Genomic DNA, 576,716 nt, shown 5'->3' on the forward strand with positions numbered 1-576,716 from the left:
ATGCCTAGTATATGAAGGCTACCCCACTGGATTTGCAAGAAAGTTTTGCTTTATTTTCAAAAATCATGAAAGTGTGCCCATGTGTAGAAAACATTTTTTAAATAATACTATCTGGAAAGCTGCTGGCACAGCCTCCCTTGGGGGAGAAACCATCTTTGTTTTAAGTAGCCTGCTGTGGAAGAGGAGGAGAGTGTCCACAGCCGGCCTCTTCTGCTGTGGTCAGCCGGCGGCGCGGAGGGCCGTGGGCACTGCTTCATAGAGGCCACGGCCACGGTGAGTCAAGCAGCATGAGAGACGGTCAGCCCAGGAGCCCGAGAACCATCCTCCTGGGCGAGCCACTTGTATGACCTAGAAGTTGGTATGAAAGCAAAAACCAAACCCCCAGAAGTGTCGATCCCTGGCAGTGGACGTTCCAGCGCGGACACGCCGCCCCACCCAAGGCTGGTGAGCAGCGGCCTCAGTGTCCCCAGCGCCCGCCGAGCCCATTGCACTGACTCACCAAAGCCCTTCTGTGCCCTGCCAACATAGCCCATGCCAGTTGCTAAAGTCTTTATAAATGCACCCCCCCCCAAAAAAAAAAGTGTTTTGGTAAGAGTAAATTCAGCAATTCGGTCATTTATCAATCGTCAAAGTGTTCGGGGGGCACAGAGGCGTGAGCAGGCCTGCGCTGGCTATTCGTTCCCCACCTCTAGGTTCCCCTGCTGCGGGGGCCGGGCTCCCTGGACCTGCATGCCCGCTGCAAGAGCCGGTCTGCGGACGGGGTGCCCAGGCTTCCTTGCTTTGGTTCCCCGACCTCTGTGCTGGAGGGTACACGCGTGCGGGGGGGAGCAGGCGTTTTGCCCCAGGCTTCCTGGCTCCCCCAGGCCAGGTTGCCCTGCCCCAGGGTGCATGAGCCAGTGAGCAGGCCTGAGCTCCCGCTTCCACACCCCCCACGCCCTGGCGCCCCGTTACACTTGCAACCCCACGACCTGCGCGTCTGCGGCCTCAGCCCCACTCCGCTCCAACCCCATGTGTTGCAGTCAAGTTCGCATGGCAGGCAGAAATCACCCAACCAAAAGCAGCTTGTGAGGGGAAAAAAAAAAAAAAAAAGAGGTTTATTTTGGCTTACAGGCTCGAGGGGGAAGCTCCATGATGGCAGGGAAAACGATGGCATGATCAGAGGCTGGACATCACCCGCTGGCCGGCATCAGGTGGACAACAGGAACAGAAAAGTGTGCCAAACGCTGGCATGGGGAAACTGGCTATAATACTCACAAGCCGGCCACCAACAACACACCGCCTCCAGGAGGCCCTAATTTCCTATTGCCATCAGCTGCGGAGACAAGCATTCAGAACACTTAAGTTTATCGGGGACACCTGAATCAAACCACCACGCCATTGAATCCTAAAACAGAGCACTCACTGAAAAATCCTATAAGGACAAATACTTGCTTCTTCCTTAAGAAAATAAGACCTTTACCCCAAGATGGGTAGATAGGCCCCAACATACACAGAAAGAAGAAAGAAAGGAAGGAAAGAAGGAAAGAAGGAAAGAAGGAAGGAAGGAAGGAAGGAAGGAAGGAAGGAAGGAAGGAAGGAAGGAAGGAAGGAAGGAAGGAAGGAAGGAAGGAAGGAAGGAAGGAAAGGAAGAGAGAGAGAGAGAGAAAGCAGGCAAGCAGAGATCTCCACCAAGGATTCCTAGTCCCACAAAGGAAGCCTCCAATGAAAACATGGAGGAACAACAGAAATGGAATCCCAAAATGCAAGCCTAGTGGAAAGGAATATACATGCATTACTGTTCTTATGGCTCTTTAATCTCTTTGGAAGCACATGCCTTTTCTTTTTAGAAATCTCTTAAGAAGCAATGCCTTTTTTTTTTTTTTAGAAAAATCTCTTTGCACATTTTTTGATGAATTTATTTATTTATTACTAACAACATATTTTGTGTAGATACATCATGTGTTGGTAGCCTTTCATTTCTGCCCCCATTCCACAGGGGATGCTCCTTAGTGGGGTTACAGGTATTTCCCATGAGGCTGCAGTTTATGCGTTGAGGGCGCAGTAGTCAGTTGTTTTTGGAGGGAGGGAATGCCTCTGAGCATGATGTCTCACCCTATGGCTGTTACATTCTTTCCTCCCCCTCTTCCACAAAATTCCCTGAGCCATGGTGGGTGAGTTTTAATTCTACTTCAGTGATGAGCTCTTAGGAGCCTCTGGATCTCGCTTTGGTAGGTGTTGAGTGTCCTCAGGGTCTGTCTCCTTCACCCTGGCCCTGATTATCAGGTTCACCATGGAAGGAGCGCTCTTGCTCATCTCCCCAATTCATCTGTGGTTTCAGCTGTGAGTCGGCTGAAGTGTGAGGCGTGGTTTATCTCCTCGGGTCTCGCTAAAATAACAATTATCCCACTTAAACTATGCTGACTTCACTCTCCATTGGAGAATCTGCACAGTATTGTTTTATGGGCCCACATTCATTCCTCCACATGGGCTCCTGAAACATGGGACGTATTCTCCCTCCCCATGACTGCTTCCCCTTCCTGTCCCCCTCAGCTCTTGAACCCGTGGCCTTTCCTCCCTGTCTGAATAATATGTGGTGGTTAAGGAAACATTCTTCTCAATCTGGTTTATCCAATTCTTTAGTTAAATTACATACATGGAGTTAGGGCTTGGGGTTCCAGGATTATTCCTAAACACCCCACAATTCCCCATTTCAGATACATACTCTATACACACAAAAACTAAGATAAAATAAAATAAGAAGAAACTCCATAATTGAGAAATATTACTATCAACAAAAAATCATATCAGAATCAGGGCCTGATCCAGGGTTAGAATTCATGAGCCTGGGAGTGCGGCCCAGCTCCGGGCATTTCTTAGTTTCCGCATACTGTGCCCCATAGGAAGATGGCCTCCACCCTGTTCTCCATCTGATTCTTTGAGACAGAGTCTCTTGCTGCACCTAAAGCTCTGTGACTCAGCTAGACTAGCTACCTGCTCAACTCCGGGGATTCCTGTCTCCGCCTTCACAGTACTGGGGTTACCAGAACGAGCCACCATGCCCAGCTTTTTACATGGGAATCCAAACCCAGCACTTTACTGACTGAGCTGGCCCCTGCCCCCTCTTTCTTTTTTATCTTTTAGAAACCCCTTAGAACTTTCTTCCTCCTTCAGCAGGAAAGGTAGAAGAAAAGTAAACATCAGAAATAGATTTTATTGCACTGAATAGAAAAGTCTAGCTGGGAGCATGAAAATCTCTCTCTCTCTCTCTCTCTCTCTCTCTCTCTCTCTCTCTCTCTCACACACACACACACACACACACACACACACACACACACATAGAAAGCACATGATGTCCCCTTTGGCATTGTCCAGCCCTGGACCAGCCAACATTTTGAATCTTGAGAGCCAAAAACACATCAGTGAAGTATGTCAGACAGCATGCAGGTCCACGCTAGAGAGCAGGCGTAGGTAGGTGTGTATCTCCCCTTCACACGTCCTGCCTAGGACTAAGCTGTCAGGAGCTCACAGTCAGTGTCCTTGCATGTGAGAAGCAGTGAGAAAAGCCAATATACCCAACATCAGACCTTTTTTTCAGGCTGTCTGAGCAGTGAGAACCGTGACATTAAGGCTGGCCTCCTATGAGCCAGGTGTTTGTGAATGAGTTCCAATAGCTACATTCTCAAGTCTAAAGAGGAATGTTATCTTGAGAACACAAATATCCTCTTCACCTCCTTAATCAAATACAAGGAGGAAGTAAATTTGCAGAAGTGAACAAATACAGAGCTTAAAGTAAAGGACAACAGACTGGTTCATGGCTAGCTCTCTCCAGCAATCCTTGGAGAGACACAACCTATTATTATTAATAATGCTTTAATTTTCTCAGGAGTGAGGCCAGCATATGAGCTGTGGACTGAAGGCTCAGCACAGCACTGTGACAGACCCCAGCAGCAGCATCTGCAGCTGAGTGTGCGCTTTTCAAAACCACCAAACTCAATACCCCAATCAGCCAAGGTTGAGTCTTCCGGGAGAGGTCCATTCAGCCTGCGGCTATTCACGTTTGGCGTGTTGCTCTGAATTTGAGGAGATGTCTGACACTGAACTGGTTGGGGTCACCCTGACAGAGGTCAGCAGAAAAAGACCCTTGTCCTGTGGGGAGCCAGCACAGACCTTCCAGAAATAGCTTTCTCTGCTGTCTCCCCAGACCTTAGCTCATTCCACTTCCTGGACTTGGTTGAGACCAAGGCAAGAAAACAGAAATAGTTCATATTTCATCCTCCAGTCTGTGAGCCACAAAAGCCCTCAGTCCACAGCTTCCTCTCGGAGTTCGCACAGTGCAGCACCCCCAGATGGGCGTGAATTGGCACTCTGTGGCCCGTGCGAGGCCCTGGTGTGGTGGGCAGTGAGAGCTCACACTATCGCTCTTGTTGCAGAGATGGCCTCAGAACAGAGTGCTTCTGTCCTGGTGGAACACTTGGTCTCCAATCAAGGCCTCAAAAGCTGGAGGTGATCTCTTCCTTGGGAAGTGACATTCTAAGTTTGAGGGGGAGTTCAGCTCCTCACTGGGGCTTTGCGTCTCCTCCCTGAAGGAGGCTTTTGAATACCGTCAGCCAGCCGTGACAGGACATTCCCTCTTCTGCTACTGGATTAGCTACTCTTCTCCTTTCTAGGACCAAGTACCTGACCAAAAGCTACTTAAGGGGAGAACAAAGGATTTATTTTGGGCGTACAGTTGAAAAGGCAGAAGCCTGTCATGGAAGGGCAGGCAGGGCAGCAGGAGCAGGAGCTGGCTGCACTGCCTCGGGTCAGGAAGCAGAGAGCCATGAGGTCCAGAACCCCAGCCCATGGAATGGTACCACCCAATCAAGGTGGCACCCCAATTAACCCTCAGCAAGAAGCTCCCTCACAGACAATTGTCAAGTTGATCAACATTAACCATCAAAGCCACCAAGCCCAACATACTACTGCAATTTATCTCAGAATTCCCAAGTTCCGAGTCCCCAGTCACACCCCCAAATCATGCTGCAGTTTGTCAGGGAAAGGAGGGTGATTGCCACACTGGGACATCACCCCAGGGATCCTTCTACTGTGGACACCTGGACAGTTGGAGCAGTACGTCATGGCTGGCCTCATACATTCACTTCAGGAGTCCCTCTCTGCTCAGAGAGAGAGAGAAGTTCTCCACAGGGCCTGAAACACACCACCAGGGTGCCTGGGCAGCTTCCATGCACTCCGGCTGAACCACTCCCCATGGGCAGGAAGAGCACCATGGTGAGAGGTAAGTGAAGAGACTAAGCTTTAACCATCCTTCTTCTCTTGAACAAAAGGTGTGAGGTGAGGGTCAGGGGTGAGCAGCGAGGTGCCCTCAACAGGTCAGTTCCTGTGAGGCCAGCATATCAACCAGCATGACAACTCATCCTTGATCAAAGATCACCTCTGATGCCCCTGAGGGATGAAGACAGAGCACGGGCACAAAGTCTGCTGAGAGGAATGTGCCAGCAGTATGCACAGCGAGGCAGGCGGGCTGGTGCCAGGGTAAGGACAGACATGGCAGAGTTCGGCTGCCCCAGGCTCAAAACCAGACTCCAGCACTCACTGTCTGGTATCTGGAGCAGGCTGCTTGCGTCATCGTTTCCTCAACTGCAAAGTAAAGACAACAGGGCCAACCTTATAAGAACTGTGAAAATGGGCTGGAGAGATGGCGCAGCGGTTAAGCGCTTGCCTGTGAAGCCTAAGGACCCCGGTTCGAGGCTCGGTTCCCCAGGTCCCACGTTAGCCAGATGCACAAGGGGGCGCACGTGTCTGGAGTTCGTTTGCAGAGGCTGGAAGCCCTGGCGCGCCCATTCTCTCTCTCTCCCTCTATCTGTCTTTCTCTCTGTGTCTGTCGCTCTCAAATAAAAAAAAAAAAAAAGAACTGTGAAAATTAAATGAGTCAAGATGCATAAAGTGCTAAGTTGCAGAAATGTCACCTACAATTGTGTGGGATAGGGGTGCAGAGCATGAAATATAAAGCCCAAAAACTTACTATGGTAAACATAAATCCCAGTTATCAAGTCTAGGTAGGTAATAACAATCAATTTTTCCACTTTGTTTTTTTTATGTTTTATTTATTTATTTGAGAGAGAGAGAGAGAAATGGACATGCCAGGGCCTCCAGCCCCTGCAAATGAACTCCAGATGCACGCACCCCCTTGTGCATCTGGCTTACATGGGACCTGGAGAGTCGAACCAGGATCCTTTGGCTTTCCAGGCAAACGCCGTAACTGCTAAGCCATCTCTGCAGCCCCCACTTTTCCCACTTTAATTGAATGAGGTTGAGTGAAACTCTAGCAGCCAAGGAATGCAGTCATGGTCCCCAGCTCCAGGGCTGAGGCTCACACATCCATCGCGCACCATTGCTATGATGTTTTTTGAGGTGATAAGCTATCTTACCTCTCTTCACAGTCTGCATCCTTGCTGCCTTTTCACCTCTAGTGTGGGTTAAGAACCTTTAGATAACTTGGAGACCCTGTAACAGGCCCCCTCCTCCTTCCACATATTATGTGTCCATATCTGAGGTCCTCTGCCAACCAAGAGCTCACACTTTCCGAACTTTGTGCCTCTGGGTTTTTTTTTTGGTTTTTTTTTTTTGAGTCCTTACACTTCCTGACTGTCCACAAAGGTACTCTGTCCTAGTAAAGGTACTCTACACTACCCTACTGGTTCCTCCCTATCCCTTCCAGAGCACCTCAAATGAGGAGTTTCCACTTTGCTACCAGAGGCATTTAAATATTCAAAAGGGCCTACCAGCCACCTACTTAAAAAGGGAAATGAGGGCTGGAGAGATGACTCTTGCCTGCAAAGCCTAATGACCTGACTTTGGTTTCCCAGTGCCCACATAAAGCCAGATGCACTGAGTGTCACATGCCTCTGGAGTTAGTTTGCAGTGGCTGGAGGTCCTGGAGCGCCTATGCTCACTCGCTCTATCTATCTATCTATCTATCTATCTATCTATCTATCTATCTCTATCTCTATCTCTATCTCTATCTCTATCTCTCTCTTTTCCTCCCTTCCTCCCTCCCTCCTTGCAAATAACTTTTTTAAAAGGGTAAACTGGACCAAGAAACATGTAACTCAATAAGTTTTAAAATCAGAATACACAAGTAAATAAATTCATTACTCAAAGCTGCCCAGTAAAATGCACACACACACCTACCTGCCACAGAATTTTGAGACTATTTCTTGTTCTCTAGTACATAAAATTATCTGTTTCCTAGTTTATTGTTTTCTAATCTTATTTTCCATTCTAGAAAGCTCTGGTCCCAAATGGCTAAACTAATTTTATAGTGTAATTATGGCAAAAATTGATGTCATGGTTGATGTAGAGCCATAAGGGGACACTAACAAGGAGGCGCCCTAAGTAGAGTAGTAATTCCACTCAGTCAGTCTCTGGGCTGAGTCTGCTGTTGAGGGGTGATCAAAGCAGGGGCACCACACAGGCCTTCCTGTGCTTCTCACGTGGTTCCGAGTGAGGCCCCGCTACAGTAGAAGTGACTGGAGTAAGGAGGAGGGGTGGAAGCCACGAGGATTTCAGAGCTAGATTAAATAGGACTTGACATTGAGTCACGTGAGGGTCTGAAAGAGAGGCGGTGGTCTAGAATGGGCCCCACATTTTTACCTTATTCCTGGGCACGCCGTTAGCTGAAAGGAGACTGAGCCACCGGGTCCACATCGGTCCTTCTGCATCGCTGTATTCATTACTTTATGTTCTTATGACCAGCATACCTAATGGAAACATTCTCATGGAGCTGGGAGTGGTGGTGCATGCCTTTAATCCCAGCACTCGGGAGACAGAGGTAGAAGGATGGCTGTGAGTTCAAGGCCAGCCTGAGACTACATAGTAAATTCCAGATCAGCCTGGACCCTACCTCAAAAAAAAAAAAAAAAAAAATCAGGAGAAAAGAAACAAGTGAATGGAGGAAAGGTTGGCTGTTTGGGGTACTGTCAGTCCACCTTGGTCAGGAAGGCACGGAAGGAGGAGGCTGTGGTGAGGTTTGTTCACATGGAGTGAGACCGGGAAGAGAGACTGGGCTGAAGCAAGTATAACCTTCAAAGGCCTATCCTCTAGTGGCCGATTTCCACCTAGCAAGCCAGACCCCATCACCTAAAGGCTCTGCAGCCTGGGAAACAGTTCCACAAGCTGGGAACAAGGGTTTAAAACATAAGTGTGCAGAGGGCATTTCAGACTCAAGTCATTGTTTGAATTTGCGGTTGCTGAGGGATGCCCACATAGAGACACTTTGGGAATACGTGTATATGTGAAGCTTCAGTGCAGGTTTGGAACTATGTTGATATTATGGGATCGTCAATATTTGAGTAGCAATTAAAAGTATGAGAATGGGCACAATACACCAGGAAGACTGCTTTAGTGCTCAGCACATAGGAGAATGTGTATGCAGGCCCATGCATATAATATTTTATATACTGACTAAAGTTGGTTGACATAAGGGCTAGAGACATGGTTCAGCAGTTAAGACACTTGCCTGCAAAGCCTAATGATCCAGGTTCAATCCCCCAGTACCCATGAAAAGCCAGATGCACACAGTGGCACATATCTCTAAGGTTTGTTTATAGTGGCTGGAGGCCCTGGCACACCCATTCTCTCTGCCTCTCTCTCTTCTATCTCTCTTTGCTTGCAAATAAATAATTAAAAACTAGAATAAGCTTTGAAAAGTCAGTTGGTATAATATTTTATTTATCACACATGTATGAATGCCTTAAAAACAAAATTAACAAGATAACTCCAGATGTAGATTTCAGAGTAGGATTCCAAAACTGACATTTGGCCAATTTAACCAATGCACATCTCCCTATTTCTATGAGGCCATAGCTCTGAAACATAGGCCGGCTCATTTCTACACCCACACAACCAGCTGTGTTCAGCATGGCACCTGGCACATAGTAGGCACTCGAAGAGAGAGATAGGATGAAGTCAGTGGTGGCCTCACCTTTACCCTGTATCATCAACCCATACGCAGTGTGCTTTGACGGCAGGACCTGTGTGTGCCTGGTGATGGAGAAACCCTTGATGCAGCACAAAAACTGCACAATGCCTGAATAATTTGGATTGCTTGGAAATGTGACCAGTATTTTTGGCAGTATATGACAAAAAATTAGCTTTGTGTCTAAACTTGTGATATATAATGACATAATAAAACAATCTCCTACTACGGGGATGCAATTACTATATTCCTAATAAATGTAAGAGTCATGCTTGAATGAGCTAGATGAGTAATCCCCTGCTGTGACTAAAATGGCTTTCCTTACGCAAACACATGATTTCACAAAGGTGTCACATGATATAATCTTTTAGAACTACCAAAATTACCTATTCAAAAATCTCTCATTTAAAAAATTTCTTAGATGCCAGTGTTCACTGGGTAATGAAAAATAAACTCATTATGTCAATAAATTGTTTCATTTCTAAAAATAACACTTCCATTTTTCATTGCAAATAGACACATTCTTGGCTGGGGCGATGGTTTAGTGGATAAAGTGCTTGCCAGGCCATGGGGAGGACCTGCGTTTGTATCCCCAGTGACCATGTAAATGCCAGGTGAGTGTGGTGACGCGCCTGAAATCTGGGAGCTCAGGAGGCGGAACCTGGCCTGCTAGACGAGCTCAATCAGTGAGCTCTTGGTTCAGTGACAGAAGAGAAAGCATCACTATAAGTAAGATGAAGAATGATAGAGGAAGACACCTAATATCAAGTCTGTCCTTCACACACACACACACACACACACACGCATGTGACCACACACACAGGCAACACACCTACCCACAAACATGCCCCCACAAACATATGAACACATGTACCCACATGAGTGCATACCACACACACATATGCATACAAAACCCCCTAACTAATACACATGCAAAATATTTGTTTAAGCAAGGCGTGGTGGTGCACGCCTTTAATCCCAGCAATCGGGAGGCAGAGGTAGGAGGATCACTGTGAGTTCGAGGCCACCCTGAGACCACATAGTGAATTCCAGGTCTGCCTGGGCCAGAGTGAGATCCTACCTCAAAAAAAAAAAAAAGATATTTGTTTAAATACCCCAAAAACCTCATCATATTTTTCAAGATTCGGTTGAGAAATTGCTTGCTTATAAATCAAGATTGCATTATAGAATTCTACCTTAGACTTGCTTTCACTAGTACCTAAACTTGGTGACTAAGAGTGTGTCCAGTTCCCACTGGACACTGGAAGCATCCAGTAACTGCTTACACACAGTAATCACATTGGTTTATTTGCGTTTTCAAAACTGTGGTAGAGGCCAGCAGGGTCTCATGTCACTTCCCTGAATAACTGCCAGTTGTGTCCTTTCTGAAGTCTTAATGGCCTTAGAAAAGCGACATACGCAAGAGGTGCAGAGCACACAAACTAGTCTGCTTTAGGTGCCTTCTTGTCACTATGAAAGGACAACTGACAAAATAAACTTAAGGGAGGGAGGGGTTTCTTTCTCACCCATGACTTGAGGGTAGACGTCCCCTTAACAGGGAAGTCAGGGCCATTGCGGTGAGGACACACGGCCGGAGCGCCTCACAGTTCAATGGAAGAGGACAAAGACGGGACCGGAAACAAGGCCACGCTATGCAACCCAAGGCCCAGCCCCAAGGACATGCTTTTCCCAGCTAAGTTCCACCTCCCCAAGTTCCCATTGCCTACCAGATTAGTGCCAGCAACTGGGGACCAAGCACTTAAATATAGGAGCCTACAGAGAACAGTTGTGTTCAAACCATACCATAGTCTGACCTTCACATGAAGGAGGTAAGAATATCAAACCACAAAGACCAGAGTCTCAAGGAAGGGATGGCTCCACACACTCCTCGATGCAGCCCACTCCAATCAGCAGAGAAAAGCCGTCCCTCCTTCCTGTGGTGATGAAGAGGGCGGTGGAAAGACTGTCCTCAAAGGGTTAAGCCATAGACTGTCACTGCATAGTGTAAGTTCTAACATGGAGCTGGTGTTATACGTGGGGAAATACTAGAGAAAAAAGGTGTGGTGGCACACACCTTTAATCCCAGAAGAGGTAGGAGGATCGCCGTGAGATCAAGTCCATCCTGAGACTACATAGTGAGTTCCAGGTCAGCCTGAGCTACAGTGAAATCCTACCTTGAAAAACCAAAAAAAAAAAAAAAAAAAAAAAAAGGCAAACAACCCACTCACAAAATGGGGCAAAGAGCTGGGTAGGCAGCTCACTGAGGAAGAAATACAAATGGCAAACACACACTTAAGAAAATGTTCATCATCCCTAATCATCAGGAAAATGCAAATTAAAACAACTATGAGATTCCACCTTACCCCAGTAAGGATAGCAAACATCAAAAAATCAAATGAAAATAATGCTGGTGAGGATGTGGACAAATAGGAATACTCATCCACTGCTGGTGGGAATGTAACATGGTACAACCACTTTGGAAAGCAATATGGAGACTCCTAAAAAAGCTGACTTCTCTTTGTGAGCACTGACCTGTAACTCCCAGTACCAGCATGGGGCTATCATCCACAATGAGCTTTTGATCAGAGAGACCTACAGGATTTCCTAAAAGAAAGACAGATTTCTGTCAGACTACTTGATGACCCACCAAAGGTTAGTGGTAAGACCCTACTGCTGAAGACACCATATGTGGATGACATGTAACATGGAATGACATGACTGGAAGCTGGAAGAGAGTCAGTCCCCAGACAGTCAGCATGTCTAGTACCAGAAGGTGCTACATAGGCGACTGGGGGAAAATGACCAATATCTGTCGAAGCAATTCATGGTCTAACCTACTGAGCAGCAAATAACCTGTCGTGATGCTCACACAAGTGAAATGGTGGCACACAGCCATGCTGAGAAACCAACTGCTCTTGATTTGGTTAACTGATCGACTCAGTGGAACAGAACCCATAGCTGGAGCTGGGAGACAAGTCAGAACCATATCCAAAACTGAGCCCGCTCTCCATTATCAAGCTACCACCAATCATGGGCTACAAGAGGGCCTACACCTATTAAATTCTCTCTAAAAAAATAAGAGTTACCCCATTTATCTGGTGCTAACTTTACTCTCTGTCAGAGAATCTGCTTCTCTTTTTCAAATAGACGCAGATCCTAAGGAGAGAACCACCCCGTTATACCTCAAAAGGCCCCAGCTGAAACTAAGAATAATTGGCGAAACAAGCTAAGCTGCTTTCTTGGTGAACCTAGTACCAGCACAAGGGTGAAGGAGATCAACACAGAGAAGAACCAACTCCTACCAAATCAGATATCCAGAGACACGGAGGCTCCAAACACCTCATCACTGAAGCAGACCTAAAATGAACCCAACATGGCTCAGGGAAATTTGCAGAAGAGGGTATGGAAAGAATGTCAGAGCCACACTTTGGGTCATGATACACAGAGACATTTCCTCCTACCCATAACTGATGGCTAACCCCACAATGCATGACCCATATACCTCAACAAGGAGGGGAGAGGACAGGGAGGAGGTCAACAATGGTACCAACTTGACTGTATTCACTGAGTACAAAACTGACTAATAAAAAAAGAAGAAAAAACGATTTCCTTTGGAAGGCAGACTTCACTGCAAAGCCACAGCACCTCAGAGCCAGTCCTACCCCTAACACAGGAACTAAAGATATTATTGAAGTGAGGGACCAGAGACTATTGGTAGTAGTGAAGCAGAATTCTGCTACGTGCACTCAGATTTATTAGCGAAGAGCCAAGCCGCCGTCTCCTGCTAGCAGGCCATTGGACTGTTGCAAACTGTCCGAACTGAAGCCCAATGGTGAGATCAGTGCAGAGCAGCATCTAACCAGGGAAGAACTGAGCCACGCTCCTTCTCTGGGCATGAGTGTTCTGCAATACGCTTATCCCAAATCCTTTCCACAAAGCCAGGCTTCTTTCTTTCCATTGCCATAGACCAGATGAACGCAGAATATTCTGGTGTTGGCCCCACACAATGTCTTCAAGAAGCAGAGGTAGATGAAAGAAAAATACATGCTGTCCCTTCCCACCAAGTTATAAAACAAGCCCAGATCAGGGACAGATGTGGAAATCATAGCAGACCATATTTTGCCCATCCAGAGGGGAGCTGGGCTGCTCAGAGGCATTTAGGAATGCGAGCAGGTAAAGGTGACCTATTTTAAAGCAATTTTCCCAGAGGTGGAAGCGAAGGATTTAATACTCAAGAGGAAAAAACCCTAAATTTTCTACTACTGAGGATTAGGATTGCCCTTGGCCCATAACTTAGGACTCGTTGGAAAAACTCTAAAGACTTGTCAGACATCAAAAAACTCAGAACAATGCCCTAATGATTTAAGTGTAAATGGATCTTTGACGCATATGGATTGAATTTTCTGTACAGGGAACATGCTAAAACATCGAAGAAAAGCAATTCTGACAAGTCGCATGCTCAGTTTACCAAATGACTGCAAACTATGCTATAGTTCGCTGTGAGGCGCGCTGGTCCGTCCCCTCGGCCGTGTGCGGCAGCTCCAGCTCTCGCCCGCGCACTGTGGGCAGAGGACCTCAGGGTGGGCACTGGCGAAATGAAAACATCGTCCTCCCACCCCTCTTCCTCCGACTCCGGAACCTGGGCTCTGGCTACAATACCAAATGTAGTGGACTGAATCAACGCAGGCCTCAATGTATTTCATACTTGGGGTAAAAAGGCTCCAGTAAAAAAAAAAATGTCGAATCATCTTTAAGACTTCATAATTTATAAGTAACTGACAGGTGTTGCCCTCTAATTTGAGAGACCAAGTTCTGCGTTTATAGGCTTTTCTATACATGTTGGTGGTCAGCTGGACAAGTAGTGGATGCGGCTGCTGGGTTTCCTCCGTGGCAGGTAGAGTTAGTTGGTTGTTCCTGGCATGGGTGCTGCCCTCCCCATGCTACACATGAAACAGCCGTGACACCAGACAGTCAGCCACGCCAGGCAGAGCAGGACAGACTTCGCTGGAAGAACACACATCCTTGTCTTTGTCACACCATCCCAATGGCACCTTGGGAATATGCAAGACATTGCCCATGTCTTTATGTGCTGGGAAAGGATTGTCCTAAAAATATGAGAATATTAAAAATAGTAATTTAGGGTATTAGCAAGATTACTAAAATGCATTGATTTGAAGAAAAAAAATCAAGTAGTAACAGTTTAAAAGGGTAAAGAGCTGGGCATAAAGGTGCATGTCTTTAATCCTAACACTCAGGAGAATGAGGTAGGAGGGTTGCTGTGAGTTCGAGACTAGGTCATAATTGGTATGATCAATAAGACTTGCTCATCCTCCTTTTGAGTCACTTTCTCCTTGTAGAAAGAAAATCCATCATATTAGAAATGGATAAGTCTAGGTTTACCCTGGGAATAGCATGACTGTCTAGTTGAAAAAGAATACTGACATTATGTTAGAGTCGCAAAAATTAAAATCCACATGTGGCACATTTATACAATGGAGCTCCACTCGGTGGTAAAGAAAAATGAAATTTGCAGGAAAATTTGATGGATCTGGAAAGGATTATACTTAGTGAGGTAACCCAGGCCCAGAAAGCCAAATGTCACATGTTCTCTCTAACATGTGGATCCTAGCTACAAATGATTGGACTTCTATGTGAGTAGGAAGAAAACTCAGTAGCAGAGGCCAGTAAGCTAGAAAGGGGATAGAAAGGGAGGAGGGGGGACTTAATAGGATGGTATTGTATAAATTTGTAAGTAGAAGAACAGATGAATGGGGGTGAAAAGGCCTAGGTGAAGTCAGGGGAAGAGACTGAGTAAAGGAAAGATGGAGGGAAGGCTAATCAAAATCTAAGAGGATATAAATAACTCATATGGAAACCTACATTTTTGGACAATGGAACACCCAGAAGCCATACGTTATTACTGGAAAATTTTCAGTGCCAGGGATTAGATACCTTATAGTGAGTTGTTGGCCAGGGAGGGCACTGATGCACCCAAAACATTGCAGGCCATTGCCAAAGCTCTTGGTTTCCCACCTGGAATAGATGGTAAGATACTATTGCTGAACACTCCACAAACCTGGGCTGCAAGGTCACTGAGAAATCCGGATGGAGCTGAGCTGAAAACCTCCTTCATGTAGACCAGCTGACAGAAAGCTGGAAAAAGCCACACAGTATGCAGCTCAATGGTAGAGAGATTACATACCAGTCTTTTAAAATGTAGGTTGGAGTAAAAGTCAGTAGTAGAGACTATCTAGAGGAGGCCAGAGAGGATCCATGAGGGAGAGAGGAGAGGGGGTGGGGGCTATGGTAGCTATGTGGGTAGTGGGACAGAATACTGATGGCAAAATGGTCCAAGTGGAGTCAAGGGAAGGGGGGAAGAGAGGAAGGGTGGAAAGAGCATTAATCAAAATTTAAGATTTATGAAATCTGTTTCTTCACATATATATATATACATATATATATATAACATGTATATATATATATGTATATATCTCTCTCCATATATATGTATGTGTGTGTATGGAGATAAATATATATGGAGAGAGAAGTATCCTATGGGAGTAGATAATGCTGTGCCCAGAAGCCATAGACTATCATAAGAAAAGCCCAGTGCCTGGGGTGGGATGCCTTCCAGTGAGTGTTGGCCAGGGAAGTTCCCAGTGTCCCCTACATAATACAGGTTATTGTGCAGGCTCTTGGTTGCCCATCAGAACCAGATGGTAAGATTGCTGAAGCCACTGCGTGTTCTGACTGCTGGACACCACGCAAGCGAGCTAGAGCTGAGTTAGAAGCCTTCTCCCGTCACGGTGCTGGAAGCCTGACGGGACAAAGGCCATTGAAGGTCTCAGCCTGCAGCGGTCCTTGTGAACTACATGTCTGGCCAACCGGACAAAATGTGGCAACTGGTACAAAGGTGGCATGTCTGTCTGGGGAAAACCAACTGCCCTTTGATTGGACTTGAGGCCCGCTCCACAGGAGGGAATTCCTGCCTGGTACTGGAAATGTAACCGGAAGCTGCTGTTTGGCCCCGCTAACATAGTATGCTCTCTCCATGTCTGTGTTCATGCCCATATGCTAATGCTACTCTCCCTCTTTGCTAGAGAAGCTTCTCTTTTTCACACAGTGGTAACTACCGGGGAGACTCAGAGCTCATCAAAATGCTGAGAAGAAAAGACAGTAAGTGAGAGACGCTAAGTGAGACATCCCTTTCACTCTTCAAGGCTCAAGTATCATTGCAGAACAAGGTGGTAGAAAAAATGTAAGAGCCCAAGAAGTGGAGGAGCGCTTTGGAATACTGTCTTCCAGACACTAAAGGACCATGGCATTCATGACCCCACAGTGGCTGACAGTACATGTGAGGGGAAAAAATAAAACAATAATGATGTCAGCACGGAAGGACTAGCTGGAAAGAAGATGCGTTCTGCAGATGAGACATGGGGGACAACAGAGGACTGTGGGAGGGAATTACAATCAGAGTGTATTGAGAATATGGATGGAGCCTGTCAATATAAAGTAAAAAAAATGAAAGAAAGGCAATGACCTGAACCCAAAAAGCGTCTAAACAAAATGATTCTGAGGAAGAAATAATTAAATTGTGTGCTTGTATGAATCCACACTGATCTCCAGTAGACAATACAGTCCTAACATGAAAAGGTAGCAGACTAAAATTTTTAGAGGATAGCAATAAGGCTGGCACATTGCAAACCTGGACGAGTGACTGACTTCATCAGCCTAGATCTAATCTGGGCGAAGGCGTGAAATGCCAATGGTAGACTATTCAGGAGCAGCGCGGCTGGACAATCGTCCTGACTGCTACTCTCTGAACTAAATGTCTGTAGCACTTCACCAGCCACATGTGAAGCTTTAAAAGTGCAATAATAATTTAAAATAACATAATTGCATATTAAATGGTTTACTGTCTCATCTTTGGATCCAGCCTGAATTGTATTTTTTCCATGTTCCAGAAAAAGTAACTGCAATTACCCCTAATCCCTAACAGCCTGCTCTAAGAATCTCTACTATTGTCTGTGTGCACAAAGGAAGTTGGGCAGGGAGGGGAGGTAGAAGGATGAATAAAGTAAAGGATAAAGAAAGGGAAAACCAGTTGTTAGCATATTGGGATTGGAGCATTTGAGAAATTACAAGTGACTGGGCTAGATAATTTTATAAGAAAGCTATGTACTTGAAAATCAGATTAAAAAATATAAGGAAAAGCTGGGTAAAGATTAATAAAAGACAAAAAAGAATGATTTATTGTAGCATGCAATAATTCTTGTGAAATAAGCTGGAAGGGAATTTTTGATGGAAGAAAGGTTAGGGAGACCACAACTAATTAATTTTGACTTTTTTTTTAAATTTTAGTTTCCATACTAAATTTCAAACAAATTTTAAACTGCCCACACTCTTCCCAAACTATTTCACTTCGTGTTTCATCATCTGGTGAGTTTAATCAATTCCATAAGGAAGAACAAATAATGTCCAAAGGAACATAGAAACTTCAAAAGCTGGGAGCAGTGAGGGAGGAGCGCCACTTGCCCGGGAAGCTGCTAGCTGCAAGCCCTGCGCAGAACCCCAGCACCCTGGGACTGGGACCGCCATGGTCTTCAGGCAGGAGTGAAAAGCAGCTAATCCAGAGAGTCGGGGAAACAGGTACAAGTGCCCACTAACTATCCAGAGACGCAGCACAGTTTTCCTACGTTGCCCTTTCTCCAACAATGGGTCTCACCAAGTTTTCTTTAAGACACATTGGAAAGATTTCTTTCTGGGCATTAACTTAAATCTCTTTTCAATTCTTATTTTTAAGCAGCAAATCCTGTGGTTAGCATCACAGAAGTGTTTCTGGAGGGTGGCCAGGTTGCCCATGATTTTTAATGGATGCCAAAGAAGAGAAAAAGATTCTGACTTGTAAGGAAAAATTTAGGCTGGAGCAGAAAGCACCACATAGTCTAAATGAAACCATTTATGTTCAACAAACGTAGCCATGTCAAAACAACAGAGCTAGTGCCCTCAGAAAAAGAATCTCATGATACTTTCATGGTTATGTCGAAGCTACACAGAACTGTTACTGAAATGGACCCTCTTAGATCTAGAGAAAACTATTTGTCCTTGATATTGTACTATAGGCTCAACCTAAGGACGTCTTTGGTAAGTTAAACAGATACGTTAGAGAGCAGATGAGGAGACAGGCCTTGGACATTTTAGGAACATGGACAGAGATCGTGTGAAGCAATGGGAATAGCTCCAGTTCCAGATATGTCATTCAGTAACTTTTAAACTGAATAGGCATTCATCGACCTCTGTTTCTCAGTCATGTAAGTAGAATTATAATTCTTGCTCTCTCAAGGTCCTTAGCAGAGGGAAATCAAGTGTCATTGGCAAAGTAATAGCAAATTTAGGAAATAGTCAATCGAACCTATTGAGAATAAAAATATGTCCTTTGGGCTTAAGGAAAAAGACCTTTAGCTTTCTAAAAAAACAATTTAGGAAGACAAGGGAAAGAGATACAGAACATTAATTAGCATTTAAGAAGTGCAAGATAGCGGAGAGAGTTTTTACTTTGACCACTGGACATAGCCGGTGCTGGTCTTCTGGGACCCAAAGACGTGGACTAGCAGTCAGTTGATCAGGCGTGCCATAGGCGCCTCCAGTCCGACCCAGCGTCCCACAGCGCCGCCTTCCTAGGACAGTCACCTGAGACTTGTACAACCCAGGTCTTTCTCTGGCGCCATCCTTTGCAATCTCAAAGCTCTCAAAAGTTCTGCTTATCTGACTCCAGTGGGGTGTTGGATCTCTTTTTGAGGCTCTAGAAATAAAGCACTATTCTCAGCAGGGTTTGTTTGTGAAACTCTTAGCGGTGGCTTCCAGGTATTCTAGGAATGACGGCAGGGAGAGGTGGGATCAAGTTGGCACCTCCATTAGAAGAACATCTATTCTTGGAAGGGAAGAGAACTGGGAACGGGAGCCTCAGTATAGAGGTGGTAAGCCACCTTGTCAGTAAAGAGAAGTCTCTCTAAGCCAATTTCTCATCATAATTCATCCCTGGCTCTGAATTTACTAATGAAAACTGAGGCACATGTCCAGTCAGCATGACGATAACCATCACATTGCTGGAATGAATTTATTATATCTGCTACTGATGAATGATAAAACCCTTGATGCAAGGAAAGTCACTGGACAACCCCCAAAATACATCCCAAACATCTTCATAAGCAGTTTACCACAATTCTTGGCACCTAGTACTGGCATTAGTATATGACCTGCTCCAGTGTCTTGGAAGTTTTGTGTAGATAAAACCAATTAGAAGACCCGAGTGAGAAACCTTTAAAAGTGAATCACTGGCACTCAATTGGCACCTGAAGGCCTAATAACATACAGGCAAGCTGACTACTTGCCAAGTCTATCTATGGTGGGATCTGGGCATTAAGAAGTGGTATATCACAGCTGTCTCTAGGCTTTCATATGTCCACAACTCAGGTCCAATCTCTTATACTGCCTCTGTCTATAAAATTCCTCCATAAATAAGTTTTCTTCTATTGAGTCACTTAATCTAGACAAGTACAGGAGTTAATATCCATAGAGTGCTTAGAAAAATCTCTGCCACATAGTTATCTCTAATGATTTAAGTGGAATTTTAACAATTTGGTACATGTATTTTTAAACAAATTATTATAAATATACACCCCTTAGAGTAATTAACATTTCCTCCAGTTTTATCAGTGATTTGGGAAGATAGTCATGTAATTAAACTCTACTTCCTAGCTGGTTCATTGCAACTATTTATTGAATACCTGTAGAGTTGCTCAAAAAGAAGCAACTATTTTTAAATTTATTGTTCCATACCTAAGCTCTATATGAATATGTAGGTAAGCCAGCTTTAAGGGAGCGATATGCATGAATATTGTGTACCCTCGTGTTACCTGGCAGAGCTCAGTGCTGTGTATAAGAGCCTAGCCCGTTACCATCATGCCATCAATGGCAGAAATGACATTCTTTTTTTTTTTTTTTTTTTTTTGGTTTTTCAAGGTAGGGTCTCACTCTGGCCCTAGAATGCATTATGGAGTCTCAGGGTGGCCTTGAACTCATGGCGATCCTCCTACCTCTGCCTCCCAAGTGCTGGGATTAAAGGCGTGTGCCACCACGCCCAGCAAAAATGACATTCTTGATGTGGTCTCTCTGTCCTCAGATCTGACAGGTTGAAGTGTTGAATACAGTGTTCTTGATATCATCCCCAAAAGAAAGTCAAACAATGTGCACTGTGAAAGTCAGAGGGCCTCTGCCTAAGTAGGGCCAAGAGTCTACGCTCATGGCCATATGCTGGGTTCGCTGAGCCTGAGGTGTTACCTATTACATGGCCTAAAACGCCCCTCTTCTTTAAGAGACTTGTCTCTGTACCTTGAACATTGCTTCTCCTTGCTCCTCCTCCTCTTGTTCCTGCCCTTCTTTTCCTCAGCACACTGACCTTTCTTAAAGAATAATGCTCATACTCATACTGCACACCCTCATTCACACACATGAGACAATTTATGGATAACTTCTGGACAACACAAATTAGAAATGAGGAATGTGTTTGAACCTGTAGGGAAAGAATCTAGATTGTTCCACTTTGCTACTGGTCAGAAATGTCAGCAGGGCCTGGACAATCCTCATGTCTGTCCCCTGGAGGAATCCCTCCACCTTATGAGATAATCACTTCCTTCTGAGAAGACCCTTCCTTGAAGATTAAGATTTCTGGGAAGATTCTCTTTTCCAGAAAACCTGACCCCAAAACCTGGAATCAAGAATGAACTGACCAGTCCAGCTGTCCATCCAGGGAAAAATAAAACCCACTCTAGGTCTCTAGGTGGGCTTCTCATTTTCCTATAACCCCCTCTTGTTCATTCCATAATCACAGACAATAAGCCCCTCACTTTCCCTTCATAACTCCACTCTCCACCATATCCCCTCCCCCTCTCAATCAGCCTTTTTATTTTAATGTCAATATTTTTTCCTCCTATTGTACTGGTCTTGTGTAGGTAGTGCCAAGCACTGTGAGATCATGGATATGCAGGCCATTTTGTGTCTGCAAGCTTACATTTTAAGGAGTCCTACCCTTCCTTTGGCTCTTGCATTCTTCCCACCACCTCTTCTGCACTGAATCCTGGGTGAATTAGCTCTTTCTCTTAAGCACTCTTTCCCTTAAAGCTCTCCATCCCCAAACAATAAGCTATAAATAATTTTTTTCTGAACCTTATCCTCTGGTCTATGGATTTCATTGGCAGAAATCATGAGAGAGGAGACTGAAGGCCTCTGACTCAGTGGAGGTGTTGTCCGGGACGCTAACCCCCGAGTTATGGCCCATCCTAGAGCTAAGAATGGCTCTATCACTCTCAAAGACAACCAAATTTATGTATCAAATGCATACACATAATATACATTACAGATTCAGGTAGATAGCTAGTAGCCCACGAGTTCTTTTTGCTCACACTTAATGTTTCTATTTAGTTGTTTCTTTCAAACTTCCTTTTTCATTTTCTCCTTTTGAATTTGTCAGTTATGAACATTCCCATTATCAGGTCTTTGGTTTCTTTTTTTAGAGTCCCTTGACCCAAGATTCGGATAAGAGAGTCATGGATTCAGTGTGTGTCGTTCGCTCCTCACCCATTTCTACACAAGCATTTGCTTCGGTCCTGTTCATCACATTTTAGTCTGTACGTCCTCTTCCTGGATCAATATCACCTTCCAAACCCTCTCCCAAGTTCAGATTTCATTATTCTGCACTCGCTGGCATTTGAAGACTCTCCAAATACTTTATGCATCTCACTCTCGTTTCAGGTATACATCTTTTTTTACTTCTTTCAAAAAAAAATTCTGGGGCTGGCGAGATGGCTTAGCGGTTAAGCGCTTGCCTGTGAAGCCTAAGGACCCCGGTTCGAAGCTCGGTTCCCCAGGTCCCACGTTAGCCAGATGCACAAGGGGGTGCTCGCCTCTGATGTTCGTTTGCAGTGGCTGGAGGCCCTGATACACCCGTTCTCTTCCTCTCTTTCTCTCTCTCTCTCTCTCTCTCTCTCTCTCTCTTTATTTGCCTCTTTCTCTCTTTGTCACTCTCAAATAGATAAAAATACCAAAAATAAATAAATAAATAAATTCTGTGCCTTAAAGTCTGGGGTATGTCTCCCCAGAATATAGATCTATGTAATTATAACCCTTATTCTCATAGCTATTTTCCACCCATGGGTCAGAAAATCATATAGTACATCCTTAAATAGCTGTGTGAATTTTAATCAAATCCTGAAAAGAATGCTATACTAAAATCTACTCAAATAGTTTACCTTCATTCTTTCTTATTAGGTACCCTAATAAATCTGCAGGTGCTCAGCACATCCAGGTGAGCTGTTCCTTTACAGACAGCATTGGTCATGATTTTCGCCCACTCAGCTGGGCCACACCCAAGAAATACCAGGTTGCACAGGGCTGAATACAAGCATTCTCTTAGAAAGAGCCCTCCTCTGTTTTATTTTATTTATCTCAGTGCTTTGCTTTTATTCCTCATTCCAGACAGTGAAAATCTCTGTAGAGACACATTTTTTAGGCAATAGAAAAAAATGGAAAAGCCAAACAATCAACCAGAAGTATTTTCCTGAAGTTGTGTATTTCTTTCCCAGCGGGTACTGACTTTGTGCCAATAGCTGGAAGCCAAGGCAATCCATTGCTTCGTAGCACTGCTCGTGCATCCTCCCACAGAGATGAGCCCTCGTCCTCTGGTGTGGCAGCTGGGCCTTCCTCCGGGAACAGGCCTAAGCACCCCCTTCTCTCTCTCTGCTGTGCACTTTCAAGAGCATACAGGGAAAACTTCAGGAGGACATAGGGACATTCATAACCCCAAAGTCCACCACAAACTCAGAGTCAGTGACATAACTGAGTGGTTCCTAGATTTGTGGAATGTCAGAATTTCCACAGTTAACCGGAGGCAGGATGTTCAATAGGTGATAGCTATTACCCCTTATTATTATCAGAGAATCAGCACAGCCTGCATCTGAACTTCTCTCAGTGTGTCTTGCCACCAACCAGAGTATCTGGAACATAGCAGGTACAAATATTCCTTTCTTGAAAATTGAACAAACAAATGAATGAGCAAATAACTGAATAAATTATATGCCATTTATTCCAAATACTGATTTTAAGGATGCCAGATACTATACTATATACAGCATTAATAATAAGCACTTCATAATTTTTTCTTATTTATAGCCATAAGCAATATAAAACTAAACTTTAATTTAATTGACAATTATACATATTTATGGGATGCAATATATTTCAATAATATATATGATGTATAATATAATTATAATATAACTATAATATAATTAAATATAATTAAAATAAATTATATTTACCACCTCAAACATTTATCATTGCTTTGTTTCAGGAACATGCAAAATCTTCTCTGTTAGCTGTGTTGAAACATACAAGTCATTCTTCCTATAAAACTGCACTCCTTTACCAATTAACTATATTCCCTTCATTCCTGCTCCCCCACATAGGAATTAGTAGCACCTGTTCTATTCTGTCCTGTAAAATCAACTTCCTAGCTTTCACAGGTAGGGAAAACCATGATGGCTTTCCCAACTTTCCATCCTTCTGAGAGTTATTAACTCTTTAGTGTTCCTGAGCTCTGAAAAATATATGCTGAGGTTAAATAATCTCTACCAAATGTTATTAAGTATGGTAATAGTATTCCCAAAGTAATAGGGAGCTATATGAGCAGACAGACACAAAGTCTGGAATGAAAGATATACTTGAACATTTGTGAAATGTATAAATACGTAAAAATGCATGCTATAATGTGATGCAATATGTACACTATAACTTAGGTGCCATTATTACTCAGGAATTTGACAATCCCGGTTTGAATATTCAATATTAACTTGAAATTAATAAGAGAATGTCAAGCTTATAACAAATTGCTGATTCATCAAGTTGAACATTTTGCAGATTTGTTTAATTTGTCTATAAAAGTAAGTTGTCTTTAGGAAAAATACAAATTACATGGGGAAAATATGATGTTTTAATATCTACTCATAAGATACATATCTCTTTTTCAAATTTTCGGGTTTGGGTTTTGGATTACTAAATAAAAACATAGAGAAAGGCTGGAAAGCTGGCTCAGTGGTTAAGGTGCTTGCCTGCAAAGTATAAGGACTGGGTTCTATTCCCCGGGACCTATGTAAAGCCAGATGCACAAGGTAGCACATGCGTCTGGAGTTCATTTGCAATGGCTGGAGGTCCTGGTGGGCCCATTCTCTCTCTTTCTCTATGTGTCTCTTTCACTCTTTCTCTCAAATAAACAAATAAGTAAAAATTTTAAGGTAGAACATTTCTGTAGTTGCTTAGATATTTCAAAAGAAAGAAAGATATTTCCCTAGTCTGCTATTGTGCTGGTTTATATCAATTGTCAATTTGACAGGGCCTCGAATGCCCAGCACGGGATTCTCTGGAGGACATTGGTCGTCTGTACATAGCAGAGAGGGGTCCTGAGCTATATGAAAAAAGAGAGGGCTGGCCGGGAACCTGTGCTCATCTTTGCTTCTGCACTGGGGACTGAACATGACCATTCCCTCATGCTACTGCTGCCATGCCTCCCCACCATGATGGACTGGAACTTGGCACTGTCCACTGAGATAAACCTTCCCTCCCTAAATACCTGATTTTCTTCAGGTATTCTTTCCCAGGATGAGAAGATGTGCCGGCCTGCAGCACAAAGGTCGAAACAAACCCCGAAGGAGGGAGTGGGAATGAATCTGAGACAAGAACACAAGGAATGGAGCCAAGACAAGTTCTGATCAAGGCTCAGGTTTATTCAGGCAGACACAAACTTATATGCAGAAGATAAAAATTTCTCGACAATGCCTACATGCCTAGGGTCAGCTTCGCCAGGGCCATGTGGTAACGCCCCTGTGTCCAGTGCCTATGTCTTATGTTAAATAATGCCTTTGTGACCGGCGCCACCTCACCTGGGCTGCCTCCTCACCTAGGCTGCAGGATAAGGCCTTTGTGTTAAGAGATTAAAGACCACCTGTAGCTTGCAGTTCCTTTGCAGCTAATATGACAGGATAACTCATGTAACGCCAGGTATGCCACTGCAATCCCAGAACTGGGGAGGTAGACAGGAGAACCTTCACAAGTTCACAGCCACCCTGGCCTGCGTGGTGAATCCAGGCTAGCCAGGGCCTCATAGTGAGACCCGTGGGGTCAGGGACAACCAAAACACTGGTCTTATATGACCCGAAATATCCTATTTCCTACTAAAAATCTGGTTGTTACATATAATAATGCATCTTTATTCGTGACTAAACTCAGTGTTAGTTTAATTCACTAGGCAACCATTATATTTATTTTAAAATGTGTTACATTTTAGCATATTGCTAATTTAAAATTAAAAATCAAATATAATGGACATATTAATCCGGGAAAGAGGGAGAAATAGCAGTATTTGTTCACCTAAATGTGAAACTATAAACCAATATTTTTATCTTAATATTTTACTTATTTATTTGAGAGAGAGAAAGAAAGGGCATATCAGGGCCTCCAGACACTGCAAATAAACTCCAGGTGCATGAGCTACCTTGTGCATCTGGCTTTCCATGGGTACTAGGGAATTGAACTTGGGTCCTTTGGCTTTGTTGGCAAGTGCCTTAACACCTAACTATCTCTCCAGCCCCTAAAATGATATTTTTGATCCTCAGTTTAAATGAACCTGACAAGAATTTTTTTAAACTGCCTTCCTGTACTCATTGCTGAGAGTCACGTGGGTCTTGAGGAATACAGCGTGTCTTCAAGGGGCGAGAGCTCCATGCTCTGAACCAAGACCCGTCAGCTGGAAAAGCAAGAGGTCCTTAACTTAGCTTTCTCTGAAGGAAGGAGAAACATGCTTTGTGTGTTAATCTATCTACTAAAATGGAAACATTTTTGAAGACTTTAAAAAAGGAATCTTGGATGCCAAAAACAAATAAATACAGATTTGGGAGAATAGTTTATAGGGAAAGATAGGGTGTGTCTACATTTCCCTCAGTGATGACTGTAACCAATTAAGTGTTTTAATGGGGAAAACTTGTTGGAAGAAGAGAGCAAGAAATAAATTTACTTTTCCTGACAAGTTTTCTATAAGAGATATCAAGAAACAAATGATGTCTCTTATGAAAAACTAAAGATAAACTATTCATACCAGTCAGTTACATGTTTCCTTGCTTTAATTTCCCCTGGTTTTTCATGGCAAAGAATTGCTTGAAGACACCTGTCCCCGGTCTACTGGGTTATTCTCTACGTGAACCAATGCACTCCATGTGGTCATAGGTCTGTTTTCTCACAAAAAAGTGGAGATGTCAATTTGACATCTTTGAGACAGTTCCCCCAGGACCATGAGTCCCCTGAACAGATGGGCCACAGAGACAGGAAAGGTTCTTTAAGTGTCGAAAACCAGGAGACAAATTCACCCTGGGTTCCAGCGTCACAGAGGTTGGGGTCTGAGGACATCTGCTGCGTGATGAAGAGTGCATGATTGCAAAGACGCTTTTTTTTTGTCTCACTGGGCATCTCACAAGACCCCAAGGAAGCTCTGGTCTGAGGAATAAGAAAATAGCACAGGAGCATAAATTGTTTTCTAATCTGACATTCAAACAAAGAAATGTGGCTGTTTGGGAAAGCTCTCCCTAGTACAAAGGAATCATCTGGGGTGTATTAGAATGCCCAGCTTCATTTATTTTGTATTTCCAGTTTCTCTAGTTTGAGTTAATTAAGATTATTCCATCCCTGCCATAATCTAATATATCTTGTGGGATTCATACATGCGTAAGTTTTTGCGGAATTTTGTCAAAATTGATGCTATGAGTGGTAGTCACAGTTCTCAACTATTATTTTAAGCTGGAAGTTCTCTTACAAGTCTCATCCAGTAGATAACAGTAATACTTCCAGAACAAATTAGTAGCTTGCATCCCTGAAGCACCCCATTTGGACAAGCAAGTCTCTGTTCTCTGGTGTACAAGCTGTTGACATTCAGAAAACATCCCAGGTTCAAACTAAGCTAAGCTCCATTTCTTTGTTCTGTTGCAAGAGAGTATGCCCTCCTCCTTCTGAAGGGTTAGAAGCTGAGCTATGTGAAATGCACCTTCCTCTCACAGGCGAGTGGCTAGAGATAAACGACTCTGTTTTTGGACCTTCTTTTTTCAGCTAGTTGCCAAATAATTTCCACTTCTGTTTAGTGTGGGTGTGTGCAATATGTGTGATGTGGTATATGCGTGTGGTGTGGGGAGGGACTATACACACGTGTGTGGATACACACTCCCAGGGTCCACATCTTATAGAGGCCAAAGGAGAATGCAGGGTATCCTTCCTCCATAGATCCTTCCTGTGTTTCCTTTGAGATAGAGTCTTACTCATTCCAAATCTTGCCCATTTTACAAGCCCCCATAATTCCTCAGTCTTTGCTCCTCACAGGACTTGGATTACAAGCATGCGTGGGCATACCTAGCTATTTACATGGGTGCCAGGGAATCAAACCCAGGCGGTCTCAGGCCGCCTTGGGCCTCTCACCTGCTGAGCTATCTCTCCAGACCTTCAAATAATCTCTTTTTTTTAATTGACTGCTTCCATAACTATAGACAATAAGCCATCATAGTTCACTCTCAAATAATCACTTTTTGGGATAGTAAACTCAAAGATTCTTGGAAATTCTTCTACTACTTTTCTCTATTACTAGATAAACTGAGTTTAGAAAAGAAGTAACATGAATTTTGGTGGATGTTACCTCTCCAATCATCAGGAAAGACAAGAAGCCATACTGAAAAGTCTCAAGGCCGCTGCTGTCTTTTCCTACAGAGTGGTTTAGTCAGAATGTTGGGAAAATCTAATAAACACCTGATTTATGAATGTCTTCTGATTCTGCCCTTTTTTCCTGCTGGCCATCTCCATACACCCAAGGGACTGAGTCGAGCAAAGGAGAAAGAACAGTTTAACTGCTTGTGGAGTCACTGGCAAAAAGTTTAGTAAAGGACAAGGTTCAACTTAAATTATAAAATAAATTTCAAAAATACTATTGGGTACAAAGTCTGTTCTTCATTACCACAGATACCAAGAATTAACTGCCATTTTGCTTCTATTTGAGTCCCTGTAGGGACAAACCACACTTTTAATGCCAACACATGCACATTCTAGCATTACAGCGAACATTTTTCTGACACAGTTAGAGATGAGCAAGAAAGAGAGAGAGAGAGAGAGAGAGAGAGAGAAAAGAGAACTGAGACGTTTGGTTAGGGCTCAGTTATTTCACTTAGAATCCATAATACTTATGAAAGTGGTATGAATTGCAAATCCATTCTTTAAAAATCCTCAGGTTAGAGTTTGAATTACTAGAAAAAGAAAGAAATGCAAATTGTTTATTGTTTTCACATGTGAAGTAAATTTTTAAAATTGTACTTCTTTCGAAAACCATATGGGACAGACTTTCTTTTTCATCAGGAATGGTTTTGCTTGCTGTGCCAAAAGCTAAAAAGATGTTTTTAATAACCAAAGTCAGTTCGTTATACAATCTATCTGGATCTAGCTTGCAAGAGAGAGGAGTATCTCTTGGGTAGAAAATAGAGGGTAATGGAGGAGCTGTCAGAGATGACAGAAAAGTTGCATGGAAAAGACACAAGGATGATGATCAAAACTTACGTCAAAGGAAATCACCTCCAACTAACTCACAGTCGGTAGCACGTGCTCACTGAGTGTCTGCCGAGGCCACTGGGGATGCCTTTACAAATGTGACCACGCGCTTCATGAGGGGTATGTAAAACGAATGGGTGCTCTCAACATACCTCCTAAGTTTGGAACGAATGAGAAATTCACCTAGCAACTGCATAAGGACCTCAGAGAACGTGGATGCCCCTCGAACATGAGGCAGGGCGATCAGAAGTATAGCACGTTCAAGGCCTACCTGTGCTGCAGAACAAGTCTAGTGTTAGCCTGGGCAACTGAGCAAGCCTTCTCTCCAAATTCAACAAATAAATAGACTATGTCCCAAAAGCTAGTGTTGTACTATGAGGGTGCTTTCATGGCCCATGATGAAATGAGAAAATAAATGAAGGTTTAATAGACTTTTTCATGAAATTAAACAGATTTATTTTGAGGGCCAGTACTTTATTCTAAGATTACATCTTTCCTGTTTCTTGGGTTGAAATATTCCTTAACATATAGGCTGAACCATGTGAAATTTCTAATATTTAGCTATTTTTGTCCTACTGAAAATAGCAATGTCTACCAAGTACATTCTGTGATCCCAGTGCTTGGAGGAACTGTAAACTGAAGCGTAGAGTAGGAAGGGACAAAAAGTTCCTCTGTCCTGTAAGTATGCAACTGATTAGAATTCCAATGCAGAGAAACTGGAATATTGGGAGCCCAGAGGCAAATTATCTTAGGGTATCTTTAACCCCATTAAGAGGCATGCATTATTCACCTCTGTGACTGACCTGACATCCTGATGACTATCAACTGAACAAGTGGAAACTTTGATGGAGATATACTAGCAGCCCATCAGCTTCTACCAGCCCAGAGGTTATAAGTGTCACCAGATAATATCTGAAGCTTGTAGCAGATATGTCCCCACTTTACCGACACCCACCTACCTGATGTTTCTACCACTGGGTTTTGAGGTAACATGAATCTGTGCTACCAGGCTCTGGTCCCTCATATGTGGCTCCAGAATAAAACATCTTATTCTAAAACAGAATAAAATAAAACAAACTGAGCTGTAGAGATATTCAGTTGGTAAAATGCTTGCTGCCTTGTAAGTATAAAGATCTAAATTCAATCTCCAGTATCCTCATAAAGAAGCTGGGCGTGGAAATCTCAGAACTGGGAACATTGAGACAGGTGAACTCCTGAGATTTGCTGGCCAGCCAGCTTAATCTAATAGGTTGGTTCCAAGCCAATGGGCAGCCCTGTTCTAAAACAAACAAAAAAATTTTAAAAAGGTGGGTGACATGCCTGAGGAACAACATTCAAAGTATCCTTTGACCTATACATGCACACACATTTAGACACACACACATGAATAAAACATAAAAGAAAATAAATTTGAAAAATAAAAATGTGGCCTATACACAAGGAAATGAAGTTTTATTTAACTATAAGGGAAAATGAAATCATGACATTTGCAGGAAAAGAATGGATAGAACTGGAAATCATTATATTAAGTGAAATAAGCCAGAGTCAGACAGGAATGCCACATGTTTTCTCTCATATGTATGACCTATATTTAAGTGTGTGTGTGTGTGTGTGTGTGTGTGTGAGAGAGAGAGAGAGAGAGAGAGAGAGAGAGAAAACTAGAAAGGGAATCCTGCCAGGAGAGGAAGAGACCTTCAGAGAGGGCAGAAGAGAAAGGGTAATGGAATATTTATTACATGAAATCAGAAAGGAGGACTGTTGGGGAGAGGAAGGGTAATAAGCCAGACAAGGAGAAGGAGATGTGGGAGAGAACAGTGGGAAAGGAGTGAATTGGGAAAAAAGCACAGTGACAAATCTGTATGAAAATGATGAACAAAATGCATTCCTTTGTATGGTAACTTGCAACTAATAAAAATAATGTAAAATAAAAATAAAGTGCTGCAAACATATTTTCTGAGACTAGGAACTAAGAGCAAATGACAATAACATGTTAGGAGATTCTCTAGTCCCATTGGAATGATTTGCCAAGGCAAGCACAAGAATGTGCCTCGTTTAAGGAGAAGAACTTGAGACAATTTGAATATGTTTTTAAATCCAATGCTTCACACGAATGTTTCAATAATCTTTTAACTCTAGAAGTAGATCTTCCTCAGGATGATGCTGTTGTAGCCAGCTCCACGTTGCTGGGATGAACAGCCACACCAGATGCAGTTTATGGGAGGAAGGGTGCATTTCAGTTTACCCATCCAGAGTCACTTGCATCAGTGATGGAGGAAGCTGGCTCCCACTCATGTACCCAAGCAGAGAGAGAAACCGCCAGCCAACAAGTGCCAGCAAGCGGGGCAGCAAGCGCCACCAAGCGGAGCAGCAAGAGCAACCGGCAGCCAGCAGGACTCCTGGAGAGCAGACTTCTCTGCAAACCTTTGTGCTGGGATTCAGATTTGCCCCTAAAACACAGCTTTGGGCTGGAGGCCAGGATCCTTCCCTGGCAACTCCTCCTCAGGCCAATTGCCTAGAGACCCAAGTTACGTGTTTAATAGAGCACCTGAGTCTATGGGGAACATACATTCAAACTACAACAGATGCCGATGCTGGACAAAGTTGACCACTTTGTGTAACTACCCTTCCATTCCAGTATCACTATCACATTTTAGGGAACACTTCACTATTATTAGAAATAAATTTTAGGGCTGGAGAGATGGCTTAGCGGTTAAGGGCTTGCCTGTGAAGCCTAAGGACCCCGGTTTGAGGCTCGGTTCCCCAGGTCCCACGTTAGCCAGATGCACAAGAGGGCACACGCGTCTGGAGTTCGTTTGCAGTGGCTGGAAGCCCTGGCGCGCCCATTCTCTCTCTCTCCCTCTATCTATCTTTCTCTCTGTGTCTGTCGCTCTCAAATAAATAAATTTTAAAAAAATATATTTAAAATAAAATTTAACTCCTTAGCTCAAAACTGTAATGATGTGCATTGTACAATGAACTATTTTACAAAGAACAAAACATTTTTTCTTCTTCTTTCCATAATCTTCTGTGATGACTTCTATATTAAAGGGCTAATATGTATATGCACTTTTCATGACCTAAATTTATAGGCCTTCAAGATATCTTTCATTCTTTTAACATTGTAAAATCATACTCATCTTATTTACATACCAGCATGGGTGGCTAGATGGTTGAGGGGAAGGAAGGAGGAAGAAAGGAAAGGAGAGACAGAGGTATGTTCAGCCTGCCTGCAGTTTGAGCTGGATGACTTTTAAAAAAATAATTCTTGCCGGACGTGGTGGCACGCGCCTTTAATTCCAGCACTCAGGAGACAGAAGTAGGAGGACTGCCATAAGATTAAGGCCAGCCTGAGAGGACATGGTGAATCCCAGGTAAGCCTGGGCTAGAGCAACACCCTACCTCAAAAAAATAACTAAAATCAAAAATAGTAATTCTTATGAAGAATAAGTGCCTTCCACTGTAAGAACAATACCACATTGAGCATTTCGGTTATGAAAGCTGAGACTCTTAAAGTCCAATCTCTATACGAGTATTCTAGTTGAGGATGAAATGGCTCTGCATAATAAAGAATTTGGAACTTCTCACTGTGGGCTTGGAAGTGAGGCATTTGTAAGCCTCTGAGACTGGAGGGTCATAAGGGCTGTATGAAGAATTTAGAGGAAGAAAATGGGTGGTCCCCAAGATGGCTAAAGTTCAAGGCTGAAAGTGCAGGCGAGCAAGCATTCAGCTTCCATGAGCAGAGAAGTTGGAGTCACTTTATGTCCTGCATGTTAATTATCGCATTATGCCTCAACTTCTAGGCCATCTGTGGTGTTCATGAGACGATCTGGCAGCAGCTCTGGAGACGGGATGAAAACCAAAAGAGGCTAAAGACCAAATCAGAGAGAAGCACCGCTGCTGGTGACGCCCGTCCCCCAAACTGCTGGGCTCAGTCACATCAAGAGTACTCATGTCTCACACTAAAGGGACTAAAGCACTTTGTTTGCAGACGACATCACAGTTTGACCCCAGAAGGCCAGAGGCTGTGGGGACATCCAAGTGGCCAGTATCAATTTCATGTGTTCCAAAATAGTACTACTATAACAATTTAATTGGCCCAGTTTCATCTGCCCTGTTTTTCCTTAAATAAAAATATCAGAAGACCCACATATAAATCCTGTTTCTTTTTCTTGGAGCTAATTTTTTTTTTTGCGCTAGCACCATTTGAGCCTTTTAAAATGTTGATTTCAGGAGTAAAATGTAGCGAACATTGCAAGTTCTCTTTTGAATTTTTTTTAAATGGTTGTCTCAAAAAAAAAAAAAATCATGTGGGAAAACTGGATCAACTGACCTCATTATCTTTCCATCCTTTTAGATGTGAGAACTTGGAAGCCTAAACAGAGACAGACAGAAGAGATGATGGCTCAATATTCTGTCCTGAAAATACCGGCCTTTTTATGTGTCCCCTGAGAAAAGGGAAGGGTGCCTCTTCCTTCTGGCTGCCAGCCCAGGAATGGAACCCTTTAGCCCTAAGGTTCCGCCAAGGGCTCAGCTCCAGCAGTTTGCTCCCCTAACTTGTATCTACTGCTCAGAATATCCTAGCTCCTTGCTCCTTGCTCACCGACTCCCAACTGCACAGGGCAACTTGGTGCCCATATACCACTTATTAGCGATGAGGTTTTCATGAATCATCAGTGGCCTGCGTCCCACCTTGGGTACCCACAGAACTTCATGTGACAGGAAAGGAAGAGTGGTCTGCGGAGTCCTGGAGGCTGGGAACCAAGGTAACAACATGTAGACATTTCTATGGGCGTGCATTGTACATTGTGAATGACGTTGTACAATGCATCACAGAATGGAAAAAAAAAAAAACACAACTACTGTCTTATCCTACATCATACTCAACATTCTTAGATCTTATCAAAAAATTTCTGTAAGGTTAGAGGTATGAAATAAAACAACGAATAAACTTTAGTTGTCGGAACGTTTGTATAAGCCTGATTGCCACAAGTCAACAGCCCTCGAAAAGAACCATTTATCGCTGTTCTGACAGCATGAGACAGCCTCAAGGATCGGCACAGTGAAGCAGAACTTCAGCAGGTCCAAGGGCTTCCCTCTGGCAGAACAGTGGAGGAGGAAGCACCGAGAACTATGCCCCTGGCCGGCGGAGTACGAATTTATCAATGACTTCCTCAATTCGGTTCTAACTTGATCCCTCCTAACACTTGGCATGGCCACTGACTTCATCTTATGAATTATTTTTCTTCCTATGATGGACAAGATGCTGTTCTTCCTCGACTTTCCTTTTTCCTCCTCATGGGCTCTAACTCGTCTCCAGACTTGTCCATAACGATGGTGTTCCCCGTGGTCAACGATCAGCCCATCCTTTCTTCTTAGATCTCACGGATGTCTCCATCACCACTAGCCACCTAGTTTTCAATTTTGTTCATTCTGGCATTGCTACCCATCTCAGGTAGGTTTCTAAGAAGTCGACCTTGAGGGAGATATTTAAATGCTAGTTGTTTTGGGAGACACTGTCAAGAGACCCTATTAGGAGGCGACAAAAGACAAGAACCAATGAAGTAGATGTCATCAAACACGAATCCACAAGGCCAGGGGAGCCCCGTCTGCTGAGGAGCCCTAGGAGTCTACAGCTATCCTAATCAAAGGTCGGATGAACTGGGACATTCACACACAGTTCCTGACAGTTATTAGCTGGGTCACTCCTGGGGCTCTGACTGAACAGCACTTCCAGCTTGCCATGAGAACAGTTATTGCCAAAAGACATACGTGCCAGGACTCACTGAAGTAGAATGAGCAAAGCAATCGGAGTGGGACACTGATCTCAATGTTAGCTTACATCTGTTTATCTGGCTCAGGGTTCAGACCTGTTATTAGGACTGTTCAGGTGCTTCCTCCCTCCATAATCAGTCTGGTTGTAGAAACTGGCATCCTTTCAGTGCCACAAATCGGACACCTACCAGTCACCGTGACTTGCCGATCGAGGGTCTCTGCTAGCTCCTCCATCACAGGATTTTAGCTCCAGCCCTGGTAACATCATCACCCTAGTCACCATTTACCTGACAGCTCAATGATTTTTGAATTGGCATTTCTGCCTCTGTTCTATTCATACTTACATGCCACACAGGCACTTTCCTCTCGACCCTCCAAAACCTTCTAGCAGTTCTCCCCAGTACCTACAGTCAAGATGCGAAGTCTTCACCTCCACGTTCTCCCCTGCGGCTCTGAGCACAGTCTGCGTGTTCCTAGACGCGCCCTCCCCACATGACGGCTCGCAGTGTTTGAACATGTGTTTACTTTGTCCCGTTTTCCCTCCCCACCTTATCTCCCTGACCAGCGCCTCCTCCGGTCAGCCGTCAGTGTCTTTGCCACAGTGTTCCCTATCCCCGAGGGGGACAGATCTTGCTTGGGCTATGCTTCTGAAGCACCAATAATTAAATAGCAGTGACACAGTCTCTGGCGGGTTAGTAGTAAAAGTGTACACAGGAGCAGCATAGCTTTTTACCAAAAAGATAAAACCTACCATAATGCCAAAAAGCATACAAGTGTTCAACCTTTTCTTTTTTTTTAATATTTTTTTTAATTTTTTTAAAATTTTTTTATTATTTGTTATTTGAGAGTGACACAGAGAGAGAGAGAGAGAGAGAGAGAAAGAGGCAGAGAGAGAACGAGAGAGAGAATGGGCACACCAGGGCTTCCAGTCACTGCAAACGAACTCCAGATGCGTGCGCCCCTTGTGCATCTGGCTAACATGGGTCCTGTGGAATTGGGCCTCGAACCAGGGTCCTTAGGCTTCACAGGCAAGCGCTTACCCGCTAAGCCATCTCTCTAGCCCTCAATCTTTTCTTAAGCAGTATTCTCACTTAAGGACTATGAATTATAAACAACTTTTAGCTCTTGTAATCTACCATGATGGTTCAAGTGAGGCTTTTTACACACGAGCTAGATTTTATCACTATTATACAGACTAAGGAGACATCAGTGGACTGTCCTGCTTCATATGCAATAGATCATTTTACTATCAACAAATTCAGTCTAATCTGATGATACCCTTGCCCTTGAGCTCTTCAAGGTTACTGTGGAGCTGCATGACCTTGGCACTCCAGGCTCTGAGAGTCCCTCTTGAAATAAATGTTGTGTTTCAAAGGTAGCGTCTTCTATCTTCACCCGTAGTGTAGAAATGAAAAGCCCTCTTCAAAACGGCCACCTCTGTGTTCGCAGCGTATTTCTCAGGGCTGGAACAAAGGGAATGCTCTCTGGGCCTTTGCTGTGGAAAACCAGTACGAAGAAGGAAAGCATTGCATGCATGGTACAGCCGTCGCTACCTCACAGTTCTCAAGTCACTGAATGTTTTTTTCTTTCTCCACATAATGGCAAGGCAGTCTGAGTTCTTTATTTAGAGTACTCCATTGTTGGGCCTAGGTTTTAATTAACAAACTACAAGCTGTTAGAAGCACTCTTGGCTGATAAAATGTGCACGTTCAACTCCAAGTCTCTAAGAGAAGAGCCCATATCAAACAAGTCAGTGCAAGCTAAAATTATAAACTTCTCTCCTTGGGCTTGCATCCCTTAAATCCCCACATTTATATTCCCAGATATTTTGCTGCATAAGTTAGCAAAACTTATTTATTTGCAATTCCAGTCTCCCAAATTTGACTTTGTAATTGGTTTCTGGGGATAGGCTACAATGTACTTCTAACTGCCTAAAGGCAATAAAATGAATTGGCACACCCTATGTCTGGCAAGGTTATCACAGGGCCTTCAAGCATGGCAGAACAGCTTCTTCTCATGGGGTTACTTCTCGATGCAAGAAACCCTGTGTGGAGTTCCAGTGTTCTTAAAGTCAGCAGGGCATGCATGGGCTCGGGACCTGAAATCCCCGCTACCTGGGAAGCTGAGGACAGGGATCACAAATTGAAGGCCAGGCTCACTACAGAGAGAGGCCTTACCAAAATAAAACGTAACGAGAGGGACTGGGGAGACAGCTTAGCGGTTAAGCGCTTGCCTGTGAAGCCTAAGGACCCTGGTTCGAGGCTCGATTTCCCAGGATCCACATAAGTCAGATGCACAAGGGGGTGCACGCATCTGTCTTTTGCAGTGACTGGAGGCCCTGACGTGCCCATTCTCTCTCTCTATCTCTCTCTCTCTCTCCCTCTTTCTCTCTCTGTCACTCTCAAATTAAAAAAAAAAAATTTAAGTAACAAGAGAATTGAGGATACGTACCACTCTTGCCAAGCATACACAGGACCCTGAATTCAATCCCAGTACTGTAAAAAGAAAAGTCTTTAAATTATCTAAATCGTCCCCAAAGCTACCATTCCCATTCTTAAAGTTTCACTCTTATCATCAATATTTTCATCTTCATATGAGAAAACTGGCCAGAGTATGAATTCCATCTGCAATGCAAGTTACCATTCTGCAGACTCAAATTTGATTATTTATTTATTTATTTATTTAAGAAAGAGAGAATGGGGCTGAAGAGATGGCTTAGCAGCTAAGCGCTTGCCTGTGAAGCCTAAGGACCACTGTTCAAGACTGGATTCCCAAGGACCCATGTAAGCCAGAGGCACAAGGTGGCGCACGCATCTGGAGCTCACTTGCAGCGGCTGGAGGCCCTGGCGCGCCCACTCTCTACCTGCCTGTTTCTCTCTGTGTCACTCTCAAATGAATAAATAAAAATTTAAAAAAAAAAAAAAAGAGAGAGAGAGAGAGAACGGGTACACTAGGGTCTCTAGCCACTGCAAACAAATTCCAGACACATGTGCCGCCTGGTGCCTCTGCCTTACATGAATACTGGGGAATTGAACCTGGGTCCTTAGGCTTCACAGGCAAGCACCTTAACTGCTAAGCCATCTCTCCAGTCCTGATTCTGCTTTTAACTTATGTCAATTCCTTGACAAGAAGTGAGGGATTCCTTTGGATCCGTCATAGATATTCTCCATATTTTTTCTCAATTTTTATTAACATTTTCCATGATTATAAAAAATATCCCATGGTAACACCCTCCCTCTCCCCCCCACAACTTTCCCCTTTGAAATTCCATTCTCCATCATATCCCCGCCCCATCTCAATCAGTCTCTCTTTTATTTTGATGTCATGATCTTTTCCTCCTCTTATGATGGTCTTGTGTAGGTAGTGTCAGGCACTGTGAGGTCATGGATATCCAGGCCGTTTTATGTCTAGAGGGAGCACGTTGTAAGCAGTCCTACCCTTCCTTTGGCTCTTACATTCTTTCCACCATCTCTTCTGCATTAGACCCTGAGCCTTGGAAGGTGTGATCGAGATGTCACTCAGTACTCCAGTCACTTCTTTCCAGCACTATGATACCTTCTGAGTCACCCCAAGGTCACTGCCATCTGAAAAGAAGATTCTCTACCCAAAGTGAGAGTAGCATTAATATAAGGGTATAAATATTAAGAGAAGTGCTTACTGGGCAGTTTGATAAGCATAGTATATACATTTTTCCAGACATCAGCAGATGTTACACCCCTAGGGCTCATGACTACTCCTATTTTAAGTTTTCAGTATCAGGGATGTGTTCCCCCACCCATGGAGAAGGCCTCTAATCCAATTGGAGGGTAGTTGGTTTCCACCATGACAGATGTGCCACTATTGCACTTGTTGGCTCATTTGGCCTGGCTGGCCAATTATAAGGCTTGCAGTGTATTCTCCATATTTTTGATGATACATTAAGATATTCATTTAAAATCTTGAGCTATTATTTTTTTCTGTAAACCATCTAGCAGAAATAGAAAGACTAGCCTGGCCTAAAGTAGATCACCAATAACAATGTCCCAGTTGGCCTGACACTGCCCACGTCTGTCGTCTTGGAGTTTTTAATGACTTTCCCTTCACTTTCAACAGCACCCTAGTTTGAACAATAAATTATACTTACCTTTTATGTACATATAGCCTACCAGTCATTTATACCACCACAAAACATTTAAGGCAACAGTGAAAATTTTTTCCATTACTGAATACTGTAGGCTATCAGTTAACTGTTTTCTAATGTGAACAGAGTTTTCATTAATTTTAAGCAAAACAGAGGCAGCTTCAACTTTTCTTGAGCATATATTTCTTGCAATCTTCTTGGTATAATAACTATATAAACTAGGATTCTTGCCAGGTGTGGTGGCGCACGCCTTTAATCCCAGCACTTGGGAGGCAGAGGTAGGAGGATTGCCATGAGTTTGAGGCCACCCTGAGATTACATAGTGAATTTCAGGTAAGCCTGGGCTAGAGTGAGACTCTATCTCGAAAAACCAAATAATAATAAATTAGGATTCTTTCTAAATATATTTTATTTATTTGAGAGAGAGAAAAAGGGAGAGAGAGAGAGAGAATGGATGCACCAGGGCGTCCAGCCACTGCAAACGAATTCCACATGCATGCTCCCCTTTGTGCCTCTGACTTATGTAAGTCCTGGAGAGTAGAACTGAACCAGGATCCTTTGGCTTTGCAGGCAAATGCCTTAACCGCTAAGCCATCTCTCCAGCCCTAAATTAGGATTCTTAGTAGCAGACTACAGAATTTACTCCAAATATCAAAACAAAAGGAATTTAGTATCAAGTATTACAACCTTACAGAATCACATGAGGGCCACAGTGGGAACTGCATTCAGATAAGAATGAAACAGAAACAACCAAGAGCAATGCCCAACCTGACAGTCTAATGATCACTCTGCTCACCATCTAAGATGAGGCTCAACAGTATGTGTCACCCCTTTACACCCATCCCTCATGCCGTGCAAATTTGGTGCAGAGATGTCTTCTTAGTGGAACCTAGGCTAGGAAAATGCAATGGAACAGGCTGGGGAATATAGTCAGCAGAATGCTTGCCTAGCGCGCATAAAGCCCTGAGCACCTTCCCCAGCACCACCTGGACTGGAACCACAGTGTGTATGCCTGCTCGCAACACTTGGGAGGTGGGGGCGGGAGAATCAGAAGTTCCAGGTTGTCTTTGGCTATATAGTGAGCTCAAGGCCAGCCTGAGCTATGTGAGACTATGAAGAGATGAAGGAAAGAAGGAAGGAAGGGAGGGAGGGAGGGAGGGAGGGAGGGAGGGAGGGAGGGAGGGAGGGAGGGAGGGAGGGAGGGAGGGAGGGAAAGGAGGGAAGAAGTTATAGGAGGGAGGGAGAAGAAAGAAGAGGAAATGAAAGGAAGAGAGGGGAAGGAGCAAAGAGAAGAGAGAGATGGGAGGACAGGATAGGAGAGGGAAGGAGAAAGGAGGGGAAAAAAGAAGAGAAATTGGACCATGTCATGTACTTTTTTCGTGCATAAGCTCCTTCCCACAGAAGGCATATTCCGCGGGTTTTGGAGAGGCATGGAATGAATCAGTCCTCCCTCTCTGCTGACGCTGGAATGGCCAGGGAGACGCCTGTGAGGAAGAGAGCCAATGTCTCCAGAATCCCTCCTGGGGAAGTAGTGTTAGGGGGTGCCTCCCCAGCGGCCAGAGGACCTGCAAATAGCTATGGAGCTCCACGCCGCACAAAGAAAGCCAGGTGGGAAAGCGAGACATGACTCTGGCTTCCAGCCCACCATGCAAACCGAGCTGGGCTACGTCTGAGTGACAACTGACGGACCACCCGTTTAGAAAAGTGCTCTGCCACACGGACAGCAGTCTTCCCCAGAGGGCTTTGAAAGAGATTTTTTTTAAAGACTATCTTTTTAAAAAAATGTTTAATATTTTATGTTTATTTGAGAGAGAGGATGGACACATCAGGACCTCCAGCCACAAACAAATTCCAGACGCGTGTGTCACCACGTGCATTCAGCTTACATGGGTACTGGGGAATCCAACCTGGGTCCTTAGGCTTTGCAGGCAAATGTTTTAACCCTTAAGCCATCTCCCCAGCCCAAGATTTTTTTTAATGAATCTGGGACGTAATTTCTGAAAAAACTGTAAATTATGCTACAAAACAGGTTAAATTCTAAACCTTCATATAGCCTTGGCTTTAGTGTTTCTATACCTATCCAAACTGACACAAAGAGAACCAAGTATGTCTTACTTATCCATATTGTGTAGTGTTCTCATTCTCTCTCTCTCTCTCTCTCTCTCTCTCTCTGTCTCTCTCTGTCTGTCTCTCTCTCCCCCTTCCTTCCCTTCCCTCCCTCTCATCTTCAGATTCAAGGCAGCTTTCACAGGAAGGTCCTATTGGTATGGGGTTCATTAGATACCTTTTCACAGTCCCAAATCTACCGACCTGGATAATGAATATTACCAAACCACTTCACTACATATTCCCTGCCTCTTTTTTATATGTTCATGTACTTTGCATGTGGATGCACTTATGGTGCATGTGTCAGTTTGTATGCATGTGGGTGCACATGTGTGCATGTTTGTGGAGACCAAAGAGCAAATTCCCACAACACCCTAAGGTACACTATCCATCCTTTTTTTTTTAATTGTTTTTATTTGTTTGAGAGAACAAGAGAAGAAAGAGGCAGAGAGAGAGAGAGAAGGAGGGAAAGAATGGGCGCGCCAGGGCCTCCAGCTACTGCAACAAACTCCAGACATCCCCTTGTGCATATGGCTTACATGGGTCCTGGGGAATCAAACCGGGATCCTTTGGCTTTGCTGGAAACGCCTTAACCACTAAGCCATCTCTCCAGCACCTATCCACCCTTTTCGGGGACAGAGTCTGTCACTGGCACAAGGCTGACGAATTAGGCTTGACTGGCTAGCTAAGGTGTTCCAGAGATCTGCGGGTACCTGCCCTCCCCGGTGCCCACATGACAGGCAGTGGCATGCCAGGCTTTTTACGTGGGCTCTAGGGATACAAGTGAGGTCACCTGCTTCCAAACAGAGCGCTTGACTCACTGAGCCATCACCCAGGCCGGCCATCCTTTTTCTTTCTATTTTTTAAAAATATTTTATTTATTTATTTGAGAGAGAGAGAGAGGATAAACCAGGGTCTCTAGCCACTGAAAACAAACTCCAGACGCATGCCGCACCCCCCCCCCTTGCGCATCCAGGTTAGGTGGGTACTGGGGGAATGGAACCTGGGTCCTTGGGCTGGGCAGCGCCTGGACCACGCTAAGCCCACGTTTTCTTTGTCAATCGAGTTAACTGGCAAGTCCAAGAGCCCGGAAGAGCAAGCGCCTTTCAGAGCCCGCCTGGGCGCTGCGGGAAGCGGGGGTCCCCGGCGCTACACGTAGATCCTGCAGACGGGCTGGCTCCTCAGCTCGAAGCGCTCCTTGTCGGCGGGGCCGCGGGCCGGCGGGGGGATGAGCTCGTAGCGGCGCTCCAGGTAGCGCAGGTAGACGAGCCCGTGCAGCGCGGAGGCCAGCGCGAGCAGCAGCAGAAGGCAGCCCGCCAGGCCCATCAGCACCGCCCGGGACGCGGGCGCCGCGCAGTCTCGGGCCGGGGCAAACCGCGCCTCGGGGACCGCGAAGCCTTGGATCTAGCCAGGGGGAAACAAGAGCGAGCATCCAATTCATCCACTCCCCCTTCGGGCTGCTGGTTCCGAGCCCCCCCTGACCAGCCAAAGTCAACGCGCAGTCACCTGGGACTCAGGCTGGCCTGGAACTGGCCTACGAGCCTCCCAACGCGGCGCTGAACTGAAAGGAGTGAGCCACCGTGTCCAGCTTGCAACTTGATGGTCCATCGGAGCTGGCCCGAACGGACCTGACCTGGACAGCTGTTGTAGCTAACGTGCTCCTGAATTCAAGACTCTGAAGTAAAACTTCCTTTAATCTGATTCCTGGGGACATGCTAGCTCATGCGAAACCACAATTTGCAAACTCAACGCAGACTCTTATGTTTTCTGAGGGGCTTACAGACCTCAGCCCACCTCCTGCGAGCCCACTGACAGGTAGTCATTGCGAAGACTCTTAAGGGAGATATGATGCCCAGTGTGGTAAACATACAGCTGGAAATAAAAGTAGCAGCTTTCTATATCACAGACATGCCTCCCCTCCTCTGGTCCTCACAAGAGCCTAAGAACCCGTCACTCTTTCACGCTCCCTCTGTAAGGAAGACAGTTGAGGCCCCCGCCAAGAGCCACAGAAGAGTAGGTTCTGTGAAGACATAACTCGGGCCTATACAGTTAGGCTCGGGAGCAAACGCATGTTCTGCCGCGGTTTCTGACGGGTTTTGCCGCCTCTGACGCTACCTCTGTCCTCCAGCAGTTGCCCAGGAGCCTCCCTGCCTGCAAGGCATTTACTCCCAAGGCTGCGTGAAAACCTGCAGGGAAGGATCCTACATATTCATGGATTCGGCATTTACAGATCTTAGAAATAACTTTATGTACTTGCTTCACAGAGAGGGAGACATAAACAGGAAGAGAGTATGGGTGACCAGAGCCTCCTGCCACTGCGAATGAGATCAAGATGCATGTGCCACTTTGAGCGTTTGGCTTTACATGGACACAGGGGAATCAAATCTGGGCCATCAGGTGTCACAAGCAAGTGCCTTTGTTAACTGCTGAGCTATCTCTCCAGCCTTTAGATGTTAAAGTATTCAAAAAAAAGTGTGTTTAAAAAAACTTATGGGGAGGTAATACGATGGAGAATGGAAGTTCAAAGGGGAAAGTGTGGTGGGGGAGGGAGGGTATTACCATGGGATATTTTTTATAACCATGGAAAATGTTAATAAAAATTGTGAAGAAGAAAAAAACTTATAGGGCCAAGCCTAGTGGCTCATGTCTTTAATCCCACCACTTGGGAGGCAGAGGTAGAAGGATCACTGTGAGTTCCAGGCCACCCTGAGACTACAGACTGAATTCCAGGTAAGCCTGGGCTAGAATGAGACCCTACCTCGGAAAAAAAATAAAATAAAATTATAGTGTTGGAGAGATGACAGCGGTTAAGGCACTGCCTGAAAAGCCTAAGGAGCCATGTTCGACTCTCCAGGTCCCACGTAAGCCAGACACACATGGTGATGTGAGTGTGTACGGTTGCGCATGCGCACAAGATGGCACACTGGAGCTCGACTGCTGTGGTTGGCGACCCTCGTGCACTAATTCTCCCTCTCTCTCACATACACATTTTTTTTAAATATACAAAAAAAAAACTTAGAAGAAAAAGTTTGAGCACTTTCTAAAGAATACACTATATGTGTGTGTGTGTGTGTGTGTGCGTGTGCGTGTGCATGTGTGTGTGTGTGTGTGTGTGTGTGTATGGTTATATAGTCTTAGCCACGAACATAGGGGACTCATGCATAGAATTGTTGATCCACACCCGATATGGTCCTGGGTGTAGGGAACTCATGAGTAGCATTGTTGATCCATGCCCGATATGGTCCTGGGTGTAGGGAACTCATGAGTAGCATTGTTGATCCATGCCCGATATGGTCCTGGGTGTTTCGCATGTCTGAAGCTGGACATTCCTTGCATTCATAAAGATAGGTCAGGAATTGGCAGGTAGCTGAGAGGTAATTTAAAGTGAAGTCTGTCTGACTTCAAATGCAAGCTCTTCCCTATGTTTACAGTTGGCCCTCAGAATCCATAGGTCCCACGTGGGGATGCTGCTTATGAACACCACACCTCTACTGGCCTGATAGGGGGAAAGCTTTTTACAACACCCATGCATGTATGGAAAAAGTTGGGGCATGCCTTTAAAGGGGACATACAAGGCCGTGGCTGTTATTTCAATGAGCTGGAGGACTGTGCTAAGCCTTTGCCACAGGTAAATAAGATAGACGAGCTTGGCAGACATCTGTGGGCCTGAGAGCATTCTGCGGTGAAGGGGCCTGCTACGCTCCTCAGCCTTCTTCTGAATGCTTCCGAAACCTCGGGGGTATTTGTGACTCCCTGGCCGGGGGCTCCATTCTTGGGCTAAGTGCCATCGCTGTCCCTCACTCTCCCTCTGCGCTTACCTGCCCTGATGGGAGCCTGCCTCTCCTAAAGGAAGTAAAGTCATGTCAGCCCTGATGGGAGCCTGCCTCTCCTAAAGGAAGTAAAGTCATGTCAGCCCTGATGGGAGCCTGCCTCTCCTAAAGGAAGTAAAGTCATGTCAGCCCTGATGGGAGCCTGCCTCTCCCAAAGGAAGTAAAGTCATGTCAGCCCTGATGGGAGCCTGCCTCTCCTAAAGGAAGTAAAGTCATGTCAGCCCTGATGGGAGCCTGCCTTTCCTAAAGGAAGTAAAGTCATGTCAGCCCTGATGGGAGCCTGCCTCTCCTAAAGGAAGTAAAGTCATGTCAGCCCTGATGGGAGCCTGCCTCTCCTAAAGGAAGTAAAGTCATGTCAGCCCTGATGGGGGCCTGCCTCTCCTAAAGGAAGTAAAGTCATGTCAGCCCTGATGGGAGCCTGCCTCTCCTAAAGGAAGTAAAGTCATGTCAGCCCTGATGGGAGCCTGCCTCTCCCAAAGGAAGTAAAGTCATGTCAGCGGGGCCTCTCAGCGCAGGAAACGTCAGCCACCCCCCTTCAGCCACAGCTGCTCCTGCTGGGGGGCTTAGAGAATTCCCAGGAACTGGGTAAGCAGGCAAGACAAAGGGGAAGAGGCCACAGGAAGGGACAATGTCACCTGCTGCCTTAGAAAAGTGAAAATAAATCAGCATTACTTTTAAGGACGGCGGCTTCTCCCGCTCCCTTCGCCACCAGCTGGTTCGGGCGGTCCCAGACGCGGGCTTTCTGCGGCCCGACCCCGCGGCGCGGCGCGGCGCGCTCGGCCCGGGCTGCTCACCTGGAAGTCGGTGAACGAGAGCTCCCACGCGCGCGGGGCGCCCTCCGCGCCGGCCAGCAGGGGGCGCGCGCTCCTGCGCAGGCTGCTCACGCGGCGGCAGCGGTAGGAGTAACTCGACGGAGCGCCTACCCCGGTCGCGTGGAAAGTCGCTCGGACGGAATTGTTGAGAATGACCTCGACTTGCTGCAAACTGAACCAGCTCTGGCTGGGCAGCTTGTTGTGATTCGTAAGGAGGAACCTGCAAATGATTACAGACCTGCGTTAGCCCCGGGCGCCGACGCGGGCGGTCATCGGGAACGGTGCAAGAGCGCCCTCTTCTGTCAGCTAGTGGAGCTGACTCGAGAAGAAGACCTTTATGTGCACAGAATGTATTTGAGGGGAAGGGGAGAGAGAGAGAGAGAGAGAGAGAGAGAGAGAGAGAGAGAGAGAGAGAATGGGCGCACCAGGGCCTCCAGCCACTGCAAACGAACTCCAGATGCACGCGCCCCCTTGTGCATCTGGCTTACGTGGGACCTGGGGAATCGAACCAGAATCCTTCAGCTTGCTTTGTAGGCAAATCCCTTAACCGCTAAGCCATCTCTCTAGCCCAAGAAGGCTGTTTTGTGAGTAATATAAACTCGTGTAAAAGAAAGCCTGATTTGTGGAGTTTTTTTTAGAATCAAGATTTCTGTGTTTATTTTTGCAAGAAATTTGAGAAGAACTTAAATGTATGCCACCATAGAATTAAATTGTGGCTTAAAAAATACTAGTAGCTTTCAGGCGTGGCAGTGACACTTCTGCATTACTTACGTGCATTTTATGTAACCTTGACCACAACACTGAGAGAGACGACGCTGACTTTATGTCCGTGACGTGTGTGCGCACAGGACACTGTACACGTGCGGAGGTCAGAGGACAACTTTCGGATGGCAGTCCTTGCCTCTCACCTCCTTCCCCCTGTTTTACTGACTACTGTACTCAACCTGTTGTCTGAGCAACCAGGAGACCCTGCTGCCTGCCTCTGGAAGCGCAGAGGCCGCCAGGGCTGCCGGACTTCTGCGAGAGGCATCAGGAGCAAACTCAGGCACTGGAGCGAGGCAAGCGCTTTATGCCACCTACCCAGACCCAGCAAGATTGCCGTCCTCACCTCACAGAAGAGGAATCTGAAATACTTTGTGCAAGTTCATTCACAGAGTATGTATTTACGCCGGCCTTCAGATCCAACCTGAGACCCGAGCTCTTATGCTGAATAATTTTGAAGTGGAAATGAAAAGTTACAATAGGGACCGGGCAGATGGTGCAGCTATTAAAGACACTTGCTTACAGAGCTTAACAGGCCAAATTTGATTCCCCAGTACCCAGAAAGTGCTGATGTATGTGGAGACCATAGTCTATCTCAAATAAATAAATAAAAATATTTAACACATTTTAAAGTTAATATATATGTATATATCTTGATCGTTTTATTAAACACATGACTATATAGAACAAAAGCATGGAATGAGAGGACCAAAAGCATTATTAGTTTTAGAAATAGTGCTTGGGCGAGGCATGGTGGTACATGCTTTTTTAAAAAATTACTTTTATTTTGGGCTGGAGAGATGGCTTAGCGGTTAAGCGCTTGCCTGTGAAGCCTAAGGACCCCGGTTCGAGGCTCGGTTCCCCAGGTCCCACGTTAGCCAGATGCACAAGGGGGCGCACGCATCTGGAGTTCGTTTGCAGAGGCTGGAAGCCCTGGCGCGCCCATTCTCTCTCTTTCCCTCCCTCTGTCTTTCTCTCTGTGTCTGTCACTCTCAAATAAATAAATAAATAATTTTAAAAAAATTACTTTTATTTTAGTTATTTGAAAGTGACAGAGAGTGCTGTTCCAAGTCAAAAGTATTTTCTGTTTCTATGTCAGGTAGGTATATATGTTTGGTCACCTAGTGTCAATCTGTTTTCTTATGAAGCTTCTCTGAAGGGCTGAGGCAGAGCTCTCGTCTAGCCTGCACAAGGCCCTGTGGTTGCTCTCCAACAACAACAACGAAATTCCTGTGAAAGACAGTGACATGCATTTACTTGGTGAAATACCAACGTCCCACAGTCCAGTGGCAAACATCCTAAGGAAGGAAGCTTTCAATGGCCAAGTATAAGAAACTGAATAACACAAAGTTACAAGACAACAGTTGCCTTAAGAACCTGTCTTTACAGACATCTCTCTATGTACATTTACAATGAGAATTTCCAAGAGGAACGGAAGGCATGGGACCTTTGTAGACCTTTGACTGTAGAGCCTTCCTCTGGAGAATCTTAAGAGCATTTCACAAGGCCCAGTGTGGAGCCCCGTGTGAGAAAGGGGACCTCCCCTAGCACTGGTTTTCCAAGTAACGCAGAAGGCAGAGTGGCTCACCTCCATGACAGGAACAGAAGCACTGCAGAAGGAGACAAAGCATTCCTTCACATTTCTAGATTCCTAGCTGCTGAGATAAGCCATCTTTCGTAGCTGTGTTCTTCTACCCATGAATACAGAAAACTAGAGGCCTATGAGGCTTATGCCCGGGAACTAAGTAACAAAGATTTACTATAGTCAGGTAACTGAATCATTAGGGGAGATGTTTCTTCAAATCAGAGGCTAGGAAGATGGCCAGGGTGCGAAGCACTGGCCAGACAAGTGTGTTTGGATCCTCAGAACCTATGCAAAATGCCAGGCATCGTGGGCTGTGCTTATATTCTCAGCCCAGGGAGAAGCCAAGATGGAAACTCCAGGCTCACTGGCTCAGTCGTCTAGCGAGGTCAGTGAGCTCTAGATTCAGAGAGAGACTCTGTCGCAAAGAATAAGGTAGTCATGAGCTGAAGATGTCAATCGCTGACCTCCACACACACGTACCACACACACACGTACCACACACACACACGTACCACACACACACATGTACCCACACACACACGTATCACACACACACACGTACCCCACACACATGTACCCCCCACACACATGTACCCACACACACACGTATCACACACACACATGTACCCACACACACACGTACCACACACACACATGTACCCCACACACATGTACCCCCCACACACATGTACCCACACACACACGTATCACACACACACATGTACCCACACACACACGTACCACACACACACACGTATCACACACACACATGTACCCACACACACATATCACACACACATGTACCCACACACACGTATCACACACACACGTATCACACACACACATGTACCCACACACACGTATCACACACACACACATACCCCACACACATGTACCCCACACACACGTACCCCACACATACCCCTCACACACACATGTACCCCAACCCACAGACAAGCATGCATACACACCACTAACAAAAATAACAGTAATTACTTCAAATGACTCCTTGGGCCCTTGGAGCTTTGTATCTATTTTGTTCTTTGCTCTGAGGGAAAAGATTCTGCGTTCTCAGTGACATGTGCTCCTTACTCGCTCACTGGCAAGGGTGAGGAGTCGAAGTCTTCTGGTAGGAGAGATTTAAGGGATGTATTCCTATAGAACCCATCTCACACGGCCACTGCCTTTCTCCATGCATTGAGACATACGCAGTGTTCGATCTGTCACAGGGTCTGCCACATACTCACATGTGGAAACGAAGAGACTGAGTAGAGCTACTGAAGCAGCCACACGCCAAGGTGGTACCCCACTTACCTTATGGCGAGATCTTTGGTACTTTTAGCATCACCAAACTTCACAGACAACCTAAGAAAATAGAAACAACAAAGTAGAAATAACTCTTATTTTACAGTGAACTTAAAAGGGCTGGAGAGATGGCTCAACAGTTAAGGCATTTGCCTGAAAAGCTAACAACTCAGGTTTGATTCCCCAGTACCCACACAAAGGCAGACACACAAAGTGACACACGCATCTAGAGTTTGTTTGCAGTAAAACACTTCCTCAAGAGGCCCCTACTCTAAAGGAATTTTTATTGCCTGATACAACTTACTTTTAAAAATACAAGTAAAATTCATTTCTTGAGTTGGATTTTATAAATTTGCACTAGTCATTTAACTCTGCAGCTAATGGACTAAACTTCTGAGCAGAAACATCTCAAGATGCCTGGTTCCTGCCTGTCTTGGGATGGGGGGGCAGTGCCCACCTCCCAGCTGCTAATCCACACAGAGCTTTTCCTCAGAAGTCCTGGTGTCAGTGGAAGCTCATCAGCACACTCTCCTTCGGAGCAAAGAAACAAGGCCTGATTCAACGGAGCAGATTCAGTGCTCACTCGGGGGCCTTTCTACACCCAGGCCTCACATCACCAGCCGGGACACGAAGGACAGAAACCCAGAGCAAGAGTTGGGAAAGGACACTTTTTTTTTTAAGTACCCTATTCTTACATGTTTAAAACAGACTCTGAATTCTTCAGGCTATAATTGTGCAACTTCAAAATATGCACAGATGCTGGGATAATGTTCTATTTGCAAGGCTTTCACTGTTTGAAAAGGCTTCCACAGCAAATCTGTCTGCCAAACTCGCCTCTCCTTGAACATGTGCTTCGCAGGAGCTGAAACGTGGTCGTCTTTTTTCAGTATGCGCTTTTGACCTTACATGGTTATGTCTCTGCTTGGGCTCACCCTGTAGGCAACCCTCCTTCCAGTTCTTTCAAACACAGGATTCCCTCACCAGCGTACAATGTCACTTTGTTAATCTATGCAACTCCTGGACTCAGCTCCATGAAGTGTCAGCCACTGGTTCTTGAGCCCCTCACTGCCTGGGAAGCCCCCGCTGGGCTGCTCGTGGCCCTTGGACGGGGCCATCCCTCTGTCTGCGTCCTCACCTGAGCAGGCTGCAGGGGGCAGGGCCGCCACACCCCCAGAGCTTATAGTTGAGTAGAATTCGAGGTGGGTGACCAAGAAGACAAAATTTCAATTCCTGACCAATTTTTAATACATGTGCTATAAAAACCATTCCTTGGGCTGGAGGGATGGCTTAGCAATTAAGGCGTTTGCCTGCAAAGCCAAAGGACCCAGGTTCAATTCCCCAGGACCTCCGTTAGCCAGATACACAAGGAGGAGCATGCATCTGGAGTTTATTTGCAATGGCTAGAGGCCCTGGTGTGCCTATTTTCTCTCTCTCTCTCTCTCCCTCTTTGTCAAATAAATAAGTAAAAATAAATAAATAAAACCATTTCTTGAGAGACCAGGTAACTAGATACTAACTTCTCTGTGGTTGTCATTTGATATGAAGAAGGAAGCAGATATTACTTGAAGTAGCACTTGGCAAGTTCTCCAAGTGTCTATGCCATTATTGCCTCACTTGATTTTCACAGCCCTGAGACACAGAGCCAAGAGGAAGGAGGTACAGTGTCATCTTTAAAGACATCGTAGACCCTTCTCTTCTACCATCCAGCTGAGAGCCTGTGGTCCACTCCCGGCCACTCGGCCTCAATTCCTCGCATGGAACCGGGATGATGCCCTGTGACTGGGGGAGTTACTGTGAAGATGCCCGGACATGGAGCCTGGGACAACCGCACAGGTACTAGCCTCTGGTACACGTGCAAAGCTTCAGGGAACAGATGCCATCACCTCTTCCTGACTGACCATGATTGACAGGTCCTGAGAACAAAGCCACAAAGCTCACTGGCAGAACTGGACCTAGAAGCCAAGTTTTTGTTTTTTCCATCCATAGTTTCCCAGTGATAACAAAGGCCTCTGAAGCCCAGTAAAAAGCTTGTGGGGTCTGATTTTCCCCACAAATGCCTTAAGGTCAGGATAAATGGAATCAAGAAGGTCCAGTCAGCCTTGGGCAAGCCAGATCATCCCCCACGCGATCAGCTTCTCTCCAAGCAACTGACCACAAATTAAGAGCCCTATAGGGAATCATTCAGAGCTCTCAGCAGTGAGGGGGATTCTTTGATAGCTCTTGATGGTCCTGATATAGCTGGATAATCAAGTCAGGAAGGATTCTGGATCCTTATAATTCCCTCTTAAGAGACAGTCATTCTGAATAGCAAAATACTTACAAAGGTTTCTAATGGAACATTTAATTATATATTAATATATCCATTTTTACTCATCTTTTTTATTTTGTTATTTTATTATTTAAGACAAGCCCAACAAACTGGTCTTCTTTTTTAATATTTTTTTAATATTTTGGTTAATTTTTATTTGTTTATTTGAGAGCAACAGACAGTGAAAGAGGCAGAGAGAGAGAGAATGGGCATGCCAGGGCTTCCAGCCACTGCAGACAAATTCCAGATGCGTGTGCCCCCTTGTGCATCTGGCTAATGTGGGTCCTGGGGAATCAAGCTTTGACCCGGGGTCCTTAGGCTTCACAGGCAAGCGCTTAACCGCTAAGCCATCTCAACAGCCCCTTTTTATTTTAACATTTTAGTTTTATTTATTTATTTATTTGACAGAGAGAGAGAGAGAGAGAGAGAGAGAGAGAGAGAGGGAGGGAGAAAATGGGCATGCCAGGGCCCTCAGCCTCTGCAAATGAACTCCAGACACTTGTGTCCCCTTATGCATCTGGCTAACATGGGTCCTGGGGAATCGAACCTGGATCTTTGGCTTTGTAGGCAAACACCTTAACAGCTAAGCCATCCCTCTAGCCCTTCTTTTTTTTTTTAATACCACATTTTATTCAGATTTTACAAAGGAATGTGGAAAGGGGAAGGCTGAGAGGTAAGGGAAAACAAGATGGGGAGAAGTACACCACGTGGAGCCCAAAAGCCTGTATGGGCCACATGCAGCTCAGGAGTCCATGTGACCAGATACAGATCTGGGGAGAAAGCATGGAAAGCAAGGAGAAAAGAAAAAGTTCAAGGAGCTCCTGCCATGTGGGGAGCTGGAGGAGATAAAGAGCCCATGCGGAGAGTAAGGGCTGGGGGGCCCTCCTATCTGAGCCTGGGCCAGGGCCTAGGCAAAGCCCCTACAGGCTGAGTCTGGGCCTGGGCTGAGCCTGCCCATGCCCAGCCAAGGGAAAAACTCACACACAGCTGTAAGTTCCTAAGTCATCAGCGAGCCAGAGAGCCTGCCCTCCCCTTGCAAAGGTATATATATACACACACACATACATATGACCTTAGGGTGGTGTCTTTTGGCCCACGTGCACCAGAGGGCCGGCTGGTTGGTTAGGACTAGGGGCTGCCTCAGGAAGAGATGAGCTTACTTGATCAACCACAGTGTTTTCTGTCTGTTAGGATGAGGCAGGGCCATGTTGGCCAAGTAGTTTTTCCTGCTTTGGGAAGCCAGGAGGACTGATTGCTCCTCAGTTGTGACTTTCTTGTTCCCGACTGTACACCAATTTTTTGTTTGGGTCTCCGTATCCTTCCTGATCAGGAAGACAAGTGACTTACGGGGTGGGAAGGGAGGGGGAGTGATTAGACTGGCCTTCTTTTTTTAATGCAAGGGAGGGAGGAGGGAGGAAGGGAGGGAAAGAGAGCGAGAGAAAGAGAGAGAGAATATCGGCACGCCAGGCCCTCCAGCTATTGCAAGCAAACTTCAGACTCGTGTGCCCTTGTGCACATGTGTGACATTGTGCACTTGCGTCACTGTGCACCTGACTTCTCCGAGACCTGGGGAGTCAAACATGAGTCCTTAGGCTTTGCAGACAAGTGCCTTAACTTAAGCCATCTCTCCAGCCCTGCTTTTACCCATCTTCAAGAATTTTTAAAATTTAGGAATTAAATTATGTTTCTAGTCAAAGTATATCTGATATAAAAAGAATATACATTGTGGCCTGCAGAGATGGTTCAGAGGCCAAGGAGCTTGCCTGAAAAGCCTGATGACCTGAGTTCAATATTTAATTTCCCAGTATCCACATAAAATCATATACACAAGGTGCCATATGTGTCTGGAGTTTGTTTGTAGGTACTGGGGACCCCGGTGTACCCATTCATTCATATTCTCTCTCTCCCTCTCTCTCTTTCTCTCTCTCTCTCTCTCTCTCTCTCTCTCTCTCTCTCTCTCCCTCTTTGCCTCCTTCCCTCCAAAGCATGGTGGTACAGGCCTTCAATCTCAGCACTGGGGGTAGGGGCAGAGGTAGGAGGATCCCTGTGAGTTCAGGGCCAACCTGAGACTACATAGTAAATTCCAGGTCAGCCTGGGCTAGATTGAGACCCTACCTCAAAAAGCCAAAACACGGAAAGGGAGAATGGGTGTGCCAGGACCTCTTGCTGCTGCAAACAAACCCGAGATGCATGTGCGATTTTACGCATCAGGCCTTATGTGGGTGCTAGGGAACTAAACCTGGGCCCTGCAAGCTTTACAAGCATGCCTTTAACCCCTGAGCTATCTCCCCTGCTCCCATTCTAGGCATCTATCCATGGACATGTGAAGGAAACAAGAAGAGGGAAGGAGGCAGGATGGCCAGACATAAATTTAAAGTACTAAAAAGACTTCTAAAATTAAAAAAACCACCATGCAGACATATGCAACATATTATGGTTCACACAGTGTACTCTAACCATCCCAGGCTGGAGCAAAAGCAGAAATGCTTCCAAATCAACCTCTGCGCCATACACACTGAAGGGGAGGTTATCGGACACCACTGCTACCCATCAGGTCCCTCTTCAGGGACCACAACGAGCGATGGCAATGTTACCGTCCTTGGATGACTGAAAAGCAGACGGCCTTCGGCAATGACTTGTTCAAAAGTGATACCTGTTTAATATGCCTATATCAAACATACACACACACATATTTGATATGTGATGTGTGATTCCATATATGTGTATATGTGTGTATACACACACACATACACATACATACATATGTACATATGTGGAACCATGCTGAAATGTCCTACAGAATTCTCTGAAATTTGACCAGCGGTTCCCTGACATGACAAACTGTGAAACAAACACTTTACACTCCCCCAAACACACCATCTAGAGTCAGATACTAGCCCTGGCTAAATGAGTTATGGCCCGCTGTGGCATGTAATCTCTTTCATGGTGCGACAAAGGTAGTTTGGAAAAGTCTGAAATCCTTTTATCATTATTTTCCTTTCTGTTTCTCTCTCTCTCTCTCTCTTTCTCTCTCTCTCTTTTGAGAATTAGTTTGGAAACTTTCATTTTTAAAACCCTCATTTTCCATAAGCTCTTGGGACAATTTGCTAAAGAACTCAGAAGAAGCTGGGCATGGTGGTACACATCTTTAATCCCAGCACTTGGGAGACAGAGGTAGGAAGATAGCTGTGAGTTCAAGGCCACCCTGAGACTACATAGTGAATTCCAGGTCAGCCTAGTCTAAAGTGAGACCCTACCTTGAAAAACAAAACAAAACAAAAAAGGAACTCAGAAGAAAATTGCTAATGTCTAATTTATTCTTTCATTTATATATGAAGCAGTTACTCAGAAATGAGTGTCAGGACTATGCATATACCAAGGAGCCTTCTATTCCACAGTTACAAAAAATACACACTCATTCAAACTGGTCCCCCATAGTTAACTGACTGCTACACCCCTATGGGCTTTCTCAGCCAGAAAAATCCAACTTACATGGCACTTTCTTCACTGCAATTTGAGCCACCAACGTCCACTGTTGCCTTTTCACCAAATGCTTCATCTGTAAGGTCCAGCCAGGTCTGATTCTTAAATTTAATTGTGATTCTTTTGGTCCAGAAGAGAATGCATGGTACTCCATCCCTGGAGAACTTGACTGGGTTATGATGGCTGAATGCATTCCAACGTTCTGTGCTCAGATTGTAATTGGGAACCTAATCAACCAAATGAAAAATTAAGAGATGAATTTGTGTCCTCGGTACAAAGGTGAAAGTGTTAACACCCTATGACAGTGGATGTGTGTCATTATATGCCCATACAATGTATGACACACATAAAGAACAAATGACCCCAGTGCAAATACAAATAAATGAAAAATTAGTTAAGAAGGAACAACAGCCAGCCTAACTGTAATCACAGCTGCATGGCTACTGCAGAGATTCTGTCTGGAGAGCGTTAAGACTAAAGATCATCATGAAACTATAAGGGCAAACACAATTAAGTATTTTGGGGTTGGAGAAATGGCTCTTAAGTCAAGGCGCTTGCCTGCCCACATAAGCCAGACGCACAAGGGTGGTGCAGGTGTCTGGAGTTCATTTGCAGTGGCTGGAGGCCCTGGTGTCTTCTCATTCTCTCTCTCTCTCTCTCTCTCTCTCTCTCTCTCTCTCTCTCTCTCTCTGTCAAATAAATACAAATAAATAAAGAAAATATTTTTAATTAAGTATTTCATGTTTTTCTCAACTGTAAGACTGCCCCACCCAAAGTTCAAGTAAGAATATGTTAATTACCAATAGAATTATTATTTACATTCTTCAAATAGCTCTGACAGAATTCAAAAGTGATTAAATTATTAAAAGATAAGTTACAATCTAATGCCCTGATGTCCATACCTGTGTGATTGGTATTGTTGTGAAATTCTGGATTGGTTTCATATCTCCATTATTCTGTTGATCTGTTGAAAACATAATGATGTGAGTTCCAAGGCTAAATGTCACCAAATGGTTAACGTAACTGAGTGACAACATATGCCAAACGCTGATATATATCAGCTTTGGGTTTATTTTGGTCCATAATTTAAAGCGCTTTAGTTTAAAAGATTTTCACATGAAGGACCGGCAGCACTGAACAGGGAAGACTACCCCAGAAAAGCTCTTCTCTCATCCCTGCCCCCCGCCCCAGGAAAACAAATGAGCAAATATAGGTCTTACCACTCTTCATGGCCCCTTCCTTTGATGATGTTTGAGAACTGAAATTGGAAAAAGAGCTTTAAATTCTGAGCAAGTATCTACAAGTCAGATTTCACATGAAGTTTAGGAAGTATATCTGGGCATATGTTTTTGCTCAGAGTAGTGCACTATGATGTCCTTAACCTGCCAAAACTGATTTTTTTTTTTTATTTTTTTTGAGGTAGGGTCTCACTCTAGCTTAGGCTTTGCATGGGTCCTGGGGAATCAAACTCGGGTCCTCAGGTTTTGCAGACAAGTGCCTTAAGCACTTGCTTGCCTGGATCTGATTTCCCAGTATCCACATAAAGCCAGATGCACAAAGTGGTACATTCATCCGGAATTCATTTGCAGTGACAGGAGGCCTTGGCATGTCCATATTTATTTATTTGACACACATCTGGAGTTTGTTTGCAACAGCAGGAGGCCCTGGCAAACCTATTCATATTCCCCACCCCCTCTCTCCCCTTCCCTCTCTTTGCAAATCAATACAAATATTTTAAGCTTTTTAAAAGACTACAATTTACATGCATTGTTACACGTATCAATAGTTCCTTCCATTTCACTGCCATTAAATATTTCGTTGAAAGATATACCACGTGTGCTGGTTTGAATTAGATGTTTCCCATAAACCCGTGTGTTTGGCATACTCGGTGCTCATGTTGGGGAATTTGGAAAGTGGATCCTTACTGGAGGAGATGTGGTGTTGGGGGCAGGCATCGGAGCACTACAGCCAGCTCCCCCTTGCCAGATTTGGCTCACTGTCCTGCCACTGATGTCCACCCGCTGCGGCGGAAGTGATGTCTCTTCTCACGCCGTCCTTTCCCCTGCCATCATGAAGCTTCCCCTCAAAACTCTAAGCCATAATAAAAACTTTCTTTTCATCAGCTGCTTTTGGTCAGGTATTTTATTCCAGCAATGAGAAAGTAACTACAATACCACATTTTATTTGTTTATGTTATGCACAAACTGATGGACATTTATGGTGTGTTTCTAGAGACTCTATAAATAAAGTTTAAAACTTTTTTTTTTTGGTCTTTCAAGGTAGGGTCTCACTCTAGCCCAGCCTGACCTGGAATTTACTATGAAGTCTCATGGTGGCCTTGAACTCATGGCAATCCTACGTCTGCCTCCCTAGTGCTGGGATTAAAGGCATTTGCCAACACACCGAGCTTAAAAGCTTCTTTAAGTAAAACAATTTATTAACTATGTTTTATTTATTTTTTTTTGCAATGCTGAGTATCGAACCCAGGACCTCATTCATATATGTTAGGCAAGTGCGTTACCACTGAGCTACACTTGTGTTTATAGTGAGTCTCTTGTGAGTGCTGTTGGCACGAGACAGTCTCTTAAGCCCCAAAACACCCAGAAGCACCGAGAAGTTTAGTGTCCTGAGAGGTGACAGTATGGCTTCCAACAAAGTAACCAGGAAATTACAGTTAAAATGTACCTTTCCCAATATATCACCACCTACCTGTAGAGATATAGTTCTTTCTTCCCCCCCCCCCTTGGAGGTGAACCCCTCTGTCTCTGCCTCACCATGCCCTCCCAACCACGATGAGCTGAAACCTCTGAAAACGACGTGAATCTTTGCCCTGTAAGCTGTCCCATCAGGTGGTAGTCACAGCAATGAACAACCTTGACTCTACAATATTCAGACCCTTTGCCAGCACAATGGGCCTCTGAAAAGTGTCAAGACCCGGGCGCTTGTAGTGGCTGGCTCAAGGCTTCAGGAAGGCGAGGGTGGTGGTGAAGCAAGCCCTCCGTGGTCCTCCTCTGCACGAGAGCTCCATCTCTTCCAAGCTTCGGAAGTCGTCAGGCTGCCACTAGACTTGCCTCTCTTCTCTCCGTCCTCTGCTCCAGCCGCACTAGCACCTTCGGTTGCCAAATCCTTCATTTTCCATTCTCCCAGCATAAAAAAGTCTTATCGCATGCTGTGCCCTCTGCCTGAAATGTTCTCCATCCTCCTTTTGTCCAGGTCGAAGTTCAGGTATCACTTCCTCAGGAGTACAGTCCCTAATGTCTCAGCCCCGTTTAGATTCCAGTGCATTTGTTCACAGTCTCTTGCACTTTTTCTCCACAATACACTTCCAAGTTCAAGTGGAGTCATATCCACAGTGTGATTAAAGAGTACCTTCCCTCTGGACATAGACTGTGCAGGCAGAGACTGGACCTATCCTGCTTACCAACTCATGACTATACCTAGCTGAGTGTTTAGCTGTTGGAAAGTTGGACCAAGCCCATGAAAATTATGTCACAGGTACAAACAAACCAGGCTGGACAACAGGGCATCATAAAGGATTTCCTTTGGATTCAAAAATAAACCAAACTTGGGGCTAGAAAAATGGTTCGATAGGTAAAGGGATTGCCATAAAAGCGTGAGGACCTGAGTTTGGCTCCACACCCAGGAGGCATTACTTTTTTTCTCCACAGTTACGCATTGTGTATATGAGCCACGTTTTCTTATTCATTCATCTGTTGGTGAACATCTGCGCTGGCTCCATTTCTTAGCTTCTGCGAATAGTGCAGCCATTTATGTGATTTCTAAGATCAAATCTCCTGATGCTAAGATTACTTAAAAACATTTCCCTTGCCTTAAAAAGCAGAATTGGGGATTTTATAATTTTTGACTTTTTTTTTTACCAATATACTACAAAAGCTGCTCATTTCTATGTAAACTTTGTATGGAAATATTATTCAATGTTAATTGTTGAGTGGGGGATATAGTTACATGGCAGAGTGCTTGCCTGGCATTCGTGAGACTGTAGGTTCAATCCGCAGCACTACAAAAAGGAAAAAAGTAAGATGCCCTCTCCCATCAGCAGCGCGGGCTGCCCGCCGGTCGTGACAGAACTCAGAGAGTGCACGCAGGAGGATCAAAGTCAAAGCCAGCCATGGCTACACCGTGAATTCCAGGCCAGTCTGGGCAACATGAGACCCTGTCTTAAAACCAAACCAAATGAAGTAAAACTTAATGGTTCAAGGATTATAAATCACCCACTATGTAAAAGCAAACCAGAGAACACAGGAGGCTAAGGTGGGAGAATGGTCATGAGTTTGAGGCCAGCCTGAGCTCAGAATGAGCTCCAGGTCAGCTTGAGCTAGAGTGAGACTCTATGTCGGGGAAAACACAAGTAACACTGAAAGAAAGCACCGTTGATTTTGATTTGCAGGAAGGGGGAGGAGGTGCTTTTTAACTGTCTGTACGTAAGGCGGACTTGGTTCTGTGAGATGTGAGATCATCCTGCTGGCTGCCGAGCTTTGCTCCCACTAAAGTCCCTGGGGCACTTCTTGAGCTGGTGCATAGTGAGTGGTTGGGAAATGGCATACTTAAACTGTAGTTGAGATTCTGAAATTTTATACAGGTAAATCTCAATATGCTTCCTTATATGGTAGGCAAAGAAAACAAAGGAATAAGGGAACTAGAAATGGTGTTTGCTAATCACAAATGCTATGTCGCACACAATTACTATCTCCTACTAGTTAAAACGGTTTGACACCTTTTCTTTGGGGGAGTAGGTTGAATATTTCTAAGGTTTGAAATTTTTCATTACTCTCTTCTCACATAATGATGATAGGAAAAAACTGTAAACTTAACACTTATTTATAAATATCAAAGAAACCTGAACTAGTGCTGATCTGAAGAGGCATATTCTCTGGTACATTATGCAGTGTTTCCCTATTTTGAATAAATAGACCTTGCCTCAATTACAAAAGAAATACATTCAATCTCCCCATTATAAACAGTAGCTTTATGATTTTCATAGCTAACTTTATGATCTAACCCAGTTTATCTAACATGAACCATAAATAAATATAGATAACATGTATGACAACATAAACAAATTACAAGAGCCACCAAATTTCACTCTCACTGAACTTCCTAAATGCGTGGCATTAAAAAGTATGCAATCACTCACCTTACATTCTTCCTGAAGAACAGCTGGCCCAAAGTTAGTGAAAACCCTATACATAAAAAGAGGAGTGAAAAGCTGTACAAGGTTTTTCTTCCCATCAAGAAATGACTGCTCCTGCAGACCAGGCGCACCGGTTAATTAACAATGCCAACAGAGCCAAGGCAGAGCGGTTCATGCTCCATGAGTGACAGCACATCCCACCAATAACAGATAGCTCTCCCAGCATATGCTGGTGGGGGAGAAAGGAGGGTGGGACCTAGAATGCACAGTGAAACCACGATTTAGGGCTGGGTTTTTCTTGTTGCTGTAGTTGTTTGCTTGTTTGTTTTTTGAGGTGGTGTCTCACTAGCTCAGGCTGACCTGGAATTCACTGTGTAGTCTCAGGGTGACCTCAAACTCACAGCCACCCTCCTACCTCTTGTGCTGGCCACGCCCAGCTTGTTAGGATATAGGGGTTTTTGTTGTTGTTGTTTATTTTTATTTATTTATTTATTTGACAAACAGACAGAGAAAGAGGCAGATAGAGAATGGGCGTGCCAGGGCGTCCAGCCACTGCACATGAACTCCAGACGCGTACATCCCCTTGTGCATCTGGCTAACCTGGGTCCTGGGGAATGGAAGGTTCAGGTTTTTAATTACTTGATGCATTTAGAATTTATTAAGGGAGGCTGGAGAGATGGCTTAGCGGTTAATTACTTGCCTGTGAAGCCTAGGAACTCTGGTTCGAGGCTTGATTTCCCAGGACCCACGTTAGCCAGATGCACAAGGGGGCACACATATCTAGAGTTCATTTGCAGTGGCTGGAGGCCCTGGCATGCCCATTCTCTATCTGCCTCTTTCTCTGTCTGTTGCTGTCAAATAAATAAATAAAAATAAACAAATTTTTTTAATTTATTAAGGGGAAGATATATAGATAAGGAAATATATGTATGTATGTATATGTATATATTTTTTTATTTATTTACTAGAGAGACAGAGAGAAAAAAATACATGGGCACACCAGGGCCTCCATCCACTGCAAAGAATTCATGAGCATCTGGCTTTATATGGGTATTAGGGAATCAAACCTGGGTCCTTTGGCTTTGCAGGCCAACTCGAGAAGGGAGGAGAAGACAGGAATAAGGGGAAAAGTTGCTAATAAAAATTTCTAAATAATGTAGTGGGACATTGTGGAACACACCTGTAACCCCAACTCTTGGAAGGTGGAGGCAAGAGCAAGTTCAAAGCTGCCCTGTACTACCCAAAGCCCTATCTCAAAAAGACAAAAAAATTATGATGATAATAATAATTTTAAAACTAAAATCTTAAGTATGACTTTTTTTTAATTTTTTTAAATTTTTTATTTATTTATTTGAGAGTGACAGACAGAGAGAGAAAGACAGATAGAGGGAGAGAGAGAGAATGGGCGCGCCAGGGCTTCCAGCCTCTGCAAACGAACTCCAGACGCGTGCGCCCCCTTGTGCATCTGGCTAACGTGGGACCTGGGGAACCGAGCCTCGAACTGGGGTCCTTAGGCTTCACAGGCAAGCGCTTAACTGCTAAGCCATCTCTCCAGCCCAAGTATGACTTTTTTATACCCTAATTTACTCCTTTCCCATCCTGTATATCCTTTCCTGCCTTCTATGATTTCATTTCTCTCTCTGTCTCTGTGTGTGTGTGTGTGTGTGTGTGTGTGTGTGTGTGTGTTTGGGTTTTTTGTTTGTTTCTTTCTTTCTCTTTTTTTTTTTGAGGTAGGGTCTCACTTTAGCCAAGGCTCACCTGGAACTCACTGTGTAGTCCCAGGTTGGCCTCAAACTCAGTGATTCTCCTGCCTCTGCCTCCTGAGTGCTGGGATTTATGCTTTCATTTCTTAACTTCTACCTCTTGTCTTATTTATCTGATCTTGTCCTGATTCTGTCAAATTTCAAGCAACAAGACAGGGGTGGACAGGAAGAATTTGCTCTTATGTTGAAAAATAAGCCATATGATAGCCAGTTAAATCTGAATTCCAAAAAAGTAAATCATTTTAATTTGGTCCCATGCAATATTTAAGATGCATATTTAAGAAATATCCAGGGTTTATCAGGAAACCAAATTTAATGGAATATCCTAATTTTTCTATTGGATAAGTCTGGCAATCTAAACTCTCTGCTGCTCAGCCTGTGATGTACAGACACATCCTGTGTGTGTTGCTGGAATGTGTATTCTCAGCGCACAGGCCTGAGTGGGGTGGTGAAGTCTGGGTTCCTGCCCACGGCGCTGCTACTGGCCTAGTCTGCCCTCTGAATAGCAGGAATCTAAAATGGCATTCTTCAAAAATTTTCCAAAAAATACACTGAAAGAAGTAAAATTAAGCATGTGAAATTAATTTTAATATTTTAACCTAAATTTTACCATTTCAAATATAATGAATTTTAGAATACTTTTGGTTTGGGGATTTTGCTGTTGTTTATTTACTTATGAGGTAGGGTCTTACCCTAACCCAGGTTGACCTGGAACTCACTCTGTAGCCCCAGGCTGGCCTTGAACTTATGGAAATATTCCTTCCTCTGCCTCCTAAGTGCTGGCATTAAGGATGTGCACCACCATGCCTTGCCTTGAAAGTTCTTAATGTGATATTTATGTCTTTTCTATCCTAATTTTTAAATCTGGTAGGTAATTTACACTAACAACAATTCTCATCTCAAAGTGGTCAAGTTGCAAGTGTTAAACTGCTTCTCATGACTTGTAGCCACTGTTCTTAACAGTGGAGATACAGAGTATCTTAATCTGGGGACTGGGAAGATGGCTCAACAGTTAAAGACGCTTGCTTGCAACGCCTGCCTGCAAGGTTCAGCTTCTCAGTATTCATGTAAAGCCAGATGAACAAGTGTTTCTAGAGTCCATTTGCATGGGCGGGAGGTCGCAGCATGACCATTTTTTCTCTCTCTTTCTCTCAAAATAAATAAATAAATATTCTAAAAAATAATGACTCCTGCTGCTGCCAGAGCAGTCCCTTGTTATCTCATAAAGGTGTGGCAGGGCTGCCCTCAGTTCCCTAGTGGCGAGGAGTTGCAAGCCCAAGACCAGCCTCCATTGTTCTGAGAGACTGTAGTTCCAGGCCCTTAGCAATTATAATGTAATCGTTCAGACAACTTATGCTCATGCAAACTCATATGCACAAATACCTTACTTTTCAATCGAGTATCATATTTTATGTCTTAGCCATCATAAAATTTTAGCGTAGCATTCTTTCTGATGTGGAAAAATCCTCCCACATGATTAAGAACATTCAAGGCAGAATAATTAATAGCTAGCAGGTTTCACACATATATTTTGGGAGAGCAGTCACACTTGCGAGGTGATTGAGAATAACTCATCTTGTGACTTTGAAGGAGAAAGGCAATGGTGAAAGATGCTAATTGGCCATCTTTCAGACTGAATAGCACTGGGGCACTGCCTTGCCTGACGTCATTGTGCCTTCCTGCTCACATCGCTTGGGAGTCTCTGTCAAGAACTGTGCAAAGGCGGAGGTTTCATCCACTTGCCTCTCCTGGGTGAGAGACAAAGCAACGCAGGACTTTACCACTCGCCGCTCTTCAGCCGCATGAGCGTCACCGTGTCGGTGTCGCTGGCCTATGGAGCAATGCAGGTGGGTTCCAGTGGATGTCTCTACATACAAAGGGTTTCCTTCCAAGAGATAGTCACAGAGCTGGGTGTGCCATAGTCCCTTGCCACTGCGAATGAATGCCAGATGCATGCATTACTTTTTGCATCAGACTTTCCATGGGGGCTGGGAATTGAGCCTGGGCTGACAGGCTTCACGGGCGAATTCCCTAATTTTGATTACAATGCTATGCCACAACTTGAACTTAAACATTTGTTTTCATATTTACTTATTTATTTGGTGTTTCCCCATCAGAATCCCTACCCGATGAAAGCAGAAACTATGTCTAACTAATTCATTGAGAGAGTGAGAGAAAGCACGCCCAGGTATGGGGGTTCAGTAAAATGCATAGAATGGATGAACTTAGAAAAATAGCCACAAGATCCCCACTTTATGCCAGAAGGCATTACTCCTAGGGCTGAATGTTTAGGTAACTCTAACTGGAAAATGAATTACTTTAAGCATCTTGCAGAATTTAGTTGCTTGAAATAGAAATTGATAAAACATAGTGACCTATGTGTATGAAAATGCCATAATGAATCCCACTACTTTCAATATAAAACTAAAAAAATAATAACATACTTTTTAAATAAATTGACAAAACCCAGATCATGACAGTTTACTATCTAAATATGGAGGTATGCACGCTTGGCTCCTTGATGGTGTATTTGGTGTGGGGGGGGGGGGAATGTCTCTACATTATGTTCAGAGACTAACTGCTGCCAAGGATCCCATCAATTTCCATCGAATGAAGTAAGTTGATTAGAATCAGAATAGTAAAGCAGTTATAAATGTTTATAATTTAAATGTCAGTGATTCTCTCCTTAGGTTTTCCTATGACTTCCTCCAAACGGCTCCTGTCCCGGAGCAGAGGCGCTCATCCTTGCCAAAACCATGCTGGTACTGAGGTGTGCGCCTGCTCATCCTTGTCCATCCAACCTGTGTGGATTGGCATTGTGCTAGACATCTTGACTGGGATTTCAAGGCACAGAAGAAACAAACCAGGAAGGAAGTGATGGCACATGTGTTTAATTCCAGCACTTGGGAGGCCAAGGTAGGGGGATCGCTGTGAATTCAAGACCTCCCTGAGACTACATAGTGAATTCCAGGTCGACGTGGGCTACAGCCAGTCTCTTCTACCTCAAAATAAATAAATAAATAGAAAAGAAAACCAGCCAGTCTTTGCCCAAAACAAAACCCTGTACTATGCAACCTGTAAACACAGAATTGCTGAAGTAAACACCTTTCTTCTATTCACCCAGGAAACCAGTGGAGTGACCTCTCTAGACCCCATCCACCCAAGTGAATGGTTGATAAAATTAGGGGAACAAAGAGGCAGGGATTAACATATAGACAAGAGACTTTGATGTGGGTTTCTACTATTTATTGCACAAAAGACCCTTTATTGAAAAGATGTGCTATATAGCACACTTCATGTGGTGACGGCTAGAGTAGGAAGAGACACCAGAGTCACAAGCAGCTTCAGACTTGGGTCCTAAGAGAAGAAAAGGGCTTCACCCCATAAAAATGTCTTCTCCACAGCCAGGCGTGGTGGCGGATGCCTCTGATCCCAGCACTCGGGAGGCAGAGGTAGGAGGATCGCCATGAGTTTGAGGACACCCTGAGACTGCATAGTGAATTCAAGGTCAGCCTGAGCTAGAGTGAAACCCTTCCTCTAAAAACAAAAAAGAAAAAGAAAAAAAGTTTTCTCCAGGTATCTGCAGGATCCCTTGCCTACACAGAGACAGAAATCAGTTTCATTCACTGAAATAAACTCACTTTGGGTAGCATTCTACAAGAAATAACCACTAATAAAGGGGGAGGGGTGATAATCAGACAGAAGGTGACAAAAAGCTTAACCTTAAAACCATGACCCTGGCCAGTAATTCCCTGGCCCAGAGTTGAGTTGTTCACCACAATGAGCTGTTGGCCAGGGAGACCCATAAGATCTCCAAAACAATGCAGGCCATTGCCAAAACCCTCAATAACCTTCCTTCCAGAGCTAAAAGTAAGGCTATTGCTGCAGACACCGCTGGCTGCAGTGACAGGACTCTGGAGTGCCGTGCTGGGAGAAAGGGGAATGCGCTCTCCGCTGGCTAGTTCTCATAGTGCTCTAAAGCCCCATGGGAGCCACTGGAAGAATTGGTTACCTATAAGCCGGAGACACGGTAGACTACAAAAGCTACCAGCGGATCAAGAAGTACACGCTCGTGCCATAGGAAATGGCTCCGCAAGGCCCGCTCAGTGGGAGCGAACTCATATCTCGTACTGGAAACCAAGTCAGAATCCCATTGTTTGGAAATTCATCCACTCTAGAGAGAAATCCCCACTGTTCTCTGGGAGAAGAGAGTGCACTTGCACATGCACACACACACACACAAATTTGCACACCCCCTTTAACTTAAGCTACTCTCACTCATGTTTGGAGAATCTGCTTTATTTTACGGAAGGCAGAGAACGTAAAGGAGAGCCAAGACCCATCAGTAAGACAGGAAATTAGCTAACTGCCCACCATGAGACTTGCCACCTCCACCACATCTGCCACAGCCCAGGAGGAACTGCAGAAGTGAAGACTTAGTCTGATAGTCTGACAACCAGCCCCAGGCTGATGGTGAAAAACGTGTTCAACAATCAAAGCAGAAATCCAGAGGCTTCACTAGAGAGCTCAACACGAAATCAGACTGCCAACAGGCTTATCCTGGCTCAGTGAACATTGTGAAAGAGGGGGCAAAATGATTGTAAGAGCCACAGAGTGGGTGGGAATACCAGGGTCCCTGCTACCCCACAGGGACTGACTTCATGACACTTCAGTGAGTACCATAACCCAATCAGGCATGGTAGCGCCAGCCTATAAATCCCAGCACTCAGGAGGCAGAGGCAGGAGGATCACCATGAGTTCAAGGCTACCCTGAGGCTACATAGTGAATTCTAGGTCAGCCTGGGCTAGAGTGAGACCCTACCTCAAAAATCAAAACAACAACAACAAAAAAAACTAAAGGTCACAAGCACATTATTCCATAGTATGTGTCTGTCCTTCTCATCAGTTATGGCTACCGGAACCCATGAGATCACAAGTTGTTTTTTTTTTTAATTAATAGAAAAAAATTACTACTATTATTTTGTGTGACTATATAAATCTAGAAACCCCTCACTTCTCGTTTTCTTCCTTTCTTTCTCTATTTCTTTTCTTTTTCCTCTAATCCCGTTTATTTTCCTTTTAAGAAAATTTTTTAAAAATGTTTTACATAAACTTTTTTAGCAATAGTCTTAGTGATATAAAATGCCCAAACTTTGGTGTATTTATTTTGATAGCTTTATACTTGTATAGTATAATCACACATTATTTTAAAATAATCTTGAAATTTGGGAATGGAGAGAGGTCTCAGTGGTTAAAGGCACTTGCTCACAAAGCCTGCCAGCTTGGGTTCAAATCCTCTGGACCCACGTAAAGCCAGATACACAAACTGGCACATGCATCTGGAGTTCATTTGCAGAGGTAACAGGCTCTGGTGTGTCCACCTCTTCTTCTCTCTCTCTCTGTCATTCACATTCTCTCTCTCTCCCATTTCTTGAAATATTCCTTTTTTTTTTCCCTTTGAGGCAAAGATGGAAGCTTTTGTTTGGGAACAACACGAGCTGCCAGTACGGACTCTCAAAGGCAGAGCACAGCCAACCTGAGGTTCCAGATAGTGCGTTACATAGGCTTCTTCAGCTGGGGGAAGGTGAGGAAGGGAAAAGTTAAAAAAGAAAAAAAAGAAGAAGAAGAAGAAGAAAGGTTTCTTTAGGGGAGATCTAAGATAGCCAGGGTGTGATACCAGAACAGTGACCACCAGATAAGGGGGCAGGAAACCATGACGTGAGGCATTGTTAGGCAAGGAAAGGATAATGGCTGGGAAGTTTCTGAGGAATGTGGATGGCCCACTTCCTTGTGTCTGTCTATTGTCTTTGGTAACTCCGTTTTGTCCTGACCTAACAAAACAAAGGTTAATTTTTCATGGTGACCATAAGGGTGATGAGTTCTTATGGGAGAGGCTGGATTATGCAGTGGATGGGTCTCTCTTCAGGGCAGGTGATGAGGAGGCAGTTTCATGGTGGCCAGAGATGGCAGAGTGGTGAGCTCAACAGCGCCAGTGTAGCATGTTGCTATGACTTGGTCCTGAATGAAACAGAAACTTCTCTCATACCATCCCTGTACTGAGCTGGCTTTGGGGCAGGGGCAGGTGCTGGCAGACACCTGTTATAGAGAAGGTGGGGAGACGGGCTCTGTGCACCCCATGAGGAGACAGAAGGGAGAATAAAGGAGCTTGTTATTCTGGTCAACACCTATGACATCAAAAGGCCAGGCAAAAAGGGAGGATGAGCATTCAGAGGCAAGACAGAGAGGGCTTGGGGCAAGAGAAAGTAGTCAGAGGGGCATTTGCAGATCAAGGGTATAGAAGGAACACAAGAGAGTTTACGTTTGAGAATGTCCATTGGGGTGGCAGTGTACTTATCCCTGGATGAGATAGGTTAAGGATTGAGGAAGGAGGGGCCTGAGAAATAGCTCTGAAGGCAAGTGGGAGGATGTAGGGTCAGGGTAGGTGAAGTTAATCAGGGACAGGCAGAGGAAGAAGACTTGAGTTAATATTAGAGTTAGTCATTGTCAGATAGGGAAGCCTATTAGTCTGAATCATTGTTTATATTGCAAATATAGTTTTCTCATTGGGTGATTAAGACCATGTAGGCTGCCAGAATTAACTATATATTTTGCAAAGTCAATAATGGTTCTATAGGAGAGACTTTTAGGGACATGTGAGGAGTTCTATGACTCTCAGAATTGTCATCTGCTAGGATAAGTCAAGACCATGCCAACCAAGTGGCCCTCCCTCTTTTGGGAAGCCTGGAGGACTGATTTTCCTCCAATGTGATTCTCCTGTTGCTGATACACTGACAACCAGGAATTCATTTCTGGGTCTCCACATCCTCTCTGATCAAGAACACAGGTAACTTACCAGAGACTTGAAGTTCAACTGACCCATAATCTCCTGTGGCCTTCTGACCCGGGAACAGGAACCAAAATATTGGTTATCCTTTTAACTCCAATATTTCCTATTCATTTTGGCTTTTAAATATGGTTATTAATCACTCAGAGAGACTGTACCTATCTGATTAGCAAAACAGATTAGGTAAAAAGGGTGCAGAACATACCTATTAGCAAAGCAGATCTGGTTACAGAATGACACCACAGCTTTAAAATCATTTTGATTAATAAATATTTAGTTTATCTGTCAAGTGGTGGTGTAAGTATATACATTCTATCATTTAAGTATCTGTCAGTTTTAAGTACAGGCAGAACATTTTAGTAGCCCTGAAAACAATATTTTATCAATAATTTTAAGGCAATTGATTTTAATTGAGAAATTGGAAATACTCCTTTTCAGTCTTCATTTTACTGTGGAATGTGAGGACCAAGAGAAATACTCTCTGACATTCCCTATCACCAAGGACCAGTTATCTGGTTCCCACTGCATTTATAGATAGCACAGCCTTGGTCCTACCTCTCTCCAGGGAAGGAGATCCTAAAAGTTACTCTTACATACTGGTGAGGGAAATCCCTCTCTTACAAGTCAAAGGCCACTGCTGAAATACAAGCAGATTTTCCTTTGTTTGCTTCTCAGCCCAGCTGGAGAACACAGAGTTTTAACATGCACATGAAAATTAGAGCTCCCTTCCAGGAATTTTACAAAGGGCATCAGAGAACAGCTTTGTCAATTGCCCGTTGGTCCCACACAAAGGTTTAATTATAATATGGAGATTTTTGAAGATTAGGCCTGAATATTAGTAAGATTACATGGCAACACATGCTTACTTCCTTAGTTCCACCTGGGAATGGATGTGAGAAGAAATAACCACCACACCAAACAGCAGCTCAACTGAAAGGATAAGAAATTCCATTCATTTTGGATAAAGAAAAAATTATGTTTAATAATTTAATCATGTAAAATGAAGCACTCAGCCTGGAGTGACGCAGAGCGTGTAATCACAGGTCTTGCTTTCACTGCTTCTTTCTTCTCACTTAAAGCTGTTAGTTTAACTCATCACATTTCCATAGCAACCGCTGCCTCAATTTTTATATGTTAAAGCACTAGGAATCAGTTCTGACTGTATTAAACACTCCAATATTAATTGCCAACATTGTTAAATCCTTTATTTCTTTGCCCAAAAAGCTAAAAGTTTCTCCCAAGGGTGGTATAAGGTACCCACATCACCCTTGACCTAAATTCAGCAACTGATGTCATTTGTGCAGAGCAGCCTCACCGTGCTCTCACCGAGTGCAGACAAAGGGAGGGAAGCCAGGCTGAACCGCTCCTCAGTTACTAAGACCGGCCAGGAGAGGAAAAATGGATCGTGGCTGGACACTCCAGAGAAGCCAGCCGTGGCAGCTGGGCTTGGAAACGCTATGCTTTCCCCGGGGAAGAGAGGCCTGCTGGGGAACAACCAAGGACATGGATGGGTAGCCCTGGGCTCCTAATGGAAAGTCAAGCAGACCCAGACTGTTCTTTTCTTTTTAATTTTATTTATTTATGTGCAAGCAGAGCGAGATAGAGAAGAGAGACAGACAGACAGAATGGGCACCCCAGGGCCTCCAGCCACTGCAAATGAACTGCAGACGCGTGTGCCTCCTTGTGCATCTGGCTAACGTAGGTCCTGGGGAATCGAGCCTAGAACTGGGGTCATTAGGCTTCATAGGCAAGCGCTTAACCACTAAGCCATCTCTCCAGCCCATAGGAAATAATTTTTTTGTATTAAGTTTACTGAAAAGCAAAGGAAAGTCAAAAGCTATCTGAAATAGAGAGGGTTCCTGGAAAGTGGGTTGCTAAGGGGTTGCTAAGGCTTTCTGTGTGAGAAATAAGTTGATCTTTAGAATGAGATTTGGAGAAATAAAGTTATGAATCCGCACGAGGCGTCCATGTTGTCACGTTTCTAACCAGGGAACTGGTCAGGTTCCTCTTCGTCTCAGTGACGGGCAGGGGAGGGTTAGTGCCCACCCGCAAGCTTTGTGAGAGAAGCAACACAGAATCAATGACCAAAAAAAAAAAAAAAGAAAGAGAAAGAAAAACAAGGCTGGAGGGGTTCACGTGGCCAGCCAGAGCCTTTTGAGACGGGTTTGTTGTTTTTCCCAGGGCCCTGTCCTCCTCTTTCCTGGCCAGCTTTCTTTCTCAGGCATAGCTGCAGCCTTTGTTCTTTCCTTTTGACTTTGGCATCTATACCCTAACATTCACTTTCGCCAGTACATTTCCTAGGCAAGGACAAAAGACACAAGGGCTAATTTTCAAGATCCCTTTCCTAACTAATGTTTTTTCTGCCTACTCTGTATCAGACTGCATTTATAAAAATAAAAAAAAAATTAAAAACCCTATTCTTGGCATGTGGGTGCAGGCATGTGTGGTGTGGTACATGCGTGTGTGCGCGCAGATGCCCCGTGCACACACCGCAGAGGCCAGAATGGAACGTCACGTGTCCTCCCAGTGCTCACCTGCGTGTCTCCTTGAGAATCCTTTACTCAATCCGAGCCACCATGTTTGGTAGTGAGGGGTACAAACATACGAGCCGATGCCTGCTCTGTACCGGGAGCTGGGGAGTTGGACTGGGGTAAACCAGGCCTTCTCAGGCCCTGCGGCTCATGTGGCAAGTGCCCCTGCCCACCGAGCCGTCTCCCCAACGCCCAGAAAAACCACTTTTAACAAGTAGAACCCCGAATTGTCGTGGTATTTTAATGCTACAGGTTGGCCATGAGTTGCCCTGCCCAGCTCCTTGGCTTCCCTTCCTCTACTCTTTTATTTATTTCTTTATTTATTTTGGTTTCTCGAGGTGGGATCTCACTCTAGCTCAGGCTGACCTGGAATTCAGTATGTGGTCTCAGAGTGGCCTCGAACTCACGGCGATCCTCCTCCTTCCGCCTCCCGAGTGCTGGGATTAAAGGCGTGCGCCACCACGCCCGGCTTCCTTCCTCTACTCTTGCTCACTATACTTCAGCCATGCAGGTCTTTGCCTTAACTTTGTAAAATAGATTTTGTTATCAAACAATAAAATTCTTGCTGGGCGTGGTGAGACCCTACCTCGAAAAACCAGAAGAATAAGATAAAATAAAATCAAAATAAAAGATTCTTTTCTTTCAAGTCCCAATTTAAGTAGTAAGCATTTCATTGGGAGGTGATTCAAAATTCAAAACACCAAGAGGCAAAAATGATTTTTTTTTTTGAGACAAGGTTTCATGTAGCCCAGACAGGTCTTTATCTTTGCAACTTGATATGGTACTGTGATTACACCTTGAATCCTTTTATTTCCTTTCTGAGCTATAGTAAAAATAATCTTGGGATGGAGAGACAGCTTAGTGGTTAATGTGCTTGCTTGTAAAGCCTAAATGCCCAAGTTCAATTCCTCAGAACCCATGTAAGCCACATGCACATGGTGGTGTGTGCATCTGGAGTTCATTTGCAGCAGCTAGAGGCCCTGGCGTGCCTGTTCTCAATTTCTCTGTCTCTATCTGCCTCCTTACTCTTTCTCTCTCTCTCAAATAAATAATATTAGGAAATAGTAATCTTTGAATCATAACACATACTATTTGGTCATGCCTTATTTGTAAAGATGTTTCATATAATGGAGTAAGCCCAGCACTGAAAGAGAAACATAACCCAACAACCAAATAGCATGAGTAGTGCTGTATTTACAAAGGAAAAGGAGTCATAGTTAAGATCTCCAACAATATACACATATACGTACAAATATTTAAGCATGCATGTACACACACATATATATCCTATACACATACATATGTATGCATAGAATGTGGTAGAATGTTCAGAGTAAATCCACATGAATCCTACAGCTTTATAATTTTGAGAACTCAGGTAAATTGAGGGGAAATAGTAGAAAAATGACTCAAGAAGAAATACAGGGTTGGGGAAATGGCTCATTGAGTAAGAAATCTTGCTGAGCAAGCATGAGAGCCTGATTCACTCTTAGTTCAATTATCCAACAACAGCCACATAAAAAGCTGGGCATGCACTGACCACTGGAGTGACTCAAAAGTTACCAAAATGCTAAAAAGTGACAGTGCAGTGTTCAGCACTAAATGAGACATATCAGTAACACCCTCCAAGGCTCGGGGGCCATGTGGAAGGGACTGAAGAGAATGCAAGAGCCAGAGTGGGGGAGGGGGGGCGCACTCACAATACTGTCTTCCAGACCCAAGGTGGCCTTGACATTCATGGTCTCATGGTGGCCAACGCTACTGACACAAACCCTGCATAACAGAAAATAAATAAATAAATAAGATGACATCAGAATAGAAGAAAGACTTGCTAGAAAGAAGGGATTCAGTGGAGGAGGATTTGGGAAGGGGAAAAAGGTAGGTACTGGGAAGGGATTATGATCATGGTATATTGTTTATATTTATAGACTTAGTCAATAAAAAATTTAAAAAAAGAAAAAATTGGGCATGGGCACACATGCCTATAACCCCAGTCTTGTGTGGGGTAGAGACCAGAGAATTGCTAGGACTTACTGGCAACCAGTGAAACTGAAAATAGCAGCTCGGAGTTCAGTGAGAGATGTTGCCTCAAGGAAATATGTGGCTGAGCAAAAGAAGGCACTTGATGCTCTCCCTTGGTATGGTGGTTTGAATGTGAATGTATGTATGCCCCCCATAGACTCAGGTGTTTTACTGTGATTGTGACTTGGGTCTCTAGCAGCTTGGCTGGAGGAGGTGTCACTGGGGCCACGCTGGGATCCAGCCGAAAGGTGTGGAGAGCAGTGTGAGCTCCGGCAGGGTCCTGCTTGCTGTCAGTTCCGGTCTGCTGCTTTTGGTGTTTGCTGGCTGCTGGTGGTTTTTCTCTCTCTGCTTGGATTTACAACATGAGCCAGGAGTGGACCGTCCCTACATCTGTAAACGTGGGATAAACCCCGTCCTCCCTGAGCTGAGCCTACTTCGTGTCTGGTTTGGATGTTCAACCCAGCATTGTGGAGCTGTCTACTACCTAGGCTCAGAATGCATACACATGGGACATGGGATGCGCACGTCTGCACACACATGTCCATATAATATACATACACACACCACACCATATACACGCAAAAAAAATCCAACAAGGAAATTAGCCTGTGAATATTTCTATTAATAACCTTCCCACACATGGTGGCATTCCTTTAGCCCCAGCACTTGGGAGGCTGACCCTACCTTGAAAAAACTTTCTTTTTTTGATAATTGATTTCTTAAAAAAGTTAGTGAAGCACCCTAAAAAGCCACAAGTACTTGATGTTTTCTTTGTGGGAAGTTTACTTTATTTATTTATTGGTGTTTTGAAGCAGGCTTTCACTCTAGCCCAGGCTGATCTGGAGCCCAAAATGTTCTCTAACTTACAGCAATCTTCCTACCTCTCCAGCCCCAGGAAACCATTTTTTTAAATTTTTATTTATTTGAGAACAACAGAGAGAGAAATAGGCAAATATATATAGAGAGAGAATGGACACACCAGGGCCTCTAGCCACTCCAAATGAACTCCAGACGCATGTGCCCCTTATTATGCATCTGGCTAATGTGGGTCCTGTGGAATCAAGCCTTGAACCGGGGTCCTACGGCTTGGCTTCACAGGCAAACAACCGCTAAGCCATCTCTCCAGCCTGGAAACCATGTTTCAACGTAGCCTTATCTATTTAAAAATTAATAGTATTACAATTATATCTGGTTCGTGTACATGTTTTGTAAATATATTAAATTAAGCTACTTAACATGCATCAGCTCACATTCTTTTTTTTCTGTGATGAGTACACCTAAAATATACTCAGCATTTCTCTTTGCTTTTTCTTTCTTTCTTTTTTTTTTTTGTCTCCAGGTAGGGTCTCATTCTGGCCCAAGCTAATCTGGAACCCACTGTGTAGTCTCAGCATGGCTTCCCACTCAAGGTGCTCCTCCTACCTCTGCCTCCCAAGTGCTGCTTTTAAAGGTGTGTGCCGCCACGCCCATCTAGCATTTCTCAACTGTACAACTTCATTAAGTGGATTCTCTATGTAGTATGGTAGTGCTCTTGAATTTATTCCTTCTGAAAGCTGTATGCTTTGATCGGCATCTCTTGAACTGTTTGTGGTCCCCAGCACCTGGGAGTCCTATCATATCCTCTGCCTCTATTCTCCCTTTTGGCTTCCACATATGAGACTGTCATTAGGTAGAGGGATGACATGGGTGACATAGGGTCTCCTTTAGCAGATTCTTTGACTCATTGATAAATTAACTTATAAACTTACAAGGAAACTCAAGAATAATTTCTTTTTTCTTTTTTTTAATTTGACAGAGAGAAAGGAGAGAGAGAGAGAGAGAGAATGGGAACACCAGGGCCTCCAGCCACTGCAAACGAACTCCAGACACATACACTACCTTGTGCATCTGGCTAAAGTGGGTTCTGAGGAATCAAACCTGAGTCCTTTGGCTTTGCAGGCAAACATCTTAACCACTAAGCCATCCTTCCAGCCTCAAGGATAATTTTGTTAGGAGTTTGAAAGAGAAAAATAACAAGGCAGGCAAGCTGGAGATCTTAGCAGCCGTCAGAAGGAAAGAGATTGGAAAACAGAGCTCTCAGGCTGGAGAGATGGCTTAGCGGTTAAGGGCTTGCCTGTGAAGCCTAAGGACCCTGGTTCAAGGCTCAATTCCCCAGGACCCACGTTAGCCAGATGCACAAGGGGGCGCACACATCTGGAGTTTGTTTGCCGTGGCTGCAGGCCCTGGTGCACCCATTCTCTCTCTCTCTGCCTCTTTCCCTCTGTCAAATAAATAAATAAAAACAAAATATTTTTAAAAATTAAAAACAAACAACAAACAGGCACTTTAATCCCCTCCTGACTTCTCATAGAGAAGCACTCTCTGTATTCCCTCCTCTGTCCTTATTTTAAGCACTGAGTTCTATCTATAATCTAATAAATTCTTCTCTAAATATTAAAAAAGAAAGAAAGAAAAGAGAAAGGCCAAGAAAGCAAGTAGGATCAGTAGTGGAAGTCAATGATCATCTGCATTTATATGGGGGCAGAGTGGGGAGGGGGGCCTTAAGAGAATACCCAGAGTGTGAGGGAAGCAGGCTTATGACTTTGGTCTGTGTCCAGAAAAAAAAAAGAGATAGAAAAAGATGATTATGCTTTTGAGTTAAAACTCAGGAAGAGGACAAGCTTAGTTGTGCGTCTGCAAGTAACTGTACAGAAGTGACTCCCGGGGTGTTTAAGCACATTTCGCATTAATGATAACAGATTTCTCCCACTGCCTTACCATGTGTCAGGGATTTTCTACTTCTTTCCACCTTTTAGTTTCAGGCTGGACTTCCTTGGGTTGTAAAACAGGGTAGTACCAAAGCCAGGTGTGGTGGAGCACAGTGCTTAGAAAGCAGAGGTATGGAGGATTGCCATGAGTTCAAGACCAGCCTGGAGCTACAGAGGAAGTTTCAAGTCAGCCTGAGTTATAGCGTGACCCTACTTCCAAAATCTCCCCCCTCCAAAAACGGTGGGGGAGCATTACCAACAACTGCCCAAGCCATTTGTAAGGGTGGTTACTGATCATCAATCATACCATTTATGTTAGAGGATGTCACCATGTTGGTAATCATGTCTCAAAGAAGGTCTCCAACATGAGAAGCGCCTGCTGTCTACATCGTCTTTCCATTTGTATCAAAGGAAGCTGATGTAGCTATACCCATTCCAAGTGGTGTCTGGGAAGGAGATAGCAGTAAATGCTTCTTTTGATTAATTTCTCCCTGCCCAGCATTTAAGGGCATGCAGTATTTATCTTTCTGTAATTTCATTCAGAGCCACAGGTTTCAAAATCTATTCCCTGATGACTTTACTATTCACATACCCACTTCACACCCTGGATGTCAAACTTACTGCACCCTAAACAGAACTCTTAAAATTTCCTCTTCAAAATCTTCTCATTCAAACTAGGTGTGGGTGTGGTGGATCGTAGCAGTAATCCCATCTGAAACATTAGGACTACTTCAAGGCCAGCCTGGAAGATGAGATGTGTTGTGTCTCAAACTCCAACAAAAAATATCTGTTCTTTCAGTGTTTCCTAGTTGCTCAGGTCAAAAATCATGAGGTGGCAATTAATTCACAACCTACAATCCTCAGCAAATGGTGTTAGCACTACCATAAAACAGTATAATTAATCCAGTCACTTTTTTTACTGTTTCCATTGACGGTCCAAATCATTATCATATACCACCTTTACAAACGGTCTCAAAAAGATTCATATTTTATTCTCCTCACAAAAGCCAGAGTTAATTCCAGAAGAAAAAAAAATCCTCTAAAGGTATGCCAGTGTTTAAAACTCTACAATCATCAGAAGAGATGATGTTAAGGTCAGTGTCTCAGCTCTCCAGCGTCCCACACTGCTCCTCAGTCGCTAACCTCAATCCACTTACTTAGAACCACCCTTTCTGGAATCCTCTCCTGATTCTCTGGTGCCTTCTCGCTGGACTTTTAGCATAAATGTAAACCCCAGGGAGATACCTTCTTCAACCACTCCATTCTGAGAAGCCGCCTCTAGGCCAAAGTCACTATCACCTTGCCTGACCACATTTTTGCTACTCAGGGACCTAAACTACCAGGCAAAGCTACCTCACTCCCTCTCACTACTGTTCATCAGTATGTAAAATTATCTTTGTATTTATAGTCTGCTCACCTCACACCTAGAACATAAACTTTACACGAGCAGAAAGTCTCTTACTGTCATTTAAAGTGTTTTCTGCTGTTGTTGAGGGAACAAACATCCCAGAAAAACTCATACTCCCCTTTGTAGAAGAAACCCAGGTTACAAAAAATCAAATGGATTGCGCAGGACCGCATCTACTGCAGCTTTCTAACACATTTTTTTGGTTTTTCCTTTTTTTTCTAACACTTTTTAAAAGCATTTTTATTTGAGACAGAGAGAAGGAGAGAGAGAGATTGGGCGCACCAGGGCCTCCAGCAAACGAACTCCACAGACTTGAGCCACCATGTGCTTGTGGCCGACGTGGCACCTGGAAATTCGAATCTGGGTCCTTAGGCTTCGCAGGCATACGCGTTAACGGCTCAGCCATCTCTCCAGCGCACACTGCAGCTTTCTGCTTTAGGCCCAGGTCAAACTGGAAAGCCTGGATTTCAATCAGCACGTTACGGGCTCACTGAGCTTCACAACCTCCTAAGCGGCCCGCCTGCGCCACGCTCCGCAGCCTGCTTCTCCTGCGCACGCGCAAGAGCACGGCACGCCGCCATGTTGCTCCGGGCCGGCTCCGCCACGCCCACCCTGCGCAAGCCCCGGGAAGACCCCGCGCCTGCGCCCTGCGCAGGTCCGCGCATGGGGTTCTGGGATGCGTAGTCCATTTTCCTCTGTCCCGGGCATTTGCCTTTAAGAAAAACAAAGAGAGAAAAAAGTAGCAATAACAACGTAAATTCGGTAGGTTGGAATTTGTTACAAATTAAAAGGAGACTAAGGAACGGTGTCGCGGTGCGTCGTTTCCAGACGGATCACAGGCGTCCCGTGGACGGCCGCGCGGGGTCCTGGCGCGGCGGGGCGGGGCGTGCGTGCGCGCGGGGGCTTGTGGGACCTTCTGGGGCCCACGCTTCTCTCTTTCGCTGCAGCCTGTGGCGCCGGCAGGATGGGTGAGCGCGCCGCGGGGCAGCGGGCCGGCGGGCGGGCGGGAGCGGGCTTGGGAGGGAGCCCCGGCGAGGGGAGCGGGGCAGCGCCGCCCCGTGCGCACGCGGCCGGGGGCTGGACGGCCGAGGGGCCGCCCGGGCCTCGTCCTCGCCTCCTTCCCTCCCCGGGCCGGCTGGAGTGTGGCCGGGAGTCACCCTTGTGCTCCGCTCGCAGGCAAGTGTCGCGGCCTTCGTACCGCCAGGAAGCTCCGCAGCCACCGCCGCGACCAGAAGTGGCACGACAAGCAGTACAAGAAGGCCCACCTGGGCACCGCCCTGAAGGCCAACCCTTTCGGAGGGGCTTCCCACGCCAAGGGCATCGTGCTCGAGAAAGTGTGAGTGGGACCCGGGGCTGCCTGAAGGGGCTGTTCTGGGAACAGCACGGAAACTCCGAGCCTTGAAAAAAAAAGCCAGGAAGCAGTTGGAGGTCGTGTTTGCTTATAGAGATAACCAAGGGCCTTTTTCCCCAGCTTTTTTTTCTTTTTTCTTTCGAGGTAGAGTCTGTCTCTAGTCCAGGCTGACCTGGAATTCACTGTATAGTTTCAGGGTGGCCTCGATCCTCCTACCTCTGCCTCCCGAGTGCTGAGTGCTGGGATTAAAGGCGTGTGCCACCACGCCCGGCCTTGTTTTATTTTCCAAGTTAGGGTCATGAGGTATCACTGTAGCCTACGCTGGCCTGGAGTTGAACTACGAAGCCCCAAGGGAACCTGGAACCGCGGCAATCCTTGCTCCTGTTTCCTCAGATGCTGTTAAGGTTGTTAATTTCAGTATTGGCCTGCAGATAATTGATGGCTTTTTATTTTGTTTCGTGGTAGGATTTCACTATAGTCCAATCTGCCCTGGAATTCACCATGTAGTCTCAGCGTGGCCTTGAACTTAGAGCAATCCTCCTACCTCTTGCCTCCCTCTGAGTGCTGGGATTAAAGGTGTGCACCACCATACCCTGTGGTACGGTTGGCCTGGAACTCAGTGATCCTCTTACCTCAGCTATCCAAGTGTTTGGATTAAAGGCATGTGACATCACATGCAGCTAAAATTTTAATTTTGAGTCCAACTTTCTAGCTCTTAATTCTTTTTTTGTTGTTGTATTTTTGAGGTAGCATCTCATTGTAGCCCAGGGTGGACTTGAACACTCAACAGCCCTCACCTCTGCCCCCAAGTGCAGGGATTCGAAGTTCTAATTCTTTATCATATTGTTGAGTCTAGAAAGCAAAACACTTTTCTCATTAACTTGATGCTAATGCATCCCACTTTTACAAGCCTGCTCACTCCATTGTGCTGTTGATGTTTCAGAGGTGTTGAGGCTAAGCAGCCCAATTCTGCTATCCGGAAGTGTGTCCGTGTCCAGCTCATCAAGAATGGCAAGAAGATCACGGCTTTCGTGCCCAATGATGGCTGCTTGAACTTCATTGAGGTGAGTCTCAAGCGGAAGCTGGAGTTACCTTTGGAGGCCATGTTTCCTTTTTGATTTCATTCTAGCTAATAGGAGTTTACTTAATGAGCACACCTGACATTGATTGCCCCTGAGCCTTTTATTCATTTTATTTCAGGAAAACGATGAGGTTCTGGTTGCTGGATTTGGTCGCAAAGGTCATGCTGTTGGTGATATTCCTGGAGTCCGCTTCAAGGTTGTTAAAGTAGCCAATGTGTCTCTTTTGGCCCTGTACAAAGGCAAGAAGGAAAGGCCAAGATCATAAATTTTCATGAGGAAAACACAATAATAAATTTCATAATCAAATAAGAGCATGCATATTGTTTCCTCACTACTACAAGGTGGCATTGTGAGCTGTACTGGTGACAGGTGAGAAGGTTATAGTTCCTCATTTTCTGGAATAAGTAAAGCTGTGTTTAGTATACAGTACTTGACATGCATTAAATTTCTAGAGCTGTGCACTTACATTGAGCAGGTGTCATGGACACAGAAGGAAACAAATTCTTCCATCAACAACTTCTGTGATCACAGGATCTACATTTTCACAAATGTTGTCAGATATTTCTGTATTTACACAAGGGTAGAAAGTTTTGCCTCTGTTTCCTTTCAGTGTTCCTAGCAGATGCAGTTTTAGATGCAATACTGGCCAAACTGTACCAAACAGCCGACTGGGCCCTTTGACTTGTGCCTTGCAGGAGCCAGAGGTAATGCCAGGGAGGACATCTCTGCAGGCTGGCAGGCACCTGACCGGGGCAATACAGGGGCCTGCACATGCAATCTGTCGTGGGTATCTGACTTGCCCATGCTAAGATGGGGTGGGTTTTACCCGGAGGGTGAGGTCCAGTGCTGAGGTTGCTCTCTGCTGTCCCCATGTGTCATGGACCTGTACAAAGCGCTCCTTTGACTTGCACAACTGTTCTGCAGTCAGTGACTGGGGAGGGCTCAGGTGCGTTGTCTGCAACAACTTCAGTGATCTTGTGAGCCACTTGGGAGTTGCTTAGTGGTGATGGAGCAGATCAGTGTGTTGTCTGTGCTGGGCTTCTCATAAATCAATACTAAGATGATGGGGTGGCATGGTTTTATTTTAAAAGGGTGAATTGTAGGACGGGTCTGTAGTTGAGTGTCCTATCTTAGGTTTCTGTTTTGAAAGTACAATCTAGTGATGAAGAATGTTTGGGAAAGCTGGATGAAGAACAAAGATTTTGCAAAATCTAGTCCTAAATCATTTGCATATACTATATATGCTATACAAAATTTGTGAATTTAACCCATCCTTTCATCAGTTAGCTCTGCTTGCCCAGCTAAATGCAAACAATCAGAAGTTGTTAGAGCACAAAGAACTAAGGGCTGGTGAGGGGGTTTAGTGGTTAAAGGCACTTGTTTGCAAAGCCTGCCTGCCCAGGTTTGATTCCCCAGTATCCACATAATGCCAGATGTGCATAAGGTGGCATATGCTTCTGGAGTTTGCAGGGGCAGGAGGGCTGGCATGTCCATTCTCTTATCCCTCTAAATAAAAACCTGAACCTACCTTAGTGCTCAGGATCTCAAACCAAAGGAATGTTGGATTCTTAAGCCACTTGTTGGCAGTATTTTTATACTTTTTGACAGTTTTTCCACAAATACATACGTATTTTATTTTGACCATAATCTTCCATTACTTTGTTTTGCCCCCTCCTCCTGGGAAAGTGTTACTGTGTTCCGGAGTAATTCAGTGGCTATCGAGCCATCTCCTGACTCCTCCATTGCGGGAAATGGTCATTTTGATACAGGCAGGAAGCTGAGGTGTCACTCTTGTCTTACTCAGGAACCATTGCTCTTAATCTGGCCAGCTCATGATATACCTGGAAGCCAACTGAACATAGGTCTTAACATTTTATAAATAGCCTGTTCTAGATGGTGCATGCTGCGCAAGCCTGACCACCAGAGTTCAGAACATGGATCTAGGGCAAGGAACGACAAGGCTGGAGAATCCAGAAGCAGTTAGCTACCCTGGTGTTTGCAGCAGCAAAAAGTACCTGCTGTCTGAGGTGGAGGGTGAGGATCTGACATGCATCCTGGCATGTAGCACATGGGTTTTTTTGTGTGTTTATGAAATTCTCAAAATTATTTGTTCTAAAATTGAATTAACAGTGCTTCTGATATGTGTAGATTTTTTTTACACATTTTTTACCCATGTTAATAGCTGAGAAACAACTTTGATTTCACACGTGTGTATGAAAATCTATTAAATCTCCATGTTTCATTCTAGGAAGATGTTAGTTGCAGATTTGGTCATTGTGTCTCATCTTCCTGGAGGCAGTTAGAACGTTGTCGTACCTAACATTTATTATCCTTGCTAAAGTCAAGAAAAGAGACTTAAGGTGATTAAGTATATTATCATAAAGATTCACCAACAACTGCTTACATACTCTTAAATTAAACGAATAACCTACACACATACAGATCATCCGAGAATTGCTTAAGGACCTAGGTTCCATTCTTCAGATCCCATGAGATGCACAAGGTGGCACATGCGTCTCGAGTTCATTTGCAGTAGCTGGTGAGCCCATTCTCTTCCTTTCTCTCCAATAAAGTTTTAAAAAGAATTTGTGGATGAACAGTTTAGCAACATTCTATTCCTAGAATCCACTTATTCCCTCAGTAACAGTGCAGCCTAAAGAAACAACATGAGCACCCATTTCTGCATTCATTGCTTAGTGTTACAGTCTTGACAGCTTGAGGAAAGGGTCTCCTGACTCCAGAAAGGACGTGCGGAGGGAATGCCAGCACTTACGGATACCACAAGTCAAACAGAATCACTGGGTTCATTTTATATAGAAGAAATCCTAGTCAGTTTAAATTGCTATTTAAGCAATAATATTAGAATGACATGGGGAAATGTCTTGATAAGCTAAATGGAAAAAAATTAGTATGCTAAACCATATAAAGAATGAGTGTGATAAAATAAACTAGTAAAAGGAGATACATGAGAAATTTAAGTGCAGTTATGTCTGGGTGATGGATTTTGTGTGTGTCTATTGAAGTTACATGATATTAACATTTTTACATAAATTATAAAAATGTACACGTGTCTGTTGCAGTCAGGTTTGCATTGCTGGTAGAAATCATTCAGCCAGGAGAGGCTTGGGGAGAAGCGATGGCATGAGCAGAGGGTGGACATCTCCCCCTGACCAACATAAGGTGGACATTAGCAACAGGAGAGTGTGCCAAACACTGGCAAGGGAACTCTGGCTATAATACCCATAAGCCTACCCCTAACAATACACTGCCTCCAGGAGGCTTTAATTCTCAAATTTCCACCAGCTGGGAATCCTTCAGAACACCAGAGTTTATGAGGACACCTGAATCAAATCACCACTTTCCACCCCTGGGCCCCACAAACTGATAACCATACATGATGTAAAATGCAATGCATTCAGCCAACTTTAAACATCCCCAAAGTTTTTTTCACTCCCAATGATCATCCCCATAGTCCAAGATTGAGCCATAATCCCAAAAAGTAACCTCAAAAAGCCCAGATTGGCACAGAATAAACATTCACACTGCAAAAGATGACATTGGGCATAGTAAAGAAATAACCAATACAAGATTTAAAAACAACCAGGGCAAACATCAAACTGTAGCTTCAAGTCCAAACTCCAGTCAAGTCTCCAAGTCCAATTTTAACCCCAACAAATCTTCGAGTTCTAATTCTTCCCCTCCAGCTAGCCTACTCACAGTCTGGAAAACTAGTTCCGGAGCCAGCAGCTCTTCTCAGCAGCCGTCTCTTGGTCCCGGCATCTCCAGAGTTTCTACTGCAACCCACGGTCCACCCTCATGGCCCATGGGGTCTCCATACAGGCATCCTGCTTCACACTGCCCATGGCCATTTCCAAAACACAAGACTCAGTGACCCTCTCCTGCATTTCTTATACTCTACCAAGTGGGAATAAAGCAGACTTTGAAGAACAGGACACTCATTGAGCACTTAGGCCCCTTCAAAAGAGTACATTCTTCCTCTTGTCCCAGTGCAATTAGCTGGCCCAATGGTTGTAATCTCTCAAGCAGTTTGCAGGTGAATGGGCAGCAGTTTAGGCCCAAAGATTTCATTTTTTCTGTGCCATAGCCCTCTACTCATAACAGTCCTTTTCTTCATGGTACGACCCTGCACAACTCAGAAAAAAAGGGGGTAGGTATTTTGGCTTACAGGCTCGAGGCGAGGGGGAAGCTCCGCAATGGTAGGAAAAAACGGCGACATGAGCAGAGGGTGGACATCACCTCCTGGCCACCATAACGTGGACCATAGCAACAGGAGAGTATACCAAACACTGGCAAGGGAGCGCTGGCTATAATACCCATAAGCCTGCCCCAACAATACACTCCCTCCAGGCGGCTTTAATTCCCAAATCTTCATCAACTGGGAATCTAGCATTTAAAACACCCAAGTTTATGGGAGACAACTGAATCAAACCAACACAACGTCTTAGTCTAGTTTGGGCCATTATTATAGTATAAATACATAGGATACTTTATACTAAACTGATACTGGACTAAGGTTCTGGAAGCTAGGCAGTCCAGTATAACCATCAGATGGTGAAAGCCTTTTGACCCCATCACAGCATGGTGGAGCTGGGCACAGTGGCCCATGCCTGTAATGCCATCACTTGAGGGACTGAGGCAGGAGGGTCACAAGTTTAAGGCAAATCTGAACAACAAAGACACTGCTTGAAGAAAAGAAAAAAGTTAATTTGGTATAAAGCACCCACATGAGAGAAGAAAAAAATGAGGGGGGGGAGACTTTTTTTAATTACCCACTCCCAAGATAACGGCATCCATCCATTCATGAGGGTAGGGCTCTCAGGGCCTACTGGCATCTTAACTCACACTGTTGCCAACGTAACAATGTTGGCCAAGTTTCAAGTTTCCAATACATACTTTTAGGGAACCCAGTCAAAATAAGGCACGTAAGTGACATCTTTTTTTGTTTGTTTTAACTCAATGATCAGTTTATGCTATTTGCCCATTTTGATACCTGGAGATTAGAATTAATTCCTCCTTAAATGCTACGTACTACATTTTATTTATTATTATTGCTTCTATGTAGCCCTGGCTGGCCCAGTACTCTAGCCCAATCCAGTCCTGAGCTCATAGTAAGCCTTGTCTCCACTTCCCATGTTACAAGCATGTAACTAGGACATTTTATTTAGTCAGCTCCCTGCCGATAAGCAGGAAAGCACCTGGAGATCTTTCCGTGACTCTATTGAAGGAGGGGTGATTGCTCTGCTGCTGGGGGTAGGAGACAGAGCTTCCCAAAGGATAGATGGGAAGAGCGGCACTTTCCAATAGAAGCCAGTTCATCCACGATATCTATAGAAAGGAGACCTGTATAGCCAACCCAAATCTAAGTATGGACTATGGACTACCAGTTTAGGACTTGAGATGTAACAACTTCCCTCTCTCTCCATATATGTATATACACACATACATACATACATATATAATTTTTTTGAGGTAGAGTCACATTCTAGCTCATGCTGGCCTGGAATTCACTGTGCAGTCTCAGGGTGGCCTCGAACTCATGGCAGTCCTCCTACCTCTGCCTCCAGAGTACTGAGATTAAAGGCGTGCACACCCAGCTATATTTATATTTTTTTAGAGATCGGGTCTTGCTCTAGCCCAGACTGGCCTGGAATTCACTGTGCAGTCTCAGGCCTGTCTCAAATTCACAGTGATTCCTCTGAGTGCTGGGATTAAAGGCATGCACCACCACGCCTTGGCCTCAACATATTGTTTTTAAAGTTTTATTTTTAATTAATATACAAAACAGTTATAGGTTTCATTGTAGGGTTTTTTCTCAAATGCATTTTAAGTTTTTTTAAATTTTTATTTCAGACAGAAGGGGAGAGAAAGAGAGAATGGGCATGTCGGGCCCTCTACTCATTGCAAGTGAACTCCAGACGCATGCGCCACCTTATGCATCTGGTTTACATGGGTCTTGAGGAATTGAACCTAGGTCCTTTGGCTTCGCAGGCAAGCACCTTAACCGCTGAGCCATCTCTCCAGCCCCTCAGCATATTTTTGACATTGGGTTCATCAGCATTCTAACCTAAGATCTCACCACCTCTTCGTGACCTTAGCCTCTTGACCTTTATCTGGCTTCTCTTACTTTGAATCCCCCCATATATACTAAACAAATAGTACACGTCCAAGAGCATTCTCTGACAGCAACCCCATCTAGTCACCCTGTGGGTGAAACCATAGGGGGCCCTGTTGTATTCTGCTCCCGTGGCTTCCTTTCCAGTTTGCCACGCTCCTAAAAAATGTTCTTGGTCTTAGAGTTTATTATCAAATTCCCCTCAGTACTTCAAATCCACACCCCTCTGGGCTCAGTGAGCCCTACTCATTCAGACACTCAAAGACGTGTTGAGTGCTTTCAAGAACCAGACCCTACGCGCAGGCTTTGCACACCTGTAAGCAAGAGTGTGCCAAGACTGCAATGACGCTCCATGGCGGGTTTGGGTTTACCCAGTCTGGCAGGCTTTGCTCGTGCTCTGCTTCAGCTGGGCATTTGTAACAGTTCTAGAAAATCAAGGGAAGTGCCACAGAACTGTGGGTCAATCAACTGTGGAGTATGTCAGAACGTGGCTCATGAGTTTCGGTTCGTTTTTTAGATAATTTTTTAACTTTAAAAAACATTTTTATTTATTTGAGAAAGAGAGAGAATGGGCGTGCCAGGGAACTTCAGCAAAAGAACTCCAGACACATGTGCCACCTTGTATATCTGGCTGATGTGGGTCCTGGGCAATAGAACCTGGGTTCTTAGACTTCACAGTCAAGCGCCTTAACCACTAAGCTGTCTATCCAGCCCAATTTTAAAAACCTTTTATTGTCAACTTCCATAAGTATAGACAATAAACTATGATAATCGCATCCCACCAACCCCATCTTTCCCTCCCAACTTCCCCCCCCACACTGAATCACTTTTATTTCCAACTAGTCTCCCTTCCATTTCCATATCACCACTTTCCCTCCTCCTGTGCAGGTCACGTGTAAATAGGTAGCGTCGGCCATGGTGAGGTCATGAATGTCAAGGCCACTCTGTGTCGGGAAGACAGCCTTTCAGAGCACGCCTCCCCTCCTTTGGCTGTTACCTCCTTTTTGCCATGTCTTCTGCCATGGTCCCTGAGCCTTGCAGTGTGATAGAGATGTCTCAGTGCTGAACTTCACTGCCACTTCTCTGCACCATGGTGAGTTCTGAGTCACTCCAGCGGTCACGGCCATCTGAAAAGAGTTACACTCATTTTTATTGAGAATTTTAATATATTAACATAGTGCAATTTATCATAATCCCCTCCCAATTTTCTCCCCTCTCTCCTCTCCACCTCCACCTTACAAAATAAAATGGCACTTGGTGAGCTTTAAAATCCTTTCCAGCCCTACTGGTCTAGACTACAAGGATCCTGGCGGCAGGACCACTAGGTGTCGCCACTGACAACATAAAAGGAAACGCGGGGCTTGCCGTCACTACTGCTGTAATGAACACTGTCATTGAACAATAAAAATGTGAAAACATTTTTTTAAAATTTTTATTAACATTTTTCATGATTATAAAATATATCCCATGGTAATTCCCTCCCTCCCCACCCCCACACTTTCCCGTTTGAAATTCCATTCTCCATCACATTACCTCCCCATTACAATCATTGTAATTACATATATACAATATCAACCTATTAAGTATCCTCCTCCCTTCCTTTCTCTACCCTTTATGTCTCCTTGAAAACATTTTTATATGTAAGCCTTAAAATATCAAGGAGGGCGCGCTACGCACCGACGGGCCTCCAGCGCCCGGGCGGGAGGTGTGTCTGTGCATGTGGAGAAGACAGGTGTTGCAGGGGGAAGTGACAGAACCTTCTCAGGATGTCTGAAGATGAAGAAAAGGTGAAATTGTACCATCTTGACCAGCGATCCAGAAATTCACCAAAACAGTAATTCCCACAGACCTGGCGAGGTTAAGGAAACACCAGGTAAGCACTGAGGAGCAACTCGGCTCCAGCACCTGAGACATGGAGAAGCTTTGTTTGAAGGTCCTCGGGGTGACCGGGTGCTTCTGCAGAGCGTGACCCGTCCTGCGGAAGAAGCAGCGGCAGCAGTCTCCGGCTGCACTTCGAGTCTGCTGGCGAGCTGGAGGGCAGTTCAGCGGTGAAGAGCCTGTGTCACAGCCTTGGACCAGATCCATGACTGGTGCTGGCACATTCCATACTACGGAAGCAGAAGCTAGTTGTCAGAATTGGACTCAGACATATGCGTTGCCTAGAATTCCACGAGATCAGAATGCCGCCGGGCCATGGGAAAACTTAGAAGCGGACTTAATTGAGCTCAGCCAAGTGGTCACTGGTTCCTCTCTCCCCGTGCATTCTCAGCAGAAGACTGACAGCATTGCAGGCCGTGCCAACCGCGCGGCTGTGAGTGTGGAAGAGGGAACCAGAAACTTGGGGAAGGCTGCAAAATCCAAGCTGGCAGCCCTGCCTGTGGTGGGCGCGCTCGTCGGAGGAGGGCAGGGGTCCCATCGGCCTCCTTGCAGGCTTCACAGAGGCAGGGATTGCAGCTGCACGTGGTGGTGGGGTGTTGGGCTTCACTGGTGGAAAACTGATGCAAAGAAGGAGACAGAAAATGATGGAGAAGCTCACTTCCAGCTGTCCAGGTCTTCCCAGCCAAACTGACAGAAAATGCAGTTAAAGACCCAACTTCAGGACCGCTGGTGCCAGCGTGTCTGCCCGAGCAAGCACCATGCTGCTGTTGGAAACGGCACATCATGGCCCTGGCTCGGGATGCCCTTGTGACACTGAATTGTGATAAGTAGATGTATTTTGTTTGCTGAGTGTCAATGGAGATGTTAGAGATGGAGGCGCCTGGGCTGAGGGTGTATGTCTGTCAGATCAAGCTTAATGACTGCCAAAGAGCAGCTTTTCTGCCTGGAAATGTGAAAACTGAACCTGCAACTCCACATACCTAAGATGTGAGGAAATAGGTTGGAGGCAAGGCTAAGTGTTTCTGTAGATGATTTAGATCTCCAGAGAGGGAAAGAATGGGAGTCCATGAGCTTCTCTCAGGTGAATGGCTGGCTGACGAGGGGCCCAGGTAAACTACATAATGGAATACACTTGGAGAACCCAATTGTACTTTGATCCATCTATGTTTTTGATGAAGGAAATTAGTAGTATAAGAAAATTGAAAGAGAAGCCCAACTTCTCTTGCAGGTATCTTCGTTTCTTTTCTGCAGTCAAATGTTCTACCTCTGAGCTGTACTTCCTTCTATGGGCTTTTTCTGAACTCTTCCCTGCCTCACCAAATAGAGTCCAGAATCTCCTGTGGTAAACCTATTACCTGACAAGCTCACAGTCAGGCTGTCTCCCAACACTTAAGGATTTGAGGCCTTTTACCTCCTCTCTTTTCTTATTCTCTTTAATTGGTGGGGTGAATTCTACCACATTAATAGGATTCTTATCTGTCATCTTCTAATGTTTCCCACTGCTAGTCACCTCTTTCTGTAACCTATAAGTTGAAAAAGAAAAGTCCAAATAGCTCCAACATTATTAGAATTCACTATGGAGTCCCAAGGTGGCCTCAAACTCATAATGATCTGCCTCTGCCTCCCGTGTGCTGGGATTAAAGGTGTGTGCCACCATGCCCAGCCTAAGGACCTTTTTTTGTTTTCTTTCTTTTTTTTTTTAAATACATACATATATATATCTTTTATTGACAACTTCTATACTTATAGACAACAAACCATGGTATTTCCCTCCCCTCCCCTGCTTTCCCCTTCATAACTCTGCTCTCCATCATATCCCCTCCCTCTCTCCATTAGTCTCTCTTTCAATTTGATTTATAATATTTTTCTCCTATTATGAGGGTCTTGTGTAAGTATTGATAGGAACTGTGAGGTCTTGGATATCGAGGCCAATTTATGTCCCGACAGTTGTATGTAAGGAGTGGAACCCTTCCTTTAGCCCTTATATTCTTTCCACCACCTCTTCTGCAATGCACCCTGAGCCTTGGAGGGTGTGAGATGTTTCAGTGCTGGACACTCCTCTTGTCCCTTCTTCTCATCACTATGTTGCCTTTTGGGTCATCCCAGTGGTCATTGCCATATGAAAAGAGAAGCTTCTCTAACCAGAAGTGAGATTAGCATTAATATATGAACATTAAGTGTAGTGCTTTCAGGGCAATTTGGTGAGAGTAATGTATGCATTTATCCAGACAAGAGCAGACTTTATACCCCTAAGGCTCATGACCTCCCCTGCCATACATAGGCTTTTGATTAGGTTTTCAGTACCAGGCATGTATTCCCTCCCATAGAGTGGGCCTTCAGTCCAATTAGAGAGCTGTTGGTTTCCCCCAGAGCAGACATGCCACTGTTGCACTTGTTTAGTCATTTGGCCTGTCTGGCCAAACCTGAGGATTCCAGTGTCCACTGTTTTCACCACTGATGACTTCTGTCTCCCATAAGGACAGTGCAGCTTTTTCCAGCTTTCAGTTGGCTGGGCTACAGGGAAAAGGTTTTCTGATCAGCACCAGCTTGATTTCTCAGTGACTTTGCCACTCGGTCATGTGAAGTCTTCAGCAGTAGGGTCTTACCATCTCTTTCTCATGGGAAACCAAGGGCCTTGGCAATAGCCTAGAATGTTCTGTATGCAACAAGGACCTCCGTGGCCAGCAACTTACTGGAAAGTATCATATGTGGATCCTAGCTACAAATGTATAGACTTGTGTGTGAGCTGGAGCCAAAACTCAGTAGCAGAGGCCCATAAGCTAGAAAAAGGCTATAAGGGAGGGAGGAGAGGGAAGAATGGTATTGTATATATGCAAGTAGAAGCACAGATTACAGGGAGGGGAAAGGCCTAAGTGAGGTGAGGGGAAGAAATTGTATAAAAGAAGGGTAGGGGGGAACAGTCAATCAAAAATCAAGATATTCCGAACAAGACATATGAAAATCTACTTTCATCCAGAAGCCATAGATTGTTACTAGAAAATTTTCAGTGCCAAGAATAAGGACTTTTTTGATGTTAAAATTTGAGAATTTTATGTAGAGCAGAGATGAAATTTGTGGTGGAGTCCATAGTAAAATAAATGTATATAAATCAAAACCTAGCATAAGCACATGAAAAAAAAATTACCATTACATGCAGTGCATCCTGATGTTTTTTAAATATGCCAGCTTCAACCCACTACATTGATCTCTTTTATTGTTTGTTTTCTGAGGTAGGGCCTCAACCTAGCTCAGGCTGAGCTGGAATTGACTATGGAGTCTCAGGGTGCCCTTGAACTCACAGTGATCCTCCTACCACTACCTGGGATTAAAGGTGGGTGCCACCACGCCCAGCTTGATCTCTTAATATACAAGTAGATTACCACCCTTCATTTGAAAAAAAAAAAAAGGACAAAAACTTTACAGAGTAACTGTTGTTTCTCAAAAGCAGTTTCTTAGAGCCTTCACTAGGCATTTGATAGCAGGGCAGCTGGGCCCCAGAGGGACTGAGTAATTTGCAGAGAGTAATTCAGCTCCGAGGGAGTGAAGCCAGGATGTAGCTGGGTCTGCGGGACCATTCTGCTCTGCTCTGCTCTGCTGCCCCTGTGCACAGCTGAGGTGGATCCTGCTTAGCCTCACCCCGAAGCCCAGAGGTTCTGTAAGTTTAGAGTCCAAGGCCAGCTGTGACTGGCACATGCTGTTGATTTCTTGTTTCAGCTTCCTTGTTCAGGTCTTCAGTGTCCAGCCATCTGGATTATTTATTTATTTGACAGAGAAAGGAGGAGAGGGAGAGAGAGAGAAAAGTGGTGCGCCAGGGCCTCCAGCCACTGCAAATGAACTCCAGACACATGTACCCTTTGTGCATCTGACTAACATGGGTCCTGGGGAATCGAACCTGGGTTCTTTGGCTTTTCAGGCAAATGCCTTAACTGCTAAACCATCCCTCCAGCCCCCAGATATCGGTTTATAATGGTGGCTGCTGCCAAAAGACCTAGTGCTGAATTTGGTCCTTAGAGTATAAAAAATTAAAGAGTCTTTCTATCCTACCCACACACCATATATATTATTTTATATTCATAGGCATAATTACTGTTTAACCAGTGCTTTTACACAGTTTAAAAATAAACCTTAGTGGTTTTAAAAAGTGGCTTATGATAACTCAGAATCAGTTGATCATTGCCTTTCAAGGGATTCCCGTAGGAAGCCATCTCCTCACTGTAATGCTGCCAGTACTAGGCAGTCCAGTCTCGAGTTTGTTTTTGGAACTGCCTCTAAAGAATTGCAGATCAAGAAGGAAAAGCTGTGTCCACTGGTGCAAGTCACATTCACCCTTGTTCTTGTGGCCCTGCTCTCTTCCTTGGCTGGCTTAGCGCTCTCACCCCATGCACAGGAGGCAGAAACACGCGATGTCCAGAGATGAGTGTGCTGGGGCTGGCCAGACTTACAGAAACTCTCAGAAGGCCGCCACCCTCGTGAGGCTGTCCAGTTGCCTTACATGTGCTGTGGTGTTGGCACAGGAGCGGGGAGCACATGCTCCATCCTGAGGCTGCCTGCGGGTCTCGTGCCCTGTGCGCTTTGCACAGAGTAAGGAGCAGATGCTCCAACACAGTTCCTGAGAATATCTAGCATACAATATTCCCTTCCGGTGAAAACACAGAACCGAAACCATTTCTCAGAGCCAACTTTGAAAGAGAAGGTGTTTCTCAGGGTTGGGAGGTGACCACAGTGTCTTCGTAAAAGACCTACAAGGGAGCTAATCTGCCCGTTAGTTTTCAGCTCTCTGTTCCCTGGAGGGAGAAATCCGGTTTATATCAAAACCCCTACACAGACACAGCACACACACACAGAGTCATGTTGCTAATTAGTTCAGTGACAGACCACATGTGTGGCCTCGAACTCATGGCAATCTCCCTACCTTTTCCTCCCAAGTACAGGGATTAAAAGCATGCACATTCACATGTGGCCAATTTATTAAATTATTTATTTGTAAGTAGACAGAGGAAAAAGGAGGAGAGGGAGAGAAAGAGAATGGTTCCAGGGCCTCTAGCTGTGGCAAATGAACTCCATATGCATGTGCCACTTTGTACATCTGGCTTTACATAGATACTGGGGAATTGAACCAGGTTGTTAGGCTTTGCAGGCAAGTGCTTTAAGTGCTGAGCCATTTATCCAGTCCCTGGGCTGTGGTATTCTCATGAACCAAGGTCATTTCTCCCATTTTCTATCCCAGGCATCTAGCTCAGGGTTCAGTATGTAAAAGGAGCTTGATAAATATCTGTAAGAATTTCCAGTTGAGGGCTGGAGATGTAGCTCAGTGGTAGAGCAATTACCTATTACATATGTGGCCCTGGGTTCAGTAAAATCATTTCCAAGCTGGGTGTGGTGGTGCACACCTTTAATCCTAGCACTTGGGACACAGAGGTAGGAGGGTCGCCATGAGTTCTAGGCCACCCCGAGACTACATAGTGAATCCCAGATCAGCCTGGGCTAAAGAGAAACCCTACCTCAAAAAAATCAAAACAAATAAAAGTAAGAAAAAGTATTTCTACATGATTCAGGTGTGATGGCTATAATGGCAACTTGCCAAGATCTAGCCTAACTTAGGAGACAAATCTGATGAAGGAATTTCTGTTAGGTTAGTTGAGGGGGGAAGACCCACCTTACCTGTGGGTGGCACTGCTCCGTGGGCATGGGGGCCTGACTGCATAGGAAGGAGGGATCACACTGAGCACCAGCATTCACACTCCCTGCCTCCTCACTGGGCACAGCACAGCCAGCTCTCTGCTGCCATGCTCTTCTCACCGCGAGGGGCTCTGAATCCACCTGTCAGCCAGAGTCACCGTTCTTACTCAGCTTGCTTGCATCTGGCATCTTGGTGCTGCGGCGAGAGGCGCAGTACAGGAAGCTGGTGCCTGGACATGGCCATAGCTATGGAAAATCTGGTCATGTGCTTTTTAAGTCCTTGGGAATTTATGGAAATAGCATGAAAAGTTTTGAACTTACCACTAGAAAAGCCCTAGAGTGCTGTAAGCAGAGCTCAATGGGCCGTTCAAGTAGGAATTCGGAAGATAAGAATGTCAAGAGAAATGCTGACATCGGAAGCCCCACACCCACGGAGCATGGCTTATGAGGTTTCACAGGGAGGAACAAGGATTCTGTTGGAAGCAGGGCCAGAGGCAATTCAAGTATTGAACTTGCTCTGTAACCAAGGATATCCCTAAACCCCTAATTGTCCTATGTTTTGCCTCCTAAATGCTGAAATTATAGGCTTGTGACACCACACTCAGCATATATTTTTTTAATTAAAAAAAAATAGGTCTGAGGGTACAGCTCAGTTGGTCAAGGGCCAGCCTGGCAGAAACAAGCACTGGGCTCAGTCCCTAGTATCTCAATAAATAAATAAATAAACAAATAAATAAATAAAATGACAGCCCTAAACTGACTATCATCTCAGAACCCATTAACAAAAGCTAATGCATATTCCCAGACAGGTGTCTTATTCAGCTGGTGTGTGTGAAATGACATAGCTTGATGGCCTGAGAAATGACTTGCTGAGAAATCTCTGTTTACATTCAGGAGAGTGTGTGGGGGTGTGGACTCCCTTGGAAAGATGTTAAGTGGTAAACACCCAAATCCCCAGGAAACATATAAGCAGGCTCTCACCCCAGAATACTACGTGCAGGCCAGCATTTCAACATGTCCTCTCAGCTTTTCTAGCGGTTTGAATTAACCCTTTCTCTGCTGCCAGCCCTTAAGCACGGCACTATCAGGGTCAAGATGCTTCCCCTCAAAGCCATGTCTGACCAAAGCAGCATGTTTATCCTGTTATAAGACTTCTGCAATTAACTTAGCAGGAAAGAAATTTATTTCGGCTCATGATTCTGGAGGCTGGAAAGTTGAGGTCGGCCAGGCACATCTGGCCAGGGCCTCGATGTTGCTTTAATTCATGGCAGGAAGCAGGAAGCAGAGAGGGAGGGGAGCATGTGTGGAGGACAAAGGAGCTGAGCTGCTCTATGATTGACAACTGGTTGTCTGTAGGAACTGAACCCAGGGCCTGTGAATGCTCGGCAAGTTCTTTCCCAGGGAGCTACATCCCCGCTCCAAATGCCACCAGAACAGATTCGGGCCTGGCATTAGGCCCTCTTCACAACCTGTGTTCCTCTGAACCCTCTCACCTCTCAACACTATTGCCCTGGGAATCAAGTTTCAACAGAGATGGGGGAGGGGAGAGGGAGATGCTCAGTGGGTAAAGTGCTTGCTACAAACTCTAAGTACCTGAGTCCAGATCCCTGGACCCTATGTAAAAGCCAGACACTGTGGGCTCTGTGAGGCCAGTGCAAAGACAGCAAGAAAGGAGGCAGAGACAGAAGAGTTTCCTGACCACTTAGCCTGATGGACTGAAGTTGTCCTCCATACACATGCTTTAGCACATGTTTGTCCATACTCACACACATGAAGATGCATATGTATGTATGTATGTATGTATATGTATATACACATGCACCCTATTTGTGGGGCACAGCCCTGAACTGAGAAGACTAATTCCTGCAATCTTCCTATCTAGAAATGGGCAAATTGCTTTTAGGAGCAGAGCCTGAGAAATCAGAACTGACTCCTATCCAGGAGTGGGCTATCTGCCTCTGGCAGCAGCCTGCGGAGAAAAGAAACTGAAGTTTAGGTTCAGCCATTAGTAAACCTGCTGTGTCTGCTGTCACCGTGGCTCTGTGGTGGGCTTCCTCGGCATCCAGGTGCCCACTGGCACTTCCACCCAGTAATCCATGACTAAGTAGTGCACTGTGTGAGCAAAGGGCGAGACCCTTCCAACCTTGGGTAACCCTTAAACATTTGCTCAAGGAAGGGATTGTGGAGAATGACCTGCTGGACTCTGCTGATCCAGACCCACGTGCACCCTGTTCTCAGACGCAATCAGAGTAAGCTGACCTCTTGTCTCCAACAGATCTTGGCCCCTAGTTACTGACCTCGTTGTTTTCAACACTTCTGTGGTCAGCCCTTCTCACACAAGTATGCTTGTTCTGAGCCGAGAGTCCAGTGAGCTCACTGTGGATCTTGGGCAAAGAACATAGCTGAAGATCAGTGAGCATCTCCAAACACTGCTGGTCAGTATTGGTCAGCTGATCACTGGATGCACAGATAATGAAGTTGGGGTACAGTCACTCATCACTGAGGCAGACTTAAAAACACACCTAACATGGCTCAGGGAACCTTGTGGAAGAGGGGGCGGAAAGACTCTAAGAGTCATAGGGTGGGACATCATGTCCAGAGGCCTTGCCTTTCCTCAACAAATGACTGCTGCTCCCATAATGCACACCCACAACCCCATGGGGTACCTGCAGTCTCACTGGGAGGGCCTGCAGCAGGCTGGGGCAGGGACGAGGGTAAGGATGGCACCAATTCATGATGTAGCCATACTAAGTATGTCTACAATTAATAAGTAAGAACAAATGGAAGCAAAAGAAATATGGCCATCTGTGCATTGCTTTCAGAGCACATTGCTTTAAGAGGATGGATTACATAGTTGTAACATTAACCTTAGGGCAAGATACAGGTTAGGAATTTAGCATCTCATAGCAATAATCTTGGAAAAGTTATTTGTAAGATCCATAAGAAATTTTATCACCGTTCTTTTCCATAGTTCATTTTCATATTTCCTTGATGTAGTTCATTCCCACAAAGTCATTTGCACATATTCAGATCATACACACACTCCAAACAAACAAAAATAAATACAAATTTAAAAATCACCAGAAGTTATGAGAGGATGAACCACAGAAGCAACCCTGCTTGCACTGCTTACTCGATGGTGGCGTGAATCGAGGACGCGTGCGGGAGGCAAGCACGGCCCGACGCTGGCCCTTCGCGTGCTGGCTCCCCGCCGCGCAGTCTATCCGCACCGCGGGACCGCGAGGATGAGAACCAGCGCCCCACGGCACTTCTGCGGACACAACTCCTAGTTGGGTGTGTGTGAGAGACACGAACACTTTATGATAAGACAGCCTTTGGGGAAGGTCGTTTTGCCGGCCTCCTGGCCGCTAAGTGCTCTGCGCACACGCGAGTCAGGTCTGGCTGAGCTGGGGACTGCAGTCGGCTGTGTGCGGAGCGCATCGCCGTCTCACCGTGTTTTCGAGTTATCGTGGGATCATCGGGTCACAGCGTAAGCTTGTGTTAAGCCGAGGAGCATGTGTGGTGCCCAGACCAAGAAGCAAGGCCCCCTTACGCGGAACTGGAAAGGGCTTGGGGGCAGGCCAGACAGTGCCGGTGCCAGGGCGGAAGCTCACCTGTGCCCATGCTCTTCAGGGAGCGCGCTGCCCAGGAGCGCCCGAAACACCGGCCCCAAAGGTGGACACTGCTGGTGCCAGGGCGGAAGCCCACCTGTGGCCATGCTCTTCAGGGAGCGCGCTGCCCAGGAGCACCCGAAACACCAGCTCCAAAGGTGGACACTGCTGGTGCCAGGGCGGAAGCCCACCTGTGGCCATGTTCCTCAGGGAGCGCGCTGCCCAGGAGCGCCCGAAACACCGGCTCCAAAGGTGGACACTGCTGGTGCCAGGGCGGAAGCCCACCTGTGCCCATGCTCTTCAGGGAGCGCGCTGCCCAGGAGCGCCCGAAACACCGGCTCCAAAGGTGGACACTGCTGGTGCCAGGGCGGAAGCCCACCTGTGCCCATGCTCTTCAGGGAGCGCGCTGCCCAGGAGCGCCCGAAACACCGGCTCCAAAGGTGGCCCTGGATCTGCTGGTCACACATGCGCAGCTGATTCTGCATTGAAAGAGGAGATATCAATTGCAAGTTCCTCTTTGTTTTGGCTTCTAGAAATTAAAATGAAAACAAAACAGCAACAAATAGGTTGTTTTCCAGATAAGGGTCATATTACTATATTGATGGCTGTTTTAAATGTATTTATAAACTGAGTGAAAAGCAAAGGATTATAAGAAAGGTGAACATGGCAAGAACACTTGTCCACAACTTCACAATATTCCCTCTTGCACTAATGTTCTCGTTGGTTCTCCCAGGCCCCGTGAGGTGCTTGTTTCCTCACAGGAAAATGTGGAGGCAGGTTTAAGGGGTGAAGACTTGTGCGAACCGTCCTGGCGGCGCGGCAGAGCGGCTGTGGGTCTGAGGACACACGGCCACCGTTTCAGCACTGTAGGCAAAAAGCACCTTAATTTTTAAGTATTTCCTGTAACTCTTTAAAATCTAGTCACGATGCTATACTTTGCTTGAAAACACATTATTTTACTTGTGAAATATTGGGTTTTACTTATTCTGCATTTATTTATCTACACACACACAAACACACACATACTTCTTTTGGAGTAAGATAGAAATAATTTAAATTTATTACTGCTGAGTTTGACTGTGGCAGAATAATTTAGGGTAATGTTTATAACATTAATTTTCTAGAAACAGGAAAGTTCAATTGTCTATTTTCAAATTCCAATTTTCATATATATTATATGAAAATGGACACATAAGCACACTTGTCCACCATGTTCCAGGAGGAATGTGAAGGGCTTGGCCTAGAAAAGAGTGACCCACAAGTTTTCTAATAATGTCATCAGTTATAGCACTGAATTAGTTCCAACTTTTTATTTTTATAGAAATTTGAATCACTGACATGTTTATTCTAATCAGTCATTATTCTAAATATGTACTGAAGACATCTTCTTCCTGAGGAAAAATGAATCCATGTCAAATCTTGGCAAAATGCAGTACTGCAGTCTTATTTCCATTAAAAACAGGGCTGCTCAGGTAAGCTCTTGGTGTTCTTCATGCTGCAGTCTCTAAGATCAATAGAAGATCTGAGAAAACAACAACAACAAAAAACAATAGCAAAGGGAATAAAACTGACAGAGTGCAGCAGTTTATTTCAAGACTATCAGTGCTGAAATCAAACCCACTGCCTATAGTTGAGTGAGTGCTCCATACAGCAAAGTGAAATGTGATGTTGGAAACTAAAGAACAGAGGCACAAGAGGCAAATGGATGGATATTTGTGCAACAGAGAAACAGGTTTCTCCTTCTTCCCTCCTTCCGTCTCTCCCTCCCTCCTTCCCTCCCTTCTTTCCTTTTTTTAAAATTTTTTTTTAATATATTTTTTTAAATTATTTATTTATTTATTTATTTGAGAGCGACAGACACAGAGAGAAAGACAGATAGAGGGAGAGAGAGAGAATGGGCGCGCCAGGACCTCCAGCCACTGCAGATGAACTCCAGACACGTGCGCCCCCTTGTGCATCTGGCTAACGTGGGACCTGGGGAGCCGAGCCTCGAACCAGGGTCCTTAGGCTTCACAGGCAAGCGCTTAACCGCTAAGCCATCTCTCCAGCCCCCTTCTTTCCTTTTTATTCTTCTTTTTTTTTTTTTTTTTTTTGAGGTAGGGTCTCACTCTGGCCCAGACTGACCTGGAATTCACTATGTAGTCTCAGGGTGGCTTCGAACTCATGGCGATCCTCCTATCCCTGCCTCCCGAGTGCTGGGATTAAAGGAGTGTGCCACCACGCCCGGTACATCCAGCTTGCTAACAGCAAAACACGAAGCTCAAGCTTTTTTTTTTTTTTTTTTTTTTTTTTACCTGTCACTCATCCAGAGAAGCTGCTTGGGCGTAGCTCAGAGGTAGATTCAGCCCAACTACAGGCCCCACGATGCTCAGCCAGGATGTAACGTAGTTGACATTCCTAGGAAACAAGTGAGGTGCACATAGCACAGGTGTTCCTGGCATAGCGTTTGGAAGGATGGTAGAACTTCGGTTAGTCACCAACAAGGACAGAGAAATAAGGTTTTCTTTTTTCTTTTGAGTGAGAGAGACAGAAAGAGGGAGAGAGAGTGAATGGCCCCTGCAGGGCCTCGAGCCACTGCAAACCAACTCCACACACATGCACCATCTTGTGCATCTGGCTTACGTGGGTACCGAGGAATTGAACCTGGGTCCCTAGGCTTCACAGGCAAGTGCCTCAACCACTCAGCCATTTCTCCAGCCCCAAATAAAGCTTTCTTCAAAGACGTGGGCCGGAATTTCAACATTCCTGAATAATTGCCCTATTGCTTGCCTCAGATTTTGAGGATCCCTCACTGTGGTAGTTGAAAGACAAGGTGACATTGGCGCTCCCCTTGATGACTCATGTTGAGGTGGCTGACTGGACTACTTAAAAACATGGTGCTAAGGCAAAAATGTTCAGATTCCAGTCCCATTTCCACCACTAACTGGCTGCAAGACCTTGGCAGAGTCACTTAACTCTTCTGTGCTTCATCTTTCTTCTCCGGGACCTGAGTAGGACAGACACTATAAAAGTCCCACGTGTTCATACACCTAAAACGTTTAGAGTGGTACTTAGAACACAGTAAAAGCCACCTCGTTAGCCATTCCTGTAATTATTACAAAGAGTATTTCTTTAGCCGAGATTTTACAGTAAGGAGATTTACACTTTTAAAATCAGAGTAGAGGCCAATGCGTCTTGACAATACTCTTTACCTACTGATTTTCTGAGAATTCTTCAACATGGGAGTCATGAATTCATTTGTCTTGCATGGATGTAACACAAAAAAGGGTTGTCCAAGTATTGGATGCTCCTGTAAGAACCAGAACAGTATTTGTGATTTCCTTTGAAAAAGTTAAAATACACAATCTGAATTACTTTATTAAAAGAAGATTCTTTCTTAAATTTCAAGTAAATGAATCCATACAGGTTGGTTTTCTACTTTGAAATACCATTTATAATCTAAACACAAGGTTGCGAGGAGCATTGGTCAACAGTATTGTCAAGTAAAGTACATGATATGTTTGCATAGTATAAACCATAAGTACATTTTATTAGTTCTGTCTTTGTGGACCAATGTGTCTCACTGGTCTATAATTTTTATTTTTACTTTTGTTTTTCAAGGTAGGGTCTTGTTGTAGCCCATGCTGACCTGGAACTCACTTTGTAGTCCCAGGCTAGCCTCGAACTCATGGTGATCCTCCTGCCTCTGCATAGCAAGTGCTGGGATTAAACTCACAGTAGTCCTCCTACCTCTGCCTCCCTAGTGCTAAGATTAAAGGCGTACTGTCACAGCTTTCCACCAATGTTAATCAGTAAGTGAAACCTATCCTGAGGGGTGGTAAGGGAGAAAAATCTGCAGACTCAGGAAGTCAGCAAGTCTTGGAAAAGGTTACAAGAGCTCTCTCTAAGACTGTATAAAGGGAAACGACTAGGTGGGGTGAGGCTGTCCAGTCCTGCAGCCTACACATGATGCTTGGGTACCAGGCCGAGCTGCCTGCAGGGGGCGCCTGAGCTCTGGAGGTGGAGCGCCTGGGAGTTGTCACCCGTGCGGCTGCCTGCAGGGGGCGCCTGAGCTCTGGAGGGGGAGCACCTGGGACTTGTCGCCCGTGCGGCTGCCTGCAGGGGGCGCCTGAGCTCTGGAGGGGGAGCGCCTGGGACTTGTCACCCGTGGGGCTGCCTGCAGGGGGCGCCTGAGCTCTGGAGGGGGAGCGCCTGGGACTTGTCGCCCGTGTGGCTGCCTGCAGGGGGCGCCTGAGCGCCGGCGGGGGAGCGCCTGGGAGTTGCCGCCTGCGCTGGGGAGGGCCTGCAGGGCGCGAGCCGTCACGCGTGCGGCCGCCTCTGGGTCTCCATGCTGTGCACGCACAAGCCATCACGCAGGGCTGGGGGAAGAGCGTGCGTGCGGAAAGCCCAGCGTGGGAGGTTGTGGTCCACCACGTGATGACGCCTCTGGGGTCTCCTCAGGCCTGGACGGGGACAAGGAGCTCGCGATGCCGCCACGGGGAAGCTGTCTTCCAGGACAGGAAGAGACTTCTTTGGGTCTTTATTGCTCCCGTAAGTAAACCCAATAAACTCACTGATTCCCCAAACCGTCCTTTGTTCCGCCGTCTGTGCCCTCGCTGGGGAGAACGAGTGCTCACTTCACCCCAGGGACAGTGCTCTCCCGGAGCGCACACACAGTACGCGTTACCCATGTGCACACGTGCAATCATCAGCAAACAAAGAAATACAGTAAGAACTGGCGGGGACAAGGTGCTGGACTTATGACGACTTCAAATCAGCTATTACAAATATGTTCAAAGAATTGAATTGTGTTTACAGAATTAAAAGGGTAAAATTCTGATTGTGAGTGTGCAAATCGAGTATATCAATAGGAGAAAGAGAAGCGCAGAGAGAATGAGACGGTTCTATGGAGAGCGCGCTGCCAGAGCCTCAGTTACAGCATGCCCATAACATGACCCTGGGAGGGAGAGGAGACAGCGTTAGCATAGACAAAGCACCCAACACATTTTGGCTGAAAACTTCAAAAATGAGAAACACCATACATACCATGATCAAGGTAGCTGAAAGCCAAAAACAAGGAGAAAGTCCTAAGCACAGCGAGGACCCCGCCTCCACTTGGAGAACGCTCCAGCAGAAGCGCAGTGGCCCTCGAACTGCCCCGAGATTCAAGCTCCAGCAACACCACATTCACAATGAGGGCCGTATACACGTGATTCCTGGGAAACAAAACTGCTGGCTAGCATATCTGCCCTGTAACCTTTAGTCAAGGAAGTCCTTTAAGAAATAACACCAAGTTGGGCGTGGTGGATTACACCTTTAATCCCAGCACGTGGGAGGCAGAGGCAGGAGGACCACCATGGGTTCTAGGACACCCTGAGACGACAACGTGAATTCCAGATCAGCCTTGTTAGAGAGAAACCCTACCTTGAAAAACCAACCAACCAACTAACCAACCAACCAAAAAGAAATAATATCAAAGGATAACTCAAATCCACAGAAAAATAAATGAAAGGTCCCATACATGGGGATTAAGATACCACAGCCAGGCATGGTGTAATCTGTGCACTCAGGAGGCTGAGACACAGGACAGAGAATTCAAGGCAACCTAGATGACATAGTGAGATCCGATTGCAAGACGCGAAGACATGATTTTTTCCTTCCCAGTAGTTGTTTTTTTTTTAATTAATTATTTATTTATTTGAGAGCGACAGACACAGAGAGAAAGACAGATAGAGGGAGAGAGAGAGAGAGAATGGGTGCGCCAGGGCTTCTAGCATCTGCAAACGAACCCCAGACGCGTGTGCCCCTTTGTGCATCTAGCTAACGTGGGACCTGGGGGACCGAGCCTCGGACCGGGGTCCTTAGGCTTCACAGGCAAGCGCTTAACCGCTAAGCCATCTCTCCAGCCCACCGGTTTTTTAAATGACATAAGACCATACAAGCACAAGCCGTGGCTCGGGAGTGATGGGTCACAACACAAGTGGACCGCATGGCAGCAGCCCAAAGGAAAGAGAACACACTGAAGGAGGTGGCCATGTTAGGAGAGTCAAGTCCGTGTCAAGTGTCCCTTATCCTCAGACCCCAAGGGTTTTGGTTTTGAGAGAACTTAGAATCCAAATGCTCAATTGGACTGTGAAATCAGCACTTTAAGTATATTGTTAATAATAAGCATTTTTTTCTAGCAATGTGTCAAAAAACATTCATAATTAATTACATGGTTAAACTGTACATGTTTCAACATTCAATGCTTTCTAAAATGTATTAGTTTCTCTTAGCTCTGGAAAATTAAGCAAATCATTAATTTCTTTGCAAATACAGATGGAGCATTAATTTTTAAAATACTCTAAATATATCCTTTTCCTAATCCTAAATGCTTAGAATGAAAAGTGTCTCAGAGTTTGAGGTTTGGGGTTTGGGAATATTTTCACAGATTTACAAGTGGAGTATCTCTTACCTGAAAATCTAAAATCCAAAATGCTCCAAATTTTGAACTTTGGTTGCTTTTCAAAGCCTTGGGGGCTGGAGAGGTGGCTTAATGGTTAAGGTGCTTGACTGTGAAGCCTGAGAACCCAGGTTCGATTCTCCAGGACCCACATAAGCCAGATGCACACGTGGCACATGCATCTGGAGTTTGTTTGCAGTGGCCAGAGCCCTTGGCGTGCTTACTCTTTCTCTCACTCTGTCTGTCTCTCTCTCTCAAATAAATAAATAAAAACAAATGTTAAAAATGTTTTGTTTTTTTTTTCATTTCTTGGATTTTAGAGCACATTTGAGAGTTTTAGAGACAGGTCACTCAAGCTGTAACATACAAAACTACTGAAGTGTGAAGAAAGTACTCATGTCACACTATATAGAAAAGTTGTTTGATATGATTTAAATTCATATACTCTCATTCGTTTGACAAGCAATAAGTCTTCTTGTCTGTTAATTTTATATGACATTTTTTGTTTTGTTTTTGTTTTTTTTTTCCTGAGGTAGGCTCTCCTATACCCCTGGCTGGCCTCAAGCTCACTCAGTAGCTAAGGATGACTGTGCTAGTTAATCTCGGACTGTCAACTCAACAGGATTTAAAATCCCCATAAGACAAGTCTCTGACCACATCTGTGAGGCATTTGTAACATTGAGGTAGTTGAGTACAAAGTGTTTGTCATTCAGTCTTGCAGCCTGCGGAGGAGGCAGAGCTTTGCTGGAGGAGGTATGATGCTGGGGGCTGGGGGGATCCTTGACGTTCCTTTCTGAACCCAGCCCTATTGGGTGCTCACTAGCTATGGTCACTCTTGCTGCCTGCTGCTGAAATAGGAGGGTGTGAGCCGGTTTCCTGCTCTGGCTGCTTTCTCCACCGTGATGAAACTTCTGGAACCTGTAAGTCTGAGATAAACTCTCTCCTCCCATCAGCTGCTTCTGGGCGCCTTGTCTGAGCAGTGAGAAGTTACCCTTACACACCACGACTGCAGGCCGTGCCACCCATGGGCCGCGGTCCTGGGCTGTGTAGAGGGGAGAGCTTGGGTGGTCACTTTCTACTTCCTGCTAGTGTGGCCACGTGACCCAGCGCCCGGCCTAGTCCATGCTTTCCCCCGAGGCGGACTCGACCTTTGGAACTGAAAGCTGAAAGAAATAGTTTTCACTCATGGTTGCTTCTGATGGAGGATTTGTCCCAGCAACCAGAAAGGATTGAATACAGTGATTCTGAACTCATAAACCTCTACCTCTATCTTCCAAGTACTGGAATTCCAGAATCCCAGGCACCAGTCACCAGACCTTGATCATGGAAATCTTGTTTTTATTTTTTTAATTTTTTTTATTTTTCCTTCTCTCTTTATTTTTCAAGGTAGGGTCTCATTCTAGCCCAGGCTGAATTTATTTATTTACTTATAAATGTGTGTGTGTAGGTGTATATGTGAAAGAGGGAGAGAGAGAGAATGGGTTCACCTTAATTTTTTTTTAATTTTTATTTATTTATATAAGAGCAACAGACAGAGGGAGAAAGAGGCAGAGAGAGACCGTGCGCACCAGGGCGTCCAGCTACTTCAAACAAACTCCAGATGCACGCACCTCCTTGTGCATCTGGGTTATGTGGGTCCTGGGGAATTGAGCCTCGAACTGGACTCCTTCACAGGCAAGTGCTTAACCGCTAAGCCATCTCTCCAGCCCTGGGTACACTTTTTTAAAAAATTAATTACTCTAGCCCAGGTTGACCTGGAAGTCACTTTGCTGTTCCAGACTGAACTTGAACTCACAGCAACCCTTCTATCTCTGCCTACTAAGTGCTGGGCTTAAAGGCGTACACCATCATGCCCAGCTGTTCATGTGACCTCAGCCAACATTTATTTTCAGTCACATTCAAGTCCAGGAACTTGTATTTATACCAAACAAGGAAGAGGAGTTACACACATTCTGATGTATGTGATCAGTATTAACTGGACAGTATTCTCTAATAGCCACTTTCATGCAATGGAGTTCTTTTTATTTAAGACTGATGCAATCTGGAAAAAAATTATCTGCATTTTCTACTGTTTTCTTTAGTTAGTGGTAATTAGAGATGAAGGTAATCTTTAGTTGGTTAAGGAATTATGTGCCAGAGTTAAAGAAAAATCTAAACTCCTGTACCTAATCTGCTTAACATACCTTTTTAAGAAATGAAAGACCATCAAAACTGTAAGGATCTTTTTAGTGAAATTTCTTCGATAATTCAGGAGGTAAATTCATGTGATAGTGCTACCATCTGCTGTCAGTACTAATGAACTGAGCAAATGTGCACTGAGAAAAATGTACGTGTGGAAATGCACACAGCCAATGAAGTGTGTTAGCCTCACAACTTAATAAACAGTTCTCCTGGAACAAAGTTCTGCTAAATGGTTTTCCGTGAAAATAGAAATGATGGGTCAGATTTCTATCTCTGTAACTCCAGAGGAGTTATATAGATAGGCACATTCCCTTATGAAATTTAATTTAGCAATGGTTAAATGTCTCATAAAATAAGCCTGACATGAATACTGTGAATTGGTTTTAGAACTATTAGATGTGACTATCAGAAGGAAATGATAATACTGCTCCTTCATCTTACATGTAATAAATGTGATGAGTTACTTGGTTCATTTCTTAATTTTCTTGGCTCTCCAGGAAGGCACAAATATGATTTCACATACCACATTTTCACCCAGTTTCATATTCCAGACTGATCAAATTTGCCTTCTACTCTGGGCGCATTTCTTAGAAATGGAGGGAGGTGCCCCCTTCATCCCACACCCTGTGTGGGGAAGGAAAATGAGCAGCTACAGGAGCCGGCAGCGTTCTCAGTGCTTTACAAAGGCCTCCGACTGCAGCGGCCCTCCGAGGAGGGCTTCACCTGGCTTAGCACCATGCATGCAGTCGGGGGCCAGGCCTGTCCACAGCACCCACGACATGCACGCTCACGCTGCAGCTCTGCATGCTCCTGGCCGAAGTGCTATCCAAGACAGCTCTCCTTCCCTCCTTGGTACCCTCCCCTCACAAGCATTCGCTTATCATAAGAGCAAGATGCATCCAGAATCAGAAAACGGAGAATGAAGAAAAGGAATTTCCTTCCAGTCCTTTGGTTACGCGTGTTTCCATTTCTGTTGCTTCTTATGCAGCAAACACACTTGTTAAGCATTGGCTAAGCACCCGTCCTGCCAGTGACTGTGCTGACCCTCTCCAGGCATTGTTGTCTTTTGTTTTACTTAATTCTCTCACAGCCCGTTTCGACAGTCTCTTCTTTCAATGTTATATTTTTACTCAAATATGCTCAATTTTTTAAACTGTGAGATTATACTATATCTATCAATATGATAATTCTTTAGGTATAGGATTGAACACATTTCCCTCTAAAGAAGTTCTGACATGCTTCTGCATGGTGCTAGGAGAGATTACAGTTTCATACCAACAGACACTTGTGTTTAGGAATTTTCTAGAGAAGTTTCCTTTTCTATTTTCATTGGTTTCTGCATATTAAGGCAGAGAAAGTAAAATGGAAGAGAAAGACATTTTTTAATTATAGAGAAAATGATGAATGGGAGTCTCATTTATACAAATTGGTAAAGGAAGGCCCCTTTGCAGCAGTAACATTTGAGCAGAGACCTGACCAAACAAAGAACAGGCCAAATTCACTGTGGAAAGATTTCATTTATGATGATTCAGAAATGTGGAATATAATCTTGGAGAAATGAAACTATCATTTGCATGTAGTTTATTATCAAATACCTTGCTATTCCCCAAACACACTATTATTTATTTGTAAATTTTTTATTTACTAGCATGTGTATGTGTGTGTCTGAGAGAGAGAGAGAGAGAGAGGAGAGAGAGAGAGAGGGAAAGCATGCCACACTCAAGTGTCCATCCAGCTTTATATGGATGGCTGTGGAACTGAACCTGGACCAGCAGACATTGATAGCACGCACATTTAAACACTGAGCAATCTTCTTAGCCCCTTATTTCTTATCTGTAGACCCTTTAATGACTGGAATTCTCTATCTTCTTTCTTCACACCACTGCCTGTTTCTCTTCTATAGACCCCGCTCAGCTTTCTTGAGTCTCAGCCCTGGGTCAGGCACCCTCCACCCATGTTCTCTGTGTACCCCTGGCTCGAGCCACCTGCATAATCCACACTGTTCCATGAAGGCAGCTGACTGTTACAAGCATGGACCTCCACTCTTCTCTATTTCTTTAAGGGCGCAGGAACTATTCTATTATTTTAATTCCAGCACCCAAGGCAGTGCCTTTCATATACTCAATGAATATTGGTTTAAATATTCATTTATGAGAGAAAGAGAAGGAGGAGGAAGAAGAGAAAGAGGAGGAAAAAGGATGGGGAGGGAGGAGAAGAGCAGAGAGAATGAGTAGCCAGGGCCTTCAGCTGAAGCACACTAACTCCACATGCATGCACCTCTTTGTGCATCTGGCCTTATGAAGGCACAGTGGAATCGAACCAAAGCCATCGGGCTTTGCAAGCAGGTACCTTTAACCACTGAGCCATCTCTCCAGCCCCTCAAGTATATCTAAGAATGAAGGTTTAAGAACATAGCAAGAAATACCTTTCAACATGTAATTTACTTTAAAAACTTGTATCAAATATGTAATATATTCTAAAATCTATCTTTTTATCTTTTTTCTTTTTTCTTGGTTTTGAAACAGTCTCACTATGTAGTCCAGACTGGTCCTTCTGCCTTGGCCTTCCAAGTTCTGAAATTACAGATGTGCACCACCATTCCTGTCTTATTACTAGTTTCTATGTAAACAATAATTTTTATCTTATTTATATTTATTTATTTGAGAGAGAAAAAGAGGCAGTCACAGAGAGAAAGAATGGGCATGCCAGGGCCTCTGGCTTCTGCAAATGAACTCCAGATGCATGTACCACCCTGTGCATGTCTTACATGGGTCCTGGGGAATCTAATGTGGGTCCTTTGACTTTACAGGCAAGCACCTTAATGGCTAAGCCATCTCTACAGCCCATAAACACCTCAAAAAAACGAAACACGGCTGGACAGATGGCTTAGCCATTAAGGTGCTAGCTTGCAAAGCTAAAGGACCTCGGTTCAATTCTGCAGAACCCATGTAAGCCAGAAGTACAAGAGGGCTCATGTGTCTGGAGTTTGTTTGCAGTGGCTGGAAGTCCTGACATGCCCATTCTCTCTCTCTCTCTGCTTCTTCCCCTCTCTTAAATAAATAAATAAAAATAAAATATTTTTTAAAAAGTCTGTCTTGTTTGGTTACAAATACTGTCACCTAGCCTTCCTCTGGGTCCTGGTGCCCCTTTACTCCTGGCACTCTGGCTGCTGAGGTAGGAGGCCAGCCTGGGGCTAGAGTGAGCTCCAGGTCAGCCTGGGCTGGAGTGAGACCCTGCCTCAAAACAAGACAAAAAGGATATTATTAGCTGATTGAGGCAATCCCTTTATGTTCCAAGAACTCCCTGGAAATAATCAACGCCTACATAATAGGAAATAGCAAGGTATGAAATGGAGATAATTATATTTTACAGTTACTGAAACCAAGGAAGGAAAGAATTAGGTTAGCATACATTACTATCCCTTGCTGGTGACGAGAATGCATACAGCGAGATCATACTTAAGAAAAGCACCATGAGAAAGAAATGACAATGTTTTCTACTTCCAGGATGGGCAGGTGAGTCAAATTAGCCATGCTTCCCTCCATGTTCGCCTGTAGACATTTTGTAGCCCAAAAAATTGAATGGTGTTTGGGAACCATGGTTTTAAAAACACCATAAAATAGTTCTCCAACTTTATACACTACACAGATACCACCAAGATTTCTAGAAATTTTATTAAAAAGTACAGACATCATAGCAATAATTCTTGGAGACCACCTTGTGTACTAACAAACCTTCCTTTCATGGCTCCAGAGAGAGCCCAGAAAGAACTACTCTTTTCCTGCATAAATCTAAAAAGGGCCCCTCCTTGGGCTTCCCAGAGTCCCAACTCCAAGCAGCACAGTTTGAATATATTTACATAGTCTATGGATTGTTGCTTTAAGCAACATGATTAATATGCGAGAGCGCCGAGTTCCCAAATGTATTCAGTTATCAATTGGTTGTATATAATTTAATCTCTCTGTATTTGGATATGCAAAATGGAAAGAGCACTGCTGATCTTCCCAGAGTGAAAGGGAGATAACCACCAAGGCCAGTACAAAGCTTGCTGGAGGGAGGAGCTTATGCAAATGTCTGCTAATTAAACAGTCACGCTGCACAACTAGGTCAGGCATGATCATAAGACCGAACAACTACCCCAGCTCTCAGCATCAAGAAGGAAAAACGAGCCTGGATCGTAGCAGCACTTGTTGCATTTATACTGGGCTGAGCTGCTATAGTCCACCGTGGAACACAGCATCTTCCAGATCTCCAAAGAATTCCTTGACAGAACATAAACTTATCAGAGACAATAGCTAAAGACAGAAACAAGAAAGGAAGCCAGCTACTAATGAAGAACTGGTAAAAAGCTAATCAAAGCTCTCATCCAGAGAAAATGAGAAAATCTGAGGCTCAGAATGATTTTGTATATTGATGAGATTTTTACATAGTGTCACAGAAAGAAAAATAAAACAGATTTAAATGAAGACAGAAAAGGACTCTGAATGTCTGTTTGAAAGTCTTATTATGTTCCATATCAATGTTTTTATTAAAATGTCTTGTTCTGGTGGAAACACTCATTAAAAAAAATACCTCTGTTAGCAGAGGACCCTCTGGGTTTTTGTGCTTGTCAACACCCAAAGTGTGGGGAGGGCCCTTACCCAAGTGATAGTGCAGGCAATGGGGAATGAAGGATCCCACCTATTTTTCTCCAAAGGTTAAACAACAATAACAACGATAAACGAAAGACAACCCAATTTGGGTGTTAAGGGGGGGGGCAGTTGTAGGGATTAATAAGGAACATAGCCTAAGCATGTTAGAGAAAATTCCAGGGAAAACGTAAGGTCAGAGTGATGAAACTGCAGGGCACATCTTTAATCCCAGCAGCGGAGGCAGAGGTCAGAGTCCACCCTGAGATTACATAGTGAATTCCAGTCAGCCTGGGCTACGGTGAGACTGTACCTTGAAAAACAAACAAACAAACAATAAGGAAGTAAATGAGATGAACAAAAACAACAACAACAAAAAAGATAAAACAGGAAGGGAGTGGGAGTAAGTCTCAGAAGTGAGGAATGAAAAGGCAGAGCGGCTCTCGCAGCAGGATCGCAGGACCATGAGGAGGATCTGTTGTTTGCTACTTGCTTGTTCGTGGAGCCTGGCCTGAACTCCTAGCTCGGCTGCCCACCCGCTGAGACTTACAGGCAGGCCTGACCACCTCAAGCTCAGCTGCAACTCCTTAACCTTGCAGGTTCCTGGTCCCCTCTCCCAGCCCGAGATCAAGTCGGAGTGACCCACATGAGCACTTACTGGGCGCGTGTGGCTCCCTGGGGGAAAAGGCAGTCTTTCCCCAACCACAAAGGAGGAGAAAAGGAAAGAGGCTGAGTTCAGACAGGAAACACAGGCACCGTCATGCAGACCCATTACTGCAGGTGTGTGAGGGTGGTCCCTGGGGACGCGAGGCCAGCAGACAGAGCTGCAGAATGAGAGGAAGCGGACCAGCACGAAAACACAAACAAGCATCCTTGTCAGAAAGGCCAAGAACAGAGGAACGGAGCAGTCTGCCCAAAGGGAGAAAACTCCAACTCTACATCTGACCAAAGATTAGTATCTATGATATACAAAGAACTCAAAAAACTAAGCGATAAGAAATTGAACCACCCAATAAAAAATGGACTATTGGGGCTAGAAATACGGCTTAGCAGTTAAAGTCCTTCCCTGCAAAGCCAAAGGACCCAGGTTCAATTCGCCATGACCCACGCAAAGCCAAATGCACAAGGTGGTGTGTGCGTTTGGAGTTTGTTTGTAGTGGCTGGAGTCCCTGGTACACCCATTCTCTTTCTCTCTTCTTCTTTCTCTCTCTCTCAAATAAATAAATAAAATATTTAAAAAATGGGCTATAGAACTAAATAGAGAGTTCTTAAAAGAAGTAATATCAATGGTAAATAAACATCTAAAAACATGTTCTTGGGCTGGGGAGGTGGCTTAGTGGTTAAGGCGCTGCCTGCAAAGCCAAAGGACCTCTGTTCAATTCCCAGGGCTCACACAAGCCAGATGCACAAGGGGCGCGTGCATCCGGAGTTCGTTTGCAGTCGCTGGAAGCCCTGGTGTGCCCATTCCTCCCCCCTTCTCGCCTCTTTCCCTCTCTTAAATAAATAAATACATACATATAAATAAAAACATGTTGTACATCCTTAGCCATCAGGGGATGGTCAGGCTTTAAAAAATATATTTATTTATTCATTTGCAGGGAGAGAGAGATACAAAGAGAGATATGGTGACAGAATAGGCACACCAAATCCTCCTGCCACTGCAAATGCACTCCAGATGCATATGTCACTTTGTGCATCTGGCTTTACATGAGCAATATGTATTATCCAATTTATTTTTCACAATCCTGTTCTCTTCCCATTTTGTAGAAACTTGCTCAGCGGAGCGGCTTACACAAAGTAAACTCCTATGTGATAGAGTCAAGACTTACATTCACATCTGGAAATAGAACTTGGGGGTGGGGACGTCGCCCCGAGGGAGAACACTCGTTCAGCAGGATGAAGCGCTGGGTTCAACTCCCAGCATGGCAACACTGAAGACAAAGAAAACAACTTAAAACAGAAAGAAAAGCTTAAGCTTTCCAGTGCCAGGCTCACTAAAACTAAATATAACTTACTCATAAATAACCAACAGGGGTACATTTATTCAGTTTTTATCTTAAAGCAACTGGGAATCTGTGGTTTCCAACCATCAATTCTTTACCATTTTCCTTCCACTGTATTACAGGACAGTGGTGAGTTTTGGTTCATTAAGTCTCAGATACATACTAAAACAGGGATACCACTTTTGAGCTGGATATGTTGAAGAATGCAACAATGAGGAATTCAGCATAAAATTCAATGATATTCGAGAAAAAAATCCCATAAAAATTCTAATTTATTGATAACCAGGTATTAATATCTGGAAGCTATCACATAGAAAGATATTTTACGAGCAATATAAAATAGAAGCCTATTAGTATCACTGCTTTTTAGAATGGTGGCAAGTACAATTTTAAAACAATAGAAAAACAGTCGGATAGATCTCCAAGATCAGTCGTTAAAGTACCGCAATAATCCCCTTTAGATGCATGCGGCCAGGTGCGTTTCTAATGAAAGCACTCCCGGGCACAGCCAGAGCTCCTGGCTGCCATGCCTTTTCCTCCTGCCTCTTACCTCACTTTGATAATAAGAAGATTCCTTTTATTCCCTGAAGCAGATTTCCCAGTGACTGCGTTGAGCTAAAATTAGTTTTTCTTTTAGATGCTCTCTCAAAAGAGGCTCCATGAAGAAAATTCCCAAGGATGTGATAAACTCATTGCAGAATCTGTGATTACCCCTTCTAATAACGAAAAATGTTAGGTAAAGAGCTGACCTATAAAACTTAGCTACTGAGAGATATTTTTCCTGCCTCCCAGAATACTAATAATTTGAAACTAGGAAACAACAACAAAAAACAATGCTATTTACAGCTTAAAGTGAGAAGATATCTGTCCAGCATATAGAAATATAATCCTGGAGGTTTTTGTCAGATAATTATTGCATTCTGCAAGCAAGTATTGAAGAAATTAATGAATAAAGTAATAGAGATGGAAAAGAACATTGAGTTATTTCTTTCCTTTTAAGATGAAATTAATTAATTATTATTAATAATAATTTGTACATGCATGTATGTGCCACATGGATGGGTCTGCAAATATCCATCTGGCTTTACATAGAGGTCTGGGGAATTAAACCCAGGCAGGCAGGAAAGCAAGCACCATTCACTTCTGAACCATCTCCCCAGCCCCATATTTCCTTTTCTGTTTTTGTTTATTTATGAGGTGGCTCTCAATGTCTCTTCTGACTTGGAATTCACATTTTGGCCTCCTGAATGCTGAGATTAATAGCATAAGCCACCATACCCAATTGTTTCCTTTTTATTTATTTATTGTTTTTGAGTCACGGTTTTGCTACCTATTCCAGCAGTTCTCCAGCCATCTCCCATCACAGGTGTGCACCATGAGGCAAGCAGGTCCCAGGTCTGAGGCTAGTCTTGATTATATAATGAGTTTATGGGTAGCATAAGATACAAAGTAACCTTGTGGCTCAATATTTCCTGTATCTCTTAAATTATTTCATATACATATTTCTCTATATTTTGTATAAGCATTGTAACTTCTATAGCTATTTAATATTTAACCTGGTTAATATATCATAATACATTTTAACAGTATTTCATTGTTCAACATTTAGATCGTTTTCAGTTTTATATTAGTATAAATTGTGCAAGTATAATCTTTTGTGGATCATTTCCTTACAAGGAAATTGTCATGAATGCATTAAAACAGTGGGAATATTTAGATCATATTAACTCTAAAAAGATTCAGTTAATTTATTTTGCCACCAGTACAAGCTGCTTTTTTAGTCCCTTCCTGTTTTAAGATCAGTGTCAGTATGGCAACCAAATTTCCTCTGAAACATTTCATGTAAATATCATATAGACTATAAAAACTACAGGCGACTAGCTTGGGCTTTATACCCCTTTTGACTTGACCACAGGAATGAATGACGATTTGATAACCGATGGAGGATACCCGATGGAGAAGGGTTAGTGCTTGGGGAGGCCGGGATGACTCTTGAGTGACTGTAAATATATAAAGTACCCCTTGATAATATTTGTCCTGATTGTCTAGGACAAGAGTCAGTGACTTAAAAAAAATAGTATGTTCAGGGTTGGAGAGATGGCTTAATGGTTAAGGTACTTACTTGAAAAGCCTAAACACCCAGGTTTGATTCTCCAGGTCCCATGTAAGCCAGAGGCACATGTGTCTGGAGTTTGGTTGCAGTGGCTAGAGGACCTGGCATGCCCATTCTCATTCTCTATCTTTCTCTCTCTCTCCCTCTCTATGTCTCAAATAAATAAATAAAGTAGATAAAAATGTCTATATATATATATATATGTTCAAAGGTTCTACTCTCTAAAGGCAGGTCTGCATGGTCTGACACAAGTCTCCAATAAGCTGTTGGTTGGGTCTGATATGGTCATGAAAATAGACCATAGCAACTCACGTTAAAGCTCCAACTCTCCTCAGCCCTTGCATGAGCTCGCATATGACAATTGTATTAACACAGTACTCCTTGGAAAAGCTTCATTTTTCTTGAGGAGGGTCTAAAAAATAAAAATAATAAAGTCTAAAAGCTACCACACAAAACTGTATAGTCATTAGTTTCAAATATGACTATGCTGGCATGAAATTTGTCTACCAACAAGGTGACATCTAAGTTTTCACATGAAATGACACTAAAAATGAAGACAAAATTGCACATGCTAAATTGATGTAAATATAATTAATAGCAAATACACTTTAAGGCATGCATATGTTTAATTTTTAAGGTATAAAACAGCTGACTTCTAGCATGATCCTCATAAAAGGCCAAATAGCTATTCTTTCTTGTTCTAGTTGGCACATCTCCAGTAGCCATGCGGTCAAACCAAATGGGAGTACCATCCAAACAGGCAACTTCTCCATCCCAGCCACAGGCAGGGATTCACTCATCCAGCCTCTCCTGCACCAGAGCCTGGGCCACCCAGAGCCTCCTTCCCAGGCAGGGAGGGCCTCCTTCCTGAGCAGAGCTGAGCAACCTGGAGTGAACACACTTTCTCGGGGGAGCACTGGAGATGTCTCAGTCAGGTACATACATCTTCTGCAGCCTCAGTTGATTTTCTGCCACATAACCTCAGACTTCTATAATTCACTTAGTTTTCAAACTTGTACAGAAAGTATTATTCTTAAGACTATCAGATACTTAGAACATAAAGATAATTTTATGCCTTTCCTTTCACTTACATTTTTTACTTCTATAAATCAACGTTGCACCTAAATGTTATTAACTTTTTAATTTGTATGTACCTAAATCTAATATAATCTAATATGTATCAATCTCTAAGTGTTTAAATTGATCTTTAAGGTTTTCATTAGTTCAAAATGATGTTATTCCAGTGTATTGTAATAGTGACAACTGTGAATATACCTATTGTATCACTCTCTTAATTGAGTTTAATTGAAAATAAGCACCCACCATCATTCATTTAAAAAAATATGTAAATTGGATAATTTATATTTTTCTTTGTATTATATCTTCATTCTGCTTCTCTCAAAGAACTTTATCCTAATGTATATTTTATGCTTAAAAGCTTATTGATTATCATGTAAAACTAAAATAAAAATACAAAGAAAGGGTTTATGCTTTAACTTTTCTGTGATCAGGCTGTGGTCACAGGACATCGGAATACCATGCTGGAACCAAAAGGGAAACTCGCTCCCTCCTGGCTAGCCCTGACCGTGCTGGCCAGCCCTCTGCGAGCTGCTGGAGGACCAAGGCCAAGAACAGCACAAGCAAACAGTGGACCCTGCAGAGTACAAATCAACCAGCCGGACAAGAAGTGCCCACTTGTGCCCAGGGAAAGAGGAGCAGGGGCGAGGGGCAAAAGAGTACAACCTCTTATATAGAAAAGAATATGTCTGAGATATCTCTATCACACCCTCCAAGGCTCAAGGTCCATTGTGGAAGAGGCGGCAGAATGAATGTAAAAGCCAAAGGAAGGGTAGGACTGCTTACACTGCAATCTTCCACACGCAAGATGGCCTGGATATCCATGACCTCCTGGCATTACCTACACAAGACCATCATAATAGGAGGAAAAGATGATGACAGCAAAATAAGAGAGACTGATTGGAAGGGAAAAGGGATTCAAAGGAAGGTGGAATTGAGAGGGGAGAATGAGAGTGGGGGTAATTATCACAGTTTATCATCTAAACTTACGGAAGCTGTCAATAAAAAGTTTAAAAATATGATCACTAGTGCTCAGTTGGCCAAAACAATATATCTTTAAATTTCAATAAACAATTATACAAGATAAAAGTAAAATAATTTTGGAAATCATGAGTTAATAGCATAATATAGTATATATAATTTATAGAACACAGTACAGTGCATAGGTACTTTTTTTTTTTTTTCAAAGGTAGGGTCTTGCTCTACCTTAGGCTGAGCTGAGCTGGAATTAGTCTCAGGCTGGCCTTGAACTCACTGCAATCCTCCTACCTGAGCCTCCCAAGTGCCGGGAGGTGTATGCTCCCACGCCCAGCATACTTTCTCATATAACACACACCTTCTTCATGTATGTATTAATCAACTTAAGCCTCTCAATATCCTACTAACATTTGCATTCTATAGATGAAGAAACTATGTTGAAGAAAGCTTAAATGTCTCTTCCAGGTCACATAGTGATTAGGCTGCAGAGTCTGGATCCATACATAGACCATCTATCTCTATATCCCAGGGCTTTAACTACTGCCCTTTACGCTCTACTTTTTTTGAAAGTATTTATTTGCAAGCGTGTGTGTGTGTGTGTGTGTGCGCGCGCGCATCTCCCTGGGCCTTCTACTCTTGAAAATATTGGTTGTAGGGCTGGAGGGATGGCTTACCTGTTAAGGCGTTTGCCTGCAAAGCCAAAGGACCCTGGCTTGATTCCCCAGGATCCACGTAAGCCAGATGCACAAGGTGGCACATGTGTCTGGAGTTCATTTGCAGTGGCTGGAGGCCCTGGACACGCCCATTCTCTCTCTCTCTCTCTCTCTCTCTCTCTCTCTCTCTCTCTCTGTCACTCTCTCTCTTTCTGACTCAAATAAATAAAAAATAAATTTGTTTTTTAAAAGTATCGATTGTGGCTTTAAGGGAAGAGGTTGTGAACTTTCACCTTTGTCATTGCCCTGGCTGAGCCACGCATCATGGCAAGGGGCAGATGCGAAGTGTGCCCTCCTCCGTACACTGGGGAGGCTGCAAGGGGACAGGGAGGCCCGCGCCCTCTCAAGGAATTCATTCCTTTAGAACTTGCATGTCCACATATCCTTTGAGAAGTCTTCATGAATGAACGCCTAAGCGAATGAACATAGGAGTCCAGCTTAAAGGCCAATGATCTACTCAATCTATGATTCAATGAAAATTAGAGAAAGTTGTCAAACATTTTTAATGCTTTAGAAACGAAATTTAATTAAAAGTTAAATTATTTTAACCCTTTAATTTTATTTTAAAATGGCAGCTAATTTCAATAATTTGGAAAGACACAAATACTAAAATATGCCAGGATGGTAATAAGCATGACTATAATCTACATGGTAGGTTATGATTAGATGTAATGCATGAGGAGACAGTAGGTCAATAATAGAGTCATGCATAAAATGCTCCTCTCAAAGTCTCTATTTGCATTTCTATTACTGGAATCATTTCCTCATAATGAAGTTGCCATGAGAGAAGCCCTATTACTAAGGAATCACTGTTACAGAAACAGCATTACTAAAGCATTGCTATGTACAGGACTTTTATTAAGATGATACAAGTTATACATCATCGTAATAAAGTTTCTATTATACTCCTAATTGCATAAAGCTGTGTTTGAGTATGGCTATGCCAGAGCTGCAGGACTTTTAATAAAGTATCAAAATAATGCTTTGGTGGTGATAGGATTGTGTGGAATACTAATACTTCAGGGAAGACTGAACTGACTAATGGATGATGTTTCTTTCACTGATTGTACATGGTCTACTAAGAATTAAAATGAAAAAAGAGGAGGCGTGAGAGAAGAAGTCTCAGGCGATGTGCTAATGTATGTACTGAAACATACAGCAGTCCTCTTTAATAAGACAAATCAGTATCTCCAAGTCATTTACTCATCTAAGAGTTCAAGCTGCTTAATATAAGCATTTATAATTATGATCCCTAAAAGGCTTAATGCTCACATTGATGGAGGGCTGGCAATCAGAAAGTTAACTACACAATCACAAAACCCACAAGTACGCAGACACATCTTGGGAATTGCCTGTTGGGAAAATTAGTAAAGACATGTGAGTTTTAAGAGATTACACTTACACCACACACACACACATACACACACAACCAGAGAGAGAGAGAGAGAGAGACAGGAAGGGAACTGACTTTAGAGATTAACTCTTCCTCAAGGAACAGAGGTTTAAATACTATTTCTAATATGCTACTGTGCGTAGACAATGTTATGATACTTCTAAGTTGTAGTTAGAACATAGAATTGGACTTAGGTTCACACTACAGAATTACAATATACTTGTTCAAATGTTCTTTTCCATCATTTTCTCTAATGGAGAGTAAATCATCAGCTGTTCCTTCTGTAAACATATAGTGTTCACCACCAGAGACCGCCAGAGAGCCACCCATTGCCCGCAGTCACTCCTTATATACCTGCTGTTGTGGAAGCAGGCAAGAAGACCCCTGGCTGTCTGTAGGGTGCTTGGCATGAGCTAAAGGCAGCAGAGGCCACAGCCAGTGGCTCTGCCATGGCCATCTTTTCTATTCAATAATGGGGCCAAGTCCATTCCAATTGTGAGACAATTTGTAGCGTGTCTAACAAACAGCAGCTGGCTAATTTGGAATCTGCTTGGAAAGCGAAGTGCTCTTCGTCTTTAAGAAAACTCCTCCTTTCCACAATGCCTTCTTCACTCTGCCTTCCAGATGTGATGATCTGCAAAATTCCTGGCGGGGTCAACTTAAAACCCAAGTCATACTATTTCCTTGCTAGGTCATGGGATCAACGGAAAATGTGAACAGAAGTTCAATCTCAGGCTATGATCCCCAAATCTTTGCATTACCTGAGGGGACATTATAAATGTTTTTGATTACATAATTACTGCAGTATTATTTTTCAAGATGGCAATAATTTTGTTCATTACATATGTACAACTCAAACTAATTTTCACTGGCATCATGAGGGCCTCTGATCATTTCTGAAATAGCCACAAAACCTGGAATCCTTTGCTGGGTATAGTGACACACACCTTTAATCCCAGCACTGGGGAAGCAGAGGTAGGAGGACAGTTGTGAGTTTGAGGCCAGCCTGAGGCTACATAGTAAATTCTAGGACAGCCTGGGCTAGCGTGAGACCCTACCTTGAAAAACAAAAACAAACAAAAAAGGTTCAACTTGGAACCTTTGCACACTGAAGAAGTAAAAGGGCTTAATTATCCTATCGTTGACTAAATACCTGTCATACAGGGACGCCCAAAGTGTCTGAAGAAAATTAATCTTCTAAGAATAAAACTAGAAAATTCAAATCATGTAATTTTGAAAAGAAAAGTAATATACTTTTAGCATTCAATTAAGCTTATAGTTTACATATTGCTGTCCGAGTTTTAAGACACTGAGGGTGGTCACCCCATTCCATTTAACCAGGTCTTCCAGAGATGGTTTCATTTCCCCTGTGACAGGAATAGAAGCTTTGGAAATCTTAGAAACCTGGGTAGAAAAGTGTTCATTGATGGATTTCTTTGGAAAGTACTTATATCCTAGTGTCCTTACTCCTTCATCTCTCCAAAATATTTTGTCAGCATCTCCCTAAAGCAAAGCTTTCCTTCAAGCTTTCCCATTTATCACTCCCTCCTTGGTGACAAGCAAGCTGTCCCACACATGGGAATCTCTCAAGGATTTTCCCTCAAACTTCCTCTGTTCCAGAATCTCCATCTTTTTGCTCCTCACTGAGCACTGAACTACTACCAAATTAGTAACCTGATGTCACTTCCTTGCTCAAAATCATACTTAATATGCATCTCGGAATAATAATTAATGTGGGTGACCTGTCCATGTTCCAAGGCGTTTACACATGCCCTAAAGTCTGGGATTGGCAGTCCTCAGTAAAAACCTACATCTACATCATGACGTTTAAATTGTATAACCCTCCCTTGTTTTGCCTACATTTTTTCCCCAGTCTAAACATCCATCAGAGTCCTTCTAATCACAGAAAAGGATGAAGGCTTCACTGAGCACCTACCAAATGCCGAAGCATCATCGGGCCTCACATCGCACAGCAGCAAAACAACAATGGGGCTCTTGTGTTGCTTACCCTCTCTCAGCTACGGCTGGTTTAGGGCCTGCCACACCCTCGCCTGTTGCTGCCTAGCCGAAAAGCCATGCAATTCCACTTACAGAAGTCTGGCTTGACATGCATTTAACATTCCTACTGTGGATCTTTTTCTCAGCTCCCAGTGTACCTATTATTTTCTCACTTCTGTGCTGTTCTTCCTATCTGGAAAGTTCCTCTAAGACACTATCAAATCTCTCTATGTCTCTCTGTCTCTGTCTTGTGTCTCTCTCATCGTTTCAGCTCACAAAAATGAGCCTGGTACATTATCACAGCCTGCCTGCAGCACCTGTATAAGACATAGGGGTTGCTTCATTACGCTGCTGTGCAACATTATTATTGTTGAAGTCTTCTGTGTCACTTATGTGTGATCACCCATGTTTGGAGAAAGGAGATCATGCTACAGATTTCTGTTTCCTAAATGGTGCTGTCTCTCACGATGCCTTTTATACACACCACCACATCTCTATTTCCTAGTTATTGCTGATTGATAGCAAGCTACGATTCTCCTGAGATGATGTAACTTATCTTGAACATTCAGGGGAGATCCGAAGAAATTTCAAAGAGGCTTTCTCTGCTTAGGGATTGATAATACAACCGAGGTGATGCACAACTTAGCAAACCAGCCTACCCACTGTTATTCATCATTCTGACGGCAAGCCACAAGTGTGCAGACATTGGCATGCAGACAATATGTAATAAGAATGTTGCTATTCCACACAATAATTTGCTTTTGCTATCTGCATACAGTAGAGATTGTATAGATACATTCTTATCTGACCAACCTTCATGTTGGTACCTGAATGGCAATCTTTGGAGGCAACAAAGAGTATCTTAACATACAGAAACAAACAAAAGCAGATAGTAAATGATAATGATATATGAATGTAACCTTGTTTGGTGCCATTAGTCACTGTAAATGCATTTTCTCTCTCGCATCTACATCTATAACTCTCACCATCATTTCTTCACAGAGTAAACAAATGCTGCTTATACAGCCTGTCTTCGGAGGATTTTCTAACCTACCAACTTGCTTAACAGAATTAAATGTCTTGTTAAAACCAAGTACATGGCATACAAATTATAATGCTATTCTTAGGACCATATCCCGGATGGTGTGACTAAATTTCTTAAACACGATTCTTGTTTTCTTTGAAACCTCAAAGAACGATAGGGCCCGATTGTTTTCCTGGCACTCACAGCTCCACTCGTGCCCCTGCAACTGCACAGGTGATAGGCCTTCCAAAGCCTAAAGAACGTCTTTCACCTTCCCGAGCCTGGGGCAATCTCCATGTGGGTAGCTGTTTACCGCTGTGGCAGGCTTCCATAAAGCTGTGCCAGATGGCTCAGCAAACGATGATTGTTTGATGGCATAAACTGTGAATCTCTCTATATATATATAGATATAATTTTACTTGTTATTTAAACTTATATCCTACACAAGCCACACAGTAGTGTTAATTTTAGGTTTAATGAATGATTTAATAAAGACGAGGCTTATTATCAGCTTGAAATCGGGTCATTAATAACAGTAACAACTTATATGTACTATGAGACCACAGATTATGTGCCGGGACCTATCTAAATGGCTGCTAGCTACAGAGTTTAGTCCGAGGAACGATTTGGAGAGGTCTGCACGCAGTATAGCCATTCTGCAGTCAAAGAAACTGAGGTTCGCAAAGACTCAGTGTCTTGCTCTAGGGTCTTACAATGCATTTCGAAAGCAAAGCATAGGAATCAGCATTTTTGCTTTACATCCAATGAGTCTTTATCTCTGAGTCTTTCACCACTACTGCGAACTACTTCTTGCTTGATGCACTCTGTGAGCCTGGGAATCTGTGGCACCACTTGTTATGCTGTGCCTTGCTGTACCAGAGGACAACGGTGCCAGACTTTGGTCCTGAGTTCAGACTGTCCGCAGCAGCTACCTGAACTAAGAATTCCAAGTTCTCTCCATCTATGAACACAGCTTTTGCCGTCACAGGATAGCATCCACTGTTTTATTTATTGTTTATTCATCTTTGTGACAGGGCTCACTCTATAGCTCAGCTGTCCTGGAACTCACTATGTAGCCCACGTTGGTCTCAAACTCATGGAAATCCTCCTGCTTCAGCCTCTTGAATACTCACAGGCATGATTCGCCATACCTGGCTGCATACCATGGTTTTATACCATGGACTCTGATGGCCACATTTGTTTTCCTCACCACGGTAGCTAAGCCCAACACAGATCACAAGCATGCTGCCACCTTTGTAGCAGAGCGGCAGGTACCAGCCACCCTGACCACTTCCATTTTGTAACACGGAAGGACTTGGGGTCCCAGTTTGGCCTACTTCAGCCATGATCTTTAACACACTGCTAAAACAAACGTCACCAAAAGCATTAGCAGAATGTGTTTGGATGCTATTCTGATGGGAGTGCAAATTCAAGAATTTGGATGTGGAATGAATGCTGTTTGCTAGCGACGTGTACTCGAGGGCTGTGGACCTTCGTGTCTCATGGACTCCTCTTCAGATGTGGAATGAATGCTGTTTGCTAGCGACGTGTCCTCGAGGGCTGTGGACCTTCATGTCTCATGGACTCCTCTTCAGATGTGGAATGAATGCTGTTTGCTAGTGACGTGTACTCGAGGGCTGTGGACCTTCGTGTCTCATGGACTCCTCTTCAGATGTGGAATGAATGCTGTTTGCTAGTGATGCGTACTCGAGGGCTGTGGACCTTCATGTCTCATGGACTCCTCTTCAGACGTGGAATGAATGCTGTTTGCTAGTGACGTGTACTGGAGGGCTGTGGACCTTCATGTCTCATGGACTCCTCTTCAGACGTGGAATGAATGCTGTTTTCTAGTGACGTGTCCTCGAGGGCTGTGGACCTTCATGTCTCATGGACTCCTCTTCAGATGTGGAATGAATGCTGTTTGCTAGCGACGTGTACTCGAGGGCTGTGGACCTTCATGTCTAATGGACTCCTCTTCAGACGTGGAATGAATGCTGTTTGCTAGTGATGTGTACTCAAGGGCTGTGGACCTTCATATCTCATGGACTCCTCTTCAGACGTGGAATGAATGCTGTTTGCTAGTGATGCGTACTTGAGGGCTGTGGACCTTGTGTCTCATGGACTCCTCTTCAGACGTGGAATGAATGCTGTTTGCTAGTGACATGTACTCGAGGGCTGTGGACCTTCATGTCTCATGGACTCCTCTTCAGACGTGGAATGAATGCTGTTTGCTAGCGACGTGTACTCGAGGGCTGTGGACCTTCGTGTCTCATGGACTCCTCTTCAGACGTGGAATGAATGCTGTTTGCTAGTGACGTGTACTCAAGGGCTGTGGACCTTCGTGTCTCGTGGACTCCCCTTCAGACGTGGAATGAATGCTGTTTGCTAGTCATGTGTACTCGAGGGCTGTGGACCTTCATGTCTCATGGACTCCCCTTCAGATGTGGAATGAATGCTGTTTGCTAGCGACGTGTACTCGATGGCTGTGGACCTTCATGTCTCATGGACTCCTCTTCAGACGTGGAATGAATGCTGTTTGCTAGTGATGTGTATTCGAGGGCTGTGGACCTTCGTGTCTTATGGACTCCTCTTCAGACGTGGAATGAATGCTGTTTGCTAGTGATGTGTACTCGAGGGCTGTGGACCTTCATGTCTCATGGACTCCTCTTCAGACGTGGAATGAATGCTGTTTGCTAGTGATGTGTATTCGAGGGCTGTGGACCTTCGTGTCTTATGGACTCCTCTTCAGACGTGGAATGAATGCTGTTTGCTAGTGATGTGTACTCGAGGGCTGTGGACCTTCATGTCTCATGGACTCCTCTTCAGACGTGGAATGAATGCTGTTTGCTAGTGATGTGTACTCGAGGGCTGTGGACCTTCATGTCTCATGGACTCCTCTTCAGACGTGGAATGAATGCTGTTTGCTAGTGACGTGTACTCGAGGGCTGTGGACCTTCGTGTCTCATGGACTCCTCTTCAGACGTGGAATGAATGCTGTTTGCTAGCGACGTGTTCTTGAGGGCTGTGGACCTTCGTGTCTCATGGACTCCCCTTCAGATGTGGAATGAATGCTGTTTGCTAGTGATGTGTCCTCGAGGGCTGTGGACCTTCATGTCTCATGGTCTCCTCTTCAGACGTGGAATGAATGCTGTTTGCTAGTGATGCGTGCTCGAGGGCTGTGGACCTTCATGTCTCATGGACTCCTCTTCAGACGTGGAATGAATGCTGTTTGCTAGTGATGTGTACTCGAGGGCTGTGGACCTTCATGTCTCATGGACTCCTCTTCAGACGTGGAATGAATGCTGTTTGCTAGTGATGTGTACTCGAGGGCTGTGGACCTTCATGTCTCATGGACTCCTCTTCAGACGTGGAATGAATGCTGTTTGCTAGCGACTTGTACTCGAGAGCTGTGGACCTTCATGTCTCATGGACTCGTCTAACACAGGACCACTGAGTCCTTCATTTGGCACTCAGTATTTACTTGTGATCATCGCTTCTATTTATTTTGAATGCATTTTTCATGCCCACGTCCACTGTTGAATCAGGGTCCTGAGCCCTCTCCATGTGGGTTTTGAATTCTACCAAATGTCTTGATGCCACTTTGTTGGCATCTCTGGCTGCTAGAAAGGCCTCAGCGAGCAGATATTGACACCACCACAGTGATGGTCTAGGTTGCCCCATCTCTGTGATTATCTGACATCTGGGTTTCTTCTAACTTACTATTGCATGTGGCAAATTACCTACAAACTAAAGGAAACAAACAAACAAAAACCCCATGTACCTATGTGGCTTCATTGAAGAACTCATCAGATTAGCTTCTGTCCATGAAGAGGCTTTATCCCTCCTCATTTATATAGATGCTTACACATAGTAAATAAAGCAAAACACAATACAGCATCCACTGCCTTTGTAGAGGAAGTTGCACTTCAGCAGGACACAGAGATCCTGGAGCTGCTCCTAGTCAGGTGTGACAAAGTGAGAAATGCAGAGGCCTCACCAGGGCCCAGAGACCCACGCTGGCTTGGGAAGGAAGACTAGGGTAGTGAGGACAGGGGTCCGACCACACCCACAGAAGCCCAGGCATGGAGGCAGGAAACATTATGGAGGCCACGAGAGAGGAAGAATGTGAGCGAAGCAGCTGTGCATATTGTGTCACCCCCTAGTGAGTCATATATTCCTCTCCTTAGTATTGTTTCTAACATTATTTTACATCCGTTTTCCTTGGCAGTAGTCTGTTAACAACAACAAAAAGATGAGAGGAGCTATCTACAAAGAGAAGTTGGGGAGTCACAGTACATGCGTAATAGGTGAATAAGCCTTCACAATGTGGCTCCTCTTCCCACCCTGCTTTATGTCTGGTGCTCTCCTCTTCTCCCAGGCTCCAGCACCAGGACTGGCTGAGTCTGCTGCTGGGTCATGGCTTCTGGACCCTGCACACGCCAATCTCCCATGCTTAGGAGCAGCAGCTTCCTGAGACATGTGCTGTTCTCTTGGACAGAAAACTGCACGTGTTCCTTCCCTAGCCCCTCACGCACCTTTGGAGTGGTGCTTAGCCAATAATTTTGCCATGGCTTGTCTACAGAGCTGTTTCCATATCCGACTAGTACTTGTAAACTAGGAATGTCTCTCATCAATGTTCAGTGCTCAGTGTCGCTTGCTCACACTAGGTGCTCACTCAGTGTTTATGAGTGAGAAAGAGAAAGAAAAAATAATCATCATTTCTACTCTTTGCTTCTAGTAAGTCTGGAAGTAATGAGCCTGCAGAGTCAAGAGCAAGCTAGCACTGCTTTGTCTAGGGCTGGTGAGAAGGACTGCCTGCAGGCAGCACAGAGAGGACCTGCCTTTGGAACCTCAGTGCCAGGTAAGAGGGACATGTGCCAGGAATCCCAGCACTAGGGGGTGGAGACAAGAGGATCTTCAGGACTTACTGGCTAGCTAGTCTACCCAAATTGTTGAACTCTGCCCCCCCGCCACAGAGAGAGACAGACAGACATACACACACGTGCATCCATACACATGTGAACACACATATATAGATGTGTGCGCATGCAAAAAAAAAAAAAGGTGTTTGGTCTAAATGCAATGTTCCCATGTGAAAGGAACCTTCTGTCCATGGTCAGATGTGGCCAGCTAATGGGTGTGCAGATGTTTCCAGTCACCGGCTCCACAGCTCTCCTAGCAGTACTTCACAAGAATGGACTCAGATGCCAGCTGGACTGCCCAGCAACCCAGACTGCTCAGCTTTGGAAGTCTTTTCACTGTCTACAAGCCACATGGAGTAAGAGAGGGCCAGGCTGTAACACCATTACATTCTGAAACCATGTCCCCGTGGGGTCTGGTAAACAATCAGTGCCCATTAAATGCTCAGTATTAATATAGCTTTTCACAAGAAAGAAGGAAATCAGAGAAGCCACTATTCTGCATGCTAATTAATTCTCCATGTGAAAAGAAGTGCTAATCTCCATTTTAAAGCATCAATCATGGAAAATAAACTGAAATGTGACCAGATTTTAAAATGCTACTTGTTCTAAAATCAGATGTAAAAGAAAGCTTCCAGGGTTTTGTAAGAGATTAATGGCACTAGGAAGCTCCAGTTAAACCCAGTCTTCTAGGAAACTTTAAGACACTTTCTACAGTTTGAAACTGTTCCCTAATATCACCCTTCATAGGCTTTCCTTGTCCAGGAAGATTTGCTCTATAAAAATTTTCTCCCAATTTCTAAGTGAAATATTACAGAACTTCCCAGAAGCATTAGCGACGGTTCCTTAGCAACTGTTGATATGTCTCAAAACAACCTGAAACAGTCTTCCCTGAGACATGTAGTCCCTCCCTCTCTCTGCTGACAGAATTCTACAATATGGCACAAAAGATCCATGGAACTAAAAATAGCTTCCAACATACATTTTAAAAAATGACGGAGTCTTAATGATTTAAATCTTCCATATTGCAGCTTTGGTTAGGTGTGCCATGACAACAGTATATCAAAGGGCTCTGGGAGGAGAGATTTTAGAATCTTTTTCCTTTTTAATCACACCATTAACACTCTTGACATTTTAGAAATAATGTTTATCGATTTTGGTGTTAACACTGTCATAAATTAAGTGATGCAATGGACGGAATTACTGTGGTACTATAAAGAATGTGTCATTTAGATTGTTAAATGCATATGAAAGAAAAAGCTGCAGAGTCTGAGTTCTTGTGACAATAGCCGTATCAGGACAGTAAACAGCAGACGAAGGAAACTTCCCTATTCCAGTGACGACGAGTTTCTCTCCATCACTCCTTCCTGGCCACTGGACCAGGAACAACTGGGCTTGATTAACAGAAGCAAATACAAATACTCTTTCTGTGTAAAATACCCAATGATGAAATAAGATCTATGAATTCAAGTGTTTTTTTTTTTTTCCCTAAGTAATTTACTATAGATGAAAAAACTATTAGGAAATAAAGGGGAAAAATATTTAGGACCCGTAGCAGATGGTTTGTCAGCAAAAATGGCCTCCAGTAATCTGGGAGGCCATAAACGTCTGCAAGGATCTCGCCTCCATCACTGGTAGAATTTAGGGTTCAGCTAAAATCTGTGACTGTAGTTCTTGAATAAGCTTAGGTAAAGGTGAAAATGGTGATGTTACCAGGTGATAGCTAAAAAATTTCTCATGTGTTTGAATATCAAGAAAGAGAGTTTTCTGTTGCAACCTTCCTCATGGGGCTATTTTGAGGATTGAGAAAAATGTGTGTGGAGCATACTGCCTGCCAGTAAACATCACGCCTTCATGTGCGTGTGTGTATACGAATACGGAACCCTAATGTGTCACAAAAGGTTCATATGGCTAAGGCTATTTTTCAAACACACATATATGAAATATATGCAATAATAAAAATAATAATTGTGCTCATCCTTTAAAGGTTTACTAAGTAATTATGATGTAATAAAATATGATGTAATAAAGGCAAAAATGAACTAATACACATAAATAGCACAGTGCCTAGCAGTTAAGAAGTGCTTCACAGAGGTCAGCTATGATGGTCACCATCCCCACACCATTATCGTTTCTCTCATCTGACATTGGAGGACGCTTGAGATTCCAAGAAATTTAGATAACATAGCCAAAGCCATGTTTTTCTGCAGAAAAGCAACTTGGTTTCTATTCCTGGCTCTTTGTGAAGCCTACGATCTTCTCAACTTCACTACAGGTCTTAGCGTTCTTATAGTGGTGGCCTGGCATTCTGCCTCTATGAAATGGATTCTGAGTAAAAAGGAAAGTTCAAGCTGTTGCTACCACCACAATCTTTTTTCAAAAAAAAAAATTAATTTAATTTATTTATTGACAGAGAAAGAGAGAGAGGGAGAGAGAATGAGAATGGGCATGCTAGGGCCTCCAGCCACTGCAAATGAACTCCAGATGCATGTGCCCCTTGTGCATCTGGCTAATGTGGGTCCTGGGGAATTGAAGCTGGGTCTTTTGGCTTTGTAGGCAAATGCCTTAACTGCTAAGCCTTCCCTCCAGCCCACTTTTTTTTAAAGCTTTCTTTTTATTTATTTATTTGAGAGAGAGAGAGAGAGAATGGGTGTGCCAGAGCATGCCAGGGCTTCTAAATACTGCAAATGAACTCCAGGCACCTGTGCCACCTGTGCATCTGGTTCACCTGGGTCCTGAGGAATTGAACCTGGGCTCTTGAGTTTTGCAGGCAAGTGCCTTAACCGCTAAGTCATCTCAGGGCAGGATATTTCTGTTCACAGGCCAGTATGTAGAGGGAGTTCTTGCTGAAACACTACCAGTCTTCATTGATCTCTAGTTCTATAATACTCAGTCAGCATTCCTGAATTATGAATTGCTGAGGTAATTAACTTGATTGTGTTATTTTGAAACAACAATATTCCTGTAGATACATTGGATAATTTCATCATATCAGAACATCAAAATCCATTCATTAACGAATTCTGTAAGCCTGGGCGATGGCACAGCGGCTGAAGGAACTTGCTCCCCAAGCCTGCCAGCTAGAGTTCAGATCCGTAGGACCCATGTGCAGCTGGGAACACAGTGGCACACACGTGTAACTGTAACCCTGGTGCTCCTACAACGAGGAGGCAGAATCAGGACGGCGTCGAGCTCACAGGCCAGCTAAACAAAGTGGAAGGAGAGGACCAACACGTGGAGGTTGTTCTCACTTCCACACTCACACCATGGCATATGCATTTCTGCACACACACACACACACACACACTATATGTAAATTAGTAATTATATATTTATATGTTTAGGGCTGGAGAGATGGCATAGTGGCTAAGGCATTGTTTGCAAAGCCAAAGGACCTAGGTTTGATTCCCCAGGACCCATGTAAGCCAGATGCACAAGGTGGCACATGCAAGTGGAATTTATTTGCAGCAGCTAGAGACCTTGATGTGACCATTCCCCCCTTCAAATGAATAAACAAAAATAAAATATGAAAATATTATATGTTTGTAGGCTGATTTGGACATAAAGAAGAAAACTTTCTTGAAAATCAAAGGGCAGAAGATTTGTTTTGATTCCATGATGTACGTAGTTACCAGTCTTAAATCAGTGTGACTCAAGGCTGGAGCATGATTCACTAATTTGAGCCTCTTTTTGTTGTCCTTCCATTTTACTCTCAAGCAGACAAGGTAATGAGTGCTGGGGACATATCTAGAATCTAGAGAACATTTTTACAGTTTCAATTTTCTAAATCATCAAGCTGCTCTTTAGTTTTATAGAACAGTTTTTCAATTGTTGAGGATCTTTCTGCAGAAAAGCAATTTGATTTCTATCCTTGGCTCTTTGATTTTGCATTCTACCAACAGTGAACATTGATTAAGCCTTCTGCAGTCCCTCCCTTGCGTTTGGGTCTTGAGTTCTTAGAAGGTTATTATTTATTACAATGCAGTTATCTGGAAACACATTTTTTCATATGGTCCATGCTGGTGCTCTATACCAGTGTTAGTCTTTTGTTGCTGTTTTGGGACAAAATGAACTGTTGTTTCTAAACCAATGTAACATTTAATGCAAATGAGTTTGCTTTGCTTGGAAACTGGCTTTGAACTTATGATCTTCCTGCCTCAGCCTCTTAAGTACTAGGATTCTTGGTATACACCACCATGAATGGCTTCAAATGACTTTAAAAGAATTGTGTAAAAATTAACATTCTGGGGCTGGAGAGATGGCTTAGTGGTTAAGCGCCTGCCTGTGAAGCCTAAGGACCCCGGTTCGAGGCTCGGTTCCCCAGGTCCCACGTTAGCCAGAAGCACAAGGGGGCTCACACGTCTGGAGTTCGGTTGCAGTGGCTGGAAGCCCTGGCGTGCTCATTCTCTCTCTCTCCCTCTATCTGTCTTTCTCTCTGTGTCTGTCGCTCTCAAATAAATAAATAAATAATTAAAAAAATTAACATTCTTTTTCTGAGAATAGCATCATTAAAAAGAATCTAGGCCTGGTAACTTTCTAAGATGATTGACTAATCATCACCTTCTTGTATTCACTCCCTTGTGCAATCCCATCTTCTTATGTGCAGGCCAGACCTAGTTATTTGCTACTACCAAACTCAATATTGCCAATGTGATGTGATACCACTTTCAAGTTCCTAAATGCACAGCATTATTCATGGTACTTAGTAAATACGTGACAAGAGCTTTTTCTGTGTCAGGAACGTGGCCAGGTACTGGGCAACGTGGAGCTGAAACACACATCGTCCCCATCCTCTTCTGTCCTGTGTACTCCTCCCTGGCTGCCAGTTTGCCCTTGTTTCCTAAAAAGAGCCTTGGGGAGTTAGTTGCCATCTGACAAGAAAGTGTTCCATTTGGGGATATGTGTCCTAGAGAAGGCCTTTGGCAAACTCTCAGGCTGGTCTGAAAATTGTGTGACATAACAGGCTGATTGTCTTTTTCTGCACAAGAAAATCCGTGTAAAATGTGATATTTCAATACTCAAGTTTGTTTTACACTGAAGGCAGGAACGAGTCTTGAATAAATTTTTTTTTGAATTAAAAAGAAACTCATCCCATTAGCCTAATCATAATGATAATTATAATTGAAAACCAATTATAATTGTTGCAACAACAATGCAACTACATTGTAACTTAGTAGTCTTCATCTGCTTCTATTAATTACCCCATTAAGCTCACAAAATGCCATACATTTAGATCATTATTATCATGCCAATTGTTCTGGCTCTAGCTTTACCTATAATCAAGGTTCTATATTCACACTGCTCTCAGTATTGGAAATCTGTACTTTTGAAGATCAGTCATATCTTTGGAAACATCTTTTCATCCATATTTAAATATGTGTGGATGTTAATGTATTCTAAGTATATGCACGTTATGAAGCATGCATGGACTATACTATGAAATCCATGGGTATGAGTGGAAGTCGCATTCTTCTAGCTTCTGGATGGACCAGCCGGCCAATGAGTAGTTTGGCAATTTTATGAAACAACAGTGAAGGAGAACCCATTAATTATAAACTGGTAAACTCAATCTTAAATATAGGAGATCAGGTTTGTGCCAAGGTTACCTTACATGATGGTATCTAAGGCTCAAAATTCAGAGAAAGAAACACTAGTTTTGGTAAATCTGAAAGAATGCTTCAATAGCAGAGAGGTAATTAGCAGAGGCTAGGGAAAATAAGAACCACAAACAAACTTTACCAATATTCATGAGCTATCATCACGGAGAGCAGAGAATTCCTGGAGTTTTCATCCCAGTATTGAGCACTGGGTTTAATGGAGACAAAAGCCACATGGACTTGTTTGCAGGAACCCTAAGTCCCAGCAGACCAGGTGACAAAGCGACTGTTCCGACCAACAGAAATAGCTTGCAGCTCACCACTCCAGGCTAGACATCATTGTTCTCATTTTTTTAATCTTTATTTTCTTTTGGAGTTTTTTGTTTGTTTGTTTGTTTTTTGAGGTAAGATCACACTCTAGCCAAAGCTAACCTGGAATTCAGTATATAGCCTCAGGCTTTGAACTCACAGCCATCCTCCTACCTATGCCTCCCGAGTGCTGGGATTAAAGGTGTGTGCCACCACGCCCAGCTCAGATGTTATTTTCAAGATCAACTATTTCTTGCTGTGCTTAGGGCTAAATAGACTATATTTTTTTCATAAAGTACCTCCAATACTCTTCCTCAATGCTAGCTTTTATTTGGTCCTTAAAAGCTGTTTAAAGTTTTTCTTTTTAATTTTTATTCATTTATTTGCAGAGAGAGAGAGAGAAGAGAGACAGACACAGAGGGAGAACAGGCATATCAGACTGCATGGGCCACTTTGTGTATTTGGCTTTACATGGGTACTGGGGATCAAAATAGGGTAGTTAGGCTGTGTGGTCAAGCACCTTAACCACTGAGTCATTTCTCCAGCCTTGATAAAAGCTTTCCACTCACTTACTAGCTTTGATTCATAGCTCAAAATTCATACATTGGCATTGTCTTCCATACAGCCACTTGAGAAGTTAGCAAGTATTTTCTGAATTTTGTCCAAAGAGCTGGAGGAGGATGGTGGCCAGAAGATGGAAGGTCTCCTGGTAGGAATGGCAGAGGTAGTTGGAAGCACCAAAGGCAGAAAGTGATGCCAAGCCAGCATCACAGTCAGAAGCAACCATATTCCTGGTCTAGAAGGAGGCACGGCTTCCAGTCAGAGAAGGAAGCTGCAACTAGAGAGCGAGAAGAGCACAGTCAGCACCTTCACGCTGGGGAATGCTAAAACTAAATCAGCCAAGAGCACATGCACGCAATTTTAGCCATAAGGCCAAAAAGTGACTCAAGAAATATACAGACTTAAAAAAAGGGCAGTGGTGGTGGGGGCATGCTCAGAGCTAAGTAAACTCAAAGATGTGGTTAGTTTTTTGACCTGAGAAGCTGGGAGAATAATGGCATCCTCTGTTGAAGTGAGAGAGGCTTGGTGGTCGTGGGAGGAGATGTGGGAGGAGGGAAACCAATCCGGTTAAACTTGAAGTTCCATCAAATGATCAGGAGGCCTCTGCCGATAAACTCGTCTGTGGTACAGAGGAGGTTCTGGGCTGAAGGCTTAACTGTAGATTCAGTGGCATATAAACAGGCAATTAAAAACATGGAATTGGATAGTTTGGGCTGGAGGGATGGCTTAGTAGTTGAGGCAGTTGTCTGCAAAGCTAAAGGACCAAAGTTTGATTCCCTAGGACCCACGTAAGCCAGATGCATACGGTGACACATGCTTCTGGAGTTCGTTTGCAGTGGCTGAAGGCCCTGGAGCGCCCATTCTCTCTCTATCTGCCTCTCTCTGTCTGACTCTTTCTCTATTAAGTTTAACTAAAAATAAAGGAATTGGGTAGTTCACTTAGTGAGAGACTGCAGACAAAAAAAGGCACAGAGCTCAAGACAAGGTCCCGAAGGTACTCTAGATGCATACTTCTGATAGAGGATTCACACGAGACAGGGACTGAGGTCAAAAGATAAATACACTTGGTATTATTCTAGATAGCATCAAACTGACCTACAGTAAGTTTGTACCTTTTCTTCCTCCTCCTCCTCTTCTTCTTCTTCTTCCTCTTCTTCTTCCCCTTCTTCTTCCCCTTCCCCTTCCTCTTCTTCTTCTTCTTCTTCTTCTTTTTTTTTTTCCTGAGGTAGGTTCTCACTCTAGCCCAGGCTGATCTGGAATTCACTATATAGTCTCAGGGTGGCCTCTATCTCATGGTGCTCCTCCTACCTCTGCCTCCACTGCTGGGATTAAAGGTGTGCACCACCATGCCTGGATAGTTTGTACCTTTTTATTTAATATAAAGCTGTCCCTTTCAGGACTGGGGTGTAGTTTGGTGGTAGCATGCACCACAAAAATAAATAAATCATAAAAACGAAAGGGGAGGAGAGAGAAAAGGGGCTTGTTTTTTTTTTTTCCCCCATATACTTTTCAACCTTTATGTCTTTGTCAATGTTATAGGGAAAAATGGTATTTCAGTGTAGTTTTGTTGTTTTTTAAATTTATTTATTTTGGTGTTTTGAGGTAGGGTTTCACGTTAGCTCAGGCTGACCTGGAATTCACTATGTAGTCTCAGGGTAGCCTCGACCTCGTGGAGTTCCTCCTACCTCTGCTTCCCAAGTGCTGGGAGTAAAGGTGTGTGTCAACATGCCTGGCTTTAAATTTATTATTTGTTTGTTTATTTACTAGAGAGAGAGAGAGAGAGAGAGAGAGAGAGAGAGAGAGAGGAGAATGGGTGTGCCAGGGCCTCCAGCCACTACAAATCAACTCCAGGTATATGCGCCCCCTTGTGCATCTGGCTTACGTGGGTCCTGGGGAATCAAACTGGGTCCTTTGGCTTTTCAGGCAAATGCCTTAACCACTACGCCATCTCTCCAGCCCGTTATTGTTTTTGAGGAAGGGTCTCAGTCTAGCTCAGGCTGACCTGGAAGTAACTCTGCAGGCTCAGGTTCGCCTCAGACTCATGGTGATCCTCTTACCTGTGCCTCCTGAGTGCTGACATTAAGGTTGTGCGTCACCAGGCCAGGCTTAGCGTAGTTTTAATTTGCATTACTTGCTTTATGAATGTGCTTGAGTATCTTTTCAAGTATTTAAACACTTGCTTATATTGGAAGACAAGCTCCTCAAGACAGGTGATTATCCAAGGAAGATCCTGTGGCTGGAGCGCTGATATAAGAAAGCTTCCGTTTACAACTAAATAGTAATAACGAGAAAAGAAAGCCACAGCTTGAAGGGGGGTGTGCTCAGCATCTGGAGGAAGCAGAAGGGTCGGAGGTGCGGGAAAGAGGCAGATCCTTTATTTTCCCTTGGCAACAGGAGCAGTGGGGGAGGGTTTAGGTTCAGAGGTCAGCAGGCTTCGGAGCTAGAGCTGGAAAGAAGAGGCGCATCTCTTGTGCTTTTTCACCCCTGCTCTTGCAGGAAGACACGAGTTGGAGAGCAGCGTAGAGCACGGACAGACAGAGGCTAAGTTTTCCCGGAGGGAATGGGAGTAGATTCACTAGCAGAACGGAAGAGGATGACTTGGCAGTTTTGAATGTTCTTTGAGATTTGGGGTCATTAAGTTGAAAGAAGACTCAGTGTAGTTCTGTGACTTTTATCCCAAGACTTCCAATTGCTTGGATATGAGTAACATGGTAGAAATACAAAGATATTAATAAATTGACTAAGACTGATAATTGAATTTGGGTATGGACTTGACCCTGGGTCTGGAGAGGTGTGAGGAAGTCGAGGGGTGCAAACTGTAATGGCAAGAAGGACAGGCTAATACACGGAAGGGTTCAGTGGAGCTGGGCGTGCTGCCATGAGAATGGGCAATATGTGAATCAAGGGGCTTCTAGGGGCAACCAGGAGGGCCGACGGCATGTCAGCCTGGGCCTTGGAGAAGCTGGGGATTTTCATACAAGGATGAAGGAGTCATGATCCTGAAATGGCATTCTGATATGCATAGGAAAGAGAAGGCTGCAGGGGAAGCAAAACCCTCTAGAGAGAGCTAGAGTTCAATTGAGGACAATAGCTAAAGTACTCAACAAAAAGGGACAGAATGTGGGGAACTTGTCCTTCAAGGAGAAGGAATTCTGCAGAGTGAAGTGAAAATTATGGCTGGGCGGGGAGAAGTGGAAACAGGGCTGGGAGAGCAAACCAGCAAAGAGCAGCTGCTGAGGTGCAGGAGCCTAAGGCTGCAGCAAGTGGAGCATGTCACACATGATAATCTGGAGCCTGCGGATTACAGGTGTGAACTGACAGACTCACAACATCCTATGAAACAGGGCAAATGAGTCATTTTCATCAATACATTCTGTACAAGGATCTACACAATGGTAGCTTCTTAGCAGATAATACTGCAATGAGTATGTACCACAGGAAGAATTTGGTCCAATGTCTTACAACTGGGAGCTGCTGTGCTGAGATTAAAACCCATGTCTTCTTTATGATGATAAGCCTCCTTATCTCTATAGGAGAAATTTTAAGTTCTAATTAAACTTCTAAATTAACCTAAATTGAAGCTCTGCTTCATTTAATCGACTCCTAGAATTTCAAATTACATAGGAACTCAGATGTCACCTAGTTTGACTAACTCCATCTGAAAAGAAGAAAGAAAGGAATTTGCCCTCCCTGGTTCCCAACTTTCCAACTTCCTCACTTTCTCAGCATATATTCTTTACTCTTATCCTGCCCCAAAAGACTTCTATGCAGTCCCTGGGGATAGGGCAGATGGTATCACTGACCCCTGCCCCAGCCTTCTTCAAATGCCCCAGCTCAAATGAATTTTGGCTCCAGCATGGTTTTCTCTAAAAAGCTAAAAATAAATCAATATTTGATAGCATCAGAGAGTTATAAAAGCACTGGGGAATTGTAGGTCAGAGTCAAAAGAAGAGGGAAGTTTGGAGAAGTGAGTGAGGCATTTTGAGACTGTCGATTCCAAACGTTCGGGATCTACCACGAGAGAAGAGCTCCGTAAGCACACAGGCTTCTGGATGGGTTTTGGAAGGACTGCACTCTGGAAGCAAGGGCACCAGAAACAGATCAGTCCTCATGAGGATTGAAATGCAGCTTCAAAATAGCACAATCTTAGGTGAAATCACGTGATTGGAAATTACTAGTGCCCTCAAACCAGCTGTATACCTGGAATAAAAAAAAAAAATATTCTCCAGCTAGAAATAACATTTTATAAAGTCTTAAATTACCTCTGTAAAAAATTGACATGCATAACATCTGGTGCCAATTAAAAGAAGCCAGTTCATGCACACATACACATATGTAAGAAAAGATTTGACCAAACTCAAAAGCAAAACAGACAATATAAACAAACCACATTATCCAGACAATAAAGGGCTCTTCAGGACATGAACGCCTTGGAAGCTTTTTCTAATTTTTAAGACAGGTCTTACTCTGTATCCCGAGCAGGCCTAGGGTGGCCTGGCACTCATGGCAGCTTCTGGTTGGGCCCCGAGGTGCTAGAAGTACAGGTGTGAGCCACATACCTGCTGGACTATTTTTAATTAGCTAAACAAAGCATGGTGGCATGTTGGGCTCTGAAAGGCCCAGGCATGAGGCCTAGTGGAACTTCCTGAGCCTAGCAAAAGTTTGGCGGCCTGTCTCTGGCCAGCTAGGACTCAGCAAGACGCCTAATGGCTTCTGGCCTGCCATGGCCGCATGGCAATTGTAATTACCATTTCAATAGTTAAAGTTTACTATTGGCCCTTACCTCTGCCCCCATCCTAAAATCCCCGCCTTCGTCCCCAACATGATATAGGCAACTGCTCAGAGTAATAAAGCGAGTTGTTTCTGCGAGTTCCTGCACTGAAAAGACTCCCGACTCAGTGTGGTTTTTCTCCGGTGGCCAGGAGAGGTCTGGGTCGTCGTACGCTCATCATCCTCCTCAACCCCTAGGGAGGAGCCAGCAGGCCTGGTCCTTCCCCAGCACTGCCTACCTGCCCGGGGAGGAGCCCGGCAGTGGCATATACCCATAATCTTAGCACTCAGGAGGTAAGAGAGAAGGAGCGAGGAGGGGCAAGAGGAGAGAACAGAAAAAAAGAAAGGACAAATGTGAATAAAAAGTTGAGGGCTGGGAGATTGCTCGGTGTAGTAAGCAGTGCTGTGTACACACGAGTCCCCCGCTTGGACCAATCTCTGGAACTTGTATGCAAACACCGTGCTGTGGAGGGCATCTGCAACCCCAGTAAGCTGTGGCAGGTAAGACGAGAGAGCCCCCAGGCTCTGGGACTAGCGGCTCGGGCAGCCCAGCAGTGCGCAATGAGCCCCCGCCCAGACAGGGGGAAAGTCAGGACCAGCACGCAGCGCTTTCCTCTGACTCCACATGTGTGCCATGAACCTGCACATTTGCACGTACACATCAACACATGCACACACACAACAGAGAGTCCTAACCATGAAAATACTAACTCTCAAATTAAGAGCTCCATGCAAAGCTTTCAGAGGAGTTAAAAGCTGCAACGGCAAGGCCATTCAGCATAGGCACATCGGCAGGTAAAAGTGCTGGCTGTGTACGCATGGTAGGCTGGGTGCCAATCCCCAGAACCCACACAAGGCAGGAACCGCAGCATATAGCTGCACTCCCAGTCCTACCATAGCAAGACGGGGGGGGGGGGGGAGCAGAAGAATGCCCCAAAGCCCCCAGGCCGGCCAGCCTGGCACACATGGTGGCAGAGAACAACAAAGACCCTGCCTCAAACCAGGTGGAGGGCAAGGAACAGCACCCAAGGCTGCCCTCTAATCTCCACGCGCAGACCACGGCGTGCGGCGTGCCTGGACTTACACTTGTGAACACATTCGCGTCACATGAACTCAAAGACCGAACAGAAACGCGTCCACAACGAAGCACAGAGAAACAGAAATGAAGGCGTGAGGAAGGAAGCGTGTAACAGACATATGACATATGGTGAAGGGGCGTAAATACCTGTAACTAGAGTCACAAAAAGAGAAGCAATGTGGCAGCAGCAATATTCCTGAAGAGAAAATGGCCAAGAATTTTCAAAAACCAATGAAAATTATCATGTCATAAACTAAAAGAAAACCATGCATCTCGAAGAGGTTATGTGGAGAGACTATGACACATAGATACGTGGCACAGCCCATTCAGGCGACTGTAACAAAGACACCATAGAGAGGTCGGCTTATAAACGACAGAAGTTCTTACTTCTCACAGTTCAGCAGATCAGGAAGTCTAGGATCAGACACCAGAAGATTGCATGTCTGCTGAAGGACCACGTCCTGGTTTATAGATGACACCTTCTCACTACATCCTCGGAGGGAAGAGGAGGATTAAAAAAGTATTTATTTGAGAGAGAGAGAGAGAGAGAGAGCCAGAGTGAGAGAGAAAGGGATAATGAGAATGGGTGTGTCAGGGCTTCCAGCCACTGCAAATAAACTCCAAATGCACTTGCCACCTTGTGCATCTGGATTACATAGGTCCTGGGGAATCAAACCTGGGTCTTTAGGCTTCACAGGCAAGCACCTTAATCCCTAAACCATCTCTCCAGCCCATAGGGTCCTTTTCATTTTTATTTTATTTTTATTTATTTATTATTATTTTTTAAATTTTGGTTTTTCAAGGTAGGGTCTCCCTCTAGCCCAGACTGACCTAGAACTCATGATGTTGTCTCAGGGTGGCCTTAAACACATGACGATCCTCCTACATCTGCCTCTTGAGTGCTGGAATTAAAGGTATGTGCCACCAGGCCCAGCTATTTTTATTTTTTAAATATTTTATTATTTATTTATTTATGAGAGAGGGAGAGAATGGGCATGCATGGAGCCTGCAGCTATTACAAACTCCAGATGCATGTGTTACATTTTGCATCTGGCATATGCGGGTACTAGGGAATGGAACCTGGGTCCTCAACCTTCGCAGGCAGTGCCTTAACCACTAAGCCATCTCTCCAGCCCCATAGGGTCTTTTTTATAAAGGCAGTAATGCCTGCATGAAGGTTTATCCTTCATAACTTACTCACCTAAAATACTCTCCTTCACAATACATCACATTGGGAAATTTGGGTTTCAATCTAGTAATTTTGGCAAGACACACACAAGTCTACAAGTATGTACCAAAGTGGCAAAACACCAAGAAAGTAACCATAAAGGAGTCACTTCTCCTCAAAAGGAGAGACCATCATCTCTAAAGAAGCCATAGTTAAACTGAGGGATGGATAGGTCTATTTCTACATATATATATTTATTTAGTTTTTTGAGGTAGGGTTTCACTCTGGTCCAAGTTGACCTAGAAATCACTATGTGGTGATTTCTATGTAGCAGAAATCATTTTTTTTAATTAAATGCTTTCCCATGAGGAAAACTCCAAACCCAGATGGTTTCACTGAGTAATTCTCCCTGACAGTGAGAGAAAGAAGGACACCAGCAAAACACAAGACTCTAAGAAAAGAGTGAGAACCTAACTTCCCAACCCATGTTATGATGGCAACATACGCCTGATATCTAAAAGTGACAAACTATTATAAGAAAGGAAAGCTACTGGCCAATTTCTCTTGTGAATATGGGTAGACATGTCCTAAGCAAAATATTATCAAATAAAATCCAACAATATATTAAAACAGCCTTGCATTCCTAAGGAAAATGTGCATTTATTAGCTGTACTATGTGATAACCAAGTTGGATTTCCCCCCCAGGAATGAAGGCTAAATACACTTCAAACATTAATGTAATTTACCACATCAAAGGAGTGAAAAAAGAAAGAAAAATCATTTTGTTATCTTAAAATATAGCTATAAGTGGCTGTAGAGATGGCTCAGCAGTTAAGGTGCTTGCCTGCAATGCCTAACAACATGGGTTTGATTCCCTAGGACCCACATAAAGCCAGATCTACAAAGTGGTGTGGGCATGAGCTGGCATTCATTTGCCGTGGCTAGAGGTCCTGCTGCACCCATTCTCTTTCTCCCCCCACCTCTCTTTCTGCTTGCAAATAAATAAAATATTTTAAAAGTATACCTACGAGACATTTGACTTAAAGAATAGACATCTCAAAAACACAAAGTAAACTAGGGATGGTGAAAAGTTTCTCAATGAGAAAACCATAAGAAACTTTAATACCAATTTCATACTCAAAATATGGGATGCTTTCTCTCTAAAATTCAGGATGAGATAAGAAAACCTAGATCATCACTTCCATCCGAGAATGCCCTTGTCACCCCACATAAAATAAGAGGCTAAGGAAATGCAGCAAAAGATTTATGTTATAATAGTATCATAATAGAAAACTACAAAATATAATGCTAGGGGGATTTTTGAAACTACATTAGTATATAGAAACCACATTCATAGTCATATTTACAAGAATCAATAATACAAACTTTTTCACTTTGCTCAAACTAATCTCTAGGTCTAATTTCATATCAACATCATTTTGTGGAAACTTATAAGCTCCTTACAAAATTTAAATGAAAATTAAGAGTCAAGAATACATTTTAAAAAGAATGAAGGCAGCAAAAACTTTCTACTAGAATCCGAGACTTACTTGTAGCTCTTGGTGGTAACAGGAATGTGGTCTGGACATGAGCACAGCCAACAGAGATGAGCACAGAAAACACAGATCCTGGGTACGTATTGCTTACGCAGTGGGGGAGGGGAGAAGAGTGGAGAGGGCCCTCTTTTTAATTAATAGTGTTGTGTGGATGGGGTACTCATATGAAGAAAAGAGATGTGAATAGCAACTCATACCATAAACCAAAAAACATTTCCCAATGACTCATAGAAAAAACCCGAGTAGTAAGATAATAAAGCAATAAAATTATCTAATACCACAATAGTCACTTGCAACTGTCTAAACTTATTGCAATTAAAGACAAATCCTGTTCCTTGGCCCCACTCGCCACTTGAAGGGCGAAGCTTGACAAGGACAGTCCCCAAAAGCGGTAGGGACATGGAGCCCGTGAGATGCCTGCACTGCTGATGCAAGCGGCACTGACAGGGCGGTCACGCGGAGACATAGCGCATGCTCGTGCATTCCATCCTTGGTGCAAGCTCCTCAGAAACGCACAGTGTACGCGTCAAAACGTGTGCTCACAGAATGGTCACTGCTAGTACCTGGGTTAGGGAAGCCCATATGTCCATTAATAGTAGAAGTACCATACTACTCCGCAGTAATAATTGCTGCGTTCTAACTAGATGAAACATGGACAAGTCTCACAAACAGTGCTGTGCTTAAGTAGACAGTACAAGCAAGTAAAACATGCAGCGTACGACCCCGGCCACGCACCATTTATACATGTACCGTAATACAGCATACTGCTTCCGAAGTCAGAACAAAAGTTGAGGGATATCTATGAGTTGAAAGAGTGAGTGTGGGAGGGTGCTTCATTTAAGAAGCAGGAGTTGGGGGATGGCTCAGCGGGCAAGACCTTGTGACTTAAACCTTCTGACTGGGGCTGAGACCATGGAGGTTCCACTTCCCAGCACCCACATTAACAGCTGTAACCCTAGTCCAGTGTGTGGTGGTGGTGGTGGTGGTGGTGGAAAGAATCCCTGGGAATTGTTGACTGTGACCAGCAGCTCCAGGCTGAAGGAGACACTCAGGGTCAAGACAACACACGGGTGAGCAAAAGAAGAGGATGCCGTCCACCTCCCCTGGCCTCTGCGCGCATGGAGTGTGCCATCCACACATCTTCACGTCACAGTCCTTCTCCTTCCTTTCCTCACAGTCCGACTCAAGAGTAGTCCAGTCACTGACTGGCACTGACATGGCACCTAAAGCCTTAGAAAAGCTGACCTAATAAAAATAAAAAGACAAAGCAAACTGTTTCTGGCCAGAAGAAGACCAGTGTGGTCTGAAGACAGCAGGGAATATCTGCTTTCTCTCCTCTCCTGTGTCTTGTTGATCTGCCTCAGGGGAAGTCCAGGTCACATGAAACAACATTCAGAACAGGAAGCTAAAACTTCCTTTTTCTAGAAGGCCAGGGAAAACAGGCCTCTGGGGTCTAGATGGCAGAAGAAATCCTGGAAAGCAGATAGCTGGAGTAAGGGATTCCCCTAATGCTGTACGTAAACAGGTGCAGCCCCGCTGTGCATGAGCTGACAGCTGAAACCACAATAGCCGAGGCTTTGAGACCCACTGCTGCAGCCTCGGGACAGGCCTGGAGAAGAGCAAGAGCCACGCACAGCCGCTTAGCTGAGCCAATGCTTCCACAGTAGCACCTGCTGGAAGATGCCGCAGCACTTTCCAGTCCCATGCTGAGTTGGTTGGCTACTAAACTAAGCAGGCAAAAATCAACATTTTCTGGATTTCCATAGAACCCTGAGACTCACAAGCTGATACCAAAGTACACCAACATGTGGCCCAAAATTACTGAAAAACAAGGAATTAAGAAAATCTGACCCATTCTCAAAGGAAAAAAATAATAACCAGATGCCAATCTCAGAATGGCCCCAAATTGGACTCATTAGACATCCCAATAGCTACCATAACCTGCCACAGGGAGTGAAGCTGAGCAATTGTGTAATGAATGAAAACATGAGTTCCTCATGGAAAAACAGAAGAAAGAAACACAAAAAATTTGAAAAATTCCAAAATTTATAGGAAGGGGCTATAATGGTTTGATTCAGGTGTCCCCCATAAACTTAGGATTTCTGGATGCTAGGTTCCTCAGCTGACAGAGATTTGAAAATTAAAGCCTCCTGGAGGCAGTGTATTGTTGGGGGCGGGTTTATGGGTGTTACAGCCAGTTTCCCCTTGCCAGTGTTTGGCACACTCTCCTGTTCTTGTTGTCTATCTTATGTTGGCCAGGGGGTGATGTACACCCTCTGATCATGCCATTGTTTTCCCTGCCATCATGGAGCTTCCCCCTAGAGCCTGTAAGCCAAAAGAAACCTCTTTTTCCACATAAGCTGCTCTTGGTTGGGTGATTTCTACCAGCAATGCAAACCTGACTGCAACAGGGCTTAGTGGCAGAATGAAAACTTAATTTTGAACACAAGAATCAACAGAAATTATAAAATCTGAAGAAAAGTAAAATTGAAAAGAAAAAGAATGTATGAATAGCTCCATAAGAAGATATAAAAAGGCCCAAGCCTATTAATATCTCTAGAAAACAATAATAAATAACAATGTGAACTATAGATCAGTATCTCTTTTGAAAATAGATGCAAACATCCTCACCAAACAATAGCAAGTCAGTGGCAACATTATTTTAAAATAATATATCATGAGCAGTTGGAATTCACACCTCAAATGCAAGCCTGGCCCTATACATAAAAATTAGCCAAAATATTCATCATGTTAATTAGCATGAAGATGGACCATATGACCATTTCAATAGTTGCATTTAAATTTTGTCAAATTTAAACATCTATTCATGAACTTTCTTTAAAATTAGGGTATTGTCTTATTATTAGGGTCTAAGGGTTTTTATTTTTATTATTTTATTTGTCTATGAGAGAGAAGGAAAGGGGCAGATATATAGAGAGAACGTGTATGCTAGGCCTCTAGCCACTGCAAACAAACTGCAGACACATGTACCATCTTGTGCATCTGGCTTATGTGGACCCTGAGGAGTCAAGCCTGGGTCCTTTGGCTTTACAGAGAAGTGCCTTAGTTGCTAAGCCATCTCTCCAGCTCCATTCATAACTTTTTAAAATTATGAGAATGGCTCAGGAGTAAAAGGCACCTGTTTGCAAAACCTGATGGCCAGGGCTGCATTCCTCAGCAACTCATGTAAAGCAGTTGCATAAAAAGTAGATGCAGGCACCCGGTGTTCATTTGCAGGGACAAGAGGCCCTGAAGCATGTGCCTCTACCCCACACTCACATGTGCAAGCAAATAAAAAAATAGAATTATGAGCAAGCTAGGGATGAGGAAATTTCCTTAAAGGGGATTTAAAAAAGGGAAAAAACAACAAAGGAGATACAAAAATGGAGATATATATTTTATTTACTCATCAAAAAATCTTATTAAAATGTCAACTTGCCTTTTAGAACCAAAATCATCTCAGCAGATTGCCAGCTCAGTTCCTGTTAGTGCGAATGACAAGATTCCATTCTTTTAATGGCTGACCTGCAAACCAGTGTGCGTTTGCTCCACACTGTGTGTTCGCTCCACACTGTGCGTTTGCTCCACACTGTGCGTTCGCGCCACACTGTGCATTCACACCACTGCGTATGTATCACACTGTGCATTCACACCACTGCGTATGTATCACACTGTGCATTCACACCACTGCGTATGTATCACACTGTGCATTCGCGCCACATTGTGCGTTCATGCCACACTGTGCGTTCGCTCCACACTGTGCGTTCGCTCCACACTGTGCATTTGCTCCACACTGTGCATTCGCACCACTGTGCATACGCACCACATTGTGCATTCACACCACACTGTGCATTCACACCACACTGTGCATACACACCACAATGTGCATTCACACCACTGCATATGTATCACACTGTGCATTCACTCCACACTGTGCATTCGCACCACATTCTCCTTGTCCATCTACTTGCTGATGGACACTTAGATTACGTCCATTTCTTACCTGTTGTGAGTGGTGTTGCAATGGACATGGGAGTTCAAGTGTCTCTTCAACACAGTAATAATTCCCTTCTCTCTGATATATATTCAGGATTATTGGATTATATTATAGTTCTGCTTTTTAATTTTTTGAGGATATTCATACAGTTTTCTATAATGACTACACTTATTTACATTACCACTGACAGTGTGTAAGGGTTTACTTTCCTCCACATCTTCACCAGCAGCTATGATCTTTTTTTTTCTTCTGGTTTTGTGAGGTAGGGTCTCACTCTAGCCCAGGCTAACCGGGAATTCATATGTAGTCTCAGAGTGGCCTTGAACTCACAGTGATCCTCCTACCTCTGCCTCCCTGAGTGCTGGGATTAAAGGTGAGTGCCACCACACCCGGCTAGCAATTACAATCTTTGATCTTAATAATAGCCATTCTTATGAGAAAGTATTATGTTAAGGGTAGTAAGTGTGAAGCAGAGAGATAACATAGCCTTACTTATAAAGGAACCTAAAAAGTTGATATCACAGAAGTTGACAGTAGAATGGTGATCACCAGAGGGAAGAAATAAATGCAGAGAGGCAGATCAACTAATAGTAAGATATAGTTAGGTAGGCCCCAGGAGTTCCAGTGTCCCACTGCACTGTAGGGTGACTATGGATAACAGTAATGTACTGTACATTTCATCAAGCTAGAAGATGTCCTGAAAGGATGTAACAAATGTTTGAGAAAATGAATATGTCTAACCTGATTTAAACATTTTATACCACATATACATGTATCAAAACATTAAATAGCATCCCATTAACAAGCATATTTATATTTTTATGTACTCATTATTAATAATTTAAAATTTACAATAATTCTTAAATTTTATTTAAAATAAATTTTTGATGTTTTCAAAACTTATAGAACGCTACACCAAAAAGTGAAATTTATTGTATCTATATTTAAAAAATAATGCCTACTTACCAGGAAAAAATATACCAAGGAAAGATTAATATAGGATAGAGAACAGTTAATTAGACAAATACTACTGAAGGCAAGTTGGTCTAGCATGACTATCAGGTCAAATCATTTTAGTTGACTTGCCCCAAGACATATTGTTCACAAGAGGAGACATAGCCTTTAATCCTTCATCTTTGCTACTATAAAGTCGATCTACCTTTTAAAACATCTTTATTGATTATAATCTAGTTAATAAGTCTTATGAAACCAATTAAAAGAACATTCTGAGACAATCCCTCGAAAACACAAATTCTACCATGAAATAATTGTAGTTTCCACTTGAGAAAAATCATCCATGAGTCAGTAAATACTCATCCAAGAAAATGTTTAGTATTACTTAATCCTGGTGAAAATGTTTTGTGTAATTTGAAGACTCCTGAACTTGTTTCCTTTTAATAGTAATAAAAGTCATCTATTATTCCCACCAAACTTATTTTTACCGTATTTATTTCTGAAGCAAAATGACTATTTGTATTTAGCATTGACGAGCTCCATGCCTGACATAAGTGAGCACGGAATCCTGCCTGCTCATGTGCGGGGAAAGCTCAGAGGACCGCTCTCCACAGGGTATTGGTGAGAGCTGAGCACTCATGCGCTCCTGGAAGTGTTTACTGTGTACCCTGCTTCACAGGAAGCTAACAGAAAATGAGTATATGAAACACTAAGTAACACTTCCACCAACAAAATTAGGATATTTGGTCTTCCAAAAAGTCCATGTGGAAAGTCCAACAAAATAGCAATTAAGTAAAGTTTCAAGCAAGTTCTCAGATTCCAAGAAACTATTGTAATATAGTTCTTCTCTGGGAATTTCTTCAATTAAAACACAACAGTTACTTGTCCTTAGAATGTAGCAAAACCAATGCAATAGCCTCTTAGACTGTAGATAGATCCAGGCTGCAGAACCATGTTGGGGAGTGTGAGTTTTAAAATTAAGACCAAAACTACAGCGAACATGCAGAAAATGCACATCCTCACTGGGATCCCCAGTACTTTATTGATTGTAAATCTTGTTTATTCCTTCAGCTTCACCTCCACTGGAAAGTGGGGGTGAAGCACTCTTCCACTCCACTAGCACGTGCTCTAATAGTGCTTAGCAAGAATGTCTATGAAGTGAATTTCCACAGCAGACTGGAATTGGGTGAGCTAAAGGTAAACTTCAAGAAATGATAATTGCATTATTACCTCATTCTCTTCAGAAAGTGGTCCCCAAGGTGAGCCTACTGACACCTCACAATTGCCCACATGTTTTCACCCTAAACATATGTGAGCACGTTTACTTTCTATGGATAGAGTGCGGAACACTCTGAATTGCAGATCAAGGAAAGGGTTATATTTCTCAGTCCTAGCTTTGTGCAAAGACTCTCAAGACACTGAGGCTCAGTTAGGATAAGTCACTTGAACCTTTGAATGTGATAGAGTAAAAAAATATGTTGGCAGAGTATTCAAATCATTTTATTACAGATATTGGTATATGGATAATTTGTGAGACATATGACAGATACATGATAGAATAGAGATATATGCTACAATCAGAGTCAGAAGCAATTAATTATGGAAGGTGAATGGGCAGAAAATGACATACAGATGAAGAGAAGTCAGCTAGTTATAAATAAGGACACATCCAACAAATGTCAAGAGATGGACACAAGTCATCTGCCCATGGAAAACACCAAGGTTAGTTCAGAGAAGAGATTTTATGTTTCAGATAACCTTTTTGCTACCTGTATTTGGGTATCAAAAATAAGACATGTCAGCTGGGTGTGGTGGCACACACCTTTAATCCCAGCACTCGGGAGGCAGAGGTAGGAGGATTGCTATGAGTTCGAGGCCACCCTGAGACTCCATAGTGAATCCCAGGTCAGCATGGACTAGAGTGAGACCCTACCTTGAAAAACCAAAAAAAAAAAAAAAAAAAGACATGTCGTCTGACATGATTTTGTACATTGAAAGCCTATGAAATATATAAAAATACATTATTATAACTAATAAATGACTTCAGCAAGATTATGGGATGCAATAACAACTTAAAAAAAATCAGTTGTGTTTCTATGCATTCAATGTGCAATTTGAAAACTAACTGAGGAAAAAATCCATTCATTCAAAGACTAAAATATCTAATAATAAATTTAGTGAAAGAAATGTGATACCAGAAATTAGATATCTATAAAACATATTTGAAAGAAATTAAAAGAATAAAAAGGTTTTCCATGTCCATGAATTGGAAGACAATATTGGTAAGATGGCAATACTTCTCAAATTGAATGTGCAATTCTTATCTAAGATGAACATGGAATTATAAGGAACCCCAATGCGTCAAAAATAATTTTTTTTACAACTTATTTGAGAAAGAGAAAGAGGTCGAGAGGGAGAGAGCAGGAATGGGTGTGGCAGGGAATCCAGCCACTGCAAACAATCTCCAGACGCATGCACTACCTTGTTCATCTGGCTTACATGGGTCCTGGGGAATCGAACCTGGGTCCTTTGGCTTTGCAGGCAAGTGTCTTAACTGCTAAACCATCTTTCCAGCCCCAAAATAAATTTTTTAAAAGAACAAAGGCAGTGGATTCATACTTCTCAATTTCAAAACATGACTACCAAGCCACAGTAATCAAGACAGGCACACCTGTAATATCAGCACTTGGGAGGCAGAAGCAAGATGACTGCCTCAAGTCTGAGGCTGGCCTTGTCAACACAGTGTGTTCCTAGGCCAGCCAGGGCTATATAGTGATATCATGTCTCAATTTAAGAAACAGCAAAATAAAAGAAATAGCTGGTTATGGTGACACAGGGCTATAATCCCAGCACTTCAAAGGCAGAGGAAGGAGATTTAGGAGTCAAAGGCTATGCTCAGCTACATAGCAAGGTATAGGCTGGCCTGGACCATATGAGGCAGTGCCTAACAAAAAGAAAAGGAGGAAGTGAGAGTAGGAAAAGTGGGGGAAGAGGAGGGAACGAGTAGAAGGAAGAGGAGACAACAGCATGTAAAATGTGATGCTGCCTCAAGAATGCCACATCATCAGTGAGATAGAATTGAGAGTCTAGTCGTGGTTAAGTACATCCAGACAATCGATGTAGCAACACAGTTAAAGTAGAAAGCGAATGACAGTAGTTGTGGGACTCCTTGAAATCTATATGCAGAAGAATGAATTTAGATCACTTCATGAAAACACATAAAATAGGTATAAATAGATTAAAGGCCTCAATTTGAAAGTTATAATCATAAAACTCTTAGAAGGCCACATAGAATTCAACCTTTGCGTTTTTAGGTTAGATAAGTTTTATAGATATGATTCTAAAGTAAGAGAAACCAAAACAAAAAGATAAATTAGACTTTATCAATGTTAAAAACTTTTATGACAAAGGGATACTATTAACAAGGTGGAAAGACAATCTATTGACTGGGAGAAATTTGACAATTGTATAACTGATAAGGGTCCATATGTTCTGATAAGGGACACACACACACCTGTTATTATTTAACAAAAGTATTGGTAAGTATGGGGAGGAACTGGAGTGACTATAACATTTCTGGAAGGAATATGAAATGGTAAATCTTCTGTAAAAAATAGTTTGGTGAGCCTGGTGTGGCAGTGCACGTCTTTAATACCAGCACTCAGGAGGCAGAGGTAGGAGGATCACCATGAATTTGAGGCCACCCTGAGACTATATAGTGAATTCTAGATCAGCCTTGGCTAGAGTGAGACACTACCTCGAAACCTTTCCCCTCCAAAAAAAATCATTTGGTGCTGGGATGGGGACTAGGGGAGGAGATGGCTGCATGGCAAATGCACTTGCTATGCAAACATGTATAACTGAGTTTGGCTCTCCAGAACCCACGTAAACACTTGTGGGGTGTGCACATGTCCTAATCCAGGGCTGCACTGGAAGGTGAAGACAGGTACCTTCCTAGGGCTTAATGATTTATTAATCTACCCAAAGTGGTGAGCTCTAGGTTCTTCAATCTTGATTAGTCAAAAGCATTTGAATAAGGCTGTGGAGGAGATGGGAAAAAGTCCTGGGTGAAAAGGAGCACATTGATCAGAGGAAGCTACTTACACATTCAATTTAATTCCTTTCAGCAGCAAGAAGTCTAAAAAAACAGACATAACATATATCTATATTGGTTTTTCTGAGGTAGGGGCTCATTCTAGTCCAGGCTTACCTGGGACCCACTATGTAGTCTCAGGGTGGCCTTGAGCTCATGGCAATCCACATACCTCTGCCTCCCAAGTGCTGGGATTAAAGGCATGCGCCACCACGCCTGGCCCAGACACAAGATTTATATTTCTCATTCTAGATGTAGGACAGGTAAAGTATATTGTATGGAAATGGCACACTTGGCAAGGTATAAGGTTAGCCAGGGGTCCAATAACAAGTGCGAATACCATAGCTGAAGGAGAACCTCTGTGGAGACAGGCTCTTGCTGAATGGCTAATTATGTCTGCAGCAGCACTGGGAAGTTCTGTGATTTGGGATTCTTAACCCCATCCAACAATAAAGCTAAAGGCCTCTCTTAGGGAAGGAATTTTGATGTCAAGAAAATTCATTATCAAAAGTCCACACTTGAATGAGAACCATAGAGCTCTTCATAGTTGACTCAGTGAATGTACTAGGTGCTCAAATGTCAGCCTTCTTCTCATACATTGCCAATCTGGTCCTGGAAATGTACTGATGCAGGGCAGCCCTTATTGCTTAATGATTCTACTAATCAGCCACAGTGAAATGATCATGCCCAGTGAATGCTCTTCCTTTCATAGTGTCTGTGGATTAACAATGATGGTAGCTCATATTTACAGCATCAGCCACACTCAACACATACTGCTAAGCATATAACATGCATTATGTCACACAATTCTTATGAGACCCCAGTGGGTACTTTTTACATTTTTCAAATGGAAGTAATTTTCTGTTTTGCAGATGAGAAAGGTAAAGGGCAAATCGCATGTTATTACTCTGCCTGCTAATAAGTAAATGAACTCAATTAAGAACCCAAGTCTTGGGTTGGAGTGAGAGCTTGGTGGTTAAGGTGCTTGCTTGTGAAGTCTAAGGGCCCAGGTTCAGCTCCCCAGAACCCATGAAAGCCAGAGGCACAAGGTAACACATGCATCTGGAATTTGTTTGCAGTGGCTAGAGGCCCTGGCAGCCTATTCTCTCTGTGCCTCTCTGTATCTGTATCTCTCTAAAATAAATAAACAAGGTATAAAAATACTAACAAAAAAGAACTCAGGTCTTTCTGACTTCAAAGTCAAACTCTAAGCTGTTGAAGAAACTCCTTGGGTCAAGCTACACGTTATGCTATCAGTCACAGAACTATATGCCATGGTACCCACTTCTCAGCCTCTTCTCAGCCTGGAATTTTTATAGAATCACACTGGCCAGGAACCTGACTTCTGTGGTCATCTCCACAGTTACACCAGGGTCCCTGTGATTCAGTAGCAAAGGATACACCATCCTCTTGTCATGCTGGTCACCAGACCCTGGAACCTCTACAGATGCCACACAGAGACCCTTTATTGGCAGAGTTTCTGAAAAAATGCAGCCTCCAAACACTTCTGCACAAATGCATCGAATGTGATGGATCTAAATCAAACTTGGAGTCCCCTCCAAGGGAGGGCATAAGAATTGGTTCTTACCTTTTCACTTGTCTCCAGTAAAATGGACATTGAGTCCTGGTCACTGCACTTGGATGCTCTTTGACATTTAAAGAATTCATGATTAGGACTGCATAATATTGTGTATCTCAGAAAATATTCCCACGGTTTCATCAGATTTTCAAGGAAGTTTGTGACCATAAAAGGGATCATATCTACTTTAATGTGCTCCCACCCTAAGAACAAGGTGAGCATTGTGGAAACAGCAAAATGACAGGTAAGGACATGAGCTTCCAAATACAGCTTACTGACTTTCAGCTCTGGTTCACTTTCTTAGATGCTGCCCTTAGTAGATTACTTAATGTCTTTGTGCCTCAGTTCCCTTTTTTCTATGTGAGAATGGTATCAGCCACATGTTCAAAGATTCCATCAAATGGTATGTACACAGAACTTAGAAGAATCTCTGGAATTTGGGAATGGTCCCTAGGTGTTAGCTATTATAACAAGAATAATCTTTTTTTTTTTAACTTTTTAAAAAGTTTATTTATTTATTTATTTATTTATTTGAGAGCGACAGACACAGAGAGAAAGACAGATAGAGGGAGAGAGAGAGAATGGGCGCACCAGTGCTTCCAGCCTCTGCAAACGAACTCCAGATGCGTGCGCCCCCCTTGTGCATCTGGCTAACGTGGGACCTGGGGAACCGAGCCTCGAACTGGGGTCCTTAGGCTTCACAGGCAAGCGCTTAACCGCTAAGCCATCATCTCTCCAGCCCGAGAATAATCTTTAGACAAGGTAAATTCTACTTGTAACAAGTTATAAAATGGCTACATACTGTGACATTTATTTCCAACCCCATACAGCTGTTAGAAGAAGCAAGCACTTGGTTTCCTATGACAACAAGGTACTTGTCTTCATGGTGGTGACCTGGTTCTGCTCATAACAGAAGTTCATTTAGTGCCAGGACGACTGGCTTAAATACAGCTATTCGACTCCAGGCCCCACCTACTGGATGCTGCTCTTCAGGATCCAGATGGATATTTTAAGGTCGTCAAATGCTCTGCCTGGAAGGGAGTCTACCCTCTATTAGCACAGCCTGGCTGATGTAGTTTCACTCAATCATATATTCCACACCAGTCTTATTATTCAAGGGAGATAATGAATAATCCCACAAAAATATTATGACCCAAGCCCCTCCGCTCAATGCTTAAAAAAGACCTAAGGGTGTTCATGCAATTCTTCTCAGATGTTTTCACTAATATGATGGACTTTATGCAACTCACTGCTAACTATGCAGGAATTACTCCTGAAAGCTGCCTCTGGACAGCAGAGAATGGCAAGAATAAAAATCAGACCCTTTAATGCTGACAACATATCAATGTCCCCATGGTTTAAAATGTATATGCTCAGTAATGACAAAACAAAACCCCTACCTTTCAACTATCCATGAACACATCACTGTTAACTTGTCTACTTTTAACTCTAATCCAGATTCCAACTGACATCAGATTATGACATCTTCAGAGCAACTAAGACCAGTGTTAGTGAGTAATAAGGGACACAGGTGCTTTAATGTGCTGCTGGGAACAGAATTTCTAAGACTGACATGGGAATATCTCACAAAATTCTTTTATCCAAGGTAGGATCTCACTCTGGCCCAGGCTGACCTGGAATTCACTATGTAGTCTCAGGGTGGCCTCGAACTCTCAGTGATCCTCCTACTCTGCCTCCTTAGTGCTGGGATTAAAGGCTTGTGCCACCATGCCTGACATCACAAAACTTTTCAAAAGCAAATTCATTCATTCATCATTCTATTCAGAGAATTTACCCCAAAGAATGTGACAATTGTATACATTACAAGGATATTCACTTAGCTTTATAATGCAAGAAATTGAAAAAAAAAGTATTCACAATATGAAATTGGTTTACACAATTATAAGGTCATTTTAGAAATTTATGCAGTCATCAAAAGGTATTTAAAATATTTTGATGTTCGATATGTATTTTTATTTATTTATTTTTTAAAATTTTTTTAAATTTATTTATTTGAGAGCGACAGACACAGAAAGAAAGACAGATAGAGGGAGAGAGAGAGAATGGGCGCGCCAGGGCTTCCAGCCTCTGCAAATGAACTCCAGACACATGCGCCCCCTTGTGCATCTGGCTAACGTGGGACCTGGGGAACCGAGCCTTGAACTGGGGTCCTTAGGCTTCACAGGCAAGCGCTTAACCGCTAAGCCATCTCTCCAGCCCCGAGATGTATTTTTAAAACAGATACACAGTATGATTCACTCGCATTTCTAGTTATGTATAACACACAAACAGACCCATACATAAATTCTGGGAAGCTATGTGATAAAAACTTAACGGTGATAACTTTGAATGCTCGGGCTTTTGAGTAATTTTATTTTTTCCTTGATAGTATTATATATTTTATTAAAATGTTTTTATTTATTTGTTTTCTAGTAAAAATATTGTTGCTCTTTCTTTCTATTTTGCGTTATTAAAAACAGGAGAAGTCAAATACCTTTTGAAGGCACTTAAAGTAAATAAAATAGAAAGAATGAATCAATTAGAAGAGGTAACATAATTAATTATATAACATGCACCTAGTATAAAGCATTCAAATTCAATATCAAAATATTTAAACATCTCTTTAGGCTAAACTTGAACATGAAGCTGCTATGAAGAGCCCTTACAGTAAAAATCTCCACACACACCGCAGCTTTGTTATAGGATAGCTGAGCATCACCTCTTCCCATCTCAAAGAATGGTATTTATGACATTCGTAAAGGAACGGAGTGAAAATCTCCACACATCCCACAGCTTTGCTATAGGATAGGTGAGCATCACCTCTTCCCATCTCAAAGAATGGTATTTATGACATTCGTAAAGGAACGGAGTGAAAATCTCCACACACCCCACAGCTTTGTTATAGGATAAGTGAGCATCACCTCTTCCCATCTCAAAGAATGGTATTTATGACATTCGTAAAGGAACAGAGTGAAAATCTCCACACATTCCAAAGCTTTGTATAAGATAGCTGAGCATCACCTCTTCCCATTTCATATAATGGTACTTATGACATTTATAAAGGAAAGGGTTTGTTGCTGAAAAATGATCTACATAGACTTTGACTTATGAAAAAAATTGTCTCTTCCAACACATATTTCTGCAATGTACTTAATTGTTTTCCTATCTTATTTGTTGTTGTAGAAAGTTCAGCCACTTCCCCTAGTCTTGCTTTTCCGTCATGTCACCCCTTCCTTCACTTAGGTCTCATTTATTAGAGGGGATGGCTATGGCATGTGTTTCCATTGTCTTATTAGAGTGGTTACACATGCATTTGTATTGAAAGATTTTTAAAATTTAGATTGGACAAAAGAAATTAGGCTTGAATTAATACATGGAAAGAACACTTGGATACAATAAGATAGTGCTAATGACCTGTCCAAATACTTAATTCACTTTGGTGTTATCTTTGTTTATTGGCCAATGTTTTAACTATAATATGTAGAATGTTCATATTAATAGAATAAATTCAGCAGCTGACACAGAAAAGAATATCACACACAGAATATGACTATAATGAAGAGAGGCTGAAGGGGGTAGGAAATGAAATGAAAAAATGTTCAATAAATCTTTTGAAGAATATATGTGGACAACAACCATTCTATCGAAAATAAGGTCAAGCCGGGTGTGGTAGTGCATGCCTTTAATCCCAGCACTCTGGAGGAAGAGGTGGAAGGATTGCCATGAGTTTGAGGCCACCCTGAAACTGCATAGTGAATTCCAGGTCAGTCTGGGCTAGAGTGTGACCCTACCTTGAAAAACTAAAAAATACAAATAAAAGCCAAATGAGCTAGGTGTAGTGGTACACTCTTGTAACTTCAGCCCTGGGGAGGTAGGGACAGGAGGATCCGGAGTTTAAGACCAGTACTGGATCCACATAGAGTTTGAGGCTCTGGGCTACACATACTCAAAAAAAAAAAAAAAAAATCAGAGCTGGGTGTGGTGGCGCACGCCTTTAATCCCAGCACTTGAGAGGCAGAAGTACATGGATTGCCATGAGTTTGAGGCCACTGTGAGACTACATAGTGAATTCCAGGTCAGCCTGGACTAGAGTGAGACCCTACCTCAAAAAAAAAAAAAAAAAAATCAGACATAGCATCGTTCTTAGAAATCATACAGCCCATCAGATGTAGCATCTCCCCTAGACATACAGCCCATCAGACGGGGCATCTTCCCTAGAAAGTGTACAGCCCTTATGGAAGAATATACCCAGGCACATGCACCAGCAAAGCCTGTGTTCCTTACTCGTGCCCTGTGCCTCCCCACACTCTTACCCTCTCTGCCTGCCTCTTGTCACTGCTTTACCATCCACCCACCATTAACACCATTAACTTCTTTGTCAAAAACTGAAAATGAGAATATAAATATTCCTCAGACTTGAAGGTTAGAAACTAAGGTGTTTATTAAAAATTAAAAATTGATGGTAGGTAATTATTAAAATGAAAAATTCTAGGGTGAATAATATTAAAATTAATTATTAAATATTTAAAAGGTATTTTATTTTTATATGTATAAGCTGCTTCTTTTTTAGGAATTAGAATTGCAAGGATCAATGAAATACTATTAAATTCCTTAGATGAAGCCTTTGTGCAAATTCAAGGCATGTGCTGAGTCAAAATGGGACTTTGGGGAGATGGCTCAGTGGCTAGAGCATTCATCAGTCAGGACTCAGTAGAGAAGTTCAATCCCAGGACCCCCATAAAAAGCTGGAAATCCTCCATGTCCTTTGTAATCCCAGAACACAGATCCAGCTTCACAGCACAGCACAGAACAACAGCAGAGCAAGATTCAGAGAGAGATTCAAATGAGGAGTAGTGGTGAGGAGCAACTGGAAAGATGTCCTCTGAATGCCTTACACACGGCGTGACACACATGCACCCACACTGACACACACAAACACACTCATGCACTCACACACATATCTTTTTAAAAAGTGTAACTTTGGGGCTAGAGAAATGGCTTTGCGGTTAAGCGCTTACCTGTGAAGCCTAAGGACCCTGGTTCGAGGCTCGATTCTCCAGAACCCATGTTAGCCAGATGCACAAGGTGACACATGCATCTGGAGTTCGAACATTTGCAGTGGCTGGAGGCCCTGGTGTGCCAATTCTCTCTGTCTCTCTCAAATAAATAAATAAAAATAAGATATTTTTTAAAAAAGAATGGATGAAGAGATAGAAGTATATAGAATTATCTAGAAAGGTAATTGAAAGTCCAATCTTAATGGGTACATTAAAAAGCCTAACACTCGGGTCAGATAATGGCTCAGCAGTTAAGACATTTGCCTGCAAAGCCAAAAGATCCAGGTTCGATTCCCCAGGACCCACATAAGCCAGATGCACAAGGTGGCCCATGTATCTGGAGTTCGTTTGCAGTGGCTAGAGGCCCTGGCACGCCCATTCTCTCTCTCCTCTCCTCTCCTCTCCCCTCCTCTCCTCTCCTCTCCTCTCCTCTCCTCTCCTCTCCTCTCCTCTCCTCTCCTCTCCTCTCCTCTCCTCTCCTCTCCTCTCCTCTCCACTTCTCTCCTCTCCTGTCTTTCTCTCTAATAAATAATAAAATATTTTTTTAAAAAGCCCAACACTTGGGGCTGGAGACATGGCTTAGCATTTAAGCATTTGCCTGTGAAACCTAAGGATCGGGGTTCAAGGCTCCATTCCCCAGGACCTACATTAGTCAGATGCACAAGGGGGCACACGCGTCTGGAGTTCATTCGCAGTGGCTGGAAGCCCTGGCATGGTCATTCTCTCTCTTTCTCTCTGCCTCTTTCTCTCACTCTCTGTTGCTCTCATATAAATAAATAAAAATAAACAAAAAATTTAAAAAGTGTAACTTTGTAAGAATTATTGTGTTCAGCCAGATTCACATGCAACAAAGAATACTGCCTTGGTATCTTGTTTGTATTGTCTAATGAAATAAACTTCAACTTAAAGAAGTAAAACTCAAATACAGCAGCAAATCTTGGTTATTTTAGTAATTATAATCTTAAACTATAGATTTTAAATCCTCATTAAAATGAACTACAACAAAATACCTTAGAAATTAATAAGACAAAAGTCAAATAATGAATCTATTTAGATTAATTTGAGAATTTAATTAGTGGTTAGTGGCTAAAAGCTTCAGAAAATAAGAACTGGATGAACAGGGCTAAGCAGATGGCTCAATGGTTAAGGCACTTGCCTGCAAAGCCTAAGGACCTGAGTTCAATGCCCCACTACCCATGTAAAGCCAGATGCACAAAGTGATGCATACATCTGTGGTTCATTTTCAGTGGCTGGAGGCCCTGGCACTCTCTCTCTCTCTCTCTCTCTCTTTCTCTTTGCCTCATTCTTTCTCTCACTCTCTCAAATAAATAAACAAATATTCAAAAAATAATTGAATGAGTAAATGACAAGACTGCACAGCTGCTGCAGTAAGGAGAGCTAAAAAATTAAGAAAAGTAAGTAAAAGACAATGAGAGTTTCCTCCGCATCTTAACATTAATTAATATTGCACAGGCAATATTAATAATCTATGAAGGCTTCATTACAACACAGGTCTTTCCTTAAATAAGAAAAATCCAGTGCATGATGAATGACATGGGTATTTCTGAACTGACGAAGCAGTAAGTATGGAAAGTGAAGCGCCTCAGTGATGTACAATACCCACAGCCATTAGCACTCAAAAATAGTAACAGCCACAGCACACACACAGAACACACTCTAAAAACAATTACTAGTTGAGTTAGACAGAAAAATAGCATTTTGATTATTACTCCAAATTATCAAAGTGAGGATACCACTGCAACATATTTTACTCCCCTAAGACAACAAAGTGGCAGATCACTGAGACCTATTAAAATATAGGTCTGTACAACTCTGCAAGATAGATACATCACTGAGCTGCCACAAATATGCTTATTAAAATGATTTATTAATGCCAAGAACTAACATCTACAAACTCAGCTTCAACAAATTAGCAGCCAATTGCAGAGAAAACAATTATGTTACATGTGTCCTATTTACATGAAACTTCACCATGAGAGAAGCTGGCCCGGAGCTGTCAGGGACTGAAGTATCAGCAGCAATCCATAAAGCTACTTGTTTTTCTTGTCATTTACGAATTAAGCCACTTCCAGTTCACGCAGATCCTACCAGGTGCACTAAATTGATGTCATTATGCGCCATCAGGAAATACCCACCGAGACCTAAACCAGCACTGAGAAGTTCTGTTAAACAGCTGTGTGTTCTAATTGATTTGTATTATTTAAAATAGGAACAGTTAAAAGTCAGTTATCGGATGATGTGTGAAAGAGATGCCCAAAGTGCCCAGGGAGACTGAGTTCAGAAAAAAGCTGATCACTGGCACGTCACTTGAGCACTTATGGTTATTACTGCAGGAAGAGCACGTAAGTCACCAGTTATCAACCATCATTATAAATCACCAGGCCTCACAGGCAGCTTCAGGTTTAGAATCCCTAGCCAGCGCTTCCTATATCACTCACTGAGCGTCAAAAGGAACCCATTCACCAAAAGGCCCTGACAGTTTTGTGTGTCCTTGTTGCTGCGTTTTGAGTGCATGCATGCTTTTATTATTCTTACCTTGAGAAAAATTATGGAAAATGAAACTCACTGGAAATTATCATATGTCTGTAAGCTTCAAGCATGCCAAAATTTGAAAATGAAACCAGTGGTATTTAACATATGGAAAATGTAGGGCTGGAGAGAAGTCTTAGAGTTAAGGTGCTTGCCTGCAAAGCCTAAGGACACAGGTTCAATTCCCCAAGACCCATATAAGCCAGATGTACAAGGTGGTGCATGTATCTCAAGTTGATTTGCAGTGGCTAGAGGTGTTGTCATGTCCTCTCTCTCTCTCCTTCCTTCTTTCTCTCTCAAATAAATAAATAATAAACTTAAGCTATGGAAAATGTATAGTACACAAATTCATCCTATTCCACTCTACAAATACTTAATGGAGATCATACACAGTATATGTTTGGTGTGCTTAAATGAGGAAAATGAATGAATTTCATCTTACTCTTACCCATCTAACATTTAACATTATTCACTGAATTGCTGTCACCTTCCTCAAACATGGAAACCAAATCCTACTTCTGAAGACCCCATATGCTGTTGGCATGGACCATGGAGAGACCTGGTTGGAATCTGGAAGACAGCCAGTCCCCAGACAATTAGCTCATCTAGTGCTGTAAGGTGCTACATGAGCTACTGGGGGAAAGTGGCCAACATCTGTCCAAGCAACTCAAAGTCCAAATGACTCAGAAGCAAACAACTTGATGTGACGCTCACAACGGTGCAATAGTGGCACATAGCCATTGTGGGTAACCAACTGCTCCTGGATTGGCTAACAGATCTGCTCAGTGGAAAGGAAACCATAACTGGAACTGGGAAACAAGTCAGAATTATATTCAGATAATGATTCTGCTTTCCATTGTCAAGCTCCCACTAACCTTACACTATAAGAGGGTCTACATACTTTTAATTCTCTCTAAATTAATAATGGTTATCCCATTTAACCAGTGCTGACTTCACTCTCCAGTGGAGAATCGCCTTCTCTTTTCAGACAGGAGCTGGACCTGAGGAGATAAATGACCCAGTATACTCCACCTGGGCTCTAGCTGAAACCACAAAGGAATTGGGGAAATGAACAAGAGTGCTGCTTTCTTAGTTAATCTGCTATCAGCACAAGGGTGATGGAGATGATAAGGACACTCAACACCTACCAAACCAGAGATCCAGAGGCTCTGAAGTGCTCATCACTGAAGTAGACTTAAAATTCTTCCAGAATGGCTCATGGAGTTTTGTAGAAGAGGGGGAGGAAAGACTGTTAGAGCCACAAGTTGGGACATTTTGCACAGAGACCCTGTCTCCTCTCCATAATGCATGACCCACAATCCCCTTGGAGTTGACAGCATCCCCAAGGAGGAAGGCTTCTTCATAAAAGGGGCAGAGAGGTAAAGGATGGTGCCAACATGTGTCATTTACATTCTAAATATGTCCATATCTAATAAAAAGTTCCTCAAGATTCTTGGTCTCCAAATTTATATTTTATTGTACTTTGTGCATATACATGACATATGTGTACATGTGTGTTAGGTGCATGTACGGGGAGTATGTGTGCATGTGAGTTTACATGCATGTGGAGTATATGTGTGCATGTGTGTATACGTGCACGTGGAGGCAAGAGGTCATTGTGTTTCCTGATTAGTCTCTGCCTTGATTTTTAAGAGTTTTATTTATTTACTTGTAGAAAAGAGAGAGTGAAAGCATACCAGAGCCAATTACGGCAAAGTGCAAATGCACGTGCCACGTTGTGTACCTGGCTTTTCCTGGGTACTGCGGAGCTGAACTCAGGCTACCAGGCTTTGCAAGCAAGAACATTTAACTGCTGAGCCATTTCCTCATCCCTGGACTTTGTTTTCCAGAGACAAGTTTCTCACTGGAGTCAGCACCTCATCTAGTGAATAAGTTGACCCTACTGTGTCCCACTCTTCTCTGCCACGTGCCAGGACTGCAGAGACCTCACGTGGCTATCTCTGGTCCTCACCTGTCCACACAAGTCTTGCTGCCACTTTGCTTACACATGCCCATGTGATGGAGGGACTTTTCTTTAAGGCTCATGCCTGTCTAGTCTCAGATTCCAACCCACGGGGAATCGATTGTGTTGTATCATACAGTAAACACGTGTGTGCGCATTCAAGGGTACATGAACACACACGCCTCTTGGGTAATGTCTCAGATTCCAAACCACAGGGAATCAATTTTGTTGTGTCATATAGTATACATGTGTGTGCACATTCATAGGTGCATGAACACACACCCCTCTTGGGTAATGACTGTTTGAAAATTAGCTTCTCTTCCAGCCCTTGTTTTGTTTCTAAGAGCAAATGGGAAAGTTATACATGAAATTCAAACTGCATCTTACCTCCTTTTACGTATAGTATTTCTAGTGCCTGAACTGTATGATTGAGATTAGAAACTGGGGGGGGGGAGGGGCACGGCAGGTACAACGCTTGCCGTGCAAGTGTGGGGCCTGCGTCCGGGCTCCAGCACCCACATGAAAGGCGGGTCGGCCGGCTTGCACCTGTAACCTAGTGCTGAGGTCGAGAAGGGAGAATCTGGGATTTGTGGGGAGAGGACTCTGGGTAAAAGTGCTTGCTAAACAAGCATGAGGATCTGAGTTTGATCCCCAGCTCCCATGGAGAAAGCCAGGCATGGCCCCACATGCCTGTGACGGGAAAGCTGATGTGGGGAGATAAGTGGGTGGCCAGGCTCCCGGTCAGGTACTCTCACCAAAATGCAGTGAGCTCCTGGCTCAGTGAGGCTGTCTCAGGAAAATAAGGGAGAAGACTGATAGAAAAGATCACCTCCTGCCCTTCCTGGGCCTCCAACCATGTATGCATGTGACACATGTATCTGCACACACACACATGCATACAGCACACATGGCCCCACACAGAGAAAACAGACATAAGTTAAACCACAATTTGATCAAACTCAAGTTATAACTACCAGATTGTCAAACATACAGGTAAGGACATAGCATCACAGATAGTGATTCTAATCCAGTAAAAGTAAAGGTAGTGTGTGCCCACATGGTTTGCACGTGACCTGTTACAGCTACACCCATAGCACCTCCCTCATACCTGACAACCACCAAACTATTGGACAGTCTAGGAATTTGTCATTTCCAAGTGTTACAGAAATGCAATCCTGCACTACGCACTCTTTGGAATTGTCTTTTTGATTCAGTAGAGCTGTCTAGTGACTCATGGAGGTATTGAGTATATCAACAGTTGGTTCCTTTTGATTGCTGAATAACATTCCATGCTAAGGGTATACCACAGTCTGCTTAAACATCCACCTGCTGGAAAACCCCTGTGTTGTTTTCATTTGCTATAAATAACTTTTAAAGATACATATTTAAATATTTATGGATGAGAAAGATGATGTCTAGGATTTGCTTCAAAAAATGTCTAGACTAGATAAGCTTGGAACTGAGTATATAGCAGTTGCAGAACATGTAATTAGCACCTGGAAGCCCTCGGTTCAAGCTACAGTACTAAATAAATAACTATATATATATATATATATATATATATATATATATATATATACAAATCATATATATATACATATAAATGAATTCTACCATCATCTCTACTTTTGTATGTTTAAAATTTTCTAAAACAAGTCTTTAAAAAGATAGACAAATTTACTTATCTGATCACTACACAACCCCACACATAAAACACCTTTAAACAAAATTGAAGGCATATGTGTTTGTGTTTATTTTTATTTGTTAATCTAAGAGCAAGAAGGAAATAGGGGAGAAAGAGAGAGTAGGACAGAGAGAATGAGAATGAGCACACCAGGGTTTGCATCTGGCTGTTTGGCTTTTCAGTGGAACTGAACCATGGCCAGCAGGCTTTGCAAGCAAGTGCTTTTAAAAGTAGAGCTGGACTAGAGAGGTGGCTTAGCGGTTAAGGCACTTGCCTGCAAAGCCTAAGGACCCATGTTCTACTCTCTAGATCCCACACACAAAGCCAGACACACAAAGGCTGATAAGGCAAGTGCAAGGCTGTACATGCCCACTAGGTGGTGCAAGCATCTGAAGTTGGATTGCAGTGGCTGAGGCCCTGGCACACCAATTCTCTCTCTCTAAAATAAAATATTTTTTTTAAAGGCAGAGCCAAATCTCCAGCCTGAAAATTGCATACATTAATCTTGTGACTTTATACCATACTAAGATCACAGAAATTTTATTAAGTATATACACACACACATATATAATTATCTACATAATATATATCAGTCTTATGACTTTGTAAGCATATATATATATGTGTGTGTGTGTGTGTGTGTGTATATGATTTTATGACTTTATACATGCCAAGATCACAGGAATTCTTGCTTAAAACACAGAGGCCATATATTCATCGATCATTTCTGATACACTCACTGTACTAATTGCTACAAGCTGGGCCCCTGTTAACTTCTTTATTAGGTTGCAGCATTGATATAACAGTAGTCCATAAGGTTGGACAAAGGCAGGTGAGTAATCAGCATAATCAAATGTATGAGATTCATGAGTGGCTTGTCTTCAAAAGAGAGGGTTCATGTCTGACAGGAACAGGCCCTTATCATCAAGACAAATGCTGAGGGAACGGAAGTGTGATTACTAAAGATGAAGAGCAACCAGCTATATGAGCACAATCAGGCCTGGAAATGAAGTGAGATGCATTTCATATTATGCAAAGTCTGCTTTTGTTTTTAAGCCACTCTGGAGCACAGGGTATTATTATCATGTTCAGTCTGCAAGCTAATGATTCTTTAGTATAATTCTGTAAAATGATGTCTACTATTTGGGCCATCAATATTCTATCAGCTTATCCTCCCCTAAGGCTGTACCCTACCCTCCAGCCCAGTGTGGACACATTTTTCCCCCATATAAGGTCTTGAAAAATAATTCAACAATTTTTCCAAAGATCTCAAGCAAAGAAAGAAAGCAAAAACACTAACTTACTAGTCAACCTGGCTTAAAAATCAAGATCTTTAGAAGACACAATGACTCTGTGACTCTCAAATGCCAAATGGTGAAACGACTACAGTGAGTTTCCATTGCTCGGTCTTGGATGCTTGAACAGGCACTGTGTTAAGCAACTCTAAAGCTTAAATAAGGTTTTGCTTTGTTTTTAAGTAGAAGTTTAAATAGGAGAAGTGATCTGACCTGTCCACAGACCAAATACTACTAAAAAAAATTTCAAAAGACCACCTAAATTTTATAGTTGGATTGTACTTGGATTATATCAAAATCTCTATTACCTGAAACTCAGGCATAATGTTAGAAATAGTGTTTATTTTGTGGAATTTGATCTGAACTATGTTAGTACTATGATAAATAGGAAAAAGAAGATCCATACAGTTGTCTACAAATTTAATATTAGTCAGTTTTTCAAAAACAGTATACAAACTTGATCATTTGGTTAAACAACTCAGAAAGTTCCATCAATGGATATAAATTTATTGGTAACATCAGATTAGGAGATTAAGAAAATATAGCTGAATTCCAAACCTTGTTCCTCAGTCATATGTCAGAACAGACATGTGGAATCAAAACATAAAATTACTTAAAGCATCAGGAGTTGTACTATAGGTTTGCATTAGCATAACAATGGGGCTGTTCGTCAGAGAAGAGGGGTAAAAGGAGAGGGCGCAGGTGTGTAATGGAAAAACTGAGGAGGAGCTGATCAGAGCACCAAGCTACATGCGTGTAGATTTTGGATTCGCTCTTCTACTATCTTTTGTCCTCTTTCTTGGCTCTTACAACCAAAAGTTTTCTGTGTCCTGTGGCTTCAACTCCACAGTATGCATTTTTGGATAGTTTGTGGTCACAGACACAATACTGGAAGTTGAAAGTCTTAGCCTTCACCTTCAAATATTGAAAAGTTAATGCAAAACAGTTTGCACAAAATAAGATGTCCTTGCTGAAAATCTTTAGGGCTATATTGCGTTTATATTCTACTACCTTTCTTCATAGTAACCACAAATACAACTTGGACTTCCGAGGGACCTGAGGTGGTTTGAGAGAAAGGAGCAAATGAAAGAAACAGGAAACATGGGGATGGAACAAAGAGATGTATTAAATCCAGAAAGATTTCCAAGAACTGCATTAGATGGAAACAAATAAATTCAGCAGCCATGTTTGGCAGGAGGCGTATAGCATGGAGGAGTAGAAGATGAACTTAACTTCAGCTAGAGTGAGACCCTACCTCAAAAAACCAAAATTAAAAAAGATGGACTTAAAAGAGCAAGTGGGGGCTGGAGGGATAGCTAAGTGGTTAAGACGTTTGCCTGCAAAGCCAAAGGACTCAGGTTTGATTCCCCAGGACCCACGTAAACCAGATAGATGCACAAGGTAGCATATGTGTTTGGAGTTTGTTTGCAGTGGCTGGAGGCCCCAGTGCACCCATTCTCTCTCTGTCTGTCTGTCTAATGAATAAATAAAAATAAATAAAAAAGAGCAAGTGTGGGGAGTGGCAGCCTCATAAGCCCTTGCAGGAGGGCTACAGGCTAAGCCAGGGCGAGGAAAGCACCAGTGGTTAAGAGTGACCGGTGGGGAGCGGCACAGCCATGAGCAGCTGGTGACTGCTCCAGGGTCGGTCCCCAGGCTGGGTCCGGAGAGCAGCAGTGAGAAGGAAAAGATCAATTTATTGGGCAGTGTGAATAATACTGAAAGTTAGTTTTATCTTCAATCAAAAATCTAGAAAATTGTCCCTGGCAGTCAGTGTCAAAGAATTACTATGAGATGCTAAGGATATTGATGTGACTGGGAGGTGGACTACTGTCATTATGATCAGTGTAAGTGAGCATAAACATTCCAATGGCTGACAAAGTCATTTTTAAAGGAAGCTTTCAGTAAGCTAAGAAAAAGCTTGGAGAAATTGAGCTTCTTTATTTTCATTTATTTATTTACTTGCAAGCAGAGAAAGACAGCAAGGAGAGAGAGAGAGAGAGAGAGAGGGAGGGAGGGAGGGAGAGAATGGGTACACCAGGACATCTAGCCACTGCAAATGAACTCCAGATGCATGTGCCACTTTGTACATCTAGCTTTTATATGGGTAGTGGAGACTCAAACCTAGGTCATTAGACTTTGCAGACAAATGCCTTAACTGCTAAGTCATCTCTCCAGCCCAAGTTGGTTTTTTTTTTTTTTTGGTATTTCGAGGTAGGGTCTCACTCTGGTCCAAGATGACCTGGAATTAACTCTGTCATCTCAGGGTGGCCTTGAACTCATAGCAATCCTCCTACCTCTGCTCCCGAGTGCTAGGATTAAAGGTGTGTGCCACCATGCCTGGCTCCAAGTTTTTTGATATAAGTAAAAATGATGTTAAGGTCATGTGATTTATAGGGTAAGGAATATTTTTAAATCTATAAAATAACTACTGATTTTAGCAAAGCAATAATCATGCCATATAATTGACAGATTTCTGTTTTCTTTACGTTTTTTAATTTATGTTTTAATATTTATTTTATATTTATATATATATATTTATTTTATATTTATATATATATATTTTTTATTTATGTTTTCTTTACATTTGCAAATCTTTTTAGCTCTCCTTTGGCAGATCTATTTTTCATGTTTTTCATACCTCTACTGCAAAATTATTACTAATCACAAGTTCTTTTTTTTATATAATCTTTGTTCTATTTATTTATTTGAGAGTGACACAGAGAGAGAGAGAGAGGCAGAGAAAAAGAATGGGCGCACCAGGGCCTCCAGCCACTGCAAACGAACTCCAGACGTGTGCACCCCCTTGTGCATCTAGCTAACATGGGTCCTGGGGACCTTGAACCAGGGTCCTTAGGCTTCACCGGCAAGCATTTAACTGCTAAGCCATCTCTCCAGCCCCCTCCCCTTTTTTTTTGGTTTTCCAAGGTAGGGTCTTACTCTGGCCCAGGCTGATCTGGGATTCACTATCTATCTCAGGGTGGCCTTGAACTTATGGTGATCCTCCTACCTCTGCTTCCCGAGTGATGGGATTAAAGGTGGGTGCAATTATGCCAGGGTCAAGTTCATAGTTTTTAAACAGATGCCCTGATGAGTACAACGAATCACGGGCACCACAGCTAAAGCACCTATTTCTTCATATATGTGCCAACCTTGTTTCTATGGTTCCTTAGGGACCACTTATGATAAGTGTTGCGCTGGAACCTGGTATATAGTGAATAGTGAAACAGAAAACAAACATGGTCTTCCCATAAGGGATCTAATAAGATAAAGAAAAACACAGACATTAATTTTTTAAAGAAATCATCCAAATATATAGTTCAAAACTATAATAAGCCCTATGAAGGAAAATTATAGGATGTTATGAAAGCTTATAATTAGGAAAGTAAACCAAGCCTTGGTCTGAGAAGATGTTTTTAAAGAAACTGTTTTTAAAATGAAATGTCTAAGAATGTAGAGGGGTGAGAGAGGGAAAGGAACAGATGGTAACTAACTGAAAAGGCAGGCAGAGATAAGAACTGCACATGACCAAATGACGATATTCTCACCTGCTGGGTGATAGTGTCCCATGGCCCCTGTAACAGCCGTGCCCTGTAGCACTCGTGAACTCCTTCCCATACGTCCTTCAGGGCTAACGGTCTCCCGTCTGTTAAAGTAGATGGTGAGAGTGCGTTAGTGAGCCACGTGACACGGTGGTGGTTTCTGTTGGTCTGAAAGGGCTGGAGGAGCACCACAACCTCTTCAAGAATCACCACTGTGCATACTACTCAACTGTCCAAAGTGCCGCACAGATTAGCAGTTTCTTCCTGAGGGAAGTTTCAAAATCCATGCTTTTTCCCTTTGTATCCATATTGCCACTGAAATATCTGTCCAGTAATTGCCTCCAAGACTTTTACAAGATACGAAACGTCAAATGTGTTTTTGAGAGAACTGAAAGAAGCAGGTATAGGCAAATGACCAGGCAGTGGGCTCTCACAGGTTACTAGGATACTTACATGAAGACCCAATACTCCCTCTGGTCACTACCGACAAGACCACGCTCTCGTTCTTTCGCTCTGTGCATTACCAGTGGAGCCCAAGTCTTCCTACTGGTTTCAGAAGAAAGTAAGAAAACAATTTCTTCTAGTAAGTGGTCTAGCATCTATTAGGGAAACTATGTCAAGTATGGGAATAACTGAAAATACTAGGTAGGAAGAGGTTGTTGTCAGAGGAAACCTGGAGTTCTCAGACAGAATTGGGAGACATTAGCCAGGTCTGGTGGCACACGCCTTTAATCCCAGCACTCAGGAGGTAGAGGTAGGAGGATCACCATGAGTTCGAGGCTACCCTGAGACTACAAAGTGAATTCCAGGTCATCTTGGGCTACAGTGAGACCCTAACTCAAAAACAAACAAACAAACAAACAAAAAAACCCGAAGGAGACACTGACATGCAGTGTCTTGTCTACAGTGGGTAGGAAAAGAGGGTTGTTGGGGGCATAAAAAGGGGCCAGAATGAAGAGATTAGTAAATCCATTAGTGAACATTAATACTTTTATTTGTTTAGCCAATTTCAATGATCTTTCTATATTTATTAATCACTCAATGTATTTCATTGAGTATGAGTTTGATGACAGCCTGAGACTACAGAGTGAAATCTAGGTCAAGGTCAACCTGGGGCTGCAGTGAGACCTACCTCAACAAACCAAAAAATGAAATAAAAAAAATCAGTGCAGTGTTCAGACTCACAGAACGTAGAATATAAGAAGAGATGTAGGTAAGGGGGAGACCGTAGGTTTGGACTCTGGGCTGTTTAAATCTGGGGTTGGCAATTATTCTATGGATGACTGAAAGTGATTTTGCCTTTAAATTCTACTCCTTCATCAGGGTAATTTTCTTTGTCTCAACTGTGTTCTTGTGAGGCGTACAGGAGTGAACCCATCCGGGTCTCTCAGGCACACAATGACAGCACTGTTAATGGGCATGTCTCTCGACCCCCAATCCACTATGCAGTCATCTCCAAGGCTAAAAGGTCTAAACTGGGGCTGGAGAGATGGCTCAGTGGTTAAGGTGTTTGCCTGCAAAGCCAAAGAATCCCAGTTCAATTCTCCAGGTCCCATGTAAGCCAGATGCATATGGTGGCTCATGCATCTAGAGTACATTTGCAGTGGCTAGAGGCCCTGGTACACCCACTCTCTCTCTCTCCCTCTGTGTCTCTAATAAATAAATAAAATCTTTTATAAAAAGATCTAAACTGTTCTTAGAACATTCCTGTGTTTCTATACCATGTACACTCTCTTTGATACAGTAATATACTAATAGCACAAACAAGGTATTTCTCATGTTTGACCTGAAAAGTTGAACTTTTCCTCAACCTTTATTTTTAATAAATAGCAATGGAATATTTTGATACATTTTCAATAAGTATCTTCATCTTGGCATTTATCTGGCGGCAGGAGACCATTATCTTGTGATAAATAGTTTTATTCCATTGACATTTCCATATCTGTAAAATGAACAAGATTTATTCATCCAATTAACATTTGAATGTCATGTTTAGCTACAAGTTAAAAACAAGCTGCCTTCAATATCTGTGTTATATTGTTTTCTGAACACATTTACAGAGCAGGGCCAAACTCTGCTCTTCAGATTAGTTCTACACCTCTTCAAAACGTGTGTGCGTGTGGAGAGAGAGAGAGAGAGAGAGAGAGAGAGAGAGAGAGAGAGAGAGAGAGAGAGAGGGAGAGGGAGAGAGACTGAGATTCTGAAGACACAAATAAGATCTGAAGTACTTCAGTGTCAGATACTCAAATTATGAAAGATAGAATGCTTTTGGAGTAATTTTTGCCTAGTGAAATTAGAAGTGAAGCAGTAGGACAACAAAATGCCGGAGGTGGTGTGACAACTAAGTTGTAAGTAAGCAGACGACACCTTGGGTCACACAACTCTCTAAACAGTGCAGCCAGTCACAGCTGGGCTGACACCCGAATCCAGGCTTCAGGACTCAGCCCAGTGCTCTTCCTGTGGTTCCATGCTACCTCTGAGGCAGAGACAATACAAATATTTCATAAACGTGCACTTAAAATGATCATTGAACAAAAATTCCTTTCTTACCATTACTTCCTCTACAATGGAGAAACCTTTGCAGATCTAAGGAAGAATGCTGGGCTTAATATCTGATAATTATAATAAGTTTAATTTTAGTCCTAAAAATATTTCATGCAACAATCTAAGCATGGAATGCATAGCTTGAATGCTACCACTGTCAAAAGCATGCATGTTCTGTTGAGAATATCAATGTGAAATGTAGTAGTAAACAGCTTAGCAACAATGTGGACAGACTTATAACTAATGGTATAGGATTTTCATCAAATTTGATATTAGAATTGAGAGCAGATGCCTTAAATGTTCAATGTCAAATCTAGGGGAAAAAATGAACTTAGAATGCAGAAATTAAAAACTATTCTGTTCAGCCAAGAACAATAATTACAGGGTTTAAAAATAAGCTTAGGGTCTGGGGAGATTTCTCATGGTAAAGCTCTAGCCACGAAAGCATATGGACCTGCGTTCAGGGCCAGATTCTTGGCTCCCTCGTGAGAGCTGGGTGTCACAGTGAACGCCAGCGATCCCACGCTGGGGAGGCAGAGCCTCACTTACAGTTTCAAGGGGAGCTTCATGGCGCTGGAGGAAGCTGCTCACTGCATCGTGCTGCACAGCAGAGAGCACACAGCCAGGGAGCTCTCAAGCAGGGTTGGATTCAAGGTCCCCCTGCACCTGTCATACCTCCTCCAGCAGGGCTTTGCCTGCTGGGGACTGAGCGAGAAGACTAAACACCTGAGGCTAGGGGCACTTACATCCAGACCACCACCCTGTCTCAAAAAAAGAAAATAGCTGAAGACATCTGATGTTGACCTCAGGCCTCTGTGTGTATGAGGTACAAGCACATGTGCCCTCACATGCGTGCCCAAACATATGACCACACACATGGATGCATGCATACTACACATATGCAGGTTAAAAACTTCAGAACAAAAACGAAGTGCCCTTTATTTATACTAAAAAAATAAAAAAATCGAGAGGTGGGGAGGTGGCCAAGCCTGCTGACCCTGACTTGAAGACCCGGCACCTAAGGAAAGCCTGATGCACAGTGGTGTCGGGTCTGTCATCCCGACACAACACGGCAATGGAGGCCACACGAGGACAGTTGGGAAGCGTGCAGGTCAAGTGTACCGGCCTGTGCAGTGGCAAAACAAGGGAGACCTTGTCTCAGAAAGGAGAGGAATAACAAACAGCCTGCACACACGCTATCCACGCCTGTACTCCATCCCACACGCGTACACAAAAAATAAGGTTTCAAAATGCATTGTCAAAATGATTAAGAATTTCTATGGTTTCAGCCTTTAAAAGTTTTTTGTTTATTTTTATTTATTTATTTAGAGTGACAGACAGACAGAGAGAAAGAGGCACATAGAGAATGGGCAGGCCAGGGCCTCCAGACACTGCAAGCAAACTCCAGATGCATGCGCCACCTTGTGCATCTGGCGTACATGGGTCCTGGGGAATTGAGCCTCGAACTGAGGTCCTTAGGCTTCACAGGCAAGTGCTTAACTGCTAAGCCATCTCTTCAGCCCTGGTTTCATCCTTTTAAAAGACAATACCACATTAGTATTTAAACTTTGTATTATTTAATAAAAAGAGTACAAATAAGAGCTCTCTAGGCTCCTTGATTTTAACTTGATTCCAAAAAAATTACAATATGGGTGCAGCTCAATGGTGGAGCAGACTTAGCATGGACAAGGCCCTGGGTTCAATTCCCAGCACATAAACAGCCCACACCTGTTTATCACCAATTGTTTTCTTTATTCCCTTCACAGTACTGCAAAACCAGAAATCTAGTAGTCATCCTTCATCCTTCTCTTTCTCAGTCTTGTATTTCATAGGGAAAACTGTGGTCTGTGGTTCTGTTCTAAGTTTTTCTACAGTCTGTGGACTCTTTTCCATTCATGCCACCTGGGATTGAAACTCATGTCTCCAACAATAGCCATTGTTGGTCTCATCTAATATGAATTCTTTGTTGAACCTCCCCCACTGTAAAATCCAAACATTTAGGTATTTTGGCCTTTGCTGAAGGGTCTGCACCATGGTCATTCTTCCCTGGGAATTAGCCCTTGATGGAGGGGGGACTCCACCTCACTACACACCCATGGGAACCAATGCATCTTCGGTCCTACTGGATTTCTGTCAGACATGATCTCTGGAGTTACCTTGCTGGCACACGGCTCATTTCCTGCCTCCCCAAATACGAAACTCTGTGAGTGCAGATCTGTTGCTTTTGTTCCTATTGGTGCCCCAACCTGGGCAGGGTCTGCACCCTGGAAGTGCTCAATCAAACTGGCCAAACTGACAATGTAAATCAAAGTTTCTATAGTTTTCGTATTAACTGTAAACATCTCTCACACTGGTTACAAGTTATCCTTACAATCGTGCTTGGCTGGGTAATGCTGAACTCAGATGACACATTGTGATTTCCTTATTTAACTCAGTATACTGGCCGTTGGCCATTTAAAATATTACTGGCTTTGAAACAGTACCTAACACAATATTGTAACAAAAGAAGCTATCACAATTTTTCTTCTTTTCAATTATTTTCTTTTGATAAATTTTCTAGAATGGAATTACTAAGTCAAAGTGAAAAATAACTTTAATTCAAGACAGAAGAACTAGTATCTCACCCTTCAAGATTCTTCTTGGGTTAATGAGATAAGAAGTTAATTTTAGAAATAGATATTTATATTATTTGGCACTTACTATATGCCAAGCTTTGTTCTAAGACTTGGTGATACACTGGCCAGAAAAAGTCTTTTTGTGGAGGTTCCATTCTAGCTGGGGAGGTAAGAGAAAGTGACAGTAAATAATGAACATAGTGACTCAGATGTATATATACATACAGCAAGTTACGAGGTGACACACAGCAAGAAGGAAAGGCCGAGCGAGCTGAGAAAGTGGCTTTGTGAGCAGGCAAACACTAGATGGTATCAGCTATGGTGACACCTGCCAAAGAAAGGGAAGAAAGTGCCAGGGAGACGGAGGAGTCAACCAGTGGAAAGACGAGAGTGAGTGGCACAGGTGAGCATTTGCCAGACACTAGAAGACATTTTTATTAAGACACACCTCTTGGACATACAATCCATTCATTTTAAGTTTGTGATTCAGCAATACTCTCAGAGTTTTAGAACATCCCAACCAATTGAAAATCTTTTTAGCACTTGATAAAGAAAATTCAAAACTTATTAACAATATTTCTTTTGTTATGATCCCATTAACTCTAGAAAACTACTAATTTCCTTTTTGCTGTGAATTTCTTTTCAGCTACATATACTTCATGGCTCTTCTGTAACTTTTCTCTTAGTCTATTATTTTCAAAGTGTTTGGTGGTATATGTAAAGTGTGCTCCATCCAACAATATGAAAATTTCCTCCCATATTTTCAAGTTTTTTTTTTCTTTGAGGCAGCATCTCACTGTAGCCCAGGCTGACCTGGAACTCACTGGATTTAAAACAATGGTGACCCCCACCTCAGCCTTCTGAGTTCTAGGACTGAAGGTGTGTGCCACGACACCCAGGTACTCCAACATTTTCTTCCTGAGCACGATGTTAACTTTTGAAATGTAAAGTTTCAGCAAAGGAGTAACTCTAATTTAATAAGTATCTGCTACAAAGAAGGAGAACTAACTGAAACACAAATGCCACTGTCTGCTATTGTTTTATTTCTTTTATGTTTTGGGGGAGAATCTTGTAAGTATAATGAAGATTTCAGGTGGACAAGAATCTTGTTGGGTGCCTATATTTTGAGCATCTCAAACACTGTGGGTGACGCTGGGCGTGGAAGAGGGTCACAGCTGGAGCCACTGCAAGCCAGTCGCACACAGACAAGCCAAGTTACAAGGATATAGTGAGTGGAGCTGAGTAGCAGAGCTCACATGCAGAAATAGAAGAGTGTGGCTATGCAGAAAAAGATACTGATGAAGAGGCCAGGAAATTTTCTACCTCAGTGGGGTCCCTGGCTGAAGTCCCCCCCAAAAAAACCCTGAGAGGGAGTCAGGTTGCTCTGCTAGGCAGTGAGGGTGGCTGGGCCCCTGGAAGTCTCCTTGCAATTCCACTTTGCCAGAGATCAGAGGATGACCTGACTGCTTCTCCCTTCCCTACATCTGTTTTTCCACAAACAACCTGGGCCCCTCCCAGGAGGGAGGTCTTCTCTCCTAGGATTTAATCCTAACATTGTAATTGGTCAAGTTCAGTCACCAGAACTTGGCATCTTGGCTAGCCTAGTATCTTCCTGGGACAGCCTCTAGCCCAAAGCAATCAGCTGTCTCAATGACTCACCTGAGCCAGAAGGTGGGGTCCTCCACCATGAGGTTACGGACACATTTGGGGTGGGGGTACCGGCTCTCCAGGCTGCCTGACCACTCATGAACTCCAGCTTAGACAAGGGAGACCCCCGGCTCCTTCCTCCCACCTGAGCTCTTTACCCCTCCTGCCCTCCACAGGGCAGGAGCTCTGGCTCTTTGCTGTGCTGTCCTCTCTAACTGTCTTTTTATAGTTTTCCAGGCTCACCACATAGACTCTCAGGTCACATGGGTGTAATCATTTTCCTTCCCTTGGTTCTGTATGTTCACCAATAAATATAATAATTGAATAATTATCCTTGTCAGTTTGGTTTGCCCAATTCTTTGGTTAAATGCAAACATGAACCCAGGGTTTGGGGCTCTAGGACCTTCCTGACCCCCTAGCTCCCCTCACCCTTGCTAAGCCTCATTTCTGTGAGGGGCTTTTTCCTTCATAGTTAGCCCTATTCTTTTCTCTCTAGTTTTCTGAACTAACTTGAGTTCCTTCCTGCTGTCACAACTAAAGAGAGGTCGCCAGATAAGTGGCTCACGCTTGTCATCCCAGCTCTTTGGAGGGCGAAGCAGGACCGCCACAAGCGCCAGGCCAGCCTGGGTGAGGTCGTGTCTCAGAAAGCAACTGCAGAGAAAAGTTACAAGCAAGGCTGCATCAGTACATCAGGAAGAGAGAGCTGACTGTCTACTGTGATATGGGTCCCCTCCCCCTCATCTGCCCCTGCCCAGGAGTCACAGCACAGGAAGTGCTGACACCAATACCGCTCTCACAGCAAGCCTGAAAACCAGTTCCAGAGAAATGGCGACAGACACAGTGGTCACTCAAATGTCATCAAAGCAGAAATCTGGATGCTACAGAGAAAGTAACAGCAAATCAGACCCCTCTCTATCTCCCTAAGGCTCCGGGAGCATTGTGGAAGGGGGCGGAAGGACTGTAAGAGCCTCAGGATGGGCAGAACAGCTTAAGACACCATGTTTCCCCCTCTCTGCAGAGACTGACTGAAGCCTCCAGGTCCCCACAATGAACATCAATAACCCCACTGAAGACCCTCAGCAGAACTGGGGTGGAAAGGAGGTCTCAAAATAGGCCCCATTATAAAAAAAAAATCAATAAAAATAAAATGCAACATGACAGTGTAAAAGCCCCCATGAAGAAGGATCTTAAGGTCCTTATGCCTGGCCGACTCCAGTAGCTGGAACTTCCTTGACCAGCCGAGCTATCACCTGCAGCTTCTAGAAATCCACATGCCCCACCCCACATCCTGGAGAACCGAGGAGGCACACAAGCATTTACCCTACCCTGTCCAAACACTGGCTTCACTGTGGTTGTGAGTGTGCCTGTGTGTCCAAACACCTGCTCCACTGTGGTTGTGTGTGTGTGCCTGTGTCCAAACACCTGCTCCACTGTGGTTATGTGTGTGCCTGTGTGTCCAAACACCCGCTCCACTGTGGTTGTGTGTGTGCCTGTGTGTCCAAACACCCGCTCCACTGTGGTTGTGTGTGTGCCTGTGTGTCCAAACACCTGCTCCACTGTGGTTGTGTGTGTGCCTGTGTGTCCAAATTCCAGCTCCACTGTGGTTGTGTGTGTGTGTGCCCGTGTGTCCAAACACCTGCTCCACTGTGGTTGTGTGTGTGCCTGTGTGTCCAAACACCCACTCCACTGTGGTTGTGTGTGTGCCTGTGTGTCCAAACACCCGCTCCACTGTGGTTGTGAGTGTGCCTGTGTGTCCAAACACCCGCTCCACTGTGGTTGTGAGTGTGTTCCCATGTGTCCAAACAGCCACTCCACTGTGGTTGTGTGTGTGCCTGAGTGTCCAAACACCTGCTCCACTGTGGTTGTGTGTGTGCCTGTGTGTCCAAACACCTGCTCCACTGTGGTTATGTGTGTGCCTGTGTCCAAACACCTGCTCCACTGTGGTTATGTGTGTGCCTGTGTCCAAACACACCTGCTCCACTGTGGTTGTGTGTGTGCCTGTGTCCAAACACCCGCTCCACTGTGGTTACGTGTGTGCCTGTGTCCAAACACCCGCTCCACTGTGGTTGTGTGTGTGCCTGTGTGTCCAAACACCTGCTCCACTGTGGTTGTGTGTGTGCCTGTGTGTACAAACACCGACTCCACTGTAGTTGTGTGTGTGCCTGTGTGTACAAACCACTCCTCAAAGACCCCTGTGAAGTCTCCTTGGCAGCTCTGGAGGTCCCAGGTTTGGCACCTTCTGCTCCAGCATGGCAGGCCTGATGGGACTACAAAGATTACAATTTAAGTGTTCCAAGCAAACATATCAGGTGTTAAATATTTAAAATACCACTGCTCTTCCAAATAGCACCTGGGAGCTTAGCTGACTCCAGCAGTGCTGGCTTCTCTCTGCAGAGCTGCTGTTTGGAACCCTCACCAGGCTAGACAAGGCACTTTGTACACTTTGTAGTCACAACTGGATTTTAGCAATTATTTTAAAACTAGACATGTCTTATTCCCTACTTTGGGCTCTGAATGATTTTGTTGTCACAAACCAAATTCTCTTTTAATGGGTAACCATTGGCAAATTTCTAACCACAAAAGATAAAAATTTTAAAACCAGTACTTCCCAAGATGTGTTCAATCAAGGCAGTATGATTGGCAAAAGTCTATAACTTGATTTTCTCTTGAATTTTTTGTGAATCTCTCCAGTTTCTGCTGATACAGCTTTGACAAGTATGAGATATTTTTTGACCCTTAAGTCTTCATCGTTGGGTTGTCTAGTTGCAGTTCACATTTTCATGGTTAAAGATACTCGATTAAATTTTACTATTTTTATGCAATTAAAAACATTTTAATTAATTTATTTTTGAGAGAAAGATGAGAGAGAGAGAGAGAGAATGAGAAAGAGTATGAGCATGAGCATGTCAGGGCTACTTCCTGCTGCAAACAAACTGCAAACACATGTTACACTTTGTGTGTCTGGCTTTATGTGGGTACTGGAGAATCAAACCCAGGGCACCAGACTTTGCAAGGAAGTGCCTTTAACCAGTGACTCATGTTTCCAGCCCTGCAAAATATTCTGTAAATTAAATTAATTCATTAATGAGAGAGAGACAAAGAGAGAGAATAGATGTGCTAGGGTCTCTTGCTACTGCAAAAGAACTCCAGATACATATGCCACCTTGTGCATCTGGCTTTACATGGGTACTAGGAAATTGAACCCAGGTCCTTAGGCTTTGCAGGCCAGTACCTTACCTGCTGAGCCATCTCTCCAGACCCCTACAAAATGTTTTTGTTTTAAATATTTTGTTTATTTGCTTATTTAGGAGGGGGGAGTTGAGGGAAAGAATGAGCACCTCAGGATCTTGAGCCACTGCAAACAAACTCCAGACACATGTGTTACCTTGTGCATCTGGCCTATGTGGATACTGGGGAATTAAATCTGGGTCATTAGGCTTTACAGGCAAGTGCCTTAACCAATAAGCTATCACTCCAGCCCTACAAAATGTTTTAAATGACCTAATAATCAGTACCTTCCAAACCCTAGCATACACCATTGACACTCAAATGTACTCAACTGTAATTGGGTTGCTAATTATTTAAAAGTCAAAAGGAACCCTTAGAGATTCCATTAATCACTAAACTTAAGGTAGACAAATATGTACAGAACCTCATCCTACAACCAGATAAAACAGGACAGAAACTTAAAAGTATTTTGTGCACAGCTATTTTTTTTTTGTTGTTGTTGTTGCTGTTGTTTTTGAGGTAGGTCTCACTCTAACCCAGGCTGACCTGGAATTCACTATAGAGTCTCCGGGTAGCCTCAAACTCATGGCAATCCTCCTATCTCTGCCTCCTGCGTGCTGGGATTAAAGGCGTGCACCACCACGCCCAGCTCACAGCTATGTATTTTAAAAACTGAAGAACCAACATTTTAACTTAACATTAAAATGTGTATAAGTAAGTACTTGATTAAGGGCATGAAACAAATTACTATATACCTACATGTTCAGGTGAAAGGATTTCCATCAGGAACTTTAAGCCAAGATAAGAAGACATATATATTTTTTTTTCCCTTTGGCATCAGACAGAAGAAACATAACTAAATTCAATTTACCACTCCCTAGTTTTGGATATTAGATACTCAATAGCAACAACTTTTAAAGGCTGATAAATCTCATTAATCATGTCAAAGTAGAGAAGTTCATTAATATACCTTAAATACTGAAGTAGAAACCAAACCAACTTCAACAAAACCCACAAAGTAAGCATAGTGAATTGTGGTCATTTTTTAACACAGGTATTTATTGAGAGCCTACTTTGTGCCTATGTTACCTGTTTGTGCCTGTTACCACACATTTACAATAAGGCGGTCTTTGTCAGCAATTTCAAATGCCAGTTACAAGAGGAAGAGACATTGGGCCAAAAAAAGAGAAATAATTAAAAAGTACAATCTTTCCAATGCCAATAGTAGCATTTAATTTAACATTTCCATATAAAATCTCTCAATTTAATAATAACCTGCATGTTGAATAATCTATATATTACTCAAAATGTGCAGCTTTCTAAATTACATTTCTCAGGGCTATTAGTTTTCATGAATCCAATAATAGCCTGAGCTACTTCACTGGTACCACCTAACTCCAGCGCAAGCACAGTCAAGTCACCCTAACTCTTACTGAGTATGAGCTCACCAAAATCCCCTAATTCCTAAGATGAAGATCAGAAAGAACATATATTATGCATAGTAAGTTTAAGCCAATGGCCTAGATGTGGTCACTAGAAATAAAACAGAAACGAGTGACGCGTTCACAATGACGTATGCCATTGTTCAACAGATTGTCCTGCACAGAGCGGGAAGACATAAGAATTCGCGTTGTGCTCCAGGGGAGGCGGAGCAGATGCTCCAGCAAAGGGGAAATTACACTGGGACGGGATGGGTGCAACTGTCCACGGACATCCACATCGGCCGGCAGGCCAGCTACTTCTGTCATTCACTCTCATACCTACAAACATTGAATACTGTGTATCTTTTTAATCTCAAGAAATCTGAGGGGGAATTCTAAAAACACTGGTCACAGCTACTTCTTTTCACTCAAACAAACACCAATTAATTAACTTTGTATATTTAGACGTTTAATCATTTGACTGACAATATGCAATGAGAAACAGGCTGTGAAGTGTACGTCTCAGTTCCAGTTTATGCACCTTTTTAAGTTGTTTAACCCTGGAGAACACTCACTCCTCTATCTGGGCACGAAGAGCGAACAGAACCCCTCTTCCCATGTCAGTGTGAAGATCAAGACACTCAGTGAGCTGGCATGGCCTAACAGTCACCAGAGCCCAGCCTAGCTTCATACTTGCTGAGGATCTTTAAACCTCTATGACAAAGGTATTACTGATGACTGCAATGTGCTTTTACATAGCAAAAGGAGACAGAAAAGTCCAATGCCTGGATCAAATCCTGATACTTAGTAAGTGGTGGAGAGAGGACTTGGACTGCAGGCTTTGGCTGCAGAGCTGGCAGGCTTCAGCACGACAGTGCACGTGTGTTCACAGGAACTCCGTACGCTGGGAGCAACGCACGTGTGTTAGCGGTGCTCTTCCCTACTACCAGGGGTCTCCGTCCATACTGCGGAGCCCAGGAATATGGAGAACTTTGCCCTTCTTGGTTTTGCTCCCCACCGCAGTGGACTGACTTGCCCTTTTCCCAGTGCTATATCAGCAAACTCCAAGTCCTTTCAAGGCCTTGCTTCTTTTATTTTTATTATCGATTTGCAAGCAGAGAGAGAAAGAAAAGGGAGAGGGAGAGAGAGACAGAGAAGAGGCACACCACGGCCTCTTGTTGCTGCAGAGAACTCCGAATGCATGCATTGCTTTGGGCATTTGGCTTGATGAGGGTGCTGGGGAATCGAACCCAGGTCATCAGTCTTTGCAAGCAAGTACACTAATTGCTGATCCATCTCTCCAGTCCCCAGGGCTGTTTGTGATCACCCAGCTCAAGGCCATTCATCCTCCTGCATCTTAATGTCACTTTTTACCTTCCTTACACTCCTCTGCTTCCTTCTTCTGTTCTTCCTACTCCAGACTGTAAGCTCCATGCAGTCACTATTTCTCTCAGATTTCCTATATTCATTTCTGTATTCTAGAAACATCTTCCTGCCATATACATAATATTTCCAAAGGTATGAATAAATGAAAGTTCAACATTACTTATACAGCATTAGGAACAATTTTTACTAAGAGTAATTTCAGAATTCATTGAGTGTTTCACACTTATCTATAAAAACCTCATATGTATCTATCTCCAGATAAACATATAGTGGTTATGTCATTTTTCAGCATCCAAAATTACTTTTAATTTTACGTAATTTTAGTTGCAAAGTAAGAAGTAAACGGGAGGCAAAGCACGTGTCTTGCCGCTGAGGCCGCGGGGAGGTGGGCACTCCCTCCTTGTGCTGCTCAGCTCTCTTCACTCGCTCTGCCATCTCCGTCTCCAAGTTCTTTTCTGCTGTTCGTGGTCAGGTTAAATTATTTTCAACCTCGTTAAAATAACAGGTTTTAAAGTCTTGCTTACAAACTTTTGTTTCATAACTATCAACTCCAGTTTTAAAAATTTTATATAGGTCTGAAAACTTGAATAAAAAACATGGGCAACATGGCTTTGAACTGCATGAGGAATGATCAGGATGCTGTAGTCTATCACATGAGCGGTGTCTTCAATAGTGCAGGAAGGGCAATTCCAAGTCATCTTTAACTATCCATACACTGCATCAAGAAAACAGTAACAATGCAAGTGATGCTACAACCTCTCACTGCAGTGACGTCAAACATTTAACTGCGTAAAAGTACATATATGAGCTTCTTGAAGAAGCGCCAAATAGAAAACTGTCCCCATTGAAGCAACACTGGCTCCGTCGTGTGCCTGAAACATGAGCCCTGAGGTGTCACTACTGAAAGAGCTGGCGGGCTTCTACAAGCTCAGTCTGCTGGCTCTGAAACAGAAGACACTTACCACTCTCTAAAGCGCCCTGAGGTTTGATCTCAACCTGTAAGTGTGGTAGCCCACTTCTCAGCAGTTTAAGTGCTCTGAGGTTTGATCTCAACCTGTAAGTCTGGTAGCCCACTTCTCAGCAGTATGGACTGTTGTCTTGGCTTTGGCCCCGATGCTCCAAACACGACCCTGTTACTCCTACACTAGAGCCTAAGGTTCCTTACTGTGCATTCAGCCAGACTCTTCCCCCAGAGAACACCGCTTCCACATTCTCTCAGCAACACCTAACGCAGAGACTTGAAGAACTCTGTTTTGATGAAATTACAAAAGAATAAATGCACTTATCTACTTACAAATTGGGCAGTAAGTTTTATAAACTTATTTATGAGAGAGAGAGAACTGATGTGCCAAGGCTTCTAGCTTCTGCAAATGAACTCCAGATGCATGTGCCACCTTATGCATCTGGCTTACACGGGTGCTAGGGAATTGAATCTGGGTCCCTGGGCTTTGCAGGCAAGTGCCTTAACCATTAAGCCATTATCTATAGCCCTTATAAACTTATTTTAAAAGTAAGCTAATGCTGTACACACAGTAATATAAATAAGCAAATATTTATAAAAAATATAAGTAAGCACTCATGTTATTTTCAATAGGTGAATATTTAACTAGTATAAGTTAATTGTACAATAGTGGGTTTCATTATGATATATATAGTGTGTGTGTGCTGCATTTAAAATTCTATATCCTTACTCCCTGGGACAACATGGTAGACCTTCAGTTGCAGAATGAAGAAAATAATATTTCCTTCCCTATTCAAAAGCAGTCCTTCTAACTCAAGAAACATGTCAAAACATCTCCCAGGAAGAACCTATATGTCAGCCAAAGAATTAAATATTTTGAAAATGAGAAGAGCCACTCAATCCTTTTCTTTTTTTTCTGTTTTGTATTGTTTTGTTTTTTTGAGGTAGGGTCTCACTGTGGTCCAGGCTGACCTGGAATTCACTATGAAGTCTCAGGGTGGCCTCAAACTCACAGTGATCCTCCTACCTCTGCCTCCCGAGTGCTGGGATGAAAGGCGTGCACCACCATGCCAAGCTTCAGTCCATTTCTTAATATCAATTAAGAACAAAGAAAAAGAAAAGTAAAATATCAAAATTCAGGATAGAATAAATATAGAAATCTCAAAATGCTAACCTAGGGCTCTGGTGAAAATAAAAAAAATTTATATATATTCCTATGTTAAAAAAAAAAAACAGTTCTAACATTTTTCACCTGATTTTTAGTCAAAACCAAGCCTACCAAAGAATGATGAGACAAAAAATAAGTCCACAGAACTATAGGAATGATAGAGACATGTGGCTGTATCATGACAGAAATAATTCTCTACTACAATGTACTTCAAAAACAGTGGGTAGAACTCAAAATATAGTTTAGTAGTAGCATATTTGCTTGCCACTTAGTTTAATCCTCAGTGACACAAAAGGAAAAAAAAGTGGAGGAAAAAAGTAATATCAACAATATAGATGTGGCACATTTACACAATGGAGTTCTGCTCAGTGGTAAAGAAAAATGAAGTTATGAAATTTTCAGTAAACTGGATAGATCTGGAAAGGATTATACTTAGTGAGGTAACCCAGGCCCAGAAAGCCAAACATCACATGTTCTTTCTCACATGTGGATCCTAGCTACAAATGATTGGGCTTCTATGTGAGTAGGAAGAAAACTCAGTAGCAGAGGCCAGTAAGCTAGAAAGGAGATATAAAGGGAACAGAAAGGAAGGGAGGGGAGACTTGATAGGATGGTATTGTATATAAGTAAGTAGAAGAACAGATTAATAGGGGTTAAAAGGCCTAAGTGAGGTCAGGGAAAGAGATTGAGTAAAGGAAAGGTGGAGGGAGTGCTAATCAAAATCTAAGAGGAGCTGGGCATGGTGGCACACACCTTTAATCCCAGCACTCGGGAGGCAGAGGATCACCATGAGTTTGAGACCACCCTGAGACAACATAGTGAATTCCAGGTCAGCCTGGACTACAGTGAGACCCTACCTTGGAAAACAAAACAACAACAACAACAAAAAAAAACCCCAAAACCAAAAATCTAAGAGGATATAAATAAGTCATATGGAAACCTACTTTTTTGGAAAATGGAACACTCAGGAGCCATAAATACTAGAAAATTTTCAGTGCTAGGGATGGGATACCTTCCAGTTAGTTGTTGGCCAGGGAGGTCCCTGATGCCCACAAAACATTACCGGCCATTGCCAAGACCCTTGGTTTCCCACCAGGAATAGATGGTAAGACCCTATTGCTGAAGACTCACATACTTGGGCTGCAAGGTCACTGAGAAATCCTGCTGGAGCTGAGCTGAAAACCTACACCATGTAGACCAGCTGACAGAAAGCTGGAAAAAGCCATGCTGCATGCAGTTCAATGGGAGGGAGATAAATCACCTGTGAAGATACTCAACAGTGGACACTGCAAGCCTTATATTTGGCCAGCCATGCCAAACGAGCCAATGGGTGTAATTGTGGCACATCTGTTATGGGGAAAACCAACCACCCTCTAATTTGACTGGAGGCCCGCTCCATGGCAGGGAATACATCCCTGATACTGAAAACTTAAAACAGGGGTAAGTCATGAGCCCTAGGGGTGTAACGTCTGCTGCTATCTGGCTAAAAGTATATGCTATGCTCACCAAACTGACTGGTAAGCACTTCTGTTAATGTTCATACCCATATATTAATGCTACTCTCACTTTTGGTTAGAGAATCTTCTCTTTTCAGATGGCAGTAACATTGCGGTGACTCAGAAGGCATCATGGTGCTGAGAAGAAGTAAGAGAGGAGTGCTCAGCACTGAAATATCTCTATCACACCTTCCAAGGCTCAGGGTCCATTGTGGAACAGGTGGCAGAAAGAATGTAAGAGCCAGAGGAAGGGCAGGACTGTTACAACGTACTCCTCCAGACACAAAATGGCCTGGATATCCATGACCTCGCAGTGCCTGACACTACCTACATAAGACCATCACAATATGAGGAAAAGATGATGACATCAAAATAAAAGAGACTGATTGAGAGGGGGAAGAGATATGATGGAGTGTGGAGTTTCAAAGGGTAAAGTTGGGGGAGGAGGGAGGGAATTACCATGGGATATTATTTATGATCACGGAAGCTGTCAATAAAAAATAAAAATCAAACAATAAAAAACAAGGTATACTTCCCAATACTAGGGCTTTGTGGAAACAGACTTCATAACCTAGTAAGCACTATCTGAATATAGGCTATTTATGTCTTTCTATTTATAGCTTAACAAAAGGACAGTGACCTCCCAATCACTTCCAGATGGCAAACCATGTCCTTGCACTTCTCCCAAAGCTGCGACAGAAGGAGTCAGAGAGAAACAGAGCACTGGAAAGGGACTCGTTTCTTCTCTTGTAGCCATGCTGTTCTCTGGGGAACTACCTCCTGGAGGGGTGTAGTGGTGCTAACTGTAATCTCAGCCCTTGGGAAGCTGAGACAGAAGGATTGAGAGTTGGGACAGAGAAGAAGGAAGAAGAGGACAAGGGTGGGAAGAAGAGAGGACAAGGGTGAGACTGAGGAGGAACCAAGCTCCTATGGCCCAAATGACAGAAATGAGTTGCATCCAGAAGCAGCATGCTATCTGAACTTGGCTGTGTGCCTTCGAGGATCAAATAAAACTACGCGTTTATAGAGGTGGAACAGCGGCTCAGCTGCGTTGGAGGCCGGCTTCGAGTCCCCAGGATGTTCATTTTCCTTAGTCCACTGTTCTTGTAGTGTCTGAGAAGCATCAGGCTAAATAGTGAAGATATATAGATGGCTTTGTATCCTGGGTCTCCTGGGGCCACCAGCATTACTTCTTCTTATAACCTGTCGTAGCGGTGAAAGCAGGCTCCTCGTAATGTTTCAGTCTCTGGGCTATCCTCAGAAATGGTTAGAAATCCTTCACTACTGGTTCATTCAACAAGTATTTGTTGATGCTGTGCCACAGTTTAGACTGTGGGCAACACGATGAGTAAGACAAGCCATGTATGTATATATGTGTGTATACATTTCATGTGGCGAGGAATATATTTATAATACATAATTGTACCACACAGTCATTAACAAACCTTTCCGCATTTTAGGAAATCAGTATTCATTTTCTTCACTGTGGTTTATGTCTTTTAGGAATCTAACTGGGGACAAATAAGCAAATTTCATCATGGTGTAAATTACAATGACACATGATGATGTATAAGTCAAGACATGGGGAGACGAAGGTAGTTGGCATGTTAGTTGCACTAGTACACATTTGATCACAAAGAAGGATGAAAGGAACCCACAGTCCAATGGATCAGTATTTCAAGAAATACAACAGATTTCTTTTGAATCTAATCCACTTGATAAAGGAAAGGGTGATGTGAACTTAAATGGGAACTATCTATTCATTGCTTTCCTTTTCTTATTTTTTTTAAAAGGTACAGGAACAAAATTCAAAGTGAAGCAGTGAAATTAATTTGTACTCACAAGTGCAATAAGAATTTCTAAATATCTGTCAAAAAACATGGCTAACTGAACTATTTTTGAGACAACAACAACAAAAAGAGACCCTTGGGCAAGAAATTTTACAATCAACCTCTTTCTAGGTCGGAGCTCTCTTAGAGTGAGACAAAGAAAAATCTGGACCTGGAATAGAAGGAGGATGTTAGGGATCCAGTCACTGTCAGAGGTTTGTTTAATAAACTAGATGGAGATGCAGAATTAAGATATCAAAGGGAACACAGGAATGGACTGGGGGAATACATAAAAAAAATAAAATTATAACTACTGAGTAAAAGATAACAGATTTTTAGAATGTCATGAATTTAAGTTAGAAAAAATTAGTAAGATACAATAAAGGAAAGAGCCATTTTTTATGTTTTTCAACAAGAAAACATTTCAATATGCTTTGTAAAAGAACAAATTGTATATTTTAATGTTCCTAAACAAAACCTAGATGAATTCTAGGCTGAAATGACTTTAAAAATTCCTCAAATTCATTCTATCTAACACAAGATTAGGGGTGGGGAAATGTTTTCACATAAAATAAATGACTTGTATGGTTTTCTTCTGTTGAGCATAAATGCCGCACATTTTAAGAGCTTATAAACAGAATCCAAGAACGCTAGCTGTGTATGTGTGCTTCAAGGAATATAATAAAATCAGGCAGAAAGGAGTGCAGCAGTGAGCTCCTGCCACTGAACCGCAACCGGGCTTGCAGGAACGGTGAGGGCGCGCTGCTGCGGGGGGCGCTGTTGGCCCGTGGAGCAGAGCACCGGCGGGAGCTGCGGCCGCCTTCCGCAAGACCCACTGCCAGCTAGAGGCAGTCATGTTTCAACACCTCCGAGTCCCCAACGCTGACAAGCTAAACAACTTGTTTTGTCTCTGGAAGCTTCTTCTCTGGTGATTAACTGCTTATGGTGAATACTAATTATATGAAAGTACAGGGCTGAGGTAATAGTGTCCTGTTTCCTCTACCTGCAGCCTCGAATCTGGAAGGTACTAGAGTCACTGCAATCTAGACCCCAGAGAAATGTTCCCTCCACCCGTCCTGAGTACAAAGATACCTCCTGCTTTTTAGCCATAGCACAGCTCACTGACAAGAAGTCCCCCTTTAGCCTCTGCATCCCTATCAAGTATGTTGATAATAAAGTGAATGTTCTGTGATAATCACACAGAAGAGTCTGCAGCCAGAGTCTGGGGTTGGCAAACTATCAGCGTCCTCAATGCCTCATGTCCCAGGCCAACAATTTCCCCCAAGTCGTCAGTTCTTAGGAGCTGCACCTCAGATGAAAATCTTCTCACCAGGGAGTCTATGAGAATTTGTTTCTGTTTTAAATCCTAAGTGCTTGTTAAACTTCCAGCATTGCAGAATTAGAGACCATTAAGCAATATAAGGCAGCAAGTGATTAAATCTACCAAATACACATTCAAAGCAGCTTAAGCTACTTTTTAATTAAAAATAAAATATCAATGGCTAAATTCAGATGCCTGAGCTATTGAGGAGTTAGGAGACTCTTCGACATGCACACTACTGCTGATGAGGCTGCATACAGAAATAAGTAAGGCAGGGCTGTGCTGGGCCCGGGCGCCTGGACTCTGAGCTCGAGCTGCGAGGCCACAGGGTTTTGCTGGTGGCGAGTCAAGGTCCAGCCCTGCTGCGCGGCGGCCGCGAGGTGAGGGGGCCACGTGGCCTCCGATGGGTAAGGAGACAGGGCCTCCACCTTCCCCGCAGGGCAGTGAGCTCAGAGCATTAGGGGCACTGTGGCATCACAGTCGTACAAACGGCCAAAGTAAATGTCTAGTGCGATTCTTACATACATCTTAAGTGAAGTGATAAACATTTCTTGAAATAATCATTAGCTTTTGGTGAATGAGGCATGGGAACTTTTGAGTTAATAGGATGACTTGAGATCAAAATAAACTTTTACTGTAAAGTGAGAAGTAAATAAACGTTACAGCTTTAAGCTGTTCCTACTTGTTTAAAGAAGAAAAGAAAAAGGGCCAGGGGCTTAGTCAACTTCAGGCAGGAGGCCAAAAATCTAAAGATCAGACTTAAGGCTACGATGATATCATTCACTATGAAGTCTTCAACTCTTTCTGGAGCATGAGAAAATTTCCTGGTAAAGCCTTACTTCACCTACAGTTTTCTTATTTTTAAACCTATTTTTTTCCTCTTAAGAATGATTTTCCAAATGTGCTTTCTTCCCTCTATATAGACTGCATGACTTTACCTTTAGCTTTAGACGCGGTCTTACCTGAAAAGCTCGCCCGGAAGTAGAGCACAGGCGCTTGGTGGCTGCAGGAGTACAGGACGTGGTATTCGTACTTAACCACCTCCGCCTCAGCCGCCGCCGCGCCCGCCTCCCAGTCATCCCAGGGCAGGTCGCAAGCCTCCTGGAAAAAGTAGAAGCAAGAGAGTGCCTGTCAGTAAAACACTGACCAGGAGAGGGAAAGATGAGGTTTTCTTCTTTCAAAATAACATACGACTGTGAAGTAAGGAAAAGGGAGTTACCCACATTAATGCTTAACATTTGAGTCCTGTGTAAATAGTAAAACCAGAAAACATTAGCATTAAGTAATTCCAGATTTTTTTTTTATCCTTGGGTGTGTGTGGGGGGAGACAAAACAGCTCTGTATGAAGAAAGAGGATGGAAATGAAAAAGGCAAAAAGATCTATTGCAACAGCAACTCTAAAAATCTTTACTGTACATTTTTAGCCACAAGATGTTGGCTGCACAAGCTACCTTGCCTACCTGTGAAAGCTAAAAACATCCCAACAATTGAACAAGAGGACGCAAAATGTCCCTAAAGATTCTATTGTACTTGCCAAAAGATGATTCACTGTGGGCAGAACAATTCCTAGTTCCATTTTGAATAAGAAAGTTATTTTGCAAGAGGTTGAGTTTGTTAGGTACATTTCCAATGCTGAGTTGATTCTGTTTTCTTCATTACTGTGCTGCTTTGGGTAGAATCCTATAACAAATCCTGATTTATAATAGAGTAGTTGGCAAATATTTTTGTCAAGTTCAACAAGATTGTTTAAGCACAGATGGTGATAGTCATTTCATTCCTCACCTGATCATTCTCCACCGGTTGATTTTTAAAATTATGCGTTAAGGTTTTTTAAGAATGCACATGAAGGTTTAGGAGCAATTATTGAACACGTTGAATCAGGGTATTTGGATCCATCTACATGCACTTATTTATTTGGACTGAAGAATTTCCTTTGAAATTAAATTAACAGAAAGAAAGAAGACAGTGGGCTTGACTCATTTCAACCTCTCATTAAAATAGTAACAGCAACAATGAACCATGAGAAAGCACTATAGAGAAGATTTCAAACTTGATCAAGATGGAATAAGGTTGCCCCTGGAGATAAGTAAGCCGAGACTTCTTTCCAGATCTGTATCTCCTCTACTTATTTCCTACTCACAGTCAGTTCATTGGGGAGTCACTACAACAGACAAATCACAATGGGAGACATTTACAAAATAGTTTTCAGTAGACCTCTGCAAACACTATCATTTAAATACAAAGGACTAAGTAACTAGGGAGAAAACACGGAACTAAATATCCCAGATAGAGACAATGAAAACAGCATCAAGAATGAGGGTTTCTGTCTGCTTGATGTCATTTTAGCCATGAGCGCCTAGATTTGTCGTAACAACTCTAAACCAAACTCAACAAATGGATTATTCTGAAATGATAATTTCCTTTCTTTCTTGACATTATGAAAGAAATATAACTTGGTGTTATGGTTTGGATCTCAAATGTTCCCCAAAGGACATGTTCTAAAGATTTGGTCACCAGCTTGGGGGGCTACTGGGAGGCGATAGAACCTTCTAGAGGTGGGGCCTAGTGGAAGCAGGTGAGGTCACTGAGTGAGCTGTGTCCTGGAAGGGACACTAGGCCACTGCCGCTTCTCTCCCTCTGCTCACTTCCTGGCTTCCATGAGTCAACCACGGCCCTGCCGGGCGCTCCCAGCACACTGATCTTCCTTGCTACAGCTCCCACAGACAACAGAGACCTTTGATTATGGACTGAAACCAGGGGCCAGAACAGACCTTTCCTCTTTACATGTTGATTCCTTCAGGTGTGCTGCCATGTTGGAGAGCTGATTAACACACCTGGTGATTAGTGACTACAGACCCCCACTGAAAAGCCCTCCAGGGGATGGTGGCAGGGCAAGGGGTCATAAGAAGATAACCCGAAGGAGAGATGAACAGTATTAAAGTTCTCCATAAAATTTAAATTAAAACCATAAGAAACAAAAGAGGACTGGGGACATGGCTCAGTGGATAAAGCACCTGCTGAGCAAGTGTAGTAGCTGAGGCTAGATCCCAGAGCCCAGGTAAAGCCAGATGCTGCTGCGCGTCTGTGAGGCCATCCTACCCTCGGGAAGAAGAGACATGGGGGCAGGAGACTCTCCCAGAGGTTCATGAACCAGCCAGCCTGGTGAACACAGCAGAGAACAATGCATGACACAGCCTGCTCTCAAACAGGGTGGCAGGTAGGACTGTTAGCCAAAGTTGTCCCCTAACCTCCACACAAGTGCTATGGCACATGCATGTCTGTAGTTACCCACATGAACACATACACACACACAGAGAGAAAGAGAGAGAGAGGGAGAGAGAGAGAGAAAGGAATTTCAAACACTGCATAAAGACATAAACATTAAGTGTCCTCATCTGAGCACTTGTCTACTTCAGATTTGTGATCAGCATTAACAGACCAATGCTCATTCTTCCAGACATTTTTATTCTTTGACAAGCATATATACACACACATACCTCTTTGTCATATTCCCTCCCATTCCCCCCACTAACCCATGCTAATATACACATGGTGGCATGTATGTCACTTACATGACATCCTGCTACTTTCTACTGGGTCAGTGTAGACTTAAACGCTTTCACTACTGTCCATCGCAGAACTATGACATAGTAGTTTGTGTGTGTATGTTTTAACATTTTCTGACTGCTAGACAGTTTAGGATGTATAGTTTTCACTTACTATAAATCATGTTCAGTGAATATCCAAGCTTATATGTACCTTTGATTTTCTATGGTATAGATTTCTAAGGATGGAATCATTGTATCAAAGCAAATGTACATTTTAAAATGTAAGAGATATGTTAAGCTGCTCTTGACAAAGAAGAAAAAGGCTGTGCCAATTTATAATAGCAAATACCTCTTTTCCATATTGACTATGGAATATTGTTTATGATTTTTGCCCACTGATGAAATTTAAATGTATTCTAAATATTTTTGCTGTCTCAAGCTTTAATGAAGTTAAACATCTACTTATGTTTATTGGTAATGTATGTTCTTCCATCATTTGTCTATCTTTATTTGGCTGATTTTCTGATTTTTAATTTGTCTGCATTTTTGTTGAGTTATATAAACTCTGTGTATTACCAATAATAACATAATGGAAATGAACATATATCTTAACCATAGAAAAATAAAGATGCCTAAGAATGCAAGTGACATATATGCACCTATAAAAATGCTTCCGCTATTTTCTTCCAACTCTATTTATTGTATTTTCATTAGCTTTTTAGTTATATACCCAAAATGCGAATTTTCTACTTGCAGCCATGGAGTTGCATGCCTGCAATAGAAGGCCTGAGGCTGCATCCCACCTCACCGTACTCCCCTCAGTACGACATGGTGTGAAACAGAATCACCTTTCTTCTCTCATTGTCTTTTTATTTTTATTACATAGAAAAGCAAGGAAGGGGCTGGAGAAATTGCTTAGTGGTTAAAGCACTTGCCTGTGAAGCCTAAGGACCCAGGTTCAATTCTCCAGGTCCCACATAGGCCAGATGCACAAGGTGGCACATGCGTCTGGAGTTCATTTGCAGAGGCCCTGCTGTGCCCAGTCTCTTTTTCCTCTCTCTCTCTTATTTCTCTTCCTGATTCTCATAAATAAATATTTTTTTTTAAAAAAGGGAGGAGGGAAATGATGGTTCCACCACACTCTTAATAAGTATAAACATGTTAAACTTCTGTATTAGAAACATATGTGTTATTAAAACTTACACTTAGACTACTAGTCCATTGAAATTTTAGTTTTGCATGTAGTATGCAGTAGATTTTTTCAAAGTGTTTCTGGGGCAAGACACATCCCCAAGCTAGCCTTGAACTCAGAATCCTCCTGCCTTAACCTCCCCAGTGCTGGAGTTACAGGCATGTGTCACCCATGCTCAGCTTCCTAGATGCTTGCAAACAGTCCATTTTTCTCATTGGTTTGAAACGTTTCTATACCTGCAGTTTAGAGTCGCATGTATGTTTCTCATTTGGGGGGTATTTCTCTTCTTAGATCATCATTTTGTAATTTTTTTATACTAAATCTAAGGTTTGAGGTCTTTAACTTGCTGCAGAACAGTGTATCAACAGGTTCCTTGAAACCCACGCTTGCTAGGAAAGACAATGCTTTTGTAAAGAATGACCTTCACCAATGCTCAAATCAAGAACTCAGGAATGTGCTGAGTGCCATGAGGAATTTGCAGCTGATGACTGATCAGCACTGTTCCAGGAGCAGTCAGCATGCTCAAGACATAAGGGGAGGTGGCAAATAGACTGCCAAAAAGCCCGTCACTTTGCTCATTGCTCTCCCTAGTAGCTCGAGTCTCCCTGTAGTATTTGAAGCCTAGAAGTATTGGTCATATAATTGAGATTGCTATAGTACTACCCATTCTTGCTTGGGGTGACCATATATAAACAAGGCATTTCACATCACTTAACTCATATAATTAATTTCAAACCTCCATTTGTAGCTGTTAAGACCTTTCTATCATTCACAGTTACCTTTGCCCAGACAAATACCACACGTGAAGTCACGTAATTTGTAAATCTCATACTTCATACTTTCTGCTTCCCTTTCCAGTTAAAAGTGCCACATAGTTTGAGAACTTCAAGATTGAAGTTCTTATGTTATCCATCTTTGTATTTCAGAGATGCTAGTATACAGAAATAACATTTCCTGTTCTAGCCTATTACCTACTACCTAAATATATGACAAACAAAATCTTCCCAGACATGGAAAAACATACCTTTAATCCCAGCATTCAAGAGGCAGAGGTAGGAGGATCACTGTGAGTTCCTGGCCAGCCTGGGACTACAGTGTGAGTTCTAGGTCAACCTGGGCTAGACTGAGACCCTACCTCAAAAAGGCCAAAACAAAGCAAAACAAAATAAAATCTTTACAGGTATTCACTAGCAAGAAAATCCTCTCCTCAATGTCTGAAAAGAAAATGGGATAGCAAAACCACAAATTATCATCAACAAGAATGTGCAGGTGGAAATAAATGCATGGATGTAAAGACCCTCATTATCACTCACTGCTGCAGAAACGAAAAGTGATACTACAAGGTAAAATTAAAATATGTCTATGAGAATGGCAAATAAAAAAAAAAAACAGTGATGCCAGTATATGTCAGCAAAGAAGTGGAGAAACTAGGTCACTCACATACTTCTGATAGAACATGAAGCATGTACTCTCTGAAATGCCATATACAGTTTCTTGTAAAATTAAACATGTAATTGCAATGTAATCCATAGACTGAATTTTGGGGCATTTTACTAACAAATAAAAAACATGTACAAGAATGCTCATAGCAGTTTTCTTCAGACTAGGCAAAAACTTGTTACAATTCAAATATCCATCAACAAGCCAAAGATTAAATAAACTATGGTGACATAATGCTTAGCAGTCAATAAGAGGAGTAAAATTTGACACACACAACATACATGAATCTCAGGGGAATTATGCTGTGACAAAAACCAATCCTAAAAGGTTAAATCCTGTATGATTCCACTTATATAAGACTTGTGAAATGACAAAAATTTTGAAGTAAAGAACAGAGAGTAGAGTTGAACACTGCCCAGGGTGAAGCAGGTCCGATTATGAAAGTGCGACATGAGAAATATTTGTAGATAGAACTGTTCTGTATTTTGCCTGTGGCAGCGAATATGCATATCTACATGTAACACTGTCTAGATCGAAGTCCATATACACACACACATCATGAGTACAAGTAAAATTGGATATCTGAGTATGATCAGTTTATTACAGCAATACCAATATTGTGGTAGTTACCATTTTCTATAATTTATAAATTTTAAAAGTCACCATTGGGGGTAATTGAGTACATGGGATTGTTCCAAATATTCCTTATCAGTACATGTGAGTATACAGTTATTTCAAAATTTTCACTTAAAAAGTGAAAAGTAAAGAAACAGTGAGGAAACTATTAGCATGTTAAAAATTAAATTATCGCTGGATGTGTTAGTGCATGCCTTTAATCCCAGCACTTAGGAGGCAGAGGTAGGAGGTTTACTGTGAGTTCATGGCCAGCTTGAGACTACATAGTGAATTCCAGGTCAGCCTAGGCTAGAGTGAGACCCTACCTCAAAAAAAAAAAAAAAAAAAAAGGCAGAGAGTTTGGGCAGCAGTATCCTGTGGGGATGGATAATGCTGTGCTCAGATGCCAAAGATTGTTATAGGAAAATCCCAGTACCAGGAGTGGGATACCTCCCAGTGACGTGCTCATCAGAGAGGACCCCGAGGCCCCTAAAACATTACAGGCTACTGCCAGGTTTTTGGTTGCCCATCAGAACTAGATGGCAAGATCCTGTTGCTGAAGACCCCACAGGCTTAGGCTGAGAAGTCAAGCTGGAGCTGAGCTGGAAGCCCTCCCTGCTGGCCAGCTGACATCGTGCAGGACGGTGCTGTGCAGACTGCTGGGGGAGAAAGGTCATCAACAGTCTTAACCACCAGTTGATTTTCTCAGGTACACAACTGGCCAGCCAGGCAGGGTGTCCTTACTGGTGCAATAGTGGCATTTCGGTTATGGGGCAAACAATTGCTCAATGACCGGATTTGAGCTTGCTTTGCTGGAGGGAATTCATGCCCAATGCTAAAAACTAGACAGAAGCTAATGGCTTGAAAGGTCCATAGGCTCTGGGATGTGGGGCAATGCTAAATGGATATCTTAGTCAAATCTGCCTCTAAATATTTATGTTTATGCCCAAATATTAGCAGTGACTACTGGGGAGACTCAAAACTCATCAGATTGCACAAGATCTTTCAGGGCTTGGTGAACACTGAGGAAGACGCAATGGGAAGCACGTGAGAGGAAGGCTGTTCAAGTGCTTGGGACGCTGTCTTCCAGGCATTACGTGGCTATTCCAGCCATGACTTCGCAGTGCTACTGTTTCCTGCACAATATCGGGCCCATTAATATCCAGTAATGTAATAAAGGAGGGCAAAAAACATAACATCCATTTCTTTCTCTTTTTTTCTTTCTTTTTTCTTTTTTTGAGGTAGGGTCTCACTCTAGCTCAGGCTGACCTGGAATTCACTATGTAGTCTCAGGGTGGCCAGGAACTCACAGTGATCCTCTACCTTTGCCTCCCGAGTGCTGGGATTAAAGGTGTGCACCACCATACCTGGCTTAAAACATGAGATCCAAATAGAAAAAAGACTAGTTGAAAGGGAGGAGCGTTTTAGAGAAAAGGGGTGGGAGGAACAAAAGAAAGTAATAGGAGAAAATTATCAAATTTCATTATGTCCATGTATGAAAATTATCACTAAAATGTTAAAAAATAAATTTCCAAAACCTCAAGGTGCTAACTATGTGGATGACAGAAATATCATGTTGACAATGAGAACCTGGAGTCTAGGAAGGTGGCTCAAAAATTAAAGGTACTTACTGGATTACAAAGTCTGCCAGACCAGACTTTAATTCCTTAAGCCACCCACATAAACTGGATGCAAAAAGTGGAATAAGCCGGGCATGATGGTGCACGCCTTTAATCCCAGCACTTGGGAGAGGGTCACTGTCAGTTCGAGGGGCACCCTGAGACTATCCAGTGAATTCCAGGATTAGCCTGGGCTGCAGTGAGACCCTACCTCAAAAACCAAAAGACAAACAAACAAAAAACTGGAACAAATTTGGTATTAGTTTGCAGCAGTCAGAGGTCCTGGTGCACCCCTTCCCCCCACCATGTGCAAATACATAACTAAAAACATATGTTTTAAAGAATTAATGTCTGGGGTTTGTTTAAAACAATACAGGGGAGGAGTAAGTAGATAGAAATGAAGAGAAGCACAAGAGGCCACAAGGTGTGGAACTGGGGACTGCTTGTTGGGTCCCTATGCATTTGTTTTATTTAGTTACTCTATGTTTGTGAATATGTAAATTCTCCAAAACAAAAAAGGGGGTTGAAGAAATGGCTCAGTGGTTAAGATGCTTTCTTGCAAAGCCCACAAACTGGTCTGATCCCTAGTACCTACATAAAGTCAGATGCACAGCTGTGTCTGGAATTCATCTGTAGTGGCTGAGGCCCTGGTGCACCCATTCTCTCCCTCTCCCCCCCCTTTCCCTCTCTCTCTCTGCTTGAAAATAATTAATTTTTAAAAGGATAAAGGATTTCTGACACATTACAATATACAAAATCAAAGAATAATAATAGTAAATGCAACTTAAATCCTTCTATCTAGCCCAATACTTTCACCTTATATCTACAAACAAGGCCTAGAAATGTTGCTGGCTTCTCCAATGCCACTGATGAGTCACAGGTGCAGGCTTACATTGACGTTATCTACAATTGTATAGCCATGCTCTCCAAATTGAAATGGCCCCTTCTGGAAGGAGGGAGAGTCATAAGACCCAGGAAGCTAATGAAACTTACATGGCTCAGGAAGGTGACAAAAGTTACCTGATTCACAAGTACCCTCCCCCCCTCCACACAAGCTTATATAAAACAGTAAATAATTTTTGGGAAAGCGTGAAGCCTGGTTGAGTTGCCTATAGGTTATGCAGAGAGACCCAGGGATGAGTTCTCATTAGCTGCTAACGGGTGGGCAGGGATTGTCAGTGATGCAGCTGCCTTTGAGACATTCATCTCCTGCACATAATCCTCATTCATGCACAATGGTAGCAGCCACTTCCTAGTTATTGCTATCCTTGATTTGGGCTGATGCTCCAAAATCGTAACATTAGCATTTTAGTTGTACATTTTATTATTTTTCCTTTATTATGCATGTGACTTTTCAAAAAAGATTTGGATTTAATTTGACATTAAGTTATTAGAGAAAAGAAGTCACAAGACTATACGTTCAGGGCACATGTATATATTTAGAAACAAGAAGTCACAATACATTTATTTTCCTAAAAATATTACTCTTTCATTAAGTAAAAGGATACTTGTATTTAGAAAATTACATTATTTCAAGGAGCTAAAAGATTAAGTGGCTCATATTAATTATAAAACCTTGATTTTATTGAATTCAATTAACAATAAGTTGACAGTGATCTCTCATTTAGAAAATCTGATATGAATTAAGCTTTACAACTAAATCCCATTAAATAGGGATCATGCTGAAGACACTTCATAGATATTTTATTGAAAGCACACCCAAATAGAATGTTGAGCTTTGGAAATGAGATCCATATCTCTATTTATCCTACAGGGAAAAGCTATTAAAGGAAGAAAAACTTTATTTCTATTACTAATAATCTCTATTATTCTTACTGAGCAAACATAGGAGTTACCTTTATTCTTAATATCCCTCAAGGAAGACAGTAAATGTATGTTCCACCGGTCAGGACTTTAGTTCAAATCTAACATTAACAGTTTAAAATTGTTGCCAAAGACCCAACAACTAGCAGAGGGCAGCGCTGATCCTAGACTGCCTCCCGCTGTGCCCATGAGGGCTCCAACAGACCATCTTGTCACATAGATCACTGAAAGAGGTGCTATGCAACCAACTATTTAAATGATTTTCCTAAACCAAAGCCCATTTAATATGTTTAGAGGTGATAATGACTGATGTCTTTTGACAGACCCAATAAAATCCAGTCATTTATATCTGATGTAAATTATAAAAAAAATCTGTGGGATTTTGAGTAATCTATTTTAATTAATTGGAGTGACTTTCTTCATGTTCTTTGCAGCTTTTGAGTAAGTGACTATCACAAGAACAAAACACAGTATTCTCTGAGCAGTTCTCTGTATTGCACTTAAGAGAGGGTTCCTCACAAGGCAGGCATGCATTTGACTGCTTTCAGAATAACACTGAAATAAGATGATCACAGGCTAGCGTCCTATTGAAGGTCTCCCTTCTCCAGCAAAACTATCACCATCACCATCACTTTGGAGAAGGAAATGAGAGGTTCCTTTATTTGCGGACCTTGCTAAAGCAGCATCCCTGTGGCCAGTGAGGGCTCCAAGGAGACGGAGGTTCTACTGCGCGTGGGATCAAGTCCTCCCTGGTGACTGGCTTTACTGCCCAGCGGGAGAGGGGGGTGCAGCAGGGCAGAGCACACCGGGCAGTTTTCTGAATGCTTGTAGCTGCTTCTACGGTGCGACTTTCACTCCCTGTTTTCTTGAAGAGCACACAGGGGACAGCAGCCCTGCCAGGGCTCCAGGCGGCAAGCAAACACGCTGGTGCACAGCACATGTGTGGGGGGCGCCGCCTGGCCGGCACTGCTGGAGGGCGGGCGCAGGTCCTCCGACCGAGGAGACTGCCTCCCGGCACCCTGTGATTGCTAAAGGCAATTTGGACCTTACATTGAAAAAAAAATACAGAAAGCATTGCTTTCCTTTAAAGCCAGAGGGCTAAGAAGGCCTTTGTAAAAAGCAGGTTCTTTTGTCTCCTTTTAAGTGTTCTGCCTATGGGACTGTATAAGAATTAGCAGGATAAGGTAGTCAAAAACCTGAAATTCACATGTAAACCATGGCAAAGATTGATAGTAGATTTTCAGTTATCCCACGTTTCAGAAATCACTCCATTACCCTTTACATGTCACGTCAGAAAGTAGCAGTCACAAGCAGTTTCAGGGGTGTGTGTGTTTAAACAACCTATTCATTTACTGTATGTCATCTGTGCTTCTGCTCCAAAAAAAGGGGTCCAAGGTCATCCAGCAACTGAGAAACTGAGGAGACACAGGTTCCGCTCTGCAAGTGTCGACCATTCCTGAGGATGCCGAATATAAGAGGCATGCTCTTCCGCAGCACCTTTCAGATTCTGACTCAGCAGCTCTGGGTTGAGACTAAGAATTCACCCTGTTAACCACGCTCCTGCTGCTGCAGGTGGATAATGGCCAATCCAGGAAACTCTGACAAGGGCGCACGCGCTGGGTCTACTCCAAAGAGGTCCCCCCACCCCCGCCGGAAAAGAAGCCAGGAAAGCCTCGTGAGCAAGGCCGGCTCGTGCCTTCACCAGCTGACTAGAGACACTGCCACCTCCTGCTCTCCCCAAAGAGGCCGGTGCCTCTCCCGCTGACATATACCCGGGCTTATCACTCACCCGGTTCACTGCCCCTTTTCTTTAGCCAATCGTACTGAAAAACCTCTTTTTTTTTTTTTTGTCACTTTTCTCTTCTGATTCATTGATTCTTGCATGATGGCACTAATGGCTTAATATGTTATTCCTCTATCAATTACTACATTCAGTATCAGATCAGTGACTGCTAACTATAATCAAGAGGAATCTTTAATAGTGGAAATTGGAGTAACAAAAGGGGCATAAATTTTACACCATCATGTGCTCACCAGTAGTGTGTGAGACTAATGGTTGAAGGAATTCTAAGTTTTAATTACAGACCCAGAAAATTCTTCTTTGCTACCTTGCTATGGGACAAATAGGTTTCTAATAGACTTATCCTTGAGGAAAACTGAGAAACAAGACTCACCATTGCTTTAATATAATATTCTTTCAAAACATGAAGAAAGTTACTATCTTTGGATTTCCCTCCCTCATACTAAGCAATTCCACTCCTACTTTTTCTTATACCCAGTTTTACAGATCTGAGAATATCTTCTTTTTAAAAAATGAATTAATGTATTTATTTGCAAGCAGAGAGGTAGAGAAAAGAGAGACAGACAGAGAGAGAATGGGCACGCCAGGGCCTGTAGCCACTGCAAACGAACTCCAGATGCATGTACCCCTTGTGCATCTGGCTTACGTGGGTCCTGAGGAGTCACATCTGGGTCCATTGGCTTCGCAGGCAAATATCTTAATGACTAAGCGGCCTCTCCAGCCCCAAGAATGACTTTTTAGAAGGTCATATAGGAAGTAGTTCAGGCCACAAAGTCTCTGCAGTGGCCAGAGACAGCACAGGAACGGGCACAGCTGTGTGCCAGTGAGAGTCTATGTGCCCTGAGCCCTGCTCCACACATGCTCATTTGCCTACCCCTGAAAATCCATCCCAAAGCTTTACTTAACATAATTTTCTTGTATTCTTATAAGGAAAATTTTGCCAAAGGACTCATGTCTCCATTGGTGAACTCTTTTTCCTAAAGGGATGGGAATTTCTGAGCCTTAATAGGAAAATGATGATGAAACCTACCGGGTTTCTAAACTAAGATAGCATTATCCAAATTTAAACAAGTGGAATTTTAACACATTTCTGACATTTTTCACACATGTAAATAATGTATTTTGATCACAATTCCCTTTCATTACCTTCTTTTTTGTTTTGTTTTGTTTTCTTTTTAAATTAATTAATAATTAATTTATTCATTAGAGAGAGAGGGAGAGGGACAAAGAGAATGCCAGGGCCTCTAGACAGTGCAAACCAACTCCAGAAACATGTGCCACCATGTGCAACTAACTTACATAGGTCTGGGGACTCAAACCTTGATCCTTAGGCTTCACACTTAAGCACCTTAACTGCTAAGCCATCTCTCCAGCTCATTTTGGTTTTTTCGAGGTAGGATTTTTAGCTCAGGCTGACCTGGAATTCACTATGTAGTCTCAGGGTTGCCTCAAACTCACAGTAATCCTCCTACTTCTGCCTCCCAAGTGCTGGGATTAAAGGTGTGAGACCCTTTCACAAAAAAAATAAATAAATAAAATAAATAAATAAAAAAATCTAAAAGGCAGGGCCAGACAATAACCTGATTCCTATATAATATAAATATATATAAACAAATAAAAATAAATAAATATAAAATAGGAGAAGAAAACTATATATCAATACTTCTCATGAACACAATCACACAAGACCTTACTAAAATTCCAACAAATTAAATCCAGCCATAGTTAAGAATGTTGAAATATGACCAGGTGAGAATTATCACAAGAATGCAAAGTTAGCTCAACAATCCAAATTCAGTCCATTTAAATTCACCACAGTAACTGAATCAAGGAGTTAAAAAAAAGCACAGGGCTTTTCAACACAATAAAAAAAGAATTTGAAAATTGAACAGCCATCCATGACTTAAAAACTTTCACAAATTAGGAATAGAGAGGATCTTTGTCACTTTAGTAATATGCACATTAAAAAATTCCATCAAAAGACATAATTATTAAAACACTGAGGCAGAAGACAAAGAGGGAGAAGTGTGAACAGGTAGAATTTTTTCCAAGTGTATCCATAAAATTTATTTATATTTCATAAAAAGAAATCATTTTGCATCCCAATCTTAATCAGCTACGGTAGCGGTACTCTTCCAGTACAGTATGTTACAAACCAACCTAGTCTTGACAAAAAGCTAGAAAGAGCCAGACATGGCTTTAATCCCAGCACTCGGAAGGCTGAAATAGGAGGATCATCATGAGTCAGAGGCCAGCCTAGGATACAGAGTAAGTTCCAGGCTAGCTTTCTTTAAAGTGAGACCCTTTCACAAAAAAATAAATAAATAAAATAAATAAATAAAAAATCTAAAAGGCAGGGCCAGACAATAACCTGATTCCTATATTTTAGCTCGCCTCTAATCTTTTCCTCTCAGTTCATGAGACTGCTATGGGCGGTGGGCTTATTCCCCTGCACTGCTCAGACAATGGTCTGCTAAGTTTAGTTCATCTGCGTAGACCTAGTGTTTATGAAGATCCTCTCATCTCAATCCCAAGCTCAGTGACTGCCTCCGTATGGATGTTCTCACCTGTTCTCGTAGCAGGCATTACACTGAGGTAGATGGGCTAACTCGCTCTGCCCCACAACGCTGGCTCTACTACTGAAGTTTTCACTTCTCACTACTTTTCCTGTCCCATCTCAAAGCTCTTGGTCTTGCTTGTTTCCTTTCCTGACAAATAATACCTCTGCCAGAGAAATTAACCTTTCTAATTTCAGTCAGGATTCTCTCTGAATAACAGGCTGAAACAAAACTGTCTGTACCCCTGGATTTCCTCTTTTGGTAATGGCGAGTGCATAATGGACAGACGTCTAAGAGTCATCTCAGACCCATCTCATTGCCTTATATATCTCACATTTGCCTGACTAATCGCCGCATGAAATGATGCTACCTTCTAAGAACTATTAATCCCTTCTCCCATAGTGACGATGTTCTCCTAGTTCTGCCATTTTTTTTTTACCTCTTTGCCTAGATATCAAAATTGTCCCCTTGTTGGTATGCTAACTTATATCTCAATTACTTCCAAGGAATAACACCATAATTCTCCTAGCACGGAGTGATGCAATTACGCAGGTCAAGATTCTGTCCCATGTTCAAGTATTTGGGATTCTTCAGTAGCTGGAGCCAACTGCCCAGCTACACACACTCTATTACTCAGTGTCCCAGTTGCACATGCCTGCTGCCTGGCTCACACATGACTTCTGTGCGCTCACATGCAGACCATTCCAACCACGAAGACCCCTCAGCTCCCCCAAGAAAATGCCCACAGGCTAGCCTCTGACAACTGAGAGTTCTCATGTTCTTTCATAACCAGGACTATGTATGTAACTGCATCCACTAGAATTCTGTTCATAAAAACATATAAGCCAGGGCTAGAGAAATGGCTTAGCTATCAAAGTGCTTGTCTGTGAAGCCTAAAGATCTAGGTTTGATTCCCCAGAACCCATGTAAGCCAGATGCACATGGAAGCCCAGGTGTCTGTAGTTTGTCTGCACTGGCTAGAGGCCCTGGTGCACCCATCCTCTCTCTCTCCCTCTCACTAATAAATAAATAAAAATAAGAAATAAAAATAAAATATATGTCAAACAGGAGTCTGTCTTGAGCAAGGGAAGAAACCCCTCAATCTTATGCATAAAGTTTATATTCTTATTAATTTTTGTCTAAAATAAGCCATATTTGCTGGCATCTCTGGGCATTTTGCCCAGTTTAATTTAATTTTTTCATCTGTTCAGTCTTTTCTGGGTATTGTAACTGATAGTTTTCAATGATAGTTTGGCATTTCCTCTATTTTTATGCATCCTCCAAAGTAGGAGTATGACTGAGATAAAAGCATTAGAAGGGAAACACATTTTCTGCACGTCCACAGATATTTTAAGTAAAGGAAACATCAAAGTTGAACCCTAAAAGCAATCTTCCTAATTAGCTTTAAGTCATTATTAGGGATGACCAAACCAAGCATTATACTTAAAGAACCCCTTTAAGACACAATAAGCTTCAGTCACAAAAGATTTAAATAGTTTATTAATTCCTCTGTCTCACTACTCTCAACCCTCATTTGATCGTTTCCCATTTTGTTCTCACCAAAATAAATCCTCTAAATTAAATAGTAACATTGTTGCATTGACAAGTTTTTTCTTCAAATATGCCAAAATATTTTTAAATTCTGTGCATACTAGAAAAACCATTGATTGGATGCAGGGGAATACAATAAATAGAGTTTTGCAGCTCCAGTCTCTCCTTTTGTTTCAATGGTGGTTTAAGGATGGACTGGGCTCCACAGGCTCTGCCTCCCACTTCTCTTCTCGTTGCAAAGAGCAGGCTCAGCAGCACAGTAGCTTCCTAGCTTCTGGAAGAACCCCACCTACTTCATTATAAAGGGGCACCCACGATGTTTGAGCTGTGACAGACAAACTGGAAAATGTACAGAGGACACATACGTCCTATGTCCCCTTCTCCTGGCTTTTGTGGGTCGAGCACGAGACTGCGGCTACCTGTGAGCACCTGAGTCCCTGTGCGCCCTGCAGGGCTACACACTTGTGACACAGGCTGTGGAATTAGCTAAAAGGACAGATGTCATGTCTCTTGAAGGAAAACACTCTCAGACGGTGGAGTCCCTGCTGGGAGGTAGATTCTATGAGGACGGAATCCCAGTATTCTGAATAAATCTCACCTTTTAACTAATTTAACAAATATTTTGAATATCTCATACATAGGCATAGCTCAGAAGATTTTCAAACAAGTAAATGAAGGTGATAAAGATGGTCTTTGCTGTCAGAAATACTCAAACCTTTTTAAACCTAAATTTTAGACGCAGCTACTCTTATACTGATTCACTCCACTTGTTCTCTAACTACCTTACTGTCCTACCCCTGTCCTCACTCTTGGCTGACTTACAATCACTCTTTTAAAGCCAAGTCCTTAGTCTTCTACTCATCCAAGGGAGATAGGAATTTTGCCTGGAGAAAAATAAGGAGTATAATAACAAAGACAGTGAAATTTGTTAAGCAGTTGGGACTGGGCTGGAGAGATGGCTCAGCAGTTAAGGGGCTTGCCTGCAAAGCCTAACAACCTGGGTTTGATTCCTTAGTGGAGCCCAGGTCAGCCTGAGGTAGAGTGAGACCCTACCTTAAAACAAATAAGCACACACACACACATACATACACTCAAAAACAAAAAACCTTGGCCAAACCTGGTGGCACAGCCTGTAATTCTAGCTACTTAGGAGGCTGAAGTGGGAAGATCCAAGCCCAAAGTTTGCCTAGACTACAGGGTGAGTTCAAGGCCAAACTAAGCAACTTAATGAGATCATATCAGAAAATAAAAAGTGAAAAGAGGACTTGGGATATATCCTAATAACAGAACTTGCCTGGCCTTGGTAAACCCTAGGTTTGGTTTATATTATAACAAAAACCAACCACCACCATCAACAACAACAACAATGAAACACTGACCATGATAAGGCATTTCCCTGCCTGATTTGTCCTACTTCATAATCAGTCATACTTGGTACTTTCCTTTGTGACCTTTACTTTTCATGTATATATCTCACAGGCTCTGAAACCTCATTTCAGTACTGATGCCTGGGGAGATGAAGGCATTGTTAGAGGCTTTCCTGATACTTGGCCAAAAAAAAAAAAAAAAAAAATCAGTGGCCATCCATCATTTAGAGAAGTTTCTACTGCATAAAACATCTGATGAATGATTAAAGGCTGGGAATTTTGTATATAATTTCAATGAATCAGACATTTTAAAAACATTAGACAATTTCCAAATCTTGTCAACATTCTATTTTTGATATAAATTTATTGATAACTTAGGAACAAAGAATAGTATTGTTGGAAAATATTTTAAGTAATCTATCATACTCATAACTGAATAGTAGCCTGTCCAACTTTTAAATTCCAAACACACTCTTACACATAATGAGCAGTGACCTTCTAGTGTCAAATAATTTAAGTGTTTCTATTTCCAGAAACTTTTTTTTTTTTGCCTTTTAATTCACTCTAACTAGCTGAATATTTAAGGGACTGTATCTATTGCTAAAATAACTTGTTTTCTAAAAGAAATTGGAAGAATAAATGTAAGACTATGATCTTTATTCTTATTTTCAAAAATTAATGGTTATCTAAAATGCCTTACAAATCAAAGAATTGTGGCTTTTCCAGCCTACCATACATACCAGTCTATATAGAAATGTCACAATAATACCCTCATGAACAAGTAACGCTTTATAATGGCTAGAAATTTATTTGGTTTTAAATTTACTTTAAGAATGAACAGTTGAGAAGCAATATTTAAGTAAAAAGGTAACAATGGACCATGAAGATTTAAAAGGAAAATAGTGTAGGACATACAGTCTTCTAAAGTAAAAACTTCTTTCCAAATTTTGGTTTCCTCTTGTAGTTCATAGCAGGGACAGTCATATTAAGGCTTGTGAACTAGACCATACTTGTACAGAAGAAATTCTGTGTAGATTTCATAGGTCTCAGGTACAGATTAAAGTAACTTGACCATCACTGAAAGTGTCAACCAAGAACTGAAGCAAAACACATGCCAATGGACGTCCCACAATTCCTTCCTATAACGTCCCTGGGGATCCAAATTTCTCACATAATTTGTGGGAAGACATTTTCCTCCTTGAGTTCTTTCCTCCTCTCCTTTCCCTTTATTTTATTATTTTTTTAGAGAAAGAGGAAGGGGGAGAGAGAGAGAGAGAATGGGCCTGCCAGAGCCTTTCAGCTGCTGTGAACAAACCCCAGAGGCATGCGCTCCTTTGTGGACATGGGCGACGTTGTGCGCTCACATCACCTGAGCACCTGGTTACATGGGACCTGGAGATTCAAACAGGAGTTCTTAGAATTCACAGGCAAGCACCTTAACCACTAAGTCATCTCTTAAGGACCCCTCCTTTCCTATTGATTCCATCAAAATACAATCCCCTGATTGTTCTCTTAAGTTCATGAATATCCTGTTGTTTTAATTTTCTTTCTTTTCTCTATTTACTTCTGAAATGTTTTTATTTCCCAGAGTTTTGTCTTTAGCCATTATGATACCTCACTTCATCCCATGTATTAATCTCAAACATTTCTGTACTTTCAGCATCCCACTCATTGCAAATCCGAGTCTCCAAATACGAGCACTCTTCTGAACTTCAGACAAGGTCCGCCGCTGGTCACTGAGGTGTGACACAGGCCCTCACACTCACCACCAGCCTCCAGGAGCCTTTCTCACCCCCAGAAATGCTGTTAGGCTTCCCTCCGTGAAACTGAGCCAGACAAAGTGCTTCCTCCCTTCAGTTGTTTCTTTCAGATCTTTGGTAACAGCATTAAGAAAAGTAACTAACACCGGGAAGAGAGATTTATTTCGGTTCACTGTTTTAAAGGCTTCAGTTCATTGTGGCCGGGAGGTCATGGCAGAACAGAGCAGCTCACATTACGTGGCCGGACATCGGAGCCTGAGGACTGCCCTCCAGCTCTTCCCCCGTCTTTCTTCCTCTCCAGGCCACCAGCCCACAGAGCGCTGCCATGTCTACTAGTGACAAGTCTGCAGTCATTCCCCTCCTCCTCTTGAAAAGCCCTCACAGACCCAGAGGTATGCTTTATCAATTTCCAAGATCAGATGTTTAAAATTACATATAAGTTATTTGTCCTTAACTTAGATGTGATTCCTGGTTCCATATCCCATAAAACGAGGCATTGCTAATCTCTGAGGTTCTTAATCCAGTCAAGGGAACAACCACTATCAGCCACCCAAACACCCAAGCCTAGTCATCTCAAGGCGAGTCCTTCTTTTAGGGCGTTCCCGCAGTCCCCTGCAGAGCCTCCCAGCCCCACCACTGGCACACTCAACCCAACGTCCTTTAGATATCTGTGCAGTCAACTGAAACATGGGGTAGCATCCTCATGCTAGGGACTATGTCTTATGCATCCTTTTATCCTCAATGCACAGTAAATTTTTAAATGAATGAATAAGGTGAATGAATGAACGATTGAGTACCAGCCTAATGGTTAACAATATGAATTTTTGTTACTTAGAAATTGGCTTTGGGTGTTTATTGCTTTTGATTATAGAGTAATTTGAGTGTAAGACAAGAAAGAATATTTTTCTTCGTTTTGACTAAAAACTTCAAAAGTGGGATTAAAAAAGAAATATTCAAATAGCCCCAAAATATACAAATAAACGTGATTAGAAAAACATCACAATTACAAAGGTAATAGATGCTACTCAAGTGTTGTGTTTTCCTTTGCTTTTAAATACGTAGATCCCAGTGAAGGGATGGGATAATGGGTTTTGCCCTAAACACTGTATTTTTAGCCACTAATAGTGTATGTGCTGAAACTCCCCCTCTACCCTGTTTCTGACATGAAACATAAAACACAGATACTTACAAAAGTATAAACACTTACTGCATGTCTGTTTATTTACTGATGAGAAAAGATGATCACTTGCTTAACAACAGCTCTCAGACTAGAACTCTAACTCATAACTTGTGCTTCATATAAAGTATTTTCATTTATTTTGTATTTAGTTTGCAATTCTAGGGATTAAGCCCAGTGTCATATGCATGCTACAGAAGAGCTCTACTACTGAGCTATACTGCCAGCTCTTAGTTTTTTTGAACTTCTTTTTTGTTTATTTTTATTTATTTGAGAGCGACAGACAGACAGACAGAGGGAGAGAACGGGCATGCCAGGGCCTCCAGCCACTGCAAACGAACTCCAGACTCATGGGACACCTTGTGAATCTGGCTAACTTGGGTCCTCAAACTAGTGTCCTTAGGCTTAACAGACAAGTGCTTTAACTGCTAAGCCATCTCTCCATCTCAGCTCTTATTTTTTAAAATTTTTTAAAATTTTTATTTATTTATTTGAGAGCAACAGACAGAGAGGTAGAGAGGCAGATATTTAAAATTAAATTAAAATTTAAAATTTATTTATGAGGAAAAAAATTGGCAAAAGAATGGAAGAACAGTGCCTTGAACTCACAGTGATCCTCCTACCTCTGCCCACCGAGTGCTGGGATTAAAGGTGTGTGCCACCACACCCGGCTAAATTTTAAAAAATTAAGAAATAAAATCAACAAAATTTAGTGCCAACTTGAATTCTGACTGCCATTTAATGGCCAAAGTAATGAACTTGAACAGAAGGCTAGACTATACAGCCTACAAGGAACTCTCTCAACTTAATACTACTATTATGAAAATATTCTATTACAAAAGTAGAAAACAGTACAACCAATTCCTTATAACCATCTGGAACTTCAACAGTGAAGGTTTTCTAACACTGCTCTTCCATTCTCTTGCCAATTTTTTTCCTTAATCAAATCCTATGTATCCTATTATTTAATGTGAAAACATCTCTGGTACCTTTCAATAATAAACCTACTGATATTATCACACCTAAAAATATTAACAGTAATTCTATATAATCACCTGGTACCTTATCCACATTTATACATTTCCAAAATTGTCTCAAAAATTTCTTTAAGTGGGCTGGAGAGATGGCTTAGCACGTAAGGTACTTGCCTGCCAAATGAACCCAGGTTTGATGACCAGTACCCACGTAAAGCCAGGTGTACAAAGTGGTACATGAATCTGGAGTTTGTTTGCAGTGACTGGAGTCCCAGTTTACCCATTCTCTCTCTCTCTCTTTTTCCTCTCTCTCATAAATAAATTTTAAAGATGTCTTTAAAAAGTCTTCAGAGCTTTTCTTTCTAAACAGGATCCAAAGAAGACCTATGATATTTTGTAATAATTTTTATTTTTTTTTAATTTGAGACAGAGATAGGGAGAGAGCAAGAGAGAGAAAAACTGGACATGCCAGGGCCTCTAGCCACTGCAAACAAACTCCAGACTCATGTGCCACCTTGTGCTTCTGGCTTATGTGGGACCTGAAGAATTGAACCTGAGTCCTTAGGATTCACAGGCAAGTGCCTTAACCATTAAATAACCATCTCTCCAGCCCTACTTTGTGATAATTTTTGTTATACATAAAGGGAAAAATAACTGTATCTCTAAAATTATACTTTTTCAACTAAACTGCCATTAGCTACATGTAACTATTCACATTGAAATTAAATGACATTAATATTTCAGTTCTTGTAATTCTAGCCATATTTCGGGTGTGCACTACCACATGTGTCTAGATTCTGCCATGTTAGAGTGCTGAAAGAGGCACGGCTCCTATCAGTAGGTTGTATATGCTTCATGTGATAATAGCAAAGTCCATTAGCCACTGTCCTTCTAAGCCCTAGAGCTTGCCCACCAGTCAGACTTGATCCAACTTCTTGGAACTGAGAAACAAATTTTACTGTGAGAACTCATAATCACTGGGAGTCTCTCCAGAGTCAACTCAAAGCAACTAAACCATTTCTGGTATGTATTCCTCTCAATACAATTGACTGACAGGCCAATATCTACAATGGGTTATGCTTCCAAAGCACGTTTGTAAGCTATTTTGCTATGGATTAATTGTATTTCAATTCCTAGGAAATCCAAGTTAATTCAACAGATACCCAAAACTTTATACAATGAACATAAAAGAAAAAAAAACAATTATTTCTATTTTGGAAAAAAACTTAGAAACTAGCTGGGCGTGGTGGTGCACGCCTTTAATCCCAGCATTTAGGAGGCAGAGGCAGGAGGACTGTTGAGAGTTTGAGGCCACCCTGAGAATACAAAGTGATTTCCAGGCAGCCTAGGCTAGTGCAAGACCCTACCTCAACCCCCCCAAAAAATCTTAGAAGCCAAATAATTATGCACAGTATAAATCCAGTGTATATAAAAGTCTTCCACAGTATAGAGAAGAGAGAAAAGCCATTGAAAATATTTCTCATTTCTCTTGCCCTATTCCTCATGTCTACCATGATAGAGAATAAATAAAAACAAACAGAGGGGAAAGTTAAAGTATGTTTTTCATGCTCTAGAAGTGCCCCACAGCCTGGGATAAAACCAGTGATGATATGTACACAAAATCTATAAGTCATTACAAGGGAAAAAAATCACATAGTCCCAGGGGCTGGGGAGATAGTTTAGCACTTAAGGTGCTTGCCTGTGAAGGCTAAGGACTCATGTTTGACTCTCCAGGTCCACTGTAAGCCAGATGCACAAGGTGATGCAAGTGCACAAGGTTGCACGTGTCTGGAGTTCGAATGCATTGGCTGGAGGCCCTGGTGTGCCAATTCTCTCTCTCTTTCTTGCTTTCTCTGTCACAAAAGTCCACAAAAAAAAAAATCATGTAGTTCACAAGGGTGCTGTTTTCCTGATGAACTAGATACCAGCACAAGGGGGAAGGAGACCAACACAGAGAAAAATCAACTCCTACCAAATCAGAGAGCCAGAGCCTCAGAGGCCCCCAACACATCATCACTGAAGCAGACCAAAAACGAACCCAACATGGCTCAGGGAAATTTTGTGGTAAAGGGGGCGGAAAGAATGTCAGAGCCACATATTGGGTCATGATATGCAGAGACATTTATTGTACCAATAACTGTGGGCTAACTCCACAATGCACGACCCATATACCTCAACAAGGAGGGGCCAATGGGGTGGGGTAGGTCATGGATGAGCCTAATAATGGTACCAAACTGACTGTATTTGCTGAATACAAAACTAATAATAAAAAAATCATGTAGTTCAATAAAGGAATTCTCTTATAATTTATTTAAGCAAAACAATGCAAAGATTTTTCCTGGTTATTTTCCATTCCACCTCATAGTCTCAAAAGAACAAAAAACAACAAAAACTGGGGGAAGAAACTAATGGATGGAATTATGATCAAAATACATTATGTATATGTAAAAAACCCTGTCAACAACTTAAAAATAAATATAAAAAGAAAATATAAATTATTAAAACAGATTTTAACAAAGAAAAATGTCACAGACTAAGATTACTAGATTTGACTACTAATTATTGTTGAAAGCAACTTATGCCAAAATGCTACAAATAAAATTTTAAAAACTGGACAAAATATTTGTAATATATGAAGTGCTAGAAACTTTATAACTAATTTCATCAATTAATTAGAAGTGCTCTAAAACAAAAATAGAAAAGAACAAGCATAAGCAATTTATAAAAGAAATACAAATGGCTAGATAAATAGGCAAAGTATCTAATTTTATTGATGTTCCCAGAAATGCAAGTCAAAACAAAGATAATTCATGTAAAATGAACAAAAGCAACACTCAGTGTTCACGGGCAATCTTCAGACTTATATTCAGAGAGATGCTTGCCCAAGGGAGCTGGTCTACTGGCACCTCTGAGGTGGAGCTGGTGTTTGTGAGAAAGAGCCGAAGACCCTGAACATGGCTTCATACATGCACCTGTGAGCTCTTCCACGTGAGTAGGAACTATCCATAATCATAGAAGGGAACTTTCTTTTCATCACATGCACTTGTGAGCTCTTCCACGTGAGTAGGAAATATTACTTCATAATCGTAGTAGGGAACTTTCTTTTCATCACATGCACTTGTGAGCTCTTCCATGTGAATAGGAAATATTGCTCCATAATCATAGTAGGGTACTTTCTTTTCATCACATACTTGTGAGCTCTTCCATGTGAATAGGAAATATTACTCCATAATCATAGTAGGGAACTTTCTTTTCATCACATACTTGTGAACTCTTCCACGTGAGTAGGAACTATTACTCCATAATCATAGTAGGGAACTTTCTTTTCATCACACGCACTTGTGAGCTCTTCCACGTGAGTAGGAACTATTACTCCATAATCGTAGTAGGGAACTTTCTTTTCATCACATACTTGTGAGCTCTTCCACGTGAGTAGGAAATATTACTCCACAATCATAGTAGGGAACTTTCTTTTCATCACACACACTTGTGAGCTCTTCCACGTGAGTAGGAAATATTACTCCATGATCGTAGTAGGGAACTTTCTTTTCATCACATACTTGTGAGCTCTTCCACGTGAGTAGGAAACATTACTCCACAATCATAGTACGGAACTTTCTTTTCATCACACACACTTGTGAGCTCTTCCACGTGAGTAGGAAATATTACTCCATGATCGTAGTAGGGAACTTTCTTTTCATCACATACTTGTGAGCTCTTCCACGTGAGTAGGAAATATTACTCCATAATCGTAGTAGGGAACTTTCTTTTCATCACACGCACTTGTGAGCTCTTCCACGTGAATAGGAAATATTACTCTATAATCGTAGTAGGAAACTTTCTTTTCATCACATGCACTTGTGAGCTGTTCCATGTGAATAGGAAATATTACTCCATAATCATAGTAGGGAATTTTCTTTTCATCACATGCTTGTGAGCTCTTCCACATGAGTAGGAAATATTACTCCATAATCGTAGTAGGGAACTTTCTTAAGGGGATAGGCATGAAGAACTAAACAATTAGACTTTTTATGTAATATCACTTTCTCTCTATTATATTTCAGATTAAGCCATATTACAAAATTTTTCTCAGACTGTGGATATGCACCTTCTCTGCACTGCATCCTTGTACTGACTAATTACGTATTTTTCTGATTCAAGGCAAAATATGCTTCTGATCAAATATGCACTCAAATGCTCATTGGCAAGCTACAAACCAAATTAGAAAAATCCTAAGCCTGGTACTCAATGTTCGGGAGGAATGGTATGTACTATACCTTCCTTACCAGAAAAGCACACATATGGATTGCAATATGTCAACAAACTACGTCTGTGACTTTTCTCACTCCTAATTTTAAAAATCATAGAAAGGTCAATAAACTATGTTACTATATTTGGATTAATAACTTAACTCCTTACTTCTCAAATGGAAATCATTCAAAACTATTTTGAAAGACACTCAAAATATAATTGAAATATACACTGAATGACTTTATCTGCATAAAAATTAAAAATAAATGCATCTGATATCCCAAGGCTGATAACAATTTTATTACCACCAACCACTTAAATAATGTGCTTCTCCAAATAGTTTGCCATTAAATACCTACAAAATCATTTTGTCACTGTGAATCTTGATTTAAGAAAATACTCAGTTTTTCTATTTAAATCAACATAACATGCCCAGCTAAGATATGCATTTTTAAGTAATAACCCTAAACTTATTATTTATATCACAATCTCATCTCAACTGTAAACAAAAAGAAAGATCTTCCAGAAAGATCTTTTGTAGTAAAGTAACACATATTTGAAAGTTATACATTTCTTTTAAGCACTTTTAGATTCTTTTATATAAATTAAAATTATTTTCATTTCAAATAATAGACATGATATGGCTAGCCAGTTAACAGGATGGAAAGACAGAAAGGAGGGAGAGTGCTGTGGTAGAATACCCACTCCATGTGTAGAACAGTTGGTCCCCAAGGGGGTTGGTCCTGAGATGAAGTCTCGCTGGAATCCGTGGCATACCGAGAGCAGGCCTTAAGTGCTGTGGCCTGGCCCGTTTCTGGTCCGCCCTCTGCTCTCTGAGCATGCCTGCTCCCTCATTGCCCTCCTACGGCCTTGCCTTCCCTGCCATATGGACTGCATCCTCTCAAACTGTAATGCAAAAATAAGTTCTTCCTCCCTTAAATGGTTATTTTCAAATATTTGATCATAGCAATAAGAAATGGAAGTCATACATAGGAAAATTAAAAGGGAAGATAATTATGTTTTTAGTATCTAATGTTCTAAGGTGTTTATTTAAGGAATGACATTTTAATTTCTTCTTTGTTATTTGAAATTGTCAATGACTTTTATATGTCGATAGAAACATCATCATATAAGACAACAGTATTTTTTTTCTCACAAGAAATGAAAACCAGTAATAAAATAGATAAATAAGAAAAGTTTCAAGTTTCAAGTTATTGTATATCTTTTAACATCCAAACAACTTACCTGGCTATAATAGTTACAGTTTATGCATATGAGGCCAAGAGCTTAATTCAGTGAGACTTTCCCCAAATACTCTGAGACGCTCTGCCACACTGGAGTGCACTGAGATGCTCTGCCACACTGGAGTGCACTGAGACGCTCTGCCACACTGGAGCAGGCTGAGACGTCTGCCACACTGGAGCAGGCTGAGACGTCTGCCACACTGGAGTGGGCTGAGACGCTCTGCCACACTGGAGCGCACTGAGACGCTCTCCACACTGGAGTGCACTGAGACGCTCTGTCACACTGGAGTGGGCTGAGACGTCTGCCACACTGGAGCACACTGAGACGCTCTGTCACACTGGAGTGCACTGAGACGCTCTGTCACACTGGAGTGGGCTGAGACGTCTGCCACACTGGAGCGCACTGAGATGCTTTGCCACACTGGAGTGCACTGAGACGCTCTGTCACACTGGAGTGGGCTGAGACATCTGCCACACTGGAGTGCACTGAGACGCTCTGCCACACTGGAGCAGGCTGAGACGTCTGCCACACTGGAGCAGGCTGAGACGTCTGCCACACTGGAGTGGGCTGAGACGCTCTGCCACACCGGAGCGCACTGAGACGCTCTCCACACTGGAGTGCACTGAGACGCTCTGTCACACTGGAGTGGGCTGAGACGTCTGCCACACTGGAGCGCACTGAGACGCTCTGTCACACTGGAGTGCACTGAGACGCTCTGTCACACTGGAGCAGGCTGAGACGTCTGCCACACTGGAATGCACTGAGACGCTCTGTCACACTGGAGTGCACTGAGATGCTCTGCCACACTGGAGTGCACTGAGACGCTCTGTCACACTGGAGTGGGCTGAGACGTCTGCCACACTGGAGTGGGCTGAGACGTCTGCCACACTGGAGTGCACTGAGATGCTCTGGGTCACCATGAGTGCAACTATTTTCATTACTCATTTCTCCTCTGGATTTCTTCATCTCTGCTTTGACACTTTCCCTCTTATTCTTCCTTGATCCTCACCATTTGCCCTTTTAACTACCCTCCATAGGAAAGCACACAGCAGATGCCATGTGTGCTCCTTCTAAATCTTCTTATACAGGCTCCTAGATCCTATTTTCCATATGTTTGCAGCTTTCAGTATCTCCTTAAAAGCCTCAGTTTCTTTTAGTGCACTTTCCACATGCTAGCAGCTTTACTCTAAACTCTCTTTAAAAGCTTCCATTTCTCCACCTTGGGAGGTATCACCATACCTGATCTAAAGCTATACTACAAAGCCATGGTCATAAAAACAACATGGAGCCGGGTGTGGTGGTGCATACCTTTAATCCCAGCACTTGGGAGAGAGCGGTAGGAGGACCACCATGAGTTCAAGGCCACCCTGAGTCTACATAGTGAATTCCAGGTCAGCATGAGCTAGTGAGACCCTACCTCAAAAAAACAAAAAACAAAACAAAACAAAAGGTACTGGCATAAAAATATAAAAACAGACATATAGACCAATAGAATTGAATAGAAGTCCCAGCCCTTAATTCAAGAAACCATAGCTACTTGATCTTTGACAAAGTAGCCAACAATGTTCACTGGAGAAAGGAGGGCATCTTCAACATATTGGTCAAGTTGGATAATAACATGTAGAAAAGTGAAACTAGACTCACTCCTCTCACCATGCACAAAAATCAACTCCAAATAGATTAAAGACCTCAGCAGAAGACCTGAAACTCTTAACTGCCTAGAAGAAAACAATTGTGGGAACTCTCCTTGATATCGAGTGGGGAAAGAGTCCCTGAATAATAATGCCCCAGTAGCCCAGGACATTAAATAGTCACTCAACCAGTAGGACCTCATGAAGCTTAAAAGCTTTTGTACAGACAAGCACACCATGAACAGAGTCAACAGACTACCCATAGAATGGGAGAAAATCTTCACCAACCATACCACAGACAGAGGCTTAATATCTAAAATACAAAGAACTCAAAAAACAAAATAATAAATAATCCAACAATTCACTCAAAAAATGGGACAGAGAACTATTCTGAATAGGGCATTCTCAACTGAAGAAATACAAATGGCTAATACTCACTTAAGAAAATGTTCAACATCCTCAACCCTCAGGGAAATGCAAATTAAAACAACTATGAGATTCCACCTTACTCCAGTCAGAATGGCAATCATTAAAAAACCAACCAACAATAAATGTTGCCAAGGTTGTGGGGAAAGAGGAACCCTCATTCACTACTGGTGGGAGTGCATACTTGAACAGCCACGATGGAAATCAATATGGAGACTCCTGAAAAAGATGAAAATAGAGCTACCAACTGACCTAGCCATTCTTCTATTGGGCATTTACCCTAAAGGCTCCACTCTTCACTGAAGAAATATTTGCTCAACCATGCTTACAGCTGCTCAAATCACAGTAGCTAAAAACTAGAATCAACACAGATGTCCACTGTTTGAAGAATGGATAATAAATATGTTGTCCATATACACAATGTAATTCTACTCAGCAGTAAGGACAAATGATATAATGAAATTTGTAGGAAAATGGGCAGAGTTGGAACACAGCATACTAGGTGAACTCACACAGCACAGAAAGACAAACACTACATGTTCTCCTTCAGTGGTGGTTCCTAACCTGGAATACCTTGAGTTGCAAGTATACCTGTCAGGAAACTTGAGAGTCAGATAATAGGGACAGAAGTTTGGGGCGGGGGGAGAGGAATGGGAGAGAGGAGGAAATACACACAAAACTAAATCCAAAATGAATTTGTTCCATAGAAAAGTTTATCAGCAACTAAATGATACAACTTTCAACAGGAGTATTCACCGATTGTCTGGTAAGAAGGGTCCTGGAGAGGGTGGGGTGAAACCCAAGCCTAAAACATATGTCGATGGCTGATAACTCCAAGTACCAGAAATCTGTTACACCATATTGACCTGCTGATCACTGACCTATTGAGAGACCTATGAGATCCCCAAAACAAGACAGGCTTCTGTCAAAGCACTTGATTTACCTGCCTGAGGTAAAAGATAAGACCCTACTGCTGAGGACACAGAATGCTAACAACACAGAATATCAAGAGAACTGGCTGGAATCTGGAAGGAAGCTGGTTTCCAGATGGTCTGCCTATATAGATAGTCTGCCTGTATAGTACTGAAAAGTGCTACATGAGCTGCTGGGGAAAAATGGCCAACAACTTTGTGTGCTAACAAAGTGACATTGTTACACAAAAGCAACCAGCCTGACAATATGGGCATGCCTGTGCAATAGTGGCACCCAGCCCTAGGTGGCTAACCAATGGCTCTCTGATTGGTTGAGAAATCTACTCCATGGAAAGGACTCCTTCGCTGGAACTGGGAACCAGATCAGAATCCTATGGAGACCAAATCATGGACTTCCACAAGCTCCCACTGTTTGGCCAAAAGAGAGGCTATACCCATCAACATTTCCCTTAATTAATAATGCTTATTGCATTGAACCTATGCTGACCTCAGTCTCCTTTGGACAGTCTGTTTTACTTTTTTTCAGAACATCAACCAGGGCCCAGGAAAAACCACAGAGGAACTGGGGAGATGAGCGAGAGGGCTGCTTCCACAGCCAGCCTGTCAACGAGCACTGGGGTGACAGAGACTGATGCTGAGGACACTCAAAACACACCACGGCAGAAATCCAGAGCCTTCTGACAGCACGACACCTAAGCAGACTTAAAACACACCCACCACGGTTCTAGGAATTTCATGGAAGGGAGAAAGAAAAACGTAAGAGCCACAATGTGGGAGGGAATGTCCAGAAGCACTGGACCCCACCCCCCGACTGACTGATGTCCTCACATCTCATGACCCACAACCCTAGAGGGAATGCCAGCAACCCTACTGAGGAGGGCCCTTGGCAGAATGGGGCCAGAGAGGAGGGAAAACATGATACTAACATAGGATGTGTCCACACAAGCTTGTACTTAATAAAAAAGCCTCAATTTCGCTTACCTGTCACACATTTGTAGCTTTACTCTAATCTCTCTTTAAAAGCAGCAGTTTCTCTTTAATCTAAATCTCCCTCAAATAAACCCCACAATTTGTTATTTCCCCCTAAAGAAACATAAGTCACAATTTATTCTTCTTGAGTCCATCTTTATTAATTCCTTAGTAAAGGTAGGTCAGAATCAAAAACTTGGGTTTCATAAGTTTGGGAGCCCCTCCTGAACCCCCAAATACTGCATCACCAGCACCTGCTCCACCTCTTGACCTGCCTATTTTTCTCTTATATTTCCACTGGGGTTAATGACCTTATTCTGCTTCCTGACCACACAGACTACAAGTGGGGGCTCTTCCAATGCTTCCCTCTGCCTTGTATTCATATATTTTCTGTAGTTCCACAATGCCTCTCCTGGACATTCCTTTCCACACCCATGATGGTATCAGATATAGAAGCAGCAAATATGAAGAAAAATTATCAGATTTATACTCAAAGCTCCAGGATTTGAAGAGCAGCTCTGCTTTGAATTTGCTGTGACATCTAGTATACATTACCTAACATTTTGAGCACAATCTTTAAATCATAGGATAATTCTGAAGGCCATATACATATACATATATATATATATATATATATATATATGGAGAGAGAGAGAGAGAGAGAGAGAGAGAGAGACATGCATGTGTGCATATATGATATATGCATATATAAGGATGTGATCATTTATACCTTGATATACACACACACACACACACACACACACACACACACACACACACACATATAGGTGTCTAGGTGTCTCTATATACATATAAATAAATATATGTATTTGCATATGATATGTACATATCAACACAAATGAAAGGAATTATTATCCAAGATAATACAATGTCCTATTTTACCTAGTGATATGAATGCCCAACTTTTAATATCTCAGTTATTTAACAGCCTTTCATCCCAAAATATTATAATTTAACTGGACAACATTTGTGATCTCCTAGTTCTGTGTAATTGGCTCTCCTCTGCCAGCAGAAGAAAATGAAAAAGCCCTTAACATGAGGCTCAATGTGTTTCTCTAGCTCCACCTTAGCTTGCTGACGTGGTCTCTCAGGACACTCCCTCTGCCACCTAGACTTTGTGTAGCCTCTATGTCGTAATCAGTTTTTCCCAACATACATCCATCCTTTATGCTGTTCGTTCAGCCTGGAATTTCCATTTTTGGAAACCTTTCTTTCAAGACCCAATTCAAATGTCACTTGCCTTCTCTCTAATTCCTCCAATGATTCTTGTGTAAGAGTTGAACCATATTCTACCTTTATAATCATTCTTCTTGTAAATAACTTTATATTTTTTTTTGCTCCACGTAAATGATAAGTCTTTTGAGGACCGAGGATGTGCATGATTTACCTCTGACTACATCATGTTATCAAGCCATGTATATTAAACATACCATGAAGGTTTACAGAATTGAAATGCATAAATAAGGGTCCTTTGAACCTCTTAACTTTAAGGAATTAGCATTTTAAAGTTAAAGCTACACAATAAAAGTGTATGATCAATGAGTGATTAGTTATGGACATCTTTTTAAATGCAAGTGAAGGAAAAATGTGTTATTAAGCTTTGCATGAAACAAAAATACTGTTTGGTGCTCCCTCTGCTGGCTTTGCAGCAGCGGTTGAAGAAGGGTGAACAGTAACAGCCAAGAAGTACACTCAGAATCAGCCTCTGTGCGCCTCACTTTCTGCTGCAAGTGACCACAGCAGAAACATTCCCGTGACCTCATCTGTAAAAAACGGTCTGCCTTTGAAAACTGTTTATGAAGAGACAAAACTGGCCTTATAAGTTTAATATTTGTGCCAGAATTTCTAAATATCATCTAACTGAACTACATAATTTATGTACATACAGTTTTATATTTTAAGCTTAGATTTTTGAGGAAGAGAATTAGACCTGTTTTCTTTCTAATATATATGTATATATTTGAAAAAGGGAGTAGGAACATAAGAGGTTAAATTCTTCATGTGTTTCTAAACAGAGTTATTCTGAGTACCCTGAAGGCATTTAATTCCAAAACAGGAAGCCACAGAGAGGAACACTTGGTTACACTAATGTTATGCAGATCTTCTGGAACATATTTTCCTAAACACTTGCTGAAAGAGCCTTTTCTATACTGCATGCCACCACATGAAGTTGGAGAAGAGTCCCCTGAATAGCAGTGCGTACTAACTCCCAAATTGTTCCTTGTTAATTGTTTGTTATCCTGCACTTTTCTTGCTTTAAAATGGTGCTCTGCTTGCCTACAGAGAAAGGAGTAAGGATATCAGGGATTGGGGAAGATTATTCAAACTATAGTTGTTCTGCTTACATGTGTGTAAGAGCATAACCAAGCTGACAACAATTTTTAAAAGGATAAGATTTGCCTGAGATTGGTAGAGGTATCAGTGTCATAGATCAATGTTCTATTTTAAAACAAATATCCATTTTATGGTTTTTTAGTCTATTATAAAACATTTTTTTTTATCTCTACTGTGTTAAGTGAGACCTCACCCTGTAGCTGAAACAAAGGAAAGAAACCCACACACAAGTAGGAAAGGCGGAGGATTTACACAGTGAGTGAGGAGTGGGGCGCTGCTGCTGTGCCTGAGCCGACCACGAAGCCCTGCTGGTCTCCCGCCTTTCCGCTGTTTGGACTGCTAGTGCGTGGTGAACTGCTGCGCGTGTCTCCGTGGCTAGCGAGGTGAGCTCGGTAAGGACACCGAGTTACTGAGGTAGAAGGTGGCACAGGAAGAAAAGCACCGAGGTGGGGAGATTTTTCATGTCATCTGGTTTCATATACCATCTCAATGCCATTTCTAAAATAGCTGATTTTCTCAGTTTATATTCAGTTATGTCTTAAAGAAACTAAATGATCACTGAGCAATTATCCTTCGGTGCTGGAAATTAAGGTTTCATGCACATTCTTGACTATCATAAAGATGAAGTGCAGTGATATTAAAAGCACTTTCTAGTTAGAAGAAGCCAAATAGGAAGAATGCTCAATGTACTTGTATCTGCTTATAGCTACTTCCAAAGGGGTTACAAAATATTTATTCCATTCTTCATTTTTAGGCACTAAGAATGTGTTGAAACCAGACAAGAGAAAGTAAAAGCAGTATTTTCACTCCATTCTGCATATCTTGAACATGATCTTTTCAAGAAATTTTCATGTGATTTAGCCAATATGATGATCTATGACTCCCATTCTTATATCAAGATTCTTAGTGTTTTGCCTCTGCAACTGCTGAGGCCAAAGCCCGGTTGGTGAGTGGGTGCCCCTCCCTGAGGTGAGGGTCACGGGACAAAAGCAGCCAGACACAGAGGCGTGGGTGAAGGCAAGTCAGAGTTCAGAAGGATATTCCCAGACTCACTCAGACTGTGTCATCTAGTTCATACAGCCTTGAAAATGCTGAGCTTCTGTCTTTCGAGCTGTCATATCCTCAAATTTGTATTGGGAATTTCACTCAAAACTGTGTCCTCTAACGTTCAGAGAGTACCCTCACTGAGCTGCACAATTACACACATGACTACAGCAAAGAAATCCTCACATCTCAAAAGATTTGACAGCAATTCTTCATTACACATTGACTCATTTCACTTTAAATTATCCAATGCTCTATTCAAAATGATACAACACGATTTCTGAACTGTAAATTAGCTGGCAGTTAGGCAATATCTAAAAAGACATTTTGAAGAGTGGAAGAAAAATATTCAGAAAATGTGATGCATTTTCATTTAACATAATGTAAATCCAGTGATGAATGAATACAAGAAACCTATGATGTGGTGTTGTTATAAAACAAAGTAGAAGTGTCCAATAAAAGCCACACGGTTTGCATTCCTTGTGCTAATTCATTTACACTATTAGCTAATACCAGCATGGCAAAATACTGCCCCAGCTTTGTAGAGAAGATGTTAAGAAAATCTATTTGCCCAACTTCACCTACGCTGCTATTACATCCAAGTGTGTGGTGCCATCAGACACTGACATTATTAGTACTCATCATAATACCTAGTCCTCTGTAAACTGACACAACATCAACTCAACAATGTCAGGTCATTTAAAACACCTACAAAGCCAATACATTTTTTTAAACCAATAAATTCTTGATATTCTGAAATGAAGTATATTTAAGTAAATAGAATTTTAGAGCATAAAAATTACTTCCTACAAGCAAAAATAATGATATTTTTTTCTATGCTTCTTCAACGTAACCCTCCACACAAAGATTCAATAATAATAATTCAATAATAATAAGTTCAGTCTTCCGTTTAGATCAGCAGGTATCTAATTGGATCATATCTTAGACCCTTGATACAAAGTTAATTTAGTCTACTCTACTAATGGTATTTAAGAAAAAAATACTGGTATTTCTCTGTTCAGATAATCCCAATATAATACAGCCTATCAGTGCATAATCTGATTGGTTAACATTACTACTTACTGTTAGTACTAATATTCATAGTAATGTGAAATCAGACTCAAATCAGTTGTTTGACTAGTATGCAAGAAAACAGATTACATGTATTAATTTTGAAGCTGCTATTTTGTTTGTTTTTGAGATAAGATCTCGCTCTAGCACAGGCTGACATGGAGCTCACTATGCAATTTCAGGCTGGCGTTGAACTCGTAACGACCCTCGTGCCTCCACCCCTGAGAGCTGGAATTAAAGGCGCATACTGCCACTACCTTTACATTTTTTTTTTATTGGGGGGGGGTGCACCAGGGCCTCAGCCACTGCAAGCGAACTCCAGATGCTTGTGCCACCCAGTGGGCATGTGCAACCTTGAGCTTGCCTCACCTTTTGTGAATCTGGCCTCATGGGATCTGGAGAGTCAAACATGGGTCCTTAGGCTTCACAGGCAAGTGCCTTAACTTCTCCATCTCTCCAGCCCCACCAATACTTTTTAAAATATTTTTTGTTTATTTTTATTTATTTACTTGAGAGTGACAGACAGACAGACAGAGAAAGAGGCAGATAGAGAGAGAGAATGGACACACCAGGGCCTCCAGTCACTGCAAATGAACTCCAGATGCGTGTGCCCACTTATGCATCTGGCTAACGTGGGTCCTGGGAAATGGAGCCCTGAACCAGGGTTCTTAGGTTTCACAGGCAAGCACTCAACCACCAATCCATCTCTACAGCCCCCTCCACTACTTTTTAATTGAACAAATTTTGATGCAAAACTGGCAAAAATATTTTAAAACTGATAGTTAATTTTGAAGAAAACAGATGGGGAAACTTCAATGTAGAATGGACCTTTCTCACCTGTAGACAAATAAGAAGCTCTTTCCAAACTACTGGGGAAGCAGTAGTGTAGACCACTGCAATTACCTGAGCATCATCAGGCAAAATCTACAAAAGATGACTTCAAGTCACTTTCATAAATAACTAAACAGAAATATGTACAGATATTCCTCAAAACAGAGTTATAAAATTGTTTGTAGCAGCACTATTTGTAATAGCTAAAATGAGTATCATTTTGTAAAGTGAACAAACAAACTATGGTATAGCCACACAATGCAATGGTATACAGCAAACAGAATGAACAAACACCTACATGCAACATGAATGTGCTTTGCAAACAACACACACACACAAAGAATATGTAGTATATAGCATTATCATATAAAATAAAGAAACAAAATGAATTTGTGTTATAAGTTATTCACTGATGATGGTTGGGAGCAAGGCTGTGACTGAACATATCAAGAGAGGGTTCTGGGGCTCCAGGAATGTTCAGTTTCTTAATCTGGGTATTGGATACATGACTATGCACATTATGAAGATTCATGGAGTTAAAAAAATCTATTGTAGGCAGAACATTGGGAGAGTGACAAAAGTCCATGCTAGACATATGTATATACGCTGTACTTGTGTGTGGATTTCCCAAAGATAAACAGAGGAAAGCAAGTAGAGAGAAAGAATCCAAGAAATGGACCTATTAACAATCCAAAGACAAGTATTAGGGAAAACAAAGAGCTCAAGGGGAAGGTACAACAATCAAAGTCTGAATGTCACAGGCTGGAACAATGACCAGAGAGGTCCGTGGCCTAAGGGCTAAGCTCACTGGATTTCTGGTCAACAACAGCTGATCTCTATGCACTAGACATGGCACTAAAAAGCTTTACATGTTATTTAACATTTTACTAGACCAAGAGTATGCAGAGTTCAAAGCAAATTTACTGAATTTAACTTGTCAGAATTCTTACAAGATAGCTATTATTATTGTTATCAACAAATAAGCAACCTGTGGCTGAGAAAAGGTATTTTACAAAGCTTTAGAACTAAGAAGTGGCAAAAGGATGGCCTTTCCTCTTCCCTGAGAAAGAGTTTAAAAGAAAGAAAAAAGATATTAATAATAACTGATCATCCAGGCACGGTGAACCTACTGATGTCATCGTGGTACAACTATGAGTAACTGACTGCTTTCTGATTGTATTTGAGGCCTGCCACATAGGAAAAAGCCATGCCTGCTACTGGACAACTAGTCAAAATCCTGTGGTCAGGGAGGCTCTAGAACCTAGGTGTAAGTTAGTACCGTAGTGTGGCTAAATGGAAAGGTTGTGCTCATCAAATTGTAGCTTGCAGGATGCTCACAGGTTTGGTTCGAGCGGTTTATGTTTACAATTGACAGTGTCTATTGAAGAGATGCAAGCCTCATCAGAGTGCTGAGAATAAGGGATACTGGAGCCTTCAGTGCTCAATGAGACATCTATGTCACCCCCTTCAAGACATAGGGAGCATTGTTGAAGAAGATGCAGAAAAAACCTAAGAGCTAGAGTATTAGGAGAAGTGCTTTGGAACTCTGTCTTCTGGACAGCACACGGCTGCTGCTTTTATAGCCTCACAGTAACTATTCTCCCTTGCATAAAACCTGCACAGTACTGGGCCCATCAACATCCCATCATTGATTATTAAGGGCAGCAAACAAAACAAAACAAAAGAAAGCAAACACTAACATAGAATATGGACAAGTTGGAAGGAAGAGGATAGGTGTAAAAGGGACAAGGAAGGTGGAAAAAGAGATATTAATAGAAAGGGACTATGGTCAAAATACCTTGTATACGTGTATGAAAACTGTCAATAAAATTGAAACATAGTATGGCTAGATAAAGTTCACAACAGTGCATATTATGTTAGCTGAAGATGTCGCCTTAGGCCCATCAAGTAATGAATGGATAATGAAGATGCAGCATATGTATACAATGGACTTCTACTCAATAGCAAGAAAAAATGAAATAATGATATTTGCAGGAAAATGGATGGATATGGGGGAAGAACAGAGTAAGCGAGATCACACAGGCTCAGAAATACAAACACAGCATATCCTCTTTCACATGGGCGTCCTAACATGGGGCCGCTATATTTGTCTGAAAGTTGTAGTAAGATGAGCAGAACTGGCAGGGAGGGACGGGAGGAGGACAATCAGGGAACCAGAGTGAGGCTGGGAGAGTGGACACAGGGAGGGACGGAGGAGGACAATCAGGGAACCAGAGTGAGGCTGGGAGAGTGGACACAGGGAGGGACGGGAGGAGGACAATCAGGGAACCAGAGTGAGGCTGGGAGAGTGGACACAGGGAGGGACGGAGGAGGACAATCAGGGAACCAGAGTGAGGCTGGGAGAGTGGACACAGGGAGGGATGGAGGAGGACAATCAGGGAACCAGAGTGAGGCTGGGAGAGTGGACACAGGGAGGGACGGGAGGAGGACAATCAGGGAACCAGAGTGAGGCTGGGAGAGTGGACACAGGGAGGGACGGAGGAGGACAATCAGGGAACCAGAGTGAGGCTGGGAGAGTGGACACAGGGAGGGACGGGAGGAGGACAATCAGGGAACCAGAGTGAGGCTGGGAGAGTGGACACAGGGAGGGACGGAGGAGGACAATCAGGGAACCAGAGTGAGGCTGGGAGAGTGGACACAGGGAGGGACGGAGGAGGACAATCAGGGAACCAGAGTGAGGCTGGGAGAGTGGACACAGGGAGGGACGGGAGGAGGACAATCAGGGAACCAGAGTGAGGCTGGGAGAGTGGACACAGGGAGGGATGGAGGAGGACAATCAGGGAACCAGAGTGAGGCTGGGAGAGTGGACACAGGGAGGGACGGGAGGAGGACAATCAGGGAACCAGAGTGAGGCTGGGAGAGTGGACACAGGGAGGGACGGGAGGAGGACAATCAGGGAACCAGAGTGAGGCTGGGAGAGTGGACACAGGGAGGGACGGGAGGAGGACAATCAGGGAACCAGAGTGAGGCTGGGAGAGTGGACACAGGGAGGGATGGAGGAGGACAATCAGGGAACCAGAGTGAGGCTGGGAGAGTGGACACAGGGAGGGACGGGAGGAGGACAATCAGGGAACCAGAGTGAGGCTGGGAGAGTGGACACAGGGAGGGATGGAGGAGGACAATCAGGGAACCAGAGTGAGGCTGGGAGAGTGGACACAGGGAGGGATGGAGGAGGACAATCAGGGAACCAGAGTGAGGCTGGGAGAGTGGACACAGGGAGGGACGGGAGGAGGACAATCAGGGAACCAGAGTGAGGCTGGGAGAGTGGACACAGGGAGGGATGGGAAGAGGAGACACTTGATAAACAAGTGAAGAGACCTAATACACATGGCAGTTGTCCACATAAATCCTGTCTAACTGGCACTGTCCACTAAAGGAATATGCTGAGTATAATGTACAATCAAGAGTTGTATACTAAGTATTTGCTTTATGGAACATTTGTTATTATCAATGATTACAAATAAAAATTGCAGTTTACTGGAATCCATGGTTTAAACTCAGCATGGCTTCTGCACATGTATATTGAGGTAGACTTGGCACAGAGAAGTATAAGCAATGATGAAAATCAGCTCTCCTCTACAACTTCCCGTGAAACAATTTTCTAGTTGCTTTTGAATGTTCAACAACAGTGACATAAAAATGCTCATTAAGAAGCTGATTCAATTTGCAGCTGATAATACTATTAGGAACATCTTTCCTGTACATATTTGGTAAAAAACTTCCCCTTTTGAACTTCTACCAACTGGCTCCAATCTGTCTTCTGAGTTCAGACATGTTGCTACTTGCCTCTCAGCATCTATTATTCTTTTTCTTCCCTAACAATATAATTCTGGGCAATTCTGGAGTATCCAAGTTTGACCACAGATGAAGTCATGGCTAAAAAGATGCTATATGTGGAAGTGGACCTTTTTTATTTTTATGGAGGAAGAGATATTTATTGAACCTTACAGATCCAATCCAGGGGAAGTCCCATAATGGCAGAAGAAGTTGGCCTGTTTTCACAGGACCAAACACAGACAGAAAAGTCACAAGCAAACGCCACACAGCACAGAACACTTCAGGATCTCCAGCTAGACACACTTTGCATAGTTAGACTAGAATCTCAACCCCACCACCACCTCTTAGTGATGGACCTTAAGATATACCCAGTGATACCACTTCCAGCCAGGCGGCTACAGATCCAAACTACAAGCTAATAAAACACTGAACTTATTGGGCGCCATCTATTCAAACTACCACATTCTTCCCCTGGCCCCCAGTAGCTTCAAAACCATCACACACTATAACTTGCATTCAGTTCAATTTCAATGGTTCCCACTGTCTTGACCAACTTAAGACAGTGAGTCCTGTAAAAACAAACAAGTTAAATACTTTCACCATATAAAGGCACAGAGTAAACATTTTCAACTGGTATAAGACATAGCAAGGAGAGACTAAAACAATGCAAACTCAACTACCATCAAACGAACATCAAACTTCTGCAGTTCAAGTTCAATATAACCAGAGACTAACAGTCTCTAGGTTTTCCAAATCTGCCCCTCCAGCTGGGCAGAGTCACCAGGGAACACTTCCATGCCAGACTAACAATACATTCCATGGTAGCCCTTGTACAGTCCTGGTATTTCCAAAACATCTTTAGGTCTCCATGCAAACCACAGTCCATCTTCCAAAGGCTCTTCCAGCCTATCAGAGTCATCATGCCCTGCCTAATGGTGCATCTCAGCAGCAGCTCCTGGAACCATGTGCAATTCATGATTGCAACACGCATTTTTCATGCTTCCAAAACTAATACTGGGTGTGCAGAACACAGCCATATTCTTAATTCAGAGACAAAATAAATTGTAAGCTTGAAAAGCAGGCTCCTTCTCCAGTCAACTCTTTCCAAAAGAGTTTACATTTCTTTTATTTATTTTTATTAGATATGGACATATTTAGTATGTAAACAACACGTATTGGTACCATCCTTTTCCTTCTCCTTGCCACTTTTCTGAAGAGTCCTTCCTCGTTGGGGATGCAGGTCAACCCTATGGGGATTGTGGGTCATGCATTATGGGGGCAGCAGTCAGTTATGGGGGAGAGGCAACATTTCTGTGCAAAATGTCCCAACTTGTGGCTCTAACCATCTTTCCATTCCCTCTTCCACAAAATTCCTTGAGCCATGCTGGGAGCATTTTAAGTCTACATCAGGGATGTAGGAGTCTCTGAGTCTCTGCTTTGGTAGGTGTTGAGTGCCCTCAGTTTCTATCTCCTTCACCCTGTGCTGATACCAGACTCACTAAGAAAGTAGCACTCTTGCTCATTTCCCCAATTCCTCTGTGGTTTCAGCTGGGACCCAGGGTTGAGTGCAGTGGGTCATTTATCTCCTCAGGTCCAGGTCCCATCTGAAAAAGAGAGGCATATTCTCCAATGGACAGTGAAGTCAGCACTGGTTATATTAGATAACCATTATTAAGTTAGAGAGAATTAAAATAGTGTAGACCCTCTTATAGGCCAAGATTAGTGGGAGTTTGGCAATGGAAAGCAGAATCATTATCTAGATATGATTCTGACTTATTTCACAGTTCCAGATATGGTTTTCTTTCCACTGAGCAGATCTGCTAGCCAGTCCAAGAGCAGTTGGTTACCTACCATGGATGTGTGCCACTATTGCCCTTGTGTGAGTATCACCTTGGGTTGTTTGCTTCTGAGTCACTTAGACTTTGGGTTGTTGGAGATGTTGGCCACTTTCCCCTGGTAGCTCATGTAGCACATTCCAGCACTAGATGGGCTAATTGTCTGGGGACTGGCTCTCATCCAGATTCCAACTAGGTCTCTCCATGGTCCATGCCAACAGCATGTGGTGTCTTCAGCAGTAGGGTCTTACCACTAACCTCTGGTGGGTAATCAAGTGCTCTGACAGAAGTGTGTCTTGTTTGTTTGGGAGATCTAGTAGGTCTCTTTGATCAATAGCTCATTGTGTATGTACAACACATCGTGGTACAGGGAATTACAGGTCAGTGCCAAAGGAAAAGAAAAAAGAAAAGGACAGAGAAGATAAAGTAGAACAAATTTAAGGTTAGGTTTTGTCTCACCCTCTCCAGAACCCTTCAATTCAGGTATTCCACTAAAGTCCTCTTGAGGGTTCCACCTTTTAGTCTAACTTCCAGAACATAGGATTCTATGATACCAGTTCAATTTGGGTTCAGTTTTGTGTTCCCACTCCTTCCCCCTTCCCAAAGTTCTATTATCCAAGCCTCAACATGCTATTCAGCTATGTCAGCAACTTGGGCTGATCCAGGTTGGGAAGTGCAGATGAATAAGACCATGCGACGGTTGTCTTTCTGTGATTGTGAGTTCACCTCAAATGATCTGTTCCAAGTTTGACCATTTTACTATAAATTTCATTGTGTCATTTTTTTCTTACTGCTGAGTAGAATTCCATCATGTAGATATACCACATCTTGGTTATTCATTCATCCAATAATGGGCACCTGGTTTAATTCTAGTTTTTAGCTATTATGAAGTGAGCAGCTATAAATATGGTTGAGCAAATATCTCTGAACTGAGATATGGAGCTTTTAGGGTAAATGTAAGGGAGTAACAATGTCTGTTGGTAACTCTATATTCATCCTTTTTCAGGAGTCTCCATATTGATTGACACAGTGGTTGTAACAGCTTACATTCACACCAATGAATATTCCATATCCTTGCCAACATTTTTTTTATTTGTTTTTGTTTTTGTTTTTGTTTTTGTTTTTTTTTTTTTGATTTTTCAATGTAGGTCAGCTCAGGCTGACCTGGAATTCACTCTGTAGTCTCAGGGTGGCCTCGAACTCATGGTAATCCTCCTACATCTGTCTCCTTAGTGCTGGGATTAAAGGCATGTGCCACCACATCCGGCTCATTTGAATTTTTAATGTTTGCTATCCTTACTGGGGTAAGGTGGAATCTCATAGCTGTTTTAATTTGCATTTCCCTAATGGTTAGGGAGGTTGAACATTTTCTTAAATGTGTGTTAGCCATTTTTAATTCTTCTTCTGAGAAGTCCCTATTTAGTTCTCTGCCCCACTTTTAGAGTCAGTTTTTAAATTTTTTGTTGTTTAGTTTTTTGAGTTTTTTTTATAGATTCTAGATATTGGGCTTCTATCAGTGGTATAGCTGGCAAAGATTTTATCCCATTCAGTGTGTAATATACTGGCTTTCCTTCTGGTATGTTTGTCTGTGCAAAAGCTTTTTAGCTTCATGAGATCCCATTGGCTGAGTGCTTGTTTAATTTCCTGGGCTACTGGGGTTTTGTTCAGGAAGTCTTTTCCCACCCAGTCCTATATCATAGGGAGTGTCTCCTATTTTTCTTCCACTGGTTGAAGAGATCAAGATCTTACATTGAGGTCTTTAATCCACTTGGACTTGATTTTTGTGTAAGGCAAAATGAGTGGGGTTAATTTCACTTTCTACGTATGCTCATCCAATTTGTCCAACACCATTTGTTGAAGATTCTGTCTTTTCTCCAAGCCTACATTATTGAAACCTTTGTCAAAGATCAAGCAGGTGTAGTTATTTGACCTAAGGTCTGGGTCTTCATTTCTGTTCCATTGGTCTACATTTCTGTGTATTGTGCTGTTTGTGTCACGATGGCTTTGTAATATAGCTTTATATTGGGTAAGGTGATACTGCCAGAGTTGTGGGTTTTTTTTTTTTTTTTCCTGAGGATATGTTTGGATATCTAAGGCCTTCTGCCATTTCATATGAATTTTGAGATCATGTTTTCAATCTCTGTGAAAAATGATGGTGGTATATTTATTGGTATTGCATTGAATCTGTATATTGCTTTTGGTAGAATTGTCATCTTCACAGTGTCAATTCTACCTATGAAGGAGCATGGGAGGTCTTTCCATCTTCTCAATTCCTCCTCTATTTCTTTCTTGAGTGGTTTTATGTTTTCATTATATACATCTTTCACATCCTTGGTTAGTGTTATTTCAAGGTATTTAATTATTTTTTTGCTATTGAAAATGGGATGGCCTCACTGATTTCTTTCTCTGGATATTTGTACTTTGCACATAGAAAAGCTACTTATTTTTGTGCAGTGGTTTTGTATCCTGCTACTTTGCTAAAAAAATTATCACCTTTAGAAGTTTTGAGATGGAGACTTTCAGGTCACTTTTATATAGGATCTTGTCATCTGCAAATAGGGCTAACTTGACTTCTTCCTTTCCAATTTGAATCCCTTTTATCTGTTTTTCCTGTCTTATTGCTTGGGCTAGTACTTCTAGTGCTATGTTGAAGAGCAGTGTTGAGAGTGGGCACCCCTGTTTTTTTCCCAATCTCAGTGGGAACTCCTTGAGTTTTTCCCCATTAAGTATTATTTGGGCTTTAGGAGCATTATATAGCCTTTATTGTGTTGAGACATAAACACTCCATGCCTATTCTTTCCATGTTTTGATTATGAAGTGGTGTTGTATTTTGTCAAAGGCCTTCTCTGCATCAATATAAATGATCATATGGTTCTTATGGTTCAGTTTATTTATGTGGTGTATTATGTTGACCCACTTCAATATGTTAAACCATCCCTGCCTCCCTGGGATGAAGCCTGTTTGATCAAGGTGGATAACGCTTTTGATGCATTGTTGAATTCATTTTGCAAGGATTTTGTTCAGGATCTTTGCATCTAAGTTCATTAGAGATATAAACCTATAGTTTTCTTTCCTTGTTGCAACTCTGTCTGATTTTGGTATTATTGTGATGCTAGCTTCATGAAAGGAGTTGGGGAGGATTCCCTGGTTTCATATTATGCAGAACAGTTTCAGAAAAATTGGTTTCAGTTCTTCAATGAAAGTTTGATTGAATTCAGTTGAGAAGCCATCCAGTCCTGGACTCTTCTTTTGGTGAGGTTTTTGACTACCATTTCAATCTCCATTGATGTGACAGGTTTTTTAGGAGATTAATCTGCTCTGAATTTAGTTTTGCAGGTGGTATGTGTCCAGAAATTAATCCGTTTCTTCCAGATTATTTAATTTGTGGAGTAGAGGTTTGCAAAGTATGCCCTGATTATTCTTCCAATTTCATTGATGTCTGTTGTGATCTTCATTTTTCATTTCTGATTTTGTTAATTTGAGATTTATTTTTGCTTGATCAATTTGGTCAGAGGCTTGTCAATTTTTTTTTTCTCTCCAAAGAACCAGCTCTTCTTTTCATTGATTTTTTAAAAAAATTGTTTCCTTAGTTTCCAGTTCATTGATTTCTGCTCTAATCTTGATTATTTTTTTCCATCTGTAGCTTTTGGGTTGGATTCTTCTTGTTTTTTCCAGTGCCTTTAAGTGGACAGTCAGGTTATTAATTTGGAATTTCTCTGTCTTTGTAATGAAGGCATTTAGGGCTATAAAATTTCCCCTTATGACTGCCTTCATTGTTGTGTTTTCATTATCATTCAATTCTAGAAATTTTACAATTTCTTTTTTGATTTCTTCCATGTCCCAGTCATTGTTTAAAAGTGTGTTGTTTAGTCTCCAGGTGCTGGTAGACTTCTTGATGTGTCTCTTGTTAATTTCTAGCTTTAAAGCATTGTGATCTGACATGATGCAGAAAGTTACTTCAATTTTCCTGACTTTATAAAGGCATACTTTATATGGTCAATTTTGGAGAAGGTTCCATGGGTGCTGAGAAGTGTATTCTGTAGAGTTGGGGTACAAAGTTCTGTAGATATTCATCAGGTTTAGTTGATCTATGATCTTCTTGAGCTCTATTATTTCCCTGTTGATTTTCTGCTGGGATTATCAGCTTATTGCTGATAGTATATTATTGAAGTCTTCAACTATGATGGTGTTGGTGTTAATTTCTGTTTCATTGTCGAGTAGATTGTTTTATAACCTGTGGTGCACCTGTGTGGGGTGTATATATATTTATGATGTGCTCATGTTGGATCATTCCCCTGATAAGTAGTAAGTGGCCTTCTTTGTCCTTTTTGATTACTTTTTGGTTTTAAGTCTATTTGATCAGATATTAATATAGCAACAGCCACTTGTTTTTTATTTCCATTTGCTTGGAATATAATTTTCCAATTTTTCACACTGAGGAGGTGTCTATCTTCAGTGGTGAGGTGGGTTTCTTATAGACAGCAGATAGAATGGTCCAGTTTTTGATCTGTCATGAAAACCTGTGTCTTTTGATGGGTGAGTTAAAACCATTAATATTTAAGGTTATTACTATGATGTTTGAATTAATCCTTGCCATGAAAAGGTGTTTTCTGTGGTTTGGTGCTTTCTTGTGTTTTGTACTATCTTGACTCTGGTCTGTTTTGGTTATTGTAATCGTCTTCTTATTTTGACTCTGGTCTGTTTTGGTTATTGTGATCTTCTTGTTGGATCTTGAGGTTTGTTGTCAGACTGTTCTATGTGAAGTATTCCCTTAAGTATTCTCTATAGGTTTGGCTTTGTGTTCATGTAATCATAGAGTTGACTTTTTTTCATGGAAATTTTTTCTTTCACCATCTGTTATGGGGGATACTTTTGCTGGGTAGAGTAGCTTGGATTGGAAGCCATAGTTTTTCAGACTTTGAAGTGTTCCATTCCAGGTCTTTCTGGCCTTTAGGGTTTCCATTGAGAAATCTGATGTAATTCTGATAGGACTGCCTTTGTATTTTGTGAATTATTTCTCTCTTGGTGCTCTTAACACACTCTCTCTCTTTTTTAATTGTTAAGAGTTTTAACTATGAGGTGTCTAGGAGAGTTTTTCTTTGGTCCTGTCTGTTTGGTGTTCTGTGGGCTTCTTATATCTGGATGGGCCTCTCTTTTGAGAGAGTCAGAAAATTTTCTTCAATAATTTTGTTGAATATGGTTTCTATGCCTCTGGCCTAGATTTCTTCTCCGTCTGGTATACCCATGATTCAGATGTTTGGTCATTTTAGGGTATCTCACAGTTCACTCATAGTCTGTTCCCTTGATGTTTTTGAAGTTAGCAAAGTTTTTGGCCTCCCAATCAATTTCTTCTGTCTTGTCTTCCAGGTCAGAGGTTCTGTCTTCCACATGAGTAACTCTGTTGGTGAGGGTTTCTAAAGAGGATTTTTATACTTTCTATTTGATATTTGTTTTCTGTTGTATTATTTTGCATTATGACCATCTCTGTCTCCTTCCTTCCTTCCTTCCTTCCTTCCTTCCTTCCTTCCTTCCTTCCTTCCTTCCTTCCTTCCTTCTTTCTTTCTTTCTTTCTTTCTTTCTTTCTTTCTTTCTTTCTTTCTTTCTTTCTTTCTTCTCCTTCTACTATGCCCTGAATTCTAATATTTGATCTTTTCATAGTGTCCCGAATATCTTGAAATTCCCGCTCATACTTTTCTATAAGTTTGTCTTTCTCTTTGTTGGCCTGTATTAGATCTGCCACCTGGTCTTCTAGCTTAGATATTCTGTCCTCTCCTTCATCCATTCTACTGGTGAGATTTTCTACAGAGTTTTTTATTTCATTAACTGTATTCTTCATTGCTAGTAATTCTGACTGGTTTTTCTTTATTATTTCTATTTCCTTATTTATGTCTTGTATTGCCTTCTTTATTTCATGAAATTGGTGTCCTGCATCTTCTTTGATTCCTTTGATTTCCTCTTTAAGTTCCTCTTTGACTCCTTTGATTTGTTCTCTGACTTCTTTGAACATATTTACAATCATTCTTTTGAAATCTTTTTCAGGCATTTCCTCTAACTTGTTCTCACTGGAGGTCATTTCTGATGCATTAATATTTTTAGGTGGATTTATATCGTCTTGCTTTTTAGTGTTTCTTGTGTTATAATGTATATATTTTTGCATCTTGGATTAAGTTAATGCTTGGATTTTCTAGCTAGCTGGGTATTCTTAGCTGTATCAATTGATTTGATGTTATATATTTTCAGGGTAGGAGCTTAAGGTGTTATCTGTGGCTCTTAAGACTCTGAGAGTATCTACAAAGGTGCTCCTAGGGGTTGAGTTTCCCTGATATGGGAGTATTCAAGTAGGCTGAGTGGAATAAAACACTGGTAGATTCTAAAAGTTAACTAAACACTGTACCCATTCAGTCAAATATAGCCCCAAGTATGTATGCCAGAGTAGTTATTATAACAACCAGATCCTCTATCAACACAGAGGTTAAGATTTCTGGTCTGTTGAGGGATCCCAGTCAGCTTGTGACCAAGTGAGACCCTTCCCTGGTGCAATCCCAGTTGCCTTGGATGATTTTGGTCTCAGTCAAGTTGCTGCCTGGGTCGTTGGGCTGCTGTTCTGATTTCTGGAGCTGGGCACTGGCTTTTCCTGCGGGGCAAACCAAGCCTGGCAACTGTGGCCCTGCAGATCAGCACCCCCACTGCTGGAACTGCTGCTGCTTTTGGGTCTGCTGTTGTTGCCACTCCTGGGTCCGTCACTGCTGACGCTCCTGGGTCTGCAGCTGCTGGGGCTGCTGGTACTGGTTCCGGAGCTGCCGATGTTGCTGCCGAACTCTGCTCCTGCTTGGGTCCCACTGTCTGTTCAAGTTGGCGTGGTTGGGTCCCGGGACCGCTGCTCTGTTCGCTGGAGCTGGGCTCAGGCGGTGGGGGAGGGGAGGGAGCCGCAGCTGCTCTGGTTCTCTTGCTGTTCCACATGTGCTTCTACCTCGCTGTCTGCTCCTCCGCTGCTCACTCCGCTCTCCCTTCACATTTCCTGAGTTGCGGAGAGCGCGGTGTGAGGGAAGCTCCCTCACCTGGCTTTTCCTGCAGCTGGAGCTGAGTCTGGTGGCTTTCTGGTGCGCCCCGCCGCCGCAGCGGTTGGCAGAGCTGCCGGAGCTGCTTTTGCAGGCCTGTGCAGGCTATGGATGCTCTGGATCTCTCCTACTTCTCCGCTGCCACTTCAGTTTCCTATACACCTCACTTTTTAGTAAAAGTGTGTATTTTGCTGAGGTTTTTTGGTCTTTTTTTTCCCCCCAGGCTGCTTTGGCGTGGTACCTACGCCGCCATCTTAACCGGAAGTCCTCTTTCTTTCTTTCTTTCTTTCTTTTTTTTTTTTGAGGTACAATTTCAATTCAAATTCTGGTTTTCTTGTTGTTTCCTGGAATTCACTTTTGCATTTGATCAAGTCTTCATTAAGCTTATCAATCGTTGGGATCTTCCATTTCTTGATGCATCTTCAAGTTATTCATATGTCTTTGGAGGGTTCTAACTGTAAGGGTCCGACAATTGCTGAAGAAAGACCCCAGACTCAATTTGTATGTAAAAATAAAGAGCATTTATTCTGCAGAATCAGCATGGGGGAGTCAACCATACATACAAAATGGCAACCCAGAGAGAAACACGCTGGCCCCTTTTAAGCTCAGCTAGGGGAATCTTAGGAGGGTTAGGTCATCTTCTAATGTGATTGGCTAAGCAAGCAGCAGTTACATTTGTACACCTTTGATTGGCTCTGGCTCATATTTTACCATCCTTGGGCATGTTTCAGAGGCTTGGCAGGAACTGACTCAGCGATGGAGCCTGCTATCTTGGCATGTCCTTTTTAGGTCATAGTTCAGAGGTATTGCAGGAACTGACTCAGACCCCTGGGCAGTTATCTTCCCCAGCCACATGTCAGGGTTGCTGTTGATTAACAGCCCTTTGTTCATAGTTTTCCCAGAAATCTTGCCTGCCTCTCCTGGAAACTGAAACTTAGGCCTAGCTGTAAACTGGAGCAAATTTAATCCTCTTGTTAACATTTTCTTCAATCAAGTTGAGCCTATTTTCAAAAGATGAATGCTCTAGGAGATGACTTTGTTCAATTTCATTGATACAATTGTTGGTTCTTTGATAGTTACTTACAATTCAATGATTTTTGTTTTGATCGGTGTCCCATTGTGTTATGAGCATGTAAGGACCAGCATATGGTCCAGGGCCAGGTTAGGATAAACAAGTTTGTTGTGAGAGTAAAAAATGCAAAGTCAAAGCTTGTAAGCAAAACTAAGTCTAACTGTGTGCAGTGACGTAGTAGAGATTAGCAGATGTGTGTGTGAAACCATTAGATAAGTATTGGAAGGTATAAAAACCCCAGCTGCTCAGCAACCATTGTCTCAGTCTCCCCGACACTATGACTGACTGAAAGGTTACTCAGCAGTCCTGACCGAGACCCCCGCGAGTATATCACCGATCCGAATTCATCAGCCCGACACGCTGTCCGAACGATCATCCATAAGCCAGTAGCACTAGCTTACGCCAGCAGACCAAGACTCGGCTTAGAGCACCGCGAACCGAAAGTAAACAATGTCACAGCTTGAACCCCGCGTTGGTCAGGTCGTAAAACGTCGCAATTCAAATCTCGCGTTGTCAGGTCGTATACATGTTAGACTCGTTAGAAATATTCTTGTGTTAGTAATGTAGCGATGAATATAATTTGGTTATATATTATATTAGCTATAATATTATTTGTGATAGTTTGGACTTGCTTGTGCGTGACTTTCATCCCAGTAAACTCCTTTGCAAGTATACCAGTGTCTGAGTATTATTGACCTTTGCCGGCGGAATCCTCTCAACCAATCATCTTTGAGAGTGCTCGCGACACATTTGTTTTCATATTTTCATTTTGGGAATGAATTTCTGTTGATTTCTCTATGATTTCAGTGGAGGCTTCCATTGTAGGACTAGGCATCCATGATGGAAATCTCTCAGATTTCTGACTTTAGTTGGCTTTTTTGCAATACTGTCTACCCATTTTAGGAACACTCTTTATTTTATTGAGGAGGAAGCAAGTTTTTATCCTTTGGCCTGTGCAACCTCTAACTCAGGTGAACAGGGATGTTGCTACCTAGTGGCCAGTCTGGATACAAGAGCAAAAGGCCTGATTCCACAGCTCATACAGGGACCAGGCCTTCCCCAGCAAGGCACAAGGGGACCTACCAGGTCCAAGGGACTAGGAGTAGCCAGGGAACAGGGATCTGGCCTACTTACTCTGTGCTGTGCCCTCTAGCACATAGACTGGCCCAGGGAACTTGGACCAGGGAACTGGCAGGAGCCAGGGAGGAGGAGTTTGGCCTACTCACTCCACACCACCACGCCCACCTGCACACTGTCTGTACAGGGAACCCAACCAGGGAGGCGGGTTGAACCAGGAAACAGGGGTCTGACCTCACTCCAGATGGTTGTGCCTACCTGAACACTTAAAAGTTTGCATTTCTAACAGTCTTTCCTAAGAAATATTCTTCATTGTTTTAATATCATGTAGTTGGGCCATCTTCCTAATGTGTTTGACAATAGCAGCTTCAGTAACTTAAAGCCAGTCTCAGTGCCTGTAATTTTAACTTGTTTGAGGTTTTTCAACTTAAAATCTTAAATCTCTTAGTGCAGTATCTTTAGCCAAGTACATCAGTCCATTGAAAATTTAATCTTGATCAAATACTCTGGGCCTTGGCAGCAGAATGTAGCCAGCCCTACGTCAGTAGCCCAGTTCCAATAAAGTCCTCTGAAGTCTTTCTTTCCCTCTAGAAAGCTCATAAGCTAAGCCTAGAAGTTCAATACTATATGTTAGCATTCTCAAACTGTCATCAGTCCATAATACTTGGCTAACCATTCCAAAAGGCATCTTCAGTTGCAAGCACCAAGTCCATGCCCATTCTGCTAAAACAAAGGTTCCAACAGATCAACATCCACATGGTCACATTCATCTTACTTGACATTCTGATAACCAATTTCTATTGCAGACAGCTTAAGATTTGCTGAAATGAACTTCCAAGCCAGGCACAGTTGTGAAGAAGGGATATTTATTGAAGCTTACAGACCCAGAGGAAGTTCCATAATGACAGAAAGGGTTGACCTGCTTTCATAGGACCAAACACCGAGAGAAAAACCAAAAGCCAGAAGTGGAACTTTTGTGAAGGCTTTTTAAATGAAAGAAAGTGTGCCTTTCTCTCACAGTATTCACCTTGCTGCTGTCTTGTATGTGGGTGTGAATGCAGGAGCCTCAGCAACTTTGAGGTGATATAGAAAATAGAAATAATCACACAGTGGGGATTTCAGGTTCAGTGTCCTTCTTGATTTCAGATGCCACTTCACCAGCCCAGGATCACTCACTTCCAGACTTTGTTCATATGGGAATAACGGTGTGTGCATGCGTGCATGCGTGTGTTTTACTTTAGTGCATTCCCCCTCCACCCTCTCTACTTTAAACACAGCATTTTCAGCTTCTTCAACATGAGATACTTCCTCTGCACACGCTCAAGCATTTCCGACTAGGACTCAGTGAAATTCACTAGTTGCAATCTGGCCGGCACAGAGAATGGGACAATCAGTTAGCTCCCCCCATCCCTATGCCAGGATAGTCTTAGACATGAGCTTCTCTAACATTCCTCAAAACTACAAGTTACCATTGTGATAATAGGCAACCAAAAACATGCCCACCAGCTCATGGTCTGAGTTACCAAAGGTCTGTTCTTTCTTCCAAGAGTTCAGGGTCAAGTACAGGACCACAAGAGGAGCCAGGTATAAGCTCAGGGCACCCTCCTTCCCAAGTACTATGGCAGGAAGAGACCGGCAGCATGAGCTGGGGAGGATAAGCATGTAGGGAAAGGGGTGTAGGGAGATAATCAAAGCAATAGCATCCATTGATATCAAAGATATTTATGGGATAAAAAAAGAAATAACTATCCCTTTAAAGAGAAAAAAAATCTATTAGTACTCTGGATGCAGGGTGGGGACCCCAGTAATGATTGATTAACAAAGCAGTGTAAATTCCATGACTCCCCCATTTGCATAGATATTGATTGCAGTGGGCTTCAAAAGACTGATTATGCTGCTTATGAGGTTTAAAATGAGTGTCTTACCTGAGCTTGTCAAAATAAAAAAAAAAGAAGACTGAAAATGTGAAAGGCTTTAAATATGCACATGTAAAAATGTATTTATGATTAATGATAATTTATTAAGTGTAATACTCTGCTAAATTAATATATGCAGACTAAAGCTGACTTATGCTGATAGGATTATCTTGTTTATGATTATTGTTATTGACTGTAAGAGAGCTACATCACTGTTTTCTGAACAAAGGCATACTCTACTACACACAACACAAAACATTTGAATACTGACTACGCTGCCATTGTTAATGTCATATAGTTCAGCTACTGTAAATTAAGCATTTTGTGTATTTATAAATGTTATCCAATTTACAAGAAGGAATACACAGGAACATATAAATATATACTCATTAATGTACATCTCTGAATCAAAGAAAAATATACAAAGAAAATCACAAAGATTTATCAATTAATAATTACATCAATTAAATTACATTCTTCTTGAAATTATATAAGTATAAAGCATTCTTTCAAAATTGTTACATATAATTTTTAAAACTTTTATTTACATATTTATGTCAACCTTTAAATAATTTATTTTTAAGGTTTATCAAGGTATAATGGCATAGGGGACACATTGTATCAATTCTTTTTTCTTTTTTATCCAATGAAATAATTATTCAAGTTGGGTTCACAAACATTTAGGTTTTCAAAATTTTTCCCAGTGAGTAATCTGAGAGAATAAAAATGTTGGTGAAGTTGTAGTTTGAACCACTCTGATAACCTTCAGCCCCTTCTTTAGTGAGGGAAATAAAACTTTCCAAAGTAGTGTAATTTTGCTAGGTTTTTGGTGATGGTTAATGTCAAATCACTAGTTAAATACAAATATAAGATGCAATGCTGTTTTATTACTCTTATAATATTCAACTTTATTTCTATTTTTTGGGGGGGATGGTGGTGGTTTGAGGTAGGGTCTCACTCTAGCCCAAGATGATCAGGAGCTCACTATAGTCCCCAGCTGGCTTTGAACTCCTGCTGATCTTTTTACCTCTGCTTTCCAAGTGCTGGGATTAAAGGTGTGTGCCACCAAGGCCAGTGTAAGGTTCATTGTTCTCTTTTACATCAGTGCTACCAGCTAGTCTGTATGTTGAAGACTCGTGGACCTTAGTCAGGATGACTGATGAGGGTCACTTACAGGAATGCCATCCACTTAGTACATTTGTACTTGGAACCTGACTTCAAAGTGTTGCTATAAACATGCCAAATCATATGGAAAAAATATTATTGGTCTTATGAGCTAACAGTTTTGTTTTTAAGTCATACTAAATATGAAAGTGTAGAAATGATTCCTTCATTGGCAGTGGTAATTCAAACTAACAACAAACATGGAAATAAAATGCTAAGGCTTATTTAAAAAAAAATTAAAACCAGATGTGGTACACACCTATGATACCAGTAATTAGACAGCTGGAAAGGAGAAGAAGGAAGATGGTGAGTTCAATATATAGTAAAATCCTGTCTCAACACAAATTAACAAAACTAGGTTCAATATGATTACATAGCATAGAACTTTAGATAGTTAAACAGAAAACTTAAGGAGAGACAAATATTTCATTCTTATATCTCAAAATTGATCAAAATAAATTAAAATAATTTATTACTTTTGACTTACTTTAGCTGCTTTTCTTTGTTTTATTTTATTGTTGAGGTAGGTCTCACTTTAGTCCAGGTTGACCTGGAATTCACTATGTAGTCTCAGGCTTGAAATTGTGATCCTCCTACATTTGTCTCCAGAGTCCTGAGATTAAAGGCATGCACTACCACAACCAATTATTATGTTGTGATTTGAAGTACTTCTAGACCTTTTGTTAAATTTTGCTTTTTCAAGATAGAGTCTCGCTCTGGCCCATGATGACCTAGAATTCACTATGTAGTCTCAGGGTGGCCTTGATCTCACAGAAGTCCTCCTAACTCTGCCTCCAGAGTTCTGCCATTAAAGGTGTGCGCCACCACACACGGCTCCAATAAGTATGACAGGACTTTTATTTAAGGTGTTTTTTTTTTTTTTCCTTTTAGTTGTTTTTAGTTTTTCAAAGTAGGGTATTTCTCTAGCCCAGGCTGATGTGGAATTCACTACATAGTCTCAGGGTGTCCTTGAACTCATGGTAATCCACCTACCTCTGCCTCTTGAGTGCTGGGATTAAAGGCATGCACCATCACAGCCATCTTAGTCCTAGACCATTTGATAAACGTTTTCACATAATTCAAGCAATAGTGAAAAAATCTTCTATGGTGTATGTGGGGGTCCAGATCTAGAAAGCATACACATCTATGGATGCAAAAATCCAAGGATGCTAAAGTTCCCTACATAAAATGTGAAAAATTGCATATAAACTGAATATATCCTCCTGTATTCAACACGTCGCTTTTATTATTCAACCATTACAACACTGTGACTGTAGATCTTTATTGAAATATGTTTGAGTTTATCAAAAATGAAGGTGCTTTTACATTTGAATACTACTATTTATGGGGATAGAGTTTGTTAGCATCAATAATAATAATAATAATTTTTTACACAACATTCTTATTTTTTTGTTTTTATTTTTATTTATTTGAGAGCAATAGACAGAGAGAGAAAGAGGCACAGGAAGAAAGAGGATGGGTGCACCAGGGCCTCCAGCCACTGCAAACGAACTCCAGATGCATGCATCACCTTGTGCATCTGGCTTACGTGGGTCCTGGGGAATTGAGCCTTGAACCAAGGTCCTTAGGCTTCACAGGCAAGCTCTTAACTGCTAAACCATCTCTCCAGCCCCACAACATTCTTCTTTAAGAAAAAAAATCCTAGCCAGGCGTGGTGGCGCATGCCTTTAATCCCAGCACTCGGGAGGCAGAGGTAGGAGGATTGCAGTGAGTTCAAGGCCACCCTGAGACTACAGAGTTAATTCCAGGTCAGCCTGGGCTAGAGTGAGACCCTACCTCGAAAATAAAAAAAGAAAGAAAAAGAAAAAAAAATCCTTATTCAAGTAAAAAAATTAGGGTTGTCTAAAAATTTTGTCCTGGGAATGGAGGAGAGAAAGGGGTAGGAGGAGGGTTAATCAAAACTAAAGCTGTTATTGGGTTGGAGAGATGACTTAGTGGTTAAGGCATTTGCCTGCAAAGCCAAAGGATCCCAGTTCAATTCCCCAGGACCCACATAAGCCAGATGCACAAAGGGGCACCTGAGTCTGGTGTTCATTTGTGGTAGCTGGAGGGCCTGGCACGCCCACCCTCCCTCCCTGCCTCTTTCTTTCTCTGAAGTAAATAAATAAATAAAATATTTTAAATATATATAAAGATGTTATGAGTAAACCATATGGAAGACTGGTTCTTTGTTAACTAATTAAAATATATAATTAACTGGGCATAGTGGTGCCTGCCTTTAATCCCATCACTTGGTAGGCAGAAGTATGAAGATTGTGGTGAGTTTTAGGCCAGCCTGGGACTACAGTCAGTGCCAGGTCAGCCTGGGTTAGAGTGAGACCCTACCTAGGAAAAAACAAATAAGTAAATATAGTTTTTTTAAAAATTAATTTACAATTTTTTAAAAGAGAGCTTGTGCATCCCTGTGATGGTGGAGAATGCTACACCCAGAAGTTACAGGTTGTTACAGAAAAATCCCAGTCCAGGAATAGGCGACCTTCCTCTGAGTTGGTGGTAGGGAGACTCCTAATGCTCCCGAAACAATGCGGTTGCTGCAAGGTGCTCGCCGCTCACCAGTGCTAGACTGCCCGACCCTGCAGCTGAGGAGCACATGCGGCTGCAGGACACGACTCGGAGAGACCAAGGCTGAAGCGGACGGGAGCCCCCCTCTGCACTGACAACTGACAGTGCGGGAAAGTGCCACGGCGGCTGCTGCAGAGGAAAACCGCCAGCAGTCCTAACCACCAGGGGACCTTGCACGCGACGTGACCAGCCAGCCAGGCAAGCTGTTCTCACCAGGACAGTAGTGGGACATCGCTTACGAGGGCACCTGATTACTCTCTGATTGGATTTGACGCCTGCGCCCACGGGAGGGACTTCATGCCTGGTACTGAAAACCTACACAAAACTCTATGGCTGGAAGGCCAAGGGCTTAGGGTTGAAGCTACTATTGATGTTTTGCTAATGTTGTACCTATTAAATTGCCCTCTAAATATTTATGTTATGCCCATAGATTTGTGCTCTTCTTACTTTTGGTTACAGACGCTTCTCTTATCAGATGTTGATGGCTACAGGGAAGACTCAGAACTCCTTAGTATGGTGGGAAGAAATGACAGTCGGGTGTTCAGCACTAAATACACATCTCAGTCACACTCTCCAAGGCTCCAAGACCATTGTGTGGAAGAGGTGGAGGAAAGACGTAAGGGCCAAAGGATGGACAGTGTTTCGGAATGCTGCTTTTCAGACACAGTGGCCACTGCAGTCCGCTCCCCACCACAGCTGTGCATAACTGCACCAGGCCTGCATACTATTGAGCCCATCAATGCGTCACAGATGATGGAGGAGAGCAAAACCAAAACAAAAATAGAAGAGGACTAGTTGGAAAGAAGGGTTCAGTCAAAGAGGGTCAAGAGAAAGTAATGGAGGGGTTATGATGAACACACATTGTATTTATGATCGAAGAGTGTCCACAAAAGTTTAAAGAATCTGTGTTACAGAACATGTAGCAAAAGAGATTTTAGGGCTTGGTTAAAGCACTTGTCTTGTGTGCCTGAGGGTTCAGGATCAGACCCAAGCACAGGAAAAAAAAAAAAAAAAAAAAAAAAAGGAAAGTAAGAGCCCATATTTTAGACACAGCTGGTTATGATTTTTTAGGAGATTTAGTTCTGATGGATTAAAAAGCAAACTATATTAAACTACTTCAGAAAGTATGTACAAACCACTAAGTAGAGCCAACTTTCCTTAAGGTAAACCAGAAGAGTGTTTTTGTAGGCAATTCACAGACATAGCTTTATATTTCTTTTTAGACAGTTTAAGAAAAGTAAACATAATATTATTGTACATAATGGACACAAAATATCCTAATTAAAAGACAGAGGAAACTATTTGATCAGATGATTTTTCAATCCAAAGATCAGGCAGTAAAGAGATGGCAGCATACAGTATGAAAGTATTTAAAGTTATTAACTAAGGGCATTAGTCTACATAATCTACTTCTAGAAACTGCTACCTTACTCTAAAATACTAAATTACTAGGCGAGCTCACATTCCTCACCAGGATGCCCACGACAGCCAATAAACTTTAACCATTCAGGATAGATGGAGCCATCATAAACTCCAGACTTCTCACAAAGCGGGCCCTTAGTGAGGCCTCTCCCTCCAAGGACATACAAAGGAATGTGAACCAAAGGCCAGAGGGCAGCAGAAGAAACTGCAAAGCAGTATTAATACCAGATCGGAAAAGACTGAAACTGTGATATCCCAACAGAGAGGAGGCTCCGTTTTTAGCTAACTTTGAATTTAAGTCAATCCACAGGAAACATTTATCTGTGAGACTTATAGGAGCTAACTTTTAAACTGTTCTACTAATAGAAGAAAATAGTATAAATTGACATCTGCAGAAATTTTAAACCTAAATCATCTGACAAAATACACAAATCTTAGAAATAGATGTGTGAGTGCACCTGCTTTTCTCACAGCAATGCATAAAAATATTCCCAACCCAGACAGACTGTAGCTTGATGGAGACAGACTAATGCTTGGAATCTTTATTTGACTATAAAATGATACCCATGTGATGATCACCAATGTACTAGTATTTTCACTGGAAAGATGAGTAATGTCTTCGATAATAAATATTAGTGTCTATTCTAAAATGTTAGTGACAAGAAACTATATGTGATGCCATGGCAGGAAGCTGACAGACTTCTCACTTATGTGAGACCTCCAAGTGCTGAGCCATCAGAAAGGCATAAAAATGTAGGTAATGCTTTTGTGTGAAGAGTTCAAGACCATTAAGGTCTACTAATATTTCCAATAATCACACCTTGTAAGAAAATCAGTTCCTCTTGGTTTCAGATATAGCTTATCTCTAGGAGTGTAGAGTAGTGAACAGGTAAGAATAGCTTGAGAAATCCCAGTAAGGCAGGGTAGAAGTTACTGGACTTATGTAACAATAACAAAAGCTGGTATAGCTCCTAGCTAACTCTGGGGCTCCCCAGCAAGAGAGGCCATTGGTAGAAACCATAGTGTTCTCAAAACACTTAGAGGAAACAGGAGCTAAGAGAAGGACCACCTATAAGTATAGATACCACTAACAGCAAAAATTAAATGAAACAAAGTGCTCTGTGATATTTTTAATTGAAAATAAAATATTAAGTCGAAATTGAGTTGTAACTGAAATTAAAGATGGCAGCTTTCATACAGAGATAAGTGGCACTTACTAATTATGTTAAGAAACTCATCCCATAACCCAAGTGTATATCATATTTGGTAAAACTATTCTCGTTCCTTTACTTAAAAATTATAAAATAGGGCTGGAAAGACAGCTTAGCGGTTAAGGCGTTTGCCTGCACAGCCAAAGGACTCTGTTTCCATTCCCCAGGACCCACATAAGCCAGATGCCCTAGTTCATTTACAGCAGCTGAAGGCCCTGACTTGCCTATTCTCTCTCTCTCCCCCTCTACCTGCCTATTTCTTGCAAATAAATAAATTAAATTAAATAAATAAAAAAATTATAAAATGACCTATCATTTTCTGTTTATATTACCTATAACAGTAACGTAAGATTATACTATGTAATTTAAAAACAATCACTTCAAAACTATAAGGTGAAGATATTGAGTATCTAGCCATGACCAACCTTCCAGAAGTGGCCACGGCAGGGCTTGGCTCAGGGCCTGCTCTGTCACTCAGACACACAGCTGACAAATCACAGGTTCTGTCTCCATGTTGCAGCCTCAGCTCCATGAAAGTCTCCTTCTCGGCATTTTCTCTTGTAAAATATAGTAAGAGCTGGCCCACTGTGATGGCACATGCTTATAATCCCAGTACTCAGGAGGCTGAGACAGGCAGGAAGGCCACAAGTTCAAGTCCTACATAGAAACGTTCTGTCTCAGAAAAAAAGCTTTCTTCCTCTTGTTCCTTTTTCATTTCTTTCTTTCAAATATTTGCTCACTATAAAAGCATATATAATCATTAGTTTGAAAAATTAAAATTTTTAAGAAAATAATTACAAAATTTAAATAACTTGTAGTTCTACTTTCCAAAATATCATAAATTTATATGTATGTACATACATGTCTCATACAAATATAATAATTTCTATTTATTTATTTATTTGCAAATTTAGAGAGAATGGGCTTGCCAGGGCCTCCTGGCACTCACTGTAAATGAACTCCAGATGTATGCGCCACTTTGTGCATCTGGCTCTATAAGGGAACTGGGGAATCAAACACAGGCCATCAGGTCTTGGAAGCAAGTGCCTTTAGCCACTGAACAACCTCCACAGCCCTATGCATAATAATTTATAGCTTGCCATTTTTACTTTTGAATTAGTTTTAGAATAGATTTTTATGGTAATAATATACTTACTTCATTATTCATCAAAGGAGAATAGTGACATTGTGACTGCATATACATACACAGATTTAACATCTGAGAAAGTAATTGCAATAAAACTTTACAAAGATAATTAAATTTTTTTAAATAACAAATATTTGCAGGTGCAAATAGTGACTAATTAATTGTCATTAAAATTATTTCCAGGTTTTTTTACTAGTAATTCTAAACTATTTACAGAAGTCGATAAACTCCCAAATAAGAAATGCTAATAAAAACTACACCAAGGCATATATTAATCAAATTTTTTAATGTCAGCGATAAGGCTATTACCTCCTCGAGTTGGGACAATACTGACATGGTAGGCAAGGTTTCTTAATGAGATGACCACAAAGTCCAAAAATACTTAGATCTCATGTTTCAAATACCAAATAGCCAAAGTTCAAAAAAGTAAGGGAAATATCTAAGCAGATATCCCAATCTGCAACCCTTTTGCAGTGCGACGCTGCCATACTCCAGTGGCAAGAGTCTCTTCACTCACTACTTGATATGGGGCTGACTTTGCAGCTTGATGGACAAATGAGAGGTAAGGCGTGGGTTTCAAAGCACAGACCCCGAGACCTAGGCTCTGCTTCCAGGCTCTCATGGAACGAAGCTTGGGAGACGTCACCCAGACAAGCAGTAACGGGGGGCTATGGGGATGGGGGATGTCCCTTCAGCTGGGCTCACTCACCATAAAAACAGCCTCCTGGGCAAGTTCAGATGAGACCCACAAAAGAACTGTTGAATCAGAATCTAGATCCTAGAGAAGGAGTAAACTACTGTTTTAAAACATTGTGACATTAAATTTAAGGAGTTTGTTACCTACATCAATAGATGACATAAACATACATGTTGGTTATCCTGTTGTGTTAAGGAAGTCATTTTTCTGCATATTATAAAACTGTCAACAAAATATTCTTCTAGTGTTTTTATACTTTAATCCTGTATTGTTAGCAGTTTGATTTGTTATAGTATATGAAATGAATATGGTATTCAACTTTATTTTTAATAGGTATTCTGATAATATTTAATGAGACTTAGTATTTAATATATAATTAACTAAGAATAAATAATAAGCCATTCTCCTATATATTTGAATGCTACTTTTACCACACACTAAATTTTGAGGAACTTCAATAAAGTCCAAAACAATAATGTTCCAATACCCCTTTCAAATATAGACATTATTAAACTAAATTAGTAATGTACTTGTTTGAAGAATCCATATTTTCAATTAAGTCTCATGTGCATATTTTATTATAATATTATTTTTCTATATTTCAAGAAGAAAGTTAGAAACATTTTTTTCTAACATTTTGAAATAGAAATAATCTTATTACTTTGGATTTTAGTAGTGTATTTACTGTAATGTGATTTTACTGGTACTAATTAACCATGTCTTGAAGTGTGGTTTCCACAGCACCCTACTATTAATTCCTAATTGAATTACCTGAAGTCAGCATTTATCCAACTGAAAATGCTTCTTGAGAAGCCTTTACTACAATACATAAACATGATATGAAACGCAAGTCATTTCTTCCCCTTTGAAAAAGTATGGGCGAAAAAAATCTCATTGTTGGACTTTGCCAATATGTATGTCTCCCAGGAGTTTCTTAATCATTTAGTATAAAATTTATAACAAAATATTTCATAGGAATTACCATAATAACAAGATTGAATCCTATGTCCTTACCAACAAAGCATGCTAACAGAGTTTATGATCTCTGTTAAAGGAAAACATCTAATCTTTAACTTTTGTACAAAGTATGCATTCATGATTACTGTTTATTTGCCTTCTTATAGCTTCAACTTTGCCACAAAATTCCACATGAACATTATGGACGTCATGGAATTGGAGGCAGAGGTAGCAAAGAGGAGCTGACTCCTAAATGGAGTAAGGAGCTAGGACAGCCCACTGACGCATTAGCTCCTCCCACCAAACTCTCCCTCATTGCTGGTGGTACTCTTTTGATCATGTTGCCTACCATTACATTGGATACCATTTCAGTCAATAAGCTTTCTTTCTAAAATACACAAGTATTACTAAGGTGTTGAACAGTTATAGAACATCACACTAGAGTAAATTTGCTTTTTCAATGGATTTTTCCAAAAAAATATTGGCAACATCTGTATTAAAGGAGTGGTATTTTTCAAATTACATTTAAAAATACCTTTCCTCTTCAAGTTACTGGTTTTGAATTGATATTATTGATTATATAAAATTATAATCATATTATTACATAAAAGTATATAATGTTATTTTAAACTTTTAATCTTAAAATAATTATGAGTATGTCACATATTTTATTAGAAACAATATGTAAAGGTCTGATATATTCTTTACTCAGCTTCCTCCAGTGATAGCACCTTGAATAACTATGGTTCAGAAATCACAATAAAGATATTAACGTTGATAAACACAGGTTCAAAGCATTGATTCTGTTGCTTTTTTTAGAGTCACATCTACCTCCCTCTTATCCTTACCACCCCATTGCCTGGGAAGCCAGCAATTTATTACCTTTTTACTTTAAGAACATTGTGCAAGTGGAATCATTCTCTGTGCAACTGTTTGCAAGTGGCTTTACTCACTCGGCACGTGTCTGTGAGACTCAGCTGGGTCACAGTGTGTGCCAGGGCTTCTCTCCCTTGTATAAATGAATGTCTATTAGTCTATCACATATAAAATCGCATACAGGTAATTTTGGAGTAATATGTTTTTATGCCCCTCGGATAAAATCCCAAGAGTATTACTAATGGATCACATGACACTTCGTCTTTTTACATAAACTTTAGAATAATACCACCTCTATCTAAAATAAATATAACTGGGGCTTGGATTTTGATGGAAGTTATGTTAAATGTATATATCAATTTAGGAAGAATTTATTTCATTGTTATGTGAATCATTCAATTCATTAACATAGTCCATCTTTCCATTTGTTTGACTCTGATTTTTTTATTTTTAAAAACATTTTACTTATTTATTTACTTGAGAGAGAGAAGCAGATAGAGAGAGAATGGGTGCACCAGGGCCTGTAGCCACTGCAAATGAACTTCAGACACATAAGCCACCTTGTACATCTGGCTTAACATGGGTACTGGGGAATCAAACAAGGGTTCTTAGGTTATGCAAGCAAACACCTTAACTGCTAAGCCATCTCTCCAGCCCACACTTCATTAGACTTGTATGTATTTATTTTCAGTTTCTTTGCAGCAAGTGTACTTTAATTTCATTTTAAATATGTTTGCTGCTAGGATATAGAAATATAACTGACTTTGGCACCTCCCCAAATCTAGGAGTGAAGAAGAGTTAAAGTGAAAATCTTACCAGGCTAGAACCGAGCTCAGTGAGCATCTGCTTAGCACGCACGAGCCCTGGATCCAGTGCCCAGCATCAAAACGATCATGACGCTAGCTGGTGGCCAAGTTAAGGAACTTCTCTGTTATTGTTGTTCTGGGGCTGCGTCATGAATGGGAGGGGTGTTAACTGTTTTTCAAACATTCTTTCTGCATTGACCAGTATGTTCATGTGACTTTCCTTACTCAAGACTGTTAATATGGAAGACTACTCTGACTGCTTCAAACAATGAATTACACTTCCATCCCTGAAATTAACCATACTTGTTCACAGTATTTAAGTCTTTTTTATATTGCTAATCCTACTTGCTGATATTTGCGCAGGATTTTTGCAACTATGTTTATAAAAGATACATAGTACTGGAGCTTTCTTTTATATACTGACTTTGTTGGGTTTTTTTTTTTCACAAAATAAATAAATAAATAAATGGAAAATGTCCCCTTTTCCTCTAGTAGTTTTTTAGATTTATTTTTATTTATTTATTTGAGACAGAGAGGGAGAGGGAGAATGGGCATGCCAGGGCCTTTAGTCACCAGAAATGAACTCCAGAAACATGCACCACCAGGTGCATCTGGCTTAACTGGGACCTGGGGAATTGAACCTGGGTCTTTAGACTTCACAGGCATGCACCTTAACCATGAGCAATCTCTCCTGCCCTTCCTCTAGTTTTTGACAAAGACCAGATAGGATTGGCCCTTAGTTTTTTTCTTTATATATGTGGTAGCATTTTCACTTTTTAGATTTTTTTTTTTTTTTTTTTTTTTTTTTGCAACCCAACTTGTTCCTTCACTATTTAGGTAACCTAGGCTTTTTAGTGAACTTTCTTCACATTACTCACCAGGAACAAAAGACCATGGCAGAGGTGAAGGGGAAGACAGTAGACTGGGGGCAGGTTTAGGTGGGGTAGGGTGGGGAGCTGAGGGCCGAGGAGGTGTGGGAAAGGTTAACCAACACTGAACATGTCATGTAAAAGCCATATGGAAACCACCTCTTTATGAGCTAATTAAAAGCTACACTTTTTCAAAAAAGAGTTTAGGCAGAATTGCCCTGCATGGGTGGATAATGCTGAACCCAGTAATCATAGGTTGTTCTAGGAAAATCCCAGTGCCAGGAATGGAACACCTCCCAGTGGGTGGTTGGTCAAGGAGGCTTCTGAGGCTCCCAAAGCAATTCTGGTTATTAATGATGCTTTTGAGCGTCCACCAGAACTAGACAGTAAGACCCTATTGTTGGGCTAGAGAGATGAATCAGCAGTTAAGGCACTTGCCTGCAAAGCCTAATGACCCAGACTGATTCCCAGATTCGATTCCCCAGTACCCATGTCAAGCCAGATGCAGTGGTGCACATATCTGGAGTTCATTTACAGTGGCTGGAGGCCCTGGCATGCCCATTCTCTCTGTGTGTCTCTCTTCTACCTCTCTCTCTCTCTGCTTGCAAATAAATAAATAAAAATAAAAAGACCCTATTGCTGAAGTTTTCACGTGCTTAGATTGCAGGACACTGAGAAATCAGGAGGGAATGAGCGGGAAGCCTCCTCCCTGCTGTCTAGCTGACAGAGTGCTAAAAGCGTTGTGAAGGCTTCTGGGGGTGAAAGTCATCATTACACTTAACCAGAAGTGGACCCTGTGAACTATACAACCCATCAGCAGACAAGATGCACCCACAGGTACAACAGCTTGTTATGGAGTGACCACCCGTGGCTCTCTGATTAGACTGGCTGGGAGGGAGACAGGCGGTGCTGAAAGCCTAGTACGAGCTGTGACGCAAAGGCCAAGGCTCTAGGAGGAAAGCTACTCCAGTTGTTCAGCTAAGCGGATATGTTGTACCTATCGTATGACCCTCTAAACACTTACATTTATGCCACAGATCAGTGCCACTGTCAACTCTGCTTAGAAAAACTTCTTTTGGCAGCTGGAAGTGACTACTGAGGAGATTCAGAAGTTGTCAAAGTCATAAAATTAAGTCCCTGTTATTGAGTGTTCTGCATAAAATAGGCATCTCTGTCAAACCCTGCAAGGTGCAGGGAACAGTGCTGAAGAGGGGCAAAAAGACAGAGATCCAGCAGATGGGAAAGAGGACTGGGAGAAGCTGTCCACAGGAATGACGAGACAATCGCATGCATGACCTCATGGTCACTGTCATTACCTGCACAGACTTGCACAATATTGGGCCCATCAACATCCCATCAAGGATAGTAGAAGAGGCCCATGAAACAAACAAATAAAAAAGACATCAATGCAGAAGAGGGAACAGTCGAAACGAGAAAAGGGGTTAGGTAGAAGGGGAAGTGAGACAACACCAGGTAATGGGAGGGGATTATGATCAAGATACATTATAATAAAAACACTTATTTTTATTTTCAAAAATATACTTTATTTATTTATGAGAGAGAGAGAGAAAAAGAGAGAGAGAGAATGGGCATGCCAGGGCCTCCAGCCACTGCAAATGAACTCCAGATGCATGTGCCCCCTTGTGCATCTGGCTTATGTGGGACCTGGAGAGTAGAATCAGGATCCTTTGGCTCTGTAGGCAAATGCCTTAACCGCTAAGCCATCTCTCCAGCCCAATAGAAACATTTTAAAAACCTTTACTCCATACAGATATTTAAAGAGCTAAAGGCATTGTGTTCATGTTTTTCATGGCACTCACAATGGCAAAGTTAAATGAATTAGCCTAGAGGCCATCAACAGGTGAAAGAATCAAGAAAATGAGATATGCATACACACACACACAATACACATACAAGCATCAACAAGGGAAATACTATTCAGCACTAAGGAAACATCATGCCATTTTCAAGATAATATCTTAAATTGGAGATTATCATGTTAATCAAAATAAGCCAGACCTAGAAAGACATGCTGCATGTGTTCGCTCATATTTGGATTCCGATTTAGAAACATAAACAAGAGCTAGGAGCTGGCTCAGTAGTTAAAGGTACTTACTTGCAAAGCCATTGGCAGAGGTTCAATTCCCCAATACTCATGTAAAGTCAGACACACAAAGTGCCACATGCATTTTGAGCTTGCAGTGGCAAGAGGTCCTAGCATGCTCATTCTCTCTCTTTCTCCCTCCTTACTTTCAAATAAATAAAATATTTTGAAAATAAAAACATATAAACAGAAAAGAAGGTAGACTATTTAGGAATAAGAAGACTAGCAGGAGACAGTAATATGATCAAAGTACATTACATACATGTAAAAGTGTCATGGAGCCTATTATCTTGTGTAGTTAATATAGACTAATATGAAATTTGAAAGTTTAAAAAAGCAATTTTTTTTTAATTTTAGCAATGATCACAGTAGGTGAGAAGACATAACCTGACTCTTGGCCCTAAAGGCATCTAAATGACTCAGCAAGAAGGAATGAACATTGGAATTAGTCTCAACTCACACGCTTTCCCTAGAGAGTTTACATGAGCTACATGACCTCTCAAAGCAGCTCATCCTCTTCAGGATACAGATTTTATTAGCTTATACAAGCCTGGTCTCTAGATTGCTGTTTTGTTCTTAATACTTTTGTATTTCCAAGTAAAATAATATGTCTTATTTTATTTATTTATTTATTTAAAAAAATGACTTAGATCTCTTCTTTTTTTTCTTTATTTTTATTTATTTATTTGAGAGTGACAGAGAGAAGAGGCGGGGGGGGGGAGGGAGAGAATGGGTGCGCCAGGGCCTCCAGCCACTGCAAACGAACTCCAGATGCATGCGCCCCCTTGTGCATCTGGCTAACGTGGGTCCTGGGGAATCGAGCCTCGAACCAGGGTCCTTAGGCTTCACAGGCAAGCGCTTAACCGCTAAGCCATCTCTCCAGCCCAATATGACTTATTTTAAAAGTTATTTTTAATTGAAGAAGAGTTAAAGATCAAGTACTTGGGATAATATGTGCACATTGTGGCAGACATTATGATGACTTGTACATCCGGTCGGTCACCAAGTACTGTTACTTATCTTTAGTCATCACTCCAAGAAAGGCATCTGGAGCATAAACTGCAGGAAGACACTCTGGCCTCACGCCAACCCTCGTCCTGCGTTTGTGCGGCATGTCCTTCTTCTGTGCAGTCACGCGCAACTCGGACCTCCATCCTAATACACGGACCACTGATTCTCTTAAAATATAACCCAGCCTTCAAACTTTTATTTAAAAATAGTTATTTATTTATTATTTATTTATGAGAGAGAGTTTGCGTGGGGGGAACGGGAATAGGCACACCAGAGCCTCCCACCCCCACAAACATGAACTGAAATGTGTGTGCTATTGTATGTGCCTGCCTTTTGGTGGGTACTAGGGAATAAAACCCAGGCTGTCAGGCTTTGTAAGCACCTTTAACCACTGAGCCATCTCTCTGGACCTACATCCTTCACATTTAATCTTAGTCTCAATTCCACTGTAAAGCCTTCCTAAATCATTCCAGACCATGTTTGATATTCCTCCCTTCTCTGGAGACTTGGGTCACTGCTGTGAATTGCCATTTGAAGACTGAGTTACAAATCATTTGTTGGAAGCAACGTTTTCTTAAGCACTGGGTCAAAAGACAGTCAAAACATTCCCTGACTCCTTCCCCTAACGTGTGAAATGTTTGGTGCCTAGTAGACACTCAGTATAAATTTAAATTCAAATGAAAACACTAAGGCAATTACTTTAAAGGGATGATAAGTTTCTCATTGCAACAAAACACTAATATATAGATAAAAGCATAGTTTGGCTAACTAAAATAAAATTATCTTGGTCATAAAACTAATGGGAATTTTAATTTTGATAGTATATTGATACAAATTTTACCAAATCTTACCTAATACCCAAATGCGTTTTATGTACTTAGAAATGAATATTACATGTTTTGGCAGACTTCTGAAGTTCCTTTTCTCTCACTTCTTCCCCCACAAACCATACCTTTGGCATGCATACACTTTTATGGTGACGTGCCCTCGGACATGGCTACTTTGAGACTGACTTTTGACGAAATATGGTAGAAGTGATCCTGTCTTATTTTAAGGCCAAGTTATAAGAAGCCCTTCCACTGCCATCTGGGTCTCTTGAACCATGTGTTCAAGAGCATGAGGCTACCAGCCACGCTTGAAGAGGCCTCAGATGACCATGTGAAGAGGAGGAAAAAGGAGGAGGAAGGACCGGGGAGGGAGGACAGAGCGTGCCGCCTGTGCTGTTCCGGTGGCCGCCACGGAGCTGCCCGACGCGACTGAAAAGGGCATCTGGGGCATTCAGCCCAGCTAAGCCTATGGTGACCCTAGCCCCAGACTGTTGCTTAAAGCCACTCAGTTTTGCGGGGTTTTTTTTTTGTTTGTTTGTTTGTTTTAGTAGCAACATGTTGCTTAAACACATACCTAAAACATAACCATTCAGGCACATACAAAATATGACAAAAGTAAACATATGTTTCTTATTTCAGTCGTATCCCTAAAGCTATTATTATTTGTCTATTGTTGCTGTGTTTCATGCTATTTATTTTGATGATTCTATTGCCACTTAACTTTTATTCTATTACTTCATATTACAAATTACAATTGGATTATTAGTAACAATAACAAGAAAGCATTTTTTCTTTGTAGAATCCACTAAATTTTTTAAAATTTTTTTATTAGCATTTTCCATGATTATAAAAAAAATCCCATGTTAATTCCCTCCCCCCCCCCCCACTAAATTCTTTATGAGAACATGTAGTTTTAAAACAGCTTTTGAAAATAAGGATAATGTTTTGGTTTTTCTCTATCCTAAGTAGTAAATACTACTATTTGCTACTTCAATAAAGGTTGAGAATTTAATTGGAAGTGATGGGAAATGATCATTTGGTGAAAAATGCAATCAAACATTTTTTTATGGAATCCACCACTGACCCATTTAAGAATTTTTTAAATAAAGAAGACTTTTTATTTGACATCTATTGTTATGTCTGTTTAAAAATTTTAATGTTCTATTAAAATTCAATATTATATATCCTAATTTATTATTTCTCCAAAGCATTTATAATTAACCAACAATTACAAATAAATAATTTCATATTTTAAATGCATTTTGAAAGCCCAATACTAAATAAAAATATATTCAATAGTTTTTTAATTCAGCTTTTGAATAAAGATAAAAAATCCTTCCCTACAAACTTTGTTAAAACTGTTCTGTTTTAGTAAATGTTCATTATTTAACATTTATGTATTTATTGACAATTTATACATATGTAAAAGGTATTTTGATCACACTCACCCCCACTCATGATCTTGTTTTGTCCTTCCCCCATTCTCAATGTCCATATATTGGACTAGCTTGAGGTAATATTTTTGAAAACGTTAGTACTTATTAAAGTTCCATATGTACCATTAACAATTTTTAATTTTGTACCATAATGGTTTATCTAGTTTATAAACCCAGCTTCTGAGAAAACCTTTACATAATAACTGGAAAAAATTATAAATATATCCTTATTACTAAAATCCCAAATACCATTATTTTCTGATTTTTGCTTTATAGCTTATAAAAGCAAATGTATTTCTAATCATTTTAGTTTATTTCCTGATTTGTTTTATATTTCATAAAATTAAATGGAATTTCTAAGCATTTTAGTTTGTTTACCAGGGCATGATGGTGCAGGCCTATAACCCCAACACTTATGAGAGGAGGCAGGAGAAATTCAAGGCCATCCTTGGTCATCAAGCAAGTTTAAAGCCAGCCTAGACTAAAGCAAGACCCTGTCTCAAAAACCCAAACCAAACAAAAATCACTACCATTTGAATAAAAATTTACTTTATCTTGGGCTGGAGAGATGGCTTAGCGGTTAAGCACTTGCCTGTGAAGCCTAAGGACCCCGGTTCGAGGCTCGGTTCCCCAGGTCCCACGTTAGCCAGATGCACAAGGGGGCGCACACGTCTGGAGTTCGTTTGCAGAGGCTGGAAGCCCTGGCGCGCCCATTCTCTCTCTCCCTCTATCTGTCTTTCTCTCTGTGTCTGTCGCACTCATTTAAAAAAAATTAAAATTAAAAAAAATTTACTTTATCTTATATACAACTAAAACATATTTTTAGATAAGAAAAACCAGTCAGAAAAAATATGATAAAAAGATCTGAAATATATTAAGTGGGTAGAGGAGGGAATCAAGAGACCACATCTCCCTGAAGAGGTATCAGCAGGTAGTGGTTGCTGGGGAGGGAGGGACATTTTCTTCAGTGGTCTAGCCATTGGTAAGTTCCTTGTGCTCCAGTAAACCACCCACACCTGTGCTAGTGAAAGCACCCCAGTTAAACTCAGGGGGCCTCAAAAGAGACAGAGCGAGAAGCACCAAAGTTGAAGCGCTCAGTGCAAGGGAGAGGGAGACAAAAGAAGGCAATTAGAGGCAAATAGAACCATTTTTATTCCATAACATTATTGTCTATTTGCAATCAGAGAGAGAGAGAGAGAGAGAGAAAAAAAAAGAGAAAGAGACTGGGCACACCAGAGCCTCTTGCCTCTGCAAGTGAACTCCAGATGCAAGCACTGCATCTGCATTTACATGGGTCCTGGGGGATCCAACCCCAGTTATTAGGCTTTGCAGGCAAATGACTTAACCCTTAACTGCTGAGCCATCTCGCCAGCCCTTAGTCTCTACTCTTGTATAGATATTCCATGCTGGTTTTGTTTGTGTTTATTGGTTAGTTGGATTTAAGGTTTGTTCCAGACTTTTCGCCACCCAGGCTGCTACTGGCATCTCTCCACAACCCTTTCTATTCACAACTCCCATACTTGCCCTTCCTTTCCAACCTTTCTCCTCTCCTCTTCACTCTCCATGGCTACATCCCTTCATATCCTCAGCCTCTCAAGTCTGTGGAATCTAACTGTGGGAGACAACTGTGATGCCTAAAGGTGCTGACCGCATGACTGATGGGAAAAACACCTTGAGTCACGAATGTTTATGATGGCAAAGCCAAATAAACATGTATGCCAACGCCAGCTGAAGAATGCAGCTGTTCCTAACTCAGATTAGGTACCCTAAGTTAAATCCTAACCACAGGCCCCTAAACTCTGTTTATCATAGCCAGATACCATTCTAGAAACAAACCCATCATCTGAAAACCACATGCAACACAATCAAGGAAGTTATCTTCAGACAGTCTGCATGATGTCAAGGTCATCATTTGTGATACATACATGAACATTTGTGATTCACACATAAGCTCAGAATGCAAACCTGGTGGGTCAGTATTCAGTGCCTCTGTTCCATTAGGAAAGACAGCCCTTTGGTTTCCCCACTTTCAAAATTAGCCAAAATGTCTTCTTTTTTACAGGCCTTGTGCTAGCCTGCTTGGGGTTTTCTGGACCCTGCTGGGTGTGAACACAGCATCCTAACTTTCCCTCTCCAAATACGGGTGCTACTGCCATCATTTGCAAAGTCAATACTAACCCTGGCCCTAACTCATCCTACACCCTTTCTACTTCAAAGTAACAAAATTCCTAGCATCCTTCATACCAGCCTTGCTCCTTTACCGATCAGCAGTCAAGCAGTCACTGGAGTCACAAGGAGCAGAATTGTCCAATTGCAGCTAGGACATTCACGTAGCAGCTTATCTGTCAGCCTGGGTGGTTCTTACTGTTACTCTGGGAGAATTATGGAGGACACATCACTGGAGTCACAAGTAGCAGTATTGTCCAATTGCAGCTAGGACATTCACGTAGCAGCTTATCTGCCAGCCTGGGTCGTTCTTACTGTGACTCTGGGAGTATTATGGAGGACACATCACTGGAGTCACAAGGAGCAGTATTGTCCAATCGCAGCTAGGACATTCATGTAGCAGCTTATCTACCAGCCTGGGTGGTTCTTACTGTTATTCTGGGAGTATTATGGAGGACACATCACTGGAGTCACAAGGAGCAATATTATCCAATCGCAGCTAGGACATTCACATAGCAGCTTATCTGCCAGCCTGGGTCGTTCTTACTGTGACTCTGGGAGTATTATGGAGGACACATCACTGGAGTCACAAGGAGCAGTATTGTCCAATCGCAGCTAGGACATTCACGTAGCAGCTTATCTGCCAGCCTGGGTCATTCTTACTGTTGCTCTGGGAGTATTATGGAGGACACATCACTGGAGTCACAAGGAGCAGTATTGTCCAATCGCAGCTAGGACATTCACGTAGCAGCTTATCTGCCAGCCTGGGTGGTTCTTACTGTGACTCTGGGAGTATTATGGAGGACACATCACTGGAGTCACAAGGAGCAGTATTGTCCAATCGCAGCTAGGACATTCACGTAGCAGCTTATCTGCCAGCCTGGGTCGTTCTTACTGTTACTCTGGGAGTATTATGGAGGACACATCACTGGAGTCATAAGGAGCAGTATTGTCCAATCGCAGCTAGGACATTCACGTAGCAGCTTATCTATCAGCCTGGGTGGTTCTTACTGTGACTCTGGGAGTATTATGGAGGACACATCACTGGAGTCACAAGGAGCAGTATTGTCCAATCGCAGCTAGGACATTCACGTAGCAGCTTATCTGCCAGCCTGGGTCGTTCTTACTGTTACTCTGGGAGAATTATGGAGGACACATCACTGGAGTCACAAGGAGCAGTATTGTCCAATAGCAGCTAGGACATTCACGTAGCAGCTTATCTGCCAGCCTGGGTCATTCTTACTGTTACTCTGGGAGTATTATGGAGGACACATCTGGCACCTTGAACTCCTACCTTGAAGATATAACTTCTGATCCGCACAACTAAAAATATAGCTGATAAACAGAATGTCCAAGCAATTAAATCATCTGAGATATAAAATCTCCATGTAGTAATATAAGAAACACAAAAAATCAAAACAACATAACTCCTCCAAAAATTATAAATCCAATAGTAATGATCTCCAGTGAGACTGAATTAGATGAAATATCAGATAAAGAATTCAAAAGAATTTTGATAAGCATGTACAAAGAAATCAAAGAAGAAAACAAATGCCTGAAGGAATCTAAAAGGAAAACAGGAAACCAACAATGAAAGAAGGAGGCCAACAGAAGTGTGAGTAAGGAAAGAGAATAGTGAATATCACCTGGGATACTGGAAATGGAAAACAGAGTACATCAAATAAAAAAACTGTAGGAAGTCCCACCAACAGAATGCACCCAGGAAAGGACAGAATAGCTGAGCTTGACAACAAGGTGGATTTGAAACATTTCAAAAATGAGGGCAATAACTAAAAAGAAGGTATGAGTGGGAAAGCCAAGACATTTGGAACACTACGTAGAGATCAAACTTAAGAATTCCAGGTAAAGAAGAATTTCAACCTAAAGCAATAGTATTTTCAACAAAATTACCCAAATTAGGGAAAGAGATGCCAATACATATATAGGAGGCATTTAAAACACCACGCACGCAAGACCAGAAAAGACCAAAGAAAATATGCTGAAAACAGCGAGAGATGCACCTACTCACCAAACAAGGCAAGTCCATCAGGATAACAGCAGATTACTAAACACAGACGTTCAAAGCGAAGAGAGTTTGGAGCAATCTATTTGAAGTTCTGAAGGCCACAACTGCCAACCCAGACTCCTATTTCCAGCAAAGCTGTCGGCCACAGCTGAGGGGGAAGGAACTTCAGCAAGAGCGGGCTAAGTGGATGCACACTCACTAAGCCAGCTCTGCAGAAAGTACAAGGATCCTTTGCACTGAGGTGGAGGAAAGCACACACATGAAGCCACAAGAAAGAAGACTTCGGGCTGGAGAGATGGCTGAGCGGTTAAACGCTTGCCAGTGAAGCCTAAGGACCCCGGTTCGAGGCTCGGTTCCCCAGGTCCCACGTTAGCCAGATGCACAAGGGGGCGCACGCGTCTGGAGTTCGTTTGCAGAGGCTGGAAGCCCTGGCGCGCCCATTCTCTCTCTCTCCCTCTCTCAAATAAATAAATTTTTAAAAAAATTTAAAAAAAAAGAAAGAAGACATCATGCTTGAAAATGGTAAATGCAAATTCTATGAGATCAGGAAGAATCACAGGTATTAAAGCACACTTCTCAATAAGACTATGGTATGAATGCCACAACAAAAGACACATGCTAGTGGAGTGGATAAAAATACAGAATGACTTTCTTTGTTGCTTCTAAGAAACCCATCTCTCCACAAAAGGCAACCAGTACCTTAGGCTAAAAGGATGGAAAACTTATTTCAAGCAAATGGGCCTAAAAAACAAGCAGGTTTAGGGCTGGAGAGATGGCTTAGTAGTAAAGGCACTTGCCTGTAAAGCCAAAATACCTCAGTTTGATTTCCCCGTATCCACATAAGCCAGATGCACAAGGTGGGACATGCATCTGGAGTTTGTTTGCAGTGGGATGGAAGCCCTGGCGTGCTCATTCTCTCTCTCTTTCCCTCTTTCCCTCTCTCAAGTAAATAAATAAAAATAAAATATTTAAATCAAACAATCAGGTTTTAATGTTCTAATATCTAACATGATAGACTTCAAACCAACATTAGTCAGAATACATACAAAAGATCACGTTGTAGTGATTAAGGCAATCCAACAAGTAGACACTACAATTCTAAACATATATGCACCAAACTCAGGTGTACCAAATTCCATTAAATAGAGCCAAATTAATAAAATTAGAACTGACAAGAAGATAGCTAACTGCCAAGAGAGTCCAAATAAAAGAGTATGATCTGTTAAAAATAAATGACACTTGAAAATGAAACAACACAGTTACAACAGATACCAATGAAATTCAAAAATCGTAAAGACACACCTTAAGAAAGTACACTCTACTAAACCTGAAGACCTAGAAGGAATGGATGACTCTGTAGATACATATGACCTACCAAAATAAAATAAGATGAGACAAACCATTTAAACAGGCCTATTACAAGCAATAAGATGAAAGCAGTTATAAAAAAAATCTCCCAACTAATAACAATCCAGGTCCAGATGAATTCATTGGTTAACTTTATCAGACACTCATAGGAGAATGAACACCAGTGCTTCTCAAACTATTCCATAAAATGGAAAAGGAAAGAACACTACCAAACTCCTTTTATGAAGCCAGCATTACCCCAATACTGAAACCAAATTGCAGACATAGCAAAAAAAAAAAAAAGAAGAAGAAGAAAGAAAGAAAATTATGGACCAATGTCCCTCAGATGCAAAAATTTTCAACAAAATACTGACAAACACAATACAGGAACACATCAAAAATACCATTCACTGTCATCCAGTGGTTCATATTCCAGAGATGCAGGGGTGGGTCAACATACACAAATGAAATGTCATACTACATATAAACTGAGTCAAGGACAAAAGTCACATTATCATCTCAGTGGATACAGGAAAGGAATTTGACAAAATCCAACTTTCTTCATGATAAAAGTCCTGAAGAAACGGGAAATAGAAGGAATATGCTTCAACATAAAAGAGGCTATATACATACAACAAGTCTACCACTCATACCCTCTACTAGAAAAGTGTTGGAACTGATAAACACTTCCACCAAAGTAGCAGGATACAAAATTAATAAATAAAAATCAGTAGCTTTCCTATAAACCAATACAAAATATGCTGAGAATGTGAAAAGGAAAATGGCTATTTTACCAAAAGCAACCTACAGATTTAATGCAATCCTTGTCAATGTCATTCTTCATGGAAATTTAAAAAAAAATCCTAAAATTCATTTGGAAGCACAAAAATCTTTGAATAGCCAAATCAATCCTGAGCACCAAAAATTAAGAGGTACCTTGTTTTAAGATACATACCTGATTTTAGGCTATATTACAGAGCGATAGTAAGAAAAGCAACATACTGGCACACAAACAGACACGCGAATAAATGGAACAGAACAGAACACCCAGATGTAAACCCTGGCAGCTATAGAAATCCTGTTTTTGACAAAAATGCCACAAACATGCACTGGAGAAAAGACAGCCTCTTTAGCACATGGTGAAGTGAAGACTGGGTGTCTACAGGTAGAAGTATGAAAGTAGACTCTGACCTCGCCCTGTGCACAAGGGTCAACTGCAACAGGATCAAAGACCTTACACCACACGTAGGCTTATACCTTAAGGAATCTGCACTTTACTATAGAGGTACCTACTCATCCATGTTTATTGCTCCTCTATTCACAATAGCTAGGAAATGGAACAAGCCTAGATGCCAATCAACTTATACATGGATAATAAAGATGCATTAGATATATACAATGGAGTTTCATTCAGCTGTCAACAAAACTGAAATTAACTATTATGATGCTGGAAAGTGCTATGCAGTCTTTTGGGGGAGAAAAGACATCAGTGATGTCTTAATCAGCAGTGGACTCTACAAGCTATAAAGTTGTCCAACCAAGCCAAACATGCCAAATGGTATAATAGAGGAATGTCTGAAACAGGGTAAACCAACAGCCCTCTGATTAGATTTGGGACCCACTTATAGATCCACAAGAGGAAATTCATGCCCAGTACTGAAAACCTAACCACAAGCCCATGGGAGGTCAGGAGCCCTAGGGGGAAAGGTACTACTGTTGTTTGGTTAAATGGATATGTTATGTTCACTAAAGTGCTCTCTAAATATGCATGTTTATGCTCACATATTAATGCTATTCTCACATTTGGTTACAGAAATTTCTCTTTTCAGATGGTAGTAACTATTGGGGAGACTCAAAACTGTTCAAAGTGCTGAGAATAAATGAAAGTTGAATGTTATCATACCCCACCCCCAAGGCTCAGGGACCATGCAGAAGGTATGGTGGAAAAAATGTGAGAGCCAAAGATAGGGCAGGAGTGGTTTGGAATAAGGTATTAATGACTTCACAGCAGCTGAAGTTACCTATATAAGACCTGCATAATAGGAAGAGGGAAATGATGATATCAAAACAGAAGGAGTCTTTGGAAAGAACCAGAGGTCCAGTGGAAGAAGTATAAGAAATAGGAGGCAAGAGAGGGAGGTGGGAGAGTTTACTATCAGAGTGCTTTATACACATTTCTGGATGTTTTCAATAAAAAGTCAAAAAATGAAACTATGAGACATGATGTCTATCAAGTAATTGAACAAAGAAATTAAAGAAAAACACACCCTGGTTAAGTACCTATTTGTTGAGATATTTCTGGGTTCAGCATGAGAATATATAAGGGGGTTGGTGCTTGGTGTACCTGAATTATATTTTAATTACCTTACCACTGAATTCCAGAATATATGAATTGCTTGAAATTACTGTGGTCAGGGCTGGAGGGATGGCTTAGTGGTTAAGGTGTTTGCCTGCAAAGCCAAAGGACCCAAGTTCAATTCCCCAGGACCCACATTGGCTAGATGCACAAGGTGGTGTGTGCATCTAGAGTTTATTTGCAGGGGCTGGAGGTCCTGGCATGCCCATTCTCTCTCTCTCTCTCTCCCTCTTTCTCTGTCAAATAAATAAATAAAAATAAATTTTTTAAAAAGAAATAACTGTGGTCAAGTGGCCTACAGGATAAAATAACAGTTTTCCTTTAACCCTTATCTTTGTAAGACTGAAATTTGGAGGTCAGGACTTGAAGTCTATGAAGAAAATCAAATGAGTACCTTAGTACAATTGTAACCACAAACCATCAAACCAAATTGTGAAGCAATGGGAGAAGGAGCAGGAATTTGAGTCAAATTACAATGAAGTTAGGAACTCATGGAGATTCCCAAAGGACCATGTTCAAGACAAAAGCAAGAAGCAACTTTAGCTACGTTCAGGTTTCTGAGGAAAAAGATGAAGCACTAGAGTTTGGACTTGTGGACCAGCATGGCTCCTCAGTCAAATGGAGACTTTAAACTCAATGATTCACCAGTTGGCAACTAATAGACCCACTACTGTAACACCTGTGTTAATCCTGAACACCTAAACTCAGGAGTCACGAAGCTGCTCTTGCACACTTTGAAGAGCCATGCTTTTGAAAAGTCCCCCTGGTTCTACACAGCAGTGTCAGAGCACAGAAGTTATTGTGCCTTTGTATGATAACATCATATGCAGGAAATCACCAAGTAACACCAAAGAGATAAGACAATTATTTCATCTTCTAAGATTTCTATGAATATTACTAAAAAACCTTCACTGAGTTAAAAAAAAATTAAAAAGAAAACTATTTGGGTCACAGGGTGGGATTTACAAACTAAAAGGAGGGTAACCATCAGACAAGTCAGACCGAAAGTACAGTAACCCAGTGGCGGGACAGGAATGCCTATCCTCTGTATAGTACAGATCACAGCATTTCAGTATTAAAGAAGCTCTGAACAACCAAGATGCCCCAAGACGATGATGGAAGAAAAATGATTGCATTCCACATAAGTCAGTATGCCTCCACTGTTAGGACCCATGATCCCAATGCACTAACACCTTTCTCCCTAATAATTCACCAAAGGAGAGTGATTACATCACTCCCTAGTACTGCAATGAGTGAAAGACCAGAGACCTGTAAGAATCTGCCAACAAATGCTGCACACAAGTGCAAAGTCTCTGAGGTACAAGGGATATGCCCCACACTAAAGAAAAGAAAGTCTGGCAGTTCATTCTAAAGCATCAATCAAATCAGAACCGAGTGCCACGGAGAGGATTTTGCTTTATGAAGTGCTGGCTTCCTTCAAGGTCACACATGATGGTGAGGCAATGATAGCCGACTACTGTGTTTGTAGACTCGGAGCTGGAGCACTGCCCAGGGTCCTTACTTAATGGGTTTACTAGCTGAGTTTCATCTTGATAGAAACAGTGCAGACCTAATTTAAAAAAAAAAAAATCTCAGCTCAGTGTACCCTTTTATAACTACAAAAATGCACCTATTATAAAATAGTGGGTACTGAGTTAAAATAAATGTAACTTTCAAAAGCCACACTAAATATTATTACAATGCCAGTTTCTCTCATTTATTTACCTGCTCAAATTCTATATGAAGTATTTACCTTTTGAGGCAGTCTTATTTTTTTTCTTTCTACTTTCTTCCTGAGGACACATTTCATTTACCAAACCTCAAACTTTTGGAACATGATACAAGTTACAAAGACTCTCAAAACATAAAACAATGGATTATGTAGTTAAGATTAGAATTAGGCAATCAGAAAATGGAGTCTTAGCTTTGGAGATGGCTTAGCAATAAAGAAACTTACTTTAAAGGAATTTTAACTGTTAAAAGACATTTATATCTCAGTATTTAAAAAGAAAGTACCATTGAGTACTCCTCATGTATTTAACAAATTATTTTATTATTCTGCTATTCAGAAAATCTCATTTAATCTATTATTCTATGAATGCTCTTTAGTTGATAATCTTGTCTGACTTTCCAGTATAAGACTCATCAGCAATGACTATATATATGGCAGTCATGCAAAACTAGCTTCTCTGAGAATACCCTTATAATTAGAGACCCTCAAAAAATCACCAAAAGGCTGGAGAGATGGCTCAGAACATAAAGCGCCTGCTGTGCAAACACGAAGACAAGTCTGGCTCCCCAGAACCCACGTGAAACACCAGCCATGAAGTCTGCAGCCACGCCAGTACGGTGGTGGGGGCGCCAGTAGGGTCCCTGGGGCATGCTGACGAGCTTGTTTGGCACAGTTGCTAGAAAACCTGTCTGAAAAACTAAGGTCGAGAGATATCAAGTAAGACACCTAATATCAACTCCAGGATTCTACATACATGCACACACATGCAAATGTTTACCTGAATACACATGTGTACTCACACACATGCATATCACACTGTTGCACAGAATTTTACCATTTTAAAAGGTCATAAAACTCTAAGTAATAATACTTAAAACAAATGGTAGTATTCAATGTTAATATTGAAGAAACCTAATGCCAGCAAAAAGTTTCTTTCCAGCTGGGCTGGGGAGATGGCTTAGTGGTTAAGGCATTGGCCTGCAAAGTCAAAGGATCTTGGTTCAATTCCCCAGGACCCACATAAGCCAGATGCACAAGGTGGTGCATGTGTCTGGAGTTCATTTGCAGTGTGTCTGGAAGCTCTGGCACTAAAAAATTCATTTCCAAATTGTCCTGAGAAGTTACTTCTTTCTAGGAGAGTTTGCTCCTGTGACGTCCTTTGGCTCAGTGCTTGGTATGCAACAGGAACTCAAATGTGCCTGTTTCTTAGAGCGGTGAGAGAAAAATGATCTTGGATAAGTCTATCAATAAATAGAGACACTAATTTCCAAGAGTTAATAGAGAATCATTAAATGTGCAAAAGTAAAGCTTTATAATTTACGTAAGTATAACCAAAAGCCTAGCAGTCAACATACAGAGATAGTTTTGCTTTGGAAAAATATTTTAATGAAAGATTGCTATTTGTTTACTTTTTATACTAAATAATAAGCTGCCATAACATAAAAAGATACACATAATTATGGAGTCTTTATAAAAACAATTATAGATTAAAAATTCTAAATTCAATAGGCAACATAGTACAAAACCTTTAAAATACAAATAACTAAATACAAGCTAAAGAATTTTTGTTAGTAAGTTCAAAAATATCAAAAGCATGATTTTACGTGGATATTTGATGCTGATTCAAAATATGCTCTTATTTCTCTTGTCCATATCTATCCAGACACTAAAAAAACTTGGTCTAACCTCTCCACGATCTCCCAGAAAGCTCTTTATATCTTGCCCTCATGGTATTTTCCAACTGTCTGCCTTAAACAAAGAGTCCTTGCTGGCACTGGCTTGTTGCTAGTCAGTATTTAGCTCTTTCTTTCTGTAGCTATGGCAGAGCAACCATCTGCTTCACACAGCTTTTCATTCCTATGATAGCTTTCTGCTCTTCCCTCTTCCAACTCAAAAACAGAATGCAAGAGGTAAAACAAAGCGTCTTGGTTCTACAGAACACCCAGGAGAGTTTCCTCCCAACCAGGAAAATGCTTCCTTAGCAACCAAGTAACTAAGACCAATTAACCTCCCTTCTCCATCAATACTCAATTTACACTGAGGCCCTTTCGTTAAGCCCTTCAGTTTTTACACTGAACTTGTTGCAGGAAAAATAAGGTGCTTCTGTCTTAAAGGAAATAGGCTCCTTCTTTCGAATGCCTCAAAGTATGATCTGAACTTAACATAAAGTGTAGGTTCATTGCTTTCCTGGAAACTTAGAAATGGCATAGAAATTAAGTGTAATCAACTAACATATGCCTAAAGTGTGACAAACATTTCAAAGCAATCAGCACTTGGATAGCAGGGAGACTCCGCGATGTGGGAAGATGTTCTGCGGCTGTCACTGCACAAGCCTTGCTTTAGCTCATTTATGTCCCTTCCACACAACCAACCAAGCTCATGTCAACACCAAATAATCACAGCCCAGCAGAATGCCAGAGAAATGATGAATGGGAGCGGAGCAAGGAGCACAGAGAGTAACAAAACCCAGGAATTTCCCTTCAGGACAGAAAATCTAAGGCTAAAGCTGGTGGATGATTAGCATCTCGCAGGCAGGGCCACTTCACAAGCAAGGAAACTATACCGCACATAAAGAAAGGACTAGGCACTGTCAAAATGCAGTAGGTACAGTGAAAAGCATCCTCAAAGTTTTGAAGCTGCGAACCAGTGGTTACATTTTTCTATTTCATAAGTAAATCATTATGTTATATTCCAATTAAGGTAAAAAAAAATGGCAGAAACATAAAAAAGTCACCAAGAGCGGTAACACAAGGCCTTTAATCCCAGCATTGATGAGATGAAGGCAGAAAGATTACAAATTCTAGGCCAGCTTAAGCTACATAGGGAGATGAAGGAAAGAAAGGAGAGAGGGACGAGAGGGAGGAAGTGAGGCAGGGAGAACGAGTTGCTTCTTGACATTCATTTTTTCAGGTCTTGAACAAGATCCTTTGTGCAGTCTTTTTAAAATTTCTCTAAATTTTTCAAAGAATATCATATGGAGTTTCAAATGTATATTGTATTATACTTCACCCTCCAGCAGTTTTGTTAGCAGCAGCTGATATTAACATCAACACCTTAGTTGTGACACAGGATTTCAAAATCAGTTAGTTTGGTAGTTTGTCACCTAGAAGTTGCAGGGCACACCATCCTACAGAGATCTCCTCTGTGATAGCAAAGCTACCTTAAGCGCACGTTAACAAAATCAAACGCATGTTGACCTTTGGCCCCATAACCTTGGTTGACCTGCTTTGACTCTTACTCTCCTCTGGTTGAAGTGCCTGAGGTGGTGAGAGATGAGCAAAAATCCCCAAATTTGATGCATCACCCACACCTATGTGCTTTATTTCCACAGCACTACCCAGGACTTTTCACTCACAATATCATCTAAGGTGTGAATGCCCACCCCCATTTCTCTCTCTCTCTCTCTCCCTCTCACAAACACACACCTTACACACAGCCCCACATTCCAACCTGATTCATCTAAGTATCTGAAGCTGTTTTACAGATAAGGGATTTGACGTTCAGAGAGGTTCAAATGTCACAGCATTAAAATGAGGAAAAGAGGCTGAAAATCCCAAATTGGTTCAATTCTAAAGCCTTTGCTCTTTCAACCATGCCACACCACCTACTACACAAAGCTTTTGGCAGCTCTGTTATGCTGTTTCCTGAATTTCTTCCACTGATACTAGCAATCACTAAGGGTTGAAAGGCTATATTCTTCATATGTGGATCATGAGCCATTAGTAGGTCTTAAAATCAATTAGTTGGCCTTAGCTAACACTAAAAATATACAATAGAGGGCTGGGGAGATGGTTCAGTGGTTAAAAGCACTTACTTGCAAAGCGTGGTGGTCTGGGTTTGATTCTCCAGTGTTCACATAAAGCCAAATGCACGATGTGGCACATGCCTATTGCAGTTCCTTTGCAGTGGGAAGTGGCCCTGGCACAACCCTTCTCTCTTTCTTTCTCCCTTCCTCCCTCTCTCTTTCTCAAATAAATAAAGATCTTTTAAAAAAATAATAAAATATAGCAGAACAGAACAGAATAGTTCTAAAAGAATTGTCTCATAACCCTTGGTTACAGGTAAGTATGTGCAGAGTGTACTAGCTCCTGATATAAATGCACTTTTTTTTAAAAAACTGAGGGTTTATATCAAAAAGTAGTTTGGAAGCCAGAGTCCAAAAGGATGCTCTTACACAGATCCAGACCATGGGGATATTTATCAAGAGCCTGGGAACTACTCAAAGCTCAGTCCCTTCACTGGGAGAACATCAGGAAAGAGAAGACAGGAAGGAAGCTCCCTCCCAGACAAGGCAGAGAGAGATCACCTAGAATCAGCCTAGGAGGAGGCTGCTGATTGCGTAATTGCATACTCCTTCACAGCAGCTCCAGTCCATCAAGCAGATAGTATGGTTTATTTTTTACAGCACTAATTATGTAATTATCCATAACATTAAATCAGTTCCACCTGATTTGATCTATCACAGGTTTCCTGAAACATTCATTTGTTTATTATTTTTAAAAAGAACATGAAACTACTAGTCATCTTGTAGGTAAAAGTATAGAAAAAGGATAAACTCCTGAAAAAGAATTTTTGGCCTTTGGGATAAATGGTGATTGAGAATTCATTTTAATAGACCATGAAGCTTCTGTAAATCAAAGATTCACACAAGTATATTCTCATTTTTAATTTATTATTTCATAAAATGCTTAGTGTAAGGTAATAATGTTATACGGGATGTTTTCATGAAATTAAAAGCTTTCCCACAAAGGAAACTATGGTACTCTTTCTAGTGTGTCTAGAGTCTAGTGTGCCTGCCTTTTAAGCAAAGGGACCTGAGTTCAGTCCCTGGTCCTCATAGAAAAGCGTGGAGGGGGGCATGGGTCTGTAATCCAGCCTTGGGGCAGTAGAGACGGGAAGACCTCTGGGCCTTGCCAGCCAGCCAGTTTAGCATAATTGGACCTAATGCAGGGCAAGGAGAGATCATGTCTCCAAGGAGGCAAACAGTGTTCCTGTGGGTAATACCTAAGGTTGTACTGTGGCCTATGCACGGACGCATGCACGCACCTCTGCACATGGGAACACACGTGCATGCACACTTATCTCCTGAGAAGGTGCTGTGAATATAAATAAGCCAAGCACAAAGAACTGAATGGGGAGCTATTCCTCATGATAATGCGGTCCCACTCAGCAGCCTGTCAACGCCTGTGAGCAGCTACAACCTCAACTGCAGACCAATGCTGGCAGTAGCAGTAGACCAACTACAGATTGATCAGATGCCCTCTGAAAAGCAGATGACTGATAAAAATCATATATAGGCAAGGACAGAGCCAGGGGAAAGCATGGAAGTTACACATCCTGGCTGGTCTTCCTCCAGGATTTCTGACTACTTCTCTTCACCTAAGCCCTGCAGCCTGGCAGACAGAGTCCAACACCATCCGCCCAAGCAGAGCCCTCATCTAACCTCACCACAGTCGTCTATAAGTTCCGAACCTTCACACCATCAAGCCCTCCAATTCTTTGGGTCCTTTCTAGCATCTAAATATCAGCTCTGCTTAATGGATCTGACTTAGTTTATCCCTCTGAATCTCAAGACGCCCTACTTATTTGCCTAGGATCCTCAGATTCAGGAAGCTAACAACGCATCAGCCACATGGAATACCCTAGCACAGCAACTTACTAAGCCTCAAGAGAAGAGACTTGACAAATTCTCCTAAAACTTGGACTGCGTCTCAGACCAATCCAAACTCATGACAACGTCTTTAGTGCCCACCCACAATGATATTCTCTAGCTCAGAGTCCTTGCTTCTCAGCACTGCCTTCTATAGTCACATTTCCTGTAGTAATTTCCAATTCAAGATGGAATATGTGCTGGAAAAGGCACCAGACTCCTTCTGACACCAAGGTTAACTGAAAGATCTGTGTCACAAAAAAGAACGATTTGGAGAAACCTTTTTGGAAGTTGGTATTCCCCTTCAAGAATGTCCAGGACGTGATACGGCTCAACTCTAAGTACTAGGAGGCACTGGCGAAACCAGCTGGTTGAGGGCTACATAAGGCAGACAGAAGGACAAATGGAATCCATCACAGTTGCCAAGTTTCTTGCTGCCAGATTCTAACTACGTGTTTCTAAGTCAGACTCATTTGTCAGGAAGCCAGCTGTCAAACCAGATAGCTAGGAGCATATCAGCTTTATTTATACGATTGCCCAAGGTCTTCCATTGCTTGCTCTGCATTCATGACTCTCAACTTGGCTTCTCATTTTTAGTCCTGTGCCTGCTCTTCTAGACTCACTTTGATTAGCATGAATTGACCATCAACATTTCCCAAGGATACTGACTTAAGGGATAAGTTAAAACTGTAAGTATGGAATAATTCAATGACCTGTTAAAAAAGTGAATAAAAAGCATTTATTGCAAAGCCAGACATGGCCACACAAACTTAGAACCCCAGGCCAGGAAGAGCAGGATAGAAATAGGAGGCTCTCTGGGTCTCCCTGGTCAGCCAGTCTAACTGACAGATGGGAGGCTCCAGGCACAGTGAAGACTGTCACAGGGAAATAAGCAGAAAGTCAGCACAGGAAGATAGCTAATGTCTCCCTCCTCTGCCTGCACATGTGGGGCATGCATCTGCACACATGCTCACAAACCACACACCTGCTACACGCAGCACACATACACAAGAATTCATTGCTCACAGTATATAACAGACAAAATGATAATTTTAAGAAGAAAGTGTTTGGTCAATATGGTCAAAGGTTGCAATGCAGCCAAGAAAAATAAATACTGGATTTATAACTTAAAGGAAAGTAACTTCCAACATTTGATTTTAATAGAAGACAAAAAAGTAAAAGTTGGAATGGGTGATATGCAGTATGAATTACTTATCCACAAAATATGATAGTGAAGGGATTCGGCAGTAGCCACATAGACCAGTACATAAAGACACAAGGGCAAGACTCATAAGAGTTTGGGTGCTGTGAGAACTGTTGAATGGGCCAAGATTAAGACTAAGTCAGAAGAAAAGTACATTAGCTTCCTTGTCACTGAGACACAATGCCTGGCAGGAGCAATTTGTTGGAGGAAGATTCTATTTTGGGCTCAGTTTCAGAGGGCGGCAGTCCAGCACAGTGGAGAACACGGAGCCACAGGAGCATGTGACCAAGGCTCCTCTCATCCTGGAGGACTAGGAAGCAGAGACCACGCTGGAGCCAGGCTCCAGTAATGCCGCCAGAGGCCTCCAAGCCCCTTCAACATAGCAGCTGGGGAACAGACACTCAAGACAAGAGAGTATGGGGAACACTTCAGACTTGACCACGGCACTAGAGAAATAGGCAAGGACGCTGTCAGCGAGGCGCTGAGACGGAGCACACACACAAAGCACGCTCTAGGGGAAAGGCATCAACTTAGCTGAAATTAAGTGGAGCAAGGAGAAGGATTTTGGAATTTGAGATCATCACATTTTTTCCTTTTGTCTCACATAAACAACAAACTTAAAGCAAGGCTGGGAGTAAACTGTTCCATTAGCAATTATTGGGGAAAAAAAGCACTTAACAATGATACTTCAGAATCGTCGATAGTCGTTGTAATTGCCTTATCCGAATCAAAATGCTGTCACTTTGGGATTACTGCTACTTCTCCTTTCCTTCAAAGTCAGGTACAATCAAGCGACTACAGAACAAGCCAGGCATAGTCTGCCAGGCGGCTGCACCCTCTGACCCACTGGCCATAGCAGCGAGCCTGAGGCCACCCACACACGCTCTGGGTGGCGGCCAGCCTGCCTCCTCTTCTCAGTGCAGTCAGAAGTGGAGCCGAGACAAACATCTACGTGCAATCCCAGGCTCCTGTGAGATCAGCTAGAATTAGGTATAGTTTCTCTATGCTAATCACAAAAATCTCTAACTGCTGAAAGAAATTAAAATCTGTAGGAACCATAAGAAACATAATTGAAGATCCCACACAGCATTTATGTAACCTGAAACAATATTCCACAGAACTTTTTTTTTTTTGGTTTTTTGAGGTATGGTCTCACTCCAGTTCAGGCTGACCTGGAATTCACTATGTAGTCTCAGGGTGGCCTCGAACTCACTGTGATCCTCCTACCTCTGCCTCCTGAGTGCTGGGATTAAAGGTGTGCACCACCATGCCCAGCTTCACAGAACATTTTTTAAAAATTTTGTTTATTTTTATTTCAGAGCGACAGACAGAGAGAGAAAGGCACAGAGAGAGAGAGAGAGAGAGACAGAATGGGCGCGCCAGGGCCTCCAGCCACTGCAGACGAACTCCAGATGCATGCGCCCCCTTGTGCATCACAGAACATTTTTAAACTAACCATTTCAGCCCAAGGATGAAAAGTAATTTCAAATATAATTAATGAATTTTAAAACTCAGATATGTTAGATTTTTAGTTAATTGTTGTAAAATAAAATCGCATTGCAATATATTTAAGCAGGTTGACTCCAACATACAGTTTCCATTGGCTTAAAAAAATAAAAGGACAAAGAAGTACTCAATAGTGGTTTCACTTTTATTTGTACAGATATGGTAATAAAATCAAGGTAAGTTGCTCATAAATTCTCCATTAAAAAAGATTCCTATAAAATTTTAACCCCCCAACCTTTAAGTAGCCTTTAAAATGACAATATAATGGGAAGACTCAAACTCACTTAAGAAATGGAAGATTCACATATATAATGAGGATACTGAAAAGAATGTACTAAACAGCCATTCTTAGAAACAACTGGATCCAAATTTATACTTTACAATGGAATGCAATTACCCCACACTGAAAGTCTATCAGGTAGTTTGTCTGTTTGGTGCTGGGAAGTCAGCCCAAAGTGTGGCACAGGTTAAACATACGCTCTACCATGGAGTTATATCCTTTGCCCCTTGTCAAATTTTTTGTGCAGAAATGTGAACTTAGCATTCTCCTAATTACACATGCTGCCAGAAATGATCTAACAGTCAGTCTTTGAAAGCTCTCCACATCAGACTAGACATAAAGGAAGCTTCCTCGTAGGCGTCACTGCTGAGTTAGGCCTCAGCCACTGGAAGGCTGTCGGCGCTTCTCAGCCACGTGCGGCGGCTCATCTCTTTGCCCCCAGCACTTGGACGGCTGAGGTGGGTGAAGCATTGTGACTCTGAGGCCAACCTGGACTACAAAGTGAGTTTCAGACCAGTCTGCACTAGGGTGAGGCCCTGCCTCATAAAAACAAACAAAAGGTTCTTGTAGGAGCCAAATACTACAAGGAAAATCAGATATCTATCTGGATTTAGTCAACATTCAACTTAATTTCTGTGAAAATATAAGTTCTCCCTTTGCTTTGCCAAGTGTAACAGAATGCAGAGAATTTTCTAAGTAAAAGTAATTTTAAGAAGTCATTTAGGCAATTTATATATTCTCACCCACTAAATATACTCTGAATTTTACATAGTGGTATTGCCTAGGTACCAAAGACCTAGATGAGAAAAAAGAGAGAAGAATGCTGAGTTTAACTCTACTTGCTCTAAGACCACCTGACTTCATAGCAACACTATATTGCATTGACCTTGAACTCAGATGTCATTAACTGAAATAGTTTCAGTGACACATCTCTGCTGGGCTGTCTGGTGGTGAGTTCTAGGAAGTGTGCACAGATACTTGTGCCATATACTGAAAAAACACAGTTGTGTATTATGTGTTACACTTAGTGCAATAACCCCAGTTATATTAGAAATCAAAATCCTAATCAAACATGACTGTTTTTCACAATGTTCTGTCTTCCCCCTCTTAAACATCCTATCACCCTATGGTCTTTTTTCATTTTACATAGAATTAGAATGTACTGTCTTTAATTTTCATAGTACATTAAAGTTAGACTGCAGTCTGCTAAATTAGTAGTTATTTCCTTTTTTAAAATTCCTTTTCAAGCCAGGTATGGTGGTATATAGCTTTAATCCCAGCACTCAGGAGGCTGACATAAGAGGATCACAGTGAGTTCAAATCCACCCTGAGGCTACATAGTGAATTTCAGGTCACCCTGGACTAGATAAAGACCCTAACTCAAAAACCAAAACAATCAAAACTGAAATAAAATATTCATTTCTTGCTGGGCAGGGCAGTGCACACTGTGATCTCAGTTCAGGACTGGCAGATCAGAATTGTGAGTTCAAGGACAGGCTGGGTTACATGCTGAGTTGATGGCCAGCCTGGGTTACACAATGAGACCTTTTCTCCAAAATATTCAGTAAGTAAATATTTTTAAAACTCTATTTATGGATCAGCACTATTTGTCTCCAGTACATGTTTCTGCTTGGACCTACCGACATTACACATGACACACTTTCTGGTTTTTGAATTCTGCTGTAATAATTACATTTCCAAATAACTCAGGGTAATCATGCCTATTATGGATCATTTACATTTATCACCATGTCTATACTTCAGCCTAAAAATAGCAGTTACTGCACAGAGAATTGTTAACGTTTACTGAGAACTGTGGCTTGTCATTTGTTCCAACATAAAAAGAAATCATCTCATGACCTATGAGTCTATTTTAGACATACAAAATGGCACCCATACTAGAACCCACTCACGGAAGTCCCGAGGGCCAATGGGCACATCTGACGCCCACATCACCTCAGAAGATAATCTTTCCATGAATAAGTTGCTGGGCAATTGAGAGCCTCTCCTGTTACTGATTCTCAGCTTCATGCTTCAGGGAATTTATGATGGGTTGTTTTGTGTTGAAGGCCTCGTTGTCTATAATATTCTACCTGCCCCAGTCTAAGAAAAGTCTCAGTAAATGTGCTTCAAGGCCCTAGGACAAAAATCTCTTGTTGCTTTTTTTTTTTTTCAGTAGCATATTATTGGTACCTTTATAACTCTATCATTTTCATAGTTTTTAAAAAATGTAATCTGAGGATGCAACCTGAGACTCTAAGTAACAAGGATAGTGAATGAATAAATGAAATGTGCTCAGTTCTCATCTCTAACACCTCTATAGATGGAAGGAATAGAATCTTGGTAACTGAACTTCAGAAAAAAAATTCAAGTTCCCATAATATAAACAATTATTCACCAATGAAAATATGTGTAGGTATTTGAATTATATTAATCAAAGGACAACATAAGGCCCAGTGTTATTAATTCAAATTTGACAAAAATGAGACAAAAAATCAAAGCAATGTCAACTAGGAAAGCCTACAGGAAAGACATTCAGGTATTTCCCTCTTCTAAGCATTTATTAATAATGTTATTGCCAATACCCACATTCCCTATTCAGAGTATTTTTCCACTTGTTGAATGGGTTAGTACCAATCATGATGGAAATCTGATGCTTTGTTTCTCCAACCTTATCTTTTTATTCTTTATCACTTATTAAGTTAATTGAGAACTTTAAAAATACTTGCAAAGCGTAGCAGTCATTTTGAAACAATATATACATATGAATTATAAAGGTTAGAAATAACTTAAATGGCCAGGTGTAATGTCACATGCCTTTCACACCAGCACTTGGGTAGGAGGATCACCATGAGTTCATATACAATGAACTACAAACTGGCCGTGGCGCTTATGTCTGGAATTTGTTTATAGTGGCTAGAGGCCCTGGAGAACCCATTCTCTCTCTTTCTCTCTCTCTGTCAAATAAATAAAATTGAAAAAAAAGTAATTTAGAAAGGAAAATTTTTTAGAGGACCAGTCAATGCAGTTGCTTTCTTCTAGCCACTGGTAAAGATCTTGGTCAAAAATTGGCACGATCTTGCTTGTGATTTCACAATTTCAAGAAGGTGTACACCTTTAATTCCAAGACTCAGAAGGCAAAAGTAGGATGATCACTGTGAGTTCAAGGCCAGCCTGGGCCTATAGAGCGGCTTCCAAGTTATCCTTGGCTAGAGTGAGACTTTACCTCAAAAAGAAAAAAAATTCACTGAGAATGCCAAAGACATTTTAAGTTATATGAACTGATATCTGCTGTACTAGAAAATAAACTTTAAATTTAAAAAGTAACTTTGGGACTGGAGAGATGGCTTAGCGGTTAAGGTGCTTGCCTACAAAACCAAAGGACCAAATTTCAATTCCCCTGGACCCACGTAAGCCAGATACACAAGGTGGCACATGCATCCGGAGTTTGTTTGCAGTGGCTAGCCCATTCTCTCTCTCTCTCTCTTTCTCTCTCTATCTGCCTTTCTCTCAAATAATTTTTTAGGGCTGGAGAGATGGCTTAGCAGTTAAGTGCTTGCCTGTGAAGCCTAAGGACCCCGGTTCGAGGCTCGGTTCCCCAGGTCCCACGTTAGCCAGATGCACAAGGGGGCGCACGTGTCTGGAGTTTGTTTGCAGGGGCTGGAAGCCCTGACGCACCCATTCTCTCTCCCTCTCCCTCTGTCTTTCTCTCTGTGTCTGTCGATCTCAAATAAATAAATAAAAAATGAACAAAAAAAATTTAAAAAAATAATTTTTTAAAAAATATTTAAAAAGAAAAGAAAGATATCTTTTTTTTCTTTAAAAAAAAAAAAAGGTACCTTTGGGGCTGGAGAGGTGGCTTAGTGGTTAAGGTTCTTGCTGGCAAAGCCAAAGAACCCAGGTAAAACCATATGTGAAAGGTGGCACATGTGTCTGTAGTTCATTTGCAAAGGGTAGAGGCTCTCGTTCATCCATTCTCTCTCACTCTCAAATAAATAAATAACATATTTTTTAAAATAAAAAGTAACTTATTTAAATATAATTCACACATTTCTATGAATACATACATTCTAAAACAAAATGACTTGGTGCTCATAGTAGCAGTTTTATTTTTGCATCATTCTGTCCAGCTTATTGGAAGACGACTGGATTCCTGTGCCTACTTCGGCATTCAGTATGCGGCACTGCCACAGACCGCGCCGCCTCTGGACAGCGCGTGAGGCAGGGAATGAGCACTGCTCCTGGCACATCAGCACTGCTACAGAAAGAATCTTGCCTCTTACAGGTCCCCACAGGTGTCTCCGCAACCCCTGCAATGTCTTTCCCAGGACACAGATGAGACCCATTTGTAACTTGATTTACATTAACTTAAACTCCAGTTAATTGTTTTTGTAGCACCTTTGGCAGCATTTTGTTTATGTTGAATTTGTGGTCCTCCCAAAGCACCAGCCTTTGCTCTAAGCAACTGCTGTCATCAAGCCTCTCCTTGGCGTATGTATGAATGCAGATCTTATACATATGTTGGTAACCTTCAGTGTACATGGACACTGGTCTCAGGGGCCCATGGAGATTATACTTCAAGTGGAAAATGTCCCCCGTAGACTCATGGGTTTGCATCCTTCATTCCAAGCTGGGGGCACTGTTTGGGAAGGTGATGGAATCTTTAGGGCTGAAGAAAGTGTGTCACTGGGGGTAGGCCTTTAGTTCCTCCCCGCTAGTAGAAAATGTGATGCAGGCTTCCTGCTCTGGCCTGCCAGGCCTTCCTTGCTATAATGTACACTTCCCCGCAAAACTGTAAGCTGAGCATAAGTCTTTCCTTCCTTAAGCTGCTTCTGTCCCAGCAATGACAAAGGAACTGATTCAGATACCAAACCCTGCAAATGTCCAACTTCCTTGTGTAAAATGGTATCTTTTTGCAAATAACCCACCTAAACCTTCCCTTGCATGTTTAATCATCTCTAGTTTGCCTATAATATTAAATAAAATGGAAACATTATGAGTTGTTAATGTTATACTATACTGTTTAGAGAATCATGACAAGAAAAACAGTCTAAATGTTCAGTACAGATGCAATTTTGTTTCTTATGTTTATTTTTTAAATTTTATTTATTTGAGAGAGAAAAAAGAGAGAAGAAGGCAGAGAAAAAGAGAGAGGGAAGGAGAGGGAGGGAATGGGCATGCCAGGACCTTCAACCATTGCAAAAGAACTCCAGATGCATGTGCTACCTTGTATATCTGACTTACGTGGGTACCAGGAATCAAACCTCAGTCCTTTGGCTTGTGCTGACAAGGGCCTTAACCACTAAGCCATCTCTCCAGCCGAATTTTGTTTTTTGACTATTTAAGTCCTCAGATGTGGAACCCACACTTGCAGCTTATGTCCCCACGAACTCCATTTTCTTGGTCTCGTATCACCCCTCACAGTGATGTTGATGATGCCTTGCCCAGTTCCTCCTTAAGGTTTGTGCAACTATTTTCACTCCGCTGCTCTGACTATTGGTAGATAATTCACAACAGCCCTTTCCCTGGAGAATTAGAAAACTGGCGCTACCTGTCCGCAGGAGTTATGTCCATCTGCACTTTAGCTAATGAATGGCATACCAGAGATTGCCAGAGCACAAGAAGCCAACTACATTGGCACAAAGTGGGACTAATTCTGTGGTAAGTTTGTGCTATGGAGCTGAAATCAGATGAAACGTTTCTAGCTGAGAACACCTTCTCCCACACTCCTTGCTCTGTGCTGCTTCCTTTACTGTTTTTCATCTAAGAACACCCCCACAAGGGTAAGCTGCGACCCTCGGCCCACCAGGATCACCTCACGGGTCTACATCCCGACCCAGCACCTGCAGCGCACAGCTCCCGGCGCCAATACCCGTGATGAAGTAGCCGGGCACTGGTTTCCAAGCACCAAAACACTGTCGCCGGGCCGCATTGCCAGCCACCCGGGAAGTGTTCTTAGAGCTGCAAATTTTCAGGCCCTACCCAAAGCCTACTAAGTCAAAACTGCTAAGAGTTGCCTTGGCAATCACTTTGAACAACTTGTCAGATACTAAATGGGTTTTAATCAGCCCCCAAGTAGTTTTGACACCTACTAAACTAGTCCCCATTACTACTGCACAGCACCTCCCGCAGGCTCTAGAGTCAGAGCTAATCATCTCAGCTGCTAACCTTGGGGACGCTGAGCCGGTGCCTCAGTTTACTCACATGTGAAAAGTGACCACATCATGAGATGAAATGGATTCACGCCAACCACTTACAGCAATGCCAGCAGTTAGCGCCTAATGAAGTTAGACTGCTGCCTTGTCACTGATTATCACATGTTTTTCATTCACTTCACTAACATCACCTATAAATGAGTCACACTACTGCTCATTGTCACAGTTCTTTTGAGAATTAAAAAAGAATGAACAGAAAACTGGCACATAATAGAGAATCAATAAATGATCACAGTAAGTATTTTTTAGTGAGGATTAAAATTTTAGCACACAAACATATTAAAACTGATGCCAATGTTTATTAAAAGAGAATTTGATAGTCATTGATAGCAATACTGACTGGAGCTAAAGAAACAGGGCTGGAGAAATGGCTTAGTGGTTGAAAGGTCCTTGCTTCCAGTCTAACAACACAAGTTCAACTCCCCAGTACCAACGCAAAGCCAGACACACAGGGTGCCACGTTTCCTTGTTTCCAGTGCCAGTAGGCCCTGGTGCACCCACACTCACTCTCATGCTCTCTAACAAACAAGTAAATCTTAAAAAAAACAAGTAAAGGCCCTAATTTCCACGGAAACTACCCATTCATTTATCTATATTCCTTTGGTATATAGATATAATAACTATTAATTCAGGAGAAAGTATAGAATAATTATTTAGCTACTTGAGCAGTAAAGTTTTAGGATTAAGGTACAGTATATATTTACCAAAATTTATCATTTATAATGTCATAGTCTATCATCACTAAGAATTTCTCTTTCACACAGATTTCAGTCATCTTTTCATAATTGATAGGTGAAAATAAAAACTTACATTGTTTTATACAATTGTTTAAAAAGTCATAAAGTACATTATTTACCACATTAATTTCCAAGATTGAAAGATTCCATCCTATAGGCATAGTAAAAGTTAAATTTGGTAATTTTTACAAATGGGTTATATGTCATCTACCATGAACATAATCAATTCTTTTCCTAAAACTTGTTTAAATATTGAAATTTTAAATATCAGAAGTTGATTGCATTTTTGATAAAAACAGATTAGTCATTAAATTACAATCTACTCTAAATATATACTTAAATTATCATATTTTCTACTTATATCACAATAGTGATACCACTTTTTATATACAAGCACATGATTAAGGTAAAATGATAACTCTGAGATATTAAAAATGAAAACCTAGTAAGATACCCATCATATCTATTATATAGTATTGAATAAATGAAAATTATAAATAAATCTCTAATGAAGATAACATTACATGAAAAATACAACTCAGTCTAGTAATTACACATGAAAGTGAGACATCACATATGCAATTCCTATGAAATACTTCAAATGTCCAAAAATTAGGGTCTACCATGACTTTTTAGTGAGCCATTCTCAGTTCTGTGAGCCCCCCTGACAGTAATGGTCAACTGTGGTTAAAGTAACAGCAACTTCCTCCCTGAAGGCACCCCAACATCTGAATGCAAGGATAGTGTACGACCAGGAAGGCAGTGTTACAGAGTCTGCTTGTCTGCCATTCACTTGTTGCATGACTATGAGATAGTTAATAATTTTAACAATAGCACTTTGTGCTTATTATATCCAACACAAAAGACACAGAAAGTAAATATTTCAGGTGATAAAATGGAGGATTACTCAAGGTTATTCTGTTAGGTTACATGGCTAAAGGAGTTACAAAACACAACTGCTGCCTCCAAATCTAGCACCCTTCTGTTTCATTATTACCCAAGTTAGGCAGTCTAAATTTATTAGGAATTACTACATAATTCAAAATAATACACCAGTATAAGCTGGTCGGCAAATGGCTTCTCATTAGATTCCTTTCTAACTCTAACAAAATAAACTGATTTTTAAAAAACTCACCGTAAGTTTATCTTTCCAACATTTTTAATCACTCTATGTAAATTGTCAGCATAAAATATTATTATTCTAGCAGAAATTAAACCCTTTTAGAATTCAATCAATTCTAAGTAGCTGACTTGATAACCCAGCTTATATCAACCTCCAGAGTCAACTGAACCTTCAGACGGCTAATTCTAATGGGAACCAGATAATATGTATATATTGTTACCTTATGTTGATGGAGTTTACAATCTAAGAAAGCAGTCTGACTTCAAAAACAGTAAGTATAAGAAATATGAAGTAGAAATAAAGGACTCCTACTTTTATGGAAAATCCCTGATTAGAACAGAATAAAAAATATTTTTAAAAGTTAATAACAATCTTCCCTTCTTAGAAAAAGGAAAACAATATCTTTGCCTTTTATGTATATTTATATATTCGTATATGTGCATATATACAAGCTTTTGCTTCTGGCTCATTTTCTGTCTGTCTGTCTGTCTGTCTGCAGAAGATGGCGTTGCACTCCTGGTCCTCCTGCCTCCCGTGCCGGGGCTGCGCCTGCTGTCAGGTACATCACGCCTGACTAGCAACTGCTCAGGGACAGTTTCTGCAGGGATCGGTGAAGAAAGCAGGAAGCTCAGCAGCAGGAGATACTATACTGTCTTACACTGAACTTTGATTTTTTCCATGTTATTTGGGCACTGAGAGATTAAGTTTTGTTCAAGAACTTTAACTGTAAAAGAAGTATATGTGAATAGACTGTGACTCCAAACAAAATGACTGAACAAAAAAAAGTATTCCAAGGACTTCAAGAGGATAAGAGAAAAGAATTAGGGGTTTTACCGCATGAAGAGATAAAAAGAAAAGAAATAATAATAGTCAATAGCTAGTTTAAATGAAGTTAAACATACTTGGATTTGATTTTTTTTTTTTTTCGAGGTAGTTTCACTCTAGCTCAGGCTGACCTGGAATGTAGTCTCAGGAGGGCCTCAAACTCATGGCAATCCTTCTACCTCTGCCTCCCAAGTGCTGGGATTAAAGGCGTGTGCCACCACACCCAGCTGATTTGATTATTTTTATACCATAAAATGTTACCTTTATTTACTTATTTCATTCATTTATTTGAGAGAAAGAGAGATAGAGGCAGGTAGAGACAGAGAGAGAATGAGCACACCAGGGCCTCCAGCCACTGCAAATGAACTCTAGCCACATGCGCCACTTTGTGCATCTGGCTCTACTTGGGCACTGGAGAATCGAACCTGACTCCTTTGGTTTTGCTGGCAAGCACCTTAACCACTACATCATCTCTCCATCCCAAGTTACCTTTTTTCACTTGGCACGAACATTTAATTCTAGCCACCCAGAAAATGCTTTTAATAACTTTATCTACCATAGACATGTTCTTTAATTATCCAATCTATTATTGGTATACATTTCAGTTACTTCCATTTTTCCCATCATAAATTGTAGTGTGGCAAAATTTGGTGTGCATTTCACACGGTTTTATGAGTATTAGTCTGCAATTACTTTGATGAAAAAACTGCATCAAAATAATGTTTTGAAAATCAGATGATAGATAGATACACAGATAGACAGCTAGATTGACAATAGATGACTGATAGATAAAGCAACCACAGAAAAGTGTCAATGGTAGAATGTAGGTTCTGAGTACAACAAGAATGTTGTAAAATACCCTGAAAAGTTCTTTTCAATTTTTGCACATATTGAAGTTCGCTGGAAAACGTTGGAAATGAAGAAATTTACATTCTCGGAAGTTACGTCTCTGTAGCTGGAATGATCACTCATGCCATGCACACAGCTTTAAGTTCTGCTGCACTCCAACCTAAACACAAAGTCAGTCCCCCACACTGCCACACTGCTTTGAAGTACTTACACACTCCCTACCACCTACACAGACAAAAACTAGTTGCCTTTTTAGTCATCCTTTCTATGTTAACTCTAAGTTAATAGAAAGTAAAGCTAAAAGTTCCTTAACGGCGTTGGCTCGGGTCTGGCATAGCTGTCTGAGCCTCACAGCAGTGGTCAGCACTCAAGCCCCGCCCTGAGGCGCTCAGCAGTGGCGCAACCTCTGTAGGACATCCTGTGAGCCAAATTCAAGGGGAAACCTTGCTCCCACTACCAGCAATGCACAGAGCAGAAGGGGCTAAGGCCTAACTACCAAGTTAGCTTGCTCTAAGTGACCCTACGGAGGCCTCTTCTACACGAAAAGAGCGCCTTGTCTTCTTTTACTGTGATGCCCACAGTTTAAACACTGCCGTTTCTCCCTTTGTGCTGCAGAAATTAGGGATCCACCAATTCAGATTTCAGTATTTTTAAAATTCAAGTATTTTCTGCAGCAAGAGCCCCATAAATTATGGTTCATTCACAGAACAGAATTTCACATTATAGAAAATTATGGAATTCTGCATTTACTGATATAAGAAGGTATTCATAATATACTTACTCAGTACCAAAATATTACATAAATAAATGTGAGGGATAGTAACAAAATATTATAGTGGCTACCTATCAAAAGGTATGTGGAACTTTTTTTACCTTTATATATTTCTCTGTTGTTTGTTTTTATAATGAATATATATAAATTTTATTAATAATAAAAGCATAATATGGCGATTTGTATGTTGATAAAAGACAATTTAAAATGTCTCAGAAAGCCACTAGGGTGTCAACACTTCAATAAAACTTAATTCAGCTGCTCAAGTCAAAGTCAAAATAACTGAAGGAATGAGACCCACAGATTTTCAAGGGGCTAGAGAAAAGGACTGAAAGTCCACTAGACAGAGTACCCCAGCCACGTGTGAGGTGTACTAGGGATATGTCTGTACAAGGCTCAGGAGATGTCACAGATTTCACTAGCTAAAATCCACAGGCAAGAGGCAACAGAGGTATTGTTGGTCTTCAGACAGAAGAGAAAGCAAACATGTGAAGGCTCACCACCACTGAATAAACTCAGAGTGGAAACCACTATTCCTGCTGTCATTTTTTAAACTTTTTGAGAGTTTCTATAGGTATAAACAATAAACCATATTAATTCCCTCCCCTACTCCCATTCTTCCCCTCTCAAATCTGCCCTCCATTGAATCCCTCCCCCTGCCAATTATTCTCTCTTTTGTTTTGATGTCATCATCTTCTCCTATTATGAAGGTCTTATGTGCATAGTGTTAGGCACTGCAAGGTCATGAATACCAAGGCCATTTTGTGCCTGGAAAATTGCATTGTTACAGACAAAAATTACTTATTACATGTGAAGTTCAACCATACCCCAATAGCTGGCCCAGGATTCAATGGCAGTTAATTTTTAACATTATACATACGTATATAAAACAGACTTAATGATTTTAATTCATACTCCATCAAGACTGTAAAGGAGAACATGATGTACTGAACTACTCACCTCCATGGGAAGACATGTCTGTACACTGGTGGATTTTCCTAGTTGCGATGCCACAGTAGCAGTTTTTACTTGAAAATGTGTTTTGCACATGTAGCCATCAGCACAGTCCTGTGTTTCAAGACCAAAGAATATGTAAGAAAAGTCTATTAATTTAAGTATTTAGCACTCAAAGAACTATCATTTATCTTAAAGTCTAAGACATGCAAAGAAAAATTCAACACATTAAAGGAAATGAGGTAATAAAAGAAACCAGTGCAACATACCCTACAGGCACTCAATAAATACAAGTCCAACTTCCTCCCTCTCATCTTTACTAATGTTTTCTCTTCTCTAGACTTAAATCTCCAGTACCTTTTCTGTCCTACTAACCCACAGCACTGAAGTCAGACAACAAAACTTCAAGATGGCAAATGATAAAAAGCATTTAAACATAAAAGAAATCATCTTGTCACATTGTTCACAGCTCATATACAAAGGAACCTCAGGAGGATTTCCAATCAATCTGGAAACTTGAGAGGACCCCTTACTTTCTCCTCTTCAAGGACAAGGTCTGTAGCTGCCCCAGAGAGGTGACTGTGCAGCATGAGCGCCCTGAGGAACCTGCACCTTCCCTCCCTCACATGGCAGTCACCTCCATTTTGGCATGCTACACATGGAGAAAGTTTTGTCTTACCCATACTGAATGTTTTCATTAACTTACTGGTCCTAGTTCTCTCTGGAGCCAAAAATCCATTTCCCATTTCCACAGAATGGTTCTTTTATTATTATTTTTATTATTATTATTTATATTTATTATTATTATTATTTTATTTATTATTTATTTATTATTTTATTATTATCACCCTTTTCATATATGCCTCACAAGATACAGTTTCTAACCTCTCAGTAGTTGTATTTCTTTCTTTCTTTCTTTGCTGTTAAATACACTAATGCTTAGTGTTTATCTAATTATAACAAGTTCCACTTCTTTAGGACAAAACAACTTGATTTCCATAAAGTATGTAAGATAAAGAATATAATATCTTGGGCTGGAGAGATGGCTTAGCAGTTAAGGAACTTGCCTGCAAAGCCTAAGGACCCATGTTTGACTCTCTAGATCTTACATAAGACAGACACACAAGGTAATGAGAGCATGCAATGCTGCACATGGGCGCAAGGTGGTACAAACATCTGGAATTCAATTACAATGGCTGGAGGCCCAGGTGTGCCAATTCTCTCTCTTTCATTCTTTCTCTTGCTCCCCCACATTAAAAAAAAAAAAGGTCAGTCTGTTGGGCTTTCCTCAAAAAATAAAAAGAATATAATATTTCTTTCAATGTATGAACATACATGTATGCCAAGAAATATTAATTCTCCATCAAATTCTCACCAACATTCACAATTGAACAGAATTTAAAATTTACAATTAAAGAAAAAGTAGTTAATCTCTTTTGTAAGAAGGGGTAGCAGACAGCTTCAGGTTCACTGAGATGAACTTCCAGACCAGGCACAGTTATGGAGGAAGGGATATTTATGGAAGCTTACAGATCCAGGGGGAGTTCCATAATAGCAGAAGAAGCTGGCCTGCCTTCAGAGGCCCAAGCAGACAGAGAGGCAAAAGCCTAAAAGCCAAAAGCCACAGCACACTTCAAGAACTCCAGCTAGGCACACTTTGCATATCTTTAGATTGAAATCTAAAACTCACCAACACACCTTAAGATCCACCCAGTGACACTGCCTCCAGTCAGGTAGCTGTAGATGCACACTACAAACAAATAACTGAATATATTGGGGGCCATCTATTCAAATCACCACAGACGGAAATCTGCACACAGTGCACAGATGCACAGAGTTCTGGAAAGCCACAGGAACATAGAGACTGGAGTGGTACAGCTATAAGCCAAGGAAGGCCTAGGATCCCTCAGAAGCTACCAAGAAACAAGAAAGTCCACCCAGGGAGCGTGACCCAGCACTTGATTCCAGACCTCCAGCCTGCAGCACAGGAAGAGATATCTGACATTTTAATTCACCCAGGATGTAGCACTTTGTATATGGCAGCATCTCTAGAGAAAAATATAGTAGCTAATTTTTAAAGTGATTTAAAGCCTGGTAGAATATTTGCCTATCATGAATAAGGCCCCAGCACTGAAAAAAATATATTTTAATTTTTTAAGTAAAAAAGAGAAAAAGTACTCCCTCACTGCAATTTCAAAGTGATCTAGATATAAAGGAAAAAAATGGGACTCAGGGCATTCCAAAAATAGTGGGCATTAAACTGTGTTTGCCAAATATAATTCATGAGAATAAACTGTTCTAACTAATATTTTGATATATCTCTACAATGGTCATACAACCTCCTTGCAAAGGAACATGTAGTTTAGTAAAACTAATCACAATGCTATATATAGATAGACAGATGATAGATAGATAGATAATGATGGATAGATGATAGGTAACAGATAGGTGATAAATAAATAGATGATAGATAGACAGATAGATGATAGATAGAGAGAGAGAGAGAGAGAAAGAGAGAGAGATAGACAGATAGATAGATCCCAAATAGGTGGACCAAAACCCCCTTTGCTATGCTTGCTGGTGGGGAAGTGTTGTGTTCTTCGGGGGCTTAGCTTCTGGTAAGGGGCTCGCGCTCCAAGCAAAGCACCCGCATCCATGCTCATGCAACTTACTTCAACTAGTGAATTGCAAGAAAGAAAAATAAGCAACATGAAAGTATGGAGGGTAATAATTTAAAAGGAGAAGAGAAGTTTTAGCAGGAATAGGAAAAGGACAAGAGGTTAGTAGTAGAGGAATGAATATGATCAAATTGTATGCATGTAGGAAACTATCAAAAAGAAAATCTTAAAACTGTCTTTGTATCTATGTTATAAAAACTTAAGTAAATACTCTTGTTGGTCTCTTTTCAAAGGGACATACCATTTTCAACATTATCTATATTTATTTCCATTTTAAGTCAATTCTACTTTTTTTCTTTTTATTTTTTTCATCTAGAGTCTCATTCAAGCCCAGGCTGACCTGGAACTTCTTCTGTCGCCCCAGGCTGGCCTTGATCTCAAGGAGATCCTCCTATCTCAGCCTTCCCAGTACAAGGGACCCTCGAAAGTGTCCAGGACTGTTCCAATCCACACTCCTCTAGCTTCCCCAGATATTTCTTGTACTTACCATGGTTTAGAAGTGAACATTTAACTCATGCCTTTTCTCAGGTATTAGTTGTCTCTTTCCCAGTAGGTCATAGGTCAAGGTCCTAGACTGGCCACTGAGCAAAGCCATGGTCCCAACTGCTAAATTCAGACTACCATTTCACATCAAATCTGACCCATGAAGCCTGAAAATTCCCTGCATCAGAACAAGAGGCTGTCTGAGTAAAGTGACTCTAACACTTTCCCAGTTCAGCCTTCTCTTTCAGAGATAAGAAGGTGAGAATTGAAGCACTTCTGAGAAACTTTGTTCTTCATCTTGTTGAGGGCAGAGGTGGAGGTGGAAAGCAGGTCACTTGACCTGACCATTCTTTCTGGTACACTAACAAGACGCTGTCAGAGAGCAAGAGCTTTGCAGAAACATGCTCCCTGACTCTCATAGGCCACTGCTTTGAGTTTAGACCCTCAGGCTCCCTCACTGAAGTGTGGTCTAGGGCAGAGGAGCCCAAAAATCACCTGAGAACTCATTAGACATGCAAACACTGTAGCCCAACCCCAGACTAACCCTCCTGAATATGGATATAACAGGATCCCTGCACAGGCAGCATGTACTGGAAGACCCAAATCAACGGCTTGCCAACTGATTGCATTAGCATCAGTTCTCAACCCACTCCAACCTGGAGAGTTTTCCAAGTGCTCTTACTAGAGTCTCATCTCAGACAGATTAAGCCAGGACCTCCTTAGCATTTTTAGTGCAGCAGTCTGCACTAAACCACCCGAGCTTCCTGCTGAACTCATGAGAGTGAAGGAAGCTATCTACAGCTGTCTTGGGAAAGAAGGGACAATACGTCACTTTGCAGAAGACCGGCACCCCACTGGAGCTCTCCAAATGTTAAAGTCCCTCTGCTGATAATGACATGGTGGAGACTTGACATCAGTGAGCTTTTTTTTTTTTTTAATATCTTAGTTATTTACTTATTAGAGAGAGACAGAAAGACAGAAAGAATGGGCATGGCAGGGCCTCCAAACAAACTCCAGACATATGCACTAGCTTGTGCATCTAGCTTATGTGGGTCCTGGGGAATCGAACTTGGGGCCTTAGGCTTCACAGACAAGTGTTTTAACCACCAAGCCATCTCTCCAGCCCCAACATTAGTAATCTTTACCAAACCTCAAACCTGACTCCCAGGCAATATGTCCCACCTTGACCTCATCCTCTGCAGGTGCCATTACTCTCATAATTTAAAACTGTTCCATGTCTAAGTACACGTCAGCTACTCAGTGCTGCACACCTGCCACTGAGAAGCTGCTTCATTCAGTCGCTGCCTAAGATGAATAAACAGGAATTTCCAGGTATGATAACTCACATCCAGAAATACAGAGGAGCACATCTCCTCACAGTCTAAACTTTTCTAGTTGTCCAAACAGAATTCTCCTCACTGATTTAAATGAGAAAACCCATACATATGCTAGATGAGAATATATGGAAAATATGCCTTTTAAAATATGATAAGGGTCTAGGAATATAGCTCAGTTGGTAGGGTACCCTCTTCAGCATGTATAAGGAAGGCTCTGGGTTCAACACTGAGCACAGCATAAATCAAGTGTTGTAGTGCACACCTATAATTCTAGCCACAGAGTACAGAGTTCAAGGTCATCTATATAAAACATAGTAAACTGAAGGCCAGCCTGAACGATATGAGACTGTCTCAGAAAAATGATGAAAATCCAGAAAACTGCAAAGTTCTACTGCCTAGAAAAAAAAAAAAAAAACACTTAGCACAATAAAGTCAAAAGACAAACACAGAAATGATAAACGTTATTGTTACCTATCGTTGAAAAGAACTAATTTTCTCAATATAGGAATGGCTGTAAGTTTCCTTAAAATATAAATAGTTACAACAAATCAATAAGAAAAATGCTAGCAGCTCAACGGGAAAATGAGTAAAGGATGTATAGATCACTTCAAAGGAAATACACATGGCTAAAATAATTTTCAATGTTGTCATTAAGAAAAATTAAAATTACAAAGAATATGCTAATTTCTTTACCTATCTGATTGGCAAAGATCAAAAAATTTAAATGCAATGTGCAGTCAAATACGTGGATTTAGCAGGCTTCTGTTTTATCTCATCCATTGCCAGGGGCAGGAAACTTTAAATTAGTATAATATTCTTGAAAAGAAAGTTGGCAATAATTATCAAAATTTAAAATGCACATACCTTATGCTCCAAAATGTACCCCCAGGAATTTATCTTATAGATAGTTACTCACTTAGGAAGTGAAATTCATGAAATTATTACATTAAAATAGTATTTTAATAGTATAAGATTGAAAATAACCTGAATATCAGCCAATAAGAATTGTTTATATAAATTATTGTATACCTGATAAGTAATGAAGTGCTATGTAACCATAAATAGTAATGAATATATTATGTATTACATTGACTATTATCCAAGATAGAACCTTAAATTTTCTTAAAATTTACATATTGTATATATTATTTATTTCAACATAAATGCATGTGCTATCTCTCTCTCTCTCTCTCTCTCTTTCTCTCTCTCTCTCTCTCTCTCTCTCTCTCTCTATATATATATATATATATATATATATATATATATGACACAAGGATCTTAGATATATATATATAGTAGTAAAGGAGAAATAGTAAAATTAGACAAATGTTGCATCTGTCATAGCAGGAATCAATAATAACTTTTCAAACATGGGGAACCCAGTAGACTATAATTCTTTAAGTTACAGGAGTAACCATGAGAACATATATTGTGGTTTGAACATGAAATAACATCACAGGATCATGTGTTTGAATACCTGGGCCCCAGCTCATGGCCCTGTTGTGTAAGGTTGTGAACCTTTAGGAAGTAGGGCTTTGCTGAAAGAAGGGTTAAGGTTTGACTGGTTAGGTTTTATAGCCCAACCCCACTTCCTAATCACTCTCCATCCTTACCGTGGATACGATGCCTCACTCTCCTGCCACCATGCTTTCTCCACACCAGTGGGCCATATCCCCTTGAACTGTGAGCCAAAACAAACCCTTCCTCCCTTAGATTGCTTATCAGGTATTTGGGTGTGACAATGAGAAAAGTAACCAATATAATATATAAGGAATTGTAACTAAAATGGGTACCATTAAACAAATTTAAATCACCCATACAATGAAATGTTACAGCATGGAACAATGGGATACTTAGGCATACACTCACAAAAATGTAATGAAAAATGTAAATGAAAGGAAGGGTAGGACTCCTTACAACACGCTCCTCCAGATACAAAATGGCCTGGATATCCATGACCTCCCTTGGTTTTTCAAGTAGACATTGTTTGACGTCACTTTCAATTTTCAATTCTACTTAACAAAGCAAGCCATGCTGAGAACCCCAGCACTGTGCTCATTTGTACAGGAAGCTAGTTCTCTTTCAATATTCTCAGTTACCTTTTCCTGATAGGACTCTTTGACTTACCAACTCCCCCTACTTATCACCACTAACCTCTTCCTGAAAATCTAGGTAAGCACAAGAACCAAGCACTCCTCAGGATTCTTGCACAGGTAAAATGCAATAAATCTAGTGACATCAGGGAGACTAACATAAGAAAATCAGCCTACAAACAGGTCTGTGTGCTGAACTCCCCAGCATGCTTATGTCACACAGCTTAGTTAATGTGAAAATGCTTCTTCTTAGAGTTAAAGCATTCATTGAATAGTACACATGGGAGAAAAACCTTCACCAGCTATACTTCAGACAGGGGGCTAATAACATGATTATATAAAGAACTACAAAATTAAACACAAAAAAATAACAGTGCCAATTAAAAGATGGGCTAGTGAAATGAACAGAAAGTTCACAAAGGAAGGAACAAAAGGCCAATAAGGATTGTAAAATGTGTTCAACATCCCAAACAACGAGGAAAATGCAAATTACAACCACTTTGAGATCCCATCAAACCCTAGTCAGAATGGCATTCATGGAGAAAATGGACAACAAATGCTAGAGAGGGTGTGGAGAGAGGAATTGTTATTCACTAGAGATGGTGTGGGGAGAGGAACTCTTATTCACTGGACAGGGTAGGGGAGAGGAACTCTTACTCACTGGAGAGGGTGTGAGGAAAGAGGAACTCTTAGTCACTGGAGAGGGTGTGGGGAGAGGAACTCTTATTCACTGGAGAGGGTGTGAGGAAAGAGGAACTGTTATTCACTGGAGAGGGTGTGGGGAGAGGAACTCTTATTCACTGGAGAGGGTGTGAGGAAAGAGGAACTGTTATTCACTGGACAGGGTGTGGGGAGAGGAACTCTTACTCACTGGAGAGGGTGTGAGGAAAGAGGAACTGTTATTCACTGGAGAGGGTGTGGGGAGAGGAACTCTTATTCACTGGACAGGGTGTTGGGAGAGGAACTCTTATTCACTGGAGAGGGTGTGAGGAAAGAGGAACTCTTATTCACTGGAGAGAGTGAGGCAGTTTGAATAGATGACCCCCAATATATTCAGTTATTTGTTTGTAGTTTGCATCTGCAGACACCTGGCTGGAGACAGTATCACTGCATGGATCTTAAGGTGTGGTGGTGGGTTTCAGATTTCAATCTAAAGATATGCAAAGTGTGCCTAGCTGGAGTTCCTGAAGTGTGCTGTGGCTTTTGGTTTTTGGCTTGTACTTCCCTCTCTCTGCTTGGTCCTGTGAAGGCAGGCCAGCTTCTTCTGCCATTATGGAACTTCCCCTGGATCTGTAGGCTTCAATAAATATCCTTTCTTCCATAACTGTGCCTGGTCTGGAAGTTCATCTCAGCGAACCTGAATCTGTCTGCTACACAGGGTGTGGAGGGAGGAACTCTTATTAACTGGAGAGGGTGTGGGGAGAGGAACTCTTATTCACTGCTGGTGGGATTGTAAACTAGTACAGGTATTAAGGAAATTGGTATGAAAGTTTCTCAAAAAATTAGAACGGCCATAAAACCCAACTTTACCACTCGTAGAAGTACATTCCCTAAGGATTGCACACTGCTAGAGAGAGCCTTCCACACCCGTGCTTGTTGCCACTCTACGTACAAATGCTAAGATTCAAATCCGCCTGGATGAACACCAGCAGATGAATGGATAATGAAAATGTGGAACATAGACACTGTGGAATTATTTAGCATTATATGAAGATGAAATCTTCAGGAAAATGGATGAACCTGGAAAGAATTATATTAAGGGAAGTGACCTAAACATAGAAAGATCAAAATTCAATGTTCTCTCAAATATGTGGATCCTGCTTGCACTATCTGTATGCATTTACATGAAGGGGACAAGCGTGGGTAAATCTAGAAAGGGGAATGGTAACCAAGAGTGAGCATAAAGAAGTGAGCAGGAAGAGAGGAGAGGGAAGGGTGAAAGGACACATGTAGCATAAAAACAGAAGTTAACAGCATACTGGATGGGGCGGGGGGAGTTGAGAAGATAAATGGGGAGGAAAATTAACTAAAATAAACTATACTTGAAAATACTGTAAGGGATGATACACAGAAACTTGTATATGCTAACTAAAAAAATAAAAAGTAAAAAAAAAATGTAAGTTTAAATCACACCAGGTCTCATTCGCCTTATTAATACTTATAATTCCTACACTAGAAAGTTAGGCTTTTCACTATTAAGCATTTCTTTTCTGTTTTTCGTTTTGTAATAATGTTTTGTTTTCAGGTTTTCCAACTTGCCCATTTTGAGTTTTCAATTTTCAGTTCATAGATGTGGGACCTCCATATGTGCCCTCATACTTTTTATTATATTAAGCAATTTGGTTTTGGCTCCCAGAGCACTCCTGTTTATTTGTGCCAGAGGAATGGCCAATGGATGTTATAACTGATTGGGGGCCTACTGTAAAAAACTAATTTTTCCTCACTTTGTTTCTGCTTCCAATATAGGTTTATAGAGATTTTACCACATTTTGTCAGTTTATTCTCATTAAAATGTTCTTAAAGGTTTTGTTTTGCATTTCTAATGTGGTAGATTAAAAAATATATATAAATAAATAAAGTTGACCCAAGGTCTAAGCTTCCCATCTCTCTGGGTTTAAAGTTACTTCAAATCTTATTTCTTTCATGTATAAATTATGGCTTCTGAACCACTAACTACTAATGAAAATTGAAAAACTAGTAAAGTTTATAATTTATTAAATTGGAAGAAATTTGATAGTACATATTACACATGGGTACAGATTTTACCCATGATATAATAAAAAAATTATCAAGATAAGGTGTCATTCTGATTTCAAAGCACTATACCTGCAAAGCAGTACAAATAATTCTTTAATTTTTCTCAATGTTTGTGAAATGAAAGGTACCTGACAGTTTAATACAAGGACCCTACAGTGAGTGGAGAAAAGGACAGAGGCAGTTGAGCAGTCTTCCCTGAGATGAGTAGTTTAAAATACCCTGGGATGCATGCTGTCTAAACCATGAGCTCCAGAACAAAATGACAGGAATATTCTCTCAGTTTTGGAGGCTGGGAGCCCCAAAGCATGGCATTAGCAGGCACATTCTCTTTCCCATGAAGGACCCTTCCTTGCCTCTTCCTAGTTTCTACTTGCTGCAAACTTACAGATGCCTCATTCCAATCTCTTCCTCTGTGTTCACATGACCTTCTCTCTGGTGCCCAAAGCTCCCCCTTCTCACAAGCGCATGGGTTGTATTAGATCCACAACCTGTCCTAATCCAGCATGTCCTCATTTTAACTTTGATCACATCTGCAAAGACCCCACTTCCAAGTATGGTCACATGCACAAATCCCATGAACTTGGGGGACAATTCAACCCAATATAATTGGAGAGGCAAGAAGTAGGAAACCCGAGCTCCTGCCTAACAAGGACACCTTGCCCAGGAGAAGAGCCAAGGCTGGACAGTCAATGGCCATGACTTCGGGAATTGCCAGAGAGAGCCATGCTAGAGACTCAGTGATGATGTGGAAACCCAAGTGACTTTGACTATGACTGGAATGGATGTTAGCAATAGCTTAGATAAGTCTACATTATGCAAGCGCTGCTTTTTAGTCTATGGGCCTGATGATGTGAAACCAAAGACTTCACTGAGGTCACTCTGCCAAAATGTGCACTCAAATATTGTCTACCTGGGTCAGCACCAGACTCAAGACAGATACCCACGGTTGGCAGAGAGGAGGGACGAGCAGACGGCACAAGGAGGAAGAGGAGGAGGATATGGAAGAGCCTCTTTGTATATTAACGTCAACAAAGATTTCTGGAGATATTTCCCAGGATGAATCACAATCTCTACCCTCCTAATCATTCCCCTTCTAAGTTCATACATGTTTAAAGCATACTCTGAATTTCCTCTATTATTATTATTATTATTATTTCATCTATTAGAACTCCAGGTTCTCACAGCTTGATGTGAATGTCTCATGGGCAACCTTCTGCTTCTGCACCCAGGCAGGACTGCTGAAAAAGTCAGTCCACCCCGTGCTGCCAGGAGGGAAGAAGGCCGCCCTCATGCTACCCTGGGCTGTGGGCCTCAGGGAGCCCTGTGATGCCTGTCTCCCCATCCACGGGCTAAGCAGCCCTCCCACTACGGTGTTTTGAATTTCATGGCTGGAAACACACCAATGTGATGATCTGATATCTAATAATCTTTTTGCCTAAAGTATATACTTATTAAAGTTCATATACATGGAGGAATAACTGGTCTCTCGCCAAAATGTTAGATTCCTCTATGAGCTCCCCCAGCCTGCCTACCACAATAAAGTAGTGGGGAGTAGATTTGCGCTCCCACTTGCTTTGCTCTGGATAACTGATAAACCTAACAGGAGAATGGAGTAGGCGCGTGCACACCTTGAATCCAAGCAGTACAGAGCAGTGATCTCTGGGAGAAAAGCAATAATCAAGGGCAACTCAACAAGTATCCGAGCTCACTAGTGACTTGTAGAAAGTTTCTACAGCGCAGTACAGGGGTGGCAAATCCCAAGCCTCAGAGTTGCTCAATTTAAAAAGCTTTATTCGGAGTTTGGGCAAACAGAATGAGAAGACTCTATGGAGCAGGATACTACACAGGTAGATGGAGAAAGAATTCCAAAGACTGTCAGAGGGGCACCCTTGAATCTGACTGAATAGATCTGCACATGTGTGAGAGTAAACTACTAGAGCTGGAGAAGAACCGGTGAAACTAACTGAAGACACCAATCCTCAGAACCCACCCAGGGCCAGGAACCCTTCACGTGCCCAGCAGCCAGAGCGGGAAGGTGTCCTAACACACACGACAAAGTATCGCATCCTCGGGAGATGCCTTAGTGGTGGTCCATATCAGACCCAATCAATAGGCTGGTTGGGACCTGCCCCATTGTGTCTTCAAAGCAATCCTTGAAGGAATCAAGCTGGCTCTCTGGGGAGAGGAGAAGCTGGTCAGCAGACATCGCCTCAGAGACGAGAAGAGTGAGTCTTGGTGCTGCACTGCACAGCATCGTGTCATAGCACACTGTGTTTCAAGAGTTAAAAGGAGGATTTTAAATGCTCTATCCACAAAGACGTAAGTATTTAAAGTGATAAATATACTAATTAATGCAATTGTTAAATAATATATACATACATTAAATATATTGCACCCCATAAATTAAAATGCTTTAAATTCAATTAAAAATAATTAGCACTTTATTATTATTATTATTATTTTGAGGTAAGGTCTAGTTCTAGCCCAAGCTGACCAGGAATTCACTACATAGTCTCAAGCTGGCCTTGAATTTATGACCATCCTACTGTCTCTGCCTTTTGAGTACTGGGATTAAAGGTATGCACCACCACAGCCAGATAAATAACACTTTAAAAAAGAAAAAGAGAGAAAAATAGAAACTGATTCCAAGGAATTTTGCTGTGCTCCAGAAAAAGAAGAAAAATAACATGCACAACGTCTGTGATCTTGTGAAAAATCACAAGGCATGCAGCATAACAGAATCAAAAGCAAGCCCTGCCAGTGGAAACGCAAGCAGAAATGCAGTGCTTATACAGTGAGCGAAGAGGGCACGAGACCAGCTATCAGTGATGCGTGCTCTGTGCCGCGGAGTACACAAAGCAAGAGGATGGAGAGCAGGAAAATGAGAGGTTCTGCAGTCAGCCACACCAAACTCCTAGAGGTAACAGAAGGAAAGTGAGAGGTTCTGCAGTCAGCCACACCAAGCTCTTAGAGGTAGCACATGAACGGTGCGGCCTGCACTAAGACACTGGACAAGATGGGCATCAGACAGGGACTCCCAAAGACTGCACAGAGGCTGAGCGACCTGATCCAGTATGTGGCGACCACTAAGTCCCACAGAACATGGTAACACTGACAGCGAGACAGGCGTGGAGCCCCAAGTTCATTCTGTATTTCATCCGCTTTGGTGTTTCAAGGGTCTGCAGAGCTAACTAATCTAAGAACACCTGAATATCATTTTCATATTTCCAATAAGTATTAGTAAAACACATACATTTCACTTATGGTATTAGACTAATTTTTGTGTCTTTCTTACTTTTTTAGAAGTGAAGTATATGAGTTTGTATTTTATTAATTTTGTGATTTTTATGGGTTAATTTTCCAGTTACTCTTAGATATCTTAAAATTAAAATACCACCAAATATATGTTAGAAATTTTAAAATGCCATTATTATGACAAGAGGTGAGTGAAAATACTTAAAAAGGCGAGTTCCTTTTTGTGAGATCTAAATATCCACACATCTAAAAGTACTTGCTAAGTATCTGCCATGACCAGCATACCCATGAAATCACAGTGATGACACAAGAAATATCTGCCACTCTGAGATTATGATTTATATGAGAACCAACAGAAAATAGGCACATAAACAGTAAATATACAATTCAGGCAATAATAGCTTACAACAGAAACAACAAAAAGTCTCTGCCTTCATAGAACATGAACTAAATTAGAGAATAATACATAATAAATCATTGCCACATACAAACTAGTATGTCATACTGATAAAAAATACTGAAAGTTAAAATAGAGAATAATAGTTGGAAAGGTACAGAAAGAAACCCTTTCAGAAAAATACCTTTCATAACTGTTTAAATTATAATAAAACAAAAAGATCTAAATGAAGCAAGAGTGCAAACTAAGCAGAAACTTGAAAGAAAAAAATTTCCAGACAGAAGGAGCACCCCGTGCAATGGTCTTGTGGCCAGAATGAGCTTGGTATACATGAAGAATAGGAAAAGGTTGAGTCAGGTCATATATACATTTGTTGGCCATGACAAGCGGTTTAAGTTATTATCTCTTTTATTCCAAGAGTTCATAGTAAAATTATTCTGAAATCAAATACTGGGTCACAAAACAGTAAGCACTCTTTCTTCAACCAAAAAAATCATAGTGGTAAAACGTCTATACTTTAACTACACAAATACAAGCCCTATTAAATTATAGTATAGCACTTTTGAATGTATATGAATTATTTAAATTTGTCTTTAACCACACTGTAATTAGAACTTTGTGACCTACTTTCTCCAGTAAGAATACTGTCATGAATAACACAGTTGCAATTAGAATAAGTTGTGTCATTCTATTACAGTGAGAAGATTACAGTTAACAATTAAAAAAAACTGAATATTTAAAAATACCTATGTGCACATCAAGAACTTGTTGTACTCCCCGTGTTCTTAGCCCAGAGCCTTGTGGAGACTGTCCTCACTCCAAGTAGGCCACTCAGCTTCCAGGAGAGTGCTCCCCCTGTGCCCAGCCAACCATGTGAGCAGACCCTGGCCATCCCATGCCCAGACTGGCGATCAGGCCCACTGGGTACTCCCCACACACCAACCTCAGAGCCCCAGGGTTGACTACGGGCACACCTAGTAGGCTGCCCCACTTCCAGCCCAAAGCTGTCCAGATCAAGTCTGAGCAGGACCCTCTGGAGCTGCTCTTGCTGCATTCCTAAGATGACAAAGGGATCATCTCCAGCGCACAAACCCCAGTGCAAAACAAACAACACAAAAGCCCAAAGCAAGATCTCCCCATCAGGAAGGCCTAGTCCCAGAGTGGAAGCTTCCAGTGAGGACCACTTAGAGGAAACTCCAGACAATTTCAAAATGTAGGTGGGATAGGAATATACAAACTTAATGAGACCATAAACAATTAATGAATGAAATGGAAGAGAATCAATAGACATAATCAAATGCCTGAATGAACTCCAAGAACACACCAACAATCAACTAAATGCAACTGAGAAAGTCAAGCAAACAAGTGAAAATGGAACACAATAAAGATGTAGAAATACTGAGAAGAAAAACAAAAAGGAATAAAAATTAAAATGAATCAATTAAAGGGCTCCCAATAAACTCTCAACAACAGAACAGATCATGTAGAGAACAAACTATCAGGGCTTAAATAAAAGGCAGATCTGGAGACCAAAATCAATGACAAATTCATAAGAACATATGAACATAGCCGGGCATGGTAGCACACGCCTTTAACCCCAGCACTAGGGAGGCAGAAGTAGGAGGACAGCCGTGAGTTCAAGGCCATCCTGAGACTCCATAGTGAATTCCAGGTCCGCCTGGGCTAGCGTGAGACCCTACCTCGAAAAAACAAAAGAAATAAAATAAACACATATGAATAAACATAAGGGGAATGTGGGACACCTCCAAAAGAGCAAATCCCCAAGTCACAGGAAGACAGGAATGGGAAGAACTACAGGCCGAGGGCATAGAGGATGGCTTCAATAAAATTATAGAAGAAAATTTCTGAATATTACAAAAGAGAGGACTGTGTGTACAAGAGGCACAGAGAACACCAAAGAGGCAGCCAGAGAGGAGTTTCTCCATATCACATAACAATTAAACCACTGAGCACAGAAACAAAGTGAATGTGCCACAGGCTGCAAGACAGAAGCCTCATTACTTACAAAGGCATGCCCATGAAAATTCACATCTCACTTTGTAAAGGAAACACTAATAGCAAGAAGGGCTTGGAATGGAGCACTTCAAATTCTAAAAGACCACAGCAGCCAAACCAATAATACCCAGCAAACTTAGCCCTCACAACAGAACGGGAAGGAAAATGTCCCATAATAAATGCTGGCTTTATGAATAAATGAGCTCTGATACAGCTCTACAGAGAGTACTGGATGGAATAATTCACACTAAATATAAGAAAAAAAAATACCAAAACTAGAATTGACATGAAATCAAATGAAGATCGAGGAAACACAAAATTCTGTAAAATCTTCAACATGATAGGAATAAACTCACACCTTTCAGTTATAACTGTGAATATCAATGAACTTAACTCCCCAATCAAAAGACTCAGATTAACAGACTGGATGAGAAAGAGCCATCAATTTGCTGTCTACAAGAAACCCACCTTACCATTAAAGATAGACAGAACCTCAGGTTGAAAAGATAGGAAGAGATATTCCAAGCAAACAGAAATAGGAAACAAGCAGATGTAGCTATATCTGATAAGACAGATTTTAGACCCAAATAATCAAAAGATAAAGAAAGCTACTTTATTTCATCAAGGGAACAGTTAAACAAGAGGATATTTCAATCACAAATATAGATACACCAGAGATAGGTATACAAATTTTATAAAGCAAAATCTATTAGACATAAATGCCAACATATTAATATTGAATGACTGTAAAACTACACTGCTGTCAACAGAGAGATCATCTAAATAAAAAACAGAGAGACAATGGATCTAAATACCACCACAGACCAAACGGACTTAACAGATACCAGAGAGTGTCTGCCCAAGCTCTACAGAATACACATTCCTCTCTTGCTCAAGGAACCTCCCCTACAATAGACATCATATAAGGACACAAAGCAAGTCTCCACAAATTTAAGAAAACTGACAAACTCCCTGTATTATAGCTGACCACTATGCAACAAAACAATACTTTTTTTCCTCAATTTTTATTAACATTTACCATGATTATAAAAATATCCCATGGTAATACCCTCCATCCCCCTACTTTCCCCTTTGAAATTCCATTCTCCATCATATCCCCTCCCCATCTCAATCAGTCTCTCTTTTATTTTGATGCCCTGATCTTTTCCTCCTCTTATGATGGTCTTGTGTAGGTAGTGTCAGGCACTGTGAGGTCATGGATATCCAGGCCATTTTATGTCTGGAGGGAGCATGTTGTATGGAGTCCTACCCTTCCTTTGGCTCTTACATTCTTTCTGCCACCTCTTCTGCATTAGACCCTGAGCCTTGGAAGGTGTGATCAAGATGTTACTTAGTACTCCAACACTTTTGTTTTAAAAGTCTGTTTTGGGCTGGAGAGATGGCTTAGCGGTTAAGCACTTGCCTGTGAAGCCTAAGGACCCCGGTTCGAGGCTCGGTTCCCCAGGTCCCACGTTAGCCAGATGCACAAGGGGGCACATGCGTCTGGAGTTTGTTTGCAGAGGCTGGAAGCCCTGGCGCGCCCATTCTCTCCCTCTCCCTCTCTCTCTCACTCTCACTCTTTCTCTCTCTGTCACTCTCAAATAAATAAAGAACAATAAATAAATAAATAAATATAAGTCTATTTTGTCAGACATTAATATAGCCACACCTGCTTGCTGCCTCTTTCTATTTGTTTAGACTATCTTTCCCCATCATTTCAACCTGAAGTGGTGTCTGTCTTTAAGAAATCAACAAAAACAACAGTAGAAAATAGACAAATTCCTAAAATTGAAAAAACAAAACAAAACAAAACAAAAAAACCCATCAAGCAATGTTACCAGAGTCACTGAGTCACTGAAGAAATGAAGGAAATAAGAAGTTTCTAGAACTGAAGGAGAAAGATAACTGCATGCAAAAACCTATGTGATATAATGAAGGCAGTCTTAAAAGGGAAGTTAGAGCTCTACCACCTACATTACAAAAGTAGAGAGATCTTGGATCAAAGAAATCGATTTGAATGCTTGGAAAAACAAGAACAGATCTGGGGCAATGGCTCACTTTGGTAAAGGCACTTTTTTGCAAATCCTGCCAGCCCAGGTTCAATTCCCTAGTGCCCATATAAAGCCAGATGCACAAAGTGGTACATGCATCGGGAGTTTGTTGTCAGTGGAAAGAAGTTCTGGTGTGCCCATATTTCTTTCTCTCTCTCTCTCTTTTCTCTCTCGTCCTCTCTCTTAGCTACCTGCAAATAAAAAAATTGAAATATTTTAAAAGGAAATATAAGAACAATCCAAACCCATAAGAACTAGAAGAAAAAAATAATCAAGTTCAGGGCAGAGAATAAGAATTAGAAATTCAAAAAACAAATTAAAAAATTGACAAAAGAGCTTGTTCTTTGACCTAATAACCAAAATTGATAAACCCCTTGCCAAACTGATGAAAATAAAGTGAGAGAAGATCCTAACAAACAAGATTATAGATGAAAAGGGAGATGTTACAATAGATAACAATGAAATTGATAGTCATAAGGGCATATTTAAAAAACCAATATTCCACCAAATTGGAAATCTGGATGAAGTAGATAAATTTCTTGACTCATATGATCTATCAAAGCTAGAACTATAAGAGATAAATTATCTGAACAAAGCTATAACTCTTAATAAGATTGAAACAGAAATCACAAGCCTCCTAACCAAAACCGATTTAGGCCCAGGTGGATTCAGTACTGACCTCTGCCAAACCACCAGAGAGGCCAGGGAAGGTGGGATCAGATCTCAGCAAACAAGGGCTATATGCAGCAGACTGAAGGCCCATACCATACTAAATGGAGAAAACCTGAAGGATTCCTACAAAGCCTGTGACAAGATGAGGTGTCCACTGTTAACTACTGCTATGTATTCCTCTCATATTTGCTTGCAAATTCTTGATGCCTTAGCTTAAGCAATAAGATAAGAAATAAGAAGGAATTCAAATTAGAAAAGAAAAAGTCAAACTAGCCCTATTTGCAGATTATAAGCTTTTAAATTTAAATGACCCAAAAGATTCCACTAAAAAACTTCTAGAGCTGACAAACTCCCAGCAAAGTGGCAGAATATAAAATTATCATGCAAAAGTCAGTAGCCTTTGTCTGTATTAATGACAAAACAGAGAGAAAAGAAAATCAGGGAAGCAGTTTTATTCACAATAGCCACACACACACAAAGGCTTTTGGAATATCCCTAACCAAGGCAGTGAAAGACTTCCACAATGAAAACATTAAAACACTGAAGAAGGAAAATGAGTAGGACACCAGAAGATGTTAAGATATCCCATGGTCATGGAGAACAAGAATTCATATCCTCAAAATGGCCATCCTAACATAAGCAATTCGGAGGTTCAATGCAATTCCCACACCATTCTACACAGAAACAGAAAAGGTAGCCTCAAAATTCAAAGAAACACAAAAGGCCACAGATGGCCAGAACTCTTCAGCAAAAGCAATACTACTGGTGGTATTCTATACCTAATTGACCTCAATATAAGACTTGAAACTGAAATGACTTGAGGAAAAGTAATGAAAATACTCCATAATACAGGTGTAGGGAAAGACTTTTTGAGTAAGATCCCAGAAGTCCAAGGAATTGGGCACTCAACCAATGAGATCTCATGAAACTAGAAAGTTATTGTACAGCTAAATAAACTATCAACAGAGTCAATAGATATGAATGGGAAAAAATCTTTGCCAGTTATACATCTGACAGAGGTTCACTATCTAGAATATACAATGTGGTGGTTTGATTCACGGATCCCCCATAAAATTAGGTGTTCTGAATGCTAGGTTTCCAGCTGATGGAGATTTGGGAATTAATACAGAGGGCACTCCCACCATGAAGACAAGCTTTAAAAAAAATGAAATTAATGAGACCACAAACAAATAGATGGCAGAACTGGAAGAAAGAACCAACAATCACATAAGTGCAATGTAAGAGACACATCAACAATGGCACATAGCTCTTACATCTCATCTCAACATAACAGAAGAAAAGCAGATCTAAATAGGAAAACAATTTGAACTTGAGTCAACAAATAACCTTAACAACCAGTAGATCATCAATTCCAAGAAACAAAACAAAACAAAAAAAAAAAAACAAAAAAAAAACACTTAGGGTTTTAAAATGGAGCTCAATAGAAGAATAGAAATGATGCAGAAAAATACAACAGAAAACAAAAAATATCAAATAGCCTCTTAAAACCCTCCCTACAAGGACTCACCAACAGAGTAGATCATGTGGAAGACAGAATTTCAGAAGTTGAAGACAAGAAAGAGGAATTGGATTGTGAGTACAAAAACTATGATAACATCAAAAAATCATGCAAACAAAATAAGAGAATTCTAAGTTACACTAAGAAGACCAGATATCTGGATCATAGGCATATAAATTGGAGAAGAAACACAGGCCAAAGGCATAGAGATCACCTTATACAAAATAATTGAAGAAAATCTTCCCACCCTTACAAACAAGAGACCAATCCAAATACAAGAAGCTCACGGAATACCAAATAGATACAAACAAAGAAGAAACTATCCATGTCACATTATAGTTATGACTCTAACTAAACAATGAAAACAGAGACAGTACCAAAAGCAGCAAGAGAAAAACAGATCATTATACACAGAAGTAAGTCCATCATAATTACCTCTGATTTTTCAATGGAAACTCTGAAAGCCAGAAGGACTTGGTATGGAGTAGTCCAAATCTTGAGAGACCACAGCTGCTAACCCAAGCTACTATACCCAGCAAAAGTATGTCTCATAATAGTATGCCAAAGGAAAACTTTCCATGATAAAAGCCATCTCCATGAATATATGAACACAAACGCAAACCTACAGAGAATTCTTCAGGAAATATGCCAGACAGAAGAGCCCAACAACCACCCTCAAGAACCAACATGAGGGAAAAATAATAACCAAAATTGGAACAGACACAAAAATGTTCAAAACTTAACATGGCACAAAAACCTGCAAAGCCTTCAGTATGACAGGAATTTGCACCTCATAGTTACAACTCTAAAAATAAATGGTCTGAACTCCCCAACCAAGAGACACAGGTTAACTGGCTGGGTCAGAAAAAAATGGACCCATCTATCTGCTGTCTATAAAAAGTCTACTTCACTGCCAAAGATAGTGTAAAAGACGAAAACAACATTCCAAACAAACATAAATAAGAAGCAAGCAGATGTGGTTATTCTAATATCTGACAAAATATATTTCAAACCAAAAATAATCAAAATAAACCGTCATTTTTTTCAACATGGGAATGGCTCAACAAGAGGATATCACAGTCATAACCTTATATGTACTAGACAGTGGCATACCACATTTTATAAAGCAAAATCTACTTGATAACAAACCAGAAATAAATCCCAATACCATCATAGTAAGGGATGTCAATACCCCACCTTCATAAACAGACAGGCAGTCCAATTAGGAAATCAGAAGGGAAATAATGGAGTTTAACAACATCATAGACCACTTATGCCTAACAGACATCTACAAAACATTGCACCACAATTCCAGAGAATATTCATTCTTCTCAGCAGCTAGTGGAACTTTCTCTAAAATAGACAATATGTTATGGTATAAAACATGTCTCCATAGATTCAGGAAAACAGATGTCACCCCTGTACTATATCTAACCACAAGGCATTGAAGGAAGAAACCAACAACAAGAGAAACAGCAGAAGTCACACTATCTCATGGCGACTGAACAACTCACTATTAAACAATGAATGGGTTGTGGAAGAAATCAAAATGGAGATTGTAAAATTTCTAGAAGTGAATAATAATGAAAATATATACTATCAGGATTTATGGGGTAGAATGTAGGCAGTCCTAAGGGGAAAATTCATAGCACTAAGTGCCAGCGACAGAGAGATCTCAAATTCATAACTGAACCATTCAACTAAAGGCAATGGAAAAACAAGAACATTCCTATCCCAACAGCACCAGACAGAAAGAAATAATCAAGATCAGAGCAGAAATTTATACATTGGAAATTAAAACAATTAAAACGACTGACAAAAATGAACTGGCTGTTTGAAAAGAAAAATAAACAAGATTGATAAGCCCCTAGCTAATTTAATCAAAAGAAAAAAAGGGAAGTATCAAATTAAAAAAAAATGAAAAGGGAGAGGCCAAAACTGACATCAGCAAAATGAAAGAATCATCAGAACATACTTCTAAAATTTCTATTATCAAAAAAATTGGATAATCTGGAGAAATGGGATGAATATCTAGATATATACCACCTGCCAACAGTAAACTCAGAGAAATAAACATCCTAAACAAACCTATCACTTCCAATGAGATTGAACATGTAATCAAAAACCAAATTCTCAACCAAATTCTACCAAACCTTTGTAGAGAAACTAAACCACTTTTTCTCAAGTCATTTCACATAATTAGCAAAGAGGGAACACTCTAAAACTCCTTACATAAAGTCAGTACAACTTTGATACCAAAACCAGACAGAGACACAACAGGAAAGGAAAATTATAGACCATTATCCCTGATAAACCAAGATGTGAAAATTCTCAATAAGATCCTTGCAACTGAATTCAAGAACACATTAAAAGCATCATCCACTTTGATCAAGTAGGCTTCATTCCAGGGAGGCAGGGATGGTCCAATATGGAAATCAATAAATGTAATACATCACATAAATAAAGTTAGACACAAGAACCACATGATCATTTCAATAAATGCAGAGAAGGCCTTCAACAAAAGTACAGCATCATTTCATGATCAAAATGTGGAAGAGACTAGGGATGGAAGGAACATATCTCAACATAATAAACAGCCAGGTGTGGTAGCACACACATTTAATCCAGTACTTGGGAGGCTGAAGTAGGAGGATCACCATGGGTTTGAGGCCACTGAGACTACATAATGAATTCCAGGTCAGCCTGAGTTAGAGTGAGATCCTACCTCAAAAACCAAAATAGGAAAAAAACCCTCAACATAAAAAATGCTATATATAAAGTGCCTAAGGTCCAAATCATACTAAATGAGGAATAACTTGAAGATTTCCCATTAAGATCAGGAACAAGACAAGAGTGCCCCCTCTCACCAATGTTCTTTAAGATAGTACTAGAAGTCCTAGCCCAAGCACTAAGACAAGAAAGATATAAAGGGATGCAAACTGGTTAGGAAGAAGTCAAACTAGCCCTATTTGCAATCGACATGATTTTGTATATAAGTTGATTGAAAAGCTTCTACAAAACAACTTCAAAAGGTGATAAACTCTTTCAGCAAAGTGGCAGGATACAAAATCAGCACACAAAAATCAGTAGGCTTTCTATATGCTAAAAGACAAATATATAGAGAAAAAAAGTCAGTGAGGCTGTCCTGTTTACAATAGTCACAAAAAAGTAAATATCTTAGAATTTCATTAAGCAAGGAAGTAAAAGACTTATTATAATGAAAACATAAAAACACTGAAGAAAGAAACTTGACAGGATATGAAAGTTGGAAAGACCTCCCATTCTCAAGAACTAGAAGAACCAACATTGTAAAAATGGCCATTCCAGGCTGGAGAGATGGCTTAGCAGTTAAGCTATTTGCCTGTGAGGCCTAAGGATCCAGGTTCAGCTCCCCAGGACCCATGTAATTCAGATGCACAAAGTGACATATGTACACAAGGTGACATATGTGCACAAGATGATGCACACCTTTGGAGTTCAATTTCAGTGGCTAGCAGTCCTAGCATGACAATTCTCTCTCTCTCTCTCTCTCTCATAAAATAAAATTTTAAAAAGAAAAGGTCATTCCACCAAAAGCAATTTACATATTCCATTCAATACCTATTAAAATTCCAGCAACTCTGAGGACCCAGTCAGAAGTCTATATTGGCTTGGAAGAACTTAGGTCCTAGAGGGAACTTTCCACTCTTCTTTGATTAAAAGGAGAGGTCATTATGCTCATCAGAAAGTCTTCCAGGTGATCTGGCAATCCTCCTACCTCTGTCTCCCAAGTGCTGGGATTACAGGCATGTGCCATCACACCCAGCTTGAAGTTAACTCTTAACACTTGGCATCTCATTAAGTTTGGTTTTGGAGGTTGGAAAGGGAAAGTCAGGCTCAAGGAGACTTAAAATATTTGACTACATATGGGGCTGGGAGAAGCTCAGTAGCAGATAAGGTGTTTAGTGTATATAAACGCTATGCTCAATCTCCAGCAAAACAAGACACTTTAGCACAATTTACCAGTGTTAGAGGTTATATCCAAGCTCAGTTCTCACTAGGTAAGTGTTCTCTCTCTTACCTATGTCCAGCCCTCATGTATACTTCTACATTACTTAAATCTTTAACATATTAATGCATTTTTTTGCCAAAAGATGTTTTCCTTGTGAATTTTAAAAATTGAGACATAATAAAGAAGAGCAAAGTTTATGATCTCAATAGCATTTTTTTAATTTAATGATTTATGGTTCAAATGACACCATTAAAAGACCAGTCAAACATTTGGGATACTATGAAGTAGGAAACAGAAAGTTTTTGAGCCATTTCCAAGAAAAACATGCATACAGACAGATGGCTATAAAAATAGAAAAGCTGAACAAAATAAAATGAAATGAGGAGAATGAAATAGAGCACTTGGAGACTCTGACACTAACCACTAAGGCAAATCAAAAACACTGCCGGTCACACCTGCGAGGGGCAGGGCCTTACAGTGATATGACAGGAGGTGTTATTAGTCAATTACACCTCGTATTAACCAGGTAAGAGCCCCTCATCCGTCCCACTTGTCTTCTCTGAAGCAATATAGAATTAAGCCTTCTTTCTCCTCGTGCAGACAGACTTATGGTTACATGCTTCAGTCCTGCCTTGCCTGGGCAGGCCCAATTCTGCCCAGTGTGGGCAGAGACAGCATTCCAAGCAGCAGGATGCTGCAATTGCTGCCAAGCTTGGCCAAAGCACCTCTAAGATTGTTTCCATGCAATGATGCCAACAGGTAGGCAGTTAACACAATGTGGACGAACAACTCTGTGTCTTCTGGCTAACTTCACTCTGCTGGGGAAACAGCAGGTATTTGTAGAACCCAAGTGCTATGGGTACTATATGTGGCCTCCAAGGAGCCTTTTGGTAGGCCTTCTCTCACCATGTCTTTGTCTTCCCTACAAAACCTTTTCCAGCTTCTTCCAGACCTTCCCAAGGTGGAGCTCACTGCTCCATGGACTCACTGCTCCGTTGAGGGCTCTGTCTCTAATTACTATTTACCGCATTTGCATGTGTTTTTTTTTTTCTCATTACAATGTCATTAGCATTCGAGGGAGCCCCGTTGCCAGGGTAACCAGGAGTGGCGAATGCACAGCACAGCCTTTCATGAAAACTTAACCCTACTTTGTTTAATTCCCTCCGTGCTTTCGGCTCACTTTACGTTCGTGGTTGCGAGGATGGAAATACTCTACTTTTACCCCTTCCTATTTGCTTATTTGGCATTGGTAACCTATGTGTTTTCTGAAAACACACATATTTTATAACTGATTTTTATACTTTCATTCAATATAATAAATTCTCTTGATCAACACTTCTCACTCGATACAGTACTTTAATTGTCCTTGTTCTACAGATTACATACTGTCAGGCTCTTCAAATTTCAGATGATTTCCAGAGTCCTTTACTCACATGATTATGCACTTCTGAAAATATTCTAAATGACTTGGTTTAGAGTAAACTCATTACTTGTAAAGTATTCTGCTTATCAGAATACATTCTCCAAAAAAGAAGGAGAGAGATGGAAGGAAAGAGGGAAGAAGAGAAAAAGGGAGAGAGGGAGAAGGCAGGGCAGAGAGGGAAGCAAAGAGGGAGAGAGAGGGGGGAAACAAGGGAAAAATGGAAAAGAGAACTAAAAAAGAAAAAGGTGTTTTTGATAAAAACCTTTTAGCCACCCCACAAAAGTATTAATATCAAAGCGGAGTAAGATAATACCATCCAATAGGTTTGTTTCTGACATTTTCACCTTGAAATCATTGCCAGATCTGACGTCTTCCTCCATTTTTTGAAATCTCTTAACTGCAGAATTTAGTACCCCTCACCATTTGACATTCTTGCCTCAACTCTCTCGATTGTCCTATAGTTCAGTCTAGTGCTTCCCAACCCTTTCCATATCATGACACTGTTTGAACCATAACATAGGGTATACTAGGGAGGATGTGGTGTTCATATAAAACTTTGAGAAAACTCTCACTCTCTTTCCTTTACACTGTATGATTACTACAGCTGATCTCCATTCCTATCCAAATCCAGCTAATGACTAATCTACTTATCTTCATAAGAGGAATATTTACCACTCTCTCCAGAATGTGGATAACTCAAATCTAAATTATAGTTTAAAAATCATGATTCTATAAACCACACAGACCTTTTTTACTTTGACTGAAAATTGATTGCAATGATGCATGCCTGTAATCACAAACCTTATAGGTGGAGGCAACCTAGGCTATATAGAGACTCTGACTTAAAAAAAAAAAAAAAGTAAATTCAGGCTGAAGAGATGACTTAGGGTTAAGATACTTACCTGTAAAGCCTAAGGACCCAGGTTTGTTTCCCAAGTACCCAAGTAAGCCAGATGCACAAGGTCGGTGCAAGCATCTGGAGTTCATTTGCAGTGGCTGGATGCCCTGTCTGCCTGCCCCTATCTCTCAAAAATAAATATAACTCAAAGGTTAAAAAGTATATACAGTGGGGCTGGAGATATGGCTTAGCGGTTAAGCGCTTGCCTGTGAGGCCTGAGGACCCCGGTTCGAGGCTCAATTCCCCAGGACACACATTAGCCAGATGCCCAAGGGGGCGCACACATCTGGAGTTCGTTTGCAGTGGCTGGAGGCCCTGGCGCGCCCATTCTCTCTCTCTCTCTCTCTCTGCCTCTTTCTCTCTCTCTCTCTGTCATTCTCAAATAAATAAATAAACAAAAAAAAATTTTAAAAGTATATACAGTGGAATCATACACTTCCAGTGCAGCTGTGTCTTATGTATGCAAGATGTTGCTCCACTTGTCTTAAATTTTCTTGTCGGCCCACAGGAGGCTGAGGCAGGAGGATCTTGTGCTTGAGGTCAATCTAGTCTACATAGCTAAATGTTGTCTTCCCAACAGAATAATAATTTGTCTTTACTATTAAAACTGTGATAGATACTAAGTACTGATTAAACTCTTTCTAACCTCAGATTACTAAGATCAAATTTGGCCTTTATCTATTTTTTCTCCATAGATGAATACAGTAGCGTGAGATCATGACAACTTTCTACTACATTCATTTATTTGTAAGTTAAACTATTTTTAATAAGCCATTAACTACCTGTAAGCAAATCTTCAAAGTATGAATTGTTTACCAAAAAGATGAATTCTCCTTCTGGTTCCTAAAACTTTGATCTTTAACGTGAGACTGGCGCATTATACTTCATTCTATTTCTTTACATGGAGGCGACAGCAGGTATGGCAACCTCGTCAGTGGAGCTCGCGCTGCAGGCTTGCCGCTCTGAAGTGTGCTGGCACCAGTCTGAAGGGAAAAGCTGTTCACCTGACAGCAATGTGGACGAGTCGGACATGTCACCCATACACTTGCTGACGTCGTTTGGGAGCACCTCCTTCTGTGTTTCTTCTGCTTCACTGGCCTCAGACAATGCTCGTACTGGGAAGTAAAGGACAACTTGCTGCCTGAGGCCGTCTGGATTTGGGTCTTAGTTGTATGACCTTATAGCTGGTTTATTTAATTTAACCGAACATGGCTGGAAAGAATCTCAAAAAACGTTTTGTTTTCTATATGTACAGTTTTCCACAGAATGCTCGAATCTTTTCCTGATGGGTTTCTGTGGTAAGGCTGATGCAGTTTGCTTGTGCCTTGTCCCCCAGTAACTTCCTACTGCCAATAAGGCATTTGAGTAAAAAAGAGTCAATGACCACAAACATCCAAATTTAAGTGACTATCATTTCATTAACTATCTAGTAACTAATTTTTAGATACTATGTTCATCTTATGAATTAATAGTTTTCCAGCTTTAAAAATTAGTAGCTTTGGGCTGGAGAGATGGCTTAGCAGCTAAGTGCTTGCCTGTGAAGCCTAAGGACCCCGGTTTGAGGCTCGGTTCCCCAGGTCCCACGTTAGCCAGATGCTCAAAGGGGCGCACGCGTCTGGAGTTCGTTTGCAGTGGCTGGATGCCCTGGCGCGCCCATTCTCTCTCTCTCTGCCTCTTTCTCTGTCTGTCGCTCTCAAATAAATAAACAACAAAAAAATTAAAAAAAATTAGTAGTTTTGAAAAGTACAGTATATATAAAATTTAAATATTATATTATATTTTTTTATTTTTAAAAGTCTCATTCCAAGTGCTGGAATTACAGGAATAAACCACCATGCTTAGTTTAAAAATCAAATATTTTTGAAATATCAAAAACCAGTGGGACCTGTAAGCCTTGTGTGTGTTTTGTGTGTGTGTATGTGTGTGTGTGGGGGGGTGTTATGTCTGAACCCAGTGCCTTACATAGAATAAACAAGTGCTCTATCCTTTACCACAGAACCATAACCCTAGCCTGACATGTACAACTACATAAAATTTATTACAGAAATGGGGATCTACTGATTTTATTACAATATTTTTAAATGAGTATCATAGGCTGAGGAGATCGCTCAACCAGTAAAGTGCTTGGCCCTGGAACACAAGTACCTGAACCTGACCCGTTGTACCCACAGAAAATGCCATGCATGTTGGCACGTGTGGAGCCTCAGCACTGGGGAACAAGGTCAATGAAAGACCCTGTCTCGAAGGAGGTAAACATCTGAGGTCACTCTCTGACCTCCACATACATCTTCATGGATACCCACACACAAACATGCACACATACACATAAGAAAACAAAATTTTATTAAGATTCAAACAATTGTTTTTTGCTTACTTCAGAAGCTAAAAACATAAAATACTTGTAAGATAAATACCACTGCCCATCCATATGCAAGGGTGCACTAACATCTAAATAACCTTGAATTGTAAATACTAACAACAAAAAAAAAACCTGCATGTGTACAAAACATTTACAGACCTTTTTGTTCTTGTCAATATTCCCTAGACAATACAGTACAAACTGTTTATAACATACATATTGTATTAGGTATTATAAATAATCCAGAGATAAACTAAAGTACCAAAAATGTGCAAATGATCTATGCAAATGCGATACCATCCACATCAAAGACTAGAGCATCTGTATACTTTGGTATCCATGGGGGTCCTAGAACCAATCTTGCTCAGAAACCAAGGGTCACCCATACAGCAGTTCCTCTTATTTTTCACTTTATTTCTACAGTTTCAGTTACATACAGTCAAGTGCAGTCTGAAAATAGAATGGGAAATTCCAAAACAAATGATTCATAAGTTTTAAACACACCGTTGTGAGTAGTGGAGGAAGCAGTGAAGGGCAGGCAGTTTTCCTAAACAAGTCTACATTTCTTCATTGTAAGCTGCTGAGAGTATGGGCTAAGCTACAGAAGAAAAATACATTGAAGTGATTTTAAGATTTATGTCTTCAAAGCAATAAAAACATGATCTAACTGAGTCTTATCTAAAGAATACAGTTCTTGAACTTGAAACATAAAGATATATTCTGTGATATAAGAAGTTTACAAGTCATTCAGACTACAGTCTTTGCAATGTAAGAATTAAGCAAAACACATTTTAGTTTGTGAGGCAGTCTTATTATATAGCTGAGGATGACCGCTAACATTTGATCCTCTCGCCTCAGTCTCCTGAGTGCTGGAATTCACAAGCCTGTGCTGCCACACATGGCAGGAATTATTTTAATGACTTTAGTTTTTAAATTTAGAGTCACCCTGAATTGGAATATAACTGGACTACTTAATTACTTGATAGGTGATGCCTAAATTCATATTCTGAGAATGCAGTAGACAAAAAGCTCCATGCCATACGACGTTGAGTACCACACAAAAAGGGGGAGGGGGCTGGAGAGATGGCTTAGCGGTTAAGTGCTTGCCTGTGAAGCCTAAGGACCCCAGTTCGAGGCTCGGTTCCCCAGAACCCACGTTAGCCAGATGCACAAGGGGGCGCACGCGTCTGGAGTTCGTTTGCAGTGGCTGGAAGCCCTGGTGTGCCCATTCTCTCTCTCTCCCTCTACCTGTCTTTCTCTCTATGACTGCCACTCTCAAATAAATAAATAAATAATGAACAAAAAAAATTTTTTTTAAAGTGGGGAGGGGCTGGCTAGGTGGAGTGCCCCAGCAGACTGTCTGCCTGGCACGGACATGCAGCACTGCCAGAAAGAAAGCGCAAAAGAAGGAAAGGTGCGAGTGTTTCTTCTGATCAGCTAGGAGCTTCTGACTTTGTTAACAAGTTCTACATTTGGGGGAAGGATATTTACTTTTTTAAAAAATTATTTATTTACTTGCAAGCAGAGAGAGAGAGAAAGAGAGAGCGAACAAAGAGAGAGTAAGGCCCTCTAGCCACTGCAAACAAACTCCAGATGCATGTGCCCCTTGTGCATCTGGCTTACGTGAGTCCTAGGGAATCGAACCTGGGTCCTTTGGCTTTGTAAGCAAGCACCTGAACTGCTAAGCCATTTCTCCAACCCCTATATATGCTTTTTAAACTATATGCTGTATTAGCTTGACTGAAATCATTAATATTTTTTAAGGGGAAAGTCCATGTTAAAAGTACTACCACTGGGTATTTATTTTGCCTATGTTATCCCATTTAATTTACCTTTCACAGTTTTCCTGTGAGGTACCCAATATTATTTTTTTGTTTATTTTATTTTTATTTACTTATTTGAAGATACAGGCAGAGAGAGAAACAGTCAGAGAGAGAGAAAGAGAGAGAGAATGGGTGTGCCAGGGCTTCCAGCCCCTGCAAACAAACTCCAGATGTGTGCGCCCCCTTGTGCATCTGGCTAATGTGGGTCCTGGGGAAATGAGCCTTGAACTGGGCTCCTTAGGCTTCACAGGCAAGTGCTTAACCACTAAGCCATCTCTCCAGCCCTATTATTTCTATTTAGATTAGCTGTGTAGGCCTACAGAAGTTAAATGACTTGTTCAAGTTTTCAGTCTTTACATTCAAGGCAGGGTCAAAACTGGAATAAAGGTGTGTCTGCTCCTAAGGACTATCAGATTACCTCCTAACCTATAATTTGATATTTGAGTATTTAATCAACTGCATTAGAGCTTGAGCATAATCAGCTCCCTATGCGACTATGTAGCTAGCTCTGCATGGAACAGGAATCCATGTCCTGCTTTTTGCTCCCTACAAACAAACTTAAGTTTCTTTTTATCAACATCTAGTTTTGATCTAGAAACAGTGGCAAGTGGAATAATACTCTCAGTTGAAAGTATGATGACTATCTAGCATGACTAAATTTGCCCCAAGGAAAATAATTACTCTGATTTAATACTATGTGTTATATTAGATGTTCAGATTTCAGATATTGGATTATACATGCATATATATTTAGATTTTTTCAATAAAATATACTTGTAGTGTAAAAGAAACATTTGCAGTTAAGAATTTGACCAAGAAGAATCTGTTTTCATGAATTTTCTTGAGTTACCAATATCCAGCTGTCTTGTCTTCCTTTAGGTGTTAAACTTGATACAGAACTTTACATACTAATTACCGTTAGCAGATGCTGTAGATATTTGTTGCAAAGTGTTAGTGAAAAGACAGATTAAATATATTAGTTTAGTATGCATGGTGATTTAAAGATTAGAATATGTTAAACTGTCAGAAATTATAAATAAACTAAAATAAGTAAAATTACCCTTAAGTTGCTAGGCAAGTTTTCACATTTAATACTACATTAATGAGTTTTATGCAGAGACTGTTTAGAATATAAACCTTTTTCATCAGATGTTGCACATATGCTTTCACTGTTTGTTTTTCTTCAAAGTAAAACTTAATGAAACAGCTAATAAAACCCAATTTTTCTCCTGATTCTTGAAGGAAACAAGCCCTTGAAGTGTAGCCGCTGTTTATTCATTTGCACTGGTTTTTGCTACTCTTCAGCATGTAAATTTTCCAGTAATGGAAAACAGTCAAAGCTGTAAACCTTTTCTTCCAAGTCTTGTAAACCCAGTATTTCTTCGTTATTTGCGAGTGATTGTACAAGAGAGACAAGCTCTACACACTCACACAGAGACATGCCTCCAGTGTCCATGTTCACCCCCTGCTGGCTTCCCAGGGCACAGAACACGTGCACACAAATGGGTCTGTATTTATCTAAATAATCAAAGCCCAGAAGAGGGCTTCAAATAAACTAAAAAATGAAGAGGTTTCCAAAGAGGCATATGGATTACTCTTATAAGCCTGAAAGGGTGTTGGCTGGTAAGTAGCTTATGTTCCCCACATGGCCCTGTCACTGATCACAGCACACGCTGTTCTGCGTCTCCCAGCTTCTGTCTGGACAGTACTGATCTGCTCACAAGGTGACAGCAGATATGTTGGCAATATTATGGGAAGTATGGTCCTAGATTGGTATGACTGCAAGGACAGAAGGACCGAAGTTGAAAATGGAGTGACTAGGAACTTTAGAACAATTTAGTAATGTACTTTTATGTCTGGAAAATCTAATAAAAATTAGGTCTTATATTTTGTATGTTTTAGATTTTTAATTTCATTTCTTAAAGTAATTCACTTTTAGTGTTTTTCACAAAAGTATGTCTATGACAGATTGGAAATAAAAATTTTGATCTTTCATCACAGATGGTTTGAAAGCATTCAGTCTAGGATAAGATTTCCAATTGTTTACACCCCTTTGCCCCATAAAAGAACACTGGGTATTAAACTTTGAATAAAGAAAAAGGACTGCCATTTATAATGATCTTATACTCACCCTAAAAAAACCACTTCATGACACCAAATGCTTAATAAGCTAAAAGGAGGGCAGAGGAACTTGAGGGAGAGAGTCTGTGCTTTCTGTTAAGACGAGGTCTAGATTCTTAGTGGCCATAGGGTGGGCGATGGTACTGACATGCACATATGGAAAACTAGAGAGACTAAGCAGTACTTGTGTCTGAATGGAGGTAGAATATTGAGAAAATGAGATTTTTTATTTTAAATGGGGTAACATTTTAAGAGGAGGAAAGGAAAGAACTGAGAAAACTTATTCATTTTGTGGGAGTTTGTACGGTAATGTAACATAGAAACTTTGGTCCACCAGAGGACATTATGTGGGCTTTGACAATAAAGTGAAGGTAGAAGCAGGGACACATCAATGACAAGTTTATTTACTTCTCGGTTTCACACAGGATATCTTGGTGCTACTAAAAACCACAAGGCGTGCCTTTTTGGTATGTATTTTATTCATTGCTGATACCCAGGCAAGCAATCAGATTATAAAGCTGAGATTAATAGGTTTTATAACCTTGGGTCATAAAAATGTTCATAAGTCATAGAAATGGAGGTTTGGAGTGAAGGTCACATAATTCACCTTGTCCAGACATTGCTTCTGTTAAGGCTGCTTGTGATGCATTAGCTTTTAGTAACAACTCTTTGGGTTTTGCCCATGAGGGTGGGGCTTGATGGAAGTGAAGTCCCCTTGGGCATAGTATTAAAGAAACAAAAGTCGCAAACAAACGCCACCGACGGAGCTGGGATGGGACTTACGCAGAATCTTGTTATCTGAGGGTATGCTGAGCATGAGCGGGATAAGAAACTGACCAGGGAGAAAGCTGAAAGCAGGGATGAGATCACAGCTTCCTAATTCACATGCATGCTCACATTACTGGGCAAACATTAGGCTACAAGTGGCGTGGGTTACTAATGGTCATAATTCATTAGCCGTGTCTTATGTAAGCATTCAGAAGTTTGTAGTAGTCAAATTATGTGACCACCATTTGAAGGACTTTCTACATCAATTCCCTAAATTCACTAGTTACTTTGGACCAAAAAGCTTTACATATAGCATTTGTAAAAGAGTCCTCAGTAGCAGCCATACTGCATATTACTAATCCTCAACTTGGGGGCTTTTGAGTCATCCCAGGTGTGTGATTATACGTTCGTGATTAACTTGTCACCAGAATGTTCTTTTTATTTTACTTTGCTTATTTTCACTACTTGAATCTTGCTTTATAACCCTGGTGTGGTGGTTTGATTCAGGTGTCCCCCATAAACTTAGGTGTTCTAAATGATAGGTTCCCAGCTGATGGAGATTTGGGAATTAACGCCTCCTGGAGGTAGTGTATTGTTGGGGGCGGGCTTATGGGTGTTATAGCCAGTTTCCCCTTGCCAGTGTTTAGCATACTCCCCTGTTGCTATTGTCCACCTTATGTTGGTCAGGGGATGATGTCCACCCTCTGCTCATGCAATCGTTTCGGCCTGCCATCATGGAGCTTCCCCGCAAGCCTATAAGCCAAAATGAATCTCTTTTTCCCAGAAGCTGCTCATACCAGTCATGTGAAGCAGACTGCAACACCTGGTTTACCTGGAATGTGCTATATAACCTAAGGTGGTCTTGAATTTGCAATGCTCCTTCTACTTCTGTCTTTCTACTACTAGGCTTATAAGCATGCATCACTATGCCTGCCTTCTCCAGCAAGTTTTCCATTTATTTTATTATTTTTTGAGATAAGGACTTGCTACATAGCCCAGGCTGGTCTCAAATTGTTAATCCTCTTGCCAAAGTCTCATGAGTGCTGGGATTACAGGTGTGTATGCCACTGCACCTGACTAACACTTTTTATTTTCAAAAAACCATGATAAAATATACATAACACGAAAAAATTTAAACAGTTAAAAATTTTAAATTTAGGACTGGGGATATGGCTCAGTAGAGAAAGTATTTGCTGTAAGGGGAGTTAGACTGATGAAAGGAGCAGTGAACAATGAAAGACCCCACCTCCAATGAGATGGAAAGCAAAGACTGACACTCAGTGTCTGTCCTCTCTCCTCATATATGCTATGGCACATGCATGCCCACACTCACAAGTATGAACACGTGCTCATGCACACACGTATCTTAAACACACATCACACACAGACACACACATCTTACACACACATACACAAAGCTTTGAAATTTAATTTCTGATGAAAAATATGACAAAAATTGTCATTATGACCATTTTTAAATAGGTATACTTCAGTGGTGTGCATGCATAAGTGTGTGAATGTCTGTATGTGTGAGTGCACTTGTGTGTGGTAGTATGTGTACATGTTTGTGGAGGCCAGAGTTTGACATAAATCACTCTCTACTCTACTTTTAGAGACGGGGTTTCTTGCTGAACCTACAGCTCACCAGTTCAGCTACTCTGGCTAACCAGCTAGCAAGTCCCAGGGATTCTCCTGACTCTGCCTCCTAATTCTGGGATTACAGACACAAACTGCCACACCCAGGTTTCACATAAATTCTAGGGATCCAACTTCAGTCTTCTTGTTGCATGGCAAGCACTTCATTGACTGAGCCATCTCTGCAGTGACCCAGGGTCACATTCTTGATAGAGTTCCATTATGAATTATAGTTGTCAAAATGACAAAATGTATTTACATATAAAACTGAAATACCAATTGAGTGAAATTTGATTAAATTGATCCACTAAAGTTCCTACTACATTCAAAAAAATCAATTCTTCAAAATACTTTAAATCACATATTTTATGAATTTACATTTTTTATTTTATACTACATTTTACCTTACTGTATCATTTTATATTATCCTCTCTTTTCCACAGGAGACATATTCCAAGACTCTGACTGGATTTCTGAAACTGAGGGTTGCACTGAACACCACCTAGTCACATGTACCTTAGTAACAGGAATATACTTTGAGAAGTGCATCACTAAGTAATTTCCTCATTGTGTGAACATCACACGGTACACTTGTACTTACACAAACATAGGTGACACAGCCTATTACACATACATGCTACATGTAACAAGAGTCTGTTGTTCCTAGACTACATTTCCATGCTAAAATACCACTGTACTCAATACTGCAAAAACTTGTAACACAATAGTAAATACTTGTCTACCTAAGCATAGAAAATGCATACTTCAGGTACTAGATGGTAGAATTTTTCAGCTTCACTGTGATCTTATGGTATTACCAGTGTGTATATGCTACTTACTATTGACCAAAATATTGACTTATAGGTAGGGTTATATCCTGATAAACTAATCACAAATTGAAAACATCCTAACTTGAAAATGTACTTGATACAGCCATAACCTATCCAACACCATGGCTCAGCACTCCAGAGCACTGGTAGTGTCAGTCACGGACCCTTGTGGCCTGTGGTTGACTGGGAGCTATGGCTCACTGCTCAGCCTTGTTGGAGAGTATCAAACCACATAGTGCTAGCCTAGGAAAAGATCAAAATCCAAGGACAAATTTTTCTTAATATATGCAATATTTTCACCATTGTAAAGTTGAAAGACAATGAGTCAAACCACTGTTAAGTTAGGAACCATGTATAGCATTCTCCTTCTCTCTCTCTCTCTCTCTCTCTCTCTCTCTCTCTCTCTCTCTCTCTCACACACACACACACACACACACACACACACACGCTCTAAAGTTTAATTTAGAAATTAGGCACAGTAAAAAATTACCAACAACAATAAGTATAACAATATCAGTTACATGGAGCCTCTTTCTCTTCCAAAATATCTTAGTGCACTGAACTCACCCTTGTTCTGTGATGATGTGAAATAATCGCATACCTACATGATAAAAAGAAGTGAGGCAGGGCTGGGGGGATGGCTTAGTGGTGAAGGTGTTTGCCTACAAAGCCAAAGGACCCAAGTTCGAGTCCCCAAGTCCCACATTAGCCAGATGCACAAGGGGGCGCAAGTGTCTGGAGTTCTTTGCAGTGGCTAAAGGCCCTGGCGCACCCATTCTCTCTCTCTCTTGCTCTATCTCACTCTTTCTCTGCCAATAAATAAATAAAAATATTTTTTTAAAAAAGAAGTGAGGCAAATGACAAAACATTAGCCATCGAGGGTTGTCAGAACATCAGCAGTATCTAATAATAAAGATGGCTTCCTGCTGAGTATGGTGGGTGGCACATACAACATGAATGTGCTAGAACACAGCTTCTCAAACTTAAAAAATACCTCTGGTGAAAACAGTAAAAGGTTTCTTATTGCTATATGACCACAGATTAATTCAAAACCAAACACATAATGAAACTGCAGTTTTCTGGCCATTCTCACCCATGTTGTATTGAATAACTTCTCTGCAGTCTCGTTTCTGAACACACAATATGCACACTTTGCACTGCACATGCCATAATGCAACACCATGCTGTGCTAACACTGCCTGAAATACCTCAGCTCAGATTTGAGACCAATGTATGTTACAAACTCAGTGCTCTGACTATACATATAAAGTCCTCTGCTCTTACAGAAATATATGGATTTACAGAAAACAAAAACTGATTATTTTCCCACCATCATTCCTTTAGCACGTAAGTCTCAAATCAGCATATCTTTGAGTTGTATCTGTTTGATTTTGGAAATCACTGTTTGAGTTGCTGGCTTGACCTGTATTTGAAAAAATTATGAAATGAATTTGGCTTGAAATTAAGTCAGAATTTCCAACCATTTCTGAAATGGCCCTAAGCATACTTCTACCATTTTATATTATATATTTATGCAAATAAGTGCTCTCAGCATTGATTATTATAACATCAAAATACTGATCAACTCTGCAAATGGTTAAAGATGTTATGTGCCCTTAAGCATAAAATATTCAGCCAAGATTTAACTCTTTATGTAAAAATAAACAAGCACATCCATCTAATTAAATTAGTATACAAATGTTCTTTCATCTTTAATAAATGGTAAATTATATATATCAAAGAATTGTTTTAAAACAAATTTCTTTATGATTTATCTTAAGTAAATGTCTGATTCATGTATGTGTTTTATATACTCATAGGCCCAGAACCATATAAAAATATCTTGGGTGAAAAGAAGTCATGAGTGGGAAAGGTTTAAGACGACCTGGGCTAGAAAAAAAAGGAATGGAATTTCTTATCATACCACTCAGAAGGGTTTGTTAAAATTTTTGAGTTTGTTTTCTGAATTTTCCAGTTTCCCGCGTTCTGACCATGCCTGGGCGGGTCCAGGCGGAAGGAACAAGAGCCCTGGTCTTAGCGAGCCCCAGTCCTCCTCTTCCTGCTGTTGCTTCTCTGCCTGACACAGACTGGGTAGCAAAGTCCACTCCCCGCCCCCATGTCGCAAATGCACAGCTACTAACTTCCTCAGGGTGACTGTGGGGTTCTCCTGAGGCTTCTTCAAGGATCTAGGTAGTCACCACGCCCTGAAGCCCCTGGGAGTGCTGCCAGCCTTCTAGGGTGGGAGGAAAGAAAAACGGGCCCTTCTGGATTGTCTCTAAAGTGACCGTGCTAAGCAGATTTAACAGTAGCGCGCCCACCCACCCCCACCACTTGGCATCACCATTGCTCTCCACCCTCTGTACTTCTGCACATACAGAGATGTAGGAACGTGCAGCAAATCCACAGCTAAACCAACACCCAGTGAGCTCATGAAATGACCGCTCACCTCCATACCAGTCAGCAGCCCTTCTCCCCACAAGTGAGTCTTGGAAGGAGCTTGGGAAGGGGAGGAAACAGTGCTCATTCTGGGGTGGAGTTTGCAGTGCCAGCTCCTTAGGAATGGTTCTTTGGAGTGGTGTCTTCAGGCAAGTTTCTTGCCTCAACTGTTAGTAGATTATTCATAACAATCCAAATATAGGAAATTAGTTACTTAGAGACTTTTGTCTTTAGTTTAGGGCTTTATATTCAATTCTGGAACAAGATAAAAAGGTCCCACACAACACACTGTTAGGCAGTTATTTTTAAATCTAAAGTATGCATTAAGTCCTACCATTCTGCATATCATTATAGAAAAATTCCATTTCTACAGAAATGCCAGTTTTATTAAAAAAGACTGCCCTAAAGAGGTTATTTGAATGATACTTATTAACTTTTTATGCTAATGTTAGGGTGCTTTCATGGATCCCATTTCATCAATTAAAGGATGAAGAGGAACACCGACATATTTTTAATTTCTCAAAAGTTTTCAAACCAAATTCTAATAAAATTCTTTAGAAAAATTGTTAAATTTCTATGATTTTAATCTGTAATACAGGCCAACATCTTAAAATAAAGACTCTTTTAAAAATTGTGAAATTGATTATTGCTGGAAAATTGGATTTTTTTCAATTTATTGGCATTTTTTATTGACAACTTCCATACTTACTGACAAGCCATCATAATTTCCTCCCCTCCCCCACTTTCACCATCACAACTCCACTCTCCATCACATCCCCTCCCTCTCTCCTTTCAGTCTCTCTTTTGTTTTGATGCCATCGACTTTTCCTCCTATTATTAGGGTCTTGAGAAGGTGGTACACTGCAAGGTCGTGGATTATCAAGTAAGTTTCAGTCTGGACTTTGTAAGCAGTCATCCCCTTCCTTTGGCTCTTACATTCTTTCTACCACCTCTACCACAATGCACCCTGAGCCTTGGAGGGTGTGATAGAGAGGTTTCAGTGCCAGACACTCCTCCATCACTTCTCCTCAGCACTATGGTGCCTTTTGGGTCATCCCAGTGGTCACTACCATCTGTAAAGAGAAACTTCTCTAACCAAAAGTGAGGGTGGCATTAATATATGGGTATGGACATTAGGTAAAGTGCTTACAGGGCAGTTTTGTAAACAAAATATCTGCATTTAGCCAGACAAGAGCAGGTGTTACACTCCTAAGGCTCATGACCTCACTCACCATAGGTGTGGTGGTTTGATTCAGGTGTCGCCCATAAACTTAGGTCTTCTGAATGCTAGGTTACCAGCTGATAGAGATTTGGGAATTAACACCTCCAGGAGGCAGTGTATTGTTGGAGGCAGGCTTATGGGTGTTATAGCCAGTTTCCCCATGCCAGTGTTTTGCACACTCTCCCATTCTTGTTGTCTACCTTATGTGGGCCAGGGGGTGATGTCTACCCTCTGCTCATGCCATCGTTTCCCCTGCCATCATAGAGCTTCTCCCTCAAGCCTGTAAGCCAAAATAAACCTCTTTTTTTTTTTTTTTTTTTTTTTTTTTTGCCCCACAAGCTGCACTTGGTCTGATGATTTCTGCCAGCAATGCGAACCTGATTGCAACAGTGAAGTGGTACTGAGGAGTGGTGTCATTTGCTGCTAGACAACTGACTGTGTGGCTTTGGCCTTTTGGAGCTGATTTTCAAGAGGACTGTGGAAGGATTTGAAACCTTGGCCTAAGAGATGCCTTGCAGTGCCATACACCTTGATCGACTATTCTGGTCAAATTCAGACCTGGATGCAGTAAGAACTATAGACTGTGAGGTTTGGCTTATGAGAGCGGGAAAGACCTTTGCTTGGACTGAGCAAGAGGAAGTCTGTATGAAAAGTTTGCTGTTATGCCCGTGTCCTGGGAAGGTGTGCAGGGTTGCTTTGCATAGAAATGAACTGGTGTGAGCAGGGGAATATGGCAGAGAAAAAGAAAAAAAAAAAGGAAAAAAAAAACATTGACTGAATTTCTGCCCGTTCAGCTGCAACTGAAAGAACACAACCATTGAGATTGGGCCAGCTGAACTGCACTGGGAAAACAGGGAGAATGTAGACTCTCTTAAAGGGACTTGAGTGCTCAAGGAGTGTCCCATACTTCAAAGTCTGCTTTATCCCCGCCCCCCACCCCCCGCGTATTAACAAATTGGCACCCCACCTGGTATTGTGGAGTATAAGAAATGTAGGAAAGAGACAATCATAGAATTTACAATATGGTCTTGTGTTTCTGGAAATGGCCATGGGCAGTGTGAAGCAGGTTTGCTGGATGCCTGCATGGAGACCCCATGGGGCCATGATGATGAACCATGGATTGCAGTGGAGACCCAGTGGAGATGTTAGGACCACAAGATGACTGCTAAGGAAAGCTGCTGGCCCCGATGAAGTTTTCCAGGACCGTGAGTAGCCTAGCTGGAGGGGTGGAATTGGAATGTCAGAGACTTGTTGTTGGTTAGAATTACCGGACTTGGAGATTTGTCACTGACTAGAGTTGTTGGACTTGAAGCTACAGAGTTTGATGTGTGCCCTGGTTTTTAAAAATCTTATATTGAATATTTCTTTGTGATGCCCAATGCCATCTTTTGCAGTGTGAATGCTTATTTTCTGTGCTTTAATGGTTTTTGGAGGACTTTTTGGTATTAAGGCTCAGTTAAAAGATGTTGGAATATGGGGATGTATGAACATCATTGGGATTAATAAAAACTATGGGGACTTTTAAAGTTGGATGAATGTATTACATTTTAAATCATGCATGGTTATCAGTTTATGGGGGCCAGAGGCAGAATGTGGTGGTTTGATTCAGGTGTCCCCCATAAACTTAGGTTTTCTGAATGTTAGGTTCCCACTTGATGGAGATTTGGGAATTAACACCTCCAAGAGGCTATGTATTGTTGGGAGTGGGCTTATGGGTGTTATGATCAGTTTCCCCATGCCAGTGTTTGGCACACTCTCCTGTTCCCATTGTCCACCTTATGTGGGACAGGGGGTGATGTCAACCCTCTGCTCATGCCATTGTTTTCCCTGCCATCATGGAGCTTCCCCCTTGAGTGGGTAAGCCAAAATAAACCTTTTATCCCCCACAAGCTACTCTTCATAGGGTGATTTCTGCCAGCAATGCAAATCTGACTGCAACAATAGGCTTTTAGGTTTTTGATTAGGTATTCAGTACCAGGCATGTATTCCCTCCCATAGAGTGGGCCTCCGGTCCAATTCAGGAGCAGCTGGCTGCCCCAGAGCAGACATGCCGCTATTGCACCTGCTTGGTCTTTTGCCTGCTTGGCCAAACTTGAGACCTGCAGTGTTCACTGTTTTTTTATTCTTATTATTCTTCTTATTCTTTATTTGACAGAGAAAGAGGGAGAAACAAAGAGAGAGAGAATGGGCATGCCAGGGCCTCTAGCCACTGCAAACAAACTCCAGATGCATGTGCTCCCTTGTGCATCTGGATAACGTGGGTCCTGGGGAATTGAACCTGGGTGCTTTGGCTTTGTAGGCAAATGCCTTAACCACTAAGCCATCCCTCCAGCCCCAGTGTTCACTTGTTTTAACCAGTGATTACTTCTGTCTCCCATAGGGCCGCATTCAGGGCAGCTTTTCCCAGCTTTCTGTCAGCTGGTCTACAGGGAGGAGGTTTTCAGCTCAGCCCCAGCTTGATTTCACAATGACTTTGCAGCCCAGGCATGTGGATTCGTCAGCAATATTACCATGTATTTCTTACCATATATTTCTGGTGGGAAACCAAGAACCTTGGCAATAGCCTGAAATGTTCTGAGGCAACAGGGACCTCCCTGGCCAACAACTCACTGGAAGGTATCCTATCCATGGCAGACATTCTTCCAGCAATAGTCTGGCTTTTGGGTATGCCATTATTCAAAAAAGTAAGTTTTTATATGGCTTATTCACAACATCTTGAATTTTTATTAACCCTTCCCCACCCTTCTTTTACTCAGTCTCTTCCCCTGACCTCACTCAGGTCATCCCATGCCCAGTATTCTGTTCTTCTACTTACCTATATAAAATGCCAACCCTCTCCTACCTTCCTTATTGCCTTTTTCTAACTTACTGGACTCTGCTACCAATGTTTTATTCCAAGTCACACACAATTAAACATTTAGTTTAAACATGTAGTTAGGATCCACATATGAACATGTAATGTTTGGCTTTCTGAGCCTGGGTGACCTCAGTATAATTCTTTCCAGATCCATCTATTGCTCAGCAAATCCCATAATTTCATTTTTCTTTAGTGCTGAAAGGAATTCCACTATGTAAATGTATCACATCTTCATTATCCATTCAGCAGTTGAGGGAAATCTAGGCTGGTTTCATTTCTTAGCTATTGTGACTATAGCAGCAATAAATATGGTTGTCCAAGGATCTCTAAGGTAGTGAGAAGAATTCTGAGGATACATTCTTAGGAGTTCTATAGCTGGGCCATATGGTATTTTCAGCTGTCTCAGAACCTCCACAGTGAATTCCACAATAGTTCTACTAGACTACATTCCCACCAACAGTGTAGAAGGGTTCCTCTTTTTCCAAATCTTATCCAACATTTATTGTCATTTGTTTTCTTGATAATAGTCATTCTGACAGGAGTGAGATGGAATCACAAAGTAGTTTTAATTTGCATTTCCCTGATAGCTAAGGATATAGACCATTTTAGATGTTTATATGCCCTCTGTATTTGTTCTTTGAGAACTCTCTATTTAGTTCCATAGCCCACTTTTTAATTGGGTTGTTTGATTTGTTATTACTTAGTTTTCTGAGTTCTTTGTGTATATTCTGTATATTAATCCTCTATCAGATGTGTAGCTGGGAAATATTTTCTCCCATTCTGTAGGCTGTCTCTTTGTTGTATTCATGGTGTCCTTTGATGTACAAAAGCTTTGCAATTTCATGAGGTCCCAGAAGTTGATTAGTGGTTTTATTTCCTGAGCAACTGGGGTTATATTCAGAAAGTCATTGCCTATGCCAATATGTTGAAGGGTTTCCCCCTATCTTTTCCGCTAGCAGTTTCAGAGTTTCAAGTCTGATATTAAGATCCCTGATCCAATTGGACTTGATTCTTGTGCATGGAGGGAGACAAGGATATATTTTCATCATTCTACATATATATATATCCAGTTTTCCCAGTACCATTTGTTAAAGAGGCTATCTTTTCTCCAGTGAATATTTTTGGCATTTTTGTTAAAAATCAGAGTGCTGTAGCTGCCTGGATTTACATTGGGGTCCTCCATTCTGATCTTTATGTATAGGGTCCTTTATGTATAAAATCATATCATCTGCAAATAGTGATAATTTTATCTCTTCCATTTGTATCCCTTTTATGAATGTTTCTTGCCTCATTGCTATAGCCAAGACTTGTAGTACTATATTAAATGAAAGTGGGGATAGTGGACACCCTTGGCTTCTTCCTGAATTTAGTCAAATAGTTTCAAGTTTTTCCCTATTATGTTGGCTATAGGTGTGTCATAAACAGTCTTTGTTATGTTGAGATATGTTCCTTCTATTCCAATTTTCTGTGGGACTTTTACTATAAAGGATGTTGAATTTTGTCAAATGACTTTTCGGCATCTATTGAGATAATCATGTATTTCTGTCCTTCAGTTCATTCATATAGTGTATTACTTTTATCGATTTGCATATGTTGAACCATCCCTGAATCTATGGGATAAAGTCTACTTGGTTGGGGCCAATGCCAATATTTTGTTGAGAATTTTTGCACCTATGTTAATGATGGAACTTGGTCTGTAATTTTCTTTCTTTCTTTTTTTTTTTTTTTTGTTTTGTTCTTTGTTTGGTTTTGTTATCAGGGTGATGGCTTCATAAAAGGAGTTCAGTAGTGTTCCTTCCTTTTCTATTTTATGGAAAAATTTGAGAAGCAGTGGTGTTAATTCTTAATGAAGGTCTGGTAAAATTCACCACTGAATCCATCTGGGCTGGGACTTTTTTTTAGCTGTGAGGTTTTTTTGTTGTTGTTGTTTGCTTTTGTTTCTGTTTTTATATAACTGCCTGGAACTCCATACTTGTTTTAGGTCTATTTAAATGGTTTATCTCATCTTTAATTTTGGTAGGCAATATAAATCTAGGATATCATCCATTTCTTCAGATTTTCCAACTTAGAGGAGTATATGTTCTTAAAGTATGCCTTTATGATTTTCTGAATTTCTTTGGTATCTGTTGAAATGGTCCCTTTTTCATCTCTAATTTTATTAATTTGTGTGTCTTCTTTCTTCTGGTTAGATTTGCTAAGGGCTTATCAATCTTGTTTATTCTTTCAAAAAACCAACTCTTTGTTTCATTGATTCTTTGTATTATTTCTTTGGTTTCTCTTTCCTTAACTTCTGCTCAAATCTGTATGTTTTCTTCCCATCTATGACTTTTGGTTTGTCTTGTTCTTCTTTTTCCAAGGCCTTAATGTGAAGCATTAACTTGTTTACTTCCAACTTTTCTAAGTTCTTCATAAAGGCACTTAAAGCTATAAATTTTCCTGTTGGCACTGCCTTCATTGTATTCCAAAAGTTCTGGTAAGTTGTGTTCTCATTCTCATTTGATTCTGTAAGTTTTTTCTTTTTGATTTGTACAATGACCCATTCATCATTCAGGAGTGTACTGTTTTGTGTCCATGATTTTGTGTATGCTCTGTTGTAGTTCTTGTTGCTGATTGGTAGTTTAATCCCCTTGTGATCAGATAGAGTACAAGGAATTCTTTCAATATTCCTGTATTTGTTAAGGTCTGCATTGTGTCCTAATATATAATCTGTTTTAGAGAATGTTCCAGGTGCTGCTGAGAAAAAATGTACATTCTGCAGCATTTGCATGGAATGTTCTGTAGTTATCTGTTAGGTCCATTTGTTCTATGACATCATTTAATCCAGATGCCTCTGCTTATTTTTTGCAGGGATTACCTGTCATCTGACAAGAGTGGTGTATTGAAGTTACCCATTACAATTGTGTTTAGTGTTATCTGTGACCCTAAATCGAATAAATATTTTAGGTGCATACATGTTTAGAATTATAATGTCTTCCTGTTGAATTTTTTCTTTGATCAATCTAAAATGACCTGCTTTATCTTTCCTCACTAATGTTGGTTTGAAGTCTCTCCTGTCAGATATTAGGATAGCAACACCTGCTTGCTTCCTAGGTCCATTTGCTTGAAATAACGTTTTCCATCCTTTCACACTAAGATAATATCCATCTTTTTATAGAGAAGTGATTTTCTTGGTGGCAATAAAGAGAAGGATCCTGCCTGTTAATCCAATCTGCAAGCCTGTGTCTTTTGGTTGGGGCATTGAGCCACTGATATTAAGAGCTATTATTGAGGGCTGGAGAGATGGCGTAGCGGTTAAGTGCTTGCCTGTGAAGCCTAAGGACCCCGGTTCGAGGCTCGGTTCCCCAGGTCCCACGTTAGCCAGATGCACAAGGGGGCGCACGCGTCTGGAGTTCGTTTGCAGAGGCTGGAAGCCCTGGCGCGCCCATTCTCTCTCTCTCCCTCTATCTGTCTTTCTCTCTGTGTCTGTCGCTCTCAAATAAATAAAAAATTTAAAAAAAAAAGAGCTATTATTGAAAAGTGTATATTTATTCTCACCATTTTTCTTGTTTTGTAGTGCTTCCTGTTTTTCCTTTACTCTCTTGTATTAATTGTTATTCAAGTATGGTTTTTCTTTTTCCTGTTCCTTCATATATATGTTTTCCTTTCTCTTCAGCATGGAGGATCCCTTCAAGCATTTTATGTAGAGCTGGTTTAGTTGTCATAAACTCCTTTAGCCTGTTTTTGTTTTGGAATGTCCTTATTCTTCCATCAATTTGGATAGATAGCTTTGCTGGATAAAGTATTCTTGGTTGACAAATACATTCCAAGCCCTTCTGGCTTTTAAAGTTTGTTAATATGCTGTGATCCTGATGGACTTGCTTTTATTAGTGGCTTGCTTTTTCTCTCTACCTGTTTTTAATATATTTTCTTTTGTTTGTACATTTGGTAGATTAACTATAATATACTGAGGAGAGTTTCTTTCCAGGTTTTTTCTGTTTGGTGTTCTAAAAGCTTCCTGCATCTGCATTGGCATCTCTTTTCCAATTTAGGGGAAATTTCCTCCCATGATTTTGTTGAAAATATCTACTATGCCTTTGGAGTGAAATTCATCTCCTTCTACTGTTTGATCTTTGCATAGTATCCTGAATATCTTGAAATTCATATTAATAACTTCCTATTAGCTTGTTATTCTCTGTGTTGGATGGTATTAGGTCTGCCACCTGGTCTTCTAGTTTAGATATTCTGTTCTCTCCTTCATTCATCCTATTGGTGAGACATTCTACAGAGTTTTAAAATCTGACTTACTGTTTTTCATTACTAGTATTTCTGACTGGGTTTTCTTTAATATTTCTATTTCCTTACTCATATCTTGTATTGACATCCATATTTCATTAAATTGGTTTTCTGTGTCTTCTTTGATTCCTTTGATTTCTTCAAACACAATTATGATCATTCTTCTGAAATTTTTCTCAGGAACTTCATCTAAATCAGTCTCACTGGAGGTCATATATGAGGGATTTGTAATTTTGGGTGGAATTACATTATCTTGATTTTTTGTGTTTCTTGTATTATAATGTAGAGATTTTCACATCTTGGATTAATTTTATGCTTGAGTTTTCTAGTTATCTGAAATATTCTTAGATGTATAACTATGACATTATATATCTTCAGAGTAAGAGCTTAAGGTGCCACGTGTAGCTCTTAAGACTCTCAGAGTAACAGCCAAAGTGACTCTAGTTGTTGGGTTTGCCTGCTATGCGAGTATTCTAGTAGGCTGGGTGTAGCAAAATAGAGGCAAATTCTAAAATTCAACTGAACAATATACACATTCAATCAAAACCAGCACAGAATATTTATATAAGAGTGGGTATTAAAACAAACAAATCCTCTAACAAAGTCAAAGTCCCTAAGGATGTGTGTTGCCCCACACACATGAGATTTCTGGTCTGTCAAGGATTCCAAGGTGAGCTTGTGGCTGAGTGAGACCCTGCCCCCACTAATGACAAAGGAAGAGACAAAGGCACTATAAATCAGGAAGCAACAAATGACAACCCCAAAATATAGATTATTTAACAAGGGCAAATCTGAGCATCCATCAGATTTAACACACAATCTACACTGGTAAGGAAGATGCAATTAGCATTTCCAATGCAGGTCTATACACCAGGTTTTATGGCAGGTACTGACCTGGTGTAAGTAGGTCCTATACCTTTTAGGATGGATTTTGTCTCAGCTATGTTGCGTGCCCACTTGAGTCCCACTTTGCTGTGCTGTGGGCTCAAGTAGGTTGGCTGGGTCGGTGGGTCACTGCTGTGACAGCCCCTGCTGGGTGATATGTCTCTGGTGTTTGCTGGCACTTGTGCTGGCAGTGGAGAGTGGCAGGGAGGCTGTGGATGGTGGCTGAAGTGTACGACTGGGCTCTGAGATCCTCTTCCTCACAAGCCATTCAGCTGGTTCCTGCTGTCTTCCTCTTCAGGTTTCTTGAGTTTGTCAGGAGGCTGTTGTGAATAGAAAATCCCTTCACCTGGCTTTTCCTGCTGCTCAGGCAGAGCCTGGTGACTGCATGATCCAACACCACTGCTGGAGCTGCTTCTGTCTGCTTCTGTGGTCTTTAGAAGCTCTGGGTCTCTCCTAAGTCTCTAATGTGGTTGATAATTTCTTACACACCTTCACTTTTCAGTAGAAGAATGTGTTTTGCTGTTTGTTTGTTTTTTTTTTATTTCCCCCCTAGGCTGTTTTGGCATGGCTCCAATGCAGCTGTCTTATCCAGAAGAAAAATCAGATATTTAATCATTCATTTAACTAGTATTTATTTGCATATCTTCTTTATATCCAGTGCTATCCTAGTTGTTGTGGGCATATCAGCAAACAATAGGAGAATCCCTGTCCTAACATACTAAGCATGAAATAAGGGATCCTGAAAATCAAACATAGTAAATAAGTAAATCACACGGTAGGTTAGAAGGTGAATAGTAGCAGAGAGAAAAAGGACTCGGTGCACAAGAGCAATCGGGACCGCCCAAGCTAAAGTGAGGCTGCCAGGTGAAACGCCGAAAGGTTTACAATGCTATAAAAGGAAGTCAGAAAGGCTTTGTTAAGAAGGTGGTATGTCTCACACATGGTGACACATACCTGAAGCCCAGCACTTGGGATGCTGAGGCAGGAGGATATGGAGTTCCAGGCCAGCCTAGGACCCATAGCAAGTTAAAGTCCAACTTGGGCTACATAGTGTGTCCCTTATTAAAAGAACAAAAGAACAAGTGACTGTGAGCAACCAAATGAAGGACATGAGGATGGTGGCTGTATGTGAAACAAAAATGTTCCAGCTGGAAGAACCAGTCAGTTGCAAAGCCTAAGATGAGCATGTTTATCAAACCTGCTTGTGGAATAGCAAGAAGCCAATGTGCCTGGAAAGCCAGGATAAAAAGAAGATGCACAAGAGGTGGTAACATCAAGAAAGCATGAAGTGTGGGAAAGGGACAAGATCCCACAGTTTATAAGACACTGTGACTTTGGCTCTCCGTTTGAGTTGGGAAATAACACAATACAACTCATTCTTTTAAAGAGTTATGCCACAAGGAAGAGTAAAAGAAAGCAGATCACTCTAAAGAAAATCCTAGCAAGCATGATAGTAGTTTGCCACAAGATGGCAACAGGAGAAATGATGAGAAATGGCCTATACTTGTTATTATAAGGATTTCCTAAAGGTTGCATATGAAGTATGAAAAACATAAACAAGTTAAGGATCGCTGAAATAGCTTAGACAATCAGAAAGATGAAAGTGCGTCAACGTGAGAAGGGTGGTGTGGAGGTGGGAGGTGAGCAAGTTCAAGTTATGATGGAAATGGGAGCTCAATTTAGACATGAGCCTTTTGAGATTTAAGTGGACACATCAACATGAAGTAGCAAATATTGAGATAAAAGGAAAATTTCCCTCTGCCCACTGAAGGCTCAATGAAATGGACAATAGTAGGTACTTAACAGCAGAAAGAGATTTATTAAATAAAGTGCACCGCAGGCATTGGGGGATCATAACATAAGTGTCTTATACAATATATGAGACTCCCCTGAGAACTACATGCAAGAGACTTAAATAATCATGGGGCTACAAGTGGAGAAGTGGCTTGCAGAGGGATGAGGTATCCTAGAAGTTGCAAAGGGCAAACTACAGGGAGGTACAAAGAAGGCACAGCCAGTGTTACTAACAATAACACCACTCAGACAGTCTCTAGAGGCACCAAGGCATACTCTGGGGTGTTCTGATGGGTTTTCTTCTTTCTGCGTAGGATAATCTTTCCTGATCAGTGAATATTTCACACAAAGTGCATTCTTTCTGTGAGGGGAGCCTTAGATGAAGCCCCTCCCTGCGCTTTGGCAGGAAAAGAAAGGATTGAAAACTGGAGACATGGCTTAGCGGTTAAGGCATTTGCCTACAAAGCCAAAGGACCCAGGTTCAATTCCCTCATATGCACATAAGGCAGATGCACAAGGGGTGCATGTGTCTGTAGTTTGCAGTGGCTTTCTTTCTCTGCCTCCTTATTTATCTCTCAAATAAATAAAATATTCCTACAAAAGGATTGAGAATAGAGTATTGCCATGGGGGGAGGGCACTATTTAGTTGCATTGCTTCAGGGTTTAGAGTACAATTTTTTGACCCCTAACACATGCAAGTAATTGGCCTATGAACCTAGAATTCAGGAGATAAGTCTAGGCAGTAGATACTCATTTAGAGGTGACTGGCATTGAGATGGAATTTAAGTGCGATCTCTGAGGTGATGAGAGTAAGACATAGCACTGACCCTAGGCACAAACATTATGAGACTGTAGACAAAAGAAAGACACAGAAGAGAAAAATGAAAGAAACATAATATGAGGACACCAAATGAAGAAAAAAATGACCAATCCTGCCAAGTGTTGCTAAAAGATCAAAGAATTTACCAATAAGTGTAGCAGCCTAGATGTCATGATAACATTACATACTAATATTGACTCAATGGGAAATTCCACTGAAAAGGGCTTTTACCAGTTAGTAAGTTTTTCTAAAATAAATAGGGTCTTACACATCAGTCAATAAACTTCTCATTTCAAAAAAGCTACAGTGAAATGAGACATAATGACATAATATTTATAGGTATAGAAACATCTTGACTAAACTTGTTCTCTGTAGTTCTAACTAAATAACTGCTTATGTAGTACATACTATGCTAAGCACCAAAGATACAGAAATGAGGATATAGAAACAAAAGCAGTCCTTGCTGTCAAGGAGCTATGAAACTACAGGGAGGAATTGCAAGCCATAATTAATGTATGGCACCTGTATGGAAAAAAATGGAGAAACACCAAAGTCAAATGTGAGAGTCAGGACTGCTTCTCTGAAGCAGGCACTGCTTAAAATTAATCTCAAAAACTGCAGTGAATAAGGGAAAAATACTTAACAATAACAAAAAATCCCCAAAGAATGTACCAGATAACTACTCAACATGTGCAAAGGCATGGGGGAGGGGGGTGGAGCCTATCATGCAGCAGTAGCACCAGGTTTCAGCAGCAAGCTAAATCAGCTAGCCCAGTTAGGACAAGCTACCTGCCAGCAACGTAACCAGAAATGAATCAGATCTGGGACCAGCAGCTGCAGAGGGACCGTGAACTCTGTACATGCCCGGCTCCACCAAGGAGCTAGAGCTCTGCTCATACCCTGGCGATCGGGCGCAGGAGAAACCAGAAGGCAGGGCCAACTTGGACCCAGCCTAAGCTCTGAACGCCAACTCACACAGTGCAATCAGAAAGGCAGGAGCATGACTGGCTCAGGATATCCGAACACAGTCACTGACTGTGACTAAGCTACGCACTACCTAACAACACAAGGGAAAACTCAGAGTCAGAATATGTGCTTTTTAGGCAACGACTTTGAGTGGCCTAAGTACCCTGGACTATATCCTAAAGTAATAGAGAATCACTGAAGGATTTTAATTAGAGAATAATGGACTGGAATTACATTTTCTGAGATAATTTTGGCAGGATGGAAGTCATAGCGGAGAAGGTAAGATGAGAAACAAGGAGCAGAAATAACAATGATATGGTCAGGTGTTGGGGGAGCACATCTTTCCATTCCAGCACTCAGGGGGCAGAGGCAGGATGATAATCACAAAGGCCAGTCTGGTCTACACTGAGAGTTCAAAGCCAGCCAGGCTTAGAGACCTTGTTTCAAAAATGAAAGAAGAAATAATAATGGCCTAAACAAAGGCAGTGGTGATGCGCGTAAAGGGCACAGGAGGCAAGAGTAAGAAGTTTGATTTTCATTCACTCACTTTGTGTCTGTGTCTGTGTGTGTGTGTGTGTGTGTGTGTGTGTGTGTGTGTTCATAGGTGAGTGCTGGCATGCACATGGCACAATGCACAAGTGTTCAGAGAACAACTTTTGGGAGCCAGTCTCACGGTCCACCTCATCTGAGGCAAAGCTTCTCTCTCTGGATCTCGCTGTTGTTCCTCGCTGTGTTCAGTGGGATTTATGAGAAATTTTCTGTCTGCCTCCCATCTCATAGCAACATACCAGGAGTTCAGAAGTTTGCCGCATTTCTAGCTTTTTACATGAGGTCTCAGGAGAACTGAACTCAGGTACGCCAGACAGCCTGGCTGTCATAAGACCCTGTCTCAAAACAAAGTGTATGGGTATATAAAATCAAAGCCTGCATAAAAGGAACTATCCAGCATAATCACAATCATATTAGGATGGTAGGAGCCAAGGACAGTGGCACACATGTCTAATCCCATAACTCAGAAGGCTGAAACAAGAGAACAATTGTCACCAGGGCTGGAGAGGTGGCTTAGCGGTTACCACGATTGTCTGCTAAGCCAAAGGATCTCAGTTCAATTCTCCAGGACCCACGTAAGCCAGATGCACAAGGGGTGCATGTGTCTGGAGTTACTTTGCAGTGGCTGGAGGCCATAACATGCCCATTCTCTCCCACTCTCTTTTTCTCTCTCTTCCCTCTTTCTCCCTATCAAATAAATAAACATATAATACAAACATTTTTTTTTTAAAAAAAAAGAAAGATTGTCATCAGTTTGAAGACATTTTCAGTTACAGAGAATTTCAAGGCTGCTCTAAGCTACAAAGCCAAAACCCTATCAGAAAGGGGGCAGGGCAGGGGCTGGAGAGATGGTTTATCAATTAAAACACTTGCCTGCAAAACCTAAGTACCCAGGTTCAATTCTCCAGTATTCACATAAAGCCAGCAGCACAAGGTGGTGCATGCATTTAGAGTTTTCAGTGGCCAGAGGTCCTGGTGTACCCATTCCCTCTCTCTGTATCTCTCTCTGCCTCTCTATCTAATAAATAAATAGAGTATTTTTTAAAGGATGGTGAGAATAACTAGAGATTTTCTGATCCTCCATTTTTATAAAATATTCATGTTCAGAATGCTTTCTATACTTGGAAACAGTCTCTTTGCCACCGCAAGTGGGTAATACAAAAAAGCACTTTCTAAGTTCAAGCCTGAGATACATTCAAAAGAGATCAGATATGCAGAACACCCTCTCAGAGAAAATGGCTCCCTCACCTACATCACGCAACAGAAACTCAAAGGAAACCAGGAGAAAAACTGGCTAGTCACATGTAAATAAATAAATAAATAATAAACTGCATCAGTGAACCACCAAGCATTAGCAGTAATGACCAAACAGGTCAAGGAAGGAGCGCTGCTAGACACAGCGGAGCACACCTGTAATTCCAGCTCTTGGGAGACTGAGGCAGGAAGATGGCCAGCTTGAGACCAGCCTGGACTACATGCCAGGTCCTATCTCAGTAAAAAAGGGGGAAAGAGGCTTAGCCCTGGACACTTTAAAAACCTTGACCTCCTGTTAAGGCCATCCATACTACAGAACAAGAATTATAGCTTTTTAGTTTACGCTGATAAATATTTCATTCGTGCAGCTATGTATGAGCATTTGTGTGCATTTGTGTTCACATAATTAGGATTTGGTCACCTAAAAAATAAAAAAAATGAACTATCATACTAAGAGGAGCAATACAGTTCACTTGCTAATCCTATCTATTTTCAATTATTAAATTCATTCTGGTGTGTGTGTGTGTGTGTGTGTGTGTGTGTGTGTGTGTGAGTTTGTGTGTAGACAGGGAAACAGAGATAGAAAGAGAAAGAGCAGGTGTCTTGGCATGGTTTAATGTGAGTCATCAGATCCTTAGATTTGGTAAGCTCATAAGTTTAAAGATAACTTCGTACGAGGCTTTTGAAATGCAGCCTGCAGCCTGCAGCCTGCTCAGTGGGCCAGGCCATCACTGCAACGAAGCCCGTGTTCTTATTTGTTCAGCTTGCAGAGTTGCCATCATTACTTACATTTTAATTTATAAATTTGTGAAGTATTATAGCTTTCATTCCTCATACTCATAATCTTTAAAAACGGTGTTCAAAAGTACCTAATTCACAAGTAATACAACCTGTTCTTCTTGAAATGATTGCTTAGGATTTGCATATGCTTAAAACACAAATCACCTCATAACACTCAATAAATTATGAATGAAAAATCTACTGTAACTGACTAGGATTCAATATTTATTACAAAAACACAGCACAGACCTCCAAGTACATTTTTCTCTTAATCGCCAAAGATAAACTAAAACTAAAATTTTAAAAAATCTATGATAATTTCATCAAGAGATGATTTGAATTGATATGTTTAATCTTCACCTGGTGACATTTTGAGCCAGAAATAATAATTCATTTAACTCATAGTAGATGATTCAAACAAATTCAGAATGATTCAGTGGTAACAATATCCTAACAACTCTTAAAAAGATTATTAATAAGAGGTATACAAAAACCTATTAAATTAAATACATGAGAAAAGTTAATCAAAATTTAGTATTGCATCCCCAACTCGTGTGTGTGTGTGTGTGTGTGTGTGTGTGTGTGTGTGTGTGTGTGTGTTGCTGTTTTTGTTGTTCTGGTTTGGCTTGGTTTTTGAGACAGGGTCTCACAATGTAGCCCAGACTGGCCTCAAATGTGTAGACCTCCTCTCCCAGCCTCTACTGCACTAAGTAGACTACCACAACCAACCAATGTACTCACTGATTTGTTACTTGCATAAAGCAGCAGTGTTCATTAAAAACTATGAGAAATGTAAACTGGAAATAGAAAGCTATTAAGGGAGGGAGTAGAGAAGACAGTAAAATATATCTGGCATGCTTGTGGAAAGGGGGGAATATGGAGCTGAAAGAGTGCAGTGGGAAAAGGGAGAACAGAAAGAGAGGAAGAGGAAAGCAAACAAAATGAAGTATGGATGAAAATTTACAAGCAAATTCTAAAAATAAAAGATTCTTTAAAACATGGGAAGTATCTTATTTTTGTCACTGAAGAGTAAAATTGTCACTAAATTTCAATTCATCTAAAAATACTGTATACACAAAGGTTGAAATTTTAATAGTAAACATTTCATTTCTGAAATAAAAGTAATTAATTCTACTGGTTTAATGTACAAATGACAAAAAATTGAATGGTTGCCTTGTGCTGGAATGCACCTGGAGTAACAGCTATTGAGATGGAGAGAGGAAAAAAAATCACTTATGGGCCCAGGTGTTACAGACAAGCTTGGGCAACTGCAAAAGTCTAATTCAAAACACAAAAAAAGTGAATTGTTAAGCAAACCATGTTAACATAAACTGCTGGCTTTCTAATTTGATTATATTTATGATAGAAATACCCTTTTGAGTTTATATATTTCAGCAAATGTGAGATATTCATGGAAAATATTTTTAATTCTTTTTAAGAACATGGTCTTCAAAAACAAAAATATTTCATCTCATATATGAACAAAGTTATGTATTAAAGATGCCATTGTTTAACAGAAATTCACTCCAAATTTTCTCTCTGGCTCTCTACTTCATAAAATCCTAAATCAAAATGTGTAAACATATTAGGTTCACCTTGAGGACATTGTATAAAATGAAAGAAGCCATTCATTAAAAGATAAATACTATATGACTCCATTGTGGCAAGAATAGTAAAATTCACAGGGAAACCTTTCTAATGTCCCTGTGGTTAGTGACCAAGAGGGAACTTTGAAGCTCAGTTACACAACTAACCACTATTGAACTGCACACTTAAAATGGTTAAGATGGCAAATTTTATGTTATATGTATCTTACTACAATTTTAAATATAAGTAAATACAGCCAAGCATGGTGGCCTGTATTTGTAATCCCAGCACTCAGGAGGCTAAAGCAGTTCAAGGCCAGCCTGGGCTACATAGTGAGACACTGTCTCAAAGAACAAGTAAACAACATTGTATATCAAAATACTATTTCTTGTTTGTGAAATTTTTCTGTAAGTATTTTTCATTTAATATATGATGATTTGGAGAGCGTTCTGGTTAAGATGATGGTGTAGGAACGATGCCAAAGCATCCTAGGGGAGAAAAAAAAAACAGCAAAATACACTCCTTTACTAAAAAGTAAAGGTGTACAAGAAATTATCAACCATAGCAGAGAAGTAGGAGAGAGCCAGAGCATCCAGAGACCACAGAAGCAGGCAGAAGCAGCTCCAGCAGCTCAGCCTGAGCCGCAAGAAAGGCAGGTGAGGGGATTCTCCACTCACACCAGCCTCCTCGCAAAAGTCAAGGGAGGACAGCAGGGACCAGCGGAGTGGCTTGTGGGGAAGAGGATCATGAGGACCAGCGGGAGAACTCCAGCCACCATCCACAGCCTCCCCTCCCCCGCCACCAGTGCCAGCAAGCACCAGAGAAAGGAAACTCACCTGTGATGACTTGCAGAGTTCACAGGAAACCTACAGTCTGATGACATGTCAGGGAAAGTAAGTAAAGCCAAGCTGACTGAGTTGCGGGAGCGCACACTACGCCACAGATGGCACCCAGCTCCAAACACCATGCTTCTGGAGGGGCGCTGGCAACTTCAGGGACCAGGTGGCAGGTACATGAGACCTTAATACACTGTTCTCTTCAGTTCTGCAGGCTGGGATCTTTCACAATTAGATATTAAAACTAAAGATAGCTGGGCAAATAAATAAAGTATGGAATTCTGCAAGGCAGCAAAAGCAATGGGAGCAACCATGGAGGGCTTTGTACTAAGAACATATTGAAAGATAAAATATGAAAATATTGTTTAATCTATTTTAAAATATGAATTTAATATACTGAGCAAAATAATACAGAATTTCAAGAAAAGCAATATATATTAACCAGAGAAAAAGATTCCTGGAAGAAAGGAATCATAAAATATATATAAATTTATACTCAGACTATATTAAACTTAAATTATTAATTTATTTATCTTTGGTTTTGAGGTTCCTGTGGTTGTTTTGAAACTGGGTCCCACTATTTAAACAAGATTATCCTGGAGCTCACTAAGTAGCCCAGGCTGATCTTGAACTTAGAATAATCTTCTTGCCTCAGCCTGCCAAGTGCTAGGCTAACAGGCACAAACCACCACGCCTTGCTAATATTTTAATTTCTATAAATTGGGAAACAATCCTAGCAGTAACCAGTTCCTAAGTTCCTACTTTCATTACCAGTTCCTAAGTTGTAATAGAAATAATCAAAATATTTCTGATGTTCAAAATATAATCAAGTAGGTTTAACTAAGAGACAAGGGATTGGTACCAGGTGTCAGCTTTTCAATTCTTTAAGAATAATATACAATGATGGCACATGCCTATAATCTTAGCACTTGGGAGGAGGAGACAAGATGATCAGGAGTTCAAGGACATCCTCAACTATACAGGCAGTTCAAGCCTAGTCTGGGTGACATGAGACCCTGTCTCAAAGAAAGAAAGAGAAAGAGCATTCCTCATTCTGCTCTGCTTCCTTGCTGTGCTAAATGTGGCCAGATGCCTTAAGCTCCCACCATCACGCCTTCTTTACCATGGTGAACCATAACCTGTACTATAAACTGAAATAAAGCCTTAATCCCTCAAAAAAGGGAAAGAAAAGAAAAATTGAGCATGGTAGCTCACACCTATAATCACAGCACTTGGGAAGCTGAGGCAAGAGGATCAGTAGCTCAAGCCCACCCTTGGCTACATAATAAGTTTAAGACTAGCCTGGGCAATATAAGAACCTATCTCAAAAAAAATTATCTAGTATTTTAAAATCTAACTCAAGAAAATGATAATTTGTTTTCAGCATCTGAATGTTTACTTTTTTCCATAAAACAAATGAGAGAAAGAAGTTGAAAAACTTATAGAAAATTATTTTATCAATAGTCTATGAAAAGTATAATTATTGAAATGAGATGCTGAACTAAGTCAAAAGCTAAAACAAATGAAATATTCCAGAGGGCAAGTTGGAGCAGGCTTTTTGTCAGTTTTGCTTTTGTTTCTGTGGTGCTGGGATCAAACTGTGTCTTGTGCATGCTGGCAAATGACAGGCCCTGTGTTACATGTTCAGCCAGCTGTAATATTCAATTTTCAGATATATATCTAACACAGAGGGCACAAAAGCCAAACTGAGATTGTTGGCATCTCTGTCCAGAGACTGCTGGACACTTCTTTATGTGATATCAGGGTTCATGAACTAAAATAATGGTCTTATATCTTTGAGTGAAGATGTCTGTAGACATATATTATGATCTGCTGTAAAGAACATCATTGGCCATGCATTGTTAGGGTATCCGTGAGGACAGCATTAATGGCTCACACATTTGTTCCTGCCATTTTCCCAATATAACAAAAGCACCAAGTCTGCAAAACACAAAGGCTAAAATAAGAGGGAGCATTAAACAATACTATGAAAAGAAGATAATCAATGTTAAAAGTGATTATCCAAAATTAGGTAGAAAATGGACTTTAAAGTGTGCTAGCTTATTATTTTTACTTCATAACAACTTATACAATCAAAGAGAATGGAATTTATAATTGAACCTAAGTTACAATATCTAAACTTGAAGCACTTCCTTCTGCTCACCAATTCTCCTCTTACACACATCTCTCTCTAACCCTTGCTTTGGAATCTAACTTTTATTTCCAATCCAATATTATCTGCCTTCTAACTTTCAAAAATTCATGGAGACTTATGAATCCTTGGTGAGATTTTGTTTTCTAACACTGATTAAAAACATGGTTTTCAAAAGAGCCATTTCTCCATTCCTGGGGACTTGAAGAAATGATAAAAGGAAATGAGTTTTAGAGTAGACAGTGAAGTTGGAAAAGTAGCAGAAGAAACAATGTAGAACTCTGAATACACTGTTATGGAGTTTCTGTGTTATTCTGTAATAAAATAGACTTCCAACTGAAGACAAAGAAAAAAGTTATGTAGAAGATGAGAGTTTGTCAAAGTCTTACCACTACTTGAAACAAACAAACAAACAAAAAAGACCCTTAATTAGAAGAGGAACTCTCACTCCAAAAGATTGGAGCATTTCCTGACTCAGCAGCCAGGGACGAACTGTTTCAGACAGAAATTGGTTCTTCTAGTATCAGTTTACTGTTTCAAAGAAAAATCTCTGTGTGTGTGTATATGTGTGTGAGTGTGTGTGTGGTATGTGTGTAAACATATATGTTCTTGCACGTAGAGGCTATAGGCTGATGACCAGAGTCTTCCTCAGTTGCTCTCCACACTATTTTTTGAGACAAGACCTCTGAGTGTAGAACTCACTTACTCGGCTACATTAGTGAGCTAGCAAGCCCCAGGAACCCAGTCCCTGGGCGAGGTGCATGTGTAAACGGTAGTACTGGGAATACAAACTCAGGTCCTCATGTTTGCACAGCACTCACTTTTCCAGCTAAACATCTCGCTAGTCCCTTAGTGAATATGTTTCTCTCCTCACAGCCTTCTGAATCCCAGCGCCATCTTACCCCATACAACCACACAGAGCCCCACGTCACTGAAATGTTCACAAGAATTTTTATCATCCTCCCTTTGGCTTAACATAAAAGAAAATTTTGAAAGAAAAAGATGCCAAGCATGGTAACACGTGCCTGTGACCTCAGCACTTGGTAAGTAAAGACAAGAGAATCAAGATTTCAGAGCCAGCCTGAGCTACATAGTGAGCTCACAGCTAGCTTAGGCTACACAAGGCCCTGTCCCTAAAACAAAACTAGTGAAAAGTAAAGTTCCCAAAGAATCAGCATACACATGATTATAAATCAGAAGAGGCCAGAAACCTATACTTGTGCTGTGGGGCACGCCTGCAGTGCAGGATGTGTTTACCATCTGTGAGGTCTTGGGTTCAAACCCTAGCAGAGAGTGAAATTTATAATCAATGCCAGAAGCATCAATATTAAAGTCAATCTAAAGATAAACATCTGTTAATTACTTAGCATGGTTTTTAATAAACCATAATGTAATAGAGAAATATCACAAGAAGGCAACAATAACAAAACATTTTCATTTGCAAATAACCTCACTCAATTAAAAGATTCAAGAGAAATGACCAGAAATGGAAAAGTATTAGGAAAAATGCAAGAAACTTACAAAAATAATTCTTTACTATAACTCATAGGAGACATGGATGAATGAAAATTGAAACATAATGGTAAACAAAACTATAAAATACCTAGTAATAAAGGTATACTATCCTAGGCAGGGAAACAGGGAGCATCCCTAGGAGCTTAAGCAGCATCTACTCGTTGGTGGGAATGATGGCTCAAGTCCATAATCTCAACACTTAGGAGGAAGACGTAGGAAGAATGCCGGGAGTCAGGCTGGGCTACAAACTGAGTCCAAAGGTGGGCAGGATTACAGAACAAGATTATATCTCAAAACAACAAAAACCTACAAAGAAAGAAGGGAATAAAAGAGACAGAGAGCACCACCTGTCATATGACCCCAATGACCGCTTCAGGGACACTCTGATCCAACCAAGACCCGCTTCTCCCTGCGTGCTTCTGAGTCCCACACGTCACGCCTCCCAGTTGCACACAGGAAACAGAACCAACCTGCAACGAAGCAGGACCCTCGCCTTTCAGGAATCAAGTAAAATGTCAAGTAGAGAAAACCTGCTAATTCTCTCAAGAGGTTTCAAGTAACTCTTAAATCTTTTGGCAGATAATCTGAGTCATTTTATGTAAGTAAATAAAAGAACATATAGGCCTTTACATTAGTTCTAAACAGAAGCAAAAGAAAGAAACACTGAGGGTTTTTTTGCATTATTAAGAAATTTCCAAATACCACAGTCCTTAATATTTCAGAACTTCTGATTGTTTGATTATGATTTGGTTTCAGGATTATCTTTTTAACTCTCTGGATAAAAACAGTTTCCTAAGAAAATTTCTAGTGCAGCCAGGCACAGTGCCGTATACATATGTATGATCCTAGTATTTGGGAGGTAGGGTAGGAAGATCAGTATCAAGGTCATCCTCAGCTAGCCAGCAAATTCAAGGTTAGACTGGTAATATATGAGACCATCTCTCTTTCAAAAAAAATATATATAGCACAACAGAGAAGCATCTGTTTACATCCAGATAATTAATATCTAAGTATTCTTATCTATCAGATTCAAGCAGTTCACCTAGAACTTTTCTAGATAAAATGTGATTAGCCAAATAATAATGAGTATTAATAGTTGAAATAATAAAATGCACACCTGCTCTAAAACATTCTTCAATTTAAACTGTTTATTAAATCAACCCAGCTTTTATAGCTTAAGTTTCAATTAGTGGTTTTATATGGAAAAAATAAATAAACAACTCTCCACTGGAATAGGAAATAAAATTCTGTTCTCAGACAGGTGTGCTGGCTCCTGCCTGTGATTCCATCACGCAGAAGGTTGGAGGAGAAGGAAGACTGCCACATGGCCACACTCGGATACACAGAGATTACCAGGCCTAGTAGGCTACCATAGTAAGACCCTGTCTCCACAAATAAAAATAATAACATTTTTTTCTGTTCTTACCTTTGATGTTTTCCATTCCCAGCCATCACCTATCTGCTGGGAATGTTTAATAAATTCCTTACAACAATGTTGGAATGATTTTTCCCCAAAGAACTCAGCTTCTTCCATTTTAAATGACAACTGCAATTTAAAAAATAAAACAACTCAGTATTAGAATGAACATTAAGATCCCAGGCTGGAGAGATAGCTTGGTGGTTAATGTGCTTGCCTGCAAAGCCTAAGGACCCATGTTCAACTCTCCAGATCCCATGTTAGCAAGATGCACAAAGGTGAGGTAAACGCAATGTCGCACATGCCCACTAGGCGGCACAGCATCTAGCATGAGATTTCAGTTGCTGAGGCCCTGGAGCATCAATTATCTCTCTCCTTCTCTCTCACTCACTCTTGCTGTCTCTTAAAAAAAAATAAAGATCACAGAGATGCCCTGCTCTGGAAGGCACCTGGACCCTGCAGGCATGATGCTGAAGCAGGCTTGCTCCGCCTTCCTGACTGAACTGCCCCTGGGTCCCAGCTGCCAGCTCCACTGCTCTGGAGGCCAGAGCCCCCATCCCTTCCCCACCTCCGAGTTCCCTGGTCCCAGCAGCCCTGCTGCTGGCTTGGGGCAGCCTGGTCCCTATGGGTGTGTGGGGGAACCAGATGGCTTCTCAGCCAGATTCTATCAAACCTTCTTTGAAGAACTGAAACCAATGTTTCTCAAACTGTTTCACATAATCGGAAAACAAAAAATACTCCCCAACTACTTTTATGAAGCTAGCATCACCCAAATACCAAAACCAAACAGAGATCCAACAAGAAAAGAAAACTATAGGCTTATTTTCCTGATTGCCTTAGATGCAAAACTCCTGAACAAAATCCTCACAAACTGCATTCAACAACACATCAAAAGCATTATCCATCTTGATCAAGCAGGATTCATCCCAGGGATGCAGAGATGCTTCAACATACAGAAACTAGTCAAAATAATACATCACATAAGTAAGCAATCACAAAAGCCACATGATTATGTTGATAGATGCTGAGAAGACCTTTGACAAAATATATCACTTCATGACCAAAACAGTGGAGAGAATGGGCATGCACAGTTTATATTTCAACACAATAAAAGCTATATATAAAGCACCTAAAGACCAAATAATGCTTAATGAGGAGAGACCCAAGGAATTCCCATTAATATCAGGAAGAAAACAGGGTGCCCACTCTCACCACTGCTCTTCAACATAGTACTAGAAGTACTAACCCATGCAGTAAGACAAAAGAAAGAAATAAAAGGAATATAAAATGGAAAGGAAGAAGTCAAGTTAGCCCTATTTGCAGATGACATGATTCTGTACATAAATGACCCAAAAGTTTCCTTCTCAAAACTTCTAAAGGTGATCAATTCCTTCAGTAAAGTGTCAGGATAGAAAGTCAACACACAAAAGTCAGTAGCCTTTCCATATGCAAAGAATAACTATACAATGAAAGAAATCAGTAAGACAGTTCCATTTTCAGTAGCCATAAAAAAAAAAATCAAAAACCTTGAATAACACTAACCAAGAATGTGAAAGAACTCTATAATGAAAACATAACAACACTCAAGAAAGAAATTGAGGAAGACTTGAGAAGATGGAAAAACCTCCCATGCTCTTGGATAGGTAGAATTAGTGAAAACAGAAATTCTACCAAAAGCAATATACAAATTTAATGCAATACCAATAAAAATTCCACCATCAGCTGGGCATGGTGGCACACATCTTTAATCCCAGTACTCAGAGGCAGAGGTAGGAGGATCACCATGAGTTCAAGGCCACTTTGAGAGAATATAGTGAATTCCATGTGAGCCTGGGCAAGAGCAAGACCCTACCTCAAAAGAAAGAAATTCTACCATCATTCTTCACAAAGACAGAAACAACTATCTCAAAATTCATATGTAATTGCAGCAGGCTTTTGCTATCCAAACATGTCCTCAGCAAAAGAAAGACCTTTGGAGGTATCACCATACCTGAGTTAAAGCTAGATTACAAAGCCATAGTAACAAAAACAGCATGGTACTGGCATAAAAACATAGTTAATATAGTACAGTTCCTGTTAGAGTATATTTTAGAAGGACCTACACTTAGTAAAAAGTTTAGTTTGTCCATACCTTTAATTTAAATGGCTTATTTTGTATCATACTTCTAAGAAAAGACTTCCAAACAGGCTCCTCAGAACTTCCTTCTCTGCCTTCAACCTTAGCTCTTAGATTGACAGTGTTACAGTGATTCGTGGAGGTAAGCTATCCTTCACACTTTATTAGAAGGTCAGTTCTCTAGCAAATGGTGTTGCAGAGCTTGAAATTGTTTGTCAAAGTATAAGGTTATGATCACCTAATTAACTACCTTCTTTATCAAACTTACAAATGTGACACATCAAGGCACACTAACATATTTTTATAGAAAGCTGTCTAAAACATAAAACACTGTTTATAGAAAGAGGATTTTGGAGCCATAAAGAAATACACAGGTCCTGTGGTTCAGTCCTCTCCATGAGGTTAGATCCCATGACTACTCACATCCTCATTCATTGTAAACATAAGACTCACTTATTATGCCAGTCACTAGGCTATATAGTTCACATCCTCATGTAATCCTTTCACAACCCAATGGCTGATGCTCCTCAGATGAAAAAGAGTCAGGAATTTGTTCAAGAATACAAATGAAAAGGGGTTCAAACTACTCTCTGGCCTCAGAACCAATGACTTGTCTATACCAGCTGATTGCCAAACCACCACAGACATTATTAAAATTTGGTATAACCTATTGGAATGCGTTCATACATAAAATACATATTGAATATCTACTAAATATCAGTCACTGCACATACATAAAGGTTAAATATGAAAAAATATTCTAACAAAGGGAGACAAACAACAGAAATAATTTCAGTGGAAACTCTTATCCAGCCTCCATTCAGCAACTCGCCAGGTGAGTCTAGGCTCTCTACAAACCTGATGTCTGCAACATGCTGACCATAACACACCTCCACCCCATCAAGTGAGTGTATGCTCACAAACCATATTCTTGTATCAAAATATATAGTTTTTAATTAAACACTAAACAAATCAATAAAATATCAGAAGAAAAGGCCAGATGGAGGTGATCTTTTATATGAGAAACAAACCACTAGGGAACTAGTCAGGACAATGCAGCTAGAAAGCTTGGTAGAGTGTGGAAAAAGTACAAAGCCAGGATTCTGTATTAGACCTGCTGTGCAAGCGGATTGGTAACTTTCTTTTAAACAAAACTAGAGATGTAGATAATGCGCTATACTATTTAGATAATGCTAAGTGTGGTGGTGGTATGGTGATCATGCACACCTGTAATCCCAGCAATCTGGAGGTAGAGACAGGTGTAACAGGAGTTCAAGATCATTCTGAGCTACATACAGAGGTCAAAGTCACCCTGAGCTACATGACATCCTGTCTTAAAAAAAAAAATCAAAACAGGGCTGGAGAGATGGCTTAGCGGTTAAGCGCTTGCCTGTGAAGCCTAAGGACCCCGGTTCGAGGCTCGGTTCCCCAGGTCCCACGTTAGCCAGATGCACAAGGGGGCGCACGCGTCTGGAGTTCGTTTGCAGAGGCTGGAAGCCCTGGCGCGCCCATTCTTTCTCTCTCCCTCTATCTGTCTTTCTCTCTATGTCTGTCACTCTCAAATAAATAAATAAATAAATAAAAATCAAAACAATGAACAGTGAATTTCACCAAAGTACATATACTCAGAGAAAATAAAAGCCTTGGTTATGCATTTCAATTTTCATAAATGAATGTACTTATACAAGTTTTAAGTTCAATTTAAGTTTTCTAGTACAGTGTGTGTGTGTGTGTGTGTGTGTGTGAGAGAGAGAGAGAGAGAGAGAGAGAGACAGAGACAGAGACAGAGACAGAGACAGAGACAGAGTGATATAATGTGTATATGTGATAGTGTATATGTGTGATTGTGTATGTATGATAGTATGTATGTGACAGTGTGTATGGTAGTATGTGTGTGAATTTGAAAAGTCCATGGAACATGCAAGTGAAAGCATCCAGCAAATGTGTTGAAATAAGTCAAACTTAGACAGGAGAATACTCTGGACCAAACGTGTATTGGTCCTGTTTCAGCACATTACATAGGTGGCAAAGAACCCATTTCATCACCTGGACAAAGGAAGCAGAACTAGAACAGGAATGAAAGACTAAAATGGAGCTGGCACAAAAATGGCTTTTCCAACAGTGTGATCCTAATACGTGCTGAAGTAACCAATTAAAGAAAACAGAATTTAATTCAGAGAACAAATTTAGGAATTTTTAAAATTCAAAGCCAACTCTTAATAACAAAATGAAACAAGTAAAAACCCTCCATCCTCTTAACCCTCCAGTTACTTGAGATTTACTGAGCCATTAAAAATGTTAGTTGAAACATAAAATTTCATTCAATAGTCATAGTTTATCTAATTAACAGCACTGTGCTACTAACAAGATAACTGAACATCAAAACGCTAATTAATACTTTTTAAATTATCCAAGGATTGAGCATTGCTGAGGGATGTTACATACAATAATACAAACACAGCTTGATTACAAAGTTGAAAAGCATACTATACTAAAACTATATTCATCTCAACTCAAATCCTCATAACAGACCATAAGGGAGGACACAGGAAAGGAGGGAGGAAGAGACGGAAGTAGAAACACAACTATATTTCCCAAAATTTAAAATCACTTACAAAAATATAAATATCGGGCTGGAGAGATGGCTTAGCGGTTAAGTGCTTGCCTGTGAAGCCTAAGGACCCTGGTTCGAGGCTCAGTTCCCCAGGTCCCACGTTAGCCAGATGCACAAGGGGGCGCACGCGTCTGGAGTTCGTTTGCAGTGGCTGGAAGCCCTGGCGCGCCCATTCTCTCTCTTCTCTCCCTGTCTGCCTCTTTCTCTCTCTGTCACTATCAAATAAATAAATAAACAAACAAACAAAAAATATATAAATATCTGGGGGCTGAAGAGATGGCTTAGTGGTTAAGTGCTTGCCTATGAGTCCTAGGGACTCCAATTCAAGGCTCGATTCCCCAGGACCCACGTAAGCCAGATACACAAGGTGACCCTTGCATCTGGAGTTCATCTGCAGTGGCTGGAGGCCCTGGAGTGCCCATTCTCTCTCTATCTATCTGCCTCTTTTTCTCTCTGCCTGTCACTCTCAAATAAATCAATAAAAGTAAACCAAAAAATAAAAAATAAAATCTATATAAATGTCTTAGAGCATACTATGTATACATTTAAATATTAAAGACTTATTTTTACTAATGAAATTAGGCAACTGCCTCTACGCTTACACCTCCCAGCAAGAATCCCACATTACAACCATGTGGCATGGTGGCTCTCCCCCATAATCCCAGCACTTGGGAGGCTGAAGTAGAAGAAAGGCCATGAGTGAGTTCCAGGCGAGTCTAGACTACAGGAGAGTTCCAGGTCAGTCTACGCTACAGTGAAACACGGACTCAGAGAACAAAACTATTCACATTCCACATTACTAAGGCTATCGATGTGGCTCAGTGGGTACAGTCTTCTTGCCTAGCATGCATAAATCCTTAGGTCAATTCCCAGCAAGGTATAAAATGGGTGTGGAGGTACACATTTATACTTGCAGTTCTGGGAGGTGGAGGCAGGAGAATCAGAACCTCAAGGTTACCCTCAGCTACACAAGTTTGAGGCCAATCAAAGGTATATGAGTCCCTGTCTCAAAAAAAAAAAAAAAGTGTTTTGTTTTGTTTTTGTTATTTTCACCACATTACTAATACTATGACAGGGGAGGAAGAGATCTCAATAGCAAAGAGGAATGAAGGTAACGGAATTCATATGACATTGAAGTAGAAGAAACAACTCTTTTGGGGAGGAAAGGAACAAGCAAGAGAGGAGACAAGACCATGGGGAAGGAGAGTGGGATAGGGAGGTGAATAAGAACAAGGTATAATGACATATATGTCTCATGATGCTATGGTATCTACCACTTTGTATGCTAACTGAAAATTTCACTTTTAAAAAAATAATTCCGTATCACTGTGTCTGTAGACATGGATTACTGAGTTGGCTGTACTGGCTCACACCTGTAATCCAGGCTTCACAGGGCTGAAGTAGGAAGACTGCTGTTACTTTGTGGACAACATGGACTACATAGTGAGTTCAAGGTCAGTCTGGGCTAGCATAAGAGTTTGCCTTTAAAAAAAAAGGAAGAAGGGAGGGAGGAAAAGAGAAAAGGAGGAAGAGGGGAAGGAGAAAAGAGCTAAGATTATTTCCTCTAAAAACACAGTATCAAGCCAGGTATGGTGTCATAAGCTTGTAGGTATAGTCCTAGCCACTTTGAAGACTGAGGCAGGAGGAAAGATTCAACTATGTGCTGAAGACCAGCATGAACAACACAGCAAGATCTTGGGAGGGAGGGTAGAAGGGAAAAGAAGGGGAAGGCAGGGAGAAATGTGACCTAGGAAAACTGGGCAATTCTGGTTTGAACTTATTTACATTGGTTAATCACTTACCAAGCAGGGTCCTTTGGCAGAGATCCTCAAATTTTAAACAGCAAGTACCCCAGTATAAATTTAAGGTCATAACCAACAAGACTGCCTAATTCTATAGGCCCCAAAACAAATTGTTTCAATTATTACCAGAGAAATGTTTGGGAAGCAATCATGCTAGAAAAATTAGGCCACAATAGATCATTTCGATAGGCCTGGTGGTCAAAGACCCAGCTTTCAAGGGAGGTAGAAGCTGCTATGGCACAGCATGCACAGCCCTGGACAGTCCAGTAAATAAACCCAAAGAGCCATCAAGAGAGAAGTGCAGTCCAGTCTTGGCAGTAGCTGACTAGCAGTTCACAATTCCCCCTCCTTGCCTTCTCATACACATCTCCTAAATCATGGTTTAAACAGGAGGCAACACTGTCCTTCAGATGAAGAATCACTTTTGGAGTTGATATTCGCTCTAACCTCTGCGGCACAAAATCCCATTAGGAAGAGGCTAAAAAGGACTCTCCTTTCTGTATTTAGCTGCCTGTCATCTACTGGTTTTCAACCCCCATAGGTAATTCTCTTTCAGAATGGTTCTCTCCTAATAATATAATGTGCATGGCCAGAGGAGAAAAGTGAAGCCATGTGACATCGTGATACTATGATATCAAATGATATGGAGCTGAGGAAACAGGATCAGCCTTGAAGATGGCACAGCCTCACCACATTATCTCCCCTAAGCCCCTGTGACTGTAAGTTTCAAATCACTCAAAAACTTCCCCATGTTATAGAGATAGGACATAAAGATTAACAATAAGAAAGCTTCTCTTGAGTTCAGAAAAATATGGATCCTTCATAAATTTCGTTCTACCTACCTGCTGCTGATCTAATATTTACAGGAAAAATCTACAGCTTCTAGGTGTGGAGAAAGAGTTCGTGACCACTGACCCATCAACACCAGCCCACACGAGTCCCTCTCGGGGCCAGTGAGGAAGACAGTAACCCGGTATCAACACGGCAACCGCGGGAGACTCTTAAAGAAAGAGGTGCACTTCTATAAAGTGGGAGAGAAAAACCAGGCATAGTGGCACACACCCGTAATTGCAGCCCTTGGAGGGATGAAGGAGGAAGATAGGCCAAAGGTACCCTTCAACACCCTGTTTACAGGAAGAAGAAAAAGAAAAAAAAAAAAAATCCATGAACAGAAGAGGGCAAGCTCACATCTGAAATGGGCTTTCACTAGGAATCAGGAGAAATCTTTGAAATTATCTACTCCATGTTCCTAATTCTAAAAGGAAAGGAAAAAAAAGAAAAACATCTAAAAAGAAGAGAAAAGGTAGGATAAATGGTTAAGGCTAAACATGAACCTGGAAGCCAGGTGTGGCGGCACACAGAATCCCAGTAGAAAGACAGATAACCAGACTGGGCTAGCAGCAAGAACCAGGCTGAGCAGGGTTCCATGAGACCTTATCTAAAAAATAACTAACAAGTACTTTTATACTGTAGGCAACAAGGAGGTGTACAGATTTGTGAGGTGCTTCCCAAACACAAAGGGAGTAAAATGAAGACAAACTATGTTAATTAACAGAAAGAACACAGATACAATCTACAAATGACTTTTTGTTTTGTCTTTATTTTGTTTGGTTTTGAGACAGAGCTTCATGTAGGCCACACTGGCCTTGAACTCACTTTAATAGCCATAGATGACCTGAAACTCCTGATCTTTCTGCCTCTACTTCCCAAGTACTGGGATTACACACCATACCTGAGACTAACTAACATTTATGAACCAAAATCATAAACAAATGTACATCTGAAAACAAAAATGTTCATGAGCTGTAGAAATAAAAGATTTTAAAGGTTTACCTGTCAATTGAAAATTATTTCTGGAAACACAGTTAGAAAGAAATTGATGCCTAGACATGGCCTAAAGGAATATCTTGTCTTAAAAGATAAAAGAAGGGCTGGAGAGATGGCTTAGCAGTTAAGCGCTTGCCTGTGAAGCCTAAGGACCCCGGTTCGAGGCTTGGTTCCCCAGGTCCCACGTTAGCCAGATGCACAAGGGGGCGCATGCGTCTGGAGTTCGTTTGCAGAGGCTGGAAGCCCTGGCGCGCCCATCTCCCTCTATCTGTCTTTCTCTCTGTGTCTGTCGCTCTCAAATAAATAAATAAATAAAAATTTAAAAAAAAGATAAAAGAAAGCTGGGCGTGGTGGTGCACGCCTTTAATCTCAGCAATGGTGAGGCACAGGTAGGTGGATGGCGTTGAGTTTGAGGCCACCCTGAGACTACATAGTGAATTCTAGGTCAGCCTGAGCTAGAATGAGACCCTACCTTGAAAAAGCAAAAAAAAAAAAAAAAAAAAGCTAAAAAAGAAAACAACAAAGATCCAAGTAGAAAATCTAGTTTACACGGAAAAAACCAAGGTAGCTTTAGCCATCTTCACACAACTCAGAGGAGCTGTGCATAGTGTCACTCTTTTAATCTCAGCATTTCTTTGGGAGGTTGAGGCAGAAGATCACTAAGAGGTGGAATCTAGCCTGGGCTACACAGGGAGAGGCTATCCCAAACCAACCAACCAGAAACAGGCAGGGGCAGAGTAGATCTGCAATGCCAATGAACTTGAGACCTGTACTTGGAGTTACAGCACTTACAGAAAAGCATAAACATTAAATAAAACTTGTAATTACAAACAAATATAAGTGAATTTATCTACTTTTTAAAAACTATATTTTACTTATTTATTTAAGAGAAAAAAGAGGGAGACAGAGATAAAGAATGGGTATGGGCACATGAGTGCCTACTACCACTGCAAACAAACTCCAGATGCATGTGCCACTTTGTGCATCTGGCTTTACATGGGTATCAGGGAATTGAACCTGGGCCATCAGGATTGCAAGCAACCTTTAGCTGCTGGGCCATCTCTCCAGTTCTCTCTGCTTTTTTTTTTTTTTTTTTTTTGTCTTGTTTTGTTTTTCAAGGTAGGGTCTCGCTCTAGCCCAAGTTGACCTGATATTCACTATGGAGTCTCAGGGTGGCCTCAAACTCACAGTGATCCTCCTACCTCTGCCTCCCAGGTGCTGGGATTAAAGGTGTGTGACACCATGTCCAGTTTTAAAAATATTTTTACTTATTTATTGGCAAGCAGAGAGACAGACAGAGAGAATGGGCATGCCAGTGTTCCCAGCAGCTGCAAATGAACTCCAGATGCATGTGCTAATTTCTACATCTGGCCTTACGTAGGTACTAGACAATCAGATCCCCGTATTAGACTTTGCAGGCAAGCACCTTAACCACTGAGCCATCTCTCTAGGCTCCCCTCACCCTCTCTACTTTCTAACAACTTTCTTCAACTCAGCTTTCAAACCTCACTCAATGGCTGGGTCTTTTTCCACTCATTTATATGACATCTATTCTTTCCTGTACCAGTATTACTGCTTCTACAAGACTGTATTTTCATATAAAATAAGACTGGAAGTACTTAAGAGAAATTGATCCACCACTGATGGCACATTGAACTGACCCACCAGCTCAAATTTCCCTGTTGCCTGTGAATGGAGGGAGTTGTAGGATAAACTCTAGTCAGCCTATGCTAATTATCCCAGCACAAGAAACTAACGGGGTATGACTTTAACCAAAAAATCCAACAAATAAGGCTCAGAAAAGATGAGCACACGATCAGTATCAGTGCCAGTCTGGTATAGATGGTAGAGCAATGTTTCTTTAAAACATACTACCAAATGTCATCATGTTTTGCAAAAAGGAAAAAAAGGAAATGGCTGGAAATTTTTGTAATGAAAGAGATATGCCTTTAAAATTTTTCTTTTTGTAAACTCTTTTCAGAATTAAAGTGCCGTCATATTTTCACAAGCTTCTCATTCATTTATTCAACACCTATAATATCCTAGCATTACTTCTATGTGTTTGGGGAAAATCCTGAAAGACTCTAAAAATAATTTTGAGCACTTGGATCAAATTTGTGAAGAACTAAAATTTAAACACATCCTACTGTGGTAGGACATCAGCTCAAGCAGGTACATTTAAATTTTAAATTGTTTCTTTGAGTACACAGGAATTCATAAACTGGGCAACTCCAGAATGCAAGCACTTTGGGGTTCCACCAAAGAGGCACAAGGCAAAGCCTTTTCTGGAAAGAACTCTAAACAAGGAAGGCAAAGGAACTATTTGAAGGTTTGACGTAAAGCAGCAGGCTTGTTTAGATCATTCCAGTGGAGAGTCCTTAGAGGCCAGCTGGTGGTTAACCTGAAGCTTTGTTTTCCTAGGATATGATAGTATCCACTGAAATGAGTTTTGGTCTGCTTTGGTGGGAAGCCACAGTAAAGGACCCTCCTCAGACAATGACTTCCCAATAACACAGAAAGCTATGCTTTGCAAAGAAAGGCATGTTTCCTTCTTTTCTTTGACCACCATGAAACTCAGAACTTAGTCTGTGGCCTACCTTTAGCAATGGTACTAAAAAAATAAATAAATGTGTGCAACTTTTCCTAGAATGTGCTTCAGTGTGACCAACCCTAACTCCTCTTTCTACTCAAGCTTCTTACGTTGATAATTCTGATTTATCTTTGTTATGTTATCATATGTAGTTTATAAACTGCCTCAAATACTTTTGGAATAAAATAGGGTACACATTCAAAATTACAAGCAACAGAAATAAAATGCAAAATAGAAAAGTAGACAATAAGATAGAAAGAAAAAATATACTGAACCCTCAGTTTCATCATGAAATTTAAGACTTATAAAAAATATAATCTCTGGCTGGGATAGATGGCTCAGTGGGTAAAAGCACTTGCTCAAAAACATGAGGACTTAAGTTTGATTGCTAGCAGCATGTAAAAAGGCATGATAGTGCATATTGTAACCCAAGCAAGCACTGAGACGGACAGACAGAGGACCAGTGGGACTCACTAGTCAGCCAATCTAACCAAAACTGTCATGAGTTCCAGGTTTTATGATAAACCCTGTCTCAAAGAAATAAGATGTAAGAGCCACAGAGGAGATCTGGCCTTTATGCACGTCCCATACAGAGTAGATACACATACTACACACACACACACACACACACACGTATGTGTGTGTGTGTATAATTCATAGCGTTTGCCTAAGTAATAAAAGACAATAAAAAATCAGTGATAAATAGTACAATAACTAGAATTAGTATGAATTAAAATAATTTTTAAAGTATTATTAAGCCCTTACTCCATATCAAAAACTATTGTTACACAGATGAAGAAATTGAGAAATACATTAAGTCACTTTTCCAGAGCAATGCTACTAGAGGTGGCAGTTCGACCTCAAGCAGTCTAGCGTTACACGTGCTCTAGAGGAATTAAGGTCTCCACGAATCCTAGAATTATAAATAGAAAGGAAAGCTCAGGACAGAAAAATTAACGAGGAAAGTGGGTGACAGTGAGAGTAGGCAAGAGCCTAATTGGAGAATAGATTGAAGATTACAGAAAAATCAGGGTGGGGGGAGCAGGGAATAAGTAGTTTATAAATATCTTCAAAACTCAAAGGAGATTCCATTTAAAATCGTGAACTCAAAAAGGACCATAAGAAGCTTTCTTTAGATAGTACATGACAATCATGAAATAACCTTAATTTCAAAGCTAAATTCCTACTTGTAGTGCCTCCTTTTAGATCCTACATACCAACAGGAGGCCTCAGGTACCAGGCACAGTAATTTTCAGAAATTTCTCCTTAAGCAGGGCACCTTCAGGTAGAACTTTCCATTTTCCTATTTTCTGATTGTTATATACCCAGCCTGCTTGGCCCCTAAAGACATGCTTTCAACATATCATCACAATCTCTGCAGCTCTTTTTGTTGTTGTTGTTGTTGTTGTCATTGTTACGGCTGTTGATTATGATTCAAACATAACCCCGAAGATCCCAAACACATGAGGCTTTGAAGATATTAATATTCACATGGAGCCTAGTCTGAAAGTACTTAGTTATATTTTACCCTACTTGTTTGTCCTAAGGGGGAATGTACTAAATATTAGGAATTGCTATCAAGATATAATTTGTGTGGCCATGGTAGTACATCAGGAATCCAAGCACTCTGCAGTCTGGGGCAAGAGGAACAATAAGCTCTACACCAACATGCACTCAGCAAGAACCTTTCTAAACAAAACAACAACAAAAAAGAAGGCAAGGCACGGTAGTACACACTTGTAATTGCTAGTAATTGACAGGCAAAGCAACTGGACAGTGATAAATATAAATTAAATGGCAGCTGAGGATATAGCTTGGTTGCTAGGGTACTTGCCTACCACATATGAAGCCCCAGGTTTGTTTCCCAGCACTCCATAAACTGGTTGTGGTGGTACAGCTGTATAATCCCACAACATGGGAAGTAAAAGCAGGAAGACATGCTCAAGGTCATTCTCAGCTACATAATCTAGGCCTGCCAGGGCTGAAGACCCTGTCTCAAAAAGAAAGATTCAGGGTGCTGGGGAGATATCTCAGTGGTTAAGGGCACTCACGTGCAAAGACACTAGCCTGTGTTTGATTCCCCAACATCCATGTAAAGCTCAAAGCAGTGCATGCATCTGGAGTTTGTTAGTGGCACAAGGCCTTAGGGACCCTGTTCTCACCTCTCTCTCTCTCTCTCTCTCTCAAATAAAATATTTTTAAAAAAATGAAAAAACTATAGTATCAAAACATTATGCCTAACTTAATTGTTCTAATTGTAACAAAATCTACTACAGCCAAGTAAATAATGTTTAGAACTATTTCCACTAGATTCTTCAATTAAAGTATAAATTTTTTGTTGTTTTTTTTTTTTCTTTGTTTCATTGAGACAAGGGCTGGCTATAAGGCCTAAACTGGCTTAAAACAAACAAAATTTTCCTCCCCCCATCTACCAAGCACTGGGTTTCCAGATATGGACCATGTCCAGGTACAACATTGTTATGCCTCTGTGCTTCGCAGGGTTTTATTATCTCAATACTCAAGTTTCACTTTTTGACTAAGGTTTTCATTCTGTGCAACCCTTTGGAAGCAGTGGGAAGAGATTCTACTTGAGATCCTAAGATAAACTGAAGGACCACACAAGGTCTATGTTCTCTAATTCTAATAATGACAAATGTAAGCGTTCACTGCTCCTGTGTAGGCTCCTATCAAATTATGATTCAAAGAAAGCCTTTGGCAAAGATTCAATCAATGGGAAGAGCAAGGTGAATGATAAAACATTACAAGAAAAGAGCACGAACAATGAAGGAAAACATGATGGAGCCTATCTAGTGACTGTAACCTCAGCTACTTAAGAGAGGTTGAAGCAGGAGGTTAACTTGAGCCCAGATGCTACAGGCCAGACCCACATGACAACCGTGTGGAGATTCTCTATCAACTCAAACAACACAAAACCAAAAATGCAGCGTGACACACATTTGTAATCCCAGCACTTGGGAAACTGATATAGGAGCATTGCCTAGCGCTCAAGGCCAGCCAGGGTTAATAGTTACAGAAGAAGAGGAAGAAGGGTGGGGGAAGGCCCGAGAGGTGGCTCCAAGGGTACAATGCTTCGTGCCCAAGCACAAGAACCTGAGTTTGGATACCCAGTTCCACATAAAAATGCCCTGAGCGGCGTGACCCCAGTGCTGGCTCTTCAGACGGGGCTCACGGAGGTCTAGGCTCCCAAACAAAGAACAAAGTCTGGAGAGTGACACCAACCTCTGACGCCAACATGTAGGAGTATGCATACACCCCACCATATATATATTGGGGTATCTGAGCAGAAAGCAAGCTGAAACTTGGGGATAATATATATATATGTATGTATGGATGGATGGATGGATGGATGATGTATACGCATGGGGGGGCTTGATGGCCAGGTTACTTGCTAGTTACATGTCATCACGGCGAATGTCCTACAAAACAATAAAACCATAGACTTGCAGCTGGGCTGGTAGCTCACGCCTGTAATCCCAGCACTGCAAAGGCTAAGGTAGGATTGCTGAGATTCCAGGCCCTGTCTTAAAAACTCTAAAAACCTTTTTTTTTTTTTTTTTTTTGGTAAATCTCTTCGTGGTGTTTTCCTCACAATCACAACTCATTTGCAAAAATAAAAACATGTAACTGCGGAGCCTAATCACTATGGAGGCCAACACTTATTTTGATTTTGAAAGGCCAGGTAAGCCACCCTTGGCCTCACTCCCAAGGCGTCCATCATCGGGCACGACGCTCTAGACGTGTGCTTTCCAGTTCCCTGTGCCCTAGCCAACATGCCCTCTCCCCTTCCCGGAGGCCGGGGACGAGGGCGTCGGGTTTGCTTAATCCTCCGGGCGCTTCCACCTGAAGGCCTACTCGGGGTCTCGCCCGGCCTTTGTCTGCACGTCGCCCACGCGGTGGGCCCGGCCGGCGGCGCAGGGAGGCCGCGGCCCGACGGAGGGGCAGATCCGCCGCGGGGCCGCCCGGGAGCCCCGCGCCGGGCCTGGGCTCGCGGCTGCGCGCGGCGGCCCCGGGAGGCGGACGATACTCACCCCGCTGCTCCGCGCCGGGTCGCGAGCCCGGCCCCGGGGAGGGCGGGGGCGGGGCGGGGGCGGGGCGAGGGACCCCGAGGCCCCGCCCCCGGCCCGCCGCGCCTGCGCGCCCGCCTCAGCCCGGCCCCGCCCCCGGCCCGCCGCGCATGCGCGCACCCCTCAGCCAGGCCCCGCCCCCGGCCCGTCGCGCATGCGCGCCCGCGTTTGCTGGCGCAGGCCGGGTCAGGGCCGCGGGCCGAGCCCGGGGCGGGAGGTTGCCGCCGCCTGCCCTGGAGCAGCGCCGAGCCCCGCCCAGGCCGCCCCGCCCCGAGAACAAACCCTGACGTCGCCCTCTGCGGAGGACAAAACCCCTTCTGGGGCCAGCTGGGACTTGGGGGTGGCGGGGCAGGGGGGCAGCAGTTTCAAGCGTCCCCGTACACTTTGTCCAGCAAGTCCTCTTAAGACCAGTGCAGAACGTAAACTATGCGCATCCTGGAGGAGGTTAGAGACCGTGAGCCCTGCAGAAAGCACGTGCGGTCAGTCCCGCGCTTCAGAACCTAGGCATGGAGCAGGAAGACAGGAATGTGAGTGCTGACCAGGGTAACGCACGTGGTGGTTCATAAATCTGCAAAATCGCAGTGATCAGCAAGATGCAAAGAAGGTAAACAGAGGAGAAAAAAAAAAAAACTTACAGGATGCAGGAATCAGAGGTGATGGCCTGAAATAACAGACCTCGCCGGGAAAATGAATCTGCTCCTTTAAAGCAATTTCTCAGAAAAGAAAGGACTAAACGCATGCAAAGAAGTGAAAGCAAAACCTGCCTCTAAGTTTGCAGACAGACTTTGGTTTTGATCTTGCACAACTGTTTCATAAGAGTACTATTGTAAAACGAGGTTTAATAAGACTTCAGGACTTTGGGTAACTAGTTTTGCGATTTCCTGTAAATCTACAATGGTTTCAAAACAAAAGGCATTTTTAAGGGACATAATATGGATCAGTGGAAAGCAATGAGAAGGTGATGACTGAAAAAGGGATTGAGGAAATTGGAAGGATGCTGCAGCTATTTTATATCTTGATTGTTAGTTTTATTATTAAACCATTGAGGATACAGTTGACCATATGTAAAATAGTCTTAAAATTCATTTAAAAGCTAATACTAGTAAAATTGAGTTGCTACTAACCATTTTCGAACAACTATAAGTTAATTGATGGCTACCAGTTGGATTTATTTGATTTTGTTTTATTAGACAGGGTCTTGCTATGTAGCCCAGGCTGCCCTGAAACTGCAGTTCTTCCTGCCTTCACTGCCTCCTGATTGCTGGGATTGTAGAACTGCAACATGTCCCCTTGCTGCCATTTGATTCTTTTTTAATTAAATTTGTGTTTATTTATTTATAATAGGTAAAGAGGAAGAGAGAGAATGGGCACACCAAGGCCTCTAGCCATCGCTAGATGGGTTCTGGGAAATCAGTCCTGGGCGGTTAGACTTGGAAGGTGAGCACCTTAACCGCTAATCCATCTTTCCAGGCCCTCCCTGCTTTCATTTCATTTGACTCTTTTGAAATACAAGACAGCAAGTTCTGAATTAGAACTTTATTGTACATGGTGTCTCCTTCAACTTTAAGAAGTTACTTTGGGAGCTGGACAAGGTAGCTCACAACTGAAGTATGTGTACTCACACTAGAGGTAGACAAGGAGAATGGAGGCAAGTTTAAGCCTCAGCCACATAGTGAGTTACAAAACCATGGTTAATCTGTTTCAGAAAAAAAAAAAGTAAACCTTTCACATGAAAAAATAAAAATTCATTACTGCCATAAGGTTTTACTCAAATTTTTAGAAAAAAAATTGTGCACTAATTATGTCATGTTAATTTAAACAACTCTGAGTACTAGAGCTGTTTTTAGTTTCATGATTCGCCTACCAAAAACAATAAGAACATGAAAGTATATCAACTAACCTCCGTGTACTTCCTTTCATTGTTTCATTCACAGCAAAGAATGATACAGCCCACTATGTGTTTACCGTGCAGCACTATGAAGTTCCTGCCGACATTGGTCCTTAATCACAACATTCCTAGATTCAAGCAGGAACCCTCAATAGTAGATATTTGTTGAATAAAGAAAAAAAATCACAAAAGATAATAAGAAGGTTCAAATTTACTGGACATCACTATAGTGCACAGTTCATTTCTTGGTGACTTTAAATGTGAAATACCCTATGTTATACATGTGAATTAGTCAGAGTTCTCTAGAGAAACAGAGCCAGTAGAATGAATATGCAATAAAGAGGATCTGTTAGATTAGCTTCAAGGAGGATATGGGCTGGGCAATCCAACAATAGCAGTGTGCAGGCTGGAGAGTCAGAGAACATGGCAGCTGCTCAGCAGTTCCAGTCTGGCCCTGAAGGCCTGGAGGCTTCCTGTTTGTAGCTGATGAAGCTGGTTCCAGTGTCAAGAAAGACAGCAGCAACAAGGCAGGGACACTCACCAGCAAGGAGCACGGGCAGCCAGGCAAAAGGAACTAGCTTTGCAGGGCTGTCCACTCTGGGGGAGGTCTTCAGTCCCTCCTGGACACACCCTCACAGACCTGCCTAGGAGACATGTCTCTTACTTAACTCCTAGTCTGATCAAGTTCACAGAAGAAGTTAACTATAACACATGAAAACCAAACCTGGCCAGGTGTGGTGCTGCCTGCCTGTAGTCGTGCCTGCTCTAGAGGACCACATGCTCAAGGCCTTCCTGTGCTAAGGAATGAGTTCCAGGCCAGCCACAGGTTCTCAGTGAGAACTTGTCTCAATATAAAAATCAAAATAGGGCTGGAGAGGTGGCTTAGTGATTAAGCGCTTGCCTGTGAAGCCTAAGGACCCCGGTTCGAGGCTCGGTTCCCCAGGCCCCACGTTAGCCAGATGCACAAGGGGGCGCACGCGTCTGGAGTTCGTTTGCAGAGGCTGGAGGCCCTGGCGCGCCCATTCTTTCTCTCTCCCTCTATCTGTCTTTCTCTCTGTGTCTGTCGCTCTCAAATAAATAAATAAATTAATTAATTAAAAAAAAAAATAAGGGTTGAGGATTGTGACTGACTGAGTGAAGCAGTTCTCCCGCCAGAGCATGTGGCCTTTCCAAAGGGGACTTCAGGAGAACTAGCAGTGTTTTCTTTTGTTGAACTGACCATGCTACTCAGCAGGGCACGCTTTTTGGCCTGGCTGTCCTTGCTACTCTCCCATTAGTGTGCCTACTGTTCGGCCATTCTCTAAGGACTTCTAAATCTAGCCTGCGTCCAACTTCGTGCACTGGGCTAGTGGTCCCTCAACTCTCTAGCCTGTAGACAGCTATTGTGACACTGCCCAACCTGGAGATACTGTTGCTGAAGTCAGGCCGCAGGGTCCCAGTTGAGCTGAGAAAGGCGAGAGCCACAGAGGCTATAAAACTGAAGACCGTGGCTGAGTCTCAACAAACAAACGAATGGGTGGTGCGTGGAAGACCCAGACAAACAAATGGATGGAGAGATGAATGCTAATTTAAAGTAGGTCATGTCAGGCTGGAGAGATGGCTTAGCGGTTAAGCGCTTGCCTGTGAAGCCCAAGGACCCCGGTTCGAGGCTCGGTTCCCCAGGTCCCACGTTAGCCAGATGCACAAGGGGGCGCACGCGTCTGGAGTTCGTTTGCAGTGGATGGAGGCCCTGGTGAGCCCATTCTCTCTCTCTCTATCTGTCTTTCTCTCTGTATCTGTCGCTCTCAAATAAATAAATTTAAAAAAAGTTTAAAGTAGGTCATGTCAACAGGGACCCGGCTGCAGCAGCCCCTGGGACAGTGGGGAGCTCACAGTCTGTTGGCCCGTGCAGCCTTTACTGGAAGGGCAGGTGACAGGTCAGTCGGCTTCCTGCCGTCACAGTGTGTTGTTCTTTGAATGCGATCGTCGCCCATAAGCTCGTGCGTTTGAGCTTGTGGTCCAGTACCTCCACCTGGTCCCCAGGCAGTGGTATCGCTTGAGAAGACCGTAGCTCCTTTGAGAGGTGGCACCTTGCTGGGAGAAGTGGGTCACTGGAGGTAGCCTTCAGGTTTTGTGGCATGGTTTCACTTTCTATTCACTGGGCTTCCTGACAGACAGCGGGTGCGGTGTGACCAGGCAGCTTCCCTCTCCTGCTCCTGTGCCTTCCCTACCATGAAAAAACGTCTCCCCCAGGTAAACCCTTTCCTTCCTTAAACTGTTTCCTGTCAGGCACTTGGTCACAGCAGCGAGTGAGGGAACCGGTACCCACTGCCCAGAGTACTCCTCTCAGGGGTCAGATGACCATGTCGTACATGTTCCTCAGGCTGTGTGTCTCCTAAGTTCTTGGGTCCAGTTTTCCAGATATAGTTTGAATAAGCCCATGTGCTCCTGTAGTCCCAATTTATTTTGATAAATTTATAGAGTGGCACACTTTTAAAAAAAAAAAAAGGAAAGAAAATGTTATTTTTCATTCTGTGTGCTGATGCAGAGAGATGTTGTTTATGGTCCACCAAGGAGTCAAGTGCCTCTTGTAAAATGAAATCTCTTAGGGCAAGGCACAGACTGAAAAAAACAGAAAGGAAAACACTGTTTTATACAACATGAAGTAACTGAGGGCAAGACATAGCCTGATTTCAACATATACACTGTTGGGCTCTGAAAGGCCCAGGCATGAGGTCTAGTGGAACTTCCTGAGCCTAGCTAAGGTTTGGCGACCTGTCTCTGGCCAGCTAGGACTCAGCAAGACGCCTAATGGCTTCTGGCCTGCCACTTCCGCGTGTTAATTGTAATTACCATTTCAATAGTTAAAGTTTACTATTGGCCCTTACCTCTTCCCCCATCCTAAAATCCCCGCCTTCGTCCCCAACATGATATAGGCAACTGCTCAGAGTAATAAAGCGAGTTGTGTCTGCGAGTTCCTGCATGGAAAAGACTCCTGACTCAGTGTGGTTTTTCTCCGGTGGCCAGGAGAGGTCTGGGTCGTCCAACATTCATCATCCCCTCAACCCCTAGGGAGGAACCAGCAGGCCTGGTCCTTCCCTCAGCACTACCTACCTGACTGGGAAGGAGCCCCACAATACACATATTTTGAGAGGTTCATTTTATATTTATATTTTCATAAAGTTTTTACTACAGCCACGTGTAATAAAATGCTACCAGAATAAGCCTATAGTTCAAGGCATTGGATAAAGGTATTTATCCCTGTGCTATGGGGTGACTATGTATATGGCCCTAAAACTCATTTATTGAGATCTGATTCCTAAGTTGATGGTACAAAATCTCTTCTTCAACAGCTTGGGTTCAATCTCCCTGGGCCATCAGGGCCCCGGGTTAGACTTCCTGGTGACACACAACCAGACGTCCTGCCGAGACGCAGGGTGCTCCTTTCACTTTGCAGGGAAGAAAATGCCATGAAGGCAACAAGATGAGATCGGTACGGAAGTCCCAGGGTCCCTCGTGACACTTGTAAAGACCCGGCCCTGTGTTCAGGGACGATCTATTTTCTGTTATGTCGCATGCTGGATTTCCCGACCAGAAATTCTGATTGTGGGGTTGAATGACATATCCGTATTGGTGTGTCGTGATGATGTTCAGTCTGCCGCGCTGGAAGCCTCTGTGTAGATTTACTGCGTAAGCTTCCCTAGATTCACAGCAAGTTAAGAGTTGCTCCTAAGGCAATGATTCCCTATAGACAACCTCTCAAAATAAATAACTATAAAATCATTTGCTGGGGTCCCTTCATGAGGATTATTTCATAGATCGCCAGCTTGAAGTCAATAAGGTGTGGCGCAAAGATTCCTTCCTGTCACGTACTTTCCCTGTAAGTTTAGGGCAGCGACCTTCTCTGAATCTCAGGGCAGGTGTATACACACACTAATGCATACGCTTTGTAAAATAGAAGCGGCAATATCCCCAGTGTTGTAGGACTACAAAGACCAAAAGCATGTGTTTTCAAATGTGTGGGCTTGATACATAGTAACAGTGGAGAAATTTAATCATGTGTTATAATGGTAATATAACAATTGTGTTTTCTTTCTGTTCCTTTATTTTTTCTTCTTCTATTTTGTTTCTTTTCTTGGAACAGGGTCTCACCATGTACACATAAGGTTTGAACTTGGGCTCCTCTAGCCTTGCCTCCCAAATGCTGGGACCATTGGCTTGCCCAGCACTGCACAGCTTGATTATATTTTCTAACATGGACGGTGACTAGATACAAGACTGCATATCAAAGAATAACTTCATTTCTGGTTAGTGGCTATAACCACAAATGAGCAATGGTGACTTATTAGCAAGAGCATGGCAGGTAACTTTCCTTCTGCATATACTTTTGTTATTTCAGTTAAGAAATAACAAAATATATTGTCATCAATATGATACTTTGTATAAGAATAATGAATAATGTCATCTAATTTTGCAGAAGAGGGGGCAGAAAGACTGTTAGAGCCACAAGTTGGGGCATTTTGCACAGAGACATTGCCTCTCCCCCATAACTGACTGCTGCCCCCATAATGCATGACCCACAATCCCCATGGGGTTGACCTGCATCCCCAACGAGGAAGGCCTCTTAAGAAAAGGAGCAGGGAGGAGGGGAAGGGTGGTACCAACATGTGATGTTTACATGCGAAATATGTCCACATCTAATAAAAATAAATTTAAAAAAATTAGACAACAGTGACACAGATAACATGAAAAAAAGAAGCAGCCATTGTCATCAGCACCCCAGATTCCATCAAAGGGAATCAATGAAGAACAAACAACTGGATAATGCAAGCATCTAGACTGAGTTCACGTGCCTGGAACCAGAAGACACCTGAGGTTGTTGACATTGTAGACAGTGGCCCCAGGTCAGTGGCGGAGAGAACACAGTGCATGGGTTTGTGGAGACTCTGCTGGGTGACAATGACAAGGGGGGTCATGCTGTTTCCATAGATGGCCATGGCATAAAGAAAACAGAAGGGAATGGAGGTCCAGGTGTGAGCAGACCCTAGACCAGGAATGCCAGTCAATAAGCAGGCCGGAAATTTAGACGTGATGTTGCTTATAAATACCATGTTATCCTGTATTCATCACATTTGTTTTTAGAATGCTCATATTCTACAGAAGTAACAAATTGCGTTGTTATAAAAATGATTATTAGTAGATGAAAAGAATTACACAAAGAAATAAAGTCTCTGTTATTAAGAAAAAACTAAACAAATTGATTTTGTGATGTCGTTCCATGGGAACCAATTAGTTTTAATTTTAACCTTATTTTTTTAGTAACAAATTTATTTAGCATATTGCAAAGAACACAGCAGGTATGGCAGTAACAGAAGAGCGCCTGCCTGTCAGCTTAACCTTATCAGATACATATTTACCACAAAAAGGAATAGTATCTGAGAATAAATTATGTTTTATTGTTTTGTAAGGGGAATAACATTTGTTTCAATAACAATAACAACTTCAAAGGAAGAAAAGTTTAAACTGAATGACTAACCTTGGCATGGTGGTTCATGCCTATGGTTCCAAAATGGAAGCTAGGGGAGGAGGATCACTATGGGTTCCAGACTAGCTGGTCTACTATATAAATAAATATATTGGGTGTGACTAGGCTACGTAGCAAGACTGTATTTAAAAACCCAAAGAAAAAGGGCTGGGGAGATTGCTCAGCAGGTTAAAGGCACTTGCAAAGCCTGATAGCCTGGGGTTCAATTCCCCAGTGTCCACAAAAAGCCAGATGGACAGGGTGGCACATGTGTGTGGAGTTTGTTTGCATTGGCAGGAGGCCCTGGCATTCCCAGTCTCATACTTCTTCTTGCAAATAAATAATAAATAAAAATAAAATCCAAAATAATTAATGTGTAGTTGTCAGTGGTCTATTCCACATGTACAGCATCCTGCCTTCAGCAACCTTGAATGGAGACTGTTCTTGCTTGGTTCAATCTTCATCAGTTGAAAACCGGATAGTATAAGTATGTACGAATAATGAATGATAACAAGGAAGAAAGAAGACACCATATACATTGACCAGGGCCATTGCAATTACATGGGTGGTGAGAATGAATGTGGAAAGCGAGGCAAAGCTGCCCATAGCTAAGTAGTAGTGCTCCATGTTTTATGCAACGTTTGATGGTTCTCTACTATGAAGCTTTAATTATTGATGCTATTCAGGGCTTGTGATGCAGAGGAGGAAAAACGTGTTGCCATATAAACTTTTCTCTGATGTTGGCTCAATACACACCACACACGGCCTGCTTGTCATAGTCAGATATTCAATCTGGCCATTGAAAAAGATTGGGGGGCTGGAGAGACGGCTTAGTGGTTAAGGCGCATGCCTGTGAAACCTAGGGACTCGTTCTACTCTCCAGGTCCTACATAAGCACGACGCCCAGTGACGCAAGCACGTAAGGTCGCCCATGCGCACAAGGGGGCAGACATATTTGGAGTTCTATTGCAGTGGCTGGAGGCCCTGATGCACCAATTCTCTCTCTCTGCCCACCCTCCCTCGCTCTCACTTTTTAAAAAGGCAGTGTGTTGGGTTTGCCTAAAAAAAGAAAGAAAGAAAGAATACTGGGGTTTTACATAGCTGATTGCTCAGAATGTTCTACACAAATGGTCAGTAGGTGATGTCACAGCCAATGGATAAAATTCAGCCTAGAAAGGACCATTAAAGAACTGCAATGTGGGCTGGAGAGATGGCTTAGTGGTTAAACGCTTGCCTATGAAGCCTAAGGACCCCGGTCTGAGGCTCGATTCCCCAGGACCTGCGTTAGCCAGATGCACAAGGGGGCGCACGCGTCTGGAGTTCGTTTGCAGTGGCTGGAGGCCCTGGTGTGCCCATTCTCTCTCTCTCCCTCTTTCTCTCTTTCTCTTTCTGTCGCTCTCAAATAAATTTAAAAAAAAAAAAGAAAGAAAGAAAGAACTGCAATGTCTTCTGAGATGTTTTTGGGTTCCAGTCTTCTCAACAAAGCTATTCAGCTTGGTTTACCTGCTGATGTGATGCTTGGCCTAAAGGTTCCACCAATCTGAAGCATCCTCAGCCCCCACAGGCAGTCTGGCTGTAATTGGCTGGATAGGGTTTGAGGACATCTCTTTGGAACATGACGTCAGTAACAATGATACGAGAAGACTGTGAACTGTAACCTTATTACATTTCTGTATCATTACAGTAAATGCCTTTGCTAAGAAGGACGTGGGTTAGCTCATTTCTTCAGCTTTTAGAAATATAATTAAAACAATCTGGATTAGAATATCCAAGAGGAGATATACAATAGGCAGATTGGTGTATAAGTCCAGAGTTCATGAAAGACATCAGACTTAAAATACTTATATATATTGTATCTCCTATGCTTACTTAACTTATATTAACCATACTATATGTATTTGGCAAAAAAAAACCCAACAACATATTTTTTTTATAACATGGTCCCTAAATGCAAGCCAACAACTTTGTCTGGCATTCAACTAAAGCAACAACCTTCTGTTCCAATAGTGGAGGAGAACTGGCTGTGTAGGATTTCTTGATTGATAGTATATACATTCAAACTGGTATATAGTATTTTGTAGGAAATTTTAAGATTTTCATATATAATTTTAACTTTTTCTATTTTTGCCTTTCACATTGACTTTAAAATCTTAACCCCCTCAGAACAAGTCACTGTTATATTTTGCTGCCATTGATATACAGATTGCTATAATGATGGTCATGGAAGAGACTAATTAAGACAGAGTGCATGGGGTAAAAGAAGGTGCAATCTGAGGTAGAATCTTGGGGAAGATAAATATTTATGAAGCAGGCAGAAAAGCCCACAGGATTCTAAGAGAACAAAAAAGGGTAAAATATAAAAAATAAAAGACCAGTATTGTAAAAAAAAAAAAGTGTTTCCAGGAAGTGGTTGACAGTACCAAAAATAAAGTGAAAGAATCAGACAGATAAACACAGAAAACTGACTGCTGGCTTTGAAAACCAAGAGGACAGTGATGAGCTTAGCAGAAGCAGTTAGGATGTTGAGGGGATGATTTGGGTGATTTGGGTCCACTTCGCATGGGTTACTGAGTGGGTATGTCTTCTAAAACATAAGAAAATTAGGAGCTGGTCATGCAGCTCAATTTGTAGAGTGCTTCCTTAGCATGCACAAAACCTTGGGTTCGAGTCCCAGCATAGCATAAACCAGGCATGGTGATGCATGCCTATGATCCCAACACTCTTTTGCTCCATTATTTTCACAAGCCAATCACGATTCTAACATGTGCCAAACATTTTACTAGGCACCAGAAACATGACAACAAGTAGACCAGGATTGGACTTACCTTTACTGCATGTTAGAGTCTTGAGTCATCAAGACACCAACAGTCACTAAAGAAAATTAAAATGGAAGAACTACTTTTGAGATACTGGAGATTAAAGCCAGGGTCTTGCACATGCCAAGACAGTGTTCTATCACTGAGCCACGGCCCCTCCCCATCTCTTCCATGGTCTTTCAAATAAGATGTTTTATTTTTTTATTTTTTTATTTATGAGTGACAGACACAGAGAGAAAGACAGAGAGAGGGAGAGAGAGAGAACGGGCACGCCAGGGCTTCCAGCCTCTGCAAACGAACTCCAGACGTGTGCGCCCCCTTGTGCATCTGGCTAACGTGGGTCCTGGAGAACTGAGCCTCGAACCGGGGTCCTTAGGCTTCACAGGCAAGTGCTTAACCGCTAAACCATCTCCCCAGCCCTCAAATAAGATGTTTTCATATCCCCTCGGGTGTTTTGAATACTGGGTCCCCAGCTGGTGGTAATTTGGGAGGGGGAGCTCTGCTAGAGGAGGTGGGTCACTGGGGGAGGCCCTTGGAGCTCATTAGCCAGCTGCCCAGCGCCCAGCTAGCTCACTCTCGCTGCCTTCTACCAGCTGTCAAGGCAACGTGTGACATTCCGCCGTCACTTGGGCTGCTCTTTCCCTCATGACAAAGCTTACCTTCTAAAGTAGAAAGTGAACTAAACCCTTGTCTTTCTCTGCTTCTAGTTGGTGTTTTGTCCTAGCAACAAGAAGGTTACTACACCACCTTCTTTTCTACTTTAGGCTAAGCCTGCTTTGATAGCAAAATACTTTAGGTTGAGCCCAGGTTGGCTTCAAATTCTTTAAAACAAAACTTCCCCTCATATTTCAGCCAAAACCAATGTGAAACCACAGAGGAATTGTGTAGATGAGCAAGAGAACTACTTCCATGGTGAACTTGACCATCAGCACCAGGGTGAAGTGCACAGACGCTGAGGACACCCAACACCTACCAAAGCCAAAATCCAGAGGCTCTTAAGAGCTCATCACTGAAGTAGACTTAAAACTTGCCCACCACGGCTCGGGGCATTTTGTGGAAGAGGGGGTGAAAAAATTGTAATAGCCACAGGTTGAGACATCATGCCCAGAGGCATTGCCTCCCTTCAATAACTTACTGCTGCTCCCAAAACATATAACCCCACGGGGAATACCTGCAACCCTATTAAGGAGGCTTCCCAGGCAAATGAGGGAAGGGAGGTAGGAAAAGATGGTACTAACACATGATGTATCCATACAAAGCATGTTCTTAAAAACAATAATAAATGATTAATTAAACTCTTTTATTGACAGATTTTATAAGTATACACAATAAACCATGATAATTCCTACTCACCACCCCCATTTTCCTCCTCTAAAATCCACCCTTCATTGAATCCCTTCTTCTTCCCAATTAGTCTCTTTTCTATTTTGACATCATCATTTCCTCCTATAATGAAGGTCTTGAGGAGGTAGTGTCCGCCAATGTGAGGTCATGGACATTCTCTCCATTTTGGGTGTGGAAGACAGCACTGTAAGCAGTCCTGCCTTTCATTTGGCTCTTAGATTCTTTCACCCACCCCTTCCACAGTGATCCCTGAGCCTTCAAGGGTGTGACAGAGATGCCTCAGTGTGGAACTCTCCACTGTCATCTCTTCTCAGCACTATAGTAGCTTTTGAGTCACCCCAGTGACCATCAACATCTGAAAATCAAAGCTTCTTCAACTAAAAGTGAAAGTAGGGCTGGAGAGATGGCTTAGCGGTTAAGCACTTGCCTGTGAAGCCTAAGGACCCCGATTCGAGGCTTGGTTCCCCAGGTCCCACGTTAGCCAGATGCACAAGGGGGCGCACGCATCTGGAGTTTGTTTGCAGAGGCTGGAAGCCCTGGTGCGCCCATTCTCTCTCTCTCCCTCTATCTGTCTTTCTCTCTGTGTCTGTCGCTCTCAACTAACTAACTAAATAAATAAAATTTTTAAAAAAATTTTTTAAAAAGTGAAAGTAACATTAATATAGGCATATAAACATTAAAAGGTGTTTAAAAAGCAGTTTAATGGGCATAATATATGTATTCAGCCAAACAGCAGCAGCCATTACTCCCCTAGAGCTTATGACCTCCTCTGCCATAGGCTTCTCATTAGGTGTTCTTAGTACTCCCTCCCATGGAGCAGACTGCCAGTCTAGTCAGAGAGCAGTTGGTTTCCCCTACAACAGACATGCCATTATTGCACCAGTTGTTACATTTTTGGCCTGGCTGGCCAACCACAAGGCTTGCCCAGACCACTGCTATTCAACTCCCAAAGGGCTGCATGCTACATAGCTGTTTACAACATCCTGACAGCTAGTCAACAGGGAGAAAGTTTCCAGTTCAGCTTCAGATTGACTTCTCAGCGACCTGCAGCCCAAGCACGTGGAGTCTTCAGCACTAGGCTCTGACCATCTAGTCCTTGTGGGCAACCAAGAGCCTTGGCAATGGCCTGTAATATTGTTTAGGGGGCATCACAATCTTCCTAGCCAACAACTCACTGGAAGGTATCCCACCCCACCACTGAAATCTTTCTAATAACAATCTACTGGCCTCAAATTCTTGATCCTCCTGCCTCCCAAGTGCTAGGAATAACCATCTACTAAGGCTATGCAGATCCGTCTGGTAGAACAATGCTAAAGGCCAAACCACCTGGGGTAGAAGGCAGGTCTGCAATCTAGTAGGCATTGACTTTGATCATACTGGTAAGCCTTCCCACACCTTTGAAAAAGTCATTCACAGGGCTGTTTACTAAAGAGCAAACACCAGCATGTTGGGTCTTTAGGAGTTATTTACATTTCAGGAAGACATAGATATGGAAATCAGTTAAGGACTCTTTAATGGCAAAACAACTAGAGAACCATATAATGTTATTCTAAAATGTAATAGCTAAGAAGCACATGAAAGTTAAATTTAAATGTTACATGCAAGATGGTAAATTTTCTAGATGCTTTTAAAAACAGATATAGATGGATAATCTAAGTACTAAATGATAAGAACAATGAAAAACAAACACAGATGAATTATACATATGTAATATGTGGCAATCACATGTAAATTACATGTAAGATCTTTATTACTTTGACATTTCAAAAGCTTTATCCAGTGAAAGCATTTTCAATTACTATCAACAAATTTCAAGGACATCCAACCATTAGATGCATTTTGGAAAGTTTTCCTTACATTTTCTATCATTAAATACTATTACTATATTAACTTCAATTTATAAAACTATGTATTTGCAAGAAAACACTTAATAATGGAGCTAAAATTTCCATGAATAAGTATAATAAAATTAATCATGTATCTAACTAAAAACAAAAAAGAAAAATCCTTTTTTGGGTTTGTTCATTTCAGACAGGATTTTATATAGCTCTGGCTGGCCTTGAACTTGCTAGGTAGCCAAGGTTGGCCTTGAACTGATTTCCTCCCTCTACCTCCTAAGTGTCAGGAACCACAACAGATTCTAACATGGTATGGAAGAGGGAGGATAATAAAAGAAAGTAACCCCCCACATCAAAAGAAGAAGAAAAGAAATCAAGACTGCAAAGTGACAGAAGCTGTTCACAATTTATCACGTGCCTCAAGCACAGGCATGCTCAACCCTCAAATCCGGATGCCAGCAGTTCCTTTTAGCCCTTCTTAGCACATCCTTACAACCTGAGGCTTGAACATAAGCTCTTATGGCCTTGTAAAGCCTTTGGGAAGCTTGCCACCTGAGTCTTACTGTGCATAAGGCTCAGTGAGCAAATACCAGGCTGAACCACAAGCTGACCTTCCCTTGAGAGGAGGGATTTGGCTCAGGGTAGGTTTAGGGATTTCCGTCTTATGTTTGCTTCCCCCAACCTCCACATGATGCTGCTAACGCCTCCCCTAGCTTCCTGCTGCTTCATAAATTTGTTTATTGAGACACACTTGTCTTATAGGGTATATATATTCCAGGACATATTAATGAAACTTGGATAAAATAATTTTCTTTTCTGTCTTATATGAATAAGGGATATACACCCCCCCCCCCCGCCGACACACACACACACACACACACACACACACACAAACACTTTGTGGAAAGGTACAGAAGAATGATAGCCACTCAGCAGTCACTCAATAACTTCCTTAATAAGGAACTACTAACTGCAAAGCACTTGTGATCCAAGCTTCTTTGCAAAGATGAAGGTTTTGGTCACAAGAAATAGAAACAAGTTAATTTTAGCCGTGAAGGAACTCCTTGGCAGAGTATCAAGCAGCTCATAGAATCAACAAGGAAAGAAAATGAGAGATCAGATGAAAAGGAAGGACAGAGCCCAGGACAATCAGACCGTAGGAACCACAAACAGGCCACACCCATGCTTGATGAGGGTGCTCCAGCGGGCCCTGCTACAGGTCAGCATGCTGTGAAGACCACGTGCGGGGTCCGCGGGCGGCTGCAGCCGCGTGTGCTCATCTTCCGTACCATGGTTCACTTCGGATTCAAGGCCCATGTCTGACTGGCCAAGTCTAGAGGCATGCTCACGTTCCAGCTGCTGGGCTTGGGGCAAGAGATCATCTAATCAACTTTCAGACAAGGAGCTAAATCATTAAGTCTCCCTGCCCACCCCTAACAAGGCTCACACAGTGCGGAAATCACCCTCCTAGTAGGAACAGAGTTTGGAGGCTCAATAGACAAAGAAATCTCAAATGCCCGCTTCAGTCAGTATCTTTCATCATGTAAAGTATACCCTGCGATGCATGGCCATCATTGCTGCAAGTTACTGAGCTGCAATATTGGTGTTTTCTGGAGACATGTTCTTGCTATGTTACCCAGGCTTAGCTTGATTCTCCTACTTTCAGGGCTGGGATAGCCACACCAGGCTTTATTCATAGTCTCAACCACGTCCAGAGTCAAGAGAGCAGAAGCCAACATTATATAGAAGGCCATTAGGCTATGAGGGTCTTCATGCCCAGTTCTCCAACCTAGTTTTCTTGGCTCATCAGGAAAGATTCTCCTCACATATGGGAGCTGCTTCAGAACATACTGCAGAATCAGGCGCCAAACTTGTAAGGTTTTTTTTTTTTTTTTTTCTTCTGCTAACTAGAGTTGTAAATGAAAATAGACTATTGCTTCTGCTGATGGGATAAGAAAGAAATACTGTGGACGTTACTATATTTCATTATATATCTTTTCTGTAATGTGAGTTCCTTTGTCATTTGCAAAGAGGAGTCCATGATAATTTATGGCATTCCATCAATAATGATTCTACCAAGAGCATGGTGGACAATAAAGGCAAATTCAAGACAGGTGTCTGTGGTGGTTTGATGCAGGTGTCCCCCATAAACTTAGGTGTGCTGAATGCTGGGTTCCCAGCTGATGGAGATTTGGGAATTAACGCCTCCTGGAGGCAGTGTATTGTTGGCAGAGGGCTTATGAGTGTTATAGCCAGTTTTCCCTTGCCAGTGTTTGGCACACTCTCCTATTCCTGTTGTCCACCTTATGGTAGCCAGGGGGTGATGTCCACCCTCTGCTCATGCCATCGTTTTCCCCTGCCATCATGGAGCCTGTAAGCCAAAATGAATCCTTTTTCCCAAAAGCTGCTCTTGATCAGGCGATTTCTACCAGCAATGTGAACCTGACTACAGCAGTAATGTTTAATGAATCAATGTAGATCTTTACCTCAATTCATTTCCACTTAGGCAGAAGGTGATCAACAATTCTACAGGAGTGTGGCTATGAGAATTTAAGTGATGTATTTAATAAACTTGCTTTATGCATTCAATACTTACTACTTAATTCTGGGGTGCTACTGGGCACTATTTTTGCTTGACATATTAGATAAATCTTTCATCAATAGGCAGTCACCCAGTTTCTTAATGCTGTGCCCTTCTGTGTCTACCAAGAACAATTAGTAAGCTAAGACACCATTTCTCTAAAGGACTCAGTAATATTAACTTACCAAATAGCACATGTATTTCCTCCAACTCCTATGGATTTTTGTTACCATTCTTATTGGGATTTTCCCACAAGATCTTAGTGATTTCTCTCTCTGCCACAATCACTAGCTTATCTAGCAAGTACTAGTTTGTCTAGTAAGTAACTACAATAAATTTGACAGTTTTTTTTAAGGTGGTTAATAAACAGTTCAACACAGTATGCTCAAATGTATTATATGTTTTCTCCAAAATCTAAAGAGAATCACCAAATATGAGGCATCCTTGGATACAGAAAGCAAAGGATGCTTCGTTTTTCTTTGGCTTTGAGTAGTGTGGCAGATCTCATTGTCCATGATTGCAAAATGTGCTATTTTACACGATCCTTGACAAAGGTGATATTTATGCTCTGACCATTGAAAATTAGAGTTGATTCTCCACCACCACCCCCACTTTGAATCAGAATGATGTGAGAAGTGAAGCTATGTGACTTCAAAAAACTCGGTCATAAAAGGCAGTGCAGTTTCCACATTGTCTTTTAGGGACACTCCGTAGAAACTTGACAGAAGGCTTGATAAAAACCCATGCCACACAAAGAGGTCAGAGATGGCCATTCTGGAGAAAAATAAAATAAAATAGAGTGGAACACTTTAAAATGACAGACAGGAAACATAGGATATCACATTCAAAAGTATGATGTATCCCTCAAAAATTACAAAAAGAATTGGATTTTATTAAAATAACATCTTCTTTGCCAAAAAAAAGTACTACTATGAAAATGAGAAGGCAAGATGTCGAAGTTATCTTCCTGTTACTGATGCAAAGCACTTGAGCAAAAGCAGCTGACGGGAAGAGAGTGGTTTGTTTTGCCTTACAGTCTCCAGGCGAAGCTCCAGATAGCAGCGGAGATGGCAGAGCCCAGGCTGGGCGTCACCTCTGCCACAGCAGGTGGCAAACAGCAGGAGGAGAGTGAGCTGACTGACACTGGTCAACCAATGGGCTAATCCAGGTCCATGCCCAGCAACACACCTCCTCCAGCAAGGCGCCAGTTTCCCAGGTTGACATCAGCTGGGGGTCCAGCATTTAGAACACGTGAGCTTATGGGGGAGACCTAATTCAAACCACCACACAAGAAACACATAATTTGGTAGGAAATATTCACAAAATGCACACATTGGTAAAGGCCTTATATATAGAATAGAGAAATAAGACATACATTCTACGTTCTAAAGTGAACAATTTACCAAAGAAGCTAAATAAATAACTAGTGAATATGGATGAAATGAGTGAAAACAATAGCAATGGTGATAACCTGTACTGTTTTAGGGGCTCTGTGGCGTGCTTGGGAAACAACTCAACAGGAGGGAGCTCATCCATGCCACTGGGATTTTCCCTGGTGCTGGGTATGGAACCCAAGGCTTTGTGCCTGCTACGCAAGCATTCTGTCACCGCGACACACCTGCAGCAGCACTGAGATTTCAACTAATAACCTAGGGATTTTCTAGGAGCAGCTTTTTAAAATGTTATATATATAGTGAGAGGCAGATATATAGAGAGAATGGGCACACGCGGGCCTCTAACCACTGCAAACAAACTCCAGATGCTCCACCTTGTGTATCTGGCTTATGTGGGTTCTGGGGAATCAAACTCAGGTTGTTAGGTTTTGCAGGCAAGCACCTTAACTGCTAAGCCATCTCTCCAGCCTGATAGTTTTATAAAAGTAGGTTGTGGCCTTATATCCCTTCTTGCCCACCCCAGTTTTGCTAAGGATATACTTTGTGGGGTTATGGGTATTCATTGTGGGGAGCCAGGCAGTACCAGTCTCTGTGGAGGGAGCCGCACAGTGCCTCGGGCTATGTCCACCCACCCTGAAGCTCTTACAGTTTCTCCATCCCTTCTGCTACGTCAGGCAAGTGAGAGATCTGGTTTCGTGATGCATGTAGCCTGTAGCCTCTGGATCTGTTTCGATGAGATTTGAATGACCACAGTGTCTCTTGCTGTCGCCCTGGCACTGGTTTTCAGGCTGGCCACGAGAAGAGAACTTTAATGCTGTGTAATGGCTTTTTCCTCTGTGACAACTTCTGGGCCCAGATGAGGTGGAGGTGCCTCGGCTCATGTTGACAGTTGGCTATTTTTGATGTACTGATGTATCTTGGTTCTCTCCAGTGTTCTCCAGCATCTGTAAGATAGAACCGAATCTCCAACTCTTTTTCTCTCAATTTTATTTTTCATGTGCCTTTTTCACATGTCCTTAGCTTTCATGAGAATTGCCCCAACTGCCCAGGCTCATATGGAAAGATGCCCACTAGACCTTTAACGCGGGCTGTGGAGATAGCTCAGCGATGAGGCCCTTGCTGCACAACCCCGAGCACCTGAGTTCAAGCTCCAGACCAGACAGAAGTGCCAGTGGGCTTCAGTGATCCCAGGGCCTGTGGCAAGCGGGGATGGGGAGCTGTGGAATTTCCCAGAAGCTTGCAGAGTGGTGAAAACTGAGAAACCTCCTGTCACAGGGAGGTGGGAGGTAAGGGCTACCATGGACGTTGTCCTCTGACCTCCACACATGTGCAGTGGTCATGAGTACCTACACCATAGGCACACATACATTTAGTATACCCACACAATAAAGAAATTCTTCAAAAGAACAGCATTACATAGGTGAATTAGTCTGGCATTTATTTTTTTGCCATCTTAAGCATACTGAATTTTCTGATCAACAAACATGGTATATCTTGACTTTGTTGTTGTTGTTTTGTTTTTTGAGGTAGGGTTTCACTCTAGCTCAGGCTAACTTGGAATTCACTATGTAGTTTCAGGGTGGCCTCAAACTCATGATGATCCCCCTACCTCTGCCTCCTGAGTGCTGGGATTAAAGGTGTGTGCCACCATGCCTGGCTATATCTTGACATTTTTAAAGGTACACCTTTGGCATGGCATGGTGAATACATGTCTGTAATTGCAGCATGTGGGAAGCTGATGTAGGAGGATAGACACAAGTTAGAGACCACCCTGTATGAACAAACAAAAAGTGTATGAACCTACAAAATCTATTATCTTGCATAGTAACTTAAAAAATTAATAAGCAAATTAAAAAATCTCTTTCTTTAATTGCATCTGCATTTTCTTTATTTTTAATTTATTCTACTTTTAGAGGCAAGCCGAACAACTGCCTTTTTATTATGCAAGAGGGAGAGAGAAATGAGAGAGAGAGAGAGACAGACAGACAGACAGAACTGGCACTCCAGGGCTTCCAGCCACTATAATCAAACTCCAGATGCATGCGTCCCCTTGTGCGCATGGGCGACCTTGAGCACGTGTGCCACTGTGTGTCTGGCTTACACGAGACCTGGAGCGTCATGAACATGAGTCCTCAGGCTTCGCAGGCAAGTGCCTTAATCACTACGCCATCTCTCCAGCCCTCATATGAATTTTTAATCTTCAGTGCATAAGTCACACATATCTCTTTGTTTTTACTTATTAATGGGTTGGGATTGCTGTTTTTATTTCGAAAACAGATCTTGTTACACAGCCCAGGCTGGCCTCAAACTCAAGATGCTTCTGTTTGAGCCTTCCAAGAGTTGAGATTATAGGTGTGAGCTACCACACTCAGCTGAATAATGTGTTCTTAGTGCCATTTCAGACAATTATTTTATAGCTCTTGAAGGCACTACTCTTCTTCACACACACACACACACACACACACACACACACACACACATATCCCTCATATATGTGTGTGTGTGTGTGTGTGTGTCCATATATATATATATATATGTGTATGTATGTATATTTAATTTGTTAGATACAGAGGGATGGAGGCGGGGAGAGAGAATGGGCACACCAGGGCCTCTAGCCACTGCAAACAAACTTCAGATACATGTGCCACAATGTGCATCTGGCTAATGTGGCACCTAGAGAATTGAAAGTGGGTCCTTGGGCTTCACCGGCAAGTGTCTTAAGCCATCTCTCCAGCCCCCCCTTATATATTTTTAAGGTTTGTTTAGTTTAAATAATTTACATTGACCTATCTTTGTCATTTTTTTTACTCTGTCCAGTTTACTGATAGTCTGCCCATACAAGGACTACTTATCGCTGATTCCAAGTTTTATATCTAGGATCAGAACCCAGGTCCTCACAGAGCCTGACGACCTGGGTTCAGTTCTCCAGTATGCATGTAAAGCCAGATGCAGAAAGTGGTGCTTGCATCTGGAGTTGCTTTAACTGCTAACTGAAGCCATCTACACAGCACCCTTCCAAGTTTTTAATTGAAGAGAAAAAGATAAAATAAAAATTCTAAAAGTGTGGGCTGGAGAGATGGCTTAGCAGTTAAGCGCTTGCCTGTGAAGCCTAAGGACCCCGGTTCGAGGCTTGGTTCCCCAGGTCCCCCGTTAGCCAGATGCACAAGGGGGCGCACACGTCTGGAGTTCGTTTGCAGAGGCTGGAAGCCCTGGCGCGCCCATTCTCTCTCTCTCCCTCTATCTGTCTTTCTCTCTCTGTCTGTCGCTCTCAAATAAATAAAAATTTAAAAAAAAATTCTAAAAGTGTGTCATCTATAGAAAGGATAAAGAATAATTATTTCAGAAATATAGTGTCATGTGCATGTTGGGGTATGTGTGAAAGGAATCATGATGGAAGAGTAATTTCACACTGTGTCAGTTCAAAGCCTATATGCTCTGCCCTTCTCATCATTTGTTGGCCAGTTCTTACCTCCTTCACTTCTAAGAAGCCAGTGTGGCTTAGGACACACATTAGCTAGTTCAGTAGCATCCATGCCCCTTTAATTTGGACTTTACCATGTCTACAGTAGAGATTACTGTTCTTGCTTTCAGGTAGCAGGTCTGGGGGAGCGATGGAGAGACTACCAACCTGGCCAGGAAATCACTCAGGGCGGGCTTGATGGTGAAACGGGTGACATTCTGGTAATCCCCCTTCCCCAATACTTAGAAATTATTTTCTGTCCTCTGCTCACCATGATTTTGAGGTAATATAAACGTGCATGTTCCATACATGCCTTAGTTTTAGAAGGAAGGGGTTGTAATGAGCTTATGTTCAGAGCAGTGAAAAGATCAATAAAAAGAGCACATTTTTTCCCAAAGTGATAAAGCAGATAACAGTGAACCATCAAGGAGTGGTAAGCCTTAATCATGCAATGAAAGTATAAAAAGGGGAGTGATGTTAGCGTTTCCTTAAGAATCACACAGACAAAAAAGTGGACTCCTTGCCCTCCAAGAGCTGAGATCTACCAGAGTGATAGACAGTGAACAGAGCCCTGCAATGCAGTGTGGGCAGCCCTGTAACAGGAACACGCACACTTGATGGATGCCTGTGGAAAGGACCCTAATCTCGAGTGCAGGGCCAGGGTGTCCAGGTGGAAGGAAGACTCACTGGAGGATGTGAGGACATGACAACTTGAACTGCCTTCTGAAGCATGAGTAGGAGTTAGCGTCTATCTTGCAAGCATATTTTATAATCAAGAGCAATAAATCACTCAGACAGCAGTTATGTTGCATTTTTATTGAGAAGAGTTCCAATGGCACCTTTTATTTCACCTATCATAACACTTATCGTGCTGTATTGTAATCACCTATGCTCTTGTCTATCTCTCCACCAGCTCCTCAGCTCCATGGTGACAGGGACTGTGTCAGGCTCAGTCTTAGCTGCATTCCCAGCGGTCAGCACATGTCTTGGCACAGGGTGACGAATACCTGTTTGCTGAGGGAAAGAGTGATGTTAAACTGTATTACACCTGGGCATTCGAAGTAATTGCTGGAGAAATAATATAAGCACTTGATTAAAATATTAAAATATGGTCACACTATAGAAGCAGCTTGTATATACCTCATTTTTAGTCAGTACTTACAGTAGTAAAGCCATAAAATTTGGGCTTACTACACAGAAATGCAAAAGAGATTAAGTGCAATGTTTCTTTATACTTTTTTACATAAAACGTCTTTACTTTCTACCGAATTTAATGACAAGAACTCTCTGTTTACAAAAGGAAAAAAACCCCACAAATATTTGAAAGTTTGCTTTGCATGCTACAACTCAATGGGAAGGATACATTGAAGGGGATCTAATATTTCTGCCTCACTAGAGAGGTGGAAACTGTCGGCTTGAGGGTTAGCAGTTGATGATGCATGGAGACTTACTGTGGTCACATGAAAAACCTCTCATTCTGAAAAGGACATTGTTTTTTGCAATAAATTAAATAAGTAGATGTCAGTAATGGTTCTCAAATATTAGGGTACATCAGAATTACTTGGAAAGATTTTGATGGATTTCTGGACTCCTTCCATAGTATTTCTGATTTAGTGGATATGGGGTGAGGCCCAAGATTTTCTAACTCTCACAGTTTCCCACATATGCCCATGTTGTCTCTTTTGAGACTATTTTTTGAGAACAATTCAACTACAGAAAACTTTTACTTTTAAAAACCTGTTTAATACTTCACTCATTATACCCTTCCACATTTCATCTTAGAAAATTCACTGTTTTCCTTTATAATCTCTTCTTTTTGGGAGTCCCATAGAAATGTGTAGAAGTTGTCATGGATCATTGAAAACAGTTTCAGTGCATTTCCTTGAGTAATAGGATATGGTGCAAGGTCAGAAATATTCGAGTACAATGAAATGGTAGGATCAGGATTTTGTTTTTATCTTTCTGGCAACATGATAGTTGGGATAACCTGAAAACTCCACCATGAAAAAAGAAATGCTGTGGTTAAACAAGACCATACACCAGGACTCTGGATGTAGGAATATCATGAATTTAAGGCTAGTTTGGACTTTGTAGTAAGATCCTGTCTCAAAAAAAACAATCTTCTGGGCAAAGTGGTACATGCATTTAATCCCAGCATCTGGGAGGCAGAGGTAGGAGGATTCAAGGCCAGTCTGGGACTACAGAGTGAGCTCCAGATCAGCTTGGGCTAGAGTGAGACACTACCAAAAGAAAAAAGCAGAAAAACAACAAAATAAACAAATAAGTAAAAATGTAACTTAAGAGGCACTGATCTGTTTTATTTTATTAATTTGGGATAGTCTCTTGCTATGTAGCCTAGGCTGGCCTAGAACTAAAGATCCTACTCCCTTAGTCTCCTGAGTGCTGGGGTCATAGACATTCACCACCACAGCTGGCTGAAAGGCAGTGTTTTATGTTTATTTTGTCATTTTTGTGGTTAAAACACAGACCTTAGAGTCACAGTGCCTGGATTTGAATACCTAGCCTGCCACTTAATAATAGCTGAGTGATTTTGTGTGAGTTAATTTTATCTCTGGCTCATTTTCCCTATCTGTAAAGTTGGGAGAGTATTATTTGTCTTATGGAGAATTATATGATGACCCAATGTAAAATGCTTAAAAATATACCTAGCCTACTGTGTGAACATATCCCACTTAAGCATTCCTCCTTCTCCTGCTCTGCCTCCTCCTTGTTTCTCTTCCCCTTTCCCTCCATCCCCTCCCACTGCCCCATCTTTCTTTTCTTCATCTTCTTCATCATCTTCCCTTTTTTCTTATAGTACTAGGAATCAAATGCAGGGATTTGTACATACTAGGGAAGCACTTTATACTAATCTGTACCTCTAGCTTAGCACTTATTATTATTTTGTTGCTATCATTGCTCAAAATATTCACCGTCTCTGCAGAATTGTATGTAGGTAATATGTAAATGCTAGTTCATTTTCTGTGAAGAGCACCCATAGATTGTGATAACCATGTGTGTGTATGTGTGAGCTTCTGAAGCCAAGCTCCCGGATGGTGAGGGATGACTCTATTGCTATTTGTCAAGAAATTGGAATATGTACATTCTCAAACTAAAATAAAGGGCTAGAGAGATTGCTCAGTGGTTAAGGTGCTTGCCTGCAAAGCCTAACAATCTGGGACCAATTTCCCAGTTCCCACATAAAGCCAGATGCACAGTGGCACATGTATCTGAAGTTAGTTTGCAGTGGCTGAAGGATCTGTCTTGCCCATATCTATCTATTTATCTATCTATCTATCTATCTATCTATCTATCTATCTATCTATCAATAATCTATCTATTTATCAATCTATATTATCTATCTAATCAATCATCTCTGCTAACAACTAAAGAAATATGTAAAAGAAAACTAAAATAGAACAGGAAACCAAATCAGGCACTGTGGTTTCCAGTCTCAGCAACTTAAGAAGTTGGGTCTTTATGCCCATATAGAGAGATATGTCTAAAACCATATTCTAACCAGAGTCAAAGTTTCCATTTGCCAGATAAGAAATTTAGTTTGTTTTGGTTGGAGTTGTGGTTGGAAAAAAATCTTCAAAAATCTGTGCCCACATGGCCATTGCATTCATGACTTAACAATGACAATTGCTCATTACCTGCTTAAGATCTGTGCAATATTGGGCCATCACCATTTCTTCAAGGGTGAAGGAGGAGGGCATGAGACCCTCATCTCTCCCTGAAGAGCCATTGGTAGTCAGTCATTGCTGGGGGAAAAGAAACATTTTCTGCAGTGGTGTATGTAAGCTGGTCAGTTCATATATTCTAGGAGATGACCCCCACTCATGCTTATCCACACACCCCTAATTAAATTCAGTGGGTCACACAAACACACAAAGGAGAAAAAAAAGCATCAAAATAGGAGAAGTACTAGTTGGGAGGAAGAAGGGGGTGAGCAAAAGGGAAATAAGGAAGAGAGGCAAGAGAAGGTAGTGAGAGGGCTCCGTGATCAAAATACGTTATAGATATGTATAAAATTGTCAATAAAATTAAAATAAATATACCCACATGCCTCTGACTGTCATGACTATGGAGATTACATTTTTACTACTGTTTGTTCAAACAGCTCATGAGCTTCCTCAAATTGAGAAATTCACATAAAAATTCATCCTGGGCTCATGTCCCTATGACACATTAGTAAGGAAAAGACAAAACCTGTTTTGGGACAGACACCCCTGAACCAGGATATCTAGAATAGTTCAGATCAAACTCTTTGGAATGGGCCTACCAATGGAAAATTACAAAACATTTATGAAAATATTATGAGTTACAGTGACCGAACATAAAAGTGGTACCCTGAATGCAAAAGGTCCACCATAAACTCATGTGTTTGATTACTTAATCCTCAGTAAACAGCACTGTTCCAGGAAGTTGTGAAACCTTTAGGAGGTGAGGCCTTTGTGGAGAAAGCATGTCACTGGGTGGTCCATGAAATGTCACTGTCCAGCCCTGCTTGGCCCTTCTTCTCTCTACTTCCTCTTGGCCAGCATGCCCTGCGATCCCGGCTTCCTGCTTCTTCCTGCTTTTATAGTTACTGTCTTCTTGTGGGGACAGAGCACCTGACCAGAAGCAGCTTACGGGAGGAAAGGGTTCATGTCAGACACCAGTTTTGAGGGGAGCTTTACCACGTCAGAGACAGCACAGCATGAGCAGGACAGTAAGGGAAGAGGTAGCTGTGCTGTGCTTGGAGCCGAGCTAATAAACATCCAGGTCCATCCCCAGTGCAGGCTTCCTCCAGCAAGGCTCCACCGCCTGAAGGCTCCACTACCAAGAGATTGAGGTTTAATCAGGAACATGTGAGACTGTGGGGAACATCTCACAGTCAAACCACCACAACCACCATGCTGACACTTCCCTTCAAAAGTGTAAGCCAGGAATAAATCATTTCATCCTTTAGCCTGCTTTCGGTCGGATATTTTGTCTGAGCAAGGAGAAAGTAACTAGCGCAATAATTAACAATATGGTTTATACCCAAAGATATTACATAATAGAACACTGTAATACAGACTATCACATAAAATGTGGTCATATTAGAAATACTTAAAATTACAAACTCACTTAAAAATAAAGAAATTAAGCCGGGCATGGTGGTGCATGCCTTTAGTCCCAGCACTTGGGAGGCAGAGGCAGGAGGATCTCCGAGAGTTCAAGGCCACCCTGAAACTACATAGTGAATTCCAGGTCAGCCTGGGTTAGAGTGAGACCCTACCTCAAACAAAAAAAAAAAAAAAAAAAGGAAAGAAAAGAAATTAGTCTGGCATGGTGGCACACGCCTTTAATCCCAGCACTTGGGAGGCAGAGGTAGGAGGAATCATCCTGAGCGTCTGGCCATTCTGAGACTCCATAGTGAATTCTAGGTCAGCCTGATATTCAGTAATCATAAATACCAAGAATGGGGCACATGAGATGGGGCACACCTATAATTCCAGGACATAGGAGACTGAAGCAGGAGGATCATGAGTTTGAGAACAGCCTGGGCTATATAGCAAGATAAAAAAAACCCACCAAGATTCAAGAATAATAACTGAAAAGAAATATATCCAGACACATCCTAGTGAGATTGCAGGCATCAAAAACAAAGGGTTCCAAGTTACCATAAAGAGAAACAGATTAGATAGAAAGTAACAGAATGTAGAGTGGTGGAAGGTAATGCAGATGTTGTACAGAAGTAAATAATACCACTCCAAACACCGAAAGAGCTAACCCCGCAGATTCTATACCCTGCTAATGAGTATATTTATAAGTTAAAGTAAAGCAACTTCCCCTCCCACAAACACACTCCAACCCCTTAAAAGCTCATTCTCACACTCACTGCTAAAAAGAAGGCGGCATATCCTGGTCTGTGGCCCCCTCATACCTTGACCAAGCTTCCCTCTTCTGATGTTGAGAGACAGGAGGACCTGGCGTTGCCTGCTGACCACCGTTGCTGTGACTGTCCGGAGACTGTACAACAAAGGGGAATCCATGTGAAAAGGCAGCTTGACCCATGATACTAAGGAAACACCAGCACAGGTTTCTGGGGAATCTGCCAGTTATAGGAGGTTAGAGCTGCATGATTAATGGCAATGTAGGAGACAGGTGACAAAATGAATGAATAAATGAATGAATGTGTGAATTAATGGAAACTCAGAACTGGAGCCTCTTAAAACAACACCCAAACCCTAGAATTACTACTGCGAAAAAAAATAAGGGATAGAAAATAACATAATTTTCTCAAAAAAGGGAACCATTTAAATAAATACCAATTTACAGAACTTGGCTTGGGGTGAAGAAGAAGAAAACAATGAATTCTTAAGTGAAAGCCTGCCCACATGTGGCTTTGGTCTTCGTGTTCATTTATATATCTTAGCAAAGTTCTTGCCAAATGCTTCTGGTTTCAGTCATGCCCCAGGACATCTGTAGGAGCAAAGCAAACTCTGCAGAAAAATGAGCCTTCAATTCATGCTTTGCTATAGCCAGTTCTACCACAGATGTGTAGGGTGTGTGTGTTTTATTGATATACATTAATAGTTCTTCTGAGGAGTACTAAGGAACTTTGTTAGTCAAGGAGCTCAATATATCATTAGTAGTAAAATTGAATGCCTTTCAGAATCAATAGTTGCCAGCCTACTTGTTCACATATATTGGTTGTAAATTTTTTGCTCAACATTTTATAAAGGCATTATGTGGTATTCAATGAACTCCCTCATTTTTGGCAATCAATGTTTGACATTCTAAAAGTTCAAGTCATTTGGTCTATAGTTAGATTTTAATAAAATTATATAATTCCCTGGATCTTTAATTACATATTTATCAAGCTGTATAGAGTCAGTCTTTCTAAAAGGCATTTTTTTTTTGTTTAGAGTAATTTTTGTTCTAGTGTTTCTTCAACAACTTCTGCTCTCTAATAAAAGTTGTCACGATTGTTGGGGTTTTCTGAACAATTACATTCAATACGCTCTTTAATATTGGCACAGTGTGAATGGTGTAATGAATGATCTTAATGTATATATGATTAGACAGAGAAAGGAGAAGGAATTAAGAGTATGGGTGAAAGTATAAAGATGCTGGTGTTCCGGATTAGACATTAGCTTAGATCATAAAATGCTGTGAACTAAATGTCCTCAGGCTTTATCTATGTGGTTTCACTGTGCCATTAACTGAGAACCACAGGCCCAAGTGCCTATCTTTATCTCCCACTACCTCAAGTCCTCCTAGGCTCCAGGTAAGAGCAGATTTCAAACATATTCAAGAGTCCAGGCTCTGCCGCTTACTGAATCCCCTCACGTCCACAGAGGCTACGAACTTTTGAGGGCCCCACAGCCTCTACTAGGGGTGCTTCTGGAGCATTCCAAGAACAAAGCTGCCCTGCTATGATGCTAGCTCTTATAGAAAAGTCTTCAAGGTATCATAATGACGCCTTCAATCACCCCTATTTTGGAACCAAGTTCTTTATAAGTAGACATGGAGACAGTGACCTTCTCTCTGTGGGGAGTTGTCCTGGCCTCGGAGAAGCTGTACGTTGTCACATGTCATCCTGTCCCATCCATCTCATTATTGCCTCAGTTTCTCATCCCAGAAACACACAGAACTCCTTTTTTTCCCTCCTCATATCACTCAGTAAATTGATGCCTTTATTCCAGCTTAGGCCCAACCGAGATACCAGCTACAAAATATTTTCTGATTCATTCAGAAAGTATCTGTGGAGTGCCTATAATCGTTAGGGTTCAATGTGAGGAGCTACAGCACAAACACGAGGAAGAAGAGCAGGAGATTCGACATGTTTGCACCTGAAACAGATGGCCAAAGGGTCCAGTTGTAGCATCTTCTGCCGCAGAAACTCATTAACCCTGTTGCACTTTGAAACTTGACATTTAAAACTATGATTTAGGACCATGAAAGCTAAGCCAGATAAAAGACTAAATTGTTCCCCAAAGTTAAGGAATAGTAGTGAGGATTTTTTTTATTTGGGAAGATGAATAAAAATTTAAAGCCACTTAAATCCAGTCCATGCTTGAAACCCTCATTTCCTGAGTCTAAAACTACTACCAAGTTGTCACTTTAGGGAGCTGCCTTACGTCTTGCAATAAGGTCCTACTTCATGGACGATCACGGGTCCTCTCGCGAGCACACCGCATCGCCCAAACTGCGGTCAGAGATGACCAGTACACAGACCTCTGACAGGTGAATGGCTCATGACACACTGACCAGCTGACGTTCAGGAGGAGCTTAAGCTGTATCGCTGACACCTGAAAGAGATGCTCATAGCTACAGGAAGAAAATCAAAACAGAATTTGTTTCCCGCTGTGTAGAACTGTGTGCCAGTGGAGACATTTAACTTGACCAAAAAAAAAAAAAAAAAAAAAAAATCAATCTTCTGTGCCCCAGTCTTCCAGATGTTAACGTGTGGAATTTGTATCCAGATGTGGCTACTGTAGACGCTTGCTGTCCAGTCCAGTGGCAGCTAGTCACCTATGTCTGTTCAGCACTTGAAAGGTGGCTAGTCAGAGCTGAGATGTGTTTAAGTACAATGTATGTTATATTTCAGACCTGTTACAAGTCAACAATATAGGAGACCTCATTAAAAGTTTTACATTTTTCAGATCTTTTGAGGTAGGGTCTCACTCCAGCCCAGGCTGACTTGGAATTCACTATGTAGTCTCAGGCTGGCCTCCAACTAACAGCGATTCTCCTACCTCTGCCTGCTGAGTGCTGGGATCAAGGGTGTGCACCACCATGCTTGGGTATTTTCACATGTTGATCACATGTTGAAATCACACTTTGAGTTAGAAATATTTTAAATGATTTCACCTGTTTATAATTTTTTTTGTTGTTTTTACTTCTTAAGAAATTCTAAATGTAGGTTGGGCAGTTGCTTCAGTAGGTAAGGGTGCGTCTCATGTAAGCATGAAACAACTGGGTATGGCTAAACACCCAGTCATGTGGGCAGTTGAAATCAGAGAATTTCTGGGGTTTATAAGGACGAGGAGCAATAGTTAGGGGGCACCTAACTTGTGTTTAGTTTATTGAATACTACTGTTTTAGATTCTTACTATATTAATATAATAACCTGTAACCTTTCAGGCTTACATAAAAATCTTCATCAATGTCACTACAACAGAGTTATTCTAAGTGACAGAATGTCACTGTGTTCAGTACTCTTTAAGGCAAATAAATAATAATTTGTGGGACTGATAAAACCAACTTTTTTTTTAATCATTGTATTGAAAGTGAACAAAGGCACATCATGAAGAAATGTGCAAAAATGTCACTTAGCAACAGTTTTAAGATCCACAGACCTTTTCAAGGCTTCTGCTATGTGAACTAGAAGTTCACTGCCTCTAAAAGTGCTTTGGCAAGATCCCATGGCCACCAAGAATTGTGTCATTTGGCCCAAGTTGAAAGAAAAAAAAATGTATCCAGAAATGAACAAAACATTCTTTTTTTGTTTGTTTGTTTGAGAACATTCTTAATGAGCTCTAAGAATTGGAAAATTGCAAAACAGAGTCAAAAGCTATATAAATATCCTTGACTCAGTTTTTTACCTTTCTACTTAAATGTTGAATCCCTAACCATTCAGTCAAATGCATTTGAAGGTAGGGTCTTTAAAGAGGTGGCTGAGGACAAGAAGGGACACCAGACCTCTCCTTCTCTTCATATAGCCCAGAGGATAGCCACGTGGAGATACAGCCTCATCTCAGGCCAGTAAGAGTGGAACTCCCCAGAAACTGATTATCTTTCTCAGTACTTGACCATGAGGCCTCCAGAACTGTGAGAAAATAAATGTTGGATTTAAATCAACCAATCTTGACTATTTTATTATAGCAGACCAATACAACTTTTAAAATAAAGGGACAGGATCTTTTTCTGTCACTGAGACTGGACTTGAACTCTTGGACTCAAGGGATGCTCTTGCCTCAGCCTCCCAAGTAGCTCAGGTTGTAAGTTTTTGTCACTGCATTGGCTAATAAAATTCTTAATGGGGAGTTCACAAAAAGAACTGGAAAAAACTCCTTCAATGGACCTTTAACTGCCTTCCTCTGCTGGAGTACTGATGCTGCAAATGGAAGGAGAATGTGTGTGTCCTGGTGTGTGTGTGTGTGTGTGTGTGTGTGTGTGTGTGTGTGTGTGCGTCTTTCCGTCTTCAAACTTGTTAATCAAGGATAACTTTGAACTCTTGATCCTACCACACCCAGCCTGGTGTCTTAACAGTGACATAGAACTACCCAAGAAGTCAGCAGTAGAGAATCAAAAATGGTATATTTCTCACCTCTCAAAATATGTATTTTGAAAATTTCCAATTGCTGTGAAAAGACTGCTGAGATATAAGAACTTTGTAATTTTTTTCCTTGCTGAGAATATGCCTTAGAAATTTCAAGAGAAGCATGAAACCTTAGCTATAGATGCCATTCTAATGAATATCAAAAAATTTTTATCTTGTTCTTTTACCTTATGTTAAAGCTAGCACTTAATTTATTTTCACCTAGGTAGGTCATTAATAAGAGAATACCCCCAAAGCAGACCATTATCTGTACTAAATAAATACAGTGGACCATTTATTTTAACTTTAAACAGATATCCAACTTCACCACCATTAAGAATAATGTGTGGGGCTGAGGAGATTGCTCAGTGGTTAAAGGTGCTCATCTGCAAAATTTGTAAGCCCAGGACTTAATTCCCCAGTACCCCCATAAAGCCAAATGCATGTGCATCTGAGTTCATTTGCAGTGGCAAGAGGCTGTTCTCCATTTATCTATTGATCTGTCTGTCTCTCCCTCACACAAATAAATAAATAAATAAATATTTCCTTAAAAATAATAATATGTGAAGGTTGTTAAAAATATAGATCCTAGGGTTCTACCTCAAGAAGTTTCCACTGGAGAGATTCCAGGATGAACCCTAGGATCTATATTTAAAATAAGCTTACCATGACTACATATATATATATACACATACATACCTACTTTTCCCCTCTCAGTTTTATCTTCAACAATACCAATTTTAATGAAAAACTTGTTGGCTTCATTTATTTTTTTTTCAGACACAAAGTATGTGCTACAAAGCATGTCAACACTCTGTGTCAAGGCCATTTTTACAAAGTGTAATGAACATTTGCATTCCACAACAAGGTTCCATCTAAATGAGTGATTAGGGCCAGAGAGGTAGTTGGCTCAGCACTTAAAAGCACTTGCTTACAAAGCCTGATAGCCTTGGTTCAATTCCCCAGGACCCATGCAAAGCCAGATGCACAAAGTGGCACATGCATCTGCATTTCATTGGCACTGGCAGGAGGTCCTGGCTCTCTTTCTCCCTCTCTTTCACAGACACACACACTCTCTCCCCTTCTGTGTCTCTTGCATAAATTAAAAAAAATAAGTGTAAAATTAATGGTGAAAGGAAAAGAGAATTAGAGTCATCTATCCAGCAAATATGTACTACCAGTAACAGTGAAATATACTCATTTTAGGCAACAGATACATGAATGAGCTATTGTGCTAGTACGTGGGGAAGAAACAATGATGCACAGGGAGATTAGTCCTCAAGAGGCTCAGCGTTTAGCAGCTATCTAACAGCATGGCACCAGTGACTGACAGGAGAGAGGAGGCAATAAGCGGTTATGAAGTGAACACATGGGGCCTCCAGGAAGGGCACTGAGTACATGCGCAGCAGGCACTGCGCGTGGGGAAGCGGTAGAAGGTAAGCCAAGAGCAGGTGGCAAGGCCCACGTTATGAAGTGCTCTGTGCTAAGCCAAGGAGTTTGGTGGGCCTCCTAAGAGCTGCGGGGAGGTACGGGCAGGCTTTAGAGGAAGGAAGTGACATGCAGACAGGCCTGCAGCCATTATTGCCAGCGGGGCAATGGCTGGAGCAGCAGACTCACCTATGAGTTTATGCACAGTCTACACCAGGCCCACTGCAGACCTACGCTACTGTATGTAGCACCTGGCGGTGGTGAGCAATACTGTATTTCTAAACATCTCTCCCAGGGGCTGAGCACACGGTTCAGCTGGTAACGCTCTTGCCATGCCAGTATGAGGACCAGGGTCTAGGTCCTTCACACCCACACAAATGCCAAGTGGGCATGGTTGCTGCCTGTTATTCCATCAGGAGAGGCAGAGACAGGGTATCCCCTAGGAGTGGGTGGTGGGAGGTGGCTATCTAGACTAGCTGAGCCAGCTCTGGACTCGGGTAAGAGACCCTGACTCAGCAAATAAAGTGAGGAGCAAGTGAATACACCTGACCAAGGACTCAACCTCCACATGCATATACACATGCAAGCAAGCACATTCGCATGCATGCACACATGTACATCACACACCTACTCATGGCTCTTTCAGTGGTTCTCACGCACAGCCAAGCTAGGTGGGTACCTCCCAATGAATGGCATGTTTACAATACACACACACACACAAACACACACACACACACACACACACACACCTCTTTGCCCTGAGTTTCTTCACAGGAATAACAACACATGCATGGCCACAGTAGTGTTAGGCTGGTCACAGTGCATCAACAGATCAATAGTCAGGAAGCAGAGAGGTGAATTCTGATACCATGGCTTGTGCCCTGGATGTTGCTTACAGGCATGTTGGATAGGCAAGGTCCTGCCGATTGGCTGGTTTAACTCAATGCCTGTCTTTGTGGTCCTGAGGATGGAATAAGAGAGCCAGGTATCCTGCTGCCGAGCTAAAACTCCAGCCCTGACTCATTCTTGGTTTAAAGAAATTATTGTTTGCAAGAAGAGAAGAGAATGAATGGGTGTACCAGGGCCTCTTGCTACTGCAAACAAGGCATGTTTACCACTTTGTGCCTCTGACTTTATGTGGGTACTGGGGGACTGAACTGATTCAAACCCAGGCTATCAGGCTTTAAGAAGCAAGCTCCTTTAACTGCTGAGCCATTTCTCCAGTCCTATAATTCATTCTTGAACAAGGAAAAGATACTTGCTCTGAAAAACAAAGTCTTTTAGCCAACTGTCTGTGATGCCCAGTGCAGCCTTGAAGAAGCTTGAAGCACAGGGTTATGCAGATGACTAAGTTAATAATTGAAGGGGTGGAAACAAAGGGGTGAAACTGAGCGACAGTGTTCGCAAACTGCCACATGGCTTGTGATGGGTGTCGCCAGAAAGAAAAGCACTAGGGGAGTGTGAGAAAGAAAAGCAAGTGGGTGAGATCCTCATGATGAAACTCGTATCTTCCAAAGCGCAGTTGTTTATTTGGAAACTGGACTATCAGGTATTTGAAATTACACTGAAGGTTTCCTTTGTGCAGACAGGAAATTTCAGAAAAATATGGTAATATCCCCAAACACCTATTCAAAACCAGCAACTCATTGAGAGATCCAAACTTGGGATTTATTACTGGAATCACTTTTTAAATAAATACTTCGCCTGCAGCCTTGCCACTATCTTATTTTAAACTTATTAGCACAGATTATTACTACATTTATGCATACTTTTATTACTTTTTTTTATTAAAAACCAAAAAATTCTTCTCTGTTCCCCTACACCTTCCTTTGTACAGAGGACTTTCCTCATGTCCAGCCTTTGGCCAGAAGTCAACTGTGATAACAAGATGAAAAAAGGATTAAGTAAGAAGCTTCTCACCCAGGCCTCTGCCAGAGACAGATGATCTCTCTCTCCCTCCCCCCCTCGCTCTCTCTCTCTCTCTCTCTTCCTATCATCTTCTTGTGTACAAAGGATGCTTGAGCTTAAATGGGAAACGAGAATGCAGGCAGGACCATGGGCATGTATGCAGGCTATGAGCTACACACTTCTATCAAGATTCTTGACAAAAGGGGTGATTTTATCCGACTCACCAACACCCAGGTGCTATAACAGCTAGCAAAAGTTCTAAAGGAAATCCTCTTTTCCCAATCATGGTGGGAAAGGCATGGAGCGGTAGGAGTGTGAGGCAGCTCCAGAGCATTGCAGTCAGGAAGCAGAGATGTGAATTCTGGTGTTCAGCTCCTGTCTCCCTGTTTTCTCTACAATTCACTCGAGAACTCCAGCCATGGGATAGAGCCACCCACATTGAGGATGGGTTTTTCCTCCCCAGGAAACACTTTCAGACATGCCCAGAGGTGAATATCCTAGGTGACTCTGAGTCCAGTAAAGTTGACAAGATTAACCATTATGACCAACTATGAAATGGAAATCATAATAATGTCAGTAGGCATAGATGCTGTGAAAATTAAATAGCACACAAAGTAATGGGTTTCATTATGGCTCTTCTCATACATACTTTGCTTTTGTTGATGTTCCTTCCCACTTCCTGCTGGTTCCCTCCTCTTTCCAAGGGCTCCCAGTCTGCTTCCTTGCATTCATTGTTCCTTAAGCCATGGTTTTAGGGTCAATTACATTCAAGTTTCTTGACAATTAAACTACAGATTTCCAGATCTCATCTCAGGCTACAGAACTGGGCCTTGGGAGTTGCATTTTTAACAATTCCTATGTGGGAGATTTAAGCTTAACTGTTCAGTATTTTAGTAGATGACCTCATCATTCCTTAATCAAGTATACTGACGAAAAGAAGTGAATGTATAGACTTTAGGCTGGGTGTGGCAGTAAGCACCTGTATTCCACACTAATCCAGAGGCTAATGTGGGAAGAACCCTTGGGAGACTGAGGCAGGAGGATTGTTGTGAGTTTGAGGCCAGCCTGGGCTACAGAGTCAGGCGCTGTATCATAAATAAATAAATAAACGAATAAATAAATGTCACAGCTACAAAGAGATGCCTCAGAATAACATGATAAATGTGCTTCTAGGTCACATGATTGTTTTGCCCAACCCAGAATGTCATATTTATCCATTTTCATAATCTGAAAGTTTACATCATAAGTGTTTTTCACATATTCCTAACATACTCACTGTTTGTCACTGACCTGTTTATAAACTCTTATCAAGTATGTTTATACTTTCAGTCTGCACAACCCATTAAGTAGTATAGTTCCTGTTTATTACTTCATATGTAAATTGTCATTTACCTGACAGGATCTTTGTGGAGCTTTTTAAGTGGCACGCCTCGCCAGCGGCACCATGGAATGTGGTGGACAAAACAGTGTTTACCCAGCCTTCCTGTTGCTTCTTGATTTATAGGCAGCAGTTCTGGCCCTTGCATGATGAAGAGCCCTAATCTTTTCAGTTTGTTCTCATTGAAAACTGCCACAGTTCTTTCTGTCATACTTACAAAAACCTCTCTCTGCTCCTTTTTTTTTTTTTTTTTTAAATTTTTTTTTGTTCATTTTTTATTTATTTATTTGAGAGCGACAGACATAGAGAGAAAGACAGATAGAGGGAGAGAGAGAGAGAATGGGCGCGCCAGGGCTTCCAGCCACTGCAAACGAACTCCAGACGCGTGCGCCCCCTTGTGCATCTGGCTAACGTGGGACCTGGGGAACCGAGCCTCGAACCGGGGTCCTTAGGCTTCACAGGCAAGCGCTTAACCGCTAAGCCATCTCTCCAGCCCTCTCTCTGCTCTTTTTAAGGCTTGGTGAGTTGGTGAATTTAAATACACAAATGCAGTTTTGTGTTCTACATACATAGATACCAAAGTTTGGTATCTATGTGCTGCTTCTATTATTTCCCATCATGACATCACTTCCTGGGCCATTTGAGCAATCATTCGAGCCTTCTAAAGCAAAGCCAGATATTAAAATATCAGATATTGGGCTGGAGAGATGGCTTAGCGGTTAAGCACTTGCCTCTGAAGCCTAAGGTTCGAGGCTCGAATCCCCAGGACCCACGTTAGTCAGATGCACAAGGGGGCTCATGCATCTGGAGTTCGTTTGCAGTGGCTGGAGGCCCTGGCCCGCCCATTCTCTGTCTCTCTCTAGCTGACTCTTTCTCTCTGTCACTCTAAATAATAATAAAAAATAGATATTGAGATTTGATGAATGTGAAAAATGACAAGTCTTTGATCCCAGATGAAGGGGGCAAACTGAATTGCAGCAGGTGAGCCAGCCTTTCCCTGGAGCGGCACCTCCTCCCCTCGCGTCTAGACTCACCCTCAAGTGCTGGGCTTTCCTCGAGGCCCCAGTTTGGTCAGGACCGGCCACCTGCCCAAGAAACTGCGCTGCAGGGAGCTGATGAGAAGGAAGCGGGCGCCACGCCTCCCGGTGCGCAGCTGGGCGCTGGGGTTCCGGAGACCAGGCCGACCTGACCCTACCCGTGCTCACCCTCAGGTGCGTGCCTTGTGATAAGTCCTCTGTTAAAAACGACAAAAACCAAAAACCAAGCAAGCAATGGTTAGGGGAGAGGAAGGGGAGGTTTGCTACTCTATGGGGCAACTGGCTCGCATGACTGTAGATGCTGAGAAATCCGACGGTGACGGGAACACAAAGAAAGCTGGTGTCTCACCCAGTCGGCGTCTGACAGCTCCAGAACTGGGCGCCCCGCCCGAGGCGGGGGAAGAGATGGGTGCCCGGCAGAGGACACTCGCCTTTCCTCTGCAGTACCTACGCGGCGTCCCTCAACCTACCTCACCACCCTCATTGGCAACGGTCAAATTTATTTGCCACTGATTCAAAGATGAATTTCTTCTGGAAACATCTTAATTTTTTTTCTAAGTCACATTATAACACATGTTTTGGGCTGGAGAGATGGCTTAGCTCTTAAGGCGCTTGCCTGCAAAGCCAAAGGACCTCAGTTCGATTCCCCAGGACCCACTAACCCAGATGCACAAGGTGGCACATGCACCTGGAGTTTGTTTGCAGTAGCTCTAGGCCCTGATGAGCCTATTCTCCCTCTCTCTGTCTGTCTGTTTCTCTCTCTCCCTCAAATGAATAAATAAATGCTTCATGGTACCAATTAAAAAAAAATAAAAATAAACATGTTTTGTCAGCATCTGACTATCCTTTAGACCAATGAAGTCAACATATAAAATTAACCATCACAAGAGCCGCTCATGTTGAAGGTCAGTGAATGCCTGGCAGGGAATGTATCCACCACATGAGAGCAGTGAGGAAGATGCCTAGAGATGCACCGCCGCTGGGCTATGCTTTTGGGGAAAGCTAGGGAGGCATGTAGAGGAATGATATGCTATCACAGACTTGCTAGGAAATAACCAATAATCCTCCAGTGCCCCGGTGCATTATGACTTAACCGGATGTGAGACACAAACATCTATTTATCCCAAGTAGGCACTGACCGCAAACCAAGAAACAATTTCATCGAAATATGGCTTTGTGAACCAACGAGTTTATTAGGGCTACTTGAAGGAGGAGGGTTGACGCAAAAGAAACTGCACCGGAGAAATCCCTTGCCAGTACACCCGGTGATTCACCGAAGGCGTGCCCTTAAAGCTCCCTGCGAAACTTGCAGGCAGCGCAGCGGATCACATCGGTGATCCTCTTCTCCCCAGCAACCTTTACTGACTCTGTAAACCTTGGTGAGGTAGGGGAGGTGCCTTGTGAGTAGTGTAACTCCAGATCTGCCTGCGCCTTGTAAGTTAGGTTCCTAAATCTTATAAGCCACTGGCCCCTCTAGAAGAGACTACTTCAATTCAGAGGAAACCGCTACATAACACCCATAAAGGGTGCGGAAGAAAGGGCTCCCAAAAGACTGTGAAAGAATGTGGGGCAAGGAGGACTAACCTGCATGAGCAGAATCAAGCTTTGGCCTTGGAGTGGCCACTTCTTAGGCAAGGATCTTAAGTCAGTGACAGTTCCCCTCATGGCAATAGTAATAACTGTTATGGATAAAACAATCATCTTTTATGGATTGTCCTTTTTACAGGCACTCTTACAAGCATTGCATGCATTAACTGATCTGTTCTAGCATTAACTTTATTGTTGGATTCAACTACTATCCCCATGTCACACAGAAGTAAAATGCAGCACCGAGATCTTTCAAGGGTGGCCTCAACTGAGAGCATCAGCAAGTGGCCATGCTGGAATCTGCATAGAGATGTGGCTTGCTGGTTTAGATACTTCTAGTCCTGTTATTTTAATGTTCATGAACAAAGTGTTTAGAATACAAGGTGAAAAAGAAAAAAAAAAAGGCACCATGAGTATGATGGTGGCTTGACTCAGGTGTTCCCATCAACTTAGTTGTTCTAAATGATAGGTGCCCAGCTGATGGAGATTTGGGGATTAACTCCTTCTGGAGGCAGTGTATTGTTGGGGGTGGGCTTATGAGAATGTGGTGGTTTGATTCAGGTGTTCTCCATCAACTTAGATGTTCTGAATGCTAGGTTCCCAGCTGATGGAGATTTGGGAATTGATGCCTTCTGGAGGCAGTGTATTGTTGGGGCAGGGTTATGAGAATGTGCTGATTTGATTCAGGTGTCATTCATCAACTTAAGTCTTCTGAATGGTAGGTTCTCAGCTGATAGAGATTTGGGAATTAATTCCTTCTGGAGACAGTGTATTGTTGGGGATGGGCTTATGAGAATGTGCTGGTTTGATTCAGGTGTTCTCCATCAACTTAGGTGTTCTGAATGCTAGGTTCCCAGATGATGGAGATTTGGGGATTAAGGCCTCCAGGAGGCAGTGTATTGTTGGGGGCAGGCTTATGGGTGGTATAGCCAGTTTCCCCTTGCCACTGTTTGGCACACTCTCCTGTTTCTGTTGTCTACCTTATATGGACCAGGGGTGATGTCCACCCTCTGCTCATGCTGTCGTTTCACCCTGCCATCATGGAGCTTCCCCTTGAGTTTGTAAGCCAAAAAAAAAAAAAAAAAAAAAAAAGTTTTTTTGTTTTTTTTTTCCCCTACAAGCTGCTCTTGGTTGGGTGATCTCTACCCACAATGTGAACCTGACTGCAACAAATATAGTAACAGAAAGAAGTTGTCACTAAAAAGGACAGAAAAAAGACTGGGATTGTTAAAAGCAACAAGGTCAAATAAGGATCATCTCAAGAAAGATGAGACCTGTGGATGTTGTTGCTTGAGGGGAAACAGCCAGTGACAACCAAGAGACTGATGATGCTGCAGCCTGGGAGATGGATGTGTGGGATTCCAGAGCAAACAGGGTAGATCTGAAAGGGAGAGAATGTAGAAGCAGAGCAGGAAAGGGGGGAAATTCATGTCTGAGTTTCGTAGGAAAGAATAATTTGAAAAGTAACAAGTTCAAAGTAGTCACCGACTCCGCAGGAAATGTGTTTGACATTTTTATTATATCATAGAAGTTATGTACTCACAATGGGCATTTCTGGAAAAATTTCAAGAGTGGAAAGAAATTTAAAGTTCAGGAAACAAAGAGTGTCTTTCCTCCCACACAGCTGGTGGTTATGTTCTCTGAACATACAAACATCAGCAATTGTAGTAATTTGGCTTCCCTAAAGCTCATATCTGACACGCATTGTATATTCAACCAAGTAGCTGTGACATCATATATATAGCCATACCTATAGTGGAGCTGTCTCCATCTCTTAAATTATTCTGTAAATAAACCTGACCTTAATACCTTTTGCCCATAAAAGTAATTCTATATTTTGAATCATGTCAAAAGAGAACACCTGAACAAATGGCTAACTGCTAAGTGTAATTCCTCAACATCTCTTTTATTTATGCTGTTCTCATGAGACAGGGTCTCACCATGTAGTTTGGGATTCTCTTATCTTTGTCAGTACCTTCCAAATGCTAGGATTCTATGTATAAGACACTCACATTTTATATTTTATCCAAAGGGTGTGCAACATCATCAGCCCACACTCTTTCCAAAATTGATTGCTCATGACACAGCAAACAATTTTTAATTTGACAGATGCAAACCCATTGTCTTATTCTGAGACATTTCTTCACTGCTAGTATATCTGGTTGTCTTTATACATTTGATATTTTATCTTCTTTGTCATGTTTATTTTGTCCTTTATGCATTTGCCTTTTAGGAGTATGTTTTACAATTTACAAATTTCAGAAGTTATACATTAATATGGTCCAATTTAAAGTTTCCAGCTATGTTTTTACTTTAGTTAGTAATTTTATATTTTTTTTCAATAAAAATAGCCTTCTCTGTTATTATAAAACAAAGCATATAGTTTGAGTCTGGATTTTCAGTTTCTTTTGAGATATGCTGCTATAGTTTGGATACCAGAGGTCATGCCTATAACTCCAGTATTTGGAAGGCAGGAAATAGACCATGCTTTACTACATAGCAAGTTGAAAGCCAGTCTAAAATACATGAGACCCTATTTAAAAAAACAAAAAAAAAACAAAAAAAAAAAACCAGAAAACAGAAAGGAAGAGAGAGAGAAAATGAAGGGAGGGAGGAAGGAAGGTACAGAAAGAGTGAGAAAAAGAAGGGAAAGGAAAGGAAAGGACAAAAGAAACATGTTATACTTTGCATTGGAATGTCCCTCCAAGGCCAGTTAGTCATCAGCTTGTGACCATTCAAAACTGATACAGCCTTTAGGAGGTGGATCCTTGTAGACAAAAGTTAGATGGGACCGATGTAGGTTACTTTCTCACTGCTGTGAACAAATACCTGACCTGAAGCAACACCAGGAGGAAAAGACTGTTTTGGCTCACAGTTCCAGACAGTAAGTCCATCACTTCAGGAAAGGTGTGGGAGGCCAGACTTCCTTTGGCAAGGCCCTCCCTCATACCGTCTCCAAAGCCTTTCTAAAAGCACCAACAGCTAAGGACTAAGTATTTAAACACATGATCCTATGGGCAACATTTTACATTCAATATTTTTATTTATTCGAGAGAGCGAGAAAGAAAGAGGGGGAGAAAGAGAAAATGAAAATGGGCATGCCAGGGCCTCTAGCCACTGCAAACAAACTGCAGACACATGTGCCACCTTGTGCATCTGGCTTACATGGGTCCTGGGGAATTGAACCGAGGCCTTTTAGCTTTATAGGCAAACACCTTAACCACTAAGCCATCTCTCCAGACCCACATTTTACATTCAGACCACAACACGTTTGATCAACCCCTGCATGTTCTTCTTCCTCTTTTTTTTTAAAATTATTTATTTATTTATTTGAGAGCGACAGACACAGAGAGAAAGACAGATAGAGGGAGAGAGAGAGAATGGGCGCGCCAGGGCTTCCAGCCTCTGCAAATGAACTCCAGACACGTGCGCCCCCTTGTGCATCTGGCTAACGTGGGACCTGGGGAACCGAGCCTCGAACCGGGGTCCTTAGGCTTCACAGGCAAGTGCTTAACCACTAAGCCATCTCTCCAGCCCTCCTTCCTCTTTTTATTTCTTGGCTGCCATGCTATGAACAGACCTCCTCCACCACAGGTAGCGCCTCTCATGATGTACGGCACTGCCATAGGCCCCAAATGATGTGGGTGGGCTCAAGTGGCCATGGACTGGAACCTCAGGAATCATAAACCAAAGTTAAGCTTTTCCTTCTTTTAAGCTGATTACCTTGAGTATTGTGTTCTTGCAATAGAAACTTGGCTAATACACAGCCAATACTCATATTTGCTTCTATTTAGTTCCCTTTGGCTTATGTTGGCTGGAGTCAGTATTTGTACATTACAACAAAGAGTTCTGATAAGCCCAGTGTACTCAATTAAGGAATGCAATAGACAGAAGATGATGCATGTTAGCAACCAGAATCATAAAATATCTAGGAATGAACTTATGAGTGAGTGTGTTTGACCTGCAGGAAGAAAACTATGAATCATAGGTGAGCACAAAGGAAACAAAACTCTCCTAGTGAAAAGGACGATGTCTTACGAAGGTCTGAATGTGGAGAGACATACCTGCTGCTGGTGAGAAGGACTGAGTGTTATGAAGATGTCAGTTCTTCCCCCACGGGTTGTGTAAACTCAGTGCCATTCCGAATTATATGTTGGCCTACTCCTATGAAAAAAGTGATGTTTATGGGTAGTCAGAAATTTTTGAGAATTACAGCCTAACGTAAGGATAGAAATGTTATAGCGCTTTGTGACTATGGAAGAATGGAAGTGGAAGACTCTGAAAACAAACATGGGTAAATATACATAGCAATGATGGCATTCCGGATTGCAAGGGTGGGTGGCTCCATATACTGTACCTCAGAGCAGTTGCCTCCTAACTTCCAAGGCACCGCACTTTACTGACTGTACCTTCACATTCATTCCATCTGTCTATCCATCACCATCACCCATCTCTATCTCCATATATAATCATCTTACATGCTGTTGCAGTCTGGTTCGCATTGCTGGTAGAAATCACCTAACAAAGAGCAGCTTCTGGGAAAAAGAGATTTATTTTGGCTCACAGGCTCGAGGGGAAGCTCCACAATGGCAGGGGGAAAGGATGGCATGAGCAAAGGGTTGACATCACCCCCTGGCCAACATAAGGTGGACCACAGTAACAGGAGGGTGTGCCAAACACTGGCAAGGGGAAACTGGCTTTAATACCCATAAGCCCGCCCCCAACAATACACTCCCTCCAGGAGGCATTAATTCCCAAATATCCATCAGCTGGGGAGCTAGCATTCACAACACCTAAGTTTATGGGGGACACCTGAATCAAACCACTACACATGCCTAGGCATTGTAGCCCAGGATGGCCTCAAACTCATCTTCCTCCTGCCCCAGACTCCCTTTTGCTGGAATTACAGATATGTACATGTGACCGTACCTAGCTTCCTTTCTTCCTCCCTCCTTCCCTCCCTCCCTCTGTTCCTTCCTGCCTTCCTTCCTCCCTCCTCTCCCCTCTTCCTTATGGTGTGTGTGTTTTATAGAAAATTCCTCTGAATTGAAGACAGACTCATGAGATCAAGTATGGGAGAGCTAAAAGTTAAAAGTCACAGGCCCAAGGTCACGGGCGCAGTAAACAACGCTGATGCTTATACTCTAACCAGCGCTGTGTAGCAATTTTCTCTGAATGTGAAACATTCCCTCCTGGGGGAGTAGAGAGGTTCAGGACACTCAAGAGGTCAACAGGCCTGAGAAAACTGAAACTTGCAAAGTTCCAAGACCCGGTCCCTAAGCTGTACGCAGGTAAACAGCTGGGGGGGGGGGGTGAGACTGTCAGGGCAACAAGCTGCCGGCGACTCGCCGAAGAGGCAGCTTCCATGAGTCATAACTACGCAGGCCTGCTGTCTCACCGACGCAGCCGGGCTTTGATTCACCCGTGCTCTTGTGAGCAACCCCCCACTGGGTTCGGTAAGTGTTCCCAATAAACTCAGTGGTTCATCAGAACTGGATTTGATGCGGTTTGTGCTTTGATCTATTGTCTGTACCCTATCTGGAGTGAATGGATGGGTGTCCCTGTCTCTCCAGGGAGAAGACTGACTCAACGATGTGTGCGTGTGTGCTCCTGCCTCAAACTGCCTCCCGCTCGCCTATTACTGGAATTGCAGGTGTATGCCGCCACCATTCCCAGTTTCCTTCCCTCCCTTCCCCTCTCATTTCCTTGTTCTTTTCTCCTTTCCTTCCTTTCTTCTTCTCTTTTTCATTCTTGTGTGTTTGTATACACGTGTGGATGCACAGGATCAGGAGTGCGTGCGTGTGTGTGTGTGCGTGCGTGTGTGTGTGTGCGTGCGTGTGAGTGTAGGCCATATATTGTGGACTGATGTCAGGTGTCTTCCTAGGTCATTCTCCAGTCTCTCCACATTCTCCACTCAGAGCTATTTGATTAAGCTAGTCTCCTCAGTACGCTGCCCTCTGGGCTTCTCTGTCTCCGCCTCCCTTGCACTGGGATTACGTGTGGCTGTCACGCCCACCTGGCATTTTCATGGGTGCTTGGATCCAAACCTTGGCCCTTATGCCTTGCTGACCAAGCCGTCACCCCCCCCCTTTGTTTTCTCCAAGGGGTTTGAAAGCCCCTTCATGCACTGGTCCTACCCAATCTCTGCTCTCTCCTCCTTGTCCAGCCATACTGACTTCGTTCTGCTGCTGAACAGCATTTTGTTTGCTTCTGCATCGGAGCCCTTGCTTGTGCCTGTCCCCTGCTTAGGACACCGGGGTCTCAGCTTTTCACGGGGCTGCACCCACATGATTATGGGCTCAGCATATGGTCTCAACCACCTTCATGGGGCTTCTCTGTTCATTGTATTGAAACAAAATTGTACTGGTTTCTGACCTAACCTTGTGTATTACTTTGTTTAAAATGTGGTATGTCTATCTGAAACTATCTACTTTAATTTGTTTTTATTTATATATTTATATTGGTATTGGGGATAAAAACTAAGGTCTTATGCATGCTAAATTGTGCTCTCATTACTGAACTATACTCAGCCTATTTAATGTTTTGTTGAATATCTATTTAATATAAGCTATATTAAAACAGACCTTTTCTCTTATTTATTTATTTATTTATTTGAGAGTGACAGACACAGAGAGAAAGACAGATAGAGGGAGAGAGAATGGGTGCGCCAGGGCTTCCAGCCTCTGCAAACGAACTCCAGATGCGTGCGCCCCCTTGTGCATCTGGCTAACGTGGGACCTGGGGAACCGAGCCTCGAACCGGGGTCCTTAGGCTTCACAGGCAAGCGCTTAACCGCTAAGCCATCTCTCCAGCCCCCTTTTCTCTTTTAAAGCCATATTTACAATACTTTCAAAGTGCTAAACACTTGACAGTTTTGGTAATTTTATTGAATAAATATATTTTTTTTAGTTTTGTACACTGTACACAGTGTATATACAGTCATGTTGGTACCATCGTTAGCCTCCTCCCTGTCCTCCACAGGGACCCTCCTCTTTGGAGAATGTGGGTCGTGCATTGTGGGGGTAGCCATCAGTTATGGGTAAGAGGCAATGTCTCTGTGCATAATGTCCCAACATGTGGCTCTAACAATATTTCTGCTCTTTTGCAAATTCCTTGAGCCATGTTGGGTTCGTTTTAGGTCTATTTCAGTGATGAGGTTTTGGGAGCCTCTGTGTCTCTGGATCTCTGGTTTGGTAGGAGTTGAGTGTTCTCTGTGTCTGTCATCCTTGTGCTGGTACCAGGTTCACCAAGAAAGCAGAACTCTTGCTCATTTCCCCAGTTACTCTTGGTTTGAGTTGGGGCCCTGGTGAGGTGCGATGGCTGATTCTTTCATCAGGATCTGTGTCCATCTGAAAAAGAGAAGCACATTCTCCAACAGAGAGTGGAGTCAGCACCAGATAAATGGGATAACCATTATTATTTTAGAAATAATTTAATAGTTGCAGGCCCTCTTGTAGCCCAAGATTGGTGGGATCTTGATAATGTGGATCAGCAGGCTTGTTTTTTGGATACAGTTCTGACTTGTTTCCCAGTTCCAGCTGTGGGTTCCATTCCACTGAGCGGATCAGTTAGCCAAATCAAGAGCAGTTGAATGAATCTTAAGTATTAAAATATTGGAAGAATTTAGAAAGTCAAACTACTGAATCCTTATCTTGTAGTCAAATAAAAGAAAATTCCCACTTAAATTTTCATTGTTGGGCTGGAGAGATGGCTTAGTGGTTAAGCACTTGCCTGTGAAGCCTAAGGACCCCGGTTCGAGGCTCGGTTCCCCAGGTCCCACGTTAGCCAGATGCACAAGGGGGCGCACGCATCTGGAGTTTGTTTGCAGAGGCTGGAAGCCCTGGCGCGCCCATTCTCTCTCTCCCTCTATCTGTCTTTCTCTCTGTGTCTGTCGCTCTCAAATAAATAAATAAATAAATTTTCATTGTTGTCATAGTGTTTGGAGACAGCTTTGCTCTGTAATCCTGTTTGGGCTGGTACACGCTATGTCACCCAGGCTGGCCTTGAACCATAGTTTTCTTGCCTTAGTCTCTTGAGTTCTAGGATTAAAGACATGCACCACTACATTTTGTTTCTAATTAATTTTATAAGCATAAGAGAAAATAATAATTATATTAAAGAATAATTATATTAAAGAAAATTGTAGGAAAATAGTTTTATGGTCTTAGGGAAGAAATGTCCTTTCTCAGCAAGAAAAAATAAATACTGTGAAGCCACGTGGGAAAATACTAAGCAGTTTGTTTACATAAAAACTGGAAAAATGTGCAGCTAAAGATTCAGTGGGTAAAATTAACTAGACAAGCAGACCAAGAAAAAAAGTGTCTAAGATAAAATGCCTTATAAATACAGATATGAAATCTTAACAGAATACTGATAAATCAAATCCAAAAACATAAAAAGATTACATACCAAGTGAAATTTAACCTAATATATCACAAACAAAAAACCCTAAACCATATAATCAACTCAATAGATACAGGAAAAACTTGAAACATCTTAAATACCAGCCCTTGGGAGGTTAACAGTGGTGCTGTAAGCTTGAAGCTAGTGCAGGCTACATAGAGCCTGTCTCAAAACAAAGTAATAACTACAGTAAGAAACAAACAAGGGTTGGGGAAGCAGCTAGTTGGTAAAGTGCTTGCTTCACAAGCATGAAGTCCTGAGTTTGATCCCTAGTGGACACGTAAAATGTTAAGAGTCATGGTGTGCACTTGCAACCTCAGTGATGAGAAGATGAGACAGGCATGTCCCTGGGTCTCTCTCAGTAGCCAATCTAACCTAATTAGGAAGCTCTGGGCCCATGAGAGATTTTGTCTCAAAAAAGGTGCATAAAAAAGAAAGATGGATAATGAGCTGGAGAGATGGCTTAGCGATTAAGTTGCTTCCCTGCAAATCCTAAGGTCCCAGTTTCACTTCCCTAGTACCCACATAAGTGAGATGCATAATGTAGGGACAAGGTGGCACATACAACTGGAGTTCATTTGCATTGGCTGGAGGATCTGACACACTCATTCTCTCTCCATTTATGCCTCTTTCTCTCTCTTTATGTAATAAACAAATAAATAAAATATTTTTTTAAAAAGGTGGATTATATTCTCAAAGAAACATATTTGAAGGTGTCCTCTGACCACCACACATATGTGCACATATGAACAGGCACATTCCTAGATACATGTATACACATATACACATGCACACACATGTACAAATGCTTAAACAAGCGAACAAGACATTTGGGATAGAAGCAAATTTTCTTAATCTGACAAAGGCTTTCTACAAAAATCTTAATTAAACCTTTATTCTTAGCCAGGTGTGGTGATACATTTGGGAGGCAGAGAGAGGTAGGAGGATCACCATGACTTTGAAGACGCCCTGAAACTTCATAGTGAATTCCAGGTTAGCCTGAGATAGAGTGAGACCCTATCTCAACAACAACAATAACAACAAAAACTTGATTCCTTATGGTAGAAAGCTGAATACTTCTCTCATGATAGGGAGAAAGGCAAGGATGTCTGCTCTCACCTCTTCTATTTAGTATAGAACTGGAGGTTCTAGCCAGGAAGGAAGACAAGCAACAGCAATAGAACTCAGGTTGAAAAGTAAAACTATCTCTATTTGCAGATGAAATAATCAAGTATATAGAAAACTGTAAAAAGTGCATTAAAAAGCAAATAAACAAATTCAGCAAGGTTGCAGGAAACCAGATCAATATACAAAAATCAGTGGTATGTTTACATACTAGCAGTAAACAATCCAAAGATAAAATTGTCCTAGGAAATCAATCATCTACTTTCTGCCTTTTCATACTTGCACATTCTAGATGTTTCGTATAAATGGAATGATTCTGGGACAGGGTCTCACTATATAGCCCAGGCTGATCTCAAACTCATAATCCTCCAACCTCTGTCCACCACCAGCTGGTATCATGTAGGTGTGCACCAACACACCAGGAAAATGGACTTATTACAAATATCATCCTTTGTGACTCTTTGATAACATGTTTCAAGATTCTGCCATGTTGTACAATGAATCAGTTCTTATATGGAAAAAAAAAACTCCTTTTATCAGCTGATACAAATTTGGGTTAGTTTTACTTTGGGCATTTATAAAAATGCTATGAATATTTGCATATAGTCTTTTATGTGGATATATTTTTAGACACTTTGTCTTTATACATTGAAATGGAACTTCTGTGTCATAATTGTATGTTTATGTGAACAACTGTCAGACTATTTTCTAAAGAAGATGTACCATTTTATGTTTCTACCCATTGCATGAGGATTCTAGTCTTTCATCCTCAGATGCTTACTACCTGTTATGTGCTTCACAAACTGATGAGTTAAAAATTTGGTGCACAGTTGATGGTGCTATTTTGGAAAATTTTGGGAACATCAGGAGTAGCGCCCATTGGAGGATTAAGGAAGTCACTGGGGGCATACCCTTGAAGATTCTATGTACCTTTGTTTCCTTGTCTTGCTTTCTTCTGCTTCCTGTCTATTATGAAGTGAAAAGCCTCCTCTGCCACATGTTCCTACCATATCATATTCTGCTTCACTTCAGGCCCAAAACAAGAGAGTTAATAAACCATGGACTAAAACTGCCAAAATTGTTGGCCAAAATAAAGCTTCCTTTCCTTAATTTGTTCTGCCAAGTATTTGTCCACTGTGATGCAAATGGGACTAATGTACCTCTACTATTTATTATAGTGGATGTGAAGGGACCTGGCTTTGATTGCACTTCCTGATAGTGATATTCAACACCTCTTTACAAGCTTACTAGCTATCTTCACATTTATTTTGGAGAAACTGCTATACAGATCTTTTGCCCAATTTTAGGTAATTTTTTTTTTTTTTTTTTTTTTTTTTTTGGTTTTTCGAGGTAGGGTCACACTCTGGCTCAGGCTGACCTGGAATTTACTATGTAGTCTCAGGGTGGCCTCGAACTCTCAGAGATCCTCCTACCTCTGCCTCCCGAGTGCTGGGATTAAAGGCGTGCGTCACCACACCCGGCTAGGTAATGTTTTTTTTGTTGTGGTAAGAGTTATTTATATATTCTTACTAGATATATGATTTTTTTCATGGTTTTGTTCCTAGTATTTGGTTCATCTTTTTAGTTTCTTGATAATGTCTTTTAAGTTTATGGAGTCTGTATTTGACAAAAACTATGGAAGCAGCTTGAAAGAGAAACTATGCATTTTGGTTCAGTTCCAGAGGCGTCTGCAGGTGGGTCTCGTGCCCTGTTGTTGTGCACTTGTGGTGAGACAGAAGAGCATGATGTCAGAAGCGTGTGGTGGAGGAGGCTGCTCACTTCATGGCCTCCAGAAAGCAGAGAGAAGAGAAAGGGCATGGACAAAATACACTTTTCAGAGCATGATCCTAGTGATCCATTTTCTCCAGCTTAACCTCACCTCCTACTTTTCACCCATTGCCAATAATGCCATCATATGATTCTAGGGTCATGACCACTGGGATCCAGTTACTTTCCTAAAGCCCATCAGCTAGCAACTGACTCTTGAGCACTTGAATCTGTTAGCAACATAGTTGTAGGCACCTTCATGTTTCTGGGACAAAGCACCCAACCAAAAGCAGCTGATGGGAAGAAGAAAGTTGTTTGGGTTTACAGTCTCCAGGGAAAGCTCCATGATAGAAGGGGAAAGAAGGTAGAACAGAGGCTGGACATCACCTCCTTGCCACAGCAGGTGACAAACACAAGTAGGATAGTGAGCCCCATTCAACACACCTCCTCCAGCAAGACTCCACTTCCCAAATTGCTACAAGCTGGGAACCAAGCATTCAAATATATGAGTTTATGGAGACATCAAATTCAAACCACCACATTCTGCCCTTGGCTACTATAAGCTGATGAACATCCATGATGTAAAATGCAATACATTCAGGTCAAATTTAAAAGTCCCATTAGTTTTTTTCAATCCCAGTACTGTTCAAACATTGCCATAGTCAAAAATCTCTTAACTGTTAGCCTATAAAATCAAAATAACATAATGGTAGAGATAAATATTCATATTGGAGAATTTGGCACTGAGCATAAAAAGGAAAGACTGAACCAATACATAGTCCAAGGAAAACTCCATCCTGGACCAGTATCTCTACATGGAAGCCATCCCATAGTCCTGGCATCTCCTGGGGTTTCCACAGCAAACAATGGTTCATCCTAATGGCTCCACTGGACTTCCACATAGGGAACTCTGTCCCAAACTGCCATTGGCCATTTTCAAAAACAAAACCCTTTTGCAACTCCAATGACCCCCTCTTTCCTGCATATGTTTTACTCCTATAGTAAAATTCTGTTGGCTACAGAATTTGTTATCCGAGGGGGTAATAAACTGGCTTTAAAGAGCAGGAAAACTTCTTCAGCATTCAGGACCTCTACTTTTAAAAGAGTCAGCATTCTTTCTACTTTCCCAATGCAGAATAGCTGGCCCAATTTCAGTGGTCACAACCTCTCAAACAATGGCATCTGAACAGGCAGCAGTCTCAGCCCAAAGTTTTCATTTCTTTCTGTGTCACATTTTTCTGCTAACACCAGACCACTTCTATGGAATATAACCATGCACAAGTTCTTGAGAGACAGGAATAATGCAACAAGACTCTCATGCAAACTGCCTCTAGCTCAGTACAGACAAAGTTTCCTTCTGCTCATAAACCAAGCCTACACAGTCCACAGATAATACTGCATTTAGGTCTCTCAACTATCTCACCAGCATGGTCTTTTAAGCTCTGCTCGGAGTACTGCAAGGTGTCTCTTAGGCCAAGGTTTCAGTCCTTCCACCTTCCTCCTTTAAATCAGTTCCCAAAGGCCAAAAGCCACATAGTCAGGTTTCTTGCATCAATGACCCCACTCTACTGGTTCCAATGTTGTGTTGTTGTTACCCTTACTTTGCTCAGACAAAACACCTAACAAAAGTAGCTGATGGGGGTAAAGTTGTTTATTTGGGCTTTGAGTCTCCAGAGGAAGCTCCATGATGGCAGAGGGAAAATGGTAGAGGCTGGATGTAGCCTCCCTGACACAACAGTGGAATGAACCTCATTCTACCCAGGTGAAGCTGGCGATAAAATCCATAAACCTTTCCCCAACAACACACTTCCTCCACATCCCAGACTGCCACCAGCTGGGAACCACGTATTCAAAGCACATGAGTTTATGGGGGCATACACACTACAACAACCATGAAAGAATCTAACTTATCTACTTAATTTGACCGTTTGCAATTTGAGTTATATCTCTAAGGAGCCATTGCCTGACCCAAGGTTATAATGATTTGGTTCTTTCTTCTCCCCTTCCTGCCTCTTTCTCTTCTTCCTCTTCTTTCTTCTTTTGCTTTTATTTTAGTATCTTTCTCCACTTTCATCTTGTTTTATAGCCTTATATTCAGGCCTATAATTCATCTTGAGTTAGTTGGTATACATGGTGTCAGATAGTGTTCATTTTTTACATGGGAATTTCCAGTTATTTAAGAACCTTTTTGCTGCAAAGACTTTACGTTTCCTCCATTTGAAATTCTAGCACATTCACTGGAAAACTACCTCTGATTTTAAAAACTTGATATTTGGTTTTAGATATGATGCCTATGGGTGTCCTTTTGGCCTCTTGCAATTTTTCAGAATGGCACTGAACAGTTGTCTAAGGGTCATGATAGCTGTAGATGGCTTTCATATAGAGAAATAGCTAATCCTACAATGCATCTAACTGGAATGGGACTACAGTTTCAACCCAAGCTTCACTACAATTTGCACCTTTATAAATAGTACCCTGTCTGAAATAAGTTACAACAGTGCTCCTCAGACACCCTACTCTGCTAAGGAGCAAGGGTTGACAATCAGGATCACTTCTGCTCTTACATCTGCTGATGCAAGAGACACAGCTCTCACCTCAAAGGGGACAAGAGATATTTTACTCTGGAGCCAAATATAAGTGACCGTGGTTAGGAACACAGATTTAGGTTATCTCAATTCCATGTTCCCATGTGTTAACAATTTCATGAGGGTTTTATAGGTACAGAACAGGAGAAAGTCATAAACCAAGGCATTTTTCAGATAAGGTGACTGGCCTTAGGCTTTAGATGCTCTCTGATGAAATTCTTAGCCCATGGGTTGGTGGGAGCTGGTGGAACATCCCCCAAAAATTCATACCTGATCAACTGGTAGTCACTAGGATGTTAGGTCAGACACTGAGGAGGGCAGTAAGTGGCTATTAAGGGGCTAAAGATAGCTCAAGGTAATTTGGCTCTGAGCTTGCAACATTCCATTGCTCTGTGGTCACCGTTCTATCAGTCCATTCAGCCTGTTGGAAGTAGGTGCAGCAGTTTTTCTGGGAACTAGTTCACACATCTTTGTGCTGTGTACAAACTACATAATCATTTTTAGTGCTCATGAATTTCACCAAAAGTGACATTTTAAAGTGAGTCAGAAGGCCTTCAAACTTGGTTAGGCTTACAATAATTGATAAAGTCTACTTCACTCTACACACACACACCTCCTCAAGAAGTTGGGAGGGCATATCTTTAGAGAGGTGGGCTAAGTCTAGCCTCCTTGAACATGATAGAATCCTAGATACTTCCTCTTTACCTCAAATGTGAGAGAAAGTCTCTTATGGGACTTCAGTGCAGGAACTTCACTGTGAAAAGAGCCTGAAAAATAGATATTCTGACCCAAGAGTAGATGAGAAGATCTCAGCATAAAGAGGCTTCAAGTTTTCTGCTAGATGCATGGAGGCTAATAAAAGAATCAAAAAATACCAACTGAAGGTTCAGTGCCATTTTTTTCAAAGATTCTTTCATGCTAGAGTTCCCCAGATGATACAGGAGAAAACAAAACAAAACATTGTAATGCTGATACAAGAAGCAGGATTAAACTTTGTGACATCTGAAAATATAACACCAGTTCAGGAGTATTCCTATCAGTCAAGTAAGTTTTTGGTTTCTCATCTTCTCTCTCTTTCACTAATGTCTCAACTCTAGAGAGATTAGAAGCTTGCCTTGGTCTCCTGAGTAGATGTGTTTATAGGCACATGTCACTGCACTCAGTTAAAAGTAGACATTTAAATTACTGATCCAAGTCTCTTATGATCAAAATGCTCAAAGACATTTCGTTAGCTAGGAGTATTTATCTGCATACATAAATGTATATGGGAAGATGCACTTACAGATATGTGATAGCTTGTGCCAAAAGACGGTGGAGACCAACTGCACAGCGTAGGTTTGAACAGGCACCTGTGTGTTGGTTCCATGGTAAGTGGTAAGAAGAGGTGGGAGGGACGGAAAGTTCTATATGTTTGCAGTCTAACGGTGCCAGTTATCCATTTCTGAAATATTAAAATCAATGAAATACCATATGATAGGTAGCCATGTCTCTTTAAATCAGATAAAGCCATTTGAAGAATCGATCTCCCCACCCCCACTGCATCTTTCTGTGTGTATTTTTTTTAGATTTTTTATTTTTATTTATTTATTTTATTAGAGACAGAGAGAGAGAGAAAGAAAGAAAGAAAGACAGAAAGAAAGGAAAAAAGAAAGAAAGGAAGGGCACATCAGAGTTTCTAGCCACTGTAAGTGAACTCCAGATGCATGTGCCACTCTGTGCATCTGACTTATGTGGGACCTGGAGAATCGAACCTGGGTCTTTGGGCTTCACAGGCGTGCTCCTTAACTGTTAAGCTATCTCTCCATCCCTGGATGTGGTTTTGATAATCCTATCAATTAAGGTTCTTTGAGCTCAATTTTAGGAGCCAATAATTAATGACATGAACTCAGCATTGAGATAGCTTTGCAAAGAATTCCTCACGTAGTTTGTAGCCATCTGATATAATGTCATCCTACTTGGTTATAATACAAAGAGAAACAATAAAAAGCTAATCATGACATAGAAACAACTTCATGTCACATAACATCCATGAATGAGCCAATTCAGAAAACTGTGAATTTACTTAGCTCACTTGAACATACAGCAGACTTAGCAACAACAGCATTTCCATATGCCAGGTGAAACCCTCAGAGGGAATAGGCTTCAGTGTAATAATGAAAGAGAAGGGAAGGGCTGATAATTATTCTGTCTAAACAGTGTTTTGTGGCCTAACATTGATTGTGTCTTGAATCTCCTTCGGGAATGGAGCAGACAGCTCTTCCTTTGCTTTCACAAACCTCATGCAAATTATTTAAACATTTTTGCAATTATTTTCCTGAAACTGAGGTTTGGCCCAATGCCTAGAAACACTGAAAAGTGACATCACGCTGCACCCAGAGATGCAGGTTCCACAAAACCCTCTGGGGACCCTTATAACTAACTGTCTTGGAGGCCAATTTCCATATCACCGAGTAAACATGTGAGTCTATCGGTACGTCTGCCTTTAGAGAGGCCCTGATAAGGACACCACAAGCAAGCAAATGTTCAGGCGATTTAATTCTAGTTATCTTGCTGCAACTTGACTGTATGTGCAGTTTTTTTTTTTTTAATGTCCTTTCTACCTATCTGTGTAAAAAATGTTTCTGTTGGCACTTTTTACAATCCTGGATGTGTCTATATGACCCCCTCCCTTCTTAACATTAATCACAGAGAGAAGCCTGCTCTCTTCTATATCCCAGACTTTACATCTGGTTGTTCATAAGTATAATTTTATAATTGATGCAGATGACTGGCCTAAAAACTGATGACCCTCTTTTGTACTATTACTTCATGCTGAGGACAAAGAGGATACAGGAAAATTACTCCTTGGCCCAGGAAGTTTATTAAAATGCTAAACGAAGGTCTGGCGGCAGCTCAAAGAACTTTAAATAACCTTGTGGTGGAAAACCTCTGGAGCCTCTTTTCACCATCAGCTCATACTAGGCTGGATGTGACAGTGTAAGAAAATGAGCAGTTTCAAGAGTGCAAAAGCTTCTATTTTTATCAGGCAGGCCCATCCAATGGCTGCGGGCAGATGTGGCCCATCCCCTGGGGGGTGGTGACGAAGGCTGTAATAAGGCATCTTTGCTGGGTTCAAAAACAGTTTGCGGTAGATTCAGTCTGCCAGGCGGGGCCGTGGTTGTGCAAAAGGAAGTGTAAGTAGAATTATTCTGTGGTCTGTGTGGTGTTCTGTCTCGTTAGTCAACCAAGACCGAACAGGCCACCGACATAGTCTGTGGATGCCTTTCTTGCCACTAAGATTACATGGAACTAAAACACCAAGTTGCCTGCAGGAGAACAGTACATTTTTAAAAAAATTATTTGAGAGTGACAGACAGAGAGGAAAATAGGCAGATAGAGATAATGGGCATGCCAGGGCCTCCAGCCATTGCTAATGAACTCTAGACACATGTGCCTCTTGTGCATCTGGCTAACGTGGGTCCTGGGGAATCAAGCCTTGAACCAGGGTCCTTAGGCTGCACAGGCAAGTGCTTAACCACTAAGCCATCTCTCTAACCCTAGAACAGCACCTTCTCCCCCAGCCTCTAGTGCTTGGCTGCGACGGCAGACCTTCTACTGCCTCCTGTGGTTTTGGCTCTGCATTGCTTCTCTGGATCCTTCGACACTGGACAAATTGCAGACTCTCACAGGTACATCTCCAGGGAGAAGGAGGTGAGCCGCTGTGTTTATAAAGTGTGGCTAGAAAAGCTGAAACTCTTATGTCCAGGAAATCCGTGTGGATCGGAACATCACATATAACTGAAACAGAAGAGAAGCTGGACTTGTTTTGTTCTATGTGCGAACGTGAGGCTCAGCCCGTGATGCCATGGAAACTTCACTTGCGGAGGCTGAGTGCGTGTGTCTGTGGCTGCCCGTGGGTGTGTGCTTGTGGAGGCCAGGGCTTGACATCCGGAGGCCTCCTGAGTCCTAGTCCACCTCCTTCTTTGAGACAGGCTCTCACTGAACTCAGCCGTCTCATTTCACTAGACGAGCATAGCCAGTGAGTCTCAGGTCCCCTTCTCTACCTCCCCAGCGCTGGGATGCCATGCACCCACCACCACACCTAGCATGTACATGAGTGCTGGGAATCCCAACTCGCACCGTCATGCCTGCAAGACAGGCACAAGGCCCCTGAGCCCTCTGACTGGTCTCAGAAGCTGAACTTTTGATGGCATCACAGGCAGAACCCGAGAGGTGAAACTGTACAGCCTCAGAAGGGATGTTCTCAGGACCCTGTGGCGTGCATCCTGTCTCCTTATCCTGCCTTGCTGCCACATTCCCTGTCACACGGAGGCACAGCTTCAGCTGAGAGAGATGGTCGTATTTCCAGCCCATGCAATTGCCATAAGTGCGGGTGTTCATTGCCTACCCCCATCTGAGGCTGTTTTGTCAAGCCTGTCCCTACAACTGAGGTCCTTCTAAAATTGAGTCCCTTCTTGCTCTTTTCCAGCTCCCCACCTGCCCCTACACCTCAGACCAAAGGCCGGAACTTTCCGTCTCTGCACTTCAGCAGCTGCCTAGTCTTCCTTAGGGATCACATCTAAAAGTTGGCAGCCTTCTGACTGGACACGCAACCAGGTTAGATGCCAGGTTCCTTTACTGTTGGTCAAAATTCCCTTCCAGCTCCTGTGCCAGACCTGCGCCGTCCCTGTCGCGGAGGCGGAGGCCGCTCCCGGGCCTGTCCTTTCCCTGCCGTCCTGGCCCCACTTCGGTCCAGTCCTCCATCTCTGGCATCACCCCAGGACATGAGGTCTTCAGTCCCAGAGGCCGCCTTCTTCCTGCTGAGTGCCAGGTCAGACTGGAAAAAGAACTCTGCCAAGGTGGGAACATCCACCTGTGTTTGCCTCTTTTCTTCTCAAGCTTCTCTGAGGACAATTAATATCATCTGTGTCTTTCCCAGATTAAGCTGAGACTGTTGTTATACACTTGCTGAAAATCTTAATTTCGAAAATTGTTCCTGTTTCAGGAAAATAGGCATGATAATGTAGGAGGGAAAGCAGGCTACTGAGCTATATAAAGCTGGGTGAGCTCATCGTGGCAAACACCATGTGGGGTTTGGCTGCTAGGTCTCTCCACTCCCTTCCTAAGTTTGGGGGATTTTCCCACCATGTGATCTTTCTTAAGCAGTTAGAGCCTCCTACCTCTGCAGATGCTGGAATCTCAGAGTCCTTTCTGTCTCTGCTCCCTCACAGCTGGGGCATGTATGTAACCCAGGCTAGATCAGGCACAAAGACCCACTCAAACTTAGAATTGGAAGCTAGTGACCCACAGAAGCAAAAATATAGGAAGCCCAACTGCAGTGTTTAATTTTAACTTTGGGTGCTGTCTTGATTAGATTACAAGATCCCTAAGTAACTGGTAATACATTATATCTGGGGGTGTCTATGAAGGTGTTTATAGAGGGGACCGGCCTGTGAACGGGTAACGTAGGTTCAGAAAAGCTGCCTTCAGTATGGCCAGGGACCATCTATAATTAGCCTGTGGACCCAGACAGAGCAAAAAGGTAGAGGAAGGTTGAACTGTCTTCCCTTTGGACCTTGGATGTCCATCTTCCGCTGCTCAGGGATGTCAGTCTTCTAAGCAGTCTTTAAACTCTGGGACTTGCACTAGTGACCCCTTCAGGTTTCTCAAGCCTCTGACCTTATGCTGAGAATTATGCCTTTGACCTCTCTGGTGCTGAAGCATTTGCAACAGAGGGGCTCAGTATCCCTATATTTCTAGTTTGCAGCCTTCCAACAGTTCAATAAGAACCATACTAATGCATAATCATGCCAATGAGGATACCAACACTTCCCTGGGCACCAGGGCTAGCTCAGCTGGAAGTATAAAAGTAGGAGGTTTTTATCTTAGCAGCCCAGGAGCCTCCAGAATAAATCCCACCATTCATGGCCGCTGGCTCTGGTATTTCTGCTTTCTGCTGTCACTTCTGCTCCCACTCCTTTTCCAAGAATGGCTCTCCAGACTTTTGGTTGAATTTCTGAGCTACTAACTATGGTTTCAATCAATTACTTTCTACTTGAAGCAATTCCATTGTTTATAGTGAAGCATCTGGACTAGTATTCCAGTGTTATTTAAGATATTTTTTGGTTTATCTGATAGAGTGAGAGGCAGAGAGTATGGGCACCCCAGGGCCTCCAGCCATTGCAAATGAACTCCAGACACGTGTGCCACTTTGTGCATCTGGCCTTATGTGGATACTGGGGAATTGAAACTGGTTCATCAGGCTTTGCATGCCCGCACATTATTTAAAATGCAAAGATTTGATGTACACCAAACATTAATCGTGCTATCTTTGGGGGCTGAAGAGATGGCTTTGCAGTTAAGGCATTTGCCTGTAAAGCCAAAGGATCCCGGTTCCATTCTCCAGGACCCATGTAAGCCAGGTGCACGAGGGGGTGCATGCATCTGGAGTTCATTTGCAGTGGATGGAGGCCCTGACATGCTCACTCTCTTTCTTTCTCTCAAATAAATAAATAAAATTTAAAAATAATGGCTATCTTTTGAATAGGGCTCATAAATATGTATTTTCTAAAAATTTTAGTAAAATCTTATTACCTTAGTAATAAGAAAAAAGTAAGTTTAAAAATTTTAGATTACTTTGGGTGCCTGATGCTTAAAATTGTTTGAAAACAACACCTCAAGTGTATTTCTGTTTTGCTGCTATCAGAATAAAGTACCAGGCAAATCACAGATTGCTATAAGAGAAATGTGTGTGTATATATATATATAATAATATAACTAATTCTTGCCTCTGAATTCTTTTATACAAACTTTTTATTAGCTTTAAAGATTCTAGTCCTTTGAAAACTGGCTTGAGAAAATTAGATTATGTTTAAACTTTAACATAATCTGAAGAAATGGGAATATTCTCTTAATATTGATTCTTACAAATGTATGTATAACAAAGAAATGCTACCTCATAGCATTTCTTTTTAACTATTTATTTATTTGAGAGAGAGAGAGGGAGGGAGGGAGGGAGAAAAGGAGGGAGAGAATGTGTGCCTCATGGCCTCCATCCACTACAAATGAACTCCAGATACATGTGCCACCTTGTTCATCTGGCTTATGTGGGTCCTGGGGAATTAAACCTGGGTCCTTAGGCTTCACAGGCAAGTGCCATAACTGCTAAGCCATCTCTCCAGCCTCTAGAGTTCTTTATTAGCTTCTCTTAACTACATGTCACAAAAGTTTTATAAATACCAATATGGTGCTAGATTACTGAATCTTCCAGTAGTTCACTCAGTTGACCTAAGTGGTTATGAATGGTGATATTGTGTAGTAGAAACAAAAGTGGACTAGTCCTCTTCCCTAAAACAAAAACCCAACCCAGAAAAAAAATCTCACCATTGCTATAAACATCAATAGTTTTCAATTTCCCTGTATTTGTACCAAGAGGTGTTGGATATCCTAGCTTCACACTGTGAGATTGTTTGCTCTTGACAGTGAGGGAGAGACCCAAGTTACATGGGGTAACAGTCTCTTGGTACTTCACTGACATTGCTGAGAAAGAAGTCAAGGGAACTCTGCAGATCGGAACCCACTGGGTCACTGGTCTCTGAAGTCATGAGAGTAGAAGCACATCGATCGCACCAGTGGAAACAGAAAAGCCTGGTGGAGTAGACGAAAAATGGAAGTTAGACCAACAGACTTGATACTGGACCCAAGCTAAACTTCCCTTGCTGATTGCCCAAGTTACATGGTTTCTCTGAGCCTTATTTCACTTTCTGTTGAATGCAAGGTATTAAAGGAGATAATATATATCCTCGCATAGTAATGGATATTTAGTAAGTGTAAATTATTTTCCATCCATAACTTCTTCCTCCTTTATTTTTTTGGGGGGGAAGGGAACCTCTTTTTCAGACACTGAATTTAGGTAAAGGTTTTACATTCAGATAGCTAGTTTCCTATTAAAATCTCTCAAATCTGGCACAATACTGCAGTTACCTTCTAATTATTCCCTGGTAAGAGATCCTTTCCTAAATCATGAAATAATATGGATGGGGGGGAGGACTTCTCAACTGGATAAATGAATGTTTTATGTCAATATATCATGTGATAAATGAATTATCACTGAACATGTAGCAATCAGCATTAAAATTCAAGATAAGAAGTATTGGAGCTCAGCGGTGAACAATTGCACAGTGGCAAAAGGACACGCTTTCCTGGTGAGCTTACCAAGGCTCAATGGCTAATCAGCCTTTCTTCTGTTTACTGAGTAAGGGAACACTCCACAGTGAGCAGAATACCTTCTGAAATTGTTCAGGTGGGGCAGTTAGCTTGGGCATTAAGATACAGCTTCCCATATCCTTCCTAATTTTTTCTTAAGCAATGTATAATGTGACCAAGTCTCAGCAAAGGCGACACAGGAATAAAAGTATAGGAAAGAATGAAAATCAAACTGGAGAAGAGGCTGTGTCAAAAAAAAATCAATAATTTTGCTGCTGAGAAATTGCTACCATCCTTATCCAAGAAGGGGTGGAAAGGTCAGACCAAGCTAACTTGTGTGATAAATGAGTTTATAAAGTAGCCTGTGTCAGGAGACTAATTTAATTGGCTGCTCTAAGTGTGATAATGCACCACATTTTCTACGATTTTTTTCCCTTTATTAAAATCTTAAAATTAAGCTGAGTGTAATGCACACCATGTCTACCTCAATGATACAGACAGCAGCAATGGCTGCCCAGACATTTGTTATTATTATTACCAATAGTCACCCAAAACATTAAAAACAAAATGAGATATTTTTTCTTCTTGACATTTTAGACAATTTCCAAGTCATACAAGGACAAAGAAAATGTGATTTTTTTTTTTTGTTCTACCACCTTCCACCCTGCGATATGTGGGCTCACATTAAATAGCCACTGCTGTAGCTCTCAAATTAAAAATTAAATAGTAAAGCTGAGGTTTAAATTGAGCAGCTTGCACTGCACACATTTATAAGCACCTGGGCCTGCGCATGTTTTCCTTCCCCTCTGCTGGCCATGAGCTGTCGAGGAGTTCCTACTCTAGTGACTGTCTCTTTCATATTGAAAGGAAGGAGGTGCTCATGAGACTAAGTCCAGTTTACCAAAGTTTACCCAAGTTCCCCACCTCTTTTGTAAAAATAGCTGTTAGATAGAACTATTTCACAAATATTATAGAACAATATAATCCAGACCACATCTGACCTCTATATGACTCTACAGACCATAGCATGTCTTCCTATAGACCATAGTGTGTCTTTCTATAGACCATATCATGTCTTTCTATAGACCATAGCATGTCTTTCTGTAGACCATAGCATGTCTTTCTAGACCATATCATGTCTTCCTATAGACCATATCATGTCTTTCTAGACCACATCATGTCTTTCTAGACCATATCATGTCTTGCTGTAGACCATCTCATGTCTTTCTAGACCATAGCATGTCTTCCTATAGACCATAGCATGTCTTTCTAGACCATAGCATGTCTTTCTAGACCATAGCATGGTCTTTCTATACCATAGCATGCCTTCCTAGAAGGGCCAAAAGTCAGCATAAGATTAAGCCCTCATGAAGTTCTTGTGGAGAACCAACTGTGACGATACATGAAGTAAGTGACTCTCAGGCACAACATGCAAAGTTGTGAATGAGATACTGGAAGACTTGAGGAAAAGACCTACCATAGCTTATGCCATGTTTTCTCATGATGATTGACAGGGATGGCAATAGAGCTTATACCAAACTATCAGATAAAAATCAAATAAGATTCTATGGTTAACTAAGCATAGGGAACTTTAGTAAACAAGGCAAGACAAGTTTTTCTATTCTCTTTTGTTTTCAAACTTCAGCAATCCTCCACTCCTGTGAGGTAAGGTGCTCTGAATTGTTCAGAGCAATGCCAATGACAGCACAGCTCTCGCTCATGGAAAAATAAATCCTACATATGAAAGCTGGTGCCCTGAAAACATGTGCCTAGATTTTCCAGGTGTTCTCTATGAATTAACTTTTTGGCATGGAAACCTCCCTGTCTCATGTTGGCATTGTGGCCTGCCATGTGCTCTCTACCATCAAAGGAATCCTGAATCTAACTCCTTGTCTTACAATTGCAGTTCAAGTACCACCTTCACCTCCTGGATTGATCGAACACCTGTGAGTGTTCTCCACTTGGGTCCTGCTGCACTTGGATCTATCTGATTCTTTCAGCCAGTTAGAGGAATCTTCATGAAACCTAAATTAGATTATATGTTTTCTCCTCCTGAAATCCTCAAAAGGCTTCTTCTTACTGACCCAGGATAGATCCCTCTCCTTGTCATCACAATTCTACCAGGGATTGCATCATCTACCTTTCTGCCTGTCTCTCTCTCTCTCTCTCTTCCCCCACATGCTCTGGCCATGATGGCGTCTCAGGGCTCTACATAAGCCAAGCTCTTCTCCTCTCATGCCCTTGCCCCTGAAGTTTCCTCTGATAAGAAAACTCTTGTCCAGGATCTTCATCCATCTTCCTCATAAGCATCATTCGTATCTCAACAATAAGTTGCCTTCCCTTTTTTCCTGGCCACTCATTTAGCTAAAGCATATCCCACCCATTAAATCTTCTTCATAGTTATCCCTACACATCCTTGTCAGCTCTTTCATTATGAGATGATAACCTCCTTGATGATAAGCATCCTTACTCACGTGTGCCCACGATGCTTAGAACAAAGCGTAGTGCACAGTTGGTTTTTGTGGTTATGTGTATAAAATACAGTTGTTTCATAATTTATTAATGCAATGTAGAATATTAAATAAAGCTACTTAGTATACCATTCACCTCATACACTTATTTTTGTGTAATGAAAACATTTGAAATTTACCCTCTGAGCAAATTTCAAATGTATAAGGCACGAATGTTATTGGACATATTACTGTACAATAGATGTCTATAAGATCTATCTCTTATTTGAGACTTTGGACCCTTTGCCCATTATCTCCCCCAGTTTCCTATTTCTATGAGTTCAATTGCTTTAGATTCTATGTATAAGCACAGATATGTGGTATTTTTATTTTCCAGGTATTGTTTATTTCATTTAGATTCATCTGTGCTGTGGCAAATGACACAATCTCCTTTGTTTTAAAGGCTCAATAATATTCTCTTCTGTTTGTATATCACATTTTTCATCCATTGGTATGTTGATGAACTCTTAAGTTGGTGCCATTACTTGGACATTGCAAATAGTACTGAAATAAACATGAGGGTGCAGACATCTCTTGGGAAACTTGATTTGAAGTCTTTTGGAACAATATTCAGAAGTACAATTGTTATATCATATGACAATTACAGTTTGGTTTATTAAGGAACTGCCATATAGTAACTTTAAAATGTTGCATTAATTACATTCCCACCAAAAAAAAAAAAAAAAGAAAAAGGAACGTTTACTGAGTACCTCACATGACACAGTGCTGAAAAAAATGATCTGCACATAGTGGCCACCTATGTGTCAGTTTCATTTTACAGAAAGGGAAACTAAGACTCAGGGAGGTTGAACAAATTGTGAAAGGTCTCCCAGTTACTTCCTTCCTGAATGTTGCACTAAATAATAAGTGAAGGAGGACATATCTGCTTCAAAACTTTTACCTTGTTAAGTCCCCAAACCTTAACGTTGCCTGTACCTCCTCAACTCCTAATAAGTGCCTCTGCATCAAAGCATGCTGTTTTCTTCTTCTTAGTGTAAAACATATTGACATTTCTTTTATCAGGCACTTGGTTGGTCTAAATAAGTGAATTTTCAGATAACTAAGGCTTACTAGTTAAATGTCAAATATTCATTGTTTATATCATATTTAGTAAGATGTTTCTAAAATATATTTTACATTTCTTAATCTTCTTAAAATGAGAATGTTTAGTATAATTTAATGTTTTTAATAACACATGGTAAATTTTAGGAACAGCAGCAGTTCTTTTCCTTAATAAAAGAATTTCCTATCTATCATAATAGGATTGGCTACATAATGCACAGCACCCAGTGAAGAACAAGAATTCAGAGCTCCTATTCAAAACTTATTAAAAATTACAAGAAAGGGCTAGAGAAATGGTTTTGTGGTTGAGGCACTTGCCTGCAAAGCCTAAGGACTCATATTTGACTCTCAAGGTCCCAAGTAAGCCAGACACACAAAGTGTTGCAAGCACACAACGGCACACATTAGCACAAGGGGCACATAAGTCTGGAGTTTGATTGCAGTAGCTGGAGGCCCTTGCCTACCAATTCTCTCTCACATTAAAAAGGGGGGCCCAGTCTATTGGGCTCCCCCCCCCAAATTACAATAAAATGGCAATAGAACATGTCATGAGGTAGAACCCTTGTAACTATGGGCTGCATGCTGAGCAGTGACTCACATCAGACCATATACCGAACCTTACATGGATGCAGTAGGAACCCATGCACACTCACTAGTAATGCTTGAAGGCCCATCAAGTGCTTGGGAGAGCTTATTTCTCTGGTGTAACTCAAGTGTGGTAAAAGCAACAGTATTATTTGAACGACATATCAAGATTTACATTCATTGACTCATCTGATCCTCAAAAGGTCCTATGAGTTTCATTTAGAATTTTTTGGCTGCATGTAACAAACTCAATTGAAGTAGATTAATTAAATGTAGGTTTTATTTTTATTCAATAAGGGTCTGCTGTGGTGTAACTACCTGCAAGTTGCATCAGGAATTCTAATAATGCAGCTTTGGCAAGGTGTCACACATGCCAGGGTGATGGATTTGGTGGTGACAACTACCCAAGTCACTTGTGGTCCTGGAAGTGACCTCTCACCCATGCTCTTGTTGAGGAACCCCAGTGAATTCTCTGGTTCATCAAGCTGCACTTGAATGGAATCCTTTCTTTTTGCTGTCATTGCCTTCTCTATCTGGAGTGAGTAGAAGTAAACTCCCAGGGAAAGGATTTAAACACCAGAGAAACAGATCCAATGTAGTAGATATAGCCAGCTCAAAGGCTAAAATCTCAAGCATAATTCCTTTTTAAAATTTAGTTTATTTATTTATTTATTTATTTATTTATTTATTTATTTATTTATTTATTTATTTATGAGAGAGAGAGAGGAAACAGGTGTGCTAAGGACTCTAGCCACTGCAAATGAACTCCAGACTGATGTACCACCTTGTGTATCTGGCTTACGTGGGTAGTGGGGAATCACACCTTGGTTCTTAGGCTTTGTAGTTAAGTGCCTTAACTGGTTAAGCTATTTCTCCAGGCCCCAGAATTTTTTTTATTTGAGTCTTGGGACAGAATGCCTTTCTCTTCAGAAAATCTTATCTTTTGCTCTAAAGCTGTCAACTGGCACATTGTGGAATATGATCTCCTTTACTTAATGTAAACTAAGTTTTAATCACATTTATAAAATATTGTTATACCAACATATATATTGGCATTTGACCAAATATCTGAGCACTATGACCTAGCTATATGGACACATAAAGTTAACCATTACACAATTCAACCACAAAAAGTGAACAATGCAATTACAAGTGGGGAAATGACTTGAAAAGACTTTCCTCCAATGTAGATACACAAGTAGCCGAGAAGCACACAAAATATATTAAACAGTGTTATTCATTAGGAAATTATAAATCAAAACTATAATGAGGAGTCCTGGAATGTGGCTTGGTGATAGAATATTTGCCTAACACATGAAAGAGGCCCTGAATTTGATATTCAGAACCTCACAAAAAAAAAAAGACACACAATGAAATACAACTTCATATCCACCAAAAACCAAAAATGAGCATAACAATAATTTATTTTCTTAAAAAGAGAAGGATAAGAAAATAGTCTATAAGATGTTTTTCCAGCAAGAATGAGGACCTGCGTTAGACTTCCAGTACTCACATGAATACAAAAAAGCTCTCAGGGCTGAAGAGACCCTGTGGTTTGCTGGCCAGCCAATCTAGCATATTCGTCAAGCTCCAGGCCAATGAGAGATCATGTTTTAAGGTAGATAGCATTGCTGAGGAATGACACCCGAGTTTGTCCTCTGACCTACACATGCACACCCACCCACACAATAAAAGTAAAGATGGATGAAACAGAAACCTTCATTATAACAGCCATTTGGGCTGTTACTGCAAATTATTATAGAGTGCATTACTTAAGTAACAGAAATCTACTTCTCACTGTTCTGATATCTGGGTGACAGCATGACCAAGTAGATTCTAGGGAGAGCTCGTCCTGACTCTCAAATGGTTTTCTTCTTGCTATGTCTTCACAGCACGAGAGATGAATTTCTGATGCCGTTTACTTTTTTCTTTGAATAAGGGAATTCATCTTAGGGTCTCTACCTTCATGATGTCATCTGAATTTCCCAAAGACTTATCACAGAAGGAGCTACCATCATCATGGGAGTTAGTGCTTAATCATATGAAAATCTGGGTGATATAGGATGAGCACATGAATGAACCATTCCACGTTTAGAGATATACATAAAAGAATAGAAATATTTGCCTGCGAAGCCTAAGGACTCATGTTTGCCTCTCCAGCCCCCACATAAGCCAGACACACAAAGTGACATAAGCATGCAAGATCACACAAATGCACAAGGGACAACGTGTCTAGAGTTTGATTGCAATGGCTGGAGGTCCTGGCATGCCAATTTTATCTCTGTCTCTTCCTCTCTGTCTGTCTGTCTGTCTCTCTCTTATATAAAAAAGTCCAGTCTATTGGACTTACCTCAAAAAAAGGAAAGAAAATAAAGAAATTATACCCAAGTGTTCACAACAGCTCTGTTCACAATTACTCAAAAGTAAAAACAGCTGAACGTCCACCAACAGAAAAATGGCTGAACCAAATGTGGTATATCTATGCAGCAGAATATTGTTCAGGAATGAAAAGGTGATATACATGCTAAAGCATGAGTCAACCTTAAAGACATACTAACTGACATAAACCGGACAAAAGGCTACATGCAGCACATTTCTATTTACAAGAAAGATCTGGAACATAACACTCTATGACATAAAAATTAGATTAGTGGTTGCTCAAGACTGAAGTGAGGAGATATGGAAGTGACTGATAATAAATCCAGAGCTACTTCTTGGGCTGATGAAAATGTGCTGTAATTACATATGGTACTGATAATATATTAATGTTTGATATATACTAATCCATGGAATCATGCACTTTAAAAGATTGAATTTTATCCTATATGAGTTTTATTTTAGTAACATTATCGTAAAAAAAATAAAAGAGCAAGGGGCCTAAATATCTTGCCTGACAATTTCAGAAATTATAGAGGTCTTTTGTTTTTCTTTTCTTCCACATCAACCTCTTCATAACACAAATATACAGTGTGATTTAACTCTGAAAGGGAGTTCCAGATAAACGAACTATTGAGAACATACGAAGGAAATTCAGATTGAAGAAGCAAGAGAGGCAGAGAACAGTTCCTTATGCAGGGGCCCTGCTTCCTCTCCCTGGGTTTCTTTATGGCCTCAGAACTCCTTGCTGACCTTCTTAAGTTCTAGAATTCAACGTGACACAAACACTGGTCAGAGACATCGGATGGAGCCAGATAGTGTGTGTCTGAGCCTCAAACTTAATCTAAAGGGCTATAACAGGTTATGGCAAAGTATTAAAATGTGTCTAGTATTATTTGACACTTGTCAGAGACCTAGTGATGAAGAGAAGCATGTTGGAAAAAATCTAACTGCCTAGAGATGTTAAACAGTTTTGTAGATAAAGATCTTGGTTCTGTCCTTTAAAAAGATAACATCTTCAAATCTGTTCACAAGATTCAAATTGAAGAATGTGAACACTGTGATGTCCAGTGACATCGCTAGAGACCTAGACCATATGAGGAAGAGAGCAGCCCAAGGAAATGAGGCATTCTGGGGAAAAGTCTCAGAAAGATTGCTGGTGGGGATAAGCATAGCTTCTATGCCAAAAGCCAGCTCAGAGGGAGTGGCCTGAATCCGCAAGAAGACAGAGTGTCAGAGCAGATGGAAAGAGTTGTTCTGATGCAGGGCAATCCTGGGTTTTCCAAACTGAAAGCAATTTAAAATTACGTGGTATAAAATAATTAATAGTCTTCATGTGCAAAGTAGAAAATATGCAAATTCTGAAATTGCTTTTCAATTTATCAAGAAGCTCAATTTCAAAACCAGAGCATAAGGAATTTGCAAAGTGGGTTTATGCTATTGGTACAATGACACCACTTTCAGCTAAGCAGAAATACCTGGCCTTTTCTCGTCAGTGACGATTAGGCTGGAATAAAAGGAGTCTTGAATTACACAACATCTTTTGAAGTTCCTTGCTTATGCAATGCTACAACTCTGTCCCTCCAGGAATGGACTGAGCACGGTAATTCCTAATTCCATGGATGTCAACAGAAGAATCACGAGGGGCTTTCCACTGAGGCCCTCTTGCACAACCGAGTTAGGACAAGGAAGCCACTTGGTTAATGGAAGATGCTGGTTGAAGAGTTGCATCCAAAAACATTAGACTCCTGCATTAAGTCATTATGTCAAATTAAATAACTGTTCGTTCTTGTGCCAAGCTTTTGATATAAGGTGCATGCTTATTACGTGGATGTCGGTGAGTCGACTGAAGTCCTGCCTCACCTTTCTTGCATCAACCACAAGCCCTGTATGCTTTCCAACTGCAGCTTCTTTAAAGGAAAGCAAACACAAGACAGCTGCTAGACACACCGGGTGCAGAACACTTCTAGATTCTTCTAACTGCATTCCATTTTAATTATTGCACAGCAGTTCGCTTTTATGGGAGCTTTTCAAAACATTCTACCAAGTTTTCATAGAACGTAGACTCACTTTTTATATCCACAGTTCATCCACTTACAAAGTTCTTTTAAAATTGTTTTATGATGGTAACGACAAGCTTAACAAACATGAAACAAAATGGGGAACAAACAACCTAATCCTTGTAAGCACATTGCTCAAGTGTGGTAGAGAAGGGCATGGGGGTGCCAGAGAGCAGCCTGCTGGTCGTGAGAGCTCTGTGTGCTTTGGATATGAGCAGCACATTTCTGAGAATATCAGAAACAGCCTTAGCAGGTGTCTCAGGGCCAATTGCAGCGGCTCTGTGCCACCGAGTCAGCACGACCTCCCTGCAGCCCGCTTCCTTGGGGCTGGGTGTTCACTTTGCAGGATCTCCGTCCACAAACAGCTGAGCTACTGGGGATCAGATCTTCTCCTGGGCTTCATGGCCCATTGGTCTGTAGTAGTATTTTCCCCTAAACTAGTAGCTAGCAAAGTGTGTAGGTGTGACTCTTCACTTTACCATGAGTAGCTATTATTGTATAGTCTGTGGTTCACTTAGCAGTATAATTCTATGGCCTACAGGAAAACTGTTCCTGGAACTCAAATGTTAGGTCCAAGAGACAGAGCTAGTCTCTAGTAGGTCTTGCTAGCAAAGAAAGTAATTTTGTTGAAGTTTCATGGTAGCATCCTATGGGGCACAAAAGCAACAGAAGGTCCCTTTTAAAAAATATTTTATTTTTATTTATTTATTTATGAGACAGAGGAGAGGGAGAGAGAGAGAAAGAGGGAGGAAGGGAGAGAACAGGCATGCCAGGGTCTCCAGCCACTGCAAACAAACTCCAGACATGTGCACCCCCTTGTGCATCTGGCTAATGTGGGTCCTGGGGAATCAAACCTGGGTCCTTTGGCTTTGCAGGCAAACGCCTCAACCGCTAAGTCATCCCTCCAGCCCAGAAGGACTCTTGTTTCTCTCTCAGCCTGGCAGATTTCATAGTTGGGATACCTGAGCTTTGTCACTTCCCTGAAACATCTCCTTAACTGCCTACTCATTGGAGCCTGGCAAATGACATCTCAGAGTTTGTTGATGTCTTTGTGGTTTAAGCTTGATGGGGTGAAATCGAGTTGCATAGTGTTATCTGCCAGACGACACAGCCTCAATCTCCCTGAGATTCCATGCTATGAGTAGCCTGCTCAGAAGACTAGTCTTCTTCCTTTCCTTTTCAAATAACTGCTGGCCAGGCACTCTGGATTTGGAGGGCTGGGGGTACAACTTTGAAAACCTAAATTTAAGCACCAACAAAAATGAGAATCCAAAAGACATGTTGGACTGGAAACTTCTTGAGGAACATCATTATTATGAATTTCAAAGTGATGTACTTGAACAGAAAAGAGGTTAGAGAGACATAGAAGTTATACATTTCAGAATTTCAGAGGTGAAATAGACTTTGAGAAAATATTCAGTGGGAGACCGAATGCAAGAAAAATCACCGGAAAGCCCAAGAGCTGCGGGGAGGGAGTGAACCATGGGTCCTGACAGAGAAAGAGCTGTTTCCAGGCTGCAGGATATTTCAGAGTTTCGGGTCTTCTCTCCAACTTTTCCCTTTGCTAACACTTTTGAAAATCAGAGCACAGTTTCCAGATTGTCCCAAGAAACGCAATCAATACCTGCACAGATCGCACCCTCACCCACACCTGTCCCATTACCAGAAAGTGTGTCTCCCAAATGCTTCATATCTGTCCTTCTATGTAGGAAAGTTTCTTCCTTTGTATTTGTTTTTATGGAGACAGGGTTTTCCTGTTTGTCCCAGGCTGGCCTCTAACTTGTAGATCTGCCTCAGTCTCCCAGGGATGCTGGGATTGTCTAAGTGTGCACCACCAAAGCCAGCCTCCTGCTTCGCTCTGGTACGAAGCAAGCGCAAACTCCCTAGCTGCATGACTCTGAGCAGTAACCCAGACTCCCCGGCCGAAATTCCTCCGAATCCTTTCAGCACAAGGCGCTTCTCTCCTAGCCCACCGCTGCCTAGACTGGATTCCTGGGGTCTTGTTTGGATCCCTTCAGAGACTGACACGCCCCTGCATTGTCCTGCATAGCTCTTCAATCTGCTCAGACAAGGTCAAGAATCACACCTGTCCCGGTCTCTCTAGCCCGGTTGATGCACCTGCAAAGTCACTGTCAGTTGTGGAGCCCACCTGGCGGGCAGCCCTTTGCCCGGGTTCCCTTCGCGCACCCAGAGACGCGGCTCTCGGCCCAGGCATCACCTGGGCATGCGGCCACCTCCGTGCCCGGGCATGCAGAAGGGTCAAATGGCTTCTCCCATCAGGCTCCCCTGCCCGCCCCCGCCCCAGCCCACCTTCCCGACCTGCCTTCACCTCACCCCAGCTCTCTCATGTTGCCCCTTTAGCGCCTTTCCTGATAAGATTTGCCGGCCGTATAAACTGTGGCTTAGACAATTTTTCCCAGGGAGCCATTCTTGGTACAAAAGAATCTGGGGATTACGTTATTTCACAATAATTAGCTGTTCCCTGTGCCACCATCCTTCGGGTTCTCTCCGAGGCTCTCCACGGCTACCTCCTGGGGTGGCACCGTTCTGGATTTCATCCCCATTATCTTCCTCAATTCTGTAATTACCTCATACACAACTCAGAATCTTACACATCCATTGGGCATCCTCTTAGGGAATCCGTGATGTGATTATTCTTAAACTTTAGGCTGCACAAGTCTCTTTCTGGAGAGTTTTTCTTTGAAAGACAGCCCCTCCCTGGTCTTCCGTTCAGATGCAGGAGATAGGTGTGGGGCCCAAGAATGTGCCTTTTTCTCGGTAAAGATAGATGATTCTAAGGCACAAGTAGAGACACCTATTCATTCACAAAGTGGGCCACTTCACAGTACTGACCTACGTGATTTCAGAGGTGAAGTTCTCACTTATATCTAAAAACCCATAGAACAGCATGAGATGTCTTCACAGATACTACTTAGGAGGCTAACTAAAGCAGTGAACGCATTTGAGTATTTTTCTGTAAATAATGGTGGTATGGCAAAAATTGTGGGTTTTGACAAAGTTATGGAGGCAGCAGTGTATGGTGAAGTCTGTGAAACAACAAGGGCTAGAAGGGTTTCTATAAACACTGAACATGGCTGTTTCTTAACTGCCAGAACATTTATTAGAACACTCATCTTTTAAATTACTTATTTATTTTGTTGCGCATTTATGTGTGTTCCCCTACGTGTGGAAGCGCTCTTGTGTGAGGAGGTGCTTTTATGTGTGTGCATGTGAGGCCAGGAGGGAACATCAGTGCCTTCCTCAGTTGCTCTCCTCTGTATTATTGAGAAAGGGTCTCTCATTGAACTCAGAGTTCTCTGACTTGGCTACACTAGCTAGCAGTGACCTCCGTGGGATCCCCATCTCTGCCTCCTCGGAGCCAGGGCTGCGGGCCTAGGCTACCGCACCCAGCATTTCACGTGGGCGCTGGACATTGAACTCGGGTCCTCATGCTTGTTCAAGCACCTTGCCCAGAGAGCCTCTTTTTAAATATGTTTTTCTACAGTGCTGGGAAATCAAGCTCGGGGCCTTGCAAACACTAGGAAAGTACTCCACCATTGAGCTACACCCCTAGCTTTTGTCTTTTTGTTTTTTGTTTTTAAAGTGTAATAGAAGTTACACTTCCATTATAGTAAATTTAAAATTTTTATAAAAATAAGAAAAATAAAATTTTACTATACCATAATTGAGATTGCTCCCACGAAATTCTCCTGTCTCCTCCATCTCCCTCTTTGCTTTAGGCATATGAGGACTAGACCCTGCCACAGCTTCCAGCTTTTATCTGGGCTCTGGGAATATGAATTCAGGTATCAATACTTGTCCTTAGGTGCTTTATCTACTGACCCATCTTCCCAGCCCCTACCTGCTTTGTGCATTGCTTGCGTTTTCCTAATTTTTTCAACAGTTCTACTTCAGGTTGAAGCACTCTGTAGGGAACGGTGGTGACCAGCTTAATAGTCTATGAGGTTCGCAGGACTCTGGCAAGTACCCCACAGTTCTGTCAGAAGGCCAGAATGTCACTTTGTCTTCTGCTCTTACCACAGTTCCTTAAGATCTGCATGTAATCTACGTGAAGGTGCCAGGGCTGCTTCTTTTATTCCGCAAGTGAAAACCCTTGGTTTCGCACATTCTGCTGTGAATGGTTGCTGGGTGAAAGACTGAACACCACAGAGCAAACGTCCTCCCGATAATAGGCCGAGGGTAAGTTTGAGGATTCTGTTTTAGAAGGCCCAGTGTCACGGGGATCTGTGTAATTACAAACCAGAAAAGTGGTACTTAAAGCTACAGATAAGGGTTTATCTTCCAAAGCTTTTATTCTACAAAATTACAAACCTACAGAAAAATTACAAAAGTGGTACAATTTCATAATCTTTCTCTAGATTCCTCAGTTGTTAACATATTGTCACAGCTGCTTTTCCGATATTTCTGAGAAGGTGAGTGTGTGAGCTTATGTACGTATACATTGCATGTGTGTGCTTTTACAGACGCATATTATTATTTTACTGATACCTTGCCATTGGGAATAAAGACATTCCCTTACACAACCATAATTCTAGAAATTTAATATTAGTATAGTTACATAGTTATATTATACCATAAGGCTATATTAAATCTTTCATAATTGTCTCCTCAATCTTTTTAGCCTACCTTTTTCCTTTTGCAGCAGTGATATACACAATTTGTTGTTAGCAATGTTAGCAATGAAAGTTTATTTTCCAGAATGCTTCTCAATTTGGACTAGATTTTCACAATTAAATTCAGGTTAAACTGGGACGTGGGGAAAAGTTAATAGCAGGGGTTACTTTATACATCAAATTATGACCTTCTTGTCATCTGTTGGCATCTCAGTAGGGATGCAAAATGTAACCTCTTGGTTTAGGTGATATTTGCCAGATTTCTCCCTGTGAAACTAAATATTTCATTCTCTCTCTCTCTCTCTTCATTTTTTGGTTAGCATACAAAGAAGTGGGCTCACTATGGCATCTTCATGCTATATATCATGATATTTTGTTCATATTTGACTGCATCACTAATCTTCCCCATCCTTCCCTTCCCTCTTGCTAACCCTCATTCTCCTCAGTCCTCCTGCTCCCAGACACATATATTCGTTTCTCTCTCCCTCTCTTGTTCCTCTCTCCTCATCTTTAGGCCTTTTCTCCTATCATAGCAGCCTTTTCATTTTTGTGTCATAAATAGATAATACATACTCAGATTGATGATAGAAAATTGATAGATTCTGTATCTGAGAGAAAGCATGCAATATTAGTCTTTCTGGCTCTGCTTTATTTTGCTTAACATAATGGTCTCCAGTTACATTCATTTTCCTATGAATGTCATAAGTTCATTTTTCTTTACAGCTAAAAAACGTCACTGTGTATATGCTCCATATTTTCCTTATCCACTCATCTGTTAATAGACACCCAGGCTGCTCCCCTATCTTGTCATGAAGAGTGCAGCAGTTAGTACAATGTGCAAGCCATGTGTGGTATGTTGGCCCGTCTGTTCTTTTAGCCAGGGCTTTTAGTACCCGCCAGTGGTTTTTGACCAAATATAGAAATTTTGTGGTATTTGCAAAATGATTCCTATTTCTAATATTCTGTCTACATGTATCAGTTGTCATTTTTCAGTAAAATAGAACTTCCCATCTCTGCCTTGTCTTAAAGTTTACTATCTGTAAATTCATAGAAATTTTATGAATTCAATTTATCAATCAATTCCTGTCATTTTTTTATTTTGATACTTGAATCAGCTCAGTTATTTCAAGTTGGCTGATAAGCGTTTACTTTCCTGGATTTTTAATTCATTTTAATTTAATTTTTGTTTTTAAAAAATTCTTGTTTATTTATTAATTTATTTGAGAGTGACAGAGGGAGAAAGAGGCAGAGAGAGAGACAGAGAGAGAATGGGCATGCCAGGGCCTCCAGCCGATGTAAACAACCTCCAGATGTGTGTGCCCCCTTGGGCATCTGGCTAACATGGGTCCTGGGGAATCGAACCTCAAACTGGGGTCCTTAGGCTTCACAGGCAAGTGCTTAACCACTAAGCCATCTCCCCAGCCCTAATTTAATTTTACTTATTTGAGTAAGAAAGAGAAAGAGGCAGATAGAGTGAGAGTGAGAGAGAGAATGGTCACACCAGGGCCTCCAGCCACTGCACATGAACTCCAGACACATGTGCCACCTTGTGCATATGGCTTATGTGGGTCTTGGGGAATCAAACCTGGGTTCTTTGGCTTTGTAGGCAAGTGCCTTAACCACTAAGGCATCTCTTCAGCCCCTTCCTTGGATTTTTGAGGCAGGGCCTATATTATATAATCTAGCATTTCAGTAAAAGCCACTATGTGGCCTACGCTGGCCTTGAGCCCATGATTCTGTCCTTCTGCCTCAGCCTCCAGAGTGCTTAGATTACAGGCAGACATGGGCTGGTTGATGAGCATTTTTGTTTGTCTATTTGTTTTCTGGAGATGGTCTCATGTAGCCTAGGTTGGCCTCAAACATACTATGTGGAGGAGAATGACCATGAACTCCTGCCCCTCCTTGGCACCACCTCCCAAGTGCTAAGTTTACAGGCATGTGCCTCCATGCCCTGGCCCTGGCCCTGGCTGATAAGGTTTTGAAGAGGAATTTTGGACATCTGACTTCAAAAGCAAAATGAGCAGAACCAAACTTGTTAGATCTATGCTCAATATTCTACATTCATTATGTCACTAGTTCTTAGAAGGACCTGTGGAGTTTTCATGGATTGATGTATCTATATTGATGAATGTAAAGGGCCTGATATGTAGATGCCACAGCACAGTGGGCATTCAGAGCAGGACACGCATGAATACTAATAAAGAGCAGGAATCTGTCAGCATGGTCAGGATCAAAATTTCCTTTATATCTTATTGATAGCATGTCTGTTGTCTTTTGAGATGTGTACTTTAGAGCTGCACAGCGCATTATGGAAAGTTAAGTACATATAAACTAACTGCCTGACGAACTGTACCGTAGAAGTTTGCAACTGATTTCCACGTTATGCACTTGCCAGGCTCACAGAGCGGCTCCACCGCTTGTGAACCGCAGCCCCGGTGGACACAGCCCGGGGGACACGAGAGTGTGGTCAGCCTCAGGACGTCCACACACTCCCGCTCCTGCTCTGCTCTCCGCCACTGACCAAGGCTCTGTTGTGTCTGTTCCCAAGCATGTTTGGCTTAATTAGATTGGTAGAACTCTAATTAATTAAATTAAGCATATTTTAACTAACTATATGCCAACTCATCAACTTAGGAGAGCAAAAATGTGGGCTGGAGAGATGGCCTAGCGGTTAAGGCGTTTGCCTGCGAAGCCAAAGGATCCAGGCTTGATTCTCCAGGACCCATGTTAGCCAGATGCACAAGGGGCACATGAATCTGGAGTTCGTTTGCAGTGGCTGGAGGTCCTGGCATGCCCGTTCTCTCTGCCTCTCTTCTTTTTTTTTTTTTTAATTTTTTATTTATTTGAGAGCGACAGACACAGAGAGAAAGACAGATAGAGGGAGAGAGAGAGAATGGGCGCGCCAGGGCTTCCAGCCTCTGCAAACGAACTCCAGACGCGTGCGCTCCCTTCTGCATCTGGCTAACGTGGGACCTGGGGAACCGAGCCTCGAACCGGGGTCCTTAGGCTTCACAGGCAAGCGCTTAACCGCTAAGCCATCTCTCCAGCCCTCTCTGCCTCTCTTCTATCTCTCTCTCTCTTGCTCTCTGCTTGCAAATAAATAAATAAATAATTTTAAATAGTTGTTATTCTGTCACTAGAGGCTGAATGCTATGGTGATTTTAGTAAGTACAAGCCCTTCAGGTTCTAGATTCTGCCTCTCTCCAAACACCTGATTCACTCCAGAGAAAGTGAGACTGGAAATGTGTGCATTATGTATGCGGTCTATACAAAAAGATTCCACCACTAGGGAGAGGAGATAATATTGAAACATTGTCAAGTGAATATACACATTTTATTGCACTGTAGTTTTTTGAAGTTCTATCTTTTAACACGAGTTAAGTAGTTTACTCATGTTTTTGTCTTGATCTCATCAAACAAGAGTTTTTACTGTAAAGTTCTAATTTGACAAAAGTTTCAGTTATGCAGTGGCTCAAATAACAGCTAAGTAGCCAGGGCACAGGGGCCTGCTCTACGACCCTGCCCTTGTGTGTGGTTCAGGAGCAGGGGAGCAATATCCGAATGACCCCTCTGCGCTCCATTCCCCAGTAAACTTGTCACACAGAGCCCTCTCTCCCCGGGGGCTGAAGATCCACCCTTTTTCAACAGGCGAATGCAGCTGAGTGTAACAGCGTGGGCATCAGAGCATAAACAGCGATGTCACATCATATCAGGTCACACTGATTTCAGCACAGCCTCGCTGCCGACTTCTCAGGCTGACATCTGAGCCCAGAGACCCCTTGACTGCAGCCCAATGCTCCAGGGAAACAACAGCCGTTCCTCTCAAAGAAGTCCAACTTCTCTTGAATCACCTTCCACCTCCCATTCAAGCCAACACCATTTTTTGCCAGATGAAATCCTTCCTAGCCATCAACGTCAAGGTCAAATGTTGCTTGTCTCTGAAGCCCGCCTTGATTTCCTCTAACACCTGGTCATCTCTCCCTCGGGACCTCTTGAGCAGAGAGCATAGATTGGCCCTTTGTACTGTCGCTTTAAACCCACGTCTTTATGTTCCTGGGGATGGATGTCCTTGATTTGTGGTGCCTTGACCAGTCAGCATATTGCGCACGTGGAGTGTTAACCGTTAAATGAATGTCTGATAGCGATTAGCTGAACTGGGTAAGTTCTTTGCTCTACAACCAAGTAGTGTGCTGCTGGGAGTTTTTAGGAAATATTTTTCAGACTTAACAGGTACAAAGATTTGGAATGAAATGTTTTTACTCTAAACCATGAAATTCTTTCAGCTGAAGCATAATGCCTAGAATTTTGATGGAATATTTGATTTCCAGAGATGCTCCTTTATGCATGCTATGAATAAATTGCTTACTCCCAGGCATTTTTTTTATTTATTAAAGAACAGGAAAAAATATTCCTTCTTTTCTATCATTAATTCTAAAAGTTCTTGTTTTCATCTTTTGACCCATAGTGTTAATTTAACCAATTTTAAGTATTAGCACTCTTTTCAAAAACAAATGATTTAAGATTGTGTTAATATTTATGTTTCTCTTTGGCACTGAGTAGTCAAATATGTAATCATAAATATTGATACTTCAAACAAATTCAGGGAACTGCTTCTCAGACACAAGGTATACAACGCATTTCTGTAATTTATTATTGATACAGTCTATAATGACACATCAATTTCCTCCTTGCTTTTCTGCCACAGAGTCGGGTGGTCAGTAGCTGAACACGCACTCAAGAACTTTCTCTATTTGCCTCAGCAGTACTCATCACTTGGCCACTTCCCTGCCCGCTCATTTCTTCTCATACTTTGTTCCCTTGGGGCCGTGGGGCTGTATTTCAAGGTGGGCTCAGTGCCTTAACTGTGTGTGTGTGGTCTCACTACAGCGCCCGATGGGGCCCACTCAGGATCCCATTCTACATTCTGCCTTCAGCCTGGTCCTGCGTGCGCAGTGCACTCAGCCAGGCCACGCGCAACACACTCTTCCTCGGCCTCGCTCATCCTCCCGGCTTGCTGAAGGGCTTCCAACAGTGCCATCCACCCAGTGTGCCTTTCAGGGTTGTGGGCAACATTCCTCGGATGTGATCCTCACGTTTACACTCCAGCATCTGAAAATGAAATAAGTGCTTTGAAACAACAAAGGAGACAAAGGGACAAATGCTGTTGACTTCAAAATAGTAACTCGGCCTCACTGCTTAAATTCAAGATTGCCGATCTTGGGTGGTAGCAGAAAATAATTTAGTTACCTGTCTCCAGAACCAATGAGCTGTTAAAGGGAATCCTGTTCTAGCCTATGACACTCAAACGCTCTTAAGCAAGTGACTTAAGCACATTCTGAGTGATATGTTAGCGGTGACCAGCAGCCCTCTGGGCCGTTTATGTAACTATGAGCCTTTCCTTGCCCTCCACTCTTGCCCTCCTGAGGTCTGCAGAGTTCTCATAATTCATGGCCGGGGCTTCACCCCTGCGAGTCCTCCTCCTAAGTTCTCTTGCCATAGCTACACACCTGCCTCGCTCACTCCTCTCCAGCAGCTCTCTGCCTAAGGGGCTTATGTTCCCTTCATACCATGGGGCACAGCACTCTAGAGGCGGAAGGGGCCACCTGACTGCCAAGTCTTCCCCGCTGCACTTTCTCAGTAGTGCTTACTGCTGCCTGGATGACTTTCAACTTTTGTTTTTATGGTTGTGGGGGTGCGTGTGGTTTACGTGTGTCAGGTGCTCACCCCAAGTGCGAACATGCGGAGGCCAGAGGGAGATCTAAGATGTCCTCCTCGATTGCTCCTCCGTCTTACTTCCCTGAGACAGGCTCTCACTGCATCAGGAGCTCATGCTGTGTTTGCTCAGAGGGGCTGAACAGGAAGCCCCAGCGATCCCGCTGTTGGGGCGCTCCTTAGCAGTGGGATTGCAGGTACACAGGGCCACACTGCTGCACATGGGGGCTACAGATCAAGCCCGTGTTCTGACCCACTCACTGAGTCATCTCCCCGGCCCCACCTGAGTGACCATTATACACACACATGTAACACCTATAGATCTACCCACACATGTAATACCTATAGATCTACCCAATGCTATGTTTCCAATCACTGAAGATACCTGGCATATAGTAGGTAATCAACAGACACTTGCTATTTAAAAAGGTGAATTTAGGGCTAGAGAGATGTCTCAGTGGTTAAGGTGCTTGCCTTATGGCCTAATTCCCACATAAATCCAAATGCATAAAGTGGTACATGTATCTGGAGTTTGTTTGTAGTGACTGGAGACCCTGGTGTGTCTATTCTCTCTCTGTGTGTGTCTCTCCTTGCAAACAAATAAATTAAGAAAACTTTAAAAATGTGAATTTAGTCTTTTTCCACTTTCCTTATCTTCCCCAGTGTTTTTTTTTAAACTTCTTTTGACAACTTTGATAACATATATGTACATAATGAATTTTGATTAGAATCCCCTCCCACTACCTTATTTTGTCCTCCCTTCCTACCTCCCCTCCACGATGGAATGCTTTTGGGCCCAACACTGTCCAGAGCTTCTGCAGGTAACAACAGCTGCTACGCAGTCATAAGTGCAGCGGCCGCTTATGTCCAGAAGACGGCATTCTAAAGCACTCGTCCCGGGCTCTGGCTCTTACAGGTTTTTTTCTTCTCGCCTTTCACAATGCTCCTTGGGCCTCAGAGGAGGAGACATCGATGTTCCATTGAGCACTGAGCAATCAACAGTCTGTTAGATCAGTACTGTGACAAATTTTGAGTCTCCTCTCTTAGTCACTACCATGATAGTTAATCTTGATTCAACCTGGAATCAACTAAGAGGTGGGCCTCTGGGTCGGTCTGTGAGGACAGTTCCAGGAAGGAATCTCTGAAGGGAAGAGTCTCCCTGAGCATGGAAATGCCTTCTGGCCGCAGCCCAAAGGTAAAGAAGCCCAGGGAAAAAGCAGTGCTTGGCTTCACTTCCAGTGATGGTGGCCGTGTCTCTCCTGTGGTCATTGCTCCTGAGGTTGTCCTTCGTGGCCGTCAGAACCCAGCTCCACCGTCCTCCGTCACGGGCTGAAGGCCAGCGGCTGTCCCGATCCTCCGGCCTCTGTGTCAGATCTAGCTCGAGCGCTCGGCTCTCAGTCCCAGCTCCAGTGTTCACGCTGCCTTATTTGGACTGCCCAGGACATGTTGTACAAGCCAACCGAATCTTCCACATGCAGGATGCATATTTGAATTCTGTTCAGTCTGTTCTGGAGACCCCTGACTACTGTACTCAGGTGTCTTCTGAAACATGGGTATGATCATGTTGCTTTCATGCTTATAAACTTTCAACTATACAGAACACAGTCATGTTGCATCCCCACCAGGTTTCCAGTCTTTCCGCGTCACGCACCTTCAAAGCTCGCTACGAGGAGCCGGTCGGCACTGTCTGCGCCTGCCGCGCTCCTCAGCCTCCGCCCTGTTGAGCACGCTGTCCCTCTCACCTGCCCTATTCTTCCCACCTTGCTACCTGGGCAACTCCAATTATTCATTAGGTCCTAATTGATATGTGAGCTCCTTGGCAAAGCTCTCCTTCCCCACCCCACACATTCCCATTTCCTGGGTTCCTATTTTCAGTCTAGTACTGAGGACACGGGCTTACAGTGATCTCTGGAACTGTTTTCTTCTTCTGCCGCGGTACCGGCCTGTCTTCTTTCATCCCATCGTGGAGTAGGAGGACACAGTGCCGGCACGTACTCTCCCTCCCCTTCTTATTCCCAGCTATGACTCACATGAAGTCGTTCCAGCTTTGATGTATGAACTGTCTTATGGTGATCTTTGAACACTAGGGAGTTCCCTAGATATTGACACCGAGTAGGAATTTTTGAGTGCGTGAAGGTAAGATACGCAGATAGGTACATGGGCACTAGCGGCCACAACTCCAGACCTTCCCGAAGCATCTGCTCGTCTTTTTTAAAGGACTAGTTTTATGCATAACTGCTTCATTACCATTCTCTCTGGCATGTAAAATTATCTCCTCATGTGCCCAATTAGATGATTCCACATGATTTGGAGGATATAAATGATTAATTGAAGACCCATGTGATTAACTTTGGGGACCTAAATGTTGTGTGTTTAAAAAAGGAAAGAAAAAGGTTCATCTGAGGCCGGTCTGAAAACCTGGATGCACACACCAAGCACCTCGTAATCTTTAAACTTCCAGATTTATTATTCATTCATCAGAGAATAAACAATGAGCAAAAAAGAGTTGAATTCATTGGAAATTGTTTCATACTTGACTACAAAAAAAAAAAAAAAAAAAAAAAGAGGATTAAAAAGATGACATAGAGCGGAGTGATTTTACCCAGGCAAAGGACACCGTGGAAGGAAGGTCGTAGAGGCTGCTGAGCACGCCGCCCGCCATAAATCACACCCACCGTCGGTACCCCGAGCAGACCAGCCTCCAGAAGTGGCCTGTGGTTAGTGTGCTGTCGGCCCCTCTCCTGGCTCTGCATGGTCTACGTTTCCAAGTCGAGCCATGCGTCAGGATGGGATTCCTGACGAGCAGCTCTGTTTTCTCCAGTTATACACGCGATGATAAAAGTAAGTCGTCCATGGCAGAGGTCCGGTGACAACGGCCCCGCAGTGGCTTCAGTGTGTGAGGCCTGTGGCCTGTGGGCCCTGCGGCCTCACTGCATGTCATTCTGCAAGCAGACTCCATCACTAGAGACTCTCTAACCAGAGTTCTACTTTGCTGCGGGCTTTTCCTCCCTCATGCTCACTTCCAACTCCATCCTTTCATGACATCCAGGAACTTGCCTTGAAAACACAGTAAGATACTTGGGGCAGTGAATGCTGGTTCTCTTTTGATACCTCACCATTCCCTCCATTTCTTCAGGACACCTTTCTGTTCAGATTAGAGGCTGCATTTCCTAGCTTCCTTCACAACAACATGTGGTCTTGTGACCAACTTTTAACTAGCAAGATCGTTGCTAATAAGCAACTTCTAGCTTGTCTTCATAAGAAACACGAGGGCCACCATCCTGACTAGAATGTGCACATAGTGTTGAGTCCTAGACCATGGGGACAAGGACAAGGCAACCAGATAAAATGAGAGTGGGCTTTGGTTAACTTCTCAGAGCAGAAGTCCTCACTGGCTCAGTCTGTGATCTAAGTGAGAAATAACTTCATGTGTTATTTTGGTTCTCTGTCACAGCTGCCAAACTTAGAATCTAAGTTTTACAGTCACTTCATGGAGTGACCTACTCGCAAAACACGTTTTTCCACCTTCATTTTATAACTCCTTTCATAACCCCCGCCCTTCACACTCAACTCCCCACACATGGAACTTGCTACCCTTGCTTAAGCAAGCGCTCCCTTTGTGACCATGTCTGTACATGCTATTCCCTTCAGCATCAATACTGCAACCTGTCAAGACATCATTCCACATCTCCGACTCCATTCAAACAGAGCGCTGTTACTCTTTTATTGTCATCGCCTCTCTTACTTCTCTATGTCCCATGTTCTCTAGGGCTGTCTCAGCCCCTTCTCGGCCCTTCTCTATAGCGTTCTGTGTCTCTGGAGGCTGAATGCACAGGCCCTTGTCTTCTGGCTTCCAGATGGATTTGGCCAGTGGAAGTCCTGAGATCAGAAGGTCGTGGGGGGGCAGGGAAAAGGGTGTTAAGGTATCTATTTTCCGCCACTTGCTCTTTGACAGCCCACAGTCCCAGACTCTGTGTTTTTCTACTTGAGGGCACAGCTTTTGCCTGGAAGCCCCTCCCATGACCACAGGTTTCTGCGTTTGGGGCAGGAATACATACCTTCTTGCTGTCTTTAGTATATGGATATTTCATCACATCTTGTAGCTTCCTTAATTCTAGTCACTTGTTTGTAAATATTTCTATTATTAAATTCACTTCAAATTACACTTTTGAGTTTACCTCTGGCTCCTCCTGTGGCTTTAGCTTATGCTATGACTCATTTGACTGTCGCTAGACTCTGACAACCACAAAGTCAAGGACCAAGACTGAGATGTTTTTCATCACAAGCCTCTTCAGCACCTGCCTCATAATTTTTGCATGAAACCTCATAGAGTGAATAACATTCCATCCAACTTCCCAAAGAAGAGGACTATTGTTTTTGAACATAAAGCTTAACCTATATAACTATGCTATGCATTTAAATTTCACTTTAATTATATGTGAATGGAAAATTATTTTGTAATTTCTCAAAGTTGAATATCACTCCAAGTGTTCAGTTCATCAATTAGTCCAAATTCTTTCATCTGATTATCTGATATATGGATATCTTATAGTCATGTATGACCTCTTTGAGAATTATTCTTTTGAGATAAGGTCTTGCTATATAATTCATACTGTCCTTGAACTCACAACCCTCCTGCCTCAGGCTGTAAGTGCATATGCTACCATGGCACAATTTTTCTTATTATTAAGTAAAAACTTTGTATGGTCATATCATGTGTTGGTACATCATTTTCTTACTCAGATCCCAGTTCTAGCTAGAGGTTTCTTTCCACTGAGCAGATATCATAGCCAATCAGAGAGCCACTGGTTACCCACCTAGGCTGGGTGCCACTACTGCACCCGTGTGTACGTCTTGTCTAGCCAGTTGCTTTCCTATAGCAACGTCCCCTGCCAGCACCTCACCTTGTTGGCCGTTTCCCCCAGCAGCGCGTGGGACACTTTCCAGCACTATGTGTGTTAACCATCTGGGAACTGGCTTCCTTCCAGATTCCAGCCAAATCTCTCAATGTTCTGTGTCAACAGCATGTGGTGTCTTCAGCAATAGGGTCTCACATTTTACCTCAGGTGGGTAATCAAGTGCTTTGACAGAAGACTCTTGTTTTGGGGACCTTGTAGGTCTCTTTGACCAACTGCTCAATATGGATAATAACTAATTTCTGGTACTAGGAGTTACAAGCCTAAGCTAGACATTGTAGGGTTAGGCTTCATCCCACCTGCTCCAGGGCCCTTCTTACCAGACCATCCCCCTACACTCCTATTGAGGATGTTATTTTTTAGTCTACTGTTCAGGAGAAAGGTTTATATGGTTCATTCAGTTCATTTTGGATTTAGTTTTGTGTGCATCTCCCCCACCTTCCATTCCCCTTGCCCCAAACCCTTCCATCTCTGTTATCCATCCCTCAAGTTTCCTACCAGGTATGCCTGCAACTCAAGGTGTTCCAGGTTAGGAACCACAGCTGAGAGAGAACATGCAGTGTTTGTCTTTATGTACTTGTGTGAGTTCACTTAGTATGATCTGTGACAAGCCTGCCCATTTCCCTACACATTCCATTGTATCGTGTTTCCTTACTGCTGAGTAGAATTCTATCGTGTGTATGGACCACATTGTCATGATCCAGTCTTCAAACAGTGGGCATCTGGGTTGATTCTAGTTCTTAGCTATTATGAACTGAGCAGCTATAAACATGGCTGAGGAAATATCTCTGCAGTGAAGAGTGGAGTCTTTACAGTAGATGCCCAGTAGAGGAATAGCTGGGTCAGCTGGTAGCTCTGCTTTTATCTTTTCCAGGAGTCTCCATATTGATTTCCATAGAGGTTGTACAAGTTTGCATTCCCACAAACAGTGAATAGGGGTTCCTCTTTGCCTACAACTTCACCAACATCTATTGTTATTTGAATTTTTTAATGATGGCCATCTTTACTAGAATAAAGTGGAATCTCATAGTTGTTTTAATTTACATTTCCATGATGGTTAAAGATGTTGAACATTTTAAGTGAGTATTAGCCATTAGGATTTCTTCCTTTAAGAATTCACTGTTCAGTTCTCTGACCCAGTTTTTGATTGTTTGATTTTTTTTTATTACTTAGATTTTTTTTTTTTACATTCTTTGTAGATTTTGGATATTAGGCCTCTGTCAGTGTTATATCTGGAAAAGATTTTCTCCCATTCTGTGGGTAATATGTTGGCTCTGTTTATGTATGCTTGTCTGTACAAAATCTTTTTAGCTTCATGAGATCCCAGTAGTTGAGCGATAGTTTAATTTCCTGGGCTACTGGGGTTCAGGAAGTCAATCTCTAGCTCTATATCATGGAGAGTTCCCCCTATTTTTATTTCAGTCATTTAAGAGTTTCAGATCTCGTACTGAAATCTTTAATCCATTTGGAGTTGATTTTTGTGCATGCTGAGAGGAGTGAGCTGAGTTTCATTTTTCTACATGTGGTTGTCTAATTTGTCTGGTGCCAGGTGTTGAAGACACTGTATTTTCTCCAGTGTATATTACTGGCTCCTTTGTCAAAGATTAAGTAGCTGTAGTTCCTTAAACTAAGGGCCAACTCTTCAATTCTTTTTTTTTAATTTTTATTTATTTATTTGAGAGCGACAGACACAGAGAGAAAGACAGATAGAGGGAGAGAGAGAGAATTGGTGCACCAGGGCTTCCAGCCTCTGCAAACGAACTCCAGACGCATGCGCCCCCTTGTGCATCTGGCTAACGTGGGACCTGGGGAACCGAGCCTCGAACTGGGGTCCTTAGGCTTCACAGGCAAGCGCTTAACCGCTAAACCATCTCTCCAGCCCCCCCAACTCTTCAATTCTGATCCATTTGTCTATAAGTCTGTTTTTGTGTCAGTACCATGTTGTTTTAGTTATTATGGCTTTGTAGTATAGCTTTACATCAGGGATGATTATACCTCCAAAGGTGTTTCTTTTGCTGAGGATATTTTTATATTTTTGAATATCTGAACATGGCACAACTTTCCTTGTTTTGTTTTTTTGATTTTTCCTTAACAAAGATAAAGTGAGGTGCTTCTAAAGCCTTTCTTCTGATTGAAGCAACACTTTGTCAGTACTATTTTACTTTATTTTTAAATTCCTTTGATTTTCAAGGAGGGGGAAGAGAGAGAGAATGGGCACACCAAGGACTCCAGCCACTGCAAATGAACTCCAGATGCAGGTGTTACTTTGTGCATCTGGCTTGATGTAGGTACTGGGGAACTATACCCAGATCATTAGGCTCTGCAGAAGTGCTTTAACCACTAAGAATCTTCCCAGCACTTTCAGGACTTTTGTTCCATTGTTTTGATACTAGTGTGAGTGGAATTATTTTCTTACTTTCAATTTTGGATTGATCATTGCTTGTATGTGGAAATATAAGTAATATTTAATAGAGATATTTTTGTTTGCTTTGTTTTGATCTTCATTGCTTGAGAAAAACCTTGGTATATATCTGAAGTTAGCCTGCAAGGTTACTTAAACACCAACCCTGAAATACCACTATGGTAGGTTTTCCTGACAAGATGGCTAGGAAGTAAATCACAGACAGAGTAAATGAAGCATAAATATGCTATACAGAGATAAGTCATGTTCTCAGTGGGAAGGAGGGAGGAAGAAGGGTGGCATAAGATTTCATCCTGCTGCACAGAGATGACACACAGTTTAAAACTGATGAGCTGCTTCTGAGATTTTTTTTGTTGTTGTTTTATGAGGTAGGGTCTCACTCTGGCCCAGGCTGACCTGGAATTCACCATGTAGTCTCAGGGTGACCTTGAACTCATGGTGATCCTCCTACCTCTGCCTCCCAAGTGCTAGGATTAAAGGCGTATGCCTTTTTAATTTAATATTTTTGGATCATGGTTGGGTAATAGCCTACTTTCAAAAAGGGAAACTGCAGATATGGGAGAGTACTTTGTTCAAAGTCATGTCATCTGCTAATACAGATAATCCACCAGTTTCTAATCTAGGTGATTAGTCCCACCTCTTTAGATCTTCCAAGAAACTATCATTGCCAAAATGGATAAGAATGAAAGAGTTGGAACACAGATATTAAAAATAAACAAACTCAAAAATACCCATTTGCATTAGTTACCTTTTCTTCATTGTTGTGGCAATATACCTGGAACTGGCAATTTATGGAAGGTGTTGTCAACTTCCTGTTGCTGAGATTGACACCTGGCTAGAAGAAGTTTATGGAAAGAAAGGGTTTATTTCAGACCTTCAAGTTCCAGGGGAGACCGTGAGTGGTGAAACAAGCTGGCTCACTTTCACAGTTCCAAGCAGAAAGGCACTCTCAACAGCCAGTATCAAAAATTTTCTAGGGCTCCAACTGCTCCCCACACCTTAAGGCTAGACTCAAGAGTCACCCCTAAGCACACGTTAGGCCTGGAATCAGCAGAGATCTTCCTGATAAAGGCTATCATATTCACCATAGAAGGAATGGTGTATTTTGGCTCACAGTTCAAGGGACACAATCCAGTGTGGTAGGGAAACCATGGTGGCAGAAGCTTGAGTCAGGTGAACACATTGCATCTGTAATGAGGAAGGGGAGAGAGTGAGAAAGAGAGAAAAGAATGCTGGTGTTCACCTGGGCTTCTCCTTCTATTCATTCTAGTACCCCAGCCCATGGATGATGCCAACCACATTTAGTTTGTGTCTTTCCACATCAAGTAGCTCAATGTATAAACTAACAGCCATGTCCAGAAGTTTGTCTTCTGAATCACTCTAGAGACTGTAGAGTTGATCAATATTAATTGTCACAAATCCCCCTCTTGTTAGCCTAATACCCAAACATATCACGTTTTTCTTTTGAGACAGGGGCTCACTCTAGCCTAGGCTAGAACTTACTCTGTAGCCCAGGCTGGTCTAAAACTTATAGCAATCTTTCTGCCCCAATTTCTCGAAGGTTTGGATTAAAACCATGAGCCATCATGGTCAGCTTCAAACGTATCATTTTGAGGTCATAATCATCTATCCCTTGTCCCCATAGGCTCCTTCAGCTGAACTTCAAAAGTTCCAGTAGTCTTTTAACAGTTCCAACACTGTTCAAAAGTGTAAGTGCAGAGTCTCTTTTGAGACTCAGGGAATCTTATAACTGTCAGTCCTACCAAAAAAAAAAAAAAAAAAAGTTACAAACTTCCAATGTGCAATGGCATAGAGTAAGCATTCCCATTCCAAAAGGAAGGAATGGGGACAAAACAAGGAACGGTCAGACCCGAGCATGACCTGAGCCCACCAGGGTAACTAGTAGACGCCTTGCAGCTCTGTGAAAGCATCTGGGGTTTGTGATGAAATCCCTGGGCTGCAGAGGGACTGGGCAGGCCCACCTCTGCAGCTCCAGCCTCTCTTTTAGGCTGGCTCCTCTCCTTATGTGCGGCTTTCCTGGTGGCTCGTCCCCATCGTCCTGACAGCCTCGCCCGGGAGTTCTGCCGCAACTTTACCTCCCAACTTCACACAAGGGCCCATCAGGCTCCTTTGCAGAGAATCTGACCTTTATGCTGCTTGGCTGTGGTAGCCTTCTGGAACTGTGGCACAAGTCTCCATGATCTCTCATGCCAATAAAACTCGTACCATGTGGATAACGCTGCCAAGTTCTGCTGCCAGCTCAGGATGTCTGTGTGGCCCCCTTTAGCTATGGCAGCATCAGCTGCTGTAAGCCTTCCAGGCTATGGTGGGAATCATTCGTGTGAGCAGTTAACACTGAGCAGGGGAGCCCTTCACTGGCATCCTTAGTTCAGGTTCTCTACTTCCAAATGATTGGAGATTTACACAAGAGAGCGCCTCTGCGGGATGCAGTCTTGCCCAGGGGAACCTTTCCTGGTACCCTGTACAGTGTGCCAGGACTCCCTTCAATGGCATTGCCACGTTAACACCCACAGCTGCGTTGGATCCTGCCTCGTCTGTAACTACAAACTTGCTCATACTTTTCCTTGCCAAACTACATTTATCTCACGTTTCTGCTCCACTTATTTCTCTCTATCACTGTAGATTTGGATCATGCCGGTGAGCAGTAACCATGACATAACCCAAATGCTGTGCTGTCTAGAGACCTTCTCCACCAATCAAATTAGTCCATTACTTCTCTTAAATTCAGCCTCACTCAAATTCTCAGGATGTTTGCAGAAGGAAGCCAGGTTCTGTTCACCAATGCCCAGTTTCCAGTAGCATCCTTGTTTTATGCTGACAGCTTATGAGCCTGTTTTCCACAGTGTGTATTTGTCTCAGCATACTGGCCTTACAAACTCCCAACAGAATGGCCCATTATGCTCTGCCTCTAGCATCCTATGGCCTCGCCAGCCCACATATTCACATTCCTCTTGCAAACTAGTGCTAATGCCCAAGGACCACATGCAACAGCCCCACTTCCAGCATCAGTTTTCTGTACCAGTTATTTACTTGTCGCAGCAGCAGAATCCCTGACGAAAGGAGCTTAAGGAAGGATGGCTCACAGCTGGGCCACAGTCCATCATGATGGGAAGTGGTATTGGCAGCAGAAGCAAGAAGCAGCCGGTCATGTTTCACCTATTCTCAGGAAGCAGAGAGCTCAGACTCAGCTCACTTTCTCCTTTCGATTCAGTCTGTGACCCAACTCATGGGAGAGCACTGCCCTCAGTTAGGGTGAGGGATCCCATCTCAACCTACTGCAGAAACTTCCTCAAAGACATGCCCAGAGGTTTGTCTCCTAGATAATGCTACATTCCAATCAATTGCAATGCATCATGTCATTTACTGGACATTTTTTTAAAATTTTTTTTTTTCAGAAAAGTCATGTCCAGGGTTTTTTTTTTTTGTTTTTTTAAAAATTTATTATTTTTTTATTAGTTTTCTGTTCAGCAAATACAGGCAGTTTGGTACCATTATTAGGCTCATCCATGACCTACTCCCTCCCCATTGGCCCCTCCTTGTTGAGGTATATGGGTCATGCCTTGTGGAGTTAGCCCTCAGTTATTGGTATGATAAATTTTCTTAGTGGGCATTGACCTATGACTCCCAGTACCAGCATGGGGCTATCATCCACAATGAGCTTTTGATCAGCGAAACCTACAAGGTTTCCTAAAAGAAAGACAGATTTCTGTCAGAGTACTTGATGACCCACCAAAGGCTAGTGGTAAGACCCTATTGCTGAAGACACCATATGCAGCTGACACGTAAAATGGAACAGCATGGCTGGAAGCCAGGAGAGAGTCAGTCCCCAGACAGTCAGCATGTCTAGTGCCAGAAGGTGTACATGGGCAACTGGGGGAGATAACCAATATCTCTCCAAGCAACTCATGGTCTAACCTACTTAGCAACAAATATCCTGTTGTGATGCCCACACAAGTGCAATGGTGGCACACAGCCATGGTGGGGAACCAACTGCTCTTGATTTGGCTAATTGATCCCCTCAGTGGTACAGTACCCATAGCTGGAGCTGGGAAACAAGTCAGAATCATATCCTAACATAAACCCTCTCTCCAATATCAAGCTATCATCAATCATGGGCTACAAGAGGGCCTACACCTATTAAACTCTCTATAAAAAAAAGTAAGGGTTATTCCATTTGTCCTGAAACTAACTTACTCTCCGTTGGAGAATCTGCTTCTCTTTTTTGGATAGATGCAGATCCTAAGGAGAGAGCCACCCCATCATACTTTAAAAGGGCCCCGGCTAAAACTAAGGAAAATTAGCAAAACAAGCAAGGGTGCTGTTTTCCTGATGAACCAGATACCAGCACAAGGGGGAAGGAGACCAACACAGAGAAAAATCAACTCCTACCAAATCAGAGAGCCAGAGCCTTAGAGGCCCCCAACACCTCATCATTGAAGCAGACCAAAAATGAACCCAACATGGCTCAGGGAAATTTTGCAGAAGAGGGGGTAGAAAGAATGTCAGAGCCACATGGTGGGTCAGGATATGCAGAGACATTTATCGTACCATTTAATGGACTTTTAAGTATTTATTTATTTGCAAGCAGAGAGAGAGAGAGAATGGGCACACCAGGACCCCTCTCGTGCACCTGGCTTTACATGGGTACTTGGTAATCGAACTCAGGTCTTTAGATTTTGTAGGCAAGCTCCTTAACCACTGAGCAATCTCTCCAGCCCTACTTGTTTTGAAGGGGAAACAAAGCTCTATACCTCACTGAGATCTTACAAATGTTCTTCAATCCACTTGCCATCTTACTATAGATATCGGGGAGTACCCAGTACATTCACAATCACTTCTACGTAGTGCTCACTTTGCAGTGCTGAAATTGAACCCAGGGCTTCCTGCGTATAGGCAAGTGCCCTGTCACTTACATAGAATTTTTTTTTTTTTAATCTGACTAAAGAAATAAGTATCTCATGGATCAGGTTTTATAGTGTTCTAACTCAATTCTACCACTTTCAATCTATGTAACATTGAGTAAAATAAAATAAAAAACAATATTCATTCCCTGACTCTTGTGAGGATAAAATGAAGATAATTCAAACAAAAGGCTCAGAACTTCAGTGCACACTAAAATTTCATCCTCTTATTTCCAGCTAAATTTATAAGAATAAGTGATTGCTATTTAATTTACACTTTCATATTCATACTAAGTGAACCCCCATTTCACTTTCTAGGAAGCCTAATGTCTTCTTAACCTTCCCATCTCTAAATTAAGAGCCAACTGTAAAAATAACCTATTCTCTCAGAAGGAAAATAAACTAGGATTATGTGGTATCATTAAGAGATCATAGAGTCTGTAAAAGGCAGAGTGAAATTGTTCTATAATTTCCCTCTCTCTCTCCCTCATCCATATCCAGTTTTGCCATAGAGGCAGTGCTGGCTTCACAGAATGACTGGGTGGTGCTCCCCTGAGTTCTACTTTAGAACAGGCTGCAAATAAGGATGTGAGTCTTTCTTCCAAGGTGTCAGAATTTGGCAGTGAATCCATCTGACTATGGCTTTTTTATTTTATGTTTGAAAAGTCATTTACTGCTTTAGTCTCATTGTTTGTTATGAATCGAGTTATAAATAAGCATGCACAGCTATGCCTATTCCTTTTAAAACTGTCTTCACTGTATCACAGAAGTTTCGATAAGTTGTGCTTTTATTCTCATTTGACTCAGAGAAGTTTATGACACTATTCCAAGTCCTCCAGTGATCTCCTGGTCACTCAAGAGTCCATTGTTCAGTCTCCAAATATGTGTACAATTTGTATGGTTTCTCTTGTCACTGATTTCTGGCATTTTCCCCCTATGATCTGATAATATGCAAGAAATTCTTTAGATTATTTTGTATATTTTAGCACTTGTCTATGACCTCAAATGTGATCTGTTTAAAGAAAATTGTATGGCCTGTTGAAAATAATACATATTTTTGTATTTTGTTGAATGAAATATTTCCTAAGTGTGTCTTAGGCCCACTTAATTTATGGTACAGATTCTGAACTTGTTTATTGATTTTTAGTCTTATGACTTACTTACCTATTAGTGATGGTGAGGTATTGTAGTCATCCATTATTTCTGGATTGGGGCCTGCATTTTAACATCCAGTAGTGTGACGCTGGAAGCCCCAGATTGTGGTGCGTACACATTTATAATTGTAATGAAATTTTGAAAGACTGATCCTTTTTTTTTTTACAACATGTAATAGCCTTTTTCAATAGTCTAATAACTTTGATTTGACATTGACTTAATCAGTTATTAGAATAGCTACATAGGCATGTTTTGGGCTCACACTGGCTTGGTTAGTTGACTTTATCCTGTCATTCCAGATGGTGTCTTTGTCAGTGTGGTATGTTTTTGGAAGCAATAGACAGATCTTTTCTAGTTTTGTTGTTTAATTATTTATTTATTTGCAAGGGGAGAGAGAGACAGAACCAGGACCTCTTGCCCCTGAAAATACACTTGAGATACATGTGACACTTTGTGCATCTGGCTTTAAATGTGTACTGGGGATTTTAACCTGGGCCAGCAGGCTATTGCAAACAAGTGCTTTAAACCATTGGCCTTTTTCCCAGCCCTAGATCTTATTTTTCAATCCAATTAGCTACTCTGTCTTTTCCATGTTTATATGTGTGTGCTTACATGTAAGTGTGTGTGCATATTCACATGAGCGTGGGTATATCTATATGTATGTGCATGTTGAGGCCAGAGATTTAAGTCAGATGTCTGTTAACCACTCTCTACCTAACTTACTGAGTCAGGGTCTATTCCTTGAACCCAGAGCTCACCAGCATATCTAGCCAGCTTGCCCCAGACATCACCTGTCTCTGACTCCTGAGCACCGGAATTCTAGATGGGCTGCCACACATACTTGGCATTTATGTGGGGGCTGAGTATACAAATTCAGGTCCCTGTGATTGTATAGCAAGTGCTTTACCAACTGTGCCATCTTGCACCCCACTCCATATCTCTAAATTAGATAGTTATGACCATTCATATGAAGGATTATTTTGTTAAATGTATGCTAATTCATGTAATTTTATTGGTGGTTTTTCTCAATGTTTGGATACCTGTTTTTTCTTTTATTTTTAAAATATTTTTATTTATTTATTTGCAAGGGACGAGAGGGTCAGGGAGAGAATGGGAATACCAGGGCTTCTAGCCACTACAAATAAACTCCAGAGGCATGTGCCATTTTGTGCATCTGGCTTTATGTGGGTACTGGGGAGCTGAACGCAAGTCGTTGGGTTTTGCAGGCAAGTGCCTTAACCACTGAGAAATCCTTCCAGCCTCCTTATTTGTTCTTTTATTTCTCCTTTCTTAGTATTAGAGGGCTGTTGGATAACTGTCTTGGACATAATGGTGTTCTTATAAGTAGTTTTCTTTTCTTTTTTCTCTCTCTCTCTCTCTTTTTTTTTTTTTTTTCTTGAGGTAGGGTCTCACTCTAGACCACGCTGACCTGGAATTCACTCTGTATTCTCAGGGTGGTCTCGAACTCACAGCAATCCTCTTACTTCTGCCTCCCGAGTGCTGGAATTAAAGGCATATGCCACCATGCCTGGCTTAAGTTGTTTTTTTTTTTAAATCACTCACTTCTCTTTTTAAATTTATTCTCTCCTGTGCTGTCATGGTTGAGATGGTTTTTCATTCTCCTCTGTGTATAGTATTCCTTCTAGTATCTTTTGCAATGCTGCTTGGAGGTTATGAACCACATTTGTGTGTGCTTGTTGGGAAATACCCTATTTCTCCATCCGTTTTAAGAGAGAACTTTCTAGCTATACTAAGCTTACTTGGCAGTGGTCTCGGAGCTTGTATGATTCCATGCTTTCTTGCCTTTTAGTGTTTCTGTTGAGAATGCTGATGTTAACCTGCTATGTTTGCCCTGGTAAGTGAATTGCTTTTTTTTTTTTTCCTCTCTCTTACAGCTTTTAATATTGTTTCTTTGTTTGTATTTTGACATCTTGATCATAGCATATCATAGAGAAGATTTCTTATCTGATTATGTCTAATGGGAGTTCCAAATGCTTCTTGTGTTTGGATGTCTGTTTTCCTAGAATACGGAAATTTTCTGCAATAGTTTCATGATGTGTGCTTTCCCCTTTACTTTTTAATCTCAGCTCAATCTTCTACCTCATGATTTCTTAGGTTTGGTCTCTTGATCATATCCCAGAGTTCTTGGAATTTTTAGTCATTTTTGTGTATTCATTTTTCTTAGTTGCTGTTTAAAGCAGTAGTTCCTCAACTTTGTCCTCTACCCCTGGCCATCTTTCTCCTGCTTGAGCAAATCTATTGCTGTCTGCTCTCCACTCTGTTCCTAGTTGCTTTATTGAGTTTTTCAATGCTAGTAGTTCATTTATTTCTTAAAAATCTCAATTTCCTTCTTAAAATTCTCATTCATATTGCAGACTTTCTAATCTATATTGCTGGCCTTCTTCTGCAGATCCTGAATTTATTTTCTTTCCTTGTCTGTCTATATCCTACTGAAAATCATTGATTGCTTTTATAAGTAAACATTTTTGAAATATTCAACTAACATTATCTCTACTTCAATACTTTTGAATTCCATAGTAGAGGAGTTACAATCTTTTGGAAATGTTTTGCCTTGCTCTCCATGTTTATTGTGCTTCTATGTTGCAATTGGCGAATCTATTGGGGTAAACTCCCTTTCAGTTTTACTTGCCATCATCTTGTTGAGTAACCTCTTCTTTAGGGCTTATTCCCCAGCACCTCATGGACAGAAAGCAGATTGTAACAGTAACAAAACCAACCCAGATAAAATATATAAATGCACTTAATGGCTGCTAAAGCCTATTAATGATCATAAAACAGAAATTGACAAAAAGTACAGTGTTCTGTGCAGTTTAAAAATTATTTAGAATAAATATAGAAATAATAAATAAATGAGATAAAATAAGGAGGCAGGAAAAGAGGAAAATAGTAGATAACCAAGGTTAAATAAAATAAAGAAAAAATAAGAGTTATGAAGAAAAAGAAAACCAGTAAGAGATTTTTGAAAACAAAGGAAATGGAAAAACAATTGCCCAATAATGGAAAATTCACAAATAAAAGTCAATAATGTAAGAAGGGAAATAAAAAGTATAAAAGCTTTAAAAAAATGAAATAGAGTTGGGACTGGTAGTACATGCCTTTTATTTTATTTATTTACTTGAAAGTAGAGAGAGGAGTGTGGGAAATTGGACCACGTAGGCCTCTTGCCTCTGAAAGCAAACTCTGAAAGAAGCAGGTGCCACTTTGTGCATCTAGCTTTACATGGGTGCTGGGGAGTTGAACCCAGGTCATTGAATTTTGCAAGCAAGTACCTTTAACATCTCACCAGCCTTATCTTTTATATAATTTATCTGTGCATGTATGCATGTGTGTGTGTGTGCATGTGTGTGTGTGCATGTGCGTGTGTAGGTGCATCAGGATGTCTTGCCGCTGCAAATGAGCATATGCACCACTTTGGTGTGTCCAACTCTACATGGAAGGTGATAGTGAGGCTTTACAAAAAGTGCCTTTGACCTCTGAGCCATCTCTCCAGTCTGGGAGTCTATCCTTTCTTTCCCAGACTTCTCCTTCACCACGTCCCATGGAGGCGGTCGGTGTCTAGTCTGACATCCTGGTGTAGACTCTAATCCCTTAAGGCTCATCTCTGACTTAGCTTACTTTTAATTCTCCACCAAAAGTATGATCCACTCTTCCTATTTCAGGCAGTACATTGGTATAGTAGCTAATTTTAGGTGACAAGTTCACTGGACACGGAATGCCAAGACACTTGGTCAAATATTATTTTAGATGTGTCTTTGAGGGTGTGTTGGGTAAGATTAATATTTGAATCAGTAGATTCAGTAAAGCAGATTGGTTTTCTGAATTTTGTTGGCTCTTGTGTAATTAGCTGAAGGCCTGAATAGAATAAAGGCTTTCCCTTGAGTAAGAGAGAACTCTGTGTGATTGCAAAGAGCCAGTCTTTTGAGGGGCCTCAATTCCTCAACTCTGCTGGCTTTCAAACCAGGCCATAAAACCAACAGCTCTCCTGGGTCTCTAGTTTGCTGACTGCAAATCTTGGGCCCTCCAAGTCTCCCATAATCATAGAGAAATTGCCACATTATGTATATATATATATGCATAATATATATATATACATAATATATATATATATATATATTGTATAAAGTTTACATATGCAATAAAAATCTGTTTTTTGTACTTCTATGAAGAATAATGAGTAATAAAATTAAAGAGAATGAAATTTTGTTTATTTTAATCCATCCGAAGTGCCAAAAATATATTAAAGGCTAAATAATGACCCCCTCTGTACCTGGAAAAATGTCATCTAAAAGCTAAATATCTTATGACTTCAGGTTAGTCAAGACTTGAAACTGTAGAAAGGACATGAATGGTAGTCACTGACGGTCGATATTGTTGTCATATGGAATGTTTCAAATTCAGCTCGAGGGCCAAGGCTTCCTTCAGGCTGGTTGGGAGCATGATGTGGAGGGAGACAAAAGCAGTGCGATTTGTTTTGAGCTGTCCCCGAAGGTTCCAGCGTACAACCGAGGTCTAGGTGTGTCTCAGCTGCCGACTATGGACTTGATGTATCCCAGGACAGACATGAAGGTGGCCCAAAACATCTGCAGATGACAATACCAGTGTCAAAGGCTGGACAGTCTGGATGGTCTGGTCGGCACAGTGCAAAGCGACACCGCTCGCTCATAGCCTGAAGTCAGAGGACAGAAACCCGGCGTGAGAGCTGAGCAGCCGACAGGGACCAGCTCGCAACGTGCTGCTTCAGGACCGCGTACGCTTTTGAGAACCCTCAGTTTACCAGAGCGGCGTGGTTAGCTATAAGTAAAAACATGCCCATTGGAGTATTTTCATGACCTTTGAATTATTAATCTTGATTTTTTCCATGACTCTGATTTCTTTCATGAATAATGCAGAGGTGAATCATATAGTTAATATCTTGCAGAGTACCACATAGATTTTTTTTTTTTAAGCACAGAAAGAAACAAACACAAAGGTACACCAGTAAAATGTCAAATTTACTGCAAGCAGTGACTAAGTTCTTGGGAGAATTTTTCATTGAATGTTTAAAACACATAGAACATTTCTCAGTCAGGAAGCAGGCTCCCAGACCCCAGATGTGGAAATGGGATGTGGTAGTCATCGCTATAGTGAGTCCAGCACTTTGGAGGCCCGGGCAGGAAGACTGCTGCCAGTTTAAAGACCCCTCTAATTTATACAGTAAGTCTAGGCCAGCCTGGGCTACAGAATGAGACCCTGTCTCCAAACAAAACAAAGTACACAGAGAAAAGGAAGGAGAGAGAGACACATAAAAAGAGATGGAGAGAGAGGTAAGGGTTAGCAAAGAGACAGACAGTTATAGTCCTTGAGTGGCCATTAAGGTTCAATTCCCCTGCCACGGCCCTCTCCCTCCATTCACTCAGCTGCTGTAAATGACTTTTCTGATTCACAGGGCAGAGGAGGGGCTGCTCATTTCCTGTGTATTACTCCATTACTTACTAATATCTCAAAGCAGACTAAGAATTGGTACAAGCTGAGTAGGAGAAGGGTAACGAAGAAATTATAATTATATGAACTTACTCTTTTCTGTCAATGGGCTTAATTCATCTGACATATTTTGTGACAAAACTACCATAGTAACTATTAAAATTGTAAGAAAGGAAAAAAAAACAATTTTTTCTTACTTTTATGTGCCAATAGAGGCAACTCCTAGGACTGATTGCTTTTTGAAATTCATTTAGGAATACAACATTTGCACATGGGAATATTGTCATGACCTCCCTGGGTTGTCCTGAGCGTGTTCCTTCTGAATGTAGTGTCCTCCTCTGATGTCCTCCGAGATGAGGAGACAGGCTGTCTCTACAGCCAGCATGGTTACAGATGGCGTCATTTAAAAGCATGCTGTCACAACTTACAGCTAGCTTTAACAAATCAGTAAGCAATACAGGCTCAGCTATTAGTGAGGCGTAACTTGAACAGAGGACGATTTAGAACGTCCCTCATCTGAGTTAGCGGGAGGAGCTGCTGCTTATCTATTTCTATTTGCATTACCAAAATCTGCCCAAGGCAGGAACCAAAGAAAAGGCTGATGATTAACAAGAGCAGCATGTCCTGTAATCCATCATTAAACATATATGGATGGCTAAGAACCTGTTGGCTAAAATATTGGCAACCATTTCAGAGGACTCATACTCCCCCCCCTCAAAAAAAAAAAAAAACCCACCCAGTATTGTGTGATCAATTAGATGTTCTTTGGCGAGAATAAAGTACTTGACTTTTGGTCAGACACATTTTCCTATCATAGATAACATTGTCCTGCTGGGTTGTCTGTGCCAGAACCTGATAATTCAGGCTATATCTTTTAGAGTATCTCTTCTAAAGGGCAAGAGCAATATTTCTATTGTATAAAGTATATCTCATTATTTTTATACACACACAAAAATGTTTCAGAAGGACACCATTAGCTAGTTATCCAACAGTTTCTCTCCATTGTCCTTTGTCCTGGTGTCTGAAAGTGAGTTTGTCAGTCACCATGTGCCTGTCCCCAGCAGACCAGTCATGATGCGTCTCACGTCAGTCACACAGCGACGTCCCCTTTGACTAAGGATTTGTTTCCTGGCTGTCTTTACAGTTAGCTGTGGCTATGTGACCCAGCTTTGGCTAATCAGAGTAAGAAGGATTTATTCCACTTAATATTATTTTGCTTTCCTGACAAAAGGGATGGTAATTAAAGAGATTTTTCTGTGGATGTTTCTTTTGTTCTTCTGTCTTTAGTCTTGGCGCTTGTACTTGAAGCTGAAATATGTAAGTGGAATCTTATTAAGTGAATAATAAATATCCTTTTGAGTTACCCAAAATTTAAAAAAAATGTTGTTTACTTATGTGTGTGTACGTACGTGTGTGTGTGTGTGTGTGTGTGTGTGTGTGTGTGTGTGTGTGTATGAGTGTGTACGTATGCCACAGCACACATGTGGAGGTCAGAGGACAGCCTGGAGGTGTCTGTGCTCCACTTTCTGGGAGACAAGGTCTCTTGCCACTACAATTGAGTGCCTGTGAGCTTTGGATTCTCCTGGCCTCACCTCCTATGGTAGTAAACTTCCTGGAATCATAGACACAGGTGCCACACCGGGCCTCTGACTTTACATGGATATTGGGAAATTGAACTCAGGCCAGCAGCCTTTACAAGCAAGTACCTTTCACCACTGAGCCATCTCCTCAGCCTCATCCCTGCCCCCCAAAGTTTTCTGTTCTGATATTTACAACACCTCAACCAATACAATTGTTTTACTCACAGAACAAGGTTTTTATTATTTTGTCATGTTCACTTGGATATAGTCTCCTTTAGCTTGCCTTATTTGGTTTATTAGCCTAAGTTTGTATGTGTTTTAAATATCGGACACCTCTTCATGAATGAAATAAGACTGTCTCCTCGTGATATCTAATGATTCTCTCCTCAAGGTTCTGATTAGCTCTATGGCAGTATCAACTGTGACCACTCAGTGTAACAGCCACTTGCAGTGAGAGATTCTGACAAGTAGTTTTCATCTGAAAGCACTGTGACTACATAATATATTATTTCCATAGTGATGAATGAAAAATGTTGTATATTTGCTCTAAAAAGGTAATTTTTTATTGGACTTCAAATTTTACAGAGTGCTTTCACATGTATTAGCTCAACTGAGTCTTATAACATCACAAGGTATGTATTATTTTTGGCACTGGTTTACAGACAAGGACATGAAGACTGAAGAAAACTAAGTGAGTTGCTCCTACTAATTCAATTACTCACTAAGGACTTGGGTCTAGATCAAGGACTCTGTCTTTACACAACACCTCGGCATGAAGAACAGCTACATGGAGGTCTCTGAGTCTCTTGCTGTTAGTCTTCAGCATAAATATCTTGCGCTGTATTTTTAGTATTTTATACTGAAATTCATAGAATTTAAAAATTGTGATTTATGTGCTGTATCTATGATAAATTACTAGCCATAAGCTAAAAGCAATGTAAGTTTCGGTAGAACTGGCCAGAAACATTCTCCTATAGCACAAAGTCTATCATCTTAAGAAGGCGCTTGGGTTACCCCTGGCGGTTTCAAGGAAGAAAGATTGTAAGGAGAAGCAAAGTGAGGAGTCTTCACACTTTCTCCTTCTTGAACTAAAGGAGATACCCAAAAGCAAGAGGAAAGCAATTAATTGTTTTTTTTTTTTCTTTCTTTCTAACAGTAATGACAATTTCTAGCAGTAGCTTATCCATCTTCCACTGGGAACGGTCTCCTTTCCAATCACTTTTCTCCTCACACTGAATTAGTATAGAGCCATTACTGCCAGAGTTTAGTGCATGCCTCTGGATCTTAATTTCACAACCTCGCCATCACAGGAGTGAGGAAAACAGCCGCACTGAGGACAGTAGACGTGCACTAAACCATTGAGACGGTAAAAGCAAGCTCAGCTCACCTGAATTCCCTGTGAACGTTTTGTGAAGAATTTTTTTTAGGATCTGATAGAAACTTACATGCCTTGTGTTTCTGAATGTGCTTCCATTTTCAAGGAATTTAATTACCCTAATAAAGAAGAGAAGCTCATAACTGGAATCTAAAATGCTTGTGAGTCATTACTATGAAAAACAGGTTTCTCCAAATGAGGGGAAAAAAACACTTCTAAAATGCTCTATATTTGGATTTTACTTTTGAAAATTATTCAAATTAACTTGGTGGACCAAGTCCTTTTTTTTAATTAAGGGAAGATAAATGATCAGGGAAAACTTTTAGGCCCTAAGTAGTCTGAATTCACTTCATAAACATCAGCTAACTAAAAAGCCAGCAAGCCCATGGGAACTAAAATATAGGCCATTCAGTGACCTAAAGAACACATGGATTGCTATGGGGGATCTTATTATGAAGAGCTGCCTGCAAGAAAACTTAGGAATTCATGTGCTGTGATTAAACTGCTATCCACCAATATTTGTATTCAAGAGGAAGAAACTTGTAAACAAATAGAGCTGTGGAAATAAATGTTCCTGCTACATAATGGTACAAATCTGATAGGCTTCTTGCCATGTACGCTCAACAATGCATCATGCTCTCACCAGGTGAGTGCTGGCTGAGTTTATTGAAACCTAACCTTGCTTGGTTTTTTATTTTTTTTCTCCTTTCCCTCTACCATATTTTATTTCTCTTCATTTTGAAATAGCTAAGTAGCATGCTGGCTTAGCCAAGGGGAAATCATGATTGTGAATCTAACAAAACAAAGGATTTTATCATTTTTCTCATCTGCATCTTTATATAAACCATTTGTAATGCATTTAAATAAAAAATATATGAAGTTAAAATAATTTATAACTTCACACTATTTTTGACTAATTGCTCCCTGAGGAAAAAAAAAATCCATCACTATTTGGATGGAAGACAAGGCATGGCTACAATTTTTAAAATCTGCATGCATTCTAATACTGGGATCCTTTTCTCTAATCCAGACACTTAAGTGGAGCCACAATATATAAAGCACTGAAAAGCTGCAGTGCTAGCTGAAGAAAATGAGAAGTCATCTTCCAAAATAGGCCTCAGGTCATCGCCAGCAATCCTTTCAGCTCCAGAAAGACGGCTTGAAAATCTTAGAAGTTACCTTGACCTTGAAAGAAGACAGTTGACGTGGCTCCATCACCAGAGCTGTGCACCTTAGGATCAATCACTTCAGACCTTATACAATGAATGATTTTTTTAAGTCCTGATTATTCTAGCTTCTAAATATTACTCCTCATATTAAGACCTAGCAAATAAATCTTGGAAAAGTTATTGTGATTTACATTACCATTAAAAGTATGTTTATTTGAAATATAAGGCATTCTTTACTCTTGAAAATACAATAAAAATAATCCAGACCCTCAGAGTTACATTACTTAATTTATAATTGTCATAGTCCACCTTCCGCTTAAACAATGCACATTATCAACACATCAGAGTGAACATTTCTTCCTTCAGTTGTCTGGAGCCCTCCATACTTTAAGGCTTTTAAGGTCATATATTGTCAGTCTCATATCATTAGCAAGTGGGCACAGGTTTCATTTTCATCTAGAAAGGCTGCTATTGTTTTGTATGACTACTATATATTTGGTCAGTGGTGTTTATTTGCTCACACAATGAACTATACATTTTTATTCTAAAAAATTAATCTTTGCCTTAGAGAATTTTTCCCAAGTTGACTCCACAGCTGTTTTGTGTTATACAACTATTTTGTTCCATATTTGGCATAGAAGTAATTGTTCAGGTATACCTGGTATAATTAGAAATGTGGTGGGTGTTGAGGAAGTTGGAAGGACAATACTTGAAGAGATTGCCCAAGCTGAGCAAAAGATAATGTAGTTATGAGGGACTGATGAATCAATAGTGAGAAAGAAAGGTGTCAAAGGTTTTCCATTGCAGTTCTCGTAAGAGCAATGAGAAGGGTGAGATGGGCAGAGAAAAGTTGGTATGTGCTCTTGCATAGGAGGGTGAAGGAAACATAAATCTGACAGGAAGTGGCAAGACTGGGGACTTTGTGGATTGCTGGGAGTAACCTAGAGGGATTGTTTTAGACATAGGAGACTAAAGAAACACAATGGCCAAGTATGCACAATTCTTGCTAATATTCAGGTGGAAAAAAGGCTGAAAGGTTACAATTAGAAGAGAAGAAATTTGATTATAGATTATGTATTAGGTAATTTTTGTATTAATGCTAAATTTCTTGCATATCACAATGATGTATCTGTGTGGGAGAGGGTCCCTATTCTTAGGAGATGCATGATAAAAATAGAGCGGCGAGGGTGAGGTAATGACTTCTAAACTTATTTTCAGACTGTTCAGCCAACAAAGTAGGAATGTGTTCATATGTGGGAGAGCATTCATGACAAATTGTTAATAATTGGAAATTCTGGGTGAAGGATATGATGAATTTTCACTGTATTTGAAATTTTTCAGATAAAAGATTACAGAGAATATTGAAATGAGCAAAATGAAAACCTTCATACCCTATCCAGTACATTATTACTTGCCGCTGGTAAGCATCAATTAATAAGGTTATTGGGATGCATTTTATAAGTGCAACACTTGAATGAAATGCTAAACAAATGACAGATTTAGTTATGCATGTCTCTTGAGCCTCTCTCCAGTCATTGTGAAGTTCAACTTCAGTAGCCGCACATATCATAAATGGGACATGTGAAGTTAGCCACCCTCTATAGTTGCAGAACACTGAGGTTCCTTAAACACAATCCGAGGCAACTGATGTGGCATTTCCTTTTTTCTTTTACAAATCCCATTATATCTAATTTTACCTTTGCATTGGTGTCTTCCAGGCTTCGTGTCATAATTCATCCTTCTCTTCATAAGGATCTTCATTTAGCATGGGGTATATTTTCTCTCTCCCCCAAAGAGCACTTTTCTTCTGACTAGAAAAATAGCAATCTAGTATCCATCACTTGGCAAGCAATTCTGTCGTGTGTGTGTGTGTGTGTGTGTGTGTGTGTGTGTGTGCTATAAGTAGCTAGAGGTGTGTCTGGGGAGGGTTCCTATAAAATGTGATGCCTGAGCTGAAGATGGAGAAAGAAAAAGATTTGGCAAAATGCGGTAGAAGAACGGGAGGAGCGGCAGTTGGCAATCAGTTTATCTAAAATATAAAACAAGATTTAGTGCTCTCGGAATGTCTGCAGAATTTTTTTTCTACTCTCAGTCTCCTTTGTGATTCCTGATGTTTTTACCTTTGTTCAGTCACAACAGTCTAATGACTGTTTTCTTCACACGTGAGCCAACTGTTTCTGTACAAATAACTAACTGAATATTTCTGAGTTCATTTTTGACAAGAGTTTGGCTTAGTGTAGGTAAATCACAACGCATCCCTTCAAGCTGGGGCTGAAACTGATACATAAAAGCACATCACATTTTAGAATCGTGTGGATACCCGAAAAAAAAAAAAAAAAAACAGAGACACTTTAGCAAGGAAAAACCGGGGAGGAAGTAGTCTAGGGAGGCAGCCATCAGTATTTACTACAAAGAGGGAAATCGGTTCCCTAAATATGCTGGAAGTCAACGTGGTATTAAGAGGGAACAGTCTGAAGATAAAAAAAAATAAAATGATTCTCACGAATTGTGTTTGCATGGCAATTGTGAGCTACAAATTGAGAGGGAACATTCATAAAGTTAGGTTATACTTTAACTAAGTTGCATGGGAGGCACCCTTGGAACATAAAGATGTAACTATGTAGCAAATGTACTGAAGTTAGAGGTAGGGCACGGGATTGGACATATAGAGGCCTGGACATCATTAGCACATGGTAAAAATTACAATCGTGGAGTCATTAGATCACCCCAAGTAAGCGTGTAGCACAGGAATGAGACGGACAGTGGACAGGGTGGCGACTTGACAGGCTGAGAGAATGGGAGAGAAATAAAGTGACATTGTCCTTGTAAAAGAGAGGCTCAGCTGGCTTCGGTCAGAAGGTGTCATTGAACATGCCAACTTGATCCAAACGTCGTGGAAAATAGAAACGTTTCGGGTAACTGTAAAGGCCCAGTGGGAGGGTCAGCTAAAGATGCGACGGAGGGGCATGAAGGAGGTCTGCAACACTCTCAGGCCAAGAAGTGGGTTTGAATGAAAGGGTGAGAGCGCGCAGGTGAAAGTCAGGCTAGAGGCTGAGAATGAGCAGGTGGAAGACGCCACTGAAGGCCGATGGAGCAGGGCCTCTGCGGCACCGCGGTCAGGCCACTCCCAGTGGTTCCCGACTTGCTGACCAGTGAGCGCTGTGCAAGCAGCGGACGTCCCCCCTGCATGGACCCCCGCCATTACCGCTGTCACTGGGGCTGTGGCCACCATGACCACGGCACTGCCCAGAATGCACTGTCCCTTCCGTGAGAGACAGCGGGTGTTTCAAAGAAAGAAGGTCCAGACTATGGAAAAGCAAAGAAAGGCTGAAGAGATAGCTCAGCAGTTAAAGGCACTTGCTTGTAATGCGCAATGTCCAGGGTTCGATTCCCCAGATGCACAAAGTGGCACATGCATGCATACGGAGTTTGCAAGCATCAGCAGGAAGCCCTGCTGTGCCTATCTTCTCTCTCTCTCTCTCTCCTTCTATGTCTCTCTCTCTCTCTCATAAATTAAAAAATATATCAAAAATTCTAAAAAGGCAAAGAAAGCAAAATGGACCAGTGTGAGTTCAACAATGCATAGCAGGGTGTGGCCAGGGAAGGGAGCCAGCGGGCCACAGAACATGACTCCCTCGCCGGCATTGCAGGGGTGAGCGGCGCAGGATCGAACGCCCAGGCTCTCCGGCGGGCGCTGTGCATAGCTCTCCCGGCGCTCACAGACACGCAGGTGGGTGGACCTGCCGGATCCGAGCTGAGTCACCGAAAGCTCTGCCTGGGAGAGCTCCAGCTCTGATTCACCAGCGCTGAGACTGTGACTTGCCGGGGTGGTTGGGAGGAAGCAGGGGAGACTCAGGCAGAGAGCAGTGCACACTCGCAGAAATCCTTTTCATCCGTAAGGGAACACTGAATCTGTCTGAGTAATGCCAACGGCCTTCCACTACTTGTGGAGATGGATAAAAGTGACAACCCAAAGGGAGGGAGAAACCATATTGCATCAGTCAACTTCTTGATGGGACAAAACCTGACAAAAGTCAGCTCTGGGGAGAAAGGGTTTATTTTGGCTTACACAGTTGAGACGAAGCAAGACCCGAGCAGGAAGTGGTGGGTTATAAATGCTGGATGCTCAGCTAGAATGCGCCTTTTTACAGCGCCCAGGCCCTCGCCCCCGGGAAGGTGCAGCCCACAGCGTGGGTCCGCCCACCTCAACTGATGCAATTTAAAGACTCCCTCACAGCATGACCAAAGATTTGTTTCCATGGTGATGCAACTAGAGATTAACCAGCACACCTTTCATTCCAATGAGGAACAAATGACTGGCTATTGGCATAATATCTTCTATTTCATGTTATTGCCTATTTAGTTTTTTCTCTATATTTTTCATTAATTACAGTGTGGGACTTTGGGTGTTAAGCTACTGTGTGTTAACCTCTGTCTCACTGGAAAAGACTTTAATGACTATCTTTCACTCTTCTACACCTGCCAAGGACATCTCTTCTATATTCTACATCTTCTATAGTCTTCCTACCAGTCATACCTCTGACCCATACACTTTCATCCTAAGAATTGACCCCTCTTTCCCACTTTTCTGATTCTTCCCTCATTTCACTACCTAAATATTAATATCCTTAGGCTCTGAGGAAATGTATAAACTACATTTTTTCCTCAACCAATTCTGAGCATCAAGGTGTCTGCGATTCATCAAATACACAAATTAAGTAAGTACTCAAGTGTCCCCTCTTCCAATTCATCACTGAGACTGTTGGCAAGTCATCTCCTTTCTCAAGGGCTTCAGGAGGCAGAAGCCTAAGCCAAGGCGACCCTCTCAGAGAACACATGCAGAGCAAGGCAGCAGTCCAGAAGAGTGGGGAAGTGAAAACTGCAAGACCCCTTGTGGTGGTGTCCATGTGACTGTGTGTCTCCCACAGCCTCAGGTCGGTTTCATTCAGGTTAAGCTGCCTGCTTGAGTCTCCAGTGCCTTCTGGAGGAGGTGTCATTGGGGTCTGATCCTGAGGTGCGGCCCTAAGCTCTGTTTGGGGTCAGGTCTGTGTGTAGAACAGGTTGATCCCTGGGGTTGGTGTTTGCTTGCTGCAGTTGTTTCTCTCCAGTTGGATGGAGCTTCCCCTGGATCTGGAAGCTGAAATAAACCCCTTAACTATGGAGCTGACTACAACATACCCCACCCCCCAACCCATGCATAAACACACAAAAGAGCACGAACGCACAATATGCCCATGACCTCACCAGTCCACTGGGAGAGAAACCAAAAACACTGAGATGCTGAAATGTCAGAAAAAGAATTCAGGGTCCTTTAGAAAAGTTATCAGTGGCAATATAGATCAATCAAATAAAGCACATGAATAAGTTAAGGAAATTAAGTCAGGACCTAGATAAGAAAGTTTCCAGAGTGAATGAAACAGTCAGTAGCCTACAGGTGATATTCAAAACTATGGAAGAAAGCCAGGCATGGTGGTGCACGCCTTTAATCCAGCAGTTGGGAAGTTGGGAGGCAGAGGTAGGAGGATTGCCGTGAGTTCAAGCCCATCCTGAGAATACATAGTGAATTCCAGGTCAGCCTGGGCTAGAGCAAGACCCTACCTCAAAAAACCAATGTGTGTGTGTGTGTGTGTGTGTGTGTGTGTGTGTGTGTATTTCCTCTCTTTCTCTCTCTCCATATATATGGAGGGAAAAAACCAGCAAGGACATTGAGACACTGAAAAAGAACCAAACAAAAATTCTGGAAATTAATCAATCAAATTAAAAAAAAAAAAAAACAGCTGAGAACATCAATAGACAAGACCAAGCAGAAAAATGAATCTATGAATTCCAGTGATGAAGGACAAAGTTGAGGAAATACCACATTCAGATATGTAAAAGGGAAATAAATTAACTAACATTAACTATAACTTGCATGAAGTCTGGGATACATTCAAGAAATTAAGACTAAAAACCCATGAAGTATGGGCTGGAGAGATTGCTTAATGGTTAAGGTCTTTGCCTGCAAAGCCAAAGGATCCCGGTTCAATTCTCCAAGACCCCCGTTAGCCAGATGCACAAGGGCCACATACGTCTGAAGTTTGTTTGTAGTGGCTGGAGGCCTTGGTGCACCCATTCTCTCTCTCTCTCTCTCTCTCTCTTTCTCTCTCTCTATTCCCCCCTCTTTCTCTCTCTCAAATACATAAATAAGATATATGTTTTAAACCATGAGTTAGAAGAATCAGCTGGGGTAATGTTAAAAAGCATAGACAGTTTATTCAGTGAAATTGTAGCAAGAAAATTCCTAAGCCTGAGACATCCAAACACAGTCAGTACTTGGACCCTCAACTAGACACAGAAAAGAACCTCTCCACCATGAACCTACTCAAGATGTTGACAGCACAAGCAGGAGTTGGAGAAACAGCTCAGTCTGTGGAGCACTTGTCACACGAGCATCAGGACATGACTTTGACCCCCGAATCCACAAAAACACAAGTCAGAGGTAATGGCCTGCCTATAATTCCAGTGTGTGGGAGATAGAGAAAGGCTTACCATGGAAAACTGAGCAGCTAGATTAGCCAGGTTGTCAAGCTGTAGGTTCACGTGAGAGATCCTGTATCGACAAAGAAGGTGGACAGTGATTGAAGAAGCAACCTGACATTGACCTCATGTACCTAAACACACATATGTACCCATACTCACACATGTGCCCACACTATGCAAGCATGAATACATGCATACACACTGTGTACATGTGAAAGATGCAAACCAAAGAAACAATACTAAAAGCTATAAAGGAAAAAAGCCAACTCACATGTGAAGTCAGAAACAACACAACATCACATCTTTCATTTACAACCCCCAAAGCCAGGGAGGTGTGAGATTTTCCGGCCATAAAAGTAAATAACTGTCTCAACCAAGATTGCTAGATCCAGCAAAATTATCTTTAAAATTGATGGAGAAATAAGAACACTTCAAGAGACCAACACAAATTAACCAATTCACAGTTACCAAAGCAGCCCTGCAAAACAAAAGTCTTAAAAGGACATTACATGTGGAGGAGGAAGATGGACTTGTCAAGGAAGAAACAAGAAAGAACATATCCCGTGAGAAGAACAGATGAACAGAGAACAATGAATCATGTTCCACATAGCAAACCAGAAACCCCCTCATACTAACAAGGGGAGGAGGAATTATTTTGTTAGGCAGGGTCTCACTATTGCCCAAGTGAATCTTGAACTCCCAGGCCGGCCTCAAACTCATGGCAATCCTCCTACCTCTGCCTTCTGAGTGTTGGGATTAAAGGCGTGCTCCACCATGCCAAGCTAGGTAGGAGGAAGAGAACTGCCAATAACCCAACCAACATAAACTAACAAGATCATTGCAAGTAATAAGTTGATCATTGCAAGTAATAAGTCCCTCTGAGCCATGACCTTAACTGCAAATGGGATCAACTCATCAAGTAAAAGACACATACTGACACAATTAAAAGAAAACTGAGGTCTAACTATCTGTTTCAAAGAAACTCACTTAACTAGCAAAGGTGTCAAAAAACTAAGAGTCAACGGATGGAAAACCTATCAAGAAAACAATCTCATGTATTGATTCATGTGTCTGATATATAAAGTAGACTTCAAACCAAAACTAGTCAAAAGAGATGATGAGGGCCAGTCCATTTTAGCAAAGGTAACATTTCATCAAGGAGATACAATTGTAAACAGTTATGTGCTAAGGTGTAGGGCTCGCAATGTCATAGTGAATGAAAGAGACACAAAAGGTCAGAGCGGTCCTGACACAGTAATTCTGAGGGACTTCAGTGTCTTACTCACAAACTTAGTTGTCTGCTAAAATAAAAGCAAAGAGATGTCTGAGCGAAATTGTGCCATAGATCAACTGGATTGAACAAATATCTATGGAGTATTCTATCTAACAAATGGAAAATATACATTATTATTAACAACTTTCTCTAAAACTGATGACACATAGACCATAAAGCAAGCCTTAATAAATACCAAAAGTGAACTAAAAGTTGAAAAAGTATGTGAAAAGATCTCTCCAAATGGATACTTATTGCATCATTTCTTGCAAAAATAAATAAAAGAAACCGTATAAAGCAACCTTGCAGACCCATGCAAAGGGGATTTCTGCAGATTTCTAAAGAGATCAAGTTGACAACACCTTAGCTATCTCAGCGTGGCCGGCGTGCATGCTCTATGGCGAGAAGGAATGGCGTCAGAGGGAAAAGGCTGACAATGCAGTCATCAGGGAAAGCCATGGAAGAGCCTCTGTTTTGTCAATACCTAAGGCAAAGCTCCTACCCTGGACCTTTCAGGTGCAAGGGATGGAAACCAAGCTTGAACTGTTGAAGCAAAAACAAGGAAACATGTTCGTCCACATAAATTTAAAGGGATGACTTATTGCTGGGCTTAGCTAGAACCAGGTACTCAAGTGATAGCCTCAAGAGCTTATCTTTTAACATACATGCAAAATACACAATCAAAACATGAATTATGGGTTTGGAGAGATGGCTCAGCAGTTAAAGTCACTCGCTTGCAAAGCCTGATAGCCTGGATTCAATCCCTCACTAACCACATAAAGCCAGATGTGCAAAGTGGTTAGGCCCTGGAGCTCTCATTCTCATTTTCTCCTCTCTTTCTCTCTCTTGGAAATTATATATATATTTCAGGCAAGCCCCACAGACTGACCTTTTTTTGAGGTGAGAGAGAGAGAGAGAATTGGTATGCCAGGGCCTCCTGCCACTGCAACCAAACTCCAGATGCTTATGCCACCTTGTGCACATGTGCAGTCTGGTGCCCTTGCATCACCTTGTGCATCTGTATTATGTGGGACCTGAAGAGCCCAACATGGATCCTTAGGTTTTTCAGGCAAGCACCTTAACTACTAAGCCATCTCTCCAGATCAATTAAAAAAATTGGTGGGGGCGGTTCAAGGTAGGGTCTTACTGTAGCTCAGGCTGACCTGGAATTCACTCTGTAGGTGAGTGAACTTGAACTCATGGTAATCCTCCTACCTCTGCCTCCCAAGTGCTGGGATTAAAGGCATGTGCCACCATGCCTGGCTAAAAATATTTATTAAATGGGCTGTAGGGGCTGGAGAGATGCCTTAGTGATTAAGGTGATTACCTGTGAAGCCTAAGGACCCAGGTTCAATTCCCCCCCCCCAAGCCCGTGTAAGCCAGATGGACATGGCAGTGCATACATCTGGAGTTCATTTACAGTGGCCAGAGGCCCTGGCACACCCACATTCTCTCTCTCTCTTTTTCTCTCTCTCTCTAAAATAAATGCATAACTAAATAAAATATTAATAAAAATAGACTATGGAACTGAACAGAGAATTTTCAAAAGAAGAAATAGAAATGTCTAATAAATATTAGTAGAAGTGTTCAACATCCTTATCCATCAGACAAAATGCAAATTAAAACTACTTTGAGATTCTCACTCCACTCAGAATGATTATGAGCAAGAAAGCAAATCCTAGTGAGGATTTGGGAACAGGGAACACGGAATTACTGCTGGTGGGGGGGATAAGATGGCATAGTCACTATGGAAATCAGCATCGGCATTTCTTTAAGGTAGAAATAGAACTACCCTATGACCCAGATCCTAGGCAAATACCCAGGTGACTGCATATCATATTGCGGAGATATCTTCACTTCTGTGTGTATTGCTGCTCCACTCACAATAGATAGGAAAAATCAGCCTAGATGTCTATTAGCTGATGAATAGATAATAAAAATGGGGTACATGTAAACAATGGAATTTTTACTCAGATGTGAAGAAAATGAAATAACAAAAAATTTCAAAGATATGGATGCAAGTAGAAAATATTCTTCATGAAGTAACCCAGGACTAGAGACAAATGACAACATGTTCTCTCTAATATGTGGAGGCTAGCTTTGAATTTTTAGATTTGTGTGTCTAAGGGGGAAAAAGTGTTTTTAGAGGCCAGGAAGCTAGAAAGGAGCCATGGTGTGTGTGTGGGGGGGTGTTAAGTATTAGGGACAGTAGAGTAGATGTGATATGAAAGTAGTAATAGAATTGTGGGAGAAGGTCTTAAGCATGGAAAGGGAGAGAAGGGGGTAGAAGGATAAACCAAAGTTAAGGTGTATGAAAAACAACAACATGGAAACTGTGATGGTTTTTATTGACAGTCAACATGACAGGACCTAGAATCACCTGCGATGGATTATCTTGATTAGGTTAATTGAGGTTGGAAGACCAACGTTAACGTAAGGGTCCTGGACTCTATACAGCTCCCTCTTAAGCAGCTATTGTCTCAAGAGGAGCATCTCTTTTGCATTAATGTTTCCAAGGTCTTAAGAAAAACTTGGGTCACTTTCTATTGAGTTAAAGATCTATCTCTGAACAAATCGCTCTGGTCAGGGGGTAGGGTCACCCATCCAGGCCATGGGATAGTGAGCAGGTGACTTTACCATCGGAATGAAGGGGAGCAGGAGCTAGGTGAGCCAAAAGAAACGTCCACAGCCGAGGTTGTCTACCAACCATAAGAGTGCGAGAGTTGAGTAGACAACGCGCGATGCACAGACAAGATTGGGACAAGAGAAGTACTCTAAACCGACATGGGTGCTTAGCTTCCTACGTAACCGAGACCGATGATGCGAAGAAACATCGAGGATTCTGCTGAGGGTGAGCGTGTCAGCACAACTGAGACTTGTCCAGCCGTGCTTACTACTGGAGATTAGTGAGAACACGGCCATCTTCACTGAGCCAGGTGTTATTCATAGACACAGCACATGTGGGCTCACTGATGCCTGTCACCTGTGCAGGAGCAGAATCACACCACTGAGCGAGCAGTGACCAAAACAGTGACCGTGGAGGGCCGGAAGAAGATCAAGCTGGGGTGAGAGCTTGATAGAAGTGGGGTGAGAAGAGGCTAGTGGACAGGCCTATGTTGGTCTGGGTTGGAGATGACCAACCTGGAGAGATGGGGGGGACACACCGTCAGAAGAGGGCATTGGACTCTCATATTGTAGGAGAAATTCAGATTCGTTTAATTCCTATCTCTAACATCCAAAAAGACATCAATATCATCCAGACCAAGGTCTCTGTTTTGTGTGCCAGGTGAGTCATCTTGTGTGTGTGTGTGTGTGTGTGTGTGTGTTTGAAGTAGAGTCTCACTCTAGCTCAGGCTGAACTGGGATTCACTATATAGTCTCAGGGTGGCTTTGAACTCACATGATCCTCCTACATCTGCTTCCCAAGTGCTGAGTTTAAAGGCATGCATCACTACACCTGGCTCTTGAACAAAAAAATTAACTTCTCTGAGGGTCTAAAGATGATAAAATTTCTACCTCATAGATGCTTGTGTAAAACTTAAGGGAACTGGGGATGAAGAGGATGAAGAGATGTCTTAGCAGTTAAGACACTTCCTTGCAAAGCCTACAGACTCATGTTCCACTCTCCAGGTCTCAAGTAAGCCAGATGTACAAGGCGACACATGCACACAAGATGGCGCAGTGTCTGGAGTTTGATTGCAATGGTTGGAGGCCCTGGTGCACTAATTCTCTCTCTCTCTTTTCGTAAAAAAATTAAGGGAACTGGGCTGGAGAGATTACTTAGGGGTTAAGTCACTTGCCTGGGAAACCTAAGCACCCAGGTTCAATTCCCCAGTACTGTTATAAGCCAGATCACAAGGTAGTGCATGTGTCTGGAGCTTGTTTGCAGTGGCTAGAGGCCCTGGAGCACCCATTCTCTCTCTTTCTCTCTCACTCTTTCTCTTTCTAATAAATAATTAAATAAAACATTTATAAAATTAAGGAAACTGATAAATGTATGACATTGATATTAAATATATATATATATTTCCGATCCACTACATATTATTACATTTATGTTTCAGTTTGTATATATGACTCCAAAGGCTGGGGCTTGAATCTTGAGTCTCCAGTGGGCAAAGTCCTACTGGGGAATGGGTGTCACTGGGGGTGGATCTTGGAGTCCAGCCCTAAGGTATGTGTGGATGTGAATCTGAATTCCAACCCAAAGGTATGTGCAGAGCAGTGTGAGCTCTAGAAATTCATGCTTGGCTGATGCTGGTGGTGTCTCTCTGCTGGGGTCTATGAAAGGGAGCCAGCTTCTTCGACCACTGATGGTGTTCCCCTGTATTTTGTAGCCTGACATAAAAGTTTACCTCACATTAACTGTGTCTGGTTGGATGTTTATCCCAACAACAAGGAGACTACTGTGACTACTTACATTACTATTGTATAAACATCATTATCATCAACTTATATAAAGAGTTAAGAGGGCTGGAGAGATGGCTTAGCGGTTAAGCGCTTGCCTGTGAAGCCTAAGGACCCCGGTTCGAGGCTCGGTTCCCCAGGTCCCACGTTAGCCAGATGCACAAGGGGGTGCACGCGTCTGGAGTTCGTTTGCTGAGGCTGGAAGCCCTGGCGCGCCGATTCTCTCTCTCCCTCTATCTGTCCTTCTCTCTGTGTCTGTCACTCTCAAATTAAAAAAAAAAAAAAAAAATTTAAAAAAAAGAGTTAAGAGAATTTTTCAGGCTGGGGAAATGGCTTAGTGGTTAAGGCGTTTGCCTGCAGAAGCCTAGGGACAGCAGTTCAATTCCCTAGGACCCACATAAACCAGATGCACAAAGGGACACATGCATGTGTAGTTCATTTGCAGTGGCTAGAGGCCCTGGCATGCCAATTTTCTTTCTCTCTATCTGCCTCTTCCTCTCTCTCTTCCTCTCTCTCTCTCTCTCTCTCTCTCTCAAATAAATAAATAAAATACTTTTTTAAAAAAGAGTTAAGAGACATTTTAAAGACAGAGGATGAGCTTCCTTCTCTCATTCAACGTATGTCCTTAAGAGCAATCTGGGAGCCCATCACATAGGAGATTTTCAAAGAATGCAGATACATCCCAAATATCTACTACCTTCTACCTCAGAGGTTTCCTACCTCTTTGTATTTGGGAAGTTGTTTTTTCCTCATATATGCTGCTTATTTGGTCCACACTAAATCCTTTGTCTCTCCCTGACTTCAACATATATATATTTGCATCCGATGGTACGCTAGAAACTGGGTATCCAATGGTGCAAATAGGCAAAGTCTTTACTCTCATAGAGGTTCTACTGAAAGAAGAATCTGATTTTAATGCAGCAATTTTACAAATTAATATAAAGTTGTATCTGCTGTGCCTGCCACTAAGGAGAAACTATCAAAAGGCATTTGATGCTGTGTGTGGTAATGCATGTTTTTCACCCCAGTACTTTGAGGCAGAGGCAGGAAGACCAAGAGTTCAAGGGCACCCTGGGTTACATGGTAAGACCCTTCCTCAAATGAAGAAGAGGGAAGAAGGGGGGGGGAGAGAGAGAGGTCGAGACTAGCACTGGTAGCAGGCCCTACCTACCTGAGGACTAGAAGGAACTAACATGACAGAAGGGCAGTGGAAACCCGTCTAGGAAAAGGCCACGGTGTGTAAGCACAGGTCATCACGGGCCAGGCCGCGTGCTTGGAGGGAGAGAGGTGGTCTGCGCTGAGCAAGACGCGCTGGCGGGAAGGTGTGCTCAGAACGCGCAGAAGCTCCTTTCATTTTACCACTGGTGACCACCCGGAACTATGGGATGTCTTTCTCCGCAACAAAGCTGGTGGCCTTACCAAAGAGAGCTGAGGAAAGACCTTCCTTCATTTTAGTCTCTCCCTACTCCCTATACCGTAAGTGCTGGGCTGCTGCCAAGGGCAGTTTGTTTGTTCTTAAACATAATGCTTAAGGAAATGGAGGAAGAAGATAGCCTCATTTATAACAGCTGGTAAAGTACAACAGGAGTAACAGACATTCTTGGACCTAAGATGTGGCAGGTTCTTCTCTCACTCTAAGCGCAGCTAGACTCTTCGGCCAGGGCTGTCGCGGCCTGGTCCCCGCTGGTTTCTTTTCTCTGACTCCGCTGTGACTGCAGATGCGCATGAAAGCAGCTCAGTTCCTCAAGTTCCGGGGTCCCGTCGCAATGAGTGACCAAAACCTCTGAGGATGGCCCATCAAAGGCCTGTGAGACGCTCTTGAGCCCCCCAGCTCTCTTTGAGAAGAAAGCCCCTACACCCCTGCAACCTTTGTGTTCATGAACAAGTGTCGTGGAGCACGTGGAGTACGAGGCCAAAGAGGTGCATGGCACGTCTAGAGACTGGGAAATCCTGGGTCTGGAAGAGTTCACGAGGCAAATCGCTCAGCGCTCTCCCTTGGGGTGGAGCCGCAACCTTCCCCGGGGAAGTGAGATGCAGAGACTTCATGCCAAACATTCCGCTTGAGATGGAACCTTGGGGAATGAACCCCGGCTTTCCCAAAGGAAAGGTGCATTCTAAGCGTAGGGAACAGAATGTGGGAAGTCATGCTATAAAGAGTTAGAGAACCTGTCTGGGGAGATAAGCCAGGAAGAGTAGACAGACTTTATGGCCTTCATAAACCAATGATGCAACCAAGTCAGTTTCTTAAAACCGCCTTCAAAGCTCTGGAGACACCAGGCACCGTCGTAGCTGCATGTCCTTCAGAGAAGGTTTTCTTGGGTTTTTGTATAGGATGGTTCACAGAATTTCAGCCAGCTATCTTGCATGCTCAGAAATTTGTCTTTTCAAACTTTATCCAGACCAGAATTAGGTAAACCCAGCATTCGATTTCAAGTTTTCTGGTTTGTTCACCTCTTATTCACTTGGTCTCCGATTGGTCTGTTATGTCAAGGCCATGAGATGACTTTCTATAACAAAGTAGGTGAGTAGACCCATCTAAACTCGTGAGATTAAGTGCTTGCTGAGAGCAGAGCAACTAGATCAGGGTTATAACGCCACCAGGTCGGTTTGAGATCGGGCTTTCCCATGCACTTGATCTTGGTAAAGTTGCCGGAGCTCACTATGTTCACGCTTCCGGTCTGTAAAATGGGGACAGCACATTTGTCAGGAAATTGAGCACTGTGACTTTTGTTCGCTGGTATAATTATTAGATGGCCAGTTAAGAGCTGTCTGTCACCTGTGCTGCCAAGTATGACCAGCATAACATCTACCCTCTAGAAAGGTAAGCAGGAAGGAAAGCGTCCTGCAAAATGATCGTAAGACTTCCCCCATGAACAGAAATGACTTCAGAGGGAAATCGTTACTTCCCTTCGTGAGTTAGGCGAAGGAGAGGATGTGGTGAGCATTGCCTGTGTGGCTGTAGCTCTCGGACTTCAGGGTGCATAGACACCACTTAGGAGACGTGGGCGGGGGGGGGGGGGCTTCAGTATCTTCGAAACATTCCTATGCTCACTCATCTCAGGTCGCAGGTGGCTTCATAGCCCAGGGGAGTTTAGTAGTTGAGTCGAATTTAGTTTGGTCTGGCTTGCTTTGGTTCATTTTGGTTTGGTTTAGTTTTGTTTCACACAGGGTTTCACTATGTAGCTAAAGCTAACCTCAAACTCATGATCCTCCTGCCTCAGCCTCCAGATACTGAGGTTGCCAATGTGTGCCACCATGACCATCTGGCAGCTACTCAAAGAGAAAAGGAAAGGGCTGGGCATGGTGGCACACTCCTTTAATCTCAGCACTCTGGAGGCCAAGGTAGGAGGGTTGCTGTGAGTTCAAGGCCAGCCTGAGACTACATAGTGAATTCCCAGTCAGCCTGAGCTAGAGTGAGACCCTACCTCAAAACACCAAGAGAGAGAGCTGGGGGAGGGGAAAATATTCCTTTTTCTGTTATGTGAGCCACCAGCTCAAGTCTATTGCTCAACTCAAGCCCATTTGGATTCCTGCTAATCTAAGCCTTTATTCTCTCTTGTTCTCTTGGCTCCATGCCACTGCCTGTGTTCCCCTAGGTCAAGAATCTCTGAAATTCACTTTATTTTGCCCTCTTTGAGGAGTGAAGAAGCAAGAGTCACTTTCTACCTTTTCATCCTTAAAGAAGAACAGCAGCCTGCAGGTCACGTCGATCACAGGAGACTTGTACCAATAGAAGGGAAAGGTCTCAGACGCTTCGGTAAATTGGGGTAAGAAATAAATAGAAGTGAAATGAGAAGCTGGAGAGGTTTGCCTTTCCCTCACTCTCTCAAGGGAGGATCTGAAGACGGCTAAGGAAGTTCGCGCGCATTGCAGAAAGCACAGGGCCTGTCTGTGAAAATTCAAGGAGTCCAGACAAAGTGGGGCGGAGACACCCTAAACTACGGCAGCATGAATACTGAAGGCCTCTCCTGAGGAAGGTACAAGCCCCTCTGCCTGCCTCCCTGAGCTGGATGCCAGCGCTGCACACTCCTTGGGCTCAGCCCACTGCCCCCTCTCCCCCCGCCCCCCACAGCAACCGCAGGGCAGCAGGAAGCCTGAGGCCCATGCCTATGCCTGCTGACCAGTGAGAACTCAGCTCCAATAGAGAGCCTGCTGGGCAGCCTGGTTGTTCTCTTTCCCAAACTGCTCAACTCTTTCCTGCGGGCAAGACTGTTCTTTCCTTTCCCTCCTCCTTCTTTCCTTCCTTCCTTCTTTCCTTCTTTCTTTTCTCTTCTTTCCCTCTTCCTTCCTTCCTTCTTTCTTTCCCCTTCCTTCTTTCCCTCTTCCTTCCTTCCTTCTTTGTTCTTTTTTCACCCAGCCAGTGCCCAGGACCTGGGCCCAGGCTCTGGAGCAGTGCCCAATATTGGCCCATTGCCCAGTCCACTGCCCAGGAGTGGTCAAGCATCTGGCTTGGGTATTTATGCCTTCAACCACCTGTCCAACAGTCTTCTCGAAATGGTGGGATGGCAAACATCTATTCTGGTTGATTTTTCTAGCTTACCCCAAACCTTCTTCTTGGCTTTATTAAGAAAATGGCCCAATGTGGTTACAAGCACTAGTTAAATAGGGAGAATTCTTGGGAATTATAAAAGCTTTGAGGGATGCCTTCTGAGTCCTCCAATGACCATAAAACATTTTAAAGGGCTTTTGGGACCTGAGCTGTGGACTCTCCAGGAACTACAACCTGATTGGGCCTCAGTTTACAGGGCTAGTCCAGCACTAATTCATCCTTAACATCTTTCGGCTAAAAATAACCTTTCTGAGTGGGGAGTGGCAGGAACCTGGCTAAATTTGCCCTTGAAGAGCTAAACCTGTCAAACTGCATCCCACAGCTGCCTGGAAGGGGCTTGAGAGAAGGGCGAATGGGGGTAAATTGTAGCAGAGGAGGTGAAAAGGAGGAGGAGCAGCCTTTAATAAGTAAGAACAGAGGGAAAAGTCAAGTGTGTCTCCAGAAGAAGGAACCACTGACCAGGAGGAAAGACAGACTGACAAGGCTGGAGGCCTCTCTGAGGTCAGATCCCCACACCAGGCTCCTGAGCACAGAGATTTGCACCATATGCACATCTCCAAGGTCGAAGGGGTTCAGAAAATTGTAGGAAAGTAAACACACTACTTAGCCACTAGGTGGGTGGTCATCTCACATGCTGCATATCTGAAAATTTAAGTCAGAACAGCTTGAATCTTTCCATATCTAATTCCCAGTGGCAATTTCAAACTGAGTTAATATTGTTTATTAACAAAATCAAAGCTAATATGCCTAAAGTTAGTGTTTGGACATAAATTTCCATATAAAAATAACTTTGTTTCTAAAATTACAAGCAAGAAAGTCTGGTATTTTTAATCCTAATTCAGGATTTTTTTTCTTTCTATATGTAGACAATATGAGATGCCCTGTCTTTTTTTTTTTACTTTTCTTTTTTTTTTTTTTTGGAAAAAAAAAGTCTAGTTTGCTTCAGAATAGCCATTAGAAAAAAATTATTTTACCTTATGTACAGCAAATTTGGAAGAAAAGCACATATCACATGCTGAACTGTAACCACCATGATGACTGAGTACAGCCCCACTCAAAGCAAGAGTAAACTTCTCAACCTGCACGTTAGTCGGTGATTGCTTCTTCACGTCTATTCGGCGCAATAGCGGGTCATAGAGTAAAGGCCCCTGGGAGTATGGCTTATCAAATTCCCATATCTGCAATAAGATGGAGGTACTTTACATATTCCACTTCTAAAGAGTCACTGAAAATCCTTTGGGTCACAGGAGTAAAATCCAATACCCTACCACAGGATAATGGGGAGCAAAGCTGCAATCTGTACTCCTGCTTGAAAAGATTAGGTTTATTCAAAAAAAGCCAATTTATAAAGTTTTCTTAAATATTCCTAAGGACAAAGATATTTTGTAACAACTTTAGAAAACTGACTTTTATGTGTGGTATTAAAATATTTTTGTGCACAAAGCTATAACTATTATCAATGGTTTACTAACCTACTTAGGATTTTAGAATATTTCTGGTCTAATCTTACCATATAACACATTTTGGCTAAACACATACACTAATTATTATGTCAACATGGATTTTTTTTTTTTTTAGCAGCAGTAGCAACTCCTAAACATGTATAAACATGTTACAGGTTACAAGACAGCAACAGATTCCAAGTACAGCCAGAATAATCTCAGATTAAAATTGGCATCAAGTCCTAATCAGCACATTCACCTATCAAATATCACTAGAGATTGAACTGGTTATTAAAGACAAAGAACAAAAATAGAAATAGGACACCAGTGTATAATATAATACACACACTACAGTGTATGTAGATATTTAAAAGAGATCTTATAGATTTATTAGACAGAAAATGCAAGTCTTATGGGAAACAGGAATATGATTCCCTCCTTTCATTCCTCTCCCTCCCTCCCTCCCTAACTTTTTCTCTCTCTCTTCCTTCCCTCCTCACTCAAAACTGCTCTGATTTTGACCCAAATTTGCTGGCTTATTTCAAATAATTTTACTTTTCTTATTATAAATTCATTTAAAAAAACTGTAAAATATTGAATTTAGAGTATCAGAAATTATCTTAAGGGAATGGATTGTGCCATAATTTAATTTCATGTATTATTTCTTTCCTTTTGTCATTTAGTTGGCATTAAATTTTGCAAATTTGCTCTAATACCATCCAGTGATCTGCCTGGGAACTTACTTTAGCAAGCAAGATCAAAAAATAACCTGGCCTATCTTTATGAAAGCAATGTACACAAACATTCACACATCATACAAAATAAGGTTGAAATGGGTGGGGTCACTTGATTGACATCCATTTGTCACTTTCATTGGAAAATTTCCTGGGCAGCTTCCAATATGCTTAGGCAAATTTAGATGAATGAAAGCGCTGACTAATGAAGCTATTATCTATACACCAAATATAAACGAAGGCCTGGAAACCCTGAGTGGAGTGGTTCCTGAGAACTACTAAAATGAGGAGGGAGGGAGGGAAGCAGCTTAGACAAATGAGAAGGAAGTGTCTTGGGATGGAAAATTAATGAAAAGAAATAACATTAAGATATGTGAAAAGATAAAGCAGGTTTAGTTTGGGGGAAGCTATCTAAATCTTGTAAACATGGCCAAGTCTTATGAATTGCAAAATTGCATTATCTACAACCATTGTATCAATGAGATCATTTTAACCATCAATAACTAAGGTGGTTATTTTAGGAGAACGAAGTCGATACATTTGTTTTCCTGAGGCAGGCAGGGGCAGTGTTGTGCTACACATGAACTTCATTAATATTCATTAATTTTAAAGCTCTTTGGTTAGCTTTGGCCATTATCTATACAGATACTTTTTTTCTTAAATAAAAATAATTACAAGAACTTCATTATTTAAAATGCAATTAGCATGAAATTCAAAACCTACGTTTTCATTAGTGGACATTATTCATTGGGGTGTGTATATTTTTCAGAAGGTCTATTCTAATTGAATTCCTGGAGTAAAATTCTAATAATCATGCTGACTAGAATAACCTAAATGTAACCAGAAATTAAACTGCATATCCTTTTTTTTTTTTTTTTTACAAATAAATCTCCACTTTCAAGAATACTATAGTTGACCCAATTAGCTCTGCAAGGGAATTTGGTTGTTTGACATTCTCTTGCACTTCATTCTTTAGCATTTCATAGACTATTTTCACCAGTCCAGTGTGCCTTCTATCCCCAAAGATTCCAGTGCACATTTAGTGATATTTACCTTATGAACTAACTAAATCCAGATGATCATAGAGCTCACACCGCTGTAGAAAGAAATTGTTTCCTCATGCTTACCGCTGCCTTTCTGGAACTAGAAACTGAACACTATGAAAACTACCTTTGTGCAACTAGGAAATTGCAGACAGAAATGCAAAATAGTTTTATTTGTAAATAAGCCCAAACATACGAACCATTTAATATCTTAGTCTGCAAAAGTCCTCCAGCCTTTGTAAATCAGTCTTTTTACGCTATGACAGATTAACAACCAGGACAAATAATTCATGCATATGGAGTTGGAGATAGAGTCCTCCACATGTCCTTGATTTGCATGCACAGAGGTCCAAGAAGTTGAGTCAGACTTTGTGGATTATAAGAAAATAAATAAAATTACTCCAAGAAAGGAAGTCTGAATAATTGAGGGAACTTTTTGAACAATGGCCAGGAGAAAAATTTACTGTAGTAAAGAGCTAAATTTTGAGAAACATATTTTCCTCTATGTGTTGTGTGTGTGTGTGTGTGTGTGTGTGTGTGTGTGTGTACACATAAGGACGCCCTATAATGCAACTGCAGTTGAATCTATCTTTCAATTGTCAAAAGTAACTTCGAATCCTGAGAAACACCTTAGTTACTTGAATCTTTTAAATTTTGTTTTCTAGGTGTGTGTGTGCTTGTTTAGTTGTTTGTTTCAAGCATGTGTTATATAAACTGGCCCCTTGCACCTTCTACAATTTCCTTGTTTCGGTTACTCTGAAAACCAGAAAGTGTCTTAATTGGTTTTTACTGAAGATACATGCCGACAGAGTAATTTTTCTAAAATGACTTGGACACTTCTAGCTGACCAAGAAGAGCGAAATGGGTTCCTGCCTCCCTGTCTGGATTAAGCCTGACGTCCCTCCCAGCCATGCCACCCTTGGATAACTGATAAGGTTCTCTTTGGAGACATTTATCTCTACTCTGACTTGTATTTTTGAAGAGCGAGCAGGGGAGAATTTTGCTGTGCTCTTCAGTGCATGCATTTTCTGTTTAAGGGAACAGGCTTTGGGCTGCTTACTGTAGAGATACAACTGACCTGACATTACATAGAGAGGGCAGCAACCCCTTCCCCGAGGTCCCTCTTTGAAAGAAGTATGTGACCATTGGAAACTAGGTCCAAAGTCAGTATCAGGGGCTAAGACTTCACCATCTCCAGGAAAATCTGTGGCCCCTAAGTGGGCCCATTTCTCCCAACTCTTCAGGCCCGCTCCACCATCTGATGGTGGAAAAGTCCCTAGTGGAGAGGGTTACCGGAGGGCTAATCAGGGTCCCCTCCAGCTTTGGGGGAGCTGTGCGAGCTTCTCATGGGGGGGGGGGGCAAAATAAGCAACAGCAACTTGAACTGGAGGCGGGGAGCTTGCCGAGGAAGGGAGTCAGAGGGGTTTACAGGCTAGAGTGGACCCAGTACACACAGAGGGTGGTACATCCCTCCTCCCAAGAGCCCACGATCTCCTTTACGTGGCCGTGGAAGAAGTCTCAAGATGAATTTTTATGACCCCAATGCCCTTTATTCGGAAAGATCCCCCAGTGGCATCTGCACGAAGGGCTCGCAGGAGTGCTGGAAGAGCGGGGGCCATGGTGTGTGTGTGTGGGGGGGGGGTCCTCCATCTGAGCCTGGCCGCCAATTCCAAATAACCTTTGTGGGGGGGGGGCATGCACCCTGGGAAGAGCGGAGACCCACCCCTTCTGCAAGCCCTCCTTGCTGCCGGCCTCACCTGCCCAGGCGTCCCCCCCCCCCAACCTCCACTGGGCTGCTCACCCGGGTGGGCCCCCTCCCCCCAGCCCAAGGAACCTTCCCGCGCTCTGGGAGCCCACCAGCAAATTCCTAAGAGCCCCAAGTCTTTTTTTTTTTTTTTTTTAACCCTCTAGGGAAGAAGACCAGAAAAAGAAAAGAAGAAGAAGAAGAAAAAAAAAAAAAAGGTGGGGGGAAGAACCTTGGGGGGGGGGAAGAGCATGCACCCCGGGCGGGTTCCCCGGGGTGTGCGCCGGCCGCGCCCAGCGCGCGCGGAGGGTGCCCGTGCCCACCCGGGCGAAGTTGGGTGCTGACAAACTTCGGGCGGCGGCGAGACTGTGTCAGCACAACTTCCGGGATAATGAGCGCCGCGGCGCGGGGCGGCGGCGGCGGCGGCGGCGGGAGGCGGCCGCGGCGCGGAACAGCAAATGCTATTCAGCCCGAGCGGTTTCAAGCCGCCCGAGCTGGGGAATTGCGCGAGCGCGGCCCGGCTCTCCCCGCCGGCGCTGGGTCTGCGCGCGTGGGGGGAGCTGCGGGCGCGGGGCGCCGGCGGGGAGCTTCCAACTTCCCTCGCTCCCTCCCCGCGCCCAGCCCCGGGCTCGCGGGCGGCCGGGCAGCTGCAAACGCCGCGTCCCCGGCGTCTCCCGGCGGCAGCCTTGCAACTAACCAACTTTCCTCTCCCCCTGAAACTCCCTCTTTGTTTCAAATAGGACTCTCCAAAAATTTATTCTTGGGAAGACTGACAGCCGGGGTCAAGAAACAGCTGTTGAAGTTAATGTTTCTTCCTCCCACTTCGTCTGATGGTGGTGCCCTGCCAAGACAAAGTGAGAGGCGCTGCCTGGTGGCTTCTTTAAACAGGCATGCGTTTAGCCACGAAGCATTGGGATTGGGGTGTGTGTGTGCGGGGGGGAGGGGGGGGCGGTCGGGGTGGCTGGGGGTGGTATATGTTTTCCTGCTTAACATACAATTCAGAAATGCAACAACGTGTGCCTTTCAACTTGTACTGATTACTTGCTGAAATGATGCTGCAGCCCTGAGTTAGGAACGCTTTGAACGCTGGGGGTGGGAATGAGAGAGGTAGTTGACACTCTCCACGTTTTGGTCAACGAGCGAAGATTGCAAACCTTCCTTCCTCACCCCCACTGGCCCTCTAAGAAAGGGAGGATGGTCTGGGCGTGCAGGAGACTTCCAGTCCCCCCCCCCCAGGGTGAAGTCACGTTTCCAATCACTATGCAGAACAAGGACTGGCATAGAACTTGGCAAGCCATTTTTTTTTTTTCTTTTAATTTGGAGAAGACTAGGATACTGCAGCTCAACTTAGGAGTGCCATTTCGTCGTAGTAGTCAGTTCTTGGTCCCCGTTTCTCAGAGCCAGCCTGTCTCCCCTCCCTTTTCCCTGGAGCGTCTTGGTATTCACCCCGAAGGCACCTGACACTTGGGAGCACCCCGCTTTGTGTTGCTCTGCCCATCTTTCCCTCGACTTTCAAAGTGTTGTGGGTCGTGGAAGGGCCTGGGGGCTTGTCCTCCTGAGTCCCCACGCCCTGACGGACCTGCCTTTGAGATGCTCGGCCCTCTGTAGGGAGACCAGGTGGAGGGCAACTCCAGTCTTTCCACACCAGAGAGCTTAACCACTCTTCCACCCAGTCCATTCTCCTTTGGGAAACCTGGGCTCCTTTGGCTGCTATGAAAGGCCCTCTGTTCGACCAGGTTACCCTGCCACACACGGCAGCGCGGTGCGGTGCCCTTGCTAAGTGCTATTGCATCAGCCCTGAGGATATTTTAGAAACCACTCAAGCTGGGTTGGGCAAACCTTCCATGCGGCATCAGGACCACGCTGCCAAAACCAGAGCTACAGAGCTGCAGGACAGGTGGCGTCCATGCCCCCTCTGTGCTCGGCTCAATCCTCCACGTGCCCCCTCACCCCTAGGGGCGGGCAGATCTGCTGGGTGGCCGCCCTAACCCTTGCTCTGCCTGGCTTCTAGAGGCTACTGCCTGTCTTTGTCTTTCCTCTAGCCTGTTTGCAAAGTGTCTCACCCTCCCTCCGATGTACTTCCCATCTTTCCTGCCCATCGTGGTCACTCACTGAGATCTTCAGTAGTATTTGCTCATATTAACTATAAATCAACTGAATTACACTCTAAGTCACTGCTGCTGCTGCAGCACACAGCCTCCAACTTGGGTCTGAGCACATCATGGATTGGTTTGACCCAGGTAAACTTTTCTCATTCTCCAAGAGACGGTGGATTTCCCGGCTTGGCTGGCACCAGCGTGGCAACCAAGGATCAGTACCACCCTCAGTAAGTGCCTCCTTCTCAAAGTCCTGCTAATGCAATCCATCAGTGAATTGACTTAAATTCCTTCCACCTTATTGTTTTCAGTCCTCAGAGACCAAGGCTCCTCCTCCACATCTCAGGCAGACCTCCACCGATCCTGAGAGTTGTAATTCCCTGCTGCTGGCTCCTGCAGTTTTATTATGGCTTCTTTCTTCTTCTTCTTCTAAGATCGACAGGCATAAACCTCTACTGGGAAGGCCCGCAATAGTACCCTTAAAGGCTTCTTTGTGTAGAAATGTAACCTTAGGGCAAAGTTGGCCCAGCTCCAGGAAAGGCACTTTATCCTGGCCACAGGGAATTTCTGTGCCTGGACTAACCTCAGGACAGTCCTAAGTACCAGGGACAGACAGACAGTACCTTTTTCTTCAAGTAGAAGATAGAGCTTTTTTTTTTTTTTTTTTTTTTTTTACCTGAGGGCAGGAAAGATGGGGCAGGAGAGGGAAACAGTGAGGGGTGAGGGGGATGTTTGTGGGAGACCTGCCCTGCTGTCCAGAGAACTCTCATGAACAGCTGTTCTATAGTGAGTGGGTCTCCAAATCAAGCGTTCTGGAAGCCTGTGTCAGGGCAACACAGTCGGAGCCTTCCCCAGCCGTGGCGCTCAGCATCGTTTACTTCTCATGAGGCTGACGCTGGGCTTCCCCTCTCCAAATGGGAGGCCTTGGGATCACCTCAAGATCTGATCGGCTTTTGCAGGTATTGGGTTATTCCAAAACAAGAGCAGCAAGATCTTAATTTACCATAAAGGATTATGGTTAGATTTCAGTCAGGTGGAATCATTATGAGACTTAGAAGTAGTCTTTTGTCAAAGCAGAAGAAGATAAAAACTGTGCTTTCATTGACGTGTGGGGAGGCCAAGAATGTAGCAACCTATGTCTGCTGCCCCCCCCAGACCTTTTAAATATTCATTTATACTTTCAACAACAGCAGTAATGGAAAATTGGCTTATCTGATATATCTGATTAGACATGAACTTTTTCATATAGATAAACGCAAAACTGGAGAGGAAGGTGTGCCCTTGTTTTAGAGGGGATAGGTGTGCTTGTCATTCCATAGGAGATGAAGCTATGCCTGGATTAAAGGATGAGTGAGGCACAGCAAGTTAGAGGTGATGAATTTGGAATCAAGAGTGGAAAGATTTGAGTAAGCTCTCATGGCTGGAGTCTCTTTAGGCGTGCGTGCTCAGCCCTGCAGCCTCAGGAACTGGAGTTGCCAGGTTAGAGAAGTGAGCACAAATCTCCTGATGGGTGTCTTTGAAAATGCAATCTCACAGTGGGAAGACCATGGACAGTGAAAGAAGTGGAATTGAGGACAGCTCTTCATATGGCATTTGAGATTACAGGATGTGGACAGAAATAAAAGCACACATATAATTGTTTGCCTTTTCCCCGTTTCCTCCTTACTCTGGTCAGGAGTTCAACTTTAGCTAAAAGACTCTTTAGTTTTTCCTTGTTTCTCCTCAGTTACCCCATCCACACTCCAGTTCTGGTTTTGGGCAGAGCTGCAATTGTCCTTTGTATGGAATTGCATGAGCTCTTGTGCTGGTTTTCTAATGTGGGAAAATGTCTACTGCAGAGACTAAGACCACCAAACTAGTTTCATTATGACCCAAGGTGCACTTAAATCTAGCCCTTCAGTGGTGGGCAATTGGCCCAGCACACTCTTCCATAGTGCTCATTAAAATGTTATTTACATTTAACAATATGGTCTCAAACCACAAGTTGGGATTTTGTCTTGGCAAATAGAAAAGAATAGTTTTTGTGACATTAGGACTGCAAAGTTTTAACTTCTACTATGGACCTGCTGGGGATGGATTTGCCAAACAAGGTCATAACATTTAGGAGTGGTCACCCTCCTAACTTAGTTCAGAAGAGTTGTAGGGAAGAGAAGGACAATGAAACCCTGGGATCACAGAGCTAATCTTATTAGCCAAATATATTTTAAATTTTGCCTTCCTCTTGAAGGTGGATTTAAGATTTGTCAAAAGTGTGAAATCAGCCACTCCAGACAGAGTCCATTTTACGTACTTAGGACCTGCGCTGCCAGTGGCAGTTGGGGGAGTCTTCTAGATTCTCTCACATATGCCAGTAGGATTATTCCCAACCAACCACAGCACCGCTAATCCCAGTCACTTTTAGGTGGACAATACTGTCTGGACCCTTACTTCAATAGGTTAACTTAAACTAACATTTTAATAACATGTTTCTGGCATTGTTCATGCTTCATAAAGAATAAATATTTTGCTCAAGGAAATGACAAGTGTTTTTAAAAAAATAGATCTGGGCTGGAGAGAATGTGCATGGTTAAGGAGCTTGCCTGCAAAGCCTTCCAACCCAGGTTTGAATGCCCAGTACCCACATACAGCCAGATGCACAAAGTGGCACATGTGTTCAGAGTTCATTTGCAGCAGCTGGATGCCCTGGTGCACCCATTCTGTCTGTCTCTCTTCTCTCTCTCTCTCTGAATTGCAAATAAATAAGTAACATAATATATATTTTTAAAGCTGGATTTTTGCTAAATCTGGAAATTAAGTTTCCTTAAGGCTTTCTGGGACAGTAAAGACTCCTCAGAGTCCAAAATCCCAACCGTAGGCTGCTACTACCGTTCTAAGATGACTATCAAGAATTAGAGCTAGAATCTGTTCTGAGAACTTTTTTTTTTTTTTTTTAATAATACCCTCATGAAGGCCAAATAAAAATCAGAGGCCATTTCTTAAATGGCGATAGGCCAGAAATCTCAGACCTCTGGAGATGCTTGACATCTTGCCATGTGTCATCACAGTCAAGTCCTAGATAGGGTTTTCTCGTCTGAGCCTCACTGACTGCCAGGAAAGGGCATGTGCAGAATAATAAATGAGTCAACTCAGTGCTCCACTTAGAATCTAACATGCCTGAGAACGTTCTCGGGAAGGGGACACGGGGACAATGGATCAAAGATGGCATGGACTCTTCCCTTGTCAATTGCCTGGTGATGCCTGTTTGGACAGCCACCTGCCTTCTGTGCTTTGTGCAATTCTGAGATTATTACAATTGCTAAATGGAACCCTTAGCTGAAAACAATAAGCCCTTTCTCAGCAGCAGAATGGTGGACCACAAGGTCAACCAGAGATGATTTTTATTTTATTTGTTGAAGTCAGACGGAGCAAAAATTTCTCCAAAGCTTAAGAGAAGGAAAGAAAGCAGAGCTCCTGTGAAACAGGAAGGGACCAGAGCAGGTAGTCCCTAGAGAGGGTTGTTTTTTAAAGAAAAGTTTAGGAGAAAGCAATCACTTCACTGACCCAAGAGAATTTTTATTGCCAAATAACAATCTTAGACCTTGGCAGCTACACAGTGCAGTTGGTTTATCTAAGGTGTTGGCTCCCCAAAGTCTCCTGGTAGTATAACATATTCGGTCTCTCTCACCAGCATGTATAGCCAGAAAGTGTCTTGCCATCTCTTTTCAAAGATGGGCCAGGCTGCCGAGAACTATCTGTGCACGTAGTTTCCAAATTCACAAATGTATCCCAAAACCATCAATAATACAAATGTGCAAATTAATAAATCTATCCACAGTACTACCATTGGCAGGTGGAAATTTTAAAGTTCATTTTCTCCGAGGGAAGAAAGGAATCCATTGACATGACTCACTGCAGGTATGACAATTAGAGAGAAGACAAGGTTTTGCTTGAGACGTGAATGCCAGGTGGATGGCTAGTCCCAAGCACGGACCAAGTAATCCTTTCTCAGACAATAATGCTTTGGAGTCTGCTGCTGGACTGAGATGAATTGCAAGTTATTACTTCTCATAGAACTTTGGGGGGCTGATCATGGAGCATTGCACTGTGCAATGCTGTGTTCTTACATTTCATATATGCAGAGGGCAAAGAAGGAGAAAATGAATCTGTAGCTCACTATCTACAAATTATTTTCCTACAGTTTGGGATGTTGAGATTGCTCTTTGAAACCCTTTCAAGGCAATGATGCCAAGATTTTCCATGAGAGAGGAGTACTTAAGAAATACACACACACACACACACACACATGCGCGCGCGCATGCACACACACACACACATATATATTTTAATTTTATTTGAGAGACAGGAGGAGGAGAGAGGGAGAGAGAATGAATGGCATGCCAGGGCCTTCAGCTGCTGCCAGACACATGCGCCACCTTGTGCTTACATGGCTTACATAGGTCCCAGCAGTCAAACCTGGGTCATTTGGCTTCGCAGGTGAGCACCTTAAGCACTAAGCCATTTCTCCAGCCCGAGGAGTACTTTGTACTTCGTGTATGACCCCAAGCGTGCCACCGAGAAACAGTTTTGACAGATTTGTCAAAAGTGTGCCCTAAATGGTTTTATTTTTCACAATGACCACAGTAGTGAACTCAAACTACTCCCCAAGGCAGGGTCTCACTCTAGCTCAGGCTGACCTGGAATTCACTATGTAGTCTCAGGGTGGCCTCGAACTCATGGCGATCCTCCTACCTCCGCTTCCTCAGTGCTGCGATTAAATCAAACTATTTTTAATAGTAGCTCTTCCCTATATTTCTAAAAATTCTAAAGAATAATTTGGTATGGGTAAGTGCTAATGTTAGAGTAAACGTAACCACGATAGGTTGTGTCGCATAGTATATACAAAACGCTTTTATACTAGATATCAAATATGATGTACAAATTGAGTCCATAAGTGATGTTTCTATGATGGCCAACGCTTTAAAAGCAATCTGTTGCAGCTTTCAGGATCCAGCTACACCTCTGATTACTCCCTGGTTGCCAGAGGAAGTGTTCCCAGTCAGTGCGCATCACCTCTGCTCCGAAGGGCGTCTGTCTGGAGTGGAAGGAAGGGCAGAATGCAGCGGTCGTGGCAGTGCCTCGTCCGGCAGACGCTGGTGATGGCATGCACAGTGGTGGTGTTTGCCAGCCAGGGTTGCCCTTCTCCGGAATCCATTCCCACCGCCGCTTGCCTCTTCTTTTTTGGGGTGAACTACCTTGCAGGCATGTCATGTGACAATCGCCCCCACTCACTCTGCAGTGATCAGAGTGGGTCGTGACAACGAGGAGCATGTGCTCAGAGTCACAGGCCTTGGTCACACTTTCTTTTCCTGCCTTTAGTAGTGGCGTATCCTTGATTTAATCTTAGGTTCCTCATTCCTAAGATGGGACAGAGATAAAAGTAATGACATGTACCCATTGTTCACCCTTTCTTTCATTTCTTGAGTTTCCCTCTCACAACCGCCCAAAATGCTCATAAAATTTACACGGAGCTCTAAGTAATCTTTGGGCCAATCCATGAGTTTCCCTCGGAAGACAAAAGGCTGTTTTGATGTTCAGTATGGAATATGATCTTGTGCTTGGGCCCATGGGATCCCAGAGGGTGGCCACGCCTGGGCAAGCAGCTCCGCAGTTTCTCCTCTGGGCAGCAGTGCCACCTTGCTCAGGCATGGCATCAGAGTTGGCATGGCAGTTCCTGCCTCAAGTGAAGGTTGTTTTTTTACTTGTCAACTAACTTGTCAGCTTTGATGAGTGGCTGTAACATCTCATAGACCCTTGTATTCCTCTGAGCACCAAAAGCAGCACAGTACCTTGAAGACGATAGATTCACTGAATATTGACAGCTTGACTGTTTTGTTGTCCAGTGCAGGTTGAGACAGGGTTTTGCATGTCCCAGGCTGGTCCTGATCACTCATGTAGCTGAGGGTACCGTTGAATTTGGATTTTCCTACCGCCATCTCCCACGTGCTAGGTCCACAGGTGCGTCACTGTGCCCAGTTTCTGTGACTTGACTAATTTTGAAAAGAGCTTTGAGGTGTTTATGACAAAGAAGATTCCTCTCCTGAAAAACAAGCGGATAAGGACTCTAGGAGTGCCTTTTCTGGACAATGACCTACTGATAGCATGTTTTTATTTTCTGTTTGTTCAACTTTTGTTTTCTTCTTCTTTACTTTGGCCCTACTTCTACTATATTCATGAAAAATACTCTTAACTTTTTCTCTTTCTTTCTTTCTTTCTTTTTTTAGTTTTTCAGGGTAGGATCTCACTGTAGTCCAGGCTGGCCTGGAATTCACTATGTACTTTCAGGGCGGCCTGGAACTCATGGCAATCCTCCTACCTCTGCCCCCCGTGTGCTGGGTTTAAAGGCATGTACCACCATGCCCAGCTAAAATATTCTTAACTTTTTAAAATAATAGTTTAAAGTACTTTAAAATGTAGTAAATCACCATTAAAAAATAAGGGTACCACTTAGGTTAAACAATGTGTTGCTTGGACAGATCTTGGTCACTTCCCCCAGTCGCCTATGTAGCGCCTTCTGGCACTAGACACGCTGACTGTCTGGGGACTGACTCTGTCCTGGCTTCCAGCCATGTCATTCCATTTTACGTGTCAGCTGCGTATGGAGTCTTCAGCAATAGGGTCTTACCACTGGCCTTTGGTGGGTCATCAATTACTCTGACAGAAGTCTGTCATTGTTTTGGGAAACCTTGTAGGTTTCTCTGATCAAAAGCTCATTGTGGATTGTAGGCCCAAGCTGGAAGTGGGGGTTACAGGTCAGTGTCCACTAAGAAATTGAGGAAAAAGATAACTAATATACAAGAGTTAGAGAGGAGAGAGATAGAGGGGAGAAGGGGAGAGGGAGGGAAGGAAGATGTAGGAGATTTAGGTCAGTCTTGATCCTACCCTCTCCAGTGTCTTGTGGTTCAGGTGTTTCCTGTAAGGGACTAGTGAAGGTTCAGTCATTTGGTCTGTCTTTTAGGAAGTAGAATTTTATGGTACCATTGCCGTTTGGGTCCGGATTACTGTTTTCCACCCTTTGATTCCCTCCCCGCCTTCCCATCCATCTTATTGTCTAGTCCATGAGGTACTTGCTGGGTATGTAAGGCATCTTGGGCAAATTTAGGTTAGGTGTTGCAGATGAGTGAGACTATGTGTCGATTTTTTTTCTGTGATTGGGTAAGTTCGCTGAGAATGATCTGTTCCAGGTTCAACCATTTTTCCTCAAATTTCTTTATGTCGTTTTTTCTTACTGCTGTATAGAATTCCATTGTGTAGATATACCACATCTTTGTTATCCATTCTTCTAATGATGGACATCTGGGTTGATTCCAGCTTTTAGCTATTACGAATTGAGCTGCTACAAACATGGTTGAGCAAATCTCTCTGGCTTTTGGTTTGAAGGTTTTAGGGTACATGCCCAGTAATGGTATAACTGGGTCTGTTGGTATTTCTATAGTCAGCTTTTTCAGGAGTCTCCATATTGCTTTCCAAAGTGGTTGTACCATCCTGCATTCCCACCAACAGTGAATGAGTGTCCCTGCTTCTCCACATCCTCGCCAGCATTTATTTTCATTTGACCTTTTGATGTTGGCTATCCTTATTGGGGTAAGGTGGAATCTCATAGTTGTTTTAATTTGCATTTCTCTGATGATTAGGGATGATGAACATTTTCTTAGGTGTGTGTTTGCCATTTGTATCTCTACCCACACAAGTGCAATAGTGGTGCACAGCCATGGTGAGGAATCAATTGCTCTTGATTTGGCTAACTGATCCACTCAGTGGTACTAGACCCTTAGCTGGAGCTGGGAAACAAGTCAGAACCATACCCAAACACAAGCCCACTCTACAATATCAAGCTACCATCAATCACGGGGTATAAGAGGGCCTACACCTATCAAACTGTCTATCAAAAAAGTAAGTGTTATCTCAATTTTCTGGGTGCTAACTTACTCTCCGTTGGAGAATCTGCTTCTCTTTTCCAGATAGATGCAGATCCTAAGAAGAGAGCTGCCCCAACATACCTCAGAAGGGGCCCAACTGAAACTAAGGACAACTGGCGAAATAAGCAAGGGTGATGTTTTCCTGTGAACTGGATACCAGCACAAAGGGGAAGGAGATCAATGCAGAGAAAAATCAACTCCTACCAAATCAGAGAGCCAGAGCCTCAGAGGCCCCCAACACCTCAGCACTGAAGCAGACCAAAAATGAACCCAACATGGCTCAGGGAAATCTTGCGGAAGAGGGGGCGGAAAGAATGTCAGAGTTACATGTTGGGTCATGATTTTCAGAGACATTTATCATACTAATAGCTGGGGGCTAACTCCACAATGCACGACCCATTTTCAATAACAAGGAGGGTCTAATGGGAGGGGGTAGATCACAGATGAGCCTAAATAATGGTACCAAACTGCCTGTATTTACTGAAAAGAAAACTAATAAATTAAATTAAAAAAAAAAAACTTTCAAAAAAAAAAAAATAAATAAGGGTACCAAGATGGCTTTCCCTGGACACAATCATCAGAAGTGACTAAGACTTTCCAGACTGTTTTCATTATTTATATTTTGATGCCACATTTCTATTATTTCATAGGAACATGGTTGTACTTTTCATTTATAACCTACTTTTTTTTGATAAAAATGTATTGTGAATGGTTTTCCCCACCAGTGTATACCTGATTCCTTTTAAGTACTGCATCGGATGCACATTTCCTATTGGTTGTCCAACTATTCATTATCATAATCCAAATCCCAGTAGTTGTTAAATTGTATAGAGAAGCAGAAACTGTTCCTAACAGGAGAATATCCGCTAGTGAACTGACTAAACTCTCCCCTCTTGAATAGCCCCTCTGACTTAATGTCAGCATCTACACCCACTCAGCCAGCCAATTTTGCTGATAATAGATATTATAAACTTTCCACAATACCATGCAAATAAAATACATGTCAGTTGCAGTGTAAAGTTCTAATCTTGCAAAAGATGCATGATTTGTAAGGTTCTGGAAACGACTCTGGACAGGTGCTCCATAAGCGAACGAGGACTTGGCAGTGCTGGACTAGCTGACAAGAAGATGAGAAAACGTGGCGCTAACAGGTTAACTTCTTCAGGAGATGAGTTGTTTGAATCTCAGAGGATTATAAAAAGCCCTCAAGAAAGTTGATGAATCCCATCTTTTTGCAAAATGATCTATGTCCTCCTGCTATAAAAATCAGTATGAGGTGAAGGGTGCCAAAGTTTTCCATGAAATAAGTATGTTAGGAAAATTATCCCTCCCCTCCATATCAACACTTGATTCATTCTTTGTTTATTCTAAAAATTAGAGTACTATTATGGTCAAAGGACATGTTAAATCTTGTTGTAAATATTCTTCAAAAATAAATCCTGTCTGAAGATAAGATAATCTTCACTTTTATTTTTCAAAATAGATAGTCAAACCTTCCCCCCGCCCCAACTTTATTTTGTGACGCTAGCCCCTATCTGTTAGGTTTTCAGCTTTCAACAGCCACATTATGGCGAACAGAAACTGCAGACACAGAAAACAAGGCTCCTAATAGACTAATCAGATCCTCTAGTCTCTCTCCAGGAGGCGTTTGGAAGCAGGACTGGCCACTTTGCAGGGAGTAAAGCTCCAGGGTGGTTGGACAATTTGGGGGGGGGGGCGGGAATGAGGCCTGGAGGGAGGAGACAAGCAGCGGACTTCCTCTGGCAGTAATCTGGCACATAGATGTTTGGACCTAATATAATTTGAAAAAAAATAAAAAACAATGTAACTTCATTTGTGTTCAAGCCAGCGAAGCAAGTTATGCCAGCTAAATGTGGGTATGTCAGGATTTATTTTGAGCAGTTACCTGCAGACTGATATTTGGGTTGTTTTCACTTATTTGCTTCTACCCCCCACATGGCTCCGAACAACCATGTACAAGTAGGTCTTGGTGTGCTTGTACAAGTTCATCATAAGAAAATGTCCTAGCTATAAGACCCTTGAGTCAGAAATAAGGCATAGTATAAATGCTAACACATATTATCAGCTGCACTGCTATTTAATATCATGATTCTGAGAATGTGTTTTCCTCCACGCCCTTTCCAACATAAATTTTGCCATTTTGTCAATCTGCTAGCAATATATATGGATATATATGGTTGTTTTTAGTTTCAATGATAAATTCTTTTTTAATATATTATATGTTTTTTATTTATTTTTTGGAGAGAGAGAGAAAGAGGGAGGGAGGAAGAGAGAGAGAAAGAGAAAGAGAGAGAATGGGCATGCCAGGGCCTCCAGCCACTGCAAACTAACTGCAGGTGTATGTGCCCCCTTGTGTATCAGGCCCACATGGGTCCTGGAGAGTTGAACTGGGATCCTTTGGCTTTGCAGGGAAACACTTTAACCGCTAAGCCATCTCTCCAGCCCCTCAATGATAAATTCTTGATCTGTAAGATGAACTTTGCTCCTCCCTCCCCCCGCTGAGAATCTTTAGATTCTGGAAAATCTTTGTGTTGGATGTCAAAAGTGAATATTTCTTCCTGGCAAAGTTCACATTCTGCCTCATGTCTACGAAGGGAGTGTAGTAGCTCCTTTCCCAGGTAAAGCGTTCATAGTCATCAGAGCATGAGACATGATTGTTTCTGTAAGGTCCTGACTTTAGGACTAAAATGTATGGTGAGAAGAGGTCAGGGGTCTTGACCCTATCTACCTTGATGTCTAAGCCCACATCTTTCCTGCAGGGTTAAGGTCACAGAACTCATCAGTGTTTTGATTGAAAAGTTATTGCATATATTGAGGACCTGAAAAAGAAAAAGGAAAAAAAATTCTACTAGAGTATACCTTTGTCACAAACCATTAAATAGTACAGTTTGATAGTATGCTTTCAACTATGTGTAACATTTATATAAGAAAGAAACCATAGATTCCTCACACGAAATAAAACCCACCAGAATTAGCAAATGATCCGGCATGTGTACTCCAAAGTACACACCCAACAGTGGGGAAAGCGGCCCGTGGACCTTGGATGGAGACTCATAAGCTCATGTACACAGCAGTGTTTTTCATAATAGCCAAAAAGTAGAATAAACGTTCATCAACTCTAAAAAACTTAAGTCTGAGGGAAAAAGAAGGGAAACCCAACTGTCTCATGAATGAGTGGATAAATACAGATATAATACGGTATATTTATATAGTGGAGCAGTATTCTGTCTTTAAAAAGAAGGACATCCTGGCACACGTCACAGTATGGATGCACCTTGAAGATATTATGCTAACTGAAATAAGGGGAAAACACCAGATAATTTCACTGATATAAAGTTCCTAAATCAGTCAAATTCATAGAGATAGATAATTGAATGGTAGTTGCCAGAGGCTAGGGAGAATTAGTATCTCATACATACAGAGTTTGATTTGGGGGAAAGGGAAAAATTCTGGAGATTGATGGTAATGGTTACACAATGGTGTAAATGTATTTATTACCACAGAGCTGTATACTACCAAATGATTATGATGGCAAATTTTATATTATATACATGCATTTATCCACTCTGTGTGTGTGTGTGTGTGTGTGTGTGTGTATGCGTGTGTGTGTGGTGCTTGATGTTGGGGATTAAACCCAGAGCCTCATGCATACTAGGCAACTGAGGCACACACTCAGCATAATAAATAAATAAAAATAAAATATTGAGCTCTAATCATGTAGGCTGAAGTATTTAGGAGAAATATATACTGATATCTACTATTTACTTTGAAATGTATCAAAATAAGGGAGACATGATAGATTTATAGAGGAATGAATATATATGTGATAAAACAAGCATGGCAAATATTCATTGTAGAATGTTGGTGGTGAATGTGTTGGTGTTTGGTGGGATTGAACCCAGGACCTTGTACTTGCAAGACAATGCTCCACCACAGAGAAAAATACTGGAAGTTTCCTTGGTAAGATGCTCAGGAAAAGTAACTTAAACTCAAAGCATTATTAGCAAGGGAAAGATTCTTTTCACAACAAATTCGTATTTTTGCTCTTGTTAATTATGGAAAATAATTTTGCCATGGAGATATCATCCAGCTTAGTTAAGGAAATAGGACCTATTTTTATTTGTTTTTAATAATATTCAGATAGGAGCATTTATTAGACAAGTGTTGGACAGGTATTGATTTACAAGTGACTCCATGTTATTAAAAATGAAGTCAATATCACCAAAGTTGATAAACATCTCTCTACAGACATCAAAGGCAAGGGTTATAGTTCAGCTTTTTCTTCCACTTGTAGCATCTGAGCCTGCGGAGAAAGAATGAATCACGGACTGCTCTGTTAAATGGAAAAGATGAGGCAGGGAGATTGGCTGTGATGACATGCAGCTTAAAGAGCATTTGAGAGATGAAGGTCCTCCTGATACGTATTAGCTCATTCAAACGGGTAGTGGATTATAAATAGCAGCTCTTCATTTCCTCGCATCTTAGAGTGCTCCACATTCCATTTCTTTGGTTCATTAAAAAGTAAATAGAGAAAGGAAACCTTCATTTTTTGGGATCTCTACATTGCAGGCATGCTGAGGCAGTTGTCACAATCATAGAAGCCTGTGGTCCCCAACCCAACCACATTCCTATTGCACTGGAGTGGGTAGCCAAGAGTTTGAAGGTGGAAGTACAATGTCTAAAGGTCAAGGAGATCTGCCTAGTGACTGACACATGCCAACCTACGTGAGGCTTGGAGAGCCCTTAGTCTACCCTAAGGAAGAATCCATGACTTGGTCCTAACCAACTGGCCCACCACAGCCATATATGTTAGGGATTTTTTGTTTTGTTTTGTTTCATGTGTTGTTTTTTTTTTTGGTGAGGGGAGCTCGAGGTAGGGTCTCACTCTAGCCCATGCTCACCTGGAGCTCACTCTGTAGTCTCAGGGTTCAGCGATCCTCCTACTTCTGCCTCCTGAGTGCTGGGATTAAAGGCGTGCTCCACCATGCCCGGCTCATGTTTTGTTTTGATTGTTGTTTAGCCCAAGGTAATTGTACACACTTGAAGGATTCAATGGGATGTTTCTACGCAGTTATACATTGCTCTAATCAGGGTAACTAACATATCCATTACTTTAAGCACATCATTTTTTAGTAGAAAGAACATTCTAAATTTTGTACCTATTTTGAAATATATAGATCTGTCAATTTTAAGAGAAAATTAAAATTTGTGTTCTTAATATAAATTAGACGTTTAAATGTGGGCAATGAATTCAACTTCTTTTCAAAACATTGTATAGGCCAAAAAAAATACCATGAGTGACATGCTGGAGTCTGTGGGCCCCTGTGTGACCTTTAATGTATGTGAACAGCAAGGGACAGGTAAGTCGCTCTGTGGTAACGTTCGGTAGAATTCAGATGTAGTATCATTTCAACCATGCTATTTTGTGTTCACCCCCACTATCCTGTTTCTCCCTTGTAACTGAGACCTGTGATATACTTAGGCCTTTTATCAAATATCTGCCTACTGGTATATTTGCAAAATTAATTCAATAAACGTATCCTGACAGTGTGCTTTGGGCAGCACCAGGGTCATGGGTTTATTTCTCAGCACCTCTTCAAAAATTTACTATGTATCCAGAACTTTTTGCATTCTCCCCACCCCATAGAGGAAAATTGACAAAAATATATAATTCATAGTCTTAATTTATTTACATTTGATGATACCAAAAATGTATGTGTTATAAATTAGGAGCATTTTTTCCCATAGGACAGTAACTACCATTTTATGGATACAACCTCTGGGTCTCTCATGAAACAAGGACTCAGCCATATAGCGTCTTTCAGTATTTTAGTTTATTATTTACTTATGAGAGAAAGGCAGGTAGACTGACAGAGAAAGAACCTCTAGCTGCTGCAAATGAATTCCAGATGCACGTGCCATCTTGTTTACCTGCCTTATGTAAGTACAGGGGAATCGAACCTGGGCTCTTAGGCTTTACAGGCAACCATTGCATTATTCTAATTTTGCCGGTGACCAAGCAGGCTCAGAACTGTTGTTGCTGTCTCTCCAAGAACCAGACACAAGTAGGGATCAACCTCCCAGGGCTGTTGCTGTAACTGTTCACCACCACAGCACACAGTTCACACTGCAGCCCCAGAACAGGATACAAAATACTGTTGGACTCACAATGTGCATGCAAAATGTGTACCTAGTAATCTATTTCCAGCAGATCCTAGTTTCAGGTATGAGTGTGCTTAAAAAAAAATAATAAATAAAACGAACTTCCTCACTTTCATGTAGGAAAATGTTCTTAATTACCCAAATGCTACATGGGTATGTCCTCAGTGTGAAATACCCCAACAGCACAGTAGCCCACAGATCAGGAACAGAGAGTCCTGCTGTCTTTCCCCCACCCGTAGCCCCGCTCTTTCCAGACTGGGGCTCTACCACTACCTGTAGTTTGACTTGTTACACTGCCCCTCTGTGTAATCACATGTTTATGTACATAGTTAAGATGCACACGGGCATGTTGCGGTAGTAAGTGCATTCACAGTTCTAGTGTGCGACGTCAGGATCCTTTTCTCTTACAATCCTCGCAACTTTCTAGCTGTAACACAAGGTGGCAAGACCTGACTTGGAAGATCTGTGGCTTAATTGTGAAATGCTAATTTGTTTCTAAGGGCCAGGATTCTGGGGGTGTCTTAGCAGGAAGGCTTCAGATCAAGGTCTCTCAAGCTCTTGTGAGGATTGAGCAGGGCTGGAAGTTCATTGCCACCTGGACCCACTCAGTGCTTATCTGCTCGAAGGAAGGTATCTGCTCTTCCTTGATTGCCTTCAGCTGTCATTCACAGAACTTGCTGTGAGATCCCCCACTACAGGGTGGAGCCATCTTAGAGCAGAGCAACTGTCTTCCCCACACAGGGAAAAACCCACAGTACATATGGCCGGAGAAAGGCGAGATGTCTTTTCATCGTTTTGAAGTTATGGACCATTGGCTGCCACCGCTGAGAGGCTAGGATTCAGGCTTCGCTTTTTGAAGAGGGAAGCGCCAAAGAATCTTGCGGATATATGTTAAAATCACTACATGTGCCATTTATATACGGGAGAAAAATGGGCATATGGAAGAGTCAAAGACTAGGATAGGATAGTTTGAGGGAAACGGGGCTGCAGACGGGCTCGAATGAGGTAACGCTGTAGCAAGAGGCAGAATAGCCTGACTGCACATTAGCACAGACTGGGGAAATTTTAAAAAGTCCCGATACCTCAGGCCCCCCTGAAGATCAATTACAGCAGCATTTCTGGGACTGGGGCCCAGGTATCAATATTGTTTAACAGCTCTCCAAGTGATTCTAATGTGTAGCACAAGTTGTGAACCATATAACCACACACGTGCTGGAGTCCAACTGGGTCTGGGCTCAAGTCCCAACTATGTCAATTAAGTAGCTATGTGTTCCTTGGCAAGTTAATTAGTTTTTCTCTGCCTCATCTGTAAAATGGGGCTATGACTTATAGTTACTCATTGAGTTGGTGTGAGGATGACCTGAGTTCATGCCCCAGGGAAATTGTGTGGAACCATCCCGGGCATAGTGAACTGTGCTTAAATGCCATTGTCGGGAGTATAGGGGCATGCAGGAGTCTTTTCTTCCCTCCTGCCGCTCCTCCTCCTGGAGGGAACCTGCTGAAGAACCTGGCTCTTACCTCTTCCCTTCCACATCCCGCTCAGCATCTCCAAGTCCTGCCTGACTCTCAGGCCCGTTTCTGTGGTCAGCTGCAGCAGGATCCTGGGGTATGGGGGAGCAAGCAGCATCCTCTCTCTCAGTGGCAGGCAGGGACAGAAGGGGAACTTCTTCCCAGGCTCCTGGACCACCTGCGTGCACATGCCTGGAAATCCTTTCAAGAACCTTTGGAAAACCCCACAGTACAGCCGGTAAAGCAATACCTCCCAGTGAGGCTCCTGATGCTTCCAAAACAATACCGGCTATTGCCAAGGCCCTTGTTTGTCCACCAGAACTAAGACCCTACTGCTAAAGACGCCACATGCTGTGTTTGCAGGGCACAAAGAAATCAAGCTGGAACTAAGCTGGCGGCCTCTTCATGGCTGCCAAGCTATCGTAGTGATGGAAAGTGCTATGCTGCCTGTCTGGAGAGAAAATCTGTCATCTTACCCAATGGAGGCTCCAGCCTGTGTACTGCATAACTGTCCAGCCAGGCAGTGTGCCCACTGGTGTGGCAGTAGCATAGCTGGTATAGGGACAACCAACTTCTATTTGATTAGACTTGAGGCCCACTCCATGGGAGGGAATTCACACCTGGTACTGAAAACTCAGTCAGAAGCCTGTGGCCAGAAAGGTCATAGACCCTACCAGGGCGGGGAGGGTGGGCAGCGATTTACCGCTGTGGTTTGACTAAATGGATATGTTGAGCCCATCAAATCGCCCTCTAAATATTTATGTTTCTGCCCGTAGCTTAGTGCTGCTCTCGTCTCTGGTCAGAGAAGTTGATTTTTGCAAATGGTGACTATTGCCGAGACTCAAAGCTACTCAAAGTGCTGAGAATAAATGGGTATTGAGTGTCCATTGACAATGGGACAGCAAAGTTATGTCCTCCCAGGCTCAGAGAACCCTGGGGAAGAGGGGGTGGAAAAAGTCTTAGAGCCAGAGGACAGGGAGCTGTGCTATGGACGCTGTCTTAAGGAAAGGAAGTGGTCACTGCACCCACCCGTGACCCCATAAGGGCTGTCATTACGTACACCAGGCCGCACCTTCAACGTGGATGAAGGAGAGGGAAGAAGAATCAAAATAGAAAAGGGACTAGCTGCCGGGCATGGTGATGCACGCCTTTAATCCCAGCGCTCGGGAGGCAGAGGTAGGAGGGTCACCGTGAGTTCAAGGCCACCCTGAGACGACAGAGTGAATTCCAGGTCAGCCTGGGCGAGAGCAAGACCCTACCTCAAAAAACTAAAAAAAAAAAAAAAAAAAAAAAAGGGACTAGCTGTCAAGAAGAAGGGGTTCAGCGGAGGGAACTAGGATGGGGTGCCCAAGAAGGTACTGGGAGGAACTATGTTATTGTGATGGTGATTAGTTACGTACACGGTGTATAAACAGTCGTGCTGGCGCCATCTTTAGCGTCATCCCTGTCCTGCCCCCTCTGCAGGGACCCTCATCTTTGGGGAATGTGGGTTTTGTATTGTGGAATTAACCACCAGTCATGGGTAAGAAGCAATGTCTCTGTGCACAATGTCCCAACAGGTGGCTCTAACAATCTTTGGAAGGAAATTTTGATCAAAATATATGTTTAAATATATGTCTAAAGAGTGTTCATAGAAAGAAAACACTCTTGGCCACAGTTTCTGGACAACGTCCTTCATCAGCATGCCCTACTATATTACTTGTTGCCTTTTATGTGTATTTATTTATTTATGTTCTTCAGTCTCTCTCCTTTAGATCGTGAGCTCTCTTACAAGTGGACTCTTGTGGGAGAAGTTGCAGTACAGGGAGAAAGGGAAGAGGAAAGAGTGTGCAGTGTGGACTGTGGAGACCCTCAGCCCTGAATGCTCGTGTTGGTGGAAGACGCACCCTGCCTCTGGCGCTTGTCTCGTCGTCCTCCCTGTGCCACTGAAGCCCTAAGACCCTTCCCCTCCCCACCACTGCCACTAAAGCCCTAAACACCTTCCCCTCCCCACCACTGCCACTGAAGCCCTAAACACCTTCCCCTCCCCACCACTGCCACTAGAGCCCTAAGACCCTTCCCCTCCCCACCATTTCCACGAGAAATAGCATGTGTGTTCTCCCTTCTGCTTTTACAGCAGAGGTTAATAAATTGCCACAATTACAAGGTATTCCAGCTCATATTGATGAGGCAGGTACAGAAATAAGCTAATGGGTTTGGTTCTATAGAGAAATGCATTTCCCAAGCATAAGAGCTCTATTTTGTTAAAAAAAAAAAAAAAAAAAAGAAGAAGAAGAAGATTTTGTTTTTGTCAACCCTACTAGGATAGATGGATGTAAAAAAAAAAAAGAAAAATAGGCTATAAAACAATAACTAACAAGGCTTTTATATAAATTTTCTCCATTTTTCATATTAAACTAATAATGAGTACATTATATGTTATTTTCATTTTTTAATGCCTCTGCTCTTTAAGGTTAGAACTGGACCCTAAACATTAAGAATCTTTTAATAAAACATATTAAGCAAAAACATAATTAAAGGCCTTGCTGTTTAGTAAGGGTACTTTGACAGCAAATGGAGATAACAAAAGAGAACATGATCTCAGTGATTAAACCTCTGGCAATAAGGGGCTAAATTTCAGCAGTGTTTGGACTGAGTCTTCAGATATAGACCTGAAAATCATGGGCAGGGTGTGGTGAGACACACCCATAATCCCAATACTTGGGAGGTTCTGATCTCATGCACATCAGTGGTGTAAGCATTCAGATGCTGTGAAGAGGCCGTCTGGATTCAGATTTCACCTGGCTTTCCTTCAGTCATCGCTGTAAAAGCTTGAAGTAAAAGCATCCCTAAAAATAGAGATTATTGTAGAGAAACATGGCTGTGCTGGTTGAGGTTATGATTACTGTTACTTACACACATACATCATTTTATTGGGCTGGTTAATGAGTCCCATGTGCCCTTCTGAAAAATGTTCTGTAGCCATTCTTCAGTGATGGCCACCTCAGCGATTAGGAAACTGAAAGGGATGAACTGAAAGCCTCTTCATCAATGAGCTTAGCCAATAAGCCAATACAGGGTTCCACGGGCGCCACTGCCCTTCTCAGGGAAGCTTCCAGTGTGAAAACTAAAGAGGCATGGCACAGACACACAGCAGTGTAGTTCAAGAGACAAAAATAAACTCAGTGAGCCTGCCTGGTCTCTAAACACTGAATACATTTAAGTGCTATTTTGACAAGAGAGCATGGCGGCTTTTTAAGAATTTAATTTTTAAGACTCTGGTACAATTTTGTTCTAACAGCATCATCCTGTGTCTGTGTTTGTTCCCAGTGAGATCATTATTAAGTGAATTGAATTATTGTTCTGTTCAAATGACCTGTGCATTCAACAATGTGTGCTCAGCTCCAACAAGAAATGTTTTATGTATTATTGGGTGATGGCCATCTGTGGCACAAACTGGGCCTCCCAACGCGTAGAAATGTTGCGAGATAGTTTATGTTCAGTTTTATCTATGATCTGAATTCCATTTATAAGCTTTATTCAGCCACTTGTCAACACTGTTCACTATAGCAACACTGAAAATGGCCAGAAATGAACAGATTTATCAGAGCTATGTGAGTTTGGACTGTATGTTTCAATTATTGTATATTGGATTTTTATCATACATTTTAAATTTTGTCCATAAAAATAGTAACAATGTAATAAAAACGGAAGTCATTTCCTTTGATCAACTTCCAGTTATTATAAGTCACAAAATGAACAAGCTAGATTCTGTGATTTTTATTAGATAATGGGTCTCATATTGTATATGTATATTTAAAATATAACATTAGTTACCCATGCCAAGAAGCATGGATTAATTTTTTTTCAAGTCTGAAGAACATTCCTCCTTCCCTTCCTGCATATGTAATGCAGCAGCATGGCAATGTGCAAAATTAAATTTTAAAGTTGCAGATCATATTTAAGCCACACCCTCCCAACCTTTCCCTATCATTTTAAAGTGAACTTATTGACAATGCAATGGGCATGTTGGATTAAAAGAGGTTTTTTTTGTTGTTGTTTTGGTTTTTTGTTTTTCGAGGTAGGATCTCATTTTAGCCCAGGCTGACCTGGAATTCACTATGTAGTCTCAGGGTGGCCTCGAACTCATGATGATCCTCCTACCTCTGCCTCCTGAGTGCTGGGATTAAAGGTGTGTGCCACCACACCTGGCTTAAAAGAGTATTTTTATAAAAGATAAATATGCTCAGTTTTTTGCATTGCAGAAAAGATTTTAGGTTTATGTGGTGGCCTTATTATTTTACTGGTGCTTTAATTGACAACAAGAATCTCTTTTATAATAAAAGATAAAAGTCTCTAAGAAGAATACAACTTTCACAAGTAAGGAATTTCCTTCTTTCTCTTCATTTCTTATGCCTTGTACTAAATAATGTTTACTTGGGACACGTGGCCTTGTCTTTCAGATACATTTCTGGCTTTATGTGGGTACTAGGGAACTGAAGCTGGGCCAGCAGGCTTTGCAAGTACCTTACACCACTGAGCAATCTCTCCAGCCCCCAATACATTTTATTTTATTTTTTTATTTGCCACTTGTGTGTGGTGGGGGGGGGGGCTGCCAGGGTCTCTCACCACCGCAGATAAATTCCTGTCCGACTTTACATGCTGGGGAATAAAATCCAGGCCAGAAGGCATGCAAGTACCTTTCACCTTGGAGCCATCTCTCTCTAGACCCTTAATTTTAGTTTCATGTGTAAGTGGGGCTTTTATTAGAAAAATGACTCATATCAACAAACAAGTAGAGGGACACATTTCATTCCCAGAGCGATTCCTGGCATCACCTCAAAGGGTCATGAAGAAAGACGGTGGGGAGGAGTTGATGGTGGACAGCAGAGATAACTGGCATTTGATGAGGACGTTAGCCGTGGCTGGGCTGCACAGGCATTGTATTATTGGTGCCTCACAACAGATACTTCCATCTACACGTGAGGAAGCTCAAGTTCCAGTAACAAAGAAACTTGTCCACAATCCCTTATTAGGACTGATCTCTAGATTCACATGACTTCTCAGTCCCGTTGGGATGCAGGAAAGACAGAATGGCTGGGAACTCTGACAAATGCCCTGCAGTCGGGTAACAGGCAAGCAGAGCAGAGGCAGTGGCCTTCCACGGCTGCGGGAAGTCCTCGGCTTCTGAGTAGAAAATGCAGGGATAAGAGACTGGCTCAGTGGAAAAGAATCCATACCTGGTATTGAGGAACAAGTCAGAATCCTATGGACACGATGGTCATAGACCCCAGAGACAAGCTCCCACTAGTCTTTGGCCAAAAAAGAGTACATACGCCACAGTAGACAGCCTCACAGAGCTGGGATGAGCTCCCAGACCAGGCACAATTATGGGAGGGAGGGATTTATTGAAGACAGAGGGGCAGTTCAATAATGGCAGAAGAAGCTGGCTTACTTCCACAGGTCCAAACAGAGAGAGAGAGAGAGAGAGAGAGAGGGAGAGGGAAAAGCCACTGCCAAAAGACAAGCAAGCACACTTAGGAACTCCAGGCAAAGCTCTGGCACTTTGCATATCTCTAGTCCGGAATTCCAAATGCATGCCCACACCTTAGGGCTGGACTCTAGGGATCCACCCATCATGACACCCCCTCCAGCCAGGTGGATGCAGATCTAAATTACAAACCTTAATAAAATCCTGAATACATTGAGAGCCACCCATTCAAACTACCACATACACCCATCAATGCTTATCCCCTTTAATCCATACTACTCTCATTCTTGGTTGAAGAATCTGCTCTTTGTTGTTGTTGTTGTTCTTCTTCTTCCTTAACATATGGCAGCCAAAACCAAGGAGAACCAAGATCCGTTAACACAACAAGAAAAGATAGTCGACTGCCTTGCATGAGCGAACCACCTCTAACATTTCTGTCAGGGCCCAAGAGACATCACAGAAGAAGGAGATTTAAACATGAGTGCTGCTCAGTGCTGCCCTGACAACCTGCTCCAGGTTGATAGCTATAGACACTGAGGACACTCAAAACTCATCAAAGCAGAAATCCAGTGGCTGAAGAGAGCGTAACACTAAAGGAGATTTATAGCATTACCCTCGAAGGCTCAGGGAAAGTCGAGGAAGAAGGGGCAGAAAGACTGTAAGAGCTACAGGGTGAGAAGGAATGTCCTGGGGCATTGTTCCCTCCCACACCCTGCGATACTGCCTACTGCCTTATGACATCATGGTGATCCAGTAATCCCCCTGGAATCCTCCACTGGACGACCCTCAGTAGAATGGGTAACACAGAGTAGGGGTTGAGACCAACACACAATTTTTCCATATGCTAAAGTTCCTGCTGAATAAAAATTTTTTAAAGTTTGAAAAACAAAAAAGAATTGTAAAAAGTATCATCTGGGTAGTACTTTCTCTAGAACCTGAAGCATTTGGATGTGGCCCAGAATAATTCATCAAGTTTCTATTTCTTTTGTTACCCACTCCATTCTGGTGCATGTTACATCTTCTGGTGTGAATAGTTTTATTTAGCATTTGATATCTCATACCATGATGGTTTTCCTGGTGTTCTGGGACACGTATTTCCTATAACAGACACAACACAGTGTCTCTTTCATCCTAAAGCCCTGGCTTTTGCTGTTGCTGCTTATGAGACTCTAGTAAGATCAGTGATAGTGTCTCTTCAATGAGGTTAGCTGGCAACTCCCAATGGCCAGGAACAGAGGGCTCTGCAGAGCAGAGGACAGCAGTGTAATAGTTGGGCTCCTGAGGTTTGGACTAGAATACTGGTCAAGTGTTGGTCAGGTGGAAATGTATGAAAATAGTTACATTCTTTAAGATACAGAGCTCTCGTGGCAGAAAGACCATGACAGAGCGAGCGAGCGAGAGAGAGAGAGACTGCTCCCTAAGGCCACTTCAGTTTTTTGGTGGTTTTCATTTTAGTCACATACACATTTGCATTATTTCCTTATTTGTGGGGAAAAAAAAGCTTTATTTTGGCTTATAGACTCAAGGGGAAGCTCCACGATGGCAGGGGAAAACAATGGCACCAGGAGAGGGTGGACATCACCTCCTCGTCAACATCAGGTGGGCAACAGCAATAGGAGAGACTACTTGTCTTTGTATTATTTCCTAGGTGACACTGTGACTGTTCCTTGCAGCTCTCAGAGCCTGAAAGTCTCAAGTAATGTGACTTCTCATAGCTTCTCTTTTCCTGCCTCCTTTTCTGCCCCTGATGAACTTCATTATAAAGGGGATAGTATTTAGAAGTCATTCCTTTGCAAGTGAAAGAAACTCAACTAAAATATTTGGAACAAACCAAAAACAGGGTGAGTGACAGTGAGGCGATGTGAGAGTCAGGATAGGAAGGTCCTGATGGAGGACACAGAGCTGAAGACATTACTGCATAACCCAAACAGCTGAGGGCCTCATGGACTAGAGGCAGACGCCTATGGCTGATGGAGCTCTCTTCTCTTCTTTCTCTGGCCTTTAGTCTTTTCATTCTTGTGCACATTCTACAGGGCGGAGGATGTGGGTGACAGCAATGGTCAAGCACATTCTTACAGCCCAAGGCCAGAAACCAGTGAGAGTTTTCCCCGCCAATAAAACTTACAAATTTCCTTAGACACTCTGGTTGGCTAGGCTTTGGTCATGTGCCAAAAGGATGTTTATTTTCCCAGAAAATAAAATCATATACTCACCCCTGTGGTCCAGGGGCATACTGTTAAGATTCTAAACTCATCGAAAATATATAGGGAGGAGTAGCAGTTCTATAATAATAAAAGCAACACTGTTTCAAGCAGACAAAAGAATAAAATAAAGGTTGCATCCATGACAGAGGTAAAGCTGTATAAACTACCTTTACAAAGAAGTAGAAAAGTGAAGTGCTGCTGTGTCTCGTTTCCCAGGATTCTAGTGGAAAGTCCTTCTAAGATCCCTGCTTCCTCCCAGGCTATTGGCTGATCAAGGGACATTAGAATACTCTACCTTAGGACATTCAGTCACTTCCACATGATAGCCATCCTCACTATCACCCCCAGCACTGGGAAGCCGTCTGAAGACCTTAAGGAAAGGGCACGGACGAGAAGCTCCCTGTGCTTTACGGCCAGGTCTTACCCTGGACTCTCTAGACAAGCAGGCAGCGTCGACATCACTTTGGAATTTGTTAGGAATGTCCTCACAACAACATGCCAAAATCCAAACCACAGGCTGGACTCCAGCAAATCCTTGGGGCGAAAATGAAAGAAAAAGAGGGAAGGAATCTTCAGGTGATCTGATGCAGGTCTGTGCTTCAAGGCACTCTTTCAGTAGCCCCTTGTTCGGATGGTGTCTTAGATGGCTTCTGAGAATCCCGGCTCTTGGAATTGTTACCATGCATCTATGCACCGCCACCTAGATCACTCGAACAGATCCCAAAGAGAGTTTGGAAGGGCAAGGGAAGGTGGTGAGACCATTTTATAGGGTTCTTTCATATGGTTAATGCGTAGCAGTGTACTCCTGCAATGACTGTGACCATTAATTTTTTTAATTAATTTATTTATTTGAGAGAGCTAGAGAGGGAAAGAGGCACACACACACACACACACAGAGCAAGAGAAAGTGAGAGAATGGGCATGCCTCAGCCTTCAGCCATTGCAAATGAACTCCAAAAACATGCACCCCCTTGTGCATCTGGCTTTCATGGGTCCTGGGGAATCTAACCGAGGTCCGTTGGCTTTGTAGGCAAATGCCTTAACCATGAAGCCATCTCTCCAGCCCTGTGACCATTAATTTTATGTACCAATAGACTTCTGCATGGGGTGTGCAGATGACACATGATTTCTAACTGTGTAAGAAAGTGTTTTGTGTGAAATCAGCAGGGCTCTCAGTCAAGTAGCTTGTTCTGCCCAGTGTGAATAGGCACCTTCCAGTCGGTTGAGAATCTAAGCACAGGTTGAGAAGGTGGGAGAAGGAAGAATTCAAACCTTTTGTTTTCTGTCTGCATGCTTGAGCTGAGACATGGGTCTTCTCTTGGAGTGGGGTTGAATTGGTTTTTATACCAGTTTCTGGGCCTCTAAAACTACAGGTAGAAGCAGATCATGACACTTATAATAGTTTCTTGGAGCAATTCCTCATAAATCTCTTTCCCTATCAATCTCTAATCTGTATCTGCTTTCTACCTGTCTATCTACCTGTATCTTCTATTCATCTGGTGGTCTAGAGTTCCCAGATTACTGTCATGAGAAAGTATACTTTCTCATGATTCGTGATTCTCATGGTCATAAATGTGTACACACAAAGTGCATGTGTGTACTTGGCAACTGGATTTACACACCCGAGGGTATATTAATGAGAGCAGTTTGATAGAGGTTTAGCAGAGGTGGGCAGATCCATCCTGAGTGTCCACGGCAGCATTCATTCACTCCATGGGCTCCATTCTGAACTGAGTAAAGAGGAGAAGCTTGCTGAGCAAGAGCAAGAGCAAGAGTTCTCCTCTCTGCTTCCTGGTTGTAGATAGAAGATGATGAGCTGGCTGACACTCCTGCTGCATGTCTTCTCACCACGGTGGACTATACCCTCAAACTGTGAGCCACGTAATGCCCCCTTCCTTAAGTTGCTTGGCTGAGGCATTTTGTCACAGCAGTGAGAAAAGTAACTAACATTGGGGCACCTCTCAGTGTCAACTTCATGGGCTCCCTGTGGCTTCAGAGACTGTATGTAGCAGTGATTCTTGGAGGAAGAGACCTCAGGGAGCCAAAGAGAAAAATTGAACCCCAAGTGATTTGCCTTGTTTTCTCTTCTGTATCGTCAGAAATCTGAGATCATGTTTTCCCTGCACTGTGTACATCATCACAGTGTCTCATAAGTGACCTGTGCAGAAAACTAGGAATGAGAGATATTAAACTCTTTTGGTCCCACAACCTTGATATCTTCTCTATTTATCTAAAAATTTATAATATTAAAATATCCCTCTTTCCACTGAATCAAAAGAAAAACAGTGTGTTTAGATTTCAAAAAGCTTTATATCTGGAATGTGAAGTCATCCAATATATGTACTAGAGATGTATGTTTCAGACAACTAAAACTGTTCAGAAGCCAAAGGTCGTAACTTTGGAAACAAATGAGTTTTAATTTTCATTCTTAGAATCTTCTGGGTGCAAGGCCCCTCGCACAAATACATAATCCACAACTTCACCTTTAACCTGAAACTGCTGTGCCAGAGAGGAGTTCTTATCCCAAAGTAAAAGGATTTGCAAGCAAGGATTCACAACACAAGTGCCACCTCAGCCTTCCTGGTGGGATTGCAAAGTGATAATTTAATTTAATTACACTATAATTTAATATCTCCTGTGTTTTGCTGGGAGCACATGGAGGACAGTGCTTGGAGTGGCAGTTAGGCCTTTGGCAGAATCCAGAATCATTTATACCAGTGGAAAATGTGGTTTGCATCCTTAAGCACTAGCTGGGTTTTTTTTTTGGGGGGGGGCGTTGTTTTTAAATCTTAACCTCTGAGAACAGTTAGCTCATGTTACATTTTTTTTTTACAAAAAAAATTCAGCATTCTTTTTCAAGTCATCAATTTGCATTTTTATAAACAGAGTAGGACATTGCAGAGAATAATGTAGTACTTATTTGTGAGACCAGTGATTCAAGCTTTCTCCTCTTATAATAGGAAGAAAAAAAAAAGCCCAGCAGAGACCAGCAGCTCTCCCTTCCTCGGTTGTATCTCTAGTCCCCAACCCAGGCCTAAAAACTGCCTGGAAATCTGTTGTCTTGGCTTCGTCAGTGACTCAGGGAGTAAAAGACAGATAGGACTTCTGCCAGACTTCACTTTGTAGTGAATTATTTAAAATTGTTTAAAAGGATAAATATGCTGGAAATTAAATGTGACAGACTGTTAAAAATCGCCCAAGGCAATTTTTAGAACTCTTAAGATTTCTATTCTACTACCTTGGGTAAGGGGGAAATGGTGGCGCTGGTAACAAAGCGAGGGAAGTGAGAAGAGCATTTAACTCGTTACTGGAAGCTGAGGCTAGCTCCCTCGTGGCAGGTTGGTGGTGGCCGAGGGTGTGGCAGGCTCCGTGGCAAGCCACCCACACACACTGCCTTCGGCACCCAGGCACTTGCTCTCTGCCTGTGAGGGCGCTCCACCAACCAGCTCTTAGCACAAAGGAATTGTCTTGCCTAGCAGCACTCCTCTTTGCTCAGAGGTGAGCCGCATCCCATGGCTGGTTCACGAAGGGTACCGCGTAGAGGCATCCTTGCCTCAGCGTGGGAACCACTTTGAGGGACCATCTGCGTTTAGCTGCCCAGTGGTACTGGTTGAGGCCTCACTGTCAGTGTCACAGCTTCGCATCTCCTTCCACACAATCCTGCCTGGCCCACCACCTGACAAGCACATATCACCACCCCATGTCAACCTGAGGGTTCCCAGGGAACTAAGCAAACATGTAAACCAGATAACAAGATGAAGAAGCAAAAGTTATTCTTAATATTTGTAGCAAGAATACTCAGTGTAAGCTCCAGCATCACAGTAAATTTTGAGTGAATGATAACATTACTGTTGGCAATATGTCCAGGACTATATAGCAAACCTCTAGAACGTATTCATTTCACCCAACCCGAACTTTGTACCTGTTGGTTAATGATATTAGTTCGTTTTCTTCCAGTCCCACATGACCACTACATATCTCTGGTTTTGTGCATGTGATTATTTTAAATAGAATAACGTGGTACTTGTCTTTCTGTATACAGATTTTTTTTTTTACCATAATGTCCTCAAGACCCATCCATGTTGCGAGTACAACAGAATCCTCTTCTTTTGAAAAACCAAATAGGTTTAGTAGTGAAAGCCTGAGATTTTAGATACTCAGGAGGCCAAGGCAGGAAGATTATAAATTCAAGGTCAGCCTGGGCAACTTAAGGAGACTCTCTCAAAATAAAAACTTTAAAGAAAATGGCAAGAGCTATAGCTCAGTGGTAGAGCACTTGCCTAGCATATAGAGGCCATAGGTTCAATACCTGGTATAGCAAAAAATAAAAATAAATAAATAAAATCATTGGTGAGTAGTTTTATTTTATAATTGTATATACACACAAATAAATGTATATATTTTCTTTTCTTTTCTTTTTTTTTTTTTTTTTTTTTTTTGAGGTAGGATCTCAGCCTAGCTCAGGCTGACCTGGAATTCACTCTGTATTCTTAGGGTGGCCTCGAACTCACAGTGATCCTCCTACCTCTGCCTCCTGAGTGCTGGGACTAAAGGCATGGCCACGTATAATAGTTTCTTTATACTTTCATCTGTTGACTACATTTGGAGATTTAGTTCCCCATAGCTTATCTATTTCAGATGGTGCTACAATAAGCATGGAAGAGCCAGTACCTCTTGCAGACCCTGTTGCTTCTTTTGGATGAATACCCATGTGTGGGATTGCCTCCATACTGTTTCCCATAGTAGCTATAGCATCTTGCATTCCCATCAACGGTAGGCAAGGACTCCCATCTCAAGGAGTCATTTCTTTACCTTAACTCCATCTTAATATGAAGTAAAAATACTTTTAGTTTCTGGGCCTTCAATCTGTAACATCCTTTAATGGCTGATTTGATGCATTCATCTGTACTGCATAATTAACCAAGCTTCTATATGGTCATGAGTTTCTGACTGAAATTCCTCATGAATGGTGCAGTTTGTTTATAATATAACCTGTTACTACTCTTCACATGACTTTCAGTTTTGCTGATAACGAGCTCTTTTTAAAAACTTCAGAGATAATAAGATCATATGATTTCAAGAGCTTAAAACTAAGTTATTGACCCAGTGTGGACCTCATCTGATCGTTTCCCATAAGGAAACAGAGTTATATACAATTAGCTCCTCATGAAATCTATTAAAAATGTGCTTTTTGTTTTTTAATTGCCTAACGGGACAGGTCAGAGTCCTCTGTGTAATGATTATATTCTCTGTGATCAGGACACAGGCGGCTCAGTTTGCAATAGATAACGTTGTGGGAACTGTACAGGATTGATTGAGAGGTAAGGGGTTGAATGTGGACTCTCTCATCTCCACATCTCTTCCTCATTAACACTTGTCCCAGGGCAACGTCAGCTGCCCCAATGTTCTACAGTTCCATCCGCCAGGGAGAGAACGGCGCAGCCGGCCTGGCAGGAACAGTGGGGTTCACACCATTGACGCCCGAAGGACAGCGTCCACAGAAGGGCTCCTGCGAATCGTCTCGTTTTCACACACCCCGCGCTCGGCTTTGCTCGCCTCCCATTGATATCCTAAGGGCTGGGTTTGGGGACCCAGAAAAAGTGAGCTAATTATTCCAGTTTTTAAAAATGATGAGGAAGCAGATGTTCCCCAGACTTCCTTGTTTCTTCAACTCTGAGGTCCCCAAAGTCTGTGCGGCCTCGTGTATAATGCAGCACCTCTCGGCCATGACGTGACATGCCACATGTACCAGGATGTCACAGAGAAAATACACCCTACAGAAAATGAATTTTAGCAGTTTCCTTCTCTCTCTCTCCCCCATTCTGTAATTTGATATTAAAATAATGATTTAACATTTTAATGTGGCATAGTTGACAATGTAGGTTTGTGCAATGAAAAGTTAATTGCTGTAACATTTAAAAATATTTCATTATAGCATTTTTAATAATAACAACAGTAAAATGCTTTTGCATTTTAGAGTCAGCCTGAACTTTAATAACCATTCTTATTCAAATGACAGGATGTAGACACTCGAATGCTTCACATATACCCATGAATGATGTAGGGGAACTATGAAATTATATTAAATTTTGAAGAATACAGTTTAGTGTAGGAGGAGAAAAGAACCCTAATGACTTCACAGGAAAAATATTTATTGGAATATCATGTTACCTTTGTTTGTAGCATAATGGTCTCAGAGGGAACAAGTGAGATTGTTTTGATGGCAAATTTATTACATAGTTTTTTAGGGGCCCGGGCCTGAGGGATCTTGTTGAAAAGGGTTTTGTGATCCCTGAAGCTATGAGGAACTTTGGCCTCTCCCAGAGAGGGTCTCCACAGAGTAAATCAATGTCCTTGGAGAATCAAAACAGATGCTGCCCAGGGGGGAGCAAATGTTTCAAGTCAGTGTCAGCTCACTAAAAAAAAAAAAAAAAAAGGAGCAGACAGAACATAATTCTTTTCTGTCAAAACCAGAGTGTTTCCTTCAGCTGCAAAGCATTCTTTGTTTCCTCTTCTTGAGCGCTCAAACACTGCTGTTGAACGACCTGAGTTGGAATTCTCCCATTTTCTGGGCATGGCATGTGGTCTCAGCCAATCTACTTGACGTCCCCAACTCCTTTCCTCGTGTGTACACTGGCCCTGCTTCCTAGGGCTCCGAGGACGCGTGCACCTCCCGCGAGGGACCCACAGGCGATGGCTTGTGCAGTAATACAGTTCTCATCGTCAGACTTGGCGCTCCAGCTTCGCTTGGGAGAGGGAGGGAGCTTCAGGTCTGCAGAGTGCCAGACGCACACGCTGCGCCTTGTGGCCACTGAGCACCCGGAGATTTGGGGGAGCCAGCCTTTGGTAGAGCCCCCAGGACAGCAGGGGACATTATCCCAGGCTTCAAGAATACCGGAATTTTTAGACAGGCACTATCATCACCACTGGGTCCCGGGAAGGAAGCGGGGCTCCTTAGGTGCGCTTGCAGGGACTTCTCGGGGTCCTCGCTCTGGCAGCTCTCTTGGACCGCTTAGTCCCACCTGCAGGTTTAGGCTTGCCTCGGGACTGGAGCCAATCCAAGAGGGGACCAGACAGTACCCCGACCACCCTGGTGAGTCTATATCAAGACCACCCAGTGGCACCCTCTGCTTTGAGTATGTATGCCAGTTTTCGTGATGGTGAAATTAGAAATAATAACTGTGGTGGTCTGAATGTGAACTGTTCCCCATAGCCTGGGGTATTCGGATACATGGCCTCAGGCCAGCGGCAGTTTGGTGGGAAGCGGGCTTTGCAGGAGGAGCTGCATGGCCGAGGGAGGCTGTCCAGGCTTATTTGTCCAGCACACCTGCTGCCCAGAGCTCGGCTCATGCAGACGACTTTCCTGCGGCTGATGTGAAAAGACGTGATGCCCCGGCTGCCAGCTCTGCCAGCTCTCCCCGCCGTGATGGGACTCCCTCTTGAAACTGTCAGCGCAATAAACTCTTTCCGTCCATCACTGCTTCTGGTCAGGCGTTTTGTCCCAGCAGTGAGAAAGTGATCGCAATGAGAATTAACTCTTAAAAACATCCCCTCTGGCCTAAGCACATGTCCCGTTCCTCCACTCACTCACTTCTCATGACACCTCCACCATGTGCCATTTCTGTTCTCATTTTACAGACAAAGAAGCTGCTCAGTCGAGTTACACAGGCGGTGCATGACAGAATAGAGATCCAAACCCCAGCATCTGACCAGGCTTGCCACACACTTGACTACTCGCCCCCAGGTAAGCTTGTCCTCATTCCCCCATCACAGCCCCGGCCTGATCTCCACTCTAAAGACGAGGGCTCTGGCTTGCTCCGTCTCTCTAGGTCACCACAGGTATGCTGGGGCTCCATGCCTATCCCATCAAGCCAGGTTAGCAGCCTGGCTTCTTTCCCTGTGTCAGTCCTCTCCACCGTGGGCTCTTCATGGGCTACTTGTATTGCCCATCTCACACACTCCAGGGCCGTCTCTCCGTTGACCATGAGGGACTTGGATGTCTCACGTCTGGCCTCCAGCTCCTTCAGGCAGCGTGCTGACAATAGCCAAAACTCTCTTACTCAGAGTTCCACGTGGGGCTTCAGTCTGCAAGGACTGCCTGGGCCACCTTGCAGTACTGGCCTGGAAGGCTGTAGCCAGGGCCAGGGCCAGGTCTGTTCGTTCTTTTCTCAGGTTCCACTATGTGGCCCGCTGACCTTGAACTCAGATTTTCTTGCCAGGCATGTGCCATGACACTTGGCTGGGCTCTGCCGTTTTCACACCGGCTCTGTTTTCCCCTTGCTCCACAGCTGAGTCGGGAAGGAAGATCTGTTTACAGAGCCTACATTTGAGCTTCCTGAAAACACATAGAACAGGCAAAGACTCCCGCAGACAGAGGCTCCTCAGAACTAACACTTAATCAGGCCTGTTCAGCGTGTGTGGATGGCCTTCTGACCCTGTAGACAAGGAGAGTAATGATGAGCGGGGCCTGAGACCCCAGTAGAGGATATTCAAGGGGCCCTCAAGATTGGGCCACATCCCCACGCTCAGGCTTAGTGTATGAAAACGACCAAGTAGACACCTGTCATGGTAATGTCTAAGCTGCAGAAACGTCAAATATACCATGATATTCACTAGGCAAATTGAATTTAGCTGGGTAATAAAAGACATGCAAGCAGTAAGAAAGTTAGGGACTCCTTAGGCATGGAAACATGTATTTGATGAATCACTTTTCTTTCTTTTTCTTGAGGTAGGGTCTCGCTCGAGCCCAGGCTGACCTGAAATTCAATATGTAGTCTCAGGATGGCCTCAAACTCATGACATTCTCCTACCTCAGACCCCTGAGTGCTGGGATTATAGCTGTGTGCCATTACACTTGGTTTATGATAAATAGTTTTTCAAAAGCATTCAAGCCAGGTATCGTGGTGCATACTTTTAATCTCAGCACTGTGGAGGCAGAGGAGGAAGGATCGCAATGAGTTCAAGGCCTGCCTCTGACTACATAGTGAATTTTAGGTCAGCCTGGACTAGAGCAACACCCTGCCTCAAAACAAACAAACAAACAAACAAAGCCCTAAACTAAAAAGCATTCTATTTTCTGAAGAAACAAAAGCTAGACATTTTGAGATGTAAATAGATTCCCAACTACCATATGTGTCTCAGAACCTAGGACATCTCTGACATGAGATAGCTCAAGATATGAGAAATGCCTGAACACTCAAAGATAGTCTGCAAAGCCCTCATATAAAAAACAAGAAGCACAAGCCAGTTGGTTCCACTGGGAAAGTGAAAGACAATGAGAGATGAAGGGTGAAAGCAGAGTTATAGTATTAGAACTCTTGAAGGAAAATACTTCCAGATTATTCTCACCAAAAAATTAGATTCCATGTAAAGTTAAAAATAAAACTAGAATCAACATTAAAAGTTAAAGAATAAACGTGTTACAAGGCTCTCATACTTTGTCTTTCTCAGTCTTTTTATTTCTACTCAACTATTATACATATTTTATTTGAGGTGAAAATATCCTTAAAATATAAATGATTCTCACAAAGTCAGTAAAGATTCTTATTCCAATAGACCAGAGGGCAATGGACATGAATGAAATGACAATTTACTAATGAGAAAATACGCATGACCGAGGAATATAGATGACATGTTTGCCTTCTCATTTCCAAGACAAGTTATTCCAATATTGTTGAGAAATTCTCTTTCCCATATTTTAATGGTAAATATGAAAATAATGCTAATGCCCAGTTGTGGTGAGCTTGTAGGGGGCAAATTTTTGGGGTGTCAATATGTTGCCTTTCAAGAAGGTCAGGAAAACTGATACAGTGTCAAAAGTTTAAATGTTCTTTCTGCCCAGCAATTTTACTTTTAGAAAAAGAAATATGCTATGATTCAAGGAATTCTGTCCTCAGATTATGTCTTATAATATACAGTTCATATAATTTGAGCTTATATAAATTTGAATTTATAAATTCATGGTTCAAAGTAATTGCAAACAACCTCAGGCCTTTTGCCCATTTGTGTTCGGATTGTGTCAGACATTAGATACACGTATGTGTCACAGGCAGGATAGCTTCTGAGGGATAGAGCAGCGCTGGGCTATTTTGTTATGATGTGAATCTCAGTGCTCTTACACAAAGTTGGCGACGCAGCCTGCACGAGGTGGGATATACCAGTGTACTTGTGCTCCTTCACGGGCCACATCATCCTTAAGCAGCTCCTCCTCATCACCCTCTCCAAGTGTCCCTGTGGTTCACCGCTGTGGCCCTTGAGCACTCTATATTGGAAGATTCCTCCTGCTCCTGCTCCAGTCACCTCCTCTTCTTTTCCATCTTGGGACCAAGAAGTGTCTTTCTTAAAGATGGAGAAGAAACTGAAACTACAGGAATGGGGAAACGGAAGAGAAACATACACATACTAGGCTTAGGAGCTAAGTGCACAATCATGAGGGCCTGGTGGGGGCGAGGGGAAAGACTGCTGGACGAGTAATCCCCAGAGCCCACGTAGACAGCTGGGTGTGACGGTAACTGTCTGCCACCCTAGTCCTGTGGGGAGCAGAGGCTAGAGAATCACCGGGCACATGAACACCATCACTAGGACAAATAGGCAGGTGAGTGATGGAAGGGGATGCCCGACATTCTCCTCTGGAAGCAGCAGGTGAGCATGGGGCACCACATCAACACGTGTAAGTGCACACACCACACAAACCACCATGTACACACCATGCCACGCACATAGCATGCACCCCTCCATAAAGATCTGTGGCTCTTACCTATTAAAAAAAGAGAAATAGGCTCTGAGAAATGTGTTTCTGCCCCTACTCCTTACCTCACTCTGTGCCTGGCAGCTTAACTCTCCAGCTCAACACACAGGGATCCATCCGTTCTCAGCCTTTGGTCTGCGTTCATTTGTTATCCCCCGCCCCCCACCCCCCGTAGGTTCTTCCCTCGTCATTCACTTAAAATTGCAATAGGGACGTCTCTAGTGTTTTCTACCCCTCTTCCTGGCTGTTTCTCCATGCTGCATCTATGTGTTGGAGGCATTCGTTGTCTGTGTTTTCTGTTTCCCACTAGACCATAGACTCAAGCCCTGGGGTGGGGGTGGATTGTTGCATGTTTTGCTTCTGGTCTATCCCCATTTCCTAGAAGAAAATCTGACGTAGAGCAGATGCTTCAAAACTGTTTGCTAACAGGTAAAAGACCCTTGTTTGTGTTTATAGCAAAGAACACAAAACACCCTGTGTGCTGTAGCTGTGAATTCAAACGAATCCTAACAATTCATACCAGAGGCTGCTTTGCACACTGTGGCAGGTAGAATAAAGGCCACCTGAAGGTATCAGGTCTTCATTCTTGGAAAATGGAAATGTAACCTTATATGGGAAAAGAGTCTTTGTAGGTGTGACTAAGTTAAGGAAGGTGTGAAGAGGAGAGTTTCTCAGATTACTGTGCCGGTGCTGAATGAGATCGCAAGCACCTTTGTGAGAATCCGTGTACACACAGAGGAGGAAGCGATACGAAGATGCAACAAAAAGAAACTGGAAGGCGGGAAGGATGCAGTCACAAGCCAAGGGGTGCAGCAACCCGGAGAGAAGCTGGACGCTTGGCTTTCAGAACCTGGAAAGAATAAATTTCTGTTGTTTTGTTATCTACCAAATGTCCAGTGAATTGTTCGAGCAACCACAGGAAAAATACGTCCTCCTAGCCTTTAGATTACTGTTTGTGTTACTATTGAATAAAATTTCCTCTTCCAAAAAGGTACCACATCTGCTCCCCCAGAAAATGCCTCAATTACTTTACATTTTAGAAAATTAACCTTTTGTATACTGAGATAATTCTAGTTCTATATGCAGTAGTAAGAAATGATGCCATTTTCTCAGAGTATACAAGGTTACATCTTGCAAAGTAACAGACCACTAGGTCAAGAAGGTTTTGTTTTCAGCCAGTGGGGCTATCAAAGTACTGGCTCTGTCATCTGCCTTTTCTGTAACTACCTGGGCAGACGAGTCAGGGTGACTTGTGACATCCTTTTCAGCTGAGCAACCTAGGGTCCTGTTTAGCCTTTCCTAGTGGAGGTGAGTGGGGCCACATTGTTCCTTCAATATATGGCTGGTGTACAGGAATTATTGTCTTCACATGTTATCTGCTTGGCAGTCCAAAAACCATCCTTTGGCTTGACTGGAGAGGGCAGGCTCTCCTTGGATTGTTTCTTTGTATGTGCTTATAGGTGTTTCTAGTTTGCCAACTTCTTCACTTCCAAAGGAGCAAAAAGAAAACCTAAGGCACCCACCACAGAATTGTTCCTCATTGTCATGAGGTCCATAGTCAATGCATACTCTTCTCGCTACCCATCAACCTTCTTTAAGATTATTTCCTATGTAAATAATGCCCAGCTCTTTTATTTGTACTTAGTGGGAAGATTAGAGAAAAGAATGTGTAACTCATCTTCCCAGAAGTGAGAAATCACTTTTAAGTGTGAACACATTCTGTTTTCACTGGGGTGTTCCACAGACAGGAAGAATGAGGAATGGAATGTTGGAAAGCTCCAAAAAAGCTGGGGGGGGGAGCCCCATCTGTCTAAGGCGTGTAGCACTTGAGTCATGCTGATCCACCATCCTTCAATGGGTGCATAGTTTGCTTTTGCATATTATACTTTTCATGGGCTCTTTACTGTTTTCTGTAAGCTAATCTTTTCAAGTTCTTTGGCAAAGGATGCTACTTATACTCCCCCATCCATCCTGGCTAACCACACAGGAGGTGCCTAATAACCACTGACTGAGCTCATCAAAAGGGTGTGAACCACACACCAAGCAGTGGAGAGGGACAAAATATCACTAGATCCTCAAGGGTTGTCTAGCACTGAATGTGTCTCTTTTAAGTCAAGTCAACCTGTTGGATTTCTTATGAAACAAATAAAAATCTGGCTAACTCCATGTGCAGGGACCTCACAGCAGCTGGCCGATTCTCCAGGTTCTTTTGCTCATACTGAGGCTCCACTACTGTCAGTATCATGAATAGGGAATATTCAAACTCTTTACCATCCACATGTTAGTCCCATAGAGCACTTCTGATAAGGCCCAAAGAAGACCGGAGCAGATGAGCCTAATGCAGACCTCATACTGTGTCTTTCCTCTGGACTCAGTTCCTCTAAGCCATGACTGGCAACTTCAACACGCTGCCAGCAGTGGACATACCTGATAGACTTCCTTTACTCCTCGAGAAACACAGCAAAGACCAAGGCCGTCAGGCATACTTGCAGCATGTTGAAATTCCACAGCCAAAAACAGTTTGCTCAGAGTCTTTGACACTAAAATGGGTCATCTGCTGCAGGGTTAGCATGAACAGAGAGTGGGGCGAGATTATCTTTGTGTCTAGAATATCGATGACAATAACATCAAGGCCATTTTGTTCTAATGTGGACTCTTTCTTGACTTTTCAACACATTGCTTAATGAATACATTTGTGACATCTTACTGGGCTGCCATAACGATTACATCTTCACTTGAATATTGTAGATGAGACATACATCAGCGAAGATTTTTTTTTGATGTAAGGAATACTCATATACTCATATGAAAAAGTACTGTCCTTGGGTTTCTAAACTGCAAATTTAATCTTCAGTCCCTAGTGTCTCAACTCTTGGTTGATTAATTCATATCAAATCTCCACATTTTCAATAGTTCTCTCCTTTTCATCTCAAATCCATATCTCAAGGACAATACACAGAAATTAATTTTTGAGTTAGAATGGGGGAGCTTGTGTTAACGTCTTCGGAGAATTAACATGGAGGTAAACGTAACATTTGCTAAGTCTGTGGTGCTCTTGCTGATGGCTTGTCCTTGATATTTTAATTTTAATCCTTGAGATCTGCTTTCAGAGAAACTATTTTTAATTTCGGTTTTCAAAATAGTTTGTAATAATACCCAGCAGAAGGGAATGTGTCTGAGACACAGAGAAAGCTTATCTAAGCTGGACGGCTGCTGTTGAGTGGGTTGGATTTGCACCAATGCTTTCAGAGATACTCTGCAAAGGGTAATCTGTGGCTCTAGAAAAAAACCAATACAGTTGATTTTGTTTTGCTAGCAATATCTTTGATTTTTTCCCTGCACTTGTGAACATGTATAAAGTGATGACGAGCATAAAATAATTCAGAAACAGTACTTGAAGCCCCGGTTCTGCAATGGGCAGCTTTTCACTGGTGACTTGTTTGCTGTCTTTAAGCCCCATGGCGCGGTGGCATGCATGGTGAAGGCAGGAAAGTGAACTGACTATGTGGACTGGAAAAGCAGTCTCCCGACATAATCTTTACCATCTTTTTAGTCACTGTCTTCCTCCCGTGTCACCACACCTGCGCTGGCGCTGGGCCCCTAGCAGAGCCGCTGCAAGTGCACCCTCCTTCCTCCTTCCCCTCCAGTCACTTTTCCTCTCCCAGCAATCTCTGCCCTCCTGTCACTGTGGTCTTACCCTACTCCTTCTTCAAACAGCTCCTCTGTCTTCCAGATGAAGCCACCTCACATCCTTCCAGAACATTCATTCTCTCCTCAAAAGCCTTTTCCTTGGCCATCACGTCTCAGAAATGCCCAAGGTCAGAGAAGACAAGTGACAGAAACTAATCTCTTACCCTGCAGCCTGTTGGCTCTGGCTTTATGCATTCACTTCTTCCCAGAGTAAATGCCTTCTATATGAATTGAGAGCTCCATCAGAGGACTGGCCTCACCCATCTAATTCCTTACCGGTAGCATTGTTGCTATTTATGGGAGAGGTGCATTAGGCAGTCACATGTCAGGTTCCTGTTTTGGGAAAATGGCATTGAAGACTGACTTTCTTAGACTGCCCGCTGAGATTGTTCGCTGAGTTTAAAGGGAATGGTGGCCCGCCATCACCCATGTGGAATATACTCTTAGCCACAGGAGTTCATCTGAGAATAGGTATTGCATCATCAGGGCATAGCGTTTCTCTCTGGTTTCTTTCCACAGCCCTTCCTCTCCTTCTCAGTTCCTGATGTGCCCATTACTAAGAACTTTAGGAAGTGACTGGCTCTGTCTTTTGACACCTGAGTGGGAATCTAACCTGTAGGCTCTTAAAGTCAAGGTTATTTACTTATTGAAGTTTATGGATCCCAATCCAAATAATTTCCTTCAAGTTTTTTTTAGCTACCATTTTTTTTCTATCCAAATCACAAGTGTGCATTATAAAGACACTATGTACCAGACTGTGCAGAGTACTTCACCTATGGATCTACACCAAAATCCTGCAATTTATCCCTATTCTTTGGTGGAAGAAGAGTGTCATGTGAGAAGTTAAGAAATTATCTCCAGGAAGTAAACCTTAGCAAGTGGCAAGTCTAGATTCAAATCTGAGCCTGCCTTTGTCCATACCCCTTGAAACTTCTCTCAAACCCAAATGTGGTATCCCATACAACAGAAAAAAAAAAAAATCCATCCTCACTAGTTAATTTTCCTATTCCCTGGGTTTTAGTTATTTAAAAAATCAAGCTGGGTGTGGTGTTGCACACCTTTTTAATCCCAGCACTTGGGAGGCAGTGGTAGGAGGGTCACTGTGAGTTCCAGGCCAACCTGAGACTACATAGTGAATTTCAGGTCAGCCTAAGCTACAGTGAAACTCTACCTAAAAAGAAGGAGGAGGAGGAGGAGGGGAAGGAGAAGGAGAAAAAGAAGACAACAACCAAAAAAGAAGAGGAGGAGGAAGAGGAAGAAGAAGAAATCAAGACTGTTGTTTAAGTAAATTAATTTATGCTGATATTAATGACTGCTATTCATAAAAGAAGACTTTGTAAAGTCAAGTTAACCATGAGTTTGTGAGGAAAAATATCTTGGAGAGATGGCTAACTCTCCTTCCTTACTTATTCCAAGTCACCAAGAGCTTCCCAACACCAATCCACACACACGCGTGCGCACACACACAAACCTCTGAAGAATAAAAGGTTAATGATTTGAAGCTCACTCTGCACTGACCCCAGGTTTACCCAGTTGAGCTAAGTGGCTCAGAAAATATTGACAAACTAAGCCCTGGGCCTTGGCTTATGTATGGGAATGAAGGTTCATTTTAATATAGTGTGTCCAGAAAGCTACTGGCTTTTCCAATTAGCCAGAGAATATGGGACACTTGATGTTCAATACTTCAAGCTTAGCCATGGGAGAACAAGTATTTGAAAAGTGAACTGCAAAGATTCCTGACAGAAGAGACTTGACATCAGTACATAGTCTCTCTATTCTCTCCCTTGTTTCCTCCTCCTCTCTCTCTCTCTCAACTAACCCCTCTAAAATCTGCGATTTTAAAACCTTGACTCATGCCCATTGAGACTATATATCTACATAGGTAATCATATCCATATACCTTTAAAAATGGTTTATTTAATTATTCAGAGAATGCATAACTACAAGCTCAGCTCTAAAGAAATTAATACAGAAATGCAGGCAGTAAAAATTGCTTATCATATTAATTTCCATTTCATTTCTTTTCCTCAAATAAGCCAGTATTCATAGTTTGGTATACAGCTATATGTACCTCTTTCTATAATTTATATGCACCTAATCCATGCACAGATGTATTTTTAGTATTTTAAACAACTGAGTTTACACCAAATGTAGTTTGAAATGTGCATTGTTTAAGGGACCTTTAAGGTGGGTTCTTATTGACTCAAATAGAAACATATCTTGTTCTTGTAAAAGCTGCATAATATTCAAGATTATGAAAGTTTATGAAATAACTTGTATAACCATTTATCTACTGGTAGATTTTGCATGTTCCTAAATTTTTTTCTTTTTCTTTTCTTCTCTTTTCTTTCTTTTTTTTTTTAAACTATCACTGGCTTTCCTGAATTAAGAGATATTTTGTGGGACAGATTCCTAGATGAAAAACTGCCAATCAAAGGCATCATAAGTTTCTTCAAATAATTAGCTTATTTTCTAAAATCTGCTTCATTCAGAAAGTCTTACAGGAATGATTAGATGTGTTAAGAATACAGCCAGAAGAGCACAATCTTTCTAACCTCAGAATTCTAATGTAAAGTAAGGTCTTTAGAAGCAGATTACATATTCTAAAATCTCACTATGAACACTTCTAAATCAATCAAATCATAGAAGTTGATCTTCTTGAAAGGCATCACAGGTACAGTGGGAAAGACAATAATAACAATGATTATGAAAGCTAGCATTTATTCAGCACTTGGTTTGTACCAGCCTTTGCCCTTCTAAGTGATTGTTTCACGTAATCCTCACAGACAACTCTAAGTGCTGTGTCTTGGACAACTTGCATTCTCAGGCAAGTCCTTTAATCACTGTAAGCCTCTTTCTTCCTTGCTCTGTAAAAAGATGAGCGCCTAGCGACACTGGCTCCTGAAGGCCAAATGTCACTTCTCTTCCTGACGTGTTCGGACGCTGGCAGTGAAGGCAGCCATTGTGTGATACAAATCAGGGCTTTCCCAGGTCAGTAGACTGACTCTAACCTAATCCCAACCACTGACTTATGGGTGTGGTCATCCCTGGCCCCTCCTAATCCACTGCAGGTACCCTATGCCAGTCCAGCCGGGGTGTTCCTCCTTCAGTGCACGGGTTTCACTCTCACCTGCCCAAACGCTGCAGCGGCGGCTCCTCGCCTCCATGCCCAGCCCGTGCTCCATCCATGCCCACACTCTCCAGTAGGGAATGACTGGACTAACAAGTAATTTCATACCAACTGCTTTCCTGAATGGTTCCCAGGACACATTAAGTATTTTGCTAGTTCAGTAGAGGGATTTTACAGGGAAAATAGGTGCTTAAATTTGTATCACAGGAAAGAAGCAATCAGAGTGTGTGAAGGTTTGCATAGGTAGTAGATTAAACTGGTGACTGTCTTCTGGGGGCTCCAAGTCCTGTTCTCCAGTATAACTCCCATCCATATGATCAGCATGAATGGGTTATCCCCAGGTTAAATAGGGTCATGCACCAAAATCACTGTTTTGATCAATGATGGGGGAAATACAGGTGATAGTCCCTTAAGAGTGTCCTGACTTTAACACTATGACAGTCATAGTTTACATAAGTGCACGTTTTGATGTTTGCACAACGCAAGATTTCTAACAGTGAATTTCTTAGAACATATTGGTGGTCATTAAGCAGCACATGGCTATCACTACATAACTACTTGTGAAGACTCAAGCAAATAACATCTGTTCTGTGCTCAATTTCTGTCATCGACAGATGAGGAAGCTTCAGTCCACAGCAGTTTACAGCTAATCACTGGCAGAGTAGAAGACATAACCCACAGCCTATAGTTCACACAAACAGGCATTTCTGTGAAACACACAGTTCTCAAAGCATGGTTTAAGGAATCCAACAATACGCTCTACTCTAACATTATTTTCTCTCTCTCCTTTTCCTTCATTGCTTTTTGGTGTTGAGGCCCATGTTCAGGGATCACGTGCATACTCTTCATTTATGCTTCTTAAGGGCTCCAACACTGAGCTTTAGCCCTTTGGTTTCATATGCATTTCCAACACAAGATAATGTATGACAGGTTAAATGCAGAAACAGGTACAAGAATCCTATGGTTTATTAAGCTATTGTTTAAAAAAATTTGCAAAGAATATCCTTGCCAATTATTTTTTGTTTTGAAACATAAAAATAAAAACAGGAAAAAAATGTTATTTATGTTAACTTACATGTTAGCCTTATTATTTTGAAATAGTTGTCTAAGTATTTTGAAAACAATGTCTTATTTTTAATATGCTATATATGGCTCTAAAGCATGACATCTAGAGATATGGTCCACATAAGCAAATGTTATTTTGCATCCTGAATTTTAAGTGTACAAAATGGTCCAGACACCAAAATATTTGAGTACAACTCTGTGATAACTCCTTTTCCACTTCCTAATACATTTGTTGTGTCTGTGTGTCAAATAAAGAAGGAATTATGACTACAAACAGGTTTTCCATTCTTGAATCAGCTAGAATATAATACTTTGAATCTGGGAGTTTTGAAGGAGCAGTCAGGTTAAAAGCAGTTGGGTAATGTTGGCAGGCTGGACCACAGGTTATGTGTCAAATTGGCTAGACCACAACAGGCAGGTATTTGATCAAAAACTACTCTGGGCATTTCTGGGTGGATATTTTCCAATTAGATGTATATATAAATGAACTTTGAATAGAGCAGTTGGCTCTGGATAGTGTGGGTGGGACTGTAATCAGCAAAGGCCTGAATAAAACAAAAGATTGACAACCCCACTCGAAGAGGAAATGTGCCAGAAGACTGCCTGTAGTTGTGAGGTAAACTCTTGCCTGACTCTCCAGCTCGCTGGTTCACCCTCCTCATTTTGAACTTGCCAGTCTCTCTCACTGTGAGTCAGCTTCTTAAAATCACCTTCCACCACCACCACCACCACCACCACGCGCGCACACACACACACATACACACACACATTCTATTGGATCTATCTCTCTGGAGAGCTCTAATATGTCAGGGCAGTGGGGAACAGCTTAGGGAATCGTGCAGGTCCTGCGGTGGAGGCCTTTTAGCACTTGCTGGGTAGACAAGCTCCAGTCCTGAGAGGTAGAGACGTCTTTTCTACCTCAGTTGCTTCAGGGTCAGGTCAATGGATCTTCAGCTGCGTTGGACATATCCTGTGGGCAGACCATACTATGGGACCCCTTTCTTTACACTTGCTTATTAAGGATAAATTAATTTCCGTCAGATTTCTTGTTTTTACAACATTTCTTTGGGTAAACTTTTTACTTTATAGACATATTAGATATATACAGTATCAACCACTCTACACGCTGTCAGGATCTCAGGGGACTGGAAGAGGGGTTAAAAGAAAAACAAAGAGAACCAAATGCTCAGAGGACTGTCACCACTCCCAGAACCACCAAGTGGCCCAGGTACGAGCAGGTTGGGAGGGGCGGTGAGATACAGACTTCATGAGTCCCATATTTGCTTAGAATCAGTAAGCCTGCATGCTCATGCCCATGGAGTTGTAATTAGGTGCGTGGGATTATTTTGTTTATTTGTTTTTGATTCAATATTAATATGTTGGAACTGGCTTCCTGGTGGATTCATTGTTGAGGTATCTTAGACCCTTGGCCATGAGCCATAAAATGTACTTGACTGAGTATGATATAAATACCTTCCACTCCATTGATGTATTGATTTGTTTTCATTTAGCTGCCTCTGTGTTCCATACACATCCATCTCCAGGCTAAGTTCCCAGAGAGCAAAGACTGGCTTAAAGAAATTCTTTCTGGGCTGCATAAGAGCTCAAAGAAGGGAAGATTTTATGTTCATTCAGTACTTAAAAGGTTTCAAGCATTTAGATATTAAGCTTATCTGATCTTTACAATACTAACAGGTACAGGAAACTGAGTCAGATAGATTACCTGTGTAATGTAGATATTATTTTGCTTTATTTGAAATATTTTTATTTACTTATTTGAAAGAGAGACAATCAGAAAGAGTTAGATAGAAAGAGAGTGAGTCTGGGCACAGCAGGACCTCCTGCCACTACAAATTAATTCCAGCCTATGCACCACTTTGTGCAGTTGGCTTTATATAGATACTGGTGAATTGAACCCTGGCCATCAGGCTTTCAGACTTTACAAGTAAGTGCTTTTAGCCACTGAGCCATCTCTCTAGCCCATGGGATATTATTTTAGACAGAAATTTCCTGTCGCCCTTCTTCCTTTTGATTAGTTAAGGGCTATTTGTTGATTTCTCTCCTGGAATCTCTCACACCGTTACGACCCACACAGGGGCTGAGGTTGACCAAGGAAGAGAGAAGGAACATCAGTGAGGGAAGGAGAAGAAGGGGGAGAACTGACAAAAAAAAAATTCCTAAAATAAGCTATTTTAAACCAAAAGGTGCTGAGCAGTGTTAAATATAAAATTTTAGGCTTTTTTTCTGCTTTTGAGTGAAAATGTGAGCTAGAAATTTTTCAAATTTCCTTGATTACTATCAATAATAAAAACCATATTTGAAATATATATATTTCTTTCCAGCCCCTCAAATATATATATATGTATGTATTTGAGAGATGGCTCAGTATGTAAAAGCACTTGCTTATGACCTGGGTTTAATGCCCCAGTACCCATGTGAAGCCAGATGCACAAAGTGGTGCATGCATCTGGAGTTTGTTTGCGGTGGCAGAAGATGCTGGCATGCCCATAGTCATTCTTTCTCTCTCTCTCTCTCTCTCTCTCTCTCTCTCTCTCTCTCTCTCTCTCTCTCTCCCTCTCACAATGCTCTCACTTTCTCTCAAGTAAATAAATAAATATTAATTAAAATATGCATTTGGCATCATGGCTAACATTATATAGTTGTATATAACTGAAACAATTCTCATAGAGCAAAACCTGACCCTACCACACAAGTTTCTGTTATTTCTTTTTAAACATGTTGGTTTACCCTATAAATTGAATACATGACTATTAATGATCACCAAATTTGGAAAACTACAGAGTTGTAGAGGATTTTTTTTTATAAAAAATATTAATTTATTTATTTGAGAAAGAGAAACAGAGACAGAGAGAGAGAGAGAGAGAGAGGAAGAAAATGGGTGTGCCAGGGCCCCCAGCCATTGTAAAAGAACTCCAGATGCATGCAACACCTTTTGCATCTGGCTTACGTGGGTACTGGAGAATCGAACCAGTCTCCTTTGGCTTTGCAGGTGAACGCCTTAACAATTAAGCCATCTCTCCAGCCCGAGGAGTTACTTTTTCTATGAAAGTCACTTGCTCAAGATCATGGCAGGTCCAGGATTTACCTACATTGATTGTACTAAATAGGAACAAGCCCCAGAGACAAATTCCACCTGCGCTCTGCGGTAGCTATGCCTCTCACCACTTCCCATTCAAGGAAGAGAGACCCCCTTCTACTCCTGGGATCTCCTTTGCTTTCAACTACGAAATGTTTCTTCCTAGTCATGTTATGGAACAATAGGGCTGTGGGCTAATTCCAAAGAATTTTAAGGTGGAATTATCAAAGAGAATATAGAATAAGGGAATTCTCATTGTAGGTTGGGGGGCACTTTATATGTAGATGTACATTATTGATGGTATCTGCACCCAGTTCGAGGAGGACAGGAGCTGGAAGTGGACCTCCTTCTGAGCCCCTCGTTCCATAGGCAGCCAGCCCAGTCTCCCCCGAGCTGAACACGACGCAGCCCCCAAAACAGCACAACGGGCTCGGGAAGAAAGCGTTCGTGGACTTGCTGCTCCACCTCACCACATTCTGCACTTTCTGTCCACTGCTCACTTCTAGTACAACTCCCCTCCTGTTAATTTTCCTTTGGGGCAGTCTTACAACATTTAAAGAAAAAGAAAAACAAAATCCCTCTCTCCCAGGGAAAAAGTATGCTTGCCCAGGAACTCGACTTGGACCAAGTCAGAAGGTTTTCCCTTCACCACCAGTCTATTGTCTATCCGGAGTGTCTTAAGGCTATGGTGGTCCCCCCAGGAACAGTGAAGAGCACACAGGCTTTGAAAGTTTGTTCCTACATCCATCTTCTTTCCCTGCTGAGCTCCCTTGCTTGGGTTCCTGTCATTTCTGCAACAGAGACAAGGAAAGGAGTTAGCTGACTGGATGAAACCGTCCGCTCAGGATCTGCCAGCCCGGTTACCTCCGACGCTGAACCCCAGTGACAACAGTCTTGCAGTTCTTTGAACAAAGTGCCCTTTCCTGCCTCAGAGCCTTTTCAGAAGCTGTTGCTTGCTCTTCCTGTGAGGTTCTTCCCTTGTTTCTTCTCACAGATAGATTCTTTACATCACTTGGGGCTCAGCTTAAATATGACATTCTCTGAATATTTTTCTAGTTACTCCTTGGAAGGGTCTCTTTCTTTATTCTCTAGCTTGGCCCTTGCTTTCATTCATGACACCAACCACAATTTGTAAACAGCTCATTTTGTTTCCTGCCTACTACAATATAATGAGAACATCCAAGCTGGGCATGGTGGCATACGCCTTTAGTCCCAGCACTAGGGAGATTGAGGTAGGAGGATCACTGTGAATTCAAGGCCAGCCTGTGGCTGCAAAGTGAGTTCTTGGTCAATTTGGGCTAGAGTGAGAACCTGACTTGGAAGAAAGAATAAAGGAAAGAAGGAAGGAAAGAAAGAAAGAAAGAAAGAAAGAAAGAAAGAAAGAAAGAAAGAAAGAAAGAAAGAAAGAAAGGAGGAGAGAGAGAGAAAGAAAGAAGAGCATCCACCTATAAGGCAGCTGGGGTACTGTCCCATTTTATGCATTAAGAACTTTCCTGGTCTTGTGATTAAGATACTCTTGGTAACATCCAGTTTCAGCCCTTTGCTAAGCTCTTCTTTTTCTCTGACTGGATGTGCTCATTTAACCAGTCAGTCAACTGGTATTCACTGAGTGCCTGCTTAGCTACATGTACCAGATGTTGTACGGTATCCTTCACTCCACTTCGCAGCCAGTCAGAATGATGGCTGTAAATCTAATGTGAATGACTGCCAGAAAACATCATCAGTTTCCAAATGCCTACTAGAAGAAATCTGGTCCCTTTTCCTCCATCGGTGCCTCCAGCTGCTCTTCCCCCATGCGCTCTGCGGGGTAAGTAACCCCAGGAGCTCCCCCACATGACGCTGATAGCAGTAGAGCTTCCTTGGACTCGCTTTGTGTTTTAGGGGTGACTTCTGGGTTGCTCGCCGAGAGCTCTAGCAGGTGCACTTCTCTGCTAGCCACTCAGGAAGGCTTTTGCTCATACCTCCCAAACTGTGGGCCTTTTAGACTTGTGATCTCAGCCCAGGCGCAGCGAGCCAGAGGTCAACCTAGCTCTATTGCTCTAGGGCCAGCCTTCATAAAGAAACCCCACTCTGAACATCACATTGTGTTGCAGTCAGGTTTGCCCTGCTGGCAGAAATCACCAAACCAAGGCAGCTTTGGGGGAAAAATGGTTTATTTTGACCTACAGACTCAAGGGGAAGCTACACAATGGCAGGGGGAAATGATGGCATGAGCAGAGAGTGGACATCACCCCCTGGCCAACATCAGGTGGACAACAGGAACAGGAGAGTGTGGTAAACATTGGCAAGGGGACACTGGCTATAACACCCATAAGCCTACCCCCAGCAATACACTGCCTCCAGAAGACATTAATTCCCAAATCTCCATCAGCTGAGAACCTAGCATTCAGAACACCTAAGTTGATGGAAGACACCTGAATCAAACTGCCACATCCACATAAGCCTACCCCCAACAATACATTGCCTCCAGAAGGCATTAATTCCCAAATCTCCATCAGCTGGAAACCTAGAGTTCAGAACATCTAAACTGATGGAGAACACCTGAATCAAACCACCACATTCTCATAAGCCCGCCCCCAACAATACACTGCCTCCAGAAGGCGTTAATTCCCAAATCTCCATCAGCTGGAAACCCAGAGTTCAGAACACCTAAGTTGATGGATGACACCTGAATCAAACCACCACATCCTCATAAGCCCGCCCCCAACAATATACTGCCTCAAGAAGGCGTTAATTCCCAAATCTCCATCAGCTGGGAACCTAGCATTGAGAACACCTAGACTGATAAAGGACACCCAAATCAAACCACCACATGTTGTGTCTGAAAGTGTCAACAATGATGTGAGCTTTGCTGGCTGCAAGGGGGCTAGCTATAGTCAGGCATGTTGGCAGAGACCTCTAATACCCACTTTCAGAGGTGGCCGCAGGAGAATCAAGAGTTCGAGGCTGGCTTAGGCTACATAAGACCTTATCTTTAGAAACAGCAAAACAGTGCAATATAAAATAGAAGCTAAATGTCTACGATGTGCTAAAGAAGAGGGTGTCAGGATACAAACCCTTGCTGTGTCTACAGGCTCCTCCTTAGGGTAAGGGAGACCCCTGAGCTCACACCTGCTGGAAGGGCCGGGAGAAGGGAATTGAGGTGTTGAGGTACGTAAGTGCTGCCCTCGTCTCTGCTGGACTGCTGCTGTAGACCCCTACTGTGTCGCTCCCTTTGTCTTTTAGTACTAGGGTTTTTTTTTCTTCTTCTTTAAGGAATTGTTATTAAAGGACCAAGAGAAAGAAATCTTCTGCTTTTCTGCAAACTTGCAGCTACTTGTCTTCTAACTGCTTTGCACTTTAGTTTCTCCATCTATAAAATAGGAAATTAGCAAAATTAATGGACCTTTGTCTTTTATAAAATATCTTATAGGAAAGGTGCTGTGCAAGTGATGTGCAACGGAATGATAGCATTTTACTAGTATTTAAAATCATAATTTCGGCTTTCCATTAATTGGAATTAATCCTGTTTATAAGAAAAGACCTTTCCAATTAAATCACTGGTGTGCGACTTTGGGTGGTTGATCCCTTATTTTGCTTTACTTTTAATAAAATGAGTTCCTACTCTATTTTGGGTAAATTCCTAATTTGCATGTTCCTTTGCCCAGTTTCAATGAAGCAGACTTTCCTTTTATTTAGTCTCTCTAATTATTCTTATTTGTACAAGAAAATTTTCTTTGATATTATGCTCTTCTCATTATTGAAAATCACTTTAGAGTTAAAGGTTAACAGCAATATTTATTTTAGATAATGTTACAATGAGCTTTAATATCTTAAAATAAAAACAAACAACCATTCATTAAACCACTATTTTTGTGAGTCACATTTTATTTTTATCTTGGGTGCATGGTGCTGTTCTTTCTGCTTATGAATGAAAATAATGTCAAATGCCACTTGCCCAAAGTCATCACAAATTACAAAGCTATGCACATTTTAATTTCCTCATGAGTAAATGGCCACCTGGTTCTAATACTGATTATGTATTAATTCTATTTATCCACTTGTAAGCATTTTAACACTGGTATAATCCCTTCTTTACTTGATTTTTGGCATGTCTAGATATGCTTTGAATCTAAACCTGTTATTTCCTTTTAAAAAAAAGTTAATCACTGAAGTCATACTTGAAAATATGAAAATTGGAGCATTATATTGTCCTTTTCTAAGAGGTGCCAATAAAATAAGCAGCCAGAGAAGATCAGCCACTGTGCCCAGACCTTATTGGGACCTATTTATTCAAGTGATGGCTTGTGATGTTTATAATTCAAACACATTTGGCTTTGGATCTAATTGGTTCTCGAATCAAGTAAGCTGATTTCTTCTGACTCCAGAGAGCTCTTAGACAAAAGGGGAAAAACTCTAGATTATCCTTCCCTCATCTTAAAAATTTTCCAATGAATTTAAGGAAAGGAACAAGTTCTCCTCTGTGAAGCTCTTCATGCTCCCCAGATACTATGCAAAGTTGATTTAAATCTTACAATCAGACCTGGAGATAATATTTAAATGACATACTCCATAACTGCTCATCAGAATGTTCTTAATAATTAGAAAGACTTCCTACCCTCTTACCTTAGTTAGGTCTTCGGGGATGTTTCTCCATCCAAGATGGTAATTTAGATGTACTCAGAATAAGATCACTTTCATACCTCAATCTGCTTGCAAATAAGCTTTATGTTTATAGGTGGCAGAAGAATCAGACAAAAGTCTGGATGAGCCATATGCAAATACAGTTCCATAATTTCTTTGTAGACATCTATGGGAAAATGTGGTCTGAGATTGATTTATTTAAGTATCCAGCATGGTACTTGCAAGTCTCATTGATTCTTGTTTTGTTTTGTTTTGTTTTAGGTAAAGTTTTGTTTTAGCTCAGGATGACCTGGAATTCACTATTTAGTCTCAGGGTGGCCTTGAACTCATTGCTATCCTCCTACCTCTCCCTTCCACTGGGATTAAAGTTGTGAGCCACCACACTGGACTAGATTCTCAGCACATGGATGTAGTTACTGTCTTCCTTCTGGAAAGGACTTAGGATTTGGGAATGCTAGGAAAATGGATCATATTCAGTGTCATTCTCCCCTTAGAGACCAGGAGAGTCCTGGCATAGCTTCATCTTGTACCAAAGAGGGCTCCAGCATCAAAGCTCTCCCCGCTGCACCGGCCGAGCCATGCTGGGCTGAATAGTGGAAGACAGACAGTACTGGCTGAAAAAACCAAATAACCCGACCCAGTGCAAAGCCTGTGATGTGGATGATCAGAGCTCCTTTGAAAAGTATTTTAAGGATAAGTTGACAAGTGTGGAAATGTGAGCAGTAATTTTCTGCATCTGAGAAAAAAAAAGGAATTATTGAATGAATACCATTGCATGTCCTCTCACAAAGCTTTCTTACAGTCATCCTTAAGTCTCTCACAACAACTGACGGACTAAGATATATAATCCACTCAAGCAAGAAGCTGCAGTCCATAATGTAATATTTGTTCAAGGTTTAGGAAGGAGTATCAAGGCAAGCCTCACACTGCACCCACGGGTGGGAAGCTCTCATAAGCCCTCTCTTCTCTTCTCCCTGCTCCCTGGCGTGCACCACTAGCCCCATGGCAGAGATCTTGGCATTGGTTTCCCTTCCCCCTTTGGGTGTAATGCTCTGCTTGAAAGATCCCATCCCCCACCTCTCACCTACGATTTATGAAAAGCCCCTTTTCAGCACACTTTTCCAGTCTCCCCTTATTTGCATGCTCACATACAGGTTCTTAGCCTGAAACCTTAGAAGGGACAGGAAGTGGGAGTCAAGGATGGCAACCCCACCTCACCAGTTCACATATAGTTTCCATCTACACAGTCTAATTCAACATACATTGATTTGTTAATTGCATGAAATCACAAAAATAACAGAGATGAAGCTAGAATTAAGTAACCTGTTAGAATTAAATAACCTGCCCAGGGAGATGGCTGAGTGGATAAAGGCTTTGCTGCTCATGCATGGAACAAAGCTCAGACCCCAGTGCTTATCTAAGTGCTGGGAGGCATTGTAATCCTGGGGCGAGATGGCTCCCCACACTAGCTAAACCAGCAAGTTGAATCTAAGTGAGAGACCCTGCTTCAGTAAATGAAAGCAATCAAAGAAAGAGTTGAAGATGCATGACATCATCCTCTGGCCTCCACACACATGTGCGTATGGGTGACCATACACCAATATACACACACGTATGTACGTGCATACCACACACAGAGAAGAAAACAGAGTTCCTAAAGATTCTACTTATGGCTTGGGCAGTTTGAGACCAGGTGTGAGAAGCTGATCTCTGCTGAAGACAGTGTCTTTTTCATATGTTGCATATTCCTTATTTGAAAGGTAATATTGAATTTTTTGTTGAATTTAAGTATCCAATTCCTGTATTCTTTTTTCTTTCTTTCTTTCTTTCTTTTTTTTTTTTTTTTGAGGCAACCAACAGACTGGCCTTTTTTTTTTTTTTAATGAGAGATTGAAAATGCCAGTGTCTCCAGCCACAGCAGTCGAACTCCAGATGCATACACCACCTTGTGCACAAGTGTGATCTTGCGCATCTGGTTGTGGGACGTGGAGAGTTGAACATGAGTCCTTAGGTTTCCAGATAAGCGCCTTAACTGCTAAGCCTTCTCTCCAGCCCAAGATTCCTCTATTCTTCATAGAATCATTCAGGCACTTATGTGCCAGGCAATAGACTAGAGGCAGTGTTACAACAGTGAGCCTGACCAGGTGCTTATCTTTATCAGAAAAATGTGAAAAATGAAATGAGAGAGAATACTCGGCTCACAGCAGAGACAGGCTTTATTCAGGGAAGCCTGAGAAGGCTCCTGACCAGCCTGTCTCAAGCCTCTTCCCTTGCAGACTCGGGGACACCTATGGGTCAGTGGGGTCATTGGAATTCTTTGGTTGCAGGACATCCCACCTTGTCTGGGGCATAGGCCACTTCAGAGAGGTGATAATCACACAGGTGGTTTGGGCTATGCTAGGAAAGTGATCATTGGGAGGGGTGGTCTGGGTCACTCTCGTGAAAGTTATAGCGAAATGGCAGTTAGAGTCCAAAACTGGAGACAGTCTGGTTCCAACATTCCTGACTCTGTCATTATACAGAAAGCAGGGGTAGGAATGTTACAGGACACAGTGGGAGGTGAATGTGCACGGAACTTGGGACTACAACAGGAGCATGGATGTGGTCTTGTCCCAAGAGATGGCTCTGGAAGTGAAAATCATGCTGAGAGATAGCTTCAGAATCCCAAGTAGCAACAAGTATTTCTGACACCATTTGGAATTGTGGCTGCTGAAACAAATTATATAAACAGGCAAATAAAAGATTATTTCATGACATAGAAAAGCAGAAAAACAGTAAAGCCTTGGCACAACAGAATGCTTTATCCTGGAGGAAGTGAGTGAGGTCTCATGTATAGGTCTAGTTTGGTAGGAATATGTCTATAAGAACTATCACCCAGAGCAACAGCTGCTCATCTGGTCACAGAAACGTCAAGTCGTATACAGATAAAGATAATAAGCTTGGATGTTTTAAAAGACTAACATAGCCCAAAATAATTTTGGCTCCAAACTGGTGACATTTACTTCTCCACAATTGCTACAGTCCACTGTTGAAGTGCTAGTCACCAGGCGTGGCTTCTGGGAGCCTCCGGTTTTGGTTCCCCATTGGCCGAGCTGCACTTTGCACTTGGAGCGCATGGCAGGCTGACTTCGCAATGGCTAGAAGGCTTTCTCGTAGAGTCTGTTATGCATGATGCTGGACAGGCAGGGCTCAGCTCCTCAGGAGTGATACTTATCAGAACATTATGAAATAAAGTTCTCGATCATATTAAATATATTGGTCATTATGATCTCCTCATTACATATCTATATTTACTTGTATATGACATGGCATTTACAGGTGACACATGAGTATTATATCTAAGGTTGAAAATAAAAAAAGGAAAACAAAGCTGGATGTGGTGGCGCACACCTTTAATCCCAGCACTAGGGAGGCAGAGGTAGGAGGATCGCCGTGAGTTCAAGGCCACCTTGAGACTACATAGCAAATTCCAGGTCAACCTGGGCTAGAGTAAAATCCTACCTCAGGAAAAAAAAAAAAAAAAAGGAAAACAGTGGAATCTAGAGAATGGGCTGGAGGCCATTCTCAAAGGACAGTTTTACAGCTGCAATTAGAATCAAGTTAAAGCAACGTCAGTCTAGGACCTCATTTTAGGAGAGAGAGGAGAGGGAGATTGCCATTTGCAGTGGCATCGCCAAGGAGGGCTGTGGTCTCCTCCGTGGATGAGGCAAGCCGGTGGCTGATGGGAACTGTTAAACGGAGTGAAGAGAAGGTTGCTCCCCAGGAGGAAGGCCTGGGTTAGAGACCAGAACTGACAGAACAGGTAGAGGAATGCCTGAGTAGAGGGAACCTCGTGCCATTAGCCATTTTGGTTTATGAAGTTATCAAGATCTTTAAGATTTTGGAAGTCAAATGTTCCACTTTAGGGGAATCATTGTACAATGTATGTTATGGCCAAACTGTATTTCAATAAAAAGTGAAGTTTTGAGACTTTGTGTCTCCTTGTAGGTCAAGGGTTTTAAGATTGGCCAGGAGACAGCCCAGCAGGAAAGCCAGTGAAGTTTCCGACCCTGCAGAGGGCCAGAGCGCTAGAGCGGCTGCCTGAGGTCAGGAGTCTGGTCTGCTGACAGAGGCTAGAAACCTGCCCCTGGAGGAGGACCGAAGGAGGGGGTTCAGGAGGAAAACAGGCATCCCCACACAATTACTTCTGACCAGAGGATCCCAGGGCAGTCCTCTGAGGGCAAGACAAAGGAACCAGATCTATCTCTTGTAGGTACCATAGGAAGACAGACTGTCTCATCACCTTCTTGGACTAAAGATGGTCCGTTGTTGGATGACCAAGTGAATTCAGTGCATGGCCTTTCTGTGGCTGGAGCCAAGAAGAAGGGAGAAGAAAAAGCTTTAAGGTAGCTGAATTACCCTATCAGGCTGCCATAGAAAATTTCCAACCTCCTGGGAGTTTTGAGAAGCCACTGAAGAGTAGCCTCGGTCCTGGCCTTGAAGTCCTGCCCAAGAGAGTTGCAATTCTCATGCATTTCACAGTGGTAAGAGAGAGAAATGACAGAGTGGAGATTAAGGACACCCTAAAATCCACAGATTATTGTCTGAGATGAGCTTCTACTGCCTGTTGCTTTCTGGGTTGCAATATGGTCCTGCTCTGAGCACCTATCCTGGTTTTCATCACCAAATGTTAGAAAAAAGAAGGAAATGAGAGAGAGAGAGAGGGATGAGACGTGCCTCAACAGTAGAGATGGGCTTTATTCAGGGATACCTGAGAAGGGCTCTGACCAGGCATGTCAGAAGCCTCTTCTCTTAAAGACCAGGGAGACTGGACTTCTTTATGCAAGGGAAGTCCACCTTGCCTCAGGACATGGTCACTTTAGGGAAGTGATAACTGGACAGATGGTTTGGACCATTCTAGGAAAGTGATAATTGGGAGGGGTGGTCTGGGTCATTTTGGGAAAGTAGAGTTACAATAAAATGGCAATCAGAGTCCAAAAATGGTGATATTCTGGTTCTAACAGTCTTCAGTGAATTTACCATTCAGTGGGAAGAAGGGCGGGAAGGCCAGCACTTCAACACAAAGCCTTGGTGCAGTATGGGGGTCCGTGTTCACTGAGGTGTCAGCTCACCTGCCAGGAGGCCGTCAAATCTAGGAAGGATCTCCAGAGAAAGGCAATCAGCAATGTCAGCCAGCTGGATGGTGTTGGGCACTCTGCGGGCAGAGACAACATTCCAGAGAGGAAGAGCAGGCACACCTAGGGCCTGGAGGAAAGGGAACACAGCCTGGCCTCACTTCACTGGGCTGTGAGGGGATAAGAGGAAATGATGAAGAATGCATTCTGGAGAAGAAAGCATGTCCAGTTGTAAATGTCTGAAGTCAGTGAGAGAAACTGAGTGAGCCAGTCAGCAGCAAATTTAGAACTTGACTCCTTTAAAAAATATATTTTTGTTTATTTATTTAAGAGTGAAAGAGAGGGGTGGGGGAGAAAGAGAGACAGAGAATGTGCACACCAGGGCCTCCAACCACTGCAAAGGAATTCCAGACGCATGCACCACCATATGAAACTGCCTTGCATGGGTCCTGGAGAATTGAACATGGGTCCTTAGGCTTTGCAGGCAAACACCTTAACTGCTAAGCCATCTCTCCAGCCAGAGTTTGATCCTTTGAAATTAATTTTCCTTGGTGTTTGGGGTGTGTACAAAGGGCTGATAATCCTGGGGGAGGGGCAGGTAAACTCCTGCACAATAAAAGTCCAGACAGGCCTTGGATAGGTGGTCTGGGTTGTGAGTGGCCACCTCAGCAGTGTAAATGCCCTTCCTCTTAATGTGCTGGTTTTACTCCAAAGCAATTCCTTTCATTTTTGAGAACCTTGAGGACCGCATCACTGAAGCACTTTCCAAGGCTACAGTCCCACTTGTCATTTACCTGAACGACCTGTGGCTTTCTTGCTTGTTGCAGATGAATCTGAAGGATTTTACAACTAAATCATAACTTCATTGAATAAATTATTATAAAATGTTTAATTTCAAAGAACATAATCAACTATATGATAATATTGTTAAGTGCCTGAAACTAATTTTGGAGTCATTTCTTATGTGGTCTATAAGCCCCCAAATCCTCCAAAAATGTTGAAGACAGAAGTTTGTATGATCATTAATTTAGCTCTTTTCCAAGCAAATAGATGCTATCCTCCAGGAACAGATTTGTAATTTTTAAAATTAGGCCTGAGAAAAGGGATTTGGGCATATAAAAATGAAAAAAAAGACAGATATGGATGTCAAATTTTAGTTTGTCTATAAAACTGTTAAGAATGACAAGCTACAACCATGGCCAGGAAACCCATAGACTCAAGAGAAAAGCCCTCATTGCTCTCTGGGTAAGAAGAGTGGACTTACACACCAAAATGTCTCTCAAATAACTATGCATATCCCCTCCCCCAACCAAGCTGCTCTCACTCTTGGTTGGAAAATCAGTTTTATTTTACAGATGACACAGGATACTGGGGAGATCCAAATCCATCAATAGGACAAGGAATGATAGCCAACTGCCTATCCCAAGTCGCGCCACCTCTACCACATCTGTTGGGGCCCAGGAGAAATTGTTGAGGAAATGGTAATAGACATACCACCCTCTCTGCTAGCCTGACAACTAGCTCAGGGAAATGGTGACAGATGCTATGGTTAATCAAAACCCATCAAAGCAGAAATCCCAAAGCTACAGAGAACTCAACTCAACACTAAGTCTGACTGCTAATAGGCTGGCTAAGTAAGACATGGGGTCATTGCAGAAGAGGGGACAGAAAGACTGTGAGAATCCCAGGGTGGGTGGGCACGTCCTGAGGCACAATCCTCCCCCACAGAAGCTGACTGAAGTACTCATTACCCCACAGTGAGCACCAATAATCCCAGTGGGAAGGCCCTAAGGGCAATAGGAGTGAGAAAGAGAGTAACTTTTTAAATAAAATAAAATTTATCTTAAAAATATAACATACTAAGCACAGTGACTCATAACTATCATCTCAGCAATTGGGAGGCAAAAGCAGGAGGATTACAAGTTCAAGGACAACCTGTGCTACACAGCAAGTTCCGGAAGAGTCTAGGTTACATGGTGAGACCTTGTCTCAAAAATGAAATGAAATCAAAATAAATAAGCATGAGCTGCCATACCTACATAATTAAGTAAAGTCATACAAATACTATGTATCAAGCATATATATATATATATATATATATATATATATATATATATATATATATATATACACACACACACACACACACACACACACACACTTGATATAATTTTTGCATCTTGTCATTTATCACTGAAAGTTGGTCTAGGACCTCCAGACTGGACTGGTAACTGTTTCACCATGTTTCTAACAAGGAAGCAGAGAAGTAACTAACTTGCCTGTAGCCATACAGTTATGAAGCAGCAGATCTGAATTTGAACCCAAGACTATGTACAGAGCTTGTTTTATTCCTTTCCTGCAAAAATAGCTCTTTGGGGACCTGAGGAAATAGCTCAGCCGTTAGACACTTGCTTGCAGACTGCAGGCTTGGATCCAATTCCCAGCATTCATATAAAGTTGGCTACAAAGTGATGCCTACATCTGTGATCCCAACTCATCTCCAGCCAGGAGAAGCAGAGCCAGGAGAATCTGAAGGTTATGCTGGTCGGACCTTCATTTGCAGTCTGGTTGTTTGCAGTAGCAATAGACCTTGTCTCATCTTCTGATGAAGTACAGATACCTTGAAGTTGTCCTCTGACCTCCACTGACCCACCATGGCACATTCATACATGTACACACACACACACACACACACACACACACGATGCACACACACACAGAGAGAGAGAGAGAGAGAGAGCATAAATAATAGCTCTTTAGAGATTTTCACAGATCTTGGCCCTCTTTTGGACTAGGTGCTGGATATCAGCTTTGGGGACAGTTCAAGTATAGGCATACAAATAGTAGACTACTATAGAAATTATAACTTGTACTTAATCCCATAATTTCACCGGTGATTTGGTCATTTCATTTGGATATTAGCTTCACCCTCCTCTCAGAGCAGAGCATCTTTAGGAAAGGCTATGGTACTAAGTCCTTATCAGCTTGTGGATCACTGTCCACGAAGCAAGGGTGAGTCCTCTCCCCAGTACCAGCTCGTCCTGGCGTCTGGAGGCAGTCTTCCATGGCGGAGCGAGTGTAAGGCAATGGAAATAGTGAGGTTACCATTGAGTTACTGCCCTGCCATGGACTAGTCACACATGCTTAAGTAAGTTCACCTTCCCCGAGCTTCGGTTTCCTCTTCTCCAAAATGTGGATAAATAACGCCTACCTCACAATCATTAGGGATGACACTAGTTGACATTTTCGGGGTCCCTCTAGCACTCACTGAAGAGTAGCTTCACTTACAGTGAAATCCGCTTTCTGTCGTGAACACCGTCAAAAGTGCGCGGCAGGTTTCTCCGCTCTGGCTTACAGTAGCTTCCTCTTCCTTACCTGCCATCGGGCACTCAAGCTGTCTGAGTAAATGTTTGATTTGAAGGTTGGCATGGGAAGGGTTCAGTGGCTCTAACTACCCTCTGTAAAATGTTCTCTCTGAGTTTTGTTCTGCTCCACGTTCAGAGCGCGGCGGCTTGGTGGTGATGGACCTCGCCTTCGACTCTGGGTCCTCAGTCAGCGCACAGCGGCTCACAGGGGCCGTAGACTCAAGGGCTCTATTTGCCTTTAGATCCCAGGAAGCATCTTGGTTTGCAGGCTCAATGCCAAGGGCCTGAATACAACACACACGTGAACTCACATAACAAGTTTAGCTCCTTGCTTACTGGTATGTCAGTTAACTGATTTTTAGAACACAGACATCCCAGGATGGTCCAGACCTCCTTCTTTAGCAATTCCTGGAAGTTGCCAATTCATTAACTTGGAACTTAGAAACAAATGACCGAGTGGTTCCCCAACCCCGTTATATGAGACTTATCAAATACCATACAATTCCCCACCTTCAAGCATATAGTTCATTTGTAATTATAAATATATTCTCAAAGTTGTCAAAATAACCATCATAACTATACTCCATGGTTCTTCTTTTTTGCATTTGCTCAAATCCAATCAATTAATAACATGTAAAGTTTCAATTATCTATCTAGAGCCAGTGATTCTGTCTTTTCCAAATATATATATTTGTTCTTTCATTATAATATTATTTTATAATAAAATATTGTTCTTTCATTATATATGTACATATATATATATATATTTTAATTTTATTTTTTGGTTTTTCAAGGTAGGGTCTCACTCTAGCTCAGGCTGACCTGGAATTCACTATGTAGTCTCAGGGTGGCCTTGAACTCACGGTGATCCTCCTACCTCTGCCTCCCAAGTGCTGAGATTAAAGGTGCACGCCACCACGCCTGGCTTGTACATATATTTTTTAACTTAACATTTACTCATTTTCATGTTATTGGTGCAAAGAAAATATAGACTGCTGATTGTAGTGTTTTATGGCTACTTTAGCTTGCATATGAAAATGAGATTAATATTAGTCCCAGCCACATTGCTTTTTATTTGACTATATTCTCTTCCAGTTCTAATAATAAAAAAAATGATTGTGTTACACAGACAGAGGCTACGCATGTTTAGCTCTTTTCTTCTTGAATGTAAAGTTAATTCTCTTGATGAGGTGGTACAACATGTGCCCAGAAAAGCATCCTTTCAGCAGGTCACATGAGAGCCTCTCCAATGCCTACTAATATTATCTTCTCAAGTAGAAGTAGAAACATCAATGTTTGTTTTTGCTTAACTCTTTGAGAGACCCTCACTCACATTTGTTAAGAACTAGGGTTTTTACTGGGGACGGTAGAAGGAATGTTAAGAATTGAGCCCATACTAATTAGTTTCTGTTTATCATATTTATGTTTGTGAATTTAAAAATATTTTCCTTTTATGAAGTCACTATGGTCCTGTTTTGAAAATATGGATTTCCAAAGAGTAGGCAAATGCATGCCATAGTTCATATATAAAGAAAATATCATGAACCAATGGTGTCCACGTTGGATTGTTTCCACTAGTAAAGAAGGATTTGTATACATGTTATAATGACATCTGTATGGAAACAAACATCACAAGCCAAAAGAGCACCTGCTCATTAATGCCAGTGCAGACAGAATCAAGTTGGCAGAAACAGCCCTTCTGTTATTGGCTAACATTAAGCTAGTTGCTTTTTAAGATAAGAATCAGGGATGAAGAAGCATCTAGAATATTTCTCCTCTGTGTACAGTTTTATACCTAATTTATTCAAGCACTGGTCATAACATTTGTGAAGAATGAAGGTCATGTTAATTGCAATTCAATAATTCTAGTGGTGCTATTGTTATACACTAAGGTTTATAGTTTACATTACTTAATTCTATTATAAATCATTCACTTATTCTAATGTTTGTTAAGCATTGTACATACCATACATATGGTATATATAATAGGTGAAATTGAAACTTTTAGGGACAATTTTTTTTCAAGATATTATGATCCAGTGAGAGATCTCTTGTACTTTCATGTGACAAAGAATATAATTTCAAGTTCAAGGAGCATCAAAATTGTTTTATGTTGCTAAAACTCTATTGTACTGAATATAAGTAAGTCATTGGCTCAAGTTGTAGTAATGAAGTTTCCATCATGATGGTATTTATTGTAAGAGGATTGGAACTGTAATATAATACAATTACAATCATAAATATAATTATGAGTGTGTGAGTGCTGAGGGAATACAGCAGAGGAGATTAATTAGAGACAGGTGGTTCCAGGACTCCTCCAAGGGCTTCGGACTGATTCACAGGGAGATCTTAGTTCTCACCAGACTTCTCTTTGCTCCCAAGGGACTCGTCTGTATGAGAGCTTGTGAAGAAAGGGTCATTTCATCTGAACCCACATCGGAAGACTCTTTCGATTCCAGCTCTTAGGAGTCCCACCTTATTTCTTGAAAATGGTTATGATGACTAGAAAATGCTGTTATCTATTCAAGAAGTTACCTTTTGAAACATTTTGATGATTAGTCAGGATTTGAGAATATCTTTTAAAATAAAGTGACCCACAGAGGACTAGGGGTCAAACTTTCAGAACTCTACTGAGGAGAAGCATGCTTCATAATGGACCCTATAAGCTATGAAATGTTAGTGGATTCTGACTTGGCTGTTACCGTGATCCTGTGCTCACTCCCATCTTTTGGGCCATGCGTGAGGTCTTATGTAAGAGCAGGGGTGTGACACTACATCTTTCTTTACCTTTCCAGACGCCTACACATCCACAGCCTTGCATAGACTCTCCTAACATTACCCACTGGCATAAAATTTGTTTTGTAGTAAATTGTTTGGGTAGATCTAAGCAGCATCACCACTGCTAAACTAAAGACAATTTAGAAACTTACTCAGGGAAATACAGTATTCACTACCTTCTGCTGAGTATTTTTAACACTCCGGGTTCCAGGCAGCCTGTTCACAGCTAGAAGTGTCCAGATGGTCCTCAACGACCTTTACCTAGATTATTCTTGATCTTGAGGTGATTTCAACATGTCAGTATATGTTTAATTAATCAATATGTTTTAATTGGCACTAATAAGAAACAGAAACAAAATTAGCTGAAGTATGACTTAAACCAGAAATGAGAATTTTGTAGTGTTCTAGCTCCCAGGGTGATAAGATCAAGGCATCATGTTGACCATTCACTGTCAAGAACACTGCGTCTCAATTTTAGCACGTTAGTGACTCATTGCAGTCCCAGGTAAGTCACCTACACCCTCTGCTCCTCAGTTTCCCAACTTGGCTCTCTTTCTTCTGCATACCAAAGCCTTGCAGAGGTTTATTTTAAATGACCAGTTTTCAAGCATCTGAGTGGGTGATTATTTTACAGGAATAAAGAACAGAAACTTTTCACAAAGCAAACTTCTTGCTCAGGGTGATATTGCATCAGTACCAAATTACAGTCTGTGGCTCTGTAGAGTTGGAAATCAGCAGTGAAGCAAAAGTGAGGTTCCAGTAATTTGCATTGTTAAAGTGCCAGCAAGCGAGAGGTCTTCGTCATGTTTCTAAACAACTGGAAAGATTGGAGCAGGCTGAAGCAAGCAGCTAGGAAAATCTCCGGCAGGATGTAACAGGGCCCCAGGGTTAAGAGGAGGAGGTGAGGGTGAAGTGGGATCTATGGCTTCATAAAGTGGCTAATTGTCATCACATGATTCGGCTATGTTTATTTCTTAAATCTTCACCCCAGATGGAGGTGTGCAAGAGCCCTCTTTTTGCTGTACAGATGACGTTTACAATAGATAGGGGAAAGGAAGGAAAATAAAGAAACAAATGAATGAATGAATGCACTAGAATTCTCTGCCTTAAGGAAACTGGTCAACAATCAGATCTTTAAAGGCTTTAAGAAAAATATTTCAGCATGTTTTCAAGCCTCAGCTAGCAGCAGAAGCTCCCCACAGCAGGACCACAGAGGGGCGGCTGGCGGGGCTGCCTGACCCGCAGCCTGCCGAGCGTTTCACCCTGAAGGCTGTGCACGTGATGACACGAAACCGTCACTTGGTCACTTTTGAGGTGTTTTAATAATGCTGATGCAAAATAAGAATAAAATTACAGGTGCCAGTTCCCACTGTAGAATACTGATAAACAACTTACCATTTTGCAGTGGCTGGTCACATCTGGAGCCTTTTGGGATGCAAAAGTACTGGAAGGATTATTGCAAAACTTAAAGACACTTTTGCTGCCATTACTTTGTTTTTAACCTAAATTAGTGGGGTTTGGGGAGGAGGAGGGTGCTTTTTTAGAGAGTTGTAATGCTTACATCATAAACTTATTGAAACCCTAATCAAACAGCAAAACAGGAAAGGGGTTAGGTTTACAGTAGTTGCTTGGAAACTTTTCCAAATTGACCTTAAATAAACAGAAGCTGGTATAAAACTATGGATTGGTGGATTACAGTTTTTAATTTGGGGCATCATAAAATTCTTCAATTTAAATAGCCTGCTTAAACTTAATTTATGATTGTTGATAATGTTTCTTACAACATTGAATTAGCATGTAATATGCACAATGTAAGGAACATAATGTAAATGGAAGAGCACTGTTCTCATTCTTTATGGAATTATTATGATTTTCCATATCAACAAAGAAACAGAAACATGAGGACATGATAGAAGGATATACCTGATATTTTGACAAATTTTCAATAAAGCTCTTCTTTCAGTATAAATATTTATGGTTTCTATCTGCTTTGAGTTTGTTTGGCCTGGACCCAGGGTTAGAAATAGATGACCAAGGGAGCCTAGGGTCTTAGGCTCCATGCTTTTAGTATGTTTCCCATCAGATTGCTTGGTGATGGGTTGTGTACATATATAGTTAATAGTGCATGATCCCCTTGCGTTCTTTTCTTTCTGTGTATGTCCCTGTGTTGAGACTATGCTGTGCAGATCCACTGATGGAAATTCCTGGTAGCCATTGAAGTCTGACCTTCAGGGGATTCCTTACTCTATCACTTAGAAAATCAGCCATTTTAATGATTACACATGCTTTGCCATACAGTTGCAGAGACTGGCAGGACTGGAGATGTCTGAGAGATATGGCAGGACTCGGTGCTCCTGCAGAAGTTGTTTCCAGTGATATTATGCGATGCCTTTCTCACAGGACTTCCTTGTCAACAGTATTTCTTTTTTTGTGCTGCATACTACTTATGAGCTTAATATATTTTAGGACGGAGCATTGAAGCAATGTGCTCAGTATGTACGTGAAACATTCTAGTTTTCTTCATGCAAATGAGCAGAGATACATAATGAGTTGATCTCAGATCTATTTGATGAAAAAAAAAGCCACTCTGTTGGCTATGTACCATAATACATGTAGACACAAGCTCACACTGGCTTGGTCATGTATTTACATCAGATGTTACTTCACTGGGAAATTACTCTGTTGGCCAAAATATACACATGCGAATGAAAAGAGGCTTTTGTGATGCTCTTTCCAGTTTTAACCTGCTGTGATCTGAATGTTTGCGTCCTAACCCTCAAGACTGTGGAGCCTGGGACATAATTATGTCATTTTAAGGACCAAGGGCCCCCCCCCCCCGTGATGAGTGAGAATATTGCCTTTATTAAAAGGACCCTGGAGAACTCAGTTGCCCCCACCCATCTTGAGAGAACATAGTAAGTAGACACCATCTAAGAGGAAGCAGGTCTTCAGCAGACACTAAGTTTGCCAGCGTCTGTGATCTTGGAGCTTCCAGCCTCCAGAACTGTGAGAAGCAAATTGATGTTGTTAACAAGCTACCTTTTCTATGATGCCTTGTTTTCAGAGAATTAATGTTCTAATATACCATCCTTTCTGTCTAAATTCTCATTTTAAGCCTTATATATGTTCCTCTTTGTGATAACGATGGAGACTTCTTGGCTGGCTAAATCAAGAAGTCAAGAGAGTGTTCTTCTATTTTCTTCTGTTTTCTTTCCAATTCTGCTTACTGAAGTGGTGTTCTGCAATGGCTTTAAAATCGCAGGACTCACATGGTGAGCGAGGAGAAAGACAGCATTAACATGTATTGAAAAGGTAGTTTGTGCCAAGCTTGTTCCATAAACTGTCTCATGTGCTCCTCACCACAAAGTGAAAGGGACGTATTTCTATTCCTAACGTATAGATGAGAAAACATACTTAATGCGGCCAGATAACTTGAGCAGACTCACAGAGCTCATCTCTTTAAAAGCTGGAATTTGACTCTGGGTCTACCTTAAGACATCTGTGATTCCCTCCCCCAGCACTGCGCTGCCTTCCAGAGCCGAGTCTTCATGTAAGGCGGACCAGAAAGAGAGAAAATACTTAATATTCTTTGGAATGTATTTCAAATCTAGCTTGTAAATCTATGTGTTTTTACCCCACCTTCTATGTTCTAATCTACAATTTATATTTTGAAAAATTTATCTGAAACGTCTCATCTCAGTAGCTAGAAAGGACAGTTGGAAACTTCTGCTTTTGATACAACAATATCTACAGTGTTCTTGGTAACGACCTTTTTGATTGTGGTATTATTGTTTTAGCCAAAGTTCTACTGGTTGCCAGGAAAAGAAAGCCGCTCACGGGAAGCTCATTGTAAAGTTAAAATGGGCCATCTTCTGGCCATCCTAGGTAAAAAAAAAAAAAAAAAAAAAATCAATGTCTAGCCCATGGATTGAATAAAGGCCTAAGCTGATACCTGAGACACTTCTGGGTCCCCTGCCACCAGTGATTACTTGATTATCTTTTTTAGATGGCTGCTCCAAGCTTCTTGGTTTCTGCCTATACGTCACCATGCTCCTGAAGACAGACCCTGCAGACCCTGAGTTCTCAGGTTGTCATATGAGAACACTCGTGATCCTCTTTAATTTCAAGAGAAGGTATGATTTCTCACCACCATTGGGTGTCTCTGACCAGGTTTCCACTGTGAGCCCACTAGTACATTGGGGAGGGAGGCACAGACATAGTTCCTGTGCCTCTCTCTCTGGCAAGGTTATAGATAGAAAGGGATCCCGAATAACGCATGCCTTCAAATGTGCTGCATCTCTACCAGTAAGCACAAAGCATATGGCTACAGTCTTAGGCTGCTTTGAAAGCGTCTCACATACCATGCTGTGACATAGAATCACCTTTCCTGATTTTTCACTTGGTGAAACTATGACTAACTGGTTAAGCGGCTTGTCCAAGGTCATTTGACAAGAAAACTAGAGAACAGAGCTTAGGTTTCTACCATGCTGTGCATTCTATCATATTAGACTGCCTCTTTTTTTCCACAAAAATATAAAAAATTAATGGAAGAAACTTCTTTTGTTGTCTTATCAAGCTGTAGTTTAATTTACATTGCATTCATAAATAAATTTGCTAATTTGAAGCCACAGTGGGTTTTGTCTTCCCATCATAAAGCAATATTTTTTTGTGTGGTACCTAAGATTTGTTTTGTCCTCTATTAGAAGCTTGTAAGTGCTATATGATATGAACTTGTAGGAATTATGGATACCAAGAAAATAATTTGTTGAATAGATAGTCATGGGCTGTAGAGCAATTGTAGCTCAACTGGTACATTCCATAAAGGTGGGATGTCTTAAAGAACCATCTCTACAATGTGTGGAAAGAGATGGGCATGATGGCATAAGCCTGTTACCCACATACTAGCAAAGCTGAGGCAGAACATCTCAAGTTTGAGGACAGCCTGGTCTAACAGAAAGTTGCAGGTCTACCAGAGCTATCTAGTGAAACTTTGTCTCAGATGATAATAAGAAGAAGAACAAGGAGAACAACAATTCTGCTGGGAGAAATTAGTCTTTACTCATAATCATGAAAAAAATAAAGAAAAAAAGTGAATGATAATGCTTTGGGTTATATGTTTTTTTTTAACCCAGAAATAATGCAATTTTCCTATGCTAAAGTCTGTTAAATTTTCCAAAATTTAAAGAAGTGGAAGTATGTGAAAGATGAAAGGAATTTGTTCCTATATTCAAGAAGAAAATCAGTCTGATTAAAATGTAGCCAAATATAAAACGTTTCTTTATTTCCCTTGTAATGAACATATCTGCTGGCGGTGGTCACTGTAGCAAGAAATAGATGGCAATTTTTCCTGCAGGAGCATTACAAAGAAATTTCTGCAGTGTTTTAAATGTCTAAAAAAGTCTCTTGAAATGGGCCTTCAATGGATACACAGTTAACATTCAGATATCAAAGAATTTGGCAAAATAGAAACTATTTAAATATTAAACATCAAATTTTCTTTCTTTCAAAGGACTAATAACTTAGCAATAAAAATTGTCTTTGATTCTTGACATCACAGGTCTTAGGCAGGCAGTGGACTTTAAATAAAAATTTACCAGCAATTCCCATTTAAGCAAAATTAACAGCTGAGCCAAGAGGAATAAATTAGTCAACTGCCCCAAACTCACCTTGAGCAGACAACAGCCCACCTCCTCTGCAGTATGAGAGCTCCTCCTCAGTGGAACTGCATGCAAAGCAAACCACCCAGGGTCGATGCCATCAGGCAACTGCTTCTGCACAGAGACAAGGCACTAATCAAATTCTCCTGCAGCTGCTGACCTGACCCTCAACAGCTAAAGAAGAAACATGTAGCCATGAAAGGGGAGCAGATGGTGGGCCAGGAACACAGAAGGAGAACAACAAAGGAGGAATCCTTGGGCATGGACAGTGGGCCATCCCAACAATGAAAATACCTTTGTCCATAATAATCAGGAAGAATTTTATTCACATGTTCTCACAGACTCACTCACATGCAGAAGGAGGCAAAAGATAAAGTGGCGTGCTGGGTCTGCTCCCGCATGGAGAGCAGCACCCTGAGCTCTAGTTCCCTCATGGGAGCCCTTGGACTTGGCTTGGAAGGGTAGATAGAACCTAGTCAAGAGTAAGCAGGAATCAGCATCCAGGAAAAGTGGAAATCTAGAGAGTGTCACTATATTTTTCCTATACTTGGGTCTTCTGCAAAACATACTAATTTACTTGATTCCAAGAAAACACTCATGGGAAAAGAATCAAGGCCTTATAGAATCTTAAAACTCATATTAACCTGGAGTTTACTGATCAACCCGCCTTAGAGACAAGGAAGGGGGAAGTTAAGAAGTTCCGAGCTTCCCAGAGTGCCATGCAAATCAGAGGCAGAAAGCTAGAAAAAAAGGGGGGGGGGCATTTTCCCCTAGACCTCAGAGAGTACTTTTGGACTTCTAGTATATCGTCACTCCTGAATTTCTTTTAGCTACTGGTTCATGTTGGAATATTTCATTTCAATAAGTAGGTTGGAATGAAACTGGGTTTGTAAAAGGAAAGTTGGTTGTTGTAAGACTGCCATAGGAAGTACAATTTCCATCAACTAATCTAAACATATATCTTAGTTTTGTACATGAAGTGGTTGTGCCCCTGGTGGGTGTCAGATATCCTTTTCCAGACATTACTACTAAAGTGGATTAGGAGTTATCGAGTACACATTGCCACTTAAGTAGTAAATTTCAACATTGAACACAGGGAATCCAAAGAACTGGAATAGCCCTATAGACAGTACCAATACACTTTCTCTTTCTCATGTAATTGATTCATACTTGCACAAATGATAGAAGTTGCAAGGAACAAAGAGGAAAGTAGATTGGCTGGAGTAGATGTGATACAGAAGACTTCTCTGGAGTAGATGTGATACTGAAGACTTCTCTGGAGTAGATGTGATACAGAAGACTTCTCTGGAGTAGATGTGATGCTGAAGACTTCTCCTCTGGGGTAGATGTGATGCTGAAGACTTCGCCTCTGGAGTAGATGTGATGCTGAAGACTTCTCCCCTAGAGTAGATGTGATGCTGAAGACTTCTCCTCTGGGGTAGATGTGATGCTGAAGACTTCGCCTCTGGGATAGATATGATGCTGAAGACTTCTCTGAAGTAGATATGATAGTGAAGACTTCTCCTCTGGAGCGGATGTGATGCTGAAGACTCTCTGGAGTAGATGTGATGCTGAAGACTTCTCCTCTGGGGTAGATGTGATGCTGAAGACTTCTCCCCTGGGGTAGATGTGATGCTGAAGATTTCTCCTCTGGAGTAGATGTGATGCTGAAGACTCTCCTGTGGGGTAGATGTGATGCTGAAGACTTCTCTGAAGTAGATATGATAGTGAAGACTTCTCCTCTGGAGTGGATGTGATGCTGAAGACTTCTCTGGAGTAGATGTGATGCTGAAGACTTCTCCTCTGGGGTAGATGTGATGCTGAAGACTTCTCCTCTGGGGTAGATGTGATGCTGAAGACTTCTCCTCTGGAGTAGATGTGATACTGAAAACTTCTCCTTTGGAATAAATGTGATACTGAAGATCTCTGGATATCATTAGGCAAGTATCTCTTGGTTTCATATCACAGAGTAAAAGCAAATAATGTGAAGGCAGCTACTTTTTAAATGTCAAAATTTTTATTTAATTCATTACATACTACTTAGGTTGTGCCAACAGATTCAAAGGTTGAGTAACATTGTATATATGTAGTGATATAACCCATCCTGAAGTGAATTTTAAAATAGGTACACAAACTAGGCAAGACGGTGGTCATTTCCAAAGGGAAAAATACAGGAAAAGCATGGTACTGTCCATAGGTATGTCATCAATCAAATTCCACCAGAAATGATTTGAAGATTTTTTTTCAATATTCATACCATGGGCTGTGGTGTGCTCAGTGGTAGAGTGCTCACCAAGAGGTACTGGGTTCAAAGTGGACTGAGCATGGTATTACATGCCTATAATTCTATTATGTAGGATGTTAAGACAAGAGAATCTAGTCTTCAAGGCCAGCCTGAGATACATGGTAAAAAAGAAATAAAGAAGAAAGGAAGAAAACATATACATTATTATCAGTTTTCTATATGCTATACAATTTCAAAGAACTCAAAGACCATGAAAACAAGAGCACTCACTCAGTCAGGTAATTCAAAAGGATAGGCTAGAAGACCCATATGCCCTATTTGTTACTGGACTCCCTTTAATCTGTTTATCTGTTTGTGGTTCTTTCACAAATTTCCCTACAATTCACTTTTTACAAATGAAATCCTTACCATAGAGAAATAATAGCCTAACCTGGATCCCATGGGGATAGAGCTTGAATAGAAATCAAGATCTAGCCAATTCCAGGGACACTTCTCTTAGTGTGTAAGGCAGTACCCCTCACTGGGGGGACTATCTTTGTCTTAGGAGACGTATGACAAATGGAGACATTTTTGGTAGGTACAAGTTGGGGGCTGCTTCTGGCTTGCCATAAGTAAGAGCTGGGACAATGCACAGCAGAGGCCACTACAACAAAGAATCCATCTCCTTAGAAAAGTATCTGCTGTTGAAGACATTTGGACATGTTCAGGTTAGAAATGACTAAGGACTTACATGTCAACAGCAATCCAAAAAGCAAAAGTACCCTTTTCAGCTCTTGGAAAGTGTTCCAGTTGTGTGTAAATCATTAAAGAACCGAAAGGAATAAGAAGAGCAAGCGGTAAAGTACAATGAGAACTTGTGATCATCGTCACGACAGACATCATGCTGCCAGTCAATGTGCACAGATCGGCTTTGCATGGTCTTTGGCACTCCTGTGGTTTCCTCCTATAGTTGTTTGTTTTTTATTTTTTTTCTAAGACTCATCTTTCCGAAACCAGGGGGGGAAAAAAAAATCTTTCTTTCCCTAGCCATCTCCCCTGCCCCTTGGCGCCTTGTTGTTTCTCTTGCACCCCTCCCCCTGTTCTGTATTCCTTGAGCCCAAAGCAGCATTTTGGCACCAGCTGTGAGCACAGGAGCAAGGGGAATGCTGGGGAGGGCCTCGGCCCCAGTGAAGACTCCAGTCAGGCACAGCCTGTGCGGCTTGGAGGACCCCTGACATATTCTGGAGGCTGGGGCAAGAGGAAGCATTCCAAGATTATGTTTATTCTTACTCATGGAGAGAGTAGATGCAGGAGAGGTATTTTCGACCTTATTTGCTTTGAGCCTGCCTTTCTAAACCACCCAGGTGGGCTCAGCCCTGCTCCAGGGAGCAGAATGGAGGTTCCCCGGGGAGTGCAGGTCAGGAGGGAGCTGGTGGAATGAAACAGGGACTCTGGCAGGGTGGCCCCTGAGCTGCTGTGGTGATCTTTTGGTCTCATACTTGTTTTTAGTTTCACTTTCTTTTAATTATACTCTCTCCATATCTGACCTGAACAGCACCATTCTTTTGGTTTGTTAGTTAATTTTAATGATAACAGCATATTATCATTAGAGTAGCTTCTCAGGTCACAGTATTGCAGAGAGCAGATTGTTAATTAAATGGTAATGTTTTCTGAATTTAGAAGTGATTCCGAAGTTAGTAGTTATTAGTTACCTTGAAATTGTAAATATAACACCAAATCAGTATATGAGAACCACTACATAATTTGTAAGCTGCCCTCCAAGAAAGAACACATCACACTCTGTCCAGCAGAAGCAGCTCTGCTGACGAGGCATTGACATAGTTAAGAGAAGCCATGAATCACGAGAGGCCAGGAAAATGGTGCTGCCCAGCTCACATTCAGAGGCAGCATAATTTATGAAGCACTGAGGACAGTGGGAGGTAAGCTGTCAGAAATGCTAAGTTCTCTGTGGAATTATTACATTCTCTTTGAAAGATTCCATGTCATTGAAACGAGGTAATCTGGGGAAGCTTGGAGGTTCTGTGCAATTGGGAAAAGTGCAAAGATACTTGGAAATAGAGCCAAATTTCTTAGCCTTTTTCCCACTGGAAATCAGGCCCAAGGTCTTAGGAAAACAGACTTTCTTTTCCAGCACCAGGAGGAAATGCTACAAGAAGAATGCCTGTGGCACTTTGAAACTTCTGCATTCACCAGAGCTATGCAGAAATTGCATCGACTGCCTTTCAGATCTATGTGTGCTTGCACACGCTTTTCAATTATTTATGATTACATATTGTGTACAGGTTCCAGGGAAAGAGACACTATATAAACAATATAAAAATTAGCCATATACATTGAGGACTTAAGGAAACTTATTATCAGTTGTTATCTTTATTGTTACTTTTTATGAATAATAAGTTCCAATATAACTGAGTACTCACTAAGTACTGGAAATGGTATTAAGTGCTTTGTAAAGATTTTTTTATTCAATTGCCCCACAAATATAAGTACCACCTTTAATTGGGAGATGACAAAACTGAGGCTTAGAGAAGTCTAGCTACAATCTCAAGATCACCGTCAGTGGTGCAAGCTATATTCCAGTCATTTCTTTCAGCCTTTATAAAAGTATCAAGTTTTAATCTAATAAAAAGATTAAAATGACTAAATCTACTTGACATTTTGGAGTGGAATATGATTCACCTTGATGAAGAACACTTTGGATTTTGGCATAGAAGACAGGCTATTTCTTTTTTGTCAAATCATTTTTATACAATTCCTGTCTGGTCCATAATGGTTCAGTGCGTGTACTGTCTAAACATAGGTGACATCACTCTGCTGTTAATACCTCCATGGAATGATCTCTCAACAAAAAGAAAGTTTATCTAACTTTTGGAAGTGGTACCTGTACACAATTCCCAAACCAACTATGCTCCTGTCAGCAGCTTTTCTCTTTACCTGTTCATGTACTCATATCACCCTTCACAACTAGAATTGTAAAGAAATTTCTTCTAATGGATGATATTATTTTCTGTCCAGCAGCCATTTATTTCCTTAGAATGCCATTATATCCAGTAAACAGGAACCCCTGTTTCTGAGGCATTTATAAGAAACTTGATAATGGTTTCTATGGCAATGAGGATGAGAGCATTACTACATGCCACTTAAATTGATAATTGACCAAAGCAAGCACATGCATTTTTGTGCATTGCCTGGCTACTGAAAGCTGTTTGAAGAAGACTTTTACTTCCCACTTCTAGGTATCAGGCAGCAACCTGGTCAAACACATTGATTTCATGAAACATGGATGGACACAGAGCTATTTTAGCAACAGATTTTGCTGAACTTTTGTGATAAACATTACCATTTCCTGGGTGCAGAGTGATTGGACTTCAAAATGAACCATCAAGCCCACAGGCAAGCTTAGTACAGCAGGCAGGCTCATTTTCCAGGCTAGCAGCTAGCTATTTCCCTCCAGAATCACATACCAGAAGTAAGCCTTTCCCATTTGTGTATGACACCAGAATAGAGGTCCCTCACAAGGGAAGCACTTTGATTCAGCTATCTTCAACATCTGGTTATGTTATGGGGGTGCAGTGTGGCACTGTGGGAATAGGGTTTGAACATGCTAGGACTAGATTCTCATCTTGGCTGTGATAATTTCCTACCCAGAAATTATAACCAACCATGTCTGTCCTGCTAGTGTATTTTGATATTAGAAATAAGGAGATATAATCTGGGGCCTGTGTGTCCTATGTTAAGTTACTTTTCTCATTGCTGTGATTAAATACCTGACAACTAACTAGATTTATTTTGGAAGGATTTATTTTAGCTCACGGTTGGAGGAGGATATGGGCTATCACGGTGGGAAAAGAATGGCAGCAGCAGCAGCTCTCTTGATATAGGGGTTTCAGTTTGCTCACATCTCAGCAGGCCAGGAGAGAGAGAGAGAAAGCTGGGTGTGGTGGTAGGCAGAGGTAGGAGGATCGCCAAGAGTTCAAGGCCACCCTGAAACTGCATAGTGAATTCCAGGTCAACCTGGGCTATAGTGAGACCCTACCTCAGAAAATCAAAAAGAGAGAGAGAGAAAGAAAGAAAGAAAAAGAAGAAGAGAAGGAGGAGGAAGAAGAGGGGAAAAGGGGGGAAGGGGAAGAGCAGAGAGGGGAAGGCGGGGGGCGGGGGGGAGAAGAGAGAAAAAAGTTCAGGAAGGCCAGGCTACAAACCTCAAGGCCCACATTGCAGTGACCCATTTCTGTTAGCTCAGCTCCACCTTCTGAAGGTCCCGTAATCTCCCCAAACAGTGCCGGGAACCAAATATTTAACATGTGAGTCTGTTGGGAACATTTCTAATTCAAACCACTACAGACAATATCTTGGGGAAGTCACAGGAGTTAGTAGTTCAAACCTTTACTTGGGCTTCTCAGAGCCTAGCAAAGAAGGTCCTATTTGCAATCTACAACCAACAGAGTAATCTCAAGAAGCATGAGTGGCCACACATTCCCTCATTTCTCTGTCCAAAGTTCTGCCCTCATGAGTCTTTCTTTTCTCCCCTTTACCTTTCCTCTCATCTCACTAGCTCGGTCTCATTGATGGTTTGTCTTTCTACACCACAAGCGTCTAGAAATCTGGGAAAATAACAGTCTGATCTCAGCAGAAAAGAAAAGTTGTGAGCAAATGCCAGGATTCTCTTCACATGGCACAAGCGGGGTGGTGAAGGCTGTGAGTGCACGCGGGAAAGAGGTTTGTTGGTCACGCAGTAAACCCAGCTCAGAGCTGGAAACTAGCAGGTGTGTAAGAAGAGTAAGAAGCACAGACACCTACCCTGTGAGCGTGCAAGGTAGCACCCAGCGATGAATAAAATCAGCTCTGTTCTCCAGGGAGAGCGTGCAGTGAAATTTTTGGAGGGGTAGACATTTTTTCTTGAGTTTAAACTCATGTCAAATAGCCACCTCATCACTACAACAATGAGCTTGCTCTTAGCTATTTCTGTCCTAGGCATAGAAGAACTTTTACATGTCATAAATAACAAAATGACATGTTGGTTATATTCCAGAAAAACTAAGTTTAAAAAGATCAGGAACAAAATTTTAAAAGTCAAAATAAAAATTTTTAAGACGTGTATTTATTAGAATTATATTTAGCAACAAATGTTATTCTTGGATTATATAATTGAGATGTAATCATTTTACATAAATTAGGTCATCACTTTTAATCCATTATCTCATACATGCTTGGATTGGAACAATACCAAAATTTAATTTCCTAATTTCTTGCTTCCTTTCTCTGTTACAACTGCCATTCTATGGTAGCCTCAAATAGGTTATATGGGATCTGAAATTAGCTACTTATGAAGTGTATGTTGTAGCAAATTACTTAATTTTCCTGAGCTTCAGTTTCAAACCAATTGAATGGGATTAAATTTAACAATATCTACCTTATGGATTTATTGTAGGGATTAAATAAGATAACATATCTTCAGCACCTAGTAAAGCCTAGCATAATTGTAAGTACTCACCAAATGGTTATCATTATTGCTGTTATTATCATATTGTTTATCATTAGTCTCATGTCAGTGCATTATTGGAGCTAGGTTTTATGAAGCACAAACAGGAAATCATTTCGTTTTGAAATTCCGTTGCCTTCAAACGTGTTCTTTCTGATTTCCCGGTTCCTTCTGCACGGTGCCTCATGCAGACCGTGTGCGTCTTCCTATTACTTTTGAATACTAAGCAACAGTCTTTTATTTCAGAATTTTAAAAAGGTCTAGTCTAATCTAAATCAAAACTTCCATTTCCCTCATGGTCCAGCTCTTGCCCTCTCCCCAGGTGGGGCCTGGCCAGAGAGGCATTCTACAGGCCAGTGAGGGAGCCGCACGCAGCATGCCCTTGGCCCTCTCTGTCTTGCCTTCTCCATCAGCCACTTCCAGCTCCTGTGGGCTGAGGGTCAGGAGAAGACAGGGACCGTGGGGGTGGGCGCTGGCGGGAGCTAGAGACGCCAGCCCCTCTCCCTGCTCCTCCGCGTCCCCTCCGCTGGCCCCTCGCCCAGCAGCTAGGCCGCCACCTGCCCTGTCATTCCCGGATCGCCGTGTGGATTCTTCCGAGCGCCCAGCCCTTGCGGTGGGGACTTTCAAATTCCACAGGGTGTAGTGGCTCTGTCTAGAATCCTAGGACGAGAGCCGCCCAGGCAGGAAGATCATGAAATCAATGTCAGTTGGCTACATGATGAACTCGAGGATGCTTCAGCCGCGTAATGAAAGCATCTTTAAAAACAAAAACATAACCGCAACAAGGTGCTCTTTTTCTTGGCCTGGAATCCAACTCCCTCTGCACTCTCCGGCATTTGAGGAATCCACCCTCTTCCTCTGTCACATGCTGCCAGGCTCCTCTTGCTTCTCCCTTGTCCTGGGCTGCCTCCAGGCCAGAGTCAGCCTCTCCGTGCCCCAGAGCCCAGGAGCACATGACTGGAGAGGGACAGAAGCCGTAAGGTGTGCCAGTCTTCTAATGGGCGGCTGACTGTCTTCTGCAGAACGGGGCATGACAGAAGAGGCAGCGAGAAGCCTCACTAGCAAGTCCCACGTGGATGCGTCTGGCAGTGTCCCTGGCCGAGCGTGGACCTGCCCGTGCCTATTGTCTCCAGGCCTGACTGCAGGAAGCCCTGAGACAGCAGGAAAAGTCCTGTCCAGCATCCTGTTACATTTTTATTATGCCTCACTTTTTTTTTTTAACAAGTGTTTTAATTGGTTTTCCTGCCTCTTTTTCTTCACTGTTTCAATTTATCCCATATGCAACTACAAGATTAATCTCTCACACACAAAAAAAAAAAAAAACACTGATTCTTGTCATATTTTGCTTTTCTGTCAATCAACTGTGGCTCGGCTGCTTGGCTACCGTCCCAATGGCTCCCTTAAAAAATAAAAGTACTTGGACTACACAAAAGGAAGAAGAAAGAAAGCAAAACAAAAGGAAAACAGGAAAAAAAAAATGCAAAGAGAGAAAAGAGAACGAGCATGAGCACTTCCCAAAATGAATACAGTCTCAGAAGATTAGGCCCAACATCGAAGTGGTAGTTTTTGTAGTCACAAGTTTCTGTGGTACTAGATGCTTCCAGCTGCTTATGTGCAATAACCTTCTCTGGTTGCAAACAGAACCTGTACCGGTTCAGTGAGATATCTGTGGAACAGGGACCTTTTGGTATGCCTTCAATTCCAGCTTCACTTCCATTAAACTCTTCTAAAATATTAGAAGTGACCTGTTGTAAACATTCTCAGATTTCTCAGAGCTAGTTTCTCCAAGAGCCACATTCCATATCAAGAGAGCACAAAGTGCAAAATCTAGAAACCTAGAATTTTTAGAACTCAGAGAACACCTAATTCTTATTCTCCCCATTCATACATGACAGAGTGGTGAGTTACAGAGATGGTGACTTGCTCAGAGTCACCAGGTCAGTTGAAACTCAATGGGGAACAATACCCATATCTTTTAATTCCTAGGTTCAGGCTTGTTGGTATCCCAGACATAACCACTGCCCAGTTAGTCCCTGTATTGAAGAAAGTTACCTCCCATAGTGGAAAGAGAACATACTTTCTAAAACTAGAAATAAAGTCAGATGTGGTGGCACATATCTGGAATCCTAGCACTTCTGAGTCTGAGGCAGGAGGATTGACAATTTAAGGCCAACTTAAGCTATAAAGAGAGATCTTGTGTGGCGATGTGAAGGTGGAAGGTCTCTGATAGCCTCATGTGTGTGGGATTAAGCTTCATATTCAATCTCCAGCTGATGGAAATTAAGGAGGTGGGGCCTTGCTGGAGAAGGTGTGTCACTGAGGGAAGACCTTGAAGTTAATTTGTTCATTCCTACTGGGTGTTCATTAGCTAGGTCAGTCTTGCTTTTGTGCTGATGGGACAAGACGTATTACTTACCCTCTCCTCTGCTACAATGAGACCTCCTCAAGGCTATGAGATGAAATAAGCCCTTCATTCATATGTTGCTTTCGGTTGGGTGTTTTGTACCACTAACAAAAAGGCAACTACAATACCTTGTCTCAAAATTAAATAAAACTAAGCCGGGCATGGTGGCACATGCCTTTAATCCCAGCACTCGGGAGGCAGAGGTAGGAGGATTGCCATGAGTTCGAGGCCACCTGAGACTACAGAGTTAATTCCAGGTCAGCCTGGACCAGAGTGAGACCCTACCTTGAAACCCCCCCCAAAAAAAAAATTAAATAAGACTGATATTAAAGCCTTTTCTAGTAGCATGTAGGGAAAAATAGCTATTAAAAAGAATTAAAATGGATACTGAATTTGTCTCAAGATGCTGATAGGTCTCTTTGGCATAGGTGATAATTCTAGATAGAAAAAATTGAAACAGCAAAGGCCAAATTGTGTTAAATTATAACACATCAGGAAATTTCCATTTCAACTAAGGATTAGGAAAGGAGATCCATTGACTACCCAGGGCTTGCTGAGTGAAAGGACAAGATCCTAGGAGATGAGGGGAGGAGGCCGATCAGAGGAGCAGACTGTTTAGCAGGAAACTCCTCAAGACCAAAATCTTCAGAGGTGAAGAGGTGTGGATTTCAGTGCTTCCGTACGCCATACTGGGATCGCCCTCATGGCCCACAAATCTTCACTGAAAGTCTCTCAGACACAACAGTGGGTATTAGACGCCCTGTAAGGAATAAAGGGTCAGGCAGTTTGCCCATGCTAAGAGCTAAGGGATGTGGGAGAGAGAGAAAAAAAATCGCAGAAGATCCTGGCTTCTCCATGACTACAGTTGGCAGAATAATCAAAACTGTTCCCCGAAGATACCCATGTTCTAACCCCGGGAACCTGGGAATGTGCTACTCACACAGGAGAGTTAAGATCATTAATCCACAGAGAGCCTCCTGTTTTATTCTTGTGGCCTGAATATGATCACAAGGGTCCTCAAAAGTGAAAGAGGAGGAGCTGAAGAGGTGGCTTAGCTAGGAAAGTACCTGCTGTGTGTGCATGGAACTCTGGGCAGAGATTCCCAGCACTCGTGTAAAAATCCAGGGACACTGGCATGCTCTGGGTAGGTAGAGATAGGCACATGGTAATAGGTTGGGTTACTACCCAGGTAGTCTAGCTGAATTCAGGAGCTTCATGAGAGGTCTTGTCCCAAAAAGTAAGGTAGAGAGTGACTGAGGGAGACACCCAATGTTAGCCTCTAGCCTCCACATTCATGTGAACATGTGCACACATGTGTGGGCACACACACACCACACGTAGACAAAGTAAAGGAGGAGTGAGAAGGAAAGGCTAGAGTGACTGGATATGAGCATTTTCTCACCCACATTGCTGCTTTGAAAGCAGGAGGATGGGAGCCTTGAACGAGTGGCTGCCTATAGAAACTAGAGAAGACAAGGGGCCACGCTCCCCCAATTCCCTAGAAAGAAGGCAGCCCTGCTGACATCTTGATGTAAACCCCGGAGGCTGATTCTGGCCTTTGAACCCACAGACCTGTAAGATAAAACACTTGCGTTGTTTTTAGCCACTAAATCTGTGGCCACAAAGAGCCATAGAAAGCTCGAATCCCTAGTTTAGATTTGGCAAGACTCTAAACAGCTATATTTAGCTCTAGTATATTTTACATTCCTTGGTTTCCTGGGTTCTTCCTCGTGACAAGCTCAGGGCTTTTCCGTTGTAGTAAGGAGCTGACATTCTACCTGGTGGCCACCCCAGATGGCTGCTTATGACCAAAGCTTACAATTATTATTCTGAAACAGTTGTATTCAGTGATTTGTGTTGCCATTTGGGTCCCTACCCATTCTCTCCTATGATTTCTCTTCATGAATTGGCTGTTGGCTCAGTCAGGCTGTTGGAATCCCAACTGCACTTCTGCATGCATTTGCCATCTTGTCACCTGGAAAGCTGCATCTCACTTTTCCCGTATACCATATAATAATCAACTTGTTGATGATTAGTTTGTCCCTCAAGACCTACTTAAACATTATCATTTAAATCTCCAAGGCCTTCCCAAACCTCCTTCCCTCAGAGCTTTCCCAGCATGCTATTTTGAACTCTCTCATGACCACCTGTGATAATGTACTTGTAGCCGGGCTGTTTGGGTGTCTATCTTAAGAAGCTTCTGTTGGGCAGAATGTGGGTTACTGTTACACCCCACAGTACAAAACAGTGCTTTTCACATATGATGCATAGCACACTGGTTGTCGAATGGGTCATGAGACCACTTTTGTCTACACAACTTATTTAAAGTGGAATCGACTGTCATGGACACTATCAGTACTGACCTACGCACCTACCTCCTTTATTCCGAACTCCATAACATAACATGTTCAGGAATGTCAAGCACGAACCCAGCTAAGTCATCCATTTTAGGTAGCATTCAGTTTTCAATAAAGTAAACACATATTTTGGTGCACACGGAACATTCCTAGTTCATATATGCTATTCTTTCACAGTTATTAGTAGTGCCATTTTCATTCCAAGAGTGTCACCCTATTCATGAGAAATTGGATGGTCACCACACATGGAGGGAATAGGTTACAAAGGCAGCATATGCCTTCCATCTTTTCCTGGGAATGCCGGTGGGAGCCTGGTCACTCTTTCCAAGGCCACTTTGCTCCAGCTATCTGGCATCCCCCTCCTTTTGGTCCTTTCTTTCCGTGGAGCTCTTAGTGTGTGGATACCCCCCTCCTTGTGTCTGGCCTGCCTCTATCCCTGACTCCTAACCCTGGTTTGGTTAAAATGAGAGTCTACAGTAGTAGGACCTAGTAGGAAGAAGAGCAAGCAAGGCAAGATGAACCCCTAGATCAGCTTCTCTTTCATTCGCCCGAGCCCCATCATCAACCTGATCATCTTGTTCTTGTCTCTGTTGCCAGGAGCATCTCTGTTGTGTTCCTTGTCGACAATTGCCTGGATCTGATTTATATGGCCAAAGCCCATTACCAATTTGAGCCCCTGGCTAATATCACAGGAATGATCCCCAATATCTTCCTCACTTGTGGGCTAGCACCCAGTCTCATGAAAGAACTGTACAGCTTCAAAATGTGTTCTGGGGAATTGTAGTTGTGGATATTAATATCTTGTACTCAATGAACAGGTTTCAAAGTCGAAGGTTCATGAATTCTGGATGGAGCAACTTTAAGCAGCTTTCTTTCCTGAAGAAATTCCTATAGCCTTTAATATGCAAATATACATCATGAATCTCTGAAAGGGATATATGATATCCTGGGCTTAATAATCTTATTTGAATTTGGAACTTTTTTTCTAAGGAAGGTGAATTCAAGGTCATCTTGGGCTACATGATAGGACCATATCTCAAAACAACAAGTTGGAAAACAGGACTTTAAGAGTTTTTACCAGAAAAAAAGGATAAATATTTAAGGGATATGTTTAACCTGATTGGCTCATTACACTACACATATGTGTATTGAAAACCATATGTCAGTCCAGTAGCTTGTATAAATTTTTGTTTTGAGATGCTTTTTCACTAACTCAGGCTGGATTTGAACTTCTGATCTTCCTGCTTTAGCTTCCTGAGTGCTGGAATTATAGACCTGCGCCACCATGCTTCCAGGAATATGCATATTTTTTGTCTTAACATTTCAATTGAAAATAAATTACTAACAGCAAGGGAGATGTCTCTAGCAGGGTGAAGGGAGAGGGTAGGACACATACTCTGGAGTTTTCCTCAGACCTCCACACATGTTATGACACACACATACCATACACACGCGCACACACACATACCATATACATGCACACCCACCCACACACAGAGGGAGAGAGAGAACGAAAGAGAGAGAAAAGCTACTATCTATCTCTAGTCTCTACTTTATGACTATTAGCCAGATCCCTCAGTAACATTTACTCATTTTTGGCTTAAGTTTCCTCATCTACAAAACTGAATGGGTAATGATGATGCTTAATAAAAATAAGCAATATGCATGTCACAGGCAGTGTAGGCAGATAAGATTCAGTAACCAAGTTAAAGCACTTTGAAAACACTAAGGCTTTTTTAGTAAGTACATATAAAAGTACTACGTTGATGCTTAATTAACTTGGTCTTTCAAAAGGAACAAGAATGCAAGTCCGTAGATACACTTAAAACCTAATTAATTTTATTTATTTATTTACAAAACTCTTCAGTCTAAGCTATTCTCTTCAATACAAAGGGTAATTCATGAATTGTAATATGAGTATTTTCTGTTTTTACGTCTTCTGGTGGAGAGGCAGCTCAGGCGGAAAGCAAGGGAGGAAAATGAACCCTGATATTCAACAGACTGGGTCATCAGGATATGACAAGTCACTGACGCATTTCAGTCCCCTTCTATGTTGCCTGGATAGTTTTGAAGCAATGCCATTGGAAAAACTTGCATCTAGTAATTTTAGGTCCAAAGTCATTAGCTGGCACTTGGCCAAAATGAAGGACATGCCTGTGTTAACAAAACCTAAAATGCACCTCGTGCCTCTGTGACGCCCCAAATCCGTCGCAGATTTCACAGAAGTGAAAACAGTAGAGTGGGGAATGTGGGAAGTGGGACAGCTATGAACCGTGCTTCATGGTTCGCTCCGTGAAGCCAGGAAGGCCACCACCTGAGCCACGGCCAACAGCAACAGGTCCATGTCTTGACCATCTCAGCTCCAGGGCTCATCTCTCCAGCCGCCTCACAACTTTTTGTATTCTAGTCAACCTGTTGATTCTGGAACTAATTTAGAGAGAAGAAGGATTTCAAATAAAGAATCTATTAGCACATGCATCTAGAAGAATCTAGGATATTAAAACAAGCAATTAAGTTTAAGTTCTTGCTTACCTTCTTTAAAAATGGGACCTGAAAGAATAGTATATAAAAAGAACACTTAAAAAGCAATGTCCAGGGCTGGAGAGATGGCTTAGCAGTTAAGCGCTTGCCTGTGAAGCCTAAGGACCCCGGTTCGAGGCTCGGTTCCCCAGGACCCACGTTAGCCAGATGCACAAGGGGGCGCACGCGTCTGGAGTTCGTTTGCAGTGGCTGGAGGCCCTGGCATACCCATTCTCTCTCTCTCTCTCTCTCTCTCTCTCTCTCTCTTTCTCTGTCTGTTGCTCTAAAATAAATAAAATAACAACAAAAATATTTTAAAAAAAGCAGCGTCCATTGGTCACAGCAACGGTTTGAGTCATGGTGAAGCGGGAGGGCGAGTTGGGCAGGCCCAGGTGGAGACGGAGGGGCCTGTCTGTAAGCAAGCGCTCGCGCGCACTTAGGCTTACAGTGTACTTGTAAAATGAGACTTTCTCTGTCGTGACAAACTGACATCAAAATTAGACTATTTTATATTTTATTTTATTTTATTTTATCTTATCTTATCTTATCTTACCTTACTTTATTTTATTTTATTTTATTTTATTTTATTTTATTTTATTTTATTTTATTTTATTTTATTTTATTAGAGAGCGACAGACACAGAGAGAAAGACACAGAGAGAAAGAGGGAGAGAGAGAGAATGGGCGGGCCAGGGCTTCCAGCCTCTGCAAACGAACTCCAGATGTGTGCGCCCCCTTGTGCATCTGACTAACGTGGGACCTGGGGAACCGAGCCTCGAACCAGGGTCCTTAGGCTTCACAGGCAAGTGCTTAACCACTAAGCCATCTCTCCAGCCCAGACTCTTCTTTTTTTAATTTTTTCTTTTTTGGTCTTTTATGGTAGGGTCTCACTCTAGCCCAGGCTAACCTGGAAGTCATGATGTAACCTCAGTGTGGCCTCAAACTCATGGTGATCCTCCTACCTGTGGAACCACCACACCTGGCCAATCAAAATTAGGCACTTTCTTTATATCATCTGTTTGCATTCCTGTATAGAATCTGTATTTTGGATATTTGCTCCTTCTTTTTTTCTATTTTTATTATTTGATGTGAAGAGAGTGGCACTTTACAAACAAGCATGCCTTACCTGGGACACTTTCCAGAGTGTTTTATTTATGCGTTGTTACCTTTCACTGTTTTTTTTTTTTGTTTTTTCCGTCATAAAGAAAGGATCTCCAAGTATGTGGCAAGAGCAAATGCATGACCTTGAACGCATGGTGGGTGGCTTGTCATCTTCATGCCATCCCTCCTGGTTTTCTCATGCCCAGCAGGACGGCGGTGTTACAAAGTGATAATGGAGCCTGGTAGCTTTGTTCTGCTCCAGGTTTTACCTACAAAGTCGCGCAGAGTGAAATTTCAGCAGTGACTTGCTCAGGCCTTCTTTACTGAGGTTGAGGGAGAGAGTCAACAACAGGGAAAGGAGACTGAGAAGTGTTGCAGGAAACAGGTCATTTCATCCTCCAGAGATAAGGTTCTGGGCAAGGAAGCTTCCTAGTGCTCCTTAGGTGCACAGGCCTCCATATGTGCCTGGAAGAGCTGGGAGCAAGGAAAATTTCAATGGCTTTTTCATGAAATCTAACCCAGAGTTGAACAAAGGGAATTGTGAAACTTTTGCATATGCCATTTTTAGGTGGTGGTGGTGGGGGGACATCAATCTTTTTCCTCCTTCTCTGGTGTTGCTGGGATAAAAAGAATTATTGAAACTGAACTTGCTCAGGTTTGTATAAATCAAGATGTCCACAAATGCAAGCAGTGGTCTTGTTACAAAAAGAAACTGCAGTTTACAGAGTGAAACTCACAGTCCTGCCTTTTTTTTCAAGCTTTACAAAGAACACATTGTTTATTCCCGTGTAAAACCTTCATGTAAAGACACTCTCTGGCAGGTATTATATTTTTATTTAGTTGTTTCATAACTCAATTATAATGTTCCTTCCACCTAATAATTAGTATATACATAGTAACAAGGCTTGAAACCCTCTTCTTTTCCTCACCATGTGTCAGTTAATTTCCAGATTGTTCTGGAGAGCGGCCTATGCCCGGGTAGGTGAGCGGAGCTCTGTGCTGAGCTGGCAGCTTGCCTTTGTGCAGTAGCTGAGGGTCAGCTCTTGGAGAAAGGCCCAGGCGGAGGCCTAAGCAGGGACTTCCTGCCATCTGGAACAGTCCGGACACAAGGAAAGATGTCAGCAAGAAGCACTCAAATGACTCCTCTCTAGCTCCTCTGGGGACACCAGAATGTCCCTCAGCTCCATGATTCAGGAAATGTAACACCCAGTACCAGTAACTTCAAGCATAAGCTTGGAGCTCTGCATCTGGCTCCATTTCGCTTTCAGAGATTCAAGTCTAGGTTTTCGTGACCACATTACCACCGTTTGAAAATCCTGCACGGGAGGAGCCGGTCTTTTCCAAAGCCTGAGCTCCAAGTGTCTCCCCAGTTTGTCTAGCCAGGGCGCCAGGGCGTGGCCGAGACGCTGCCCAGCCACCCTGCTTCCAGGACAGACTGCTGGGGAAGCAAAGGGCAGAGGAAGGAGGTGCCTCTCCAGATCCACTTTCTGGGGGGTTTCTAGTTTTGAGGCACAATAGTGGTGAGTGTTCTGGCTTCCAGTGTGGGGTCCAGGGTTAGTAGTGCTCATTGTGATGGAGAAAAGGGCCCGCCTCCATCTTCCTGTACTTGTGACTGATACAGAACTAAGACAAGGTTTTCTTTACAAATAAAAAGATGGGCATTTAACACACGTGTTCTGAAAATTACAATGTTTAACTTGATTTGTTGGAATTTTTAAAGTTCTTGAGATCATAACTTGTAAGCACATCACTTTCCATAGGTAAGTAACATAACTTGTGACAGGTAACTTGGAAGACTGAAGTGCGTCTGGGAAGCTCGTCCTCCGTGGCTACCCTGACGACGTTCAGGGACACATATGGGCGGGTATTTAGTCTGAATGTTACAATGCGTGTTTCTGAGCATCTCTCCTTTCCGCCTCCGCTGTCTTCTTACACCTGCATTACTGTACTGATCTGATCTTCTAGGATCAGCGTATAGCCTAGACAGAGTGGTAATCAGTAGGGGGTGTTGTCAGGAATGCAGAACTCTGCTAGTTGGGTCGGGCAAAGGAGTTACAATGGGAACAATGATAAATTTCCTAATGTGAAAAGGGAAAAGAAAACCATCCAAAATAGTGGGTAGCAAGCTTGTTTTTAAGGAACGGTGATAGAATTATTTTTTCAGGTAATTTACATAATATGAAAAATTGGGGCCCAAAAATAAATCAATTAGTTTTTAAAAATATAAATCATTATTAACCATGTAATCATGGTATTGGATTGTGAGCACCCTTGACACAATAGAAATATCTGCAAGGCCTGGAATATAAAGATATGCCCTTTTTTAAAAAAAATTTTTATTTATTTGAGAGCGACAGACACAGAAAGACAGATAGAGGGAGAGAGAGAGAATGGGCACGCCAGGGCTTCCAGCCTCTGCAAATGAACTCCAGACACATGCGCCCCCTTGTGCATCTGGCTAACGTGGGACCTGGGGAACCGAGCCTCGAACCGGGGTCCTTAGCCTTCACAGGCAAGCCCTTAACCGCTAAGCCATCTCTCCAGCCCAAGATATGCCCCCCCTTTTTTTTTTACAGATAAATCACTGTGAATGGTTTTCCCCACTGAATGACCCATTATAACTCTATTATCACAACATTACACATTTATGAAATATAACTCAATGAGTGTTAACCAGACAAAATTTGAGGAGCTGGGCGTGGTGGCACACACCTTTAATCCCAGCACTTGGGAGGCAGAAGTAGGAGGGTCGCTGTGAAGTGAGTCTCACTATGAGTGAGACGACGTAGTGAATTCCAGGTCAGCCTGAGCTAGAGAGCGAGACCCTGTCTCAAAAATTTAAAACAAAAACTGAGGGATGAGGAATTTGTGAACTCAGAACACATTTTCAGATACAGGAATCATAACTAAAGGTGCCACTTTTTTCTGCTTAACTCTGCCATGACATTGCTAAAGTCTGAAATGCTGAACTCTGGTGAGCCATTCTTTCTTTTGTCATTCAACTGGTCTTGAAAATTACGTCTTCTTCCATCCTATACATCACATCATCATTTTGCCATGATAGCATTCCTGCTATGAATACTGTTAAATTATTAGTGATTCAAATAAAGTATCTAAATGTCTTAAGAAAAGTCTCCGAGGTGAGGCTGTAACCCTCTAGATGAGAAAAGGGTGCCACTCCTCTTTTCCTGCACTTTAGCAACATTCTTTATTTTTCCCAATATTTCTTCCAGTTCCACGAACCTGTGCCACTGCATTTTGGTTAATGTTGATTTCATGATTTTTACTATACTTATAGATATATGAAAGAATAATTTCCTCATTTCAAATTGAGGGTTTTTTTTGTTGTTTGCTTCTTTTAGTGCCCACTGATATCTTATTAGTAGTAAGTGATTTTAAACTTGATTTTGAATGCTTTTCTCAACACAATTTTCATGTTTCTACAATTCTAAAATAGCACTTCTAAGTATAGGAGACAAAGCCATCTGGCTGGAACAATCTAGATATAATTCCACCGAGGCCAGGAATACAGCCTGGTTCTATCTTTGAGCTCCATCAAAGCAGGGGGATGCAGATGTGGGAGACACAAAGACTCCCCTGTTTAGGAGGAGCATGCTACTCCACTGTGCAGACCAACACCATCCTCAGGGGGCTGGCTGCAATGGCTAAGAACCACTTCTGCACAGGCCACAGCCATCTGGGGCAGCCCACACCTGCTCATAAGGCTTGGGTGTGTAGACCAGGCTACGTAGCCAGATACAGGACACTCAGAGACCATTATATGCTCAGTGAGTTGAAACTCTGTCAGGCCTGTGCTGTATTGGACTCCTTTCTCCATCCAATCCTGCTTCACCTTCTTGTTGATCCTTAATAGGGTTGATACTTGCTACAGTCAGATTCGCCATGCTGGTAGAAAACACCTGACCAAGAGCAGCTTGTGGGGGAAAAAGAGAAGAAAAGAAAAAGGTTTACTTTGGGTTACAGACTTGAGGGGAAGCTCCATGGTGGCATAAGCAGAGGGTGGATAGCACCCCTTGGCTAATGTCAAGTGGACAACAGCAACAGGAGAGGGTGCCAAACACTGGCAAGGGGAAACTGGCTATAATACCCATAAGCCTGCCCCCCAACAATACACTGCCCCCAAGAGGCATTCATTCCCAAATCTTTATCAGCTGGGAACCTACCATTTAGGACACCTAAGTTTACAGGGGACACCTGAATCAAACCACCACAATACTCAAATGATATATTGTGTTCTACAGGATGTATTCTATAAAATGTATTTAGTTCTGTCACATAATATAACTTATGGTTAAATTATATATATACAATACAAGGAACATACTTGTTGCTTAGATAAAAATCTATGGGCAATTAATATAGACCTGGCGTGAAAGAAGTTGGTTGAATAATCTTGACCTAGTCCTTTGCAATTCCCCACTCAAAGGGTCTTTTCTTTCCTATTCCTTTCTGCTCCTCAGGACTGTCCCTTCATCATGTTCACTTGGATCCTTGCAATGTCACCTCTGCTGGCTTCTTACCGCCCTTCTAGCTCTCCTTCACACAGGTTTCAAAGTAAGCAGATCTGGACATTTCTGTGTTTAAAAATCAACCCCAAGACTCTTCACAGCCCACAGACCCAAAGCCTTTCTTTTCTCAGTGCTGTCAGGGATTCTTCCTGAAGCTGTCTTTCCTTCTTCTCATTTTGTCTCCACAACTCCCTCTCAGTC

General features: G+C 42.0%; 3 protein-coding genes, 1 long non-coding RNA gene and 1 pseudogene across 16 annotated transcripts; 3 read left to right on the plus strand and 2 right to left on the minus strand.

Moving 5' to 3' along the window:
- Positions 1-41,783: 41,783 nt before the first annotated feature.
- Positions 41,784-59,992, minus strand: LOC101593572 (V-type proton ATPase subunit S1-like protein). Its single transcript, XM_004651438.2, has 7 exons — positions 59,875-59,992; positions 55,940-55,977; positions 55,622-55,683; positions 54,729-54,946; positions 48,938-48,988; positions 45,259-45,496; positions 41,784-42,038 (listed from the first exon to the last, which is right to left on the minus strand). Exons 1-7 carry the CDS (start codon positions 59,967-59,969, stop codon positions 41,784-41,786), a joined length of 957 nt encoding a protein of 318 aa, XP_004651495.2. The 5' UTR covers positions 59,970-59,992.
- An 18,078-nt stretch (positions 59,993-78,070) lies between these two features.
- Rps23 (ribosomal protein S23) lies at positions 78,071-79,930 on the plus strand. The gene is made up of 4 exons (XM_004651644.3): positions 78,071-78,154; positions 78,363-78,522; positions 79,481-79,601; positions 79,738-79,930. The coding sequence occupies exons 1-4, from the start codon at positions 78,151-78,153 to the stop codon at positions 79,882-79,884; spliced, it is 432 nt and encodes a 143-aa protein (XP_004651701.1). The 5' UTR covers positions 78,071-78,150; the 3' UTR covers positions 79,885-79,930.
- A 6,645-nt stretch (positions 79,931-86,575) lies between these two features.
- On the minus strand, positions 86,576-362,998 carry Atg10 (autophagy related 10). 12 transcript variants are annotated; one of them, XR_006633516.1, is made up of 9 exons: positions 362,970-362,998; positions 347,981-348,100; positions 287,530-287,637; positions 188,697-188,835; positions 168,125-168,222; positions 100,116-100,209; positions 99,215-99,354; positions 98,259-98,442; positions 97,278-97,399 (listed from the first exon to the last, which is right to left on the minus strand). XR_006633516.1 is itself a non-coding variant. In XM_045134446.1 (8 exons), the coding sequence occupies exons 2-7, from the start codon at positions 348,086-348,088 to the stop codon at positions 99,218-99,220; spliced, it is 684 nt and encodes a 227-aa protein (XP_044990381.1). In that variant the 5' UTR covers positions 348,089-348,100; positions 362,970-362,998; the 3' UTR covers positions 97,284-97,399; positions 99,215-99,217. The 12 variants fall into 12 exon arrangements, 8 of the variants coding, with proteins under 8 accessions (XP_044990385.1, XP_044990378.1, XP_044990377.1 ...); XM_045134446.1 differs by lacking the exon at positions 98,259-98,442 and having other exon boundaries at positions 97,284-97,399; XM_045134448.1 differs by lacking the exon at positions 98,259-98,442 and having other exon boundaries at positions 97,284-97,399; positions 99,215-99,317; positions 100,112-100,209.
- On the plus strand, positions 87,519-88,654 carry LOC101605473 (annotated as a pseudogene).
- A 275-nt stretch (positions 362,999-363,273) lies between the features above and the next one.
- LOC123454821 lies at positions 363,274-369,431 on the plus strand. 2 transcript variants are annotated; one of them, XR_006633490.1, is made up of 3 exons: positions 363,274-363,609; positions 364,350-364,442; positions 369,017-369,431. It is a non-coding gene; the product is annotated as an uncharacterized LOC123454821 (long non-coding RNA). The 2 variants fall into 2 exon arrangements; XR_006633491.1 differs by lacking the exon at positions 369,017-369,431 and adding an exon at positions 364,940-365,043.
- The last annotated feature ends 207,285 nt before the right edge of the window (positions 369,432-576,716 follow it).

Source organism: Jaculus jaculus, chromosome 14 (genome assembly GCF_020740685.1).
Source record: "Jaculus jaculus isolate mJacJac1 chromosome 14, mJacJac1.mat.Y.cur, whole genome shotgun sequence".
Classification (NCBI taxonomy): Eukaryota; Metazoa; Chordata; class Mammalia; order Rodentia; family Dipodidae; genus Jaculus; species Jaculus jaculus.

What these genes read in the sequence shown, in the direction of transcription:
- LOC101593572 (XM_004651438.2), bottom strand. Translation starts at nt 59,969, where the DNA reads ATGGGAAGAAAAACCTTGTACAGCTTTTCACTCCTCTTTTTATGTATA. An exon ending in GGAAGGGGCCATGAAGAGTG is followed by an intron (nt 55,684 to 55,939) that starts GTAAGACCTATA and finishes TGTTTTCAACAG; the next exon opens with ATCAACAGAATAATGGAGAT. An exon ending in TGCAGTGAAGAAAGTGCCAT is followed by an intron (nt 48,989 to 54,728) that starts GTAAGTTGGATT and finishes CTATTTTCTTAG; the next exon opens with GTTGTCTGTGAAGTTTGGTG.
- Rps23 (XM_004651644.3), top strand. An exon ending in GGCATCGTGCTCGAGAAAGT is followed by an intron (nt 78,523 to 79,480) that starts GTGAGTGGGACC and finishes TTGATGTTTCAG; the next exon opens with AGGTGTTGAGGCTAAGCAGC. An exon ending in GCTGCTTGAACTTCATTGAG is followed by an intron (nt 79,602 to 79,737) that starts GTGAGTCTCAAG and finishes ATTTTATTTCAG; the next exon opens with GAAAACGATGAGGTTCTGGT.
- Atg10 (XM_045134443.1), bottom strand. Translation starts at nt 348,088, where the DNA reads ATGGAAGAAGCTGAGTTCTTTGGGGAAAAATCATTCCAACATTGTTGT. An exon ending in GGGAATGGAAAACATCAAAG is followed by an intron (nt 287,638 to 347,980) that starts GTAAGAACAGAA and finishes CTTGAAACACAG; the next exon opens with GACTGTGCTGATGGCTACAT. An exon ending in GGGACACTATCACCCAGCAG is followed by an intron (nt 97,400 to 168,124) that starts GTGAGAATATCG and finishes CTTTCAATGCAG; the next exon opens with AATCAGCTGCGCATGTGTGA.